Source organism: Haemaphysalis longicornis, unplaced genomic scaffold (assembly GCF_048455015.1).
Source record: "Haemaphysalis longicornis isolate Haplotype H1 unplaced genomic scaffold, Haemaphysalis longicornis Haplotype H1 scaffold_5, whole genome shotgun sequence".
NCBI lineage: Eukaryota > Metazoa > Arthropoda > Arachnida > Ixodida > Ixodidae > Haemaphysalis > Haemaphysalis longicornis.
The window spans coordinates 78,714,651-79,291,366 of NW_027526385.1; the positions used below are offsets into that span (position 1 = coordinate 78,714,651).

The 576,716-nt window shown below is 48.7% G+C and overlaps 2 protein-coding genes and 2 pseudogenes across 4 annotated transcripts; 1 reads left to right on the plus strand and 3 right to left on the minus strand.

The window, feature by feature from the left end:
• Positions 1-214,421: 214,421 nt before the first annotated feature.
• Positions 214,422-463,343, minus strand: LOC144138484 (uncharacterized). 3 transcript variants are annotated; one of them, XM_077670780.1, is made up of 12 exons: positions 463,185-463,342; positions 462,798-462,992; positions 462,180-462,306; positions 460,324-460,444; positions 459,116-459,210; positions 458,457-458,601; positions 455,487-455,692; positions 451,340-451,579; positions 449,580-449,672; positions 444,362-444,492; positions 438,629-438,753; positions 214,422-214,431 (listed from the first exon to the last, which is right to left on the minus strand). In XM_077670780.1, exons 2-11 carry the CDS (start codon positions 462,980-462,982, stop codon positions 438,633-438,635), a joined length of 1,464 nt encoding a protein of 487 aa, XP_077526906.1. In that variant the 5' UTR covers positions 462,983-462,992; positions 463,185-463,342; the 3' UTR covers positions 214,422-214,431; positions 438,629-438,632. The 3 variants fall into 3 exon arrangements, with proteins under 3 accessions (XP_077526906.1, XP_077526907.1, XP_077526905.1); XM_077670781.1 differs by lacking the exon at positions 214,422-214,431 and adding an exon at positions 433,955-434,313 and having other exon boundaries at positions 438,631-438,753; positions 462,798-463,010; positions 463,185-463,343; XM_077670779.1 differs by lacking the exon at positions 214,422-214,431 and adding an exon at positions 433,955-434,313 and having other exon boundaries at positions 438,631-438,753.
• On the minus strand, positions 264,139-265,138 carry LOC144139782 (uncharacterized; annotated as a pseudogene).
• Positions 403,441-404,727, minus strand: LOC144139783 (26S proteasome regulatory subunit 6A-B pseudogene; annotated as a pseudogene).
• Positions 463,344-520,079: 56,736 nt separating the features above from the next.
• On the plus strand, positions 520,080-551,573 carry LOC144138485 (uncharacterized). Its single transcript, XM_077670782.1, has 15 exons — positions 520,080-520,381; positions 524,050-524,121; positions 525,213-525,249; positions 528,026-528,244; positions 529,443-529,687; positions 530,725-530,914; positions 531,240-532,270; positions 533,840-534,184; positions 534,756-534,845; positions 536,643-536,723; positions 540,577-540,642; positions 544,973-545,119; positions 546,484-546,573; positions 548,499-548,620; positions 551,443-551,573. Exons 1-15 carry the CDS (start codon positions 520,118-520,120, stop codon positions 551,453-551,455), a joined length of 3,012 nt encoding a protein of 1,003 aa, XP_077526908.1. The 5' UTR covers positions 520,080-520,117; the 3' UTR covers positions 551,456-551,573.
• Positions 551,574-576,716: the final 25,143 nt, after the last annotated feature.

Sequence of the window (576,716 nt, forward strand, 5' to 3'; positions counted from 1 at the left end):
ATGTTCTCGGTCACGGTTCTTATGCTGGAGACTATGTGCCTGCCTGGATTTGTGAATTTGTGAATTTTGGGAAGGAGGTAAAAACGTCCTGGCGTTCAGTGCAATGGAATAAGAGCTCGCGCAGTTTTTTTGTTTATCAGTTTTTCATCCCTAAGTTCAATTATGGTACTGCGGACTCGTTCTTTGTATTCTAATGTCGAATCGGCCGCAAGGGGCTGGTAGAAAGACGTGTCACCTAATTGCCTTTGCGCTTCAGTGTTACAATCCGATTGGTTCATGACAAGAATGGCTCCTCCCTTATCAGCGGGCTTTATAATGATGTCAGAGCAGGTGCTAAGGATTTCTAGTGCCCTCTGTTCCTTTCCTGTGTGATTCGGTCGGTAGGAGGTGCGCTTTCTATATTCCGCTATGACATCTTTTTGGACCGCCTTGATGTACACCCGCCCAATTTTTTACCAATATCACGCGAGCGTCGACCGTTCGGTCGATCAGCGCCGTGTGATGGAGTGATACGGCAAAGTCGGCGAGAGTAGCCGCATGCGCACTAAGCAAAGGCCGCTGCTGCCGTCGTCTGCTAGGCTGTTCCAAGATCAGAGGACCGCCCCCGATTTTTGTTATTCGCTTATCACTCTGCCTAGCCATACTCGAAATATTTCTTCAGTGCCAATTTCTTGGTACCAACAGAAAACGGTAATCAGCGTTGCCGAACGATCCTTGCGCTGAACGAACCTTGCGTTCGGCAACGCTGTTAACTGTTTTCAGTTCGCGCAACGTGCCTTGTCTTGAAGAAAAATTTCGAGTATGACAGGCAGTGTGATAAGCGAATAACAAAAATCGGGGGTGGCCTTCTACTCCTGGAACAGCCTAGCAGATGACGGCAGCAGCGGCCTTTGCTTAGTGCGCATGCGGCTACTCTCGCCGAGTTGGCGGTATCACTCCATCCCGCGGCGCTGATCAACCGAACGGTCGACGCTCCCGTGATATTGGTGAAAAATTGGGCGGGTGTACATATCCATATACTTGTCACGTTGTGGTGGTGGCGTCCAATCGCTAACTGATGGAAGGCTCGGTCCTGTGTTATCATCCCTGCGGACATCATGATAGTACTCTTTTAACCGGAGTGAGCGTGAGAAATTTTCTAGATCCTTGTACATTTGCACCTCATTTATTTTCCAGTGGAGGGACAAAAGGATAGCCCCTTAGACAATGCGCTCAATTCATCCTTTGAAAGAATAACGGTGGAAAGGTTGACTACATTATCAGGAGTGTCGGGCTCGGGTACATCATTATGGGAAGATGATGTGCTATGTTCGGATAGGGATAAATCAACACCGTCGCGGAGCTTTTTTTTGTCTTGAGAGCGCAAAAATGGCTTGTTTTGTTCAGTATAAATATTTCTACTTCGGTCTTTTCTTGCGTAGTCAAATGAATATTTTTAAGTAGAGGGGTTTCTTCCCTTTTAAGGCCATCGAGGCAACAATGCTCATGTTCGATTACAATGCTCAAAAGATCGATGCCTTATGTAGTATGCTCCGCCAGTTTGCCTTGTGAGTAGGCGAGAGGTCAGAGGTTGCTGATTTGAGGTTAATTATCAAGCCTTTTGGGGCAATGCCTGATTTCCTGTATACAATTAAGCTGCTAACGTGATGTTCATATCTAATTTTTTTTTCAAACACTTTCCTTAGCCTTAAAAATTCTCTAGAAAATGGATGGACACCGGGTTCACCTGGGGGCCCTTCAGGAAGTCAATCTCGGCGTGTTCCCCGGACGACATCGGAATATCGAGGACTGGTTGATGGGGCGTCAGAGGATAGAGCAGCGACTGTTGGCGGAGGCGGAGGTGCAGGTGGGGCCTGTCCTTGCACTTGTTGGGATGGGGCACTGGCAGCGTGTTGTATCCATGTCGTCTGACTGCGTGCAAAGTTTCTCATCAAGGCCCGATGCAGGTGGCTGGCCATGATGGCGACGCCGCCAAAGTTGGGGTGGATGCCATCCGCAGCAAACACCCGGGCCGAGGGCCTACGCTTCCGCAGAATTTGCTCTAACCCAAACGACTTCGCTTCTAATTGTGATCAGCTTTGACCTCGCACGACAAAAATACCCACTACCACTCATTGAAGATTCAATCAGGAAGGCATCACAACAGGAGCGTTCTAGACTTATTAGTGGCAATAAAACCTCCACTTCGAGGTCACAAACCAATCTGATTCTGACATATTCGGCATCTGGCCCAAACGTCAATGAAATTTTAAGAAGACACCACAACATCTTGCTCCAGAGTGAAAGAATGAAGCACGTCATTCCAGACCCACCACGCGCGGTGTATCTCCGGGCAAGAAACATCAGAGACATTGTAACATCATCTCGATCAAGAGAAACTAGTTTCACAGGTTCCACACCATGTGGAAAACCCCGGTGCATATTGTGTCTAATGATGACACCAACAACAAGCGCTCAGAGCAGGGAATCTGAGTTTTTCATGCGATCAGGGGCAACTTTAATTGTGACACTGCAAATATAGTTACCTCCTAGAATGTGGTGATTGTGGTGCGCAATATAATGGACAGACTGAAAATTCTTTTAAAACTGGCATCAATAATCACAGATCCGATGCAAAAACAAAACCTTATCTCCCCCTTTCAAAACCTATCAACTCTTTGAAACATCCGTTCGACCAATTTAAGGCCACAGTGCTACAATCAGGATTTAAAACTCATTTCGACAGGGAAGCCTGCGAATCTTATCTGATCCACAAATATAACACTCTCACAAGAGGTATCAATGAGTCTCAGGGAAGGCTGTCGTGCCTTCAAACCTACACCACGTAGCGGCACGTATCGCACGTTACCACTTCTCAACCGTTGGATGGTTCGTCGTTGTGAGAAGGTTAATTTTTCGTATGGTTTAATGCTTCTCCTGCACGAAATCTTGCTGTATCCCATCATTACACTTTCCAAGCACTATTCGGTCTAGTGTTGTGAATAACTTATTTTCTCCGTTTGCTTCATTGCTCTTTTGCCCGAAATGTCACTTTGTAAGCTATTTTTATTCACTGCTATGGTTCCCCATGTTCTACGATTTGTACACGTGTATTCTTTGTATTCTTTTGTTTGTCAGTTGGTTTAAAGAATGTTGTGTGCGAATTTATACTGCCATTGATGACTAGCTACGAAGTGTCTTTTTTTCCTAGATCACTAGAGATTTGTTCTCGCACGTGCGTCACATCTTTATTTACTTTTTTCATAAAGTTCAAACCCTTGTTACTTGCAAAAATATCAAATGTAAGCTAAGAAGTTGTATCTATCTATTTCATGTCATGAGCCGGGGGCTCGTTCAACTGCTTTTTTCTGTTTTCTGTTTCTTTGTTTATTTCCTGCCTTGTGTGCCATTTCTCAAAATCCTCGCACAACCTGCGCTCTTTTTGGGTGGCTCACGCACACCTCTGTCGGCGTCGGCGCCCATCGAGGGGTCTTGTCCGCCTTGTGCCCGGGACGCGGGCCGCGGATAAGCCATTTTTGGCTATTATCTGGTCTCCTCGGGAAGCGGCGGCATTTTCCTTTGAGGACGCGGCCCCCTCGCCAATCCTCCCGCCTGCATTCTTGAACTTCAACGTCGCCTTCTGCGATTTTGCGTTCCCCAGTGTCGGACGACTACTTGTCGATTCTACGCTTCCGCCTTATGCGGCAGGTTGTTTCCGCTCCTTTGGAGTGAGACGCCCAGTACCCCTTCTTTATTTGTTTACTTTTCCTAATATTGCTGTGCGTGGGGGGGCGGTGGCTGAAGGAAACACGCTTCCTAAGTGCCTCGCTTTTGCTTTTCGCCGCGTTGTATATTGAGATGGATTACCCGCGCGCCCAGTCGTGCGGGTAACTTTTGAAATAATGGGTCCACGCGCTCAGAGCGCTCCCTGCGAGCCTACATATACGCTCTGTTCGACCCTTGTACTTCACTTGAAAAAGGCGGGTTCCCAGCCGAAACGTCGTATTAAATATTGTTATGTTTTTCGTGGTGACTCTAATTTAATATATATATATATATATATAAATATATATATATATATATATATATATATATATATATATATATATATATATATATAATGCAAATCTTTTGCACTACTATACCCGCCACCGACAAGTCTTGAAATGCCTCACTGATGCAGGACTTCAGCTTAACCTTAAGAAGTGCCCCTTTGCTGCCCGCCAACTTACAATTTTAGGTCACGTTGTTTCCAAAGATTGCGTCAGTCCTGATCCTGACAAACTTCGTGCGGTCGCCGAGTTTCCTCAGCCCACCACCACCAGGCAGCTCCGAAGCTTTATCAGCCTCTGCTCGTACTTCCGACGATTCTCGAGGAACATTGCGTCGATAACGGCACCTCTAACAAAGCTTCTGATCCGGTCCAACGACATCGCTCATTGGTCTTCAGACTTTGACGGGGCTTTTAAAAAGCTCCGTTCTGTGCTTACGCGTCCACCGATCCTCCGCCATTTCGACCCGTCCGCGCCTACTGAGCTTCATACTGACGCCAGCGGTGTTGGCCTGGGCGCTGTGCTCGCCCAACGAAACCGGGCTTCGACGAATACATGGTTGCTTATGCGAGCCGGACACTCACAAGAGCGGAGGAAAACTACTCTGTCACGGAGAAAGAGTGCCTGGCTATTGTGTGGGCCATAAGCAAATTTCGTCCCTACTTGTACGGCAGGCCCTTCGACGTAATCACCGACCACCACGCCCTATGCTGGCTATCTTCTTTGAAGGACCCGTGTAGTCGTCTTGGAAGGTGGGCCCTCCACTTACAAGAGTACGATATTCGAGTGCTCTTTATATCTGGCCGCAAACACACCGACGCCGATGCGCTCTCACGCTCTCCTGTGACCGCCGACAGTGCCTTTTTGTCATCCATAGACGGACTTCTGTCCTCTCTGTCACTTGACGACATGCCGCGCGAGCAGCGCAAGGATCCCTTGATCATTTCTCTTTTGGTCTGTCTGACAAACCCCGCTTCGCCAAACGCCCCTCGAGCTGTACAGCGACAGGCCACCCACTTCGCTATTCGTGACGAGCTTCTGTACCGCCGAAATTATAACGCAGACGGCCTGAAGTGGCTCCTCGCTATTCCCCGCCATATCCGTTCAGACATTTGCGCATGTTTTCACGCCGATGCACAGTGTGGTCATGCTGGTGTACTGAAGACATACCGACGTCTCCGCATGCGGTACTATTGACGTGGAATGTACACTTCTGTCACCAAGTTCATCCATTCCTGCGAAAAAGGTCAACGCCGTTAGTCCCCACCAAACAAACCACCGGTTCCGTTGCAGCCCCTGTCGTGTCCAGTACGACCTTGTGACCACGTAGGGATGGATGGATTTGTATGGGCCGCTCCCCTACACGGCTTCTGGAAACCACTGGGCCGTCGTCGCGGTAGTCCACTTAACGAGATACGCTGAAACCGCCGCACTACCAGCCGCTAACGCCCGCGAGGACGCCTCATTTCTCCTACGCCGGTTTATTCTACATCACGGTGCCCCTAGAGAGTTGCTCAGTGACCGAGGCCGTGTGTTTCTATCTGAAGTAATTGAAGCCCTGCTCGCAAAGTGCAACGTTATCCACCGCACCACTACTTCTTACCATCCACAGACCAATGGGCTCACGGAAAGATTTAATCGGACACTGGGCGATTTGTAGGCAACTTATGTTTCGGCAGACCACACCGACTGGGACCAAGTTTTTCCGTACGTAACTTATGCGTACAAAACCGCCACTCAAGCAACTACGGCGTTTTCGCTTTTCTTTCTTCTCTACGGCCACGAGCCGTCATGTCCGCTCGACACCGTTGTGCCGTACCGACCAGATGCGTCTGAATGTACCCCCGTGTCACAGGCATCTCGACACGCCGAAGAGTGTCGCCAGCTCGCCCGAGCCCTGACTTCCGAGGAGCAATCTCGCAAGAAGCAGCGTCACGACGATGGACAACCGCCCCCTGAGTTCGCTGCCGGTTCTCTTGTGTGGCTGTGGATACCATCAACTGTTCCTGGTCTTGCTCAGAAGTTACTGTCCAAATATCATGGTCCTTACCGTGTAATCGAGCGTGCATCCCCAGTGAACTACGTAGTTGAACCACTCACGTTGTCCCCGGACCTTCGTTGTCGCGGTCGCAAAACTGGGCACGTTGACCGTCTCAAGGCTTACCACGAACCGATGGTTTTATCTTGCCCTTAGGTCGCCAGGATGGCTTCTTATGTCCGCGGGGGGTAATTGTAGTGCAAAAGATTGGCCCACTTAGAGTATGCTGTCAGGCAGTGCGAAGGACGCACTATGCCCCGTGTGGGTATGCTCTTATACGGTGGCCATGGGCAATAAAGGGTACGTAGTGAATGAGGACTGTGAAGACGACGAGGAGGTAGCACCGGCCTCGGAAGAACGCGCCACGATCTCTGATAGCTCGCTGCATCGGGATCATCGCTCCGGCTAGTCTCAGTGCCTACCTGAATACTGTCACCTGGAACGCTACCATTCCCTGCCAATAAACACCTCTTCTATATATATTGAAAGGCGAAGATTCGAGGCAGCCTTTTATTCAGGCGATCGGGGCCGAAGAACTCCAGACCACACGATGATGATGATAATGTACAAAATAAAGAAGTGGCGGAGGCCACTCTGTGATGATGGGGATTTACAGGTGATGCATAGAAATGCGCCCTTGTGAGGGGATTGGCCCTCAGACTAGTTAGTTTCTCCAAGCGATGCAGCCACCTTACTCAATCCGTCCCCACACTATTTCCTGCCTCTTCGCGAAGGCAGGCGCCCGTCGTCATCAGTCCTCACACTATTTCTCCCTCTTTGCGAAGGCAGGCGCCCGGCTGCACCCTACGGTGTAACGCGGTGAACGAAGGGTTTCAAACGAGAAACGTGCACGACTTCAGTGCCACGACAGCGGCGGTCCGTGGAGGCACAGTTAGGAGTGATGCGGTAGTTGACGGGCGAAGTTTCTTCTAGAACGGTGTACGGGCCGAGAAAGCGATGAAGAAATTTTTCGCAGCGTCCGAGGACCCGAACAGGAGTCCATAGCAAGACCTCGTCACTGGGGTGTAACCGAACCTCTCTGTGGGAAGCATCGTAGCGGTGCTTGCGGTCTTGTTGGCAAGCTTGGGTGCGCAGACGAGCTTGGTGACGGCAGTGATCCACACGGGCGACGAACATTCAAGTAACGAGTTTGAAGCAGGGGGGACGCCAGGAAGAAGCTTGAATCGAGTATTAGTGACGGTTGGCGGCCGAATACAAGAAAAAATGGAGAGTAACCGGTGCTGCTTTGAATAGCAGTATTATAGGCAAACGTTACGAATGGCAGAATGGTATCCCAATTGCTGTGGTCAGGTTGAATGTACAAAAAAAGCATGTCTGATCGGGTGCGATGAAAGCGCTCGGTGAGACCGTTTGTTTGCGGATGATAGCTAGAGGTCATCTTGTGAACAGTACCGGCGGCTTTTAGGACGTTGGCGACAATTTGGGCGAGAAATGTCTTCACCCGATCACTTAAAAGGTTACGAGGGGCGCCATGACGTAGAAGGACCGCCTGTAAAAAGAATTCTGCGATCTCTGAAGCACAGCCCGTACGGACTGGTGTCGTTTCTGCATATCGCACTAAGTGATACATGGCAGTTACAATCCAACGGTACCCTCGCGAGGTAGCAGGGAGGGATCCATAGAAATCAATTCCGACTGTATGAAAAGGGGCTTCAGGGCAGGCAAGCGGCTGCAGAGGTCCAACAGGGGGCAACGTAGAGCGTTTTCGCTGCTGGCATGGGGACGCATGAAGCGACGTATCGATCGGCAGCAGAAGACAGGCCAGGCCAGAAGAAACGCGCGCGAACACGATCGTAAGTCTTCTGGAAGCCCGAGTGACCGGCGGAGCATCATTGTGCAGAGCAGCCAAAATCTGCGAGCGAAGTTATCGGGGCACGACGGGAACCCATTTTGGACCATATGGTTGATGAGTGGACTGGTATAATGCGCCATCGATCAGCTTAAAGTTGCTCAGCTGGCGGCGCAAGCGATTGTTGGGAGGGTGGGAGGTTCCGGTGATGCGGTCCATTAGTGTGCGGCAGTAGGTGTCTGAGCGCTGACGGTCCACAAAATCGGAGCGGCTCTGGACATCCACGGCGTCGATGGCTGCTATGATGGGATGTGCGCGTAGCGAAGACATGGTTCCGGAACATGGGAGCAATGGGCAGCGTGAAAGGGCATCTGCATCTAGGTGTTTCTTTCCGAACTTGTACGTGATGGTAAAGTCATACTCCTGTAAGCGAAGAATCCCGCGGCCGAGACGGCCGGAAAAGTTCTTCAGGGACGACAACCAGCAGAGTGCATGGTGATCCGTCACAATACTGAAAGCGCGGCCGTATAGGTACGGGCGAAATTTCTGTATTGACCAAACAACGGCAAGACACTCCTGCTCAGTGATAGAATAGTTTTTCTCAGCAGGCGTCAGTGAGCGACTGGCATATGCGACCACCCGTTCTAGATTTTGGGAATGGGGTTGCAAAAGTACAGCCCCAATTCCATGCACACTGGCGTCTGTATGAAGAATGCAGGTTTTTTGCTCGTTGAAGTGGCTGAGGACTGGTCCAGAAGTGGGAGCGGCTTTGAGCCGTTCATATGCCTCTTCGCATTCGTCAGACCACTTGAAAGGGGTGCCACATTTTAAAAGCTTGTTTAGGGGAAAGGCGATGGTCGCGAAGTCCCTAACAAAGCGACGAAAATATGACACCAGTCCAAGAAAACTCCGGAGTGCTTTCTGATGTGAAGGGCGGGGAAAGTCAAGTACAGCAGCAATCTTGTCCGGGTCGCCCGAATACCATCCTTGTTGACCACGTGGCCCAAAACTTTGGTACTTTGCAAGCAAATTGGCATTTCTTCGTGTTGAGCTGCAGACCTGCCGTCGCAAGGCATGCGAGGACTTGGTCGAGGCGCTTAAGATGTTCAGTAAAACTCGTACAAAAAAATGATGATATCGTCCAGATAGCACAAGCATGTTTTTCACTTTAAACCACGGAGCACGTTGTCTATCATTCGCTCGAATGTGGCAGGGGCGTTACACAATCCAAAGGATATCACGTTAAACTCATACAGGCCATCCGGAGTTGCAAATGCTGTCTTCTGTATGTCGTCATCATGCATGGCAATCTGCCAATAACCGGAGCGGAGATCAAGTCTGGAAACATAATCCGCTCCTTGCAAACAGTCCAACGCGTCGTCGATTAGGGGCATCGGATAGACGTCCTTGCGGGTGATCTTGTTGAGGGCACAATAGTCTATGCAAAAACGCACCGATCCATCTTTCTTGCGCACGAAAACGACTGGGGAGGACCAGGGGCTAGAAGACGGGCGAATTATATCGCGGCTAAGCATGTCCTTAACTTGTTCACTGATAACCTGACGTTCAGAGGAGGACACACGGTAGGGACGACGGTGGACAATGCTGTTGCCATCTGTGTGGATCCGGTGAGTGGCTGTTGAAGTAGTTCCCAGCGAAGTAGCATAGCAATCAAAGGACGATTTGTGTTTTTTCAATAGGTCGAGTAAAGAGTTCTTCTCTATTGGTAAGAGATCGGAACTGATTGTGGCTTCAAGAGCGTCGAGAGGCGCTACTGTACTGCCAGGACGGGACCTTGATTGTAGGCAGGAGAGTGGGACAACAGAGAGAGCAGCCGTGTCCTCAACAGTCGCTACAATGGCGCCTTCAGGAATGAGGATTGCCTCGGAAGAGGTATTGGTTGCAGCTAGTAGGGCCATCCCGTGTGAGAAGCGGACCAGACAAGTAGGAATGAGGACACCCTTGGGAAGAAACCTTGCGATTCGACTAGTAAGGACGTCCCATTCACGGATGGTGTCGGAACGAACCGAAAAATTTTCTCTTCATCAGGGGTGTTGTCAATTGCAACACTAGCAACAAGGCGATGCGGCGTGATCTCCTCAACGCTGGAGTACCCTGTCTCTGAAAGATGTATTTCCGGTCGATGACACGATATTACAGCACCCGCTGAGCTGAGAAAGTGCCACCCTAAAATAAGTTCGTGGGCGCAGGGAAAGATAACTGCACACTGAATGTGATGCCAAAAATTGTCTAAAACACGCGCAGTGCACGTCCCAGATGGCTGAAATATATCGTCGTTGGCCCCACACAATAAAGGTCCGGTGTACGGAGTTCGAACTTTTCGGAGACGCGCACACAAATCTTTGTTTATAACTGATACAGCAGCTCCGGTATCCACGAGGGCAGTGGCAATAATACCTTCTACAACCACTGACAACGTGTTCCATGGACGTTGCGGGCAATTTTGAAATTTTCTTTGTAAAGCAGTTTTCCCCCGAAAAACCGCAGGACTTAGTTTTCCAGCGGGTGGTTGGGATCATGCGATACCGGGCGAAGGGGTGACACTGCCCGGCGGAATGGTGATGGGGAACAGCGCCGCGGGTTTCGAGAGTTGCGAGTAGGGTCAGCCAAGTCAGGTGGAGAAGACGGACGACGTGTTGGCGGCGAATATTTGCGTTGGCGGTACCCATAACTAAAACGCGTGTTGTCACGCTCATAAGTGTCATATCCATGTCATTAGTCTTGTTGACGCCGGCGGCAGAAGCGGGAGATATGGCCGCGGATGCCGCCGTAATAGCAAACCGTGCGATCAAAAGGTGCGCCTTGGCGGGGTGATCGCCACATGGGGTAGGGAGAGCGCGGTCCCAGCGCTGGAGGAACGGCTGCGACGCAGCCAGCAGCATGTGGGGACATGACCGGCGCCAGAGGCAGGGGTGGTCGCGCCGCTACGTCAGAGTACGATGGCATCATTACTGGAGCAGGAGCAGGAGGAGAAGAGGGAACAGGCATTGCCGCAAGTTCTTTTCTAACGATCTCTCGGAGGCAGGTCCAGGTGGACTGACACCAAGGGCACAAGCAGCACCATAATTGCGGAGCTCTTCCCGGATAATAGCGCGTATAAGAGTCCGCAGGTTATCGTCTCCAAGGTATTGCGGTAGAGCGGTCGCCTGCTGGAGGCGGATAGACTGCATCTCATCCAGCCTCCGGCCAATTGTTGTCACATCAGCCACGGTGGATGGGTTTTGGAGGGCCAAAACCGTGAAAGCGAAATGACCGATGCCCTTAATGATGCGACGCACCTGATCCGCTTCCGTCTTGTCCTTGTCAACCTGGCGGCATAAGGCAAGGACGTCCTGGATATACGCGGTGTACGTTTCCTGAGCCTCCTGGACGCGGGTCTCCAGTGCCTTCTATGCACCGTAGGAGCGAGCTGCGGGAGTGCCGAAACTGCGGCGCAGCTGTGCGGTGAAATCAGCCCAGTCGGTGATCGAGGCTTTGTTGTTAAAAAACCACGTTTTGGTCACTTTATAAAGATAGAAATTCACATTTGCCAGCTGGGCGCTGTTGTCCCTGCGATTAAAAGTGCTAACTCGGTTGTAATCATCCAGCCATTCCTCGACGTCCTCGCCGCGAAGCTCGGCAAAGAAGAGGGGGTCGCGCTGGCGGATGGCCACGAAGCACTGTGGAACGGCCGAACCCGCAGCGTTGGATGGTTCCACTGTCATTGGCATGACATCCTGCTGTAGGCGACGACCCGAATGGAGCTCCAGGGGTGCACTGAGAGAGGTAGCCCGAGGGATCCAGTCGCACACTCCACCAGTTGAAAGGCGAATGTTCGAGGCAGCCTTTTATACCGGCGATCGGGGCCGAAGAACACCTGATCACACGATGATGATGATAATGTACAAAATGAAGAAGTGGCGGAGGCCACTGTGTGATGATGGGGATTTACAGGTGATGCATAGAAATGCGCCCTTGTGAGGGGATTGGCCCTCACACTAGTTCGTCCCTCCAAGAGATGCAGCCATATATATTGACACGGTCGTAGGGAATGAGATGGGCTTTATTAAAGATGGGGCGACCAGGGCGCAGGGAACTCGTAGGCGGTGAGCACAGAGCGAGTAGCCCGCAGCACCAACGTCTTCCTCCTCTTTTCCACTCGCGGCCGGTCAGTTTGTTTGCGTCGTCTTCTCTCCAAGTTTCGTTTCTTCCGCTTCTATCGTAACATTTTCCCCAGGGGCAGACGAAGCTCGCCGAGCGAGTTAAGGGGTGCGAGAGTAACAGCGTTTCAGGCGAGCTACATGCACGACCTGTGTCCTGCTCGAGCGGCGACCATTAGACGTGACTTTGGCGACGACATAGTTGACATCGTTGAAGCGGGAGAGCACCACGAACGGTCCGGAGTAAGTGGAGAGGAATTTTTGGTCAGTCCTTTCTTGCACACCGGAGTCCATAACCAAACTTGTTCACCCGGAGTGAAAGCGACGGGAGGATGTAGGTCATCGTAGCGAGCCTTGGTACGAGCTTGCGAGCTCAGAGTACGAATACGGGAGAGCCGGCGCGCCTCTTCAGCACGGCACAAAGTTTGGGCAAGTGAAAGGTGGTGATGTGGTGAGAAGGGCAAGATGCTGTCGAGAAATGTACGTGGAGCACGGACATACAGTAGGAAAAACGGAGCATATCCAGTAATTTCGTGTTTGGCGGTATTGTAGGCGTACGTAACGAATGGTAGCACAGTGTCCCAATTCTTCTGGTCGGACGTAACATACATTGATAGCATATTGGTCAGCGTGCGGTTTGTGCGCTCCGTCAGACCATTAGTTTGCGGATGGTATGCGGTGCTATGGCGAGAGACAGAGCCACAAAGTCTCAATAGTTCTTCTAAAACGTCTGCCGTAAACTGTCGCCCGCGGTCACTGATGATAACGCGCGGAGCGCCATGACGAAGGATAACAGAATGTAGAAGGAAGGCTGAGACGTCCTCAGCTGTAGCTGCAACAAGAGAGGCCGTCTCGACGTACCGGGTCAAGTAATCGACGCACACGATAATCCACCGGTGACCTGTCGAAGACTTCGGTAGAGGTCCAAGAAGATCTATTCCGACTTGTTCAAATGGTGACGTAGGTGGAGTCACGGGATGCAGAGGTCCCGGCGAAGGGCTCCCAGGGCGTTTATGACGCTGGCATTGCAGGCAGCCGGCAACGTATTGCCTCGCTAATCGCCGCATTCCTGGCCAGTAAAAATTCTGTTTAAGCCGATGTAGCGTGCGCACAAAGCCAAGGTGACCCGCTGTGGGGTCGTCGTGCATAGCATGCAAAATGGCGGCGCGAAGACTAGCTGGAACAACCAAAAGGAAGCGGGCGCCATCCACCGAATAAATCCTTTTGAACAACAAGCCGTCGCGCACGACAAACGGGCACCATGGCTGCGCTCGCTGCGCTGCATCAAACATGGTTTTTAAAGAACTATCCTTCAGTTGTTCTTCCTTCAAGTTGGAGGCGGTGGGAATTGCAGTCGACAGAGATGCCAGACAGTCATCAAAGTGATCGTAGTCACACGGAGGCGCCGGGACAGGAAGGCGTGACAAGCAGTCCGTGTCAGTGTGTCGGCGTCCGCTCTTGTACGACACAGAGAAATAGTACTCTTGTAAGCGCAATGCCCAGCGAGCGAGCCGACCAGATGGGTCCCGCAGGCCAACGAGCCAGCATAGTGAGTGGTGGTCCGTGATGATAGAGAAGTGACGCCCATACAGGTATGGATGAAACTTTTGAACGGCGAAGATCACAGCTAGGCACTCAAGTTCAGTAACGGTGTAGTTACGTTCGGCTTTCGTTAACGTTCGGCTGGCATAAGCGATGACGTGCTGCGCGCCGCTACTGAGCTGGACGAGTACAGCATTAACGCCGACTCCACTAGCGTCGGTGTGAAGTTCGGTAGGAGCAGCTGGGTTGAAGTGGCGAAGAACTGGGCTCGAAGTAAGTAAAAACTTTAGTTGCTGAAAGGCGGCTTCACATTCTGGCGTCCACACAAAACAGGTGTCTTTCTGTAGCAGGCAATTCAGGGGGTGAGAAAGTTGGGCGAAATCCTTAATAAAACGTCAAAAATAGGAACAAAGGCCCAAAAACTTCTGAGGTCTTTTAACGAACGTGGTGTGACGAAGCCTCGAACTGCTGAGATCTTTTGCGGGTCGGGCCGAATACCGTCCTTGTCGACGAGAAACCCGAGCACGATTGCTTCACGTTCTGCGAAATGACACTTCTTTGAATTCAAAACCAACCCTGCTTTTTGAATCCTGTCGAGAACAATTCCAAGGTGTTGGTTATGCTCGCTAAACGTCGTGCCATAGATTATGATGTCGTCCAAATAGCACATACATGTCTCCCATTTAAGGCCGCGCAAAATGGTGTCCATAAACCTTTCAAACGTCGCAGGCGCATTGCAAAGCCCAAAAGGCATGACGTTGAATTCGAATAGGCCGTCTGGTGTCACGTAGGCTGTTTTTTCCTTGTCTGATGGGTGCACCGGAATTTGCCAATATCCTGACCTGAGATCGAGAGAGCAGAAATATGAAGCAGAATGAAGGCAGTCGATAGCGTCATCGATGCGCGGTAGGGGATCTACGTCCTTTTTGGTGACAGCATTGAGACGACGATAGTCGACACAAAATCGCCATGAGTTATCTTTTTTCTTGACCAAGATCACGGGTTCGGCCCAAGGGCTTGAGGACTCGCGGATCACCCCTTTGCTTAGCATTTCTTGCGCATGGTCATTGATTATTTTTCGTTCGGAAGGCGACACTCGATATGGCTTCTAACGTATAGGGGTCGCATCACCGGTGTTGATTCGATGCTGTAGCCGGGAGGCAGGAACGGAAAAGGAATAATCGTCCTGGGAAAAGTCGGAAGTCGAGGCATAAGGAGCGAGCGTTTTCAGTAGTTCGCACTGTTCGACCGACGAAAGGGAGTTGTTGATCATGCGCTTAAAGGCGGCGTTATAGTCAGGTTTTTCTGTCGCAGCATGGTCGGGGTTGTGATTCACCGCTTGAATGGCGACGTTGACTTGTTTGTCGAAGCTGGCTATCTTGAATCCACAGGGAAGGACTACTGGCTCACTGGATGCATTTACCGTCCACACATGACTACGTCCGTCTGTGGCCTCGACCAGAGCTCGGGGCACCAAAATATTTTTCTTGACCATGTTGTTCGCATCGCCTTCAATTAAAATAGTGCAGCTTTTCGAACGAAGACGAGCAGAGTTCACCGGAATAAACGAAGCTGCCATAGCTGGTAACAGGGTGTCTTCAGCAACTGAAAGCACACCCTGTTACGATAGATGTTACGATAGAAGCGGAAGAAACGAAACTTGGAGAGAAGACGACGAAAACGAACTGACCGGCCGCGAGTGGAAAAGAGGAGGAAGACGTTGGTGTTGCGCGCTACTCGCTCTGTGCTCACCGCTCCCCGCCTACGAGTTCCCTGCGCACTGGTCGCCCCATCTTTAATAAAGCCCATCTTATTCCCTACGACCGTGTCAATATATATACAGTAGAATCTCGATAACGGGAAATCGCTTAAACAAAACAGTTGCCTTGAATTTGGTTGGTTTTGTATACAGATTGAGAAACTTTCGTATCATCATCGCAGTTGCACCGATGACATCATCACCATCGGTGCCGATGATCACGCGGGTGGCTTGCTCGAGGTGCTTCATCCTTCTCATAATCACCATTAAAGCTAGCTATCTCCACGGTCGCCCCTCTCTGCATGGAGGTCATTGTCCCTCGTGCTTAGGTTCCCACAGTTTGGTGCCCTGAAACCCGGGAATCGACGTCGGAGACGACGAGCAGTGGGATCGCTACCTTATTACGACGACTCCTGCTCCAGCGGACCAGATCCTTGGGACCCACGATGACCTCCATTGAAAGAAAGCTACGGCGGCGAAACACGCTGCGGGAGAAGCTGGATGACATCGTTTGGAACGTCGGAGAGAGCCTCCGCAGTGGACACCTTACCACACATGTGGACATGACTATTTCTCTGGAGTGGATCGAATTCCTCTTTCGACAGATCCAAAAGCTCGACGACGATATATTTACCTCGACACCTCCGACGACCTCGTTACAGCGGAGACATCCGAAGAAGCAACCTTCAACGACAAAATTGTACACATTATGGCGGAGCTTCGCTTTCGGTTCCGAGATCTACCGAGTGGTGAGTTTGGTATTACACCTTCTCAGACAAACTTACCCCACTCCGGGACCGTAGCTACGCGAGCGAAGCTTCCAAACCTGGAATTGACTAAGTTCGATGGCGATCGACGAAAATGGCTCCAATTCTGGAACCAGTTTGAGAGTACGATTCATACGAACCCCGAACTTAAACCTACGAAGAAATTCCGGTATTTAATCAACCTTTTAACGGGAAAGGCTGCTTCCGCAGTATCAGGAATGCCTCCGACAGAGGAATGCTACAAGGACGCTGTAGCGATTTGGAAACAACGGTTCGGAGATGAGGCGCTCCTTGTACGAGATCGTATGCAAGCCCCATTCGAATTAAACCGGTCGCTTCATCGTCAGACGTGGAGAGATTGCGGAGACTCTATGACAAGGTTCAAGTTCACTGCCGAAGGCTAAAAGCCCTCGGAACGAGCCATACAATGTACTGCTCCATGCTACGAGAAATTCTACTCCGGACACTACCGAGACATCTGGTACTTCGATTTCATCAGTGGTCGAAGATTCCTATGGCAAATACTCCGAATGATGATTCTTCGATACCAACTACCATCCACGAGAGAAACTTCGAACAGCTTATGACATTTTTGGGGCAAGAACTTGGATGTTCAGAAGCGATTGTGCCAGCTGGGTTAAGACACGAGCTCAGCGATGCGAAGTCGGAACAGCAGCGTGCAAGTCCCCAACTGCCTTCCGTAGCATCCCTTCATTGCGCTAGAAGTGGGAGGAAGAAGTGCATCTTCTGTACTTCCTCGCACGACGCAGTTTCTTGCTCCTCTCAGTCCATAACTTTAGAAGAGAAGAAGGCGTGTCTTACTCGACAGGGACGCTGCTTTCGTTGCTTGATGCAAGGGCATATTGCTAGGCAATGCAGGAGAAAAATCACCTGCCAGCACTGTTTGCGGCGGCATGCTTCTTCGTTGTGTTACGAAGACCAACGGAATAAAGTTTGCGAGAGTGTCACCAGAACTCCGATCCAGCTGATGTCCAGAGAAAGAAAATTCGTGGTACTCCTCGAAACGCTGACCGCCAACGTGTCTGGACCGACGAGGAAGTTAAATAGCAGAATTCTTCTCGATGGAGGCAGTCAACACAGCTTTATAACGACTGATTTCTCAAAGAAGCTGGGTTGCGAGTCTACCGGAAAAGAAACCCTCACCGTAGGAGTATTTGGTGGAAAGGAAATCGCAGAAACTTTCAATAGAGTGAGAATACGCATGAATAGCCTTACAACCAATCCTACCCTAATAACAATAGAAGCGCTTGAAGTGAAATCGATTTCAAACCAGTTGATTCCGTTTCCAAACGAAACTTTGATTGGAGTTCTGAGAAAGAAGTTCATCGACGCTGCAAGTCTCGAGCGTGAGCACGGGGATGAAAGCGACGTCACTATCCCAATTGGATCAAATTTTTATTGGGATGTTGTTGCAGGAAACATATAAAGTTTAGGACGTAATCTCAAAGCCATCGAGATGAGGCTTGCGTGCACCATACACGGACTAGTGAAGCAACCACCCCCAAGAGGAGAGCATTGCTCCAACATCGTAGCACTCCATACACTCATTGAGAAGTCCGAAGTGATACCATCGCTTGAACAAGGGTTGGAGATGAAAAGTATTGTGACCAAGGACAAAGCATCGACTCATCGAGATGACTCTGTTATGTCTAGACTTGACGAACCCATCTCGAGCAAGGATTGCCGACGCCAGGTTACTGTTCCCTGGAAAAAGGATGCAGACTTTCCGGACAACCTTCCAGTTTCCGAGGAAAGACTGGACCACCTCTGTGACCCCACAGGCGGATGGACATCTAAGAGATTGATAAAGTTGGGGAGAACGCGAAAAGGACCTTTGCAGGAAATTTGTTGGAGGCGGAGAAGGGTATACTCGCAAGAACTTCTCCCTGAAAGCGAGAACCTTCAAAAGGCATCCGACAAGCTAAAAACAGGATCGACTGTGCTCGGCAACGGTGATATTGATCTACGCGTGTTTTGGACTCCGGTTGGCAACGATAGGCCGCTAAAACAAATTTAGTTAATAAGCACTTCGTGGGTTTCCGAATGTACCGATCAAAACCCGAAAAGTGCAGCGCCTCGGACAACTGGAAAGAGACTGACCGGTTTTCTCAGTGGCCGGTGGGAAGATGTAGAAACGTTCCTATCGTCATCGCAGTTGCACCGATGACATCATCACCATCGGTTCCGATGATCACGCGGGTGGCTCGCTCGAGGTGGTTCATGCTTCTCATAATCGCCATTAAAGCTAGCGATCTCCACGGTCACCCCTCTCTGCATGGAGGTCATTGTCCCTCGGGCTTAGGTTCCCACACAGATAACGTAAAAAAAAGTCTCGGCAATCGGAAGTAAAATTTCCGCATCACCGTGTAAACGGAACTAGAAATGGAACTTCGTGTGAAATCCACTGGCATGAGAATCAGCTTTTTACGGTTCCGGCTGTTTCGTTCTTGCTTTTTTTTCTTCCTCCATGCTTTTTTAGCCTTGTTGGCCTCGGAAGCCTCGTGTCGTAAGTGGTTAGCCGTGTTAGCGCAACGAATGCAACATCGCAGTTCTTGTTGGAGTCGTTCGGTCTCGATTCTAGACGCCGAGGCTACAGGGCTCACCTCCTGTCGCCTCGTTCGTGACATCGTTGTGCTATTCGTTCTTCATTACCACGTTGCCGTCTTCTAAATTCCGTGGCTCGTAAGCACTCTCGAAGTTGAGGCCTTAAGCCTCCGTGAAGATGTAGTTGCAAGGAATCAACCGAAAATATTTGACGCATTTTGTAGTGCACAGCGACTGATTGTTCCCAAACCAACTTTGTGAATGCTGCGCTTACGCTTCTTGTAGTTATCTTGCTTTCTGAAAACTATGGGCTAAAGTCACTTTCTAGTGGTTAGAGTTTCATGAAATGCTCTTAGAAGTGTGTACGCACATACATTTGCACCTCAGAACATCTCTCTCAGTAAACGGCACTGCTGTTAAATGGAACTAATTTTTCCGGTCCCTTGAAGTTTCGTTTATCGAGAGTCTACTGTATATACAACTGAACCGAGCCACATGCACGGTGCGCGTCACCAATATTTACATACGACAGTAATTGGTGGTGTTGGTTATCTTCTTCTGCAGGAGTCGGTAACCTACAGACCACGGGCTGGGCCCCCTGCACGTGGTCAGAACCCCCCTCCCATTGTTACTTACAATGTGACGCCGACACGCCAGTTTTGACTTCAAATGGGTTAGAGGGTGAGGCAATTGGAACAGACCAGTGATCGCTTCCAGTAACATTGTCCTCTATCTTCACACTTACCACGAATATTGTCAAATATAATTGGAAATTTGTTGAATTTTTTTCCGTTGCCTTCAATTCCCCTTCACCTCCCACCTGATGTGCCGTCCAGCCCTCTGCCGTGTCGAATTAGTGCAACTCGGCGCTTAACCTCAAAACGTTGGCGACCCTCATTTTAAACTATTAAGTGCGAACTAGGAATATATGATCCATGACTGTAATATATTAAAGTGAGAACCAAAAAAGAAACAGAACGACCACTCTGTTTGCCTGACCAGTTTGTTTTCCGGCCACGACTTTTGGAATCACAAATCAGATTTTACTTTTCTGACGCTCGCTGCATTTTGTCACTGAGTCACTCAGTAAACCTGCAAGCCAGCGCTGCACCATTTATTTGTAATGGCGACGCAAAATGCAAAGCAGTCTTTATTTAAAGTGCACGCATAGTGCGCAGGCACCAAAAAGCACGGCGCACCACAGCAGAGGAGCCTGCGGTCCGCCGGACTCGCTGACGTTTACGCACAATCATCACCGATTCTGTTACACTTGTTTTTCGATTCGATGGTGGTTTATTTAAAACAAAGAAACAATATACAATGGGTATACACATGAGGCGGTCCAGAAGTCAAAGACTGCGGGGGGACCACCTATAAAACAAGCATCAACAAGTAAACGTTTTAACGAACAGTGGTTACAGTATTATGTTGAAACCGACAAAACAGATATTAGAAAACTCAGATTGCACAATCAAAGTAAAAAAAGCAAACAAAACATGTGATAAACGCATACAAAACGAACTCAAATTGACTGAATATGAGCCCGTAAGCTATTTTTCAAAGAAAAAATATTTGAAGCACTTTTTGTCAAGTGAGGCGAACAGTTTCATTTGTAAGCAGCAGAAAAATGAACAGCTTGTTTACGATAATTATTTTGAGCTTTAGGAAGTAAAACATTGCTATGAAGGGCAAAACGAATGCAGCTCTGAAGTGGAAGCTGGTTAGCCGTGATAATTCCGATAGGAAGCCTCCCGCTGAAGAATTTAAATATATACGATGCAAAGAAAATACTTAACCAAATTAGAAACCGATAAAATGTTATGTGCACGAAGCAGCGTTAATCGGCTGTTCTTGAAAAGTCCTTGTCACCAAGTGTTATTTTAAACCAGAAGCGTTCACGTTAAAATTTACTTCATCCGACCATCAATCGGGGAACCTGCGCGAGTGGCAGAGCGCCGTCACAGTCGCAGCACATTTTTCGGCGCTGTAAACGTATTTAGCGCTGCAAAGCTTTTTTCGTAATGCCAAGTTGATTGCCGCAAGAGATCGGATGCGTCGGGGCCGTGCTGGAGACCATGTCGCAAAACGATCGACCGTATGGAGCTTATTTTGCGTCATGTCAACACGAGATCCTATGGGATCCCTGCAGATCGGTACTACCAGGAAGTACTGACCGGAGGTCGGTTGCGTAACGCCTCCTTGGCAGCGCAGTAACCCCATTTTTTCCAGATTCTTTGAATTACATTCGTGCAAACAAGAAGGCGCAACACCTCCCAACCTTCTGGCCAGAGCCCGCGACTAAACACACAATGTTCATTGGTCACCCATCAACTACTCAAATTAACAACAGCCAAGTTGTCGTTAAAAACAAGCCATATAGGTGCCGAATAATATAACTAAATACACACCACCATCAAGAAATAAACGTAAGAAGAAATGAGAAATAAAAGGGAAAAAATGTCTCGGGGTTTTCAAGAAAGCTTACGATATCTGTAAACAAAAGCCTCGCAATTCCTGATGATAAATTTTAATGCTATATCGACATTTCGGCCTCTTCCTTCGCTTTCGTTTCTGTGATGTTTAAAGCCCATTAATCCCAAACGCTTCTTGTCTGCTATAGTGTTTCTCTGTGGTTTTCTTTGCACTTGATTGGTCGCGGTATGGCGCAAAATATGTGCGCAAGAACACTGATACATTCCACGGCTTATTAGTATTAGTTATACTCACATGTCATCCTGAAGACGTTTCTCGTAGAACAGACATTTGTACAACTTTTATATTCCCAGTTCATAGCTGTGCGAATTCTATGAAGCGGGGATATTGGCCACAGAAGAATCCCTATCTCCAGGCTGTCCTTCGAAGCGGATGCGTGCAACGAAGAAAGAACCACCATGACAACAACTCTTGTTCTACTCCTGGCAACGTGCGTCAAACAAACAGAAGTTAGTGTTTCGTGCTACTACTGTGGATACAAGAACCAAATTCAGGAAATCAAAGAATTACATAGAAGAATCAAAACCGCTGTAGTGGTTCATTTTTCCAAAGTGCTTGAAAATGTATCACACAAGATATTACTTCCTAAATTAATCACTATAAATCTTGGTCGCGATCGTTTAACACGGGTGGAGAACTGTAAAACCGAACGAAGTTTTTTACTGCTAACAATTTCAACTTTACCTTTACTACTGTTCATTCAGGGATCCCTCAAGGTTCAGTTGTAGGTCCACCTTTGTTATTAATATATATTAACAACCTTCGCTCTTGCGTTTCTTCTAACATTCACTATTTGCGGAGGACTGTATAATATTTCGAGAGGATAGTGATATAAACGATGTGCACATTCTGCAGACTGACATGAACCAAATTCAAGCTGGTGTGACACTTGGCTAATGGACATTTACACTACCAAATGTGAAGCAATGCGAATTTCTCCCTCCTTACCTATTCCTGTTACGTAATATCTTAATACTTACCATTTCGAGTCAGTCACTTCTTACCGCTTTCTTGGTACGTTACTTCCTGCCTCACCTGGTCACTTCATATTAACACAGTTATCTGCAGTGCTAACACAACGCTTGGGTATCTTTTCCGTGATTTTTCTTCCGCGCCTATTTGATTTGAACTAACGTCATATGAAACACTAGTCCTTAGTAAACTAGAATACGCCTCCTCTATATGGGATCCAACACTGCAAACCTAATTAGCTCCTTAGAATAAGGAAAAAAGAACTCCGTTCATTTCAGATTGCACAACTACAACCGTTCTCCTGGCATAACGTCCGTGAAAAACACATTGCTTCAACCTTCCTTTGCATTCCGTGGTCTATCTTCTCGCGATGCCAATCTCAAAAATACTCAGTCCTAGTTATCATTTACACACCGAAATCATACCAATGTATATTTCCCCACGAGATGATCACGTTCATAAAGTTGGAATTCAGCCCTGCCGAACAAGAGCTTGTCTTCAGACCTTCGTACCCTGCACTTCACAAGAATGAAACCAGCTTCCCGAACCAACAGGCACCATTGCCGACCACCAGTTTTTTCGTACTGCACTAGCTAATATTGTATACCTAGATAACTAACCAGCTTGTATTCATTCAAACAATTTTGCATTTGACCTGTATCTTTGGAACCACTCCCCTCCGTAACACTTCTGGCCTTGAGGGTAAATGGAAATAAAACATCGGAGCTGGTGTCGTCCTGGCTTGTTTCCCCTTTGGATCCACTGCCAGTGTGGGAAACACACTTGAGCAGTCTTTTAGAATCCGGCTAAGCTTGGCGTAACCCTACACCACGTAGCGTAGCCTATTAAGAACATTGAAAAACCTGACAAAGCTTATCAAAATCTAGCAAAACGTTGGAAAACACAGCAAAACCGGCAGAAGCTAGGTCGAGCCTCAAACGATGGAGGGATGAAATAGCGATATTCGCGAGCCAATAGTGGTCTCGAGCAGCGCTGCACAGCACTGGTTTGAAGTGAATGGGAGAAAGCTACGTTCTGCACAGGACCTTAGTAAGCTGTTTATGATGACGATGACACCTAATTGGCATCCTTTCAATACCCTATAGAAAACTAAGGGTGTTTCAGTAGGTCAATAACATTTTCGCTACAAAAAAGAGTGTAAAGATGCAAATTAGGGTATTAGATTCTACGAAAAAGGGTGTAATTGCTTCCCAACGCCCATATTTCAATTTAGGCAACAAGGGTGTAAAAAGGTTAGTGTGTATTTCTAGTCTTTTAATTTTATCTGTTCAAATTGACTTTTCATGCGCAAAAACTAAACCTGGGCCAGTTGGCTCACCGAATATCGAAACGAGCGGTCATTGCAAACGAGATACAGAGACAGAGGTAGAGAAAGAGGGAAAAAAACGAACAATGTTTTCCCTTTTGAACATTTCTTACTAGCTGGGGAGGAGGGTATGGGGGCATGTCTTGTACTTCGAAGTGCAATTATACATGCATACGTGGCTTTAATCAGTCAACAGCTTAAACACGTTCTCCACACCCCGTCAGGAACCTACTAAAACCAAAGGTTGTTGAGGTTGGTCAACACCAGTTTTTCCACATAAAATAAATGTGCAACTACCAATCAGTGTGTGGAGATTCACGAAAAAGGGTGTAATCTCCTCCCAACACCCCCTTTCTTCTTATACACCTTTCTCCCTCTTCACACCCAATCGGTTGTCCTACCTTTTGTTGGTCAAACCATGCCACGATGTTTCAGGATTACGGGATGTAACTATGAATGCCGGCCCTACAGGAAAACTGTGCCCCTAAGTGATGTGTGGAAAAACTCGGCCATCGCGCCTCATACTGTCCGAACCGAGGTGCAAAGGCCTGCTCTTTGTTAGGTAAATGGAATCCTACGGTAGAGAGTCCACACCTATCGTCATCGAAAATGTGCCGGCAGACGTACATTACCCCATATGCTATCAGGCTAATGAATAACAAAAAGAACGGGATCATTACTCCTCAGATAAAGAAAAGATACGGATTCTCGAAAACAGTCAGCCAACCAGAAAAAGGAGTCAATCAAACACGGAACATCGAGTCATAACAGCGGCAGAGCTCAACTGCAGGCACATATGCTAACGACCACCATTTCCGCAGTTGCAACTGCTCAAATATTTCGATACCCAAAATACATAATTGGGGTACCGTTGTTACCGGATATTGCGCGCCACAAAACAAAAAGCGGATTTTGACTCAACTAGTCGAAGAAGCAAACAGACAATTCACTCTTCTCACGCAAAAACTCGGAGACAAAGACAGTTTAATAATGACCCCAAGAAAGAATTTGCTGCACTAATGGCAAACTTCGAGAAAAGCCGTCCAGGCGACAAAATGAACAGCCCCTTCCTTAAGAAAAAAAGAACCGCGTTCCCGCTTACACGACCAAATCCCGAATAAAACAATGACACTTCTGTCATAAACGAGGAAGCGACTGCACCATTGATTGAAGATACAGACACTGCTCGACCATGCAAGAAACCGTTCAAAAAAATTACCCCACCTTCCCGCGAGGGGAACCCTGTGGAGATGCAACGCATCTTGGGGGTTCACGTTGACGAAGTTCAGCATCGGCCGCTCGCTTCTCGCGTACGGCAGCGGCTTCACGTTGACGAATTTCAGCATCGGCTTCTCGCTTCAACCGTTTGCGTTCGGAATCACGTTGACGAAGTTCGGAATCGGCTGCTCGCTTCAATCGTTTGCGTTCAGCATCACGTTCACGCCGCTTCGCAGCCTTGTCTTCAGTGGTGCTAGCATTCCTGTTATCACAGTGATCGGTGCTTGTTACGGTTGCGCGGGCGATAGCAGAATTGTTAGGCTCCATTCAACGCATCGATGGAAATCGGAACGCCGGTGCTAGAACGATCGCGGCTATGACGCAACGTGGCGCCACTATGACGCAACACAATCCGCTTCAATCCAATCCAATCCAAATCCAATCCAATTCAAGCCAAGCCAAGCCAAGCTAACCTAATCGAATCCAATCCAATGCCCCTCGCGAGAGAGTGTTCGCTATCGGAGAGGAGAGGGGGTGAGCGGCAGAGAGCGCAGCTCGCGCGGCGAGGAGAATGGGGGAGGGGTGTGCACGGACAGCAACAAAGCCGTATGGAGGGACGAGGCGAGTGAATGAGATGCAGTCGCATCTAAAACAAACCGAATATGATCCTAAGAACGCTGTGAAGAAAACACTCGAAAATATCTTTAGGATATATCAACAACTTGCACAAATGCAACATGTCATGCAACAGCAGATAGAGGCTTTAAGAAATGAATTTGACACTCAATTTATAGCGTCTCCACCCCTCCAACAACTACCATGACATCAAATATTAAAACTAACACCCCAGTAAAAATCATGCAATGAAACTGTCGAGGACTGCAACAAAAGTTAGAAACTCTCGTCAATTCGATTGCCCTCATGGCGTGTAAACCATACGTCATTGCACTACAAGAGACTCGCTGCAGGCCCTCCTTGCCTCGATACAATGTTCACACAGACCCGACTACAAAGAGCACGGCACCCCTCACTAAACAGACAAAGCTTCCACCCAGATTAACTGCTTGAAAAGGGGATGCAAAACACGTTGGCACCGAGCTTCACTCCAGAAATATCGCAGTCCGATCGCAGAACCTCTTTACCGTGAACAGGTACTCCAGGTCGAAGGCCTCGACTGACATGTAAAAAACTTTCTATGACATAATCAAGACCATCCCAGTTCGAAGCACGCTTCCCATGCTCAGCGGCGTCAAATCACCACACCCTTGACTTGGATACGACAGGGAATCTCTCCGTGGAGCCAACCTCATGAAGACTATTTAAGACCAAGAACTTGCGTACTCAATGATCCGGCAACGCCCACAAGAGATGGGGGCTTGCGAACTCGAGATACAAACCTGGACAGGACTATAGCAAGCCCCATTATTGTGTCGGTGGTCTGTCGTAGAAGAAACACTAGGGTCGGAGCACAGCCCCATCATTTTCATAATTGGGCGACAAAACCCGCCGCGGTGGCTCAGTGGCTAAGGAGTTGTGCTGCTGAGCACGAGGTCACGGGTTCGATTGCCGGCTATGGCGGCCGATTTTCTGATGGAGGCGAAAAGCAAAAATTCCCGTGTGCAAGATTTCGGCGCATGTTAAAGATCCCCAGGTGGTCACAATTAATCCGGAGCCCTCCACTACGGCGCGCCTAATCGCCTGCAATGCGTCGGCGCATTACCTCTACCATCAATCAATTGGGCGACAAAACAGCTACGAGGCGATCCATGGCATTGCTCGAGTGATAGACCGGGATCGTTTTCGAGAACACCGTAAAGGAGTCAAGACCATCCTCGAAAGTGAGATGATTCAGAAGACGTACGAATTTAGGACAGGAGGGCATTCTGGACGACGTCCAGAAAAGTACGGAAACCATCCTATCTCAGTTCGATGAGACCGGAAGCGGACATACGGCTAATTCGCCTACGGAGTATGCGTATAAAATATTACGATGGAAAAAATACAGGAAGAATGCCCGACTTAGAATGAGGATGCGAAACATCACGAGGCTAGCGGAGGATCATGCGATCAAATTCCACCGTGACCGATGCTACAATGTATGCGAAAACATTAAAGGAAGCCTCGTTCGCTGCAAAACATGAGCCTTGTAAAGTACCTCATCGATCACAGCTCAGGTAAAGCGGTCACAGATGGCAACATGGCCAGAATTTTAAACATGTACACTGGCCCTCAGCAAGACCTCTTTGCTGAGCTAACATCACTCTATCTAAAAACGACTAGGGGCACACTCTACCCTTCTTATACCGGCAAACATAACACCAAATTGGACGCCGTTAGAGGTATTCACGAGAGTAGGGCCAGCTTAATGACAGACAGAATGGAAGTGCTCCCGGCCGCTATCAATTTACGTGCAGCATGCTATTTAATTTGGATGACAGCTCTCTGGAAATCGTTCTGTGCCAATTAAAGGAATATGGGCAATCACGCAAACATCCGACTGAATGGAAGGAAGCTGAAGTGAGGTTCATTCCTAGATTGACCAAACCGCTTATTATTAACCTTAGGCACTCCTCCCTCATATCCTGCATAGGCAAACTCATGGAGAGGACCGGGATAAAAAGGCTAGAACATTTCCTCGAAGCTGCAGGACAGCTCCCCAACATTATTTTTGGCTTCCGGAAACATCTTATACCCAAGACGTCTTGTTACAGCTAAAGCGTGAAATGCATGATGTGTAAAGTAAGGACAACCAACATGCAATACTTACCTAACACCTGAAAGGAGCCTTCGGCAATGTCCTACACAGCGAGATCGTTGCGAACCTAAATGAAACCGGGTGTGGTGCACAAGTTTACAAGTACGTGAAGGACTTCCTAATGAGCAGAATAGGCAATAATAATATCGGAAACACCACATCCAACGAAATCCAGCTCGATGATAGAGGGACACCTCAGGGAGCCGAGCTGTCGCCCCTGTTGTGTAACCTGGCACTCATCAAACTGCCCGCCCTCGCACAGACAGTAGGAGGCGTGGAGCATGCGCTCTACGCTGATGACACAACATTCTGAACCATCGGGAAGCAATCAAGCATAATCACCATAACCCAAAAACTACAAGATGCAGCAACTCTTGTAGCATCCAGCATCGCCCGTAGCTGCGGGCTAAAGTGGTCCTCACCGAAAATGGAGTTGGTTCTACTGGACGGCCACAAACGCCTAAGTAAGGTTCACAGCTCTATGAGACCACCCATCCACGCAAGCAGTCTTCCGATTCATGAAGTTACCAACATTCCGATCCTCGGGCTGCGCCTTCGAAAATCAGGAACTAATACCATTAGGAAGTAATACCATTGAAAACTTACGTCGACATGCCGACAAGTAATTAACTTAATCAAAGAAATCAAAAGTAGAAACTGTGGTACGACAGAGGCGGGGATAACAAGAATTGTCCAGACGTTCATAATTACCTGAAGTGCTAACAGTACAGCGTGCCTCCGTCTTTCGGCTCGTGAAACTGACGAGATAAATATTAGACGAAAATGCTATAAACAGGCGCTGAACCTACCACAATGGACCAATACCGACAGAATTGAAGAACTAGGTCTCTATAACACTACGATGAACCAATCACAGCCTATCTGCCGTGCCTATACACAAGGGTAAAAAACGGGGCCGAGGGCCCACGTACTCCGACAGCCGGGCCTCCTCACGCATGGGAGTTCCGAGAATCGAGTAACGCACTCCTACCCCACAACTTGATGTTCCTGAATACATGTCGATCCCATCCCCTGAAATATGCGTCCGATGCAACATCCTGACCGCAGGTGGAAAAGAGCTGCTCCCATCGAAGCTAACCTATCGTGCATCCCTCCACAAGCGGTTCTCTACACAGATGCTGCAGCCCTGCCCATTGGGGGCGCCAGCTGCAATCAAAGACCTTTGGTTGCAGTCGTGGTTGATGGGAATGGAAATGCCGTCTTCGCAGTGAACATTTTGCCACATGTTTCAGTCCTCTAAGCTGAAGACACGGCAATCGCCTTGGCGATTCCCCAGGCATGAACAATGTCCTCCAGGCTCTACCTAGTCTCAGAATCGGCAGAGGCATGCAGAAACTTCACCTCCGGGGTCATGTCAAAAACCAGGAGATTCTGCTCGCTCCTTTATCAAGGCACCGCAACACAAGTACTATACCGGCGCCCTCAGGCACCAGGGGCAATGAGCGAGCTCATACGGCGGCCAGTGCTCTAACCAACCTGGCACACAAGCTTCGAGCTTCTCAAACTCGCCCTCCTCCGCCCTGTTCTAAAAACATCAATTTCAATCAAGACGAAGCCGTGGATTACGTACCCGATAGCCTGATGTCTTTCGCCAAAACCATAGAGCATTTTCGATCCAGGAAGCGACGGCTACCACATCCGATGATTCGGAGAATTTCAGTGTACCGAGAAACGAAAACGGACGAGGAAAGCTGCCGCAGAAAGACAAGCAGAAAAGCGCACTTTACGACCTCGGCAGAGCCGAGAAGCCCCGATTCCCACAAGAGCACGACGCGCCCCAGACTCCGGTGATTTATTCCTGAGCACACGAGGAGACGCTAGACGCAACGCGAGTGTTTAATTTTCGTTTCACTCGCTCCCGGGTACGCGCCTTCGCGTAGTGCTTTCGCCCTACGACAGGGCACCGCGTAAGACGTTTTGTTCCCGTGCTACCTGTCCTAATGTATATGTAACCTCAGTATTTCGAAATATTTAAACATTTATAAACGTTTCCTGTTTAGCTTTCCTTCGAGCCACGACCTAGCTAACATGGCGCAGTGGATAGGATTAGGATATGAAATCATGGGAGGACGAGCGGATGAACAGACGAACGAAACGGACGAACCACACCACGACTACGAGAGTGCGGCACGCATACGTGGAGCACCGACGGAGGCCGCTTCAACGGTGGTCGACCCACTGCTGACTTCAACGGAACGCTTGGTCTTATACTCAACGAAGAAACAGCAGTTCATGAGCGCACGACAATTACGAGGGCTGCCCTGCTCTAGCCGAATGGACGACATCGTCTCGCGTCTTCTAGTGGACAACGAGCAACGTCGCCAGCTCTCCAAAGAAAGGAATGTGCCAGTGATACTTCAGGCTGCTTACGACGACAAACGGCAGAGGAATTTGAAAACGGCGCTGTTTGTGAGGAGGATGCTGCGTGGAGAACGAGAAAGTTGTCTGATACAACGGGTGAGAGTTAGCCACACTTTTGCCACAGTGCCTGAACTGCACGAGATCCGGACACAGGCAGCATGCACGACGGCCCGCACACGAACGCGAAGACGCATGCAAAACTGTGATTGCCTGCTTCCCGGACCTCTCCCAGGTAATGGGTAAATCACGAACACACGCCGCTCTGACACCGGGCCAATCGACGAGCTACATCGCCCGAGCACAGGTCATTCCAGCAACGAGCAACGAGGCGCGCAACGTATGTAGCTCGCACCGAGCCAGAAAGCACCAGGTGCCTGGCACACGCTCTTCCGGTCCAGGCATACAGGAACGAAACGCTGAAAGCGCGGAACGCAACGGGGCCAGTACGTACATTTTCTGCACGTCCTGTCCCGACCCCGGTCCGCGCAACCAACGACATCGCGTCCGGATTGGTGGATAGGCCACGACGAGCGGAAATTAGGCGCACGGAACGCACAATACGTGGCGAATGACCGCACACCAATGTTATGGGAGTTTTCCAGGAAAAACTATACGCACAGCACACGAAACGCACCAGAGATGACGAACGACATCCAACTTGGACCGGTGGAGCTGACCACGGCGAACGAAATGCAAACCGCATGGAACGCGACCAATCCAGCACACACGTAGGAGACCGCTATTTGCGACATCCTCCGCTCCCAGTGCTGCTATCTGGACTTGGCCATCGAATGTCACAGCCGCAGAAATCAAACTTGCCACAAGCAACAAGCAACCCAGCGTAAGCGATTCAACCCTACCGTAACGTACGAGCTCTTTGGCACCCGCTGCTCTAACCAGAGTCCAGCGAACGAACGACATTACAATCGTGCAGGTAGGTCCGCCAATGAGCAACGACACGGCCAGCGCTTGCGGCACGTCCTAACTGGAACGTACAAGGTCACCGGCACCCGCTGCTCCGATCGAGACTCACACGACCAACCCGACAAACCGCGAGAAAGCCGACTGGGGACGAACGGAACGCTTTCGAGCATGCTTGTACGGGAGAGGTAGCGATTTTAGCATTCTCGAAACAACGGGCAAAGGAGGAGAGCTTGAGCGATGACACGGACACGGCAAGAACGCCAACAAAATATCCAGATCCAGATGAAGGCATCGAACACCCTACCGATGAAGTAACGCTTATGACGCGAAGAAACGCGGGCCGAATAAACGAGACGAACTGCGCCCCCTTTCCCGCAACATCGGTTTTTCCTTCGAAGCAACCACGGTGAAAGCGAGCACGGAACCGCAACGATTTTGACCCATGCGCCAAGCCACCCTACGACAACACCACGCCACCGCACGCTAAACGAAAAGCCAACCGGCTCCCGCACCATACGCAACGCACACCTCAATCGAAGCAACGTCCTCAACGTGCCGAACTATGCCATCCCTGCACACCGCCGCTCGCCATTGGAAAAAATTGGCCGCGTATCTTCTCGTTTCGTTGCAAATGTCGTCAAAAGACGATAGTCTTTGTAGACATTTGCCAAGGAAATGCCCCCCTTTGCTTTCCCGCTCACCTCTCATGCTGTTCCTGTACCGTCGCGCTCATCTCAAGGTAAACACTTTAAAGGTTTGCGCACGGCGATTTGAATTTACCGCGTTCCACTCCTACAGGCCGGGTTTCTCGATGCCAGCGCTGCAGTACGGCGGAGACGCGCGTGAATGGAGGCGACCGACCAGAAGGTTTATAAAGCCGCGTGGCCATGCTCCACGTGCGTTCCAAGCAGAACGTGGAACCTAGCGAGTGGTACCTTTCGTTGCTGTTTCCGCATGATTTTTCATATGCCGCCAGAGGCAGCGGTTTTCTGCAGTACATGTTGAATATCATTTGCTATCAAAAAGCCAAGCATACATGAAATTTTTAATAAAGGAACACTGTAAATATCCCTTGTGTACAAACTTCCTGTCTTATATTTGCGTAATGTCTTGTTCTTGTTCAACAGACTTGACAAGTATGAACGTATAAACCGGGCTTAGACGTTTACATGTGGCTGTGAGTATATAAGACTATTGCGCAATATCAATTTTACTCTGGCCGGGTGGCTGAATAGAGTCACAGACAAACAATACAGACAGACCAAAATGTGTGGGTTTAAGTAGCCCAAGAAAGACTATCGTCTTTAAAAACGGCTGTCTACGCACCCACATGCATCAAGCACGCAAGGAGTTACAGGAACACGGTCGCCGACGCAAGCGACGCGACTAACCCAATGCCGGAAACGCTGTGAAGCTCAGGTCTGACGCGGAGAATACCACGGCACACACTTTATAAAACAAGCCTATTTGATATTCACCGATCCTCATCGAGACAAACGCCCTGTAACAAAGTTTCTGATATCCGGAACAACAACATAAAAAACCATCTCCCCGCGAGGGAGACTCGAGTAAATGCGTCGCATATGGGGTGGGTGTATTGCGTTAACGTTTAGTGTTTGGGGAGTTGGTGGTAGTGAATGCGTTGCACCAACAGCTTCTTGGCGTAGTTTGAATGAGTCAAAGATATAAGGCGCGTTCGTAGCCTTTCATTCTCTGTCGGTTTTGTGGCGCAGTGGGAAGAGCACCATGTACCTCGCGTTCCGCCCACAGGAATGCGTTCTATCAGCGGCTTCTTGACGTAGTTTGAATGAGTCAAAAATATAAGTCGCGTTCGTAGCCTTCCATTCTGTGTCGGCTTTGTGGCCTAGTTTGTACAGCACCATGTACCTTGTGTTCCGCCTGCAGGGTCGTGGGATCGAAACCAGGCGCCGGTAAGTATTATTTTTTTATATAGTGTAGGGGGATAGGTGCGGACCTGTTGTTGAGAGCGAGGAGGGTAGCGTGATGCGGGAGAGGAGGAGTGGGGGAGAGGGCGCACCTGGAACGGCTGTTGCGGACGCCGAGGCACGCCAACGCCCGGTGACATCGTGAGTTAAAGGGGCCCTGAAAGGCGTTTTGAGCACACTAAACTGACTAGCGCAATCGTTAGATTGGGTCGTCAACATAATCTGTGCCAAGTATTGCTCTTTTACGCGCAGCCGAAAGCTCACACTTTTGTTCCAAAGTTTGTCGCTTTTTTCTCACCATTCCCTTCACGTTTTTGGATGCCGCCATCTTCACATGTCTACGTCATCGATTCCCCAATGTTCGTCATGAGCTAGACATCCTGCTATTGGGCGGCTTTTTCACGCACTTCCGGCGAAGAGAAGAGCCGTCTGCTCAGCGTCGGCTCGCCGGCTGATCTGCCAGCGGAGTGCCGGAATGCTTGGACATTTTACGACAAACGAAACAAGTGTAAACAAACGCTTAACCGTTTGTATAGAATGCAACACGGCCATAACACGACATGCACATTCTCTTACCTGAGCACGTTCCATAAAGAAAGCGTTGAAGCCCCGTGACACTTCTTTCGTGCAATCGCAGAGAACGCCCTGAGCCGAATTCCCATGTTTGATGCATACATTTTATTCAACTTCCAAACAATCCAGAGAATCGTTTCGAATGAACACAACGTCACAACATGCGTTGCAAGTCCGAACATCGATTGACAGACGATGGGTTGCCTCCTCCTGCCCCTCTTAAATTGGGCACTCACCTCGCGCGCGGTTTGCGGGGACGAACAGCAAGTCACTTACTTCTGGCGCACAGCTTTTAGCCACGCACACTGCACATACCCCATGTGAGGTTGAGTCGTACGCCACTCGAGAAAGATAATCCAGACCATGGGAAGCACTATCCACCCGCAGAAGCACAACGTTGCATTTCATCGCGAAACAAAGGCGTCCACAACACACACACCATCGCCTCCTGTAATGCCAAACCGCCAAACGCATCTCGCACTTCCAAATGGGAGTGAGTAGTATGCCTGCAGTGCCCATATGCCATGAGGTGGGGCCCCAAGCTGAAACCGGGATCACGCAACCGCAACTGACTTCTTGAGCGGTTTGTGCCTTGTTGCCAGGGCAACCGATGTTTAATATTGTCAAAGAAATGGCGCTCGCTCCAGCGCTAGAAAGCTCAGAGGCGCGGCGGAGCACGTTTTGCCAACGTTGCCGCTCTCCACGACGCGTCGCCCCAAGCTGAACTGGCGTTTTGTGCACGGGTTCTGTATCGGTTTAAAATGTCTTTTTCACATGCCGCCGGCAGGAAAACCACCGCCACAAAATAAGTCCCGGCATCAGCGGGTCCACATCTGATACGGCGCTTTTTGGATAAACAGTGCGCTGTGCATCCAAGGGAGCGAGCGCACGATCCCCCCGTGCGGCGGCGAACTCCGATAAAAAGTCACGTGCCGCCGATAGCAACTGCGCAACGTACACCGCGAAAGGGCAAGGCCAGGCCGCCACACACATGCGGCCAGATTTTTTGTTCGCTTTTCCAGCCTTGAGCGGAGTGCGGGATACATCGTGTCAACAAAGCTTGCCCGTAGCAGAGGCAGTGTGAGCAGCGCAATAGCGGAAGTAGGTCACCGCCGAGGAGCGCAGCATCATGGGAGGGAAGGCTCGCTCGCCGTCAACAGCGGAGAGTAAGTTGAAAGGAGGAGGAAACGCGGCGCGACGATAATGCGCGGTTTTTGATTTACGATTTCTCAGCTAATACTCATCGCTTTAACAAAATTCTTGCGGGAGGAGATTGTTAATACATTGCTTTATTTGGTTACGTGTACATCCACGCATCAGCGGAAGGTATTTCAGGACCCCTTTAAAGAAATGCTCTGCATTTCAAACAAACGCCAGCATTGAGCAACTGCGAATATGGATATAGTGATCTGGATACGAACGGAAGTCAATCTACGCGGACACCTAATTGTGCCTGGGGGTATTGAGCGTTGAGTTGAGTATTTGTGAGTAGTACAAAGTGAGTACTCATGAGTACTCATGAGTAGAGATTGAGTACTCATGAGTATAGATTGGGTACTCATGAATATAGAAGATTGAGTATTTGTGAGTATCGAATGAGTACTCATTACATATTGAGTACTCATGAGTATAGATTGGGTACTCATGTTTAGAGAAGATTGAGTACTTGTGAGTATCGAATGAGTACTCATTACGGATTGAGCACTCATGAGTACAGATTGAGTATGAATACTCTTGAGGACAAATGAGGTTGAGTACAAGTGAGTACAATTTCAAAGGAATGTGCGATGAGTGAGTATGAGTGATTTTGAGAACAGGCGAGCTTTTTTAGTCTGAGTTTGATTGAGTACAGCTATAATGAAAAAATTGTGATTGAGTTTGAGTGAGTTTTTTTCTGTTTTGCTTACTTATGGATCATGTGTACAACCAGGGAAATCTTCAAGTCAGCAAGAGACAAAAACTATGTTCCCCTGACATCAAAGCAATATATAACGCCAAAACATTCAGTCAGTCAGCGCGCATAAATAAAATAAACCTTTGAATATCATGAGGTACCCCAGTTTTTTTAGTGTCATGACTCACACACAGTACTTTTGGGGGGGGGCCTCAGTGGCCCCCATATTCGTTCTGCACACGTGATTGGGTTTCGCTAGTTGTGCATGCGGTCATCTTGGCCAGTGTCATGGGAACATGCGTTCCAGCTTCCTCACTGGCGGGGCATGACGCACGTAGCGGCGGCACCACGTGACTTGCTGACGTGCATACAGAAAGGATGACTCTTATTTATCTCCCGCTGTCGCCATCTCTATTGTAGAACCCCTTTCTAACCAGCTGCATTCACCACGTGCGACCCCAGTTTGCTGGCAGGGGACTAGGAGATTGTGTTGGTGTTTTTCATTTTCGGAGCCCCGTCATCGAAACTAAAGAATGCATTGCGCTCTACGAGTGATTGGCCGTCATGTGCCGCTTCGACTTTTTGTGCGGTGCGGAAGTTTCTTGGCGGTCGTCATGATTTATGTGAGTCTGGGTCGTTGTGGCTTGAGCGAGTGAACCTTTGCCTTGCTGAGAACGACCACAGTGTTTATGGTTTGTCCAATGTATATAAGAGCAGATGTCGGTGGACTATCTCACGGGTGCACTACCTCCGCTTCATTTTTGCTTGAACGCACGCGTGAGTATGAATTTGAGTGAACGTAAAACAAGTGTTAAACTAGCCCGATCCAGTTTGAACCCGAATGAACACAAGTGAGTTCGAGAGTGTGTCAAACAAGTTAGTTTGAAATTCACCTGAGCACAAGTGCATTTTAGCCCTAGTTATGCTGAGAGAGAATGAGCATGAGTGCAGTGATACCGAGTGAGATGGAGCCCGAATCAGTCTGGGTCCAAATAAAACTGCATGACACCATTTGAGACTGGGTGGCAATAAATCCTTGTAGGGCATGGAAAGCGAGCTGGTATTCGAGTAGGGCTGGAAGTTAGTGATTTTGCTCTAGTGTGTACATAGGAGACGGGTGTGGACATAGGATGGGTATATAGGCTAACAAATCAATCTGTTCAAATGGGCGAATCAGGTTGTTACATAGGCAATGACTAGCTGCTCATTTTGTCTATTTCAAGTGAATAAAGCCACTGCCCGCCACAAGATATTATGTGTCCGGGAATGCCGTTGTGACTAATAGAAAAGGCATGCTATCATTCACAACCTAGAGATATCTAGCAGTGGATTGATATTGAGTAACGCTGCCATGATTCATAACAGTGAGTGTAATGCAGAACATATTTTGTGAATTACGTTGCTTGGATTCAATTTTTCTGAAGCCGTCCAGCTCTTCTTTCCTGCGCGATACGCTTGTGTTACAGTAGACGGTGTAATGATTAGGTTTTTGCGTTTTTTTTGTTGTTAGGCGCCTACGATGCGTCACTTGCGTTATTGTTGGGCCAGTGTTTGCGTGAGCGCGGAGCCAGCTATAGAAGTTTATCCTTGGGATCATTGCCTCGCTTTAAGCTCCGCACTTGGAATGCGTACCGGTGCTACACCATTCACAATCCGCATCATCATGTCGGGCAGTGCGTGATGTTCTAAAGTTTCTTGGCAAATGTTTATGATGATTGGCACTTACTCTGCACGACATTTCGTGGCTGGGCGCCAGACAATCGACTGGTAAGGTCATAAGAAAACCACTCGACAGGTCTCTACAGGTGATTAAGGGCTTGGACACGCACCACCACTGACGCAGACCTTGGTTATTCGAACGTTCTAGGTAATTCGGTACCACTGGACACCAACCAGTAAAATTGGTTCACTCACCCCGGAAGTGTATATCGGGCCTAAAAATTAACCCGGCTTTCTCGGGAAATGCAACGGTGGAAACGGCCGTAACCTAAATCGACAGTGATTGTCGAGTGAAAATACACTCGTCTCGTAAGCAGGAGTTACAAGGTTCGAATTCTGGCCCGCCGGATACCCACCTGTTTTTCCAGGGGGTACAAGCGTCCCCGGTGTGCCTGGGCGCCTTTTCCGTGGGAATAGAGGCTTGGAGCTAGACCGCAGCCACCCATGGGAGACCGTGTGGGAAGTCCATCAAACGCAATCTGGCGAGTCCATGGCACCTGCCCACCCACCACTCAAAAGAGTTCAAACGCCCCCTGTATTGGCGGGAAAAAAGGGCTTGGAATTGCTTCACCACTGCGGCGGAAGTGGGAAGCTCCTGCTTCCCGACTTGAAGCCGCTGGGCACCCTCTAGAACAAAAATATGTACAGGCGCCCAACATGCGGGCGATCCTGAAACCGTTCCGCCACATGTGACTATATCATGAGATACAAGAAAGTTGTGTGTACTTCGGCGCCGCTTGGCCCCAACCTGTGAAAAACGGTCGTTTTTCAACCTTTTTCCACTCAGTAAATGTTTTACGAACAAACAGGCCATGTCCACTCATGTGACAGCTGCGGAGGTGGGATGGTATGCGAGACATCCCAATTACACTGATCAAGCAGAAGTGAACTTCGCAACAGAAAACTGCAAATATTAAAGTTCAAGCTGGTACAGAGCGAAATAGAAGCAAGCAAGCGCGAACGAAAAACGAGTGTCCCGGTGTGTTCTTTTAGTATGCGTTTTTGCCCACGTACATTAAACGTTGTATCGCAAGGCATTGGAAAACCAGTGTCCCGGTATTTTAATACGATACCACACCCGTATACGGCGACATCAGATGACGACAGGCCGAGCCCTCAGGTGCTCCGTCCTGAAAAACTGTCGCATGCACCCCCTGCCCAGGAGAGAAAGAGAGAGAGAGAGAGAGAGAGAGAAAACATTTAGTAAGCTCAAATGTGGGAGTGGAACCTTAGTCCGGGAATCCATGCGTTGCCCTCGCCGTCTTTGCCCGTGTCACCAGGAGAGTCTGGTCTTGCGGTTGACAGCTGGTCAACAGTGTCTCCCAGGAGATCTGGAACTTTGAAAGTTACCCGACTTGGTCGGGAACTTCCCCAATGGAAGGGGTCGTAACTTTTTCACGGCCACAGGGGTTACGATTTGAACGTCAAATATGGCTGTGGAAGTCACCGCGTGCGTTCGTGAGTCCTGATGGCTCCGGCATCTACTGGTAGAATAGGAACAAGCGACTCCCCGGCCTCACACTCGGCCCTTTTGCGGCACTACAACGCTTGGGAAGTTGACCCGGCTTGTACTGAAAGTCACTCCCATGGAATGGGACCAATGCAAAAATTTAACTTTTTTATGCCAGCTCTATACCGGATCCGGAACTCAGCATGAATAATCAACCCGTTCTTAACATCCCCCACCTTCGAATTCTGGGGCTTATTCCCAAAGACTGGTCGGGTGCCCAAACAATTTTGCCACTCCAACGTACTCTCTCCCAATTAATGCATCTTATCTATCGAGTTTCTCACCGAAGATTTCGCCTCCAAGAATCAGATACTCTGCGCATAATCCAAGCCATCCTTATAAGCCGGATTGCATACAGTGCTCCTTACCTAGCCCTGAAACCCTCCGAACAAAACAAACTGAACGCCGCGATACGGCAAGCCTACAAAACCGCACTAGGATTGCCACCTAAAACGGCAACAAGCAAGTTACTACAACTGGGCGTCCACAATAAGTGGGAAGAAATCCAAGAAGCGCACCGAATTTCTCAATTCACACGCCTCCAACTCACCACCACGGGAAGAGTGACCCTCCTCCGGCTAGGGTATTCGACCCCACAACAACAAGACGAGAAGACACGCATCCCCGGACCAATTCGACAACACATCAGAGTGGCTCCAATCCCACGTAATATGCATCCGAACTATAACAAGGCACAACGAGCAGCAAGAGCACGAGCAATCCATGTACAGTATGACCACCTCCCCTTCAGTCGCTATGCAGACGCCTCTCCACACCCCCACAAATCTGCGCACGCTGCCAGTGTGACCGACGCCAACGGAAAAAAGTTAACCGCAGTCACGACCATTACAAAATCTATAGAAACAGCCGAAGAAGTTGCTATCGCCCTAGCTGCCACCACTTGCGAAAACTACACAGTTATACTGACAGACTCCCAAGCTGCATGCCGCAATTTCTTGATCGGACGAATATCCCTACCAGCATTGGCTATACTAAAACAAATTAAGCGACGTCCTGAACTACAGATTGTCTGGTCACCTGGCCACGAAACCCTCAAAGGAAATGAGTCGGCACACGCCGCCGCCCGCGAGCATACACACCGGGCCGTTTTCCGAGAGGGTGACAAACTTTAAGATGGCGACATCCTCAAGCCCACGCCCCTTAGAAAATACGCCGATATACTCGCCCACTACCAATGCGGGCACCAACAATACCCTGAACCCCACCCACACCTATCTAGAACCGAAGGTACAATACTCTGGCGACTACAAACAAACTCTTACCCCCACAATACCCTACTCCATGCAATGTACCCCACCCTCTACCCCGCATCTTGCAAATACTGCCCCCCTCCTGGCACCCTATACCATCTGGTATGGGGGTGTCAACAAACCCCGTCCGTTACTCCCAATCCCCAACCTACTTACGAGCAGTGGGTGGCACAACTGACCAGCTCCGACCTCTCCTCCCAGCGTGGCCTGGTAGAGAGGGCCCGCGTGGGCAGCGCAGGCCAGGGTATCCCGGACTAAAGGAAACTCCCCACCAGGCGGGTGCCAAGACAGCAGCACCTGAGTCTCGCATAAAGTTTATTCCTCCTCCTTTTATGGGGACGTCTGCCTCATCGACAGCGATTGATACGCCAAATGGCCCAATGGTGGCTCCGTCACAAATCTCTGCACCTCATCTCACAGCGCTTGCCATCAAACCTTTTCATGAGAGGGTTTGTCTATAGACGCCGTTCCAGGAGCAGTTCTACAGGGCAGTTTATAAACACCATACGCCCTCCATCACGGAGACGATTCCCTACCTTCAAACCTACCTAGTACTTGAAATGGCTACTGCAATCACCTGACTCCCAATAATGTGGCGTGCTACGAGGGCGCTATTTAGCTGCTTAGGAAGAGGTTCGGCCAAAAAAGCAATTCTGTACAGCAGCATTTTACATCCCTCCTTGAGCTTCAGCTGCACGTCTGCATAAATTGCATAGGAGCGGCGCAGGCTTTACGACTGCTTCCAGCTAAATATCAGCCTCCTCAGCATGCTTGACGTTCCGTATGATGCATTCCTGGAGGCATTGTCGATATCAATCGTCAAGGCGCTATACCGCATTGGACGTGTCCAGTGCAATTCTTAATCACGACCTGCTTCAGTGGAAGCAACCACCACAACGTCCTGCCAGATTCCCAAAAGCTCAGGCCGTATGTAAGGACAGAGCTCAAAGCAGGATAGCAGTATGTTATGTCGATGTCCTCTTCCAACGGCAATGGTTACCGAATAAAGCACGTGTCGTCATCCCAGATTGTGCATACTTCGCAAGAACAGAAGAACAACCACAACGTTTGTTTGTTTTGCAAATCTAGAAAATATAAGCACCAGGCACACGGCGCAACTTTGACAACAACAGAGAAAAGGAAACGGTTAGCCCGAGCATGGCGGTCCTTCTTATGCAATATGAGGCGCCACCTTGCAAAGGAGTCTTTTAGGAAGTTGGAATGCGCGACATGCAAAGGCGGGCATGGTTCAAGAATTTGCGATCCGGATTTTTTCAATCGATGATACGGGAGAAGCAAGACACAATCATTGCTGATGCATGAATACAACGAAAGAAAAATGTGCGTAGTCCACTGCCGTTACAAGCTCCCAATTTGACGAGGCCGTGAATTTACAGACCCTTTATTTCTGTATTGTGGGGTCCAACTACACGTCCCATCTCAGAGCCATTTCCGACGCAGGCAATCCACGTAACATTAATTAAAGAATACCTCGTGACACGACTGGGCCTAAATATTTTACGATGGATCCACTCCAATAGGACTGGCTTCAGTTTCAGATGACTTTGAATGTCATTGTTTACAGCATACACAAACATATCGCTATTCTCCTCAACGACTCCTATAGCGTAAACAGTTAAATTTAATTACCTGTTCTTAAGCTTCAACTAAATAATTCATGTGTTTAAAATTAGATAAGACCATTCAAGGTGGTCGCAAGTTTATGATTAGGCTCAACATTTTCTTCAAGTCGTGTTAAAGTATGCAAATTTTTTTTATAGATTCACCAATCACGTTACATTTATTCTTTATTACAGAAAGCCACTTCTTGTGCGTGCTTGCGAGCTTCCGCGATTTCTGGATCAGGAGTTGTTTCAGTATCTTCTCCCAACACTATTATAAATTTTGTTCACAGCGGCGTGATTGATTTTAGTGTTTAACTCGCCGACGCAACGCAGGTGATGAGGCCCGCCGTACTGGAGGGCTCCGCCGGATTAATTTTGGCCACCTGGGGATCTTTAATGTGCGCCGAAACGTCGAACACACGGGCGTTTTTGCTTTTTGCCTCCATCATAAAAACGGCCACCGTGGCCGGAAATCGAACCCGCATCCTTCTGCTCAGCAGCACAACGCCTTAGCCACTGAGCCACCGCGCCGGGTGCGCGACATGATGGCAGACATCGAGACATGTGGACGTGAAACACAATCGTTGCTTCGCATGACCAGTGCGACGGCGTCACTTTAGCGGCTGGAAGTATGGCTTTCTGATAGGACGTGTGTAAAGAACAGCAAAGAATGGCGAGCCGAGAGGATGCTGTTAGTTCCGCTGTGCCGACTGAGTGCGAGAAAGAAAGGCATCTTATGTGAAACCATGGTGCACTTTCGGGCCGCCTGTTGGCTGACATCTTCATTTGCAAGCTGTGCGACAAACTATTTGCAAAAATGGTCAACGAACGACTTTGATGACACACGGCATGGAAGGTTATCTGTATGATTGTTCTAATACATCGATGGGTCCCCAGCACGCCCTACCGACTCATGGATGTTTGCATGTTGCATCACGCCGAGTCACTGCGTTAACATCAAAGTATTGGTAGCACGCCCAATATTGCACCTCTCACGCATCAATACCGACATTACTTTAATATTTTATGGAGATGTTCACGTAAAGCAATGTCATTTTCAGCGACGTAAAATTTCCATGCGCCACGACTGATTTGCTTATCTCTTCTTTTTCAGGAACCAAGCGGAGCGCAGATTAACTTTCAGTTTGACACGGGGGTTTTTATAGTCATCGAGTGCCGTGTTGTTGACATCTCCCAAGAGTGAGTATGATAACCTATGGCCGTGGTTGAGCACTTATAGGTACTTCAATCGAAATGTTTCTCCAAGAAGCGCCAGCGAGACACTCCGTGTTAGCGTATATGCAAAGACGCCCAGCTAACAGCATTACGGAAACTAGTGACCGGCCTACAGTAACGTCTAATAATAATGATTCCCCGATAAAATTACCAAACTGCGCTATTTTCCCAGAGTAACTTTATGTTTAAAAATTAAGTTCCCTCCAGTAGACAGGAATCTATTTTGCTTTCTGAGGTATTGCTTGCTGAGAGGAATGAAATGGACGGGATCTCAACTAATTTCCACCTCTCCCAGTGAGCTGAGATTGCAGAAGAACGGAATATAATCGGTGTAAAGCAGCGATTGTAAGAGTGAAATCTAGGGCATCAGATAACTACCTCACCAGAGGCAGCAGCTCGGGGTACAAAAGCATGAGAAAAAAACGACGCCTTGGTGGTCTCTAAAAGAGCTTGAAATAAGGTGATAGCGTGGTCCGATGTCGGAATGAGGCCCTTCAAGCGCGAAGGTAAGACTAAACTCAACAGCATAGATCAAAGAAAATGCTGGCATTCCGGTGGGGAGCAGATAACGTGGTGAAAAAGGGAATCGGAGGCGTTGCGGTCGCCAAAAGTAATAGTACACAAACCTTATACCCGGAGAAATGATATCTTCCTCATGGAAAATAGGTTGTCAGCACAGGTATGGGCCAGAAACGTACGCGATTTTAGGGAGGGGGCTAAATGCTCCGTATAAACATAGAGGATACGCGTGAATGTCATGCATAACAAGTGCTTACCGACCCAAGCGAGCCAAATTGGGCGAAGGTTAGTGAGTCCAATGGTGTTTCCATTATTGGACTGTAGATTGTTGATAAAAGTGATCCATTCATCAAAAAGTGTCAATTGTTAAGTATTCTTTATTTTTAGAATCTTTATAATGCTATTAGGAAGTTTTTGATATAGTATCAGTTCCCGCCTTGACTGATTCCAGCCTTATCCTGTGCTTCTACACGTTCTAACATGGGCAGGGTCATAGTGCGAAAGGGAGATCGGGACAGGCGTTACAGATCCTGCTGCGTGCTTGGGGTCTAATGGAAGGTTTAAAAGTATGTTGGAATGGTACCGGTGGTTTGGGATGGCACAATCCACGGCTAGCCGTTCCACCAGCCGTGGCCAGTACTTAATTCTGGTGGTCGCAATCACGATAGCAGTTTCATATGGCACAAATATACACAGGTTTTTTTGTTTACAGAGAGAGGGAGAGAGAGAGATAAAAACTTTTACTGACACCACTGGCCTAAGGGGCCGCCATGGCTGCCCGAAGGGCCGCCAGCACGGCTTGTGCTCGGATGACGAGTGGGTTGGAACTTTGTTGATAGAGGAAAAAGAAGTGACATTGAATGGTGGCGCTGGGCCTGCATTGCATGCTTGGGGTATGGGCCCGGCTCGTGCACTTCGTCTTCGTCTTCTTCATGTTCGGTCATGGAGGTGGACTGAGGGTGGTCTGCGAGACGATCAATAAAGCCGCCTGTTGTCCTTGAAGGGAGCCGTCTTCTTGTCACAGTGGGCGTGGGAGTCTTCGTCCGAGCGGTCCAGGGCCTCCATCGAGTGGTCAGCGGAAGTTTGGTGGGGTGGGATTCAGAGAGGCAGGCCCACATGTAGTGTAGCACTGTGGAGTTAGCGCCACAATTCGGGCAGAGCGAAGAGGGGTAGGCGGATGGGTAAATGTGAAGATGGAGGGCTCGTTTGGGGAGCGATTCCGTTTGGACGAGGCGCCACAGCCGTTCCTCCGATGGGGTTAGCTATGGGTGAGACGGGGACAGCCTGTTGCGGGAGAGGCGGTAGTAATCTGTAACCTCCCTATAAGTGGTGAGGGAGTCCCTGGCGGAGTAAAATCCTTGACGGGAAGTGGTCTCGTCAGGCGCACGGGTGACCAGAGCTCGTGCCGCGTTATGAGCCCACTCCGCGCAGTCTAGTCCAGTGTGTGCCGGTAACCCGAGGAGCTCCGTAGGAGGGGGGGGGGCTTAATTTTGAAGCAGAATTTTGCAGCCTATCGTGGAGATACTGCAGCTAGCAAAATGTTGATGGCCGTTTTTTAATTAGGTAATATTACATCAGGGGCAAGCCGGTGTGCGAGACCCAGGGCTATGGCCACCTCTTCCGCAACATGTGGGGTTGTGGTGGAAATAATGAGAGACGTGAGAGTAGTAGTAGTCGGCGAGAAGACGACAGCTACAGTGAAGGTCGGCTTGTGCCTGTGTGCTGCAGCATCTATGTAGAAGGTGTTTGGTGAGGGAGGGGAACTGTAAACGAGGGCAAACGCTCGAGCAGCTCTTCGGGCAGTATGATGAGTAGGGTTCATATTGCGGGGGAGTGGCCGGATTGTTATGTTATCTCTATAATCGGGAGGAATGCGAGCCGTGGGGTTTGATGTAAGAGGAGTATGTATTTGTGCCTCCTCAAGTAAGAGTCGGCCAGGTGTGTGTTTAGCCATACATTATATCTGGCCCGTACGGTGAGCTTCCATTAATTCGTTCAGGGAGTTGTAGGTACCGGTGGCAAATTGTTTGGCAGTGGTGGCGTGAGGAGGCAAGCCGAGAGCAGCCCTGTAGTCCTTACGGATGAGTCCATCTACTTAAGTGACTTCCGGGATAGAAAGGGACAGATATGGGAGGGAATAGGTAATGCGACTCAGTAGAAATGGCTGGATAAATCGGCAGCGGTCCTTATCCGTCGGGCCGTGGCCCCTAGCAGCTACGCGCCTCAGGAGGCCTATGATTTGGGTTACGTGTGAGAAAAGGGTGTGTAGAACCGATGTGTTGCTGCGATTGGATTGTATGACTAGGCCGAGTATTTTTATGGGATTCACAGTTGGTATTGGAGCATTATCCAGATAAAAATGCACGCTGGGTGCTGTTTTAGGGGTGGTGGCGTGTGGTGATATCATGAGGAGTTCAGATTTTGATGGCGAGCATGTTAAACCTGCTTCCTGGGCTGCCTGTTGTACCGCTAAGACTCCTGCTTGAAGTGTTCCTTCTGTATCCGCATCGCTGCCCCAGTTACCCAAACGGTGATGTCATCAGCGTACATACTATAGCATAGCCGAGGGATATTGTCCAGGATGGGGAGAAGATGGGAGACAACGTGAGTAAATTGAAAGTTGTGATGGCCAGTGAGGCCAGATGTCCGAAAAAACTCTCCAGGTTGCAGCAAAATTAGTATTTTGCCACAGCTTAGGTTATGTGTGTGGCATATTTTCGTGTGCCCATTTCGCACACGTATTTATGTTGTACTGACGAACGTGCATGAGTCGTTCATGGTGTATGTGGGAGTGTAGGAGATGAGCATTGCTAGAGCAGCCCCAGATTGCGTACGTGACCATAACAGTATCTGTGAAGGACGATACCACGGTGTTCGAGAAATGATCATTGGAAATGAAAGAAAGAGCAAGAACGGAGGTTCAACGCGGTAAGGATGTGTAAAATCGCAAAGGGGGTAGGCATCAGTAATAGCAGAAGGCCAAGATACATTGAAGTGATGGCGCGGTGACATCTGCCTGGCCTGTCTGTATACGATGTCAAGATGAATGTATTATACGGTAGCGGTGCGGTAGCTGGGGTGTGCGGACTTAATAGGCTAAAATTGTTTATCTTACCGTGCGATTTTATTAGGCGAAATCGCTGGCGCGAGCGTTTTGCAACAAGCATTTGCTGGGATGTGTGCTGTAGCTGCTAAGGGAGTTCGACTGGTCGATTATGAACCGTACCAACGCTTATTAGACCGCCGTAGGAGGCGGGAAAGCTTTGGCGCTCTGAAATGTAGGTTGCAGTCCTGATACGAATGCGGGTAGTGATTGGGTGTGCTGATTAGTATTAGCCTTCCTTTAGTGTTTGCGAATGATTACGTTTCAGGCGAGAGTCTTGACAGAGAGTTTTGCCGGAGAGCGATCTAGCCGCCCAGCCACGTGCCGACCCCTACTTCCGCGTCGTGATCGACTACCTCGAAGGACGATATGTCGCCGCGCCTAGGGAGTTCAAATAGAAGTTACCAGCCTTCACCCCGAAAAACTCCGTCCTGGTGAAGAATTTCAGCCCTAGAACGGGAACGAATTATCTTCTTGTCATCCCGGCAGCCCTTCGTGACGAAATTTTGGAAGCGCGCCACAACGAACCGTCTTCCGAACATCTGGGCACAGCACGTTAGACGTAGTATGTTACCTGACACGTAACTTCTAATGTGTTTCATATCGTTTCTGGCGTTCTCCTAGTTGAATGTGACTTAATTTTTTTCAGCATTGTGGTGACGTTTGAGCAATATATATACCATGGAAAACACTTTGAAACACGCTTCCCGCCCTTGAACGTGGAGCAAGACCAAGAAGTAGTTATTACTGTGAGGAAGACTCGGAACGGCTGTCTTGTGGGGACGTCATTTAGCCCAGATTTCAAGCTCGCCACGTCAATATTACCAAGATTTACGGTGTTTCCAAAACTCTCCAAAAACTGCCATATTCTTCGGATGCGTTGGGTAAGAACCACATAAGTCATGCAAAATTCATTCAAGTAGAACGTAGAACTACACTGATTCATAACCTAAAATTTTAAATGGGATGAAAAGATTGTGGCCAGATTGAATAATCAAATAAACAACAAAGTTATTTGTCAAGAAATGCGCCTTCCTTCAAAGAAACAAAAAAATTAAACTCGTTATTTTTTCGTAGCACAAGTCTGAATGCTTTCAAGGCGCCTCTAGATTTCGCTATCTCCCGCGCACAATAGAAAAAACCATGACAACTTCTTGAATCGCCTCGTTGTGATCAAGCATCGCGTACGAGACCTGAAACGTTATTTTTGTTCATTTGACTTCGTCAGTAGCAGCGACTTTGTTATTATTTTTCAACCTTACCAGACGGATATTCGTCGAACCCAGGACTACGTACACCTACCGAATGCAGCTTCATAACAATTTACACCAAATATTTCTCTTGTGTCCACAGTCAGGAACGCACAAACGTACCAAAGGACTTTCGTTCTCTGCATGTTTACTCCATACTTCTCGTCGCCATTGAATGTCGCCGGTGGTGCAGCACATGCGACGTCGCAGCCGCAACCAGACAATTGCAAACCCGATTAGTGGGTGTAAAGACACAATACTTTGAAGGGGAAATACAAGCACATGATCCGTCTACCCAGGCCTCACTGTGTTCTTTTACTTGTAAGAAACGGGTAGGGCACCGGGTTGCCCTGCTTCGAATAAATACCATTGGGTATATTCTATATTACACTATGCAGTACTTCACATAATTTGTTCATTGCTTAGTTGTGCGCGATTACGAATTTCTGTCTGTTGCATATGATAGTGCTCCTACTGGTGCCGTGAGCCTGTGGACAGCGGGTGGAACCTTTGTTTTAATGCAGCTATCCCGAAAAAAAATTGCACGACGTTGCTGCCCTCAAACGGCTACATTTATATTGCAAGTTTTACCTCAGCAGTCACAGTTTTGAAACATAGAAAATAGGCTCCTACTGAAGGCGTGTCATTTCCAAAAACTCTACCGGTTCTCCCAACAGGTGGCGTGTGGATATGCAAACGCGGGAAAATCAAATCGAACAAGCCCGTACAGTTATTACCGTGTGAGCTGCTAAAGCGGAGAAAAGCGTGAGGAGATAAAGGAGGGAAGGAAATTTTTTTTTAAAGCGGATCACACCAGCTCCTACGGAGGGTTGAGGTTACACAGAACATTGCGCGCAGTGGCAACAATGCTGAGTTGAGAGTACAAACGCGGAACTATTGATTTAAATTGAACTAAGCTCTCCCGTATTATTTGAGTGGCGAGATTGAAAGAGAAGAGTAAGAGGGTTGGGTGATGTGGAAGAGAAAGTTAGTACAATAATTCAACGAAAGGTCAATCCCAAATTACCAGCTACAGCGTTTTCTTTCCCGCACACCCGGTTAATGGTGCTTTGTATTGCGCGTTAAGGGTCTTCGCTGCCAGAAAAGGCCTATGTCTTGGAGGGAATTTTAACATTAAAGATTTTTCGGCTTCACACGACAGAGTTCCAGAAAAATTTGGAATACAAAAACGTGATAGACTGTCTTGCAAGATAGCAACCAAGAATCTACAGAATTGAGATAATTGCCTACTAATCCGCCGAATGGTTAGTCTTTATAGGCCTTTTATGGGTGGTTTTTATTAGCGGCCGAATAAAACGGCCGCTTTCATTGTCTGAAGCTTTCCTTCGTTTCTTCTAGCGCATTCTGTGCCTTTAGTCTTTTAAAACAGTTAACTGCCTTAATTTCGCCAGTTGTGTATATTAGTGCATTTGAAAGCCACAACGCACTATTGGCCTGTTTTCCTTTTTGTATTTGTGTTTTCGTTCCTTTTTCAGCCATTTTTTCTTAGTCTTCTTTTTTCAAAGAACTAGTCTGAGATGGTTATTAGAGCTACTGATTGTTTAGCAAATATGTGTTCGTTATTCAATTGTCTTGTTATTGAAAAGTCGATTCAACCACTTGTCTTCGGTTCAAGCTATTTACCGATACCTACCAATATGTTCTTTTGTACAAACACTGGGCGTTACAGGCAAGATCTTTCCACATATCCTTTATTTCGGATGTCTAAAATTTATTTCCTGAATTTTTTTTTATAATTAGCTATTTTTAGAAGATGCTTAGTATTCACAGTCCCAATTTTGTCAATTCATTTTTCTAAATATATTTGTACTTCTTCTATTATAATTTTGTAAATTCATTTTTGCAAATCTATGTTTGAATCGGTGCTAAAATTCTATTTGATTAGCTATCTCCTTTACATTACTATAATGATCACACGTGAACTTTCCGCCCCATATGCAGTTTCCTGAAAATACAGCGCTTTATCCAGTTGGCGGGCTATGGCTATTTTCGTTTGTGTTTTAGGCGTTTGCGGTGATTTTAGATGCGAAGCAGCTTATGGTCGCGCGTGTTCCCTCCGCCGTTGTGCGTCCGCCGTTGTGCAGTGTCCACACCTCCACTGCGCATGCGCATCCTCCTCGTCTTCTCCTTTCCGATTCTCCTCTTCTCTCTGGCATTTCTCCTCTCCTCTCCAGGATTGCGCAATGAATGGCAACATCTACGGCTCCGAGTGCAATAATGCGAAGCAGCTTAGGGTTAGAGGCGCGACAGTAGCCGCTGCATACTCCGCTTGGGGCGCCACTCTAGCTCCGCAGTATAAAGGACGCGCGCGTCCCCATGGCTGCTTCGCATACTACTTAGGGTTCCCCTACAGGAAGATGGGGAAATTTTTTATTTCACTCACTTTTTTCTTTGAGGCACAAAAGAACTTTTTTATTTCGGTCTTTGCATTTTTTTTGTTTTAGTTTGTTTTGTTGTAATATTAATAATCTGGACATTCTAAGTAAGACGTCTTAGACGAAAAATGATCCATCCCTTCTTTTGTGAGAAATAATTCGCGTAGTTCCAGATTAAGAGTACAAGATCTGCTCAAAGCAATTTTTCCAAAATATGCTTAAATCGGGAAAGTGATCCATTTATGTTCTGCAAGAAAACCAAATATGATGAAACTACAGAATGAGAAATATTACTTCCACCATACCGATTCGTTGTTCCCTGAAGTGGCATAATATCGACTCCCAACAAAATTTTGACGTTATATTGGCTTTGTTAAGTTATCAGAAAATCGTGCTTGCCCCGTAACGTTACACAAAAGCACCGACAAAAATGAAACCATTATACTTACATCATGCATGGATGTATAACTGAATAGTTCGCCAAAACTAACTTAGCTACGCTAAGATGCGTGCTTTGCTAACGAAACGCCCACAAAGAAGGCAGAAAATAAATGAAGAGGTGTTATTGGACGTGTGGTTCATATTACAGAAATAACATTAGGCGCAGCGAAAGACACGTAAAGTGAAAAGAACGGGACGGGTGCCCGTCCCGCCCTTTTCACCATCCCTCTCTGGCTTCGCTAAATCTTATTTCTTCAAAAAAAGAATTTTGGCCAAAATATGTACCAGTTGGATCAGCCTGTGGCCTAGTCCAGGTAAGTACCCGGGAAAATTTGGGTTCATTTTGTTGAAGAATTCTGAATACTAATTGCAGCTTAGGCCCGTACCGAAATTCAGTGCGAAGAATTCACTTTCAGGGATTGTGACTGATGATGTGGGTCCCGGATCCAGATAACTAACGTAATGGTCGCTACTCTGCCATTGTTGCATGAGATTTATGACGGTCGGGAAGGTAGGCGGACGGAAAGAAAATCACTTAATCGAGAAAAGGAGGTCACATGTATTCTCGTGAAAGGGGTGAAAGGTAGGGCGTAGTAAAGTAGTGATAAAGGTAGTAAGGCAGATGTTCATTCTAAACAAAAATGTTCTCTTCAAAGGAATAAGGTTCTCTGTGTTACACGGAGGATCGCTGATATAAGGAGGTCACAGTTCACTCATTGTTTTAATGTTTTACGGCGTTTACGTGTTTGTGTGTGTGGTTGTGTGTGTGTGCGGGCCTGTGCGTGTGGATGTGTGTGTGCGTCTGCATGTGCGTGTGTGTGCGCGTGTGCGCGTGTATGTGTGCAGGTGCATGTGTGTGTGTGTGTGCGTGCGCCTGCGTGTGCGTGTGTGTGTGTGTGTGTTTTTGTATGTGCATGTGTGCGTGTGTTTGCGTGGGCGTGCGTGTCCGTGTGCGTGTGCACGTGTGTGTGCGCGCGCGTGTGTGCGTGCGTGTCTATATGTGTGCGTGTGTGTTTGCGTGTGTGTGCGTCTACGTGCGTGTGCGCGTGCGTGTGAGTGTGTGTGTTTGCGTGGGTGTTTGTGTGTGTGTGTGTGATGTGTGTGATGTGTGTGTGAGATAGAGAGAGAGTATGTGTGCGCGCTTGCGCTCGTGTGTGTGTGTGCGCGCGCGCGTGTGCGTGTGTGTGTGTGTGTGTGTGTGTGTGTGTGTGTGTGTGTGTGTGTGTGTGCGTGCGTGCGTGCGTGCGTGCGTGCGTGCGTGCGCGCGCGTGTGTACGAGCGTGCGTGCATATTAGGTAATATTGAAGACATTGTGTAACGCAGCTGAGCCAACCACAGCGCAGGCTCGAGTCCGGTGCACAGCTGCTTGGCGAGGAGCACGCGGCATTGCACAATGGCACGAGAGAGTTGCACGCCGCGCGTGGAAAGCAGAGTACATGACTCAATAAAGAGACGTCGGCAATGAAGAGGAGTTCAAAGAGTGGTATTAACCAGATGACATCATGAAGAATATGTAATGTGAAACGTAATGTGAGAAACAACGCATGTCTTTAAAATCGGGTGCCCCGATGAACAATTACCCTATGCTGGGAACACTTTTTCAGGGTCAACAAAACGCTCCAAAATATAAAAAAAAACCACGAACTCCTTTTTTTTAGTGTGCTATTATGAATTCTCCCATGTGCTGCAAAGTTACCAGGCCCGAATGATACATTGTGGCAGGCCACAAGATAATTCGAACACCGCGCGTTGCAGAGCCATAAATCCAACTCTTACCATGGCGTCACAATTGCCCGCAAGAGTACATTTAAACAGTTATGTATATAAAGCAGAACTGTTGTATTTGCTCAGAGCCCCCTGCCACCGTGACGGCTTAGCAGTCAGGAGATGCTCAAATTAAGCCTAAACGGTGCGCGTCGTATTTCGGGGGAGATTTAAACAATTTTCCTCATTTTTAGGATTTGGATACCTGTCTCTAGCAATCGGCTCACCATGAGTGGTCAAGGATTTCAAAGCTTGGAGCGCTGCGGACTTTGGACATGAGGACATTTATAGAATTAATAGCGCTTCGCGAAATAAATTTCGTACTTCTTTAAACTGTTGTATCTTTATTGTTTACGGAACTCTGTGCCTCAAAGCCAGCAGCATCCTTAATTGTCAAAAACAACCACGACGGCTGGTTCTCAATAACTTTCGTGACGCCTAGCTTTACCACGAGCCAAATCTAATGTGAACTTAACAGGTAAGTGCTGGGGGAAATTAGGTATACACGACTGCTTGCAAACCGAAAAACCAAGTGCACCTGACGCGAGTTACCAGAACTAACCAAAAAAGCGCCTCCATTGCAAGTGTGGCTGAAAGTGACGTGAAACAGGGGTGCGATTGCAAGAAGAGGAGCATCATTATTGGCGTGGTATTCATAAAATTAAGGGTCGTGTTCTACCCAAGCTGCATGCTTTGCAAAGAACAAACAACCGAAATGTTTCAGTGGTGGACTAATAAAATGTTAAGGATTCATTTCACAGCACTTGGCAAAAGCACTTGGCACTTTTTATTTTGGGCTAGGCGTTTTAGCGGCTTCCATTGTCGCTGCGGTATACAGGCCTTGACGATGTGGTTGCGCCCTAGCTAGGCGCCGCGGGCATAGAACCCGGAAACGCTCGCTTGCGCCTTCTCAGACTGCGCTTCGTGTCCCCTGCTTTCGGGAGGTCCGGTCTGAAGGTCTAGCTGGTAGCCGAATATGTCAAGGATTCTGTAGCAGCTGCTGCTACTCTTCTGTGGGCACGTCGTAGGACCTGGGATGACTGTACAGCCTCAGAACGCCACCTTCAGTTGTTCAGGACCCTTTTGAATGAAGACGGACCGTGGAACCTGTTTCAAACTACGCAGTCAGTCTTCCGGGATAGTTTGTCTGGTAGCGCTACAAATTTTCCGAGTTGTGCAATGGGTTCAACAGCGTTATCACATGCAGTATCTCTTCTGGAGTTCGTCCGCACTGTAGTGGCGTTGTCCTAAAAGAAGCAGACCAAAGTAAAAATCTTGCATTGCCAGTGCGTTTTTCACATCTCTAAAATTAACTCGGCACATTTCTCGGACCAACAATTCAAAAGCACATATCTTGGACTAGAAGTAGCTTGTCTAAATTCATACGCCTAGGACAATAGCCTGCAGTCATGAACCAAAACCTGAAGCCATTGTCTGTTTGGACGTCCGGTGGTATGCCCTACTGAGATGAAGTGCCAGTAGTACTGCGTACTGAAGAACATTTTCCGAGAGAAAACAACCAATCACCACTGTGTGGGTATGGGCTAATGTAAAGGTGAAGAAGCGGCTGGAGAGAGAAGATTCTCGCCGCATAAAAAATTCGCGAAGCATGCACGTAAGCTGCAATGCTGGAGAGACAGCAGAGCTGGTGGCCCGTCTCCCGTCGTCCGAGACCCCGCTGCTGTACCTCCATATATTCCCGAACTTGCCGCTGAAAGTTCCACATGACTGGCAGGCACGGATAGCTTTGTCCACCGGATTTCACAACTCTCCAACACCGGACCACGTTAGCAGGTACTAGAACGTGCGGAAACCGGATTCGCGCACTCGGCGTTTTGCTCCCCACTTCAGGCGAAAACGCACGTGAACTAGCGAGAGGAACAACAGTCTGGAGGTCCCTCAACGAATGCTAGCTGGAGTGTTCTCCAAGGTCGAGCTGGCCGACGCCACGAGCTCCGAACTGGGCACTCGTTCGCGTGCGCTCGCTATTTTTATAAATTTTTGCTAGCCCCTCGCGAGGCGCAAGCCCAATCGCCAGCCTGGATGATGGCGGAGATTCCTCAAGAGGTGGACGGTCACGTACGTTCGCTATTTTTTTTTCGGTATTTTTAATGGTGCTGTACGGCGGAACAGAAAGCTTAAACCACTGCTGCTAAAAAACCAGGTGTTACACCGTTCATTTAAGGTGGTCTGGATGCAGCCATAGATTCGCGCTGCCGACGGGATGCTACTGTTCCCAGTAGGTGGTACGCGACCATAGTGGATCTCTAACGTCCTAGCAGACAACGGCCAAGTAGAGGACACCATGGAGCAGCGCCCCACTGCAGCCAAGAATGCACCGCTAGCGTGCCAACGAAGCTCCACCCAAGCTACTGACCAGTGCCATCCCGAACATCTCGTCCAAACTGTGGGACTGTTTCTTTTCCAATTTTACTATCGCTATTATGAGGCTCGTTACTTTTTGACATTCGTTTAATATTAGCGGCTGTATTTTCGTTTTTTCTCGTTTATTCCCGGGTTTTGTTTGTTTGACCCAGTAAAGAGCGCCATCTCTCATGTTCCATGTTCTCATTGTCCACTCTCATTACTTTCCCTTCCTTTATGCTGCCATTTGGTACGAGCGTCCAATTATTCGATCACAAATACCTATAAAATATAACGATGGTTGCTGAAATGAGTGAGTTCGGCGAATGTGAAGTAACACCTACACTTCCGGAAAATTTCACAGGGCGTCGTAAACGCTGAGCTATGACAATCCGCCGCTTTCAACGACATCGATAACACATTTTTGCCATTGCGGTTAGACGAGACTACTAAAGAGACTTCTAGTGCTACTAACTTCCTACCCACGCACATGCAGCCCGATCTGACATGTTACATAGCAGCACACAGCCCCCCTTATCTACTTCTTCTTGAAGGGTATACACGGAGTCCAGGGAATCGTAGAGAATGCAAGGGCTCAGTAAAGATCGTTTCCCCGAAGTCCGGTGTCGATCGGGAACCCAATCGCCCGGGCTCCGGTTGATTTGGCAGGAGGCTGGCTGGGCGATGGTGTTGAAGTTCTGGGAGACGGCGGTCGAATTGACGGACTCAAGGCGTTGGGGTTGATTAAATGAAACGAAGGGTTTATATACAGCTATTTACAGTAGGAAAACTGGGTACATGAGTAACGAAAAGAAAAACTTCAAACTTCAGCTAGACGCTAGCTCCAAGTGCGCACAAATCACTTGAGCTTCTCAACTTCGTCGAACTCTCCTATTCTCAGAGCGTACACAAACCACTCGAGAAACAACGGCCGAGACCCTGTCTCGCCGCAAGATCCGTCTAGTTTCCCGGTGCGGCGCTGCACCCTAAACCTCCGACGCGATCTTAACCTCGACTAGGGGGTTCACAACTCCCAACCTAGCGTTAACGGTCGAAACTCCTTGCCTCGCTGGGAACTGCCAGCTCAGCGCTCAGACAAGAACGATTTCCAACGGCCAAGTTCGGCCTTTTAAAACCTCGAGATCACCCTCTCTCGGGAACGCCCCTGTAGCGTTCGTACACGCGTATGGGAGTGCCCGAATTTACGTAGACAGCTGTCACTCACCACGTCACGGAATATTCAATGAGGCGCCGCTATCTCAGGTCAACGGACCGCCCGCGGGCCAGAAAATGCGTACGACCTCGAGGGATGAGCGCGAAAGACGCGACTGTGCGTCATGCTGACCGGGACGTGTTAACAATAGAGACTCGTGCGGCGCTTGTCCGGACGCCGGTAATCCCACCACCTCCGCGCGCCAAGTAGACATTCCTGGAATCCGGCGCCGCAGTCTGCCTTCTCAATGGGGGATTATCCTTCAGGAATGCGGTGGGCCAGACAATTCGTCTCCCGTGCGCGCCGCGACGAATAAGCGGCAGTTGCAGCGCAGTGTCGGCGGTGCTACGTCGCTAGACAGAGCGGCGGGTTCTCAAGGGCAGCCCGGGCGCCTGGCCGCTAATCTCATAAGTGGACCTTACAGGCTCATTCTACCGCTCGTGCGAATTTTCCCGAACGACCCTCAACCCCGGACTACGGTCAGAAAGCGGAACGCGTCCCCCATCGCGTGACACGGAGTGAGGTAAAGGAGCTCCGCCTTTTCCGCTGCGTCATTACTCTGCGACTCCTGAAATTACACTAGCGAAGGCACACACAATCACCAGACGCAATCTCCCTCCCTTTCGCCCTGATTGGTTAGCACATTACGACCCGAACTGGCGCACCCCGCAGTGTCAGGTGTGTGGCACCTATCCTGACGTGAAGCACACCTACTCTGGGGCGGCATTCCAGAAGGCCTGAGATCAGCCTGCTCCCGGGTTCTCCGCTGCTTGAGTTGAAGTGTAGATAGTGGAGCAACCGAGGGAATATAGTTCAAGAGGACTGTGATTTGGGCGAGCTGGTGAACGTTCATCATTGAAAATCAGCGCTGTCCATTGAGCAGCGCTGTCATGTCTACTTCTCGTTCCTTTTTGTGCTGTTTTTTCCGCGCTGATTTTCAGTGACAACCAGGGAAATTGATAGAGAGAGAAAAAAATTATGCATCTCCACGAAGTGAATCATGACGAGTGGACGAAGCACTGGGTATTGTTCTCACCGTAAATTACCCGTGAGAGTGCTTACTGCTACTAAAACGATTTCCAATCCAATTCAATCCAGTACAATTCAATTTATTCCAATCCACATCAATCCAATCCAAATCCAAATCCAATCCAATCCAATGCTACTCGCGCATGCGCCGCATGGCTCTCCAGGTGCACTATCTCTCCCCCTCCTCTCTCTATCTCTCTCTCTAACCTTTCATGAACCCTTCATTTTGTTCTTGTTAACCTTTTGTTCACAGATGTTTCGATTTTGACGGTGCTGTGCGTCTCTCTCTTTTCCCCCTTCTCTCTCTCGAACCTTTCGTGAACCTTTTATTTTGTTCTTGTTAGCCTTTTGTGAACAGTTTGTTCACAGATGTTTCGATTTACATGGTGCTGCGCCGTGAGCACGGACGCCGGACGCCGGACGAGCCTCAGCCATAAGGTGCTTCGTTTTATTCCTGGCTAGGCTTAGTAGGTATGGTTAAGCCGCGGAAGTGCAGCTCTGTGGGCCCGAGCCCTGTCGTCCAGGGCGAACTGGGACTGGGCGGCCGAGCGCGCGAGGGCTTAGAGCCAGGAGGCAGGGGGATTGGGTAGGGGAAGGGAAGCAGCAGCGGCGCGAACCAAGCTTGGCATATTCAGCTCGCCCTATTGGGGCTGCGTCAGTTGAAAAAAAAAATTAGTGCCCTTTCACTCTGTTGAAGATGGATGATGTGCAAAGCTGAACGCAGTCCAAAGATTGCACGAAACAAAACACGTTTATCGTCATTTGGGATGAAGGGTATCCTATAGCCAATTAGCTGAATGAATCGCTGACGTATCCAAGCTATGTTCTTGCCAAAAAACATGAAACTGCCTGTCTCCCTCTCACGTCGTTAGCATCTCACTGTTTTTGCAAGGCCGGGTTCAGACTGTTGCCGCAACTGTCGTTATAAATTCAAAGAATGCCATCACTTCACGTCTCAGCCAACCGAACGGCCTGACATGGCTTTTTTTACGTGCATAGATCACGATAGGGGTTTTGCGTCTCTAATCTTAACATAGCCTAACACACAAAACCAATCCGCTCTACCACTAAGGACCGTTTAACGTCCGCTTTTAAATTTCGCACCAGCACAACGGACATGCCAGTCATCAGTACGGGCATGAAGCTTATAGCTGCGCGTGCACGCCTCCTCCATCCCTCCCACTACTCTCCACTAGAAACCTGCGCACGCATAAACCAGCAGCCGGTCATATGCGCAAGATTAGTAGTGATGGGCGCCGTCGAAAATATTCCCGGAAAGCCCTCTAAAGAAGTGATATTGGCTCACGCCGGCGTTCCAGCGGGCAAGTTGCTGTTCATCCGTCAGGGATTCGCCGCTACTCTACGAGCTAAACTTGAGGAGGTAATGGCGGTGCCAGCAGCTTTCCGTTGTTTTTGCACCCATTCGCGCTTGTGTTCGGGTCAACACTTCTATTCTTGCTGTTCTCCCTCCAAACGAGCGGCATGCACCCGTTTCATAACGATTTAAAATCTGGAAGCACTTGAGCTCTATTCTCGCGTACGAACATGTGGCTGTCCGTTGTCATTCCCCCTCGTATGCATCTTACTGTGGGTGTAAGATGTCTGTGTAACACATCAACCCACATCCGAACTACTCGATCAAGGAGGACAGCCGACTAACTGCATAGAGCCGTGTGCATTGAAACCGTGCACCCAAAAACCGGCAACCTGTGATGGCGCATACTTAGGCGTGATACACAGCGGCGAAAACGTCCCTCGGAAGGCCTTCCAAGCTGAAAAAGAAATATGCGCTCAAGCCGGCGTTTCCACTGGGGAAGTTTCTGTTCTTCCGGGAGGGATTTGCAGCTACGTGGCGAAGTCAATTTGAGGGGAAACAGCGGCGGCGGGTTTCGGTCGTTTTATAGGGCAGCCCTTTGGCAGCTGTTACCTGGGCTTCGTGGGAGCGGCGTCTGTTTCCCCGCATAACCGAGTGAGCAAAGAAAAAAATGGAGAGGACAGTCTAGAGAAGAGTGAAGTGGAGTGCGACACGTGCGGCTACGGCGTCATCTCTCTCACTGCCTTTCCGTAACACCTTTCATGTGTCGCCGTCAAGGAGCGCCCTCCCCCTGACACTTTCCCCAGACGCTGTTCCATTCTCCGCTAATCCAAACCACGTGACGTTTGTGCGGGAGGTTTAAACACATATGCCACATCATGCTCGCTGGTCCTTTGTACGGGGCTAATTCGAACCACGTGACATTTGCGCGGGAGGTTCAAACACGATTTGCAACATGCTGGCCGGCAGCGGCGGCGCACTACGACGTAGCAGCAGAGCAGCGCACGCCGCCGTACGTTCTCTGATGACGCGAACACTTCCTGAGAGCCATCAGAAATGCGTCGCGACCGAGAAGACTGCAACTCGCACAAAAGACAAATTTCCTTTTAGGGAGTGTAGAAATCGCCAGTGCATTTTTTACGCCCATGCATGCTTTTGTTTATTTGTCGCAATCATCTGATAACCGCACTACCGCCGTTAGTTGCCGATTGCGCAACTGCCAAAGGGGCATCGGTGGAGGCAAAAGGGAAAATAGATGCGATAGAGGTGTCAGCGGGGGTGAGAAGGAGCCCCGGAGCGGCGCCGAGTAAATCGATGAGACCAGAATGAAAACTGGGTGGGGGAAGGGGGGGAGGTTAGGCATATACTGCTTTTCAGTAAAAAGTACGGCTTGTGCTATCACCCACACGCAGCGCAGTCTCAAATCGACTTGCAATACGAAATCAGTAGCAGAAAGTAGATAAGAAGAAAGTAGAAGAAAGTAGATAACTAGAAAGTGGCAGAAAGTAGATAAGTAGATAAGTAGAAAGTAGATTGCTTTCAAAACTGTAGCCTGACTTCTTTTTGGGGCCGGTTTTATTTTCTAGTGGTTCTGTTTTGGCACTGAGCCGTGTTTCTTTCACCATTTCAAGATGGTCCCATTGTAGCAAAGTACGAGCGAACGAGCAAGTTTACAAGGGAAAACCCTGCGCATGCCAGGTGGCCGCAAAATAAAACAGACCAAGCTAGGGGCGCGCAAGAACTACGGGCGCGACGTCTTCCGTCATAGTGGCTGCTGTCGAGACAGCTGAGTACGAAGGCGGATCCTTCGCTAGTCAATGCCTATCAATTTTCCGGATTTCGGCCGCGACGTTTTTTTGTTCTCGAAAATAGCGCCCGGCAGCGCCTTACCCGAAAGGACGAGTGAGGGCCTAGATTCATGGCAGCGCGCTGCATGTGCTGAGGCTGAAGTACCGTGCTAGCTCCGAGAAACCTTTGTCAAGCGCTCTTTTAGCTGGAAAGCATTCTTTGCCGAGTAACATGCACCACCAACTCTGAAACGCCCTGCATCCGCGCGAAAACGCATAATTGTCGCAGTTAACGCATTTAATCGTTTTAGTAGCAAATATCAAGACAATACCCAAAAGGAAATTTTTAAAACCAGAAAAGATAAATTAAAACAAATTCACAAGAAAAATGATCAGAATCAAGATCAGAATTGTCTTATGCGCACCACGATTCTAGGAAAAGTACAAAAATAAGAAGCCCTGAAGAAACAAACCGAAAAACAAAAAAACATATGAGAATACACCGACCATGCAACGCACGGTGTACGCGTAAAAATGCAAATGGGCGAAGCTGAAATGTTTACTCGTTATAATAATGTAACCATATTACAATATTTGCCCGCTGCGCTTGTTCAGTGGCTACGGCGTCGTGCAGCTGAGCAGAAGGACGTGGTTTCGATACACGGCCGGGGTGCCGACTTTTCTGATGGAGGCGAAAAGCAAGAGCACCCACGCGTTCCTGATGTCGGCGCACCTTAGAGATCCCTCGGTGGTAATAATTATTCGCTGTGGGCATACGTTCTCCGACGCTCACGACACCTGAGAGAACGCCTCGAGAACTCCAGGGAGACTACCATCGTGACCTGCTCTTCGTGTCACGCGCCAACCCACAATGCAGCACATGCTGTGGGAGTGCTCGCGGCTCGCGGTGGACAGGAGAGCCCATCTTCCGCCGTACATCAAGACCCTCCAGGAGTGGGCATCGCCTCCTCTGGGCCGGGCTCACCCAAGAGAGACTGTTATGTCCCTATGGACTTTCGCTTGTACGACGGTGATACACTAGAGAATGTAGACGCTCTCACCTCCTTTACCGCCTTCCCCATCCCTGACTAGACCTTGAGTCTCCCCTTCCGAATAAAGAATTATAATAATCGCAGTGTCTAGAGTGCCGTCCCACAGCACTTTAGCTGATCGTTCCAGGCATGGCTAGAGTGCCGTCCGACGACATTCGCATATTTAACACTAGGCTAGCACCGGACAAAAGGCTGTCGTTGTGGTGTAGAGGATCCGTTTCAGCTTCTTCATCCCAAAGTCGGCGGTTCGAGACTGGCTCTTGCCTCGGTTTTCTTTTTCATTAATTAATTGAAGTGCGATTTTTATGCCTTAGGTTAGTTTTGGTGTATTAAATGATTTCTTTAGGTGCGTTAGGTTATCTTATGTTATGTTTAGGTTAGGTTGCCTAGCTTTACGTTATCTAGGGCGATGTACAGCCAGGTGCGGCAGTTTTGCCACAAAACGCCGGTGGACGTCGATATAGTGGAGTGCTTATAATACCATCGGACGGCACTCTAGACACGGCCTATAATAATAATAATTCGGGAGCCACCCACTACGGCATGCCTCATCGGCTGAGTAGCGTAGGCGCATTAACCCCCACAAAAAATCAATCAATGGACTATTTTTGTCAAGGGAACCAGACCTTGATGAAAAGAAGCGGCGAAGTGATACTTGATATTATCGGTCTCTTCCGTTTCATACTGACCGGCAACCATTCAGTCACGCACGAAGGTTAATCTTCTAGCGGTTCCCACGCCAATCTGCTCAAGACTCAACGAAACGATAACAGAGCTCCTGACGCACTGATTATCTCGAATCTGAACACGAACCCTTACACGGCTTCGACACATACCGCAGGCTTCTAGCTGCTGCAAGGAATCGCGCCGCTCGCTCAGCCTGCGGCACAAGGTGCCGCCGAGTCTTTCATTTCGCCGAGACGAGGCACTGCCACCGAAATTACGAAAATTGACATGCAGTGACTAACTACCAAAGGACTCACAAGCGAACTCAACTATCTCAATTGCAGGCGATGGCCCGGAAGGTGTCGCGCCGAAATTTTTAGCGTGCCGTTCCTTTGGTTCGTTTGATTTGGTACTACTAGAAGCACTACTGCCAAGCAAGCCGCCATAGAACCAAGAACCGAGGAGGGAGCCGACGCCCCCGAACGAACCAAGAGAAGAGAAGAGGGAGGTGGTCACCGTGGAGGAGGCTGCCAGAAGCAGCACCGACGGTGACAACGGCCGCCCGACGGAGCCCAGCCATAAGAAGGAGAAAAGGCTGCGGGCAAGACTCGACCACATGGACGAGGAGCGCGAGCAGCTTGCGCGCACAATGAACGAAAAATTCAACAAGCTAGACCGAAGACTCACCTCGGTGGAACAGTCGATGAAAGGAATACAGAACGGCATGGTGCAGCTGCCAGCCCAGATACAGTCGGTTATGCAGAACGTGGAAGTTTAGATAATCTCCAAGCTACAAAAACTATGGACCAAGCAACAAGCCAACCCAAGCAGCAGTGAAGCGCCAGAAGCCAGAGAAGGATCTCTTGATCTGGCACTGTTACTGCAACGGCTTCGCGGGAAAGAAGGAAACGATCATCCAGCACCTAAAACACGCAGAAATGAAACCAGACGTCTTCATACTACAAGGGACTCTCAGTGCAGAAACGCCAAAGCTCCCGGGCTACCGAACGCACGCCAGGGTAGCAAAGGTCCCGAGCGGTAACAGTGAGCGCAAGAAGGGCAGCCGTAGACCGGTCAGAGGTGTGTGTACCTTCGTACGCAAGGAGATTGCCTTTGTCGAGCACGAGTTGGCCACCGGTGGGTGGACTCACAACTGCGCGGTGGATGGGATTACCGGAGAGGGCGAGTGAGAGCATGCTCGTCGTAAACGTGTACAGCAGCCCGATGCACAGAAAGCAAAGCTTCCGCACGCTCATACAGAAAGCAGTGAGTGTCGTGGGCAACGGGACAACAGTGCTGTGCTGGGACTTTAACGCCCCGAAATATGACAAGACATCCGAGAAGGGTAGAGAACTGCTGCAAGAAGGCACGGAAGCGAGACTGGCCCTGATCACAGACCCGGCATTTCCCACGAGAACGGGGACGTCGGTGGCCAGGGACACAACCCCGGACCTCGCGTTCGGGGTTTTGTCGAACACCGGGACCGACCTAGGAAGCGACCACATGATCGTGGAGGTGCGGATCCCGCTCGGCCGCAGCGCGGACCGAGGCAAAAGAAAGCACAAATACCCGGACTGGGAGGAGTTTTGAAGGAAACCACCGGCCCAACAGACAGCCATAGAAGACATCAAATCGTGCTCCGAGGCGATCGCGAGGGCGACCGACGGGGCGACGATGGAGATCGAGACTGACGAGAACTTGCACAACATGGACAGCTGACTGGCCCACCTCATCGAGGCCAAGAAGGCCCTGAAAATGAGATGGAACCCTCAACGCACGAACAGAAAGCTCGGAAAGAAGATCGCCGAAATCAACAGGAACATCGGGGACTATTGCAGAGAAGTCGGCATGCAGCCATGGAAGCAAGCATGCCGAGAGGCGGACGGGCAGCTCCACGTCGGCAAAACGTGGCGGCTGCTGGGACACCTTCTGGACGAGACCCAGACCAAGGGTGTGCAACAGCACAGACTGGGCGACATCATCCACAGAGCAACGACGGAGCACGAGGAGGCCGAGAGAAGGCAAGACTCGATGACAACTACCTGCCTGTCTCCCCCAGGGGAGAACACCGGGACTACCAGGGGGCCAGAACGCGGAACTGGACCTAGACATCGAGGAGTGGGAGGTCAGGAACGCCATGCAAGACCTCAACAGAAGATCTGCCGTGAGCCCGGAGCGCATCGGCAGCAAGGCGCTAAGGAACCTGAACGACGCGGTGACGGCGGCCCTCACGGCCTTCTTCGACAAGTGTGGGAGGGCCGGACGTCTCCCACGGCAGTGGAAGGAAGCTAAGACCATCCTGATCCCGAAGCCCGGCAAGCCGCCCGTAATCGAGAACCTCAGACCGATTTCACTGACGTCGTGCGTGGGAAAACTCCTGGAGCACGTGCTCATGAACAGATGGCAGCGGTACCTAGAAGAAGCAGAGCTGTACCCAGACTCGCTTGTCGGGTTTAGGGGCAAGCTGGGAACCCAAGACGCCATGATCCAGTTGGAACGCGAGATCGCGGATGACGAGACGAACACCAAGGACAACAGAGTGGTGCTGGGCCTGGACCTGCAGAGTGCCTTCGACAAAGTGGGACACTCTGCTATCGTATCTTAAGCGTCGCGCCTTAACCTAGGAAGAAAATCGTACGAGTATATTAGAGACTTTTAAATGCAGAGCATTTCTTAGCCTCACCTCTTCCTGCGTCGGACGGCGTCCACAGCTCCGCGTCCGCAGCAGGTGCGCCTCTCCTCTGTCCCTCCTCTCTCTGAACAGCAGCTGCCGCGCGCATGCGTCGTAGTTAGCCCGTTCGCTCCGTCGCGGTCTCGGCGTAACAGGTGCGTGATAGCAGCGCGGTGGGGCGTGGAAGGCCGCGCGCTGCTTGTGCATGCGTGCTCTCCCCCCGTACTGCTCTCCTTCTACTGCGCGCGCTGCAATTAAAAAGCGGCCATCGGTCGCTCGTGCTTCAGTCACTGCGTTGCTTCTTCCTTCATTGGTTGACGCTCGCTCCACCCTAACGCGACTTTACTCTCCTCTCTCTAATCCACACCAACACCAACGCAACTACGACCCAACTACCCACCTTAACGCGACTTTACACGGCGTAACGACCCCCAATGCTCTGCATTTACTCGTGTTCCCCTCGCGGAAGGCGCGGGAATTTTTTTGATGGACCGGACGACCAGAATCTGTGCGGGGGACCTGCAGTTGCCGGAGAAGACGCTAGGCAGCGAGGGGACGCCACATGGAGCGGTCATATCGCCGCTCCTCTTGAACATGGTGATGATCGGCGTTGCCAACCGGCTACAGCGAATCGAAGGGTGTGACACACAATCTACGCCCACGACGTCATACTGTGGGTCACGGGCGGCAGCTACGGCCACATTGAAAGCAAGCTGCAGGAAGCAGTGGAAGCAATAGAAGATCAGCTAAAGGGCACGGGCCTGGTATGCTCCCGGTCAAAATCGGAACTGCTGGTGCTTTCACCCAAGAGAACTAGCCGCAAGAAACAGTGCACCAGACACTGCGAGAAGATCATGGTGCGGTAGCAAGGGGGACGAGTCATCCCCGAGATGGACAAGATCCGGATCCTGGGAATGCTCATTGAGCGAAATCGGGTGAACGGAGGAACGGTGGCCAAGCTGGCGGCCGAGACCGGCGCGGCAGTGAGACTCATCAGCAGGGTATCGAAAAGAAGAGGCGGAATGAAGGAGAGGCTCACAAGACTCGTCCAGTCTTTGGTCGTCAGCCACGTTGCCTACGTCGTGGCCTTCCACAACTGGAGGCATTGCGAACGGAGAAAGATCAACGCGATGCTTCGCAAGGCTTACAAGGTGGCACTGGGACTCTTGGGCAGCACGAGCACGGAGAAGTTGGAAGCCCTTGGCGTCCACAACAACCTGGAGGAGATTGCGGAAGCCCAGCAGACAGCGCAGTTCGAGAGGCTATCGGAGACAAGGACTGGTCGAGCGATACTGCGTCGCCTGGGGTTCAGCGTAAGAAGGGAAATCGAGACGGAGGAGCGAGTACCGGAGCGAACGAGCAGAGGCATCGTCGTGTGCCCGATCCCACGGAACGTGAATCCCACCTACAACCAGGACAGGAGGGTGAGGAGAGCCAAGGCGCTAATCGGAACCCACGCCAACGACGAGGGAGCCGTGCTCGTTGACGCGGCGAGTTACCAGAACATCGAAGGCACCTACAGCGTCACCGTAATCGAAGCCAGAACTGGCGCGACCAGATCGACGGCAAGCCTCAGAGTCAAGACGCGGTGTCAGGCCGAGGAAGCGGCGGTGGCCCTAGCCATCGCGGACCCAAGATGCACGACGGGGCTGTGCGACTCCAGGACGGCAGTGCGCAACTTCGCGAGGAACAGGGTGTGCTGTGCGGCCGCGCGTATTCTGCGCAAGGCCAAAGCCGACGAAGACAATGGCAGTGTCGTGATTAAGTGGTTTCCTGCACACGCGGGAGAAGGGGTAGCGAGCCCGCTGGGGCTCGCCTACCACAACGAGAAGGCCAACGCCGTGGCGCGAGGACTAGCCGGCCGCGCCACGGGAAGCGCCGCCGACGACGTGGACTGCCCCGACAAGGACACTATGACAAGCTACGGCGAGGTGCTCTCATGGTACAAACTAGGCAGGAGAACGATGGCACCGCCTCACCCAGGGCTGACCCGAGCCGAGGCGGTTGTGTTTAAGCATTCAGCCTCCGCCTGAATAGGTTGGGGCAGGGAAACTGCAGGCGTTTCAATAAAGTTGTATTCTCTCTCTGTCTGACCATAGTGTGCAGAACTCCACTCTCATGCATCATTTTTGGGCGTTCATTACAGGTTGCCTCGTGAGAACCCGAACAGTTTTCATATTTCAGCGTGCCTTTGCAGTTAACATGGTTATGAGCATCGCCACATCGCTTGCATGCTACCGCATTCTTACAAGCAGCACTGACGTAACCTAGCTTTTGACACTTATGGCACTGAAGGGGCCGTGGCACATACGGACGCAGACGATGTCGCACGTAAACCTACCTACACTGGCGCTGGCAACGAATCGCATAGAAACACCATCTTTACGCACCGTAAGCGACCCATGCGATGAATGTCCAGGATGCGCACCATTGACAAAAGGAGCTTCACTAGGTCACTGTCGTTGATCTCCAGGTCTACATGAGAGATGACACCAGTCGTTGTTTCCTTCCCGTGTACCAAGAAGGAAGGCACCTGGATGTTTCCTAACGCTGTGATGGCCTGCAACGTGTCCATGATGCCGTCAGTGGTCACATCAACCGTTAGCACGTTCGATCGGGCATTGATCCGGATTTCTTTAACCTAGTTAACCGCAACCCGGCAAAAGTACCCGTAAGTTTCTGACGGTTCAACGTATTTATGTTATCGTTCTCCGGGACGGGCACATAACCAACCGTAAAGCCCTTTGGACCAGTCTCCCGTCTCATTCAGGTGCGCTGGAGTTTCCTCTTCAAACGACGCCCTGTGACGACTGTGAATTCGCTATCCGAGCCCATTTCCTCAGTCATGGAGCCTTCCGAGGATTCGTGGCAGCCAGGGGTTCCAAGTTGTCGGCTCCCGGCAGCGGTGACGACGACGACCGCTGTGCAGGGTCGAGGGGTACAGGAGGGTTCATCATCCCCCATCCTTGAAGATTAACCCATCCTCGAGAAAGCAGTTGCTAGATAGGAAAACGTGAGAAAAAACAAGACAGCTCAAGGAACAGATCCTTCTTTCTGCTTCTTAGTCCGCTTATCCCCCATCCTCGAGAAAGCAGTAGTTAGATAGGAAAACTTGCGAAAAAACAAGAGAGCTCAAGTAGCAGAACCTTCCTTCTGCTTCTTAGTCCGCTTTTGCCTGATCATTTCGACGAAAACGCCGAAACAGAAATGCATAGGGACCGTACGGATATTGGCTTGGGGGCCGTCTTCGTCCAAAAGGAAAGTGTTTGCACAAAAGTAATCGCCTATGCCAGCCGTGGTCCGTCAAAGGAAGAAAAAAACTACTAAGCCTCAAAGAAAGAGTGCTTCGCTTTTCTATGGGCCATTACAAAATTTCGCCCGTACGTGTATGGAAGACTGTTCAAGGTTCAATACTGCGCGCTGTGTTGGCTCGCAAATTTGAAGGACCCCTCTGGCCGTCTCGGTAGGTGGAGCTTGCGCTGGCAAGATTTTCACGTTACAGCAGTTTTAATCTGGAGGGAAACACTCTGACGCCGACTGCCTGCTTCGCGCCCCATCCACCTACCACCACAAGATTCCGACGACTACAGCGTATTCTTCCGAGTCCTTACGGAAAGCGACCTCGGTGCACAAAAGCGTGCCGACCCCGAGTTACTCGTCATGATCGACTATATCGAAGGACGCAACGTCATTGTGCCAAGGACCTTCAAACGCAACTTACCTGCATTCAGCCTCAAAACCTCCGTCCTCGTGAAGAAAAATATAAACCCTTAAACAAGAAGAAATTATGGACTTGTCATCTCCGCAGACCTTCGTGATGATATTTTGGCAGCGTCCTACGACCACGCGTCTTTCGGAAATCTCGGTACAGCTCACAGTATAGAAAAAATCAAGACGAAGTACTACTGGCCCAGCCTTGCAACCGGCGTGTCCCACTACGTCCGTAGCTGCCGTCACTGCCAGCGACGAAAAACGCCGCCGACACAATGTAGCACCACACACACGTACGCACGCGCACACACATGCACACTCGCATGCACGCACACAAGCACGCACGCGCACGCACGCGCGCACGCACGCATGCACACACGCCCGCTCACACACGCACACTCGCCTTTCGTAAGATGGCGGCTGGCATACGGAACAACGTGTTCATGAATTCCTGGTTTACTCTTGGCGAGCACAGCACCCAGTATGATACTGATGGCGTCTGTGTGGGGTTCGGTCAGTGCTGAGGGGCTACAGGTGTTGTTGTAAGCCGTTTGCGAAGCCGGGCAAATGAATTGTCGTAGGCTGGCGACCAAGCAGGGATGTTATTGCCACTACCGAGACAGCGCGACAAGTGGAAAGAATTCACGCATCCCCAAGAAGTAAATCATGACGAGTGGGCGAAGCACTGGGGTTCGTTCATATAGTAAATCACCCGTGGCGTTGCCCACTCGCGCATGTAGAGGAGTGACAAAGCATGTACACAGTATATGAAATTACAATGCAATGCAATCTAATCCGATCCATCATCATCATCATCATCATCACCACCAGCCTATCTACGCCCACTGCAGGGCAAAGGCCTCTCCCATTATTCTCCAATTACCCTGGCCCTGCGCTAACTGCGACCAATTTATCCCGCAAACTTCTTGATCTCATCTGTCCACCTAACTTTCTGCCGCCGCCTGCAACGTTTGCCTTCTATAGGGATCCGATGGAACTCAATTTAATGTAATCCAGTCCAACCTAATCCATTTCAATTCAATCCAAATCCAATCCAACCTAATCCATTCCAATACAATCCAACCCAATGCTCCTCGCGCATGCGCAGCACTGTGTACATGGACACCAACACCCAGATAGAGGTAGGTCCTTAGGTGCTTCGTTCCTACTAATAGAAGCAAAGTCCAGAATGAAATGGCGGAAATAAGAGCACAGCCCAATGAAACTGCGGAGTCCCTTCATAGTTCTCGGCGGGGGGAGCTCTGTGACGTCTCAAACTTTACCACGATCCGTTAGAACGCCTTCTCTGAAAACCACATGGCCGAGATGGTAACCTTGGGGGCAGTGAACTGGCGTTTCTTTAGATTAAGTAAAAGCCCTGCTGAAATAAGGCATTACAAAACTTGTACTACACGTTGGAGGCGTTTCAACAGAAGGCGCAACATTGTGTACAGTGCTCACGGATTGAAACGCGACACTGCGAGCGCGTGGCCTGTGGTACATGCAACGCCGCTGTGGACGCCCGTGGAAGCTACGTGTTGCATTGTGGTATGCCACGAGGATGAGAGCGTTTTAACCGTAGGATTGCTGCTTCCGGTTGCCAATTAGCGGCGCTGTGGTTTACCGCAGCGACAGCGGTGCGCTACGAGCCTGGAGCGCGTTTGTGCGTTGGTGGTAGCCGCGCGCCGGACCGCGCAGCCAATTTCGCGACATCGTCTGCTCGCGCGCTCTTCTTACGCATGCCCTTCCGATGCGACACAGACATTGTGCATATAAGGGACTGTCACGCTTATCTGAATAAAACCAGCGTCTGCACGAAAGAACAGCCAACTTTATTCCTTGATATAAACTAAAAACAGGAGAGCCGACGAAGTACTCATGCACCGCAACACACGCGAACGTGCCTGCAAAGGCGTCTTTACGTTTTTTTAGTTTACATCCTGGAATAAAATTTGCTGTTCCTTAGTACAGAAGTTTCTTTTATTCAGATGAACGTGAAGGTGCATTACATGAATATAACTCTGCCGCAATGGAAGGGCACCCGTAACAAGAGCGCGCGCACAGGATGTCGCGAAATTGGCTGCGCGCACAGCCGTGCTACTACCGTCGGTGCACAAACGCGTTCCAGCGCTCCAGGCTCGCAGCGCCCCGCTGTCGCTGTGGGGAACCACAGTCCTGCTCATTGGCAACCGGAAGGAGTAAGCTTGTGGTCAACACGCTCTCGTCCTCGCCGTATACCACAATGCAACACGTAGCTTCCGCGGGCGTCAAGGGGTGGCGCTCTATGTAGCGGCGGCCACGCGCTCTCAGTGTCGCGTTTCAATCCGTGAGCACTGTACATAACCTAAACATATTTTAAACTTCAACCCACGCAAAATGCTGTCCATCGTGCTCTCAAATGTAGCTAGAGCGTTGATGCCGAACGGCATAACGTTAAACTCGTAGTCAAACGTAATAAAAACCGTTGTAGGGCGAGTGGTGTTCGCCATTGGATCTTGCCAGTAGCCAGATCACACCTATAAGGAAGTGAAAAGCTCGGCGCCTAGCAAACTGTCAAGAGCTTCGTCTATAGTGGGTGAGCGACATACGTCTTTGCGGGTAAGTTTGTTGAGGCGTCGGTACTTGACGCAAAACCGAATGGAGCCCTCGTTTTTTTTTTTCGCGAGGACAAGTGGAGATGCCCAGAGGCAGCTGGATGGTTGAATGGCATATCAGTGCAGCGTATCGGTGACCTGTGTTTCAATGAAGTTGCGCTCGGTGGGTCACACGTGGTATGGCCGCTGACATAAAGGAGCATCGGTGCCAGAGTCAATGTGGGGACGAACGTTCGAAGAACGGCCCAAAGAAGTTTGTTCATGGTCGAATGAGCCAAAAACTGGTTCAAAATCGGGATGAGCTGATCTCGCTGCGAGGAGGAGAGACCAGGGTCGATGGAAGGCAGAAAAACACTTGATGTCGATGCAGATGCTGAAGGAGTGCGAGCACTGACAGCAGGTCGATGGGAGTCATGAGACACGTCTGCAATGAAGCTGGGGTCTATAACTTCGACACATCCAAGGGACTCTTCGGCAGTCAACGTCAGTGGCGATATGTAACAATTGCAAACGGCAAATTTGCAAAATCCATTTTTGCGGCAATCTTGCGGCAAATCCATTGTTGAGGTTCTTCCGTCGTGAGAACAGTTCGGAAGGCTTGAAGAGGAGACAGATGCACATGACAAGGAACCAGAACGGCAGCCAATGGGAGAATATCTGTTTACGTAGCGGGAACAAGCTTAGAATGAAGAAGAGTCGGCGTATCGTCCAATGGCGCTGTACACAAGGAAAAGAGTGCGAATTCCTCACGGGTACAATCGGTGAATCCTGAGTGATGCGGCAAAAAGACTCAGCCCATTATGATATCATTTGAACATGACGGCAACACCAAAAATTCCACAAAATAAAGGAATTTTTGAATTACCACAATGGCCATGCACGCAGTCCATGCAGCCACGTGTTGAGCGCTGGCAATGCGATGACTAGTGTCAGCAACCGGAGTTGTTACCTTTGGAATTTTGCGGCAGAGGCTCGCACGCATGACCCACACGGCATTTCCGGTATCTACAACGGTTGACGTGACGACTCCTTCAACATTCACTTCTATCGCATTTGTAGGAGAAAGAGAAAAACTGTGGTAGTTCGACGAAGCCGCAGTTCTTGCCTCCGGAACTGCGCTCATCTGTTTTTCCCGGACGGTGCACCGGGAAGACTGTACCGCTGGGACAAGGAGCGGCGACGTGGTGAAGGCGACTGGTGAAGCCTAACGCAGTGTTTGTCAGAAGAAAACGAACTACGCGGCTTGCCGGGAGACGTGTAAACGTAGGATTGGGCCGTAACATAGACGCTGCTCTAATTCGCGGACACGCGGTAGGAGTAATCCGGTGGTGGGACCGAAAGATGGCAAAAACGAGCAACCTGACACGGGATGCGGCAAGCAAAACATATTGGACAATAATCCGCTGTGTGCCATGGGTTAGGGATAGTGGACGTTGCGGCAAGAATGAAAAGACGTGCTACTGTCGGGGCCGAACGTTCCAAAGTGGGGCCTGTGTAACGAGGCCTGGCTGGGACTCCGTCATATGCAGTAGGCGTGGGCGAAGGGTATGGAATGAAGGAACCTGGGTAGCGTGATGTAGTTGCAACTTCGGCATACGAAAGGGGTGTCGTCACAGCTGTCTGCTGACAGGTCGGAAGAAGGGCCTCAGCGACGTCTTCCTAGATAATTTGATGAAGCGGGGAAGACACGCCAGCCACTTGAGCAAAAAAAGTCGGTGGTGTAAACACGAGAAGAGAAAGTAGCCGGGCTACGTCTTCGCGTACGAGATCTTTAATCATCTCTTGTACTGAAGGTTCGTCGAAGGACAGCGCAGAAAGGGATGGTTCGGCTCCAGCTAGTCAGTGGCAAGCGTAGAGGCGCTCTTTTCAGCTCGTCGTAGCATTCACATAAGCTGACGACTTAACCGGTGTTCTGGAGTTTTCGCTCAGCAACATCTGGAAAGCGTCTTCCTCGATGCCCTTTTACTATGTAGCCGGCGAAGGTTGCACCAGCCTGTTCTACCCGTCCTCCTAAGCGCTGCTCAGCGCGAAGGTTCAGCACGGCTGGCTTTCAAAACACATCCCTAAATAGGGCGTTGAATGCGTGCCACATCTTATTTTATCTTTTTGTTTACTGAATAAATTCCCCCTCCCTTCCCCATCCCCTGAGCAGTGGGAGCGCGAGCTGGCCGGCTCACGGTGCGAGGACCAAGAACCCCTCATCACTCGGGCCCAAGCAGCTGCGCTAGCTCGCGGCTATCTGGACTGAGAAAGCCACCCACTTTTATGCTCATTAAATGTTTTCCAATCCAATTTATTAAATCATTTTTATTTGCTTACTTTTTTATGCAATACTTTATTATTAAATAATTAATTGATTATAGGTACTGCTATCCTCTGGAGGGATTTTAGCAGATGGTTGCAAAAGAAAAAATAAGCCTATAACATAATGCAAACAGATAGAACAATCACTTGCATTTCCTATTGTAGGCAGCCATATTACACGAGGCAAACAACGAACCATCACTTGCGTTTTACAAACAGAAGGAAGTGTACAAAATCATACACGTGAAACTCACTCGCATTTTACGAAAAGAAAAAAATACACAGAAGTAAAATTATTAAAGCGGCAAAGGTTGTTAAAGACTGTTTCGCGACTTGATGGTTATTTAAACTATTCTGATCCTGCCCGGTTTTGGAGAAAAAAGAATTGTTGAAGCAATTATTGCGTCCACGGAATGGAGACATTGTACGATAATGGCATGTCTAGTGGGGTAACCTGAAGAAAATGAAATAATTTTTCTAATATCTACCTTGTAATGCCCATTAATTAATTGATATCGGCATGTCTGAAAGTGAAGGTAAGTTAGCTCTGTCCTATAGTTCAGTTGCCGAGGTTCGTCCATAACTGTTACATATGAAGCGAAGTGCTCTTCTTAGTATTTTTTCTACCTTATGTATGCTAATTTGAGTAAAAAGATCCCAGATCACAGCGGCATAATCAAGTATGGGCCGCACTATCAATTTGTAAGCAAGAATATGGACGGATGGGGGTGAAAGCCCTAAAGCACTTTGTAAAAAGAATAGTTTCTGGCTAGCCTTGGAAGTTGCGATGTCGATGTGTTTTGTCCGAGTTAAGATCATTTGTTATCCACAACCTAAGATGTTTGTAGGGTTCATCCTTTGAAAGAATGGCATTGTTTGTAGTGTTTTGAAAATTTAATTTATTTTTCTTGAGTGTAATGGACAGGTACACCGTTTTTTCAAAATTGATGGACATTTGCCAAGCCTTGCACCAAGAAACCACCTTGTTTAGTGACTCTTAAGAAAACGTGGTCCTTCGGGGATTCGATTTTAGAAGAAATAACTCAATCGTCCGCATAGAGCCTAAAATGTACAGGGATATCATTTACTATATTGTTAATGAACAAAATATTAGAAAGGGGCCCAAAACCGACCCTTGGGGGACGCCAGAGTCAACGGCAACCGTATGAAACGAATGATTGTTAAAACTACAAACTGTTTCCTATTTTTGAAGTAGGCCAATATTCATTTATTAAGTTGATCATTCCCGGGAATTTTTTGTATTTCAATAGTAATTTATTGAGCGAAACTCTGTGAAAAGCTTTTGAAAAATCTATAAAATTTCCGTCAGTTTGTTTGCCAATAATAATTGAAATAGCGAAGTCGTTTATTGTAGATGGCTAGACAGGATACTGGTAAACTTTCACAGGAGACGAAATATCTAATTCGGAAATGGCAAACCATGACAATCTCTACCGCAGCTGACAGAATAGAACTAGCGGAGCTTTCGAAGTTAATCAATAGGCGTAAGACCACTGACATACGGAAGTATAATATGGAGAGGATCGAATACGCTGTAAAGAACGGAGGTAGAATGAAAGCAGTGAAGAGGCGTCTTGGCGCGGGGAGAAATCAGATGTATGCACCTAAAGATAACCAAGGCAATGTCATCACAAATAGCGATAAAATAGTCACAGTTGCCTGGAGTTCTATAGGGACCTGTACAGTAGCCAGGACATCCAGGATAATGGCGAACGAGACAGTAGTTCAGAGGAGATAGACATCCCACCAGTAACGACTGAAGAAGTAAGGAAGGCTTTAAAAGAAATGAAAGGGGGCAAAGCACCTGGTGAGGATCTGATAACAGCAGACCTCTTGAAGGATGGCGAAGAAATTGTACTTTAAAAACTGGAAAACCTGTATGCGCAATACCTAATGACCGCAGGTGTACCGGAATCTTGGAAGAACGCGAACATCATCCTAATCCATAAGAACGGCGACATGAAACACTTAAAAACTTCCAGGCCGATCAGCTTACTGTCAGTCGTCTACAAGGTACTTACCAAGGTAATAACTAACAGAATTTCTGAAACGTTAGATTTCAGTCAACCTAAAGAACAAGCAGGGTTCCGTAAAGGTTATTCAACAATGGACCATATTCACACGATCAATCAGGTGATAGAGAAGTGTGTTGAGTATACTGAACCCCTATATATAGCCTTCATAACTTATGAGAAAGCATTTGACTCGGTCGAAACCCTAGCAGTCATTCAGGCATTACGGAACCAGGGGGTAGATGAGCATTATGTAGGAATACTAGAGGATATCTACAATGGGTCCACGGCTACCATCATCCTCCATAAGGAGAGCAGTAAAATACCTATACGGAAGGGTGTCAGACAAAAAGACAAAATCTCTCCAATGTTATTCACCGCATGTTTACAAGAAATATTCAGAACGTTGGATTGGGAACAGGTGGGAGTAAGGGTTAATGGAGAATACCTGAGTAACCTCAGATTTGCTGATGACGTTGCCTTGCTAAGTAACTCGGGGGACGAATTGCAAAGCATGCTTTCCGCACTGGACGAACAGAGTAGAACCGTGGGCCTGAAAATTATTATGCAGTAAACTAAAGTAATGATCAAGAACCTAGGGACAGCAAAGCGGTTTGAGATAGGTGGCGAGGCAGTGGAAGTGGTAAGCGAATACATCTACTTAGGCCAAGTTGTGACCCCAGATCCCAACCATGAGGCAGAGATAATTAGAAGGATAAGAATGGGGTGGGGTGCACATGGCCGACATTCTCAGATAATAAATAGCAGCCTACCATTGTCGCTGAAGAAGAAAGTGTATGACAGTTGCATCTTACCGGTACTTACCTACAGGGCAGAAACTTGGAAGCTCACTGAGAGGGTCCAACTTCAATTGAGAATGACTCATCGTGGAATGGAGCGGAAAATGATAGGTGTAACATTAAGGGGCAAGAAGGCAGCGGAGTGGGTCAGGGAACAAACACGTGTCAAGGACATAATAGTAGAGATTAAGAAAAAGAAATGGACCTGAGCAGGGCAAGTAATTGGAACGCAAGATAACCGCTGGTCATTAAGGGTAACAGAGTGGATCCCTAGAGAAGGCAAGCGTTGCAGGGGGCGGCAGAAAGTTAGATGGGCAGATGAGATCAAGAAGTTTGCGGGGATAAGTTGGTCATAGTCGGCACAGGACCGGGGTAATTGGAGAATAATGTGAGAGGCCTTTGCCCTGCAGTGCGCGTAGATAGGCTAATGATGATGATGATGATGATGATGATGGTATTGTTGATACCAATTGTGTAGTGCTTGAAAATTCCTGCTGAATCTATGCTGATGTTGGCTTACTATCTTATGTTCGTGCAGGAAATTTAAAATACTACTGTGGATAATGTGTTCGAGAAACTTACAAACTGTTGAAGTTAGTGAGACAGGACGATAATTTTTGAGACTCTGCTTATTTTCTGATTTATGGATACTCTTGACTCTGGCTTTTTTCAGTCTGTTTCCAGGCTGTTTTCTTCATCTTGGCTGCTTTGTTTTTAAACCACAGTTCTGGGACATCGCTAAGCAATAAATCGACGTTCTGTATCTTCCTTGCGTCATACCACCTATTGTGCGCGTTTACCCTTTCGTAAGAGCTAAGCCGGTCTTCGGCGTTGTGCTCGCCGGTGCCGGTAAAGATATGAGGGTCACGCTGTCAAATCGCCTTGGGACAGGCCATCGCCGGTTGGCAGAAGCGGCGATGAGGTTCCGCTGTCGTCAGGTATGATGGTACAAGAGAGGGCTAGCACTGTCTGGTTGCGCAGTTCCAGGCTGGTGGATCGAGTGACATGAACGAAGCAGCTCCACCAGATGATTTCATTGCATAGACCTGAATTGGATTGGATTGGAAATCGTTTTAGCAGCAGTAAGTATGATAATCAGCTAATCCTAGACAACTACGAAACCTAAGAATAACCGGCTCACGCTACGTATATCCTGGCATACCCAAGCTAAGCCAGACCTATTTTTTTACTGAATCGCTTGTCAATATTTTCTGGATCTCCACATTGTGTTCGGATGATTCTGGCCCCAAAAGTCAGGAAATTCTACCGGCTTACACCCGACATACGACCACGTTCGACGTGGTGAGAAGCTGGCATAACAACAGTAGCTCCGAGTTTCCCGCCGTGATCGAGTAGCAGCACAAGTAGATTTGTCTCTAACCCGTGTAATATGTGAACACCCGCTGAAATCAACAAGGATTTCTCTGGCGGGATAGCTCAGTTGGAAGAGCTCCGCCCGCGTTATGCGGAAATCGTGGGTTTGGTTGCTGCGGCAATCATGGCATTTTTCCCCACTTTGATTTCTGTATGCCCTTATCACAATAAGTGACTATTACCTCGTCATTCAATGTTTTCTTCATTTACTGTAGCAGCCTTTCCTTAAAACGTACGTTTTCATGCTTGCATTCTTATTTCATATCTATGTAAACCACTTTATTGTATAAACCTAAGAATAATTTTCAGCAGGTTGTCCTTCTCACCCCCTGATAAGACACTCTTTTCCTTTGGTGCTCCAATACACCGGCACATTGATGACAGGGAAAAGGAATTTTCCACCTCTTCATCTTCGCTAAACCAGGAAGGAAGCCAACGCTGTCAGCTACTATGTACAGAGACATTCTTATCCCAAAGGACCCAACTATCTACATGCATTTCCTTCCACAGAATTTGAAAGACAAAATATCCAACCATTTGTAGCTGCAACAATTGCCACTGCGCCCAGTTTTACTTGAAATGAGCCTGAAAAAACGAATGCAACGTTTTTCAAATACAAATAAATATCACAGAAAGAGAATTTGTTGTACTACTGCAGAATAAAATGGAAGGGCACATTCATAATGACGTTATAATATAAAAGTCGACAACTATGCTGATATGCTCATCCGAAAGGATAGTGAAAAAAAGCAGTACAAATTAGGAGTGGCAGTGTGAACACCCCAAAACATACCTAAACACTACAAAACATACGTTATAGACACACTTAGGGAAGGTATTTTTAGAGCTGCATTTACTCAAGGAAATTAAACACAAAAGCATCTCCAAAAGTGGTTTAGCTACGGCAGATGACTATGAGGCCTGCATAAAATAAAATTGTTCTGGCACATACACACCCTCACAGTGATAAGATCTAGCCCTTCATAGTGCGGAGATTCCAGCTTTCTACTGTTTATCTAAAGCGGAATTTTATATTATTTATCGAGTGCATTCAATGTCACGCCCAAATGCAAAGGCCGCTTTACAAATTTTTAAAAAACCATGATAATGATATGCGAAGACCTATCAAGCATGTGCATTAAAAAACGTTCAACTGGTTCATCTAGGTCAATGCTCAACCAGTTATTCCCCGCTTCTCTGCGAGGGAAAATTCTCTTCTACTCCTCCTCCTTTGAGACCAAGCCATCTGCCGTATATGTCCAAGCATCTTTGTTTGCTATGCCCCAGTCCGTTCTTGAATGTGTGGCCTCCACTGACCGTGGTGGATCAGTGGCCAAGGTGTTGTACTGCTGAGCACGAGGACGCAGGTTCGAGTCCCGGCCGTGGTGGACACTTTTCTGGTTGAGGGGGCGAGCAAAAACGCCTGTGTGTACGAGATGTTGGCGCATATAAAGATCCCCAGGTGGCCAAAATCAATCCGGAACCCTCCACTGCGCCGCGCCTCATCGCCTGCGTTGCGTCACGCGTTAAAACCCTGCGAACAGTTAAGTAGAGTGTGTGTACTCCGAATTTTCACATTTTGAACCTCCACGGAGTGTATGTTGTTCTACTTGAATTCACGTTTCTCGGTAGCTTTTCATCCCGATGGCAGAGATATAGTCAATTCTCCGAAACAGATGCCGTATTAAGAAGTTTCAAATCGCTCTGTTGCACTGTTTCGTACTCACTCTGCCTCTTTTGTTTGACGTAAGTAGCCCCATGAACGATGTGGCGCATGCAGAGCCTAATCGGCAGTAAGGTTGGGACTCGACATGCGGGTGGCTTCTTGTAGGAGCTGCATGATGTTTCGCGACTGTTTTTTTTTTTGTGCTGCAGACATTTACAATGAATAATCTTTGGTCGTGCGAGCAGATGAAGAGAGAATTTTTAAAAACACGCTGCCAGCGAAATAGCGGTTGATATGCAGGTTTTTGGCGGGAATGTTTCTACCGAGCAACATTTTTACCCGCTTAGAAGAACTTGTTGTTGTGCGAGTTGGTGCATCTTGGTGAATGAACACGGGCTTTGCGCGACCGCTTATCCCGTCTGTCCTGTGTGTGGTGTCTTTTTGCGCAAAGCCTGTGTTTATTTTTACCTGCTGTTTCTGTGGCCCGTCTGTGCCAGCTGCGGTACCCTGAGAGTACGGCGGGACTGCCGTATTACTTCGGCTTCGGCTATGAGTTGTAAAGCAGGACACCAAGATATTGCTGTAAAGCTTTTCAGAGCCTTTAAACACTACAGATTCATTACAGTGTGTGGTAGCCTTTCATGCGTCGTTTCCCTATGACAGTGAGCTCGGTTTACTTCGGTCTTGATGCTTCGATTCTAAGCGCTCTTCACCACAAGGTACGACCGTACTGATGAGGTGACTTAGGGCTAACGCAGTTCGGTGGTACACCCATGGGGATGTACCCCTAGGCTGTTACACTTGCAGCGGCCGTCTCTTTTAACTTGCCGAGAGCTGTATCAAGGGCGGTTATTATGATGTCCCGCTTGTAAATGCGGTTATTAGATTTGTTATCCAATATTTTATTCAGCTATTGCATGTCGTCGTGCACTATTGCTTGCCCGCAGGATGCGTCGTCCTCGTTTATAAGTTCCAGAAGACAGGACCAGCACTGAGGAGTGCGTGGCTATGACTGCGAGCGTCGTGGCCCTAGTTGATAGAGTGATTGTGTCACGTTTGAGTTGTGCTGGTTCTACTTGGAGCTAAATTTGTTTGTGGCCAGGAGCTGAAACCGCGTCTGCTAACTAAGTAGATGTTTCGGAGGCGTCTACATTGGTGTGTACCTACAAACGACGGCCTACGGCAGCCATCACTTCGAAGCACAAATCTGATGTTCGCCCCGATGTTCTTTCAATCTGCAAGTCCAACCGTACAGAGTGCAGTGTATTGAGGAACGCGTATTTATTTTCATGAAGGTCGCTACGGTTTGTGGATACAGTCCAGTCCACTTATAACGATACCGTTTATAACAATATATCGGATATAACGAAGGACCGCTTTGGCAACTTCAACTTTTGTATTCCTTCTGTGGTAAAACAAACCGCTTATTACAATGCTCCAGAGCCATGATTTCGGATATAAAGTTTGAATACGGTGATATTGTGCACCAAAATTGCAACAGTGACGACTCTAATGACCCGGTTGCGCAGCCTACTCAGGTACTGTCTTCATAGGCGGCCCGATGCGTGACACTGTCACTCGGGGACTTTGTTTCCACCAAGGACATTTACCTCAGCTAGGTGAAGCACCTGTAGATGCTCTTGGAAAAGATTTCCGCTAGCTTTACACGCGGCAAACAAAGGTGACTGACTGTGGCTTCTTTTGCGCAAATTAGTGGCAGTACCACCTTGCAGGCATGCGAATAAAATCTTTTCAGCTTTGTTCCATCTTCCTATTTCACAATCCGCCTATAAAAATTATTCGTTATAACGATGGGATTTTTTTGCACTTGGATATTGTTATAATTGGACTAGACTGTATGGTTTTCTCCTTCCGAAGACACGAGGGCGGCTGGTGTAGCGTTTCGTGGCCTGGGAAAAGAAGCAACATGATACCGTGACATTCAAGAGAAACTGGCGAATGCAGTACGGCGATATTGTGCGCAGGGTTTGTCCCCTTGAGATGGTGCTTTTCGCAAAGAGTTGACTTTGGTCAGATTTACAATCCTCCATAGGTTTATAGAGTCCTCAGGAACAGCAATCACAATGGGTAGCACAAGGGCACCCATTCATTCAGGAACCCAACTTGACGCAAGTGGAGCAAACCAGTGCTTCTGGTAATTGTAGAGACTTTATTCCGCTTCTAGTAATAGGCGAAGTGCTGCATTTTATTCCCGCAGTATGGTGGGCTGAAGACATTTTGCGAAACATGCAACTCCTGTGTAATGCGGCCGGGGACGCTGAGTAACCTAAATCGTCTATCTACTCATACGCAGGGATATTGTTCATGACCCGTTTTGTGACATCTTATGGTGTCCTGACATTTGCTTCGGCTGAGTACGCGTTTTGCTCCTACTTTGAGCTCACTTTCTCGCAGGGAGGCGTCGATGCCGTTGTGCCAGGGCAGTCTTCTGCTACTTCAGCGTGACTATGTCACTAAAAGTGGGGTCGAAGTGCCAACTGCTGCAGGGCTTCGCCGATCTTACACCGCTGCCATGTCCGGCACTCCAGAGATTTTGCGTGCTATTGTGCTATTAGAGGTACCCTTTAACAATGGTCCCCACACGGGCTGGTGTTCCTTGTTTGCATGGCAACTTTGTCCTGGAGGAAGTAGCCGTTGCGCTGTGATAGCAGTTGCGTCTGCCGCTCCCCGTCTCTCCACTAAGCCGGGAACGAACAATCTACCGTTGCGTTAACTCGGTTTGACAAAATGGTGGTTCGAGTCTGGCCTAAAGCATGAATAGAGTGCTCACGTATCGTCTTGTAACATTTGCGTGAGCCTCCCCAGGTTAAAAACTGCACCAAGGAAGGTTTTGCAGTTGTCAGGTAAACGATAACTAACGATTATTCGTTCTTAGATCACGCCAAAAACGGAGCTCATGTGGGGACAGACTGTTAATCTTTGGCGCTAATGCAGCTTTGGCACTTGTGCCAATCTATTATTGTCAGATATTTTGTGTTTAATAAATCTGGCTGCCTTTCTTAACGGACATCAGACTCCACGCGATGGTTCAGTGGGTAAGGCGTTCGGCTGGGGCGCCGAAGTACGCTAGTTCGATTCCCCGCCGCGGCGGCCGCTTTTAAGACGGAGTCAAAAAGCAAGAACACTTTCAGATTCCTGGTTGGTCTAATTTGATGCGGACGCTTCCATTATGGCTAGCTTCACATGGCTAGCATCACAGCTAGCTTATGGCTAGCTGTGATGCGTTAAACCCTAAAATTTATCAATGAATCATTTATTCGGCAATCATGTCCATGCTGAGATTTGTCAGAAATTCGACATTGTAATTGCAGCTGTTTATGGCCTAATATTGCCATCACTCCTAGCACCCGTGGCGTCGCATCTTCCCGGCGGCACATTTTATCGGTTTCTTTATTTCAACAGCTACATGCTGTGCTACATGCCTATGTAAATGTATATATCAAACATTATTTCACCCAAACTTGATTGGACTGCTCTCTACGGCAAGTCCCGCACTTTTTAATTATCGGAGAATAATAATGTTATTGCAACTAAAAGCATTCGGCCTTCATGACAAGCGTCAAGTATACCGTGTGAGGTGAGTTGAGTGGCAAGCTTTAGAGGCATTAAGTAATGTCATACTGATTCTCCCAAATTGTTTGAATTTTATATTGGGCATTTATAGGTTTGTGTTTCTCACGTCGATTTTCACTGTTGAAGGTTAATTGTAGATGGAGAGGATTGCGCGAAATGGGATTCAAAAGAGCAAAATACACCTGTGATTTATAGCTTTGCACCTCTTCAACATTATGACCCGTAGTTTCTTCAGAACCGCATTGTGATATGTTGCCTGCATACGTTAGAGCTTCTAGGGCTTAGAATAAAGAGCACATTGTATAGCTGACTTTGTTCCCCATGCAATGAGCACTGTCAACAAATGAGACAGGATATCGATTGTTCTTTGAGCGATCGCCAAGGCGATTTTCGCAGAAGTCGAATTCTCACAGGTGTTGGCCTATGACCCACAAGTGAGCACACCCGGTGGTATTGTTCGGATTGCAGCCGGCCATCCGGTGTCTCATATATTGAGTGCGCCGAAACGAAACGGACCTGAAGTGGGCTGGGGGTGCGGAAGCAGTATAAATCTTTTTACACGAGAAATATTGCCCTTTTGTGAGCAAATAACCCATTCTTTCGTAGGCCAAAGGCGAATCACAAGCTAATTCCTTCGGTAGTGCACTACATCGGATAACGAAAAGCCGCGATTTAAATTTAGCTGTTAGTTTTTAAAGGGAGCACCCAGTTGGTATGGAGATTCTGGAAGACTTTCCTGCTGACCTAAACAATTTCCGTACGCTTGTGGCTCAAAACCGGGGCTACCATTTCAACTTCGCGGTAAGTTACTGTGCAACTCCCATGCCGTAAGTGGCTTGCACGCGAATTTTGTCGTGCGGCTAGCTACATTGTTTATTTCTTTCAGTAGTGCATAGACACCAAGTAGGTTACCGGCTTTTCATTCGCGCCTACTTTGCTGAACAATATTGGCAGGGGACAAAATCCTTTAGGTGCTACCAGAAATGTGCACTACACACAACAAGCTCCTCGCTGCGGAACGTCGTCCACGTCCCCGTAGGGTGTCTTCGCTACAATGAGCCCAGAAACACCAGTGGAATGGGCCTAGTGTGCAAATTGAACAAATCATATGGTGAGGGTTCCCATTTAGGTGACAATCGTAATCAGTCCGCGGACATTGTGCAATGCCATACAGTATTCACTTTTGCGTGGGTTAACAAAGCGCACATGAATAGTTCCAGTCCAAACATATTGGGCTCCCTCTTTATTGCTAAATTATTACCCTTTAAAAACTTTATCTTGTCATTCTTGAGTGCTGCGGTCAAGACGACTTGCAGGAACAACAAGCTCCTCGCTGCGGAACGCCGTCCACGTCCCCGTAGGGTGTCTTCGCTACAATAGCCCAGAAACACCAATGGAACGGGCCTAGTGTGCAAATTGAACAAATCATATGGTGGAGGGTCCCAATTAGATGACAAACGTAATCAGCCCGCGGACATTGTGCAATGCCATACACTATTCACTTTTGCGTGGGTTAACGAAGCGCACATGAATAGTTCTAGTCCAAACATATTGCGCTCCGCTAAATTATTGCCTTTTAAAAACTTCATCTGGTCATTTTTGAGTGCTCTGGTCAAAATGACTTGTGGGAACTGCTTCTAGAATGCACAAGCTGAGGGCATCGGCGTGGTTGCACTTGTGCAAAGAGGGGCGAACATTTCTCCCTAAGAACCTAACGCCTGTTGATTTTTCTTCAACAAGTGTATGTAGAATGTCCCGGTGAGTAATACTAGAGCACTGCACAGGCCACTTTTCAGCCCCTGCATGGCGCGGTGTATTTTTACATCGGGCGGTCCAACACAGCCCGAACGAAACATGTATATCCACACCTTGGCCGGGCAAAGGCCGCTTGTAATTCTGTGTTATTCTTCCAGCCCGCCCGGGAAACATACTTAGGCCTAAGCTTGGCCGGAGACGGAAACATATTTTGCTCCAGGGATTGCACCGTGATGTGCTATATTGGGCTCTTCTGGGAACAGGATTGCATTTTTTATACTGTGACGAGCCTATTGGGCTCTGTATTGATCCAGTGGGTATGAGTCCCTGTCTGTGCTGGCCAAAAAATCATAGTGTTGTTTACTGTGAAGGACGAATGCTCCCACAACTTGATTCTCGGCGTAAATTTTCTCGCGGACCATTCAGCTTTCATCGATTGCTGGGGTAGAGTCCTCCGCTTGTAGCTGCCTCGTTATCACCATCACGACGATGTTCTAAACACCACCTGCTTTCCTCACACGACGTTGTTGCCGCCCGTGGCCATCACATTTGTGTCTTTGCAACTGTGTCCGCTTGATACTGATGGCGATTACCACGTTTCGCCTCCTTTTGACGCGGCCGTGACGCGCAGTATGATGACGCCACACGCTGTCCTCACTTCTTCGAATGGTCGCCTCCAACTGCCGCTCACCATCTTCAGTTATACAACGCATATTACTCCAAAAGGAGCATCGCTGGCTACGCTGTGTTTAATACCGCAGTACGGGGGAATTTATTAGCCGAAGGAGGCTTGGTGATTTATTGTCATCGTTTCAAGCCATCGTTGACCTTGACGGTGGCCCATGGGACAGGCGACTGCTCTCCAGCATCGCATCATCACAGGAGATGCCAACGCCTTACGCAGATGGCCTTACGAGGTATTCATGTCTGAACTCCCAGCTATTTAAGAGGAAGTACACAAGATACTCTGCAATAAAAAGTTTGAGCCTTCCACTACTCGATAGGTATCCCTGTTATACTGGCCGAGAAGAAGGATGGTACATGGCGGTGTTGTGTACACCATGTTCATCTAAATAAAATTTCTACTAATGACGTGTAACCCCCTCCTCACATTCACTACGCGTTGCATTGCGTCCACATGATCAAGTGCTTCCCTTCCATAGATCTCTGCAGTGCATACGGGAAAATGGCTGTTGATGAGCTCGATCGCGAAAACACCTGTCGTAATACCAGGTGGTCTTTATGTGTTTATGCAATTGTCCTTCGGTTTATGGAACACGTCCGCCACGTTCGAGTGGATGATGGACTTTCTACTACAGGGCTTTAGATGGCCACCTTCTCTCTCTTATCTTGGCGATGTCATTATTTTCTCGCCCACGTTTGAAAAGCATCTCCTATGCCTCTCGGCGATCCTCGACGTATTCCCAAAAGGCAGGACTCCAGCGTAATTAAAAGAAGCGTCGCGTTCTGCTTCACGGCATCACTGTTCGTGACCACCTAGTTTACGCAATGGAAGTCAACCCCGACTCTGACAAGGTTTCAGCTATCAAAACGTTTCCCCAACCTCACTCTTCAAAAGATGTCCGAAGCTTTGTCGGCCTGTGTTCACGCTTTCGTCACTTCAATAGACATTTTGTGACTATCGTACAACCCCTCATCTCCTTCGCAAGAACACAACCTTCTCATAGGGTTCATAACATAGGGAAGCTCTCAATACGATAACGGACCTTCTCACTGCTTCTCTACTTTTAAGACATTTTGACCCATCGGCATCAACTGAAAACCGTACGAATGCGAAAGAATACTGCATTGGAGCTGTTTGGGAGCAGCGAGAGGCAAACTGTGACCGAGTCATTCCTTACGCCAGATTTCTTCTCTCGTCATCATGGCGTAAGTACTCCATCACGGAGGGCGAATGCCTTGCTCTTAAATGGACCGCAGAAACGTCCCGTCCAGCCCTCTATGGAGGACATTTAATGCTGTCACCGAGCACCACGCCCTTTGCTTGTTGTCCTCCTTTAAGGACTCCACTGGCCCCTTAGAGCACTGGGCTTCGACCTTCCAAGTGCAGTGTTTGACTGTATCCTGTAAACCTAGTCGCATGCATTACGACGCGGACTGCTTGGCCGGCGATACCATCGATCCACCTGGTTCCTCTTCCCTGGACACCAACGCTTATGGCCTGGCTATTTTCGATTTGATTTATATTGGGGAAGATCAGCGTAGTGACCTTACAAGTGTTCATGAAATATGTCTCCTCAACTTCACACGACCGTTGACTGCAGACGTGCCTATTACCAAATGGAACGCTTTACTGCAGCCGTCTTTGACCTGCCGGCAATGTTTTCCCCCTGGACTTCCCGGAACAGCTTCTACGGTTGGTTCTCAAGAAATTGCACCAAGCAGCTAAGGCAGTCCATCTAGGTCTACACCACGGCGCTCTATGTGACCATGGAGCTCTATGTCAAAAACAGTAGGTTATCTGCTTCATTTAGGCTCCACTACACCCTAGCTTACCACATCTTACCATCGCCAGACCAGCCGTCTTACAGAACATTTTAACCGACGCGTATGCACATGCTCTCTAATATGTCTCCGCAGATCACAAATACTGGAACTCGGCGATGCGTTACCTCACTTTCGCGTACATCTCGCGCCATGATACGGCGGTTTTTTCACTCTGTGAACTTCTCTATGAAGGTGAGCCCCCCTTACCGCTTGACACGTTGGTTCCTCCATCAACCACTCTACTGCCCGAATTTGCCTTCGAAGCCATTTTTCGAGCACCTCTAGCACATGAGGCCGCTCGCGCCAATCTTTCGGCTTCACAGGCTTTGCCAAAAACAGGATATGAAATTAAGCGCTACAACGTAGATAATCCTGCTGTAACGCTCGTGTCATTGCGGCGCCTATGACGCTATGTTTTCCTCCCTGGAAAAAGTGTTTCTCGCAATGCCATGGTCGTTGGAAGGTCCTGCAGAAGGTCGCTGATGTGTCGTACGAGATCAGTCACGCTTCACCGTCCGCATCGCCTACCACGCAGAAGACCAACATCAATGTCCGCCATCATCACCTTCAGCCTTCTCAGGTGCACTGCAGTACGAAGGCCTCTCCTATTGACCTCCAACCGCTGCAGTCCAGCGCCGCTCGAGTCCACAGTTTTGATTTTGTCCCTCCAACAGGGTAATGACCTTCCCCGTCTTTTTGGCCCATCTCTTGGTATCCTCTGTGTTACCGTTATTGTCCACCAGTTCTCCGTTTCTCTCACCGCATGGCCAGCCCAAGTGCATTTTTGTCTTTGTTTCAAGTAAGATATCGTCCATTCTAGTTTTTACTCTGATCCAGGTAGTTTGTTTTGTGTCCCTGGGTGTTATTCTCCCAATTATTCGTTCATTGGCCCATTCAGTCGACCTAACTTTGCTTTCCAGTTGTTTCCTGAGAGCCACGTTTAAGCTCCGTATGTGATCCCCGGCTGTAAGCAGCAGTTGAGGATTTTTCATTTTGGTCACAGCGCGGGAAGTCATCCTTTTGGGGACGGCCGCTCGCGTTGAGTAACGTTCAAATAAAGCAAACCTAGCTACCATCAGCGGCAAGGGGACCTCCTAAACGCCGTACTCGCGTCATCGCGTGTCTGTTCCGATAGTTTGACAAGTTAACCGAGCTCGTTAGGTGCAGTTTCGGTAAAGTTAAAGCAAAATGCCGAATGGAAACTAACAGTCGCCGTACTTTCGGGAGAGTTTCATTCAAGGCGGACATGCTAGTACAAAGTTCCTGGATGTTTAGCATTTTCGGCAGGAAATCTGCATTGAAAGTTCACAATATTCTGCTCTGCTCTTCCCTAAAGTTCAAGATTGCCCTTCCATCAAAGTTTTACTATCTAGCTGTACTAGTTTAAGAGACATAAATTTTCTATTAGTTGCGCGGAGGCGTTTGCCCGCGTCGAATAATACTGCTGTACAGAGTACCTAGGTAAATTAAACGATAAGGTGACCGTTTCAACCACGAACTCGCATCATCGCGTTGCTGTTTCGATATTTTTACACCTATAACTAGCTCACTCGGCGCATTTTTTGTGAAGTTACAGTCAAAAGGAGAAGTGCAAACAAACGGTCACCGTACGTTCCTTCCATTCATGGCACACGTGATTGGGCGGAAGTGCCGGAGCTAAGATTCAAGCTAGCCAACTCAGCGTCCAGTGAGAAGCTCACTTTATGTTTGGCAGGCTATTCTTCAAACTAGGCTTTTCCGTAGCTATACACTACAGCATGCCAGTGCCTTACCTTTCCAACAACCAGACGTCGGTAAATCTCATCAGTGCACCTCCGTTTAAGCTTGTTCCTTAAGAACCGCAGCCATAAAAGCAAAACCGACAAACACTGGCTGAATATCACTGCAGGCGTGAGTGGCAACGTCGTCGGCGGGAAGTTCGTTCGCTCTCTCGCTCGTTTTCGTCTGGCTCCCTCTGCCGAACTTACGTAGCTACCGAGTCGTGCCTACTCTGAAGCTTACCATCATCCCGGATACCTATGTGGCTACACTAGAAAGGTTCAGCAATCCTATGAATGATTTTAGGGTGCATAAACAGCACTGCCTCACCGGAGAAGGGTCTGGCCACCCAGGTGTAGAAGTTGGCCATCCTTTCCCATGACTAACCAACTAAACTCTTGGTCCTCAGTCCCCAGCGCCTGTAGAGCACTTGTCCACGGCGCTGGTCGGTACAGCGATGCAGCAGACGGTGAAAAAAATCTTTATGTCCGCACAGGCTGCCATTAGAACGCACGCACTCTGTCTAGAGAGGGATGGTTGCTTTTGCTACTACAGGAGCTCTCGGACATTAATTGGGATATTTTAGGGTTAATCGAAGTGCAGAACAGATCAAACAGCTCACTAGTGGGCATACCCAATGTGTGAACATTTTCTGTGCTACATTGGACCCCAAGAGAGGAAAAAATATAGGGTAGGATTTTAACTCCCACCCCTTCCCGATGCGTCAAAGCAATAGCAGGAAGCGTGGAGAAGTTTTTCAGCATTACCGAGAGAGTCGCGGCTCTTGAGATCAAGCTAAGCAAACGGTGCAGGCTAAACATAAAACAGGCGTTTGCGCAAACAACCAGCTATGGGGTTGACGATTTACATAGCTTTTACGAGGACTTAGATTCAGCAATGAAGAAGGCAACAACGCAGTTCACGATTGTGAGGGGAGACTAACTCAAGGTCGGCAAAAAGCAGATGGGAGAGAGGTCAGTGGGAAACGTACGAATAGACAATCGCAACAGTCCAGGAGATACACTTGTGGGATTTCCAGAGAGAAGTACCCTGAGGTTCATTAACGCATTCTTTTACAATCGAAATATTAGGAAATGATCATGAAAAAGTCCCGACGGTACAACCTAAAATGAAATTGACTTCGCTTTTTATGCCAACCCGAGTGTAGTGCAAGATGTAGTGGTGCCAAGTAAAATTCTGAGGAACGGTCACATGATGGTTACATGCAAGCTAAGGCAGAATCTGAGAAGGCAAAGAACGACACTTGTGACAACTACGAAACTACGCATGGAATCACTCAGAGCCATAACAGCCGCAGTTTAAGCTAACTCTTCAACACAAGTTCTCCCTTTTGACCGTGCCGAATGAGGTCAGTGTAGGGAGGCTGAATGAGAACCTAATATCACCACTCAGTGAATTAGCAGCAGCTGTGTGAGAGGTAACATCTAGGGAACCATCTGGAAGACTAAGAAAAGGAAGTTCTAATTGCCAAACCTAAGAACATTAAATGCTCAGGTACGGTAAATCGCACTAAAATAGCCGAGCTGTAAAACTGATTAACAGAAATAAAACAAGACATTCATGCGTATAACATGGCAGTGATTGAGGAAACTAGGCAATTAGAGGGAAGCTTGAAACAACTAAGGGAAAGCTGGCCATCGGCAAAGACCGGATATAGGCATTCATGGATTACAACCGATACATTACGCACAACTTGGACGAGATAATTACGACAGCAGATGATTCGAGACCATGCTGTACTGAAGTTAATGAAGGCATAACTGTAGAACGTTTGAGAGAGGGAAGAGATATTATACTGGATAAGCTTGCTGTACTATTTTAGAAATGCTTGAAGATTACGAAAGTGCGTATAGCCTTACAAAATCCCAACATCATTCTCGTCCATCAAAAGGGAGGTCCCAAGGACCTCAAGAATTACAGAGCCATGAGACTACTCTCAGTCGTTTACAAGCTGTTTAACAAAGTTATAGTTAGCCGCTTAGGTCACAGGCCCGATTGAAATCAACCCGGAGAGCATGCTCGATTTCGGAAAAGGTACTCAACGCTACATTACATCCATGTAGCTAAACATGAGAGAGATAAATGCCGAGTACACAAAACCCGATGACATCGCTTTTAGTGATTACAAATAGCGCTTGATTCCGTACTCATCGCAGCCGGTTTAGAAGCGCTAAAAGACCAGAGAATAGAGGAAACCTACATCAGACTTCTAGAAGATATATAGTTAAGGGATGCACGGGCAGGATCGCCCTCCACAAGCAAAGTGGTAGATACCTGATCAGGAAAACACTAACGCAGGGAGATAAGCTTTCTCCAAAACTATTCATAGCTAGTTGAGAGGCGGTATTGAGAAAACTTGACTGGGAAAACATAGCATCCAGGATAACGAGAGAATACTTGAGCCATTTGAAGTTTGCGGAAGACATAGTTTTGCTGATTGAGACTGCGTTACACGCGCAAAAAATGGTTGAGGAAGTATTATCACAAAGCACGGCCGTGTGGCTCAAAATAAATAAAAATAAATATAAAGTGTGGAGGGACAAGCGTTCAAGAGTACCTTTTTCAGCTTAGCAAACGACACGCTAGCGGAACTAAAGGATGAAACTGCCTCGGACAGATGGTTTTCGCCGACCCCTACCACGACAGGGAAATCTGGCACAGAATAGGTATGGGTTAGGGAGCACTCGGCAAGCACTCGCGAAAAATGAAATGTGAGCTACCTCTCTCACTCAAAAAAAATCTACAATCAGTGCGTGCTGCCGGTGATGACATACGCAGCTGAAACTTGGGGCCTTACTGAATACCTGGAAAGTAAATTTAGGTCGGCTCAACAGGGCATGGAACGAGTTAATTTGGAAATAACACTCAGGGACAAGAAACGAGCTACCTAGCTAAGCGAACAAACTAGACTGGGCGATATCAGAGTTGAAATAAAGAAAAGGAAATGGAATTGGGCCAACGAATATTAGGGTCAGGGTGGCGCCACACACTTGTCACAGCCCTGTAGTGAGTCGAACGGACAACCGGTTGTCATATAGGGTATCAGAGTGAATACCTGGAGATTGGTACAGAATAAGGGGAAGCCATTACATGATGGAAGGATGCTATACAGTATATGGGGGGGGGTGAACTGTGTACCCGAGATGTGCTGGGCAGGAGTGGTTCGAGGTCAGTGGGAGAAGCTTTCATCCGGCAGGGGACCTCAGCAGGCTGATAGAGGGTAAGGTACCTCAGCTTTCATTATTTAGGAATGCTTTGCGAGTGCTCCCCATCCCATACCTATTCTGCACCGGTTTTTCTTTTGGGGGTGAGGCCAGCCCTCACCATTTGTCCAATGTAGTTATATTCTATATCTTCGAGCGTTTCCTTTCCTAAGCTAAAGTGGAAGTTTCTGGGATTTCTATTCCTTGTTACTTTTTTTATCAATATTTATTTTCACCCCGATGGCCGTCTTTCTGATTTTAGTTCCTTTAAGCATAGCCTGCTTGTGTTCTGCTGTCTTACTTGGCAAGGCTATGTTGATCGCAAATCTCAAATGGCTCATGTTATCCTGTTTATCGTTGGTCCTTAGTTTTTGCAGTCGAGCTTTATAAATAAGCCCTCCAGGCATTCTGCGAATAGTTTTGCAGAGATGGCATTTTCCTGTGTTACTGCTTTTATTATCAGAAATATATCACTTTGCTTGTGGCGGGTTATTCTCTCCTTGCATCCCCTACATATGTCTTCTGGAAGGGTTATGGAGGTTTTCTCTACTCCTTGGTATTTTAGTTATTTTAAAACGGCTGAGTTGAGTACGGAATCTGCGCTTTGTCGTAAGCTATAAAAGCGATGTAAAGGGTTTAGGTGTAACTTGCGTATTTTTTAATCACTTGGTTGACGACATGAGTGCGAACCAAGGTAGAGCCCTTTTTTCTAAACCCCGCCTTTAACTCTGGGTGGATGGAAATCCAGACTGTAACATATGCGTCTAACTATGACTTTGTGTATCGGTTGTGCGTCTTATCGGTTGTGCATTTCTTGAGGTTGTAGTATTTTTCTTCTTAAGAATCAGGATAACTTGCGTGTTTTCCCGAGCTATGGGCACTTTTTGAGTGTTCGAGCATTCGAAAAATACTACGGAGAGTTTCAAAAAATCAACGGTTGTACCGTCGTCACCTGCAGTTTTTCCTGTTTTCATTCCTTTGAGAGCATTTACGACTTTCGACCTCCTCTTTAGTTACCACTGGGAGATCGAAAGTGGTGCTTTTACTCTCAGTAGTTTTACCTGGCCTAACATCGGTAACATATACCTTGGTGCAGAATAGTTTGGCCACCTTTATTACTCGTCCAAGTTTGCGCAATATTTCCATGGTCATCTCCGAGTGCTTAAATCCTGTCTTTGCAGATGACTAGCTTTCACTTTGTTTCTTTCAAACTTGATCATATTTACAGCGTTTCCTCAATCACTGCCATATTATAAGAATGTGTTTGGTTTTATTTCTGTTTTTCAGTTTTGATAGCTCGCCTAATGCAATCCGACCCGCCGTATTTGACTCTTTCATGCACCTACATTTGGCATTCATTTTCCTTGCTTGTTAGTCTTCCTACGTATCCTCTCCTAGAGCTGCTGCTGATTCAATGAGTGCCGATGTTAGGTTTTAAGAAATTAGCCTGTATACACTGACGTCATTCTGCTCATTCAAAAGCGAAACTTTGTTTCGAAGAGTTCTTTTAAACTGCGTTGATCTGGCTCTGACACCATGCGGGGTTTCTTAGTATTCCCAAGGAACGCGAGAAGCAAATGACTTGACCGTGGTCGCCGAATTGTAACGCGCACGAAAAGACGACTTCAAGCTTCCGCATCCCTTCAACGTGAACCCAGCGCTACCGCAAAAAATAGTAACGAACTCAAAAGTACGGCAGACACCTCTAGGAAACACCAAATTATAACCGAAGATACAGCCCGACCTACCCGACAGTCACCGTACCACGTGTCTGCACATGAGGGGGAAGCGATCCTGACACAAGTCGACGACATGCTCAGCGACGACGCTATACAGCCGTCAAAACACCGCTAGGCTGCGCCGGTCGTACCCGTGGAGAAAAATGATGGCACATGAAGGTTCTGCGTTGCCTACCAGCGACTGAACAAGATCACCAAAAAGGACACGTATACCCACTGCCACGAATCTACGACGCCCACGACCACCTCTGCCATGCAAAGTACTTCTCTTCGATAGATTTCAAGACAGGCTATTGGCAAATTCAATTGGAAGAGAGATACCGAGAGAAGACTGCATTCATAATCCCGGACGGCCTATACAAGTTCAATGTGATGTGGCTGTGCACGGCACCAGCAACGCTTCAAAGAGTCGTGGACACTGTGCTAGATGGCCTGAAGTGGCATAACTGCCTTGTATACCTCGACGGCCTTGTTGTATTTGCCCGGACTTTCGACTAACACCTTACTCGGTAGGAGTCGGTACTCGAGGCCATTCGTACGTCGGCATTGACACTGAAGCCTGAAAAGTGCCGCTTCACGTACGAGCAGCTGAAGTTTCTGGTCCACGTCGTCAACGCCGCGGAAGTACTGCCAGACCCGGCAAAAACTTCAGCCATAGGGACATTCCTAAGACCGACAGGCAAGACAGTCGTGCGAAGATTTCCCGGACTATGCGCGTACTACGGGCGCTTAGTCGCAAACTTCACCCGCATTCCAGAGCTACGCAAGCGCTTGACGGAAGATAGCACCCCTTTCAGCTAGGAAAGTGCCCAAGAGAAATGATTCTGTGAGTTGCAACAACGCCTGCAAAATCTGCCTGTGCTCGCTCATTTTGACGAAAATGCCGAATAAGAAAGGCGTACAGACCCCAGTAATATAGGCTTGGGCGCCGTCATCGTCCAAAAGCAGAACGGTTGGGAAAAAGTAATCGCCTATTCCAGCCGTGGCATATCAAAGGAAGAAAAAACTACTAACCCTCTGTAAAATTGTTCTTCGCTTTTGTATGGGCCATGTCAAAATTTCGCCCATACGTGTATGGAAGACCGCTCAACGTTCAACACCGCGCGCTGTTTTGGCTCGCCCATTTGAAGGACCCCTCTGGCCGTCTCGGTAGGTGGAGCTTGCGCTTGCAAGAATTTTCCGTTACAATTGTCTATAAATACGGCAATGAACACTCTGACGACGACTGCCTGCCTCGCGGCCACATCAACCCACCACCACAAGATTGGGACGAAAAGAGCGCATTTTTCGCAGGACTGACAGAAAGCGACCTAGCCGCACAGCAGCATGAGGACAGTGCTTTACTCGTCTTGATTGGCTATATAGAAGGACACAACGTCAGCTTGCCAAGGGCCTTCAATTGCAACTTACCTGCATTCAGCCTCGAAACCTCCGTCCTTGTGAAGAGAAATTTCATCCTTACAACGAGAACAAATTATATACTTGTCATTCCCGCAGACCTTCGTGAGGAAATTTTGGAAGCGTGCCATGGCGACCCATCCTCTGGAGGCCTCGGCACAGCTCGCACTATTGGACATATCCAGCCTTGCAAGCGGTGTGGCCCACTACGTCCGCAACTGCCGTGACTATCAGCGACGAAAAACGCCACCGATGAGACCAGCGGGATATCTGCAGCTTCTCTGTGTCCCATCGAGGCCCTTTCAACACATTGCAATGGAATCCCCTGCGGCCATTAACTACGTCAAGATGCGAGAACAAGTGGTATGTCGTAGCGACAGAGTACATGAGGTTCTACGCAGTGACCACCGCTCTTCCGATTGGGACTGCACAAGAAGTTGCGAATTTTTCATGAACCAAGTTGTGCTGCGACAGGGAGCCCCCGAAGCCCTAATCACGGACCGCGGAATGACCTTCACTGCGGAGCTCATGCAAGGACTCTTACCCTACAGCAACACGGATCACCGCAGAACGGCGGCGTGCCAGCCCTGAACTAACGCAACAGAACGTCTGTACGAAACGATCGCGGATATGCTATGTACGTCGACGTTGAGCATAAGACTTGGGATGACGTCTTCCCGTATGTCACGTTTACGTACAAGACATCGATCCAGGAAACAACGCAGTTGACACCATTCGACCTTGTTCGACGGGCATTATTTCGAGAAATAGTGTCTTAGTGAGCCCTTACGCCATTACACAATTGCACTCCCGAAATTTCAAGCCTGTAGGGTAACAGTATTGGCTTGGCGTTGACGCGTCAGTGAAGAATTGAGTCAAAGAGTCATTGATTCAGTTTGTCAATCAGCCAGGCAGTCAGTCAGAGCGTCAGTTGGAACTTCCCTTGATAGGCATAGTTAACATGGGCTGGTATGGGGAGGCGCGTGGCTGCACACGCTCCCATCAGTGGGCGGGAGACATAAGAACATTCCAAGTTCAGAAAGGTGTAAGGTAAATAATCCCGCTCGCGCCTTTGCACGGGTGTTACGACAAAATGTTGGCACAGATGTTTTGACAACTGTATCGGCAGCATTAAAAAACAACAAAAAATTGGATATAAAAATTGGTTTTATACTTTGAAGAACGTGTAAGCTCAAGCAGTTTTCCAGAAATCTTGATTGTTCCTTTTAGGTAGATGTTATGAAAGAATGCTTCAGAACAGAGTTTAGATACCTACGTAAGTTACCAATAGTAAAAAACCTGTTGAATAAATGAATTGGATTGCGATAACAAATAAATATCCGAAAAAACAATTCACCGGTTTTCACTTTCTCCATGATGTAAATTTAAAAATTTCAAAAGTATTGCGATAATATACCATAAGCCCAATGAACGCATTATATTGAAGCCGTTTGGCTAGGCCTTGATATAACCGGTACGGAATTTTCGGGTCGATAGGCGTATCAGTTCAAAGTTTTTGGAGGCGCTTGCGTCGCTTGCCTCGATGGGACGTGCTTCGTCAAGCTCCGCCAACTTTAGGAGTGTTCAGCTGAAGCTCCCTCCCAGAACCCTTAAACCCAGTTCCCATCGTTGTCGGAAGATGTAAGGAACGGCTAGACATCAGTTTTCCAAACTTTATGGCCTTTTCTTCTACGCAATTTTCAATTTTTAGTGGACCACGCAGGGGTTGGGCATAGCGGCTACGCCTACCTGCAACCAGCCCCCTTGACCCTCGCCTGCAGCCGCGGTCATGGAGGTCGTAGTGCAGGGAGAGGATATTCACCCTTCCGAACACAACCAAGATGGCTGCGATGTAACACGACAACGGCAACGCGCCTCTCCGCACGCCAAATTTTAGTCTTCTCTAAATCCCCCAAACAAACAACACAACCGGCCGCAACGTTGACCGGAACTGACCTGCCCGGCATGGCCCGGCGGCATCGCCGCTCCCCGAGGAGGGTATTAAAAATTACGCCCACCTCCCCTCGCGGGAATCCTGGTGCGATGCAACGCATCTCATGGGGGGTTCCATTGGCGTTTTCCATCGTATTGATTACACTTATAGAAGGGATTCTCATGCGAAGGGAAGGTGGGCGTAATTTTCCATTTTCACTATGCAATGCACATGCAGTACACGTATGCTCAGGTACGGTCTTTATTGCAGACGAGAATGAGTGCCTTGTGGTCAGTAAAGTGCACAGTTAGGGACGCGACGATTGCACCAAGCAATCGTCGAGTACTGCGAGAGAGTGCAAGCGTAACGCGGACGACCGTCCACTAAGACCGCCGGAGCGCGGCACGCCGCTTTGTATTCACAGCACCCGAAGGAGAGGAGAGCGCGGAGAGAGAGAGTACTGCACATGCGCAGCGCGTGCAGCGCCGCCCACCGGCACCTAGCAACGGAGTGGGAGCGCGCTGCGCCAACCCGCAGCTGTTTGGGAGAGACTGTTCGCTATCGGAGAGAGGAGATGAGGAGAGGCGCAGCTGTGTGGACAACGCTGGACAGACGTAGGAAAGACAGAGAAGCGAGCATGAGATGCGTTGCATCTAAAATCGTAAAACGCCCAAGAGGAGGACTCGACCTCAGATCAGTGCCCCAAGCCACACTGGCCGATGCTATCTTCCAAGAAGCATTCATTGCACAAAACATGATCGATAAGATACGAGTTCACCGAACGCCGAACTATTTGCTAATCAGCACCCCCGCTGAGGAGAGGACTCAAAAATACGCCTCAATTCAATCCCTAAGCTCAAAGACCGACGATACGAGATGGACGCACACGTCTCAGCCCCAGCCAACACCGTCGCTGGAGCCATATTCAATATACTTGAAGACAACCACAATGAAGACATTTTACGCAGCGTCACCAACTACAACTTCGACCTGGAAATCCTCTCGGCAAAACGCCTCGGAACCTCCAGCATAGTACATATTCTATTCAGTGGCTCCCGAGTCCATTTCTAGATCAAGTACAGAGCAGCTACTTACCGGTGCAGGCCCTTTAAACGCAAGACGTTGGTCTGCACAGCTTGTTGGCAGCCCGGTCATCGACAAGTCGTCTGCCCCAATGCAAGGCCAGCGCCTAAGTACAACACTTGCGGGACACCCAACGCTGCTGCAGACCACACATGCGTCCCCAAGTGCATCGTGTGTGATAGCCCACGCCTCACTGGATCAGGGGTCTGCTCGCGACGATTTCAACCCCGCCGGCAACCCCAGACCTACGCTCACGCGGCCATTGCATGCCACAACCAGCACGACACCAACACCATTCATCAAGAATGCCTCAAGATATCTGAGTACAACCACACAAAAGAATCCGGAAACAAGTGTAACCAGAGAGAAGACAGCTCGCAACAACAGAAGGCAGCACCGAATGAACGATCCTCGAACAAGCAGCCGGGCAGCGACAAAGTTAGCAGCCCCACTGCCTCCTCTCACTGCTCACGCAAACGCGCTCAAATATCCTCCCCCCTCCCTCCAGAGCTTGTCAGGGAGCTAGCTAACATAAAAGAGAAATTAGCGCTTCTTAAGCAAGAAAGGTTCACTCTGCTACAAGAAAATAGGGTGCTGAAATTGCAGCTTGAAAACCGCCCCCAGAGAGACTTATATACTAACCCCCCTGCCTCCAAGCGTAGAGCTGTAGATGACTCCCCAGAAATTGGGTAGAGGAATCTATGGAGGGTGACGAAGTAGATACAAGAATTACGATCCTAGAAAAGAGCTTAATCTCCGTATGAAAGACCTTTCATGAACAAAAGAATGAATGAAAAAGAACCAGGACTTTCGCGATTTCTTTGATGTTAGTTGGTGCTTTATTGCCGAGGCCCTTTGCGAACTCGGTAAAAGGATCGGCTCCTTACTATCTTTTGCCATCCTAATACGTCAAGTATTCCTGGACAACACAGTTTCAACCAACGAAACACTCAGAGCAATACAAGCAGCCGCAGTATATCAGCTTGTATTGTGCACATATCGTGCCTCTTGCAAGTCAGTTTCTACGATTTATACGACAATGATGTTAATACTGAGTTTTCGACCCTAATAGGAGTTCTTAAAAACGCAGTTAATAAGTGCTGTCGCGTACTTCCTGCACGTTCATATCAAATACCAATCTGCCCTTGGATGAACGAAGACATTTTGCAACTATTAAAAACAAAGAATTTCTGGTACAATAAATGGAAACGTCAAAAGACAAACAGTTACTATTTAGGAAAGTACAAGCTACTACGCAATAAATGCTTTATGATAATCAGAGCCCGTAAAAACAATACTACTCACGCTGCATCCTGGAGGCATCTGGCGATACACGAAAAATATGGGGTATCATAAATGAGGTTACTGGGGGCCGTCAATCACAGCGCGTTACTCCTGACAGCGTTGACAACAGCACTGTCGAAGCGTTCAACACCTTCTTTTCTGGTATAGGCAAAGCTCTGGCAGACAAAATTCCCCGCTCTGTAGACAGCTACATTGCGTCACAACCAGTTGTCAATACGTTTTTGATGTATGATATTGAACTTTCTGAAGTTGTTCACAGTATTATAATTTTTCAACTAACAAATCTGCTGGACTAGACCAAATTAGAGCACGGTTGTTAAAAGAAAACCTAGATATTTTAGGCCCAATCTTATGCAATCTATTTAATCATTGTATACAAAACAAAACTTACCCATCCATACTAAAAATTGCAAATGTAGTCCCAGTTTGAAAAAACGGTGACATTTCCGATCCGTCTAGTTACAGACCGATATCTGTTTTCAGCGTTGTAAATAACATTTTTGAAAAAATCCTATCACACCGCATAAATAGCTTTTTACACAAGTACATTGTTTTTTGTCCTCAGCAACATGGACTTGGGTCTAATTATTCTACGCCATCTGCAGTGTTGACATTGGCTCAATTGAATAACACGGCCCTAAACAACAAGCTAGTGGGAGTTTTTTTCCTTGACTTACAAAAGGCATTCGATACGGTAGATTATTCAATTCTTTTGCATAAATAAAGCACTACGGTATACGTAATCAATCCTTTGAGTTATTTTCTAATTACATTAAAAACAGACAGCAGGCTGTCGTGATGACCGATATTACTTCGACACTGCAATTTCTGAATACAGGGGTGCCGCAGGGATCGGTCCTCGGGGCGCTGTTCTTTTCACTTTATATCAACGACTGGCCTCATGTATTAAGCTCTTCCAAAATTATATGTATGCCTATGATACAGCATTAATATGTACGGCCGAAAATGTTTTTGCATAACAAACACAAGTAAACTCAGAATTGAAAAAAATTCCCAGTGGTTTTTTTGCTAACAGATTAACGGTTAATGCCAATAAAACGAAGTACATTATATTTCATTCCCGCAGGAAATTAATTAGTTACGGAGATCTTCAGATTAAAATTGACAACTGCATACTCGAACGTACGGACACGTTTAAATACCTTGGGATTATACTGGGTTATCACTTTCACAGGGCAGGTCAAATAAATGCCGTCAGTGTAAAGCTGGCTTACGGCTGTCACGCGCTTTTACAAGCTAGAGGCTACTTCGATAAAGCATTCTGCAGGCGTTTTACTTCCCATTCATCAATAGCCTGTTAACTTACTGCATGGAATCGCGGGCCTAGACTTATGATTCTTATCTGGATCCCTTTCGGAGGTTACAAAAGCGTGCCATAAGAATAATAAGTCAAAGTAACCACAACGAGACAAACCAGTGGTTATTTCGATCGCTAAAAATACTACCCTTCGATCCTTTTCGTGAATACAAGACCACTGTTTGTGTTAATCGTATTATAAAATACAATAACCCATTTGATGTCTCAATATTTTATTCCTCTTCTCGCCCTACTAGAAGTATCACTTTCGGCAACTTTAACTTGGCACCAAGAAATAACGTTTATGGGGAAAGATTGTTGCAATTCACAGGGATACAAATCTGGAATAGTTTGACCACTGAATTGAAGACATCACACAATGCTGCGGCAAAACAAAAAATCAATTCTTGACCAGGCTGTAACTGCTTCTTTTTTTGGTGGTAAACGCTTATATTTGTATAAATATACACTGGTGAATCTTGTAAACCTAGCCTTTTTTCCCTCTTCCTAAAACTCGTGATAGTTATAGTGTTTTTTGTATTTGAACTGATGTTTCTGGGTGTGTCTACAAAGTGATCTGTCATAACATTTTGGTTGTATGCACACGTGTAGTTTTGTTTTTTGTGACCCGATTGTTTAGGGATAGCGACTTCTCTACTTTAGGAGAGCGGCTTCTCATAATTTCGTGGAAGTATATATTTACAGTGTCTGTATAGCTACATCTGTATTATGCGTAATTGATATTTCGCGCTACTGTCCATTACTTTTCTTATTGGACCCTGCACTAGCCTCTGGCTATGGGTCCAATCAGTGTTTGTAAACATCATGTGACAAATTCTAATAAACATTCAATCAATCAATCAATCAATCACAGTCCAACATGACCGCCATGCAGGCTAGTATAGAAGCCCTCCGAAATGAGTTGCACACGTTCTAAGTAACGACATGCAGAACATAACCACCCCCAAAGGGCTCGTCCCTCAAACAGGACTTTAAACTCGACTTCAACATGCATCCGCCACCCAGTAATAAAACACGCGCAGTTAGAATCTGGCAGTTGAACTGCAGAGGGTTTGCAAAGAAAAGGAGCAGTCTCTAGTTACTCCTTCAATCAGTCCAAATTCCCCCAGATGTCATAGCCCTACAAGAGACGGGCAAAGCAGTCAAACTGCCAGGCTATACAGCCTTCCAAAGCGATAGCGATCACAAAAAAGCCGCACTTATTCAGCGTAATATCCCTGCCAGCAAAACTGAATTCGCGGCGTAGAAATATATTATGATTTCATAACCATTCTGCCCACTAAAATAGGAGCCTCAAAGCTCTTCATTCTAAATGTGTACAGTAATCCCAAAGCACAACAGCATAGATTTAAAGGGACACTGACCTGATTTGTAAACATTGCGGGATTACGAGCGCAAATTGTAGTCCGGAGTCCCTAGGCCCTGTTTCGACCACTCTGAGCGATTTTACGCGAATTTATTTAGTAGAAAAATCAGTTCGAAAATGCTGTCCTCCTCACTGCACCCTCGCCCGTTTTCTGTGGGGTTTTCGTGTGACGTCGGGAGGAGCTGAGCTGGCAATTGGCTGCGCTACTGCACGGCTCCCCGCCCTTCAGACAGTCAGTCGGCCCAGCGGTTCATCCGCCGGTCGCCGACGGGTCGTCGCAATTCGTTCGCTCAGTTGAAACGAAGCCAGGACACGTTTGTGAATGGAAGAATGTGCCTTTCTTTACTTCGTTAGTTTGTACACTGTATCTAGCTCCAAGTAAAGGTCGCATCACACAAGCGCTGCACAAGCGTACATGCGACGCTTCGCTAACTGGTACGCCAGCAGGAAAATATAAGGCCTCTTTACGGCGGGATACGAGTCGGCGAAGTCAATATAAGTACTAGGGGAAAAAAATCAACTGATACTTATACCGTACAGCGTAAAACTAGGGTGCGGGAAGCACTTTCTTACGCTGGGCGAAGAAGCACAGCGGTCAGCAGCACGACTACGCACCTGCGAATGTTTTTTCGTCTCAGAAATGAAATTGCTAGACCTGAGATATTGTGGAAACTTTGGGGCGCCTACTGCACGAGCGCAATACAACAAATAGTCAACTAAGTTGCTTAAAATGCTAAAACTAAATAAAAGGGTAAACTAGCTATGCATTATATACCTTATATTTCCACGGTCCTTAGCGCTTGCCCGTGGCCGAGTGGTCTAGAGCGCTAGGTGTTTCATGGCAAGTGTTTCGCAAGTCATGACTTCGAATCCCCGCAGGTGCGTCCTTTTTTTTATAGTTACCTTTTTCGTTTTCCGCCGATGGTTTCTGTGGTGAGTTCACCTTTTTTTGGACCGCAAGGGACATTGCTCCACGAACTAGTTCACAGAACACGCGCAGGCTGACACTGGCGGGCTAGCGAGTTCTCGTTGGAGTGCTGTTGCCATAAGCACCGACTGCTTGCGGGCAGTGGGCACAGGCCAGAATGAACAGACCCTTGGCCTGGTGCGAACACGCCTTCTACGATACAGGCATGAGTGAGGCGAGCTGCAAATATGGGGGAAAAGTGCATGGCATTTGAGCGTCTGCGGGGACGCGTAGGGCGTTCATACAGTGAGCAGGCCTCGGCTAGTGATTGCTACGATTCCAAGCCGTCCTTGGAGGCTTATCTTATGCATTTTACAGCCGACAACATGGCAGAAGCGTGGGACGACGATTACTGAGATATTGAGAATGCCCATTTTACGATGCCGTGGGATGTCAAGCACGTTGTTTTACAGAACCGAAACCTAAACTTGTTTGGTTGCTAACCTTGGGCATCGCCCAATCACGGTGCGTCTTCTCCCGTCGTCACAGCCTTTAGTTGGTGCGGCCGCCGCAAACCGCGCATGGTAGTTTTTCTTCTTTTTCGCTTTGTAAAATAATTACCGACTTTTCAATTAGATAAAAGATAAAAAGTGTGCTAATTTGAGCCAGTCTACGCAGTGCAAACAAAAACGGGAGCTTGACAAATTCACTTCAGTGTCCCTTTAACTTTCTCTTCCCTTAGCCAGACGAGAAGCGGGTCCCCTCACATTGGTTGTGCTAGGAGACTTCAATGCACCACATACAGCATGGGGATTCTCCAAATGCACGAAAAGAGGCCCCGACCTCTGGAATCACGCACAAATTTATCACTTTACAATAGAAACCGAACCAAATACCCCAACCAGGATAGGTAACAGCGTACAGAAAGAATCCACCCCAGACCTCACTTTCCCTCTACACGCCAAACAGGTCAGGTGGAAAACCACAGATGAATCACTTGAGAGCGCCCATTTTATTATACAGATATACCTTGAGCTCACTCACGCCATAAAGAAAACTCATCGACAGCAACACCTCTCCGGTTGGCACGAGTTCAGAAATGTCAGAGAATCACGGCGGGACGAACAAAACACAACAAACCCCCGAACCTGCAAAACTGGGTCAAAGCACTGGATGAGGACTTGAAATCAGCCACTCAAAACACCGACCGAGAAATTATCGCGGAAACAGTGGACACGCACCTTCAACACCTATGAGAAGCATTTAAAGGCGTTCAAAAAAGGTGGAGGAAAAATAAACACAATCGATAACTAAGTCAAAAACTCGCTAATTTAGAATCCACCATCCAAAAACACACTCTTCAACTCTCTCAGAACCAATGGGATGAAATTTTGGACCGAATGGCTATGAAACGCACCTGGCAACTACTCAAACACCTGTGGGACCCCACCAATTCGAAACCAAACGAGGCCAACCGAATCACCCACATCATACAAAACTTCACTGCCTCGGACACAGACTTTATTAATTGCATCAACGATACGTACCCTCCCAAAACCACCAATTACCCACTCCCCCCATACACGGACACAGACAACCCGAACATGAACAGGGGCATTAGCGCAGCAGAGGTTAGGGCAGCCATACTGAAACTACGACTTGGCTCAGACCCGGGGCCTAATCAAATAACCAACAAGATGGTGAGAAATTTAGACGACGACTCGATAGTCGAGATCACCAGCTACTTTAACAAATACTGGACACGGGGCCCACTAACGAATTCATGAAAAAACGCCAAAATAACATTTGTACCCAAGCCCGGTAAACCCCTCTCTTTTGAACACCTGCGACCTATATCTCTCATCTCGTGTTTGGGAAAACTGCTTGAACACGTGATACACGCAAGGATAGTCACTCACTTGCAAACGGTAAGCTCTATACCAAATACTATGATTGGATATAGGGCGGGCCTTTCTACGCAGGACATTCTTCTTCAAATCTCGCACGAAATTATAACCCCTAGAAACAACCTCGACACAGCAGCAATCCTAGAACTCCACAAATAAAAGCATTCGGCAACGCATCCCACTCAGCCATTTTGCGAGGACTTAGTTCAGCATCGCACATACAATTACATACGGAGCTTCCTAACCGATAGAACGGCCATCTTGCAGATTGGAGGAGCTATGTCGGACACGGTAGAACTTCAGGCTAGAGGGACACCTCAAGGAGCAGTTTTGTTGCCCTTGCTATTCAATCTGGCCGTACTAGAAATCCCCCTACGACTTGACCAAATTCCGAACCTCAGATATAATTTATACGCTGATGACATCGGCTTGTGGGTCAAATGCGGAAGTGATGCACAAATAGAACAAACCTTCCAGGAAGGAGTGCAAGAGGTGGTAACAGGAGCCAAAAAGGCAGGATTAACATGCTCTTCTAGCAAACCCGAATTGCTCCTTCTGACCCCCAAGACACGTAGCAAAGTATCCCCCAACATCAAAGTCCACAGAGGGGATGACCCCATACCAGAAGTCTGCACGCTCTAAGTTCTAGGAATGGTCATCCAAAACAAAACAGAAATTACAGAATATCTGAAAAAGCTTGACCGGCCCATCGCCCAAATGATAGGTCTTATCAGTAGAATCTCCAACCGCTGGAAAGGCCTATGTGATTGCGAAAGAATCTGGCTAATCCAATCATTCGTCATTAGCAGAATCGCATACTCCCTACCGTACTTGCCACCCTCTAAAAATGATTTGCAAAAAGTCAATATACAAATTAAGAAGGCATACAAATCGCCGCATCAGCTCCCTCTAAGCACTTCCACTGCCACATTCGAGGGCTTAGGGGTACACAACACGGCCGAAGAGCTTATAGAAGCTCACATATTGAATCAAATAGCTCGTTTATCCAAAACTCCAAATGGAAACCACATTCTCAAACAACTTAAAATACACCAGATCAATAATACCGACGACAGGATCCCCCTACTCTCTGATATTCACAAAAATCTTACACTGGAACCATTCCCCAGAAATATGCATCTTATATACCACGCCAAACATACAGAGCAGAGGGCGACGGCTCGGTATCAACGATTTCCCACCAAAGTGGAAAAAATCTATGTGGACGCGGCACAATGTAGGCATCGTGCTGCATTCGCAACAGCAGTTACCAATGACACCCCAAAACCCCCCTTAACTCCCTAACTCTTCTCACCTCCAACCCTCCAACTGTGGAAGAGGCGGCTATAGCCCTTGCGCTCGTACAAAACCCAACCACTAAAACCATAATCTCTGATTCTAAGACGGCCATTCAAAACTTTGCCGCAGGCCTGTTATCTCCCCAGGCAACCAAAGTTATCCCACAGCACTCACCACAATCCCCAGTAGAACTCATATGCGCTCCGGCGCACGCTGGCCTGGAGGGTAACGAGGCCGCCCACACTATGGCGCGAGGGCTTACTATCCTATTTGGGGCGAACACGTCCCCCTACCATCGTGTAAGATCTGCCAGAGACAGCATGGTCTCATATCAAGAAATAACCATGCACTACCCCTTCTCCCGCAGAAAACTGCCCTCAGCCAACGTGCTGCTCACGCCCGCAAAGGAGCACACTTGGAGACTCCTACAAACGAACACCTTTCCGAACCCGGCCAACCTCAACATCATCCACCCTTCCCTTGACTCCTCACCTAACTGCACAGCATGCGGAGCCCTCGCCACCCTTCCCCACATCATATGGGGATGCATCAAAGACCTTTTCCTCCATTTCCTCCAACGAGCAGTAGGAGGAGGCACTGGTGAGTTCAGACAAGGAGGTCCACATTTTTCTGGTCACCAGAGCCGCCGACATCGCTGCCCGGCATTAACCGGAAGCCACAACCGCCTTCTAACCGCGCAAAGCTCAAAGAAGTGCTTTCTCTCTCTCTCTCTTTTTCAAAAATGTTTTTGCCTGTTTGCCGGCGTCACAGGGTGAAGTTCTTAACATTGGTTTTGTGCATTAGTATGAGTCACAGTTATTAGCAAAACCAATTTATTAAATGAATCAGCGAAATCTTTATTCAGGGATATTTCGAAAACTCACTTTTTTTTTCAAAATCCAGAATCGTCCAAATAATTTTGCTTAGTGCAAAACCCTGAAACCCCTTTTTAAATATTGTTAAGGGCTACATATATCATCAAAAAGCGTCTCGATACCTCGACAGGTGGGCAAGATATTCACGCATTTACTAACACAATTTACCTGTTTCAATTGGTTAGGAGCCCAGTTTTGAAAAATCCCACCTTAGTGAGCCCCTACGGAATGCCACAAATATATTCCAAAACTTTCAAGTCTCAGGCCTAGCAGCTTTGTCTCAGTGTTTATGAGTGAGTCAGTCAGTGAGTGAGTAAGTCAGTACGTAAGTGGGGCATTTCTCTATAAGTGACGATATGTATTGCCGCAAACCATGCAATCAAATTGTTTATTAACGTTTTATTCTTTTATCGACGGCTGTGCCGGGCTGTTTTGTCTGTGTCCGGAATAAACCCCATGTTCGATTTTTTTCTTTCTGACGCCGCACGGATTATCTCATTTTGTAGTGATAATGTTTACCCTAAAGACACTAGCCTAGAATAGTCCTCTTTTATCTACAGTGTTCTCGATGTAATTCGACGGTGCGAGCACCCGTAGCACCGAGGGATAAATACCCGCAGAGCAGACGCCGAGGCATTCGATTCGCCGACACTCGCCCGCACACGTCACTTTGTTGACTGGTGCTTCACAGCTTGTGTATTTATGAGTTGGTAGGGGAGCACAAGTTCGCTCCAATAAGCTTGTGTCTTTTCATCACCACAACTGCCTCGCCTTTTGCTTCCTGCCGCCGTCAAGAAATTCCGCTACACATTCTGTTTTAGTTGTTCGTTGCCTAACATTTCTAAAAGCAATTACAGCGTCTTTTAACAAAAAAAACCCTTTCAGCATGGAAGTTGTAATGATAGTACGATATATAATTTTGGGAAGCTTGATAAGCCACACTATACAGGTTTGACATTACGGATGTTTGGTTGGATTCCTGATAATACGTGAGTTCTAAAAAAGAAGTTTCTACTCATATTTTTTATTATATTTTTAATATCCTGCTTACATTCTCTTTCAAAGTAGAAGAAGTGTATACGATATACAACAAAATTAAACCCAACCGCGTTCCGTCCCCAAATACAAAAAACAAAATCAGATCGAAGGGAAGTGCAAAACAGTTAGTACCACCAAGTGCACTTCAAAAGCCACAAACTCAATTTAAGCCAAAATATGCATTATGGCAAATTTGCAATAAAATTGTTATGCACTGCTCATATTTTCTGTTATAGTAGAACACTTTACAAAATCAATTCTCCATTAGCTTGAGCCAAAACCTCTATTGATACTCAGTTCACTGTGATTGATGGTAGTTTGTTCTCTAGTGCGATGCACGAGAAAAACCATTTTGGCGAACATTTTTGTGTCTTTGGGGTGTTTGAATGTTCCTTTATGGTTACTTTTTGTGAAACGCCGTTAAAGTCTGTCAAGATAGTATGTTGTGGCTACTTGGCCATGAGCGTGAAAAAAAAGAATACGAGAATTTACGTTAATAAATTATTTAATTAAGGAAGGGCATTGAAGTTGGGCTCTTTTGAGCACCACGTGAACACTGCTTGCTTAGAGTATTCTCAAAACATATCCGATGGCTAAACGTTGTAATCGATCAGTTTGGATAATAATGAATTTTTAGGACATCCGGGCGAGGAGATACACTCGTGGGATTTGCGGAAAGAAATGCCCTCCGGTTGATAAACAGTTTCTTCCGCAAACGAAAAATACAGAAACGATAAGGAAAAGTTTCGATGGTACAACCAAGAATTGTGCAAGATGTAGATGGGCTAAGTACGATTTGTAGCAGCGATCCTAGGATGCTTAGATGCAAGGTAAGGCTGAATATCAAATGAGAACAAAAAAACCGGGAAAAGCCATAAACCAAGCGCAAAGTCAGTGAAATCCCGTACAAAAGAGTTTAAAATAGCTCTTCAAAACAAATTTGCGATTTTAAGCAATGAGAATGAGGATAGTGTACACAGGGCCAATGGCACTCTAACCACATGAATAAGCGAATTCAGCAGCTAACAGAGAAGTAGCATTAAGGAAAAACACTGGGCAACACATTAAGAGAACGGAGGAAGTAACTCCGAAACGTAAGAACATAAAATGTGAAGTACCGTGAATAAAGGGTAATTAGTAGAGCTGTCTCAATTGATTAACAGAAGTAAGACAGACGACATTCGTACACATATCATGGCAGTGATGAAGGAAGTTTGAAATCAGCTAAGAGGACGCTCGTGTTCGGCAAAGACAGGCCGTACACACAAAGATGCGAGCAGAGTAACTTCACACACAACATAGAGGAGATGATCAAGGTAGCAGAACTATTCTTCACCAGACTATGCCAGTGACATTAGATTATATGAAACTACTGAGAGTGCAAGCTTAACTTGCGATGTCATTCTAGTGACTAAACAGATTACTAAGCGGGAATCGGACCAACGACGTCCGCGTAACGTTATTCGGAGGTCGTGGGTTCATGCCCGCTTCTGATTACAGGGGAGTCTTTCTCGACACTGATTTCTTTATTCCTGTATCACAAAAAATGACGATTACCTTATTGGGCGCTACAAAGCACCTTCAAGTAGCCGATTAGCAATGGCAGAGACTGCATCTTTGATGTATATATAGGGTGATTTGAGATAAGCTCGAGCGAAATCTAGCTCGTAGACTTCTTCAATTTGTTTGAACATTTTATACATATTTCCTTAAATATTCCAATGTGAAGAATAAAAAGTTTTTCAAGGAAAAAGTTTTGTCGAACTGTAAAAAACGTTTTGAAGGCGACAAGGTCGACCCTTCCCCTTCATACTTTCCCGGGCGCTTCTGCCAAATTTAGCGACATCTACCTACGAAAATATTTGAGTTGCAATAGTCAAATTTTATGCACAATTTACTTCTCCTGTACATTTATCTAAAAAAAGGTTTGGTGCTGTCAGAGATATGCACTCTTGCCCATAAAATGTCATATTCTGCTCAGGGCGCTATTTTGCTATAAATTTGAGCCTAAATATTACGAAAAATACAAACGTTACAACCTTCAGATTTTGCTCACGTGTCCACCTTGGGTAAGTTTTCTGACAGCTCTTAATATGTACACCGAAGATTAGAATTGTGTACCTTACGGGTAGGATGTAACAGGCCCCAATTTTGTAGAAAACACTGAAAAACACATTTCTCGAGCTCATAATAAAACATGTCTTCGTTTTTTCTCGAATTCTCGCAAAAAGTAGGGGTTTACAAGCAGTTGCGTTATTATTAAGAACGTTTATCATCTTGTTCCTGGAGCGCGTACTGTGCGAAAGAGGCGCCCTAACGCTCGGCTCTCCAGGACGTACTGTAATGATAGGGACTCCCCTCAGGTTTGTAAACATGTATGTTTTGTATAAACGCAAATAAACACTTTGTCGGTGCAATAAGTGAGAATGTACGAGAAAAGAGGCATTCATCAAATATGCACCCAGTTCTAAGACTACAGAATGAATCAAAAACGGCAAAACTCTTAGATACAGCCCCATATTCAAAAAAGCAGCCTTTTAATTTTTTGTTAATCTCTCCCAACATGCTGACTGCTAACCTTGCTTAGAAGTAGATAAACCTTGCGTCATATCGATACCGCAGTGTGTACGGCGCGAGATTGGAGCCCTGTCAGCCATGCTCCTCGCGGGATGTTCAGACAGTATTTAGTGCTATAGGTACGTCCTTATTATATATACGATTCTTTCGTAGAAAACGCAAAATATCCCAATTAACATGAAATTAAAAAGGCTACACTGTACAAAAGGCAGTTTCAAAGTTAACGTTTAACGCCACTAAAATTTTACACCCTTTGGAAATTACACACAGCTACCCTTACAGCTCTGATAAAGGCGACTCACATGCCATTATGCTTGCAATACCTGCTCCTGATCTCTTAAAGTTTGCATTTGCCGTTACTCAAAGCGGGAGAATGAATGCACTGGTCATCACTTCCTTTTTTCGGCCAAGGGTGCTTAAAACTTCATTTCTCTGCGTGTATGGGAAGTGGCCGCCGTCGGCTTTTTACTGCGAAGCAGTGTATGTCTCACCCCCCTCACCCCCGTTTTCATAACGGTGAAACAGATGTACTTCGCGCCGCTGCGGCGCTCCTCCTCGCCACCGCTGATCGGCACCGCTTTCAGAACTGTCACTCTCCTCGCCACCACCGATGCCTCTTTCACAATCTGCGCAATAGGCTGATAAGGGCGGTAGCGCCGTTATCAGCCGTTACCACAAACTATCCGGCTGTGAACGCCGATGGGGACCCATATTTCTTTTTCGGTATGAAAGGCTACCCGCGCGACATTTTCGCCCACGGGAATATACGTCGTGCCCAAGCACGCGCCCATCGCCGGTTGCCGGTTGGTGCGTGCGCTGGTTCGGGGTGGGAGCACCTGTACGTGCATGAACATCAAGTCTTCCTGCCGCTACCGATTACATGCGCATTGTGCTGGCGGAGAATGTAAACGTGGAATCTTTCAGCTCAAGGCGAACTGTCAGTTGTCCGGTCAGTGGTTCGGGTTTCGGTTGGTGTTCCACTCAGACAGGGAGATGCCTACGACGCGGGATGGAAACGGACAGCCACAAGTTTGTACACTAAACTAAAGCTCCAGCCCTTCCAGTGTTTAACTCCCTATGGACCGCGATGTGTCGTTTGCTTCGATGGAGTAGAAGGAGGGTCTGCCGGAATCAAAGCCTGAATGGGTGCAGAAAAAATCAGAAAACCTTGCAAATATTCATAGTACATGCGCACAATGACTAGAAAGGAGAGACACCATGGAGCGCTTCTTTTAACTCTGAAGTTGAAAGTAGCTCTGCTAACGAAACGATGTCAGTTCTGCTTCAATTAAAAGTAGCACTCCGCGGTGCCTCGCTTCTTGCCCTTCTCCGCATGGGCTGTGAATGTTTGTGCAATGCAACACCAAGTCGGCCAGAAATCCATACTCGTGAACCGAAGGCCACTGCCGCCACCGTTTTTCCTGCAAGTTCCAGCTTGCCGAGCAGCTGAGAATCTCTCCCGGAAGAACAGCTACGTCTACGTGACACAGTATTTCTTGATTAGCTTGCAGGGCTTTCAGAGCGACAATTTTAGCGGTGCCTTTTACATTCAGCACGCGGCCATAGCAGTTTGCCGGTTTATCAGGAACGAGTTGGAAGAGAAGGGAAGGGGGGCCAGCGTGTACACGCAGATGTAAGTTTCATTCCCTCACTGATGACATGTCTGTTGTGCTGGCGCACGGGTAACCGTGTGTGTTCACCGCCCCAATGCGAACTTTCCAGTGTCGTCTGCGGTTCGAGCCAATCCTGTTATTGTGTTACGGACAGAAAAATGTGCCTACGATGAGGGAAGGGGACAGACAGCCTCATGTTTGTCCACTAGAATAAGTAGCGAGGCCTTCTAAGTTTCATTGCGCTACGTTATTATTGCTTGATCGAAAATGGCAAACAAACGTGTTTTGTTTCATGAATTTTTGCGAACTGCGTCTAGCTTCGCAGGTCAACCTTCTGCACAGAATGAAAGGGCACTATTATTTTAAACAATATTTGCTGCGTTTCTCGAAGTGTGAATTGAAACTATTCAGATTTTTATACAGTAAAATGCAGCCTTGTGTTCAATAATTCCGAAGTCTACGCAGGATGCATTGGTCACAAATGCAATCGAGACGCCTCTTAGGGTCAAGCGCCTCCTATACAAAGTCACCTGGCTCCTACATCAAAACCAAAATTACCCTTACCCATCCGACCCTACCTTCTACATGGCTATTGAGCCTTTCGAGCATGACAGACTTGCCTTTCGTGCACTTGAAATCCTTCAGTAGCAATCATTTGTTCGGGCACTGCAATAAAGAGGCGCCACTTTCCACCTGTTTATTCAAAAGAAACCACAAGAATTTGTACATGGAATATTTTAAAAGAAACAACAACAATGAAAATGTGTTGTGGTTTCCTTTCTTGAGGTTTCTTGTGGTTTCCTTTGAACAAACAGTTGGAAGTTGGCGCCCGTATCTGTCCTATCTCATCTGTTTCGTCCACGTCTAGTTTGCGCCATGTTTTCTTCTTTCTTTTCGTTTGTAACAGCTAGCTCAGCAACAAGTTTTGTTAAACCAGCATACGGAGTATATACGTTCCCAAGACGTCAACGCAAATCAAATTAGCATGAACTACAGAAATACATGCTTCAGTATTGACCTATGCTTACAATTCATTTCTTTCTAGGAAAAGAAACAACACGCTAGGTGGAAGATCGAGAGGGGCTGTGGTCGCTTCAAATGATGCAGTTTTGCCTAGAAAAACTGCAGTATCCAGTTTTCCAAAAGCGCGCTGCAAGGGCGAAGGGAAACAGCATTGAAAGTCCCCGGAGTTTCGGGGCAGGTCTGTGGTGTCAGGAGGCGGTGATGGGCGGTGGGGAGCTGGCAAATACGCAGGCTGACGAGGGGAATAGTTCTAGTAGTTGTCCTACTTGTAGAGGGCGTAGTAGCGCAGCTCACCTAGCTGGCGTCAACGGAAAAGCTAGCAATATGGCCGCGGATGCCACACTAGTAGCAGACAGGCCGGCGATTTATTGGACGCGGTACTTGTCACGTGGAGTAGATAAACGGCGCGGCTGTAGGAGTGAAATCGCGGCCCAGTGGCCGTGAAGACTTGGAGGTACGATCTGCTCTGTGGATACATGTCTCGAAATAGCTTTGGAATGTATAGGCACGTGAAGAAAAAGAACATGACAGGGCTACGGAAGGGCTAAGATGCCGATTGCTGTCTTATTACGTCACGCTGCCTTGTGCGCGGACGTGATTGACCAGATTGCCCTGAGGGTAGGGTTAATCGAACTGCTATAACTCCTCACGCATGATGCCCCGAATCAAAGAACGGAGCACTGTACCACCACAGAAGCTGGCTATGCAGGGATCGGTTTGGTGCAGTACAGACGAGGTGGTCCAGGCGCAGACAAATGGCTCGCTCGTCGGAAATGGAGGGAGTTTGGAATCACCACAGCACTGAATGCAGAAGAGGCGACCCCTTTCACGATGTGCCGCACCTTGTTCGTCTCAGACAAGTCTTTATCATCTCGACGTCAGAGCGAGAGAACATCTTCAATGCAAGAAGAATATGTTTCCTACGTGTGCTGCACCCTTTTGGCTGCTTGTGAGCGGGTAAAAGATGGGCCAAACATGTTGGTAGCTCTTAGGTGAAACGTGGCGAATCATCCATGATATCTTCATTGTGAAGAAACCAGGTCTTCTTTCCTTCGGTTAGGCCAAAGAAACGTTATGTAATTTGAGCGTGTCATCCCATCAATTGCACGAACTCACTCGATAACTTGTCGGGGAGCTATTCTTCAACATCATCGCTAAGTAGGCCAGCCAAGAGCGAAGGATCACGCTGGCGACAGGTTATAATGAACGCGGGCTGAACCAGAGCAGCGGCGTTGAGGCGGACTTGCGAAAGTGGACTTACCTCTTTTATTAGGCTGCTGAGCATGGGCCACCGAAGCAACAAAGTCGCGAGTGTGATGATGATTAGTCACAAATGATAGTGGCAATGGGCTTATATGGGTAGAAGTAAATGGGACATTGACCCGCTGTATTGCACACTGCATATGACCATGCTAACGTCGTTCCCGGGCATAAATATCAGCAGCGCACTACCAATGCCCACAATGTATATACATATATGTATATATCCGTCTTTGTATATCTGTAATTGCATTTATCTTCTGATGATATACAGAATATTATCTGAAGAGGAACCAGAGCAAGAATTAGTACATAACCTATATCCAATATTTAGGCATGTGCTAGAAAGCCGCCCAATAATGGCGACGCTAGGATGGTTAGACTCGGTGACACAGTTAAAAATACAGGAAGAAGGGAATCTTGCTGTAATGGCCTCTTCCGTGACCGGAGGAGGAGAAGAAACCTTTTACATCAGTGCATGTCCATGCTAAACACGGTGGATGAGAATGGATCCCTCTTCACAGGTTTTGATACGCTTGCTTCGCCACCTGGCCCCTGGTAACAAGCCGTAGATGATCTTCCAAGGCAAGGCTGGGAAGCAAGATATGCCATCGCTCGCCAGGGGAAAGGGTGCGGTTCTTAGTGTAGGAAATGGGAAGGGGGTCTGGGCTGAAGTCGCACTTTCTTATCATGTGGCGAAGAATACTGAGCTGCTTATAGAATGGATATGTCTTGTACCGATTGGGGAACATACTATTCTGTAAGCGAGGGTAAGGGAAGAATCCTGACTGTATCTGTCGATACATAACTTGCTGCGCCCACGTGAGTTCATGGTGCAGCGTTAGAAGTTTTTGCCTATCTTTTCGATAGTACTGCACTATCTTCCTGTAGGTGAACATAGGTTAACTCCTTCCCTCCTCCTCAGCAGTTGTCCGGTATAGCCCTCCAGCAAGGAGTGAGTTAGAACCCACACTAAAGAGGCGCTTTGTTTCTCAGGATGCGAAGAACCCGCCGGGACGCTAAGCCTGATTTGAAGTTCCTATACGCCTGCTGTGACTCGGTGACAACGTTAGAAATTCACGGAAGAGTGAGGGCTAGGGCAATCGCCAATCCTTCCGCTTCTTCCAGCTCTATGATTTGGTACGATGCGCTTGTCAGCAGCTCCCCCTGGTTGTCACCACACCACCGCCACTGCTCTGGTCGTCTTCTTGTTTTGGAGGCGTTCGTGAAGACGATACCACCCTCACTCTCCGGTAGCCTGTGCAAACCAGGAGCCCTCGCCTTATGCGTGCCGCCATGCTGAGCTGGATTCATGTTCTTTGGGAGAGTTAGGTCTTGATTGCGTCTAGCCATCTGTCCGCAAGTTGCTCTCGCTGGGTCACCTCCGCCACTCTCCAGCCGATTCTTCCCAGGACACGGCGACGCACCTTAGTGTGACTCAGCCTCTGTTTTTGGCGGGATAGGTGGCCCTCAATCAGCTCGTCCACTGTGTTGTGTAGAGCCATCAGCAGGGGCTTCGCCATCGACGCACTCAAGGGAAGTCCAAGGGCTTGTTTAACTGCCTTGTGAATCATTGTGTCAAACTGGCTCTTTTTCCCTTCTTCATCAGGAGTTAAGGCGTGGCGTACGTTAGTCTTGAGATCACAAAGGCTTGTACCAGCCTCAGAGTGTCGTTCACCTTCATTCCTCTCCGCCTGGTTGCCACGTGTCGAAGCATGTGCAGGATTTGTTATGAGGAGTGCTTAAGCTTGTGCACGGACGTAGTGGCCTTGTTGTCTGCCTGGATGGTGAACCACAGAAGTTTAACACTGGGTCCTGGAATGATGTCTTCGCCCTCTAGGAGCACCTTCACGTCTTCCTTCTGTGTTTTCGGCACCCGAGACCGGACAACCATCAGTTCAGACTTTTGAGGCGAACATCGCAGTCCACACTCCTTCGCGTATTTATCAACCGCATCTGTTTCTGCTTGCAGCACCTGATGAATCCATCGTGAGGAGCCCGCCTTCGTCGTCCATACCGAAATTTTACCGACATAGAGAGCTTGCCCCAAAACTTAGACTACCCGGAGCGCCTTGGGTAGGCCCAAGAGTGTTATAATAAAGAGCAGAGGCAACAGCACGGATCCCTGTGGGTTCCGCTTACTTTCCAACATTATGGGTGGAGATACCTCTTCCGCCCTCCCCCCATTGGTTCGAGTGCTACGGCCATTCTTCACGTAGTTGTATGCCCGCTTTCCAAAGCCTGTGGCCTGAAGGTTGGCCAGGATGCCAGCGTGGGAGACGTCATAAACGCTCCCTCCAGGTGCAGCGCTAATATGACTCTAGGCGATTGTTTGGTAGTTTGGTTTATGACCTCTTCTTTCAGTTGTAGCAGTACGTCCTGTGTGCTTAAGTGCCTTCGAAATCCGAACATAGAGTCCAGCATCTGATCAGTGCTGCCCAAATGTTTTTGCAGCCTACTCAACACCATTCTTTCTATAGCCTTGCCCACGCAGGACATGAGGTTGATGGCTGGGAGATATCTGTTTGGTGACTTCCCAGCATTTGGGATGAACCTGAGCTTCGCCTCCTTCCAGCTGCTTAGCAACACGCCATTTTCTCCAGCACTGTTTTTGTGTTCAAGGAGCTCTTTTCTGGTTTTGTCGCTCAAGTTATTGAGGAGTCTGTAAATAATAGTGTCCGGCGCTGGGGTATGCTATGTGTCGGTGTCCGGCGCTGGGGTATGCATCGATGTGTCGATGCACGGAGTCTCTTGCGTCATGGAGATCTTCGTGTGCTTTCCCAACTGTGCCAGTTCCCCTTTTCACATTTTATGTACGGCCGGCCTGAAGGGTGTTCCTGCTGAAGGGTGTTCCTGCTGAAGGGTGTTCCTGCTTTTTTCTGAGCTGGTCCCAGTTCGTGATCCATCCCGTCTCCATCCCCGCCTTAAACGACGGTCCTTTGATCGTGATCCGTAGCACACCGTAGTAGGAGCTTAGGTTTACCCCCGAATTCTGCTATTTAACATCGAGGGTCCCAAACAGGACTGATAAACTTGGTGTGGTGTCGCTTGAGGTGCTTGTAGGGTAGGGATGCATGGTTGGTTGAGGAGGACGAGGTCAAAGTGGTCAATCAGGCTAGTCAATGTTGTTCCTACAGGAAAAGCAATGATCCAGAGCCTGCCCGTGTCGCGGCGTCTTAAATTGTTCTGGCGATATCTAGGCTTTTCTTGATTGGCCTGCAATACGCATTGAGCACAAAAACGTTCTCAGCGCTCCCGATACTTCTGCTATATATCTCAATCAGGGAGGGCTCACAGCCGTTCTGGGCAGTCAAGTGTTGGGTAGCTGCGCTGCTGTTACGCACTATGGTGGCCACGGATCCCTCCGTAGGATCTGTATAGGTTACAAATCCGGGAAGTCTGGGTGTTTTATTTGTCTCTTGCAGAGCTAATACAACTGGCTTGTACTCGAGAGATTCCACGTACTGCTGCAACTCCCCCGAATTTTCTTGGATGCGATGGCACTTCCACTAAAGAACTACCTGCACATCTGCTTTTAAGTGCTAATGCACTTCTTAAGCGACCCTGAACCTGCGTCCACCGGCGATGTCCGCGCACGTGGAGATGGGCGCGCGCAGCCTGGCCGCTGACATGGCACATACCCACGTGGGGGATTGGCGAGGAATCTCCTCGTCTTCCTTGGCAACGGGGGGAGATGGGCGCCCGCTGCCTGGCCGCTGACATGGCACATACCCACGTGGGGGATTGGCCAAGAATCGGGCGTGAGAAGGGCTAATGCACCTGCTTAAAGGAGTACTGACACGAAATTTCAAAGCTGAGATCCGCTCTAGCAATCAAGTAAAGCGACAATACAAATAGGTGTCTGTGAATAAATGCATCTTTCTTTCTTTGTAGTTGTTTGTGTGTGTGTGATCTCTCTTTTGCGAACATTACCGAACCGCGCAAATTCAACTCGTGCATTAGCACTTTCACATTCTTCCCCTTGGGGAAATGCGGGGATATTTTTCCTAGTTCGGTTCTCCATCTTGGTTTGGTTCAGACTATGATTCATTGCGGTGAGGCTCCCATCCGCAGTTATCTTTATGTAAGCCACCGTTTCCTGGTTTTGTGAGGAAGTAAAAGTTAATTCACGTTCACCTCCAACGTGTCCAACCTGCCTGCCCTCGAGCTCAAGTGTGTAATTTACACAATTAGGTGCGATATCTGGCTTGTGAGCTCCGATACTATATCTTTGATTTCCTGCATAAGATTGGCCGACGTGAGTTCTTCCTCTGTAGGCGTAGTTCTAGTCTCATCGTCTAGCTTTGGCGATTCTGACTGGATGTCCCTTTTTGGCCACCTTACGCATCATGTCGTTTTCACCTTGGCGTCTGTGCTGTACATCCTACACACGGGTTAACAGAGAACTGATAACCTGGTTTCGTTTCTCTATTTGCCCCGTCTGTTTCGCTATAAGGGACTTACGTTGCACGCATTCTTGAACACGTTCTTTAGTTTCCTGACCCAACGGGTGAAACTTGCTCTGGTATGCGATGAGAGATCAATCTGCCCAACCCAGCTGTTTGGGGTTGCTTCTCACTGGTGTGAGGTTCCGGGACGTGAATCTCGACCTCGACACCCGCCGTCTGTTGCTGCTGATGCCCGAAGCTGTCGAGGATTCTGTGCCCGCCAGTGACCTGTCCTGGGACGGCCTTCGCACTAGAATTGTACACCTATCGCTGTCCTCTGCATGTTGGAAAGTCTGTCTACCGCACGTGCCTGGGATAGATTGTTCTGTTCCTAGAAGGGGACCTGGCACCCGAAGCGCTTTCCCTTCTCTGGGAGTGGGAACTGGAGTGGTCTAATTTCCCGCGCTGTGGATACAGGTCTGCCCTCCAAGTCCGCTCTTCCAATCGGCTTCTTCGCAGACTCTCGTCGCTTCAATCCGAACGGCACCCAGAAGCGTTTCGGGGAGCCCTTGGCAGCTGTCACGTGATAGTCCCCACAGAGGGTGCAGTGGGGTTGACAGGTGTGTCCAGTGTGCGGATCCCGTAAGCCGCACCGGGGGCACGCATTTAAATTTGGCTGGGGACATGCCGTTGCTCTATGTCCGACTTCATGGAAGATGTCGAAGTCTGGAACCGTCTTTTTTTACAGCGCGCACGGGTATTCGTCTCCAACACGCCTTATGTAATACAGGACTATGCCACCAGCGAATGTGATGACGACCAGGTTAGATTAACCCCATCTTCTGCATGCGTAGATTTCGAGCTTGGCTTGATCTATATTTTGCAATAGTTCAGCCTCGGAGAAACGTAGCGGCACTCCTCGGATGAGCCCTTTGACCTAGTCATCAGGAGCGAGGACACAGACTTCTACGGGGTGACTTATGTTGCGCAAATAATTTGTTTCAGTTGGCAGAGAGGTTTGCCTGCGTTCTGGAACGGAGTTTTAACTGTTGCAGTGTTCTGCGTGGCATCAAAACGAACTTTTAGGTTGGCCTGCCACCAAGTGAAGTTGACAGAGTTGAGCAAGGCGAAATAAATTTCCGCCCGGTCTACATTGGCAATTTTCAGGTCACCCTGTGGACGTAAAACTAGCTTATAATCGTCCGTGGGAAGCGGGCTTGGCTGGGGTACGGATCTTCGTAAAAACTGCAGCAATGGCGCTTTAGTAGAGGTCTTTAAGGCTACCTCGTTTGCTGCTTTCCGCTGGCGTGGTCGCTGGGCCCTGTTGAAGACGTCGATCTACCTTGAATCCGAGTGGCCGTCCGAGACCAGAGCTTACAATGCGTTAATACATCTTCCCTTCATTTCTTGGCCACCGTCGCATACCCTTCAGTCCCTCTCGCCTAGTATTCTCATCCACTCAGTTCCCGGGACGCTCCTTTACGAATATTTCTATGGCCACTACACTGACTGCACCAACATGTTTCCGTTTAGCGAGTTGCCTACACCCCTTTTCATCGGGTCCGAACCTAGGTAACCAGGCTCCCTTGGCAGGACCTGCAACGTGCCTCTACGTGTGCATAAGGGCTCATACCCGATGAGAACCCACTGTATACTCGACAATATAGCTTTTTACCCATGCATCGAGTGAAATGCTTGATTTCGACGCCTGAAGTCATTTTTTGCAGCTAGGGTGCCTGTAAGCAAAGCTTCGCCAGGTTTTTCAAAAAGCAGTGGGGACGCCAGCTAGCCGAAAAGGCTTCGCTTGGGTTGCGAGTTCAGCCCTCAAGTTAATATTAGGTCACCTACATTGTGGACGTTTTTGCTAGGTCCGTTCTCGTCAAGTAGAGAACACCATGCCCGAGGAAGACAAAGTGGGTCATATTCTCAAAGGCATTACAGATGATGCTGTCCCACTTTTATGTAAAACACGTGCACAGCGGTGGACCCAGTTATCATATAATGTGGGAATTTTAAGCAAGCGGGTTGTGCCTAGATTTCGTAGGTAGCCGCGCGGCTCTACCCTTTTCATCCAGCTTCGTTTCCAGCTCACCAACCTGGCCGCAGATTACCTACAGTATTGCTTACCCGCGCAGTTGTCGAGTCGAACTTACGAATAGCGGTCTTGAGCCGGTCCCAACTTCAGCCCGTCCCATCCATCTCTCAACCCGCCTTTAATCACTTTCCTGGGTCTAGCGCCCAACAAAACAGCTGCTACAGACACCTCGCAACCACAATTGTTGTGTCGCTGACAAGCCCCGATGAAAAGCCAATCTCTTGCACTCGCAGACGTGTCAGCAAAAACACTCGGTACTGTTAGAAACATTAACTCCGAACTTACAGCACTAACGTATCCACGGAACTTAAACCTGCTGACGTCCCCGTTATTTTTCCCCTCACGCGCTGCCCCGAATGCAGCTTGCTGTGCCTCCCGATTTTACAGGATGCCTTCACTGCCGCGTCACGAGTAACCTTTGCCACAAAGCCGGTGACGTTTACGGTCGGCCACTTCCAGACACTCCTAACTTGAAAACGTCTGAATGCATCGCCCAGAAGTGACGCTGCATTATGAGCTCATCCCGAGAATCTAATTTAGACGACGTAGACTATATAAAATGTAACTGACGTTGAAGTAAATGGCGTCGTAGTCACTGCTCCTCTAGGAATTGGTGCACGCATCTCCATAAAGACTGCTCTTCTTTGTCGTCGTCTCCGGAGAGATTGGACGCCCACTGTTTTGCACGTTCGGTTAGCTAATACTGGACGCCACTGGTTACCGGAAAGTGCACGGCGCTATAGCCACTGGACATAAAAAAACGACGGTCTCCTTCTATTTTAAATGCGAATGCATTTCTTAGTCGGGGGTTGTCGTGCTCCGTCGGCGTGCGCCTGCATTCCTCCAGCGCGAGCGCACGTGAGCGCGCGCCTCGTAGCTCTGCCTTCGTCGTCGTCGTCGTCGTCGTCTCGGCGCGGCGGACCCGCGCCGCTACAGCGCGAGCGCACGTGAGCGCGCGCCTCGTAGTTCTGCCTTCGTCGTCGTCCTCGTCTCGGCGCGGCGGACCCGCGCCGCTACAGTCTTAAGTGCGAATGCTTTCTTAGTCGGGGGTTGTCGTGCTCCGTCGGCATGCGCCCGCAGGTGTTATCTCTCCGCGCTCCTCCTCGCCCCTAGCAACAGCTGTGGCGCGCCTAGCAACCGGAGCAGGTGGTAGCTCGGGCGGGAGTAGCGGAGGGCAAGGGGAGAGGAGGAACGCGCTCGGGCGTTTGAGAGCGCTCGCATCGCGGAGCTCGGCGGGAGAGAGAGCTCGCGCGCGGGGCGGGCGTGTTGCGCGGGTCTCTCTTTCCTCTCCGCGTACCCTCTTTACATAATTATTACTCGCACCGCACTCATCGGTGCACCGAATGCATTCGCATTTCCGCACGATCCCCTTCGGGGAGGTAGGGGGATTTTTTTTTAAAAAAGAGCACGCACGATTTGATCATGAGACGTGACTTTCTGTCGAAATATTCCGTACCAATAAATCAAGCGATTTCACTTAACCTTGAGAGGTGTTTTCGTTCGGTGCTTCAATCACCCGTGATGAGCAATGGGAGGGTGTTCTGGGAACCTCCGACCCGGGCATTCAAATCGCCTTGGTGGAACAAGCTGCCATCGTAGCGCTGACCTCCAACCGGCGGCCACCACGCTTCCGTATCCCCAGTCGCAAAATAAGTTTTTTCTCTTTCCTCAGACATCTGAATGTTACTGTGACGAGATGCCATGTCAATCCCCCGTGCGCGGGTATGTGCCACGATGTGATGCGCGCTGATGATGAGAAGGCAGCGGGAGTGCGAGAGGGGGGATGGAACAGCGACATTTGCTCGAGCTCGGGGTTGCGCTTGGAATCGCGAAGAAACCCATTAACGGCGCCCGTGCTACCGCGCCGGGACGTTGACAGCTCTTGCCGGGGCTACGGGGCCATCGCCACAGCGCCAGATACCCGTGTCTGTCGTTGCGCCGGGCATCCGCGCCTTGCGCCGGGTCGCCTGGTCGTCGGGCCAACCAGGAGGGGGCCGCAACCTCTTCCGGCAGACCACCCGTTGGATCCACCCCCATTACCTGTGCCTGCTGCCGCTTCTACCGTGCCTGGCGCCACTGGACCTCATCGGACGCTGCGTTGCAACGTGAGCACGTTCGGTTGGCATTAGGCGCTGGCGCCGCACCCGACTAAGGTTACTGGACTAGCGCGACTAGGACTGACAAGGACTGCTGTCCTCTTTCCTTTCAACTAGTCTTATTATTTGGTATTTTTCCTTTCGTTCCGCGCACCGCGTGTCTCACGTTCCGACAGAACAACCCCCGCATACTTCATCCATGCCATGTCTCCGACCCTTATGACTTCTGGCACCTGTCTCAGCTAACCCGAACTTCATCACAGTTCCCATTATTATGTTCAGCTGAGAGCATCCGGGCAATCCCTCAAGCTGCCCCAGATGTTCCCCTTATCTCTGGCCATCCGCTACCTGTCGTTGCGTGCCTTGTATCAGGTGCCACCGATGTTCTACTAAAGCGGTATTTTGTCCTGCCGAACTCTGTCATTACCAGCCAGAACGAGAACATGACCCTTCCAAGGCTAAGTTTTTAAATGCATTCCCAGGCACTTCCTTAAGAAAGTTTACTCGTCACCGTTTTTTAGCCTCACGACACCAGAAATACCGAGCTAACAGTCGGCGCCCATCTTCTGGCCTCCTCCCGTAACAATATATTTACGCCGCCATTAACCAAAAAAAGAAACACCACGATCAATTTCCAGAAGAGCAAGCCCACAAACGTCTAAAGGTCCTCTTGTCCCACTGTGAAATTTTTAACTTCAACAGTATCCCTTGGGTCAAACTTAACTAATGAAGTAGGGGATTACCCGAGGCGATGCCACACCAATCACTTCCACAGTAGCCCTTGGGTCAAATATAGAAAATGAAGTACGGGATTACCCGAGGAGATGCCACACCAATCTAGATGTGACCTCATCGAGTGTCTCACGCAGAGGGGAAAGTAATTAAAAAGGAAATCACAAAATATTCGATAATAACAAAATCGAGCCTTTACGCAGTCTGTCGACGTCCCCGGTAGTCGTCGTAAAAAGATATGGCACGTGTGACTTCTGCATAGATTACCCCCACCCTTAAAAGGTAACCAAGAAGGCCGTATATTCACTGACAAGAATTGACGAAGCCCTCGAATGCCTTTAATGAGGATATTGTTATTGGTTATTCGTCAGTCTGATAATTTGTTCCGGGCCTGTCAAGCGTCCATCACAAACAGGGGTTCGTTGGCTGCTGCTGCTGGACGAACAGCTGCTGATTACCTGCCCGGCGCGGTCGCTCTTAATGACGTGACTCGTAAGGTCGGCAGGTACCCCCTCTCTGCCCAAAGGCTTGTAGTACCGTGAAAGACCCGGTAGACCTTTTGCATCAAAAAACACCGGAATTAAATTGAGTTTTGGGAAGCCATTTCATCTTCTTGGAGCGACTTCACACACGTGGCGAAGGCCGCCGTTACCGAATACGGCTTGGCTAGCTCGAACAAATGGTGGGCGCATTGACAGCATGCGCTTCATTATACAGGTGTGCCCCACAAGGTTCTGCGGCGTATGGCCGCCAGCCAGCTTTCCCGCTTCACAACTTTCTACGGACTCCTCCACCTACAACTGGAAACGCCGAAGCAGGCATCTGTCATACCGACCACGATCTCCAAGTTGCCTGCTCTTGCCTCCTCTCATTGCATGTTTCTGAGAAGGCGCGTTACGGCTCCCAGCACCGAAACTTCTAGTTTGTAACAGCAGAGCTGTTTTACCCAAACGTAAGTTGTTCAAAGTGAAAAGAAAACCTACAATGGCTAAGAAAAAAAACGCGTCTGTTGGCAGGAATCGAACCTGCGTACCTCAAGTTCCGAAGCCATCGCCTATCTTATTGAGCTAACATCTCATTGAGAGCGCACGATAATATTTCGTTTAGGTTAGCCGTTCATTTTTTTGTTCGCTATTTCGAGCGCTCGTTTGTTCGCTCTTTCGTTCGTTCGCTCGTTCACTCGCTTGCACGCTTCACGGCCACCACTGAGGCGCTCTTGATGGCAGTGTACAAGATATAGCTTGGTTCGGTGGTGTGACGTCCCAGGCGTCCACGTGGGCTTGCGCCATGCCAGGAGCTCACGATAGACTAGTAAATCTGTTCTCGTACGTGAGCGCCTCAAATGGGAAGCACTGGACAGGGCACGCTATGACGCCAAGCTCCCGAATTCGTTTGCCAAATGGTTCTAGAGTGTGATAACACGGTTCAGTATGAGACAGATGACAAAGGCTGCACGGAAAGCGATCCGGGGCTTCAGTCATGACAAACTTTCACTGACAAGTTTACAAAATTTACGTGAGGTGCACAAGCCGGGCATCTGATGAAGGAAGAGGGGCCGCCAAATCTGCTGCTTTAGTCTTGCCCCAATGGTGCCAGCTGAGGCATGTTTTTCAGGGTTACTTGCGGTGCTGTGGTTTCCATCGCATCGCTTGGGTCTTCCTGCAAGACCCTGTTTGTGTTTGGTCAACCTTACTGTGAGATCCGTCAGGTGACATCTAACATACTTATTATTGGGTTCTATTCCATCAACAACTTCCCACCGTTTGGCGTTGTTGGCGTTGCCCTCCTTATACTGTCGCAACAACCAGAAACAAGACGGTGCTTTCAGCATTGATGGGTATGCCATAGTGTCTCAGCCGAAGAAGAAGAAAAGGAAGACTTACGACGTAACCTACGTGCAACATTTCGACACATGCATGAAAGTAGCCAAAGAAGACGACGCAGATCATAGACTTTCTCGAGCAAGTCCTTAAATCTATTGGCCCTCCGGAACCCATCTCCGAAACACCAAGAAAAGTTCAACCACGATCCAAACCATGACTCCGGCATCACTCAAAGCCCTACAGGGAAACTGCCGAAGGATCTCTTGAGCGAAAACAATTCTAACCAGTAAATTAAAAGAACTCAGACCAGGTTTCCTCCTTCTTCAAGAAACTTTGGATACAACAAAAATTTTGGCTACAACGCTTTCGTATATCCCTTAATATCACAAAAAGGAGAACCCCCGGGTATGCAGCAATATTGGTCGATGCGTCGATTGCGGCTGTACAATTGCAGGTTCTCGCCTCGAACTCAAAGATGCCCAAAGTTGTAGCCATTGTCGTCCAACCACCTCAAGCTAAAAACATTACACCATCTTCCTATACGGGAAACTTGAGTAGTATTCAAAGCAGCCATGGGGTCGATTCAAGTGCTTAGTTTTCAGTTCGTCGTTTCCGTTAGGTTGAGGTACGTAGCTAGCGCTATATTTACAGTTTCTTTCCATGGTAACTACCACACTTTTCACTTACCGGTACTACGAAATGGGAAATTGCGCTGAGCTCATGTCAGTTTCGCATATCACTCAGGGTTCCCCTACGAGAAGACGGTGTTTTTTATTAGATGCGACTGGGCTATGTCCCTCCCTTGTCGTTGTTGCGCCGTCCACACCCCCACTACGCATGCTCGGCTTGCTGAACGCCCGGTGGTGTATTACCCTGTAATGGCTCCTGGAGTGACAGTGTTACCGTTGTCTTCCTGGGCCGGCCCGAGATGAACCGAGAATGTGCAGTGGAAGTGTGGACGGCGCCACAACACGGGAGGGACATAGCCCCGACAATGAGATGCTGGAGCGACAGTGTTGCCGGTGTCTTCCTGGGCCTGAACGAGGCGAGCACACTTCCCCTTAAAGGGCTCTTGGAGCGGCATTGTTGCCGGTGTCTTCCTGGGAAGGTAGATGGACGGACGACGGGCGACGGAGCCGAGAGCAAGAGACGCTTTGCATCTAAAAAGTTAGTCTTGGTACCCGCCTACCATCAGCCCTACTCTGCCTCCACCGTCACCGGCCCTTCACATGACTTCAATACCTTGTCAATGCACAACCAAATACCCACATTCTCGTCGGGGGTGACTTCACTGCACTTCTAACAGCATGGGGATATTCAACAAATTCGGCTCTCGACAAAAGCTAGTTGAACTTACTGAAACCCTAAATGTTCAACTAATCAATGATACAAAATACCTGACCCGCATCTGTCACCATCCATCTCAAAAAGATACCACAACCGACCTTACGTGGGCCTGGCGAGGTCTTATGAAATCGTGGGTATCATGCACTACAACGTAGTGCAGTGATCACTGACCTATTATCATCACATTTCGCGGCAAACGCATTAGGGATGGGCGGAACAAAAACAGCGCATCCACCCTAACTGGGCTACCTTTTGAGATCGTCTGCTTCAATACGACCCCCTACATCACTTGCAGCAATGGCTGAAATTATACGGAACTCCTCTGCTGCTACTTTTGAAACTATTACATGCGATGAAGATTTCCCTACCTTTGACAATCACCTCGCCAACCTTTAGAAGCGAATGAAGTGCCACACCCAGCTCTTCCACTCTACTGGTAGGAGGCACAACATACTCCGACGTATTCGACACCAGTACAAGGTCATTAGGCAACACCAAAAAGAACTATCAAGCGGCAACTGGGTATATCTGTGTCACAACCTCAGGAAAACACCAGGTTATGTTTCTTTATGGAAACTTTACCGAAGCCTTGGGGACAAAAAACGCAGTAAGACACCAATAATTAGCGTCACGATGCTGAGCAGCACTAATCCCGTGGACACCGAAGAGTTGCTGCTCGAAAGCTTCTTTACACACATTTAACTAACCATCCCGCCCCTCTACCCTAAACTCCGATCCCGGAAGCATGCTACGGCCTAAAAAAGCCCCTTCACCAACGCTGAACTTTCTACAGCTATTCGTCAAGGCAGACAAGTCTGCCCCCGTACACGACGGCATACAATGAACCTACCTCTGCAACCTTGCAGAACCACTACGATATAAACTCTTGTTTTTTCCGGAAGTCGCCGCGGAACTAGCTGAATGGTAGAGCACCGCACGCGTTATGCGGAGGTTGTGGGTTCGATTCCCGCTTCCGGAAAAAACGGCGCATTTTTTCTCGACTTGAATTTTCGATAATTTATTCCTGCATAAAAAAAAGGCAATCATATCTCATTCGGCACTATAAAACACTGTTAAAAAACGCCAAACAGCACTGGCAATAAGGACTGCAACTTTGATATGTGTCCTTACGGAATCCCTCGTCCCGTACGTCTCTGTTCTACAAAATGCATTACGAGGGTTCTGGCTTCAGCAGTCTGAAATGCCTTTGGCTATCCCCGACTTCCGACCACGTCTTACGTGCGGCCGCTGGGAAAAGACGTTCTACGTCTTCCCGCGGTGGTCGAGGGGCGGCGCTAGTTGACCGGGCTCTGAGCAGTCGTAAATACAAAACCCCGCTGTATAGTCGAGAGAGAAGTCGCCGCGGAACTAGCTCAATGGTAGAGCACCGCACGCGTTATGCGGAGGTTGTGGGTTCGATTCCCGCTTCCAGAAAAAACGGCGCATTTTTTCTTGACTTGAATTTTCGATAATTTATTCCTGCATAAAAAAAGGCAATCATATCTCATTCGGCACTATAAAACACAGTTAAAAAACACCAAACAGCACTGGCAATAACGACTGCAACTTTGATATGTGTCCTTACGGAATCCCTCGTCCCGTACGTCTCTGTTCTACAAAATGCATTACGAGGGTTCTGGCTTCAGCAGTCTGAAATGCCTTTGGCTATCCCCGACTTCCGACCACGTCTTACGTGCGGCCGCTGGAAAAAGACGTTCTACGTCTTCCCGCGGTGGTCGAGGGGCGGCGCTAGTTGACCGGGCTCTGAGCAGTCGTAAATACAAAACCCCGCTGTACAGTCGAGAGAGAAGTCGCCGCAGAACTAGCTCAATGGTAGAGCACCGCACGCGTGATGCGGAGGTTGTGGGTTCGATTCCTGGTTCCGGAAAAAACGGCGCATTTTTTCTCGACTTGAATTTTCGATAATTTATTCCTGCATAAAAAAAGGCAATCATATCTCATTCGGCACTATAAAACACTGTTAAAAAACGCCAAACAGCACTGCCAATAAGGACTGCAACTTTGATATGTGTACTTACGGAATCCCTCGTCCCGTACGTCTCTGTTCTACAAAATGCATTACGAGGGTTCTGGCTTCAGCAGTCTGAAATGCCTTTGGCTATCCCCGACTTCCGACCACGTCTTACGTGCGGCCGCTGGGAAAAGACGTTCTACGTCTTCCCGCGGTGGTCGAGGGGCGGCGCTAGTTGACCGGGCTCTGAGCAGTTGTAAATACAAAACCCCGCTACATAGTCGAGAGAGAAGTCGCCGCGGAACTAGCTCAATGGTGGAGCACCGCACGCGTTATGCGGAGGTTGTGGGTTCGATTCCCGCTTCCGCAAAAAACGGCTCATTTTTTCTCGACTTGAATTTTCGATAATTTATTCCTGCATAAAAAAAAGGCAATCATATCTCATTCGGCACTATAAAACACTGTTAAAAAACGCCAAACAGCACTGGCAATAAGGACTGCAACTTTGATATGTGTCCTTACGGAATCCCTCGTCCCGTACGTCTCTGTTCTACAAAATGCATTACGAGGGTTCTGGCTTCAGCAGTCTGAAATGCCTTTGGCTATCCCCGACTTCCGACCACGTCTTATTTGCGGCCGCTGGGAAAAGACATTCTACGTCTTCCCGCGGTGGTCGAGGGGCGGCGCTAGTTGACCGGGCTCTGAGCAGTCGTAAATACAAAACCCTGCTGTATAGTCGAGAGAGAAGTCGCCGCGGAACTAGCTCAATGGTAGAGCACCGCACGCGTTATGCGGAGGTTGTGGGTTCGATTCCCGCTTCCGGAAAAAACGGCGCATTTTTTCTCGACTTGAATTTTCGATAATTTATTCCTGCATAAAAAAAAGGCAATCATATCTCATTCGGCACTATAAAACACTGTTAAAAAACGCCAAACAGCACTGGCAATAAGGACTGCAACTTTGATATGTGTCCTTACGGAATCCCTCGTCCCGTACGTCTCTGTTCTACAAAATGCATTACGAGGGTTCTGGCTTCAGCAGTCTGAAATGCCTTTGGCTATCCCCGACTTCCGATCACGTCTTACGTGCGGCCGCTGGGAAAAGACGTTCTACGTCTTCCCGCGGTGGTCGAGGAGCGGCGCTAGTTTACCGGGCTCTGAGCAGTGAAAATACAAAACCCCGCTGTATAGTCGAGAGAGAAGTCGCCGCGGAACTAGCTCAATGGTAGAGCACCGCACGCTTTATGCGGAGGTTGTGGGTTCGATTCCCGCTTCCGGAAAAAACGGCGAATTTTTTCTCGACTTAAATTTTCGATAATTTATTCCTGCATAAAAAAAGGCAATCATATCTCATTCGGCACTATAAAACACTGTTAAAAAACGCCAAACAGCACTGGCAATAAGGACTGCAACTTTGATATATATATATATATACATATATATATATTTATATGTATATATATATAGGAAATGAGAGGCTCCGTGAAATAACACAGAAAATAAGGGTTGGCAGTCAAGAAAACCTTGGAAAGCAAAGAGGAGGTTGTGGTGGGTCATAGAGAGACATGAAACTTTTTTTTTAGTCGAAAAGAAAGTGGTAAAAAAATGCCCGCCGGGTGGGATCCGAACCCACGATCTCCAGAATACCGGTCTGGTGCGACAACCACTACGCTACCGGCGCGGCGATTTTCCTCCCCGCTTTCTGGGGTATTTCTGTCAATGTAATTTTTTCCTGTTCTTGGGTATGGTAACCAGCGCCACTCTGACATCTCGGGGTGAAGGGGACCTTCTTTTGATTCCCCCCGCGCCGTGACTCGAGGGTCTACGACATGTCGAGAGTGGTCAACCAGCGTTGAACCCTCTTAAGCTCCCTATGGCACCAAGACTGCCAGAACAGAGGCCCTCGCTATGCATGTAGCAAATCAGAATATATATATATATATATATATATATATATATATATATATATATATATAGAAATAAGGGTTGGCAGTCGAGAAAACCTCGGAAAGCAAAGGGGAGGATGTGGTAGATCATTGAAACAGATTAAGAATTTGGAAAGAAAGAAAGAAAGTGAAGAAAAAATGCCCGCCAGGTGGGATCCGAACCCACGACCTCCAGAATACCGGTCTGGTGCGATAACCACTACGCTACCGGCGGGGCGATTTTCCCATTCACTTTCTGGGGTATTTATGTTAGGTATGTTTGTTTCCTGTGCTTGGGGGTGGTAGCCAGCGCCACCCGATTAGCCTTCACCCCGATTAGTCCGAATGGCGCTGGCTACCACCCCCAAGCACAGGAAACAAACATACCTAACATAAATACCCCAGAAAGTGAATGGGAAAATCGCCCCGCCGGTAGCGTAGTGGTTATCGCACCAGACCGGTATTCTGGAGGTCGTGGGTTCGGATCCCACCTGGCGGGCATTTTTTCTTCACTTTCTTTCTTTCTTTCCAAATTCTTAATCTGTTTCAATGATCTACCACATCCTCCCCTTTGCTTTCCGAGGTTTTCTCGACTGCCAACCCTTATTTCTGTGTTATTTTCAACGAGCCCCTCATTTCCTATTCTGATTCGCTATATATATATATATATATATATATATATATATATATATATATTTTATATATATATATATATATATATATATATATATATATATATATATATATATATGTGTGTGTGTGTGTGTGTGTTTATACCGGGTGGCTCCTTGACGAGACGAAATACAGGTCGGCAGTCTACAACGCCAAACGAGCCGTAAAGGTGTTGTTACGCTCTTTTGTTATACGCTTAGTGAAGCTAGCATTTTCTTCTTGTGTTTTAAGTATACGTAAGAAAGAAAGAAAAAAAGAAAGGAGAAACCGTGCCCAGAGTGCGGACTGAACCCACGCCTTTATCATGAATGCCTTACCAATTCCGCTATCTGGGCGACTGTGTTCTCCTTCTTTTTCTGCGGTTTGTATTACTAGAAATGTATCTGACGCTTCAGGGTGGTAGCCAGCCCTACTCTGACTGCATGGGGAGAAGGGGACCTTCTTTTCAACCCCCGGAGCGTGACTCGAATGTCTACAGCCTGTCATGAGTGGGAACTCGTGGGAAACCCTCTCATGCTTCCTTGGCATCAAGGCTGCCAGAACGTAGACCCTCACTAGGCTTTCGCAGAATCATATAGTTAGGAAATGAGGGGCTAGTTGAGGAGAGAGAGAGAGACAGAATAAACATTTATTGAGCATAAGTGCTGATGGCAGGGCACTCGCCCGGTGGAGGGCATCCTTATTCCGGGATACCCAGGCTGCGACTTGCCGTCCAGGCCCTCTTGACCAGTTCTTGCTGGTGTCCAAGGCCCGGATCGACCAGACGAGCCATCCACTGCTCAAAAGTTGGGTAGGGGATTGGGGGTAGGTTTGGAGTTTTTTGGCACTCCCATACCTGGTGGTACAGGGTGCCCGGCGTTGCACAGAAATTGCAAAGGGAGGGATACTGAGTCCGGTAGATGGAATGGAGGAGGGTGCTGTGGGGATAAAAATTCTTCTGCAATCGCCGAAGAGTGGTGGCTTCTTCTCTGCTTAATTGAGGATGAGGTGGTGGGAATACTCTTCTGCAGAGCCTATAATGTCCCAAGACGTCTGAGTACCGGAGAAGTGGGTCCGTTTTGATGTCAGCGGAGAACATTCCGTCTCGGGTAATGGCCCGGTGTATGTACGCGCGGGCAGCGGTGTGAGCCCCCTCATTACCGTCGATGGATTCATGCCCAGGAACCGAGACGATTTTCATATCAGGTAGTTCTGCAATATTTTTCAGAATGGTCAGTGCTGGTGTAGAGATGCGCCCCCGCTGATAACTTCGACATGCCGCTTGCGAGTCAGTTAGTATTGTTATAAAGTCCTCGGTGGTCGTGGCAGCCAGGGCAATTGCAACTTCCTCTGCAGCTTCTGTTGAGGCTGTACGCACAGTCATAGCTGTCATTTCCTGACCGGCCGCGTTAACAACGCAGACGGCGTGTGCTGGGTGATTCGGATATGTGGCTGCGTCGCTGAATCTTGTTGTTGGGTTATTTCCATACTTGGCATTGACGGCTTTAGCTCTAGCGATGCGGCGTGCCTTGTTATGAACGGGGTGCATGTTTCTTGGTATCGGTAGAACTCGGATGTGCTGTCGAATCTCTAATGGAACACGTATCTTGTGGTCTTGCCTGGGTGGCGTCGCATATCCTAGCTGTCGTAAAGTCGTCCTTCCAGTGTGAGTCAGCTTCAGTCGTTCAAGCTGAGAGGTTCAGTGTGCTTCCTCTATCTCCTCCCAACTATTATGTATTCTCAGTTGGAGCAACCTTTTCGTTGATGTCTTTGACGGTAGTCCTAAGGCGATCTTGTAAGCTTGTCGAATTATAGTATTCAATCTGGCTTTCTCCGTTGTTTTAAGGGCAAGATAGGGAGTGCCATATGCGATCCTGCTGATGAGCCGTGCCTGTATGATGCGTAGGGTATCCGACTCCAGCAAGCCAAACCTTCTATTCGACACCCGATGTATGAGGTGCATTAGCTGGCTGAGAGTGCGGTTGAGAGGAGCGATTGTATGCATTCCTGATCCATTTTTGGGAATCACAAGCCCTAAAATACGCAGATGAGGCACACTGGGAACTGGTTTGCCCTGTATTGTGAGCTCGGGCTCAGGGATGCTTTTCTTCCTCTGCGTAGCTTTCCCAGATATTACAGTAAGCAGAGCTGACTTCTCTGGGGCGCATTATAGTCCTCGGGCTCGAAGGTATTCGTGTGCCTTGTCAATGGCTAGTTGAAGGGCGTCTTGTTGCTCCCCCATCGATCCCGTGGGGGTCCAAAGGGTCAAGTCGTCTGCGTAAAGCGCATGCCGTAGATGCGGGATGTCATTGAGTATTCGAGGGATATCTTTCATTACTATATTGAATAGGAGCGGTGATATCACCGAACCTTGTGGAGTGCCCTTTGAAATACCGAAAAATAGGTCGGCAGTCTAAAACGCCACAGGAGCCATAGGGGTGTTGTTAGGGTCTTTTTATATTGTCAGTGAAGTTAACATTTTCTTTTTGTGTTAAGTATACGTAACAAAGAAAGAAAGAAAACAACGCGCCCAGAGTGGGGAACGAACCCACGCCTTTCAATTTGATCTCGACTCCCTCCTCAATTCGGCTATCTGGACGACTGTGTTCTGTGATTCTTGGGTTTAACGCGCCGACGCAACGCAAGCGATGAAGCGTACCATATTGGAGGGCTCCGGGTTGATTTTGGCCACCTGGGGATATTTAACGTGCGCCGAAATCTTGTACACACGGGCGTATTTCTTTTTCGCCTGCGACTGAGTTCTCCTTCACTTTGGGGGTATTGATATTTACTATCCCAGGCAGCGCAGGACTGTTCGGCCTAAAACAGGCCGGTGTACTTTGGCCGGTGATTTTCTGTCCGGCCGTTTTCCGGCAGCCATGTTCGGCCCATGTCCAAATGTGGGCCTTTTGGCCGTATACGGCCGTACTCCCATGGCTGTCCAACGGCCAGTGTCCGTCGGCCAGTCGACCGGCTTACGGTCATACGGCCAGATTCCAGCCGTAGGGCTCCGGCCATTCCAAAGACACCCGTGTACGGCCGAAGTACGGCCGCCGGATTACAGCCGAGATGCGGTCGTCGGACTCCAGCCGGACTAAAGCTACCGGAAATACGGCCGTGCTACAGGGCATTGGAGTTCAGCCACAGTACGTTAACTGTACTGAGGCCGGTCAATGCATGTCGCGAAAGCAGATGACTCATTCGCGCAGTGCAGAAGCAGCTCAAACCCAGCATTTTGGGTCCAATGCAGCCACATGAAAGTGAGCTCGCGCGCAACCACCAGCCGTCAAGCTTTCAGCGCAGCCTTGCCTAATTACCAGCCTCAGTTGACAGCAAAATTCATTTATTAAACAGTGCTCCCAAATTGTCGTTCCTTTAATTGCTGTGCCTCTTTTACTGCCCAACCCAGAAAATATTCAGTTGTTTGTAGAGCTTGAATAGATGTATTGTCCAGGTCCTGATATCCTCTGTGCGGCGGCTTACCTGTAATAAACGGGAAAAGAGGAGGGGGGGGGCGCGGCGGAGGGCGCATACTTTAGTGGGTTGAATTTCAGAGCGATAAATTGCGCCGCTTTTAGCCAATTTCTTTTAGGGCAATATTCCGGAACACTTTCATGCTATGACTACATAAACTATATTTATAACAGTTTCTTGACCAATTTTGCTGTATATAAAACCGGCGTGAATGCCTTTACGAAGCGTTTTGGTTCTCAACAAAACACTCAGGAGCATTTATTATAACTCCACAAAAAAAGTATGTCCAGTTTTTGCCCATTTTTCTTGCAAAGACATTTCTACTCGATCAACTTTTCTGATGATCTTAGGCAGGGCTGATCCTAAGAAGGAGCGAACAGGTACTTTCATTTTCAATCTATTTTAATGTTGTTTTCATGAGTATAGGTCCACACCACGTAATAGTCCAAAAGAACTTAATTTACTTCTAATGCCATACTACGTTCAAAAACTTCTAGACGCGTTGCGAATGACGCCCTGCTTCAGGTGGCTGCAGTTGTATACCTCTGTGATCACGCAAGGAAACGCGTAAAATTAGAGTTACATAATTTGTTTCAAACCAATAACATAGCAATGGTAGCATGCATACAGGAAACCTTGCATACTGCAACGAATAGGGCAATAAATATTTTATTGGTCAAGGTTGAATCCGTAGGGTTCTCAACCCGTCGGAGGCAAACTTGCGCCTCTGGAAGTTTATTTATTTATTTATTTATTTATTTATTTATGTATTTATTTATTTCTTTATCTATTTATTTATTTTTATTCATTTATTTATTCATTGTTTTATTTATATATTATTTATTTATTTATTTATATTCATTTATTTATTCATTGTTTTATTTATTTATTTATTTGATGCCTGCTTGCCTTTGCATGCATTACAGAAGGGAGATACATAACACTAAGCATTAAATATGAGACAAAATAACAAAATAATTCTACAAAGCGCGCTGAAAATCGTCAATATAAACAGTTAATGCAATCATAGGTGGAAGATAATTACACTGCAGTATTGATGTAAAATAAAATGAATCGCGCAAGGCGCCACTTTTAAAGGAAAGTTAATAATTTGCTTTAAGCTAGCGGTCCCACTTTGCGATATGTAGAATGGCGCTTGGACATACTTCTCCCCTACTACTTCAGTTTTCGAATGATAGATATTACGAAAAAAGTTCAACCTGTGGTTTCGTCTGTGATCTTTCACGTCTGCCATTTCAGTTTACTTTTAATTTCTCTCATGTTAAGTTGAGCGTGACAATTACCTAATACGAATCGCACTGACATATTCTGTATGTTTTCGAGCGTATCAACCAGCTCTTTGGTGTAGGGATCCACGAAAACACATGCGTACTCCAAGATTGAGCGCACATGAGAGAAATACGGTTTTTATTTTCAGTTAGATGGAGGTTCACTGAAATTTCGTCTCAGAAAGACAAAAGCATATGCAGCCGTAACGTTTATGGTGTGAACCTGCCTATTTAACCTCTAACCACTCCCTAAATAAACTCCTAGGTATTTATATTCTTCGGCCGTTGTCACAGCAGCATAATTTACGGTATACGTATTCAATTGGAATGAAGGTTTTCTTGTAAAGGTGCCACGTTAACACACTGTTTAACATCCAAAAACTTTTCTGAATCAGCACACCAGGATGTTATTAAATTCGAATAAAGCTGCAGGTATACGGAATCACGTTCATTCGCTATAGTCCGGTAAACTACACAGTACTTTTTAACAAAGTTATAGTGCCAATAGTAATAATAATGCAAAAACCGATTCATTCAGTTCATAGAACGAAATGTACTACGCAGAAGGGGATATGGAACACCATCATTTCCTTTTTTGCAGTCCAAGAATATACAGTCAACCACTGTAAGCTTATAAGAACCAAATCGTGCGTGAACTCAACAATCTGCGTTGAGCAAGAAAATCCTGACAAAATCCGTGTTTGCTAGGATGCTGGCGATTATGTTTAACCAAATGAGTCATATCCCAAGAGTAGCTAAGCTCACCTTCAAACATCGGAACTAAATTAACAGCTAGGCTTCGTCAGCTACAAGGCTCTGTTGTTATCGCAAATTTAAAATAGTTTTTTTTTTCTAAATTGGCAGTCGTAAAATCCCATGAAGTAACATAGTGCAGGGCATGAAGTTGATCCTACCAATGCGCGAGCGAGTCTCTTCTACGATTATCACCAACAACATAGTGCAACATTACTTGTCGCAGTTTAATTGTACGCAGAACAACTTGCGCTTTTGCTCGCACTTGCCTTTCTTTGGTGGGGAGTCCTTAACATGGTGGCGTTTTAGCTCCTGCGTGGTGGCCGCTTGCTCGACGCCCTTGAAGGCCAGTTATTCTGGTGAACCATCTTCATCTCGGACCGGACATCTCTGCCGGGTCGATGTCTCCAATGCTCTCCATTTCTTGAGGGGGCGAATATCCTCGAGCTGATGCGTCGACGAAGCCGACGGCAGAGGCGTCGTAGCGGCGATGACTGGCGAGGCTTAGCTCACCCGTCGGTGTGGCACAGTCTTCTTGTGGCAATAAATGACATTTCGATGGCCTAAAACGTTCCCTGCTAATGTCCAGTGAGTCCTTGCACCTTGCCCGTTCACCGAGAACACTCATTACTGTTTGAAAAACGATGTTCGTTCATTTAAAACGTAGAAACACGGAGAGGATGAAAAACGCGTCCCCGTCGTTCGGCTCCCTAACGGCTTTTTCTGCCCCCAGGAAAAAACCAGTCGGTCTCCTTCCAAACACGTCTTTGCATAAATTCTCGGCGCCCAGACACGTGCCGTTGTTCGGCTGTATGCCGTTTGCCGAAAAAACGACGTATAACCAGATACCTTACGTAGGCCGGTCTCCTCTTGAACACCGGTTGCCATATATTCGGTGGCCATTCGCTTGCCGTAATTCGGCCGAGGCCAGCAAACCGAATGAAAAACGTATATTCTGGGGCCGTACGTCGGCCGGTATCCTTCATAACTCTGGTTGCCCGAAGCAAACGAATATTCTACCGCCGGACGCGCGGTTAACCGTTGAAACAACGAATGCACGGCAGCCGCGCTCCGGCCGGTCTCCTTTCGAACACCAACTGCCGCAAGAATACGCATATTCTGTGGCCGGTCGCTAGCCGTGCTTCGGCCTGTTACCGCTTTCCGAAAAAAAAACGGATGCCCTAGGGCCGTACTTCGGCCGTTCTCTTTCTCAACATCGGCAGCCGTAAGAGAACTGAATATCTGGCAGCCGGTTAGGTGCCGTTGTGCGTCCGGACACGGGCGGACGGAAAAATACCGAAGCGCTGGTTGCCGAATGTTGGCCGTTCAACGCATGATCAGTGGCTGCCAGAACCTGGATGCTGGCCGGACATGCCAGAAAGCGGCCATAGACGGGCCGGTCTTGGGGCACACTTTCTGTGCCGCCTGGGATAACTGTATCTGACGCTTGAGGGTGGTAGCCAGGGCCACTCTGGCTACGCGGGGACAAGGGGACCTTCTTTTATTTTCCGGAGCCTATATTTTCTATTCATGACCCCTTTAAAATGTTCACAAGTGTTAAAAATGTCGCAAAGTATCAGCAATGACTGTTAAAAAAGAGATACATTGTTAGAAAGAGCGCAGAGAATGTTCTGGTGCAAATACGTCCCCGTTAACGTATTGGCGATAGTTCCCGGGTCATGTGCACAATGTTCATTTTGTTTCTTTCTTATTAAATCTACGCTTTAGAGTTCTCACTGATGCCGTTGTGCGCCAACAATCAATGCAGGAAAGTCAACTTTCTCTGACCATAATGATGAATGATAGCGGGTGAAGCGAATGAAACAAACGCTTCCTGTGGAAGGAATCAAACGCGGGTCCCTCGCGTTATGAAGCCGGCATGCATCCGATTGGTGCGTTTGGACACGGTCGAGCAAACGCCAAGAAAAGGTATCGAGTAGCGCCGGAAACGCCACACCCAAACGTTAGGCCGATGAAGTGCATACGCTAGAGTTCCTGTGCGTATGCTCGAAAACGGGTGCTTACCTGCAGAGTAGCACATTCTCGCCGTGTGAAATTGGCCAACCAAAGAATACGCCACAAGAAAGCCTCGCTTACAGCTTTTGTAGTGGTTAGGCGGAAAGGTGCATGCTCCTTTTTAAAAGGCCACAGGTAAATTTTACAGTGGGATGCAAACTGTACTGGTCATCATGGTTCCCCTCACCTGCTGCCGTTTCACATAACCTGAACTAATATTTAAATAGTCAGCACACCAGCTTCAACTGCACCCTCTGAGTTTCCTAAGACGGCAGACAATCACACTCAACGCTCTAAAAAGTGCTAACCGTCGAAACAATTTTATGATTACATTTCTTTCTAAAGCGAATATTACCGCTACGATGTTTCGTGGAATTAAACTACCGCGTTAATTCGTTATTCCGTTCCTTGAAGAAATCCACAAGCAGAGCTTAACTCTGTCGTTGCTTACTGCAGACTAGTACGCATTCTATTTTTTACAGTCTCAGCCATTATATTGCACTATTAACTGTATCCACGAGCAGCCGACCAGCGAGTGGTATCCAGAGTAAAAGTGGTATATCCCTCTTGCTCAAAAGGTCAACAGTGTTCGATGTTGGGGCGAACAACTTTTACATTATACAAGATGTCTGGCGCTGCTGTAGGTTTGGATCAAGACGGAGGAGGTAGCCTTTATTGTGGCAGGAAGACTCTACGTCAAGTGGGGGAAGGGGAAATAGAAGGAGGGGGGTTGTAACTTGGGACATCTTAAATGCGTACAGTTCAACCCAAAACAGGTGGGCTTCTTAACAATGCTGAAGAGGCCGCGTGGGGTGAGGAGAGCAGGCTCACGACTCTAGACTGCTCGCGCTAGACCACTTTTTAGGGAAAAGTGTGCAATTAAAGCCAGCATGGAGGGTTCCAGTGTACGAGGGTCGATGTAAAGAGAGGCTGTATTTGGAGGAGGCTTGAAGGTTCTGTAGCGCACGAACTTCGGGCAGTGCCAAATTAGGTGCTGGAGATTGGCGGGAGTGGGGGAGGCGCAGAAGGGACATCGAGGCGGTAGAGACGGGGTGTACCATTTCCGAAAGGTCTCAGGGGTAAGGCTAGCATTAGCAAAATATTTGTTTATGACAATTTCGGCTGATCTTGGGAGCGGGGGCAGGGCGGATAAAAAGCCGGTTGGAGTCAGGGCCTTGAGGCGGTCTTTTTTTTTCCTTTTTGTAACGTAGAAGCTGTATCGCTGGTGGTAATGTCTCAGTAGGTGGAGGAGCCAAGTCGGGTAGTAGCGGAGGACTAGAGGTTATACACTCCCGCGCAGCCGAGTGGGCTGCCTGGTTCCCCGGTGATGACCCCTCATGTCCAGGTGACCAGTCGATGCGAACATGAATGCCGCTAGATTTCAGGATGGAGATCTGATGAATGATTTTGTTGGCGATGGTATTGGTCGACGTAGGACATTTTAGAGTCTGTAGGGCTTCGAAAGAGTCTGTGAGGATGCGTATCTGGGAAGGCGCGGAGGAGTCAAAGTCAAACATGAGGTAGTCTATGGCTTGAACAATAGCATGGAGTTCCGCTTCGAGGATGGTAGCACATGGAATATTAAGGGATCGTTTGCCTTGGATGGAAGGGAGGTCAGGAGAAGCCCATGCGGTGCCAACTAGCGGAGGAGAAATGCTCGCGTCGGTGTAAATGTCGATTTCGTTGGGGAGTTTACGGTTTCGGAGAGCGTTGATGCGGGCAGCGCGGACGGGGCGGGCGTTGCGCGGTACGGGATGGGTGGCCGTAGAGTCCGTGACAGAAGGGCGGCTCCACGGAGCGAGAGGCGATGGGATGTCGGGGGGTTCAGGCGGCTTGAGATTATCAAAGTGAGCAAGCTTCGCTGCGATTCGTGCTGCACTGCATAACTTCACTATCTCTCCTCTTACTCTCGCGTGCCCGTACCGCAGCCTTCTTCTGAAACCGGCTAGCGCAGAGGTCAAAGAGGCCCTTCACTTCTGGGCAAAGACAGCGCCCGCGGCGAGGGCACCGCACGAGTACATCTGCTGCCGAGCGTCGAAGCTATCGTGCCCCCCCCCCTTGTTGTGAGGGCAATCATATGTAGGATAACCCTCATTAGAGGACTCTGCTCTCTAGAATACAGTATTGTTTCGTTTATGTACTTTGTTAAGTTTTTGTCCAAATAAATATAAGTCATTCTTTTGTCTTCCCGAAAGCCAAGGCCTCTTGTTCTTCTCCTCCGGGTCGCCTATCCTTCTCACCCCACAGAAAACCGCATAGCAGAACGTCTTTCTCGCTTCACAGTTCTCTACAAGTATTCAGCACATTCAATGGACGAAACCGAAATTGCCTACTTCCCCCAGAGCGAAAAGGCAAGGATACGTTCAATCTGAAGGCTATCCAGTATAAAAAAAGATTATTTTTATTATTAAAAAATGGCATAATCGTCTGTTAGGCATTGCCTTGAAGAGGGAGAATTAGGCCCTCCTGATTTAATTCGGCTGACACTTGTAGAAAAGAATAGTTACTACTTTTCCATTTGATGCACGTGTAACGTCTGTATACCCCGTTCATAGTGGCACTTCTATGACTTTAACGCTATTAGGAATTGTGCATGTTGTGCTAATTAAGCGCCAAATGCGTGACACCTCACTTTTATTACAGGGGAAAATTTCACCTGCAGTTATATTCTTGGGACCCAATTAAACTCGATTCGTATACTACCATTGCTATCGAAGGAACGAGAGTTATTGTGTACGAAGACCCTGTACTCAACCCTACATCTGGGATTGTATCTAACTACACTCCTCAGGTCCCAGGTTACTTCACAGTGGCCTTACGTTTAGAATTTCCTTCAGAAATACTGGTAAGTACATTTGCTGTCATTGGACATTTTAAGAGTTTCGAGCAGTTGTCCCTAAGGCACGAGATTAGGAGATTTCTAATTGGTCCTACATGAACAGCAAGCCATTCTAAATGAGAGAAATCCTGGATAGTCTTGGCATTCATTTGAATATATTTCAATTCAATACGCCAGACAGTACTGATTGGTTGCCTGTGATCAACATTTCGGGGCCAGCTTGACGGGGCCCCAGGCAACAAGTTTTCCAGGGCGCAAGCTTCTCCCTATAATCATTCGCTATCTAATATCTGTCAGTCAACGTATTAACGCAGAGCTTTAGGGACCGCGTCTGCCGTATAGCTGGCGTTACTACGGCGTTGACCACGAAAGAAAAAATGAGCGGGGTCTCTGCGCGTCTCGCTGAAAAAGTCATTGAAAGACGACAGTCTGAACCTGCAGCAGGCACGTATGAGTCCTTTCACTTTCTTCCGCCTACCTGTCATGCTGTTCTCTGTCTTCGCTGGTCTGAGCTTAGCTGGTACGGAACCTACTGTGGGGTCCGCCAATTTCCATTTGGCTGTTTGAAGCCCATCCTGGGCAGTCAGGCCTTTTATAGGAGTCAGATCTCGAAGGATTAGATCAAAAACCTCGTTGTCCCCATTCCCACCCAAACTCCCATTACCCGTTCTTATACTCCAATTTCCCTTCTCTTTCATCCCAACCCCTTCAACTACCTTCCCAGGGGAGATCAGGGGAGTCTTCCCGGGCCCGCTCTCATGGCTGCGGTGTCGCTTGGTAGCTCTTTCCCCCTTTTAGTTATTTCCACTTCGGTGGTTAAAAACATGTTTTGCCCCTCGGCCAATTCTTTTATATTATCGTTGGGTTACACCTAGTGTTATACCTAGTGGCACAGGCTGAGGCATTTATTATTTTATGTTCTTTTCACTTTGCCTCAAAATATCCGTGTCACGCTGTTCTGCTCCTGTTTCGATCCTCCCAAAATGAACGCGATTAGAGCTTGCTGAATCTAGTCAAATTTTCCCGCCTCGCACTGCTTGTGCTCAGTTGTTTAGGATCTTTTCTTACTGGTTAGACTTCGCGCTCGACACAAGAGCTCCAGGATTGGCATCAAGCACTTTATTTCATTATGGAGTTGAAATATTGTACTCAACGAGTTTTTTGGCAAGTTTATAAATGTTTGGCTCTAGAAACATCGTCCCAAGCTCCGTGAATCTACTGTCCAAGCGGCGGATTCCAGGGATAGAACGCAAGCAGGCCAATCTTTTCGCATTTCTGTGGCTCAAGAAACTATTGCTTATGGCACTTGCCAGAATAAGGTGCTAGGCTGGGTAGCAAAAGCAATATGTCGGGCAATGTAAGCCCCGGAATGGAGGTTGAGACCATCGTCACATCGTCACTGAGCAAAAACACGCACATAACAAAAACATTTTTTCTCTCTTTCTAAAGCACAGCTTTCTAGCTCTACCAGCCAACGGTTCTTTCGTGGCGTGCGGGAAAAGCAGCTCCAAATGCGGCAGGGGAGGCACAGGAGGCTTTTCACTCATGAAGCACGGTGTAGATGGCGCGGCGATAGGGCGAAATTACCCTGCGTTCCCCGTGCTCATCCCGGCGGGAGCGTCGGTGGGACCCTTCCATCAGATTTGTCGTCTGCTTTAGCGACGTTGTTGGCCCTGTTTAGGGGGAGCTTCGCGTACATTGCGCGCTTTCTTCGCTTGGCTTGATTACCTTGCTCGGCACGACCTCCTGGGTTACCCGGGCGCGTATTCCCAAACCATATCCCGTAGAGGCCAGGCCGACCACAGTCCCAAAAACAGCATAGCAGCACCGGGACAACACTGCCTACATGTGTGCGACTTCATGCGATGTGCAGTTTTTCTTTCCCGCCCACCCCTCGTTTCGGCTGCTTTGATAAGCGGCCGATGGTTTTGCTCCGTGCGCGGGGCTGGCCTGCGACGCTGGGGAAGCTGACGCACATGTGGTAGAAGTTAACGTTTTGTACGGTAGCTCCTGAGCTTTCCGCGCTCTTCTTTCGAGCCTACAAATTTACGCTGACCTCCCATCGTGTTCCTAGATAAGCGCTCGGCTCCGTGCTCTCAGTGCGCGCGCGCGGATGAACGCTTTCACGTACATGTGGCTATTATATACGTTCCGGAAAGCAAACACTCTCATTGAAAAGAAGGCAATGATTTGTTTTGGTGTTTTGTGGTCGCGCTGCTTCGCGGCGGCCTATGGTTTCGCTCAACACCACCTAGATGATCTATGTGGTGTTGTTTCGCTCCGAGCACCAACATGGAGTACACGCTGGGAACCTGAAGCCCACTCTCCGCGCTCTCTTGATAGCCTGCAGTCGCTGTATCCCATGCTGTTCCTAGTTAAGCTAGCGCTCGGCGTGTTTCTCAAAGTGCACGCGCGGATGGATGCTTTTGCACGTACGTTACAAGATATTGTTTACGTTGCGGAAATCATGCACTTCCATTAAAGTGAAGACAAAAATGTTTTTTTTTTGGTCTTGGATGGTCCTTTGACTCCGTACCGAAGCGCAGAACGTTTGCTCTAATTCGGCCGAAAGCACACGCGTACATTGGTCGCTCGTCTGCTGCGAACATCAGCGAGCGTGTTATTTGTCATACTCGTCTGTGCCTCGCACTCACGCACAACTTCCCATCACAAGGTCCGTTCTCATAATTGTCTGCGCCACGCGCGTCCCCCGCGCATTCACGCGATTGTCGCGCAGCTTATAACTCGAGGTCGTAGCCGCTCGAGGTCGTCAGAGGTGACCTTGCGTCAACATGTTCCGCGCGAACCCGCCTCACGAAGCAGCAGTCAACGCCTTCATGGACACGTAGAGAGGGAGCACCAACACTACCTGGATTGTCCAAAAGGTCCACAAACGGGGCGAAAGGTATGTTTTTCGATACGAAGCGTTGTAGTACGTGAGCGGCGTATTGCAACTTGTGTTGTACTATTTATATTTGCATTCTTGCTATTTCTTGTTTATATATTTGTACACTTTTTTGCGTGTGTGTAGCTTACAGTTGAGGCGCAAACTGTGACGCAATGCGCGCGCATAAAAAGGCCAGACACCACAGAAATATATATGTGGTAGCTAAAAAATGCGTCGCAGGAAACGGACACAAACTGCTCATCTATCTCCATCAGTGGATCTCGAAAAGTGACATTTTTCGCCGCTATTTGGACTCCCAGATCCCTATCCCAAAAATAGTGCGCCCAGGGGATAAGTGTTCTTTACTTAGCTTTATCTCTGCTGCGACTACCGTGACCCCAAGCTCACGTGCAGCTACTCGTTAGTCCCATCGAAAAGAATATACCATTCTTATCCAGAAAAATCTGTCTGTGCATGAAGCAGAAATTGTTAAAAATAACTAATCGACATTGGCAACAGTGTGAGTAGTAGCACGCATGATTAGTCATATCAAGCTCCACCCTGACGGCTTCAGTGCAGAGACTGTGGTCAATAGCCCTGTACAGAAGACAATAGCCCTGTAAAAATTCCCCAAATGCTTCAGAAGCTGCAAAATCCAACTATTACTTAGCCCTTCGTTTGTCTATATATTCGATATTGTTCCCCTGAATTGTTATGACCCGCACTGCATACGTTTGAGCTAGTGCTTTTATTATGCAAGAACGATTCACATCTTCCATTGCTGTTAACAAAATGTCAATGTTTTTCTTAGTGGAACTGTTCCTGATAAGAACTAATGCAATGAAGTAATGTTAACGAAATTCAATGTAATAGTGCTTATGAAAATGCCAAAATGTAGGAGCTCATGCTGCTGTAATATTTCGCAAGGGCAGGAAAGTTTGTAAATGTAGTCATGGTTAATTGGCTGTCTTTCGTGTAATCCTTACCTGCAGCACCGAATCGTGTTTTGAGGTGCGTATATAGTGAAAGAGCACCCAACTCAATTGTATACCCTTCTGTGTGTTATAGAATGGCCTTTCAATGAGAGTGTTTACCGTCCAGAACGATATAATAGCAGCATAAACGGGAAAGCGTCCATCCGCGCGCGCGCACTGAGAGCACATAGCCGAGCGGGTTATCTAGGAACACGATGGGAGGTCAGCGTCAACTTGCAGGCGCGCAAGAAGAGCGCGGAGAGATCAGGGGCTCAGGTACAAAAGGTTAACTTTGACCGCATGCGCGTCAGCTTCCCCAGCGCCGCAGGGCAGCCCCGCGCACGGAGCGAAACATCGGCCGCCTGCAAAGCAGCCGAAACGAGGGGAGGTGGGGAAAGAAAAAAATCCACGTCGCATGAAGTCGCGCACATGCAGGAAGCGACGTCACGGTGCTGCGTCGCTGCTTTGGGGTGTGTGGTCGGCCAGGGTCCCTACAGGATATGGTTTGGGAATACGCAACCTGGGCAGGAAGGAATTAAGTAGTCATACGACAGAGATATGTTAGGGATTGGTTCGTAGGACCGGAAAACGGGAAAACAAAATGTAGAGACCATTTACAGACACGTGGCCGCTAGAGAAACGCCACCTTTTCAGTTTCAGTTTCAGTTTCAGTTTATTCTCGTATCGAAAATACAGTGTGTAAAAATACATATACAGAAAGGGGTCCCAGAGTTAAAAACTGTAATGGGACCTCTTTTTATTTATTGTACACAACTAAGCATTTAGTAACAGTCATGAACACTAGTAATATGCATAAACGGACAGCTGCAGTAATAATAATTAACTATGACATGGAAAGAAACTCTATAATTATGACAAACATGTAGGAATCATAAATACCAGAAAATGAAGTACAAGTACATAAAGAATTGGAAAGGAATACATTAGTGAGCAACTACATCATCGTAAATTGTAAGAGAAAAGAAATGTCCTGAGAGCATGCCTGAACGATGACAAGAATGATGCAGATTTAACATTATAAGGCAAGTTGTTCCAAGCTTTTATAGCAGCAAAGCCGACTGTATTTTCCCCATAGTTAGTGCGCACTGAAGGCAGTGAGAAGTTATTTAACTCTGCAAACGTAGTTTTACTGGGGTTAGAGAGGGTATGGCGGTCAATTATGTGAAGAATACCAGGATCATGAACCAGGCGGTAGGCAATGAGGCCTAGATTGTGGCTTATAAGCTGGGTGATTGAGTACAGATTAAGTTGGCGCAAAAAAGGTGCGACATGTGCGCTGTAAGTGCTGTGTGTAAGTATTCGAATCGCTTGTTTTTGAAAGTGCTGTAATGGAGCGATATGGGAGTTGTATGTTAATCCCCAAGATGCTATGCAGTAATTAATATGGCTATGTATAAAAGCGTAGTACAGCGTGAGGAATGTTGAAATAGGAAAATACTGCCGTGATTTAATTAGCACTCTAATTCCAAATGCCGTTTTTTTTCTATGCTTGTCACGAATGGGACTGCGTTTTCTAAATTGGTGAATACCAATGCGGTTGTGTTTTAACCGGTATTAGGAAATACGAATGAAACAACTGATTCTGGTAAATAGCGATTAATAAAGTTCCGTGAGCTGTCTCGCAATTGTCAAACTTACGAAACTAAGTTTAAATCTGTGTAAATGGGAATCACTATACTCACATGCCCGATTGTTTCGGTGTCTGCGCTTGAGTCGCGCGGTGATGTACCCCCGAGCTAGCACATCAGTATGGCTAGCTTACGCTGTCGCCCTCTTCGAAAACGCTCCTCTCCGTTCTCTTTCCTCTGACGCACGGTCGGGCGACAGCGACGGCGTCGGTCGCTAGATCCCGGCCGACGCTCCAGCGTTTGGGATGGCGCTTCCGCGAATCCCAGGTTAAAGCTGGCAGAATGTCTGGTTTCACTCTTTCTAGAGCCACATGTGTGAATTCAAGTGACGTCGCATGTCGAATTGTTGTGGGGATCGTTCACAGCGTTGCCTTCCAGCCACTTTCACAGCGTGGATCTGAGCCAGTTGTTTTCTTTAATATCCCGAGCACCACTTTTGGGCATCCACTGAAAATAACAAAATCGTAAGGCGTTGCACGGACATAATAGCGTGGGGGCTCGACCGGAAGGATTTGGTCAGCTCCCAAGCCTTGCAAGGGGGCAGGATGACGTCAACACTGTGTTGGAAAGGGGGCTCACGAGACCGAAGCAACGTTTGGGTGTGCGGCAAGGTGACGCTACGCCTGAAAAAGTGCTGCCCTCTATACAGACTAGCGGCCCGTTCTGGGGCATTTCCATGGCTTTGATGAAAGCTGCGCTTCTGACAAAACTCTCGACAGTGGATGTCGCAGTGACGAAACCTGTTTTTGCTCGCAGAGCCGTGCCTCTCGTATAATGGCGCAGCTTGCAATGTCTAAATAACAGCCAGCAAGTCGTTAAGTCATGCAATATTGATTATACGGACGACTCTTACGTGAGACCTCCCGTATACAATTCACGCGAGTGGCAAATCGAGCCTACGCGGGTAATTAATAAAAGAAAACCAGCAGTGTGGGAGACGACCACCAATAGGCCAAGTTATGACTTCAAGCGGGAAGTGCAAACTGGTTTTTGCAATGCACAAAGCAAATTGGGCAAGGCCTATATCGTCTGACGGCGGAACGGTTTCAAGAAAAACATCATTATTGGTTACCAATCCTCTAAAGCCGTGATGGACGGCCCCTCCAAGCAGGCTACGGTCCTGGCATTCGTCGTTTGTGGAAAGGAAACGCCCTCAAGCTTGCTTACACATAGCGTAAACGGTTTAACAAGTGTACACAGTTCGCGCCGAGGTACAAGCAAACATGATTACGCATTAGCAAGCACAGATCGACGGTTTTGTGGCCACTGCCGTTACGTTTTAAAGTTTTGGCTACCTATGGCTACCACGTTTTTTTGCAAAAAGTAGGGTAAGGGAAGTGCGGTTCTGGTTTAGGCTGTTGGATTCCTCCTGTTACTGATAAAAGGAGAAGGACGGATGCGTGAGTTCGCCGTCTGCTACCTCGGTACCGTACCGCCATCCCTGGGAAACCGGAGTGGCATGACGTAGGGTTACGACTTTGGCAAAATGGTACCTCAATGTAGTACTCCCTTTCTGATGCAAAACATATTGGTTTCCTTCTAAAGAATTATCAGACGCGTTCATCCATCATACATATCGTCTGGTAGTCTCACGTAAAGCTTCTAAGTTTCCTGGTTTTTCAATATTTCTGGCATTGCAGCTACGCTTCCTTAATGAATCGCTGTTTTATAGGTCATAAATTTCCTGTAAGCACGTCTATTATATAGTTCCCAGATTTTTCAGATAATTGGTTGATTGCATTGGTGTGATTGACTGTAAGACTATTTTTCTAAAAACAGCCTGTTGAGGGGTTACTGAGAGTCTTGGCTGTCGGCCATGCAGTAAATATTACTTTGACAGACACTGTCTACAGAACTTAGAGTAGGCTGAAGTGTCTGTAATGTTTGAGATATTTGGTATCTTTTGTTCATATGGGCACTCCATAGTCTCTATACATTTAGAAAATAGGTGTACAAATTTTTTGTAGTACTATGTCACCTCTCAGTCATAAGATTCAGTATTATGCCCTCGTCTTCTTCAGCTTTTTTATACCCATTGTATTCTTAGCTCGCTGACAGTCAATGCGACTACCGGAATTAGGTGGCGCAGGAAGATAACGGACCGAAGTACAGCCTTCTGTACTGGGGTCAGGGAGCCACGCTGAGGATTCGAAATGGACGCCGTTTAAATCGTCATAACCGTTCAAACCTCGTTCACTGCTGGTGCTTGTCATGCACCTCCCCGTTATTTATCTCAAAGAAAACTGCTGGTACATTTCAGACAAACTTTGTACAGATAAAGGGCAGCCCCCTGGTTCATTTAGTTAGGAACGCCCGTTGGTTGGTCCTTACGACAGTAAGCGAAAACAGCGGCCCCGTTATAAAGAAATCGCGCATTCGAAATGACGCAGAAAGTCTCCAGCCGCGCAAGGAAAATATTACGCGTTCCAAATGACACAGAACAGCACCGACTTACGAAATTAAACCAAGCGCAAAAACAACAGAACCCCCGCTGTCGCAGTTTCAGGCAGGGGGCGCGGGAAAACTGCGAAGCGGGGAAATTTGAAATGCAGCAGTGATCGGATGACGGTGCTGCAGCCCATTTTAGCGCATCACTGCTCTGCACTTCCTACAGCTTTCACAATGAGTTGAACGGTTTAAATTTTTTTCATTTTATGCCTTTGGGAGCTTTTAGATGCAAAGCATCTTTTGCTCGGGGCTATGTCTGGCGTCCGTCCGTTGTCCGCGCCTCTCCCCCTACACTATGAAAAAACAAATAGCTAGCGGAGCCCGGTCTCGATCCCACGGCTCTCTGGCCGCAACGAGAGGTACGTGGCGCTCTTCCCACTGCGCTACAAAACCAAGGCAGGAGCAAGTGCTACGAACGCGCCTTATGTCCTTGACTCATTCAAACTACGTCAATAAGCTACTGATACAACGAAGGCACGCGAAGCAGAACGTCAATAGCAACGACGAACTGAAAATTTTAGAGGAAGATGTTAGCGTCTCTTGCTCGGGGGGATGTCTCGCGTCCGTGCCCCCTCCGCAGCGCCTCTGATGATGATTGTGGCAGGATGCCCCTAGGGACTGGCCAACCAAAGAATCCATCACGAGACAGCTTCGCGTTCAACCACCGTAGTCGTCTTCCCGTAGGGGAACCGCTGAAGATGAAGAAGGAAGACAAAGCTGCGAAGAGGAGGGCGTGTACGTTGCTCTCGCCCCGTCCGTGGCGCTTCTGATGATGATTTTGGCAGGATGCCCCTAGGGATTGGCCAATCAAAGAATCCATCACGAGATAGCTTCGCGTTCAACCACCGTAGTCATCTTCCCGTAGGGGAACCGCTGAAGAATAAGAAGGAGAAGAAGACAAAGCTGCAAAGACGAGGGCGTGTACGTTGCTCTCAGCCGGTGCACCAACGTCAACAACCTTTACCTCACCAACGCTGACGGAGACTACCTGATTCTACCACAGAGACGACAACATCGACAAGAACATGATGGACGAGTTTCGTCGCCTCGAGCACCACCGCCTACTCACCGTAACACAACAGTACTTGCGTGCCTTTGCCACCGGTGTGGACCCGGACGTGGAATTCCCTCTGGCGTTACTAAACACCAGGTCACTCAACATAACGGCAGCACGCCAGATGCGCGATAAGCGCGCATGCGCGTCTCCTCTTTGATCTCCTCCTCTCCGCTCCATCTGCTCTATATAATAAACGCTGTCCGCGCGCCGCTTCCTCAGTTGCTGCTTCGGTTGAGACACGCTGCACCGTCCGGTGAGCTGAATGGACGCCAACAATTCTGCTTTGCATCACCACATAGTTCCCTTCAGGGAGATGGTGTAATTTTTTTTTCAACTTCTCTTTTATTTACTGGTGAAACGTCACTATGTAAGCTGTTAGGCCCAACTGTTCCACCTGGCCTAACGTCGCTAGCGTGAAGTCTGGTGCAGAATCAATCGTTCCGCCGCTTTTATTGCCTCGCCCTTCTTTACGTTGGACTACCGTTACCGTCTCTTATTGCGTACAATATTGTTTTTTATATCTAGCTTCCTCGTTGTGTTAGGTATCCTGCCCCCTTAGGGTTTCCTCAATCATTCTCATGGATGTCATTCACATTTCTTCTGTTTATATAAATCACTCGGCCAATTCAATTTATTCCCACAGGATTGGCAGTTTAATTTTTCTCGCGTTTTAGAATGAGTTTCTTTGTTTACTAAGATAGTTTGCAAGGTTAGTTCCGAAGGCTGCTTCTCCAACAGCGGCTTCTGACACTGAGATTGTCATCGTCAGCTTGTCCCTCAGCATATCTACATTGCGTTGGTCCTAAAAGCACATTCTTTTGAAGGGGTACTTTAAACTTCCGCGTTCTCGCTCCGACTGACTCAATGGAGTGTTTCGTACTTTATATAGCTCTTTAATTCCTTTCAAGGTTCAGTCTTACTTAGAGCCTAGACATTCCATGATTGCTCCGCCGACTCTTGCCTACCACCTCTGCGTCGAGCTCAAACCCCGGGAAGACACCTATAATAAAATTAATTCCGTTTGTGGTTATCGCGTTGGTGGTTTCCGGAAAAAAATCCCATTTTTTGCTTCCGTAATAATTTTTTAATTACCCTCAGTTCATTTCTTTTCGTGATTCCAACTAGTGTATCCGCTCGACAGTTGCAGTGTCTACTACAACGTTTCCCACAACATTTTGCGTTTCTCTTTATGCACTAATTTTGTGTTGAAGTCTCTCACCCCAATCCTGGGCTGTGTTGTCCCCGTATTTATTGCTGACTCGACGTATTCGCCGAAACTATGTTTGACTTCATCAACATAGGTACCTGTCAACACTTTTGTGACTACTTCTAATCCCATCAATATTATGCAATCGATTAATACAAGTAAACATTTTCGTGCTTTCTGGACAGCTAACACCATCCAAACGCTAAAGGACGAAGCATTTTATCAGTTTCGCTTCCGAGCATCTCATCTACGCCGCGGGGGGATTTTTAAATGTTCTTCGCCGGCGGGGAGACGAGCTGACATGGTTTCACTTATAGCGTAGCCGCAGCTGGACGATGCTCTGCGGGAGCGGCAAATTTCAACAGATTCCGATGTATCTGAACTTTTATCTCTGCATTATGGTAGTAGCATACACACGGAAGACGACTTTGATTCGTCAAACTTCCGTACGGACAACGAAATTGCATCAAATCGCCCCGGACCATCCCCAGGTGTGCGCCTGTCAGTTTTGCTTTTTTGTCCGGTCGAGCTATCGCGAGCGCTCGTTGTTGTAAACAGACCCGGCCGGTTATAAAAGCCACCGCTCTTATCGCAAGGATGTCGAATTCGCTCGGGTGAGACCGGTTGGCGCCGGCTTTACAGAGAGTCAAGTTTCCTCCACGAAGACGGCCCAAAGTTGGCCTTGGCGTAGCGCTCCGGAGCAGCGCGCGGCTGTTGGTGTTTGCATTTATATTTTCTTATGTAAATAACTTTGGTACTTACACCGCTCATATTTGCAGCATTATTCTATAACATGCTTGTGTTCAAAGTGTATATTTAAAATTGTTTTAGATGCGACGCATCTCTTTCACTCGCCTTGTCCCTCCAGCGTCGTCCAGCGTAGTCCGCATCCCTCCCCCATTCTCCTCGCCGCGCCAGCTGCGCGCTATCGCCGCTCTCACCGCAGCGCCATCTGCGTGTTAGCGCCCGCCGGCGCTCGCTCCTTCGCCGTGCCAGCTGTGCCTGGGTGCGGGTTAGCGCGCAGCTTGCGCTCGGTTAACACATGCGCATTCGCTGCTATGCGCTGCTCTCTCTCATTCCGCTGCATATAAACGCGGTAACTGCGCCGCTCCGCTCAGTCGTTCCGCCGCCGCTCCGCCGATGACATCCTCCGATGACCACCAATGATTTGATTGGAGACTAACAGGCCTGCTATCGCGATGGTCGGCGCAACCGTAACAAGCACCGGCCACCCCAATAAAATTTACACCATCTTCCCGCGATTGAACAAGATGTTCCCGGCAGAACACGACCCCATCTGCCCGTTCTGCAAAAAGACGGAAGGCACCCTGCCGCACATACTGGCGGAGTGTACTGAGCTCAAGAATCCCCTACCTTCCCTCCCCCTTCCCCTTCCCTCCCTACCCGAGCGATGGGAGATCTTGATGTCCAGCCCCGACCTATCGACGCAGCAAGAGCTCGCGTCCAGGGGCCAGGAGCTACTGGACTCATTTGGGACTCGTGAATAGGGTTCCAACCCGTCTGACGCCTGCGAGCGTCACCTGAAATGGGCTCAGCGAACGTTGTTTGTCTCTCTCTCTCCCCGCGAGGGGAACCATGGGGTACATGCGACGCATCGGGGATGAACATGCTGCGTAAAATATGTACACAAAACAACAATGGACACGCTAACGTAACGGAAACGCAACGGAAACCCCCGATGCGTCGCATCTACCCCATGGTTCCCCTCGCGGGAAGATGGTGTAAATTTTTTATGTCTAACATGTGTAAACTAGCATTGAGGTTATTATCAATTTTTTTCCTTTCTGCCAGTTTTTTTTGTCTTCACATTTTTTGCATAAAATTCCTAACACAGCTGATGTTTAAAGGTATTATTGTACGTAAGCCCCATTCTTCCGCTATCATTTCATCAATGTATATTTTAGCATTCATCATTTTCTGTGGCAAGAAAAAAATATTTTTTGAACTACCCAAGAACTACAGGTAGGCCTTAAGGTTTATTTAATGTATGTATGTAAATAACTTTTGTACTAACAGTGCTCCTTCTCGAAGTATATTCTTATGTTCAAGTTGTGTATTTTTAATCATCTTTACGTCTACCGTGTGCAAAGTATCATGGAGGTCATCATCATTTTTTTTCTTTTTTTCTTTTGTTTTCATTTCACAATTTTCTAAATGAATTTTGGAATACATCGGTTGTTTGAAATTGTTACTGTTGGATTGCCCTATTTTTTCTTATGATTTCATAACTCACCCTTCAGCATCCATTATTTTCTGTGGAGCAGGATGCAGAATCTTTATTAAGCAAAATAATAAAAAAACAGTGGGTGGCTCCTCAGTTCAGGAGGCCACGCGCCGCCGCTGCTCGCGTGACCCGCTCGATCAGTCTGAGCTGCTCCTGCACGTCCGAGCTGGTCAAAACGCATTCCCACTGCTCGGGGGTAAAAGAAGGGAGAGGAACAGGGTGTTGAGAGCACAAGGAGACGAGGTGGGTAGTGGTGGCTGGAACTTGACAGTCTGGGTTGTTGTACTCGAAGCGTAATGGGGAGATGTAGGAGAGGATGGTTGAGTTATGGTACGTCCCATTTTGTAGTCTGCGCAAGATTCGGAATTCGTCGATGGAGACGGTTGCGTTGGGCGGCGGATACCTTCGACGAGTGTGGCGGAAGTGTGATCAGATGTACGTGAAGCAGAGTTGAAGAGGATGGATAGCGGCCGTCGTTGAGTCCGAGCCGCCTGGCCCTGTAGGGAACGCCCTGAAGTGAAGCTCACGTGCCGCAGCGTGTGCTGCTTCATTCCCAGGGAGTGAGGCATGTCCTGTGGTCCATACGATCGTTAGTGTAGGTACATCGGGAATGGCTTTCAGGAACTTGAGCGCAGCCGGGGGTACTCTTCACAGGAAGTTACGTCGGCAGGCTTGTTAAGAATCCGTGATTGTAGGTTTAGGTGGGTGGTGGGTGTGTGGGTGGTCGCCGCAAGATCAATGGCGGTGCCTTCAGTAGGGGTTCATGTGGTTCAAGAGAGATGAAGGAAGGTAGTTGCGTTGAGAACGGTTCCGTCGTTGTCGCAGACTGCTAGGGTCGAACGGGGGTGTGATGGGGTTTGGGCAATATCGATATTGTGAGCATCTGGGGCTGAGGAGTGCATCAGTTGAAGCTACTGCACTCTGGCTTTGCGTCAGCCGAGGTTGCACACAAGATGCATGTGTCGTGGAATTAGCGCCACCTTGATATTGGTACAGATGTGGGGAGGGAGGGGGTGAAGCTTATTTTGAGGGTTAGGCATGGGGCGGCCTAGTGCCTTGAAGACAGTTCAGCCAGTAGGAGTGAAGGACAGGCGTGCCAATTTACTTCTGTGTTGTGCTTCGAGGATTTCAGAGAGGGCGTTATGCAGCCCCATTTTAAGCAATTTCTGTGTGGCGGCGAAAGCTGGAATGCCTAGAGCGATATTGTAGGGCTGGCCTATGAGTGCTACCAGCTTGCTCTGTTCTTGAGGTTTAAAACAGACGTAGGGGGTGCCGTATGTGAGGTGGCTGAAGAGTAGGTCACGGATGAAACGGCAAGTTTTCCCTTCCCTCAGGCCATGTTGGTGTGTGCAGATTCACCAGAGGATATAGATAGGTTGCGATATTGTGCCCTGCATTTTCTGTGGCAAGAACAAAATATTGTCTGGGCTACCCAGAAACAACCGGTAAGCACTAGGTTTTATACAATAGTATGCATGTAAAACACTTATGTACTTACAGAGCTCATTTTTGCAGTATTACTATCTAAAGGCCTTATGTTGAAATTGTAGATCTCATATTTTTTGTCTCTACCCTGTGCAAAGGGGCATTGATGTTTTTGTAATTTTTTTTGTTGCTTTTCTTTGTTTTGGTCGTTTGTTTATGGGCCTCCTCGATTATCAGTCCCGGATCGTCCGCGGAATACCCAAGACGCGATCCGGCGCTAGTTTTTCCCATGTATTCCAATGGGAATTCCGGTCCGAGGGCAGTCCTCTGACTGCCCGCGGACTGTCCAGGACTGGTAAATCAAGGAAGCACAATGAGTAATAAATCAGAGGCCTGAAATTAATAATGTTAGAAATCCCTATTCTTCCTCCGTCATTTCGTATCTTATACTTTAGCATCAGTCATTTTCCGTGCCAAGAAAAAATATTTCCTGGAACACACAAAAACAGCCGATTTGTGCGCGGTCACCAATGGTTTGTGCATGAAGTTGTGCTCTTCGTGCCTGCATCGTGTGTGTGGCTTGATCACAACGACTTCGACCGTTTCGGTAACCCAAAACAATCCCTACAGCTTTAAGCAATCTACCTATAGGTGAACAACCGACTCCCGCTGTGCATTCTAGGTTCAAGACGCCATCGTTACTTACAATGTTCTGGCTATTACAGTAAAGCCCGCTTATATCGAACACGGATATATCTCATTATTGCCGATATAGAATCCTTGTATAATTCTGGTAAAATGTGCATGCATTTAAAACTTTTTATATCGAACGCAATTTTGCTCACAATGAATATATCGAACTCTCCCGCGCGGGATCCTTCGCTCTCCTTAAGGGGATCGGCCACCGGGGGGCAGCACAAACAATACCGGTTCCACATGAGCTCCCGAGTTTTGGAACCTGTGAGCGGAATATCAGACCAAGGAGACCTGGAAATCCCTCACCGAGGTCAGTGAAGGTGCCTGGCACCCAACTGCTACGTTTTTGTGGTGGACCCGCCCATGTTTTCCTCATTTCTGACCGTGTACTGCAATTGGACAAGCTAAGCCTAACGTCGCCTACCGCGATAGGGCTGCTCAGCTTCCGCCGGACAGGCCTAGCGCCACCGGTGGGGTTTCCTACCGCCGCCACGCCGGCCCTCCGTGCCAGGCAAGATGGAGTATACCGTGGAATGGGAATATCTTTCTCCAGAGGAATATAATGACCAGAAGCTGTGGTCTCGTGCCGTCAAGGCTCCCGATCACTTGTTCGCGAAGAAGAAATCGGCGGACACCACCGCATCACCACCCGCCGGAACCTAGAACGGCCAGGGCAAAAATGCCAAGAAACAAACACACAAAATAGTCGACTACCCAATCAAGAGAAGACAACCATTACCGCGCGTTCCGATGTCTGATTATCAGATAATTTACCGACCGGGAGGAGGCCTAGACTTGCGCTTTGTGAACAGTGGCATGCTCTTCCAGATGGTCTGCCGGCGTGCCGATGTGGATTTCGCCATTGCTCGCACACAGGACAAGTTGCGTATCAACCCCTTCAACAACTCTTTCACCATCAGCACTCCTTACGAAGAACGGAGGAAGCGCTATGTCGAACTCCAAAAACTGCAAATCAAGGACCAGAAACACCCACTCAGGGCATACGTGGCAGCCCCTGACGACGCAATCAAGGGTATCATCTACAATGCTGTGTACGACCAAACCCAAGACGAAATCTTCGAAGACATCATAAACCTGAACAAGACCAGGAACTATATGCCAGGCAACTAGGCAAAAACAAGTCGGTCCTGATAACTTTCATCTAGACGAAGAAGGTACCCAGAGAAATCATCATCTTTGGTTCGATCTACACCTGCTACCCCTTCAAGGCGAAAGTGGAGACCTGTTTCAACTGCTGACGAGCAGGACACAGGGCGGACGTGTGCCCGAAAGAGAAAACAGGTTTGTGCCGCAGGTGCGGAAGGCAGCACCCCGTCAAAGAACAACCGAACTGCACACCCAAATGCATCCTGTGCAATGGAGATCATTTCACGGGCACCAGGAAATGCAAGCATCGTTTGGAGTGACCCGGCAATTCCAAGGGAAGGACGTCTACCAGTACCGAGAACCCGTGGCAACGCGGAGAGCAGCTGCAAGGACAGGCGAGCGGAGAGCATCGCCAGTCCAGAAGTCAATTCAGATCGAACTCCAGGACCGCAAGAACGCACAGCAGAAGCCGGTTCAACTCCGTTACCACCCCTCCGGAGGTCCGAGAGCAAGGAACGTCCAAACCAGGTGAGCTGGAAGCCGCAGGACGCCCAATTAGAGAGAGATAACGCGAAGCTCAGGACACAACTAAGACGGCAGGAAAAGGAAATGACAGAAATTAAATAAATGTTACAAAATTTACTCTCCGTAAAGGACGACAGGTCGCCTCCCCTGTAATTCAAACCTCGCCAACACCAAGGCAAAATATTTCGCTACGCCCTTCCCCTACATCCTCGCGAGCCCCGTCAGCGCAGCGCGGTACTCCAATCAAAAGAAAAACCATGGAGGTAATGGAGGCAGATGAAACCGCCATGTTAAAGGATTCATTCACGTTTATGCAAAAGCTTGAGGAGAGACTGCTGGTTAACATTGACAGGAACAGAGCCGAAACCCAGAAATGGATGAGTGCGTTGTCCACACGTATAGAGGCTATTGACGCCAGGCAAAGCCAGATGGAAGCTAGACAAAGCCAGACGGAGGCTAGGATGGCGGCCAAACCGAATGCAAACCTCGCCTAGACCCTCGCAGATCCCATCAACCCCGCCGCCACAAATATTCAAATACAGAGGGCAATTCATCATGGAGGGGGACCATAAAGAAGTCAAAATATGGCAGTGGAATTGCAGAGGTTCCCGCCATAAGTGGGAGAACCTGCAGCTCCATATTCAAAATTTGGGCAGCTCCAAAGCCCCAGACATTATTGCTCTACAGAAAATTCTAGCCAGAGTCAAACTTAGAAATTATAAAGCTTATGAAATATCCGGAATGCAAAACCCACGCATACCCGTCTTGGTTTATAGGAATCTCACAGCTATTGAGCACAGGATTGATATAGTAGGCGTAGACTGCATCCTTGTCGAGATAATAGCACAAACGAGAGGGAAGGTTAGCCTATTCCTGCTTAATGTATATAGTTCCCCAAAACAGCCCCACCCCCTACTCCTCGAGGCCATAAGCAGGACTCTCCAACTCTGCGGAACCAAACCTCTAGTAGCAATGGGAGATTTCAACGCGTGCAACATGAGTTGGGGATACCGAAAGAACAACAACAAGGGAACTGCATTGTACAATTTATTTCCAAGACGAGGGTCTCTCCCTGTCTAATGACACGCTGCAACCCACCCGGATAGGAAACAGTTTGCAGGTGGACACTAGCCCGGATCTCACTTTGTGCAAAAATATTGGACATGGAAACTGGAAAAACACAGCACAAAGCCTGGGTAGTGACCACTATAGGCTTGAAACCATTATTCCGGTTTCGTCCCTTAAGAGAAAGGGACGGGAAAACATTAGGATAACGGACTGGGACAAATTTAGGACACTACGCTCACAAACTGCCGAGGAAATTGAAAATCTCGACATCTGGATTAACCAGCTAGAGAACGATGTCGAAGCAGCAACCGAGTCAGTCCCGGTGACCAAGGAGATGCAGTCTATTGATAGCAGACTATTACATATGTGGCAGGCCCACGAGAGTCTCCAAAAAGATGGCTCAAACAAAAACACAATAAGAAACTCAAAATTAAATCGCGCGTCTGGTAGAAGACATGGAAGCATATGCGCAAAAACTAGTACAGCAACAATGGGGGCAAACCTGTGATCAGATGAGCGGCAACCTACATTTTAAAGACACATGACACATGCTTAGGTTCCTACTAAACCCGGAAAACTGCAAGTGGGCGCACAGTAAGAACATTAAGCGAATCATCCATGGTCATCCGCTGGGACATAAGGAACTCCTACAGGCGCTCAAAGACATACCTAAACACACCTAGTCCTATAGAACTCCCAGGGAACACGGGTTCCTCAAATCCAGAGATGGGTGAGGAGATCTCGACAGCGGAAGTAAGGGCGTCAATGCACAAATTCCCCACCTGCTCTGCCCCTGTGGCAGAGAGAGTTACAAATAAAACTCTAGAAATCCTAGATGACAGCTTAATTACGTCAATTACTAAGCTTTTCAATCATTGTTGGAAAAAAAGAGCACTCCTGCCTGCTTGGAGGCATGCCAAAGTCACCTTTATTGCTAAGCCAGGTAAAAGCCTGGACATTCAAAATCTGAGACTTATCTCCCTCACGTCTTGTTTAGGGACGCTATTTGAGCATGTTATCATTAACAGGATTCAAACACACATGCAGAAGCAGCATCTTTTACCAGACACTATGATAGGTTTCAGACAACACCTATCAACTGAAGATATCATGCGCAGAATATTGGAAGAGGTGGTTACTCCATTACAAAATAAAAACACCCGTGTAATCCTCGCTTTGGATTTAACAAAAGCATTTGATAATATCGAGCATGAGGCGATTACGGCAGCATTGTCAGCCCTACCGGTCGGTGAGCGAAACCATAGCTACATCAAGGCTTTCCTGTCCAACAGGACAGCTGAGATTCAATCCGGGCAGCTCAAGTCTGACCCATTCACCCTAGGCAGCAAGGGGGCAGGGCTCAGGGCTCTCCCCCTTGTTATTTAACATCACACTCATAGGCATGACCAAGCTCCTAGCGACAGTAGCTAATTTGTCCCACTCCCTCTACGCGGACGATATTACAGTGTGGACAACGAAGGGCAGGGGCGGAGCAATAGAGTACACGTTGAAAACTGGAGCTGACATCGTCTCGGAACAGGCTAGGGCTATAGGCGTGTCTTGCTCTCCTAAAACATCAGAGCTCCTGGTAATTCGTTACGCGCATGGGAGACAAGACAAGGATACACCAGCCCCAATAAAAATCCCCATGAATAACGCTCTAGTACCCGAAGTTCAAACGATCGGAATACTAGAGATGTACTTACAAAGCAATGGCAAAAACGCCACAACACTCAGTAAACTGACAGCTTGCGTGCATCAGACGAACCGTCTAATCCACCGCATAGCGAACAAACATAGGGGGATGAAAGTAACAGACATCATGAGGCTAGTTCAAGCCTTTGTTCTGAAGCGCTTTGTGTACTAGCTTCCATACGTCAGTTTACACAAAGCGGAGAAGGCGAAAGTAAACTGTTTCATTAAGCAATCGTACAAAGCAGCTATGCACTTACCGAGGTTTACTCCGACTGATAACCTCCTGAAAATGGGACTACACAATATCCTCAAAGAATAATAGAGGCGCATAGAATCGCTCAAAATGAAAGATTATCGAAGACCCCGACAGGACAGTGCATCCTAAAGGATCTAAGTATATCTTATGAAGGAACACAAACAAGGGAGAACCCAGTCCCTAGAGATATATTTAAGCCCCTCACTATTGACTCCATTCATAAAAATATGCACCCTATTCATCACAAGAAAAGGAGAAACGCGAGAGCCAAAGCACTCGAAAAACTGTTCAAACACCGCGAAGAGGTAGTCTACGTGGATGCAGCCGAATACAATGTGCAGGATGCCTTTGCAGTTGCAGCCGTCGATAACAAACTCCAAGCATATCACCGCCGCCACTGTTTATGGCAGGCGGCCGTAAGAAGCGGAAGAGGCTGCCATTTGTGTTGCAATTATTAGTACCAAAGCGAAATTTATCTTCAGCTATTCCACAACGGCTGTGCGTAATTTTGCGAAAAACAAAATTCACGAAGCGGCATCTCAAATTCTATTAAGAAATCAGTTCGAACCCCGCCAGGTCCAGATTACCTGGATTCCTGCGCACTCGTCCCATCCAGGGAACGAAGCGGCCCACAGTTTGGCCCGTTAACTCGTCAACCGGGCGGTGGACCAATCGCGCCATCGAGGGTCTAAGGAGCGTATGGTTTCTTTATAAGAGATTACATCTACCCACAGAAATGACAGACTAGTCCACCCTGCCTCTCATTATTCCCTAACAAAAATCCAGCAAGCGACATGAAGGCAAATCCAATCTCATACCTTTCTGAACCCTTATAAATTGGCCCTAATGTACCCAGGTCTGTACACTACCAAAGTGCAGAATCTGTGAGGCCGAAAAAGAAGACCTAGCCACATCCTATATGAATGCCCTGAGTTCCAACCTAAAGACGAATGGCATGTCTCTAACCAAATAGAGTGAAAGACTGCGGTGACCAGCTCCGAGCCTGAAACCCAAATTCAGGCCGTGGACTGGGCTTTGGAAGTCGCATGAAGCAAGGTCTTCTGGCCACTTCACGGAATCAAGAAGAAGCCCATCATTAATCAAACTCAATGATTGTTGATTAAATAAAGTTGTTCCTCCTGCTTCTCCTCGCTCTCCTTAGGCATGCGGCAGGCTTTCCCGCAATACATCAGGGCACAGCGGTGGCGCGGGTGTCGCTTGCGATTCCTGCGCGAGCTCGGGCGCGTCCAAACTGGCCAGGAAGAGTGGACCAGCTCCACGCATGCATGCCATTGGAGCCGAAAGCGCAACATTGGGCGCTGCGGGCAGCGGTGTCAAGTTCGCGCCACTCGCTGCGCGCACTTGCTCGGTTTGCTGTGTTCGCTGTTATTAGCTCGTATCCATGCTTGTCTCCGCTTTGTCAAAGACGCCGAGGGCTCCGTACCGCTTCCGAGCGCGAGCAAAGCCATCGCTGCCGTGGCCCTGCCACGGCGATACTGCAGTGCCATTGAGGGCAGCGGTCTTGTGCTTGTCGACTTTATAGATACCGTGGAGCAAGGAGTCACCAGCAACGCGTTGCGCTGCAAGAGGCAGGCTACACCCACGCAGTTCTTCCACCCCAATAAATTATGGTTTCTTTCTGAGAAAGTGTCGTATCAATAGTGAACTGAAGGGTGGTAAAAGCTCAGCGTTAGCTCGTGACACCGCCGGCAAGATTACTCTCATATAAGTTTTTTTTTGCTTCACTTTCTATATCTAATTTTTGCATTGTCTAACTAATGTACAATCCTCGCGCTTTTCGATATAAGCGGGCTTTACTGTACACACCATGAAGCCTTCTTCTGGTACAGCTGATAATGTTTGATGACGCATGATGCATGTGTACTTTATTTATACTTTAACTCATTTTGCCTTTTTTCGCCATTATGTTCGTATTTTGAGTGGTTGCTTCCCCGTTATTTTATGATATAGTTTATTTTTTTTATGAGATGTATGAATGCCGCTGGGTAATTTTGTCAGCGCATCGCAGCTTGTTATTTTTGTTTCTTTATTTCTTAGCTTATCAAAATTCTGTTCCACAATTTTCGCTAGCAAATAATCAAACTTATGAATTCCCCAATCTATACATTTAGTGGAAATGAAGTAGATCACATGAGTTGCTCGTTCTTTTTGTAAATTTGTGTTGGCAATTTTATTTTTATTTCCCCTATTTTATTGTGCAGTTTTAGCTTTTCCAAATATCAGGTTCACGATTTTTGTTTTGTCAGCTATAAGTTCTAAAATTTTGTTTTTAATGTTTTTATGTTTATTTTTTCAAATTTCTGTTCGGCCGTCTATTTAAATTTCGGCAATTTCATGAATAAATTTTGTACTTATGCTATATATTCATTTTTGTAGTGTTGCTGGGCAATACAAGGCTGAATAATATTTCTATTTTTAGGGATCTTTTCAGCGTTCTCTTCCAGAATTTTCCAGATTATTCCACGTTTCATGGATTTGTAGAGATATATGTTATTTTTCTGTTGGTTCTTGTTGGTGAAATGTTAATTTTATTCGTCTTTCATTTTTTGTTTTTTTTATTTCTTCTCCACAACAATTATCACGACTTCTGTATATGATAAAAAATTTCCCCGCATTTCCCCGAGGGGAAGAATGTGAAAGTGTGAATGCACGAGTTGAATTTGCGGAGGTTCGGTAATGTTCGCGAAAGAGAGATCACACACACACACACACACAACTACCAAGAAAGAAAGATGCATTTATTCACAGACACCTATTTGTGTTGTCGTTGTACTTGATTGCTAGAGCGGATCTCAGCTTTGAAATTTCGTGTCAGTACTCCTTTAGGCGGGTGCATTAGCCCTTCTCACGCCCGATTCCTGGCCAATCCCCCACGTGGGTATGTGCCATGTCAGCGGCCAGGCAGCGCGCGCCCATATCCCCCCGTTGCCAAGGAAGACGAGGAGCGCGCGCACCCGCAGCTGTTGCTATGTGGACGGACGGCGGTCACCGGAATTCAGGGTCGCTTATAAAGTGCATTCGCACTTAAAATCTATTATTTCTTCCCTTGATGAATTTATGAACCACCTCCCCACCTGCCTTGCTTCCATAATTAATCCTGTCAATTTCAATGTGGCTATTGCTGGCCATATTACCGGAATTTTCTTTCCTTTTCATTTTCTTTTATTGTTTATTCCATGGTTTTATATCAATTTCGACTGTGTTGCTTTCCAGTGGAGAGTACGTTTTATGCGACTTCTAATTTTTTCTTTCTTGTTGCTGTATATGGTTCCAGTTGATGTGTATATTTCAAATATGTAAATATGTTTCCTATGTGTAACCAAACTCTTGCTGCATTGCCTGTAAAGTGTTTGACCCCCCTGTAATGCCAATGTGCCTTGAGAGTAAATAAACAAAATAAACAATAAAATTGTAGCGACATCATCGCCATCGTCATCATCAGCGCCACTATCATCATCCGCTTCCTTTCACCACGATCATCATAAGCGATGCCGGGCCAGCTCAGCAGTTCCACACGACAGACAGATGGAACGCGACTCAGCAGCTGGGCGGCCCCTCATTCTGGCCAGGCCTACGCGACCTCAATAATTGTGGGAAGCTGCATCCGCTTCACGCGTGCTTCTTACAAAGTGGTGACCCGGACCACGTAACCTCAGAGTTTGGTTTATCAAGCTTGAGGCTACGTTCTCGCTGAACTACGTCACCATACAGCCGTTCAAGCACTCCATCCTTTGGGAGACGCTTCCGGCTGAGTTCCGCTGCGTCATCGCCCTGCCACCGCCCAGCGAAACCCCCTATGACGACCTTCGCACTGCCGTGCTCGCGCACTACGGCCTCACGGACAACCTGTTTCGGCCTGCGGCAGAACTGGTACACACACGCTCTGCGCACGCTCCGCAGCCGCCCATTGTACCCACTGCGCCATCGCCCTCGTCCGCGGCCACTAGTGTCGGCGTCCTGAACGCCACCTCCAGTACGGCAGCCGAACTTACACCGACGACACTTGCAGCGGACGACGTCACGGAAACCCAACAGCCACAGCCCGCCTCGACCGCTTCTACTACCCCAGTCGAGGGCTCCGGTGAGCGCCTTTGCCCTGTGACCGTACTATTTTTCCGAACCTCGTCGCCTGCCTCGCCAGCGTTGCACAGGAAGTGCATCACGACGTTGACTCAATGCCCAGCTCCACTGCAATCGCAGCCTTTCTCGGGTGAAACATACATTGTGGCCCTCACCGCGGACACCAACAACACAGCCGCTGCCACTGCTCTACATCAAACGCCCCGAGAGCGGCCCGTCACCCATGCCCTGCAGGATGACGAGAGAAAGCCCGACCAACCGGCGGCAGCCGTCCAGCATTAAAACTCACTGATGTCACCGCCGCTAGAGCCCGCTTCTGCAACTCGGTGCCAACGTCGCCATCGACGTCGTACGTCCACGTCAAGAGCGAGTTTCATCGCTGGCACTCCTACGGCATACACCCACGAGCCATCGGGGGTGTCTTGCCGTACAACGTGCCGCACGCTCGCCAAGACTAGTGCTAGCGGGTCGCGCTCACAGGCGTTCCAGGGCCTTAGGATCTCGCCGGCACTGCAGTGATCCTAGGAGTCGTACTATAGTTACACTTCGAGCCTGCGCAGTGAGGACGCACCCGAACCCGAAGTCAAAGCGTCATCGTCAAAGGTGTTGGTCGGCTCGTGCCGCTGTCCAAGTGCCATTGTGCCCGCGTCACAAGCATCACCATCTCGTCGATCCCGTGGCCGCGGCTCGCGCCTACTGTACTTCAAGACGTATAACCCACACGGAACCTCGAACTCCGCTCCACTCCCAGCCAAGGCCCCCCGAGGCCCATCTACTCCCCGGAAGCTCTCACCGGACTTACCAGGACTGCTGACTGGCTCAAGTCGAATCCAGACACACCTGTAAACTGGCTGTACTGCACATACCTGTACATAGTTTTAGTTTCCCGCCACACATGTTCTACATCTATCATCGTAACGGGCTACGCGCTATGGGGGAGCCCTGTAGCGACATCATCACCATCGTCATCATCAGCGCCACTATCATCATCCGCATCCTTTCACCACGATCATCATCAGCGGTGCCGGGCCAGCTCAGCAGTTCCACACGACAGACAGATGGAACGCGACTCTGCAGCTAAGCGGCCCTCGTTCTGACCGGGCTTACGCGACCTCAATACATGTGGAAAGCCACATCCGCTTCAAGTCTGGTTCCTACAAAATAAAAATATGCAGGATTATTGCGTTTATTTGTGGATATGATAAATTTCCGTTTCGGAGATTCTTATCAATTTATTGTTCTGTTCATTTACTTTTTCGAAATTCCCTTCCACAACATTTCTCAGTTTAGGCTGTTATACAGATATTTGTGTTCGATCTTCATTTTTCTGAGACGTACAGGGTGCACATTTCCTTTTTTTTGTTTGTTGTGAACCTGTAGAATTGTGTGTTCTTGCAGTTTTTAGCTTTTCCTGTTTTATGTCATGACTATAATGTTCTCTGGTTTTTTACTTCAGCGGAGTACGCATGTTTTGAGGAAATTGATGGCGTTACACGGTTAGCGCGTTTCTGCCGTTTTGTTATTCCCATTTCAATGTACTTTTGCCAACTTTTCTGTAGTTTAGAGTTCGTTTTCTTAAAGAGATGTATGAGGCGCACATTAATATTTCTTTGAATTAATTGTTATGAATTATTTATTGCTCCATATATCTTGTTGTTTAAAATTTTATTTCGACAATATTTTCTATTCGCGATATTACATGAATTACATTACTCTCGTCATTTATGAATGTTGTGGAAATGAAAAACTTGCATGACTTTCTCTATTCAGCTATACTTATTTCTTCCTACCTTCTTGCGGTGGTTTCCTTGGTAACTCTTCCTTTTGTAGGAATGTATTCGTTGCATACTTCTAACATGATCTCGTAGTGTTTATTAAAATTGTTTTCTATTGATGGATTTTTTGCTTTTTGGTTTTTAATAAAATTCTTCCACCAATCATCACAATTTACGCTAATAAACGATCCACTCTGTTACAATAATTTTTCTGCATTGTTTCGGCCATGCAGTGCGTTAGGTAGTTTCCCATTTCCTCTATTTTTTTAGTTATAATTGTATTGTTTTTTTTGCTTACTTTTTAGTGTTGTCTTCGTTTTCGGGAATGTATAAGGGGCATATTATTTGAAGCCTGGTTAAGTAGCGCGGTAACGACGGGACAACAAGAAAGACCACTGAGGATTAGCGCTGGTTCTGGTTGGTCTCCCTGGTTGTCCGGTCTTTACCGGGCTATTGAACCATGTTTCACTCTTCGAACCAGCATGCCCAAATTTAAGCGTTACCATGTTTTTTTCGTTTATTTAGGGCGGTATCATAAATTACTATTTCAGTACTTTTATGTTTTGAATATCCCGTTCAACCAACTCTCTATTTATGCTATTAAAGAATGATTTTATCACTTCCGGCGTATATAAATTTGTTACAAATGCCGTGCGTTACGCCTTTTTCTTTTTTTTGCTTAAGTGTATGCCAATATTTCCAAAGTTTTATTGCGGTCTTTTGAAGTCGAGAGTTTCTTTTGTTGGAGTAATGCATACGGAGTGCACTTTTACATTTTGCCAAATTATTTTAAGGGCGCAAGCCTTTCTTAAGTTATTTAAACGCGAAAATTTCAGTCGGTGTGTCTAACAGTTCGTCCCTTGAATGAATCGCCCCGTCCAAAGAGTAATGCTTGAAATATACATAATTACAAGCTCGAAATAATAAATCTTGTGGCAATCCTCACATTTTTCAACATTTTTAGCAAAACATCATTTGGCCTATTTGAGGCAAAACATAAATACACAGATTGTATTTGCAGTATTCTTTAAATTAAAACTCAATGGCGGCTTGGTTTTCACCCTAGCATATACTCACGCCTGCTTTAAAAAAAATATTTTGATCAAAATTACAAACAGCCCACACATACGACAGTATACGTAAAGGCGCATTCCAAAAAGTCCAGGCGCAATGAAATATTTTTGCAGACTGCGCAAAAGCAGTGGGTCGCAGTAGAATTAAATTTAGTTTCGCAAAACTCGCCCGCGGTAAATATGGAAGAATCAACTCTGGAAGGATGGGCATCATAAGTCAGCAAAAAAGGGGGTTTTACGTGGTAGCGGCTGCAGATGGCCATCATCATTCGACGACATCTGCAGCGAAAAACTGAAATACGTGGCATAGAGTTTTGAAAAATTTTCCTTTCTTATATTTTTTGTATCAGGGTCAAAACTCGATATAAAGAAACCCGATCTAGCGAACAAATTCGGACTTGATGCTTTTATGAAAAAGAAACGAGGCATCTAGTTTTGTTTTTAGGGATCTCTACGAGATACACTCCACAGCCCAAGAAATTGTACTTAGTTTCCGCCGCACAACTTGTGTCAGAGTATGCTGACGACTCAGAAACTATGTCCTTGCTTCAGGCCAAGTAATGGGCGCTATTAACATGGCCAGGTGCTCTGCTGGGGATCCCGCGTTGTTGGTGAAACACGCTTGCGCGCTGCAGAAATACAGCTTTCCATGCCAACGAACCGCACGCAGGTGAAAATCACAGGCTTTTTTTCCTGGAAATAAATTCGTTTCCCCAAGAGGCCCAAGCGTGTTATTGTTATCGTTTTCACCGCTGGAACCGCAATAACGCCAAACTGCTAAATATTTGGAAGCGAGCGCCGCGGGAACTATATTTACGATGTCATGGTAGCAGCAGGGGTGTGCCTGCCTTTTTACATCAACTTTATGGAATCAACTGCTTGTAAAATAAAATTCCCGATTTCCCGAAGTTCGCGATTTAACGAAGTGGTTTGCGGTTCGCGGTGAGTTCTTTATATCGGGTTTTGCCTCTATCTAGTTTTCAAAAAATGTTTTATACTTACTGTGTTTTTTACTTGTTATACATATAAATCAGTTACTTGGGCCATTGCTGCATTTCTCTGGATATAGTGGGTGTTACAGGCTTCGCTCATTTTCGCTATTTTTTGCAATTAGAAAGTTCTCCTCCGATCCTTTTCATTTTTGTCGCATGTCCTTGGTGGGAGGTGTATGAAATAGACATTTCTTTTATTTCGTTTGCTCATTTTAGGACATAATTTTAGGTTCGTTTTTCATTATTTTTAAATTACCGTTCGGACACTTATCTACATATGCAGTACTACACAAATAAATATGGTCATTTTGTCATTTACGCTTCTTTTGTGAAAATACCAGGCATGATAGAGTTTGCTAATGTTAATTTTTTTTTCCGAATACCGGGGTTCCTTTGCGGGTTTTCCTAGCTTACTGGTCGTTTTCTCGAATACATATATCATAGGAAAAAATTGAGTTCTGGTGTTCGTTCTTGTGAGAAGTTTATTTCTTCACTTTTTTCTCGCTTTAGTTCCTGATTTCTGCCTTTTTGTTGATATTTAGGGCATTAAGCATCCCAACAAGACCCTCATCACAAGGGCTGGTTTACTGGCCGATAGTGTCATTAATGATAAAAACGTTGCTACCTCGGCTAGTAAAGTAACGATGATCCTTCCCTGGACCAGCATTAGAGACAATGTCGTGTCGCTTCTTTAGAGCGAAACTACCAAGCTTTTCTAAGACTATAGGTTTAGTTTGTGTGGAAAAAAATGTGAAAATTGTTTCCTGCTTCGTGAAGTTCGAAATATTGGTCAATCAGGGAGTGTAAAAATTCTGCTCTTGCGTTAATATTTTTATAAAGCTGTTTCGACCGATCGCAGAAGCTGCACATCATGAACGAGGGACCTTTTTTCAGCACACATTCCTCCTATTGCTTTCATCTGTAAGTATTGTTGTGCAAACATATATATTCCTTCAGACGCATACAAACTAGCGCTCTCTGAAACATCAATTCAACCACTCACAATTTCATATATTACTATTTTGCAGGTTATATTTGGAGAAAATAATGTAATTCATCGTGCACAAAACTGGGATTTAAGCAGTGAGTATTTTTTGTGTTCACTACGAATCCAGTAATTTTACAGGATTATGCAGCTTGTTTCACGTTATTGCACCCTGAGATATCGAAACCCACGTCACTAATTTAAACATGTTTGAAAAAATGGTTGTGTCATAATACTTTGAACCCAGTGGAACACTGGCTAAATTAGGAAAATTTGAAAACCACCAAACACCACCGTAGTTTGACGGTTTTATCAATATAGCTCAACTCATCCCAATCACTTTAAGTTTTATTTATGATCATCCCACGGCTCCAATACGAAGAGTTCCTTCGATAAGTTTGAGGGACTTCAGTAAATTACTACAGGAATCTTTAGAGGGCGAGGCAAACGTCCCTTGTAATCATGACCTTGCATGCTTCATACGCAGCCCGGAAGCTGTAGGAACTAGCATGGCTCGTCCAATAGTGTGCCTGAAAAAAGTACGTTGCAAACGACAATTTCCTCAGATGGGCATTGGTCTCCGAAACAACATATTTATTTCTAAGCATTGCGGAAAAAACAGCGGGGCACTCGCACAATGCTGATGGTGCAGCACAAAAACGTGCGTGTGCTACTTAGTTACCGGCGCGCGTGCGCGTTGCTGTTCTACTAATTCGTGTTGGACGCAGCGAACGCGGATGAAATTGACAGGAACAGAAGCCGTTAAAAACTGGGGTGAGCCCGGTTTATTTGTTATAAACAACCTTTTTTGTTTTCCAGTGACCCAAACAGCACTGGACTGTTCGGCCTAAATCAAGTTGGTGTACTTTGGCCGGTGATTTTCTGTCCGGCCTTTTTCCGCCAGCCATGTTCGGCCCACGTCCAAACGTGGGCCTTTTGGCCGTATACGGCAGTACTCCCATGGCTGCCGGAAATACGGCCGTGCTACGGGCATTGGAGTTCAGCCACAGTACGTTAAGAGTACTGAGGCTGGTCACTGCATGTCGCGCAAGCAGATGACTCAGTCGCGCTGTGCAGCAGCACAAACCCAGAATTTTGGGTCCAATGCAGCCACATCAAAGTGAGCCCGCGCACCACCACCAGCCGTCCAGCCTTCAGCGCAGCCTTGCCTAATTATCCGCGTCAGTTGACACCCAAATTCATTTTTTGAACAGTGCTCACAAATTGTCATTCCTTTAATTGTTGTGCCTCTTTTACTGTCGAATACAAAAATATTCAGTTCTTTGTAGAGCTGGAATAGACGTATTGTCCATGTCATGATATCTTCTGGGGGGCCGCTTACCTGCAATAAACGGGGGAGGTGGGAACATGAGGTTGTTCAAATTCACAAAGCAGGAACTGGTGCTTTAGCGATATTTATTTACGACAATTTTCCTGAGCACTTTCGTGCTCTCACTAAATCAAGTATTTTTACAAGTTTTGTTGTATATAAAACCGGCGCGAATGCCTTTACGAAGCATTTTGGTACTCCACAAAAGCTGAGGAGCATTCAATATAATTTCCTTCACACAAAAAGTATGTCCAGTGTTTGCCTCTTTTTTTGTAAAGACTTTTAATACTCGATCAACTTTTCTGATGATCTTTCACAAGATTGATCCTAGGAGAGGTCGAACAAGTGCTTTCATTATCAATCCATTTTTTTAGTTGTTTTCATGAGTTACGTGCACCACACTTAATAGCCCAAAAGAACTTAATTTTCCTCTAATGTTGTACTACGGAAAAAAATTCTAGACGCGTTTCGAATGACACCCTGCTTCAGGTGGCTGCAGTTGTATCCCTCTGTGTTCACGTAAGGAAAAGCGTAAGACTTGAGTTTCATAATTTATTTAAAACCAATAACTTATCAATGTTAGTATTCATACAGAAAACCTTGCATACTGCAACGAATAAAACAATAATATTTCATTAGTCAAGTTTGAATGCGTAAGTTTCTGAACCCATTGGAGGCGAACTTACGCATCCGCAGTTTTTTTTATATATTTATTTATTTGTTTATTTATTTATTTTTATTTATTATGTAATATTTATTTAGTTGTTTATTTATTTATTTATTTATTTATTTATTTATTTATTTGACACCTGCTTGCCTATGCATGAATTACAGTGGGCAGATACATAACACTAAGCATCAAATATGAGACCAAATAACAAAATATTTCCGCAAAGCGCCGTGAAAACCGTCATTATAAACATTTGATACAATCATATTTGGAAGATAATTACACTCTCGTAATGATATTAGATCAAATGAATCGTGCAAGGCGTATTTTTAAAGGAAAGCTAATAATTTGCTTTAAGCTAGCTATCCCCCTTTGCGATATGTAGAATGGCGCTTGGATGTACTTCTCCCCTTCTATTGTAGTTTCCGAATGATAGATATATTACGAAAAAATTTCAACCTGAGGTTTCGTCTCTGACCTTTTTCGTCTTACCATTCAAATTTACTTTTACTTTGCCTCATGCTAAGTTGACAGTGCCAATTATCTAATACGAATCGCACTGCCCTATTCTGTATGTTTTCGAGCGTATCAACAAGCTCTTTGTTGGAGGGATCCCAGAAAACACATGCGTACTTCAACATTGAGCGCGAATCAGTAAAATACGGTTGTTCATTTAAGGTAGATGCAGGTTCGCTGAAATTTTATCTCAGAAAGCCAAAAACACGTGCAGCCGTAACTTCTTTGCTGTTAACGTGCGTGTTTAACCTCTACCCTCTCGTTAAATAAACTCCTAGTTATTTATATTCCCCGGCCGTTCTTAAAGCACTGGAAATAGAGAGTTATAGCAGATCGGAAAAACGGTTCCGGTACGGTACACGGTACCCGTTACCGGACCGTACCGGTAAGGCTCGTTTTAAGAGTTATAGCAGACCGTAACTACTGTCCGTGCTACCGTGATTGGGAGCGACTTGTGTTGTACGACGTATGGCAATTTTTCGTGAGTCTGTGGCATTTCCTGTGCTGAAGTATTAGTTTTCAGTTCTCAAAAGCGCTAAAAACAGTATTAGAACAAAAAAGTATACAACGCCCCCATGGAGATTCGAACTGCGACTGCGTGAACATGAAGCGGGCATTTTACCTCTACGACATTTCAATAGATGGCGCCAGCAGGTCAAGCTGGGCTCTCAGTACATACTTTTTTTTATTTGGGCTCTCAGTACATACGGCTGGCTGCTTCTCGTTTTTCGTTGTATTTGAGAGTCCCTCGCCCTGACACCGCCTGTTCCTCACTCGTCGATTTGTAGACGGGCCCCATGTGGCTGTCAATACAAGTTATGTAGCAGTATCGCCTTTATTTAATCTAAAAGAAGCTATCGGACATGCGTCGCTCGACGACACAAGCCACGGCAGTTGGGCCGGGACTGTGTTTCGCTTGCTGCTTGAGCTGTCAGAATCGCGCGGATTTAACTTGTTGCAACCTCATTTTTCTTAGCGATCTCATATTTGCAATCCGTTCGACTAGGCGTGAGCCAATCGTACGTCTCTCCAACTCTTCCAAAGCGGCCGCCCGTTTTCGAACGACGGACCGTCTCGGTACCGTGCGGCAAAAGTCACTCCGGTATACGGTAAGGTTCTGCGCATGCGCGGTGGCGTCCAGACGGTAGACGTTACCATACCGGAACCGTTTTTCCGATCTGCTATAACTCTCTATTTACGGTATACGTATTCAATTGGAATGAAGGTTTTCCGTTAAAGGTGACGTTAACACACTTTTTAATATTCAACGACGTTTCTGAATCAGCACGTCAGGATGTTATTAAATTAGAATCCTGCTGCATGTACTCAGAATCACGTTCATTCGCTATAGTCCTGTAAACTACGGAGTCATTCGCGAACAAGTTGAAGAAAGATTTTTGGCCAATACTAATAACATTTAAATATAACATAAATAAAAGAGGGCCTGCAACTGACCCCTGGGGAATTCCTGAAATCACGGGAGTATATCCGGACGAGCAACCATTGAGTGCGACCGACTGCTGTCTTAGAGAGATATACTCGGCTATTCATGCAATAACCGATTTATTCAGTTTAAGCCCGTAATGTGCTAACAAGAAGCAGATATAGAACACCTCCAAATGCTTTTTTGCAGTACACGAAAACACAGCCAACTACTTTAAGCTTATCTTTTGCTAGAGCCAAATCGTGCGTGAATTCAACAAGCTGCGTTGAGCAAGAAAAACCCGAAGAAATCCGAGTTTGCTAGGATTCTGGCTATTATGTTTATACAAATGAGCCATTTCCGAAGTGCAGCTAAGCTCACCTAAAAACGCCGCAACTAAATTAACATCCCGGCTTTCTCATTCACAAGGCTCTGTTGTTATGGCAACTTTAAAATACCACGTGTTTCTAAATAGACAGTCATAAAATCCCATGAAGCAGGACATGAAGTCGAGGCGGACGAGCAGAGACGAGGCACTGGCACGAGATACGACTTGCCAGGCAGACCAGGGTGGATCAGGGGGGACCAGGGTCGCCGTACCTTGCAAACACCAAAGTGTCAAACCCCGGCAAAGGCCTGGTAGAGCACCCACGGTCAGCTGCGAGCTTTCGATTCAGCTGCTGGAAGAGCACTGTGGACAGGAGATCAGAATAGGTGGCGTCCAAAGATGTCTTCGCCATCTCGCTCAACAGGCGCTCTCAGGGGGCTCGGCAAGTGACATTTTGTGATGTGGTTCGGCACTGAAACAGTACCGGGGACACCTGTTTCCATATATCTCTAGCCTTACTCTTGAGCGTGTCCTTTGAGGTCAGCACCACCCGCTCGGTGGCACTGTTTGACACATAGAGATAGTCCCGAATCGTCATTCGGCGTATTCCGTTCTTCGCCAGCCAAACCATGTACTCTGTTCCCTCTCATCAGGACGTTGGTCGGACACGATGTCATCCGGGAACCCCTGGGTGCCTAGGACCTGCCACAGTGCCAGAATGGCTGCGCCTGCTTATCAAGTGGTGATTGGTTGGACCTCCACACACTTCAAAAAATCGTCCACCACCAAGATGAAGTAGGGGCTCTTGAATTGGCCCTGAAAATTCACATGCAGCAGGGAACAGGGTGTGCGCGGAAACAGCCAGAGCGTAGTCTACACATCGTGAGAGGCCTGCTGATTTAATGGCAGACTTGGCAGCTCTGCACCATGTGAGTGATGCCGTGGTCCAGGCCGGGCCACCACACGTCAGAACGGCGTCCAATCTTTGACTTTTTACGCCCAAATGGGACGTGCGCTGCCACTGCAGGACCCTGGATGGGAGACTTTGGGAACTCAGCGCCATGGAGCCCCACTTCAGGCAGCCCTGCTGCAGGCTCAGCTCGGCGGCTCAGCTGCGACGCCTCCTCGCTACGGGACACGGCGTTGGCAACGTGTGAGAGGACTCGGTCCCATTTGGTCACCTGCGCCACCACCGGTCTAGAGAGCAGCTCCGGGTACCCGTGCTTCAGAAAGAACACTTCGGTATGCTCTGTGACACCAGCAGGCATCCCCGGCCGGGGTTGGCGGATCAGGCCATCAGCAGGCACCAGGTCTTTCCCGGGATGATAGACGAGCAGGTAGTTAGACGAGCAGCAAGCATCAAGGACCAGCGTGCCAGTCGAGGTGATGCCTGCAAAGATATAGCAATGTCCGAATCTGTCAGCCCCATCAGAGACTTCTGGTCAGTGGCCACTTGGAATTTTCCGCCCTACACGTACTGATCGAAATGCTCGAGCCCGAACTTGAGAGCCACGCCTTCCTTATTGAGCTGGCTATCGTTCTATTCTGCAGCATAAAGCCGACGTGAAGAAAACCACACAGGGTGTTCCTGACCAGCCTTGTCCCGGTTTGCCATCGGGAAAAGACAAGAGGACAGATAAGAACGACAGATGTGGATGGATAGGAATCTATAAGAACTGGAGCCTTGGTGATTACATCTTTGTTGCGCTAGAAAGCCACGTCCTTCTCCTTATTCCACGCCCATTGCTGTCCATATTGACGTAGAATATGCGGTGGCCGAAGACGCGCTGACAGGTTCTGAAAGTAACTCATGCATACTTAGATGAGCCGAGGTAGCCCTGGAGCCTCATTTTGGTTTTGGCCTTATACAAATTGTCCACAGCATCAGCTTTGCGGGGTGCGGGCCAAGGCAGACCTAGGAAATGACGTGTCCTACGTACTGACCACAGGGGGCAAGAAAACGCACTTTTCCAGATTTTACTTGAAATCGGCGTCCTGGATTCATGCCAGGTTGGTGTGCAAATTCTGCAGTTGGCCCTCGTCTTCGGTGCTGGTAACCAAGACGTCCAAGTAGAGCGGGACGTTCCTCACGCTTCTGAACAGGTTGTCCATCTCCCTAAGTAAAATGAATGGTGATGAATCCACGCCAAATAATAGGCGCGTGTATTTGAAGAGACCATTGTTGATATTGTGGCATACTTCCGGGAGGTCTCCAAGAGCGCCATCTCTTTGTAAGGGTCGCTCAGGTTAAGCTTTCTGAACTTCGATCCACCGGAAAATGCTGACAAGGTATCTTTTTCCTGGGATAAGGGGTACTTCTCCACTGTAGCAACGGGGTCAATGGTGATCTTGAAATCCCCGCATAACCTGATACTGCCGCCTGACTGAGAACTGCAACGATGGGAGATGCCCGCTCAGATGATTTGACGGGCACCACGATTTTCTCTCGCCGGCTCGTTACAGCTCCTAGATTACCCCATCCTTCAGGGCGAATGGAAGATGGTCGAGGTTTAAAAAATCATGCATCCGTCCGCCAAACGATGACGATGGTTGAACGCGAAGCCTTCGCGTGGCATATTCTATGGTTGTCCAAGATTTCCAAATCACATAGAACATGTCAAAATTTTGAAATGATATTTACTGCGGCTTCATAACACGAGGGACCCAAATTTGATTCGACAACGATAGCGTTTTGTAAAGCCAATTTCGGTAACCGGAAAACGCAAGAAGCAAAAGAAATAACGCTTCCAATGGCCGCAACCAACCCTGGGCCCTTCGAATTACAAGGCCGGCACTTATCGGTTTCCTCCATTCCGAAATGATCGAAGTGGTCTGGAAAACGTGGATGACAACCAAATGAACCGTCACGAGGAAGCTTCGCGTCCAAACATCGTCGTCGTTTGACGGATAGATTTACGTATCTTTAGCGTTTTGGCATTACAGACGTCATCAGTGAGAACACTAAAGCTTCGCTTTAAAAACGAAGCCGATCTTCCTCAGGAAAATATATAGTAGCCACCATGCCGGTGCATGTGGCTACACTGGCTAAACATTGGACTTGAACTCGTTCATAAGGCTTGGGACATCGTTTAACACATGTAGTACAGCTTCTTGGTACTCAAGCAGCGGAGCGCCCACAGCCTGAGTTCCGTTACGGCCCAGCAGCATAGGTGACGACGCCTTAATTAACGAAAGCGGAAGGTTTGCCTACCTGTCGCTAAAGTGGACGGTGACTTGGGCCTGACCCTGGACCTGGGAGAGCTGTCCGGAGAAGCAGCGGAGCAGGACACTCGAACACTCGACGGCTGTGTCGGGGAAGGTGCCTTGAACAGTTTCCCTGCCTTGACTGACACGTAGGCCCCTGAGTCAAGCTCCATGGAAATGGGGTGCCCGCAGGCTTCTACTGTCAGCATACACGGTGTCACATGTTCTGGAACCACGCGTTGTCTCTCATCCTTTGCCCGTCCCGTGTGCCAGCCTCGTTGTTCACCGCCGAACCCTGACATCATCGCAGCCATCCTTCCCATGTAAGGAATTCTTGAACATGGTTTATGAACAGGCAGGATGACTCAACACAACTAAACCTTGTTACATGGTTCACCGATGTCCCCATTATTTTGCGCCAAAGCTCTTTTCTGCATCTATCACTTAAACTTTGACTACGTGTCCGAAAGCATCAACCTTTGTTTTTTACATAACAGATTAGGTGGGCTTGTATTGTAGTGTAGAAAGAACATATATGCGTAATTTTGAGGACGCGAAAAAAAAGCACATCATCAAACTGAAATCCCGCTCTTCTAACCACAACAAAAGGTAAAAATAACAGAGACGTGCTCCCCTTGACAGGGCGCGTCAACAGAGTGAACGCGACCAAATTCGTTATAAACTGGCTATACCTATAATTAAATGATTACAAGAAGAGCGAGAAGTAAGGTGAAGACATCGGAATTGAGTTGGAAGAGACAAAATGCTGTTACGTGGCAAGAGCAGCAGAAAAATACTCTTCACATGACATTTCCACTGATGCAAACTGCTACACGGCCATTTTGTTTTCACCGTTTGATTGCAACAGCAAATGTGTTACTGTGATGGCACATACCCATGAACCGAAATAGACCACATTATACGTCAAGAAGAGGAAACTCCAAAGGCTCAGCGGGTGCAGCTGCGTTGGAGGAAAAAGGGTGTGGCAGGAGGCACGGGCACAAAGCCAGCAAGACCGGGCTTGTAACGAAACAAGGTCAAAGGAACAGGGCACGGCTATGTGGAAACCTGCGCAAAACGCCTTGTGTACGTCCACAGCGAGGCAAGCCCATCGCCAGGCAACGCCAATGTTCCGGGCGTCGTCGACAGAACGGGGTAGGACTCTGTTACTAGCCACCGGGGTCCGGCATGCCCAACGGCGCGTGAGCCGCCGCGAGGCGTGGTCGAGCAGTTCGAATGAACCGGCTGAGCTTCGTTCCGGCGTCTCGACCTATGGTAACGAGTCAACCCCGACCACACAAGCACCGCTACGTTGGCGACGTCCGTGACCCGCGTCGAAGTATGACTGACCGTGAGAGTGTTCTGTTCTCGGCACGTTTATACTGGGACGTTCGCGGACCTTCTAGCTGTGGACATTGCGGTGGACCACTTGGGATATTCCCTTTAGCCTAATTTTCGTTTAATGTTTGGAGTGTGTATTGTTTCGTGTTTGGTTCAACGTGTGTGCTCTGACGTCATTTGTATATGATGTCTCTTCGTTTGCACAGAGAGCATTCCGTTTCCGTCGCATGATCTGGGCCAATATTAAAAAATGTGCCAACCGGCAAGGATCGTGTCAATAACGTCTCCGGAAATCGGTTGAATGCTGTGTGCTGCCGAGTGATTTGACATTTGGAAGACGGATTTCGACAAGATAATGGCGATAGGTTCACAGCTAGGATTGTCGGGACGCGAACTTCGGCAGTGGATTGAAAACAAGCGTGCGGAGGAGTGGGCTGAGAGGGCAGCCGAGAGAGAGGCCCTTAGAGAACCAGCGGAAATAAAAAAGGAAGCCGAATGAAGAGATGTGCACCCCCGAACTTAAGATGCGCATCTAGGAAAGGGCGCAAAACTCCCACTATTTACTGGAGACGGTAACGCTGGAGTCAACATGCGTGTGATCAATCCACAGAATCTGCTACCGTTGCTCGATGAAAGGCGGATGGATTTGCGGGCCTATTTTCAAAGGTTCCAACGCGTAGCAACGGGTCAGGGTTGGCCACAAGACAAATAGGCTGTTGCCATTAGTAAGTGCTTGTCTGGGGAAGCACTTTAAGTTATCGGAAGGATGGCTGCAATGGAGTCATTAGACTATGCCATAGTCAAGAATGCTGTGTTGCAACGGTTTACGTTTACTGCCGAAGGATACCAGGATAAGTTTCGCTAAGCACGAGCTGAGAATGGGGACACAGGGAGGCAGCTAGCAGCTAGGATATGCAGTTATGTCGATCATTGGATTGAAATAACGGGGCTCGAAAAACATTTTAGGGTCTCCGCAATCACACCATTGCTGAGCAGTTCCCTCGCTGTTGCCATCCGCAGCTTGTAGTCTTTTTAAAATGCGCAAGTGCATAACTCAGGATGACTTGTCAGTCTATACTGACTGGTTTCTTGATTCACAAAACCTTTCAAATCTTGGGAAAGGCCCAGACGATGAAGAGAAACAGCCGGAGTCGAGATGGAATTTTACGTAACGTAGTAACGGATGTCATTAGGGAGCTTGGCACTCCGAGCAATAACGTTCTTGGTGTCGGCTTTCGCAAAAGCGTCCACATTGAGTATCACGCCCTTGAACACGTTTAAAACTCCGACCATGGACACTGAGAAAGAACAGCTGGCGTAAGATCAGCAAAACGATCCTACCCTAAAGCACTCTTTCCACAAGATTGGGAGACTCTCATTGTGGAAAGGGCACGGCTACTTTTTCGTCAAATTCGGTGGCGACTTATATCGTCACTTTCACCTGCAAACGGGTGCAAGATTCGAGGTAGTCGTCGTGCCAACGGAAATGAGGGAACCAATACTTCGAGTTGCCCACGAAGGCTGCAAGTCAGGTTATCACGGCATGAGGATAACGGCTTGCCGTATCCTAGACGAGTTTTGCTGGCCTGGTCTGCCGGTAGACGTCAAATGCTTTTTCAGGTCATGCGACTGCTGCAAGAGAGCATGTCCGGGTAGGGTTGGGGTAGCCGCAAGAACTACCCCCGACATTCAAATACCTCATCGCGTTGCTGTTTGAAAGCGGATAATAGCGACATCGTGGCAAAGAATGTTTTGTCTCACGTCCGTGGCAGGAGTGAGCTAAATTAACCTCCTCGAAGGACCTTACAGAAGATCACGGAGTTAAAAAGGCTTATAACCTTGAAGGCCATAAAGTACCTTCTGAACTTAACGGGGCATTACCAGCAATTGATTCCAAACTACGCTGCCATCACCAAGCCACTAACTGACCTGATGGAAATAGCAGTAAGAAACAGGGTGGCTTGGGGTAAATCTCAGGACGTGATGTTCAACAGCCTGAAGTAAAAGCTTTCGTCGGTTCTAATTCTCCAAACACCTTACTAGATTTGACGATTCGTCTCCACCAAGATCCGACACCTCGTGCCCTAACTTTCATGCCTCTTGTGTAGGGCACAGTAGGGACAATACTTTGCACCTTGTTTCCAAGACTCTTTCCAAAACAAACGTTTGGGAATCACCTGTTTTTACAATACCTAAAATCGGCTAAACATGTCCACAGTGTTTTGTACTGTAGCTTGCCAATGTACATTAATATTTGCACGATTGATTCCGTCCAGCGCTCTCCCCCTTTAGGACCTCACAATATTACCTTCCCTTGACGTACCTTAGCAACTTGCATGTTAGCGTGAAACAAATTGCTTCGTGAGGACTGTGTGTGTGTGTGTGTGTGTGTGTGTGCGTGTGCGTGCGCGCGTGTGTATGTGTGTGTGTGTGTGTGTGGTGTGTGTGTGTGTGTGTGTGTGTGTGTGTGTGTGTGTGTGTGTGTGTGTGTGTGTGTGTGTGTGTGTGTGTGTGTGTGTGTGTGTGTGTGTGTGTGTGTGTGTGTGTGTGTGTGTGTCTTGAACTTTTGGGAGTCTGCATAGTACTGTAAAATAGCTGTTTCCCAAACAACTTTCTTAAGCCGCGGGTGATGTGAAAGAACATACCCGTAAATGGGAATAGCCCACATGCTAAGCCAAGAAGAGGAAGCTCCCAAGACCTAGAAGGTGCGGCTGCGGTGGAGGAAGAGGAAGTGTGGCACGAGGCACGGGCACAGAGACCAGGCTTAGAATGACAAGGTCAATGGAACGGGGCACGACACTTTGGAAACCTGCGTAAGACGCCTGGTCTAAAGACCACAGCGAGGCGAAGCCGTCGCCAGCCACCACCACTTTTCCGGGAGCCGTCGCCAAGGTGCTAGGCATCGTCGACAGCACGAAGTAGTCCTGCGCTACCGGCTACTTGACTCCTGCTTGCTGAACGGCGCTTGACCGTCCGCAAGGCGTGGTCGAGTGCTTAGGCTGACCCGGCGGAGCTTCTTTCCGGTGTCGCAACGTGTGTTAACGAGTCAACCCCGACTGCACAAGCACCGCTACGACGTCGACGTCGGTGACCCGCGTCCACATACTACTGACCGTGAGCGTGTTCTGGTCTCGGGATGTTCATACGGGGATGTTCACGGACCGTTTAGTTGTGGCTATTGAAGCGGACCACTTCGGTTTTTTCCTTCAGCTTAATTCACGTTTAATGTGTGGAGTGTGTAACCTTTTGTCTTTCGTTCAAATCTTTGCCCTGTGATATAATTAACTATAATAACTTTTCGTTTACACACAGAATTTGTTTTCCGTCACGTGACCCCACCCAATCAGTCCAGTTGCATATACGTGTTGATTCGTTGAGGAATTTGCAACCTAATGCTCCTGCAAATACCGGTCAGACATTTGAACTGCATAGTGTGGGTGTAACCATACAGGTTGCCCTGATATACCTATCCGTACTAAGGAAATAAACCTTGCTTGCTACATGCCCAGCAAGTTGCGAGTGACTACTGCAGGCGACCGAATGCGCAAAAGGGAAGTGAAGCTTCTTGTGGACGTCTGTCCATTTCTCTTTTTAAAGAAGATACGCATTCTTGCGTTACCCATGCGCAAAACATTTGGTTAGTCTGCATGTATATGTGTGCGTCTCCCTGTCTGTATCTGTATCATGTATCATGTCTGTAGATATGACGCAGGGATGCGATGGGAAGAATGGCGCACATTTATTGTAGCAGTGTTTATATATCGAGCCAGACAATAAAGGGCCTGCACCCTCGCCGCAATATTGTATCATAAAGTCGCGGGTTTGACACGAGGCGCATGCTGCGCAAGGTATGATACAACACTGTCTGCCCCTTGATTCTGCCGCCCGTCCAAGTTGAAAGGTACATTGAACCACACGTGCATAAAGCCGAAACTCTTTTCAATATACAAAATCTAAAGACGTGTTTCATATTCCTAAATCTTTTTCAACAAAAGAACGCATTAGTCTTATCGGGAGAAAAACGTCATAACCTAACTTTTATATATGAATAGATCTGTGCTCATGATTTGCGAAAGATATAAAAATTGCTTTGAAAGCAATGTTGAAAAAGCACAACACAGAAAATGCTGCAGCCTAAACCTCGCACTCGGGGTTGAAGCGCAAAGTTCAACAGTCCTAGGAGGTGGTACTGGCAGTTCGAACACAGGAAAACTGAACTCTGCAAACCTCGAAGCAGCGGTCCGAAACACGAGGGAAGCAGCGTGGGAGATGGGCGGTTGTGATAGAATGTGCAGGTAATATCAGGTGGGACAGAACACTGCCTCCGTTCGTCCACGTATTGTTGACATTTTCTTCGAACGTTCGGTTGCAGCTAAAGAATACGTGATGGTAATCTCTTTCAGGAGCGAGCTGGTGCTACCACTTCTCCTATAAGTCAGTTCGACTTCTTTCTCTGCACGTAAGCGACGAAAAGGAAAAAGGCTCATCCAAGGTAATCTTGGTAAGTCTCCATTATATAAAGCTCTGCGGCGTCAGGTCTATATTCCGATGTAGTACCGAAACCTAAATGTACGTAAATGTTCTCTTTTTCGTGCTAAGACTCTCTTTTTCGTGTTATAAAAAGAGTATTTTGAAGTTTGAGAGAAATATTGATATTAATAAAACAATTGTGTCATATTGGGGCTGATCGGATCAATCGAACTAGAAAAATCAGGTAGTTCCCAGACGTCAATATTCTTTGTCAGTCTCTCAAAAAAGTTCTAGGAAAAGACAGCGTCCCTCCAGTTTACAAAAGAGTAACCTGTTGTGCATGTGCCTAAACCCGGGGGTAGCTCACGGACCAAGCTATATAAGAAGACCACGATCTTCCTTTTGTCAACAGGGAGCGTAGGAGTGTTTAACCTATATGAAACCATTTGAACACCTGCGGAAACACACAATTTGCTCACTCCAATAGGATAGTGCTGGTCTCGGGGCTAGATCTTTGACCTACTATTGACATAAATACCACAAAATGGCGGATACAAGGGCGGGAGCTGGGCACTCGTCTCGCGATGTGCGTTGTTGTTGTCCTGAGCACTCAAACAAGCCTCAAATGGGGTGCAGCCCTCTACTAGAAATGCAGACCTCTGCTGCACAATATTCTCATGTGAGGGTTTCCTTGGACCATTTCTAGGGAATCTGCTTCTGCCACCTTGCTTTCAAGGGGATGCATGGTGATTAGTTTTTACAAATACTTGATAGGGCACAGGTGTTTTGGCGACATGCAGCGGCCCCTCGTGTCCGACACCTTAGGGGAGTACAAAAGCAGACGACTCCCGCTTCCCGCCATGTCTTTTCAGTTACGAGCTAGAGCGAAAGTTTTTAATCGTGTTTTAGTGCGTGTATATGACTTTAAAAAACTAAAATAAAATAAAGCAAGATACTCTGTAAAGTACTTGCAGAGGATAAACAAAATATGATAAGCTACAACAAGCCAATTTATCGGCTTTCTCTTGAGCGAGCTGTCGGGATCGTCGCGATATGAGACGGTATTCCATTGTCAGTTGGTCTAAGTTCCCGACGTTAAAGACGATAATTATTGTTCTCACTTATTCCGTACGAAAGTAGCATACAGCACAGCACGGTGCTCATTCTACAGTAATTATGGGGAGCATGCAAATGGTTGCTTCAGTTGGAGTGCAAGCGGACGCAACAAGCGCAGCCCACTGAGCTGACCCTCCTGGCCTGGCACCATCGTGAAAACGAGTGAAACTTTTGTAGCGTATTTTTGCAAACTAACAGATTCTTGGTCAACATTTTACGCCGCACGATTCACGAGCAGGGTATATGTATGCTAGCGATTAGGCCAGGCAATAAGGCCAAATAAAATGACGGAATACAAGCACCAAATCGCACGTCCGCTGCCTGCAGAGGTCAGTATATGTATATATATATATATATATATATATATATATATATATATATATATATATATATATATATATATATATATATATATATATATATATATATATATATATATATATATAATAGTGCAGTGCTTGGCTGCTGAATAGTATATTAAATTAGAGTCACCAAAAAACACATAATATTTAATACGACGTTTCGCCTGGGAACCTTCAGCCACCGCCCACCCACGCACAGCAATATTAAGAAAAGTAAACGAATAATGAAGGGGCACTGGGCATCTCACTCCAAAGGAGCGGAAACAACCTGCCGCATAAGGCGGAAGCGTAGAATCGACAATTAATCATCCAGACACTGGGGAACGCAAAATGGCAGAAGGCGACGTTGAAGTTCAAGAATGCAGGCGGGAGGATTGGCGAGGGGGCCGCGTCCTCAAAGGAAAATGCCGCCGCTTCCCGAGGAGACCAGATAATAGCCAAAAATGGCTTATCCGCGGCCCGCGTACCGGGCACAAGGCGGACAATGACGACCCCTCGATGGGCGCCGACGCCTACAGAGGTGTGCGTGAGCCACCCAAGAAGAGCGCAGGTTGTGCGAGCATTTTGAGAAATGACACACAAGGCAGGTAATAAACAAAGATACAGCATACAGAAAAAAGCAGTTGAACGAGCCCCCAGCTAGTGACATGAAATGGATAGATACAACAAATTGCTAGTTTACATTTGATATTTTTGCAAGCAACAAGGGTTTCAACATTATTAAAAAAGTAAAATAAAGATGTGACGCACGTACGAGAACAAATCTCCAGTGATATAGGAAAAAAGACACTTAGTAGCTAAGCATCAATGGCAGTATAAATTCGCAAACAGCATTCTTCAAACCAACTGACAAACAAAAGAATACAAAGAATACACGTGTACAAATCGTAGAACATGGGGAACCATAGCAGTGTACAAAAATTGCTTACAAAGTGACATTTCGGGCAAAAGAGCAATGAAGCATACGGAGAAAATAAGTTATTCACAGCACTAGACCGAATAGTGCTTGGAAAGTGTAATGATTGGATACAGCAAGATTTCGTGAAGGAGAAGCATTAAAGCATACGGAAAAGTAACCTGCTGACAACGATGAACCATCCAACGGTTGAGAAGTGGTAACGTGCGATACGTGCTGCTACAAGGTCTAGGTTTGAAGGCACGACAGCCTTCCCTGAGACTCATTGATACCTCTTGTGAGAGTGTTATATTTGTGGATCAGATAAGATTCGCAGGCTTCCCTGTAGAAATGGGTTTTAAATCCTGATTGGAGCACTGTGGCCTTAAATTGGTCGAACGGGTGTTTCAAAGAGTTGATATGTTTTGAAAGGGGGAGATAAGGTTTTGTTTTTGCATCGAATCTGTGATTATTGATGCGAGTTCTAAAAGAATTTTCTGTCTGTCCAATATATTGCGCACCACAATCACCACATTCTAGGAGGTAAACTATATTTGCAGTGTCAGAATTAAAGTTGCCCCTGATCTGCATGGAAAAGTCAGATTCCCTGCTCTGAGTGCTTGTTGTTGGTGTCATCACTAGACACAATTTGCACCGGGGTTTTCCACATGGTGTGGAACCTGTGAAACTAGTTTCTCTTGATGGAGATGATGTTACAATGTCTCTGATGTGTTTTTCCCGCGATACACCACGCGTGGTGGGTCTGGAATGACGTGCTTTATTCTTTCACTCTGGAGCAAGATGTTGTGGTGTCTTCTTAAAATTTCATTGACGTTTGGGCCAGATGCCGAGTATGTAAGAATCAGATTGGTTTGTGACCTCGAAGTGGAGGTTTTATTGCCACTAATAAGGCTAGAACGCTCCTGTTCTGATGCCTTCCTGATTAAATCTTGAATGAGTGGTAGTGGGTATTTTTGTCGTGCGAGGTCAATGCGGAGCTGATCACAATTAGAAGCGAAGTCATTTTGGTTAGAGAAAATTCTGCGGAAGCGTAAGGCTTGGCTGTATGGAATGGCCGTTTTGCAGTGTCTCACATGGCTGCTGTGAAAGTTCAAGTATTGGTGTCGGTCGGTGGGTTTTCTGTACAGCGAAGTATCCAGTATGTGTACGTTAGTTGTTATGTGCACGTCAAGGAAATTTATTGTAGAAGTTGAATACTCATGTGAGAATGAGATATCACTGTGAGCACTGTTGAAATCGTATATGAATTTATTCAGGGCTTCCTCACTATGAGACAAAACCAAGAAAATGTCGTCGTTGTACCGCTTGTAAAACAGTGGTTTTAAAGGGAAGTTCTCCAAGAACTGTGTCTCAAGGGTTCCCATGAATATGTTTGCATAATTTGGGCCTATTTTTGTCCCCATAGATGTGCCACTTATTAGGACGTAGTGCTGGTTATTGGATTCAAAATTGTTTATTTCAAGTATTAAAGTTAATAGTTTGGCCAAAGTGTTGCTGTCACTAGGTTTGTCCCCTTGTAAATTTTCATAGGCTCTTATGACGGATTCCATTCCACCGGCGTGAGGTATGTTTGTATACAAAGAGGCTACATCTGATGTTACAAGGAAGGAGTCATCCGGTATCGTGAGGTCTTTTATTTCACTTAGAAAATGAATATTATCCTTTATGTACGAATTGAATGTGGGCGGAATTTCCCTTATAATGTTGTCGACATCGCTAGGAATGTTCTCGGTCACGGTTCCTATGCTGGAGACTATGTGCCTGCCTGGATTGTTGAATTTGTGAATTTTGGGAAGGAGGTAAAAACGTCCTGGCGTGCAGTGCAATGGAATAAGAGCTCGCGCAGTTTTTTTGTTTATCAGTTTTTCATCCCTAAGTTCAATTATGGTACTGCGGACTCGTTCTTTGTATTCTAATGTCGAATCGGCCGCAAGGGGCTGGTAGAAAGACGTGTCACCTAATTGCCTTTGCGCTTCAGTGTTACAATCCGATTGGTTCATGACAAGAATGGCTCCTCCCTTATCAGCGGGCTTTATAATGATGTCAGAGCAGGTGCTAAGGATTTCTAGTGCCCTCTGTTCCTTTCCTGTGTGATTCGGTCGGTAGGAGGTGCGCTTTCTATATTCCGCTATGACATCTTTTTGGACCGCCTTGATGTACACCCGCCCAATTTCTTACCAATATCACGCGAGCGTCGACCGTTCGGTCGATCAGCGCCGTGTGATGGAGTGATACGGCAAAGTCGGCGAGAGTAGCCGCATGCGCACTAAGCAAAGGCCGCTGCTGTCGTCGTCTGCTAGGCTGTTCCAAGATCAGAGGACCGCCCCCGATTTTTGTTATTCGCTTATCACTCTGCCTAGCCATACTCGAAATCTTTCTTCAGTGCCAATTTCTTGGTACCAACAGAAAACGGTAATCAGCGTTGCCGAACGATCCTTGCGCTGAACGAACCTTGCGTTCGGCAACGCTGATAACTGTTTTCAGTTCGCGCAACGTGCCTTGTCTTGAAGAAAAATTTCGAGTATGACAGGCAGTGTGATAAGCGAATAGGAAAAATCGGGGGTGGCCCTCTACTCCTGGAACAGCCTAGCAGATGACGGCAGCAGCGGCCTTTGCTTAGTGCGCATGCGGCTACTCTCGCCGAGTTTGCGGTATCACTCCATCCCGCGGCGCTGATCGACCGAACGGTCGACGCTCCCGTGATATTGGTAAAAAATTGGGCGGGTGTACATATCCATATACTTGTCACGTTGTGGTGGTGGCGTCCAATCGCTAACTGATGGGAGGCTCGGTCCTGTGTTATCATCCCTGCGGACATCATGATAGTACTCTTTTAACCGGAGTGAGCGTGAGAAATTTTCTAGATCCTTGTACATTTGCACCTCATTTATTTTCCAGTGGAGGGACAAAAGGATAGCCCCTTAGACAATGCGCTCAATTCATCCTTTGAAAGAATAACGGTGGAAAGGTTGACTACATTATCAGGAGTGTCGGGCTCGGGTACATCATTATGGGAAGATGATGTGCTAGGTTCGGATAGGGATAAATCAACACCGTCGCGGAGCTTTTTCTTGTCTTGAGAGCGCAAAAATGGCTTGTTTTGTTCAGTATAAATATTTCTACTTCGGTCTTTTCTTGCGTAGTCAAATGAATATTTTTAAGTAGAGGGGTTTCTTCCCTTTTAAGGCCATCGAGGCAACAATGCTCATGTTCGATTACAATGCTCAAAAGATCGATGCCTTATGTAGTATGCTCCGCCAGTTTGCCTTGTGAGTAGGCGAGAGGTCAGAGGTTGCTGATTTGAGGTTAATTATCAAGCCTTTTGGGGCAATGCCTGATTTCCTGTATACAATTAAGCTGCTAACGTGATGTTCATATCTAATTTTTTTTTTCAAACACTTTCCTTAGCCTTAAAAATTCTCTAGAAAATGGATGGACACCGGGTTCACCTGGGGGCTCTTCAGGAAGTCAATCTCGGCGTGTTCCCCGGACGACATCGGAATATCGAGGACTGGTTGAGGGGGCGTCAGAGGATAGAGCAGCGACTGTTGGTGGAGGCGGAGGTGCAGGTGGGGCCTGTCCTTGCACTTGTTGGGATGGGGCACTGGCAGCGTGTTGTATCCATGTCGTCTGACTGCGTGCAAAGTTTCTCATAAAGGCCCGATTCAGGTGGCTGGCCATGATGGCGACGCCGCCAAAGTTGGGGTGGATGCCATCCGCAGCAAACACCCGGGCCGAGGGCCTACGCTTCCGCAGAATTTGCTCTAACCCAAACGACTTCGCTTCTAATTGTGATCAGCTTTGACCTCGCACGACAAAAATACCCACTACCACTCATTGAAGATTCAATCAGGAAGACATCAGAACAGGAGCGTTCTAGACTTATTAGTGGCAATAAAACCTCCACTTCGAGGTCACAAACCAATCTGATTCTGACATATTCGGCATCTGGCCCAAACGTCAATGAAATTTTAAGAAGACACCACAACATCTTGCTCCAGAGTGAAAGAATGAAGCACGTCATTCCAGACCCACCACGCGCGGTGTATCTCCGGGCAAGAAACATCAGAGACATTGTAACATCATCTCGATCAAGAGAAACTAGTTTCACAGGTTCCACACCATGTGGAAAACCCCGGTGCATATTGTGTCTAATGATGACACAAACAACAAGCGCTCAGAGCAGCGAATCTGACTTTTTCATGCGATCAGGGGCAACTTTAATTGTGACACTGCAAATATAGTTACCTCCTAGAATGTGGTGATTGTGGTGCGCAATATAATGGACAGACTGAAAATTCTTTTAAAACTGGCATCAATAATCACAGATCCGATGCAAAAACAAAACCTTATCTCCCCCTTTCAAAACATATCAACTCTTTGAAACATCCGTTCGACCAATTTAAGGCCACAGTGCTACAATCAGGATTTAAAACTCATTTCGACAGGGAAGCCTGCGAATCTTATCTGATCCACAAATATAACACTCTCACAAGAGGTATCAATGAGTCTCAGGGAAGGCTGTCGTGCCTTCAAACCTACACCACGTAGCGGCACGTATTGCATGTTACCACTTCTCAACCGTTGGATGGTTCGTCGTTGTGAGAAGGTTAATTTTTCGTATGGTTTAATGCTTCTCCTGCACGAAATCTTGCTGTATCCCATCATTACACTTTCCAAGCACTATTCGGTCTAGTGTTGTGAATAACTTATTTTCTCCGTTTGCTTCATTGCTCTTTTGCCCGAAATGTCACTTTGTAAGCTATTTTTATTCACTGCTATGGTTCCCCATGTTCTACGATTTGTACACGTGTATTCTTTGTATTCTTTTGTTTGTCAGTTGGTTTAAAGAATGCTGTGTGCGAATTTATACTGCCATTGATGACTAGCTACGAAGTGTCTTTTTTCCTAGATCACTGGAGATTTGTTCTCGAACGTGCGTCACATCTTTATTTTACTTTTTTCATAAAGTTCAAACCCTTGTTACTTGCAAATATATCAAATGTAAGCTAAGAAGTTGTATCTATCTATTTCATGTCATGAGCCGGGGGCTCGTTCAACTGCTTTTTTCTGTTTTCTGTTTCTTTGTTTATTTCCTGCCTTGTGTGCCATTTCTCAAAATCCTCGCACAACCTGCGCTCTTTTTGGGTGGCTCACGCACACCTCTGTCGGCGTCGGCGCCCATCGAGGGGTCTTGTCATGCCTTGTGCCCGGGACGCGGGCCGCGGATAAGCCATTTTTGGCTATTATCTGGTCTCCTCGGGAAGCGGCGGCATTTTCCTTTGAGGACGCGGCCCCCTCGCCAATCCTCCCGCCTGCATTCTTGAACTTCAACGTCGCCTTCTGCGATTTTGCGTTCCCCAGTGTCGGACGACTACTTGTGGATTCTACGCTTCCGCCTTATGCGGCAGGTTGTTTCCGATCCTTTGGAGTGAGACGCCCAGTACCCCTTCTTTATTTGTTTACTTTTCCTAATATTGCTGTGCGTGGGGGGGCGGTGGCTGAAGGAAACACGCTTCCTAAGTGCCTCGCTTTTGCTTTTCGCCGCGTTGTATATTGAGATGGATTACCCGCGCGCCCAGTCGTGCGGGTAACTTTTGAAATAATGGGTCCACGCGCTCAGAGCGCTCCCTGCGAGCCTACATATACGCTCTGTTCAACCCTTGTACTTCACTTGAAAAAGGCGGGTTCCCAGCCGAAACGTCGTATTAAATATTGTTATGTTTTTCGTGGTGACTCTAATTTATTATATATATATATATATATATTGTAATGCAAATCTTTTGCACTACTATACCCGCCACCGACAAGTCTTGAAATGCCTCACCGATGCAGGACTTCAGCTTAACCTTAAGAAGTGCCCCTTTGCTGCCCGCCAACTTACAATTTTAGGTCACGTTGTTTCCAAAGATTGCGTCAGTCCTGATCCTGACAAACTTCGTGCGGTCGCCGAGTTTCCTCAGCCCACCACCACCAGGCAGCTCCGAAGCTTTATCAGCCTCTGCTCGTACTTCCGACGATTCTCGAGGAACATTGCGTCGATAACGGCACCTCTAACGAAGCTTCTGATCCGGTCCAACGACATCGCTCATTGGTCTTCAGACTTTGACGGGGCTTTTAAAAAGCTCCGTTCTGTGCTTACGTGTCCACCGATCCTCCGCCATTTCGACCCGTCCGCGCCTACTGAGCTTCATACTGACGACAGCGGTGTTGGCCTGGGCGCTGTGCTCGCCCAACGGAAACCGGACTTCGACGAATACATGGTTGCTTATGCGAGCCGGACACTCACAAGAGCGGAGGAAAACTACTCTGTCACGGAGAAAGAGTGCCTGGCTATTGTGTGGGCCATAAGCAAATTTCGTCCCTACTTGTACGGCAGGCCCTTCGACGTAATCACCGACCACCACGCCCTATGCTGGCTATCTTCTTTGAAGGACCCGTGTAGTCGTCTTGGAAGGTGGGCCCTCCACTTACAAGAGTACGATATTCGAGTGCTCTTTATATCTGGCCGCAAACACACCGACGCCGATGCGCTCTCACGCTCTCCTGTGACCGCCGACAGTGCCTTTTTGTCATCCATAGACGGACTTCTGTCCTCTCTGTCACTTGACGACATGCCTCGCGAGCAGCGCAAGGATCCCTTGATCATTTCTCTTTTGGTCTGTCTGACAAACCCCGCTTCGCCAAACGCCCCTCGAGCTGTACAGCGACAGGCCACTCACTTCGCTATTCGTGACGAGCTTCTGTACCGCCGAAATTCTGTACCGCCGAAACGAGCCGTCATGTCCGCTCGACACCATCGTGCCGTACCGACCAGATGCGTCTGAATGTACCCCCGTGTCACAGGCATCTCGACACGCCGAAGAGTGTCGCCAGCTCGCCCGAGCCCTGACTTCCGAGGAGCAATCTCGCAAGAAGCAGCGTCACGACGATGGACAACCGCCCCCTGAGTTCGCTGCCGGTTCTCTTGTGTGGCTGTGGATACCATCAACTGTTCCTGGTCTTGCTCAGAAGTTACTGTCCAAATATCATGGTCCTTACCGTGTAATCGAGCGCGCATCCCCAGTGAACTACGTAGTTGAACCACTCACGTCCCCGGACCTTCGTTGTCGCGGTCGCAAAACTGGGCACGTTGACCGTCTCAAGGCTTACCACGAACCGATGGTTTTATCTTGCCCTTAGGTCGCCAGGATGGCTTCTTATGTCCGCGGGGGGTAATTGTAGTGCAAAAGATTGGCCCACTTAGAGTATGCTGTCAGGCAGTGCGAAGGACGCACTATGCCCCGTGTGGGTATGCTCTTATACGGTGGCCATGGGCAATAAAGGGTACGTAGTGAATGAGGACTGTGAAGACGACGAGGAGGTAGCACCGGCCTCGGAAGAACGCGCCACGATCTCTGATAGCTCGCTGCATCGGGATCATCTTTCCGGCTAGTCTCAGTGCCTACCTGAATACTGTCACCTGGAACGCTACCATTCCCTGCCAATAAACACCTCTTCTATATATATTGAAAGGCGAAGATTCGAGGCAGCCTTTTATTCAGGCGATCGGGGCCGAAGAACTCCAGACCACACGATGATGATGATAATGTACAAAATAAAGAAGTGGCGGAGGCCACTCTGTGATGATGGGGATTTACAGGTGATGCATAGAAATGCGCCCTTGTGAGGGGATTGGCCCTCAGACTAGTTAGTTTCTCCAAGCGATGCAGCCACCTTACTCAATCCGTCCCCACACTATTTCCTGCCTCTTCGCGAAGGCAGGCGCCCGTCGTCATCAGTCCTCACACTATTTCTCCCTCTTTGCGAAGGCAGGCGCCCGGCTGCACCCTACGGTGTAACGCGGTGAACGAAGGGTTTCAAACGAGAAACGTGCACGACTTCAGTGCCACGACAGCGGCGGTCCGTGGAGGCACAGTTAGGAGTGATGCGGTAGTTGACGGGCGAAGTTTCTTCTAGAACGGTGTACGGGCCGAGAAAGCGATGAAGAAATTTTTCGCAGCGTCCGAGGACCCGAACAGGAGTCCATAGCAAGACCTCGTCACCGGGGTGTAACCGAACCTCTCTGTGGGAAGCATCGTAGCGGTGCTTGCGGTCGTGTTGGCAAGCTTGGGTGCACAGACGAGCTTGGTGACGGCAGTGATCCACACGGGCGACGAACATTCAAGTAATGAGTTTGAAGCAGGGGGGACGCCAGGAAGAAGCTTGAATCGAGTATTAGTGACGGTTGGCGGCCGAATACAAGAAAAAATGGAGAGTAACCGGTGCTGCTTTGAATAGCAGTATTATAGGCAAACGTTACGAATGGCAGAATGGTATCCCAATTGCTGTGGTCAGGTTGAATGTACAAAAAAAGCATGCTGATCGGGTGCGATGAAAGCGCTCGGTGAGACCGTTTGTTTGCGGATGATAGCTAGAGGTCATCTTGTGAACAGTACCGGCGGCTTTTAGGACGTTGGCGACAATTTGGGCGAGAAATGTCTTCACCCGATCACTTAAAAGGTTACGAGGGGCGCCATGACGCAGAAGGACCGCCTGTAAAAAGAATTCTGCGATCTCTGAAGCACAGCCCGTACGGACTGGTGTCGTTTCTGCATATCGCACTAAGTGATACATGGCAGTTACAATCCAACGGTACCCTCGCGAGGTAGCAGGGAGGGATCCATACAAATCAATTCCGACTGTATGAAAAGGGGCTTCAGGGCAGGCAAGCGGCTGCAGAGGTCCAACAGGGGGCAACGTAGAGCGTTTTCGCTGTGGGCAAGGGACGCATGAAGCGACGTATCGATCGGCAGCAGAAGACAGGCCAGGCCAGAAGAAACGCGCGCGAACACGATCGTAAGTCTTCTGGAAGCCCGAGTGACCGGCGGAGCATCATTGTGCAGAGCAGCCAAAATCTGCGAGCGAAGTTATCGGGGCACGACGGGAACCCATTTTGGACCATATGGTTGATGAGTGGACTGGTATAATGCGCCATCGATCAGCTTAAAGTTGCTCAGCTGGCGGCGCAAGCGATTGTTGGGAGGGTCTGAGGTTCCGGTGATGCGGTCCATTAGTGTGCGGCAGTAGGTGTCTGAGCGCTGACGGTCCACAAAATCGGAGCGGCTCTGGACATCCACGGCGTCGATGGCTGCTATGATGGGATGTGCACGTAGCGAAGACATGGTTCCGGAACATGGGAGCAATGGGCAGCGTGAAAGGGCATCTGCGTCTAGGTGTTTCTTTCCGAACTTGTACGTGATGGTAAAGTCATACTCTTGTAAGCGAAGAATCCCGCGGCCGAAACGGCCGGAAAAGTTCTTCAGGGACGACAACCAGCAGAGTGCATGGTGATCCGTCACAATACTGAAAGCGCGGCCGTATAGGTACGGGCGAAATTTCTGTATTGACCAAACAACGGCAAGACACTCCTGCTCAGTGATAGAATAGTTTTTCTCAGCAGGCGTCAGTGAGCGACTGGCATATGCGACCACCCGTTCTAGATTTTGGGAATGGGGTTGCAAAAGTACAGCCCCAATTCCATGCACACTGGCGTCTGTATGAAGAATGCAGGTTTTTTGCTCGTTGAAGTGGCTGAGGACTGGTCCAGAAGTGGGAGCGGCTTTGAGCCGTTCATATGCCTCTTCGCATTCGTCAGACCACTTGAAAGGGGTGCCACATTTTAAAAGCTTGTTTAGGGGAAAGGCGATGGTCGCGAAGTCCCTAACAAAGCGACGAAAATATGACACTAGTCCAAGAAAACTCCGGAGTGCTTTCTGATGTGAAGGGCGGGGAAAGTCAAGTACAGCAGCAATCTTGTCCGGGTTGCCCGAATACCATCCTTGTTGACCACGTGGCCCAAAACTTTGGTGCTTTTGCAAGCAAATTGGCATTTCTTCGTGTTGAGCTGCAGACCTGCCGTAGCAAGGCATGCGAGGACTTGGTCGAGGCGCTTAAGATGTTCAGTAAAACTCGTACAAAAAAATGATGATATCGTCCAGATAGCACAAGCATGTTTTTCACTTTAAACCACGGAGCACGTTGTCTATCATTCGCTCGAATGTGGCAGGGGCGTTACACAATCCAAAGGATATCACGTTAAACTCATACAGGCCATCCGGAGTTGCAAATGCTGTCTTCTGTATGTCGTCATCATGCATGGCAATCTGCCAATAACCGGAGCGGAGATCAAGTCTGGAAACATAATCCGCTCCTTGCAAACAGTCCAACGCGTCGTCGATTCGGGGCATTGGATAGACGTCCTTGCGGGTGATCTTGTTGAGGGCACAATAGTCTATGCAAAAACGCACCGATCCATCTTTCTTGCGCACGAAAACGACTGGGGAGGACCAGGGGCTAGAAGACGGGCGAATTATATCGCGGCTAAGCATGTCCTTAACTTGTTCACTGATAACCTGACGTTCAGAGGAGGACACACGGTAGGGACGACGGTGGAAAATGCTGTTGCCATCTGTGTGGATCCGGTGAGTGGCTGTTGAAGTAGTTCCCAGCGAAGTAGCATAGCAATCAAAGGACGATTTGTGTTTTTTCAATAGGTCGAGTAAAGAGTTCTTCTCTATTGGTAAGAGATCGGAACTGATTGTGGCTTCAAGAGCGTCGAGAGGCGCTACTGTACTGCCAGGACGGGACCCTGATTGTAGGCAGGAGAGTGGGACAACAGAGAGAGCAGCCGTGTCCTCAACAGTCGCTACAATGGCGCCTTCAGGAATGAGGATTGCCTCGGAAGAGGTATTGGTTGCAGCTAGTAGGGCCATCCCGTGTGAGAAGCGGACCAGACAAGTAGGAATGAGGACACCCTTGGGAAGAAACCTTGCGATTCGACTAGTAAGGACGTCCCATTCACGGATGGTGTCGGAACGAACCGAAAAAATTTTCTCTTCATCAGGGGTGTTGTCAATTGCAACACTAGCAACAAGGCGATGCGGCGTGATCTCCTCAACGCTGGAGTACCCTGTCTCTGAAAGATGTATTTCCGGTCGATGACACGATATTACAGCACCCGCTGAGCTGAGAAAGTGCCACCCTAAAATAAGTTCGTGGGCGCAGGGAAAGATAACTGCACACTGAATGTGATGCCAAAAATTGTCTAAAACACGGGCAGTGCACGTCCCAGATGGCTGAATTATATCGTCGTTGGCCCCACACAATAAAGGTCCGGTGTACGGAGTTCGAACTTTTCGGAGACGCGCACACAAATCTTTGTTTATAACTGATACAGCAGCTCCGGTATCGACCAGGGCAGTGGCAATAATACCTTCTACAACCACTGACAACGTGTTCCATGGACGTTGCGGGCAATTTTGAAATTTTCTTTGTAAAGCAGTTTTCCCCCGAAAAACTGCAGGACTTAGTTTTCCAGCGGGTGGTTGGGATCATGCGATACCGGTCGAAGGGGTGACACTGCCCGGCGGAATGGTGATGGGGAACAGCGCCGCGGGTTTCGAGAGTTGCGAGTAGGGTCAGCCAAGTCAGGTGGAGAAGACGGACGACGTGTTGGCGGCGAATATTTGCGTTGGCGGTACCCATAACTAAAACGCGTGTTGTCACGCTCATAAGTGTCATATCCATGTCATTAGTCTTGTTGACGCTGGCGGCAGAAGCGGGAGATATGGCCGCGGATGCCGCCGTAATAGCAAACCGTGCGATCAAAAGGTGCGCCTTGGCGGGGTGATCGCCACATGGGGTAGGGAGAGCGCGGTCCCAGCGCTGGAGGAACGGCTGCGACGCAGCCAGCAGCATGTGGGGACATGACCGGCGCCAGAGGCAGGAGTGGTCGCGCCGCTACGTCAGAGTACGATGGCATCATTACTGGAGCAGGAGCAGGAGGAGAAGAGGGAACAGGCATTGCCGCAAGTTCTTCTCTAACGATCTCTCGGAGGCAGGTCCAGGTGGACTGACACCAAGGGCACAAGCAGCACCATAATTGCGGAGCTCTTCCCGGATAATAGCGCGTATAAGAGTCCGCAGGTTATCGTCTCCAAGGTATTGCGGTAGAGCGGTCGCCTGCTGGAGGCGGATAGACTGCATCTCATCCAGCCTCCGGCAAATTGTTGTCACATCAGCCACGGTGGATGGGTTTTGGAGGGCCAAAACCGTGAAAGCGAAATGGCCGATGCCCTTAATGATGCGACGCACCTGATCCGCTTCCGTCTTGTCCTTGTCAACCTGGCGGCATAAGGCAAGGACGTCCTGGATATACGCGGTGTACGTTTCCTGAGCCTCCTGGACGCGGGTCTCCAGTACCTTCTATGCACCGTAGGAGCGAGCTGCGGGAGTGCCGAAACTGCGGCGCAGCTGTGCGGTGAAATCAGCCCAGTCGGTGATCGAGGCTTTGTTGTTAAAAAACCACGTTTTGGCCACTTTATAAAGATAGAAATTCACATTTGCCAGCTGGGCGCTGTTGTCCCTGCGATTAAAAGTGCTAACTCGGTTGTAATCATCCAGCCATTCCTCGACGTCCTCGCCGCGAAGCTCGGCAAAGAAGAGGGGGTCGCGCTGGCGGATGGCCACGAAGCACGGTGGAACGGCCGAACCCGCAGCGTTGGATGGTTCCACTGTCATTGGCATCACATCCTGCTGTAGGCGACGACCCGAATGGAGCTCCAGGGGTGCACTGAGAGAGGTAGCCCGAGGGATCCAGTCGCACACTCCACCAGTTGAAAGGCGAATGTTCGAGGCAGCCTTTTATACCGGCGATCGGGGCCGAAGAACACCAGATCACACGATGATGATGATAATGTACAAAATGAAGAAGTGGTGGAGGCCACTGTGTGATGATGGGGATTTACAGGTGATGCATAGAAATGCGCCCTTGTGAGGGGATTGGCCCTCACACTAGTTCGTCCCTCCAAGAGATGCAGCCATATATATATATATATATATATATATATATATATATATATATATATATATATATATATATATGGCTGCATCTCTTGGAGGGACGAACTAGTGTGAGGGCCAATCCCCTCACAAGGGCGCATTTCTATGCATCACCTGTAAATCCCCATCATCACACAGTGGCCTCCGCCACTTCTTCATTTTGTACATTATCATCATCATCGTGTGATCTGGTGTTCTTCGGCCCCGATCGCCGGTATAAAAGGCTGCCTCGAACATTCGCCTTTCAACTGGTGGAGTGTGCGACTGGATCCCTCGGGCTACCTCTCTCAGTGCACCCCTGGAGCTCCATTCGGGTCGTCGCCTACAGCAGGATGTCATGCCAATGACAGTGGAACCATCCAACGCTGCGGGTTCGGCCGTTCCACCGTGCTTCGTGGCCATCCGCCAGCGCGACCCCCTCTTCTTTGCCGAGAAGGTATTATTGCCACTGCCCTCGTCAATACCGGAGCTGCTGTATCAGTTATAAACAAAGATTTGTGTGCGCGTCTCCGAAAAGTTCGAACTCCGTACACCGGACCTTTATTGTGTGGGGCCAACGACGATATAATTCAGCCATCTGGGACGTGCACTGCGCGTGTTTTAGACAATTTTTGGCATCACATTCAGTGTGCAGTTATCTTTCCCTGCGCCCACGAACTTATTTTAGGGTGGCACTTTCTCAGCTCAGCGGGTGCTGTAATATCGTGTCATCGACCGGAAATACATCTTTCAGAGACAGGGTACTCCATCGTTGAGGAGATCACGCCGCATCGCCTTGTTGCTAGTGTTGCAATTGACAACACCCCTGATGAAGAGAAATTTTTTTCGGTTCGTTCCGACACCATCCGTGAATGGGACGTCCTTACTAGTCGAATCGCAAGTTTTCTTCCCAAGGGTGTCCTCATTCCTACTTGTCTGGTCCGCTTCTCACACGGGATGGCCCTACTAGCTGCAACCAATACCTCTTCCGAGGCAATCCTCATTCCTGAAGGCGCCATTGTAGCGACTGTTGAGGACACGGCTGCTCTCTCTGTTGTCCCACTCTCCTGCCTACAATCAGGGTCCCGTCCTGGCAGTACAGTAGCGCCTCTCGACGCTCTTGAAGCCACAATCAGCCACAATATATATATATATATATATATTGACACGGTCGTAGGGAATGAGATGGGCTTTATTAAAGATGGGGCGACCAGGGCGCAGGGAACTCGTAGGCGGGGAGCGGTGAGCACAGAGCGAGTAGCGCGCAGCACCAACGTCTTCCTCCTCTTTTCCACTCGCGGCCGGTCAGTTTGTTTGCGTCGTCTTCTCTCCAAGTTTCGTTTCTTCCGCTTCTATCGTAACATTTTCCCCAGGGGCAGACGAAGCTCGCCGAGCGAGTTAAGGGGTGCGAGAGTAACAGCGTTTCAGGCGAGCTACATGCACGACCTGTGTCCTGCTCGAGCGGCGACCATTAGACGTGACTTTGGCGACGACATAGTTGACATCGTTGAAGCGGGAGAGCACCACGAACGGTCCGGAGTAAGTGGAGAGGAATTTTTGGTCAGTCCTTTCTTGCACACCGGAGTCCATAACCAAACTTGTTCACCCGGAGTGAAAGCGACGGGAGGATGTATGTCATCGTAGCGAGCCTTGGTACGAGCTTGCGAGCTCAGAGTACGAATACGGGAGAGCCGGCGCGCCTCTTCAGCACGGCACAAAGTTTGGGCAAGTGAAAGGTGGTGATGTGGTGAGAAGGGCAAGATGCTGTCGAGAAATGTACGTGGAGCACGGACATGCAGTAGGAAAAACGGAGCATATCCAGTAATTTCGTGTTTGGCGGTATTGTAGGCGTACGTAACGAATGGTAGCACAGTGTCCCAATTCTTCTGGTCGGACGTAACATACATTGATAGCATATTGGTCAGCGTGCGGTTTGTGCGCTCCGTCAGACCATTAGTTTGCGGATGGTATGCGGTGCTATGGCGAGAGACAGAGCCACAAAGTCTCAATAGTTCTTCTAAAACGTCTGCCGTAAACTGTCGCCCGCGGTCACTGATGATAACGCGCGGAGCGCCATGACGAAGGATAACAGAATGTAGAAGGAAGGCTGAGACGTCCTCAGCTGTAGCTGCAACAAGAGAGGCCGTCTCGACGTACCGGGTCAAGTAATCGACGCACACGATAATCCACCGGTGACCTGTCGAAGACTTCGGTAGAGGTCCAAGAAGATCTATTCCGACTTGTTCAAATGGTGACGTAGGTGGAGTCACGGGATGCAGAGGTCCTGGCGAAGGGCTCCCAGGGCGTTTATGACGCTGGCATTGCAGGCAGCCGGCAACGTATTGCCTCGCAAATCGCCGCATTCCTGGCCAGTAAAAATTCTGTTTAAGCCGATGTAGCGTGCGCACAAAGCCAAGGTGACCCGCTGTGGGGTCGTCGTGCGTAGCATGCAAAATGGCGGCGCGAAGACTAGCTGGAACAACCAAAAGGAAGCGGGCGCCATCCACCGAATAGTTCCTCTTGAACAACAAGCCGTCGCGCACGACAAACGGGCACCATGGCTGCGCTCGCTGCGCTGCATCAAACATGGTTTTTAAAGAACTATCCTTCAGTTGTTCTTCCTTCAAGTTGGAGGCGGTGGGAATTGCAGTCGACAGAGATGCCAGACAGTCATCAAAGTGATCGTAGTCACACGGAGGCGCCGGGACAGGAAGGCGTGACAAGCAGTCCGAGTCAGTGTGCCGGCGTCCGCTCTTGTACGACACAGAGAAATCGTACTCTTGTAAGCGCAATGCCCAGCGAGCGAGCCGACCAGATGGGTCCCGCAGGCCAACGAGCCAGCATAGTGAGTGGTGGTCCGTGATGATGGAGAAGTGACGCCCATACAGGTATGGATGAAACTTTTGAACGGCGAAGATCACAGCTAGGCACTCAAGTTCAGTAACGGTGTAGTTACGTTCGGCTTTCGTAACGTTCGGCTGGCATAAGCGATGACGTGCTGCGCGCCGCTACTGAGCTGGACGAGTACAGCATTACAGTTGAACCTCGTTATTAGAGACATGGATGTAAGAGACAAATGGGTATAAGAGACACTGTTCACCCACAGGGTTGGCTGCCCTATCTTTCCCATTAAACTGACCTCTTTTATAACAGACATCGGATGTAGAAGATTGGTTATAAGGGACAAGTCATCCTTGAACTTTAATAAATAATCTCGCTTGTAACAGACAATTTAACTTCAGATGCAGTGCCACTAGTCACTAATTGCAGATGCTTCCATTCTGGAAACACAGGTGGACGACAGACGCCTGCAGTCGCTATTTATTATAACTTCAGCAAACACAAAGTGGTTCAGTCAGCTATGAAATGGCGATGAGAAGCCCTGCCAATGGAAATACAACTTACAGAAGTGGTTGAAGCTTACTGCCATCCACTGGATGGAGCGCGATCGCACATGCGGGCTCTCCCACTTGCGTAGCTCCCAGTCAAGAAGCATCGCAGATGTTGAGTCCTGCAAGCGTAATGCATAGCCTGAGCACACAGCGGAACAAGCTGTGCGCTCTGGCTATTCATCTCGGCTTGTGAACTCAACATCTACGATTCATCTTCCACAAACAAGGAAAGGAAAAAAAGCTTGTAGAATAGGTTGTAAAAACAGTGTAAACACAGTCATGAAGCAAACAAAGATTCAGAACTGTTTCATAAATTCTGGGGGTCAAACATAGATTAGAATGAGTCTTTGAAACATGCTGTAGCATTCTTTGAGCTTATTTTAGTCATACGGTGCTCACATTGAACTAGGGTGTGATTAGTAAGTGAAAACATGGTTCCCTGCTTATAACAGACATCTTATATAAGAGACAGAAACTGCTCCCTGGTTTGTGTCTCTTATAAAGGGGTTCAACTGTAACGCCGACTCCACTAGCGTCGGTGTGAAGTTCGGTAGGAGCAGCTGGGTTGAAGTGGCGAAGAACTGGGCTCGAAGTAAGTAAAAACTTTAGTTGCTGAAAGGCGGCTTCACATTCTGGCGTCCACACAAAACAGGTGTCTTTCTGTAGCAGGCAATTCAGGGGGTGAGAAAGTTGGGCGAAATCCTTAATAAAACGTCAAAAATAGGAACAAAGGCCCAAAAACTTCTGAGGTCTTTTAACGAACGTGGTGTGACGAAGCCTCGAACTGCTGAGATCTTTTGCGGGTCGGGCCGAATACCGTCCTTGTCGACGAGAAACCCGAGCACGATTGCTTGACGTTCTGCGAAATGACACTTCTTTGAATTCAAAACCAACCCTGCTTTTTGAATCCTGTCGAGAACAATTCCAAGGTGTTGGTTATGCTCGCTAAACGTCGTGCCATAGATTATGATGTCGTCCAAATAGCACATACATGTCTCCCATTTAAGGCCGCGCAAAATGGTGTCCATAAACCTTTCAAACGTCGCAGGCGCATTGCAAAGCCCAAAAGGCATGACGTTGAATTCGAATAGGCCGTCTGGTGTCACGTAGGCTGTTTTTTCCTTGTCTGATGGGTGCACCGGAATTTGCCAATATCCTGACCTGAGATCGAGAGAGCAGAAATATGAAGCGGAATGAAGGCAGTCGATAGCGTCATCGATGCGCGGTAGGAAATATACGTCCTTTTTGGTGACAGCATTGAGACGACGATAGTCGACACAAAATCGCCATGAGTTATCTTTTTTCTTGACCAAGATCACGGGTTCGGCCCAAGGGCTTGAGGACTCGCGGATCACTCCTTTGCTGAGCATTTCTTGCGCATGGTCATTGATTATTTTTCGTTCGGAAGGCGACACTCGATATGGCTTCTAACGTATAGGGGTCGCATCACCGGTGTTGATTCGATGCTGTAGCCGGGAGGCAGGAACGGAAAAGAAATGATCGTCCTGGGCAAAGTCGAAAGTCGAGGCATAAGGAGCGAGCGTTTTCAGTAGTTCGCACTGTTCGACCGACGAAAGGGAGTTGTTGATCATGCGCTTAAAGGCGGCGTTATAGTCAGGTTTTTCTGTCGCAGCATGGTCGGGGTTGTGATTCACCGCTTGAATGGCGACGTTGACTTGTTTGTCGAAGCTGGCTATCTTGAATCCACAGGGAAGGACTACTGGCTCACTGGATGCATTTACCGTCCACACATGACTACGTCCGTCTGTGGCCTCGACCAGAGCTCGGGGCACCAAAATATTTTTCTTGACCATGTTGTTCGCATCGCCTTCAATTAAAATAGTGCAGCTTTTCGAACGAAGACGAGTAGAGTTCACCGGAATTAACGAAGCTGCCATAGCTGGTAACAGGGTGTCTTCAGCAACTGAAAGCACACCCTGTTACGATAGATGTTACGATAGAAGCGGAAGAAACGAAACTTGGAGAGAAGACGACGAAAACGAACTGACCGGCCGCGAGTGGAAAAGAGGAGGAAGACGTTGGTGTTGCGCGCTACTCGCTCTGTGCTCACCGCTCCCCGCCTACGAGTTCCCTGCGCACTGGTCGCCCCATCTTTAATAAAGCCATCTTATTCCCTACGACCGTGTCAATATATATACAGTAGAATCTCGATAACGGGAAATCGCTTAAACAAAACAGTTGCCTTGAATTTGGTTGGTTTTGTATACAGATTGAGAAACGTTCGTATCATCATCGCAGTTGCACCGATGACATCATCACCATCGGTGCCGATGATCACGCGGGTGGCCTGCTCGAGGTGCTTCATCCTTCTCATAATCACCATTAAAGCTAGCGATCTCCACGGTCGCCCCTCTCTGCATGGAGGTCATTGTCCCTCGTGCTTAGGTTCCCACAGTTTGGTGCCCTGAAACCCGGGAATCGACGTCGGAGACGACGAGCAGTGGGATCGCTACCTTATTACGACAACTCCTGCTCCAGCGGACCAGATCCTTGGGACCCACGATGACCTCCATTGAAAGAAAGCTACGGCGACGAAACACGCTGCGGGAGAAGCTGGATGACATCGTTTGGAACGTCGAAGAGAGCCTCCGCAGTGGACACCTTACCACACATGTGGACATGACTATTTCTCTGGAGTGGATCGAATTCCTCTTTCGACAGATCCAAAAGCTCGACGACGATATATTTACCTCGACACCTCCGACGACCTCGTTACAGCGGAGACATCCGAAGAAGCAACCTTCAACGACAAAATTGTACACATTATGGCGGAGCTTCGCTTTCGGTTCCGAGATCTACCGAGTGGTGAGTTTGGTATTACACCTTCTCAGACAAACTTACCCCACTCCGGGACCGTAGCTACGCGGGCGAAGCTTCCAACCCTGGAATTGACTAAGTTCGATGGCGATCGACGAAAATGGCTCCAATTCTGGAACCTGTTTGAGAGTACGATTCATACGAACCCCGAACTTAAACCTACGGAGAAATTCCGGTATTTATTCAACCTTTTAACGGGAAAGGCTGCTTCCGCAGTATCAGGAATGCCTCCGACAGAGGAATGCTACAAGGACGCTGTAGCGATTTTGAAACAACGGTTCGGAGATGAGGCGCTCCTTGTACGAGATCATATGCAAGCCCCATTCGAATTAAACCGGTCGCTTCATCGTCAGACGTGGAGAGATTGCGGAGACTCTATGACAAAGTTCAAGTTCACTGCTGAAGGCTAAAAGCCCTCGGAACGAGCCATACAATGTACTGCTCCATGCTACGAGAAATTCTACTCCGGACACTACCGAGACATCTGGTACTTCGATTTCATCAGTGGTCGAAGATTCCTATGGCAAATACTCCGAATGATGATTCTTTGATACCAACTACCATCCACGAGAAAAACTTCGAACAGCTTATGACATTTTTGGGGCAAGAACTTGGATGTTCAGAAGCGATTGTGCCAGCTGGGTTAAGACACGAGCTCAGCGATGCGAAGTCGGAACAGCAGCGTGCAAGTCCCCAACTGCCTTCCGTAGCATCCCTTCATTGCGCTAGAAGTGGGAGGAAGAAGTGCATCTTCTGTACTTCCTCGCACGACGCAGTTTCTTGCTCCTCTCAGTCCATAACTTTAGAAGAGAAGAAGGCGTGTCTTACTCGACAGGGACGCTGCTTTCGTTGCTTGATGCAAGGGCATATTGCTAGGCAATGCAGGAGAAAAATCACCTGCCAGCACTGTTTGCGGCGGCATGCTTCTTCGTTGTGTTACGAAGACCAACGGAATAAAGTTTGCGAGAGTGTCACCAGAACTCCGATCCAGCTGATGTCCAGAGAAAGAAAATTCGTGGTACTCCTCGAAACGCTGACCGCCAACGTGTCAGGACCGACGAGGAAGTTAAATAGCAGAATTCTTCTCGATGGAGGCAGTCAACACAGCTTTATAACGACTGATTTCTCAAAGAAGCTGGGTTGCGAGTCTACCGGAAAAGAAACCCTCACCGTAGGAGTATTTGGTGGAAAGGAAATCGCTGAAACTTTCAATGGAGTGAGAATACGCATGAATAGCCTTACAACCAATCCTACCGTAATAACAATAGAAGCGCTTGAAGTGAAATCGATTTCAAACCAGTTGATTCCGTTTCCAGACGAAACTTTGATTGGAGTTCTGAGAAAGAAGTTCATCGACACTGCAAGTCTCGAGCGTGAGCACGGGGATGAAAGCGACGTCACTATCCCGATTGGATCAAATTTTTATTGGGATGTTGTTGCAGGAAACATTCAAAGTTTAGGACGTAATCTCAAAGCCATCGAGATGAGGCTTGCGTGGACCATACACGGACTAGTGAAGCAACCACCCCCAAGAGGAGAGCATTGCTCCAACATCGTAGCACTCCATACACTCATTGAGAAGTCCGAAGTGATACCATCGCTTGAACAAGGGTTGGAGATGAAAAGTATTGTGACCAAGGACAAAGCATCGACTCATCGAGATGACTCTGTTATGTCTAGACTTGACGAACCCATCTCGAGCAAGGATTGCCGACGCCAGGTTACTGTTCCCTGGAAAAAGGATGCAGACTTTCCGGACAACCTTCCAGTTTCCGAGGAAAGACTGGACCACCTCTGTGACCCCACAGGCGGATGGACATCTAAGAGATTGATAAAGTGGGGGAGAACGCGAAAAGGACCTTTGCAGGAAATTTGTTGGAGGCGGAGAAGGGTATACTCGCAAGAACTTCTCCCTGAAAGCGAGAACCTTCAAAAGGCATCCGACAAGCTAAAAACAGGATCGACTGTGCTCGGCAACGGTGATATTGATCTACGCGTGTTTTGGACTCCGGTTGGCAACGATAGGCCGCTAAAACAAATTTAGTTAATAAGCACTTCGTGGGTTTCCGAATGTACCGATCAAAACCCGAAAAGTGCAGCGCCTCGGACAACTGGAAAGGGACTGACCGGTTTTCTCAGTGGCCGGTGGGAAGATGTAGAAACGTTCCTATCGTCATCGCAGTTGCACCGATGACATCATCACCATCGGTTCCGATGATCACGCGGGTGGCTCGATCGAGGTGGTTCATGCTTCTCATAATCGCCATTAAAGCTAGCGATCTCCACGGTCACCCCTCTCTGCATGGAGGTCATTGTCCCTCGGGCTTAGGTTCCCACACAGATAACGTAAAAAAAGTCTCGGCAATCGGAAGTAAAATTTCCGCATCACCGTGTAAACGGAACTAGAAATGGAACTTCGTGTGAAATCCACTGGCATGAGAATCAGCTTTTTACGGTTCCGGCTGTTTCGTTCTTGCTTTTTTTCTTCCTCCATGCTTTTTTAGCCTTGTTGGCCTCGGAAGCCTCGTGTCGTAAGTGGTTAGCCGTGTTAGCGCAACGAATGCAACATCGCAGTTCTTGTTCGAGTCGTTCGGTCTCGATTCTAGACGCCGAGGCTACAGGGCTCACCTCCTGTCGCCTCGTTCGTGACATCGTTGTGCTATTCGTTCTTCATTACCACGTTGCCGTCTTCTAAATTCCGTGGCTCGTAAGCACTCTCGAAGTTGAGGCCTTAAGCCTCCGTGAAGATGTAGTTGCAAGGAATCAACCGAAAATATTTCACGCATTTTGTAGTGCACAGCGACTGATTGTTCCCAAACCAACTTTGTGAATGCTGCGCTTACGCTTCTTGTAGTTATCTTGCTTTCTGAAAACTATGGGCTAAAGTCAGTTTCTAGTGTTTAGAGTTTCATGAAATGCTCTTAGAAGTGTGTACGCACATACATTTGCACCTCAGAACATCTCTCTCAGTAAACGGCACTGCTGTTAAATGGAACTAATTTTTCCGGTCCCTTGAAGTTTCGTTTATCGAGAGTCTACTGTATATACAACTCAACCGAGCCACATGCACGGTGCGCGTCACCAATATTTACATACGACAGTAATTGGTGGTGTTGGTTATCTTCTTCTGCAGGAGTCGGTAACCTACAGACCACGGGCTGGGCCCCCTGCACGTGGTCAGAACCCCCCTACCCATTGTTACTTACAATGTGACGCCGACACGCCAGTTTTGACTTCAAATGGGTTAGAGGGTGAGGCAATTGGGACAGACCAGTGATCGCTTCCAGTAACATTGTCCTCTACCTTCACACTTAACACGAATATTGTCAAATATAATTGGAAATTTGTTGAATTTTTTTCCGTTGCCTTCAATTCCCCTTCACCTCCCACCTGATGTGCCGTCCAGCCCTCTGCCGTGTCGAATTAGTGCAACTCGGCGCTTAACCTCAAAACGTTGGCGACCCTCATTTTAGACTATTAAGTGCGAACTGGGAATATATGATCCATGACTGTAATATATTAAAGTGAGAACCAAAAAAGAAACAGAACGACCACTCTGTTTGCCTGACCAGTTTGTTTTCCGGCCACGACTTTTGGAATCACAAATCAGATTTTACTTTTCTGACGCTCGCTGCATTTTGTCACTGAGTCACTCAGTAAACCTGCAAGCCAGCGCTGCACCATTTATTTGTAATGGCGACGCAAAATGCAAAGCAGTCTTTATTTAAAGTGCACGCATAGTGCGCAGGCACCAAAAAGCACGGCGCACCACAGCAGAGGAGCCTGCGGTCCGCCGGACTCGCTGACGTTTACGCACAATCATCACCGATTCTGTTACACTTGTTTTTCGATTCGATGGTGGTTTATTTAAAACAAAGAAACAACATACAATGGGTATACACATGAGGCGGTCCCGAAGTCAAAGACTGCGGGGGGACCACCTATAAAACAAGCATCAACGAGTAAACGTTTTAACGAACAGTAGTTACAGTATTATGTTGAAACCGACAAAACAGATATTACAAAACTCAGATTGCACAATCAAAGTAAAAAAAGCAAACAAAACATGTGATAAACGCATACAAAACGAACTCAAATTGACTGAATATGAGCCCGTAAGCTATTTTTCAAAGAAAAAATATTTGAAGCACTTTTTGTCAAGTGAGGCAAACAGTTTCATTTGTAAGCAGCAGAAAAATGAACAGCTTGTTTACGATAATTATTTTGAGCTTTAGGAAGTAAAACATTGCTATGAAGGGCAAAACGAATGCAGCTCTGAAGTGGAAGCTGGTTAGCCATGATAATTTCGATAGGAAGCCTCCCGCTGAAGAATTTAAATATATACGATGCAAAGAAAATACTTAACCAAATTAGAAACCGATAAAATGTTATATGCACGAAGCAGCGTTAATCGGCTGTTCTTGAAAAGTCCTTGTCACCAAGTGTTATTTTAAACCAGAAGCGTTCACGTTAAATTTTACTTCATCCGACCATCAATCGGGGAACCTGCGCGAGTGGCAGAGCACCGTCACAGTCGCAGCACATTTTTCGGAGCTGTAAACGTATTTAGCGCTGCAAAGCTTTTTTCGTAATGCCAAGTTGATTGCCGCAAGAGATCGGATGCGTCGGGGCCGTGCTGGAGACCATGTCGCAAAACGATCGACCGTATGGAGCTTATTTTGCGTCATGTCATCACGAGATCCTATGGGATCCCTGCAGATCGGTACTACCAGGAAGTACTGACCGGAGGTCGGTTGCGTAACGCCTCCTTGGCAGCGCAGTAACCCCATTTTTTCCAGATTCTTTGAATTACATTCGTGCAAACAAGAAGGTGCAACACCTCCCAACCTTCTGGCCAGAGCCCGCGACTCAACACACAATGTTCATTGGTCACCCATCAACTACTCAAATTAACAACAGCCAATTTGTCGTTAAAAACAAGCCATATAGGTGGCGAATAATATAACTAAATACACACCACCATCAAGAAATAAACGTAAGAAGAAATGAGAAATAAAAGGGAAAAAATGTCTCGGGGTTTTCAAGAAAGCTTACGATATCTGTAAACAAAAGCCTCGCAATTCCTGATGATAAAATTTAATGCTATACCGACATTTCGGCCTCTTCGTTCGCTTTCGTTTCTGTGATGTTTAAAGCCCATTAATCCCAGACGCTTCTTGTCTGCTATAGTGTTTTTCTGTGGTGTTCTTTGCACTTGATTGGTCGCGGTATGGCGCAAAATATGTGCGCAAGAACACTGATACATTCCACGGCTTATTAGTATTAGTTATACTCACATGTCATCCTGAAGACGTTTCTCGTAGAACAGACATTTGTACAACTTTTATATTCCCAGTTCATAGCTGTGCGAATTCTATGAAGCGGGGATATTGGCCACAGAAGAATCCCTATCTCCAGGCTGTCCTTCGAAGCGGATGCGTGCCACGAAGAAAGAACAACCATGACAACAACTCTTGTTCTACTCCTGGCAACGTGCGTCAAACAAACAGAAGTTAGTGTTTCGTGCTACTACTGTGGATACAAGAACCAAATTCAGGAAATCAAAGAATTACATAGAAGAATCAAAACCGCTGTAGTGGTTCATTTTTCCAAAGTGCTTGAAAATGTATCACACAAGATATTACTTCCTAAATTAATCACTATAAATCTTGGTCGCGATCGTTTAACACGGGTGGAGAACTGTAAAACCGAACGAAGTTTTTTACTGCTAACAATTTCAACTTTACCTTTACTACTGTTCATTCAGGGATCCCTCAAGGTTCAGTTGTAGGTCCACCATTGTTATTAATATATAATAACAACCTTCGCTCTTGCGTTTCTTCTAACATTCACTATTTTCGGAGGACTGTATAATATTTCGAGAGGATAGTGATATAAACGATGTGCACATTCTGCAGACTGAGATGAACCAAATTCAAGCTGGTGTGACACTAGGCTAATGGACATTTACACTACCAAATGTGAAGCAATGCGAATTTCTCCCTCCTTACCTATTCCTGTTACGTAATATCTTAATACTTACCATTTCGAGTCAGTCACTTCTTACCGCTTTCTTGGTACATTACTTCCTGCCTCACCTGGTCACTTCATATTAACACAGTTATCTGCAGTGCTAACACAACGCTTGGGTATCTTTTCCGTGATTTTTCTTCCGCGCCTATTTGATTTGAACTAACGTCATATGAAACACTAGTCCTTAGTAAACTAGAATACGCCTCCTCTATATGGGATCCAACACTGCAAACCTAATTAGCTCCTTAGAATAAGGAAAGAATAACTCCGTTCATTTCAGATTGCACAACTACAACCGTTCTCCTGGCATAACGTCCGTGAAAAACACATTGCTTCAACCTTCCTTTGCATCCCGTGGTCTATCTTCTCGCGATGCCAATCTCAAAAATACTCAGTCCTAGTTATCATATACACACCGAAATCATACCAATGTATATTTCCCCACGAGATGATCACGTTCATAAAGTTGGAATTCAGCCCTGCCGAACAAGAGCTTGTCTTCAGACCTTCGTACCCTGCACTTCACAAGAATGAAACCAGCTTCCCGAACCAACAGGCACCATTGCCGACCACCAGTTTTTTCGTACTGCACTAGCTAATATTGTATACCTAGATAACTAACCAGCTTGTATTCATTCAAACAATTTTGCATTTGACCTGTATCTTTGGAACCACTCCCCTCCGTAACACTTCTGGCCTTGAGGGTAAATGGAAATAAAACATCGGAGCTGGTGTCGTCCTGGCTTGTTTCCACTTTGGATCCACTGCCAGTGTGGGAAACACACTTGAGCAGTCTTTCAGAATCCGGCTAAGCTTGGCGTAACCCTGCACCACGTATCGTAGCCTATTAAGAACATTGAAAAACCTGACAAAGCTTATCAAAATCTAGCAAAACGTTGGAAAACACAGCAAAACCGGCAGAAGCTAGGTCGAGCCTCAAACGATGGAGGGATGAAATAGCGATATTCGCGAGCCAATAGTGGTCTCGAGCAGCGCTGGACAGCACTGGTTTGAAGTGAATGGGAGAGGGCTACGTTCTGCACAGGACCTTAGTAAGCTGTTTATGATGACGATGACACCTAATTGGCATCCTTTCAATACCCTATAGAAAACTAAGGGTGTTGCAGTAGGTCAATAACATTTTCGCTACAAAAAAGAGTGTAAAGATGCAAATTAGGGTATTAGATTCTACGAAAAAGGGTGTAATTGCTTCCCAACGCCCATATTTCCATTTAGGCAACAAGGGTGTAAAAAGGTTAGTGTGTATTTCTAGTCTTTTAATTTTATCAGTTCAAATTGACTTTTCATGCGCAAAAACTAAACCTGGGCCAGTTGGCTCACCGAATATCGAAACGAGCGGTCATTGCAAACGAGATACAGAGACAGAGGTAGAGAAAGAGGGAAAAAAACGAAAAATGTTTTCCCTTTTGAACATTTCTTACTAGCTGGGGAGGAGGGTATGAGGGTATGTCTTGTACTTCGAAGTGCAATTATACATGCATACGTGGCTTTAATCAGTCAACAGCTTAAACACGTTCTCCACACCCCGTCAGGAACCTACTAAAACCAAAGGTTGTTGAGGTTGGTCAACACCAGTTTTTCCACATAAAATAAATGTGCAACTACCAATCAGTGTGTGGAGATTCACGAAAAAGGGTGTAATCTCCTCCCAACACCCTCTTTCTTCTTATACACCTTTTTCCCTCTTCACACCCAATCGGTTGTCCTACCTTTTGTTGGTCAAACCATGCCACGATGTTTCAGGATTACGGGATGTAACTATGAATGCCGGCCCTACAGGAAAACTGTGCCCCTAAGTGATGTGTGGAAAAACTCGGCCATCGCGCCTCATACTGTCCGAACCGAGGTGCAAAGGCCTGCTCTTTGTTAGGTAAATGGAATCCTACGGTAGAGAGTCCACACCTATCGTCATCGAAAATGTGCCGGCAGACGTACATTACCCCATATGCTATCAGGCTAATGAATAACAAAAAGCACGGGATCATTACTCCTCAGATAAAGAAAAGATACGGATTCTCGAAAACAGTCAGCCAACCAGAAAAAGGAGTCAATCAAACACGGAACATCGAGTCATAACAGCGGCAGAGCTCAACTGCAAGCACATATGCTAACGACCACCATTTCCGCAGTTGCAACTGCTCAGATATTTCGATACCCAAAATACCTAATTGGGGTACCGTTGTTACCGGATATTGCGCGCCACAAAACAAAAAGCGGATTTTGACTCAACTAGTCGAAGAAGCAAACAGACAATTCACTCTTCTCACGCAAAAACTCGGAGACAAAGACAGTTTAATAATGACCCCAAGAAAGAATTTGCTGCACTAATGGCAAACTTCGAGAAAAGCCGTCCAGGCGACAAAATGAACAGCCCCTTCCTTAAGAAAAAAAGAACCGCGTTCCCGCTTACACGACCAAATCCCGAATAAAACAATGACACTTCTGTCATAAACGAGGAAGCGACTGCACCATTGATTGAAGATACAGACACTGCTCGACCATGCAAGAAACCGTTCAAAAAAATTACCCCACCTTCCCGCGAGGGGAACCCTGTGGAGATGCAACGCATCTTGGGGGTTCACGCTGACGAAGTTCAGCATCGGCCGCTCGCTTCTCGCGTACGGCAGCGGCTTCACGTTGACGAATTTCAGCATCGGCTTCTCGCTTCAACCGTTTGCGTTCGGAATCACGTTGACGAAGTTCGGAATCGGCTGCTCGCTTCAATCGTTTGCGTTCAGCATCACGTTCACGCCGCTTCGCAGCCTTGTCTTCAGTGGTGCTAGCATTCCTGTTATCACAGTGATCGGTGCTTGTTACGGTTGCGCGGGCGATAGCAGAATTGTTAGGCTCCATTCAACGCATCGATGGAAATCGGAACGCCGGTGCTAGAACGATCGCGGCTATGACGCAACGTGGCGCCACTATGACGCAACACAATCCGCTTCAATCCAATCCAATCCAAATCCAATCCAATTCAAGCCAAGCCAAGCCAAGCTAACCTAATCGAATCAAATCCAATGCCCCTCGCGAGAGAGTGTTCGCTATCGGAGAGGAGAGGGGGTGAGCGGCAGAGAGCGCAGCTCGCGCGGCGAGGAGAATGGGGGAGGGGTGTGCACGGACAGCAACAAAGCCGTATGGAGGGACAAGGCGAGTGAATGAGATGCAGTCGCATCTAAAACAAACCGAATATGATCCTAAGAACGCTGTGAAGAAAACACTCGAAAATATCTTTAGGATATATCAACAACTTGCACAAATGCAACATGTTATGCAACAGCAGATAGGGGCTTTAAGAAATGAATTTGACACTCAATTTATAGCGTCTCCACCCCTCCAACAACTACCATGACATCAAATATTAAAACTAACACCCCAGTAAAAATCATGCAATGAAACTGTCGAGGACTGCAACAAAAGTTAGAAACTCTCGTCAATTCGATTGCCCTCATGGCGTGTAAACCATACGTCATTGCACTACAAGAGACTCGCTGCAGGCCCTCCTTGCCTCGATACAATGTTCACACAGACCCGACTACAAAGAGCACGGCAACCCTCACTAAACAGACAAAGCTTCCACCCAGATTAACTGCTTGAAAAGGGGATGCAAAACACGTTGGCACCGAGCTTCACTCCAGAAATATCGCAGTCCGATCGCAGAACCTCTTTACCGTGAACAGGTACTCCAGGTCGAAGGCCTCGACTGACATGTAAAAAACTTTCTATGACATAATCAAGACCATCCCAGTTCGAAGCACGCTTCCCATGCTCAGCGGCGTCAACTCACCACACCCTTGACTTGGATACGACAGGGAATCTCTCCGTGGAGCCAACCTCATGAAGACTATTGAAGACCAAGAACTTGCGTACTCAATGATCCGGCAACGCCCACAAGAGATGGGGGCTTGCGAACTCGAGATACAAACCTGGACAGGACTATAGCAAGCCCCATTATTGTGTCGGTGGTCTGTCGTAGAAGAAACACTAGGGTCGGAGCACAGCCCCATCATTTTCATAATTGGGCGACAAAACCCGCCGCGGTGGCTCAGTGGCTAAGGAGTTGTGCTGCTGAGCACGAGGTCACGGGTTCGATTGCCGGCTATGGCGGCCGATTTTCTGATGGAGGCGAAAAGCAAAAATGCCCGTGTGCAAGATTTCGGCGCATGTTAAAGATCCCCAGGTGGTCACAATTAATCCGGAGCCCTCCACTACGGCGCGCCTAATCACCTGCAATGCGTCGGCGCATTACCTCTACCATCAATCAATTGGCCGACAAAACAGCTACGAGGCGATCCATGGCATTGCTCGAGTGATAGACCGGGATCGTTTTCGAGAACACCGTAAAGGAGTCAAGACCATCCTCGAAAGTGAGATGATTCAGAAGACGTACGAATTTAGGACAGGAGGGCATTCTGGACGACGTCCAGAAATGTACGGAAACCATCCCATCTCAGTTCGATGAGACCGGAAGCCGACATACGGCTAATTCGCCTACGGAGTATGCGTATAAAATATTAAGATGGAAAAAATACAGGAAGAATGCCCGACTTAGAATGAGGATGCGAAACATCACGAGGCTAGCGGAGGATCATGCGATCAAATTCCACCGTGACCGATGCTACAATGTATGCGAAAACATTAAAGGAAGCCTCGTTCGCTGCAAAACATGAGCCTTGTAAAGTACCTCATCGATCACAGCTCAGGTAAAGCGGTCACAGATGGCAACATGGCCAGAATTTTAAACATGTACACTGGCCCTCAGCAAGACCTCTTTGCTGAGCTAACATCACTCTATCTAAAAACGACTAGGGGCACACTCTACCCTTCTTATACCGGCAAACATAACACCAAATTGGACGCCGTTAGAGGTATTCACGAGAGTAGGGCCAGCTTAATGACAGACAGAATGGAAGTGCTCCCGGCCGCTATCAATTTACGTGCAGCATGCTATTTAATTTGGATGACAGCTCTTTGGAAATCGTTCTGTGCCAATTAAAGGAATATGGGCAATCACGCAAACATCCGACTGAATGGAAGGAAGCTGAAGTGAGGTTTATTCCTAGATTGACCAAACCGCTTATTATTAACCTTAGGCACTCCTCCCTCATATCCTGCATAGGCAAACTCATGGAGAGGACCGGGATAAAAAGGCTAGAACATTTCCTCGAAGCTGCAGGACAGCTCCCCAACATTATTTTTGGCTTCCGGAAACATCTTATACCCAAGACGTCTTGTTACAGCTAAAGCGTGAAATGCATGATGTGTAAAGTAAGGACAACCAACATGCAATACTTACCTAACACCTGAAAGGAGCCTTCGGCAATGTCCTACACAGCGAGATCGTTGCGAACCTAAATGAAACCGGTTGTGGTGCACAAGTTTACAAGTACGTGAAGGACTTCCTAATGAGCAGAATAGGCAATAATAATATCGGAAACACCACATTCAACGAAATCCAGCTCGATGATAGAGGGACACCTCAGGGAGCAGAGCTGTCGCCCCTGTTGTGTAACCTGGCACTCATCAAACTGCCCGCCCTCGCACAGACAGTAGGAGGCGTGGAGCATGCGCTCTACGCTGATGACACAACATTCTGGACCATCGGGAAGCAATCAAGCATAATCACCATAACCCAAAAACTACAAGATGCAGCATCCCTTGTAGCATCCAGCATCGCCCGTAGCTGCGGGCTAAAGTGGTCCTCACCGAAAATGGAGTTGGTTCTACTGGACGGCCACAAACGCCTAAGTAAGGTTCACAGCTCTATGAGACCACCCATCCACGCAAGCAGTCTTCCGATTCATGAAGTTACCAACATTCCGATCTTCGGGCTGCGCCTTCGAAAATCAGGAACTAATACCATTAGGAAGTAATACCATTGAAAACTTACGTCGACATGCCGACAAGTAATTAACTTAATCAAAGAAATCAAAAGTAGAAACTGTGGTACGACAGAGGCGGGGATAACAAGAATTACCCAGACGTTCATAATTACCTGAAGTGCTAACAGTACAGCGTGCCTCCGTCTTTCGGCTCGTGAAACTGACGAGATAAATATTAGACGAAAATGCTATAAACAGGCGCTGAACCTACCACAATGGACCAATACCGACAGAATTGAAGAACTAGGTCTCTATAACACTACGATGAACCAATCACAGCCCATCTGCCGTGCCTATACACAAGGGTAAAAAACGGGGCCGAGGGCCCACGTACTCCGACAGCCGGGCCTCCTCACGCATGGGAGTTCCGAGAATCGAGTAACGCACTCCTACCCCACAACTTGATGTTCCTGAATACATGTCGATCCCATCCCCTGAAATATGCGTCCGATGCAACATCCTGACCGCAGGTGGAAAAGAGCTGCTCCCATCGAAGCTAACCTATCGTGCATCCCTCCACAAGCGGTTCTCTACACAGATGCTGCAGCCCTGCCCATTGGGGGCGCCAGCTGCAATCAAAGACCTTTGGTTGCAGTCGTGGTTGATGGGAATGGAAATGCCGTCTTCGCAGTGAACATTTTGCCACATGTTTCAGTCCTCTAAGCTGAAGACACGGCAATCGCCTTGGCGATTCCCCAGGCATGAACAATGTCCTCCAAGCTCTACCTAGTCTCAGAATCGGCAGAGGCATGCAGAAACTTCACCTCCGGGGTCATGTCAAAAACCAGGAGATTCTGCTCGCTCCTTTATCAAAGCACCGCAACACAAGTACTATACCGGCACCCTCAGGCACCAGGGGCAATGAGCGAGCTCATACGGCGGCCAGTGCTCTAACCAACCTGGCACACAAGCTTCGAGCTTCTCAAACTCGACCTCCTCCGCCCTGTTCTAAAAACATCAATTTCAATCAAGACGAAGCCGTGGATTACGTACCCGATAGCCTGATGTCTTTCGCCAAAACCATAGAGCATTTTCGGTCCAGGAAGCGACGGCTACCACATCCGATGATTCGGAGAATTTCAGCGTACCGAGAAACGAAAACGGACGAGGAAAGCTGCCGCAGAAAGACAAGCAGAAAAGCGCACTTTACGACCTCGGCAGAGCCGAGAAGCCCCGATTCCCACAAGAGCACGACGCGCCCCAGACTCCGGTGATTTATTCCTGAGCACACGAGGAGACGCCAGACGCAACGCGAGTGTTTACTTTTCGTTTCACTCGCTCCCGGGTACGCGCCTTCGCTTAGTGCTTTCGCCCTACGACAGGGCACCGCGTAAGACGTTTTGTTCCCGTGCTACCTGTCCTAATGTATATGTAACCTCAGTATTTCGAAATATTTAAACATTTATAAACGTTTCCTGTTTAGCTTTCCTTCGAGCCACGACCTAGCTAACATGGCGCAGTGGATAGGATTAGGATTTGAAATCATGGGAGGACGAGCGGATGAACAGACGAACGAAACGGACGAACCACACCACGACTACGAGAGTGCGGCACGCATACGTGGAGCACCGACGGAGGCCGCTTCAACGGTGGTCGACCCACTGCTGACTTCAACGGAACGCTTGGTCTTATACTCAACGAAGAAACAGCAGTTCATGAGCGCACGACAATTACGAGGGCTGCCCTGCTCTAGCCGAATGGACTACATCGTCTCGCGTCTTCTAGTGGACAACGAGCAACGTCGCCAGCTCTCCAAAGAAAGGAATGTGCCAGTGATACTTCAGGCTGCTTACGACGACAAACGGCAGAGGAATTTGAAAACGGCGCTGTTTGTGAGGAGGATGCTGCGTGGAGAACGAGAAAGTTGTCTGATACAACGGGTGAGAGTTAGCCACACTTTTGCCACAGTGCCTGAACTGCACGAGATCCGGACACAGGCAGCATGCACGACGGCCCGCACACGAACGCGAAGACGTATGCAAAACTGTGATTGCCTGCTTCCCGGACCTCTCCCAGGTAATGGGTAAATCACGAACACACGCCGCTCTGACACCGGGCCAATCGACGAGCTACATCGCCCGAGCACAGGTCATTCCAGCAACGAGCAACGAGGCGCGCAACGTATGTAGCTCGCACCGAGCCAGAAAGCACCAGGTGCCTGGCACACGCTCTTCCGGTCCAGGCATACAGGAACGAAACGCTGAAAGCGCGGAACGCAACGGGGCCAGTACGTACATTTTCTGCACGTCCTGTCCCGACCCCGGTCCGCGCAACCAACGACATCGCGTCCGGATTGGTGGATAGGCCACGACGAGCGGAAATTAGGCGCACGGAACGCACAATACGTGGCGAATGACCGCACACCAATGTTATGGGAGTTTTCCAGGAAAAACTATACGCACAGCACACGAAACGCACCAGAGATGACGAACGACATCCAACTTGGACCGGTGGAGCTGACCACGGCGAACGAAATGCAAACCGCATGGAACGCGACCAATCCAGCACACACGTAGGAGACCGCTATTTGCGACATCCTCCGCTCCCAGTGCTGCTATCTGGACTTGGCCATCGAATGTCACAGCCGCAGAAATCAAACTTGCCACAAGCAACAAGCAACCCAGCGTAAGCGATTCAACCCTACCGTAACGTACGAGCTCTTTGGCACCCGCTGCTCTAACCAGAGTCCAGCGAACGAACGACATTACAATCGTGCAGGTAGGTCCGCCAATGAGCAACGACACGGCCAGCGCTTGCGGCACGTCCTAACTGGAACGTACAAGGTCACCGGCACCCGCTGCTCCGATCGAGACTCACACGACCAACCCGACAAACCGCGAGAAAGCCGACTGGGGACGAACGGAACGCTTTCGAGCATGCTTGTACGGGAGAGGTAGCGATTTTAGCATTCTCGAAACAACGGGCAAAGGAGGAGAGCTTGAGCGATGACACGGACACGGCAAGAACGCCAACAAAATATCCAGATCCAGATGAAGGCATCGAACACCCTACCGATGAAGTAACGCTTATGACGCGAAGAAACGCGGGCCGAATAAACGAGACGAACTGCGCCCCCTTTCCCGCAACATCGGTTTTTCCTTCGAAGCAACCACGGTGAAAGCGAGCACGGAACCGCAACGATTTTGACCCATGCGCCAAGCCACCCTACGACAACACCACGCCACCGCACGCTAAACGAAAAGCCATCCGGCTCCCGCACCATACGCAACGCACACCTCAATCGAAGCAACGTCCTCAACGTGCCGAACTATGCCATCCCTGCACACCGCCGCTCGCCATTGGAAAAAATTGGCCGCGTATCTTCTCGTTTCGTTGCAAATGTCATCAAAAGACGATAGTCTTTGTAGACATTTGCCAAGGAAATGCCCCCCTTTGCTTTCCCGCTCACCTCTCATGCTGTTCCTGTACCGTCGCGCTCATCTCAAGGTAAACACTTTAAAGGTTTGCGCACGGCGATTTGAATTTACCGCGTTCCACTCCTACAGGCCGGGTTTCTCGATGCCAGCGCTGCAGTACGGTGGAGACGCGCGTGAATGGAGGCGACCGACCAGAAGGTTTATAAAGCCGCGTGGCCATGCTCCACGTGCGTTCCAAGCAGAACGTGGAACCTAGCGAGTGGTACCTTTCGTTGCTGTTTCCGCATGATTTTTCATATGCCGCCAGAGGCAGCGGTTTTCTGCAGTACAAGTTGAATATCATTTGCTATCAAAAACCAAGCATACATGAAATTTTTAATAAAGGAACACTGTAAATATCCCTTGTGTACTAACTTCCTGTCTTATATTTGCGTAATGTCTTGTTCTTGTTCAACAGACTTGACAAGTATGAACGTATAAACCGGGCTTAGACGTTTACATGTGGCTGTGAGTATATAAGACTATTGCGCAATATCAATTTTACTCTGGCCGGGTGGCTGAATAGAGTCACAGACAAACAATACAGACAGACCAGAATGTGTGGGTTTAAGTAGCCCAAGAAAGACTATCGTCTTTAAAAACGGCTGTCTACGCGCCCACATGCATCAAGCACGCAAGGAGTTACAGGAACACGGTCGCCGACGCAAGCGACGCGAGACTAACCCAATGCCGTAAACGCTGTGAAGCTCAGGTCTGACGCGGAGAATACCACGGCACACACTTTATAAAACAAGCCTATTTGATATTCACCGATCCTCATCGAGACAAACGCCCTGTAACAAAGTTTCTGATATCCTGAACAACAACATAAAAAACCATCTCCCCGCGAGGGGGACTCGAGTAAATGCGTCGCATATGGGGTGGTTGTATTGCGTTAACGTTTAGTGTTCGGGGAGTTGGTGGTAGTGAATGCGTTGCACCAGCAGCTTCTTGGCGTAGTTTGAATGAGTCAAAGATATAAGGCGCGTTCGTAGCCTTTCATTCTCTGTCGGTTTTGTGGCGCAGTGGGAAGAGCACCATGTACCTCGCGTTCCGCCCACAGGAATGCGTTGTATCAGCGGCTTCTTGACGTAGTTTGAATGAGTCAAAAATATAAGGCGCGTTCGTAGCCTTCCATTCTGTGTCGGCTTTGTGGCCTAGTTGGTACAGCACCATGTACCTTGTGTTCCGCCTGCAGGGTCGTGGCGCCGGTAAGTATTATTTTTTATATAGAGTAGGGGGATAGGTGCGGACCTGTTGTTGAGAGCGAGGAGGGTAGCGTGATGCGGGAGAGGAGGAGTGGGGGAGAGGGCGCACCTGGAACGGCTGTTGCGGACGCCGAGGCACGCCAACGCCCGGTGACATCGTGAGTTAAAGGGGCCCTGAAAGGCGTTTTGAGCACACTAAACTGACTAGCGCAATCGTTAGATTGGGTCGTCAACATAATCTGTGCCAAGTATTACTCTTTTACGCGCAGCCGAAAGCTCACACTTTTGTTCCAAAGTTTGTCGCTTTTTTCTCACCATTCCCTTCGTGTTTTTGGATGCCGCCATCTTCACATGTCTACGTCATCGATTTCCCAATGTTCGTCATGAGCTAGACATCCTGCTATTGGGCGGCTTTTTTACGCACTTCCGGCGAAGAGAAGAGCCGTCTGCTCAGCGTCGGCTCGCCGGCTGATCTGCCAGCGGAGTGCCGGAATGCTTGGACATTTTACGACAAACGAAACAAGTGTAAACAAACGCTTAACCGTTTGTATAGAATGCAACACGGCCATGACACGACATGCACATTCTCTTACCTGAGCACGTTCCATAAAGAAAGCGTTGAAGCCCCGTGACACTACTTTCGTGCAATCGCAGAGAACGCCCTGAGCCGAATTCCCATGTTTGATGCATACATTTTATTCAACTTCCAAACAATCCAGAGATTCGTTTCGAATGAACACAACGCAACAACATGCGTTGCAAGTCCGAACATCGATTGACAGACGATGGGTTGCCTCCTCCTGCCCCTCTTAAATTGGGCACTCACCTCACGCGCGGTTTGCGGGGACGAACAGCAAGTCACTTACTTCTGGCGCACAGCTTTTAGCCACGCACACTGCACATACCCCATGTGAGGTTGAGTCGTACGCCACTCGAGAAAGATAATCCAGACCATGGGAAGCACTATCCACCCGCAGAAGCACAACGTCGCATTTCATCGCGAAACAAAGGCGTCCACAACACACACACCATCGCCTCCTGTAATGCCAAACCGCCAAACGCATCTCGCACTTCCAAATGGGAGTGAGTAGTATGCCTGCAGTGCCCATATGCCATGAGGTGGGGCCCCAAGCTGAAACCGGGATCACGCAACCGCAACTGACTTCTTGAGCGGTTTGTGCCTTGTTGCCAGGGCAACCGATTTTTAATATTGTCAAAGAAATGGCGCTCGCTCCAGCGCTAGAAAGCTCAGAGGCGGGGCGGAGCATGTTTTAACAACATTGCCGCTCTCCACGACGCGTCGCCCCAAACTGAACTGGCGTTTTGTGCACGGGTTCTGTATCGGTTTAAAATGTCTTTTTCACATGCCGCCGGCAGGAAAACCACCGCCACAAAATAAGTCCCGGCATCAGCGGGTCCACATCTGATACGGCGCTTTTTGGATAAACAGTGCGCTGTGCATCCAAGGGAGCGAGCGCACGATCCCCCCGTGCGGCGGCGAACTCCGATAAAAAGTCACGTGCCGCCGATAGCAACTGCGCAACGTACACCGCGAAAGGGCAAGGCCAGGCCGCCACACACATGCGGCCAGATTTTTTGTTCGCTTTTCCAGCCTTGAGCGGAGTGCGGGATACATCGTGTCAACAAAGCTTGCCCGTAGCAGAGGCAGTGTGAGCAGCGCAATAGCGGAAGTAGGTCACCGCCGAGGAGCGCAGCATCATGGGAGAGAAGGCTCGCTCGCCGTCAACAGCGGAGAGTAAGTTGAAAGGAGGAAACGCGGCGCGACGATAATGCGCGGTTTTTGATTTACGATTTCTCAGCTAATACTCATCGCTTTAACAAAATTCTTGCGGGAGGAGATTGTTAATACATTGCTTTATTTGGTTACGTGTACATCCACGCATCAGCGGAAGGTATTTCAGGACCCCTTTAAAGAAATGCTCTGCATTTCAAACAAACGCCAGCATTGAGCAACTGCGAATATGGATATAGTGATCTGGATACGAACGGAAGTCAATCTACGCGGACACCTAATTGTGCCGGGGGGTATTGAGCGTTGAGTTGTGTATTTGTGAGTAGTACAAATTGAGTACTCATGAGTACTCATGAGTAGAGATTGAGTAATTATGAGTATAGATTGGGTACTCATGATTATAGAAGATTGAGTATTTGTGAGTATCGAATGAGTACTCATTACATATTGAGTACTCATGAGTATAGATTGGGTACTCATGTTTAGAGAAGATTGAGTACTTGTGAGCATCGAATGAGTACTCATTACGGATTGAGCACTCATGAGTACAGATTGAGTATGAATACTCTTGAGGACAAATGAGGTTGAGTACAAGTGAGTACGATTTCAAAGGAATGTGCGATGAGTGAGTATGAGGGATTTTGAGAACAGGCGAGCTTTTTTAGTCTGAGTTTGATTGAGTACAGCTATAATGAAAAAATTGTGATTGAGTTTGAGTGAGTTTTTTTCTGTTTTGCTTACTTATGGATCATGTGTACAACCAGGGAAATCTTCAAGTCAGCAAGAGACAAAAACTATGTTCCCCTGACATCAAAGCAATATATAACGCCAAAAAATTCAGTCAGTCAGCGCGCATAAATAAAATAAACCTTTGAATATCATGAGGTACCCCAGTTTTTTTAGTGTCATGACTCACACACAGTACTTTTGGGGGGGGGGGCCTCAGTGGCCCCCATATTCGTTCTGCACACGTGATTGGGTTTCGCTAGTTGTGCATGCGGTCATCTTGGCCAGTGTCATGGGAACATGCGTTCCAGCTTCCTCACTGGCGGGGCATGACGCACGTAGCGGCGGCACCACGTGACTTGCTGACGTGCATACAGAAAGGAGGACTCTTATTTATCTCCCGCTGTCGCCCTCTCTATTGTAGAACCCCTTTCTAACCAGCTGCATTCACCACGTGCGACCCCAGTTTGCTGGCAGGGGACTAGGAGATTGTGTTGGTGTTTTTCATTTTCGGAGCCCCGTCATCGAACCTAAGAATGCATTGCGCTCTACGAGTGATTGGCCGTCATGTGCCGCTTCGACTTTTTGTGCGGTGCGGAAGTTTCTTGGCGGTCGTCATGATTTATGTGAGTCTGGGTCGTTGTGGCTTGAGCGGGTGAACCTTTGCCTTGCTGAGAACGACCACAGTGTTTATGGTTTGTCCAATGTATATAAGAGCAGATGTCGGTGGACTATCTCACGGGTGCACTACCTCCGCTTCATTTGTGCTTGAACGCACGTGTGAGTATGAATTTGAGTGAACGTAAAACAACTGTTAAACTAGCCCGATCCAGTTTGAACCCGAATGAACACAAGTGAGTTCGAGAGTGTGTCAAACGAGTTAGTTTGAAATTCACCTGAGCACAAGTGCATTTTAGCCCTAGTTATGCTGAGAGAGAATGAGCATGAGTGCAGTGATACCGAGTGAGATGGAGCCCGAATCAGTCTGGGTCCGAATAAAACTGCATGACACCATTTGAGACTGGGTGGCAATAAATCCTTGTAGGGCATGGAAAGCGAGCTGGTATTCGAGTAGGGCTGGAAGTTAGTGATTTTGCTCTAGTGTGTACATAGGACACGGGTGTGGATATAGGATGGGTATATAGGCTAACAAATCAATCTGTTCAAATGGGCGAATCAGGTTGTTACATAGGCAATGACTAGCTGCTTATTTTGTCTATTTCAAGTGAATAAAGCCACTGCCCGCCACAAGATATTATGTGTCCCGGAATGCCGTTGTGACTAATAGAAAAGGCATGCTATCATTCACAACCTAGAGATATCTAGCAGTGGATTGATATTGAGTAACGCTGCCATGATCCAAAACAGTGAGTGTAATGCAGAACATATTTTGTGAATTACGTTGCTTGGATTCAATTTTTCTGAAGCCGTCCAGCTCTTCTTTCCTGCGCGATACGCTTGTGTTACAGTAGACGGTGTAATGATTAGGTTTTTGCGTTTTTTTGTTGTTAGGCGCCTACGATGCGTCACTTGCGTTATTGTTGGGCCAGTGTTTGCGTGAGCGCGGAGCCAGCTATAGAAGTTTATCCTTGGGATCATTGCCTCGCTTTAAGCTCCGCACTTGGAATGCGTACCGGTGCTACACCATTCACAATCCGCATCATCATGTCGGGCAGTGCGTGATGTTCTAAAGTTTCTTGGCAAATGTTTATGATGATTGGCACTTACTCTGCACGACATTTCGTGGCTGGGCGCCAGACAATCGACTGGTAAGGTCATAAGAAAACCACTCGACAGGTCTCTACAGGTGATTAAGGGCTTGGACACGCACCACCACTGACGCAGACCTTGGTTATTCGAACGTTCTAGGTAATTCGGTACCACTGGACACCAACCAGTAAAATTGGTTCACTCACCCCGGAAGTGTATATCGGGCATAAAAATTAACCCGGCTTTCTCGGGAAATGCAACGGTGGAAACGGCCGTAACCTAAATCGATAGTGATTGTCGAGTGAAAATACACTCGTCTCGTAAGCAGGAGTTACAAGGTTCGAATTCTGGCCCGCCGGATACCCACCTGTTTTTCCAGGGGGTACAAGCGTCCCCGGTGTGCCTGGGCGCCTTTTCCGTGGGAATAGAGGCTTGGAGCTAGACCGCAGCCACCCATGGGAGACCGTGTGGGAAGTCCATCAAACGCAATCTGGCGAGTCCATGGCACCTGCCCACCCACCACTCAAAAGAGTTCAAACGCCCCCTGTATTGGCGGGAAAAAAGGGCTTGGAATTGCTTCACCACTGCGGCGGAAGTGGGAAGCTCCTGCTTCCCGACTTGAAGCCGCTGGGCACCCTCTAGAACAAAAATATGTACAGGCGCCCAACATGCGGGCGATCCTGAAACCGTTCCGCCACATGTGACTATATCATGAGATACAAGAAAGTTGTGTGTACTTCGGCGCCGCTTGGCCCCAACCTGTGAAAAACGGTCGTTTTTCAACCTTTTTTCACTCAGTAAATGTTTTACAAACAAACAGGCCATGTCCACTCATGTGACAGCTGCGGAGGTGGGATGGTATGCGAGACATCCCAATTACACTGATCGAGCAGAAGTGAACTTCGCAACGGAAAACTGCAAATATTAAAGTTCAAGCTGGTACAGAGCGAAATAGAAGCAAGCAAGCGCGAACGAAAAACGAGTGTCCCGGTGTGTTCTTTTAGTATGCGTTTTTGCCCACGTACATTAAACGTTGTATCGCGAGGCATTGGAAAACCAGTGTCCCGGTATTTTAATACGACACAACACCCGTATACGGCGACATCAGATGACGACAGGCCGAGCCCTCAGGTGCTCCCTCTTGAAAAACTGTCGCATGCACCCCCTGCCCAGGAGAGAAAGAGAGAGAGAGAAAACATTTAGTAAGCTCAAATGTGGGAGTGGAACCTTAGTCCGGGAATCCATGCGTTGCCCTCGCCGTCTTTGCCCGTGTCACCAGGAGAGTCTGGTCTTGCGGTTGACAGCTGGTCAACAGTGTCTCCCAGGAGATCTGGAACTTTGAAAGTTACCCGACTTGGTCGGGAACTTCCCCAATGGAAGGGGTCGTAACTTTTTCACGGCCACAGGGGTTACGATTTGAACGTCAAATATGGCTGTGGAAGTCACCGCGTGCGTTCGTGAGTCCTGATGGCTCCGGCATCTACTGGTAGAATAGGAACAAGCGACTCCCCGGCCTCACACTCGGCCCTTTTGCGGCACTACAACGCTTGGGAAGTTGACCCGGCTTGTACGGAAAGTCACTCCCATGGAATGGGACCAATGCAAAAATTGAACTTTTTTATGCCAGCTCTATACCGGATCCGGAACTCAGCATCAATAATCGACCCGTTCTTAACATCCCCCACCTCCGAATTCTGGGGCTTATTCCCAAAGACTGGTCGGGTGCCCAAACAATTTTGCCACTCCAACGTACTCTCTCCCAATTAATGCATCTTATCTATCGAGTTTCTCACCGAAGATTTCGCCTCCAAGAATCAGATACTCTGCGCATAATCCAAGCCATTCTTATCAGCCGGATTGCATACAGTGCTCCTTACCTAGCCCTGAAACCCTCCGAACAAAACAAACTGAACGCCGCGATACGGCAAGCCTACAAAACCGCACTAGGATTGCCACGTAAAACGGCAACAAGCAAGTTACTACAACTGGGCGTCCACAATAAGTGGGAAGAAATCCAAGAAGCGTACCGAATTTCTCAATTCACACGCCTCCAACTCCCCACCACGGGAAGAGCGACCCTCCTCCGGCTAGGGAATTCGACCCCACAACAACAAGACGAGAAGACACGCATCCCCGGACCAATTCGACAACACATCAGAGTGGCTCCAATCCCACGTAATATGCATCCGAACTATAACAAGGCACAACGAGCAGCAAGAGCACGAGCAATCCATGTACAGTATGACCACCTCCCCTTCAGTCGCTATGCAGACGCCTCTCCACACCCCCACAAATCTGCGCACGCTGCCAGTGTGACCGACGCCAACGGAAAAAAGTTAAACGCAGTCACGACCATTACAAAATCTATAGAAACAGCCGAAGAAGTTGCTATCGCCCTAGCTGCCACCACTTGCGAAAACTACACAGTTATACTGACAGACTCCCAAGCTGCATGCCGCAATTTCTTGATCGGACGAATATCCCTACCAGCATTGGCTATACTAAAACAAATTAAGCGACGTCCTGAACTACAGATTGTCTGGTCACCTGGCCACGAAACCCTCAAAGGAAATGAGTCGGCACACGCCGCCGCCCGCGAGCATACACACCGGGCCGTTTTCCGAGAGGGTGACAAACTTTAAGATGGCGACATCCTCAAGCCCACGCCCCTTAGAAAATACGCCGATATACTCGCCCACTACCAATGCGGGCACCAACAATACCCTGAACCCCACCCACACCTATCTAGAACCGAAGGTACAATACTCCGGTGACTACAAACAAACTCTTACCCCCACAATACCCTACTCCATGCAATGTACCCCACCCTCTACCCCGCATCTTGCAAATACTGCCCCCCTCCTGGCACCCTATACCATCTGGAATGGGGGTGTCAACAAACCCCGTCCGTTACTCCCAATCCCCAACCTACTTACGAGCAGTGGGTGGCACAACTGACCAGCTCCGACCTCTCCTCCCAGCGTGGCCTGGTAGAGAGGGCCCGCGTGGGCAGCGCAGGCCAGGGTATCCCGGACTAAAGGAAACCCCCCACCAGGCGGGTGCCAAGACAGCAGCACCTGAGGCTCGCATAAAGTTTATTCCTCCTCCTTTTATGGGGACGTCTGCCTCATCGACAGCGATTGATACGCCAAATGGCCCAATGGTGGCTCCGTCACAAATCTCTGCACCTCATCTCACAGCGCTTCCCATCAAACCTTTTCATGAGAGGGTTTGTCTATAGACGCCGTTCCAGGAGCAGTTCTACAGGGCAGTTTATAAACACCAGACGCCCTCCATCACGGAGACGATTCCCTACCTTCAAACCTACCTGGTACTTGAAATGGCTACTGCCATCACCGGACTCCCAACAATGTGGCGTGCTACGAGGGCGCTATTTAGCTGCTTAGGAAGAGGTTCGGCCAAAAAAGCAATTCTGTACAGCAGCATTTTACATCCCTCCTTGAGCTTCAGCTGCACGTCTGCATAGATTGCATAGGAGCGGCGCAGGCTTTACGACTGCTTCCAGCTAAATATCAGCCTCCTCAGCATGCTTGACGTTCCGTATGATGCATTCCTGGAGGCATTGTCGATATCAATCGTCAAGGCGTTATACCGCATTGGACGTGTCCAGTGCAATTCCCAATCACGACCTGCTTCAGTGGAAGCAACCACCACAACGTCCTGCCAGATTCCCAAAAGCTCAGGCAGTATGTAAGGACAGAGCTCAAAGCAGGATAGCAGTATGTTATGTCGATGTCCTCTTCCAACGGCAATGGTTACCGAATAAAGCACGTGTCGTCATCCCAGATTGTGCATACTTCGCAAGAACAGAAGAACAACCACAACGTTTGTTTGTTTTGCAAATCTAGAAAATATAAGCACCAGGCACACGGCGCAACTTTGACAACAACAGAGAAAAGGAAACGGTTAGCCCGAGCATGGCGATCCTTCCTATGCAATATGAGGTGCCACCTTGCAAAGGAGTCTTTTAGGAAGTTGGAATGCGCGACATGCAAAGGCGGGCATGGTTCAAGAATTTGCGATCCGGATTTTTTCAATCGATGATACGGGAGAAGCAAGACACAATCATTGCTGATGCATGAATACAACGAAAGAAAAATGTGCGTAGTCCACTGCCGTTACAAGCTCCCAATTTGACGAGGCCGTGAATTTACAGACCCTTTATTTCTGTATTGTGGGGTCCAACTACACGTCCCATCTCAGAGCCATTTCCGACGCAGGCAATCCACGTAACATTAATTAAAGAATACCTCGTGACACGACTGGGCCTAAAACTTTTACGACGGATCCACTCCAATAGGACTGGCTTCAGTTTCAGAGGACTTTGAATGTCATTGTTTACAGCATACACAAACATATCGCTATTCTCCTCAACGACTCCTATAGCGTAAACAGTTAAATTTAATTACCTGTTCTTAAGCTTCAAATAAATAATTCATGTGTTTAAAATTAGATAAGACCATTCAAGGTGGTCGCAAGTTTATGATTAGGCTCAACATTTTCTTCAAGTCGTGTTAAAGTATGCAAATTTTTTTTTCTAGATTCACCAATCACGTTACATTTATTCGTTATTACAGAAAGCCACTTCTTGTGCGTGCTTGCGAGCTTCCGCCATTTCTGGATCAGGAGTTGTTTCAGTATCTTCTCCCAACACTATTATAAATTTTGTTCACAGCGGCGTGATTGATTTTAGTGTTTAACTCGCCGACGCAACGCAGGTGATGAGGCCCGCCGTACTGGAGGGCTCCGCCGGATTAATTTTGGCCACCTGGGGATCTTTATGTGCGCCGAAACGTCGAACACACGGGCGTTTTTGCTTTTTGCCTCCATCATAAAAACGGCCACCGTGGCCGGAAATCGAACCCGCATCCTTCTGCTCAGCAGCACAACGCCTTAGCCACTGAGCCACCGCGCCGGGTGCGCGACATGATGGCAGACATCGAGACATGTGGACGTGAAACACAATCGTTGCTTCGCATGACCAGTGCGACGGCGTCACTTTAGCGGCTGGAAGTATGGCTTTCTGATAGGACGTGTGTAAAGAACAGCAAAGAATGGCGAGCCGAGAGGATGCTGTTATTTCCGCTGTGCCGACTCAGTGCGAGAAAGAAAGGCATCTTATGTGAAACCATGGTGCACTTTCGGGCCGCCTGTTGGCTGACATGTTCATTTGCAAGCTGTGCGACAAACTATTTGCAAACATGGTCAACGAACGACTTTGATGACACACGGCATGGAAGGTTATCTGTATGATTGTTCTAATACATCGATGGGTCCCCAGCACGCCCTACCGACTCATGGATGTTTGCATGTTGCATCACGCCGAGTCACTGCGTTAACATCAAAGTATTGGTAGCACGCCCAATATTGCACCTCTCACGCATCAATACCGACATTACTTTATTATTTCATGGAGATGTTCACGTAAAGCAATGTCATTTTCAGCGACGTAAAATTTCCATGCGCCACGACTGACTTGCTTATCTCTTCTTTTTCAGGAACCAAGCGGAACGCAGATTAACTTTCAGTTTGACACGGGGGTTTTTGTAGTCATCGAGTGCCGTGTTGTTGACATCTCCCAAGAGTGAGTATGATAACCTATGGCCGTGGTTGAGCACTTATAGGTACTTCAATCGAAATGTTTCTCCAAGAAGCGCCAGCGAGACACTCCGTGTTAGCGTATATGCAAAGGCGCCCAGCTAACAGCATTACGGAAACTAGTGACCGGCCTATAGTAACGTCTAATAATAATGATTCCCCGATAAAATTACCAAACTGCGCTATTTTCCCAGAGTAACTTTATCTTTAAAAATTAAGTTCCCTCCAGTAGACAGGAATCTATTTTGCTTTCTGAGGTATTGCTTGCTGAGAGGAATGAAATGGACGGGATCTCAACTAATTTCCACCTCTCCCAGTGAGCTGAGATTGCAGAAGAACGGAATATAATCGGTGTAAAGCAGCGATTGTAAGAGTGAAATCTAGGGCATCAGATAACTACCTCACCAGAGGCAGCAGCTCGGGGTACAAAAGCTTGAGAAAAAAACGACGCCTTGGTGGTCTCTAAAAGAGCTTGAAATAAGGTGATAGCGTGGTCCGATGTCGGAATGAGGCCCTTCAAGCGCGAAGGTAAGACTAAACTCAACAGCATAGATCAAAGAAAATGTTGGCATTCCGGTGGGGAGCAGATAACGTGGTGAAAAAGGGAATCGGAGGCGTTGCGGTCGCCAAAAGTAATAGTACACAAACCTTATACCCGGAGAAATGATATCTTCCTCATGGAAAATAGATTGTCAGCACAGGTACGGGCCAGAAACGTACGCGATTTTAGGGAGGGGGCTAAATGCTCCGAATAAACATAGAGGATACGCGTGAATGTCATGCATAACAAGTGCTTCCCGACCCAAGCGAGCCAAATTGGGCGAAGGTTAGTGAGACCGATGGTGTTTCCATTATTAGACTGTAGATTGTTGATAAAAGTGATCCATTCATCAAAAAGTGTCAATTCTTAAGTATTCTTTATTTTTCGAATCTTTATAATGCTATTAGGAAGTTTTTGATATAGTATCAGTTCCCGCCTTGACTGATTCCAGCCTTATCCTGTGCTTCTACACGTTCTAACATGGGCAGGGTCATAGTGCGAAAGGGAGATCGGGACAGGCGTTACAGGTCCTGCTGCGTGCTTGGGGTCTAATGGAAGGTTTAAAAGTATGTTGGAATGGTACCGGTGGTTTGGGATGGCACAATCCACGGCTAGCCGTTCCACCAGCCGTGGCCAGTACTTAATTCTGGTGGTCGCAATCACGATAGCAGTTTCATATGGCACAAATATACACAGGTTTTTTTGTTTACAGACAGAGGGAGAGAGAGAGATAAAAACTTTTACTGACACCACTGGCCTAAGGGGCCGCCATGGCTGCCCGAAGGGCCGCCAGCACGGCTTGTGCTCGGATGACGAGTGGGTTGGAACTTTGTTGATAGAGGAAAAAGAATTGACATTCAATGGTGGCGCTGGGCCTGCATTGCATGCTTGGGGTATGGGCCCGGCTCGTGCACTTCGTCTTCGTCTTCTTCATGTTCGGTCATGGAGGTGGACTGAGGGTGGTCTGCGAGACGATCAATAAAGCCGCCTGTTGTCCTTGAAGGGAGCCGTCTTCTTGTCACAGTGGGCGTGGGAGTCTTCGTCCGAGCGGTCCAGGGCCTCCATCGAGTGGTCAGCGGAAGTTTGGTGGGGTGGGGTTCAGAGAGGCAGGCCCACATGTAGTGTAGCACTGTGGAGTTAGCGCCACAATTCGGGCAGAGCGAAGAGGGGTAGGTGGATGGGTAAATGTGAAGATGGAGGGCTCGTTTGGGGAGCGATTTCGTTTGGACGAGGCGCCACAGCCGTTCCTCCGATGGGGTTAGCTATGGGTGAGACGGGGACAGCCTGTTGCGGGAGAGGCGGTAGTAATCTGTAACCTCCCTATAAGTGGTGAGGGAGTCCCTGACGGAGTAAAATCCTTGACGGGAAGTGGTCTCGTCAGGCGCACGGGTGACCAGCGCTCGTGCCGCGTTATGAGCCCACTCCGCGCAGTCTAGTCCAGTGTGTGCCGGTAACCCGAGGAGCTCCGTAGGAGGGGGGGCTTAATCTTGAAGCAGAATTTTGCAGCCTATCGTGGAGATACTGCAGCTAGCAAAATGTTGATGGCCGTTTTTTAATTAGGTAATATTACATCAGGGGCAAGCCGGTGTGCGAGACCCAGGGCTATGGCCACCTCTTCCGCAACATGTGGGGTTGTGGTGGAAATAATGAGAGACGTGAGAGTAGTAGTAGTCGGCGAGAAGACGACAGCTACAGTGAAGGTCGGCTTGTGCCTGTGTGCTGCAGCATCTATGTAGAAGGTGTTTGGTGAGGGAGGGGAACTGTAAACGAGGGCACACGCTCGAGCAGCTCTTCGGGCAGTATGATGAGTAGGGTTCATATTGCGGGGGAGTGGCCGGATTGTTATGTTATCTCTATAATCGGGAGGAATGCGAGCCGTGGGGGTTGATGTAAGAGGAGTATGTATTTCTGCCTCCTCAAGTAAGAGCCGGCCAGGTGTGTGTTTAGCCATACATTATATCTGGCCCGTACGGTGAACTTCCATTAATTCGTTCAGGGAGTTGTAGGTACCGGTGGCCCATTGTTTGGCAGTGGTGGCGTGAGGAGGCAAGCCGAGAGCAGCCCTGTAGTCCTTACGGATGAGTCCATCTACTTAAGTGACTTCCGGGATAGAAAGGGACAGATATGGGAGGGAATAGGTAATGCGACTCAGTAGAAATGGCTGGATAAATCGGCAGCGGTCCTTATCCGTCGGGCCGTGGCCCCTAGCAGCTACGCGCCTCAGGAGGCCTATGATTTGGGTTACGTGTGAGAAAAGGGTGTGTAGAACCGATGTGTTGCTGCGATTGGATTGTATGACTAGGCCGAGTATTTTTATGGGATTCACAGTTGGTATTGGAGCATTATCCAGATAAAAATGCACGCTGGGTGCTGTTTTAGGGGTGGTGGCGTGTGGTGATATCATGAGGAGTTCAGATTTTGATGGCGAGCATGTTAAACCTGCTTCCTGGGCTGCCTGTTGTACCGCTAAGACTCCTGCTTGAAGTGTTCCTTCTGTATCCGCATCGCTGCCCCAGTTACCCAAACGGTGATGTCATCAGCGTACATACTATAGCATAGCCGAGGGATATTGTCCAGGATGGGGAGAAGATGGGAGACAACGTGAGTAAATTGAAAGTTGTGATGGCTAGTGAGGCCAGATGTCCGAAAAAACTCTCCAGGTTGCAGCAAAATTCGTATTTTGCCACAGCTTAGGTTATGTGTGTGGCATATTTTCGTGTGCCCATTTCGCACGCGTATTTATGTTGTACTGACGAACGTGCATGAGTCGTTCATGGTGTATGTGGGAGTGTAGGAGATGAGCATTGCTAGAGCAGCCCCAGATTGGGTACGTGACCATAACAGTATCTGTGAAGGACGATACCACGGTGTTCGAGAAATGATCATTGGAAATGAAAGAAAGAGCAAGAACGGAGGTTCAACGCGGTAAGGATGTGTAAAATCGCAAAGGGGGTAGGCATCAGTAATAGCAGAAGGCCAAGATACATTGAAGTGATGGCGCGGTGACATCTGCCTGGCCTGTCTGTATACGATGTCAAGATGAATGTATTATACGGTAGCGGTGCGGTAGCTGGGGTGTGCGGACTTAATAGGCTAAAATTGTTTATCTTATCGTGTGATTTTATTAGGCGAAATCGCTGGCGCGAGCGTTTTGCAACAAGCATTTGCTGGGATGTGTGCTGTAGCTGCTAAGGGAGTTCGACTGGTCGATTATGAACCGTACGAACGCTTATTTGACCGCCGTAGGAGGCGGGAAAGCTTTGGCGCTGTGAAATGTAGGTTGCAGTCCTGATACGAATGCGGGTAGTGATTGGGTGTGCTGATTAGTATTAGCCTTCCTTTAGTGTTTGCGAATGATTACGTTTCAGGCGAGAGTCTTGACGGAGAGTTTTGCCGGAGAGCGATCTAGCCGCCCAGCAACGTGCCGACCCCTACTTCCGCGTCGTGATCAACTACCTCGAAGGACGATATGTCGCCGTGCCTAGGGAGTTCAACTGGAAGTTACCAGCATTCACCCTGAAAAACTCCGTCCTGGTGAAGAATTTCAGCCCCAGAACGGGAACGAATTATCTTCTTGTCATCCCGGCAGCCCTTCGTGACGAAATTTTGGAAGCGCGCCACAACGAACCGTCTTCCGAACATCTGGGCACAGCACGTTAGACGTAGTATGTTACCTGACATGTAACTTCGAGTGTGTTTCATATCGTTTCTGGCGTTCTTCTAGTTGAATGTGACTTGATTTTTTTCAGCATTGTGGTGACGTTTGAGCAATACCAAGGAAAACACTTTGAAACACGCTTCCCGCCCTTGAAGGTGGAGCAAGACCAAGACGTAGTTATTACTGCGAGGAAGACTCGCAACGGCTGTCTTGTGGGGACTTCCTTTAGCCCAGATATCAAGCTCGCCACGGCAATAGTACCAAATTTTAGGGTGTTTCCAACACTCTCCAAAAACTGCCATATTCTTCGGATGCGTTGGGTAAGAACCACATAAGTCGTGCAAAATTCATTCAAGTAGAACGTAGAACTACACTGATTCATAACATAAAATTTTAAATGGGATGAAAAGATTGTGGCAAGATTGAATAACCAAATAAACAACAACTTTATTCGTCAAGAAAGGCGCCTTCCTTCAAGGAAACAAAAAAAAATAAACTATTGTTATTTTTTCGTAGCACAAGTCTGAATGCTTTCAAGGGGCCTCTAGATTTTGCTATTTCCCGCGCACAATAGAAAAAACCATGACGACCTCTTGAATCGCCTCGCTGTGATCAAGCATCGCGTACGATACCTGAAACGTTATTTTTGTTCATTTGACTTCGTCAGTAGCAGCGACTTTGTTATGAATTTCCAACCTTACCAGATGGATATTCGTCGAACCCAGGACTACGTACACCTAGCGAATGCAGCTTCATAACAATTTGCACCAAATATTTCTCCTGTGTCCACTGTCAGGAACGCACAAACGTACCAAAGGACTTTCGTTCTCTGCATGTTCACTCCATACTTCTCGTCGCCATTGAATGTCGCCGGTGGTGCAGCACATGCGACGTCGCAGCCGCACCCGGACAATTGCAAACCAGATTAGTGGGTGTAAAGACACAATACTTTGAAGGGGAAATACAAGCACATGATCCGTCTACCCAGGCCTCACTGTGTTCTGTTACTTGTAAGAAACGGGTAGGGCACCGGGTTGCCCTTCTTCGAATAAATACCATTGGGTATATTCTATATTACACTATGCAGTACTTCACATAATTAGTCCATTGCTTAGTTGTGCACGATTACGAATTTCTGCCTGTTGCATATGATAGTGCTCCTACTGGTGCTGTGAGCCTGTGGACAGCGGGTGGAACCTTTGTGTTAATGCAGCTATCCCGAAAAAAATTGCACGACGTTGCTGCCCTCAAACGGCTACATTTATAATGCAAGTTTTACCTCAGCATTCACAGTATTGAAATATAGAGAATAGGCTCCTACTGAAGGCGTGTCATTACCAAAAACTCTACCGGTTCTCCCAACAGGTGACGCGTGGATATGCAAACGCGGGAAAATCGAATAGAACAAGCCCGTACAGTTATTACCGTGTGAGCTGCTAAAGCGGAGAAAAGCGGGAGAAGATAAAGGAGGGAAGGAAATTTTTTTTTAAAGCGGATCACACCAGCTCCTACGGAGGGTTGAGGTTACACAGAACATGGCGCGCAGTGGCAACAACGCTGAGTTGACAGTACAAACGCGGAACGATTGATTTGAATTGAACTAAGCTCTCCCGTATTATTTGAGTGGCGAGATTGTAAGAGAAGAGTAAGAGGGTTGGGTGATGTGGAAGAGAAAGTTAGCGCATTATTTCAACGAAAGGTCAATTCAAAATTACCTACTACAGCGTTTTATTTCCCGCACACCCGGTTAATGGTGCTTTGTATTGCGCGTTAAAGGTCTTCGCTGCCAGAGAAGGCCTATGTCTTGGAGGCAATTTTAAGATTAAAGATTTTTCGGCTTCACACGACAGAGTTCCAGAATAATTTGGAATACAAAAACGTGATAGACTGTCTTGCAAGATAGGAACACAGAATCTACAGAATTGAGATAATTGCCTACAAATCCGCTGAATTGTTAGTTTTTATAGGGCTTTTATGGGTGGTTTTTATTAGCGGCCGAATAAAACGAACGCTTTCATTGTCTGAAGCTTTCCTTCGTTTCTTCTAGCGCAGTCTGTGCCTTCAGTCTTTTAAGAGAGTTAACTGCCTTAATTTCGCCTGTTTTGTATATTAGTGCAGATGAAGGCCACAATGCACTGTTGGCCTGTTTTCATTTTTGTATTTGTGTTTTCGTTCCTTTTTCAGCCATTTTTTCTTAGTCTTCTTTTTTCAAAGAACTAGTCTGAGATGGTTATTAGAGCTACTGATTGTTTAGGCAATATGTGTCTGTTATTCAATTGTATTGTTATTCAAAAGTCCATTCAACCACTTATTTTCGGTTCACGCTATTTACCGATACCTACCAATATGTTCTTTTGTGCAAACACTGGGCGTTACAGGCAAGATCTTTACACATATCCTTTATTGCGGATGTCTAAAATTTATTTCCTGAATTTTTTTTTATAATTAGCTATTTTTAGAAGATGCTTAGTATTCATAGTCCCAATTTTGTCAATTCATTTTTCTAAATATGTTTGTACTTCTTCTATTATAATTTTGTAAATTCATTTTTGCAAATCTATGTTTGAATCGGTGCTAAAATTCTATTTGATCAGCTATCTCCTTTACATTACTATAATGATCACACGTGAACTTTCCGCCCCATATGCAGTTTCCTGAAAATACAGCGCTTTATCCAGTTGGCGGGCTATGGCTATTTTCGTTTGTGTTTTAGGCGTTTGCGGTGATTTTAAATGCGAAGCAGCTTATGGTCGCGCCTGTTCCCTCCGCCGTTGTGCGTCCGCCGTTGTGCAGTGTCCACACCTCCACTGCGCATGCGCATCCTCCTCGTCTTCTCCTTTCCGATTCTCCTCTTCTCTCTGGCATTTCTCCTCTCCTCTCCAGGATTGCGCAATGAATGGCAACATCTACGGCTCTGATTGCAATAATGCGAAGCAGCTTAGGGTTAGAGGCGCGACAGTAGCCGCTGCATACTCCGCTTGGGGCGCCACTCTAGCTCCGCAGTATAAAGGACGCGCGCGTCCCCATGGCTGCTTCGCATACTACTTAGGGTTCCCCTACAGGAAGATGGGGAAATTTTTTATTTCACTCACTTTTTTCTTTGAGGCACAAAAGAACTTTTTTATTTCGGTCTTTGCATTTTTTTTGTTTTAGTTTGTTTTGTTGTAATATTATTAATCTGGACATTCTAAGTAAGACGTCCTAGACGAAAAATGATCCATCCCTTCTTTTGTGAGAAATAATTCGCGTAGTTCCAGATTAAGAGTACAAGATCTGCTCAAAGCAATTTTTCCAAAAAATGCTTAAATCGGGAAAGTGATCCATTTATGTTCTGCAAGAAAACCAAATATGATGAAACTACAGAATGAGAAATATTACTTCCACCATACCGATTCGTTGTTCCCTGAAGTGGCATAATATCGACTCCCAACAAAATTTTGACGTTATATTGGCTTTGTTAAGTTATCAGAAAATCGTGCTTGCCCCGTAACGTTACACAAAAGCACCGACAAAAATGAAACCATTATACTTACATCATGCATGGATGTATAACTGAATAGTTCGCCAAAACTAACTTAGCTACGCTAAGATGCGTGCTTTGCTAACGAAACGCCCACAAAGAAGGCAGAAAATAAATGAAGAGGTGTTATTGGACGTGTGGTTCATATTACAGAAATAACATTAGGCGCAGCGAAAGACACGTAAAGTGAAAAGAACGGGACGGGTGCCCGTCCCGCCCTTTTCACCATCCCTCTCTGGCTTCGCTAAATCTTATTTCTTCAAAAAAAGAATTTTGGCCAAAATATGTACCAGCTAGATCAGCCTGTGGCCTAGTCCAGGTAAGTACCCGGGAAAATTTGGGTTCATTTTGTTGAAGAATTCTGAATACTAATTGCAGCTTAGGCCCGTACCGAAATTCAGTGCGAAGAATTCACTTTCAGGGATTGTGACTGATGATGTGGGTCCCGGATCCAGATAACTAACGTAATGGTCGCTACTCTGCCATTGTTGGATGAGATTTATGACGGTCGGGAAGGTAGGCGGACGGAAAGAAAATCACTTAATCGAGAAAAGGAGGTCAGATGTCTTCTCGTGAAAGGGGTGAAAGGTAGGGCGTAGTAAAGTAGTGATAAAGGTAGTAAGGCAGATGTTCATTCTAAACAAAAATGTTCTCTTCAAAGGAATAAGGTTCTCTGTGTTACACGGAGGATCGCTGATATAAGGAGGTCACAGTTCACTCATTGTTTTAATGTTTTACGGCGTTTACGTGTTTGTGTGTGTGGTTGTGTGTGTGTACATGCCTGTGCGTGTGGATGTGTGTGTGCGTCTGCATGTGCGTGTGTGCGCGCGTGTGCGCGTGCATGTGTGCAGGTGCATGTGTGTGTGTGTGCGTGCGCCTGCGTGTGCGTGTGTGTGTGTGTCTGTTTGTGTATGTGCATGTGTGCGTGGGCGTGCGTGTCCGTGTGCGTGTGCACGTGTGTGTGCGCGCGCGTGTGTGCGTGCGTGTCCGTGTGCGTGTGCACGTGTGTGTGCGCGCGCGTGTGGCGTGCGTGTCTATATGTGTGCGTGTGTGTTTGCGTGTGTGTGCGTCTACGTGCGTGTGCGCGTGCGTGTGAGTGTGTGTGTTTGTGTGGGTGTTTGTGTGTGTGTGTGTGATGTGTGTGATGTGTGTGTGAGATAGAGAGAGAGTATGTGTGCGCGCTTGCGCTCGTGTGTGTGTGTGCGCGCGCGCGTGTGCGTGTGTGTGTGCGTGTGTGTGTGTGTGTGTGTGTGTGTGCGTGCGTGCGTGCGTGCGTGCGTGCGCGCGCGTGTGTACGAGCGTGCGTGCATATTAGGTAATATTGAAGGCATTGTGTAACGCAGCTGAGCCAACCACAGCGCAGGCTCGAGTCCGGTGCACAGCTGCTTGGCGAGGAGCACGCGGCATTGCACAATGGCACGAGAGAGTTGCACGCCGCGCGTGGAAAGCAGAGTACATGACTCAATAAAGAGACGTCGGCAATGAAGAGGAGTTCAAAGAGTGGCATTAACCAGATGACATCATGAAGAATATGTAATGTGAAACGTAATGTGAGAAACAACGCATGTCTTTAAAATCGGGTGCCCCGATGAACAATTACCCTATACTGGGAACACTTTTTCACGGTCAACAAAACGCTCCAAAATATTAAAAAAACCACGAACTCCTTTTTTTTTAGTGTGCTATTATGACTTCTCCCATGTGCTGCAAAGTTACCAGGCCCGAATGATACATTGTGGCAGGCCACAAGATAATTCCAACACCGCGCGTTGCAGAGCCATAAATCCAACTCTTACCATGGCGTCACAATTGCCCGCAAGAGTACATTTAAACAGTTATGTATATAAAGCAGAACTGTTGTATTTGCTCAGAGCCCCCTGCCACCGTGACGGCTTAGCAGTCAGGAGATGCTCAAATTAAGCCTAAACGGTGCACGTCGTATTTCGGGGGAGATTTAAACTATTTTCCTCATTTTTAGGATTTGGATACCTGTCTCTAGCAATCGGCTCACCATGAGTGGTCAAGGATTTCAAAGCTTGGAGCCCTGCGGACTTTGGACATGAGGACATTTATAGAATTAATAGCGCTTCGCGAAATAAATTTCGTACTTCTTTAAACTGTTGTATCTTTATTGTTTACGGAACTCTGTGCCTCAAAGCCAGCAGCATCCTTAATTGTCAAAAACAACCACGACGGCTGGTTCTCAATAACTTTCGTGACGCCTAGCTTTACCACGAGCCAAATCTAATGTGAACTTAACAGGTAAGTGCTGGGGGAAATTAGGTATACACGACTGCTTGCAAACCGAAAAACCAAGTGCACCTGACGCGAGTTACCAGAACTAACCCAAAAAGCGCCTCCATTGCCCGTGTGGCTAAAAGTGACGTGAAACAGAGGTGCGATTGCAAGAAGAGGAGCATCATTATTGGCGTGGTATTCATAAAATTAAGGGTCGTGTTCTACCCAAGCTGCATGCTTTGCAAAGAACAAACAACCGAAATGTTTCAGTGGTGGACTAATAAAATGTTAAGGATTCATTTCACAGCACTTGGCAAAAGCACTTGGCACTTTTTATTCTGGGCTAGGCGTTTTAGCGGCTTCCATTGTCGCTGCGGTATACAGGCCTTGACGATGTGGTTGCGCCCTAGCTAGGCGCCGCGGGCATAGAACCCGGAAACGCTCGCTTGCGCCTTCTCAGACTGCGCTTCGTGTCCCCTGCTTTCGGGAGGTCCGGTCTGAAGGTCTAGCTGGTAGCCGCATATGTCAAGGATTCTGTAGCAGCTGCTGCCACTCTTCTGTGGGCACGTCGTAGGACCTGGGATGACTGTACAGCCTCAGAACTCCACCTTCGGTTGTCCAGGACCCTTTTGAATGAAGACGGACCGTGGAACCTGTTTCAAACTACGCAGTCAGTCTTCCGGGATAGTTTGTCTGGTAGCGCTACAAATTTTCCGAGTTGTGCAATGGGTTCAACAGCGTTATCACATGCAGTATCTCTTCTGTAGTTCGTCCGCACTGTAGTGGCGTTGTCCTAAAAGAAGCAGACCAAAGTAAAAATCTTGCTTTGCCAGTGCGTTTTTCACATCTCTAAAATTAACTCGGCACATTTCTCGGACCAACAATTCAAAAGCACATATCTTGGACTAGAAGTAGCTTGTTTAAATTCATACGCCTAGGACAATAGCCTGCAGTCATGAACCAAAACCTGAAGCCATTGTCTGTTTGGACGTCAGGTGGTATGCCCTACTGAGATGAAGTGCAGTAGTACTGCGTACTGAAGAACATTTTCCGAGAGAAAACAACCAATCACCACTGTGTGGGTATGGGCTAATGTAAAGGTGAAGAAGCGGCTGGAGAGAGAAGATTCTCGCCGCATAAAAAAATTCGCGAAGCATGCACGCCAGCTGCAAGGCTGGAGAAACAGCAGAGCTGGTGGCCCGTCTCCCGTCGTCAGAGACCCCGCTGCTGTACCTCCATAAATTCCTGAACTTGCCGCTGAAAGTTCCACATGACTGGCAGGCACGGATAGCTTTGTCCACAGGATTTCACAACTCTCCAACACCGAACCGCGTTAACAGGCGCTAGAACGTGCGGCAACCGGCTTCGCGAGCTCGGCGTTTTGCTCTCCACTTCAGGCGAAAACGCACGTGAACTAGCGAGAGGAACAGCAGTCCGGAGGTCCCTCAACGAATGCTAGCTGGAGTGTTCTCTAAGGTCGAGCTGGCCGACGCCACGAGCTCCTCACTGGGCACTCGTTCGCGTGCGCTCGCTATTTTTATAAATTTTTGCTAGCCCCTCGCGAGGCGCAAGCCCAATCGCCAGCCTGGATGATGGCGGAGATTCCTCAAGAGGTGGACGGTCACGTACGTTCGCTATTTTTTTTCGGTATTTTTAATGGTGCTGTACGGCGGAACAGAAAGCTTAAACCACTGCTGCTAAAAAACCAGGTGTTACACCGTTCATTTAAGGTGGTCTGGATGCAGCCATAGATTCGCGCTGCCGACGGGATGCTACTGTTCCCAGTAGGTGGTACGCGACCATAGTGGATCTCTAACGTCCTAGCAGACAACGGCCAAGTAGAGGACACCATGGAGCAGCGCCCCACTGCAGCCAAGAATGCACCGCTAGCGTGCCAACGAAGCTCCACCCAAGCTACTGACCAGTGCCATCCCGAACATCTCGTCCAAACTGTGGGACTGTTTCTTTTCCAATTTTACTATCGCTATTATGAGGCTCGTTACTTTTTGACATTCGTTTATTATTAGCGGCTGTATTTTCGTTTTTTCTCGTTTATTCCCGGGTTTTGTTTGTTTGACCCAGTAAAGAGCGCCATCTCTCATGTTCCATGTTCTCATTGTCCACTCTCATTACTTTCCCTTCCTTTATGCTGCCATTTGGTACGAGCGTCCAATTATTCGATCACAAATACCTATAAAATATAACAATGGTTGCTGAAATGAGTGAGTTAGGCGAATGTGAAGTAACACCTACACTTCCGGAAAATTTCACAGGGCGTCGTAAGCGCTGAGCTATGACAATCCGCCGCTTTCAAAGACATCGATAACACATTTTTGCCGTTGCGGTTAGACGAGACTACTAAAGAGACTTCTAGTGCTACTAACTTCCTACCCACGCACATGCAGCCCGATCTGACATGTTACATAGCAGCACACAGCCCCCCTTATCTACTTCTTCCTGAAGGGTATCCACGGAGTCCAGGGAATCGTAGAGAATGCAAGGGCTCAGTAAAGATCGTTTCCCCGAAGTCCGGTGTCGATCAGGAACCCAATCGCCCGGGCTCCGGTTGATTTGGCAGGAGGCTGGCTGGGCGATGGTGTTGAAGTTCTGGGAGACGGCGGTCGAATTGACGGACTCAAGGCGGGCGTTGGGGTTGATTAAATGAAACGAAGGGTTTATATACAGCTATTTACAGTAGGAAAACTGGGTACATGAGTAACGAAAAGAAAAACTTCAAACTTCAGCTAGACGCTAGCTCCAAGTGCGCACAAATCACTTGAGCTTCTCAACTTCGTCTAACTCTCCTATTCTCAGAGCGTACACAAACCGCTCGAGAAACAACGGCCGAGACCCTGTCTCGCCGCAAGATCCGTCTAGTTTCCCGGTGCGGCGCTGCACCCTAAACCTCCGACGCGATCTTAACCTCGACTAGGGGGCTCACAACTCCCAACCTAGCGTTAACGGTCGAGACTCCTTGCCTCGCCGGGAACTGCCAGCTCAGCGCTCAGACAAGAACGATTTCCAACGGCCAAGTTCGGCCTTTTAAAACCTCGAGATCACCCTCTCTCGGGAACGCCCCTGTAGCGTTCGTACACGCGTATGGGAGTGCCCGAATTTACGTAGACAGCTGTCACTCACCACGTCACGGAATATTCAATGAGGCGCCGCTATCTCAGGTCAACGGACCGCCCGCGGGCCAGAAAACGCGTACGACCTCGAGGGATGAGCGCGAAAGACGCGACTGTGCGTCATGCTGACCGGGACGTGTTAACAATAGAGACTCGTGCGGCGCTTGTCCGGACGCCGGTAATCCCACCACCTCCGCGCGCCAAGTAGACATTCCTGGAATCCGGCGCCGCAGTCTGCCTTCTCAATGGGGGATTATCCTTGAGGAATGCGGTGGGCCAGACAATTCGTCTCCCGTGCGCGCCGCGACAAATAAGCGGCAGTTGCAGCGCAGTGTCGGCGGTGCTACGTCGCTAGACAGAGCGGCGGGTTCTCAAGGGCAGCCCGGGCGCCTGGCCGCTAATCTCATAAGTGGACCTTACAGGCTCATTCTACCGCTCGTGCGAATTTGCCCGAACGGGGATACACAAGAGAATGTAGACGCTCTCACGTCCTTTACCGCCTTCCCCATCCCTGACTCCCCTTCCGAATAAAGAATTATAATAATCGCAGTGTCTGGAGTGCCGTCCCACAGCACTTTAGCTGATCGTTCCAGGCATGGCTAGAGTGCCGTCCGACGACATTCGAATGTTTAGGAGTAGGCTAGCACCGGCCAAAAGGGCTGTCGTTGTGGTGTAGAGGATCCGTTTCAGCTTCTTCATCCCAAAGTCGGCAGTTCGAGACTGGCTCTTGCCTCGGTTTTCTTTTTCATTAATTAATTGAAGTGCACTTTTTATGCCTTAGGTTAGTTTTGGTGTATTAAATGATTTCTTGGGTGCGTTAGGTTATCTTATGTTATGTTTAGGTTAGGTTGCCTAGCTTTACGTTATCTAGGGTGATGTACAGCCAGATGCGGCAGTTTTGCCACAAAACGCCGGTGGACGTCGATATAGTGTAGTGCTTATAATACCGTCGGACGGCACTCTAGACACGGCCTATAATAATAATAATTCGGGAGCCCCCCACTACGGCATGCCTCATCGGCTGAGTAACGTAGGCGCGTTAACCCCAACCTCCTTGGTTAACCCCCACAAAAAATCAATCAATGGGCTATTTTTGTCAAGGGAACCAGACCTTGATGAAGAGAAGCGGCGAAGTGATACTTGATATTATCGGTCTCTTCCGTTTCATACTGACCGGCAACCATTCAGTCACGCACGAAGGTTAATCTTCTAGCGGTTCCGACGCCAATCTGGTCAAGACTCAACGAAACGATAACAGAGCTCCTGACGCACTGATTATCTCGAATCTGAACACGAACCCTTACACGACTTCGACACATACCGCAGGCTTCTAGCTGCTGCAAGGAATCGCGCCGCTCGCTCAGCCTGCGGCACAAGGTGCCGCCGAGTCTTTCATTTCGCCGAGACGAGGCACTGCCACCGAAATTACGAAAATTGACATGCAGTGACCAACTACCAAAGGACTCACAAGCGAACTCCACTATCTCGAGTGCAGGCGATGGCCCGGAAGGTGTCGCGCCGAAATTTTTAGCGCGCCGTTCCTTTGGTCCGTTTGATTTGGTGGTCGCCTGTATACGTCTCTTACCTCTTTGTTATCGGCATAGTTATCGGCTTTTCGGCTGTCCGTGAACATGCTGCTTGTTTCATTACTGTTTACTCCGCAAGGCGGCCGCAAAACAGAGAAATCGTTTTAATGCAGTGTGTTTGAGCAGTAAAGATTGAATTTTAGGTGTTGAAATCGCGTTATTTGTCATCCATTGCGTTTTCAATGCGTGTGAAGGAGGCTCCCGTAAAAACATCTTGTCATCGCGTTGGCCGCTCCTATTGGTTCGTAGTAAACACCGCTACCCAAGTAAACGCAGCGACTGTGTTAGCATTGGCTGGCGAATGCGTTCTTTGTTTGCTGCTGAGTCCTTTTTAGTGTCAGCAGCAATCGAATGAAAATAATTTCGTGGTTACAATGCGAACCCATGGACGCGAACCCACGAAGTCCCAGTCGATGCCATTGGTGAGTGCGGCTTCAAAGGCTACGCCGGCAGGGTGTGGTTGATCGACAACGCGATCTCGAGTGAAATCCTGACTACCGGCTCTCCTACCTGCGCGAAAACTAGAAAAAAATTCCGCCATCTCCACGCAGTGAATGATGATGAGAGGGGCGAAGCAAAAATGCTTATCGGTAAAACCGTGAAGCATTCGCCCGCACATCATATAGATACTCGACACGTCCAGCTTTCCACCGCTCCGTTGACAAGCCCCTCGATGACGTCGATGTTTGTGGTGGTTATGTAGGGGTTGTTTTGAACGATGAGAATCTCCATGGGTAAGTTGGCGAATTCGGTGTGACATTTTAGCCACCTTGGCCGTCGCCTTCTGCAGAGCGTATTGTGTGGTGTACCCCCGGTACGTGTCTTGAGCTCTCAGGCGACGAACGACAACTTCTTCTTTATCTTCTCCTTGTTGGATAGCAACGAACGCGTTGAAAGATTTGTCCTCTTCGGCCAATCTTTGGTTGGCCAATCTCTAAGGAGATCCTGCCCCAATCACCATTAATGTGTCATGCCGTATACAGCCGCAACTAGGGACGGCACAGGGCCCGAGCAAGAGGAGCTTCGTCCCTAAAACATCAGAAACTCATTGCCCCCACACTCGAAGCCCCTACGTAAACCCACATTCACTTCACATACGGGACGCTGGCCGACCCCTTAAGCGGCGCTAGCACCGAAATAAATCGGCGCCGCATAGACCTACTCAGTCAGGAGGCAGAGCAATGTGCTTATCAATTGGCCATCACGAACTGGTGGATACCATGCGATTCACTAAACGCCCATATGAGCACAAAGCGCGCTTGGTTCCTCCTTAAAACTCTTTTAGCCAACACAACTCATGAACCTGATTCCGAAGTGCTTACCGCACAAGAGCCCCCTACCGATCTCGCCAACTCTATCCGCGGCTTACTGTTCCACAATAGTGCAGATCACTATACAAGGAGACTTCGCAAGCATTAGTTTCCAGTGTCACCCATTAACAGCGCCTCCACTTTTCAGGAGATACAACTCTGCACCGCAACACCGCCCCCGTCCAGGATATAATCACATACAAGATCCTGAGAAATCTTAACTCAGGCCCTCAACTATCACTTCTCACTCTTTTTAAACATGTCTGGGACATTGACATGATCCCCGCATCCTGGAAGCATTCTGACATCGTTTTTATCCCAAAACGCGGAAAACCTGTATCTAAAGGCAATCTTAGACCAATTTATTTTCCCTCGTTCGTAGGCAAACTTCTAGAACGCACGGTGCTTGCCCGTCTCGAATGGTACATGGGACACCACTTCCCCGTCTCCTACACCCAAACCCGCTTCCGTCAAAATATTTCAACACAGAACACGCTAATTCGCATCTCTCACGATCTTTACGAATTTCCGAGCTCCTCCGAACTTCACGGCCTCCTCGCCCTCAACCTCCACCTCGGCGGCATTCGATACAGTTTCACACGAGGCAATGCTCGCTAACCTTGCCCTAACCAATTTGCAGGAGCCGATGGTACAACTATGTCAAATCCATCCTCTCAGACCGCAAAGCCTACGTCCGGGACCGTCGACTCCATCTTTTTATCTAAAATCTGCCACCGCACAGAGCTCAATCCTATCTCCAACACTTTTCAACGTGGCACTAGCCCAACTGCCTCCACTCCTTAAACTCTATTCCCCACCTCTTCTACTCCAGTTCTGCCGGTGACGTTTTGCTCTAGTCCTCACATGATAGCCCAGCCCAACTCAAAGAAACTCTTCAGTAAGCCTGTGTTGCAATAAGCAACCATATTCGTACCATAGGTCTCTCTATCTCCCCTTCCAAATCATCCCTCATGATCATAACGAACAAGAAAGGCAGGCAGGGCCCCTCATCGTGACCTCACCAACATCTCCATCGATAATACCCCAATTCCCAAAACATACTCACTAACAATTATCGGTCTCACTTGTCAATACTCCGGTAGCTCTTACCCTACGCTTCGAACTATACAATCTCAAATCGAGCAAAGGACTGATCTCCTTCACAACGCCACAAATCACCAGTCTGGCTTACATGAACAACACTTCCTCCGTATTATAGATGCCTTTACCATGTCCCGCATACCGTATGCACTGCAATTCCTGCATCCCACGCCCACCCAATAAACCAAACTAGAGGCAGCTCTCCGTAATCTTTACCGCATAGCCTTCGCCATACCACAATACGCTCCTACTAGCAATCTTGTCGAGACCAGCAGATTAACACTATAGAAGAACGTATTCAGGTACACACACAAGTCCAACATCAGTGCATTCAGACATCTCACCCCATTGGGGCACTTACTACCAATAATTACTTCCCTATATATAAGTCCACTTTGGATTCACCTTTGCTTGATTCGTGGGAATAGAAGCAAATGCTCGTCTTGCTTTTCAAAGCAGTCTACTTTTCTCCATTTATTAGAAGGGGAAAAATAAACCAAAACGTGAGATTGAGTAATAAAATGTGCCATATACTGCAGTTGCATTATTAGATGGGTTCTGCATAAACGTCCACATGTTGGTCGCGTGTATTTTTTATTTATTCGCTAATGTATGAATGGTTTCCTTTCGTCCTGAGGAATTACGTCCAATGAATAAATGTGTTAACCATTTTACCTGCTGAATATTTTGGGTCTGCTAAAGAGCTCATTGTAGGTTCTTACATTTTAACATTAGTGAGAGAATACAATTGCTGTGCATGATCATTTGCACATTTAAACCCCGGTTGGCGGTCAATGTCTGGAGCAGCCTCGCGGCTCGGTGAAGGCCGTGGTTTCAAAAACAAGATTTTAAGTCCATGTTGGCTACGTAAAAGGCACCAAGAAAAAAACTACAAAGCAGAAATTACCGTTGATACCGTCGTTTAGGCACTTGCGTTTTTAATAATGCGAAGCTCGTTATGGGACGTCTCATGCTGTGCTCAGGTTACCGACGGCAAAGCCATATCGTGATCTAAGATGTACAACAATGGCGTGTCACGCATTTCGGTAGGCTGAGACGTGAAATGGCGTCATTCTTAAAAGTTTTTACGACAGTTGCGGCAACAGTCAGAACTCGGGCTCACAATCGTGTAGGAGCCGTATCTCGACTTGTCACACCATCAACAACGCCGACGATTTAGTTTACGCTTGCGCATTACGAGCATAGAAAAATTCCAGCCAATTGGGTTGTGGTCGTGCTGAATGAAATTTGTTGAAATTCGGTTATAGCCACTTTGAGGGGCTAAATTGGTGATTTGTTTCAGGTGAACGGACAAGGTGCGCTAAAGAGGGATTATGTGCGCTACATGCGGCGTTCCAACGCAAACCGAGTTGTTGTGCTCAGTAATTACTAGCGTTTCTTGCAACAATTAACAGCCGTAAAGAACTACTGCCCGTTGTAAACGGCCCCCATTTCCTCGATCGTTTCGCCAATGCCCCCATATGGTCCCCTATTTATGGTGCCAACGATCAAGATGGGCTTCAAACAAGCCCTAATAACATTAACGAATGGTGCAGGGAGTGGGGCATGGTGCTTAATAATAAAAAATCTGTTCTTCTTCGCATAACTCGTAAAAAAACTCCCATTCCTTTCACATATACGCTAACGTCTTCCCCTTTGAACCAGGTCACTAACCATAAGTATTTAGGTGTAACATTTACCGACAGTCTATCCTGGAATTCACATATCGACAACATTTGCTCGTCTTCCCTACGCAAACTCTGCTTCCTGGGGCACAAACTCTCTAAAACTTCTTCCGTCGCTGTCACACACCTGGAAGAGCAGCCGCGTGTTCCCGCGGGATGCACGGGCAGTAGAGGGAGCCGGCCATGGTGCCCCCAAGGCGCCCCTGTTCACTGCCGGAATCCCCGTTTGGCCTGTTTCCATGATTAGCGTTGGGCGCCGCTTACGCGTGAGCAGGAACGGCTGCAGTATGCAGGGGGAAGTTGCTCTCCCTCAAGTTCAGTGTTCGATTCCCGCAGACTCAGAGGGGTGCACCGTCGCCTATCGTGGAAGAGGTCGGTGTGTCGCTACTACCTTCTGTAACACGAATGCTGCAAATATGCTGTGTTTTAAGTGCGAATGCACTTTATAAGCGACCCTGAATTCCGTTGACCGCCGTCCGTCCACATAGCAACAGCTGCGGGTGCGCGCGCTCCTCGTCTTCCTTGGCAACGGGGGGAGATGGCACATACCCACGTGGGAGATTGGCCAGGAATCTCCTCGTCTTCCTTGGCAACGGGGGGAGATGGGCGCGCGCTGCCTGGCCGCTGACATGGCACATACCCACGTGGGGGATTGGCCAGGAATCGGGCGTGAGAAGGGCTAATGCACCCGCTTAAAGGAGTACTGACACGAAATTTCAAAAATGAGATCCGCTCTAGCAATCAAGTACAACGACAACACAAATAGGTGTCTGTGCATGGCACATACCCACGTGGGGGATTGGCCAGGAATCGGGCGTGAGAAGGGCTAATGCACCCGCTTAAAGGAGTACTGACACGAAATTTCAAAGCTGAGATCCGCTCTAGCAATCAAGTACAACGACAACACAAATAGGTGTCTGTGAATAAATGCATCTTTCTTTCTTTGTAGTTGTGTGTGTGTGTGTGATCTCTCTTTCGCGAACATTACCGAACCGCGCAAATTCAACTCCTGCATTCGCACTTTCACATTCTTCCCCTCGGGGAAATGCGGGGAATTTTCTGTACCGGTGGCACGTACCAAGGCGATTGGCCAAGTAGCAGGGTGGCTTTTGGGGGCTAAAACGCCCACATCATAGCCCCATACAATCAGCCTGTAGAATTGAATTGGGCAAACGATTACCGAATTATATGACAGAACTGGAGAAGAAGCAGTGATTGACGCCATTTTTATGAGAATAGGCGAAAAAACCAACTTTTCAACGGGTCAACAGGACCAGCGTCTGGTCTCGGATATATACGCGTGAATGGCCGCAATCACCCCTCGGTGACAAAACACCAGGGATGTGGCCCCGAACGAAAGGAGCATAGGTATCGACATCTGAAGGCCAAGGCGTTGAATTGGTGTGGCTAGATGACCCTTTTCCAATATTGCGCAATGCCACGCGCCCAAATTCGGCAGTGACGCGTGGCCCACATGAACTCGTACATGCATTGATGGCGACTGTGATGCCGCCGCCCTGTCTGGGGCCTACCGGTGCTGTTTTTGCGCGCCAAAAATGTATCAGCGATCTTCCGTGATTTTTTTTTCTGGCAGCTTGGTTGTTATTTGGTAAACGGCGCAAATGAATTGATACCCTGAAAGAGCTTGGCTAGTTTTTATGCTTTGTTTATAGGCGTCTCGCACCTGCGTACGTAAGGACCCGATCATTCTCTGCCTTTTCAGATCTGGTGATTTGTTCCCATTACCGTCGCGTTGCACTGTATTCCGCTACCTATGCAGTATGGCTTCTAGGAACCGATACACAGTGCCACGTGGCGGAGCGTAGATTACCTGTGTTCTGAAGTTGTCAGCAACTATATATAAAGTTAGCGGTAATCGAAATATCGGGAGGACAACGTACTTCGATACGTGGCGATAATACAAAGGACACGAACCAATCCAGGTGAGATGGCGGATTTAATGATGCCCGAAAATGTTAACCCCGCCCTCGGAGCATCGTACTAGCGACGACTTCGTCGTCTTCTCGAAGGCACGATCATGACACAGCAAACCTCTGTTCATACCTTCTTGAAAGAAGAAAGCGGGATGAGGAAGAGTCAGCTTTATTGATGCGACCCTTAGGTGCTGATGACCGGGCACCCGCCTGGTGGGGGGTTTCTTCTAGTCCGACATATCTTGGCCTGCGATGGGCACCTGGGCCCTCTGCACCATACTACGGTTGGGGGAGAGGTCGGAGCTGCTCGCCCGTACCACCCACTGCTCGTATGTAGGTTGCGGATTAGGAGCAAGGACGGGGTTTGCTGACATTTTCATACCAGATGGTATAGGGTGGCAGTGTGGGGGCAGTATTTACAAGAAGCGAGGTAGAGGATGTGGGGTACATTGCATGGAGTAGAGTATTGTGGGGGTAAGAGTTCGTTTGCAGTCGTAGGAATATGGTAGCTTCACGGATGGATAGGTGTGGGAAGGTGTTGGGTGCGCCCGTCCCAGTCATGGCCGAGTTCGCAGGGTAAGCCTGACCACGAAAAGGAAGCAATAGCCGCACATTTCGCCTGAACTACAGACGTAAAATTTATGATAAACGCAACAAATGACACTGAATACTCTACAGATCATCTTAGTACTAATAATTATGAGCAAATTTCGAAGGCGGTATCTCCAGTCTTCTTCGTGTTATGTCCCGAAAGCTACAATAAAGATGATGACGAGGGACACAAAATAGCGGATGGCGAGGCAGCGACCTTCTGCTAAATTGGACACACAGAAGCGAACACTGTACAGCACAACACAATCCACAATCCAGCACGTGCTGCCTTAAACCAACCGGTAGACACAGTCGAAGCGCCTAATAACGCGCTAGGTGTGCGTTGCTGCCAAACGGAACTGTATATCGGTGACACAAATTGACGAGCAGCCAGCTTTTCACGTACCACCTAAATTGTGAACAAGCGTAACCAGCCCGTCGAGTGTGAACCTAAGTGATGACGTCGACTTGCAGTTGCCACACCGACGGAAGACCGGAAAAATCCTGCAAGCGGGAAGGCGAGGAGAGCACTGTTCGACACATTTAGAGATGAACGATTACTGTCAAGCCATGTCTCCAACAGCGGTAAATAATGCTTCACAGCGCTAAAGCAGAAGCAGACAATGGACGAAGTACAGAACCACAAACAAACTTCCTCCGTTGTCTGTGTTTGTGCTGTGAATCTTTCATCGATCCCAACTGCAAATTTAAAATGCCACCAGGACTCTCCAAGCGGGTAGAAGCAATTCTACTTCGCATGCGGTTGGATGTCGCATACACGCGCGACTTCCTCTTCAAGATAAAACAGGCTACGTCACCACTCTGCCCACACTGTGATGTGCAAGAAACCCTGAAGCCCCTGCTCTGTGAATGTACTCGATTCAGTGCCCAAACAGTATCCCTCGCAGTGGCTTTGGGACTGCCGCTTTCCGTGGACATGCAGCGAAAGGACGTTTTAGGACCATGGGCTTGTCCAAAACGTGCTTTACGGGCTACCAAATCTCTGATAGAGTACCTGCAACACAAAGGTCTAGATCAGTCACTGTGAGTAACTCGCCGTATCTGTACGCATCAACTTCTTGAACATCATCGCCATCATCTTCATCACGTCATCAACTGGCGTAGCAAGTTAGGCATTTTAGCCCAGCTAACATCGCCAGACTTCCTTAAAGATCGTTCTCTCTCTCTCTCTCTCTCTCTCTCTCTCTCTCTCTCTCTCTCTCTCTCTCTCTCTCTCTCTCTCTCTCTCTCTCTCTCTCTCTCTCTCTCTGAATCACTATGGATTTCCAAATAGCGGTGACCTTAACTCTTTCATAGATAAATAGACCTGTACGCGTTCCTACAACAAATAAATGTAGACTGTTTACGCAAATAACGCTGCATTATAAGCTTAAACGCAGGCTATTACATCTGGGAAGAGGACTGTTACTCATAATGATAATAAAAAGTAACGGAGAAAAACACATCCTTGAGGCACTATCCTAGTTTAATAGACCCCGCAATCACGCCGTCAAGCTCTGACGCAGGAGATCGTGTAATGGACAAATCCCCGCCAGTTACAAGGATGAGATTGGAACAAAACCATCCATTTCTGGAGGACTGATAGCGAATATTTATTGAAAAATAGAGAAAGCTCATTGGCATATTCATGTGAAATGGTTAAAAAGACGATGTTTGTTGCACCAGACAGGAGCCGGCAAATGAATAAGATCTTTTTTCGTACCCCTGGTATTTGGCCGATCCCCTGGTTGGGTATGTTTCATTCATCAAGAAACGTCATTATCACCATCATCATTATCAAACCACTAACTGTATACACGCCACATATCCACATAGGGCACGGACCAAAATGGGCGGATAAGATCACTACGATTACAGCTGCACTGACAGCCGTACCCGCATGAGCAATTATGGCTAATAGCACGCCCAGACAGCTTTCGTACTACAAGGCATTTATTAGCAATCGGGCAAAAGGAATTCTAATGTACAGGTGCCTGGAAGTGTAAACGAAGCACAGCTTCATGAAATTGGAATATTTTCCATTTTTTGCTGCTGGCAGCATAAATAGAATTTGTGTGGCCCGATTTTATTTAACAATGACTTTCTTGGAAAGTCCCTCCAAGGTTGCTGTCTGGCACATGGCGGAGAAATCACATCAAAATCTCAAACCCACGATTTGTTTACTTTTTCGGGCACCTGTACAACTGCTGCAAGAAAATGTCCAACTTGGTTGAAGGGACATGAGGAAGAAAGGTACGAAGGATAACAGAGTACATTAGATGCACGAAGATTCTCCTCCCTCGTATTTCCCCTCCATGTGTTATATTATTCGATCCTTTGTGTGCGTGTATTCCTTTTTCTCTGTTAACTATTAGGCAAGGTTGTCGTTAATTGTTTTCTTATGAAAATTTTGCTTACTAAGTCACTTTAGGTGGCTCTCCTAGGGCGGGTATAAAGCAGCCTGTGAATGTGGACTATCATCGAGCGGGTTGCTTGCGTCCCCCACCTCGCGCACTTCGAGCAGCCCTCGCGCCTGCCTGCTGGAATCGATTTTGTTGTACAAACGCCCGCATTGTAAAATAAAAACACTGATTCCTTCGTTTTTCCGGTCGTTTATTCGTTCGTACTTTCATTCGGTCTTTCCTTCATCCCTTCGTTAGTTCATTCGTCCCTTCGCTCCTTCGTACAATCATTTCTTCGTTCTTTTGCTCGTCCGTTTTTACCTTGATTAGTTCGTTCTTTCGTCCCTTCATTCATTCGTCCTTTCATTCGTTCGTCCATCCTTTTCCTTAGTCGTTCGCTTGTCCGTTCGCAAATTGTTCGTCTCTTCACTCTTTCTGTAGTCCCTTTGTTAACTCGTCCGTCCCTAAATTTGTTTGTTCGTTCGTTGGTTCGTTCGTTCGTGCCTCCGTTCATTCGCTCCTTCGTTTATCCCTTATTTCATTCGCTAATTGCATCGATCTTTTGTTCATTCTTTCGTTCATCCCTCCGTTCTTCCGTCCCTTCATTCCTTCGTTTGTTCGTCCCGTCATTCGTATACGTTTGTTCGCTTGTTCGTCCATTCATTCGTTCGTTCGTGTGTCCATTACTCGTTGGTTATTTTATCCCTTCGTTTGTTTGTTCATTTGTTCGTTAATGCCTTCGTTAGTTCGTGCTGGCTTGCTTCTATTATTTACTTATTTGGACAGGACGTGGGGCGGGAACGAACGAGAGACCCAACACCGGTCAAGCTTCAAGCACGTCTTACAGTTAGGCGACAAACATCTCCGAAGTTGAGGGCGGGTAATCACTCTTGGCACACAGAAAAAAGCACTCCGAGATATTCATACGCCGCCACCTTCCATCCGTGGCGCTCGCCTCTTCTTTCTTGGCCCCTAGCATATCATTAGCTATGAACAAAAGCAGGCAAGCAACCTGCAAGCCAGCACAGACACTTTTCTTCGCTCCACCCTCTCTCACCTTCCCGAAGGCTCCATAAAAAGGAAAAGCCAAGATCTTTCTATGACGTCACCATTCGATTATCCCATGCCCAGCCCCTAAACATTGGCAGAGAGCAGATGCCGATCGTCATGATAATTCTACAAGAAACGCTTAAAGATGTGGCACCTCCCCATAAGACAAGGCGGATCGCGAATGCTGCCGCACCCGCACGTAACCGGAATTCCGAGCCCAAAGCGACATATGAAATTGAACGCTCAGCTTATATAGCTGCCTCCTAGCTGATGTGAACACTTTCCCAACAATCACGCAAGTTACGCAGCGCAGGCAAGTAACGGTAAACGAACGCACATGTCTAATCCTTGCTGATGTAGCCCTTGCACAATTGTATCGCGCTGGAAACCTGAAATGGATAACGATGATGATGATTGTTTATGTTTAGCGGCGCAATGGCAACAAGGGCTAAGAGCGACCAAGGACGAGTTATTTAGTGAGTCATTTATACGTTAATACTAATACCAGTCAGTGCAAGTAAAAGTGAAACGAACAAAAAGACAATGGCGATGGCTGGTGTATAGGGCCAGGATGATTTTGCATGATAGGACAAAAGCTGGAAAAATTTTATCGTGCTAAGAACTCTAAAACACCTTGTACAGGAAACATTGGTTCGTCGGCAAAAAGTGCTGTGTGTGTAGTCAAATATGTCGCCTGTAGAGTTCAGGGTCGTGTGGTGTTAGGTGCATTGCATGTGATTAGGATGGGAACTACGGATAGGGAGTCCCCACACCTGCTACGCATGGGTCTCGAAGATCCAGTGAGCAAGTGGGGGTGCGTTACATGCGTGTGGCCTATCCGTAGCCTAGACAGGGCGACTTCAGTGTCTCCGTTGTGTGAGTCATTTGAGTAGCGTCCTAATTCTGGTTTTATTACGTGCAGTTTGTTGTCTGTTAACTTGGCTCCAGTGTGATTGCCCTGTGATACAAAGATGTTTTCTGATGTGCGCCTTAACGTACGTGTAATGTGCTGTTGTTATGTCGATTGTATTCATGAGGGCAGCGGCGGTAGCCATTTCATCGGCAGCCTCATTGCCAGCGATTCCACAGTGCCTTTGAACGCAGCATATAGTTATTTCAAGATTGCAGCCGTATGCAGTCATTAAAACATTTCAAAGAACATTGATCACATTTTTTTAGGCGGCTTTCTTGATGACAGTGCCTGCACAACGCTCAGGGAATCTGTGTACAGGGTGGAGTTGGCAATTTTATTTTGGATGATGTGAAACCTGAAATGGACGGTTTGAAAAAATTACACCCCCCTCAAGCAATATAAATATTATTAACTGCATAATAGCTATTATCATGAGCCACGGCAGCATTACTCAATTTCGTTACACTGCCAGACTTGTACAAGATGCCAACGAAGGCATGCCTTCGCTCACAGTCACAACGTAATTTCGGGTCACGAAATCATGTATGGCGACTAGTGGCCCCATTCACTTGTAATAGACCAGATGAGCAGCTATATTGTCAGCTATGTTGTCATTGATTGGCTCATTTTAACTGACCGATTTACTTCGGCTTTATTATGAAACCCCATGTACAAAACTGTGGCCTATTTGCACCCCAAAGCAAATTCACTGAGCCTCATAACTATACGAATGCTGGCTCAGCTCTCCCTGTCAAACGCGGACTTTGCCTCACGCAGTTTCAAGCGGTCTCATGCAATACCACTTTGACGCAGACTCATTCAGTCGGAATCTAACTCCCTCGGGATAACTCTAGCTCAAACTCAATTGGGATCACCCGGATCACTTCTGCTCAAACTCGCTCGGGCTAAGGCGTACTCAAACTCAGTCAGGCTCAAACTCTGTAGGGTTCACCCGGGATCAAACGCATGATGCCACACCAGTCTCACGCTCATTCAACTCAAACTCGCGATTGCGTTTGAGCCCAAGAGTCAGCCGACCTCTGCCGCTTGCTGACGTAACTCGCGCCGTAAGACGAGAAACAAAAACGAAGAAATCCATATACGGCGTACATGAAAAGAAGCCAGTTGATGAAATTCGCGGTAAAAGACAAATGAAAGCGAAACAATAAATGCAAAAATATTGCCGCAGCTTGCACTTATGGAGCAAGGCTAGAGAGCAGCAGAGCTGGAGCTCCCTCTCTCTTCATATCAGCCCGGAGACCGGTAGATCATCATCAGCAGCACCAGATGACGAGGTCTACCCTAGGACGAAGGCTTCTCCCATAGACCTCAAGCCATGCATGCCCCGTGCCGCTCGAGTCCGGTCTTTGCCTCCCGATTTCCTCATTTCTTCTTTCCATCGAGTAATTGCACTTCCTCTTTTTGTAGACCCGTCTCTCGGTGTCATCTCTGCACCCGTGTGGAACAGACCTCCTCCCCAGTGGGCTCGCTCGCTGGGAGGAGGTCCTGCTCCGTAGACTACGAGTTGGGGTGGCCCTCTCTTCTGCGTAACCCGGGCGTGGCCACCGCGATACCGTGCCCCGTTTTCAACGACCTGCCCCTTCTGTACGGCTCCTGCGGAAGACGCCGACACCAACCACCTGCCATGGACGTGCCCTTCCCTGAGTGCAGCGACATCCCGACACCTTCGCGGCACAGTCCTGCATCCGGGGAGACCCCCCGATCTTCAGCGATGGCTGTGGGGGCCCCATCACCTCTGTCTCCTGGACTTCTTCCGGGAAACTGGTGCAAACTTGTACCTGTAGGACCTTATGCCAAAGGGCATACTGTCGCAATTTAAAAAAAAACTCTGCCACCCTGGCAGTCCACCGATTGTGATTTAGCAGAATCACATGGGCAACCCAAGTTCCTTTCTTTTTTTATTTGAACTATATCTTCTGCTCTACTTTGTTCTCTGTTCCATGAAGCTCTTTTCCTGTCTCTAAGTGTTACTCCGATAATTATTCGTTCGAGGACCCATTGAGCTGACTTGAGTTTGCTCTGAAGTTGTTTAGTAAGACGCCAAGTTTGCGGAGCATATGTCATCACCTCACATTCATTTCGGAACTTGCCGCTGAAAGTTCTCCGTGACTGGCAGGCACGGAACGTTTCGTGCGCAGGCTATCACATCTCTTCCAAAGTGGACCGCGTTACAACGCGCTAGAAGCGCTGCCAAGTCCAAAGCCAACGGCCGCGCTACGAACACAAAGGAAATTCTGTGCAACCAGAATGCCATGATAGCTCAATCGGATAGACGCTGGTTTCATAACGCGAGACACCGAGGTTCGATTTCGACCACGTAAAGCGTTTTTTTTTCTTTCCAATTGGCTGCGCATGTTGTTCTTCCCCACCGCTGCTAAACAGTACCCCTCGGGCCTTTGGGGAGGCCCAGTTGATCGGTAGCCGGTTTTACGGCATAAAGGTCCCGGGTTGGATTCTCGGGACCTCCCTAACCACATGCCTTTATTGCGGCTTCGGGGAGTTTTCTCACCAACCCACGGATTCGTGTTGGCCTAAACACTTCTGCTGTTCCAATAGTGGCGCAGCGTGCACTAGTGGTCGATGGCGGAAAAACAAAGATCTGGCGGCCCTCTATCTTCTTCGGAGACTCAGCTGTTGCACCTCACAAGGATTTGTGAGCTTGCCGCTGAAAGTTCTCCATGACTGGCCGGCTCGCATGGTTGACACATGCTAACGCGGCCCACTTTGAGCCGCGTTAGCGTGTGCTAGAAACGGCGGCAACCGGCTTCGCGAACTCGGCGTCGGTAGCGCAAGCTTTTCTCTGCTCCCCATTTCAGGCGTGAACGCACGTGAACTGGCCAGGATGAGCACGCGAGATATCAGGCCATGAACGCTGGGCAGTCCTCTTTAAATTCCAGCTGGACGATGCCAGACGCTCCTCATAAAGCGCACACTCAATTGCGTTCGGTATTTTTTGATCATGTCTTTCGATAGTTCCTCACCTGGAGCAAGCACACGCGCAAGCCTGGACGACGCCGGACGCTCCACAGAAGGCGCATGCTAACGCCCGCTCGGTATTTTTTGGTATTTTTTGCGAACGCCACCGGACCAAGCTACTTGTTTACTGCTACATCGTTTTAATAGTAGAGCTGTTAAAACGATGTAGCTATAAACAAGCAAGTCATTGCCAGGCTTTCGCGTTCAAAGCACGTAAGCAGACCGAGATGTCAGAGCAGTTTTTTTTAATTAGAACCATTAAAAGTTTCAACCTTTCAAGGGTGCGGTATGACTTGTGTCAAGTTGTTTGGAGAACTCGGTGACTTACCGGAAAGGGTCAAAAGTAATTCAGAGCATATCAAAAACCTCAGTGCTACCACGGGTAAAACAGAGGATTCACGCAATCAAAAGTTCAAGCATTCAGTTTGTGGACTACTTTGGGGCAGCGGTAGACACTGCGCAGCTTGTCGCCGTTCATGGAAAACAGCCGCACTTCCAGAAGACCCTGCGCGACATGCACGATCTTGACCAGGTCTTTCCCCGACACGCAGTTGGCGAATACTCGCTGTGGTGATCATTCCAGACGTTCTTGGCCTTGTCAGTCACTAGGCAGGCTTGGAGCGCCTGCTGTGGCAGATGCGTGAAGCGCTTCTCGAGGGTGCCCACGTGCTCGACACGGACAGACTGACAGTATTCAAAGTCCATAAAGAACACCTTGAGCCTGTCCCCATCATCCAGAACCACAACCCGTGCCCGATACAAGCGCCCGTCGAAGTTGCCATTGGCAGCCAACGCCTCTCCTAGGTCCTTAAACATATGCCAGTTCTCGCGGAAACTTTCCTTGTTTCAGGCGTCTTCCAAATCTATCGTCAGGAATTCCAAGGTCTCTACTGAATTTCGGCCCATGCCTTGCACCCTGGGCTGATAAATTGACCTCCGGCCATAAGGGAAGATGATGAAGGAGGACTTGGGGCTGAGAAATGTGGACACCTGGCCGAGCACACCACTGCCCACTTCCGGTGGCTTCAGCGACTTCACGTAGTCTATCATTAATTCACTTATCTGAGCTTGACCGCTTAAAACATTAGCGCAGCAGCAACTTGAAAGCGCGGTGGCCCCTCCCCGTGCCAAATTTGGAGGCTGCCTTCCTCGAGTCTCCTGTGTCCACGCTGCGGCTACAGAATGGGCGGTTCTCCCTCGTGTAGTCAACTGGCCGGGTAAAATTCAGCATCGAGTCACGGCACTCCTGCCTGGCTCGGTTGCCTGGCCTTCTGGGATCATGCACTCGGCCACATCCCCATGCCTCGGGCTGCAGAGCTTTAACGCATGGACTTTGTCGCCAAGCTCGTCATGGCTGCTCTTTGTGCCCACAAACACAGCCGTCAGCGGTGTGCGCATGTGTGTAAGTTCTTTGAAGCGCTTTACAGCCTCCCCCGACCAGTTTCTCGGTGGGTGTATGCCAGACAGCCGGAACTTCATTGCCGTGGAGGCTATGGCTCTAGAGAGGCTTGGGTGAGCAAAGAACCGAGACGAGAAGTTCACAGTTTTTATGCGGCGTAATCCGTAACGAAAACTTGGCACATTATGGACTCTTGGACATCTTCAATATAAACTCTGCTACCAGTGTGAGGGCTGGGCGTGAAGGCTGGTGCGTTGAAGAGGCGTGGCGAAGCGAAGCGGACTAATTGAAAACAAGGCGTTCGTTTGCCCACTGCACAACACGGCTGACTACCCGGCGGAAGGCAGCAAAGAACGACAGAACAAGTAAGCGCGTCCCCGACCTCACTTAGGACTGGAGCTGCGTCGACGTAATAACACTGAAGGTGGCGCTAATGAAAAGCTGGTAACTATGGCTGGCGCTCACATCCCACCCCAGTCTGATTGACCACGTCTCGTGTCGCCGCCAGATCTTCGTTTTTCCGCCATCGACCACTAGTGCACGCTGCGCCACCAGTACAGCGAGGACGACGGTGCGGTGTTTGTGGACGCAGCCAAGTGCCGTGGGCGACCGTGCACGTTCGTGGCGGTGGCTGTGCGGGCCTCCACCGGTGAACTACTGACGGCGGGCAGCGTGTGCGCCCGTTCGGCGAGCCAGGCAGAGGAGGCGGCGATCGCCTTGGCCCTGGGCCTGCTGGGTGTGTGCACGGTGCTCAGTGACTCAAAGACAGCCATCCGCAACTTTGCTCGCGGCGTGGTGTGTGGTGGCACTGCGCGGCTCCTGGAGTCCTGGCGGACGATGGGGGCGGCAGCGCAGGGGGTTACGAAGACTACGATCATCAAGTGGTTCCCGGCCCACGCGGGCCGGGAGCTGGCACCCGGACTATGCAACCGCAACGAGGAGGCGGACGCTGCGGCCCGTGGTCTCGACACGTGCCGGGTCGCGACATCCCGTCCGCTGTCGTCATCCCTCGAGGACTGCGGTGAAACAACTGACATCGACGACGACGAAGAAGCGGAGCCCCTCACCGACTACGGCGGGGTGCTTCGTTGGCATCGGGACCAGAGGCGTGCTTTTCCGCTCCCGCACCGGGACCTGTCTCGGGCGGAGGCGGTGAAGCTCAGGCTATTACAGACAGAGACTGTTCTGACGCCGGCGCTCGCGCGGCACGTGTGTCCGGACGTCTACGAGAGTGCTCGGTGCAGTGTGTGTGAACGCGAAACTGCGACCCTGACCCATATCATGTGGGGCTGTGACTGTGCAGTGCGCGACGGTGGGGGGGATAGACAGGACCCACAGGACCCGTACCCACCGGACGTGCGCGAATGCGTGGGCTCTGCGGAGCCCCAACAACAGAGGAAGGCCATCCAGCGGCTCGAGGCGGCTCTGGCTCTGCAAAGGCGAAAGGGGGCCCCGCGCCCGCCCGTCCCTCCCAGCACTCCGTCCTCCCATGCGGGAGGTGGGGGTCGGGGGCCGACGGTGCGGCCGGGAGCGCTCCGAGTAGCTCGAGCGGACGCCGAGACCAACCGCCTCGGGGTCTAAGCCCGACGCCCTAGGACTTTTGCGACTTAGGGTGGTTAGATAGAGGGGACGCGACCGAGCCCTGCGTGGCCGGGAATCGTGTCCTTTGCACGCCTGATGCTTGAATAAAGTTCCATCTCTCTCTCTCTCTCTCTCTCTCTCTCCACACATTGCCTACAACGGTCTCCACACTCACAGACGCGGGGAAACTACTGCACGCTTCAGTCGAGCACAAAGTTGTCTAGGTGACTAGGCAGCTGTCGAGTTCGTTGCGGACATTGAGGCTGTTGCTGCACTGGCGACGTAAGTGTACATTGTGCTGCTTCCTTGCTCTGGCAGTTTGATGCACAATCACGCGTGGTAAGGGCCTTTGCCATGGCTTAGAAATTTGTGAAACGCACGACAGTCGTAGCTGAGCAGGAGGTTGGCGACACTCTCTCTAGTTGACAAGCAGTCTTGTGACCCTGGCGGAGCTGCGTGTGGCCAGACGCTGGCACACGTTGTCCGTGGTCTGTTCTGGTGCCACAGATGGCTGCAAGTTGGGCGGTGGCTGCAGTTGAACAGGTGCCTGTTGCCGAGGACGTGACTGGTTGGCGCTGTTGACGGGCTTGGAACTTGTAGGTGGGTGTCTCAGAAGCGTTTTGTACTTTTTCTGGTCATTCAAAGTTCTGGGCAAGTTGGGCTTGCTTTAAGCTGTTGACGTGATTGGAGGCAGTTGGAGGTTGGCACACCGACAGTTCAGATTCTTTCTGACTGTTGAAGAGATTCTGGCGATGCTGGATTAGCTTCATGTTGTTGACGGGTTTGGAGGGAGTGGGCTTGAAAACGTCTGGCTTTGAATTTTTCTGGCTACTACTTGAGGAGAACGTTTGGGGTGCTACAGCTTGCCATAGTGGCTGCTCTGGCAAAGCCAAGGGATCCTGTTGCAGGCAGTCCTTGGTACTGGGGCTGGCTTGAGGAAGGAGGACTGACCTAGTTGGGAACACAACATTTGCCATTCTTGGGGCGAGCTGTTGGTTTGCGGCAATGGTGGCCTCCGTAGCTGTATGGTGCAACTGCGTTGGTTTCGGTGGCTCGAAGGTGAGGTGTGCTTGTGCTGCCGCGAACCAGTTCTCACCAAGAATGAGGAGGAGTACATTATCCTCTAAAACAGCAGTTTCAACTACTCCATTCACTGGTCTAATAGATATCTAAAAACGCAGCACCAACTGGAAACATTGAGCCTCCGTGACAAAAGCAAGAGGGGGCTCAGTCCATGGGGTAACCATGCACAAAGGCTTTGGATATGAGTGTCAGTTTGGATCCCGAGTCAGGAAACGCTTCGCATTCACCGACTGCCACGACGGTTAAGTTGAAGAAGGGGCATTGCTGCAACACCACCTAGGTGGTGTTGATTGCTGCTACCAGCCGTAAGGCGTAATACGTGCACAGTGAAGTGCTGGAGGCAACTGTGTCTTGGGCGTGGTTGGAGGCGCTGATGATACAGCCTGAGGTAAGTGGCTTGTGCGAGTAGCACATTTGGATGCCAGGTGCCCCGAACCATGGCATTCATAGTAGACGGCTTGGGACAGGTCTTGGCCGCGACAAAAAGCAGGGGCACCATACTGTGCCGAGATAGCTGCCTAAGTGGCTTCTTGTTCGTCAGTGAGCAGCTCGGAAATGCGCACTCTTGGGGAACCTCGAGAAGGCTGTGGTGGCGATGGCTCTGGGTGAGGCTGCTGACGGGCAGGCCGACAGGCCCGAAACGGTTGCGTCGGCAGCTTCACAAAACCGGCAACTAGCGGTGGGCTTACTTTGGCATGGAGGCGCCGTGCACTCCTGTCGAGGCTAGTGCGGGTGGCGATAAAATCGGCTACCGTGGGTGGCCGATAGGCTGCTGTTGCGGCGATGACGTGTTGTTCCCGCAAACCCTGCTGCAGGTAGTCTACCTTTTGAACAACAGAGAGCTTTACGGGGCAACGCTCAATGATCCTCAACTTGGCAAATGCGTACTTATGGAAGGTTTCGCCTGGGGCCTGGGACACCTTCATAACCTGATTTTGCCACTCGATGAGGGTGAGGTCTGCGGAAAATGTGTCCTTCAGGGCTGCACTCCAGGTGGCCCAAGTGGCGTATTCGTTACCGAACGCGAGATGCCAGTTTCGCGACGTACCTTTCAGCTTGCTAGCAGCGATCAAGCGTGTGGTGCCTTCGTCCCACGAAGCAAGCTGCTGCACTCGTTGCACGTCGTCAAGCCATACGTTCACACAGTGGCTGTGCGCACCGTCAAATTCCGGGACGTATCATGACAGATCGGGCAGTGTCGTCACCGTCATTTCAGGGCGAGGTAGCTGCTGAAGCAAACGCAAAGCAGTGTTTGCCTCGCTTTCTTCCCGCGGTGATACATTGGCTGGTAGACGGCAGGGAACTGAAGCTGCATGCTAACGAGCATTCTTCCACCGCAAAGGAAATACCGCGAAAATCACTCGCGCACAACGTCGAACTGAAACGGCAATCATACATGCGCGCGGGTCCGTACCGGTCTGTACCGTGGCTGGATCCAGCGTTAAAGCCGTCGCGCCGGACGAACAGGAAGCATTCGCTTCAACTCGGGGGCTAGGTTCACGCTCCTGCCGAATGTCGGATTCCAGTCGCTGAATGAGCTCCTGTTGGCAACCGCCGCTGTCCAGCTGTCGCCGTGCCAGTTCTTCCCGTATGAGGTCGATGCCAAGACGCGACATCATCACTAGGTCGAGGCGCTCCCACACAATTCCCAGCATGATATTCGTCCGGGCCGGCTGGCTGCAGGCAAGCGGTCACACACACAACACAAACTTGCTGCCGCGTCCACCAGCAGACGCACGCAGACGCGCACAAGGACGCGAGCGAGCGAATGGCTCGTAAGTTGAAACGTTCGGGCGACAAAGACAATATGGCGCACGGCTGTCGAACGACGATGGCAGGCTTAGATATAACGTCACCGTACTTGCGTGGCTGCGTGACTTCACAGAGGCTCGGGCATCGACTGCACCAGATGTGAGGGCTGGGCATGAAGGCTGGGGCGTTGAAGAGGCACGGTGAGGCGAAGCGGACTATTTGATAAGAAGGCGTTTATTTGCCCATTGCACAAGACGACCACTGAACAGGGAGCGACACGACTAACAACCCGCCAGCGGGAACCAAAGAACCACGCAACAAGCAAGCGCGTCCCCGACCTCGCTTAGGCCTTGGGCTGCGTCGCCGTAATCGCACTGGAGGTGGCGCTAGTGATAAGCTGGAAACTATGGCTGGCGCTCACAGCACCAGACTGCTCATATAGCTCGCAGTGATTGTAGTAGGTTCCTGTTAACACTACCGTCGCCGAATAGAACGTTCTTAAAGGAACCATGCAGAGAAAATACGACTTCGTTTAATTTGAAAGAACTGGGATTCAGTATCTCACTCAGCTCCATTACAAAAGGAAAAGATGTCTTTTTAACGAAAAAAAAAAGCAAGAAGTATTTATAAACTTTCAAATTTTGCGCCACAGTGACGTGTTATGAGCAAGAATGACGTCATACGAGCCAACAATAAAACATAATTTTTAGTGCGTTAACTGCACGTTAACATTCAAGTGATGCGGTCAAATGGAACTACAGGCCCAATTACAGGCGTCCAGTCTAAGGTCCCTGAAATTAGTCCAGTCATGTGTCGCCGCGGCAGGTCAGTTAGGCGGCCGCAAATCGCTCAGACAAGGTTCTGTGACGTCATAGAAAAGTTGCGGGAAATTGTCTAGGGTTCCGACTGCTTCACACGTTTTCTTTAATATCTCCGTTATTTTTTCGGAGATTGCGATGATATTAGTATCATTGTTATCGGGACTAAGCAGTCTTTATAATAAACCCAACTTGTGTGTTGTCTTCATGGCTCCTTTAAGTGCAGAGCACTTTTTTTAGGAGCTTGTCGTCCTAGCTCGCCGCTCGCTCGACCCAAGTTTATAGAGCATCAAGGCGGCGTCCCGGGGTAACGCTGTCGTTCACGGCGTACCCCTGAGGTTTCGAAAGCCAAGCGTTCGAAACTCGTGACACGCTGGCGCCTGTCATACATATTCCCTTTTGTTTAGCGCAAAGAAAGCTATAGGGTGTATTCACAAAGCCTTGGACCGCGCGGCGGCGCTACCTGCGTGGCGGCGGCGACGCCATATTTGAGGTCGCACTCCGCCGCGCGGGCAGCGCGTTTCGCGACGCGAAACGTTGTTTGCGGCGTGGTGCTGGCAATAACGTTCGTGTGGACGGTGTTTTTCTCTGCGTGATTCATGTGTTTGAGAATACGAGTATCCAGCATTGTTTTAGCTGCGAAATTCCGGGTGCGCTGTTCACGTCTACAACCGCAGACCCGAAGCAGGCCGAACGACAAAAGCAAGCGCGCCGTTTTTTTTTTTTTTTTGCTTTTTCATACTCACCAATTCACCTCGTCGCCGCATCGCCCCGGGGACAATGGCGATTCCGGATCAGAATGCTTTCTTGCAACCTTTCGGCGTGGTGTGGGTTCTTAGGATCCCACCCCAGGTCTTTCGTTTGCTTTTCTGAACAGAGTGGTGTATCGATTAGCGCAATGAAAATTTAAGAAAAGGGCTTTGGCTTAACTGGGCTACGTTGGTTATGTAAGCGAAACCAGCAGCAGCACATTTCGGAAATAGAACGTTAGCCTCGTCGAACGTTCCGTACTGCGAGCACTCACTACCGTCGTTTTGTCAGCATCCAAGAGGTGATAACTAAAAAAATATTGTCCCAAAGACCAGTGCTGGCGTAACACACGGTAGCCAGCGGAGTGCAAAAACGGAAATTGGTGGAGACTTCACCGCTGAGGAGCAAGGCATCATGGGAGGGAACTCAAGCGCCGCACACAGCGAGGAGAATGGTGGAGAGGGGAGCAAACACGCTGCGTCGACAATCCGTGGTTTTTGATTATCAATTTTGCAGTTAACACGCATCGCTTTGCCGATTCATTGAAGCAGTTGATTACTAATGTATTCCTTTATTTGGTAATATGTACAGTTACAGTCAAATGAAACGCGGTAACCAAAGTATCAACTGGAAACCACAAATTGTGCGATTTTTCACCATGCATATGTCAAATTGACGTGTGACTTAATTACAGTAACCAAGTTAAGATACAAGTAGCTTTCCTCATGTGGCATTCAAACAGTATTTTTGCATTTTGCGTGCTGTGGTTCCCTTTTTTTTGTTCGCATTTCATTTATTCTCGACTGAATATCTATATGTCAGCGGAGGGCATTTTTAGGCCCCTTTTAAATCAAAGCTCTTCGTTAGTAGAGTGGCACCACGCGTCTGACGTAGCATCTTACTCGGTAGCCTTTATTAACCCGTTGATGCCGAAAACTTTATTATTTTCCTTAAGCGTGGAAGAAGTTTTTATGATCTGAAAGGACTTCCGAAATCGCAAAGATGAAGTCAGAAAAAAATTTGGTTCATTAGGACGGACACTGGGACGCACTGGGAACTGTGAAACACTAGGCACTGGGAAGCACTGGGCACTGGCTGCCCATATATCACTTGAACGCGAGAGCTACCCGGACCACCATGATTTATGGTTAACGTGAAGAGAGTGACTTAAAGTTTATGTTGCTATCATATATAATAACAACTAAACTACTCAATTTCGGTTACCTGTTCATTGAGCCACCCGGGTTCGATGCGAGTTGAAACGAGTAAACAATATTTATTTAGCACACGGAATTACGTGCTGCCCTGTATTCCTTAATTTTTTAAGGTTCCTGAGCAACAATAGGCATCAAATAAAGCGTCACTGCGGCCAGCATGCCCGGCTACTTGTGTCTTGCGTAACATTGCTGCTTTTTGCTTGTTTGGCATATTTGCGCCTGTTATCTTGGTAAATAGACTTCAGGCCCGGACACTAATACAGGTGCGACTCTACCACGTGGCGTACCTAGAGCACTTGCCCAAAGTATACCGGCGAAAATTTTGCAACCCAGCTTAGTGTCTCTCCGCAGGCCCACGACGTGGTTCGTGCAAGTCGCGGCCGTCGGGGTGACGCTGGCGGTGGCGGCGTTCGTCGCCCTGATTTTCTCCCTACGCGAGGCGATGTGGCCCAATCAAGAGGACTGAAGCGCGGCTCCCGAACTGGACGTGGAGCGCGACCGGGGCGCCGGTCGGAACAACGGCACCCATGCGATTGCAGGGGCTGACATTCGGAGCATCTACGAACTGAGTACCAAACCCACCATAAGTGACGTTCCTGCGTAGACTTGCAACCGGAGCCCATAAAATCTGTCACCCCTCACATATACAAAACAATTTATCAGAAAACTAGTCTTATTCTTGTTAATATTTATACTAATGTCTTCTATTCTTACCATATTAAGATTCATTTACACTTGCGAATGGTGCTACCAAAAGCGATTTCATTCGTTCTCGTCGGGCGGCAAGAGCGATTGGTCGTCACCAATTATGTGTCTTTCGTTTGGATGCAAAAGTGCACGAAATTTTTTACGGGTACTGAATGCATGGGTTTAGAAATGTCTATACAAGCATGCATAATGTACAACATGCGGTGCGAAATGAAGTCAAAGATAATTCATGGTGTGTAGTGATTTCTAAACAAACGGCAATATATCAGGAAAGTAAGCAGCAAGATAAGAAGCCGCAACCTATTTATGCAAACTAGACCAAACTACCTACACGAGCTTGGTTAAAAGAACCATCGACGCCCACCAGGGTGCCAATCACGAATACGCGAACACCGGCTTATTCAGTGAATTAGGCATCGATAAAAATTCGAAGAGTAGCAAGTATTATGATGTGTCGCTCGTGAGCACGAAAACACCGTTAGCAGGCGAGAAAGAAGTGGCCAAGAACTACTTGCGGCAGCACAGGATGTCATGCGTCAAACCAGAGCGAAATAGGGGAAACGTGAAAGCTCATACGCGGCAGCGAGAGCGTACCACATCGTACAGTCGCTATCAAGCGAATGGATGCTTGCAAGAACACTGGAGCTGAGACAGAGAGTGTCGTCAGTTAACGACACGGGGACGCCAAGCTGGTCGTCAGAGGCATTCGGAAAGTTTTGCAGCCCGCTGTGCCGACTAAGTCTTGCCAACGTCACGCGGGCTGGGAGGAGGGTGGCGAGCAACGATAGGGCTGTTTAAAGGTAACACATGCGAGATGACTAGTCGCTTCATTCGGGTAAATTTTCGTGTGTCTAGGAACACACCTTAAACAAATGACGCTTGAAGGACTACACGCTCGAGCCTGGTGAAAGAATGTCGGGGGAGAATTACACCAGCAATTATACGAAATTTGGACAGGCATTAAAAAAAATCCATTCCCAAGTATTGTGAACGAAGAGTGGTTTAAAATGCGAACAAAAATAACTGCCCCAGATATTCGGAAAGGACGCCTGCACCTACCTGTTTGTCCCTAAATACAGCCTTTGTGGCAGCAAGTGCATGCTGGAAATTTTCTTAGATACGCGTTTTAGAAGCCAACAAGCATTCGCTTTTACTACGAGTTTTACGTTTAAAATAGATACATTTTCAACTCTTTTTCAATTGTTACCTGGTTACTGAGAATGGGAGCAGATGGAAAGAGCACACACATGTAACGGGGAAACCGACGACTGGCCGCACACGAGTCGTCTGCGGGTAGTGCACGGCTGGTCGTGCACTACCAGCCGTGCACGACCAGCTGGTAGTGCGACACATCGCTAACACATCGATAGCCGCACTTCTTTATGTTAAATGCTTGTAATATCTAGTGTTTTCACCAGATGTCTTGACAGAACTGTTGCATCGCAAAAGATGGGTGAACTATCATGCGTGGTGCAATGTTCCCATAACATGGAGCTTTGCTTTAATTTTGCAGTGTTTTGGTGTTACTGAAACCGTATGTCTAGTTTGGCCTACGCCTAGTTTGGCCTATGTAAGTGTGGCCACACGACAACGGTATCTTAAAAATACCACCAGTAGCACAACAAACAAAAGGGGAGGTATGTTGCACTTGGCACCGTTGTTTTCTTGAGCATTTCGCACCGACAGATAACACTTATTTTGCCACATAATATGGTCAGTTTGTTTGGGGGCGAGAAGATGACGCCCATCTCTATACCAGGTAGCAACGTTTTTATACGATGTAACCTCATGTGTACATACTCAATGACGACAGGTTTTTATACTTCTTTTCGTTTTCCTTTACTCGACCCCCACCTCTGATTTCGCCCTTTTATTAACTTGCTAATTACCTTGCAAATGACCTATGTTCGAATCCAGTCATATTTAGTCTTTCTAGTTGGCTTGTTAAACTAGTCACTAATTTATCCGAGCACGATTTTGTCAGGGGTGCCCGCAAAGAAGCAACACCGATCCCCATTTTAACAGTGTTAGAGCAGGCCAAGGCGGGTGATGCCGAAACATTCGTTTGCATGAACATCAATACAGTGAAGATGTCAAAGCAGAGCGCCAAATTATGGGAGCATTGTAACACGCATGGATGTTCACTCATCTTTTGCGATGCGCAGTCGTGTCAAGACATCGGGATAAAACCACTAGAGATTGAATAGAAACGTTTCACATAAAGAGGTGGGGCTATCGATGTGTTTCTTCACCCTCACAAGTAATGTTCTTACGTGTGCCACTTATTGCGGATTAAGCGATTGTTTATTCTTTCATTTTTCCTTCTTCAACGCACTTGCCGTTTGCCAGCCATGTGTACCTCCGATGGTGTATCTTCCCTGAAAAAGTCGCTTTCATAGTTTTTACCGCTGGCGAAATTAACGCATCATATGATTCGTAGTCAGTATATATTTGCGTGTCCTTTCATTTAACCAATATTTGCGAGTTAGCGCCCTTTCTTCCTTCATCCCTGTGTTGAGAGTGCGGACAGCTACCAACTAGCCCAGTTGTCCGTCCTCTTCTGAACATGACGGCATGTGGGAAGAACACGCGCCCTCCAGCCATGGAGAATCGTGATTGTAGTCAAGCCGTAGCGTGCGCCAGAGTCAGCTTTCTGGCGTTATTAGCGAATTAGGACGAAGAAATAAAAGCTAAGAAAGATAAGCGTGCACAGTGTGACAGGAAAGAAGCCGGTTGATGTAATTCGTGCCATGAGTAAAATAAGCGAAAGGGAAGAAAGCGATGCAAATAAGATTTAGCAGTAAACAAGTCGTTAATAAGCATCGACAGGCTTTCTGGTTCAAAACACGCGAGCACACTTAACTGACCTTAAGGTTTTCTATTTATTTACTGTTTACTTACATCGCGGTCATTTTCTTGACCATGCAACTACAGCTACAAGAATAACCGCAATGGCGCTTGTTCACAGATTGGGGCACTTAAGTATTTAGCCCTAACACAAAAAATGGCAACAAAACATGAGAAATATTAAACGCTGATGCGAGGAATTAGTCCAGATCTATTCACATAAAACGCTTCATGATGCTTCCGTGCTGTGCACAGCTTTTCGTTTGTTTTGTTGATTTCTTACATCAAGAAAATTTTAAAATGGCGCATCGTGGTGGTGCGTGTGAGCATACGCCGAAGCTGCATTTATTAGGGGCGCAGTTTGAACCCCAAAATATTTATCGGTTGCAATAAATTATGAAAGACTAAGTTATCGGGCTCGTCTGTTTACTCACCTAGTGGTATTTAAATTTGAGGGTGGGGCTACTGGCTCCTGCCGCTCCTCGTACGCACGCCAGTGCAGTCTCTGTAAACTAGCCTGGGTGGTGGTAACACGTATTTATTTTATGTACACTGGATTCAAAGACGTCATGTTATGCTTTAGCGAATTTTCGTGTCTAGGGGAGAGAGATTAGGTAATGGGAGAGGGATTAGGTAATGGGTGAGGGATTAGGTAAGGGGAGTAATGGTAGATAATGGGAAAAGTATGATACATCCAATGTGGTATGAAATTAAAGGAAATGGTGAAGGCCAGAGTTCTCGACGAAGTCTCCTAGAGCCACTCGTAGTTGCAACTTCCTTTCCACCTTGCGGCAGGTGTAGAATTCCGAGCCCGAAGTAGGTGAAGGTTCCTCCGCCGTGTTTTCACAGTTCTCCTCCGTCTGCTCATCCTGAGATGCAGATGATGGAACTATGACCGAAGAGAGCTCAGGAGGATGTCCATGCTCAGAAGAGAAGATGTGAGCCCGAGTGATGCAGCTTTTCTCTGTTGATGTGTTCCTTGTGGCTTGTTGCGCAAGTGCGTGAGCTTTGCAATTGCCTGAGATTCCCGCTTGAGCCCGTACTCTTAAGGTACCATGATGCTTTTAACACTTTTGCCCACCGGCGGCGCCGAGGTGCGCACTGTCATCAGACGAAGGGCCACTCGAGTCACCCCTTGGCGACATGTGTGGTCTGAAGGCTGTCAGGTGTTAGCGCGAAACCACTTCTATACTGGCAAACTAAACATCGCTTCTGTCTGTGTGAAACCTCTTCTGAGCTAGTAAAAAGTACAGATAAGCGAAACAGGGGTGGAACCTGAGTCCTTTTCGTTGCGCAGGAGATGCCTCCCCACTGGAGACAGAGAGAGAGAGAAAGTAAATGTGTTTATTGCGAAAAGAAATGGGGAGGTGTGCATAAGTCCAAGAACACTTGAACTTTTCCACCCTCAACTCCTCAACCGCAGCAGGCGCTGATCATTGATGTCACTACGCAACGTTGGTTGGCTGTTATTTCCTTTTGGGCAAAGCCATGAATGAGGCGCACGCGCTACGCATTTTGCCACTCGCCTTGTGCGCAGTGAGGCTCACTGGAGTATGCGGGAAGGGATGATGATCATGATGATAAATGATGATCACGACGTTTATGATGATTATGATGAGTGCTTGTCCTTGCCTGATGTGTCCGTGTGTTTTTTGTGCGCTTAAGATGAACGTTATGGAATACGAACTAGACCGAACGCAAGCCCTTCTTCATGATGATGATGCCAGCAACATTTTTGTCTTATACCAACGAGAGGAAACTGGCCATGGCTACGCAACTGAACTGACGTTTAAAGGATTTATTTATTGTCAGGAAAAGGAAGGGGGTGAAATGAAATTCGACATGGGCAATCTCTTCCCGTGGGAATAAGACAAAAACATCTAGGGCATCATCTTCATGGCCGATATCCTTTCACGCATACTCCAAAGGGCCTCACTGCGCACAAGGAGAGTGGCAAAGCGCGCAGCCACTCCAGGCTTCGCCCAGGCTTCGCCCAACTGTCCCAGGCTTCGCCCAACTGAAATAACAGCCATCGTTCCGTAGCTGCTTCAATGATGCATGAAATGATGCCGATCACGATGGTGATTCCCTCGCTGTTTTCGACTTATGCACACGAGAGGAGATTGGCCATGGCTAAATCACTGAAAGGGACTTCAAAATATTTACTTGTCAGTAAAAGAAAGGGCCCGAAATGAAATCCGACAAGATTAAAACCATGAACTGCCCAAAAATTAAAGATCATCTCAAGAAACACACGAAGTGCAAATTGGTATATATTCTGAAAATTTTGTTTACTAAATCAGTGATAGTGGCTCTTCTAGGGCGGGTATGGAGAAATCTGTGCATGTGAATCATCATCATCGAACGGCTTACCTGCGGGCCTCACCTCGCGCACTTCGCGCAGCCCTCCCACCTACCTTTCGGAATCGATCGCTCCAAGTCTGCTCCACCCTTCTCGCCTCTGCACGGAATCCGCTGGGTCACCCTTCCTACCGAAGCTTCGAAATGGCATCGTGCGCCGAGCTGCATATTCACAGGGGATCCCCAGTTATAAGCGAACCTGCGAAACTCCCCAACGGAGTGCGGGTTCCCGTCCGCTTGGCACGCTACCGCAGCCCGGCAAGTATATTATATCCGGCAAGTACCCGGTGGTGCAAGAAGTCTGGAATGTGCGATGCAGAGGACCACGAGGATTTCTGCATCTCCCCGAGCAACCACCGCGTCCGCGAAGCTTTCATAGGCATGTACTGGATGGTTTGCCAGGACAGCAACCGGAGATTGGCCCTTCGAGCGCTAGTGGCAGAGGTGCACAGGAATCCCAGTGGCACACCGTTCATGGTTGCAGTGCTGTATGTGGATAGCGGCCGCGCTGACATCGTGCGATCCGGTTGCCTGCACAGCATCGATGTAGAAGCGGAGGCAGCACCACAGAAGGCGATCGAATGTTGTATACGCAGTGTGAAGCCAACAGCCGCGAGTTTCCGTTTCGACTTGAAGAAGCTGTGGCAGCGGGTACAAGCATCGAAGCTATCTTCTATGTCGCGTCGGATGGATGCATCTGTGACGCCAACCTGTACGCAAAGTGTCGCTAAGAGAACGCAAGGCTGCACACGTACGAAGTGGGCCAATTCCTGGTCCAAAAGGGCTTCGCAAAGCTTGTGGAAAATCTCGTGGACACGGCCAACGCGGTTGAAAAGTGGGCCCTAGGTGTCGTCGCTTTGTACCGTAAGAGCGGTGAAGGCAAAGAGAACACCACGGCTGAACTTCCATCGTCGTCTGCCATGCTCACGTGCCCCGAGCCGACAGGAGACGTTCGCTTTTTGCGTGCATGGGGCTGAATGCTTCTGCGTAGCGCTGAATGAGGCTGAATTCGGCTGAAAGGCTGAATGAATAACTGAATGCTTGTAGTTTTGATGGTCTGATTCCTCTGTTTTACTTGTGGAAACACTGAGACTCTTTGATGTTCTGTGCATAAACATCGGCCCTTTCCGATAAGTCACCGGTTCCTTCAAATTAATTGGTTGTAGGGTTTAACGCGCCGATGCAAAGCAGGGGATAAGGCGCGCCGTAGCGGAGGGCTCCGGATTAGTTTTCACCACCTGGGGATCTTAAACGTGCGCCGACATCTCGTACACACGAGCGTATTTATTTTTCGCCTCCATCAGAAAAGAGGGCGCCCCGTCTGAGGCCCGAACCGAGTTCAAATAACTTTCTACAAGTTAAAACGCTTGTCTTTGAAACGTAGAAATTTTTAAGGGTTTTCATGCGAAAAAAACTGCTCGGACGCCTAAATATGTGCTTTGAACGCGAAAGCCTGGAGATGCTTAGCTTGTTTACTGCTACGTAGTTTTAACAGCAGAGGTGTTGATTGATTGATTGTAGGGTTTAACGCGCCGACGCGGCGCAGGCGATGAGGCGCGCCGTAGTGGAGGGCTCCGGATTAATTTTGACCACCTGGGGATCTTTATCGTGCGCCGAAATCTCGTACACACGGGCGTTTTTGCTTTTCGCCTCCATCAGAAAAGCGGCCGCCGCGGCCGGGAACAGCAGAGGTGTTAGAACAACGTAGCCGTAAAGAGGTAACTTGGTCCGGAGGTGTTCGCAAAAAATACCAAGAAATATCGAGTGCGCGTAAGCATGCGCCTCGTGGGCAGCGTCCGGCGTCGTCCAGGCTTGCGCGGGTGCTGGCGCCAGGTGCGGAGCTCACAAAAAAACACGACAAAATAATACCGAGCGCAAGTGAGCGTGCGCCTTGTGACGAGCGTCTGGCGTCGTCCAGCTGGACCTCAGAGAAGACTCTGCCCAGCGTTCGTGGCGTGATATCTCCTCCCTTCCGTCCCACCCTCGCCATCAGAAAATCCACCACTACCTGGCGATTCTTCCTTGGCACCCGTACCATGAATCTGGGAGCGGCCTATCAAATGCAAGGATAGCAACCATTCTTGAACACAAATTTCTGCTCCCAAAATTGGAAATTAGGCACCGAAGCACTTGGAACGAAGGCGAAGAGACGGCGGTGCGAGCGTAGACGTGACCGACACCGGTCACAAAGAGGGAACTTTTGAGATATTTTTCGCGGTAAAACAGGTGCGCCCAAGTAAGAAGTGAGCACGCAAACAAAAAAGGAGACAATCGCACACACAGGAGCGCTTTGTGCTGTGAACAATGCATGCTTCAAAGACACTTGGAACCTCAGGAGTTTGAGAAGCATGTCCATTGAAAATTCCAAACATTTTATATAGCAGTCATTTGCTTCCATTAAACAATTATCGCCATATTTTCTTTTGTTCCTGTTCAAGGCCCGATCAGTAGGTTCAATGACTAAATTAGTTTACGATTATTAAGGCACACAAGAATTGCCCACCAAGCCAGCACTGAGCTCTAATTTTTTTTTTTAACATAAACAAAATTTGGCTTTTATTTTTGCTCTTACACAGTCAGACCGGGTTACAAGAAGCAGCGTGATTCAACGTCGTGCGTTCGCTATGCGAAGTAGTTCCATTTAACCGAACCCGCTTTTAACAAACTTCAATGTCAGATTCGTTGTAAACAATGGGAACAGTTGATTGAAAACTCGACAATATAAGAAAGACCATGCCAGGCAACATGAATAGTAATTTTCTCTAAAAGAAATGTGTTGCAGAGAAATGTACACGTCTTTGCAGTTAGCAGTGGTTTTAGCCTCCAATGAGAATCGCATTCGCGACACGCGACATGAAGCCCACTCCCCTGTATTTCGCCGCAGCACAACCGTAGCATAAATGGCTTCTTGCAACGTCCGGCGAGGGCTATCGCCTGCCGGCGGCCATAGAGTTTCATACTAATCTATAACAGAGGGAAATCTGGCGCTGTAATCACCGGCTGCCGTGGGCGCCGCCATTGCAGCTAGTGACGTTCCTCGTCTATTTGGCTTGGCTAGCGACCAGGCTTCTTTTAGGGGCGAAGCACCTTAATTTACACGGTGCACGGCGCAGCACCGTGTAAAATTTACCTTTACACGGTGCTCACGGCGCAGCACCGTGTAAATCGAAACATCTGTGAACAAAAGGATCACAAAAGGTTAACACGAAGAAAACAAAAGGTTCACAAAAGGTTAGAGAGAGAGAGAGAGAGAGAGAGAGAGAGAGAGAGAGAGAGAGAGAGAGAGAGAGAGAGAGAGCGCTGTGGTGCAAATGCGTGTGTAAGCGCGTTCCAAACCACACATTCTCTTTCTGCCATGGATGAAAACGAACGTAAGGCGCGGCATGCGGCGGCTCAACGTCTGCGCAGACAACAAGCTACCCCGGAGTATATACTGTACACACGCGTGGTCGCTCATTTACATGCGCGAGTGGGCAATGTCACGGGTGATTTACGGGGTAAGAACGATTCACAGTGCTTCGCCCATTCGTCATTATTCACTTCGTGGAGATGCGTGAATTTTTTCTTCTTTTTGTCTCGAAGCCAAAATCAACAAAAACGGGTGACATCTTTTTATTGTTCATTTTTCATGAAGCTTCTAAATATTTCCTCACAAATAAAGCTTTTTGAAGCTTCAATTTTCTAATAATAAAACCAATTTTATTAACCTTCTAGTCTAATATATTGCTGCTTTTTTGCAGCCAGAGTCAACTTTCCAGCCTGTTCATGAGCCATCATGAGCCATGCCAAGGACAAGTGGAACGTGTGTGCCCCGTACATGACGGTGCGCTCGCTAAAGCGCGACTCGCCAACACACTGGCGCCAGATTTTCCTCTAGTATATATTAGTATAAAACTCTATGCCGGCGGCGGCTTGTCGATGGCCCCAACACTAGACGCCATCACCTCAGCAACAATTTCGAAATCCAGCGGGCTCGTTGTCACGCAACGTCACAGCGCGGCGCCCCGGAGGCTAGTCACAGCCGGCGCAAAAGCACGTCGGCGGCGTTTGGTGTCCGATAGCGCGTTCAGAGTTCAGTAGTATCCAATGTTTAATTCGTTATAAAAATATATTTCACATGCATTATGGCTGAATAACTTTGATTCTTCACTATAAAATAAATTGGCTCTATCTTAGTTCGTTATATTCGGGTTTGACTGTAACCACCCAGACCTAGTGCGCTTTCCTCCCTATCTCCCTCTGCTTTAGCTGTAGGTAAAGTTTATCAACACCGACTACATGCACGTCCAGCAACTTCTAGCACCCAGTGTGTCGGTCGTTGGGTAATCACTTCGATAACTAGACTAGGGAATTGTTACAACTTTACGGCGCAATAAACTTTTACCGACACCACCACTATCAACAGAGTTCTGTTCATGTGAACTAGGCCTTGGCCCTGCAGTAGACTCAAATCGGCCACTGATTATGATGATATGATGATTATTATGATGCCCTCGACTGGTTCGCCACTTCCGTCCGTGGTGGTTGTGGTGACCCATGGAAACTGAGGCGTACCCACTTAAGCGGATTGGCCAAGAAATATTTTGTTAAATAATGGAAACCTATTAGACTAAACTATGGCAGAGCTAAAAGAAAACATTTTGTCAGTCTATCGGATCAAACTAACCGCACTCGCGGATATGACAAGCCGGTCTCTCCTTCAACGGAAAATGAAGAGATTGAAATTCGACATCTGCCACCGTCTTCATCAGTGTTACCTCTATAATTCAGACGGGCGGATGGCCGTAGTTCGCTGGTGCGCCACCAATTTTATTCGACTTTCGTTGTGAAGTACGACCTCTGGCGCTTCTCGGGGATTCCCTAGAAGTATATGAAACACCCGCTGGTTGATCTCCAAACTTTTTCGCAAGCTCCCTCGTGATGCTCGTGGTCTCCCCATCATCATCATCATCATCGTTGCTATCGCTGTTCTGCTGCGACGCGAGGACTCTGCTACGGACAACTTCGACATGGCCGGTAAGAAAGCCGCCCACTCCCGCTTCATGGGCGCTGGCGAACAGAGTAGGCGAGAGCCTCATTCAGGGGCTGAACCGAGACGAGGGGCGGTGGGGGGCTTCGTTTCCACCGCAGTGCGCCTTGTGGCTTGGCATTGCTAAGTCTAGCGCTGCAACGAATGTGGTCGTAACCTAGCGGGTTGATACCAGCTAATAGCGAAAAATATCTCGGAGAAGGAAGGTCATAGATGAAGACTTGACAACAAAGGCTTCACACGGCATATTTTTTCTTTGTGTTCTAGCCTTTGTTCGCATCTTCGTTTCGGCGCTTCGTCGTCATGTTTGTTTTTGTTTTTTTCAACGAGTCCACGTCCCATGCCATTCATATCCTCGTCCTCCTTCTAGAAAACAGAAACCTCAATGGCTGCCTTCTCCATTTTTCGCGCTCAAATCGTATTTTGGAACCACCTCCAGTTGCATTGTAAGCAGAAAGGAAACGTGCAACGAGACAGCCAGAACCCAACACTCCCTTTCCGCTCTGGTCACATGAAAAAGATGAGGTAGTCTCTTGTCAGCGTTGAGCCGTAAATGAGTAGGATAAGGAACAGTGGAGGATCCCGAAGGGGGAAGAATACAACTCCCTCCCCAAAATCGCCCCCGAGGATAGCACTACCTGGCGCACATAGGAAGCAATCAATCTTACCACCTTTGCCATGTTCCAAGGGGTCTGATCTCTTCCCCTCCGGGCATCCCCCTAGGTCTCCCTTTTTAAAGGAGCCATGAAGAGAAAACACAAGTTTGGTTCATTCGAAAGATTGCCTTGTTAGAACCATACTGACACCACTTTTAACACAGACTTCGCTCAAATAAGCTACATAATTAGGAAAAAATGGAATGACCATGCGACCCACCAGCTCATTTCCCGCAACAGAACCTATGATGTCACACGAGAATGCTCTGCGATTGGCGAAGGCCGGCAAAAGCAAACGCACGTTAGGCAGGGCTTACCAGTTTGCATAGTGAGCTATATGCCCGTTAAACATACTGCACATTCCTTTTATGACACTAAGAACGGTGGAGTAAACGGTTGAAGTTCCGAATAAACACGCAAGCGTGTACGCCAATGCGTACGAAACTACCGCCAGCCGAACTCGACATCTCGCCGTCGCCACCGTCGCGCAGACGAATTTTCGGGTTCGAGGCTCTTCAGGGCCAACGAACCGTCCCAGCATGCACAGCCGCGACCTTGCTCGTATCGTAATCCCTTCACAGGAGGTTGGCCGTCATATCGGCAACCAGCAAAGGTAAAAATAGAAACGAGGGGAGTAAGAAACAGCAAGCAGCGACGAGATAGTGACAGTCGTCGAAGTTTAGGAATGGTGTTGGTTTGCTGCTATTGTTAGGAGCTCGTTTCCAGTTTACAACCACTGAAAACTTCAGTTTGTTCGAGTACTTTACAATGAAATTTCGTTGCTACGTTTCGAAATGCCCATGTAGTACGGGCAAATCGTCGAGGGAGTGCGACATCCCCGCCGGTGAGGAGATCTCCTTTCATGTGCTGCCCAACGACGAACCTCGGCGAAGCAAGTGGCAACGTTTTGTGAACTTTGCAAACGGAGGAGAAAGGGAGCTAAAGGAAGTACGAGTGTGCTCGCTTCATTTCCGAGGAAGTGATTACGGCAGGGACTCTTACGTTAGCTCACTTCTGGAACATGCTGGCGCTCGTCGCCGACTTCGTCAAATCGCCGTCAAAGCGCTCTGACCTTGGGGGAAAAAAATGCCGTACACACCGCGCATTGACGCTCGTATCTTTCTGGTCGAAGCAGAGAGCTCGCGCGAACGGCTTTCCATACACGACACCGGCCAACTGGCATAAGCGATACTGCTACTGAAATTGAACTATTATTAACCGTAATAAAAATACGGCACATACGTACCAGTCTCTATTCGTCCGTCACGACGCGGCTGACGAGGCAGCGGTGCCGACGGCTCGTCGTTCGTCTGTTGTGGCTATCGCGGAATGGTCGCTTTCCGGTCCATCCGCGTATCCCAGAACTCCTACCGCTCGTGCACTTAGAAGTATTCAGCGTTCAAGTGGTGTGAGGTTGTTAAATGCAAGCCCGAGCTTCTCGGCGAGAGTTTTGTTCTCCGGATCAGGCGATTCCATGACTAGGGGTGCGGGTGCACTAGGTTTTACTAGTATTTTTAAAATGGTCGCCGTCTCGGTTTAGGCACTAGTTCTAGTTCCTGTTTGATTCCCGCGTGTGGGTGCTATATGGAGTCGACATACAAAATATCTGTTTCATGGACCGGCTCGTATGACGCCATTGTTCACGTCACGAAATGTGCAATTTAGCGGGAGATTTAAAATTTTGGCTTAAATTGCCTTATTTCTCAGTGAATAAAGCATCATTTTCTTCCGGGAAAGCGCTTAGGGTACTATGAAACACCTAATCTTTCGAATAAAACAAACTTTTGTTTTCTCTTCATGGCTCCTTTAAGAATCATAGGTGTAAATCCCAATGCTATTTCTCCAGAGATATAGATCAGGGTAGTGTCTATTATCCCGGTAACCATGAGAATTACCGTCGGAAATTTCTCACGGCAGTCGCATCTCACTGGCTAAGCACGCTACGCGGAGATCCCATGGGATAAATATTCGCCACAAAGCTGTGTTTGCAACTGCCACTCTAGCCTTGTGGTATAGTACATCGTTTTCAACGAGAAGGCTTTAGGTTCCCGCGTGTGGGTGCTATATGGAGTCGACATACTAAGTATCTGTTTCATGGACCGGCTCGTATGACGCCATTGTTCACGTCACGAAATGTGCAATTTAGCGGGAGATTTAAAATTTTGGCTTAAATTGCCTTATTTCTCAGTGAATAAAGCATCATTTTCTTCCGGGAAAGCGCTTAGGGTACTATGAAACACCTAATCTTTCGAATAAAACGAACTTTTGTTTTCTCTTCATGGCTCCTTTAAGAATCATAGGTGTAAATCCCAATGCTATTTCCACAGAGATATAGATCAGGGTAGTGTCTATTATCCCGGCAACCATGAGAATTACCGTCGGAAATTTCTCACGGCAGCCGCATCTCACTGGCTAAGCACGCTACGCGGAGATCCTATGGGATAAATATTCGCCACAAAGCTGTGTTTGCAACTGCCACTCTAGACTTGTGGTATAGTACATGGTTTTCAACGAGAAGGCTTTAGGTTCGAATCCGACAATGCGATGTTTTTTCAAGCTTCCAGAATTTTTCGGTCATGGTGATTTTGTTAATACTTTTTTCCCTCTGTTTTTACTATATCGAGAGATCGACGCACAGGACTTCTAGAATGGGCTGAATTACGTTTAATATTGGTGGTGTTCTGTGTCATTGGGCTGGGTCAGGTTAGGTTTGTTACAGTTTGACTCCATTTGGGAAGGTTATGACGCGTTCAGTTAGGTCATGCCAGGTACGGTGAGGCTATGTTATGTTAGGTTACGTTAAGACGTAATATTTGTCAGCAAATTTTAGGCGAGCCAGCTCTTGTGAAAACTGCCGTGAGATTAGACGCAGCCGTAGATCAGCTAAAGGAACGCGGAAGGCAATGTGTGATACGGTCTGCGATCTCTTTGTCAATAAGGTTTACTGTCTTTTCAAAATAGACTGACGGCACATATGTTGCTCTTGACGAAGCCTGCAGTGCTCTCCTTACGAGTAGCTTAAAGTAGTTGAAGCGACGTCGAAATATTTAAGGAGCACTTCTCCCGTTCACTCGCGATGTAATCACACGCAACACCGCGCAAGTTACAGCAGTGTAGCTAAGTGCTTTCACTTTATTATCCACAGTAAAGGCTCTGCAGAAGCACGGCTAGAACGAACTTTGATTTTCGCGCGCCACCTCTTTTCTTGGTGTAAATCTTAAAAACGAGGTTATCAATCCTGTCATCCTGTCAAATTGGTAATTAGTTAAGCTCTTGACAACTTTCAACTCTCGCTTCCTTGAAAACATAAGTTGGCACGGCCTGACTCGGGCTAAAATAAATGCGAAATAAGATGAGTTTGTATTTCGCCTTGAGTTGCATGTAAAGTGTTACTAACGCGTACCCGCCGCGGTGGCTCAGTGGCTAATGCGTTGCGCTCTTGAGCACGAGGTCGCGGGTTCGATTCCCGGCCGCGGCGGCCGCTTTTCTGGTGGAGGCGAAAAGCAAAAACGCCCGAGTGTACGAGATTTCGGCGCACGTTAAAGATCCCCAGGTGGTCAAAATTAATCCGGAGCCCTCCACTACGGCGCGCCTCATCGCCTGCGTAGCGTCGGCGCGTTAAACCCTAAAATCAATCAATTACTAACGCGTGTTCACGTCCGGGAACGTAGCGAACGGCTAATATCCGTGTTTCATTTTCTGTAACAGACGAAACTTCTGTGGTACAATTTGCTTCGACGGCAGAGAGACGGTAAGTAAACCATTCAGCAGGGCTCGTTTCAAAGCGAAACAATTAACTCGGTTGGTCGAAAATACAGCGTCTCGGGCACGCAAAACACTCAAGTAATACGGCCGATGGCTCGAAGAATAAGAAAGGAAATTGGTGTAATAACGATTTGAGGGGCATAAAAACTAAATTAAAATTTGATCAATTTCAAAGAGCCAGCGACGACAAACATTTTTAACTGAAGTAACCAAAGAAACATTGGAATAATCAGATTTTCCGGTACATAGACGTAATATGGGCAGAAGAGACGTAACGTGGGCCAGCCGTAAAAATAGTAATCAGTATGGTAATTAGCCGCATTAAAACAGTTATGTGCGTTAACTGCACAGTCGCATTCCAGCGATACAATCAAACAGAACTAGTAGCGCCGCAACAATCCGCAGGTCATATTTTTAAAGACGATAGTCTTTTTTGGGCTACTTAAACCCAGAAATTTTGGCCTGTCTGAATGTCTGTCTGTCTATCTGTACTCGATTCAGCCACCCGGCCAAAGTAAAATTTATATAGCGCAATAGTCTTATATACTCACAGCCAAATGTAAACGTCTAAGCCCGGTTTATATGTTCATACTTGTCAACTTTGTTGAACAAGAACAAGATATTACGCAAATATAAGACAGCAAATTAGTACGGAAGGGATAGTTACAGTGTACATTTATTCAAAAATTCATGGATGCTTGGTTTTTCGATAACAAATGATAATCTACATCTACTGCAGAAAACCGCCGCCTCCTGGCGGCATCTGAAAAATCACGCGGCAACAGCAACGAAAGGTTCCACTAGCTAGGTTCCACTTCCTGCTTGTAACGCACGTGGGGCACGGCCATGCGGTTTTATAAACCTTGTAGTCGGCCGCCTCCATTCACGCCCATCTCCGCCGTACTGCAGCGCTGGCATCGAGGAACCCGGCCTGTAGCAGCGGAACGCGGTAAATTCAAATCACCTTGCGCAAACCTTTAGTGTGTTTACCTTGGGATGAGCACTACGGTACAGGAACAGCATGAGAGGTGAGCGGGAAAGCAAAGGGGGGCATTTCCTTGGCAAATGTCTACAAAGACTATCGTCATTTGACGACATTTGCAACGAAAGGAGCAGATACGCGGCCAATTTTTTGGTTTTGGCTTTGGTAAACGGCCGGCAATCGCACAAACAAGATGATTTGGCCTCAGAGAAATCGCCAAAAAACTGTGGTTGATCCCTCTGCCATAGGAATCGGTAAAACAAAAAAGTGAAATGTGCAGCGAAATCTGCAGCTGAGCATGATTTGCGGGTCGGCGGCTGCCTTGCGGGTGTGCTTGGCGAGCGACGTCCTGCTGGCGGGTCGCGTCCGCAAAGGTGTACTGGCGTCATTTCCGTGACGGATATGACGTCAGTAAAATCTTGGTGTATCCCGGTACAATCCTTTCGCGTTAAAATATGACACCCGAAAACGAACAACCCTGAGTATACCGTACTCTTTAGTACTACAGGTTGCTTCCACGCAAGAAGACCCTGTATGCAGGGGTGCACCCTTTACAGGCCTCTTGCTTCATTGCACTGGCGTCATTTCCGTGACGGATATAACGTCACCGAAGTCTTTGTGTACCCCGGAATAAAACACTTCCGTGTTAAAAGGGGCTTAGGAGTAGCCACTGCTTCATTTGTATTCTTCATATTTTGATCACTTCCAACAGCGGAGTTTGTTTAAGCTTGAGCTCGGCCCGGTGGCATTAGCAAAAAAAAATATTAAGAAAAAAAACTGCGCCGCCTGCAAAGGGCCACCAACGCAGATTGGGTATTAAAACTGTGAAGCCGGCTTTGCGCCTGCTCGAGTGCCCGCACAAGGGTCATATGCGCATGCGCACATCTCACAATTCGATCTTATAGGTAGGGCTCTGCGTTTTCGGATAAATCCGATAAAATCCGAACAACCCTCGCGGTAAAAATTTTGCGAATTCGGATTTATCCGAAAAACTCATTCAGGGACCGCCGCCTGTGAAAACTGGAATACCCTTTATCTTTCCCTGGCATAGTCGAACAACTTTTCCTATTCTATTTTCATGTTTCCACTTCTGTTCGTTACACTTACGTTCCCAAGCTTCACAAAACGAGTCGCTTTGGACCCTTATCATGAAAAACAAGATCTCTCCCCACATTAATAGTCGTACCAAGGTCAAACACTTCTCAGTGCCTTCCCTGCCACTCCACTTGGGGCCTTTTGTCCCGGGTATGTTCTTTTCTTAAAATTTCATTTGCGCTTCTCCGACCTCATTTCACTAAAGATTGAACGTTTGAGTAAGCGCAAAGGAACAAGGACGAACGAAGTGGACGGGACATGGCGCTACTATCAACTCGTTTATTTTCCCTGTGACACCTGATTTTATACCGGACGGTACACTGCGAACGAAAGAAAACAGGGAAGGGAAGGAGCACAAGCAAATACAATAAAAACTAAAAACTAAAAAGTGGAGGATGACAGTTGAAACTCCGCATTTAAAAAGGCACTTTAGGAAGGCAAAAACTAGTGATTGGATAAGAATTTCAGTTCTTTCCTGGTCAGTGTTATGGAAGCTGTGCTAACGCATTTGTCTTTCAATGAAACAATCTGGTGGGCCTCGATGATTTCTCTTGTTAGCTGATCCTCGTGTCGGCCTACAATGCTGGTCTTATCAAAATGTGCTGCGGTGACAGACACTATCATTGGAAAATATGCCTGCATATGCTACAACAACTTGTGAATGGATGTCACCACGAATGCTGCAAATATTGATTTTGCAATAACAATGCCTCTACTGTTTGATTTCGTTTATCGTTGTACATGTGATTTCTTAAAGATCAATACTCTACGACCCTAATAATCCGAAAAACTCCGAATTTTGTGTACTCTGAAACGACGCTCCAAAAAAAACTCCCAATTTGCAAAAATAAATATATACTCCGAAAAACGCCCTCCGAATTGGCTCAAAACTAAACTCCGAAAACGCGGAACCCTACTTATAGGTGATAGCCTTTCTTGTGCTACTAAAACTCCTCAAAAGTGCCGCAGCTTGCAGTAGGGGTGCAAGGCTGGAGAAAAAGTGGAGCAGTGTAATCGGCCTAGCTTCCTCCTCCCTGGTATCTGCTGTGAGCGTTGTGGACCGACATTAACGGCCTCGTAAAATCCGGTTATACTTGGCCTCACCCCTTAACACTTGGCCTAGCCTAGCAAGTACGTCGGCAAACCTAACGAATCTGAGCAACTACTCGCAAGACCTAACAAAATTTAGGCAAAGCCCCACTGTTTTTCTATAGCCTTGTGCCATTAGTGCAAGCTGCGGCAATTTTTAAGTGCGAATGCACTTTATAAGAGACCCTGAATTCCGGCGACCGCCGTCCGTCCACATAGCAACAGCTGCGGGTGCGCGCGCTCCTCGTCTTCCTTGGCAACGGGGGGAGATGGGCGCGCGCTGCCTGGCCGCTGACATGGCACATACCCACGTGGGGGATTGGCCAGGAATCGGGCGTGAGAAAGGCTAATGCACCCGCTTAAAGGAGTACTGACACGAAATTTCAAAGCTGAGATCCGCTCTAGCAATCAAGTACAACGACAACACAAATAGGTGTCTGTGCATGGCACATACCCACGTGGGGGATTGGCCAGGAATCGGGCGTGAGAAGGGCTAATGCACCCGCTTAAAGGAGTACTGACACGAAATTTCAAAGCTGAGATCCGCTCTAGCAATCAAGTACAACGACAACACAAATAGGTGTCTGTGAATAAATGTATCTTTCTTTTTTTGTAGTTGTGTGTGTGTGTGTGTGATCTCTCTTTCGCGAACATTACCGAACCGCGCAAATTCAACTCGTGCATTCGCACTTTCACATTCTTCCCCTCGGGGAAATGCGGGAAAAATTTTTTTCTTTGAAGCTTGCGACAAATTATACATCAATTGTTATCAAGACAAAGCAGCCTTGAAACCAACCAAACTTGTATTTCTGTCTTCATGGCCCTTTAACTCGGCAGACGCATAGACAAGACTACCTTACAAAATTTGCTGCTACGCCTCATACACAACGGCAGTCCAAAAAGAACCTTGAGCATATTTTAGGGAAAATATAAGTACATAACTGAGAGTAGGGGCGTTCTTTAAAGTTATAAATACACGCTGGATTTATTTTATGACGGCAAAAAAACGCTAAAAATGGCGCCAAATGTTTACTGAGCCAACAAAACCTAACGTTTCGTTGGCTCAACTTGCTATAAGCCCCACAAAAGCATAGAGTAAAGATAATGACGCGCGCTGCCCAACAGAAAACGAGCCAGCAGGGCAAACGAAGCCAAATAAATCGATCACAAAAAAACTCCCAAGCATTTCCCCGAGGGTGAACATGGTTAAGTGCGAATGCACGGGGTGAGGCTATGAGGGGGAGTAAAGTTAAAATCCGTTGGCATTCGCCCGTGAGCGCGCGCGAGCCGACCCACGGAGGTCTGGCAGTTTATCGCTGCATATATAGGGGGGTACGCCGCGCCAAGCGCGCCGAGCCAGGTGGCTGAGAAAGGAGGCGAGCGCAAGGGGAGAGGGACAGCGGCGCACGGCAGCTGCAGCCGAGCGAGGGGGAGAGGAGAGAGTGTGACGTCACGGTGGAGAGAGAGGCGCGCGGCAGCTGCTGGGGAGAGGAGGCGCGCTGTGACATCATACCATGACGTCACGGCGCGAGGAGCGGTGCGGGGAGCGGCGCGCACCCGCGCAGCCACGGCGAGGAGGCGGAGCGAGCGCGGTCACGTGGTGAAGTGACGTCACCGCGCCGTTGCTACCGACGCTCCTCTCCGCTCCACGCCGTTGCTAGGGAGAGGAGGACTGCGGACGCCGCCGCCGCCGCCGGCGGTGGAAGGTTTGGGGTCGCTTATAAAGTGCATTCGCACTTAAAAAAGTGGATCCAATCCACGCTGTGAAAATGGGTCGAAAGCAAAGCTTTAAATGACACCCGCAACAATTGCCCATGCGACGTCACTTGAATTCACACGCGTGGCCCTACAAAGAGCGAAACCAGAGATGCTCCAAGCCGTTACCTGGAATTTGCGGAGGCAGCGTCCCGAACGCAGCAGCAGCGTCGGCCACGGCCGGGTTAGAGCGGGAGACGCTTCCGCTGTAGCCCGGCCATGAGTCTGAAAAAAGAAAACGGCATGAGCGTCTTTCGAAGGGTGAGACAGCGGAACCTAGCCCTCCTGATGTGCTAGCTTGGGCTACACCACCGTGCGACACAAGCGCAGACACCGAGACAATTCGGCATGTGAGCTTAGTGATTTCCATTTATACCGATTTAAACTAGTTAGTTTAGTAAGTTTGAGAATTGCGAGAAAGCTAGGGGAACTTTTATAATCACCATTTATCAAAACCAGTTCCTCCCTTCGCCTTTTGTAATACCTCTTAAAACCCAACAGAATTGGTAATCACCAATTTACAAAACGAACTCCCATTCGTGGCAAGCAGTGCGCAAGAGGTAGCGTTTCTCTAGCGTCCAGATGTCTGTATATGGTTTTTACATCCTGTTTTCCCGCCGTGCAAACCAATCCTTAACGTATTTGTGCCGTACGACCACTTAATTTCGTTGAGTGCTGGTTACCCTGGAGGTGCTGTCGAACGAGTTAATCAAGCCGTGCGAAGGCACCACTCAGTCGACGCGAAGATGCGCCAAAACAGGCCCAAAACAATCGCCGCGGAAGCAGACGGCAAAGTCGTACCGCCGACGCTGCCGCCGGTGCGCAGGCACTGCCTCGCGGGGAAGGCTGGGTAATCTCATGGCGCCATCTCTACTGTGCTCCGTGAGTGAAGCTCTTCGCCACCCCCCTCCCTCCCCCCGCCGCTGCCTCCGACGCGTAACGAGTTGTCCCGCACGCCGCGAGAGAACCGTTGGCTGGTAGAGCTAGAAAGTTTGGCTTTAAAAGCATAGCCTGTGGCCTCACTGGACAAAACAAACAGTGGGACAGGAGGGTGTCAAACGCAAAAGGTAGAACAAGGCATCACAACTTCACCTTTAACTTTCATCAGTTTCTTTTTATTGTGTACGTACCGCAAGTGTAAGTTCAGTTCAAGTAGTAATTCCAACATCAATTTATTCCTCCAATACAGCAGTATTTACAAGGCGTACAGGTTTCGCCGAAAGTAATTGGAACATGGTCTCGTAAAAACTGGGGATTTCTCCTAATGGAGGTGGCCTGGCTCTATTCGTGTGCGTTTAAGGGAGTAGTACTCCCAAAAGAAGGAACTTCTTGTAAACTAGTAATGTCTGCCAGAAAACCAGATGAAAAAAAAATATTATACTCAGAAATTTACGTTCCAGTTACTTTGGCGCCACCGGCACCTGTTTAATGTAAATACCGAAAAGCAAGCGCGGCTATATCTGCTTACACTCCGTAAACTCGTCTTGGATGATTTTTCAGGCGCGAAGACGACGACTCGTACCCAGACGGGGTCATCCCAGTAATCTGCTGTGTAATCACCGTACTGTTTATACTCATGCTCGTCTTGCTCTCCCTGCTCTCTACAGTCTACACCAGTAAGTGTTTCTTGCCTCTTTTGCGTGGGCCTTCAGTGCTACGTATTTCAGGAGGCCCGCCTTGGCCATTGCCTTCGTATGTCTCCCTGCAAAGAAACATTGCCGTGGTTGAACACGGCTAAACCGAGTTTGTCGATCGATAGCTTGGGTTTCACGCCTAGAGCGCGCAGTAAGCGCAACACAGACCCTGCTCGGCCCAGTAGCCTATGAAGGTGCGAACCAGGGCCGTACCCAGAGGGGGGGTTTGGGGGTTCGAACCCCTCCCGAAATCATTTCCAGGCAGCACGTAAAGAATACTTACTGTTGCTTTCAGGAAAACTACCCCCTTCCCAAAATTCATAACCCCCCCCCCCCCCCCCGAAAAAAATTTCTGGGTACGGCCCTGGTGCGAACGCTCAGTGAACTTTGATTCAGCCAGCGCCTCGCCGCACCCTTTTCTGATAAGACGCTCCTTGCCCTAATCCCATTCTCCCCATACCTCGCTCTGGAACCAACGAGCGAATAGAAGCTTTCACTCAGGCAAACGGACGAGGGCTTAATTGATCTCGTTGGAACTTGTCGGATTGGAGGAACAAAGTGGTTTCTGTCATGGCAGAAACGGACGAGGCGCTTGATTGATATTTTGTCGGAACTTGCCGGACTGGAGGAACGAGGTGGTTTCTGTGTTTCTGGAAAACGGACGAGGCGCTTGATTGATCTTTTGTCGGAACTTGCCGGACTGGAGGAACGAGGTGGTTTCTGTGTTTCTGGAAAACGGACGAGGCGCTTGATTGATCTTTTGTCGGAACTCGCCGGACTGGAGGAACGAGGTGGTTTCTGTGTTTGCAGAAAACGGACGAGGCGCTTGATTGATCTTGTTGGAACTTGTCGGATTGGTGGAACGAGGTGGTTTCTGTACTTGTAGAAGTAGAAGAGCTTCCGCTCTGAAAATAAACCACAGACAATCATTCATTGTGAAGCGACTTTACCGGCCAGCCGATTGGGTTTATGGCAGTGATTTCTCAAACCTTCTCACCCCGGCTTCGCGAGCAAGGACCACCGCGTAGTGGGTAATAAATCCTGATGGGCTTCCAAGGAACTTGGGAACGTTATACGTTTCATGGTGCACACGCCAATGACTGCGCAGGAATGGCGAAAGCCTCATGTTTTGGTTGCCGGTTCGGGAATGTTTTATTGGTCTCAACAAAAAAACTTGAATCTCATGCATAGGCGAGAATTTACGTGAGACGCACTTCAATAGTATGCAGTTCATAAACCGTTCCTCACAAAGTGCATTTCGAAATATTTCTCTGAGACGACGAGATATTTATTGATTGGTTGATTAGGTGATTGATGGGTAATTGATTGTTCGATTGATTGGTGTGTTGATTTACTCAAACAATAAATTAATTATGCAATTATTTGTTTACTGGTTCATTTATTATTAATCCATGATTGCTCGATTGATTGATTGATTGATTGATTGATTAATTGATTGATTGATTGATTGATTGATTGATTGATTGATTGATTGATTGATTGATTGATTGATTGATTGATTGATTGATTGATTGATTGATTGATTGATTGATTGATTGATTGATATTGATTGATTGATTGATTGATTGATTGATTGATGACGTGGGTCATCAAGTACTCTTCCTTGCGACTGGCTTTGATTTACCACGAACGCGCCTGTAGTGAACCCTTCTTTTGAAGAAGTTCCTGGCCAGACGACGGGTAGAGCGAAATTGTGGTGGCCTCCCGTGTGCGCTGGCAGCGTAAAAATATCATAGATGAAAACTGCAAGCAAGAGCCTTTTCGATGTCTGAGGCTGCCTTACGCAATTGAATGAGATTTTAAAAGAAACCGATGACTCTTAAGGTACAGGTTTTCTAAAAACTGCTCAAAAAAGACTTCAATATATCTGCACTTCGGCATTGGCATCAGAGAACAAATATCAAGTGGTTATTGCTGTAAATTACTGTTTTGCGATTCCGGCCGTCAACTTGCACCGACTGTTTCTGCGTGCTTACACTCTGTAGATATTTCATAAGTATCGCATCCCTCTTTTTAGGTTCTGCCGAAGAAATTGGCGAAGGTGAGATCCTTGTTTCTTTGCTCCTATTATTCAGGAAGTCCTGGGACTGTGTAACAGCTATATGACCACGCGAATGTTGACCTAATGTATTTATCCGGACACAAAGAGACCTATCTCTTTTTTTTTCATTAATAATTACTGACACTACCGTCAGCCACAGCCAGTGGGCGAGGAGAACGATAACGCTCAAGTCAGCGCTTCGCGTCAGGGACTCTCGGCTGCAGCTTCGAGTTTACAGTTACTAAACTGTTTCTTTAGCCTTCCTCTATCGAAGCCCCAATTGTAATTTCTAACAGTGTATTCAGAATATCGGCGGATTACCACAAAATTCTTACCGACTAGTCATCCCAAAATATTCTAACACTCTTCGAGAACGTCCCCACGAAGTGGCATCCTCAGATGCGCAGCAGACGTCATTTAAAATTGGCGCCAAACGCACCCCAAGTGGCCCCGACTTGTCACTACAAGTTTCGTGTAATGCACAGTGATATTTACTTTGTTACTTTAAAAAATGTGTGATAACGTTTATTTTTATAATTACTTGCAAATATAGCGCATAGTTAGTTGAATGTTTCTGTAGCTTACTGTAAGCGGCAATGGCGCTGTGTTAGTTGAAATAGCATTGCGCATGCATTGCGAAACGTCGTTTTCGCCAGGTCTGTCGCCTATTATTCGGTTTACGCGCATAAAATTGGTTTCTTTTTTGTCATATTAGAGCGATTTTTAAACCTGAAGTTTGCTGTGCTAGTATCATTGCCTAGCTTTTCTCATAATCCACGCAAGAAGCGAAAAGGTGAAAAAATAAAGCGAAAACTTTGAAGTGCGATTTCTCAAAACACTATTTCCGCTGAGAAAAAGAACATTTTCTTTTCAACTATTGGAGTTACCAAAACCATTTTTGTGTGAGTTCAGTATCAATGCTGTATACAGATTCTGAACCAGAATAAGCATGTTCTCACCAAAATTTCTTTTTTGATTCACAATTTTTTCTCTCAAAAATTAATAAAATTTGTCTTTGTGCTACATATATTTTAAAAATCAATGATTCTGGCCACCATTATTATAGTGGTTCAGAAGAATGCCAGAGGCATTTAACACGTATAGAAAGTTTTTCAGCCTTGGGGCTCTAAAAACATTTCTGGAAATGTTCCTTGAGCCATGAAAATATCTAAGCTAATAATTTTTGTTTAAAAAACTATTGCATCTTTTTGTATGAAATTTTGCACATGTTTAGTAGACATCTATTATACACAAACTCCAAAATTTCAAGTCGATAGCTGGAAAAGAAGCGAAGGTAGCGGGAGGCGTAGTTGGACACCTACGTTCACTATCCATCCCCCATAAGGCCTCATACGTGCAAAAATGAACATCTCCACTCGTAAATGTCGAACCCGAATGCGTTTCTGCGTATGGTCGGGGAAACGGTGCGGCTTCTGGCGTCCGTGAATGGCATCTTCGAAAGCCGTGCTTGGAATTGCCAGTGCAACGCGTTCCATAGCCCGTGCATCACAAGAAAACACCGACGCAAAGAGAACGAGCCTGATTAATGGTTGCTGTCCTATCCATAGGACGTGCAGCAGGAGCACAAAGAAAGTCGCGGGCATCAAAAACTCAGTTCGCCTCAAGTTTCGGTGGAGGCAGTGTTGCAAAAGCGGGGCCAGTGATTCTACAACTAGTGGCTTCAGTGAATTTAATAAGGCAAGCTTAGCGGCGACATCGGCAGGAAACTCGTGAACGAACCTTAACGCAAGTTAATCTCGGTGCCGGGCTAGTTACTGGAACATCGCTAGATACTGGAACATATCGCTAGGGTCTTATGGAGAAACAGACATGAAACAAAATGTGCACTTTGTCGGGAAGACGGCACAGCGACAGCGCACTGGCTTATCAGTGCACACCGTCTTCACTACAAGGCATACATTTTGTTCCGTGTGTCTTTCTGTATTATTCCCAAGCGCCGTCCCCTCGAAGGACATGCGAGAAGAGACGTTTTCGCATTTTCGTCTCGTAAGAATGTGACTGTCGATTTTCTGTGACGTCTTTATCACTGAATCTATTCACCGCTTATTGCTTTCTGTTTTGTCCCGATGAAACCATTTTTTGCCTTTGTTTTTTTTTTGCCAGAGGCCTCTTCGTTGCATTAATCCTGCCATAATTCCTTCAAACTTGATTTTGTGCGAATACTTCGCGCTTTGTATCACAGCGAATTACTCTTTGCTTGCGGGGTGTCTGCGCCACTCCGCCATGTGTGTGAGTCTTCCGAGGTGTGTTCAGTACCTGGTTCGATATAATAAATGTAAACATTTTTTTTTTCTTTTTCTTGCTAGCAGCCAACACGCCCGGCTACGCCCTCCCTCCAAGCGGTCCAGCCCAACCAGGTGAGCTTGAAAGCATTCCATCGGTGTTCGCTTGCTGGCAGGTCAGAACTGGTGCAGACGAGTGCAATTTCGTGCAGACCAGTGCGTAGTGCTACTGGAGCTACATTCTGGAAAAAAAGTTACACAGCTGCACTTCGTGCACCAGTGCAGCCAGTGAAACTAAAAAATGTCTCTGTTGTAACGGAGTGTGAACACATCCTACCCTCCCTCAGTGGAGTAGGCACCCCACTGAGCCCTCGGAGCCCTCGGTTTTAAGGTTAACGGAAAATTGAATAGGAAAGCTATTGAGGTTATTGAAGAAAAGTTAATGTTGCTAGTGAAAAGCACAAAAGAAGCCACAGAGGCATACGAACAAACTAAGTAATACTAGCACAAGAGTACCATAACGGGTGAATTTTTAAAATGTTTACAACTAAGGTTACTGCGCAACAGCCCCCCCCCCCCCCGTTACAGAGGGGAAGCTCACAACGTCATCACGGCATCATCGCCGTCAGACTATAGCATAAAAGTACCATAAAGTGTAAACTTTCTTTTTATATAGGGCGAGGTGAAAGTGCCGTCACTGTACAACAACCCCGCTTCAAAGGGGAAGTTGTTAAGCATCCTCATCGAGATTCAAATGGCCTGTCAGAAAGAAAATGAAAGTAACGGAGACGATATGGTAGGCGGACAGAGTGGAAATGCACAATCAATGGTTCCCTATAACAAAGTAGCCAAACGAGAAAAATAGAAAAAAGAACTCTGCCCTTTTGAGACCTAAGCTGGCTTCTTGAGCAAAAAATTAGCAGTGGCTTAGCTCGGCTATGCCAGGATATACTTAGCGTGAGCTAAGGTTCAGCTGGTTATTCTTAGGTTTTCTGGTTGTCTAGGATTAGGTGATTATCAAGCTTACTACTGCTAAAACGATTTCCAATCCAACCCAGTCAAGTCCAGTCACTGCTCCTCGCGCATGCTCAGCACGGCTCTCCAGGAGCCACGCGAAACGGCTATCAAGTGGCTCCGGTGCACCGTCAGACTTGGCTACTGCGCAACGGAGGCGCACAGCTTGGCACGCGCCGGCGCCAGTGCGTATGCCGCGGCTATGACGTCACTCCTCTGGAATGCGCAGATTGGCGAATATGCAGACCCAATATGCTACACACCCGTACTCCAATTGGATTTGATTTCCAATACAATTCCATACAATCCAATTTATTCCAATACAATTCAATCCAAATCGAATCCAATTCAATCCAAAGCATTGCTCCTCGCGCTTGCGCAGCATGGCCCTTCAAGGTCCACGCGAAACTGCTCAACCTCGGCCAGTGTAGCTTACATTACAAAGGGACATATGCAAGGTGATATAACGAGAAATGAGCGCCTTGGAAATTTTCTTCACCAAACCGCTTCTCCGCTCGCTCATTAGCTTTACACGAAAATCCCATTTTGTTGTATTTTGTTTACACCAGCTAAGGCGACCGAACGTAGCCGCTCATTTAGACAAAGAATAAAATTGATCTGTGCATGTGTGACAGCTGTCAGCCATCTTGGGCCTGACTACCTTGCAATTCTAGTAGGCGTGCAAATATCCGTGGTGTACGTGCAAATAATGTAAAGACTGTCGGTGGAGTCACGAAAAACAATTCGCTTAGCAGCCGAAAAAGTTCTTTTCATGGGTCATTTCTCCATGAAAGTGAAATGTACCGGCGCTCAGTACGCCAAAATATTGCCACTCAAAGCTTAACTACTATTTAGTAGGTAGATAACCATCGCATTTAAAGCAGTCACGCTTTGGAACAATTTGAGAGAAAAGGTTGGTATTCATCGAAGAATCTCTTCTCACGCGGTCCCGTGGTTGTATTTCTTGATATGCCGTACACAGGAGGAGGCACTGATACTACCGGTCTTTAACACGCTACAACCGCTTTGGTTTCAGCCCAGCCTACGACTACCGAGACAACTTCAAAGGCACCCACCCCGTCAGGTAAGGTACTTTAACCGAGATCAGACGTGTTCCACAGCATTACCGCGCTTTTTATAGCATCGTTACAATCCATCACCTACACGTGGGAAGTTCGCAGGTGTCGAGCGCAATTCACCGAAAAGGAATTTTAATCATTTAAATAAAGATCATTATCTTACGCACGTCGGGATCGCGGTGAAGTTTGACTTCATACTTTAATTGACCGCCCTCGCACTCTGTGAAGAAATATGACCAGCGACGCAAGGCCCAGTTCATGAAGTGGGCAGAACATAAGCTTGGCGTTTAATTTCTGATTGAGCGTGCTTCGTAGTTAGCCCTGTCAGTCATGAATTTTTTTTAGTTTTAGCAAGAAAAATTTGTGTTTTCCTTATTATTGTGATCCCATAGGCTTACAAACGAAAAATTGAGCTTGTGGTGCAAGTAATTAGCGATTTAGAGGCACTACATCTAATTAGGTCTTTCGGCAACAAAATTTTTAAAATCCATCAAAAATTTTTTTCGTGTTTTTCTAAATTTGAAAAAGCAGTAAGCCCACATGCAAAAAATGAAGCTAGTATTCAAAGAATTTTTTTTTCAGTTGCAGCCATGTAATCAAACTACACTCTAAAAAATACATACTCCCTAGAGGTTCTAAATCACCTGTCCTCTAGTGATCCTCGATCCTCCTAGGATTTTTTTTAGAACATAGGATTGGGAGGTTTCGTTTACTCCCCCAAAATAGGTTGTTTTTAGGATTCGAAAGGGGTATTTAGGGAGTTTTTTGGAAATGCTTGGGAGAATTTAGGGAGGTTAAAATGGAGCATATATAACTTCCTGAGGGATGTTTATGGAGTTTTTAGGTGGTTGAGAACGATATTCTCCCTCCCTTGGGGGAGGATACGACCCCGGTTCCTGGGGTCACCGAGATGGCAGGTTGCTCTCCACTGCAATTCCTTTCCTCTCTCTAGCCGTCAGCTGTAGCAAAAAAAAACGAACAATTGTGATATGTATCGAAGCAGCAATCCTTCGAGAACTATTTCCCAGAAAACTAGTTGTTTTGGTTTTGTTCTCGAATTGCTAGAAGAATTTGTGTCAATGTCTCGAATATAGGACACCAGGGCAGAAAGGGGGTAATTAGAGGAATGAAGCTTGGACGAAGCTGAGTTTTATTGTATCGGGCAAACATGAGCTGTCCGTTTTCCTCCCGTAGAAACCCGTGTGTTGTTGACAGCAGACGGAAATTTATTTTACAATGCAATAAAAGCGCGTTAATTCGAACTCGAAAGAAACCATAACATTGTTCGAATTAAACTGAGTTCGAATTAGCGCGAGGGCGCTAAAACAAACGGACATCACCCCACACTGCGCGGGCCGAAGACAATGAAGCCACCTCTGGATTTGTTATCGCGAATTAGGCGCTACTACACGTTTGTGGCAGGTGATTTCGTAAGTAATGTTCATGGAGGTTGAACAGCGAACGAAATTATGGATCAGTCAGTTATACGCCCGAAACAGGCACTGGCATTGCATTCATGTGAGCAGTGAGCCGTAATGTCGTAATGATAGCGCTGTTTATGCACGAAAACAACTTTGTTTACTAGGTGGGGTCGAGGCAATCAAAATTAAAAGTAATCGCTAATATGCACGTGCTTGCGTTTCTGCTGTACCGACTCTATGAGAATCGCTTGGAACTTGCGGAAGAGCTCCAGCGCAGCGTCGGAATTGTCGTCTGCTGAGAAATAACGTGCTGCAACATGCAGCCTCGACACTGCGTGCATCTCTAGTAAATTTGGTTTGGTTTGGATTTGTTACACATTGTAATCACTCTGGGCCGACTTCTCTGCGAGGGCGATGGAAACCAGGGTATCCCAGTTCTAATTAACCATTCTGGATACTGACGCGTTCGAATATTGGGGAGTTTTCCCCTATCGAAATATACGTGGATGTGTCGGGACCAGGGCGTCAGTTCGAATTAACCCAGTTTGAATTAACGAACTTTTACTGGATTCACAACTTTACTGTTAACTACGAAATTACAAAAAGTAAAGGAAATTTGTGGCACTGTTACAGTTGTCTTGGTGGGTAATTGAGATATAATTTGTTTACTGATGTTTTCTACTAAACAAGAGCTACCAGACGAGAATTATGTATCTGTTTTAAGTTAACTGTGAAATAACTATACTTACGAAACGTAAGCTAAACTCGGCTTAATGAAAGAGTCGCCGTAGCAGACAATTTAACGAGGATTTTGTTTTCGAGATTTTTACATTACGTAGCGAGCTACAGAGCATTCACCTGGAAAGTTGGCTTTGCTGCAAGGGATTTGACACGACCCTGTCTATGCACGCCACAATTTTCAGGAACTAGCGATAGACAGCTTCGCCGTAAAAACGTCAAGTTGAGCGCTCAGGCGATGGTTTCTTGTAAAAACAAAGTAGACGCTTAATGCTGTTACTGGTGACGGTTTACATACCATTGCTACAAATGCCATAATCTTCGCCTCGAGGTTTTAGTTTTCTCGCTGCTGAGGCGTTGCGCCGCTGAGAACGAGGACGCGGGTTCGATTCCCGGCCGCGGCGGCCGCTTTTCCGATGGCGGCGAAAAGCAAAAACGCCCGTGCGTACGATATTTCGGCGCACGCTAATGATCACCATGTGGTCAAAATTAATCCGGAGCCCTCCACTACGGCGCGCCTCATAGCCTGCGTTGCGTTGGCGCGTTGAACCCTACAATCAATCAGTGATAGCTCCTAGCACTGACAGGCCGGAGAAAATCTTGCTAACTCGATCTTCGTCGTCTACAACTGGCCGTGAAGCTGAGCTCAAGGTCAGCGTCCATTTACATTGAGCGGACTCACACCATCACCGGCCAGACACTCGAAAAAAAAATTGTTATTGCGTCAGTGCGCATGCGTAGAAGTACTAGGCGCAGTGTTGTTTCTACGGGCCGATATACGCTTACAGACACGTGGGCGCTGACACTTACTCTTCCCAGTACAACTGCCCTTTCCGTGAACTAACAGTTGTCCTTTTTAAATTTTAATTGTAGAAAATGGCTGCAAAATATTATTGGTTCGAAGTTATGAATCGTAATTTGTAAGGATGCATCGTTCACTTACTGGCGTATTTCGTCCCAGCAACTACGAAAAGCACGACGTCACCCACAGCGATGGCGTCAACAACTGCGCCTACGACAACGACAACAAGCAAGCCTACGAGTAAGTACCGGGCCTTTTAACCCAAAACGTGCTATATATAGTCTCTGGTCAGCTACTCATTTTCGGCTACAAACTCAAAATAGCAAGAAAAAGAAATGAGGAACAACGTGCACAGGTACACAAACGGCAAGCCGCCCAACATCCACATGCCGTACAGTTACGGAAAAACTAAATGCACTGGCAGGCGAAAATTTGAATTGGAACACACCTATAGCGCAATTTCATTCTACGCAGCAGAAATTCCATGAAGCTGGAAGTATGACTTTCCAAATATAGCGCAGCCGCGTCAAAACGCAGCTTCCCCGTACCACATATTCTTGAATTTTGTAGCGTGAGCTACACTGGCCGAGGTTGAGCTGTTTCGCGTGGCTCCTGGAGAGCCGTGCTGCGCATGCACGATGAGCAGTGACGTCTCACGGCGCACAACTGGCGCGCCGGAGCCGCCGCCACGACTGGACTGGGCTGAACTGGACTGGATTCGATTGGATTGGATTAACTTGGAGTGAATTGGATTAAACTAAATTGGATTGTATTTGATTGAATTGGATTGAAAATCATTTTAGCAGCAGTAAGCATGATAATCTACTAGACAACCAGGAAACCTGGAATACTAGACAACCAGGAAACCTAAGAACAATCAACTGAACCTTAGCTCACGCTACGCATATCCTGGCATAGCCCTGCTAAGGCACCACTATTTCGTCTTCTGATTCATATTTTCATGCTTGCATTTTATAGTTGCTCGTGACTGTACATGCCCTGCGGCATGTCCAGAGCAGCGATTATAACTTAGTTATTACTCAAGGTAAGCGACCAGCATTGACCGGTAGCCAAGGGAGCGGTCGTTGTCGTCACCACTTTAGACAATTGCGCCATTGGATGCTCACGGCGGCCAGCACAGTAGCCTGCAGCAGTAATGAAACGCATTCATTATGCCCCAGGGCAAACTTCCGAATTAAATGCTTTTCTAAAGCCCAGAATGGGAATTTTCAAATGCTACGCGCAGCAACAAATGCTCGGGCATCGCGAACGTCGTTGCACCGACGCGGACAACAAGAACTAACAACCGGCCGAGTGATTCCTTGTTTGTGTCTGAATCATTTTATCGGCTTTGGTGAAAGCAGAGGGAGAAAACTGACCCACGCCACAGGCATAATTACCATCAACTTTCACTTTACAATAGAGCAAACACCGCAGTTTCTCTATTTTAAGCCTTAATTTATCTCAGCGTACGGCTTCGATGCAAAATTGGTTGTACAAACGTTAGGGTGTGGAAGCATCAAAATCGTCGTTGCCATTTGAGACTCCTTACCATTAAGGGTCCGCCCTTCAAGCAAGAGACGAGACTCCCAATTCTGAACGCAGACAGCTCCGCTTGAGTGTACAGTCAAGTAAAATGATTCCCCTGGAAGGAATAGTGATAAGTGTCGTAGATAGCCGGTTACCTCCCATCACAAACCTACAGATTGGTTTGAGCCGTTGCCTCGAGCAAACAACACTCGTCACAATATTAGATTGGATTGGATTCTATTGATATTTGATTGGATTATTCATTAGATTGGATTAAGGGCCCTGGGGCCCTATTCTCGACTGCACAAATTGCCGGCAATTCGCCATGTTTGCCGGCAATTTGCCGCAAGTCTTTCCTGATTGGCTTTCAGTTTTGGTCATGTGCTTCCGGTTGACAAAGCGGTTGTGTGTGCTGTCGTCATTTTGACGTTTTATGACGTTTACGGGCACCAGTTCTAAAGTTTGCCTTATTTCTCTTTACTGAAAGCACATATTTCTTGGCCTGCAATGAAAAACCACACTAAAAGCACTAGACATAACAACGCAGGCCTGTCTTTGCTATTCAACAACAATAATGCCTGTAATACACGCCTTCTCTGTGATTGGCTGAGAAGGCATGACGTAATTTAAACAGTTGGCGGGAACGATTACGTCATGCATTGGCAACTTCAGGCTGCGTAAAAGTGACGTAATGCTACGTAACAGCTTGAAAATGGCGGCTATTTTTGTGGCAAAATACAAGAAAAATAGGGCAACAAATTGCCCCGGCTTTCGGCACCGCGAAATGTCCACCAATTTGCAGCAGGCGCAGTTTCGCGTGTACGCTGTTTAAAGCATGTTTCCTATCGAAACAAAATTAGTTTCAACTGCTTCCAAGTCAGCGATCATGAAGCATACAAATAACGTGCAGTATTTTGCTTGTTTGGCAATAAAATAAAAATTATTTGTTTGGTGTAACCGCAACATAAGAGGACAGTACAAGCCTCTTCATGACAAAGAGAACCCAATGCATGGCATTTGTCCACACTCGTCCTAGCGAGCTGTTGGGTCACATGATCGAACTCAAGAGAAAAATAACAAAGAAAAGTCTTTTTGGTTAATTACAGCGCTGATTGAAGTCGAGATTGACGAATGAGTGAATCGGCGACATCGGTGCGCTCCGCGGTTACCAGGGGTACCGCTTTGCTGCTCTTATGTGTCACACAAGCGATGGTCGCGGCCGTCTTTTTCTGTGATCACGCCATAAACTTGTAACATAGCGATGGCGTGGTGGCGGTGGACGATGGCGTGGCGGTAGACGATGGCGTGGTGGCGGTGGCGGCAGAGGAGGTGCTAACGCAACAAAGCTTGCATTGAAGCTCGACTGCACAAATTGCCGGCAATTCGCCATGTTTTTTTTTTTTTTTGCGCTAGCCCGACGTAAGCAATCAGTGACGTGCTGCACCTATAGATATGACGACATGCAGTGTAATTTGACGATTCACTCATGAAGATAGCGATCAAGGTATCAAATATTGCGCAAGAAAGATATAAAAACACTTGGCATGTACTATAAAAATTAAGACGGTAGCTGATGCTTAGAAGAAAAACACATTTCTGCGGGTCAAAATTGGCGTCAATACCACAAGGCGATCGAGTAACGTTGATCCAAAAGTGAGCGAAAGGCGGATGTCGAGCTAAAGAACATTACACATTTCTTTACCGTATCTATTTTCCTTTCAATCGCTTTTAGTAACATAATTGGGTTCTCTGCCTCAATGCAAGCTTTGTTGCGTTATCACCTTCCCACGCCGCTACGCTAGTGTCTGCTGCTATGTTACAATTTTATGGCGTCATTACAGAAAAAGACGGCGATGACCATCGCTCGTGCGACACATAAGAGCAGCAAGCGCTTCGCCTGGTAAACGGGGAGCGCACCGATGTCGCCGATTCACTCATTCGTCAAGCTCGACTTCAATCTACGCTGTAATGAACAAACCAGTCATTTTTCTTTGCTATTTTTCTCTTGAGTTCAACCATGTGACCCAGAAGCTTACTAGGAGGTGCGTGGACAAATACCATGCATTGGGTTCTCTTTGTCATGGGGAGACTTGTACTTCCCTCCTGTGTTGCGGTTACGCCAAACAAATAACTTTTATCTTATTGCCAAATATAAAAGCAAACTACGGCACGTTATTTGTGTGCTTCTTGACCGCCGACTTGGAAACAGTCGAAACTAATAATTCTTTCGGTAGAAAACTTGCTTTAAACCGCGCGTCGTGCGAAACTGCGCCTGATGCAAATTCGGAGACATTTCTCGGCGCCGAAAGCCGCGGCAATTTGTTGCCCTATTTTTCTTGTATTTTGCGACAAAAACAGCCGCCATTTTCAAGCTGTTACGCAACATTACGTCACTTTTACGCAGGCTGAAGTTGCCGATGTATGACGTATTCGTTCGCGCCAAATGTTTAAATTACGTCACACCTTCTCAGCCAATCACCGAGAGGGTGTGTATTACAAGCAGTATTGTTTTTGTATAGCAAAGACATGCTTACGTTGTAATGTGCGGTGCATTTAGTCTAGTTTTTCATTTCCGGGCATGAATTATGCGCTTTCAGTAAAGAGAAATAAGGCAAACTTTAGATCTGGTGCCCGTAAACATCATGAAACGTCAAAATGACGACAGCACACACAACTGTTTTGTCAACCGGAAGCACGGGACCAAAATTGAGAGCCAATCAGAACAGACTTCCGGGAAATTCCCAGATTTTCCGGCAATTTGCGCTGTCGAGAATGGGGCCCTAAACTGAATTGTATCGGATTGAATTGGATTGGAATTGTATATACTGTACACACGCCTTGTCACTCAATTACATGCGCGAGTGGGCAATGCAACGGGTGTTTCACGGTAACAACGACCCCAGTGCTTCGCCCACTCGTCATTATTCACTTCGTAAAGATGCGTGAATTCTTTGCACCGCTTTTCTCTGTTGCTTTAGTACTTACTTTGTTATCTTTCTCTTGTTTTTATACTTTCTTCTCTCTTGTAAGCTTTGCACTTTCTTTCATATGCCGCATCGCAAAAACACGGAAGTAAAAAAATTAAGAAATACTGCTCGAACAACTTGTGCACTCATTTGGTGAGAGAACTAGCTCGAACATCGCTAACATCGGTTAACTCAAGTACAAACATTAAACGAAGCTTCGTTTCCGCAGATTACACAATGTGTGCGTTAAACAAGCGAGTTTGTTGCTTATATTATGCTATTATCTTATCTTTTACCGTCTGCCATTAACGTTTTCCTTTTTTTCCTATTTTAAGCCGTCAAGCCTGATAAAGACGCCCGTAAGTATTACACATAAGTTGTAATTGGCCATGAAGACAAGATACAAGTTTGCTTCATAAAAGACCGCTTTGTCTGAGTAACGAGGATTCCAATCCTATCGCGAACTTCAAACAAAGGACCTAGGCCTACTGAGCGTCTGTTACTCGACCAAAAGAACCAATTATAAACCAACGCCACCCGCTTTCCATTGGGAACGGTAGGGACGCTTAGTTCAGACACTCATCCGCTATGTGGCGCGCGCCGGCGGACGTCCCGCCTTACGTCACTGCTCGCGAGTCACGAAGGCTGCGGCCACTTCTGCGACGTGTGTCTTTCAGCTTGCCTGTTGGGTTTCAAGAGCGGTTTCGCTCACATCTTAACCGCGACGGGGTGCTAGTTCTCGGGCGCACTGGGGATCTCGTCCAACGTGTCGCTCGCTTCATACCTACTGCATTTTTCTAAAGATGACTGACGGAGGCGGAACTGGAACAGTGTAAGAACATATTATAGTCGGGGAGACAAATGGCAAACACAAAAACGATATTTTCGGATAGTACAGCCATTAATTTAATGATATTTTTATCTCTAGAGGATTTGCCGAAGAAAAATTTGCTTGCACATTTTTTGTTCAAGCGCTCACTCCTACCATTACTTTCAAAAAATATCACGTGCTTGTAAATTTGAGCAGATTATAGAAAACAAAAAGATAAGCACGTGAGGGTCCCGCTACGCTCTCTGGGCGCTTCTACAGTACAGTCCTCAAATTTATATCTGCGTACCAATGCGGAGTGCGAACAGTGTGGACAGAAGAAGACCGGAATGCGGAGGGGACAGAGGGGGGATGCCCCACTCAGAAAATTCTGCGGCCCGTAATCTAACTAGGTAAGCGCCCAAAGCCGGCATCAGCCTGCGGTAGCACAAGTGGTATTGCGTCCGCCGTGGCAAAGGCGGTTTGATCAGCGACAGACCAAGACAGACAGGCATGGTGATAAAGGAGAAGGCAAAGAAGCGCCGCCTGGGGAACGTTAGACAAACAGTCAACTATTTTGCATAGTTTCCGAGGAGCAGCGCTACCTGACGGACATGAAAGCTCCCAGGAAGGTATATTATCTCTATGCAGGAAGGCTGCGGAGCGGGAAAGGGTAGGAGAGAGCAACGGGAGAATGGCTGTTCGGCCATTTTTCGCTCGCGCGTCAGGCAATGATTATACAGGCGGCGTTGTATAAACATTCTGAATCGCGCTACACTAGACATCGCCGTATACTTCATCAAAGTAGATTCCTGTAATATTTTAAATATTACAAATTATGTTTCGTGGGGTGGCCTGCGACATTATTAAATAATGCGCACCCTTATAAAGAAACAAACTTACACCCTAGCAAAAACACAATAAACCATCTTTTTAAATGGTGTATGGTATACTTGACACCCTTACAGCATAAAAAACACGAGAAAGGTGCACCCTTTAGCGGGGTGTTTACTCATTAATTAATAACACCCTTCGAAGGGGTGCTTTCTTGTGTTTTTCCTTGCTAGGTTGTAACTGTGTTAGCGTGTGTTAGTAAATTAGGCTGTTCTGGGACCCCTTTTCTTCAATGCGCACGTAAAAAACATCTGTAACATAAGAAAGGATTGCGGCTTGATAACATAAACAAGGATATCCATCCGATTGCATCTAGTCCTATGGTGAACACGTCGACTCCATAAGGAGACTGACCCAGGTTCGATTCCGACCTCGGGAAGCGTTTTAGGGACGAAGCACCTTATAGGGACTCGGTCCGTAGGCGTGTCGTGTGGTCTCGGTACTAAAACACGGGGGCACTGGTTTTCCAATGCTTCGCGCTGAAATGTAACCCGCAATAAAAGAACACACCAAGGCACTCGTTATCCAGCGCCTCGCGCTACAACGTAACGCGTACTAAGAGAACACACCGCGAAACTCGTTTTCAAACGCTTCGTGCTAGAACGCTTCCTGATTCAAAGACACGACGAGACTTTAACAGCAAAACTGTGTACCTCTACCCCACAACGGCTTCATCTCCGTGGGCAGAAAGGCCAAGGCGCCAAGGCCTAAGACGCCGAGAGCTCAGCATTGAAACCGCTTTTTCACTTCATCATAACTTTGAAACGGCGTACAGCGCAACCGCATCGTACACTTCCACATTGCATGCTTCTTCGCTCCTCCTCAGATTTCACATTCACAGTTTTTTTTCAGATGAAGCGGTATTATATCGCAAGATAAAGCTTCCCTGAGAAAATGCATAGTTTTATTTCAGACGTATGATATTTCCTGCCAATAGTCTTACCTGTATTATGAAAATTTCCCTTTGCAGTGGAGCTTTTTCTTGAGGCGTCGCTTTGTTCTTTGGAACATTATTACGAGCTTCCTCTGCACAAGCAAGTCGATACAAGCTTCACTTGAAAACGCTTTTCGTAGCTCCAGCGGAGCTGACTGAATTACCAAATGCTTCTTTGTTCTTTTTTGCGGTTTTTTTTTAATAAGCAAGGTGGTAATTTATCTTCATGGCCTCTCAAACCCGCTTTGAAGGCACGCTTACAGAGTTCTCAAGAGATTAGTTGTGCTTCAGATGCATACGTAAGACTGTCTTTTGCATGACGTAGTCAGTGGTCGTCACAACGGCTTGCACTGCTATCTACAGTCGAGTCCAGTTACTACGAAGTCCAGGGGGACCGAAAGAAACTTCGAGTTAACTGAAATTCGATTTAAAAAACTGTGGTTGATTTCTCTTTAATAGGAATCGGTAAAACACGAGTGTGAAATGTGCAGCGAAACCTGCAGCTGAGCATACTGGGCGGGTAGGCGGCTGTCTTGTGGGTGTTCTTGGCGAGCGCCGTCCTACTGTTGGGTCAGTTCTGCAAAGTTGTACTGGCGGCATTTCCGTGATGGATAGGACGTCAGTGAAATCTTAGTGAAAACCGGCATAAGACACTTTCGTGATAAAATATGAAACCCGAAAACGAACAACAATTTTTTGTATAACGTACTCTTTAATGCAAAAGGTTGCTTCCCCGCATGCAGACCATGTGTGCAGGGGTGCACCCTTTACAGGCCGCCTGCTCCGTTGTACTGGCGTCACTTCCGTGACGGATTTGACGTCAGCGAACTCTTCGTGTATCGGCGAACAAAACGCTGTCGTGTTAACAGAAAACACGTCAGCATTGCCGTTAGTGCGCAACAAGTCTTTTTTAATGATGTTGCTCCGAATCTCGACTGTCGTCGTCAATCAGCGCGTACGACGCGGTTTGTCGAGATAGTTCAGACTTTTCGTTAAATTCCAACCACTGCTCAGATGGAGATGTGCGCAACATAGAGGGTTAAAGACAATAAGAAAGAGTGATGCGTATGCTGGCGCGTATCTAAACTGGCCTTCCGCTTTATCGCCTGGGCGCTGCATCAGTTGAGATGGCACCGACGGTGTTTTGGCGCAGAAAAATCTTGAATTCTATCGAGAAATGACCATCACCCCGATGTTTTTTTTAACACGGAAGTGTTTTATTCTGGGGCCTCACCGACGTCATATCCGTCACGGAAATGACATCACCAGAAAAAGTTCCATTGGCGCCGCGGCGATATATGTTTCGAGCCCAAGAAGACTCTGGCCGCAACGGGAGATGTGAAACGCTCTACCGACTGAGCCATGAGGTCATGCACGGGTAGCTGTACAAACTCGCCTTATGACCTTCCCTTTAACTTGTCCACTCAGATGGTGCTGCCGTCTCGGAGAGGTAAAGCGAAGTAGTGCGTCATGACGCTAATGAGCGCCGATAGTTGGCGCCTCGATAGGGCAGCCTGTAGCAGCGGAAGCTGCTGTGTTTAACACCCGTCCGCCGCCTATGTGTAACGCCGCTGCCGCGTTCCACAAGCTGAGCTCATCGCAACGCAAGCGTCTGGCGTACACACCACGCAGCAGGACCAATGTGGTCGCGCCTTTGCCGAAGTGATCCGCCAGCAGGTCGTCGCTAACCAAAAAACTCACCCACAAGACTGATGACCGACCCGCAAACCATGCTCCTTTCGCTGTAGCGAGCCGTGACTTCACCAAACGATTCGCTGACAACCCGTTTGGGTTTCGTTCGCACGGTTTGCGAGCGCCTGGGGTTTCAATCGGATTTACGCAATGCTCCGGTGCATGTAATTCAGTGTTTAATGTGGATGCGTCTAACGGTGCCATGCCGACGAAATATAAATAGCAATGTGCAAGGTCATATCGATGCGCAATAAACATTCAAATGCTCCCGTGAAGGCACTTGCGTGTGTTACTGATTCCTACGAAAGAAGGATCAACTACATTTTTCAAAATGTGGTTGATCCAAAATGTGGTTGAGGGACGCGGCAGACTCCGATGTCCAAGCTATGTACTGCTTATGTAAAGGAATATTTACAAGCTATATACAAGGGAGCAGAACTAGCCCGCAGTGGGGCTTAGAAGCTTGCCGGGGCCTAGCGGGCGCATATGTGGGACTCTACCCACGACCTGCAGCAAGTTCGAAAGCAGAAAGGCCCCCTTCCCCTCACCGGGCTCGACATAAATACCCTCTGCGAAGGAAGGGGAAAGGTTAAAGAAAACAATAGACGGCAAGGCATGCATTGCAGGCTAGCCCAGACCAGTGACGTACACGCACGGGGAGTATGCTACCCAAGGTGGTGAAAGCACGCCGCGTCCTTTTGTCCCCGTCCGGGCGCCGTCTAGAGCGCCTCCGCGGGCCCGTGCATCCGGCAGCCAAATTTCTAGCGGTCCCTTTTGGAGGAAAACTATTTCCCCAATCGGCGTCGCAGGGGGGTTGACGGGGGAGAGGCAGGGCAGCGACATCTGCGCTCGGACTCCACACCGTCCTCACCAAAGGGATTTGTCCGTGCACCGCTCTGCCTGTTCCCGCGCGCACCCTGCGTACATACAGGTGGCTTAATTGGCGGTGGCCCGTCGCCGGATGTACGCCGGGTGAAGGGAGGGAGGGGGGCGGTACGATCACCTCCGCGTTGCGACCGAAGATCGGGTTCTGGCCGCGGAAAAATGCCGGGCGCCCGGGGAAATAACGCAATAAATATTGTTCACTGTACAATTACGGTACGGTTCTACAACTGCTCCGCACAGTTTTGGCCTCGTTTTGTTCGTCTGTAATTGCGTCAAAGTTCCCGCCTCGTTCTCAGCACTGTGCACCATAATGTCGACGCTTCTCCCTATCCCAGGAAACTTCACTCTGATCTGCGTCTTCGAGTACCTCGCCCCCGGGCTGTGGAACAAAACAGACCAGTGCACGGACTACGTCTTCATCCGTCTCTTCTCGTATACGGAGCTCACCAGCGAACCGGTCACCTTCGTGAAGAAGAGTATAACACGTGAGTGCACACGCTGGCTTCTCAGAGTGCTTCCTTCGGAAAACTCGCAGGAACTGACGCATTCTATAATTACTCATACCGCGTGATGTAAAACCGTTCTTCCCGAAATCAGAAAAAAAAGTATTTAATAATCAACTAAAGCAAAAAGCGGTTATTCACATTCTATTTGGGATGTTTATTTAGGAATTCAAGTATGGCGAACACGCAAAATAATACCCCTGCTACACTACCGCGAGAATTTCATTTGAACCAAATGTCATTTGAGTCAAATGCCAAGCTGTGCTGCTACACTAGGTTTTGAAATGCCTTTGGGCTCAAATGACATTCGAGCCAAATGAGCACCGAGAGAGACATTTGGGATTTCAAATGCCATTTCTATCACTCTCGCACGCAGCGTCTTCGATCGGCAATAAAAAATATAATGCTTCCGTACGCGAAACAAACAAAATATTTTTCATTGTGGCACTTTGTTCACTATTCATTTACTTAAAATATGAAATGAACATATTTAATTTTCATACTCTCAAAACCAGTGGATCAGTTGCTAAAAAAAATAACTACGCAAACAGCCACCACATTAAAGTCAAAACTGGTGTCTGTTCTAGTTTGATATTATTTTACTGCCTTAGACTGCTCCTAAATTTCATTTTTGTATTATTGCACGAAAGCGGAATGGGGCGACAACAGCGCCACTACAGCCCGGCGAGCAATTGTGAAAGCTTTCAAATGCAATCGAACTTGTAGTGTAGCACGGCTGATTCTGACTGGCATTCGAAGCACCCAAATTCAGGCAAAGTACACTTGGTTCAAATGACATTCAGACCCTTGTGTAGCCTGGGTATAAGATGTATACGATTATTTCTCTGAAGTACTTCATGGTAATGCAGAACGTGAACGGGGGCAATAACTTTATACATACATAAAAACTTTTATTTGCGTGTGTGCTTTTCAGTCACGCTATTGCCGGCATTTTCGACAGTTCTTTTTTTCTTTTTTGCTGTAGGCCCTCTTTGTCCTATTGTTCTATAGGGACCGGGCGGACGTTGTGTGGCACCACCGTCGCTTCAGCGAACAGCGCCGCCCGTGGCGAACCGCTCGTCAGTGGAATGCCGGTGGCGGTAAACGCAGCGTAGTCGCGCAAGACTTTCTGTCGCTCTGCTGCGGTGCGGCTTCGAAAGCGTACATAACCAGGCTTTATTTTAGATCAGTAAATCTTGAGCATGGAGGCGAACTTTAGGAGGCATTCAATGTGTGTTATTTGCGCCCATAATCAGTAATTACAAATAGCAGACGACACTCAATGCGCCAAGCTGGAACTGAAAGTCCGTCCCTTTGCGCAATTTTTTCACGCTTGCATGCAGTTTGGCGTATCGAGGACTATATTGCAGCTAAATGCTCCCACAAAGCCGGTGTGTACAACCGATCCAGGAATGCTGCGGCGCTGGTGTTTGGCAGTTGATGACGAAACGGCGTCGCGCACAAGCGAAAGACGAAGTTGGGGGTGCCTTCTAAGATTTACATCAAAACAGAAATTGTGATGAACGACGCTTCCGTAACTTCATTAACTACGGCAGAAACGTGTTTAATTTCACAGAAATGCTCGTACTACAGTCATCGGGAATCGTTTACAGAATAAATAACGCATGATAATAGAACGCTATTGCTTGTCGTAGAAAAGCATTGCCTTACAAGAATGGCAATGGGTGCTGGCTAGCTGGTTAATGGTTTTTCAAAGACAAATTCCTGCGTGGCTGAAGGACGCGAGACAGGAGGGTGCCGAAAACCTGTACTCAGTTTCCCAACTGAATGCTGCGGGCAGTTCACAAGCTGCCACTTGCGCTTGAAAAAGCATGCACTCCTCTGTCTAACGACGATGATGTTTTATAGCAAAGCTTCCTCGTGTGGGTTTCCTTGGTTAACTTCTGGATTTAAACTTTGACTAGTTGAGCTTTGAATTTGACCAGCACGCAGTTTGGTCTTTTGATCGCAGTGTCTTTGACTGTGGCCATTACCCATTCGATTTCGCACGAAGAAAGCTTCGCGTTCAACCATCGTAATCGTTAGACGGAGGGCTGGATGATTTTGCTGTTAGATGCAAGGCATCTCTTACACTCGGCCTGTCCCTCCATTCATCCGGCGTCCGTCCGTAACCCTCCTCCTTTCCCCTCGTCCGCCAGCTGTGTTAGCACGTTCTCCTCGCCATGCCAGCTGTGCGTTAGTGCGCATGCGCGTCTCTCTCTCAGTCCGTCCGCAACTCCCCTCCTTTCCCCACGCCCGCCAGCTGTGTTAGCACGTTCTCCTCGCCATGCCAGCTGCGCGTTAGTGCGCATGCGTGTCTCTCTCTCATCACTCTCTCTCGCAGAGCGGCTATAAAAACCGCGGTATCTGCAGCGCTCCTCAGTCGCTCCGTCAGTCGCTCTTGCTGCTACTGCTCCGACTGCTGCTCCGATGAGTTGAAATGGACGCTAACATGCCTGCTAGCGCGTTGGCTGACGCAACCGTAACCAGCTCCAGCCAGTGTCATCGCGATACGGACTTCACTGTGTGTCCTGCAAAGAGTCCACTACCATACTTGGGACGTGACTAGACCTAGTCTTCGCTAATTGCAAGATTGAACCCTTACTACAACAACCCCTGACTGTGCACTTTACAGATCACAAAGCAATCATACTCAAGGCACAGCAGTACCCACTTAAATCGCCCAAATAAAGGCGGTCTTTACGTAAATGGAAATCTACGTGTGATTGAGCATCATTTAAGGTTCGCTACACTTCAACCACATTAGGGTAACCAACATAACGGAAACACGAATTTAACCCCGTGAGATGCCTTGCATCACCCCAGGGTTCCCCTCGCGGAAGATGGTGGCAATTTTTTTACTTTGAACTTCCATGCACCAATCTCCAAATCCTAACTGCTTCCAGCGCTTCAGAAATCTGTCTGTGCTGGAGGACTCAGGCTGATGCACCATAATTTGAGGCAACTAACCGCGTGTTTCTCGTGTCTTCTCAAGGCATTACACAATTTTTTTAGGTACTCCATAAAAAATACTTCCGCATTTAAAAAGACAGGCTGACATTAACACTGCCACATTTTTTAACAGTGCCACATTTTTTAACCCGTTTTACCACGCAGGTGGTGAAACGGGAAGCGGAGGAGGGATGGTTTGTAGCTTGGGCTGTTGGGTGGCTGAATAACTTTGGCTCTGGATAAAAAGACCACTACAAACGTGGGAGTTCCACTTCGGCTCTCAGGCTCCCATGCTGTAACTGTGTCGCTCACCAAAAGCGAAGGCACAAAGCACACGGTTGCAGAAAGGAAGTGTAAACTGCCACGACGTTTCCACGGCCACACGGCAATAGATCTCGTACGCAGGTGCCTTTCTCTTCAAAGCAGGCGTATCGAGGTATCTCAGCGTTAAGGCTGGCGTGGAAACCGTAGTCATTGAAACCAAAGAAGAAATGAATACTAATATTAACCGTTTTATTCCTACTCAGATCGCGCGGAGCCATGCGCAGAGCTCTGCAAAAAGCGCTCATTTCAATGCAGCCCATTGCCAAACTTAGAAGCGTCAAATACATTTACGTTGCCGCTAGTGCATTTAAGAAGAAATTAATGCTGATAATAGTAGTTTCATTCGTACTCAGAACGGGTGGAGCGAAGCGTAGGTCGCTGCAAAAGGCGTCATGTCATTTTAGCCGACACCCAACTTTAGAAGCGCCCGACAGGCTTACGTACCCGTTACTGCATCTAAGAACCCAAAACATCTGTTTAGACTTCGTTTCACCGCACATATCCGCTCACAACACCACCACAACATTCACAGCACCGACGCAAACGCGACAAAAACACAGGGAGGCTGTGTAGTCCAATGCACCGGCTCATTCCACTAACGAGGCGAGCGCCGAGTGGTGGCGCCACCCGTCCGCATAGGCAGCGCCACCATCGGCCGCATCGTCGCCCAACGGCAGGCAAGGTGCGCCGCAGCCCCCTGCTAGAGATGCGTGCTGGATTTAGCCGTATTGATAGCTATTGACTAATTATTGGCGCACATGAGTAAATGAGCCAGAAACTTCTCAAAAGCATTCCCGTTTTCTGCGCGCCTGAACAATACGGCAACTGGTGACTGCATCCGTCAACAAACGTAAACGCGGTTGGCAACGAGTCTTACGCAGTTTCAAGTTTTTATCCACCTCTACTTAACTTCAGCGCTGTCTAGTTGTAAGTTTTAGTGCAACTGCTTCAAGCAAGACCCTGTCTGACATTATAACGTGGAAAAAAGGAAGCGTTAACGAAGGTTTGTTCGTTGTTGCGCCCGCTGCACTTACGAACCAACACATGCTTAGTTCAGGGGGAAAAAAACGTGCTAATGTTTATAGGAAGTTTTTATAACAAGCTGACCGCTTGATGTCAGAAAATTCCCAACGAAAATTTGTTCACTACGTGCGGAATTATCCTTAAAAGGGGTGACTGCTGCGTTCTTCCCGCTATATGCGTCCGCCGAGTGCCGCATTAAAAATAAATCAACGCTTTTTAAAGACGGTAGTCTTTCTTGGGTTATTTGAACAGAAAAATGTTGGTCTGTCTGTCTGTCTGTCACTCGATTCAGTCAGCCGGCCTAAGTGAAAGATACTGCGCAATAGCCCTATATACACATAGCCAAATTACACGTCTCAGTCCGGTGTTAATGTTCATACTTGCCAACATTGTTGAACAAGAACAAGGCATTACGCAAATATAAGGCAGAAAATCTACGCATGAGTGATATTTGCAGTGCATCTTTATTAAGAAATTTACGGATGCTTGTTTTTTGCGACACCAAATAATACTACATCAACTGTAGAAAACCATCCCCTGCTGTTGCCAGCGCTACCTGGCGGAATTCTAAAAAATTAAACGGCAACAGCAACGAAAGGTTCCACTAGATAGGTTCTGCGTTCCACTTAGATCGCTCGTGGAGTAGGGCAGCGCATAGAGTTTAAGAAACTCCACGGGTCAGCGTGGTTTTATAAGCGTTCTGGTCAGGTGTCTTGATTCACGCGCGTCTCCGCCGTACGGCAGCGCTGGCATCGAGGCACCCGACCCGGATCAGTGGAACGCGGTAAATTTAAATTGACTTGAGCAAGCCTCCAGCGTGTTATCTTGGAAGGAACAAGACGGTAGAGGAACAGCATGAGAGGTGAGCGGCAAAGAGAAGGGATGCATTGACCTGCCAGGCGCGCCAGTCAACTATCGTCTTGCGTCGACATTTGTAACGAAAGGAGCAGATATGCGGCCAATTCTTTTACCACCGTTCCTGTATTTGTCCAGGTGTCAGCACAAAAGCTTTGTCTATGCGGTTGGCACTGCTTATCATAAAACAGTTACCAATGCTATTAAATAATAATAATAATAATAATATAATAATAATAATAATAATAATAATAATAATATTTCCTTTATTTTCCATAAAATTGAAGGTGGAGAACGGAAAAAAGAGGGAAAAAAAGAAAAAGATGTTAAACAGCTTGACTAGTTTACTAGTTGACTAGTTGAATAGTTTATTGAGGAAAAATACGAACAGATGCAGACAAAAATCGGCAAACAGGGCAGAATACATAAACAAGGCAGAACACATAAAAATGATGGAAGTAGCTTGAGTTTGGGGCGGTTAAGGGGCATTTCAGTGTTGATACGCCCAAGCATATCCAAAACCCAGCTCGGCGCGTAAGATGCGAAGCTCATCAAGGTCAGGTTAATTCTACGCGCCAACAAGAGCGACTTGAAGTTCTTCCCGTAATCGCGGAGTGCAACTGCCCAATCGCTGATAACGATGTCTGCTGACTTGGTCGCGTAATGCGCGCCTGTAGAACAGTTGGTTTCGTATTACCGGCATTTGTGCTGCCACCTGCCGAAGAAGAAGCAACGCAACTTTCGCTCTCTTTCGTCTGCAGCCCCCGGCAAGTTCGCCGTAACGTACTACGACGTCCACCAGGAAACGTGGAGGGACTATGACATCAAGCTATACAACAAGATAAAGATCGCGATGAAGGCATACCCGCACGCCCGCTGGCTGGTCGGGATGTGGGGGAGTACGTACATGAGGCTCATGTGAGTACGCTTTGCCACCCCACTCCCGCGCGCCCCTGGAGGCGACCGTGAACAAAGAACACTCCATGAGGGGCCCTTAGATAGTCCCGCGAATTTTAAGCGGAGCGGTGGCTGTCTCCCTCGTTTCTGACGGTCATAGGATGACCATCCGCATGACGGTGTCCTAGCAAGGGCGTCGGAGGGCGGGGATCCGAGGCCCACCGCTACGCATCGGCGTTGTGACGCCATGGTGAAAATGTGGCGTCACGCAATGCGGCGGCACGGGCGCCAGCAGCGATGTAGGCAAAATTAGGCGGGAAAGTGGCATTGGTAACCACTGTTCAAGCACTTTTTATTCGCCTCCATGACCATCTGTCGTAGCGAACGAACAGGAGACTTTTTTGCGCTACTGGAACGCAAAACTTTTGGTCTGTATGTATGACTGTTTGGTTGTCTGTCTGTTCCCCGATTTAGCCAGCTGGCCAAACTGAAAGTGAATATGAAAAAAATTGTGGTACATTCCTCTGTCATAGGAATCAGCAAAACACGAAAGTGAAATGTGCAGCAAAATATGCAGCTGAGTATGATTTGTAGGTCGGCGGCTGTCGCGTGTGTGTGCTTGGCGAGCGACGTCCTGCTGGCGGGTCGCTTACGCAAAGGTGCACTGGCGTCATTTCCGTGATCGATATGACGTCAGTGAAATCTTGGTGTATCCCGGCATAAAACGCTTTCGTGTTAAAATATAAAACCTGAAAACGAACAACCGTAAGTATAACGCCCTCCTTGGTTTTGAAGGTTGCTTCCCCGCAAAAAGAACATGTTTGCAGGGGTCCATCCTTTACAGACCGCTTGCTTCGTTGTACTGGCGTACTTCCTTGACGGATATGACGTCAGCGATATCTTCGTGTATCCGGGAATAAAACACTTTCGTTTAAAAAAGACGTTTATATACTCATGTGCACGACCATTCCTAAGCATCTAGATCGGGAGGCAGTGTTCGTGCTTGCCAACATTGTTTAACAAAACCAAAACATCACGCTAATCTGAGGCACAAAATCAATACAAGTGACATTTGCAGTGTTCGTTTATTTAAAAATTCATGGGTGCTTGATTTTCGCGATAGCAAATGAAATACTACCTACACTGCAGAAAATAAATCACTCTGTCGCCTGCTGTCGCCCGCGCCAATATTGCTTCTGGCGGCATTCCAAGTGGCTAAACAGTAAACAGTAAACAGTGAACAGTTAAACAGTGGCTAAACATATTCCAGCAGATGGCACGTAAACTGCGCGTGAAGTAAAAGAACCTGAGCCTTCTGGAAAAGAGCCAGAAGTAAAAGAACCTGAGCCTTCTGGAAAAGAGCCAGAAGGCCCAGGACAAAGTATATAATACCTGGAAGCGCAGAGGAAGTCACCAAGGCAATAAAAATCAAGTGAAAGAAACATAGACAACAACCTAGAAAAAGAGGATGGGTGCAGAAAAAGTCCTTAGATAAATATAGAATCGGGAAGAGGGAGATCACGAGGGAAGCGTTCTTTAATAATACCAAAGGGGGTGCATTGCTTTTTGAAGCCCGTGCGGGTTGCTTGCGGACAAAAACAGTTGTTCGCGAGCCGGTACAGGAAGAACTGCGCGCAGGTTGCGGCATGGAGCCAGAAGCTATTGCGACATATTGTAACGGAGTGCAAATGTATCCGTCCAGTCCTCAGTGAGGAAGACATCCAGCTTCCGGAAGCCCTTGGCTTTAGGGTTAACGGAAATGTGAACTGCACAGCACTAGAGTTTAGTAAAAGAAGGTTAGAATGTTGGTGGGAAAAGAGCAGACAACAATCTAGGAAGACATGCGAACATGGTCATACTAGCAGGAAAATTCCATGAAAGTTTTTTTTTTTTTTTTGGTGGGGGGGCGGGGGAGGTGATTGTACAGGGGCGTTACGACAAAGGTCGCTATGAAACTCCACCCCGTTACAAAAACTAAACCACCAACCATCATCATCATCATCAAGTATTTGACGTGCCTGCATCCGGGCACCCTAACGTGAAAAAGTTCCTGAGAATGGAGCAGTGGGACGCGGTAAACATGAATTGATTTACGTGGCAGGGCTCAAACGACTATCGTCTTGAAACGGCGTTTGAAACGATATCGGCAGATGCGCGGCCGCTTATTTTTTGAAATAACGCAAGGGTTAACAGATTTCCAATTTCAGAGCGCCTAGGAGCGCGTGCAGCTGTTGCCAGTACCCAACCGCCTTGTTTAGAAACAGCCGTTTGTCTGTATCGAATGACTGAGAAGAGCAGACGACCACCGATAAGTGTAATAGGCACCGGTCACTGCCCATAGGGCGACACGGAGCCAGCGACACCCAGCACCGCCTTCGACAGATACGTGCAACACTGCGTTAGTCACCGCGCGCCAACACGTTCGTGACTAAGCGCGCTACTTTCTCGCTGAACTCTGTGAATCAATTAGTGGTCCATTTTATGTTTTAAAAAATTGTGGTTGATCTCTCTGTCATAGGAATCGGTAAAGGACAAAAGTGAAAGGTGCCTTCACAGGAGCAGTTGAAAGTTGAATGTGACTCGATTCAGCCGCCCGACCAAAGTGAAATAAAATCTGTGCAATAATCTTGTATATTCACAGCAAAATCTAAACGTCAAAATCCGGTGTGGGTGCTCATACTTTCCAACATTCTTGAACAAGAACAAGACATTACGCATACATAAAACAGAAAAGCAATACATAAGTGATATATGCAGTGTTCCTTTGTTAAAAATTTATGGATGCTTGGTTTTTGCGATAGCAAATGAAATACTACATCAACGGCAGATAACCGTCGCCTGCCATGGCCAACGCTACCCCCTGGCGGCATTTAATAAATCAAATGGCAATCGCAACGTAGGGTTCCACTAGATGGGATCCACGTTCGGCTTGGAACGCTCGTGCAGTAGAGCCTCGTGGTTCTATAAACGTTGTAATAGGGTGCCTCAAATCACGCGCGTCTCCGCCGTACGGCAGCGCTCGCATCGAGACACCCGACTTGGAGCAGACGAACGCGGTATTTTGCACGTGTTCAGCACATGCAAAATAGGGGTCGAAGAGGGCGCTTTTTAAGGTTTTCTTCTTCGACAACCAGCGGGTAGCGATAAAAAGTATATATCAGCACGAAACACCAAAGTGCACATGGCTTCTCCTCAGCTTTTCTTTCCGCCGCTATGGTGGCTACTTCCACGAAAGGGGAATTGGAGTCTGGCTTGTGGGCGGTCCGCCCACGGCCAGCGCACATGCGCCGTGGCTTCGGCTCTGAGACGCCATTCTCAGTTTCCATAGCGAAACTCTCATGGCGCTATAGGCTTCGAATTTCCTAGTAAGCATTCTAGAGAGGAAACTGCACTTGGGAATCCATGTCGCCATGGGGGGGGGGGGGGGGGGTATGGGAAGACAACAGCTTGTGGCTTCGGCTTGGCACGACCCTTGGATTTTTAAGCGATTTTGGGGATTTGCTTTCTTCACTATGCATTAACATGTCTACGAGCGACGAGGTAACCGAAATCCTCCCTGTTCTGTGGTAGCCGTGAGCCGCGGCAACTGAGTGTTCGATGCAGAGCAAGCAGTGCGTGATCGTACCTAACGATCATGCCGGAGTCGAAGGAACGTATGACTGAGCGGGTAATGCACCGCCGCAAAAGTTTTAGCTGACCAATAAAATAAACCAAACGTACTTAGAGGAAGACAAGATATGGCAGATACGCACGCTGTTTCCATCCCATCCTGTCTTCGACCACGACTGTTTAACGCCACGTTTTCTTTTTCTTCGAGTATAAACGAAGTCACTCATCAAAAAGTTTTGTTAACCTGTAGCTGGCGGTCGGTGCACCGGTTCGCCACGAAGGCGACGTTTTTATAGGCGCGCATAATACATTTACAAGCTCCTAAATAACCTATTTGAAATAATGGTAACATTAATAAAATAAGAGTCTCTAATGAGCTTTCCCCAAAATATTAGCATTGTTGTTAACTACCAGCCTGGCCTTCAAATACTAGGCACAACCGTTCCGGCAAAACTACGCTTTACTTCCTTTTTCTTAGCTTTAAAACAGCTTGATTTATTTTCCACGTATACAATAACACGCCAGTCTTTGCGTTTTTGTGGCACGGTGTTCGAATATACAGCCACTAAAACGTTTCAATCCAAGCCAATGACGATACTAAGGCGCGTGCATGGTGTAATGGCGGCCCATGACGACACAGACGGCCATGATATGAGCCGCATAGACGCTAGCCACAGATTCCTCTCTAGTGTATATTGTAAGAAACTCTATAGTTAAACGTGACGTCGCGATGGTCTGAGCGGCGACCGTCACGTTGCGCAGCGGAGTCGCGGCACGCCAACCAAGCACTGTGCCTTTTGAAACAAGTACCGCCATCTAGTGAACAATCCAAGAACTAAACTAGAGGTAGCCACGCCATCTAGTAAACAATCCAAGAACTAAACTAGAGGTGGCTACATACATACGTCGAAGATGGACAGACCCACGCCTTAAGGAGCTTCGCCCCTAAAATGGCACTGCTTTCGAGACACACGGACGTCCTACTCGGCAGGCGTAGAGCTGAGCGAGCTACCTGTACATCCTTGCAGGTCGTCATTCTTCATCGTTACACGGGCGAAGGTTGGGCTGCATGATGCCCTGCACGCTTCCGACTTGGGCGCCAATCTGAGCATGGCCAACTTCTCGGGCTTCGCCATTATCCACTCTCCCATATACACCTCAAAGGTCATTCAAGTCAGCGAGGACTGGGCCGACGTAAGTGCCCGCAGCCTGCCTCACGAGAGGACGCGGAGTAACGTTTAGTTCTTTTATGAGGCGAAGCTGGAGTGGAAAGAAGAGTGGCTGATGGCCTGAGCCCAAGGCACCTTTGGACAACACACCCGGGAGATGAGTTACTCCTCGAACTGGTCAGCCTATGCTCCCACTGCTCCATTGTGGGTGGTGGGATTGCATTGGCATGTTTGACGTACTACCACACGAGGTGATACGTGGTGGTGAATGTATTACAAATCGCGTAGTTGTGGGGAAAAAACAGCGGGTGAGATGTGATGTAGAATGTTTGTGTTGTAAATTTTTGTGTTGTAGTATGTCTGTGTTTGAATTCGTGAGTCCCGTGTGTTGACTGCTCAGTGACTCACGAGACGGCGACAAATGCGGACAGTTCACGGAAAAAGACGGCCGGTCGTTTCGTTAACGCTGCATTTGTGGGGTAGTTGTTGGCGGGGACCGAAAAAAAAATGCCTGCGGCTTAGCTCAGCTAATTTTGGATGGGCAAAGCAAAAGCTTGGCTTAGTCTGGTTGAGTCTTGGTTTCGCTTGGTTAAACCTTGGATTTAGCTGTATTGCCGACCACGTCTCAAAGCCGTGCGGTTCCGTGCAGCGCTCACAGAAGGAGGCCGGGCGAACACGGCGTTCTCCGGGGCGAACGCGGCGTTCGCCGGAGCGAACGCGGCGTTCATTTATGGCCAACGCGCCATTCCTCTTCGCCGGGAAGCGGCGTTTTCATCTTAGTCCCGGCACCCGTTCGGAACAATGGTAATGCTAGTGAGGCGCGAGGGACCAACGGCGTCTTTCATCCAGGTACCTGCACATGGAGAGTTTCTTAGTACGCACACAAGACAGGACACTGCGTCTGGGAATACATGCGGGCGTGGGGTTGTGGGAAGAGCACAGCTGCTGGCTTGGTATGTAGCGTATTTTCAAACGTCTACTTGGGTTTCCTTCATTCACAATGCATTGCTATGCTACGATGTAGCCGAAATGGCCGAAACTCGCTTTGCTTCTTTTACTTCACTTCGTCATCATTATCATCATCAGCCCGCTGAGGTCCACTAAAGGACGAAGGTTTCTCCCATTGACCTGCAACGGCTCCTGTCCTGCGCTACTCGAGCCCACTCAGTTCTGTACTTCATCCCTCCATCAGCATTTCCCTTCTTTTAGACCCATCTCTTGGTATCCACTTGGCTACCCTAATTGTCCACCGGTTGTCGGTTCGTCTCACTACATGGCAAGGCCAAGTCCATTTCTTTTTCTTAATTTCAAATATGATATCGTGACCTCTAGCTTGTTATCTGATACAGGTAGCTCGTCTCCTGTCCATGAGTGTCATGTCTATCATTATTCGTTCCATCGATCGTTGAGCCGACCTAAGTTTGCTTTCTAGTTGTTTAGCAAGTCGCCAAGTTTCGAGAGGGCCGGAGGGGTTTTTTTTTTTCAGCTGCAGAGCTGTTTAGGCGCAGCTTTGTCCGCCCGTCGAAAAAAAAATCTTGTAGCATCAAGAAAAAAATGGCTACCGAGGAACCGGGAATCGAACCCAGAACCTGTGCGCCGTGAAACCTGCAACCTAACCACTAGGCAAAGGCCCAAGGTGTACGGTTGTTAGCCGTGGCCGGGAACAATAACATGTGCAGCCAGTTGAAAAGAAAACAAAAACACTTCCCGAAACCGCCGTCTATGTGATTTAGCTCATCCCGGGCGCACAGCATTTCATTTGGGTTCGTAGGGCGGCCGTTGGCTTTGGACTTGGCCGTGGGTTCTAGCTCGTGCTAGCGCGGTCCACTTTGGGAAAGGCCTGCGAACGAAATAATCCTCGCCTGCCAGTCACGCAGAACTTTTGTGAGGTGCAACGGCCGGGTCCCCGACGAAAGCAGAGGAGCCCCCAGCTCTTGTGTTTCTCCAGCCTTGCACACCAGTGCAAGCTGCGCCCATTTTTTAAAGGGTTGCTTGAGCTCTTAAAGCAAGGGACAGATTTAAAATTATGTGGCAGTGATGAGGGCCAGTATTGTAAACGCGTACAAAATTTCGAGCGGGAAATAATGGCCAGCAGGCAAGAATGAGGCGTCAATCACTTTCATTCCTTTTCATTTTAGATGCGACTGCATCTCATTCACTCGCCTTGTCCATGCAGCGTCGGCGTCGTTGTCGTCCGCCCCTCCCCCATTCTCCTCGCCGCGCGAGCTGCGCTCTCCGCCGCTCACTCCTCTCCTCTCCGATAGCGAACACTCTCTCGCGAGGGGCCTTGGATTCGATTCGATTGGGTTGGCTTGGCTTGGCTTGGCTTGGCTTGGCTTGGCTTGGCTTGGCTTGGATTGGATTTGGATTGGATTGGATTAAAGTGAATTGTGTTGGATTGTGTTGCGTCATAGCCGCGCCACGTTGCGTCATAGCCGCGGTCGTTCCAGCACCGGCAATCCGATTTCCATCGATGCGTTGCATGGAGCCTAACAATTCTGCTATCGCCCGCGCAACCGTAACAAGCACCGATCACTGTGATAACAGGAATGCTAGAACCACTGAAGACGAGGCTGCGAAGCGGCGTGAACGTGATGCTGAAGGCAAACGATTGAAGCGAGCAGCCGATTCCGAACTTCGTAAACGTGATACCGAACGCAAACGGTTGAAGCGAGCAGCCGATGCTCGCTGTGGCGTCGCATCTCCACAGGGTTCTCCTCGAGAGAAGGTGGGGTAATTTTGGAGGAGGAGCAGGATAGATAGAGAGAGAGAGAAAGAGGGAGAGAGATGGAGAGAGCGAGAGAGAGAGAATAAACGTTTAATATTTAATAGACATTTAGAGAAAATTTTACATTAAGCGTCGAGGATGTCCCAGGCCGGGTTCACCAAAGCCAATTGGCCCGTCACCTCGTCTGAGGCTAGCCAAGTCAGCCATGTTGGAGGAGAGGAGGGTGTGGAAAATCTGGGGAACTGTGGACGACTTCGCCGCATAATTACCACGGCCCTAAAGCGTTTGCGCACAGGCTGCGCAGGTAGTGTTCATTTTCTCATTGCTTTTTTTTTTTTCTTCTTCTCCGTGCAGATATTTCGGACCGACAAGTTCAGCCCTGCTGCCTTGGAACCAAACTGGTTTTTTCTCCACACTGCCAGTATAATGCCGCTACATTTATCCGATAGAATGGAGAACATGATCAGACAGGTCATGGCGTGAGTCTATTTCTACGAAACTTGAAACCAGTACCAGACCTCTTGATACGCTGCAATCAATAAAGAGTCTAGCCTAACGTGCGTACCGGGTTACCGTGTGTACCGGGACCCGACAGAGCGTGCGCGCGCGGGCACGGCGGACAAATGACAATTGGCCACTAAGACGACTGTCACATTACGCCGAGTTTCACCTTCTTTTCGTTATTACATATTTTACAGTGAACTTGTTAATATTCCGGTATTTACGCCTGTACCGATTCAGAATCGCTGGTCTTCCACCTTCGTAGTACTGGGTGGGCTATAAATTTATTTTCCCAAGCCTGGAACGAAAATCTTGAAAACAGTCCCAAACACTCTGCGTCCTGCCGTGAACCGACATGTGTTCCGTGATCTTACGCAGTCGCGCCATGTAAGAGTTGTCTTATGTGCACGGGCATACACTGAGCAGCACCTGCTCGCTGGCATATGCACGCAGGAACGCCGACCTGATGGGCCTTGCGACGAGCAACACCACCTACGAGGACAACAGGCTGCTCAGGCGGGGCTCGGATTACGCCGAGTACAAGCAGGCCTCTCCGCCCAACCCGATCCGGGCTGCGCATCCGAAAGCGCGGGGAATGGTTAGTGGCACAGCCGGAAGCCTGTTTCGCTCCGCCATGCTCCGTAACGCACGGGATCCCCTACCGTAGGTCTTACGGAGCATCCCTTCCGGAGCGCCAAAACTGCTTTCACGGATCACCTACGGACCGAGGACAAGTTTGACGAAGGAGCAATTTTGGCTTCCGTGTTAGCGGGATTCACATGACGGAAGAGGCCCGCGGAGGCGGACGGATATGTGACGTCACCACACCGTCACCGGATGGTGACGTTGTTGTAGCGTCGTCGCCGTGGAACCTGTTTTGGTTCCGTTCCCCGCGGACGTCCGCCGCCGTCGAGCGAAAACTTGCGGAGGCATTTTAGGTGCGAAGCACCTTAAGACCTCGCAATGGCCGTCCGTCGTCCGACGGTGTCTCCCCAAGACTACAGCGAGCTACACAAGAGGGCGCTATGCGCAAACACGAGATCACATTCAAAACAAGCAAGCCGTCGTTTAACTTCGTTTCATTTCGGGCCAATAAATCACACCATCTCCACGCCGTGAACAACGCCGATTGGGACGCGACTTGTCTTGCGTGTGGCGTTTGTCATTTACAGTGGGCTTACTGCACCCCAAATCATTTAATAAACTTTGAGTGCATCATCGTGCACGGACGATAACACTCATCCATACAATACACACAACTTGCGTCCCCAAATAATTTAATAAACTGAGTGCGTCATCGTGCACGGACGATAACATTCATCCACACAATACACACAACTTGCGCCCCAGTGCTTCGCACCCTCGGCATCGTTCACGGAGTGGTAATGGTGTGATTTTTCTTTTTCGGAGCACCCGCGAGCGTTCCCAGTCGAGGGGCAGAGCCGAAAGCGCGAGACACATGGACGATTGGTGCATGCGATTGGCATGCGACTGATCGTTACGACGGTCGCCACGACTAGTCGTGCGCGTGAATTTGATTGATTGTAGGGTTTAACGCGCCGACGCAACGCAGGCGATGAGGCGCGCCGTAGTGGAGGGCTCCGGATTAATTTTGACCACCTGGGAATCTTTAACGTGCGCCGAAATCTCGTACACACGGCCGTTTTTGCTTTTCGCCTCCATCAGAAAAGCGGCCGCCGCGGCCGGGAATCGAACCCGCGACCTCGTGCTCAGCAGCGCAACGCCTTAGCCACTGAGCCACCGCGGCGGGTGTGCGCGTGAATTTGAGACACATGGTCCGATGCAAGCGTGCGATGCGTCGTCGGCGCCGCTCCGCCCACTGTATTTAGATGCAACGCATCTCTTTAACTCGCCTTGTCCCGCGTCATTGTCGCGGCGTAGTCCGCATCCCTCCCCCATTCTGCTCGCCGCGGCAGCTGTGCGCTCCGCCGCTCTCACCGCAGCGCCATCTGTGCGTCAGCGCGGTCAGCGCGCAGCTTGCGCTCGGCTGCGCCCGCTCCCGTCGCCGTGCCAGCTGTGCGTTAGCGCGCAGCTTGCGCTCGGTTAAAAATTTACACCATATATTCCCGCGAGGGAAACCATGGGGTAGATGCGACGCATCGGGGGTGAACATGCTGCGTAAATAGGATATAAAACAACAGCAATCCACACGCTGACATCGCTAACATAACGGAAACGCAACGGCAACCCCCAATGCGTTGCATCTACCCCATGGTTCCCCTCGCGGGAAGGTGGTGTAAATTTTTCTCCATGGTTGCCTCCCTGTTTAGGTGCACTCAGGCCAATTTAGGTATGTGCAAGAGAAATCCGAGCAGGAAAAGAAAACATTTATCAACTTGAAGTGAAAATGAATAGTGCTAATACGTTATACATTGAATTTTTATATATTCAGCACAACGGTGTGGAAACATTTAGCACCAATGATTCCGCTCGTCCATGCTATAGGCACCGCTGGCAACATGTATTTACCAGGCGGAGAGCGCAGGGGTCGGCGGCAGCGGAGGCGGAGAGTTGCTCCCCGCAAAACACTCGGAATTGTCACTGGCGCCTCCTCGGGGCTTTGAAAGAAACTTTTCAGCAATGACACCTTCGGTCTCTCATTGGCTGGGGCCGCACGACGATCGCAACGATGGCACGACTGCATCTGGCTTGCCAGTCGGACGACGCGTGAGCCTCATCCGACCAGCGAACGACGCCAAAACCGGTCCTAACGATCAGTCGTAACGATCAGTCGCATGAGAATCGCTTGCACCAATCGTCCATGTATCTCACGCTATAAACTGGTCACGTGAGCGGGCTCCACGGGTCAGAAAGACAGGATTTCTCCGTTGTGTCAATCCCGTTTAAGGGCCACACACATCTGCCGAGAGCAATGCGACTCCGCAAGCGTTTTCCCGCTCTCCAGAACGGGTTCCGCAGCCCTCATGCGTGTTTCCGACCACAGCCAAACCGGTTTCCGGAGGAGGAAACCGGTTTGCAGTGGTCGGGGACGCGTCGCTCTCCGCACATGTATTAGGCGCGCAAGGCAAGCGAAAGAGGTGTGCACGCGTAGGCTATAGCTTCGGGCGGCCTTCCGTTCCCCAATAGGTAGAAGCCCGGTCCTTCCCTGAGCGATGCACAGCGGGAATTATACGTGCTGACAGGTTGTGTCTTGCAGATGAACGTACAGTCTTTTCCAAAGTCTTCTAGGCCACGCCAAAGGTTTCTGCATCGGATGGAATTCAACGTAACACCTTATCGTTTAATTGCGACCAAACTTGCTATTGACAGCAAGCAAGAAAGGTGCTTTTTCCCGCATTTTGGAACAGACATTTTCAGCGTCGTTCAAATAGTAAGCTTGTGCCAGAGTCCTTGAATGCTTTACTGGTCACGAAACTGCTCCGTAACTCAATGGGAGAGCTTCATATGCTGCGTTTGGCCGCCGCGCGGTGGCGCCACCATCTCACTGAGGTCACTCCTCGGGCGGCGTTGCGCTGGCTCGAACGGCGGAGACGCGGCGAGTTGTGTTTGTTTTGTGCGGGGAAAAAATGTTGCGTGCATCTCCGCTGTTGTGATGCGACTTAGGTAGTGCAACGACGATGCCGAACACGTGTTGTGTCCCGGGATGTCGTTTCTTGTACAACGATACAACAGAAAATGTTTCCTTGTTCTGTTTACTGAGCGACGGGGAGCTGCGTGAGAAATTGAGGCGCACCATTCCGAGGCAAGAAACGGGAGATTTCAGCTTCGATTACAAGTGTGCGACAATGTGTGGAAATGCACTGTGTGTGAGAATGAAAAAGCAATGTACCTTTTTGAGAGCATCCTGGAACTATAATTGTACAATCAATCAGGTAGTAGCGGTGCTTCATTACCTGTTTGCAAACTTTCATTACCTTGCGCTCAGGCTCGCATGTAAAAAAAAAGATTTTGGACGTCCTCGTGCTTTTACTTTTTATATTTCCGCGAATTAGCCCTTAAGTTTCATTTTGTTTGTTTTGCAACAGCGCGTGGCCGCTTCCGGTTTTTATAATCTGGCGTTTTAACCAGAGCGCCCGTTTGCTCTTTTTGTCGTACGTCCCGTCGGGCAATATTGTTTGATATGGAAAGGGTGTCACCTTGTCGCTAACTTGATTTTTCGTTTCTTCGACAATGATCCCGATCCTATTTCCATGGATCTGAAATTAATAACGTTCCGAGTAAAGCATGCATAGCAAACGCCGCGCAACTCACTCTATCGGCGTTCATCTGTGCACGTCACAATGCGGACTGCTTCTTCGACGTTTGTGTCTCTTGTAGTCTTTTGTAGAGCAGGAGGTCGCTTTAATTACTTCGTTCAGAAAAGCTTCGCGTCGTTCTTGGCTACGTGGCAATAGTCTGTTCCCTCCGTGTGCTGCACATCGCAGCGCAAAAAAAAAAAAAAAAAAAGTTGTATGCTGGACCACGCTCATTTGTCTCCCTTCGTAATATTGAATTTTTTGTTGCGTGGGATAAAATCAGTTTTGTTCTTTCTTCGCTTCCTTTTTTTGCAAGGATTGCAAAGCGTGGAAGCGGAAAGACACACGGTGCAAGATATATCTCTTCGTGTTTTGATCCTTCGCGTTTCTGCAGCGTTTTTAGTTGTTCGAAACGACTCATCGAAACGACAGTATTATTGGGCTATCTTTTTTAGCGTTCTGTGAATTCCAGAGCAATCAACGGATTCATTAATAGCGTAGTCTGAACGACGCATACTTGGTTTCTTTCAGTTTTTTTTTATTTTATTATCGATAGGCCCGCAGCAGTCCGTGACTACGGAGCCACCGTATATGTGGTATTTACAACTAGAGATTTAAAAATTTAGAACTAAGAGATTAACAACTATTTAAAACTAAGAGATTTACAATAGAGATTCAAAAATCCGTAAACACGACGGCGCAGCGCTTGTGCCAGAGGACGGAGAAGCCGTTCGCGGCCGAAGTCTACGGTAATTTACTTGGAAAAATAAAACCAAATTGAACGGAGGTGATAGAGAGAATTACTGGACTATTCATCGCTAACTACTACGAAAAAAGGCACACTTAATCAGCTCGCAGACACCAAAAGCAGCGAGCGTTTGCACGCCAAGAGCTGGGCAATATGCCGCACGCGCGGCGGCTGGATGGCCTTCGTGCGGCGGTGGCGCCTGTAGTGGCGCCCGCGGTCCCTATATTAAACGAGCGCCGAAGTTTCGTGACCAGTAAAGCATTGAAGGACTCTGCTTGTGCTTTGAATGTTTTGTGCCCCACTTGCTTTTTGGCATGGCCTAGGGATTTTCGACAAAGGCTGTACCTAGAGGTATAAGAATCCACCAACGATTTACGCAAACAATCCGTAGTTAAGAGAACATTTCTGCTGTAGCAAAAAAGCACGGGACGGCCAAAAATCCCCGCCTTCTCGTACTTGAATTTAGAACGAGCGATCCTTCCTCAAATTCCGTCATTCTTTCCTCTACGAATTTTACGGATGGCGAACAGCAGGGTCCTTTCAGCAGTTACCCGAGAGAATAGCGGAAGTGCTCAAAGCGAACCAGTAGATAGTGCTAGGTGTATACAGGAAGTGCCGCGATTGTGCATATCCGGGCAGAAAATTCAGGGGTCGTCGTTGCGCCAGGAGCAATGCGTAGCCTTTCTCTGCTAACCACCGGAGCATGCCCGCCAGTGCATTTCCACACTTAAAGGAGCCATGAAGAGAAAATACATCTTCGTTTAATTTGAAAGAACTAGGATTTAGTATCTCACTCAGCTCCATTACAGCCCCTAAAGATGTCTTTTTAACGAAAAAAAAGCAAGAAGTATTTAAAAACTTTCAAATTTTGCGCCACAGTGACGTGTTATGAGCAAGGATGACGTCATACGGGCCAACAATAAAACATAATTTTCAGTGCGTTAACTGCACGTTAGCATTCAAGTGATGCGGTCAAATGGAACTAGAGGCCCCATTACAGACGTCCAGTCATGTGTCGTCGCGACAGGTCAGTTAGGAGGCCGCCAATCGCACAAACAAGGTTCCGTGACGTCATAGAAAAATTGCGGGAAATTGGCTAGGGGTCGCGACTGCTTCACACGTTTTCTTTATTATCTCCGTTATTTGTTCGAAGATTGCGATGATATTGGTATCATTGTTATCGGGACTTAGCAGTCTTTCTAATAAACCCAACTTGTATTTTCTCTTCATGGCTCCTTTAAGGCTCGCACAAATTTCCGAGCCCGCTGTAACGGACGCTGTGGCCATGCCAGTCTGGAGCATCCAATATACCGTATGGCATTTGTTTGCAGGCAGCGAAACGAGGTGTTCCCCAGGAAACCACGGCTACTGCGGCACACGCACACGCACGCACAAACGCGCGCGCGCATGCATGCGCAGTGCACGGTCGAGTGTCCTAATGCTGCGGCAACGGGTGTGCATGCATATGTAGAGAATATTGTTGATAAACTGTTGCTGAGCGCGGCATAATGACAAAAGGAATGAACGGGAGCCGACATCGAAACCGTGGTTAAGGATATAGCCAGGCACGGTAATGCATCAGGTACAAAACATAAACCTATACAGATCCCCCTATGTACAGGGCGTAGAAGTTAATGTTATGCTTATTGGGAATAAGGGGCTTGTTGAATGAGCACATTGAGAAAGGCCAGTCGCTCGGAGCCTAATTGAGCGTGTAGAGAAATTAGGTATATTTTATTCATTGAAAGAGAGAGAGAGAAGTGAACTTTATTGAAGTCTCCGGCGGAGGAAGCGGGGTGCCGCGCAGGGCCCTCTTGCTACCTGACTATGTGGGGGCAGTCATCAAGTCGTGTCCCGTCGCTTACGTCGGGGAATCCAACGCTCTCCGCGAGGCTTCAGCCCCTGGATCGCGTCGGATGCATCCCTGCGCGTTTGGCGAGCGAGAGCTGCCTCGATCCGCTGGACCGCCTGTAACTGTTTATTCATTGAAAATGGGAATCTCGGAAGACAATAGGCGAAGAAAACGGAGACAACTTTTCGTTCCGGTAGAGTCGGAACGCACGCACAACCTTCTGATAACGTGTCCGCTGCTCCGTGGAGTGGGCTCATTCTCTTGCGTACTATGTGCATGCGTTCCCTGCGTTCAGGGGTGGTGGCCACTGGTGCATGCCGCCAGCCCTGACTACCACGGCAGCGGGCCGATAGCTAGTAGACAGTGCGCGGACCGAGGGGAGATCCATCGAGATGCGCAGACTATGGCACGAGCGGCAAACGAGCATATGCCATAGAGTACGCGACCATACATTGCCCACCTCTCCGCAGCTGGACATCTTGAAAGACTTCTCGTACTGGAAGAAGACGCTGAACCAGAGCCGGCTCTGCTTCTCGGTCACCTCGGCCATCAACTACGCCACCAGCAACGTTCGGAAAATCGATTTCTATGACGAAATCGGAGGCCAGGACGAAGCCGTGCAGCGCTACACTCGCAAGAGGGTAAGTGTGGGTGCCATAGAGTTTCCTACCGATATATACTAGGCAGCGAGGCAGTGGAAGTGTTAAGCAAAATATATCTATTTAGGCCAGGGTGTGACCCCGGATCCCAACCATGAGGCAGAGATAATTAGAGGGACAAGAATGTGGTGGAGTGCACGGCGGGCATTCTCAGATAATGAATGGCAGCCTACCATTGTCCCTGAAGAAGAAAGTGTATGACAGCTACCTCTTACCGGTACTCACCTACGGGGCGGAAACTTGGAGGCTCACTAAGAGGGTTTAATGAAAATTGAGGACGACTCGGCGAGCAATGGAACGGAAGGTGATAGGGGTAACATTAAGAGACAAGAAGAGAGCCGAGTGGGTCAGGGAACAGACGCGTGTTAAGGACATATTAGTAGAAATTAAGAAGACATGAACGTGGGCAGGACATGTAATTTGAAGGCAAGATAACCATTGGTCATTAACGGTAACAGGGTGGATCCCTAGAGAAGGCAAGCGTTGCAGGGGGCGGCAGTAAGTTATATGGGCAGATGAGATCAAGAAATTTGCGAGGATAAATTGGTCGCTGATAGTACAGGACCGGCATAATTGGAGATTAATGGGAGAGGCCTTTGCCCTGCAGTGGGCGTAGATAGGCTGGTGATGATGATGATACACTATAGGGAAATCTGGCGCTGCAATCGCGGGCCGTCGTGGGCGCCGCCATATCAGCTAGCTACGTTCCTCGTCTACGTGGCTTGGCTAGCTACAAGGCTTCTTCGTTGTCTCGAATCCAAAATAGACAAAAAAAGGAAACATCTTTTCGTTCATCTTGCATGAAGAGCATCTACATAACCACTGACCAATAAATATCTTTGGAGCGTCAGTTTTGTAATAACAAAACAAATTTGAATAATCTTTTGCAGCAGTATCTTTACAGTGAACTAGAACGCTTAAGTTTTCTAGTTCACTGCAGTTTTTCTGCCCAAGGTCTGGGGACTTTCCAAAGCGCGTCGAGATCCACGCGAGATCGTTCGTAGCTACGCGATCAAGCCTAGGCGAAACTTGGATAATCCCCGCCGCCGTGTGGAACGCTGCATACTTAAAAAAAAAGAAGTTGGGGGCATCCTGCTTTGGATTAAATGTGTACAACTTCAACGCTCCCGGTACCGGTTTGTAATTCCAAGCTTGCACTCGGCATCTGGGGCTAGCGTGGGAAACTGAGATTGTGTGAATATAAGGACGTCCGTTTATTTTGTCGTTGGATGCGCCACTGGCAAAGCGCCTACCGCGCCAATTTCTGGTCGCAACTTTCAACTTCGATGTTATAACGCCCCCATACAAGGGCCTGTTGACAAAAACAAAAAAAAAAGGCTGACGATGACTGAACTACCTAAATCAAAATTTGTGCACAGCGCGAACTGCAGTATTATCGGTCACAGCGCGTAGCTGCTGCTTCTCAACGCACGGTGGCGCGCGCTACTCTGCCGTTATCTCGCAGCGCGTCGCCTCCGCCGAGCATGTTGTTGTAAATCGTGTTTGAACGTCCCGCGCAAATGTCACGTGGTTCGGATGAGCCATGAGACGAGGAGGACGTGAAGTACATTCACCGGTTGCCTCACTCATTGTCCAGCACTCTCTCCTCAGTGCTGCAGTGCGCTGAGGCAGCAGTGCTACCAACTCTAGGGAAAGTTCCCTAGATCTAGGGGATAAGGGTCGTCTTTGGGGAAAAGAGGAAATTTGTCAGCATCTAGAGAATTTTTCGCGTCCACTTGGTCTTGTGCCTTCAGTCGTGTAATGGTGCCGCAGCACTCACTCGTGGGATCTCTCGACTGCAGCGATGGTGAGCCTATTGGCGGTGAGCGCGACCACGGGCGGCGCTGCGAAGCGCGTCGCCGTGACGTCGGCTTAGGGATTCTCGCACTTGTCGTCTCCTTCACTCGGGCTCGCTCTCCGTGCTGTTTCTTTACACTCGGTTGACTTTTGATGCTTGTCCGCTCTACATTTTGCGGTGCGCAACTTTTACAGCGAAGCTGTATATCTCTCGTTGATGGGAAAATGTCGTGGCGTAAACACAAAACGCACTGCACGAAAGCCAACTTTCACTGGCGATGGTGATGGTAGTGGGTGAATTGAAGAAAAAAAAACAGTTCCCGTCTTCGGATTCGAACCTGGGTCCCTCGCGATATGTAGCCGACGTCAATACGACAGCGCCACTGCGACACGGTCGAAGCAGTTCGGATTTGGAGAGGGATACATGAACGTACCAAGTAATCAAACAAATATGCACCCCTCTGTCCAACGACGACGATGGTTTAAATTTAGTTTCCATAAGCATCAAACCGCATATGATAAGGTCCTGTGAACAATGGGAACACCCTCGCACGCGTTCCCGGTAGAGGTTAGGTTGCAGCTGCTTTCGTAAGGGCCGTTTGACGTCATTCGAAACTCTCGTGTGATGTGCAAACAGCATAACGGTTTATAACCGCGCCTGCGGCAATGGGAGCGCGTTCCTTCACCCCGCGTGTGTTTCCCGGTTGCATAAACATGTAGCGAAAATGGTCGCGGAACCAATCACGCTCTACCACAGCGACCACAAAGCGATTATCACTACCATTACTCTAACGCAATAATAAATCATACCCCCCATCAGCATGTGCGGTGTTTGATACAGCTTCGCTGGACATTCACGTTCGGAGGGCGGGATGGCGGCCAATTTTTTGTCATATAAAAGACTTAAAAGCACGTACACCAGCTCAAGGCGTGATTTAAAGTATGGTTTTAGATACCACTCCGGAAGAAACATTGACGGCGCGCCCCGTCCCTTGCGAAACCGGTCCTGTGCGGAGCGTGAAGAGTCGGAGCTAGGCGTCAGCTTCTAAATTCGACAATCATTCGAGCAAAGGGTACAGCCAGGTGCTTATAACTGACAACAACGATAATGCAATGCCAAAACAAATTCCAGGCCTTCGAGGCTGTCGGCTTTGCCAGAAGGCACTGCGTTTCCTTGTAATCGTATGTAAGGCCAAAGTTTTTGCAAACTTGCCGAACGCTCGAAAAAATTGTATCACGTCGCTTTATGTTGTGATGGCATTAAACTATGCCGACATACACTATGGGGCGCAAAAAAATGTAGGTTAAGTTCCAAATAACCTACTGTGTGTATAGGCGCGTGCTGGTTTTATACCTGGCTTCTAACTATTATGGAGGTTTATTGAGTAAAACCAGTCACGTCTACGGTAAAGATATATACACTAACGCTGTTCTTGTTCAGACCTGGAGGGATGTGTCGGGACATCAGATATGCGTTATCGTAAACTGCGCTCAAGAGGAGGGGGAGAAAACTACATTTAACAGTAAGATCGAGCTGGTAATAGTAGGCGGGTTTCTCAGACGAAGACAAGATATTAATTTTCTTCAATTCATAGAACGCCATCCCGAGAAGGCCATGATTTCTTCTTGTTGATAAATATTGTTCAGTGGTTTCGATTCTTGTTATACTGGAAACCGGCACATGTACTATTTATCGTTTTCATTAGCGAGTATATCAAACCTTCAACACCGTAATCATGTCATAACTATTCGGTTTGAAAGTCAGCAGCTATGATAACGAAGGTTACGATAGAAATTCGGAGCACAAAAGCCGCTTTCGAATACTTTCGACAACGTTGTCTACGCCGTTTCGCGGTGGCATAGCACAAACCTTCTCACTGAATTTGCATGTCAATAAATAACGCACGCTGCGGATGTGCACCTTCTTGCACGCAGCAATAACGAGAGTCAATTTGTGGAGGAGGTACTGGTTGCTTTACAGCCTGAAGAATATACCACACGAACTTTGTGAGCTTTCCCAACATCCCCAAACCTCCTAATAAGACTTTTGTGACGGTGCAGAAAAATTAATAAGTTGGACACAGAAAAAAAAAATTAGTGCCCTTCCACTCTGTGAAAACGGATGACCTGCAAAGCTGCACGGCCTCCATGTAGTGCACGAAACAAAGCACGTCTGTTTGTAATTTACGACTGATCATAGTTTCTAGCCAAGTCCCTGAATGAAATTTTTAAAAACTTGATCTTTATCCTAGCGGACAAACGTAGAGCTGTCTCTTTCCCTCTCGCATCGTAGGCATCTTACTATTTCTGTAACACGTCAACCCAATCCACTCTACCACTGAGGAGACCAAACCGGCTGTAATGGGCTGTGTGACGGCCACGTTTAAACTTCACTCCAACACAACGAGCATGTCGTCAGTAAGGGCTTGAAACTTTCAGCTGCACGTGCCCCCACACCCCTTCACTTGCAACCCGAGCACGCATAAACCCACAACTTGTTATGAGCGGGTACTTAGAAGTGAAAGACACTGTCGAACATGTTGCTCTCAAAGCACTTTAAGCTGAACAAGTGATATTGGCCAACGTCGACATTCCGAGCGGGCCCGTTGTTGTTCAGCCGGGAGGAATCCGCAGCTACTCGACCAGCTGGAAGTTGAGGCGGCAACGGCGCCGGAGCGGATTTACGTTGTTTTTCCGCCCATTCACGCTTCTGTTCGGGTTGACGCTTCTTCAGTTTCCGCTGTTCGTCCTCCAAGCGAAGGACATGCGTCCGTCCCATAGCGAACGCCTGTGCCTTATTTTCAGCGGACACACGTGTGTGTCCTTTTCGCTGCCCAGTCGTGCGCATCTTATTGTCTGTGCAACACACCAACCCAGACCCAAATCGTTCAATTGCGGAGGACAGCTTACAGGGCGCGTTAAGCCACGAGTTTCCCACGTTTATATCTCGCACCACCACAACGGGGAGGTCATCGGTAGCGGCATTAAGCCCAGCTGTGCGTGCATGCCACCTCCCTCCACGCCCAACTTGCGCACGCCTAAACCGGCAACAGGGGCTGGGCACACAATTAGGCATGAAATACACCGGCGCCGGGAAAAAGAAATACTTCATATGTGGCCAGACTAAGATCTATTATTCTTCCGCCAGAAGAACAATGGCGAACTGGTCAACGAGGGCCGCCGACGCGACAATGTCGCTCAGAATGGCTTTCAGGCTAAAGAAGAAATATGAGCTCACGCTGGCGTTCTAACGGGGCAAGTGGCGTTCAACCGGCTGGTTCCCGAAGCTAGTGGGTGAGGCGGAATTTGTGGCGGCAACCATATAGAGTTTCTTAGTAAGTATACTAAAGTGCCGTGATGAGGCGGTCGTGCCGCCTCATCGCGGTCGTGCCGTGATGAGGCGGTTCTCGGCGTTCGCTCTCGCTGTCAATTTCTTTCGAACCAGATAATAAATGATGTCACGTGACCACTTAATTACGACTCCTCATTAATTACAATAATAATTATAACAACAACAACAATAACAACCAACAGCAACAACTGCAACAACATTAACGTAACCCAACCTACTTAACGTCGTGCGCCCCCCGAAAATGCTCTGCATTTGATAACCTTTGCGATAACCTTGGCGATAACCGTTGTGAAAGATGGGTCGGCGGTGGCGAGGAGGAGCCCCGGAGCGGGGCCGAGTAAATCGCCTTCACCGGAATAAAGGCAGGGGGGGGGGGGTGAGACATATACTCCTTTGCACTAAAAAATATTCGTCTGATACAAGTCAACAACAACGAAAGAAATAGAATACAGGCGCTTTATTTCCTGCTGCGCATAAAGAGGGTGGCCGCTGCCTAATCCGGGTATCACTAGACTGTTGAGTCTTCATAAAAGCATCTCACCTATACACATAATCATCTGGCCAATGCTCTGAAGAAAATTGTTCTCTCTCTCCTCGTGCGTTGCAAACTTGTGCGAGATACAGCTTCAAATTATTCAGAAGTGTCAGAAACTGGCAAAAATATTTGAATTGCTGGAAATAAGCTTTACAATCCACTAAAGCATCAAAGCGGGCTATTTCTAGAGCACACACTGCTGCCCCTCATAAACGGAGTGTAGCAGATGACAGCGGCTGCAGTCCCTAAGTTGACGCCAGAGCCAGGGCGCGCCACTCAAACATCTCACCGACAACGTCAGCGGCATGAACTGCGCCTCAGGAAGGTACCGCGAACTGCGTCTCGGGAAGTGAACGCACGTCGTCGTCGAGTGCATGACGGCACGCTCTGCTATGGCGCCATCTCGCAGCGCGTCGCCACCGCCCAGCATGCCTCACTGGCACCGCCCAGCATGCCTCACTGGCCACCGCCCAGCATGCCCAGCACGTCGCCCTCGCACTTTCGACATGCGTCGCCGCCGAGGAGCGTCTCGTGCGGGCTCAGCGTACTGCTCTCCCCCTCACACTCTCGCCACACTTTCCTCCGCAGTTTTTTTATCTTAGTTCGCTTGGTTACGACGCCGACGCCGATCTCAAACCACAGTATGGGCCGCCTAAGTGCTGCGCACCAAATTATTGGACCCAAATTGAGGTCTGTTGCATCTTCTTGCCGTGGTAGTCGCGGTGGAGATGCAGAAGTACGCTTGTGCGTTCTCACCAAAACCGCGTTTCACGGAAGGTTACGGACGAGAAAATTTATAATCCTAAAAACGGTAATTTTTTAACGCGAAAGTGTTTTATTCCGGGATACGCAAAGATTTCCATAACGTCATATCCGTCACGGAAGTGACGCCAGTGCAACAAAGCAAGCGGCCTGTAAAGGATGCACCCCTGCACACAGGGTCTTCTTGTGGGGAAGCAACCTTTAGTATCAAAGAGTATCAACCCGGACAAATGCAGAAATAGGTACAATAGGAGGAAATAATTTGAATAATGAGCAGTAAAGATCATCGCTGATAGATTGGAAGATGAAATGAATAAACACCCAGGCAAAAATTGGGATTACGACGAAATGATTGCGTTCATAAAGGGTAAGATGAAGGAAGCAAAGGAACGAAACCGATGGAAAGGGAAGAGAAAGCCGAGAAGCTGGTGGAATAAGGAAATAAGAGGCTATTGACCAGCGAAGAAAGGCGTCGAGAGAGCATAGAGAAGCAAAAAGAACTGGTATGGAACCGGAGGTAGTGAAGGAGAAGTGGGATATCTACCGTGGGAAAAAACTAGAAGTGCAGAAAATGGTGCAAGCAAAGATCAAGCAGAAAAGCGAACAATGGATGGCAGAAATACGGAAGAAGGGCAAAAGCGCATCCAAGAAGTTTTGGAACCATGTAAAATCACTAAGCTCAAAAAACGATAACCATCAAAAATTCCTGATTGATGAGGAGGGGGAACATTTAGAAGGAGAGCACGCGTTGGCGCATATTCACCGAGTGATTAGTGAGAAGTTTAGGACAATAGTGGTAGGGAAACCTGCACCGATAACATCAGCGCCACAAAAGACTGCGGAGAGGGAAATAAGTTTGAGCAACCTTGATTGCAAAAAGCAGAGCAAAAGGTTTCCCCCCAGACAGCAGTGGGCCCGGACGGAATACCAATGCAACTGAAAAACCTACTTGGACCTAAAAGTAAGGAATCGTTTATGAGGGCAATAGATAAGGTGATAGAAACCAAACAAACACCAAAGGACTGGTTAGAAAGTAGGATGAATTTAATATATAAAGGCAGAGGAGACAAAGCCAGTATTGATTCATACAGACCACTCACAGTAACGTCAGTGGTGTATAGATTCGTAATGCAGGCGATAAAATCAGAAATTCGAGCATGGATGGAAGAAAATGAAATACTTGGTGAACTGCAGAATGGATTTAGACAAGACAGGCGACTGGATGACAATCTGTTCGTGATAACGCAATGCATTCAAATTGCGAAAGCACAGAATAGACCACTATGGATTACGTTCTTGGACATTAAAGGGGCATATGACAACGTAAACAGAGAACGGCTGTGGAGAATGTTGAAACTCCAGGGATTAGATGACGAGTTAGTACAGTTCCTTATAGCAATCTATAAAGACAATAGAGTGCACCTTACTTGGGAAGGACAGAAATGTGCCCAGCAGGTCAACATCCATCGGGGACTGAAACAGGGATGCCCTTTGAGCCCAATACTGTTCATGCTTTACATGGCAGGGTTAGAAAAGAAACTGGAAGAAAGTCAAGTAGGGTTTAGCCTAACCCATATGCTGCAAGGCGAAGTGGTACAACAGCATATTCCGGGAATGTTATACGCATACGACATTGTTCTTTTAGCTGATAACCAAACCGATATGCAGCGGCTAATAAATATTTGCGGCCAGGAAGCCACTGACCTCGGATTAAATTTCAGTTCAGCAAAATCAGGAATAATGGTTTTCAATGACGCTACCACCGACGTAGTGTCTATCCAGCAAGGCGAATTACCTAGAGTGAAGGAATATAAATATTTGGGAGTGTGGATAAACGAAGGGGATAACTACTTAAGTACTCACGAGGAGCAACTGAAGGTTAAGGGAAAGCGATACGCAGCTATAATGAAGCATAGAGCTCTGTGGGGGTATAACAAATATGAAGTAGTAAGATGAATGTGGAAAGGAGTAATGGTTCCGGGTCTCACGTTTGCGAATGCTGTACTCTGCTTAAAATCGGACGTTCTATCAGGCCTTGAAGTAAACCAGAGAACGGTAGGACGTTTCGCCTTAGGCGCGCATGGAAAAACAACTAACGAAGCAGTCCAGGGAGATATGGGCTGGGCGTCGTTTGAAGTTAGAGAAGCTCAGAGTAAAATATGCTTTGAGATGAGGTTGAGGGCAATGGATCAACGAAGGTGGGCAGCTAAGGTTTTTAGGTACCTATACTTGAAAAGCGTGGACACGCAGTGGTTAAGAAAGACTAGAAGGCTAACAATGAAATACGGAAAGAACAGTGAGGAATCCAAAACAGCCAAGGTAACCAAAAAAGAGGCAAGGCAGATTGAAACGAATAAATGGAGGGAAAAATGGAAGCTAAAACGTCGTTAGAGATGTACATGGCTGAGAAGATGAACATCAGAAAGGAAAATTTCTACGATAATTCCCAGGGCAGTGCTTTGCTTTTTGAGGCTAGAGCAGGTTGCCTGCGAACTAAGAGTTTTGTGGGGAAGTATTCACAAAATGATGGGGTATGCGTGGTCTGCGTAAAAGAAACAGAAACTATGCGGCACATCGTGTTAGAATGTGAGGGTATCCATCCAAATCTACATGAAGGGAATATTGGGCTTTCAGAAGCCCTAGGATTTAAGGGTATCACAGAGGAAGTTAACTTCAAGGCTGTCGAGGGGACGAAAAGAAGATTAGAATGCTGGTGGACGAAAAGCAGAGAGGGGAATATTGCCTAGGACAGTTACCACCTGTAACAGAACAAAAAAAGTATTTTGTGCCTAATCAGCTTTTTGTGCCTGCCCTAAGCAGCGCTAGTATTGAACCAAAAGTGTAAAACATAGGTATATTAGTCCGTTTTGGTAAGATGACATGTCATCACCCCGATACAAAGGGGAAACCAATAGAAATCATCATCATCATCATCATCAGTACGTTATACTTAGGGTTGTTTGTTTTCGGGTTGTATATTTTAAACCGAAAGTGTTTTATGCCGGGATGCACCAAGATTTCGCTGACGTCATATCCGTCACGGAAATGACTCCAGTACACCTTTTTCGAAGCGACCCGCCAGCAGAACGTCGCTCGCCAAGCACACTCACAAGACAGCCGCCGACCCGCAAATCATGCTCATTTCGCTGCAGATTTCGCTGCACATTTCACTTTAGTGTTTTACCGATTGCCATGACAAAGGAATCAACCGCAGTCTTTTAGCATTTGTGTGTGTGGCTGCCACCTACCCGTAAGTAGCAATTCGCTTGATATATAATCACAGAAATAAGGTGTCTTGCATTATTGCTTAACCTGTATCATTTGTTTGTCCATACCGCTGGCGCGTTCGCAGGCCCGATGTTCGATAATTTTGTGCTACCTTATGGCCTTCCTTTAGTGCGATTGCTCTAATATGTTTGTTAGGTATGAGGCTTCACGTGCTCTTGCGTAACTTGAATTCAAGGGACTGAATTCATGGGGAGGGACCTCTATGGCAATTCCTTAACCTGGCGAAAGTTTGGGACTCCTGATAAGCGCAGTTGGATATGTGAAGGCTACGTGAATTGCTTTTGGGCCCTGCTACCACCATTTTTACAGCGCAGCTACCGCTGCCATCCTACGAGAATGTCAATGGCGGATACGGTGCTCCGTTCGACTTCATGAGCAAGTGAATGCCCCGCCCTGCAGAAGATTCATAAGAGGCCCTCCCTTTTTTCAAATTGTCCTCGAAATAACACCCGTGGAGGAAAGACGTCCGAGCGGTGGTAAAAAAGAGCGTAGTTATTAACGTGGCCCGTTGACTTCACCGGTCCGGTAGCGCTCGCTGCTCGCAGCCGGCGGAAAGCTAGGCGTTCGATCACGCCGCCGGTGGAAAGCCGTTGTGGTATACACGCGGCGTAGCAGCACGTGTTTTCACTCAACTGTTGAAATGGTTCGACCCACGGATATGCTATAGCATGCGGCCGCTTTGCGGCATTATCGCCTAATTGTTACCCTAGGTGCTCTGTCATTTCCCATCGCGGCGCGTAAGTGTTGAGAAATTTCTTTTCGCGAAAAGGCGCGCACGTATCACCATTTACCCCGTACGTCTGTCTTTGTATATCAGGATACTCGCAGTCGATATTAGCTACAAATTACACCTAAAGGGCGTTTCATTACTTCGAAAAGATGGCGTGACGTCATTGCTCAGGGTGGCGCCTGGCCCAGGGATCTCATTTTATACTTTTGGAAACAAGCGAAGGCTCCAGCTATTCAAATAAATTGCCCTACGAAGGGTAGATAAGCTTTCAGTAATACACAAAAACCTCGTTAATTCGAACGCGAAGGGGACCATAAAATTGTTCGAATCAAGCGGAGTTCTAATTAGCTGGCGGGTGCTAGAATAATTGAAAATCGCGCCACACTGCACGGGCGCAACGCAGACAAGCCACCTCTGGACTCGTTATCGCAAATTAGGCGCTACTGCACGTTTGGGGCAGGTGATATCGTAAATGAAGTTTCAGAAATAATAATTGCAGGCGGCCGAGCCCTGGAAACGAAATAAGCTGCTGCAGGAGCGTAGCGCGCGCCACCCTGTTGCCTTTCTGTTTCGATGTTTTGCAGCTCTAGTAAATATGGTTTGGTTTGGGTTTGCGGCACATTTTAATCACTCTGGGCCGACTTCTCCTGCGAGGAACGATGGAAACCAGAGAATCATGGTTCGAATTAACCGTTTGGGATATTGACGCGTTCGAATTGTCGGGAATTTTTCCCCCTTTGAAATATACAGGGATGTGCCGGGATCAGGGCGTGAGTTTGAACTGACCAGGTTCGAATTAATGAGCTTTTACTCACGATAAGTCAAGCTCGGATAATTCAAACTTTCTGTTAATTCGAACAAACTTCAAAATTTTGGTATGCCCGCTATATTTTCAATGTATTTTATAGCCGCTTATTTCAAACTGCTTTATTTGGTAAATTGGGGTAATTTCGACTTTTCGCTGGTTCTTGAGGGAAGTATCTTAAGCGTTTTCCGCCTCTATCTGCTCTATCTGCATCTTTTCATCTTTTCATCACTTCAGCACATTTCTGGGATCCCCGAATGCCGAAGATTCTCGCAATAAACTGGCTGCCCTTACTCCCATCGAAAACTTTGTTTTGAATTGTCATCCAAAGATAAAGCAGTCATCCATTCGTGATTCTTTTTTTTAAAGATGATAGTCCTTCTTGAACTACCTAAACGCGGCAATGTTGGTCTGTCTGTCTGTCTGTCTGTCTGTCTGTCTGCCTGTTCGTCTGTCCATCTGACTCGATTCAGCTACCCGGCCAAAGTGAAACAAACTGCGCAATTGTCTACATACTCACAGCCAAATCTAAACGTCAAAGTCCGGTGTTAATTTCCGAACTTTTCTACATTGTTGAACAAGAACAAGACATTACGCAAATATAAGGAAAAGAAATTATACAAGAGTAATATTTGCAGTGTTCCTTTATTAAAAAATTCACGGATGCTTGGTTTTTGTGATAGCAAATGAAATACTACTCAACTGCAGAAAACCGTCGCCTGCTGTTGTCCGCGCTACCTAGCGGCATTTAAAAAAATCAAACGGCAACAGCAACGAGAGGTTCCACTAGGTAGTTTCCATGTTCCGCTTGGAACGCTCGTGGAGTAGGCCAACGTGGTCTATAAACGTTGTAGTAGGGCGCCTGGATTCACGCGCGTCTCCGCAGTGCGGCAGCGCTAGCATCGCACCACCGACTTGGAAAAGGGGAACGCGGTAAATTTAAATTGACTTGAGCGAATCTCTAGCCTGTTATCTTGGGAGGAACGAGACGTGAAAGGAACCGCATGAGAGGTGAGCAGGAAAGAGAAGGGAAGCTTTTACTTGCCAGGGGAACCAGTAGACTATCGTCGTTGTTCGACATTTGCAACTAAAGGAGCAGATACGCGGCCATTTTTTGCAAAGCGAGAATAGAACTTCAGTGTTGTGTGTAAATATTGTATTATTAAATATATGTGAAGGTTTTATTCCGACACAAGTCGAAAAGTTGCCCCGAGTCATATTTAAAAGAACTTCTGGTAATTCAGATTTCTGATAACTCAAACAAACTCGTGGGGTGCCATCGATCGAGTTTGAGTTATTGCGAGTCTACTGTAGACAGATAACAATTCATCCTTGAATTGCCCATGTGTCCCCTTATCACACATTTTGGGACCTCCTCCTGTATATCTTAACGTTGTACTGAGCCTTCTCTTAAGAATAAGATCAATGACTTTGACTCTAACTTCGGTCTTTTCTGGTGTCGTAATAGGCCAAGCATCGTGGTCATGCCACACAAACGATAGAAGAGCTGCGTAAAAGTCCTGTACTAAGTAACGTACTAATCGTAAACGTACTTCTCATTCCGATCACTTTTTTTAGTGGTGAAGAGTTAATGATGATGATAGTGATTATTGGGATTCCGTGACTTTGGTACGCGCGAAGAAACAGAAGAAAATTTCCTAAGAGCGAGGCATACATCTACTATCTGAAAGCCGTGAGAGCATAGTAGGAGTGAGAGTTTTCGTTGCGAGGATTTAGTGAGCCTACTCCGATCCTTTTTGGATGCCAGGGCTAGGTACGCAATATCTATTCCGCCTCGTACCGAGTTACTCTGGGTGCCTTGTACAAGCCTGCAATGGTTTGGGTTTTCTTTATCTGCCGGGCACAACTGCGCACGTTATTCTCGTTTTCAAGGTGCCTTCTAAGCGTTGGGAGCCCGCACCCCTCCACTCTACCCGGGAGAGGCAGCTGCTAAAAGTCGTTCCTGTTACGTTTTTTTTTTTTTTGTCAACCTCGCTCTTTCACTGTGGCTTCTTGCGCAGTTCGCCAGGAGGCGAATCGTAGGCCAAGACAGGCTGCTGCCGGTGGAAGAGGAGGACTGCACGTACGGCTTCGACAACCACACGCAGACACACTTTTGGAGGTACTACTACCAAAACAAGACGCTGCTGCGCTTCTTCGCGTATGACAAGGCCGACACGCTCGGGCCGAAGGTGGGTGGCTCGCGCCGGTCTATGAGACGGGCGTTGCGATCACAAGCCAGCGACGCAAGTCTAGTCGCCCTTGCAGACTTTGTGGCGTCCCTCGTAGGCTTGTAGCTTTCCTTGTAGCATGGAGGTGCGAGGTTGTTGATTTGTGTTTACGCGAATGTATGAAAGCGAATGCGGTTTTTAGGCGGACATTTTCTCGGCTATTCGTCGGAACACGGAGTTCGTCGTCGTTTCCTCGCCCGGAAGGTCACAGAATAAGCCGGAACACATGCGCGTATACATCTGCATAAAATCAAAACGAAGGAGCGATACATTCGCGGCTAATGATATAAACGGCAGAGCCTTTCTGCATATAAGTACCTACTAACCTATAAATACCGACTACCCTCGCCTACCAGGGTAGGTGACGAACAAGAAAACAGCGCGGCAAACGAAAAAATCACGAGCCGTTCTATGCTCACGAACGACCCCGACATTCAAATTCTGCTGTGTAATGCGTACAACTCCCTTCTGTCTTCCTGCATCCTTACCCGCTACGCCTACCCTCTCCATACCCAGCCCTAACCAACCATCAAGCCATCATATAACAGCGCCTTCAGTTCAGTACCTGCTATGATCACGTTCATCCTCCTCCACATCGCACCCTCTGTCTACCCTCATCACTGCCAACACTGCGACACCCCGCTCACCCCATTCCACCTGGTATACCCCTGTCCTCACTCTTTTCCCCTAGCCCCCTTCTACTCCGGTGTAGTGGGAGAGTGAGCTGACCAGCCCGGACGCGGCCCGTGAGAGGGCCTTGCTTTCCCGGGTCATCGATTCGGCCCAATCAAGGGGCAAGGGTCGCTTCCCCACCAACCTTTTCCCTTTTGTTTTAATGTAGGTTTACCACTACAACTACATTCCACTCGATAAAGGTGGATGAACAGCGAAACTATTTAGCCTACGACATAGAGGCGACACAGAATTTAGGCGAAATGTATGAGGAAGTGTTATTTCTCTCAATTGTGAACGGCGCTCATCCCTAGGACAGAGTGTTGCGTCTCGCAGTAATTCCACATTTCGCAGTAATTGAACGCAGCCAAACAAAATTTTCCCATCGAAAGCTCTGCTTTCGGGTTAGAGGGCGCAGTGAACGCTCACCCACTTGGACGGCGAGACAAAACACAGACGCTGGTCAGTGCCTTAGAGTTGCTTAGTAACTATACTAGAGGGGAAACTGCGCATTGTAAGCCATGTCGTCGTGGGGGTTCATGGGAAGACCCCCCTTTTTGGCTCGGGCTTGGCCTGACCATTCTATTCTTAAGCGGTTTTGGGGATTTGCTTTCTTCACTATGCATTAACACGTTTCCGAGCTACAAGGAAGCCGAAATCCTCCCTGTTCTATGGTAGCCGTGTTCGCTGAAACAGAAGGCAGTGCGTGATCGCACCTGAGGTTGCTCGTGCCACAGTAGAAGGACGCATAACTGAGCGGGCACGAGGTCGCGGGTTCGATTCCCGGCCGCGGCGGCCGCTTTTCTGATGGAGGGGAAAAGCAAAAACGCCCGTGTGTACGAGATTTCGGCGCACGTTAAAGATCCCCAGGTGGTCAAAATTAATCCGGAGCCCTCCACTACGGCGCCCCTCATCGCCTGCGTTGCGTCGGCGCGTTAAACCACACAATCAATCAATCAATCAATCAATCATAACTGAGCGGGTAATGTGCCGCGGCGAAATTTGTAGCCGACGAAAAGAAGAAACAAAACGTACTTCGACGAAGACAAGATACGACCACTAGGAAACGACAGATACGGGCACTTGTATGCGTCCTATCCTGTCATGGTGCGCGACTGTTTAACGCCATGTTTTCTTTTTTTCTTGGTAAACTGGTTTGGCGGTCGGTGCACCGGTTCACCACGAAGCCGACGTGTTCATAGGCATGCTCAAAGAACATTTCCGAGCTTTTCAAGCAACCTATTTGAAATAATCGTTCAATTAATAAGAGAGGCATCTCTAATAAGTTTCCCACAAAATATTAACATTTTTTTATCTACCACCTTGGTCTGCAGAATAGTAGGCCCAAACTTTACGGCAAAAATACGCTTTACTTCCTTTTTCCTTAGTTTTAAAACAGCCTGTTTTTATTTTCCCCTTACATAATTGCACACTATTCTTCGCGCTTTTGTGGTACTTCGTTTAAATTTGCGGTCACAAAAACGTTTCAATTCAAGCCAAGAAGGTTTAAAAAAGATTGATCCAAGCCAATGATGAAACGAATACGAGCGCATGATATAATGGCGGCCCATGACGACACGGACGGCCTTGATGTGAGCCGCATAGACGCTAGCGCCAGATTCCTCTCTAGTGTACATTGTAAGAAACTCTGTGGTCAGTGCAGCTGGTGCCGCTGCAGGAGCGAACACGCAGTGAACTTTGATGCAGCCAGTGACTTCTTTTATCACGTTCCGATGGCACGCGACCTTTCTCTTTTCGCCTATCCAAAAATGCGCACCTGTCCCCTCTAACGAACCAGCGATTAGCCTGCCCCCATTTGCCCCCATTCGATTCGGCCAAGGATCGCAAGGACGCGGGTTCGATTCCCGGCACCGGCAGCCGTTTTTGTGATAGAGGCGAAAAGCAAAAACGCCCGTGTGTACGGGATTTCGGCGCACGTTAAAGATCCCCAGGTAGTCAAAATTCATCCGGAGCCCTCCACTACGGCGGGCCTCATTGCCTGCGCTGCGTTGGCGCGTTAAAGCCTACAATCAATTATTCAATTCGACCAAGGATGCTTTGATGTGAGCTGGAGGACGTGAAAATAACCTCGTGTAAGCCGTACCTTACACACTTGTTTTATCGCACGCCTCCAGCGATTCTCATAAGGGATTAATCAGTTAGGTGCTTCGCATCCTTTGAGTTGTTCATGGAGGAACCAGAGTCTTGAAGACCTGTGAGGAGGAACATCTCTCAATTTTTGAAGAGCGTAGTGGTCAGATAAAAATTTGCTTGGGTCGGAAAAATCCACATTGTTGTTACGAGCGGAGGGGCGAAACCTTAAATTAAACTGAGTAATTACGCTGATCTAATCAGCCACACACCTTCGGACAGGAATGTGACGAACGCAGTATTTTATACGTGTCTTCAATGGCGCAGCCCACAACTCGCAGGGTAACTGCCCTATTGCAACAACGAACGAATCCACACGCACATGTTTCCGCAAAAATTTGCCATCTCCCCATATTATGTGCCACCTTAAAGGGACCATGAGGACAATACAACTTTAGTACCTCACCCAGCTCCTTTACTGCCACGAAAGACGTTTTTGTACCTCAAAAGAAAAACGCACGAAGTATTGAAAAAGTTTCAAATTTCGCGCTACAGTGACGTTTTATGGGCAGAAGTGGCGTCATATGGGCCGCCACTACAAAAACTGGTCGCCATCCCGCCCTGCGAAAGTGGATGCCCAGCAAAGATGTTGTGAACCACTGCAGATGTACAGAGAGGATCGGTGTACACTACCAGAGCCTCACCGTTCACTAACACGAAAAGAGCAAACAATACTACGAAGAATACAGGCAGGGTCATTAGTACATCCAACAATGCTACATAAAATGTTTCCAAATCGGTATGATGACACATGCCCATTTTGTAAACAAGAAAGAGGCACTCTGCGTCACGTCATTGCAGAGTGCACGTCCCTCAAGACCCCATCCCACGGATTCCACCCCCATCACCACCCACCTCCCTCACCTCACCCAACTCTTCACCCAAAGAGCGATGGGAGATCTTGCGGTCCAGTCCTACCGTGCCGACCCACATAGCCCTCGTGGCTCGGGGCGTGGAGGTGCTGGAAGCATACGGGCCCCGAGAATAGGGGACCGCCCCATCGGCCGCCTTGATGGTGACCCCTCTATGGGCTCAAATAAAGTTCAACCAACCAACCACTGCAAATGGGGATGGAGGAGGGTATGAAATGCTTCTCTACGGCGCGGCGTGCTTGTCGCTTGCTCTAGGCTAGTGTCATTAGGTAATGGTACGTAGTATTGGCACTCTTTTCTCCTATTGTTCCGCGCCGCCGCCATGATCATTGGTTAGTTCGCATTACGTGACGTTTCATTACACTGCGACGGTTCATGGGCACCGCCATTTTGTTGTTTATGCGTTTTTAGGCTTAGCTTGTCCTCCCTGCTCGGTGGCTGCGCACGACTGACGCCGTTCCGAATGCGAATCAAAGATAACGAGTGTAACAGCATTTCAGAAGCAAAAGTGTGTCCCAAAATGCGGCAAATCGTGGGTCCTCGCTGGCCTGACGCATGCGCTCGGTGTCATTGGGCAAGAGCTGCTCTATTCAGTGACACTGGTCCTGCCTAGCCTTCAAAGTGAATCTGCAAACACAATCTTTACCAGGGACACATGGTGCGGGGCATTGTTCACAGGCGCCTAATCATCCGTAATGCGTTTTGAATTCTTGTTTTGTAGTTTCCTTAAACGAAATCTGAGCGGTATGCTGCATGCCTGATTAGCTTGACGCATGTGCTCGGCCTCTTAGGCCTTGGCAACATGGCGTTTTTGTACACGGAGATAGCTTTTGCCCACGGCGATGAAACCGTTGTTGGGGGTAGACGTATACAGCTTCGCTGTAAAACATAGCTATCAGTGTGCTAGCTGCAGCACGTTAGCACTCAAGTGGTGCGATCAAACTAAACTGTGTCGCCCACTACAATCGCCCAGTCATATGTTTTAGCCGGGATTTGGGCCGGCGCCACCAATCGCACCAACAATATTCTGTAACGTCATAAAAAGGCTACCGGAAAGTGGCTGACGGGTCGCCATTGCCTGGCTTGTTTTCTTTTTGCCGCGAAGCAGTATATGTCTGACACCCTATAGTTCGTACCACAAGCTAGCTGCAGCACTGTGGAGGCTACATTGTAGTCAACAGTGCGCCCACTGAGGGCGCCTAACTCGCCGTGAAGAAGGGGGTCCTGAAAGGACATTCCTTTCTCCCCTCTCGGCAAGTGGAACCGCAAGGCCCCGACGCCTTTTGTCGCTTCCTTTGCGTTGAGTTAGGCGCCCTGAAGGGGCGGGCTGTTGACAACAATGTAGCCTCCACAGTGCTGTACCTAGATTGTGGAATGAACTATAGTTTCCATTCCGGTGAAGCCGCTTTACTCGGCACCGCTACAGCGCTGCTTCTTGCCACCGCCGACCTTTCTTTCACAACCGTTATTCCCTTCGCCACCGCCCAATGCCTCTTTTATAAGTTGTGCAATCGGCTGATAACGGGAGTAGCGCCGTTAACTGATGATTGCGCATGATCCTCAGGAGCGCGAACGGGCGTAAAAACGACCGAAAGTCGCCGCCGCTGTTACCGCTTCAAATCCCGACCTCGCAGAGTTGCTGGGTATACCTCCCGGTTGAACAGAAACTCGCCCGGGTGGAACGCCGGGGGGAGCCCGTACTCCTTAAGCTTGAAAAGCTTTCCTAGCGGCGTTTTCGCTGGTGTACCTCACGCCTAAGTATGCGCCAGTTACCGGTTGCGTTTATGCGTGAACGGGTTGGGGGTGGAAGGAGGGGGGCGTGCACGCGTAGCTGAGTTTCATTCCGCTACCGATGTCACGCCCGTTGCGCTGGTGGGAGATTTAAACGTGGAAGCCTCGTGGCTCAATGCGCCTTGTGTTCTGTCCTTCGCAGTCAAGCGGTTTGGGTCTGGATTGGTGGGTTACACATGAGAAGGAAAGTTTGACATCCACCTCAATGCATCCATACGGCTACAAAGGAAAGCTATACAGCTTTCTCAGAAACTTTGCAGATGAAGAAAAATTCGTCCTCGTGCGAATTTTTTTTTAACTGCGAAATTTCTGAGCAAGTTGTATAGCTTTCCTTTGTAGCCGTATGGATGCATTGAGGTGGATGTCAAACTTTCCTTCGCAGAAACTTACTCCACCTTGGGGATTTCCCCTAAATCTGGTCGATTAAGGCAGTAACATGCCTACGACGGAGGAGGGAAACGGGCAGCCACATTGCATGAAGCTCGAGTCTTTACAGGTTTAGCTCGTTTCGGGACGGACGCACGTCGTTCGCTATTGGGAAGAAGAGGGGGAATTGAATAAGCGTTGGCGGCCCAAACAGAAGAGCGAATAGGCGCGAAAACAACCGAAAGCCACTGCCGCCACCGTTGCCGCCTCAAGTTCCAGCTGGTCGAGTAGCTGCGAATCCCTCCCAGATGGACAGCATCTTGCCGGCTTGGAACGCCGACGTGAGCCAATGATGCTTCTTCAGCTTAAAGGGCTTTCAGTGCGGGCTTTTCGATGGTGTCTTTCACTTCTAAGCACGCACATATGACTGGTTGCTGGTTTATGCGTGCACGGGTTGAAGTGGAGGGAGCGGGTGCGTGAACGCGCAGCTAAATGTTTCATGTCCTTACTGATGACACATTCGTTGTGCTGGCGGGAGGTTTAAACGAGGACGCCAAACTGCCCAATGAGACCTGTCCGGTTTCCTCAGTGCTGGAGCGTGTCGGGTTGGTGTTTTACACAAACAGTAGGATGCGTTCAACGCGGGAGGGAAACCGAGAGCCCAATGTTTGTTCGCTAGAATAAAACTTTGCAGTCCTCCCAGCTAATTGGCTCAGTAGTATGCTCAATCGAAAATTACAAACAAGCGTGTTTTGTTTCGTGCACTCCGTGGACTGCGTTCAGCTTCGCAGGTCGTCCTTTTTCACAGAGCGGAAGTGCGCTAAATTACATTCACCATGTTTGCTTCAAGTTAGCGACAGAATCAGTATCGATGTCATCGGCACAAGGCTGCCTCTTTAACGAACCAAACTTGTATTTCGTCTTCATGGCCCCTTTAATGCGACAGTCTATCTTTTACTTTATTTATTATTTACAGAGTACCATGCAGCGCCGACGCGTTATAGCAGGGGAGTGGGTTTTAAAGTACAAATGGCAATAAAGTCACTTGCACAGTCACTGTTTTGTCAATACATTATAACTAAAAGGCAGCACACAACAAAATATTTTCCATTTACGCAATGACAGCATCACAATTCACTAAGCGCGCCAGCGAACGCCACAAGGCTAGTCGAAACGATGTAGTCTGCCAATTCATTCCACTGCGATATAGTCAAATGGAAAAAAAACTTTTAGGGGCGAACCACCTTAAGACCTCGCTCTGTCCGAGGCTTGGCGTCCGTGTACACAGTGTTGCGCATGCGCGAGGAGCATTCGATTGGATTGGATTGGATTGGATTGTATTTGGATTGGATTGAAATGCATTGGATTGGACTGAATTGAATTGCATCGGATTGGATTGCATTGGAATTGTATATACTGTACACACGCGTTATCAGTCATTCACATGCGCGAGACGGCAATCTTCGTGGAGATGCATGAATTTTTTGTAGCGTAAGCTACACTTGCCGAGGTTCAGCAGTTTCGCGTGGACCTTGAAGGGTCGTGCTTCTCAAGCGCGAGGAGCATTGCATTGGACTGGACTGGATTGGCTGGGATTGGCTTGGCTTGGATTGGATTGGATTGAATTGGATTTGGATTGGATTGAATTAAATTGAATTGGATTGGAAATCCAATCCAATTGGAGTACGGGTGGGTATAGAATTGGGTCTTCACATTCGCCAATCTGCTCATTCCAGAAGAGTGACGTCATAGGCGCGGCAGACGCACTGGCGGCGGCGCGTGCCCAGCTGAGCGCCTCCATTGTGCAGTAGCCAAGTCTGACGCTGCGCAGGAGCCGCTTGATAGCCGTTTCGCGGCGTGGCTCCTGGAGAGCCGTAGTGCGCATGCGCGAGGAACAGTGACTGGACTGGAGTTGGAGTGGATGGATAGGAAGTCGTTTTAGCAGCAGTAAGCATGATAATCAGCTAATCTTAGACAACCAGGAAACCTAAGAATAACCAGCTGAACCTTAGCTCACGCTACGTATATCCTGGCATAGCCGAGCTAAGACACTGCTAATTTTTAGAATTGGTCCTGCACTTTATCTCTCGTAGGGAAGCACACGCTGGTTTGTACATCTGGTATACATTGAGAGTGAGAGGGAGAGCCAATGGACACCTGGAATGGGAAGGCCGATTTAAAGACTCTTTTCTGGAAAACAATAAATAAATTTATTCTCTGTGTGTGCGTGTGTATCGTCCTCCCCCGCCGCGCAGGTGACGCAGCTACTGGACGCCTACCCGGACGACAAGTGCATCGTGTTCGACGACCTGGGGGAAGACGGCCGGGGAGCCAATGTGTCCGCGGGTGGCGTCTCGGTGGAGTTCAAAAGATACGAGCTGCTCCACGCCGTCGTACAGGCCATGACGGCACGCTACGGGCCGGCCTTCCCCGCGCAATATTACTGACGGTGACGGCGGACGTGACGTCGCCGCTTACTCCAGTGACGCCACCGGAAGTCGTTGTAGTCATCGTGACTGACGGTGTCAACCATGATGTCACCTTCGACTTAATCGTTCATTAACGTATCACTGAACTGCCCAACGATGCTCGTGAAGGGCTCGGTTTTGACTGTTGTTTAGAAGGATATTTTGACCGGCATAACCATTTCAACGCCCCAAGCGGCTTGCTGAAGAGGCTTAAAAGAGCCCAAACCAGTTAGATTGGAATCTGCCTGCATCAGTGAATGGTTCTTTTACCTATTTTCTTTTGTCCTTTCAGTTGCTCCATCCTTTGTACTATAATGATAATGTAGTACTTCTTCTCCTCGAAAATTGATTCGAAAACTCACTTGTGGTCGGACGCTGCCATGTTAAGATGCGTACAAAACCTTGTTTTACAATTTGGCTTGTAGTCTTCGCTACATGCTGCAATCAATTTGCAACGTAAGTTGGGATGATGTCAGCGTCTGGCCACGGCCGCAGGTAATTAGCCTTGGAATCGACGCGTTAAACGGGTTTATGTAAAAAGGGTCCCGGAAGAAGTGATCCCGGAAAGGTTGCCTTGGAAGAAATGGTACAGGAAAAAAAAAAAACGGTCGCTGAGTGAGGTATGAAAGAATTATCCCGTTCAAATAATCGAATTTGTCAAAACTTATATGTTACTTCTTTTTAGTACATAGTTTCGTTTGTTTTTATGTCGAGCTTTTGTTACTACTAACGATGTTGAACTCAGTCAGGAAAAATGAAAAAGAAGGCCCCGTATCTGCTCGTTTTGTTGAAAATGTCGCCGAAAGACGATAGTCGACTGGCGTCACTGCCAAGTAAAGGCTTCCTTTCTCTTTCCCGCTCACCTCGCATGCTGATACTTTCCTGTCTCGCTCCTCCCAGATAACACGCTAGAGGTTTGCTCAAGTCAATTTTAATTTACCGCGTTCTACGGCTCCAAGTCGGGTGTCTCGATGACAGCGCTACCGTACGGCGGAGACGCGCGTGGATCGAGGCGCCCTACTACATCATTTATTGAACCACGATGCCCTACTGCGCGAGCGTTACAAGCGGAAAGTGATCCAACCTAGTGGAACCTTCCGTTGCTATTGCCGTTTGATTTCTTAAATGCCGCCAGGAGGCAGCGCTGGTAACAGCAGGCGACGGTTTCCTGCTTTTGAGTTAGTATTTAATTTGCTATCGCAAAAACCAAGCACTCATTAATTTTTGAATAAAAGAACACTGCAAATAGCACAAGATTTTCTGCCTTATATTTGTGTAATGTTTTGTTCTTGTTCGGTAGTTTGGGGGAAAGAAGAAATTCGAGCTAATGTCCGGGCACAGAAACAATGGTGACAAGTGTGAACACTGACACCGGACTGAGACAGACGTCTAGATATGGCTGTGGGTATATAAGACTATTGCGCAGATATTATTTCCCTTTGGCCGGGTGGCTGAATCGAGTCAGACAGACAGACAGGTAGACAGACCAGAATTTCTGCGTTTTAGTAGCCCAAGAAAGCCTATCGTCTTTAAAATTTAATACCTTATCCTGACCTGTAGCTAATGTACCCGAAAACGGCAGGATTCCCTTGGACCTACGCGATGTGAATATATGCGATGTAGTGTGCAGCATGAGTATCGGGATTATACCGAAATGTGGTACCGGGGTTATTGCACCCGGCCGCGGTTCCCGAGGAAGAACACCTTTACTAAGAGTCCTGTTCCGTTGAGGTCCACTCCTCAGCCGATCTGGCTGCGCACAGCCAGTCCAGCCCAGTCCGCCATGTTCCAATCCCGCGCCACATCTTCATCCTCACCCGGCACATGTCCATCCCGTGGGTTTGTCCCCCGTCAGTATTGCCGGGTTACCACAACCGATAGACCCAAGTTTAAAAGGGGGTGAAAGTGACAATAACTGGGTATAGATATCAACCCAAGGAGCCAGTAAATGTTGCTAAACCAGGGTGGTCCGTTTGTTTAGTTCGTTTTTTTGTAAAAAATATCGACCTAACAATTTTTTTTTTTAGTCTGTGTGGCGGAGAAGCTCTTCTCAGGCGATTTGGGAAAGGTCAATGACAAGTCAGTGGACTCTGCTATGTCAACGCTGGCTACCGTCCTTACATTGGCTAAACGGTCAAACTTTGGTGTTATCACACGGGCCTTCAAAATTTTCAAAAGGGAGGCAGTGTTTATTCACGGGTGAAACCAATTGTAAATTTTCTTCGCCGATAAGAATATCAGACCCATATATCGGCTATTCCTTTCGTTGCACAGCAGAATTTGGCTTCTGGCATGGGGGAATGGAAAACCATGCTTGATCCCTATCTCATCAATATCACTAGCAAAACATATATCACCGAGAACTTAACTTGGCGCAACGAAGCAGTGTACGTTCCGGCGTGTTTTTTTCTCTGTGTTGTCTTCACACCAAATCAGTTCTCATTTTCCTCTACGTACCGGTTCCAAGTTAAGACTTTCTCGTGGCTCTCAAGCCACATCACGGCCGCCTCGGCAAAGAAGGAGGTAACATTCGCGAGCTTCGCAGAAGTGAGCCCAAGGATCTTACTTGCTTACGCGTTCGCATTTGAGCCACTCGTCAACATCATCTTCGCCTTCCCCATGAATATTCTGGATTTTGTGAGCAGTTGCCAGTCTATTTTTATTTATTTATTTATTTATTTATTTATTTATTTATTTATTTATTTATTTATTTATTTATTTATTTATTTATTTATTTATTTATTTATTTATTTATTTATTTTACTTAGTTAGTTAGTTAGTTATTCGCACCTGCCGCCTGTTCGAGCCTCGTGGGAAGATGTGTTGATTTGTGTGCTACAGCCTCTCTCTCGCCTACGTGGCCGTAACCTAAACCACCATGAGCGCGCAGCCGCTGTTGCACGCGCTGACCTCCGAGCCGGGGCCATCTTTACTACAGCGGTCCTAAATAAGAACATCACGCGCATCACTGTCGTGTATTGACGGCCAAATGCACATGTCCCGCCCAATTCAGTTTCTTCGCCCGCCAAGCCCATGTCAGGCACGCCTCGAGGTAGTTCTCGCTGCGGAGAACATTGAGGCAACTTAGGGCGCCTCAATTGGTGACAACCACCAATTTACAATATTTACGGACAGCTACGAAGCTTTCGATCGACTTGGCCAAATCCCATACGTTGGAACCACCTGCGATCTCGTCAAGACCATTTGTCGCAGACTGCGGAACTCACGCACTCTAGTCGTTCGGGCAGAATGGGTCCCTGGTCACGCAGGCGGGATCGGCGGCGACAGAAGCGCCAACTACGGGGGGGCAGTGGGGCTCGTGCCCCCCCCCCGGACGGCTTTACGGGGGGGCAGAGCCCCCTCCGGCCCCGGCTGAGGGTTTTTTTTTTAAGGGCTTGGCTCGGCTCTGCGCCCGTCGACATCGGACTGTTGGGCGTCCTGTCTGCCAACTATTGTTTACAATAGGGGTTGGGATCTTGAAAGACAGTTCCGTCCTCCCGATGGGCAGGGGGAAACGCAGGGCTGTGTCGCTTTTCTTCACGGTGAGTTAGACGTGCTCAGTGTGTGGATTGTTGACCACAATGTAGCGCTGCGCTTTGCTATGGTGGCTAGAAGGGTGGCCCTTCGAGCCACCATAGCTTGGCTTCAGCAGCACGCCAGCAAAGCGACATTTTGTCGGGAGCAAAGGTCGGCGCACTCACTCGTGAGTACACTCATTTGTACTCATTTGTACTCAAACTCACGAGTGAGCACGATGATGAGTGAGTACACACCCAGATTAAAAAAGTGAGTATGATGACGATTGAGTACAGGGGTAAGTCCACAAGTGAGTACAGAACTCATGCTTGAACTCGTGAGTACATGCACTCGTGAGTACATGCACTCGTGAGTACAGCAGTGCAAACAAGTTCTATCACAAACCCAAGTCTGGACGCACGTGTACGAGTTTCAGACATTTAGCGGTGGCGCTGTGCTGCTTAACTCTCAAGGATGGTAAAATCAGGCAACGAAAACTGCACCTCCCTCCATTGCCTGTCCTTGTTTGGCGCTGTTAGCGTTTTTCGGCGGTCGCTCGCCAAGGGGTCGCGGTGAAAAGAGAAAAACGAGGGGGTTAGGTCCCGGTGGGAAACGCGGCCACAGTTGCTCTGTTTCTACGGCACCTGTTGATTGGAGCAGTTATTTTTATTTACAAATGCGCGGCCTGGGAACGCGTAGCTGCTTCGTTCCGCTTGCTTCATTCAAATTGTTTTAGGGGCATTCCAGTGGGGGTTGCTCACAATGCATGCACTACGCGCACCGAAGTCGCTCTTTTCCGGTCTTAAAGCAGTTTCCATAGATGCATGTCATGCTCTGGAGTCGTTTCGTGAGCGGAACCGCTCATTTAAATAGTCGCAGTTAGTTTACGTGATTCGCGTCAAATTGACTGCATGGTTTACGTCAACCACATGGTTTTATTAGGCTCCCGTTTTGAAACTTTTAAGTGCGAATGCACTTCTTAAGCGAGCCTGAATCGTCCGCCGCCGTAGTCCGCATAGCAACAGCTGCGGGTGCGCGCGCTCCTCGCCTTCCTTAGCAACGGGGGGAGATGGGCGCGCGCTGCCTGGCCGCTGACTTGGCACATACCCACGTGGGGGATTGGCCAGGAATCGGGCGTGAGAAGGGCTAATGCACCCGCTTAAAGGAGTACTGACACGAAATTTCAAAGATGGGCGCGCGCTGCCTGGCCGCTGACTTGGCACATACCCACGTGGGGGATTGGCCAGGAATCGGGCGTGAGAAGGGCTAATGCATCCGCTTAAAGGAGTACTGACACGAAATTTCAAAGCTGAGATCCGCTCTAGCAATCAAGTACAACGACAACACACAAATAGGTGTCTGTGAATAAATGCATCTTTCTTTCTTTGTAGTTGTGTGTGTGTGTGTGATCTCTCTTTCGCGAACATTACCGAACCGCGCAAATTCAACTCGTGCATTCGCACTTTCACATTCTTCCCCTCGGGGAAATGCGGGAAATTTTTTTGCTCAGGTTTGGTAGGACTATGTCCTCGTGCTGTCCATTTACAAGTGCGCATATAGCCCCACCGTGCAGGTTGTGGGTTGTTAATCGGACATCATAATGTCCAGTCGAACGCGTGTGGTGCCTTGTATCGCCTTGCATATTTTGTCGAACAGCGCTGGCATCTTGCTGCAGGAGGAGCGTTTTGCTTTCGAATGGCAACCCGATGCGCCGCTTCTCATTTATGCCATGGTGTAATGATGAGGCTGACGACGACGGTGAATTTCGGTGGTTGTTCTTCCCCTACTTTCATCTGCTGTTTACTGGCGGGGCGACCACTCCTCGCTAGCAACTTGTGCCGAGTTTAAGCTCGCACTGTTGAAGGCCTCATGAAAGGGCCGTTTTATATGATGAACGCCAACGCCAGACGTTGGGTTTTTACCTTTAGCTCGCGTCTTGGAACGTCTCGTAAAACATGTTGCTTGCCCATAACGACGCCGCCGCATTTTTTTATCGATAGCTCTCAGCTTCATCAGCGCTTCTCGAACCAAGAGCTGTAGATTTCCACTGTGCAACCAACGCACCAACACGGGAATACAGTGACGTCAGTGCAAGCTATCACGCCTCCGAAAAGCCTGTCTGCAAACTTTGTTTTCGAGGTCACAAAGCACGCCAGAGCAGTTGGGCAGTGCTGTAACGGCTGCCAAGCACCGGCAGCAACTGGGTGCACTGTGGCCGTCGACTGTGAGCGATACCCGCTCCAAGCCTCCAAAACACATACACTGTTGGGACTGGGCCATCCCACCTCAGTCACTACTGTTGCGACGTTGCCCTGCCCAGTCCGCTATCGACGCGGCGCAGACCATAGCGACGAAGTAGCCGAGCTGACGGTTATTTGAAGCAGCATTTATATACTATATATACAAAGGTAGCAAGAGCGTTACATGGCTAAGACAAGCGCGATAGCACTTCTCACTTCCGGGCTGGTTTTATACCCCCAGTATGGTCCCTCCCAGGGTTCCGTTGCAGCCGCGTGCAGTTCCAATGCCTCCAGTCGGAGCTATCACTGGCCGCATTATGAATCTGGCGAATGGAGGCGAAGCGATTGCGTCAGCCGAGCCGCCAGGACCGGGAAAGGGAAGGCGACTCTGCGGCGACGTCTCCAGGCGCTACTTGCTGCGTGTCTGCGGGGATTAGTTCATCACAGACATGATTTGGTCCAGCCGTCGCGATGGGAAAGGGAGAGCAGACTCGGCGGCGCTTTCCCTCTAAGTCGCGGCACGTCTGACGCGGGCGGTTTGACCTAGGCGCGAATCAACCCCGCCATCGGCACGTCGCCAGGTGCAGCGAATTTGTGTCGGGCGCTTTGGCACAACACACACACGGATACAAAAATGAGTGGTCAAAGTCAGACCCGTTTGGGGGCTCTTAACGGAAAGGAACAGCAGCGCGTAGCCCCCCTGTCGTGTCCCTTTCTCGTGTCCCTTTCTTTTTACCCTCGAACTGCCCATTAAAAGAAAAACAAATCGACTCGATTTTTTGTGCTGATGGTTCAGTCATGCAACATTTTTGAATAAATGTGACCAGTAAAACACGTATTCAAGGAAATTTCTACTGGATGCGTCAAACCGCTGAAGTTCACGGTTCATAGATTTGCGGGGCGTCTTATTTGGGGACACCTCGTAGTTAGCCGACACAATGTAAAAGGCCCTCACTGCTGCAGGTGCCCCTTATGATGATGATGATGATGATGATGATTAGTGGTAGCCTCTTTGTAGCGGGGGGATGATGTGTCATCTCATAGGGACCCCCCACCACTTCCTCCCCCCCCTCCCTTTGCCACTGCGAGGCGCACTCCAGGTCTGCCCCCCCCCCCCCGGAAAAATAAGAAGTCTACGCCACTGGGCGGCGAGACCGCTTACGCGAGCGCGAGCGAGCACTTTGAACTCCGCTCCAACCCGGCGTTACCCGTCCCATTCGCACAGTACGACCCCGACCCCTCAGAAGCAAACGCTGCAGCCAGGCACGCGTCCAAGCAGTCTTTGCGGAATTTGGTTCCACCAGACCCCGCTCCCCTGCCCGTTGGATTGCCCCGGGGAGCACAAGTGCTTCTGCACAAGGCACGGGCTCGTGCCGCGCTAACCGATGATGCGTTGGCCAAGTGGCGTGCCTATGTACCAAAACGTCCCCAGCATGCCGTCCAGGATCAGCAACCTGTGGCCGCAGTTGCCTGCCCCTCCTCCTCCACAGGAGCCACGCCCACTGTACACCACATGTTGTGGGAGTGTCGCGGCCTTCAAACGCTCCCTTCGAAGTGTCTCCCGCCCGGCGTCCAGCTGCTTGTGTACTGTACAACGCCGCTTCAACCCGCCACTGCACAGCAGACGCTCCTTTCTCTGTGTGTGTTCGCGCACTACTCAGGCGTCGACCACCGAATGTAACCTTTAAACTCCCCCACGTTCCTTTATTCAATAACCCATGCCGACAGACGTGTCAACCTTCAGTAAAGGTTATTTATTTATTTATTTATTTATTTATTTATTTATTTATTTATTTATTTATTTATTTCAGTGCCTACATTCGCCCGAGTGCATTACGTAGGGAGGGGGGCGAATTATTGCAAGTCAAAGAATTGCGCGCGTCAGTGTGAAATGCTGCAGTCGGGGAAAAATTTGGACTGAGAAAGAATTGGAACATGCAAGCAAACAACAATATCATAACAAAGCATAAGCACCGCAATTAGCAATTGCAGCGATATGTGGTAAAGACTGCCAGCAAGCCAAAAAAAGGGCATAAAACAAGTCACATTAACTGCGCTTAAAACAGGGCATATACAAGATAAATCTTTTACTGTGTTTGGAGAGGCGAAAAGAAAAAACTGCTACTCATTGGGAAAATTCTGGGTTAATGATTCAAAAATTAGATCGTCGCTCATCATTTCCATGACGTGTTGCGAAGGCAATTCCAATGCTTGGCGAAACCGGGAAAGAATTCATAAAAATTGAGGTACGCTCAGCTATTTTTCAATACAGATCACTGGTAACGGCAGCGCGTTTAAAGTATACGTCACGAAGGAAACGAATGCGAAAACGTGTCCGTCACAAAGAAAGGTTAAGCCAGCGAAGCGAGTTCTTTATTTGAGTAATGCTTGTTGGAAACCGGTAATTTTGGGCCACAAATCGAGCAGCACGATTCTGAAACTATTCTAGGCGGTCGATAAGATTTTGAGTATGGGGATCCCACGCAACGCATGCGTCCTCGTTGCACATTTCTGTCACGGCGGTTCCCTATTCCTGGGCCTTGCCAATCCTAGATTTTACGCGTCGTTATGGGAACGGTGAGTAGTTTAAAAATGACGATGGCCACCGGACGGCCCATTCCTGCTTGAGTTCCAATCTTCGATCTTCTGCTTGCTGTAAAGACCAACATCGTAGACTCTCTGTCTAGGTGAGGTCAGGTCAGGTAGACTTTTTAGATGCGACGCATCTCTTTGACTCGCCTTGTCCCGCGTCGTTGTCGCGGCGTAGTCCGCATCCTCGACGCGGCAGCTGTGCGCTCCGCCGCTCCCACCGAAGCGCCATCTGTGCGTCAGCGCAGTCAGCTCGCTCCCGCCGCCATGCCAGCTGTGCGTTAGCGCGCAGCTTGCGCTCGGTTAACACATGCGCATGCGCTGGTATGCGCTGCTCTCTCTCATTCCGCTGCATATAAACGCGGTAAGTGCGCCCCTCCGCTCAGTCGTTCCGCCGCCGGCGCTCCGATGTCATCGTCCGATGATTTGAATAAAGCAACAGCAACCCCCGATGCGTCGCATCTACCCCATGGTTCCCCTCGCGGGAAGATGGTGTAAATGTTTTGCCTATTTCCGACTATAAGGGGTTGAGCCAGGAGTCCGTGCGGAATATGCATGCCCATTCCATTTCAATTTCATTCCGAGGAAGTACAACTTTATTCCATTCCTTTCAAATGCGATGAATTTCAATTTCACTCCTGGAATGGTTGGGTCAGGTCGATTCCATTCGCGCGATTCCCCGACGCGGAAACCGCCTCTTAGTGACTGTATCGAGTTACCGATGAACGCTACATAAAGCTGACGTTACCAGACGCAATGAGTATTGCAAAAATAGGCAAACATGTCGCCGAAGTCGAGGGATGGTAGTAGCATGGCGACACATTCCGTACAGAACTACCGTCCTTGTAATACACAAAAGGCCAGCATTTCTGATACATCTTACAGTACTAGGGGCGAATCCCTGTAGGGGCTCGGGCTGTCGGCGTCTCCTTTCGTCGTCGTCGTCGTTTCATGTAGTCACGGTACTAAAACAAAGGGACACTCGTTTTCCAACGCCTCGCGCTAGAACGTAAAGCGTACTAAACCCACCCGGGCAGTCGTTTTCCAACGCCTCGTGCTGCAACGTTTCGTCTCCGTGGGCAAAAACGCGTACTAAAAGAGCACCGGGACGCTCGTTTTCCAACGCCTCGCGCTGGAAAGCTTCGTGCGGCAAAGACACGAGTCTTTTACTGCAATGCTGTACACCTCTACCCCCAACGGTTTCATTTCCGTGAGCAAAAATGCCAAGGCGCCAAGAATACACTTATCACTGCATGCTTCGCCCCTGCCCAGGTTTCACGTTAGTGGAGATGGCCTGTTTTGTTCGTTTTTTCTTGTCGGGGCCAGCATGTTTTAATGGCTTTTTTTTTTGTGCGGCGCTAGATGAAGCTACGAATCTGTTGCTGTCTACTTGCTTCGTTTCTTTGCACTACTTGTCACTTGTTATCTTGCTATGTGCATCGCATATCATCACTACAGCCCCATTATACCAGTGTACCCGACTCAAAGGCATGTCGTGCGTGCCTTGCTCACATCTACGTGCACTGGAAATTCCTAGTTTAATTTCTCGAGTGCATGTAGAACACTGAGCAGAAACTCTTTCCTACGTACATGAGGGCAGTACGGTAGCGTCACGGAACAGCGTAAATCGTTTGTTATTTATTGTACGAAAGTAGCTACTTCTTTCCATTCATTCCCTTTTGCTTGTTGATTGTCATGGTATTGCTTTAACAGTACTCGTTAAATACGCGGCATTGTTTGCCACTTCTTTGGTACACCGGCACAAATAGGCTCATTTATCTGGATATTGGCCTGAGGCTCATGTAATGCTGTGCAATATGCATACCGGGAGCCCTTGTTGACGTTTTCCGAGCCGACTGCAGCCGAGGGCTTTTTTAAAGCGAAGATTTCTTGGCCTCACTGATCGCGGTGTCGTAACCAAAACGCACTGCTCGAAAGGCGACTTTACGCAATGAAAGAGCAAATGACGATAGTGATGATTATGATGATGATAAAATGCTTCCCGTTGCCTAAATCGCACCTGGCTGCTTTGCGTTATGAAGCTGAACTCTATCCTACGGCATCATCGTCATATTCGGGTACCTCAGCATTTCCCTTTAGCTTGTTGCGCCAGCGTTGGCTTTGTACTTTGGCTGAGTTTGGCTTTGAACCCTGGCAGTTTGTTTTTGGACTCCCGGATCGTGGATTTTAAAACGAAGTTAAAATTTCTTCCGCCTATAGCGACGACGGTCTAACGACGACGAATGAGGGGGGGGGGTGCTTAGCTTCTTCGTGAAGGTCTGGTTTGCTGTCGTCTGAGTTCGGACTTTGATTCATTGGCAATTTGATTTTTTGATCGTCGACGGTTTGACTTCTATTGGAGTGTCTTTGACGTCCTCAGGAAATTCGTCAGTTCATTTTCGCACGCCATAAAGCTTCACGTTTCAATCGATCATCATCGAGGTCAGACGGAGGGGAGAGAGAGAAGAAACATTTAATAGAGCAAACGGTGGTGGTTGAGCTGTCACTCGGTGGGGCGGGTTCACCTCAGTCCAAGTACCCTTGGGCCTTGGCTGCAGCCCTCGCTCGGGTGACCAGAAAGATCTGGTCAGCATGACGGGAGCTGGTCAGCAGGCCCTCCCACTGCTCTGGGGAAGGTCTGGGATTGGGGGTAAGCGATGGGGTGTTTTGACAGGCCCACACCATGTCTTAGTAGTATTAAGATAGGGGCAGAATTGACAGGTGAGGGTGTATTGGGTAGGGGAGATAGCGTGGAGGATGGGTGCGTTGTAATAGGTGTTTGTTTGTAATCGACGCCAGATGACTGCTTCCTCCTTGGTTAGTTGAGGGTGAGGTTGAGGCAAAGTGAGGCGAAGGTTGCGATAATGGTGCAGGATGTCGTGGTAGCGTGATGTAACAGCGGGAGGTCGAGGAGGCTGGACCGTAGGATTTGTTCCTGAGGGAAATGCCCGGTGTGGAAGGGCGCGGGCAGCGGCGTGAGCCGGCTCATTTCCCTCGAGGGACGAGTGTCCAGGGGTCCAGACGATGTACAGCTGGGGGAGGGGATTGATCGATGCGAGTATGCGTAATGCGGGAAGTAAGATGCGTCCATGTTGAATTTTATGGCAGGCTTGCTGGGAATCTTTTATTATTGTAAGGTATTCGGAGCCAGTTGTATCACTGATGGCTATGGCAATTTCTTCGGCAGTGGTGGTTGATGTCGAGAGAGTTGTGAGGGAGGTAAGAAGTGTGCCTTCTGAATTTACAACCGCTAGAGCATGAGCCTGGCGTGTGGGGTAGAGGGCGGCGTCGGTGTAGTGAGTATCGGGGTGAAAGTGGAATTGTGATCGAAGATGCTTAACCCGGGAGAGCCTTCTACCTTGGTTGAATTCTGGGTGCATATTGTAAGGAATTTTGGATACAGTAATGTGGGACAGGATTGAAGATGGAATGTGCTGAAGGGCTTGTGAAGCAGGTGGGGTTAGGTATCCGAGGACCTGGAGGACGTGTCGGCCGGTAGTGGTAAGGAGGAGTCAGGTGAGTTGGCTGTTGCGTTGAGCTTCCAGGAGTTCTTCGAGGGTGTTGTGGATTCCGAGTTAGAAGAAACGACAGCTAGAGGTTTGAGCGGGGAAGCCAAGTCCAATTTTGAAAGCTTTTCGAATTAGTATGTCGACTTTCTCCCGTTCTTTGGGTTTGAGGGCGATGTATGGGGTGGAATATATGATGCGACTAATTAAAAGTGCTTGATTTAGTTGTATTGTATCGCCTTCTTTGAGGCCCTGACGTTGGTTTGTGAGGCGTTTGATGAGATGGGTAAGTTGGGTGACAGTGGCTTGAAGCTGGGGAAGAACTGCAGCGCCAGAGCCATCTTGATGGAATTGGACTCCGAGTATACGAAGGGTGTGTACTTTAGGAATGGGTGTGGAACCGATTGTTGGAGCAGGATCGGGTGTGGGAACTGGAGATCACCCACGAGTGGATTTGAACTTTTTTGCAATCAACGAAAACAAATTGAATGCCACAAGCTTATTCTAATTTCCAACCGGTCCGTGCGCGCTGCAAGGCCCTGAAGCGGTTGCGTCGGCTGTTCTAGACCTCTCTTATGCGTCACAACGTCCAGAGTGACAGATCCGCGTATATTGCAATGGTTCCCTGTAAAAATGAATGAATGCATGAATGAATAAATTTATTATAGAAAGGATGGCAGTCTGGCCTGTTGGGGGAAATAGGGGAAGGGATTTCGGGTCGATAAAGTTCAATTTCTATTGAGAAGGTAAGCCTCCTTCACGAAGGCCCACAGTCCAAGCAGCACGTCGTTGGCGTTATTCTTTGGGTACATCCAATCCAGCAGAGATGTGACGTCAGGGGGCTTGTGTCTTGTTCGGAATCCTTCCAGGACCCTACATGAATACATATTTAATGTGTACGTGCGAGTTAAACACAAGGTGTCGGGACACTGACATTTTCGCACACCACAAGTTATATGTTTTGAGTCCCGCACGAGCCACCGAAATTGACTGCCGTTGACTGTATTGTAGTTTGAAAGGCATCGTAGATACGGTCTGTTGTTTGTGAATGGTGCGATGCGTAGCGGAATTAAACGTTGCTGGTATGAGGGTGGTTATCACATTAGAGCTTCTATGCAGCCATCGATGAATTGCAACTGAGTGCTCCCAGATTATCGATAAAAAAATTTACACCATCTTCCCGTAGGGGAACCCTGAGCCATGGGGTCAGGGTTCAGGGGTCAGCAGCCATGGGGTCGACTGAAGTTCCAATTAGTTTTCAGTTCGTCACTTCCGTTGACATTCAGCTTCGCCTGAATTCGTTGTATCAGTAGTTTCTTGACGTAGTTTGAATGAGTGAATTACATAAGGCGCGTTCGTAGCACATGCTCCCGTCTCGGTTTGTAGCGCAGTGAGAAGAGCGCCACGTATGTACCTTCCGTTGCGGCCAGAGAGTCGTGGGATCGAAACCGGTCGTCGCCTAACTATTTCTTTTTATAGTGCGCTGCGCTGACGTCAGGCCAAACGCTGACGGGGCTGAAGAGACGCGCATGCGCAGTAGAGTGCGGACAACGACAACGAGGGAGGGAGGGAGGGAGGGACACAGCCCCGAGCATGAGATGCTTCGCATCTAATAAGCATCGGAACTGAGCTTAAAACCGTCATTTGTTGCTGTAAATGAACGTAGTGAAAGCGCTGTAACAAATGGCGCTGAAGAGCAGCCGCGCTGTGTATAGACGTGCCATTACGCCCGAACCGCTTGCCACATGGGGCTTATCAAAGGACGAGTAGTCTTCGTAGGCAAACTTGGCGCCCCCACCGACATCTCTCCCGAGCGTTCCCCTAGCAGTTTTCACGGTAACACCTGCAAACAAAAGCAAACGGTAATCATAGGCGCGAACAAACCAACGTGACAACTTGGAAAGGACATACGGGACCCCAGAAAAATGCTTACCACGTCAATTTCTTTCTGGTGCATCTTCGCGTAGACGCGCGTTTGACAGCATACTTTTAAAGGTCTTGGATTGATGTTTTCGGTATAGATGGTGTACTCAGAACCTCAAAGTGCATGGATCGGTTCATTACGCTTCAACGTATATACGTATTGCCCTGAGAAGCAAAAGAAGTACAAAGTGTCCTGTAGCCCCATGTTCACCTACAACCTATGACGACAGAGGAACACGCAGCACGCAGCAGTATTGGTAGTGCCACTTTATTAAGGTAGAAGCTTGGGCGTGTTGGTACGACATTCTGGTACGAACAACCGACAAAGAAATCGCCTTTTTATCTTGTTAGTGAACGTGATCCGCCGTGTTGGCTCGAAAAATGGATGTGTATCTTTCCTCTACCCCCTTCCCCCATGTGTATCTTCCCCCACCCCCTTCCCCTCCTTCGTTGAAACGGAGATATGTATTTAAGTATTTTCGTGCAATAAATCGCCTGTTGTTAGTCTGCGCTGTGTCCTGTCCACTTCTCGTCCTCGTCTACTTGCGCTGTTCAAAAGAATGCCACTTTATGTTACATTGGGTGGCGGAGGCCTCAAGGGCCCTGACGGTTTTTGGCTGGCATTGTAATGGCCCCCTTGTAAGCTTTGTAAATATATCGCTCGTTCTTCTCAGCTGTGAGTACGGATTCCTGGGCGAGTTGTTGTTGCATTTCAGAAAAATTCATAGCGCATGCGGACACACCACGGAGCGCTACTTTCAACTAGCTTTTATTGCAAAGACACATCAATATACGTCCACACTTTGCCCCCTCTCACCGCCATTGCCGACGTGTCGCAGCCATGCGAAGAAAAGCCGACTCCATACCTGTCAAACTTAACGACGGCACGCTCACGCGCTGCTCTCTATGAAACATAGAGAGCAGTCGGTAAGAGAGATTATGGAGGCAGAAATGATTGTGAGAGCGAGGTCGACGTGTGTGAGCGTGCCGTCGTTAAAGAGTTCATGAAGAGAAAATACAACTTTGTTTAACTTTAAAGGCTTCAGTACCTCACTCAGCTCCATTCTGGCCACGAAAGACGTTTTTTAACCGATAAAAACGCAAGAAATACTAAGAAACTTTCAAATTTCGCGCCACAGTGACGTGTTATCGGCGCCAGTGACGTCATGTGGGCCAGCACTAAAAACATAATTTTCGGAGGTTAGGTGCACGTTAGCATTCAAGTGATTCGATCAAACGGAAGTAGCGGCCCCACTACAATTGTCAAGTCATGTGTCCTGGCGATTGATTAGTACGGCCGCCGTCAATCGCCCAAACAAGATTCTGTACGTCATAGAAAAGTTGCCGGAAACTGGCTAGCGAGTCGCCACAGCTCCACACGTTTTCCTTAATATCTCCATTATTTTTCCGAAGCTTGCAATGAAATCGGTATCATTTTTATCAGGACAAAGCAGCCTTTCTTGTGAACCAAACTTGCAGTTTTTTTTTCATGGCTCCTTCTAGTTTGACAGATAAAGAGTCGACTTTTCTTCGCGTGGCTTCGACACGTGGGCAATGGCGGTGTGGACATATATCGATAAAAGTGTGGACATATATCGATGTGTCTTTGCAATAAAAGCTAGCTGAAAGTAGCGCTCCGTGGTGTCTGTTTTCTTTCCTTGTCCGCGTCCGCATACGCTATGAATTTTTCCAAGCTACGCTTCGTCTCATCTTTCCTCTGCCAAGTTACAATACATATTGAGACAATACATACATATTGAGACCTATTCTTACGGACCAGACATGGACTGGCTTATTTTCAACCAATATCCTCTCCACCCCGCACTGAAATTCGTAGTGTCACTTTCGGTCGTCCCCCAAACATTCACAGAGTGGCACGTACCAACGGACGGAGATTGGCCAAAGCGTCATGAAGTGGCTAATGAAATAAATGACGCAGCGTCTACAGTGCCGTCCGAAGGCACTCTATAGCACAGCACCTCGGCCATGGTTTGGGGGCCTCCCAACGGCATTGCCCATTTTAAATTTACTACAGAAGAGGCGGGAAATTTGAAATGGAGAACGCAAACTTGTCTAGTAAAAGCAAGTTCGGAGCCAAATAAAAGCAAGCAAGCACGCAAACGAACCCACACGCACAAACGTCTAACGCGACGGAACGCCTCGCGCAATTGCACTAAATCTGGGAACCGAGCTTCTCAACACAGATTTGTTGACGGACACAAAAATCCACGGAGCCCTAGCTATTAACAGCTTCACAGTAAAAGGTTGTGAACCTGTCACACCACATGTTCGCGTAACAAAGGAGACCTAATAGAGCCACTAGGAGAGGATGCGACATCTTGCAGCGACGGGCCTGCATACGATGCGACTGCATACGGGCCTGCAGACGATGCGACTGCATACACTGCGTGGATACATGGGCTTCATCATCGTTCCCTCCTGGACTTCATCCGCGAAGCGAACATTGTCATTTTAAATTAATCAACATTCCTCATAATCATGTCATGCCCTATCTATGCCCTATTGCAACATAAACGCCATTAAAAAAGCACTGACGGCTACTATGGTCCTTAATACGAAATTTGTGCGAAGCGCGAACTGCAGTCTTCTCGGTCACGGTGCATATCTGCTGCGTCTCAGGAAGTGATCACGTGAGAAGCGGAGGCACGACGGCGCGCGCTACTCTGCCGTTATCTCGTAGCGCATCGCCGCTGCCGGCGAGCATGTTGTTGCGAAAAGTGTTTGAACCTCCCGCGCAAGCGTCACATGGCTTGCAACTTCTAGTAAACACTAGATTGATTGATTGTAGGGTTTACGGCGCCGACGCAACGCAGGCGATGAGGCGCGCCGTAGTGGAGGGCTCCGGAATAATTTTGACCACCTGGGGCTCTTTATCGTGCGCCGAAATCTCGCACACACGAGAGTTTCTCCTTTTCGCCTCCATCAGAAAAGCGGCCACCGCGGCCGGGAATCGAACCCGTGACCTCGTGCTCAGCAGCACAATGCCTTAGCCACCGCGGCGGGTAGTAAACTCTAGCACCGCCTGGCCAAAGTGTGAGGAGCAGCGCGTGCCGCCCTCCCTCTCACACTTTCGCCACGCGTCACAGTTGAAAAGCGTCTCGTGCGGGATGAGCATACAGCCCTGCCCTCACACATTCGCCCCACTTTCCTCCGCCATTTTTTTTCTGTCTTCGCTCGCTCGGTTACGACGCCGTCGCCACCGCCAAGCCCCAGTTGCGGCCGCCGAAATGCTCGCGCACTAATAGAAGCCCGTGAGTCGTCTCGCTGTTCCGGGGGAGCCTGTGGAAGTGCACGAGACGCTCGTGCGACGGGGCGACCAGGGGACGGGAGGAGCCCCGGCTCTCGAGGCCGGTCAGCGCTCGGCCCAGTCTGCCCAGGAACTGCCCAGTCATCGGTGGCCGTTTCTCCCGTGGTAGTAGCAGAAGCGTCTATCTCCCTTCTCGCTTCAACGTAACCCATCGTGCGACGGTCAATCCTGACAACACCAGTTGATGGCTCCCTCTACCTGTATTTCTGTACTGAAGATTCACGAGGCTGGCTGTGGGACATCTGTGGCCTTAACAGATGCTTCTGATTAACGGTTCCGTGGGGCTGAAAGGGCTCTCGGTGGCCGCGAACTTTTAACAAACTCAAAGGCCGATAACTGAAATAGAACTGGCTTCGCAGGAGATGGCTCGTGCTCGCCTGCCCGCGCAGGCTGGTAGTGATGATGGTGATGGTTACGAGTAGTCGTAAACAATGAGAAATTCTACGTACATGCAAAAAATGGCACAAGTGTAAACTAGAAAAAAAAGAGGGAGAGGCATGAAAATGGGCGAGAAAAACCCATCAGGTGCATTCTTTCTCCGGTACCTATTTTTACTTCAATGAGTTATAATCTTCTCTTTTATTCTCAAAATTGTGAACGCCCCTTTCCGCATGATCTTCTAAGTTCAGTTTTTCTCGTTTAAATTTTAAACATTTTTTCACAATGGTATTCCGATCAGTCTTGGCCAATCCCCGAGAGTGGGTATGCGCAATCATTTCTTGGCCCCAACCAACCAACCAACCAAGATTCTAAAGTTTTTGTTGCGCAATTACGTCCTTTCGAATAAACTAAATGTAATCAAATAGCCCCGTCCCTACAATAAAGTTCAGCACCGAAGAGTTCCGCCAGCGTTTACGATAGCCCGCACACCTCCCTGCATTGGGCATATTCGGCGAGGAATATCAGAATCTTCAAAGTAGAGTATGGGCTTTTTAAGAACCGCAAGTTTTGTTTTTTTAAACATGAATGGGAAAAGCGCTAGTCTAAAATTAAACTTCCCTTTTGTTCAAGTTCGTAATGCTTCCCAAAGCACTCATCGTCACCACTATCGTGCTCGTCGTCATAGTCGTCATGCGTGAGCACTGTGTTCGAGGGAGTCAGCTCCATTGCAGCTGCCCGATGTCGCGAGGTTGTTGTCGCGAACCCGTTGTCGCGAGCCCTTTGCGCCAGGGAATCGCTAGCCTCAGGCATTAGTGAAGACTACGGACGACCCAGTTCCAGCCTGGACGATCTGAAAATTGCAACTAACGGAGGAGGTACCACTGGTGCTGTCGGCGCTTCGAGATGGGCAGCGCGGGTAATGTTGCTGTTGCTTCCACAGTGGCCGATGTGACTGGCGTTAAGAAGTACGTGAGACTTCCCGGGCTGTATTGCGCCATCAATCAGGTCGCAGCCAACGTCGAGATCGAAATCCAATTTGCGTGGCTCACATCATCTGTGCTGCAGGAGGAACAGCAGGCACACGGCAAGTCCGGAGTGCCCGCCTTTCACGTGGACCAAACGCCCGCTGCGGAAGGGACAAGGTATCCCGTCATGCCTCGCTCACTCTTGCTTATTCGCGCCAGTGACACAAAACTGTCGTTGACAAGGGTATGCGGCGATGTCCACTGGGGGAGGACGGCTGAGGTCGCCAAGTACCGGATGCACAAAGCCGACGCGGCAAACCTGCAGCCTGAAGAGTTTGGCTTTGAAGAGGTCGGTGTATACAAGTTCAGTGTGTACAACACCCATACACATCCAGAATTCAGCTACGATCCAACCTATTTTGTCTTCAACGCCTCCAACCCCGACGTGGAAAGGGCCGTCTTCATGGATCACGTAGTGGACATCATGCCCCCTGTCCAGAAGATACCCGTCCCCTGGTTGGACGGTACACAGTCACAGCGCCACCCGCTGGAGCTCGTCCTCTGCCCCTGGACTGACTATACCACCCAGAGGACCACTTGGAAGACGAGGACGTTGGATACATGGAACCCGAAGATGGGGAGGTGGGGGACTTCTTGGGGGGACCCCATGCAGCCAGCCACTGCAGCTTGTCGGGACCAGCCCCCTGCAGTGGGGAAAATCTGCCTGCAGGAGCCTCTCCTCCTCCCCGACGTCGCCGCCTCAAGCCGCAGCCTTGCTAGGCGCACGCAGTGACACCAGCGGGCATCAGAGGGCCCCCGAGCGGAAGTCCGTTGGCGCTTCGACCCAAGACTTGCCACTCAAGGCTCCTGCAACCGTGGGCAGGGCTGAACAGAAAATGGAGGCAGAGAAGCCCGTCTCAAGTCCCGATGGCACTGGCTCGGAGGGTGCTAGCGTCGTGGGGAATCAGCCAGGCCCCAGTTGTCCCGAAGCTGTTTCTGGTGTGACCCTCCCACGGGACGTTGCAGGCAGGGGACTGGTAATGGCTGTGCCACACGAGTTTGGGGTGACCCACGTGCCGAACCTACAGAGCGCTTGGGAAGCGGCAACCCCAGGGGAACCCGTGACAACAACTGGGCAAAATGAAAAAAAGAAGCCCGACTGCGGCGCTGACAAGAGGGGTCATAAAAGTTCGACGGACGAATTCCGAAGGTTGCCGGCTGGACTGATGGAGGCCCCGCAAAAGTAAGGGGACGAAGCCGAAAAATGTCGCGAGGCTCCTTCGCGAACTCGCGGGAAAGGCAAAGTTGACGACGTTGTGTTCTTGCTGATGAAGCGGCTCCAGAGACCCACAACTGCAAACGCGTAGTCGTCCAACCGAAACACCTCAAGTTTTTCACCATCATGGTCAGGATAGAGATGGCGTGGTCAGGCGTACAGCGCTACCAGCGTCGCCCCACACCTCAGGGTCATGTGCTACAGCTCCACGAACCGCCGCTACGGCTTCACGAACCGCTCGTAGGACGACTGGAAAAGCCAGCCGCCATGTTGGCCCTCCACTCAGCTGCAAAACTACAGCCGCACCACGTCCTCACGTTCCCTACCTCTCACGTGGCCCCGGCGTACAACTCAAGCCCAACGACGACGGCGACATTGTGTGTGCGTACGACTTCCAGCACGCATTGGTGTCGCGTTGCGACAAGGGCCCGGGCCGCTCGGATCGCGGGTGGTGCAAACGACGCTAGTCCAACCTGGCCGATGGAAATTGTCATTTTGGGCCACCGTTCTGTTTCTCAGCTAACAGTAGCGTAAGAGTAGTTGTACCAGGAACGCCCGCAGATTTCTTGGAACGCTCACGCGAAAGCAGAGAGAGTGAACGAAAATATGGACAGTGCACGAGCTCACGGTATGAAAGGAGTACAAAAGGCGCCGGGAGTTTGTGGAACAGCACCAGGCGTAATCAAGCATCAAGTGCCATCGCGGATCATCTGCGGGCACCTTGATTTTCGATAAATGTATATGCACTGCTGATTTTTCCGGCCCTATAAAGGTTTCTCGCCCACGGCTTTTTTATTTTTTTTTTTGCTTGATTACATACCTCCTCCTACAGCAATGCTGGTGTTGCTAAGTAATGGTTTGCCCTTCTTTCCAGCGAGAGCAGAAGAAAATTCGTCAGGGAGGGGGGGGGGGTGTTGGTCGTCACGACAAACATTTAGAACCTTCATAGTACTCTAGCAGTGCCTCTAACCTTCGGTATCTTGAGAATAACTCAGCGTCGCTACGCCCCTCAAATCACTGTACACTCTCCGGGTGGCTTTTACAGTAAAAGTGCATAGCAGCTCTTCGGAAAACGCACGTTACCCCAACCCTGAATCTACTCATTTACTAGGCAGATACGCTATTGCCAGTGGTCTTGCAAGAGTTGTATGAGACAAAGCATACACCATATTGTTGGACCCCCCACCACTTACGCCCGCAGCTAGGTTAGCCACATCTCCGGGTGACCAGGCCTAATTGTAGCAATATATCTTTTGGGGCGATGGTCTTGAGGTCGTCGTGATATCAGCAAAAGCTACTCAACCTCTATCAAACCTTTCTCGTTTTTACAAGGGACCAGATTTCTCGAATAACAAAAATAGCGTGTCTTCAAAGAAGAGTTGACTGCGAACAGAATGCCACTATGGCGATGCCGGAGTAGGCCAATGGATTAACACGCCATGTACTGGTCATGTTGCCGACAAATTAAGTCAAGTATATAGTTGCAATAAACCCTTTCAACTCATTCCGCCTCGTACACAGGGTTGCCACGTTAGGTGATTTGTCACACAACGAAGAGACTTTTGGAGGATCGGGGAGATGAAGTTTTAGTGTGGCGACTTGGCTACTCCCTGGCTCCCTTGAGCGGTGATGTGACACGTTACATTCGAGAAAAAAGGGCCTTATTTGGTCGTACGGCGCTTTTCATAGTGAATATGTGACTAGAAGCCATTCGGAACAAAAAAAATGGGAAGGATATGGCAAAGTGCCGAATTGGGCCCACGGAGTTACGGTTGTATTCTGAGTCCCTCCTCCACTCGCCTGAGGAAAGGATTCCGCAATGCTCATGCATGGGGAAATCGGTTTCAAGTACCTCCTCTACTGCTACTCACCGGTACAATGAGAAACACGTTGTGTCGCTTTTTTATATTATCCATCACCTGACTTAAGAATCGTGTCGAAGACTTAAGCAAAGCCGTCAGTTTGAAGTGTGGTATTTAGGCGGTTCACGGGCGCTTCAGATTCAACGCGAGGGAGGGGGACGGGCGGTTGACGATTTATAATTGTCACGGGAATGTGAGGAGGCAGTAAAAGGGGTGAAAAGCAGTGTGCAGCTAACCCAAGCTTTATGATCATTGATACTCTTTAAATTACTTTACGTAAAGAAACATATTTTTGCTTTCTTAGGACACAATGGAGGAAAACTTATTTTTTCGATCCGTAGCAAATGAATAATATTTGGCATCCAGTTTCGATAATCCTCGAACTTTCTGCCTTTTTTCTACGCAGGCCATCGATTATAGAAAAAAGTGGTAGCATCGTTTTTATCAAAAAGCGATTTTTTGGCTACATTTCAAACGCCGAGTTTGGAAGCGCTGCCTTTCAGGTGAGTGGAGTAAGCTTATGCGAAGGAAAATTTGAGATCTGTATATGTTGGGGTGCCCGCCCTGCAAGAAGGCTCCCCGTCGAGGTAACCATGGTCTTCTGTGGCCGTCCAGTCCTCACCACCGGCCGACGCTGGGATGCAGTTAAGCTGGCCACTGTTCGTAGGTTGGGGTGGAATTAGGGGTTAAGGATGGGATATGTTGGCACTCCCCTACTCTGTGGTAGAGAGTGTAGGGTGGGCCACAATAAGCTTTTGCCAATCCCCCTGCTAAGGTGTGCTCATGGCCAGAGGACGAAGAACAACACGCGCGTACATGATAAAATAGCCTGGCCGCAGTCGACACTTTCGCCCTGGCAAATCCCTCCGAGTGGGCACGTGCCAAAACACCTGCATGGGATTATCATGATCATTATCATCATCATCATCATCACCACCCTAATCGCCATTAAAAGCAGAGAGTTCCACCAGCGTTTCTAACCACCTACACACGTATCGGCCTCAGGTATAGAAGATAAACGGCATTCACAATGAAAAAGTGAGGTAGATGTCGAAATGACAAACAGTATGGACTTTTTAAAGAAATTCCAAAACTGGAAGGACTGTTTTTGTAACATGAATAAAAATAGCGCTCCGAAAATGCTTTTAATGGTAAAAACGGGGTTAGCCCAGCCATTTCACTAAGCCTGGCACGTCATGAGTAAAAAAAAAGTCAAGCTTATTTGAAGTTCTTAATGACCAATCCATATGATAACACCGGCACTCATTATTATCATCATCGTCTTCGTCGTCGTCATCGTTCGAGCCCGTGCTAACGCTCGCGCGCAACCTCCCTCGAACGCAGTTCCATTGCAGCCGTCCGACATCAGAGTTATTGAATCTCAGTGGACGTCGAGAGCCCTTTGCACGGCGAATCGTAAAGAAAGGTCATTTCCTGCACACCGCGAACAATCCAGCTCCAGCTTGGACGATCACAAAGGTGGAACTCACAAGCGGAGGTCTCATACACAAACGACTTCGGCGCTTCCAGACGAGGAGCATGATGAATGCCGCCGTTGCGGCCATAGTGGATCAGGTGACTTCCGTCGCTTCTTCCGTGCTGCATTCTTCAGCCAGTAGTGATCAGCTCGCCATTAACGTCGAGACCAAAATCCCGTGTACGTCTCTCCCGCCCGCCTTCTGGCGAAAGGAACAGCAGCAGGCGCACGGCAGCACCGGTGGCGCTGCGTCTTACGGGGTCCCAACGCCCGCCGCAAGCGGAAAACGGTACCCCGTCGTTCCTCGGTTGCTGATGCTGATTCGTGGCAGTGACAACCAGCGGCCATTGGCTGGGGTCTATGGCGCTCGGCGCTACCAGCGTCGCCCCACACCGCAGGAGTACGTGCCACGGTCACCGCCACCGCTCCAGCTGCACGAACCTGCCGAGGAACGATGCCTAGGAACAGCAGCCGAGTGGGGCCTCTTCTCCGCTGCGAAACGGTGGCCGCACCACGACCTCACGTTCCCGACCTCGCGCGTGCTCGCGGCGTACAACCCGACTCCCAACGACGGCGGCGACATTGTGTGCGCCTACGACCTTCCGCACGCCTTGGGACGACGAGAGCCTCGGGCGCGTTGCGACTGCTGCCTGGCCAGTGTGCATCGCGGACGCCCATACCGACGCTAGCCCAACCCGGCGAATGCACACATCAGTCACCAGCCGCCATTCCTTTCGTCAACGGAGAGAAGCCTGTGAGGGGTTTTGGACGCGATGACCCCCATTTGCTTGGGACGCTCCGGCCGAAGCTGGGAAAGCGGATGAGAATACGGACGGTGCACGAGCTCACGGTATGGCGGCAGTGCACAAGGAAACCGGGCTTTCATTGAGAAGCGCCAGGCATTGGACACATCAGAAGGCTTCGCGAATCGCCAGCTGGCGCCTTGATATCTGACGTTTATTATTGTACTAATCAGATTCTTCAACTGATAAAGCTTTTTCGCCCATGGCTTTCTTGTGTTTTTTTTTTGTGCTTGAGGTTTTATGTACCTTCTCCTACACACTTATGGCCTCTCCGTTGGCATTTTCTTCGCCAGGAAAACGGCAGGGACGTCATTGGGGAGCTTTTTTTTTTTCTACCAAACACTTGAAATATTCCTGGTAACCCGGCAACACCGTTAATATTCGGTATCATTACAATAACTCGGCAACAGCAATTGTAGGTGCACTGCTAAATCATATTAGTTTTTTGGGCGGCTTTCGCGAAACTCCCAATGCTATCTCCTCATCCATTTTACGTTAGCTGGTTGTCGTGAATCGTCACAAAGTGCCGTGAGCCAGCCGCGCGTCTTCTACAGCAAGCTCGAGGTAAGTCGAGAAGATGATCATCACCATCATCATCATCATAGTGGTGATGATAGTGATCACGGTGGGCCAGAGAAAATGGCGCCTACATACTAAATGGGATCGACCAAGACGAATTTTGTTTAGTCAGCGAATCCAGTTAAACAAATTGGAAACAGGAGAAAGAAAGCACAGCTGTATACTGAGGGTGTCGAACTGGAACCGGAACCAAACCGAAAACCTGAAGTAGACCAGAATTTTTGCCCGAAACAGAACCCAACCAAACCCGTATTTTTTCACCCATTTCGGAACTGAACCCTAACCGGAACGAATCGAAGGAACCGTTCCGAACCGGTCCCGATCACCGTTAGTCAAACGGTTCTGGGAACAGTTAAGCGAACGGAAAAATATCGAGCCGGTCACACCAACATCGATATTTTTGGGGTCCTTGGCATTTAAAAATTTTGCGGTGATTTCCCTTTCAACCAATCAGAAAATTTAGTTGCGCACAAAAATAGCCGGAAAGTGTTTTTTTTTGACAAACTAAATGCTATAAAATGTCCTTCTTTATGCATGTATCGCGCTGTTATGTTGTTTATAGCCTAAGATTGACATCGTGGACTGAAGTTAGCAACTAGTTGAATATTTTGTATTAATCTAAGGGTGTTCGCAACAAGTATTTATATGAGGTAAGACTATAGGAAGCAACTAAGCTGAAATAAAGAGCGATAAACTTGTTTGATGCGGCGGAAATCCGGTAGCGTTCTTCGATACCTTCTCTGTCTTTGTGCTACCGTTCTGCAGCCTTGAAGTACCAGCGACCACTAGCGCTGCTCTTGAATACACTACGTTACTGTCTTTACTAGAACCCAATCGCGGTCGCCTGCTGCTGACGTATCATTAGCAAATTGCTATCGCCGGTTTTCCCCTTTAGTCAGTGAGTCATTATAGCAGTTCCTTCCATCTAGCCCATGTGTTAGCACGTGGAAGGTGGGAAGGATGATAGCCCTCTAAACGCCGCCTGCCACGCTTGACAGGTGGAAGTTGACGCCGACGCAGGACAGTTTTCGGCTTCTAGCACTGCTAATGCTCCCGCGTTAAAGATAAAACGCCGTTGAAACTATAGGTACATGAAAAAGTAATAGACCAACCAATTTTCTTTTCAATGCGGAAGCATTACTTGCCTCATTGAGCTACAATACGTGCGTGTGTGTGCTCTTGGGCGTGCGTGTGTGCGTGCGTGCGTGCGTGCGTTTGTGCGTGTCGTGTACGCATCTGTGCGTGTGTGTGTGTGTGTGTGTGTGTGTGTGTGTGTGTGTGTGTGTGTGTGTGTGTGTGTGTGTGTGTGTGTGTGTGTGTGTGTGTGTGTGTGTGTGTGTGTGTGTGTGTGTGTGTGTGTGTGTGTGTGTGTGTGTGTGTGTGTGTGTGTGATGATGATTCTGATTCTGATTGTGGGGTTTAACGCGCCGACGCAACGCAGGCGATGAGGCGCGCCGTAGTGGAGGGCTCCGGATTAATTTTGACCACCTGGGGATCTTTATCGTGCGCCGAAATCTCGTACACACGGGCGTTTTTGCTTTTCGCCTCCATCAGAAAAGGTGTGTGTGTGTGTGTGTGTGTGTGTGTGTGTGTGTGTGTGTGTGTGTGTGTGTGTGTGTGTGTGTGTGTGTGTGTGTGTGTGTGTGTGTGTGTGTGTGTGTGTGTGTGTCTATGTGTGCCCGTGCGTGTGTGCGTGCGTTTGTGCGCGTGTGGGGGGCGACAATTGACGGTACCAAAAAGCTGTGGTTGATTCCACTGTCATAGGAATCGGTAAAACACGGAAGTGAAATGTGCAGCGAAATCTACAACTGAGCATGATTTGCGGATCGGCGGCTGTCATGTGGGTGTGCTTGGCGAGCGACGTCCTGCTGCGGGTAGCCTCGACAAAGGTCTGCTGGCGTCATTTCCGTGACAGATATGACGTCAGTGAAATCTTGCTGTATTCCGGAAAAAATGGTTCCGCGTTAAAATATAATACCAGAAAACGAACAACCCTAAGTATAACGTACTTTTTATACTAAAGTTTGCTTCCCCGCAAGAAGACCCTGCGTGCAGGGGTGCACCCTTTACACGCCGATTGCTTCGTTGTAATGGCGTCACTTCCGTGACGGGTATAACGTCACCGAAATCTTGGTGTATCCGGAAATAAAACACTTTCGTGTTAAAAAGATGGCGGACAGGGCCGCTCTGGGCCGTCCTGAAAAGTTGCCTGCCTGCCAAAGAGGCAGCCCAAAGATGCATTAGTTGGAGACGAGGTGCGGCCCATCACTGGTCGGCGGTGGGAGTGGAGCCCAAGGCGGCACCGCTGCGGCTACGTACAGACATTCTTGTTTTCTTGCTCAAGAAAACAACTGCGGTCTATGAAACTGCGGGTTTATGTTCATGTTCATGTTCATGGATTTGCCAAACTGCACGGCTGCAGTGAACAATGCGGCATTAAAAATTAGCTTTGCATATTACGACGGCACCATGATGGAATGAACGTTCACTTCCACCTTGATATTGCAGCTTGGCGCATTTAGAGTCGCCGGCGGCTTGCACTCACTAAATGTGCGCGTAAATCGTACATACACGTGGCGTGCGTCGTAAAGGTTAACTCCGCTCCCAAGATCCCCCGAACTGAAAAAGTTCATGTGGGTGTTTGGACTTTCCTAGCCGCCCCGAAGGGCGATGGAAAGCGGTGCACAAGTACGCCGCGCTGACCGACACCGGCGTTCCGCCAGTTTGCCAGCGGCGGCCGACGCCGAAGGGACGGTATCCCCATGCAAACGCCACCCGGTTTCTATGGGGCTGCTTCGATCATGAACGCCAGCAAAACTCTTTGTTAGAAACTACGTTCATTTAACAATCTTTCAATCCTTCTTGCCGTTGATGATTGCGACATGCCTTGGTGCATCGCTGCGTGTTCACTCATGAATGAGCTTACGAATAGGTGCAACTGGCGCCTCGTTGGACATCGTGAATCCCCTTCATGGGTTCTTAAGGGGCCCTGTAACACTTTCTGCAACTTTTTTTTTTTAATCTTAAATGCTTGCAGAATGTAGTCACCCAACACACCCATTACTTACCTTAGTGGGTCGCAAAGCACGTCAGCCAAAAATTACTGCTCTATACCCATTAGGTAACATAGAGACATCGCTCAAAAGATTTTTCTCTCTTTCCCGGTCTTGGATGGAGGCGAAAAGCAAAAACGCCCGTGTGTACGAGATTTCGGCGCACGATAAAGATCCCCAGGTGGTCAAAATTAACCCGGAGCCCTCCACTACGGCGCGCCACATCGCCTGCGTTGCGTCGGCGCGTTAAACCCCACAATCAATCAATCAATCAATCTTTCCCGGTCTTGACGCTCTTCGACGGCTCGAATTACGTCACTAAAGCCATCTAAGCCCGGTTTTCCTTCAGTTGCGTCAATGAAAAATGAACGCTTTTCGATAGCAACTTTAAAAAGAAGCCACAAAAACAAAGCAGAAATTGAAGGCGTATCTGGTGCGACGAGCAAATCCCGCAGTGCCGCTCCGTGCTGGCGATAACTGTAGTTTTCGCAGTGGTTCCAGACTCGAAGAAAAGAGTGGAATCGCTTATCTAAAGTGTTGCAGGGTCCATTAATAAGACGTCGTTATCACTGTCGTCATAACCACAATAAATTAATCGTTAGAGGGACGTGGAATCGACAAACCAGGCCACCTAGACGTATCCACCGTAGTGCCATCTACTAGTTCGCTTGCAAAGCATTCCTTCCATTTTCTTGAGAAACTGCAAATGCAAAGCCGTTTTTCCACCTCGGTGGCTTACAGTTGAGTCGTGGGTTTTCACGATAGCGGCTCGGTTTGACCCCCAGTGGGGTGGTGGTAAAAAAAACATTTATTTGAGCTTGAGGGGAAAGGCGAGGGGAAGTGGTTAGCCTCACATGCCCGGGAGGCCGCGAGGCCGCGCCGATTCCAGAGCGAGTTTCACCAGAGCGAGTTGCTGCTCCAGCGCCGAGCTGGTCAGAGCGGACTCCCACTGCTCAAGGGTGGGGGAGTGAAGGGGAGTTAGGTGATGTGGGCAGGAGAAGACTAGGTGGTAGGTAGTAAGAGGAAGGTCACACGCTTGGCAGTTATGGGGAGATGTGGGGCAATTTTTAGGGGCGGAGCTCCTAAAGCCATGGGCCTGTCCATCCCTTGTGTCTCGTGGTACGTGACCGCCGCATGGGCCGCGTTGCACGCGCAAGAACCGGCTGCAACCGGCAGCGCAAACTCGGCACCGGGAGCGCGAGCTTGTCTGTGTTCGCCAACGGAGGCGCGAGCGCACGTGCACTGCGAGGGGGAGATCACGCAAGAGATCACGCCACGAACGCAGGCAGTCGTTCTCGGAGATCGAACGAGACGCAAGGACCTTTGCTCGTTTCCTCTCGTCTTGTTCGGGCACAAGTTCGCCCTAAATAAAAGTTCTTTCTTTACCGTTGGGTCCCATCCTACGTGACACATTGTGGTGGGGGTGCGGGGTAGTCCTCGATGGCGCGGGGTCTTTCACCAGGTCTGGGCCTGGGAGCATTGACGCCGAAAATAAAAGTTGATTTGTACAATGTACGCACACAGTCTTACGTCTTTCTTAATGATGTAATGGGCGAACTTTCACGGGAGAGTTACGGTTACCGATGATCTCCCCCTCTCGATCTTCGCCCCACTTATCATCATTCATTCCGTGGATATGGCGTGATTTTTTTTCTAAGCCAAGCAATTTTTTACTGATGCGCCATGTGCTCTTAGAATAATTCTACCCATTCTTTTCGGACGCAAGGATTCCATGAAACGTTTTTAGGTCGGTTTGGTGTAACAAGTTTATTAATTCTGTTATTCTTCGTGCAGGATGCAAAAACGGTGTGCCAGGTTTGTCAAATACGCGAGCCGGAACAGCGTGACTGCATTTTTAATATTTCATCATCATCATGATCCTGCTGGAGATAATAATCGTCGTATGTTGCGTGGACACACGGGTGAGCACGAGTTGTCTCTATTGAACGCCGTTCTACTTCAGCCATGGAGTTTCGACGTTGAAGAAACTCGGCGGACACCAGAAGCCCTTTTTTTCAGAATAGGCAACTAGAGGGGCTCATGAAGGCCGCAGGCGAGCCGGCCCCAGTCTGGTGAAAAGATAAAGCTACAGGCGGAGCAGCCGTTCACAGACGTTGTCGACTCGACCTTGGCATGGTCGGTCCCGAGGAGCACGTCGCTCCTCCCAGGCGGTACTTTATGAGCGGTCAGCTGGCCGTCACCTGCAAATTCGAGACTCGGCACGAGCCTCTTTCATACGCAGGTCAGCGGAAAGAGCAGCAAGGGCACGACGACGCCGCCTGTGCGGGTGTCCCGCACGTGTGGCCAACGCATCTGCCCACCGCAGGCGCAGCACCATTCTCCCCTGTAGTTGGGAGATGGTGCCGATTCCAGCCAGTGACAGCGACCAGCCATCATCTGGTGTCTGCGGCTGTCGGCGCCTGCAGCGGATGCACGCGCCATGGCCGCATACCCTGCGCTAGAGCCACAACTCGTTCCTGGTGCGACTGCCGAAACCAACCGCCAGGACGACTCTACGGTCAGCGGCCAAACCGCAGGTGCGCCATTATCCAGCTACCCTGCCGTCAGACGCTGCTGCTTCAAGTGACCCACATCTCAGCAGTGATGGCGAAGATGAGGACCGCTGCGACCTTTACCATAGACCTGGTCGCGTGGCAGCGTTGGTCGACTCAACGGAAACCGAAAGGTGCCAGGAACGACGCTAGTCCAACCCGGCGCGTGGGCGCATTAACAACGGAGAATGCATTGCCCATTTTTTACATTGAAAATGTAGCTTAAGAGAAACTGTACCAAGAATGCCTGCTGCATTCTTCGAAGCACCTCTGCTAAGCTAGGGCTGCCGATGGGAATGTAGACAATGGACAAACTCCAGGTACACACGGGAGAGTAGTGTACACGCCGATTAGACTGGGAAGTACTATATCTGGCAGTGGATCGGGTTGCATTGAGAATTGGATGTGGGATAATTTTTATGACAATGAGAAATATCTACTCCTAATTGAATCGAACTCTAAAGGCTTTGCGTCTTCTTTGTATAATTTTTAGGGGCGAAGCTCCTTAAGGCGTGGGTCTGTCCATCCTCGACGTATGTATGTAGCCACCTCTAGTTTAGTTCTTGGATTGTTTACTAGATGGCGTGGCTACCTCTAGTTTAGTTCTTGGATTGTTTACTAGATGGCGGTACTTGTATATGATGAAAAGATGCGCTTGGATTGTTTACTAGATGGCGTGGCTACCTCTAGTTTAGTTCTTGGATTGTTTACTAGATGGCGGGGAGCGTTGTAATAAAATCCGTTCGCTGTTGGCGCGCGCTCGGAGTCGCCCGATGGATAAGGCTGCAGATGTGCGAGCCCGCGAGGAAGAAGCGCTCCGTGAAGCTGCGCGACGCCGCCGCCAAGATCCTGCCGTACGAGAGCGCGAGGCCGAAGCGTGTCGTCTGGCTGCGCGACGACGCCGCCAAGATCCCAGCGTTCGAGAACGAGAGGCCCAAGCGTCACGGAAACGGCGCGAGGAGCCTGCCGTACGCGAAGCGGCACGGCTGCGGCGCGAAGAGGATCTCCAAAACGTCAGAGAACGGGAAGCGGTGAGAAAGCGCGCGTATCGGCAGGCAGACCCCGATGCAGTTAGAGCTCGTGAGGCGTCTGCAAAACGCATCAGGCGAGCTCAGCCCCAAGGTGCCGACGCGCGGTTTAAGCGAGACTTTCTAGACGTTACGTTCGGACACAGATGTTGTGGGCGAACTTTCACTGAAGAGTCACGGTTTTACCGATGATTTCCCCTCAGGAGCTTCGCCCACTCATCATCATTCACCCCGTGGATATGCTGTGAATTTTTTCTTTGCTTATATTTGCTTAAACGAAACGTTTCTGTTGTAGTGTCATATTATTTTGTATCAGCGAGGCTGTTTTTTCATCAGCTAAAAGACGGGGAGCGAATTTGGGGAGCAGGAATATGTTACACGATATTTTGTTCGCAGGTTCCTCTCCTCACAAAGAATCGAAAACTATTCATTTTGCCACCTTCATGACAACAAACCGTGCACTTCCGTAGCTTGTCGGCAGCTTGTAGTTTATTCTATAGGTGGAGGAGCCATCCAGTGACAGTTTAACGGGATGGCTCTTCTACCTGTAGTCATTGAAACTTTGAAGCGTAAACGTGCAACGCAATGAGGTGCGCGCACCGTTCGAAGAGTTACCAAAAAGAAATCTGCAATGCGCGAAGAGCAAACACTTCGAATCACACAATCCCCAGTCGTCAGAAGACTAGCGTACTCAGAAAAACCCATAGCATCGCCTGGAGCCCAGGACATGAATGACTTAAGGAAAGCGAAGCCGCCCAATGCCCCGCCCGTGAACTTGGAAACTTCTCATGGCCTCACCTCTCCCCTGTACTCCTTTGGAGAACAGCCAAGAATTTAAGGCGCACTAGGGCAAACCTATCCAACCCCACACGAAAGCTTAAGTTAAAAAGGAGGTCAAATGCGAGGAAGAGTTTTCTGGCGTAGAAAAAAAATTTCTCGCGTAGCCACTACCACGACATCCTGCACCATTATCGCAACCTTCGCCTCACCCTGCCTCAACCCCACCTTCAACTAACCAAGGACGAAGCAATCATCTGGCGTCGATTACAAACACCTATTGCAACGCCCCCATGCTCCACGCTATCTCCCCTATCCAATACACCCTCCTTTCTCTTAATACTACCTACCGCATGGTGTGGACCTGTCAAAACACCCCATCGCTTACTCCCAATCCCAAACTTTCCCCAGAGCAGCGGGACGGCCTGCTGACCAGCTCCCGTCACACTGACCAGATCTTTCTGGTCACCCGTGCCAGGACTGCAGCCAAGGCCCAAGGGTACCTGGACTGAGGCGAACCCACCCCACCGTGTGACGGCTCAACCACCACCGTTTCCTCTATGAAATGTTTATTCTCTTTCTCTCTTTCTCGCGTGACGAGCTGGTCAGAGCGGACTCCCACTGCTCAAGGGTGGGGGAGTGAAGGGGGGTTGGGTGCTGCGGGCAGGAGAAGACTAGGTGGAAGGTGGTAAGAGGAAGGTCACACGCTTGGCAGTTATGGGGGAATAGGGATGGGGAGATGTGTGAGATAATCGTGTGATTATAGAAAGTTTCTGTCTGAAGGCGTCGATAGACATTGGCTTCATGTGGGGTAAGGGATGGGTGGGGAGGAGGGTACCTTCTTCTGTTGTTTGTGTAGTTGGAAAGGATGGAGCTATAGGTAGAGTCCAGCGGTGTTGAGGTGGTGCTTGCGGAATCTGGGCGTCCTGTGGTATCTAGCCTTGCAGAGGGGAGTGCCTGGATGTGGAGAGCGCGGGCTGCGGCATGGGCCGCTTCATTCCCAGCTAGACCAGAGTGGCCAGGGGTCCAAACTATTGTTATCTATATCATCCGTTTGCTCTATTAAATGTTTATTCTCTCCGTCTCTCTCTCTCGCGTAGCCAGAAATATTTTTCGGAGACTGTTACACGCAGCTTGCAAAAAAAAACGACTAAAAGGAAACATAGCTGGCCGCAAACATGATTTATTTCAATTGCCTCATCTAATTGTTTAGTTTGTTTTACACAATAATATACCGATCCGGAGTGTGAACAGCGCGGACAAAAAAACGCCACTCAGAAAATTTCGTGGGGTGCTCTGACACTAACCCACCCCCTTCTTTACTATGCCCCCGCCTCGCATCGTGGGAGTGCCCCTGCATATGACATTCCCCCAGCCCAAACAGCCAAGGCCGTACACTTTGGGAGGCAGCATTGACGAGCTCCGAATGGGCTGATCAGCAAATACTGATAGACGGAGGGCTCCAGGACACGCGAACCCCGGAGTGATGGTATCGCCCCCTTGGAGACGAAAACCGAAACGGCAATGCAACGTTTTATTTTCTCTCCACCTGCAAGGTTTAACAGGATGGAGCCACAACGTCTGTTGCCTTCACGTATACCTGTAGTGAACGCGTCCTTATAAGCTCAAACGGCTCCCGGTGGTCGCCCAGTTTCAGCAATCTCGAAGGCTGGCGATTGAAATTCAACTCCTTTCGTGGTTGTTGTTGCTTCTTCAATGCTGACACGTACCCACGGGGGGGGGACGGATCAAGAAACGTGGTAGCTTGTAAGGGATACGTTACAGCTCATGCCCGACTGCCCTTGCACGCTGATAATGACGGTGATGGTGACATGTAGTTCCGAGCCAAACGTCAGGCCCCGCATTGCGAGCAAGGCAGTCGAAACAGAGCTACGAGAAGAAGAAAAAACAAGAGCAATAAGGCCCTTCATTCCAAGCAAAGAGTTCCCTTGCCGTTTGTGGTCGCCTACACACGCCTCTGAATAAGCTATATAAGATGACAGAAACTTCAGGGAGGAAGACAAAGAAGATGAAAAAGGATCCCGATGTCCCCATTTATAAAAACCGAGTACGCGCTTATATACATAAGATTAAAAACTACAAAACTGCTCTGTCATCAATTCGACAATCTGGATAACCAAATCACGTCCAGTTTAATCCAAGTTCCTAATACTCGCACGGGGTACTTATCCTTATCATCATCGTTGTCATCGTCATTATCACCCGAGAACAGGCCGGCAAGCGCGAGCGGCCTCCCTCGAACTCAGTTACATTTCAAACTTCAGATCTAGTGGTTTTCGAAACTCAGCCGCCACCGAGAGCTCTTTACGGCCGGGGACCTTCAGTTAGGTGCGTTTGGGAGGACCAAGGGACTGGAACCCAATGGAGGGGCTCGTTTACTGACATTGTCGGCGCTTTAACACGGACAACACGGTGGATACGGCAGTTGTGGCCCAAAAGAGTACGTCACTCTTCCCATGCTTAACTCCTCAGCCAGCGAAAAGCTCGTGAACGTCGAGAACGAAATCTCGTGTGTGTTGCTCACGGCCGCCTTGGCGCAGAATGAACAGATGCAGGATCACGACAGCACTGAAGTGGCTGCCGCTCACGGGGTCCCAACGTTCGCCGAAAGCGGAAGACAGTACCCCGTCGTGTCTCGGTTGCTCTTGCTGATACGCGCTAGTGACAACCAGCCCCCCATGGCAGGGGTCTACGGCGCTCGGCGATACCAGCGTAGCGCCACAGACGAGTACGTGCCACGGCAGCAGCCGCCGCTCCATCTGCGCGAACCTGCCGTACGACGACGCCAGGGAGCAGCAGCCGAGTGGGGCCTCTTTTGAGCTGCGAAACGACGGCCGCCCCACGACGTCATGTTCCCTCTCGCGCGTAGTCGCGACCTACAACCCGAACACCAACGACGGCGGCGACACTGTATGCCTGTACGACCTAGCGCACGCCTTCGCACGACGAGAACCTCGGGCGCGTTGCGACTGCTCCCTTGCCAGTTCGAATAGCTGTCGTCCATTCCAACGCTAGTCCAACCCGGCCAATGCGCACATCAGTCACCAGCCACTGTTCTTTTCGGCCACGGAGAGTAGCCTGTGAGATGTTGTGGTCGCCATGGCCGTCGCTTCCTCGGGACGCTCTGGCAGAAGCTGGGAAAGCGAAATTTAATGTGGACGGTGCACGAGCTCACGGTATGGAAGTAGTGCAGACCCCACCAAGCGTTCTTTGAGAAGCGCCACACGTTTTGAAGCATCAGGCAGCGTAGCGAATCACCGGCAGGCAACTTAATGTCTCACAAATATTTTTGTACTAATATTTTCTTGAACTTGATAAAAGTTTTTCGCTCTTGGCTTTTTTCTTTTGTTTCGTGCTTGAGATTTTATGTACCCCTGCCTACACAAATATCTTCTTCCTTGACCTGTTCATCGTAATTAAACGGAAGGGATTTCTACAAAGAGGTCGGTTCTTCTGTCAAACATTTGGTACATACATACAAGCCGGCAACACCGTTAACATTCTGCTGCACCGCAATAACTTGAAACTCCGTTTGCGGCTTCAGTGCTAAAAGCAAATTACTTTTTTAGGGCGACTTAGCGAGGCCTTAGCGAGGCTCTTAGCGCTACCTTCTTATTTTTGTTTTATCCGGTTGTCGTCAATGGTGAGAAAGTCTTTTTTGGGATGTCTTGAGCCAGCCGAACGTGTCTTCCCCAGAAAGCTCGCTAACGCCCGTATTATAATGCTGCTGCGGCTGCTGCTACTGGTGATGACGATGATGATGATGGTCGTGGAGGTGCAAAGATAACGGCGCATACCAACTATAGGGCATTGAATGAGAAGAATTGTGTTTAGACAGTGAAACCAATTACCGTAATTACCCGATTCTAACGCGCGCCCATTCTAACGCGCACCCTATTTTCCTGGCAAAAAAAACAAAAAAACTTGCACTTCCCATTGTAACGCGCGCGGAACTTTCAAGGAAAGGAAAGCAAGGAAAACGAATACGAGATAAACGGGCGATTTATTTCTCGAAGTAATCTCACCCATCTCCCTCCACGTCGCTCTCCGCTGACCACAACATCTCGTCCTCGGTGCCGTCAAGCGCGTTCGCGATGCCACACCTAGCTCATAACGAACGTTGAACCATGATCGATGGGATCGTGGCCCACGCCTCGCACACCCATCCTGCGAACTTCTCCAGAGGCGCACGCTTCAGCCGACCACTCGTTTTGAACGCGCGAGAGCCGCTGCTGCCATTGCTGTTATCAAGTGCGCAAGTGGAACGATTTGACGATTTGTGTGAACGCCGATAGAAAAGCCTGGGCGCCTATGCTTCTTGCGTCCGAAAAATTGTTGCTAAAAGCTTTGGCGCCCTCTTGAAATGGCGATGGGCGAGACGAAATTTCGGTTTCGGTTTCGTATCCGATTCTAACGCGCATGCGATTTTTCGACCTATTTTTCCGGAAAAAAGGTGCGCGTTAGAATCGGGTAATTACGGTAAACAAATTGGAAACAGGTGGCCTAAATGACAGATGTAATCTTAATGGTGCACAAAAAAGCGCCAATAGATAATCTTGAGCATGCCACGCTCCTGGATCGCTTCGTGCCCCGTCACCGAAGTCATTCTCCGCAAAGTTCTGAAACTCCGGGCATCGAGTAACGGCTTCACACTCCACCGGGTACCATCACATTGCGGTATCCTCGGAAATGAAAAAGGGTACCAGCTACCACGTGCGCATTTACTCTCCATGCTAGCTCGGAGCCTCTCCTTAGTCGTGAAAACGGCGTCCTTACGCATCCCTCAAGAAGAATTCGATCCCACGGCAGAACGACAGCTTAGTAACGCCTTCCGGACTGCTTACTTCGCAGCCATGGCCAACCCTCTGCACATCCCTGCAGCTCCTTCCCGTGAGTTTTCACCGCGGGAAACTGTGATCATACGACGGATTTCCGAAGACATACGATGGCATTAGCAGTCTGTTTTTCTGGCCCGGCATCTCTACCAGTGTCGCACAGTACGTGGCCTCTAGCCTCGTGCCAGCTTCGCAAGCAATCCACGTCACCCCCTGTAGGTTTGCTTCAACCGGTTCCGTGCCCCTACGCTCCGTTTGAATCCGTAGGCATACGTTTGTAAGAGCCCTTACCTGCAACAACTACTGGTTTCCGCTGGATTGTCACAACTGATGATGATGATGTTTAGTGTTTAATGGCGCAAGGCCGACTAAGGGCAAAGAGCGCCAAACAAAAGTGATTACATGAAAGTGACATGGAAGTAAAAGAACACTTTAGTAAAAATAAACAAAGTAAAACACAACGTAATGAAGATGACTGGTGTAAAGGGCCAGGTTGTCAACATGCATGATAAGAAATGAGATGTAAAAATTTTACGTCGGTGAGAAACTCGAAAACGCGTTTGATTGAAAACAGGGCTTCGTCTCCTAAGAAGTGTGACGGGTGTGGTGGAATATGTCGTGTGTGTAGTTGAGGGAAGTGTTTGCGTCGTGTAGTGTCGAGTGCCTTACATTGTATGAGGATGTGTATCACGGATAGGGCCTCTCCGCACCTACTGCACAGAGGTCTTGGAGACCCAGTGAGAAGGTGCGAGTGTGTTGCATGAGTATGCCCTATCCGTAATCTGGCCAAGGCGACTTCAGTGTATCTATTGCGTGTGTCGGTGGTGTATGGTCCCAAGTGTGGTTTTATTACGTGTAACTTGTTGTCTGTCTGTTCACTCCAGTGTGTTTGCCATGTTTTGCGAAGTAGTTGTCTGATGTGTGGTTTCACGTCAGTGTAGGGTAATGTGGTTATGTCTACTGCATTCGAGAGTGTAGCAGCAGCAGCCATTCGATCCGCTGCTTCGTTCCCGGCTATACCACAGTGGCCAGGGACCCAGCAAAGGACTAGTTCAAATTTGTGGACATACACAGACATAATACCCTTGACTATTAAATTTTTAACGTGATTTTTGGAATACTTTGTTGAAGACAACGCCCGCACAACACTGAGAGAATCTGTATATATAATGGATTGTGGGATGTGACTTTGAAGGATATGATTAACAACAAAAGTACACCATAAGCCTCTGCCGTAAAGATACTTGTATTACTGTTAAGAGTTCTAGTGACACTAAGGCCGGTCCCATGCGCCGCGCAGGACACCGAGGTGGAAGTTTTAGAGGCGTCCGTATAAAATTCAGAACATTGGTACTTCTGCTGCAAACACAAGAAGTGCTGCATAATTGCACATGTGGGAGCTCGGTTTTTATCTACATGTGTGAATGATGTGTCGCATGAGACAGGGCGGAGATGCCATGGTGCTATGAAATCTGTAACAGAACTTTGGATGGTATTTAAAAAGGAGACAGCAAGCTCTGACGCTTCCTCTCTAACTCTGTAGGAGAAGGGCGCAGAGAACGATGGTCGATTTAAAAGGAGTTCAGTCATGGAGGTATCATGGAAAACTGATTTAAAAGGATGGTGAGGCATGGATGAAATTTTAAAAGCATAAAGGAGGTCTGTGTATTCTCGCTGACGTTTTAGGTTCCATTTGTTGCACTCTACATACAGGCTTTCGACTGGACTAGTCCGAAAGGCGCCACACGACAAGCGGAGCCCTAGATGAAGCACAGGGTCCAGCATTCTGAGGGATGTTTTAGTGGCTGACCCATAGACAATGCTGCCATAGTCCAATCGTGAACCTATCAAGCTGGTAAAAACACGCAAAAGAAGTTGTTTGTCAGCACCAAAAGAGATGTGCGAGAGAACCTTCAGGATATTCATTGTTTTTAAGCATTTATGTTTTAGTTGTTTTATGTGTGGGATGAATGTGAGCTTTTCGTCAAAGATTATACCTAAAAACTTGTGTTCCTTTTGGACAGAAATAGAGGCACCGTGGAGTCGAATGTCTGGATCCGGACGCATGCCACGCCTCTTGGAAAACAAGACACAAGTGCACTTCCCTGGATTAAATTTAAAACCGTTGCTGTCTGCCCAACCAGCTAGCTTGTTAACACCAAGCTGGACTTGGCGCTCGCAGACAGACAGGTTACAAGGCTTAAAGGATAATTGAACGTCACCTACGTAAATGGAGCAGGAAATCGATGGTGGTAGCGCCTTCCGAAGAGAATTCATTTTTACAATAAACAAAGTGCAACTCAAAACTCCACCTTGCGGCACGCCGTTTTCCTGCACATGAACCCTAGAAAGTGCAGTTCCAACTCGCACGCGAAACGTTCTTTCAGACAGGTAACTGGCAAGCGTGTTCATCATGTTACCCGACATGCCAAAGGACTTGAGGTCGCTTAGGATGCCATACCGCCACGCGGTATCGTACGCTTTTTCTAGATCAAAGAATACTGTCATACAGTACTGCTTATGGAGAAAAGCATCTTTTATATACGCCTCTAATGCAACGAGTTGATCGTTGGTAGATCGCCCCGCCCTGAAGCCCGCCTGGCAGCTCTCGAGAAGACCATTGTACTCTAAGAAGTACACAAGTCTCCTGTTTATCATCTTCTCCAAGAGCTTACACAGGCAGCTTGTCAGGGCAATGGGGCGGTAACTGGCAGGAGAGGAAGGGTCCTTCCCTTCCTTTAGGACAGCCACTACTATGGCCTCCCTCCAAGAGCGTGGAATGTGCCCCGAAAGCCATATGTTGTTGTATAGATGTAGGAGTGTTTCAAGAGTGTCTGGGTGTAGGTGCTGTATCATGGTGTATGTAATCTTATCTGCGCCTGGAGCTGAAGGTTTGCACGTGCTCAGGGCAGCCCTCAACTCATAGAGAGTGAATTCAGAGTTGTAAGAAGTTTTTGATTTGTCTTTGTCGTGTAAGGGCTTTTTTTCTGCAGATGTTTTGTGTTTCATGAAAGTGTTTGTGTAGTGTGCTGAACTAGACACGTGATCGAAGTGTTGTGCAAGAGTGTTAGCCTGGTCTTCCAGTGTGTCCCCTGTTGTGCTAACCAGGGGCAGGCTGTGTGTCTGTTGTCCTTTGAGCTTGCGTATACGTGTCCAGACTTTGTGTGTGTCTGTGTATGAATTAATGGATGTCAAGAAGGTGTGCCAACTCTCTCGTTTTGCCTCACGGCGCACACGTTTTCCAAACGCCTTGGCCAGTTTGAACAAAATAAGGTTACCCGGCGTGGGCTACCGACGAAGGATACCCCACGCCTTGTTCTGGGCCTCTCGCGCCCGCCTACAGTCCTCATTCCACCACGGCCTCCTCTGGTTGCACGGGGCACCAGAGACGTGGGGAATGGACTTTTCGGCGGCGTCGAGGATGTGTGCCGTGAGGAGTTGGGTAGCTTCTTCAACGTGTAGGTGTCCTATGGATGTGTGGTGCAGTTTCGATGTCTCTGTAAATGTGTTCCAGTTAGCTCGTGCTTCATTGAACCTATTATGGGAAGATGAACTGCTTGGGCCTTTACCTATATATGTTAGTGATGTGGGGAAGTGGTCACTGCCATATGGGTCCGTGCCCACACCCCACTCAAGACATGGAAAGAGAATTGCCGAACCAATAGCCAAGTCAAGATTTGAGTATGTATTGTGTCCTATGTTATGATATGTAGGCTGTTTATTATTGAAAAGGCATGCTCCAGAGGATGTAAGAAACCTCTCTATCAGGCGACCCCGGGCATCCGTACGAGAAGAGCCCCAAAGAGAATTGTGAGCATTAAGGTCGCCTGTTAGAATGTACGGCTCCGGCAGCTGGTCGACCAGCGCCTCAAAGTCAGAGCTCGAAAGTGCAAGATCAGGAGGGATGTAAATGGAGCATACCGTTATCAACCTATTAAATATTATTGTGCGGATGGCTACAGCCTCAAGGATAGTGTTCAAGGCGACAGGGTGGCATGCTAAGGATTTGCGGGCGATTATGGCCACACCGCCAGAAGAGTGGGTGCAGCCATCCCTGTCTTTCCTGTATACCAGGTAACTATTCAAGACATTTGTGTTTTTGGAATTCAGATGTGTTTCCTGGACACACATTAAACTTGGCTGGTTGGCATGCAGAATCTCATGCACGTCGTCAAGATTATTCAGAAGGCCTCTGCAGTTCCATTGAACTATGTTTTCTCTTCCCATTATTATGTGTTCAGAGCTACTGGAGTGTGATTATTTATGTAGGGTCTTTCGGGGCTTGGACTCTTGGGAGGGGCTTTCTGGCCTTCTCTACTGACCTGGACGTCGCAGCCCGTTCCTTCCGCTGCGATGAAAGCCGGAAGGGCTCGACGTCCATGTCGTCATCTGAAGGCAAGGGGGTCCTCAGCGGACTAGGCCCCCTTGACGTGGTACCCTTTCGGGCATTCTTTGCCTGCGCTGCCAGTGCCGAAGGCGTGGGAAGCACGACAGGTGGCACAGGCAGTGAGGCAGAGGAGGGGGTCGCTGCGACTGCCTCCGTCTCCATCTCCGTGCCCTTGCGTGTGCTTTGGGCCGGTGGGGAGGATGCAGTGGATGCAGCGGCATCCCCAACAGACGTTGCAACCACAGCCGCTGCTGGGTGAGCGAGCGGTGCAGAGGCTGGTTGGGCTGCCTGGGGCAACCCTGGGGGGGCGGGGGCGGGACCAAGTCCGACTCGCGGTACTGGGTCCCCGCCGAAACCAGACGCCGCTCCGCCCCCCGGCGAGCTGCGTCGGCGTACCTGCCCAGAGGGAAGGAGGCGAACCTCTTTCGCGCCTCGGGGAAGGTGATGTTCTCGTTTACTTTCAAGGCAATAATCTGTTTCTCTTGTTTAAACTTCTCACAACTTCTGGAATAGGCAGCATGCGGTCCCTGGCAGTTCGGACAGGTGAAGTGCTCAGATTCACAGTTATCGGTTGGATGATCTTGTGCTGCACATTTGGCGCACGTCAGTTTCCCACGACAAGAGTTTGTGCCGTGGCGAAACCGCTGACACTTATAGCAGCGGCGTGGATTCGGCACGTAGGGTCGGACCGGACATCTAACGAAGCCTGCGTTGACCGACTCAGGAAGCGTTGAGCGGTCAAACGTAAAGATGATGTGTTTGGTAGGAATGATTTGATCGTTTCGGCGTATGGTTATTCGCCTCACTGCCGTCACGCCCTGATCATGGAGGCCCTCGAGCAGATTGGCTTCAGTTTCACTTATAAGATCTGGATCAGAGATCACGCCTTGGCAGCTATTAAGGCTGCGATGAGGTGTGATCTTGATGTCAACATTGACCATGCGCGTTTGTGAAAGGAGGTTTGCGGACTGCTGTTTGTTGTCTACCTCAATCAAAAGTTCTCCCGTTTTCAGTTTCTTAGCCTTGTACGACTTTCCAACAAGGCTTTCAAGATACTTGGAGATTAGAAAGACGGACTGGGAAGTGATTGGTTTTGTTTTGTCAACAGATTCCATGATCAGAAAGCGCGAGAAATTATCGGGCTTTGGGAGCGAGATTGATTGCAACGCAGGAAAAGGTACTTCGGTGCGGCCCCTTTTCGGGGGCCGATCACGTCTGGGGGGGGGGGGGGTTTGGAAAATGCCATATGATACATTGGAAAGCAGGGAGACGGGGATACTTTCTCCTTTGACCTTACCCTGGTAGTCAAAGAGGTCCCGGAGCTCCCTGCCTGGTAGACAGGCAGGGAGCCCATCGGCCGGAGCTTGACCAAGGCTCCGACGGCCACCGTTCGTGGTTTCTAACCCTCCACCTATAAACACATTGCCACGGTTGGATCCAGCGTATGTTTGGGGGCTCGGGGTCCGCGGTATCGCCAGTACCGTCACCAAGATTGCTCAAGGTGCCCCGTGCGGGGGATTGTCACAACTGTGGATCATTTTACCGGATAGGCTGGAACCGCTCCCCTAAACTGTAGCAGTGCTCAAGAAGTCGCTGACTTTTTAGTACGCAATATCATCTTGCGGCATGGAACACCACGGGTTCTGCTGAGCGACTGTGGAAAAACGTTTCTTTCCTACATCTTTGCGGAAGTGCTTCGGTCTGCCAACACCGTCCATAAAACCTCTTCTAGTTACCATCCCCAGACAAATGGACTGACCGAGCGTTTCCATCGCACTCTGTCCGATATGATCTCGATGTGCGTCAGCCCTGACCACAGGAACTGGAACATCATGACATTCGCATATAATTCAGCTGTCCAGCGCACCACCGGTTACTCACCCTTCTTTCTTATTTACGGTCGTCCAGCCTCTTTTCCTCTAGATACCGCCTTTTTCTCTGCTCCGGTGCCTGCTATTTGCCCCTTTCACGAACAGTTCGTCCTAAGGATCGCGCACGGTCGACTTGTGGCCAGACACCGCCCCGAATCCAGCCAGTAAAAACGGAAGGCTCGGTACGACTCTCCACACCGATCCGTTCAATTCTCGAAAGGGTACGAGGTCCTTCTTTGGACCCCGGTTCGTACTCCTCTGCTACGTTTGCTAAGCATGCGGGCAGGCGCTGAAGCCAACCATCCATCACCTTGTATAAGACAGCATAGGTCTGGTAGGCCCACGCGAGACACATCGGCCTGCCTGGGTCCTTGCTTACGAGGGCTGGATCCGTCCGAAAGGACGCATCAGATACTCTATCCGCACTGTGGCGATTTGTCAGAGTATTGAGGAGTACTTCTCCTCCTCTCCCTCCCTTTTCCCATGCGGCCTTGAGCCATCCCTCTCAGTAAAAGTTCGTTTGCTGTTGTACGGCGGGTTCTTATGGGAATACTGCTCACACCGTTTTTGCTCCACCGTTGTCATCGCCGTGGTGCCGCTCCCAGTGTCCCGAGCACGTGCAGCACTTGCCATACCAGCACAGACCTACAATATCTAGTGTGGAACTGCCCCCCCCCCTAAAGTATTCCTCGGTACCGTGCCCTCACCAACGTGTGACTTGGACCGTGGTTCACGTCTGTCGAGTCCTGGTCCTGATGATGATGATTTTGGGTTTAATGGCGCAAGGCCGACAAAGGCAAAGATCGCCATGACAATGATGAAAGAGATGAGAAAGATTTGTAAAGGAGCCACTAGTTTAAAAAACTTTACTCAGGGGGTTGGTATATAGGGCCATAATTAAAGCATAGTGAGTATACTAAGATAAATGGTGTATAGGGTCATATTAAAACAGTGAGTGCAAGCACCTAAGGTGTAAAGTCTCAGGTTCCACCACTGTTTTAAAACACATAATGAACACAGGTGAGGTTATGGTCTATATGATATGTATTTTAAAAAGTCTACATCTGCTAGGTAACTAAAAACTTTTTTGTATGGGAACATTGGATGGTCTGATAAAAATAGTGAAGGGTGCAAGGGAATGTTATATGTGTAAGCTTCATTAAAATGACGTTTCCTTTCAATGATGCACATGTCACACTCAATAAGCATATGAAGGACAGAAATCTGACCCCCACATCGATGGCACTGTGGCTTGTTTGCGTCTGTTAAAAGGTATGAGTGTGTGATGTATGTGTGGCCTGCATAAGGCCACTTCTATTGATCTAGCATGTTTCTCAGAGGGAGGTTTTTCAATTTTAGGTTTAATGACATGTAATTTGTTGCTTAATTTCTTTATCCCACTGTTGTTGCCAGTGCTCTCGCAGCTTCCTCCTCACATAAGGTTTGAGTTCTTCATATGGAACCAGCTTAATATCTATGCTTTCACGAAGGGCAGCAGCTGCAGCACTTTGGTCAGCGGCTTCATTTCCAGCAATGCCACAGTGGCCCGGAACCCAGCACACTGTGACAGCAAGCTTGAGACTATAAGCCGAGTACAGAGCTCTTAGAACAGCATTAAAAGTTGGGTTTTTACTAGCCTTCAGAGATGAAAGCTTTGTAACAACACTCAGTGAGTCTGTGTATATAACTGAGCTCTTAATTTTGTTTTGGAGAATGTGGTTCAAAGCTAGGAGGATACCATATGCCTCTGCAGTAAATATACTAGTGTTCGTGTTCATTGTTTTGGACAAATTGAATATGGGGCCAATTGCAGCACAAGACACCGCTGCAGAAGTCTTCGAGGCATCTGTGTAGAATTCAGCTGCCTTGTATTTGTCCCTGAGTGACAGAAAGTGCTGAGTAATAACAAAGTTTGGCACATTTTTCTTTTGCAGTTCTCTGAAAGACATGTCACACTGAATTGGGCAAATGTCCCACGGAGCAACCAAATCATGAATGGAGGTGCAGTAAACTCCAGCAAGAGGAACTTGTAGGTCCTTTGAGAGGCGTGACACTGCCAAAGGGAAGGGTGGTGCTATAGATGGTCGATTTTCAAAAAGTTTATTATTGGTGTTATTTTTCATAATTGCGTTCAAAGGGTGTTCCTTCATAGAAGTAGTCTTTGCAGCATACATCAGACCAGTGTAAGTGCGCTGGTACTCCAAGCACCACTGATTAGATTCAACGTGAAGGGATGGAATGTGGCTTGTTCGATATGCACCTGTTGCCAAGCGAAGCCCCAAGTTGTATACTGGGTCCAACATTTTCAGTGCTGTTGTGGTTGCAGACTGGTATACAATGCATCCATAGTCAATTCTTGACCTTACTAGGCTATTTAGAAGTGAAAGCAGACACTTTGTGTCCGTTCCCCATGACTGATGCGATAGTACCTTTAAAATGTTCATTGTTTTCAGGCATTTCGTTTTTAGTAATTTAATATGCGGTATAAATGTGAGTTTGTGGTGAAGTAAAATACCCAGAAACTTGTGTTCATTTTTTACTGGTATGGGCTGACCTTGTAATGTAATACAAAGAGGGGGATGGACACCACGCCGCCTGGAAAATACCACAACAGCACTTTTATCAGCATTAAACATAAACCCGTTCTTGTCAGCCAATGTAACCAGTCTGTTGACACTTAATTGGATTTGGCGTTCACATATCGATAAATTACAGGACTTAAAACTAACTTGAATGTCATCAATATAAGTGGAGTATGAGACAGTTCGTGGGAGAACATTTTTTAGTGAACTCATTTTAACAAGAAAAAGTGCGCAGCTCAGCACTCCCCCCTGGGGTGCACCATTTTCTTGAACAAAGGTTCTAGACAGCACATTACCCACACGAACACGAAATGTGCGATCAGAGAGATAGTCCTTATTAACGTTGAGCATATTACCAGTAAGGCCAAATGACTGCAAATCTAGCAATATACCGTATCGCCATGTTCTATCATACGCCTTCTCCATGTCAAAGAACACAGAGAAGCAGTGTTGCTTATGGATGAAGGCGTCTTTCACATATTATTCAAATGCAACCAGGCTATCTGTAGTTGACCTTCCAGACCTGAAGCCTGTCTGATTTTTGTCTAACAGACCATTAAACTCGAGAAAGTACAATAGTCGCCGATTTATCATTTTTTCGAGCAGCTTCCATAAACAACTCGTCAAGGCGATGGGTCTGTAACTCGCAGCAAGACAGGATTCTTTTCCTTCTTTTAGAAGTGGTACAACGATAGCCTCTTTCCATGTTCTTGGAAAACGACCTGTTTGCCATATTTTGTTAAAGAGAGAGTATTGCATGCAGGGTTTCACTGTGTAGGTGTCTGATCATGTCATAGCTGATTCGGTCAGCTCCAGGGGCTCACTTACCACATGTCGAGAGTGCACTCATCAATTCAAGCATGGTAAATGGAGCATTATATCCCTCATTCGAGCGTTGGTTCACACGAAAAAGCTGACGCTCTGCTGCCTTCTTATGCTGTAAAAATGTTTGTGTATAATGTGAAGAACTGAATACATGTTCAAAGTGTTTCCCAAGAGCATCTGCTTGATCTTTTACTGAGTTACCCACACTACTTACTAGGGGAATAGGATGACTCTTGTATCCTTTTAGCTTCTTTATTCTAGTCCAGACTTTCCTAGAATCCGTATAAGAATTTATAGATGATATAAACCTGGTCCAACTTTCGTTTTTTGCCATACGTCGCGTACGCTTCCCTTTAGCTTTTGCCTGCTTAAACTTGAGAAGGTTGTCGGCCGTGGGATAGCGGCGTAAAAGTGCCCACGCCTTGTTCTGTTCAGACCGTGCACGCGCGCAGTCCTCATTCCACCATTGTCTGGGTTTTGGGAGAGTTTTAAAAGTAGTCTCTGGAATGCTTTTCTGAGCAGAGTCAGGAATGTGGGCTGTAATCAGTGAACTTGCTCCTTCAACATCTAAATGGCATATTGCTGCAGGGGGTAGCCTGGAAAGTTCTTTGTATGTTTTCCAGTCAGCTGCTTGTAATTTAAATGTTCGAAGTGGTTCTGTGCCTTGAGAGTCATTGTTTACAGCAGTTAGTTTTGCAGGAAAATGATCACTGCCATACGGGTTGTTAAATACACTCCATTCAAGCATAGGCAGTAAGATTGCAGAGCCAATTGCAAGGTCTATTGCTGAGTATGTGTGGTGTGTGGAGTTGTAATATGTGGGGCGTTTCTTATTAAGGATGCAACATCCGGATGTCATGACAAACCTTTCAATGAGCCGCCCTCAAGCATCGGCTCGCACAGATCCCCAGATGGGGTTGTGAGCATTAAAATCACCGGTTATGATGTAAGGTTCAGGTAGTTCATTGATTAGGTTTTCAAATTCGATGTTGGAAAGGCGATAGTCGGGTGAAATGTAGAGAGAGCAAACTGTCACTAGTTTGCCAAAAACTGTGGCTCTGACAGCTACAGCTTCGAGTGACGTCTGTAGCTGGAGGTACTGACAAGCCACAGATTTTTGGAGTACTACTGCCACACCACCAGACGGCTGGATGCAATTTTGTCTGTCCTTACGGTAAACAATGTACTGTGATAGGAATTTTGTCTGTGATGGGCGCAGGTGTGTTTCTTGGAGACACAGTATTTGTGGTTTGTGATTGGTGAGGATGTCATAAATATCGTCTAGATTTCTTAACAACCCCCTACAATTCCAGTACATAACACTTTCAGCAGCCATGAAAATGAGCAAAAGAGAAAAAAGGATCATGTTCTGGATCATGTTTTTCCCCTCTTTTTAGCAGGCCGTGTTTCGGGGTCCTTCTGAGCAGGTTCACTTAGGTTTTGGGGTCATTTCCAGGGGCAGCGACTTTACTGGCCTTTGGTTTGGTCGGTTTGCCACGACCTGTGGCCCCGCGGCGCTCCTGTGATGCCTCAGGAGCAGACGTACTTGGAGAGACATCCATGGCCTCAACCGCGGTTTCTGAAGTTGAAAGATTGTCAGAACCAGACTTTGTGCTAGAGGCCGTAGCCGCAGCACTGGGCACAGCTGGAACAGCACTAGCCACAGGGGCAGTCTTCTGCTGTTGCACAGGTGCCTAGACGAGGCCAGGTCAACATCGCTGACCTGGACAGGAGTCGTGCTGGCGGCCTTTCGCCCAGCACTAGGTCGGAGTGCAGCAGCAGAAGCCACGGTAGCGACTTTCTGCTGCTGAGTGGGGGGCTGCGACGGGACCAGGTCAGCCTCGCTGTACTGGGTGCCCGCATCTACCAGACGACGCCCCACCCCCCGGCGAGCTGCGTCTGCGTAACTTTTGCCCGATAGCAAGGCATGCTTCAGGCGTGCTTGTGGGAACGTTAGGTTCTCAGTGACTTTCAGTTGGATTATTTCTTTTTCTTTTTTGAACGATGGACATGCACGTGAGAAGGCAGAGTGTGGTCCACTGCAGTTTGGGCATTTCACTCGTTGCTTGTTACAATCGTCACTGGTGTGGTCAGTGCTTGCGCAGTGAGCACAGATGGATCGGCCACGGCACGACAGAGTTCCATGGCCATACTTCTGGCACTCGAAACACCTTCGCGGATTAGGTATGTATGGACGCCCTGGACAGGAAATAAATGCAGCATGGACCGATTCGGGAAGTGTTGGACGGTTGAAAGTCAAAACAATGTGCTTAGTTCGGATTTCCTCACCTGCGCGACGTATAGTTATCCTCCGCACAGCTGTTACGCCTTGGTCTTTGAGCCCTTCGAAGAGATCGTCTTCATTCTCATGAAGTAGATCTCGTTCAGAGGTAACGCCTTGGGTTGTGTTTAGGCTACGATGTGGCGTGACCGTCACTTTTAGTTGAGCCAGGGAGTCCTGTTTCAGGAGGTTTTCACTTTGGTTTTTTCTTTGTACTCCTACCAGCAGGTCACCTGAGGCAAGTTTTTTTTCATGGTAGTCTTTCCCAACGATGTTCTCGAGGCATTTTGCAATGAGGAACACCGATTTTTTTGCTAGGGGTGCATTTTCTTCTTCAGAGTGTACCACAAGGTATTTGTTAAAGGTTTCGACAGGTGGAGCTGCTCTGATGCTAAGTACTTCGGTGCGGCCCCTTTTCAGGGACCGATCAGGTTTTCTTGGGATGGAAAAAGAAGCCATAAATACATGGTGTACATTCGGTAGCAAGGCCGGCCGCCCACCACCGAGTCCAACAAGGGAACGTGACTTAACACGCTAGCCGTACCTTGCCACTATAATCCTATGCTCGGGATCGAGGGTGATGTCTTCGCACAGGATTAACCCTCGCCGCCTGGAAAAACTTAGAAATAAGGAAGAAATGAGATGACAGGACAGTGTTAGGAAAGGAAATAGGAAAGAGAAAGAGCTGAGAGCAGGACAGGAAAAGGCGACTGGCTGATTCCCCCCGGGCGGGTCAGACCGGGGGCACCGTCTGCGAGAAGCGGGGGCCGAAGTGGCGTGTTGCCGCAGCTGGGGGGCCGTAAAGGTCCAAAACAACCCCAACTTTGGCTCAGCCACCAGGTTCCCCTTTTCCACGGACACGGCAAATCCACGCACAGCCGGGACGTGGGTGGGTCCAACCCACATGTGCTCGGGTCCGTGGTGTTGCAAGACACCAAGTGCCTACGGCAGTAGGCACCCCTGCGGAGCTCGGGACCGTGGTGGCGCTACTCACCAAAACACCTTGAGTACACAAGGTGCCCCCTGCGGGGCGAGTCCTGGTCCTGTCTGCCGGCTAAAGCTCCTGCTGGGTACGCTACTAGCTTCTGGCGCGCACTGCTGCTTTTTCTCTTGGACTCCACAGTACCAGTCGCTGGTTGCCGGCTTTGGGGAGGCGTGCAGGACACTACGACGGCTACGACTCCAGGTGGCCACAGTGTTGCATCCAGGCCGCTGACGCAGTAAATGGCGGCATAATTATTCTTTCACACTTCCCCTTTGTTGGAACCTCTTTCCCCGTCGGGCATGGTGGACGACACTCATCATCATCAGTGCCATCTGGCAACGAAGCGGTGGCACGCGCCCGCGCTGCACCCTGGCGCTGCACCCGCAGCGAGTTGGATTAAAACAATCATCCTAACTAGACGATTGCTCTCTTTCTCACGACGACTTGGCAGCCGGAGGATCTCTAGGTCCACTACACCCTTCACTACCAATCCCCCTACCAACCCTACGCTTATACATAGCAGCGCCCAAGCGCAACAACATGGAATAACCATGTTTTCAATCAACCAATCAATAAAGCAATCGCCGCTTCGTGATCGTGTTTTGTGTGGAACGGGAACGACACTCAACTACCAGCTACATAGCGTGGTATTTCACACTGTCGAGCCGATGTCGTTTTCTGCTGTTTGAATTGCCGCTATGGGTGGGCCCCGTAAAGTTAGGCACCTATATGAGCGGTGTGATTATGAAGGAACTGTTCATCGATGTACTACATATTGTATGTAAGGTGACATTAGACGTGCCTCCAATTAATAGTAGAACAAAACAGTCTAGCGCCTGCTAGGGAAGAGACTACTGCGCAAAAGGAAACGAAGCAAACAAACCAACTCCTACCAGATGGTTTTAATGAGACGGGAAAAGGTTTCAGTTTCTTTAGGTGTAGTAGTCGAGGTTCACTTTCTTCCTGCTTTGCACCTGTTTAATGGCGACCATGTAGTCTTCACGCGTAATACTCTCGCTGTCTCGCTCCAGGGCAATCATGCCGGCCTCGACGCAGACCGCCTTGCACTGGGCCCCGTTGAAGTCGTGGGTGCAGCGTGCCAGCTCCTCAAAGTTCACGTCCTCGTCGAAGTTCATCTTGCGCGAATGAACCTGTATGATGCGCGCCCGAGCGTCCTCGTCAGGGAGCGGCAACTCAATCTTTCTTCCCAGTCTGCCGTACCTCAGCAGGGCCGGGTGCAGGATGTCCACCCTGCTGGTGGCTGCAATGACCTTGACGTCGTCGCTCGGGCTCATCTCATCCAGCTGGCTGAGAAGCTCGAGTATGATGTTCCTAAACTCGCGGTCGCCATCCCTATCCGAGCAGAAGCGCTTACTCCCGATGGAATCCAGCTCGTCGACGAATATGATCGCCGGAGCTTTCTCTTTTGCCAGAGCGAACGCTTCTCTCACCATCTTGCCTCCATCACCGAAAGAAATTTCAACCAGCTGGGCACCTGCGAGTTTGATGAAGGCGGATTTGGTTTCCGCAGCGCAGGCCCGAGCCAGGAGTGTCTTCCCAGTTCCAGGAGGCCCGTAAAGGATAACTCCTTTTGGAGGATTTTTCCCGAGGTTCGTGATCTTGTCATTGTGCGTCAGGGGTAGCACCACGGCCTCGACCAGCTCTTGGATCTGTTTGTCCAGACCACCTATGTCGGTGAACAGCTCCGTGGGCCGCTCGTCCACTTCCATGGCCTTGACGCGCCAGTCGCACACTTTCGGTAGTGTCTCCAGGATGATGTAGGAGCCCCTCTTGACGACGACGAGATCGCCGACGCGCAGTTTTTCGGCATCTACGAACCCGACGAGCGGCCGGAAATATGTGTCGTGCATGGACGCGTTGATGATAACCCACTTGCCCTTCGTGCCGGGCTCTGTGCTGCCACCGCCTCCTTCGCAATGTTCGTCGGGGTCGACGTCGAGTAACTCGACCACGCGAGCAACCAGGTATGGAGGCTTCGTGCTACCTGCGATCGAATCTCGTAGCTCCTTAATCTTCTGCCCTTGCAGCTGCACCTCGTTGGCGACGTCCGTGATCTCGCAGCTAATTCGCGCTATTTCGCCGTCCAGTATATTCGCTCTGCGAATGATTTCCTCCATGGTCATCTCCGAAAAGCCGTCGCCAACAGCTTGGTCGGCTTTACGGAGGGACGCGTCTTCGAGCGCCGGAATTCCAGCCATCTTTCTTGCCATTCAACGACGTCTGCCTCCTCGCGTTGATGTCGATACTCATGTGAGAGCCCAAGCATTATTGCTCTTTTACCTCAACAAACGCTATTCAATTAAAACAACATCGCGGTAACTTTTCAGTCCCTGAACAAGCAAAAAAAGACAAACTGCACGTCGCAACAATTACAAACAGGTGATGGAAAACAACCCGTTTGCGTTTTCAGGGAATAGAATATAAGCCACACTAAGTTTATGCCAATCTCCCTTAGTGGGTGTTCGTGGGCACGAAAAGAAGGCACTTCGTGGTGCCTCCTTCTGGTGGATCACACTGAGCTTTCTTTTCGCGGCCTTCTATTAGGGGCGAAGCCCCTGAGGGCTGGGGCTGCTGGCGTCTTCTGTCGTCGTCGTAATCGTCGTTTCATGTAGTCATGGTACTAAAGCACCTGGCAACTCGTTGACACCTCGCGCTAGAGAGCTTCATGCTTCAAAAACAAGAGACTTTTACAGCAAAGCGGTGTACGTCTACTCCCCAACTTCGTCGGCAAAAATGTCAATGTGCCAAGGATACGCTTATACACTGCACGCTTCGTCCCTCCCCAGGTTTTTTTTCTGTGCAGAAGGTTTCGGCTACATGAAGGTCTGTTATCTTCATTCTCAAGAAGATTGCGGTGAAGGGATGTAACTGAGCCTGTGGAGCACACCTTCGGGCCAATGAACGCCTTGTTGATCCTACGGTGCTTGTTCACCGTAGGATCAATAAGCCTTCCATCTGTGAACACACCTTAACTGGGCACACCGTTTTCCATGGCAGAGCTCGAGGCCGCCCTGGCCTCAGTCCCGAAAGCTTCTTCCCAAGCTTCTGACCACATTAGCTGTGCGGTTCAGAGCCATCTCCATGTGCTAATGCGAAACGGCGGCTTCTCTCAGCGTTTGACTATTCATGGGTGGCCGGCCACATTGAACCAGAGTTGAAGCCACATAGCCGCCCGCATAGTACCAATCTCAGAACCTGGCAAGGTGACCAGGCACGGAATGTTTAGCCTCTAAGAGTGGCGCAAGATGCGCGTCCGTCCTGGCCACCTTCAGATCTGTTTGGATAACCTTGGTCGCAGCTCTGGCATCCTCCTTGAGCCTTATGGCGTATTCGGTTGGGCGTTTACGAACGCTCTGGAGTGCTCTGGAAAGCGGCCGCGCCTTCGGTTGGTAGAATTCGAGCGCTCGAACTACGTTCGGTTGGTTCTTTCGGAGCGTCAGCCCTCGACTGGGAGCGCTACCGACTGCTCTGACTCCGAAGTGAGAGCGTGGCGCGATCTGGCCGGGAGGACGGGTCACGTGACACAAAATGCCGCGGTTTACCCGGCGGCTTCCCGCGCTGGCTGCACGGTGGCACTACATGCGCGCCGCTCCTAGGCATGCATCCTAATATCCACGTAGAAAGAAGAAAGGCCAGGGTCAATTTCCTGCAAAAAAAAAATCGAACATCACGATAATACGGTGTACGTTGATGCAGCGAAGTATGACGAAGAAACGGCGGCATTAGTGGTGACCACCCGTGAAGGGGACATCATAGACTGCCTCACCATGCGAAACACCACCACAAAGCACGCGGAGACCGGAGCCCTCCTTCTCGCGATTCGCTGGGGAGAACGAAATGGCCGCGGCCTCAACATCATCACCGATTCGCAAGCGGCTGTGCGAATGCTAGCGGCAGGAAAAATACCACTTGCACTTAGAAAGGTACTTCCGGAATCCCTCGTGAAAGTACACAACATTACGTGGACCACCGGACACGAGGGACTGCCGGGTAACGAGGCGGCGAACAGGCGAGCGTGCGACTTCACTCACCACCCCCCTGTGACTGACGCCTTACGATACCCAAGCACCACTACGTACGGAGAATACCTACAAAATACCAGAAAAAAGGGGGCTACATATCCAATCCCGCATCGCGAACTAACAGCAAGTGAAGCCCAGATGCTACGTAAGATTCAAACGAACACCTTCATACATAAATCTCGCTGGGCGAAGATTTTCCAACAACGGCACCCTGACTACACAGAAGACTGCAGGCTATGCGGAGAGACTTCTACCCTCTTCCATGCCACGTGGGCCTGCCCACACCTCTGGGCAGGGGCCGAACACCAAAAGAACCCGCCACTGACTTCCCGTGAATCATGGGAGGCCTCCCTCACCAGCCCCGACTTACAGATCCAAAGGGACCTAATCAGCCGGGCGAAGACGGGAGCAGAAGCCACTGGAGCCCTGGACAAAGGGTTCCACCTATGATTCTTTCATCATTTTCTCCCCTTCCCCTTTCCTCCATCTTTACTTCAATAAAGTTTATTCAGTCAGTCAGTCCTAGGGTGCCTAGCTGCTCCGAGGTCTCCGATGCATTCGGTTGGTACGCTGCCTCTCGCGCTCTGATTGTGAGCCACCTTGGCATCTGGCGCCTCCGAGCCAGAGGACCGGAGCGCTATTACGAATACGCCATTACGAAGGGGCTGTCAAGGCAGCCATACTCCTTCTGGGCCTCATTCCACAATTTCCGGAAGGCATCCCACTCAGTTACTTTAAAATCCCTAGGTAGAGCCACGTTTACATCTAGGGTGATTGAGATAAAATTATCGCTGCCTAGATTTTCCTGCAAATTCTGCCACTTGGCACCGGTGACGTTCTTAAATAATGCCAAATCCGGAGTTGTATCGCGTTGGGCCGACGAGCCCGTGCGCGTTGGCCAATGCGGGTTCGTGAGAAGTTGTAAAGAGCAGTCCGTGACCTCCTGTAGCAGGTTAACACCCATAGCGGATTGTCCGGTGGAGCCCCAGGCGTTTTGCGGAGCGTTAAAATCACCTGCCACTACGAGTGGGGAGCCCTTTGCCAGCGCAACCGCCTTTGCCAAAATCGATGCATATTCCTGCAGGTTGTCCGCCGGCAAGCTGTATATATTTAAAATAAATACACTACTCGTGAGGCAGATGTTGGGCATGATTTCCACCAACATCACCTCTGCCCTGCATGGTTTGGCCCATCTGTAATTCATGTACCTGGTAAGAGCATTTCCTTGCGACCAAGGTTGCCAAACCTCGCTTACCCTCCTTGCGCTCCGAGATAACCCGGTAGCCTGTGAAGGACAGCGCCTCTCCGAGAGTTTCCTGTATAGTAGAATTACGTGCGGTTTGACCGCCTGGGCTGTGACAAACTGCTGCAGCAGAGCCCTGCACCTCCTAAAACTGGCACAGTTCCACTGCCACAGGTAACATTTACAGGTAACTTTTATACAGGTAATATATACATGTAACTTAGACAGGTAAATTTGATTGATTGTAGGGTTTAACGCGCCGACGCAACGCAGGCGATGAGGCGCGCCGTAGTGGCGGTCTCCGGATTAATTTTGACCACCTGGGGATCTTTAACGTGCGCCGAAATCTCGTACACACGGGCATTTTTGCTTTTCACCTCCATCAGAAAAGCGACCGCCGCGGCCGGGAATCGAACCCGCGACCTCGTGCTCAGCAGCGCAACGCCTTAGCCACTGAGCCACCGCGGCGGGTGACAGGTAAATTATACAGGTAACTTTTTATTAAACCAAGTGCTATACCGCGGATGCCAATGCCGCTACATCATATAAAAAATTGAATTATTTAATTTCCTGAAAATCAAGCATCTGTGATTTTTATAAAGGAACACGGCAAATATCACTTATGTATTAATTTGTTGTCTCGTATTTGCGTAATGTCTTGTTCTTCTTCACCAATGTTGACAACTGTGAACATTACACCGGACTGAGACGGGTAGATTTAGACTTGCGCAGGCCTCGTTTTACTTTGGCCGGGTGGGTGAATCGAGTCACAGACAGACAGACAGACATGCAGACAGACAGACAGACAGACAGACAGACAGACAGACAGACAGACAGACAGACAGACAGACAGACAGACAGACAGACAGACCAAAATTTCTGGGTTTAAGTAGCCCAAGAAAGACTATCGTCTTTAAAAAGAATGTTTGTTTCATCGAATCAAAAGCCTTTTTGTTGAAATAATCGGTTCCTTCTCTTACGAAGATTGAAAACCTAATATACAGCTTATCATCAGGGCCTGTCATCAAAAACGACAACGCACGTTACGGACAATATCGGTAAGGACTCTAGAGCAACCGTGGGAGGCCATGCCGTGCAGCTCTGACCCAGAAACTCAACGCAGCGTTGTCCCACTGGACGAAGATGCCGCTACGGCTCACGGATTATTGGAAGCCATCTGACGGGGGAAAGCCATTGAAAACTTCCCTTGCTTCCCCTATTCCGGACGCAAAGAAGTGTTTCGTGATCATTATCACCTTCATCACCATCAGAAAAAGCCTTGGAGAGTCCCCATAATAACGCTGTGCCATTATATTGTTCGTTATAATAATATTCTTCTTCAGTATCCAGTAACGTCCTGATATTTATCTTCAACTTTTGACAGGGCACCTATCATCATCCCCATCATCTTTACCCGCATGCACTGGCGGGTGAGCACGAGCAGCCCCGTGTCAACGCAGTTCTATCCCAGCCGTCGGACATCGAGGTTGTTAATCTAGGCCCCCATCGCAAGCCCTTTGCGTCCTGTAATTGTCGACCAGAGGCATTCGTGAAGGCCACAGACCACCCGCTTCCAGCCTGGAGGATCTACAGTGGTGGAACTAGAGACAGAGGAGCCTGACCGACATCATCAACGTTGATTGACATGATCGGCCACTTCGCCGCGAGCAGGGCGCTGACGGCTGCTTCGGCCATGGGGGTCGCTCGTGCCGAGGAGGACGTCGCTTCTCCCGGGCCGTACTTCATGATCTGTCAGGTGGTGGCCACATCCGAGAACGAGGTCCAGCACACGTCCCTCCAATTTGTGGGTCCGATGGAAGAGCAGCAAGCGCATGAAGACGTCAAGGAGGCTGTGGCGCACGCGTGGCCGACGCATCTGCCCGCCGCAGTCGCACCAGCCTACTCCTCCGTCGTTGGGGAATTCGTTGCGATTCCAACCGGTGACGACGGCCAAACATCGGTGAGAATGCCCTACCAGCGTCGCTCAACACGGAAGATGTCCCTGCCACGGCCACATCCACTCCTCCAGCCATACAACCAGTTCCTGGTGCGACGTCTGGAAGGGAACATCCAGGGGATCATTTACCGGCCATTACGCATGCGCACCACCAACCAGCTTTCCCGCTGCCCCGTGCTTCCGCTTCCAGCGACCCTGATGTCAGCACTGACGACGACGATGCCGACCCCTACGACCTCCAGACACGGCTTGGGACCTGCCAGGGCTTGGCCACGCGAAAGCGGTGGCTCGCGCAGCGCACCCCTCGTGTGCTGCAAACGACGCTAGTCCAACCCGGCGCGTAGGCGTATTAATTGTCAGGAAGCCGCTGTCCATCTTCTCCGCCGCATAATGCCACCGAGGAGACACTGTATGCGGAATTCTTGCTGGGTCCTTCGAAGCTCTGGTCCCTACGTTGTGGACGCTAGTGAAGATGTTGAATTCGCACGAGCTCACGGTGTAGCTAGAACGAAAGAAGGTACGCTCCCTACATTCAAAGTGGCAGTTTTTGCGGTGCATCGAGTGGCCTGCGAATAGGAAGCGGGTCGTTTGATGACTACCTGAAATAAATACTCCGGATACGATCGAAACCCTATTGTCTTTGTGTTTCTTGGGGTCAGTTTTAATGCGAAAGCTTTAAATCACTGTTTCAAGCCCGCCCTTCGGGTGTGTCAGAAAATAGGTGGTACAAGTCTTTCGAGCCGGGTAGCATGAGCCGGGAAAGGGAAACAGCTATGCGGGAGGAGGATAGGCCGCTGCCGCACGCGCAAATACGAGCCGCCTTGACAACTTTCACTTGGTGCCATAGGTTCACTCACGCGGATGTGGTTACAGCCGTCCACGGATGCGTTTCGGAAACCAGGCGCCTTCCCTGTTAGCTGCTCTCGCCGAGTATATTGGCTCAGTACAAAAAAAAACTGCGCTTTTTCCACCTTCTCGTATAGTGCGCACTTTTCTTCTACCAATTCTCATATATGATTACTCATCGAAAATAGCATCGGCGCCCTTTACCGCATAATCAATGAATCAAACTTTTTTTTCCAGATCATAGTTTCGTGAAGCAGGAACATAAGCCCTAAAATGTTCCCGATCCTGGTCAATCCCCCGAGCGGGTTGTGCCAAAAACTAAAGTAACAAGTGAACATGCCGACAGCTAGGGACGTCTCATTCCTTAATTGTGTTTCTTTGGAAAGTGACCTCTTCTATGCCGTTCAAGGACACATTACTTATTATTTGTGCTACTCGGCTACTCCTCCCTGCCTCTTCCCCCTCTTCCCTGATTGTGGTCGCATGGCCTTCCCTTTGAAATAAAGTATTACAACAGCAACAACAGCAATCACGATCTAATTTCTCTCGGTGAGCGCCCCTTTCCTGGCCAATCCCCATGAGTGGGTATGAGCCTTACCTTCTGGCACCACCACCAGAAGAAAAAAGAAGTCTAAGCATCCCCCGTAATATTTTCTTGTGGCCCTTATCCTTGCGTTCCATGCCATTTCCCCCATCCTGAGCACCGTAAACGCAAGAAGACCGCTTTGTAGACAATGCCGAAAATAGTGACGGCTCAACGGCCACCGTGTGCTCGATTAAACATTAATTTTCTCTCCCTCTCTCATTTGCCTTTCTCTCTCCTTTTTGTATATTAAATTTGCGACATGCCGCACAATTATTCTCGGCCGAAACATGTCTTAACACTAGAAGAAAGGAAGTTGCCCAGTCAGCCTTGGAGAATTTCTCTTGTGTCTATAATAGGAGATCATCTTCTCCGTAAAAATAATAATTACCAGTTGACTAAGGAAGAAGCCACCACGTACCGCCGCCTTCAAACCAACACCTACCCGCACGGCACCCTCCACCACGCCATTCATCCCACCTCCTACTCCGCCACCTCCAAGTACTGTCCCCAACCCTGCACACTGTATCATATGATTTGGGCTTGCTCCCACACACCATCCCTCCCCCCTACTCCCTCCCCCAACCATGAGCAGTGGGAAGGCATGCTAGCCAGCCCGGACCCCGGCGATCAGCTTCGGCTGGTTGAAAGGGCCCGCCTGGCAGCGACCGCCCAGGGACTTCTGAACTGAGAAGACCCCCCATTGCCACTACTACAAAAACTAATATTGAAATAAAGTTTATTCCTCCTCCTCCTCCAGTGGCCATGACCGGTATGACGCTTTATTGCTAAAATTTTTGTGGGCACTAAGGACAGCCTGAACTGAGGACTTCTTCCACGCAATTCAACGGTAGCACCATGTCCTTTTTTGCTATAAATGAACGTTCATCAGACTACGACACAGTGGGAGTTCGTAATGCGCAGCGGTCAGCTCAAAGACCAGGCTGCACTGGCCCAACGGACTGGGTCAGTGGCCGCGTGGCCTAGCTGAATAGAATGGCCGCCCTTGCCCATTTTCTTAACCTTCCCCGTTTTCTTCCCCCAATTCGAAGAAATAAATGTTTTTCCGTCTCTGCCTCCTCCCCTTTGAGCGCTCATCATCATCATCTCCATTATGCGCGAGCACTGGCAGGTAAGCAGGAGCCGCCGCGTGCCAACGCAGTTCCATTCCAGCCGTCTTGTCATCGACGTTGCTGAAGCTCGACAGCCATCGAGAGCCCTTTGTGCCGCGGAATCGTCAACCAGACGCCACAACCGAACTGGACAGAGCCTGCTTGAACTCGGGACTTAAAGTGGAGGACGCAGGAGCCCTTTGGCGACGCCATCAACGTGGACTCTGCATTAATCGACCGAGCAGAACGTCCCGCGTGATCCACTTCCGCACGTGGGTAGTCCCCGCATGCAGCTGCAAGCGCACGACGCCGAAGTGGCCGTTCCGCACGTGCAGCCGAGGCATCTGCGTAGCGCAGGTGAACCACCCTACTCCGCTGTGCGCGCGGTTGGGGAGTTCGTGCTAACTCGATCCTGTGACGACAACCAACCATCGTCGGCAGTCTACGGCCCTCTGCGCTACCAGCGTAGGCCAACACGGAAGATGGCGTTCCACGGCCGCGTCCCTGGCTCCAGCTCCGTGGCTGCCCTCTCGGAAGGGACTGGCGCTGGTACCCTCCACCCGCGGGCCAAACCGTTGGGGCGCAGCCAACCAGTCTGAGTGCTCCGTGCTGCCGCCTCTTGCTACTAGAGTTCCAGCACTGACATTGACGAAGCTGGTGGTGCTCGCAGCGGTCAGCCCCTGTTGGGACGGGCAGGGTCGTGCGGCAGCGGCTGTCTTAGCAGCTGGATCGGCAGGTGCTGAGAGAGAGAGAATGCATTTAATGGTAAAACGCTAGTCGAACCCGGCGCGTGGACACATATGTAATTTTTGAGTGTTTGTGCCGCTCTTTTCAGCTGAAAATAGTAGCCGAAGAGACTTTATGCTCAAAGTGCCTGCGGGATTCTTCTGAAGCTGCGTGTCAACGAGGCACGTGGAAATGTGCGATGTGCACGAGCTCACGGTATGCCTGTGAGAAATTAATCTGCGCGGTGTAGACCGAGAAGAACGAGTAGATCGGCTGTTACGAAGCATCGAGTTGCCTTGGAAATCAGAAACAGAAAAGATGGCTTATAAATAAAATATATAACCTTGCGCACTGGAATTGTGAAAGGCCTTGCGTTTCTTTATGGTCTCGGTTTCCCGTGCCTGAAATTTGCTGGCCGTTTTGTTTTATGCAACACCATTGCTGTCGGTGTAAATTTAGGGCGAAAGCACCATTAGCCTATTTTAGCTAGTTTTCAGGTACGTTCGTGAAGCCTCAATCCTTGAAACCTCATTTGCGAAGCTTCCCGTATTTTCCCGTTTATTTTTATTACTCGCTTGCGCAAAATTTGATGCGCAGCAAAGGCGGCGGCGGCAGAAGAAGAAGAGCAAGAAGAAAAAGAAGAAGAAGAAAGAAGAAAAAGAAGGAGGAGGAAGAGGAGGAGGAGGAGGACAAACGCATTTATTTGTAATCACAGTTAGTTGATGATGGTGGCCGCCACCGCCCGGGCGACCAGTGAAGCTTGAGCCTCTTGGTCTGAGCAGCCCCACGCCTCCTCCCACTGCTCACACGTGGTTTTTTGCGCACCTGCAACGCGTTCGAGAGGACCCCTCAGTGCTTGAGGAAGTTATTGAATACGCACTAACCAGTGGTCTTTACAAGCTGGTGTAATAACCAGGACCGACACCTATAAAAATCGTCGCACCTATCTCTTCACGGTTTTTGCGAACTATATGTTCACGGACTTTAAAATGCTATCCACCATTTCAGGTGATTGAACCTTGAACATTGCTCTTTTTTTATTATTCCCTCCCTTCCTTCATGTCCCTTTCCTTCCCCAACAGGGCATTCTGCCCCCTCTGATAATAAAGGTATTCCTCCTCCTCGGATAGAGATCTAGGTGCTGAAGGGTGCCGAACGACTGGCTGGTAGAACAGCTAGGTGAAGGGTATACGGTTGGCTTAATTAGGTGTAATTTAGCGGGATTGGGAACTGTGTTCATTTGTAAAAGACACCATGTTTTTTTTTTCTTGATGTATGGTGAGTTGGGTGTGTGCCGGGGATAAACACGGCGATAGAGGCGGTAATGGGCGGAAATTTTCATTCTACGCGGTCATCCGGTCTCTAGCGGATCTGGCACCATCACAGGGGAGCGAGCTAGCTCCTGCTCTAATTGCGAGTTCTCGAGCCATACTGTAGGAGGCGACAGGGCATGCAACGGCCCGAAATTAGGCCTAACGCCACGCTTCTAGGCAACGGGGCATTAACCGGTCAACCGGTAGCCACAGCTCGACGCACATTTAGTATGGTGTTGCTTCGATTCCTCTCTTTCTTGAAGTTTACAATCGCGGCATGCCGTAGTGCATCGCGGTCAGTTCCTTTGCCTGCCGAGCACTACTGCACCGTATGCACTCCTCGCTATTCCTCTGAGTAAATTGCCCACACTCTGGGGACATAGCCACACTGGTCCACTCTATGCCGGCGCGTTTTTTCTCCATAGTTTATGAAGAGCAACAACGGGAGGGAGCGTTGGGCAGCTCGGACCCGGAGGTCAAGATACTTCTGGTCACCGGCGCTGACAACGTCGTTGCCGGACGTATGGGTAACAGAAGACGTCCTAGTGACAAGGAAAAAAAGCATGAGTCAAACCAATTCCCAAGCCCAGCAAATTGCTAAATGGTCGTGCGGCCCTTCGTCCTATATCTCTGACATCCACCATAGCCAAAACTTTCGAGCATTGGGTTTCACGCCGCCAGAGTTGGAAACTAGACAAGGATCACGTCTTCACTCCTGTTCAAGCAGGTTTCGGCGCACCTATCAACTTCCGACAGCCTGTTGATGATCAGTCATGACCCTGAAGCTGCAAAGCAATCAAGTGGCCTCGCCATTTTGCTCGACGTTAAGAAAATGTTCGATAATGCCCCGCCAGCAACGATAATACGTCTCCTGAGAGAGAAGGGACTTGGTGGACGGCTAGATAGGTTTCTCGAGGGCTTTCCGCTGCAACATTCCTATAAGGTATGGGTAGGAGAAGAATTATCTAGCCCTCAAGTGCTTGAGCGAGGTGTTCCCCAGGGTGTCGCCTTAGTAAGCCCGACACTATTCAACATCTTTATAGTTGACCTTCCCAGGGTGCTTCGCAATTTTCCTTGGCTAAGAACTACTATTCATGCCAATGACGTTACGCTCTAAACGACAAAAGGTGATATCATAACACAACAACGAACCATCCAGCAAGGTATTGACATCACAGTGGAATTTCTTTACAATCATGGTCGAACTCTCACCAGAAAAAAAAACAACTTACGAGGCATGTACAGTTATGCGGAGACCCCGGACTTCCGACTCCACCTTCATGTGAAAGCTGTGCACGGAGTTTTTTTAACCCGCATACTGGGCCTCATAGTCGACGCAAACCTACGCAACAAGTCAGGTTGGTGGACTACGAGATACCTGCCTACGACTTATCGACATACTCAAACGGTGCGCAGGTTATGATGGGGGTTGTTCAACCAAGACGTTCCTTGACCTACACCGAGGACGCACTCAATCTCGGATATTATATCCTACCATACCCCTGCCCTACCAAGACCTGGGCTAATAAGCTCGAGGTTTTGAGCGGGCGGGGCATAAAAATAGCACTTGGCCTTCCAGCACAGTCTCTCAGCCGGGACATCTACACAGAGGCTGCATGAACACTCTTGCCGACCTCATCTCCGACAGGCATCTAGTGCAGCAGCATCGCCTAGCTATGACAACAGCCGGACGTCGTTGCATCATAAAGCAACATCTCAAACAGCAACCGCAAGGATCGAGAAGGCAGCTCTCGCAAGCACCATGGACAGCAGATGTGCCCGCATGTGCTCCAATCCCTGGACACCACACCGGCCTTCATGGCTGGAGGGCCCAACAACGAAAACTAGGTCAAGCATCCTAGGCACTTAAGCAGCTATATGAGGATTAGAACATGGCTCTCGGGGTATTCACCGACGGCTTAGTTGACCCAATCACTGGACGGGCGGGTGCTGCCTTCGTGCGTCCAGAATGCGATAAAAAGCGTAAGATACACCTTTTCGACAACACGACACCTGAGATGGCCGAGCTGATAGTCATTGAGCGAGCTGTTCACTGGCTAGAAACACAAGAACGTTTCAAAGAATCGGCGATTCTTACAGACGCGAGCAACGTCCTACGCCGTCTAAAACGACCAGATGAAACCTTCGAGGTAACTTTGAGGAGGAAGCCAGGACGCAGGGAGCCCTGGAGTGAAGGCCCTACAACTTGGAGAAGAAAAATTAAAGCCGTTCCACTCAACGTGAAAGCTGTCGTAAATGCAGAGCAGTGATTCGCCATAACGGCCTGTGGCACCGTTATCCGCTTACTGCTACTACCCATCACGCTCTTCGCCTCCCTGTCTCACTTCTCTCATGATGAATTGAACGGAGGTTTGTCCAAAGCAGTTCAAATTTCCCGCCTTCGCAGTGCTCGCGCGCCCCCTGCCTGGAACGAACAGCGCGAGCGGTTCTCGCACGTGCCGGCACCTTACTGCGCAGTCCACAACGCGTTGTTTTTTGCAGTCACTTATTTCGCTTACTATCGTGAAATTGGGCTGATCTCCCCGCGAGGGGGACTCGAGTAAACGCGTCGCATAGGGGGTGGGTGTATTGCGTTAACGTTTAGTGTTTGGGGAGTTGGTGGTAGTGAATGCGTTGTATCAGCAGCTTCTTGACGTAGTTTGAATGAGTCAAGGATATAAGGCGCGTTCGTAGCCTCCCATTCTGTGTCGCCTTTTTGGCGCAGTGGGTAGAGCACCATGTACATTGCGTTCCGCCCGCAGGGTGGAGGGATAGAAACCAGGCGCCGGATAGTATTTTTTTTTATATAGTGTAGGGGGAGGGGTGCGGACTACCACTACGGATGTCAACGCGGGTGACATCGTGAGTTACTGAAATGCTCTGCATTTAAAACCAAAACGGCTATAAAACGTTTTACTTCACGAATGCCTTCAATTAACGGTTCCACGGTGACTAAAGGCTCAAAGGGCTCTCGATGACCACCCATTTTCATCCATCTCGAGGGCAGGCGGCTGAAATGGAACTGTGTTTGTTAATGCTCCTTCACTGATGACACGTACCCACTTGGGCAATTGGCCGAGACACGTGCGCTACGACTCGTGCTCGACCACCCTTGCACGCAGATAGTAAGGATGATGACAAGAGTGACGACGAGTACTTGCAAACCATACGTCAGTGGGCACATTTCGAGCAAGGCTGTCAAATATAAGCTAGAAGAGAAAGAGCTTGAGCAATGCGCGCGAAAGAAAGACCTTCATTCAAAGCATCCGTTACATTGCAGTCTTCAATCACCTGCACGCGCCTCAGGACAAGGTATAAAAGATGAACAGAAACCCGGAAGAGGAGGACAAAGAAGATAAAAGGGGATACAGATGTCACAATTTATAAAAGCAGTGTGCGGGCTTGTTTATATAAAATGAAAACTACAAAGATTGTTCTTATCATAAATGCGAAATTCATGACTAGAAAAAGCAAGTGCAGTTTATAAACCAAGTTCATAGTAATCACACGAGTACTTATCCTTATCATCACCGTCGTCATCGCCTGAGCACGGGCCGACAAGCTCGAGCGACCTCCATCGAACGCAGTTTCATTGCAGCCGCCCGATCTTGGGGCTTTCCAAACTCAGCCGCAACCGAGAGTTCTTCACGTCCCGGAACCTTTAGCCAAGTGCGTTTGCGAGAAAAATGTGACTGAAGGATCCAAAAGGTGGAACTACTGGCGGAGGAGCCCGTTCACTGACATCGACGGCGCTTCGAAACGGACAGCAAGATGGATGCGGCAGTTGTGGCCGCCGAAGAGTACGAAGCGCCTCCCTTGCCTAACTCCTCAGCCAGTGATCATCTCGCCGTCAACGACGAAAACGAGATCCCGAATAAGTCGCTCACGACCCGCCTTGCCGCAGAATGAACAACAGCGGGCGCACGGCAACGCTAGAGCGGCTGCGTCTCACGAGGGCCCAACGCCCGCCGCAAGCGGAAGACAGTACCCCGTCGTGTCACGGTTGATCTTGCTGAATCGCGCCAATGACAACCACCAGCCATTGGCAGGGGTCTACGGCGCTCAGCGCTACCAGCGTCGCCCCACACCGCAGGAGTACGTGCCACGGCCACAGCCCCCACTCCCATTACACGAACCTGCCGTGGAACGATGCGCATAAGCAGCAGCCGAGTGGGGCCCCTTCCCCGCTGAGAAACCGTGGCCGCACCACGACCTCACGTTCGCGATCTTGCGCGTGGCCGCGGTCAACATCCCGAGCACCAACGACAGCGGCGACGCTATATGCGCCTACGACCTTCAGCACGCCTTGGGACGATGAGAGCACCGCGGGTGCGTAGCGACTGCTGCCTGGCCAGTGCGCATCACGGACGTTTACATCGACGCTAGTCCAACGCGGCCAATGAGCACTTCAGTAACCCGTCGCGGTTATTTTCGGCAAAGGAAGGTAGCGCGAAAGAGGGTGTAAGCGCAGTGGCCGCCACATCCTTGGCACACAGTGGCCGAAGCTGTGAGTGCGAACGGCAATGTGGACAATGCGCGAGCTAACGGTATGCACCGAGTGAAGAAGCCATGGGCTGTTTAAGAAGCACCGGCCATTGCAAAGCACCACGCAGCGTAGCGAATACCCAACTGGAAGCTTCATGTCTGGCGAATATTCTGGTACTAATTTTCTTTTCGAACAAATAACGGTTTCTCGGCCTTGGTTTTATGTGTTTGTTTGTTTTTGTGCGCGTGCTTGAGATGTTATGTACATCCCCCTCCGGCAATGGCGCCTTGCTTGGCCTTTTCTTCACAATGAAAACGGAAGGGGCGTCATTGAGTATGTCGGTTTTTCTGCCAAACATTCGGTGCATTCATGCTATGCCGCCAACACCGTTAACATTCGGTATAATCACTTGTAACTCGACAACACCATTTCTAAAAGCAAATTACTGTGAGGGCGGCTTTCACGAGGCTCTTAGTGCTGCCTTCTCAGCAATTTTTCGTAACCCCGTCGTCTTCAATCGTCAGAAAAATTGTTCTGGAATGTCTTCAGCCAGTCGCACGCGACTCTTCCCGCACGCTTTAACGAATGCCCGGATGATGATGATGATGATGATGGTAGTGGTGGTGGTCGTGGTGGTCCAGAGGAAATGGCGCATACCTGCTAAAGGAGACCGACCAACAAGAATTGTGTTTACGAACAGAAAGCTGTAGTTTAAGTGGTACAAAAAGGGGGGAGCCGAGATAATCTTGAGCATGCCCCACTCCGGCGCTATATTGTGATGGCCTTTTTTCGGAAGGGATTAATTTTGTAGCTACAGAGCGTTTCATTTTACCCTGCCGAGCCTGTGATTTTGCTACTGTTATGCCGCTATGCGAAGGCCATCTAATGTCAGGCACCCTAAATAACCAGCGTAATTAGGATGGAACAGTTTATGGTTGCACATACGGTATGTAAAGTGACAATATATGTGCCTGAAATTATGTGCAAAAAAAAACACAATTAGAAGCCTGCTAGCGCGGAAAGCACCACGCGAGAAGAAAGATAGCAAGTACACTAACCACTGAAAGACCAGGAGGTATTAATGAGAGGGGAAATAGTTTCAGTTCCTTCAGATGTTGTAGCGAAGATTGAATTTCTTCCAGTGTTTCACCTCCGTGATGGCGGCCATGTAGTATTCACGCGTTACCCAGCCGCCGTCTCGCTCCAGGGCAAAGCACACCGCTTTCTGGGCCCTGTTGAGGTCGTGGGTGCAACGGGCAAAGGTGCTCGAAGTTGACGCCCTCACCTCCTTATCTATAGTTCACCTTTTTGGGAGTGTATCTGCATGATTCGTGCCCGGGCCTCCTCATTGGAGAAAGCCAACTCAATCTTTCTGTCCAGTGTACCTGGTCACAGCAGGGCCGGGTGCAGAATGTACACCCTCTTGGCTTCCTCTCACCCTGCGCCACACAAATTCTACAGCAGCATCCTCCACAACACCGTGTAAGGATTATTTGGGCTCCCGCCCATGCCGACGTCCCCGGCAACGAAGCTGCCCACCAGCATGCCTGAAATTTGACACACCGGGCTAGTCAGGAGATCGGCGAGCAGTGGCGTGTCTGTCCCCTTTTTACATACACAGAAATCACGCAGCACTACCGCCTGCAGCGAACAATGTACCCTCCTCCACACAAAAACCTCACAAAAGAGCAAGAACACCACCTTCGATGCGTCCAAACCAACACCTTTCCCCACCCAACTAGAGCCCACATTCTGGCCCCCACCCTCTACTCCTCGGAATGCCGCTTCTGTGAGGCTCCGGGCACGCTTTACCACATTGTGTGGGGCTGCGAGAAGAACCCCAACCTTCCCCCCCCCCCCCCTGCCCTTCCCCTCCCCTGAGCACTGGGAGAGAGCACTGTCCAGCTCGGACCCTGATGACCAGCTTTGGCTGGTGAAGAGGGCTCAAGAAGCCGGACGGTCTCAAGGGGTCCTGGAATGAGGACTCTTCCCCAAGGCGAACTGCTTTATAGGGACGTTTATTCCTCCTCCTCCTCCTCTTGGTGGCTGCAATGACATTGATGTCGTCGCTCGGGCTGATCCCGTCCGGTTGGATAAGAAGCTCGAGCATGGTGCACACCACCTCCTGTCGCCATCCCTCTATGAGACGAATCACTTGCTTCCGATGGCATCCAGGTCGTCAATATGATCGCCGGAGCTTTCTCCTTTGCCAGAGCGAACGCGTGGCTCATCATCTTTCCCCTATCGCCGAAGGACCTCTGAACCACCTCGGGACCTGCGAGTTTGATGAAGGCGGATTTGGCCAGCGCGGCACAGGCCCGAGCCATGAAGATCTTGTCGGGTCCAGGAGGCCCGTAAAGAAGAACCCCTCCTGGATTATTTTTCCTAAGGCTCGTGATTTTGTTCTTGTGCGTTAAGGGCAGGATGATGGACTCAACCGGCTTTTGGATCTGTCTTTCAAGACCCCCCGATGTCGCTAAATTGTTCGACGGGTCGCTCGTCTATACCTCCATTGCCCTGACGCACGAGTCCTGCATTCGCGCTAACGTCTCCAGGATGAGGCAAAGTCCCTCTTGACAACGACGAGATCGCCGACGAGCAGCTTTTCGATGCATCTACGAACTCGACGAGCGGCCGGAAAAAATGTCTGGTGAATGGACGTGTTGATGATAACACACTTGCCCTTGCGCTGTGTGCCGGGGTATACGCTGCCACAGCCTTCTTCACGGTGTTCGTCGAGGTCGACGTTGAGCAGATCGACCACGCGAGCCGCAGGTATGGAAGCTTCGTGCTACCTGCGATCGAGTCTCGTAGCCCTTGCGGCTGCACCTCTTTGATGACGTCCATGACCTCACTCCTGTTTTGCGCTATTTCGCCGTCCCGTATCTCCGCCCTACGCACGATTTCCTTCACGGTTAAAGGAGTACAGACACGAAATTTCTCGCTTTCAGTTTTTATGCTGTAAAGAATACCTATTGGCCCAGTAATTACGAAAATCGAACCGAAAGCCGTCAGCCGCCAACACAGCATTAATTATAGCACGTTTATTGCAACCAATTACAAATTTGGTCGCCGCGCGGGAAAATGGCCGTTTGAAGGCCAGCCTGCAAGCGGGCCAGCCTTACGTCACGGTCTCACCCGTGACGTCAGGGACGTTTTTCTTTCCTCCATGCGTTCGCCGCATCGTCTGCTACGATAGCGCATGGTCCGCACTCGCCCGCGCAGTCGACATGTCGTCTGAATCGTCAGACTCGGATGAGTCGCTGCCACCCGACAGACAGAACAACTTTATTTGGCCAGGCATTAGGCCGGCGATGTCTTCGCCGTCGCCCGTTTTTTAATATCACTGCGGCACGAACCGGCGCAGACCGTGATAGCAACAGCTTGTCGCCACTCTTCTAATCAATCTGATCTGGAAAAAGAAGTTCCACATGCGAGAAAGTAGATGTTAGTGTGTTGAAAAATTGTGCTAGGGGTTGTTATCAGCGCTGAATTTAAAAGTGGCGTTCAGATATTTGCCGCGATGGTAAGCCTACGCTGACCGGCAGCGGAGGTTCGGCGCTCCGACACAGCACTGCCGGCACCGCGGTGCGGTGAGCGGCCGAAAGACGACGCCACCTGCGCGCTAGAATCAAAACAGGCCGCGGCAGATGTCTTGGTCACCGATCGCTGAAATGGAAATTATTGCCAAAATAAAGCTCGATATGCGAAAAAGGGGATGATAGTGTGGTGAAAAGTTGTTTAAGTGATGGGCATTCGCAGTTGTACAGATACCAGCGACCAAATAGTCGCCACGATACTAAGCCTAAAGTTCCCAACACCCAAGGTGACCCGTGCAACCCCCGAGCCCGCAGGCTTGGGCGATAGTTCTTGCGGCCGCCGCCGCGCACGAACTCCACGTTTAGAGCTGCATGTCGTCGCGTGGAAAATAATGCATCTTGGCGTCGTCGTCGATTTGCTCGGACAGGCTTCCACGAGCAGTACTTCACACACCGCGAGCTTGCCATAGCACAAGTTGGGCGAGCTCGGCGACGCGCACCGCCGCGTGGCCGCGGTGCCCGTCGACATCGCGCACCGCGCAGTTTTCGGCACTAGTGCAAGGGAACACCATGCGCCGGCCACGAACTGAAGAGCAAAGGCGTCAAACACGCACCGTTTACAAGCATTGCTCACACAGCTACTCCCACGTCTCCTGCCCAAACGAATACCACCGACAACAGCAGCGCAGGATATCGTTTCCGGTTCCGAAAACGCCTATATGACGTCACCCTGAACCGGCCAGACACGCAGGCCGATGTTTCGTCACGCCGAAAGCGATTTCGCTAGTGCTGCCGATTTGTGGAAGCTTGCGGCCTGGACAATCAAAATCGATTTTAGATGTGATTCCGGCCTCGGATCGCTGCAAACATTTCTGTGAGGCATCTGTACAAACTACTGAAGCCAATTATATAATTTTTAGGCGTCAAAATTTGGTGTCAGTACTCCTTTAACTTGGAAACGCCGTCGCTAACTGTTCGGTCGGCTTTACGCAGGGACGCGTCTTCAAGCGCAGGAATTCCAGCCATTTTGCATGACACTCAACCAACTCTGCCCCCTATACTCACATGAGCTCCCGAGCATCGAGTCCTTCTTTCATCTCAACGAAATCAATTCAATTCAAGCAACAGAGCCGCAAATTTTCCGGTCACTGAATAAATGAAAAACGACAGGCTGGACATTAAAACAATTACAAACCACGAAAGAGTTTGACATCCATCTGAAGCGCATCCGTATTCGGCTACAAAGGACCAGGACGAATTTTTTCCAACTGCGAAGTTTCTTAGAAAGCTGTATAGTTTTTCTTTGCAGCCTTACGGCTGCGTTTCAAATGTACGTCAGATTTTCCGTCGTCGCAGAAACTTACTCCACCTTGGGCATTTCCCTTAGATCTGGTCGATTATTAAAAAAACCGATGAGAGATAGTGTAAACTCTTATTTGGAACGACCGCTGATGGTGGGACGCCTCCCAGTCGAGATAGCTATGGGCTTTACTGGCCACCCCGGTCTTCACCACCGGCCGGCGCTTGGATGCAAGGTCGGAGCTGGTCAGCTGGCCCGCCCACTGCTCGTAGGTCTGGTGGGGATTGGAGGTTACAGCTCGTACTCCCATACCATGGGGTAGAGAGAGCCGGGTATGGATCAGATATTCCAGGTGGGGAGGTAGGCGTGAATACGATTTCGGCAAGTTAATTCCAAGCCGCAATAAGCTATTGCCAATCCCCCTACGTAGGTGGGCTCATAGGCAGAGGACGAACAAGAACGCGCGCGTTAATCATAATCTTCGCCTCGTCTCTCAGTTAGCGCCCATTTCCTGGCCAATCCCCCTGAGTGGGTACAAGCCATTTTTTTTTAACCAAGGTGCAGTCGACGCTTCAGCACTGGTGAATGCCTCCTACTACGTGTCAAGTACTTTAACGGCATCATCATAGTCATCATCATCATCATCATCATTATAGGCGTAGAGCTCCGCCAGCGTTTGCGACCGCCTACAGGAGTCTCTGCCTAAGGTATAGAAGACGAACGCAAAATTTCTGAGACGGGCGCAAAGAAACAGTGAGCAGAATTTCAAAATATTAAGAACATGAGCGTTTTAAACGAAGTCAAGAACTGCAAAACTTGTTTTTGTAACATGAATATAAATATCGCACCCAAAATGCGTTTAATGGCAAAAGCGAGGTTAGCCGAGCCATTTCACTAAGCTTGGTACGTCATGAGTAAAAAAAGCCGTCTATTTCAAGTTCTTAATGATCCATATATACCCGTATGTTAACACCGGCCCTATAATAATCATCATCGTCCTCGTCGTCGTCATTGTTCGAGCACGTGCTGCCGAGCGCGAGCAACCTCACTCGAACGCCGTTCCATTGCAGCCGTCTGACTGCAGACCTCTTGAATCTCAGCGGCCGTCCATAGCCCTTCGCGCCTGGTAATCGTAAGCGGCAGGCATTTGTGCAGACCGCGAACGAACCAGCCCCAGCTTGGAGGGATCCGAAAGGTGAAACTACAGGCGGAAATCTCGTTCACATACGACTTCGGCGCTTCCAAACGGACAGCACGATGTATGCGGCAGTTGTGGCCGCCGAGGAGTACATCGTCCCTTCCGTGCTGCATTCTTCGGCCGGTGATCACCTCGCTGTCAACGTCGAGAACGAGATCCCGTGTCCGTCGCTCACGCCCGCTTTGCCGCAGAAGGAACAACAGCGGGCGCACGGTAGCAGTGGAGTGGCTGCATCTCACGGGGGCCCAACGCCCGCCGCAAGCGGAAGACAGTACGCCGTCGTGCCTCGGTTGCTGATGCTGATTCGCGCCAGTGACAACCAGCGGCCATTGGCTGGGGTCTATGGCACTCAGCGTTACAAGCGTCGCCCCACCCCGCAGGAGTACGTGACACGGCCACTGCCACAGCTCCAGCTGCACGAACCTGCCGTGCAACAATGCCCAGGAACAGCAGCCGAGTGGGGCCTCTTCTCCGCTGCAAAACGGTGGCCGCACCCCGACCTCACGTTCCCGACCTCGCGCGTGCTCGCGGCGTACAACCCGACTCCCAACGACGGCGGCGACATTGTGTGCGCCTACGACCTTCCGCAAGCCTTGGGACGACGAGAGCCTCGGGCGCGTTGCGACTGCTGCGTGGCCAGTCTGCATCGCGGGCGCCCATACCGCCGCTAGCCCAACCCGGCTAATGCACACATCAGTCACCAGCCGCCATTCTCTTCAGCAACGGAGAGAAGCCTGTGAGGGGTTATGGACGCAATGGCCGCCACTCGCTTGGAACGCACCGGCCGAAGCTGGGAAAGCGAATGAGGATGCGGGCCATGCACGAGCTCACGGTATGGCGGTAGTGCAGAAGAAATCCGGGCTTTTATTGATTAGCGTCAGGCATTGGACACATCAGAAGGCCTTACGAATCGCCAGCTGGCACCTTGATATATCTGACGAATATTTTTGTGCTAATCACGTTCTTGAAGTGATAAAGGGTTTTCGCCGTGGGATTCCTTTGCGTTTTCTTGTGCTTCAAATTTTATGTACCTTCTGCTATACACATATGGTCTCTTGGTTGGCATTTTTTCGCAAAGAAGACGGAACGGGCGTCAATGGGGAGCTTTCTTGTTCCCCCAAACATTTGTCACATTCGTGCACGGTAACCCGGCAATCCCGTTAACACTCGGTGTCACATTAACTCGAAAACATAGTTTGTGGCTGAGCTGCTAAAAGCAAATTACTGTTTTAGGCCGGTTTCCACAGCAATGCCACTAACAATTTTAAGTGCGAATGCACTTTATAAGCGACCCTGAATTCCGGCGACCGCCGTCCGTCCACATAGCAACAGCCGCGGGTGCGCGCGCTCCTCGTCTTCCTTGGCAACGGGGGGAGATGGGCGCGCGCTGCCTGGCCGCTGACATGGCACATACCCACGTGGGGGATTGGCCAGGAATCGGGCGTGAGAAGGGCTAATGCACCCGCTTAAAGGAGTACTGACACGAAATTTCAAAGCTGAGATCCGCTCTAGCAATCAAGTACAACGACAACACAAATAGGTGTCTGTGAATAAATGCATCTTTCTTTCTTTGTAGTTGTGTGTGTGTGTGTGTGTGATCTCTCTTTCGCGAACATTACCGAACCGCGCAAATTCAACTCGTGCAATCACACTTTCACATTCTTCCCCTCGGGGAAATGCGGGGAAATTTTTTCATTAGCCCGGCATCGTCAATTACCACAAAAAAATTCAGGGTAGCCTCCACTCACGCGCAAGTCTTGAATGGCGAAGCTGTTGTAGGTGATCATTCATGGACACAAGTTTTAGTATTGTAGTGGTGTCGTGGTTGACGTCGGAGGCATGGCATTTCAGTGACCTTATGCATGAGCAAGGCCAGAGTGAGCTCGTCGTTTTGGTGGACGTTTTCCTACGGCAGCAGCTTTGACATTCAAGTCGCTACGGTACAGAGCGCATGCGCACGTCGACACGAGGGCGAACGAGTGAGGGGCGTTCGCTATGAGTCTTTCTCGTCCTGAGGAAGTGTTGCCACGGTACGGTGAACGCTGGTGTTTTTTATGGCCAGTGTTGGCCAATCTCACGAAGTGGGTATGCTTGGCTTGACGAAAATGCTATCGATGCACACGTGCACGAGCGCTCCGCATTTTTTTTTTGTATTTTTAACTGCGGAGACCATACATAAACGATTTCTCAAGAGCTTCGATTTTAAAAGGCGGAATTTGGGGTCGCCATCGACCCGGCAAAGTTGCGCACAGCTCCTTGACCCGCATTCCGAATCCAACTCTGGCATCCTCGGAGGCAAGTCTGGATGACCCCAGCGCTGCGACACAGCACCTACTGACGTCCAGAGCAGAGGAAGCCATGGACACAGCTTCCCAAGATGGCGCCTTGGACTAAGGGTGCTAGGAAAATAAAGTTTGCCTACTTCCTTCCCTTTTGGGCCAGATGGTATCACCTATGAAGTGTTCAAGAACGCTGTGGCCCAGCTCTTGAGTGGATGCTTGACTCACTCAACGCCATCTGGGCCTCAGGGGAGCTCAGCTGCAGCTTCCTAGAAACATGCGGATGTGGTGCCGATACCAAAACCAAGTAAGCCAGTGGACCGCATGAGTAACCTTAGGCCGATTGCATTGACGTGCACTATCTGCAAGCTGCTGGAGCGTATGTTCGCTACTCGCCTGTCCTGGTGGCTTGAGCGCTACTTGTGCTATCATCCAGCTCAGGTAGGCATCCGCTAACACCTCGGTACAGAAGATGGCGTGGAACGTGTTTTGAACATGGTACTTTTGGGTGGCAGAGCTCGTAGCATACGGACGTTCCTAACCATGGTTGTCCTAAAGGCTTATGACCATGTCAGTCACTCATAGATCCTTACCATCTTTCGTCAGCTGAAAAACCCTGTCATGGTCTGCAACTTGTGCGCTCTTTCGAGTACCTCAGGGCTCTGTGTTGGCACCAAGGTTGTTTGATGTGGCACTTCTTCCCCTCGCGTGGCAGTTAGCTACCATTCCGGACATTTTCTTTCTCATCTACGCCGATGACATTACAGTCTGGTCAGTATATGCAGATTTGAACAGACAGTAGGCAGACCTCCAGGCGGCCCTAGGCAAAACGGAGCATTGGTGTGCCAAGACCGGCTTGACAGTTTCGGCTGCAAAGACGACCTTCATGTCGATTACAAATAGGTGGGGCCGACGTCGTCTTCCACAGACGCCATTCACCTTTGACATTAAACGGCCATGCCCTCAATCCTGCATCGTCAATGCGAGTGCTTGGAGTTGAACTAGACGCATTTGGGTCTACGGTTTCATGGACCAGCTCCGTGCGCGGTAAAGACTCCAAGACGTTGAATCTCTTCCGACGGATCTCCAAGAAGACCGGCGGTGCCTGTACTCGTATGGCACGCATCCTAGTTCAATCTGTCTTGCAACCCCGGCTGATATACCAAGCGACGTTTCAGCATCTCACACGGAGGGACTGGTATCTACTGGAAAGTGTAAACCGAGAGGCTATGCGAGTTATCACAGGCGTGCCTTGACTGACCCCAACTCTGACGCTACAAGCGGAGGTCACGCTGAACACCCTGAAGGAGCTTGGTGAACAGCGGAGGAGAGCACGTCGCCTAAAAATTCACACAGTTCCTGTTGCTGCGGCATTGGCCTACTACTTCTATTCTAGGTCACCTGTTCAATTACAAAAATCGCCTGACCTTCCCCCTTGGAGCCGAAGCCAATCGACAGACAACCGGTCACTGACCAGGATACGCCGTGTTCATAACCAAGCACTGCAGCCCAACCTTCTTTCCCTTGAGTCGGATGGCACAGCCGATGCAATGCAAGTGTACGTCGACGCAGAAATGGCCCTAAATTTCCTACACACCAGCCTTGTGTGCCCCACTTACCCGGAAGTGCAGCAGACCTGCTCATACCTCAACATCGAGGCACCTCTTCCTTCATTAATGGAAGACCTTCTGGTCATCCGGGATGGGTTATCCTCATTAGAGCCTCGCCTACGCATAAACCCGCCGTCGTGCCTTCACCTGTACACAGACTCCACACAGGCAGCCCGGGAACTCTAACGCGTCGCCAAGTCGCTCGACTTGACCTGCGATGTGCATCGCATTGTGAACTCATTTCCGTGCCCCGCGCGAGTTCTGTGGAATAGACGTTCGACACCTGCCCACACTGACACTGACGCAGCATGCCATCCCCAGAGGGTGATTAGGCCTCTACCCCTGCTCCAGTTGTCGCAGAGTGACACCCTCATCATTCACAAGGATTCTCTCCGGCGCTCCACGTGTGCCCTTCTTCCTCCGCGTGGGTCGGACCTTCCTGGCAGTTTAACCCGCCGCAAGGAGGTGGCGCTTCAAAGAATCCGCGTGGGCGCAGCTTTGACCCCGGCAATAAAGGCCTCATGGAGTACGCAAGTTCCCCCAAAATCACGTCCCTTCTGTAAAGCCCCTGCCACTGAAGCGACCCTGGACCACCTCCTGGGGGCATATCCGGGTCTCTAGGAAGCATGAGTTCGTCACATGAGGGCCCTCAGGCATCACCCAGGACGACCACCTGACCTTCGCCACCGGCCGCACGGTCCCCAATACCGGCGCCTCCTGGACTTGATTGAGGAGACGGGACCGCTGGACTACATTTAGTTCATGCCAAAGGGCGTACTTGCGTAATAAAAAAAAAGTGGCTAAAGGGCGTGGTATTTGACCCAGTCGATGTCATTTGCTGCTGTTATGTTGCTACAGGTAGGCGACGTGAAGTCGCGCATCTTGATGGCCAGCATGATTATGATGAGCAGCAGGGCAGGGATCAGTCGCAGTTTAACGTACAAAATAATCGGGGCACATAATACTCTGTTTTAATGTACTCTCCATGACTGGACGAGGCACTGAACGGGTCGCAGTGACAGGGCTTCCAGGGCACATGAGTTCGTTAAGGCGAAGGCTTAGACCCTTGCTTATGTTTTGTGTTTTCAGCGATCTGTTTGTCATTTTTGTGGGCGACAGCATGGACAGCAATAAAGGCTGTCCATTTTTGACTTCTTCCCCACCGTTTCCCATCTATAGGAGAGGAAGCCATCCTTCTAAAATGAACTTATGTTAGCGACGGCAACATATATGCGAAAGAACTGCAGGCAGAGTTGACAGAGAACATAACCTTAACATGATGACGCAGGAATATTCCAAGGGGTTGAACATAAAGAACTACGCGCTGAAAGGGTCACGTCCCTGACAAAGTCGACTGTGCCGGGGTGCAGTCGACGCTTTAGCCCAGGCCAATCAATCGGGTACGCCGCACGACCTGATGTTCACGGCGTAGCATCGTGCGTGTTCGCAGCGTACGACCAAAGTCACAACGACGACGGCGACGCTGTGTGTGTGTAAAATTTCAGCACGCATTGGTCGCGTTCTGGCAGTGCACCGGGCAGCGAGGATGGCGGATGTCGCAAACGACGCTGGTCCAACCCAGCCAGTGGACGCATCTATCAGCCGCTGGCCTTCTTTTCCGAGAAGGAAAGCAGCATAAGCAAGGGTTTGGCCGGAATTTCCGCCGAACCATTGGGAAAATGAACGGGAACGGGGACGATGCACGACGTGAAAGAATCTTTGTGCGTTGACACGCGCCAGCCGTTTTGAAGTGCATAGCTGGAAAGTTATTGTTTGACAAGTGTATGTACAAATGAATTTTTTAGAATTTATAAAGGTTTCTCGGCCTTGGATTTCTTCTATCTTTGCTTGGGATCTTGTATACCACTATATGGCAATGGCCTTGCTTTTGGTTGGCCTTTGCAACATTCGAAAATCGAAGGGACGCCGCGGAGGAGGTCGGATTTTGTCACGGTCGACACTCGATGCCTTCACGGTAACTCAGGGACACTGTTCATGGCGGCACTGCTAAAACAAGTTTATAGTTTTAGGGTGGCTATTACAGCAAAGCCATTATAGTGTCAACTTCGCCAGGAATTTTCGGAGCCCGTCGTCAACAGTCAGCAAAAAGTCGTTTATGAAGTGTCTCGAGCCAGTTGCGCAAGATTCCCACTTCCAACTTCCTCCTTTCACCAGGTTTTGTGCAAAATAACATTATCACCATCAAGAGCCAACTCTGGTCTCTGGGTGATAATGGTGATGGCGGCAGCTAGTAACAGAAAAAGTTGCATACGAAAAAAGAAAAAGGGGCAGTGACAGAGAGTAATGACAATTACAATCACCCATATCCAGGCCACAAACTGCTTTTATCGCATTGCCTTCTTTGTTCTTCGGTAGTTCACATTCAGGGTTCAAACAGCCACAGGCAGTCTTTGTACAGCCTCTACTTGACACATTAAATGTGGCCCTCTTGTCGGCTTTAGTACCTCACAGTCTCGTCCTTATATATCTACAGCTATCTGTTAATGAAATTTTCCACCGAAATGCTAAATTATTTCAACCGAACTTTTTCACAGGCCTCCTACAGAATCATCTGAATAGTTGCCCTCTCCACGTCATTATTGCAAATGATGCCTCCGTACAGGAGGAGAATGCAGGTGTGGGCATTTCTTTTCCCGGTCTAGATTGGGCCTTTTCCCTCCGGTTACCTGACTATTACTTCTTTCCACGCAGAATTTCCCACAATAGTCTTAGCCCTTCGTAAACTTGATTCTTCTAAACATCATCACCAGCCTATCTACGCCCACTCCATGGCAAAGGCCTCTCCCATTAATCTCCAACGACCCCGGTCCTGCGCTAACTGCGACCAATATATCCCTGCACACTTCTTGATCTCATCTGCCAATCAAACTTTCTGCCGCCCCCTGCTACGCTTGCCTTCTCTAGGGTAACACAGTGGATGCCTAGATTCTTCTAAAGAACAGGCAATAATGCTCATTCATTTTCTCTTCGCTCTGCTCTGATCCCCCCTACATCGAGCTTTTGCTTCTTTATCGCCCTCCTCCCTCTAAGAACTTCATTTGGTTTGGGTGCGTAAACATGCAGTCCTTTTTTTTTAATGATTCGTCAGATGCTCTAATGAGAATGGCATTGGGCTTTCCAGTAGCGGAAATTCTGCCGCCCATGAACCTCATTACTTCGGCTCACTTCGGTAGACTGTGCTTACTTCGAAGAACGCCCAATTCCGTCTACACAGACTCTGAGCTCGAGGACCTCCAGTACTCATGAAACCACAGCATAAGCCAGTCGCAAGCTTGCGAAGCCACCCTCACCAGATTTCGCTGTCGTGTACCAACTTAAAATTTTTACTTGCACCCCTGTAACCTGGCCCCTTCGCCACTACGGGCATTCTGCAACGAACCAGAAACAATCGATCATTTTTTTTTCTCTCCCGCCAACAGTTCTCCTCGACGTGACGAGGTACTTAGAAGGCACATGCAACCGGCTAAACCTCCCACTGTTCTCCACTGGGTGAAGGTACTGGGATTCTGCCACGGGAATTTTCCCGTGCAGTAAATTTATTCATTCTAGAATCAGGTCGTCTGCCATGCTAGCTGCCATTTGGCCGCACGGGATTCCTCTTTCAAACGCGCGATTCTGTCACTGTGTCATCTGCACCATACTGTTTCTCCGTTATAATTGCTTCCTACTTTTCTTACAATTTTCGTAGATCTATTTATACTCCCCTCACTTTTATTCCTTTAGGCAACCTAATTCTAATGCGTTCCAATATCTCAATATTTATTTTTATTTTTCCCAACTTTGATTTAGTTTCTCTTGGGTAAAGCAGCCATTTCTTGGCCAATCCCTCCGAGTGTGTAAGAGCCATCTTCGACAGTCTCCTGTGTGGCAAGGTGAAGATGCCCAAGCATTCGCCCATTCGATTCTTCTGGCAGCTACATGATCTGAAATTTCGTCCCTCTGTTGAGCTGATCTTGGCTGCTGCTGTTGTGCTGATGGGCCATGTAAAGTCAAGCATCAAGATTATGATGAGTGGTTTAGGGATCAGTCTTCTGCAATTAAACCTAAAGGCGCAAAGTAGAATATTGTCGATCACCTCAGCATAGGAAATAACGAAACTGAACTTCGGTTTATGGTTCAACAAATTCATGCTTTCAGCAGTTATATTGAGCTAACCCAGATAAGTCTTGCACGTGTAGCAAGTATTCTTCATTCAGTGCAGTTGATGCAGCTAATGAAAACATCACAACAAACAAAACTTCAGATTTACGGTGCAGCTGTTTCAATCGCACCTCAACTACTGTAATTTGCTGTGGGGGACCACAACAGAAACGGGCCTCAGACTATCGGTCATGTGTCACATTAATCACCTTTTGGTCCCTTTCAGATTTCACATTATAAAAGTCAATCCCACACACAACTTCTGCCTTCTCCTATTAGTATGCTGAGCAGGACTCAACATTTTGTTCAACATGTGATGCAAGAGTTGATATAGAACATGTCACCTGCATGTGTTCAAAATTCACAGTGCCAAAGAAGACTCTCTTAACATCATGTAGGCCTTGAACTGAGGACACTTTTGGGCCATTCATAGGACCCACATCAGGCTGTACGGACTACCAAAGCTCTGCTGGAGTTCTCGTGAAGCACTGACTCGGGCAAAGTGTTGGGACTAACTTCTTTGCCAAACCCTGAACGTGTGAAAATTTGTACATATCACCTCTTCTTTTAAATTCTCCTACGGCATAGCAAGCCAAGCGGAATAGCTCGTCTAACCTCTTATCAATACGTAAATGCTTTCTCTCCCTTTCGAACTATACAAATCTCAAATAGATAACAAAGTTGACTTTCCGTCAGAATGCTACCTTACTCCTGAACCAGACACCATCAACAATGGCATAGAAAACCTGCTCTCCCAAATTACCACCTCCAGACTACTGTACGCCTTGCTTTTAGCACTTGGCAAATATGATTTTGAACACTTGTCAACCCGCCATATGTGTTAGAGCCCTCTAGAACATGTTTTTACTATTTGGCATGACCTTCCCAGTTTGATGTATAATATAGCTTGTTTAAACAAATATTTTACTGTGCCTGCATTTGTATATTTTGTTGGTTTGCTTTTTTTGCTACCCTGCTCTGCTGTTTGTGTCATTGGAGGTGGGAGCACCACCAAGCAGCCTTTTTTCCGGAAACAAACTAAAACTTCAAGACGGGGGATAATTTTTTTTTATTTTTGCGAGGTGTGCATCTACTTTTTGTCAGCACATGCATAAAATCCAAGATGAAAACCAATAAATAGTTGTATACAATCAAGTATAAACAAACAGGTACACGAGTTGCTTGTTGGAAAAAGGAGGTACTCGACTAGCAGCATCAACAACACCCACTCAGATCAGATGTTTGTGTGTCCAAAGCTTCCGTTGAGAAAAAGAAAAATTACTGGCCACAATGCACAATTTCACGAGCCTCTCACGGGTCTTTCTGCTCTTTTATGTATTGCAGCTCCTTGATGGAGTCGATGACTTGTGGCACAGCTGGGTCAGCCCAAGGTATTTGTCATAGAAGGCCTGAAAAGAGGGGACAACTTTGTCTTACAATGAACGCCGCCTAAACACTGTCGTTAAACAAGCAAACATTACCTAGGCCCAATTTAAAAACAGCCGCCACAAGTTTGAAGTTCCTGCCAAAACACGTTCCAAATGTCCACTCATTCACGCAATGCGACAGTTATTGCAAGTGAGCTGGATCCAAACTGTTGCAATGCAAACATCTAAGCGAAAGGCCATTTCACATGTGCCATAGTAATATTTTTATGACCCGAAGCTAGGTCAGCTATGAGGTAGATGTGATGGGGGGGGGGGGGGGGGGGGTATAAATTAATTCAAGCCACCCAGTATTTACCCGCCGTTAAAAAAATCTGCCACCTGGTGACACTGCTCAGCCGCATGATAACTAGAGGCCCGATTTTTAGCCACTAAGAAAGTGCGTTTTAGGCTTTTAGGCACCGAAAATAGGCAGGCAAAACGACATTCTGGGCCTCCAACGTCGTAATTATCGTCGTTAGGAATTTTTACATAAATACAAATAATTTTAAACTAATATGCGTACTACCTCTATGAGAGAAAAAACAAAAATGTTGTTTATCTTGGCAAGAAGATGCAAATGGTTGAACAGAGCCTTTAAATTGTCCCTAAAGATTGTGCTGGACTAATGGCTATCCACTGGCTTGATTCAACAAGCGCACTGCCCACATTCAAGTTCAATGGCCCGTGTCACTTCCTTCACTGTTGTGTATTGTCGCGTACAGTCAACGGGCACAAAAAAGAATGCTCTAGAGCTGGGAACACTGATTAAAAAAAGGGCTTAATTTATGTCTGCCTTATGCTATTATTTATGAAAACAAAAACTGACAAAAAACAACACAAGAGTGTGGCTAAGGCACAGCCTACGTTCCTTGTAGTCGTACTTCGCGTGTGAACTTTGATGAAACATTTATCGCGTGGTCAACAGGCCTGACACTGCAGCTTTTGCAACTAAAATAATGTTGAAATGGAGATGCACAGCGTAGATTTATTTCACCTTGTACTGGTAGGGAAAAGCATAACCTCATTCCTCACATGTCAGGGTGGCAAATCTACCAGCAGTGGTGGACAGATACTATGGATTTGCAAGTATTCTAAACTTTTGAAAATCAAGGTGAACAACATGACATTTAATTCAGCTTCAAATCAACTGCACTATTAAAAACATTTAGATATTTTCGAAGCGTTTCAAAATTCGAAAACTCAAACGGGAAGTTGTTTCAATAAACTCTGATGCACAAAACTATGCCTCGTCGAAAACAAGAAACGCACCGCTAAAATATTCGAAATACGATTATTTGCAGTAATTTAGAGCTACTAAGGCACTAGACGTATCATGTGCCCCTTCTCTCCTTGGCATTGGGCTAGCTCTGCCCTCAGGCTTTTCTGTTCCCATACTGATAAAGCAGTCACACTCAAGTTACCCGGTCGACCCTTCATAGATAAGACAGGTGGCAGTCTTGTTCAGCTTTCTACTCCTAGAAACTAGGGTAAAGCTTAATGAAAAGGCTTTGACACTGTGCGCTCGCAAAGCTAGTTTGCCCACTGAGCATGCTTATTACGTACTTCAGCCAATTTGGCCTCAACTCTTTCTATAAATTTATAAATGCTTTTCACGGAACTTGTAGTTCGAGATTCTTGTGCGTGCCGTGCAAGTGTATTCTGAAAGTGCGATTTATATGTTGTTGGCACATGGAAAGAGGCACCCATGATGCGAGCAGAAGATTGGACGCAAGCATGATACCATCACGCCATAGGGGCCTGCCTGCCTCAGACAGTTTAGAAGTAAGGCTAATTATGCCTCGCGTGGCCTAGACCTGACATGAAAGTCCATGGAAGTGCCACTTACATCTCTTTCACTGCGAAACAGTACACCTCTAACCAGCCAAGGAAAATTTTGTGTCTCCGTCAGCAGAAAACTCCCAGGCCAAAGGAAAGAAATTATGGGCACCCTCAGGAATCGAACCTGGACCCGCATTGAGGAACGGAGCGTGAGACCGTTGTCTTACCAACTCAGCTACGCCAACATGAGGAGACAGGGAGACAGACTGTGCACGCAACGAGCACAGCGTCGGGCCTACCCCCTGCGCTCATTCAACGCCCTCGTGTAAAGTGCAAACCACATAATGTATGGTAACGGCGTTCAAGTCATTTGGATTAGTGGTGAACGGAACAGCGTCTGGGGAGAGGAAGGGCGCTCCTTGGCGGCGATGCATGAAACAAGAGTAAGGGGGAGGCAGTTAGAGAGATGACGCCATAGCCGCAAGTGCTGCCCTCTCCTCACCCTTCGCCAGACACTTTTCTCAGTTTTCTTTCTGCTGTCGCTGCTGCGTTCGAACGCCGTCCTCGCAAAATCCAGGTCCCCGGTTTCACTCTTTGTAGAGCCGCGTATGAATTCAAGTGACGTCGCAAGGGTAATCGTTGTGGGTGTCCTTTACAGCTTTGCAGTCCAACCACCTTCACAGCGTGGATTGGAGCCAAATTTTGTGTTTTTTTTCATAACAGAATCCTGTTAATCATTCATATAGTTTGTCAGAGTATGTAGTTATACATGAATTGCACTAAGACCCGCAGGCAGTTCTGATTGCGCCACCACACGTGTATAAAGTTGCCCCATACAAAAGGTAATACCGTCAATAAAGATTCTTTATATTTGTTTTATGCGACAGAAAAATATTATCAAGTCCCTTTAAATTGGCCTTTTTATTTCTTTACAAGCTAGTCACTGCAGCATACTTGAAAATGCAACAATTTCAGGCATCTTATTGAAAATCTCACAATATTCGCTTCAATTCAAAAATATTCATTTGATGTGATGATTTTGTTCAAATAGTTTCAAATCAAAATAAAAGCAATTACTTTCACACCCTTAGTTCATACGAAAAGTCAAGTTACTCGTCACTTAGCAACACAATGCAAGCTTTTCGTTTTTTCTCTTACGTTTTTAGGATTGGAGCATTCTGCCTCCACAAAGGAGTTCAGCACAGTGTTTTGGAGCTCGCAATAGTCGATGCAATCCAAAATTTGCCAAACGCGGCCACTACAACATAGCAGGAAAACATGCTTAAAGTATAGGTGCTGTAGCTTTAGTGTTCGGGATGCTCCCAATGAATGCTGGACCACAGAGCAGGTAGTGACACCTGATGGGTTAGTTTTAAATACAATCCGGCAAAGGACTATTAAGGCTACCCAACCTCCAAAACTACTTTTGCAGCTGGAGAGCGTCACCATTACAGGTTGTGGGGACCCTTGTTTCCCTACGCCTCGCCTGCACATGTTTTCGCGTGCTTGGAGCCGCCATTTTGGGCAGCTGGCGGGTCATGTGAGTCGTGACCTCTTCGTGACCCCATGCAATGCACAGAACCGGCTCGCTGTGAAAGTGTGCGCGAGGGGACGGGAAGAAGGAAGACCAGCTTGTCGCCTTCCTTTGTACCACCCTCTCCCCGACCAGGGAAAGACCACCTCTCCCCCTCAAGCTGACCTGCGGGACGCGCGCGCATTCCGCCGGGAGTCGAGTGGGCGATTTGGTCGGAATCGCTTGGCTCGGCAGTGCCTACTCCAAATGCCCCGATCACGGTGAACCCAGTTGGTTCCGCGGGGACTCTGCTTAGAGAATCTGCCCTGATCGGTCGCACGAGATGCCTCCCCTGCTCCCGCGGCCGTGATGACGGATATCGAGGTCCGAGTCCCGCGGCCTGAGCGAGCGAACGGAGCCACTGTCTCCCCACAAGCGACAGTCGTGTTGTCTGGTATATGCCCTGTATCTGCCACGCAATAAAGCCTCACTTTGGATTGCCGGAGCCTGTCTACCGCATGCGAGTACCCGAACCTGTGCGAGAGTCTTCGGATTCCGCAGCATTCTCTAGCGAAGCTAGCCGGGGTCCTCTGCTATCCCGTACGTTAGCGCACAACTTCCACAGCAGTCAACAGTACAGCAATACAGGCCAATGGATACAGCCAACACATGACACCTGGCCGCCCAATTAGAACAGTCATTCGTTTCGTCTTTCTGAATGGTAAATGAAGGCAACTTTGAATGAAACAAGGCGGCAACCATATGTGCAAGTGCAGTAGTATGGGTTAGAATTTTGGACAAATCATAATGGAGAGAAACACACCAATGCACCAAGCCCTTTGAACAGTAACGTCCCACCGACTAAAAAAGTCGCTGGTTATAGAAGAAGTAGATTAGGGAGAGAGAGAGAGAATAGACATCTTTAATTAAAAAAGAAGCCACATGTTCAGCCATACTGCAATGTAAAGGAAGCTTAGAAGCCCAGCAAGATATCGACAAGCACTTGCCTTTACTGCCTGCTTCCCTTCCATCTCTCATCGTCGCTGGCAGCCGTGGTGTCCTTGGAGATGGCAACCGCATGCGCCAGCCTCTCCTGTGCATGCGCCAACCTTTCCTGTGCATCCGCCAGCCTGCGCAGTTGGTGCGACAAACAATTAACTCTTGCTACACAGTGTCTAGCAACAGAAATTTTGAAGATCCGACTAATTACCATGCATTACAATATTTTACAGCATTTTTGCTACGATGTGCTACAACGATATCGCATTGTTCGTTCTGCATTACTTAAGCCTGAAAAAGCAAGATGCTTGCAAGCCCAGTTTTTCAAGCCAAAACCTGGAACAGGGTATAAGTTCTACTTACAGTGGGAATTAGTTCACAGAGGACAAAGTTCGCAGGAGAGCCTCTGCTAGTTTAAAATAAGAAATTCCACTTCTCTACTTCCCCAAGAAAGTCAAAAGCACATGAAGCACTACAATGAACAGTTCTGACTGAGCAAGTAAGTAGGCTGTCTTCCCAACATAAAGAGCTTTCAAATGCACCTGGCTAATCGCCCTACTAACTGGCCTATAAAGGCCAGTTGTTGGTAGGGGATTATACGGCAAGGTCTTTATAGGTCAAGGCCTATAAAGGCCTTGCGATCCACTGTGTGGATGCAAGCCATACGCAGAAAAACCTCGGCACAACGAAGTCGGTGAAATTTGCAAGCTATTTTGTTAGTGAGACATTGACACCTTGAAATTTGCGGCTAACGTTAAGGATTAACCCCATGAGGCGTTTAAACACAGTGCAGCCAGCAGCAACCGCGATGCAACGCAAGCAACTCCAACTACAGCTCATTTGCCCTTGTCACGATGGAGCTCTTGGTGCTACAAATCTTCGTCCTTGCTGCTAGTGAAAGCAGCCATCGAATTTCCAGGCTGCCTCAAATTCTAGGCAGCTCCGAAAGCTTTGAAAAACGCCACCATGCGTGCTTGTCAGGCACCAGGCACATGTAACGCTTCTTTAGCACACCGCACCTGACCAGCATGCCTCCAAGGCAACACCAAAACAGTAACCACACTCAGGATGGAACAGCATACCAGGAAAGGTCACAAGAGCGTGCATGGCAGGTAGAACAGAAAAGCGCAGCAGCAATGTGTGTGCCACAACATGCCGCGCAGCATGAACAAAGCTGAGACAAGACGTACTAGCCGTGGCGTCCCCTAGGGGCCCGCTTTGTACACCACCCTTTTCAAACTTGCCCCAGAGGGCAGCCTTCGCAGATTGCAGGCAGAGTGCTGCCCGCTTCATCAATTACCACGTCATTAGGTGAATGTTTTACCACTCGTACGTTAGTGCGAGCCTGTGACAGAGTTCGTGCTTCCCAGAATCTACTTCGAGAACCAAAACTCTTTGCCGAACTGTTTGCGAAACTTCGTTACATCAAAAATTTCGGCAAACGGGATTCTGTTACAAGGGGACTGCACTACACGGGGTTTACAAACACGTGGTAGGCATACACTTAAAATCAGAATGTACCGTATTTACTCGCATAATCCTCGCACTTTTTTTTCGGAAAAGTCAATGCGAAGTTAGGGGTGCGAGAATTATGCGGGGAAAAAAAATCCAGTGCACAGTGTTGCCAATTTGCCTTCTGGCAATCCCGCTAAATGTAGCGGTCGTTATTTGTATATGTAAGCTCAGTGTTGCCAACAGTAGCTATTTTTTTATTTTATTATTTACATTGTAAACAGTCTCCCGTCGATCAGCGATCATGAAATTGCCGCCTTTGATTTCTGGCGCGCGCCCTATCTCGTCGTGACTTCTTTGTCGCCTTCAGCTCCTCGTGCTGCCGCACGAGGAGCTCCAGTAACGCACCAGTAACGCACGTTGCCTCCAGTAACGCACGTTGAAGTCGGTGACGCCGAAGTGCCTGCCTGCGGCACGGTTGTCGTGTTCGATCGCGTACTCTATCGCTTTCAATTTGAAAGCGGCAGTGTAGCTGGCGTTCTTCCCCATGGTGAAGCGGCACCAAGCACAAAACAAAGAGATCAAAAAGTTCTCAAAATGGCAGCGTGCTATCCACCACTGACGCGAGGCAGTGTGCTATCCACCACTGACGCGAGTGACTCACTGACTGCTGCTGCTAAACGACGGGACCACGACGGCAACACGACGACACGACAGTGGGCTGCGCGAATGCCGTATAGTTGCGCGCACGCGAAACCGGCTCAGGGACAGTGCGAGTAGCGTGTTAGAGCGCCTGTTAGGGAGTAGCCATGCAGGTTGTTAGGGCGCCTGGATGGCCTTGAATACACAGCGCTCTCTGCCGAACGGAGAGGCGGCGGGGGAGGGCGCGCATTGGAGAGCACGTGCAACATGCGGGTTTCGCGAGCAGGCAACTTTCGCCGCTGCAAAGTTGGGGGTGCGAGATTATGCGAGGAACCAAAAAATCCAAGTTTTGGTGGCTCACATTAGAGGTGCGAGGATTACACGAGTGCGAGGATTACGCGAGTAAATACGGTATTTCATTTTTAGATTTAAATTCACATTGACGTTTGGCTCTCTGGGCATGAAGACAAGGGCAGCCCTCCAGGTACCAGACGGTTCCCTCGAGGCCTAACCATCAAACACAGATAGCAATTTTTTTTCCCATTGCTAGTTCCAGTCGAGGCAAATTTGCCCACCACAACGAATTACTCTGCCCTTACCAGCCCTCAGAGCTTAGAATATAGATCGCCACGACTTCATTCCCCTGTTTAGCCTAGACTTGACTAGACGAGTCGCATACTGTTAAAGGTGTTGTGCCACCAAATTTTAAGTCTGTAAAAAGCCTGCTGTAGGCTTTCTCTGTACGCAAGGACCCTCAACACGCTGGGTACAGCAGGCGCTTAATATACATTTTAATTCGCTTCTAAAAAGAACCTAAAAGCTCTTCTGGAAATCGGGACCCATTGCTAGCGCTACTAACCACGACGTCAGTGAATTGCCAGCATAACAAAGTTTGCGACGTCACACCACGTTAGCGACTCGAGCGACGTCAACGTGAACTCCAGTTACCACAGTTTGTTTGGTCGCTTGGTCGTATCAGACATATCCCCAGTGCACTCCTTTACTTTTCACCCGAATCACCTAGTAGTAGTAGTAGTACTAGTAGTATCAGACACACTAGGCCGACACGACGGCAACGACAACGGGACGGCGACGAGTCGCCAAACCATCGCCCAACTGCCGAATTGCCAGACCGTGTTGTCACACTACGCCGACGGCGACACAAACACGACGGCCGATGGAAAGGCGCCGTAGTTTGACTCGCCGACCGAAGACGCCAACAAAACCGGTTGTCCGACTGATCGCACAACGCGTCGCCGGGAATCGACAGAGAAGCGAAAACTGCGCCCCGACAACATTCGTGCCGCAATGAATGCGGCTCTATTTTGTTAGTTTCTGAAGTGTAATAAACTCAGTAAAGTCCATGAAGCTCATACAACTCAACACTAGCGCTAATGCGATCCGTATTTGGCGTTCGACGCTTCGGCCGTGCTCTTCGGCAACGCCGCTACCCCGGAGCTGCAAATTGCATATGCGTGTGCGATCGGCTTGCCTGTAGAAAATATAAGGTCAGTTTTGTGCAGAAGAAGAGTTACGTAGGGTAATTTGGGTAATAAGAGATCAATATCAGCCAGGGTTTTTCACGTAAAACATAAAACCAAAGTATGGCAAGCACTATCCCTACAGTGCAAAATCGCAGTGGCAGCCCGGCACACTTATTTTTGCGAGCACTTTCGCAAAGGAACAGAGTTGATGGCACCAAACTATTGCGGGGGCTTCACGGAACCTTGATGCGGCAGCGTTATTTAAAAAATTTCAGTTTACCAGCCAGGAATTCTGCAAACTAGCTAGTAAACACCGACGTACGACTCGAAAGATGGGTCTCCATCTATTACACCGGCTATTTCGCCAAGGGGTACTATTTGTCCGGTGGTGCAGTGGTCTCGCGCGTCGCGTATTTGTTGTTGTAGTATTTGTTGTTGTTGTAGTATTTGTTGTTGTTGTAGTAGTATTTGTTGTTGTTGTAGTATTTGTTGTTGTTGTAGTATTTGTTGTTGTTGTAGTATTTGTTGTTGTTGTAGTATTTGTTGTTGTTGTAGTATTTGTTGTTGTTGTAGTATTTGTTGTTGTTGTAGTTGTAGTAGTAGTAGTATTTGTTGTAGTAGTTGTTGTTGTAGTAGTTGTAGTTGTAGTAGTAGTAGTAGTAGTTGTTGTTGTTGTAGTAGTTGTAGTTGTTGTAGTAGTTGTAGTTGTTGTAGTAGTTGTAGTTGTTGTTTTTTAGCGGTTTTTTAAGGGGCATGGTTTGCATATCCAATTGCATTTCCATGGTTTGCGCATCCATGGTTTTCATTTGTCTGCATCCGAAGATGCAGACAAAGAGTCTGTGACGGAGCTTTCACGGCTTGACATGACGAGTCGGCGTGTTTACTTTCGTGGTGAAGCACGTGTGTGTGGGAGCAGATGCCGCAGTAAAGTCGCAGCGTACCGCAGCGCCGCATGGTAGACACACGTGGCAGAGCGTCCTCGTAACACTGTGACGTCACTGCTTGAATTGGCGCCCAGAAACCGAACCCGAATCCTGTTCACATGAATCGTGCGATAATAAATTTTTTACTCAGAATATGTGCATGTGACAGCATGTATCATGCTTTCTAAAGAAATATAAAACGTTTGCAACAAAGAATGCACAAGCAACAAATTTGGTGGCACAACACCTTTAAGGGAAACAAAACAATACTCTGGATGGGATGAAGAAAGAGGCCAGTTGCATACACACAGCGCTGACAAGCTACAAAAGTGTGTGCTTGCTACACGGTAATATAAACAAAAAGACAGCTCCACAGTACGATCAGACAGTGTAACAACACACTAAACTCGCAAGAAAAAAGCAACTTTAGGCAGTGGACTGTTACATCCAATATTCTGGTGATGTAACTGCTTGCTTCTATTTTATTTTTTTGCAAGTGCCTTTCCGCTGTCTCCTCTTATTTCTTATTATGGAGCAGCCAGAGCAGCCTTTCTGTCCTCATTGTCGTGCGTAAATTGAACATGTGTTGCTAGTGAGCACTTTTTTGTTTCCGTGATACGAACTAACCAGCCGAAACAGCTCCCTTACCACTAAAGGCCTGCCTAGCGACCCTGCAAACCTAACTTGTTTGTTTATTTATTTATCAATACTGTAAGCCTTGGTCAGGCCCATACAGAAAGTGGGCACATAATTCACATTACACAAATAGGTACAAAAAGCAAACTGAACGTTAAAGAGAACACAACAATCAACCACGCCTTTGCCAAAGCACATAAAAAGAAAAGAAAACGCAAGAACGCTCTCCGCTGTGTTTTTAGTTTGACAGATAATACTAAGCCAACCAACAGCAATGACAGTGTAGATAAATAAGCCTCTTCTAACACAAGAAATGCAGTAAAACACTTGCAAACAGATGCAATACGGGATAGGGTAAAATAACGCGGAAAACAGTAAACTCAAACATGCGCAATGAAGCGGTAACAATTCACTTGCAATGTAATTTTGTTCAGGTTTGGCACAAGATCAAGATGAAGAAAAATTTATTTGCTTGATATCAAGATGAAGAAAAATTTATTTGCCGAACGCCTCCACTGTTCCAAAGACTTGTAGCAAATGCACACATTGTATGAACATAAATAAGCCCTAAAGACATCCTTTGACGGAAATGCAATACGAACCGCTTCTTGGCATCTGCGACAGCCTTGGCTTGCTCATCCGACGCGGACATGGTCTTGAGCTCCAGGTCTGCGTACCTCTTGGAGAGCTCGGCATACTCTTCATCCAACTCCTGAGCTCGCTTGCGCTTGTCCTGGGACACAAGGACAAGGAAAGAAACTAGGCTGTTGCCTTAATCTTTGTCAATGAGTCTGCAATAACTTTAGCCGATGGCAAGTTGGCCCCAAGTGGACGAGATAACGTGAATAGCAGAAAGGGTTTAGCCAGATTTGCACGCTGGCAACAGTAGGCAAGGAAGCAGCACTGAAAGAACTAGCTTGACTCATCGGGTGCCATTGTAACCAAAGGGGAAGTGGAGAATGCGCTTAGAACAAAGGAGAGGCTCCAGGTGACGACAAACACCAATGGACCACCTAGAGCATGGAGGTTGCATTGTTCAATGAAAGATTTCAAAGTTATTTGTGCAAAGTCTAGAAAAACACCAGTATAATTATGATTCACAAGGGTTACGCCGCAGAACTTAAATACGACAATTTATCCGTCTACTCTGCTTCACAGGCAAGCTGTTTAAGAAGCAACATTTAAAAGTATGAGTGACAGCCTAAAGTACGAACAATCAATCAGTTACCAGAGGGGAGTACAGTGGAAAGCCAATTGTACGCTGCCCGCTTTTAAGACAACCCACCTCTCACGGTGTATCACCGCGGTCTTGGCAATTTCCCCATAGAAACGGCGCAACAGTGCATTAAAAAAACCCAATTATAGAACACTCAGGTGCACACAGTCTGCTTCATATGACAGACATTGGCAGAAATGAACCAGTGTTTTTCCTACCTTTTACGCCACTTTACCGCCTCATCCCAACCACTGCTCTTAAAACAGCTTCTTTTAATGTTTAAACTGTGAAACTTGCCAGTCTTGCTGCTTTTCTCCACCGATTTCAAATATTGCCTCATTTTTTTAGTCAGTCAATTAGTTACCAGGATAATTAGAGATAATTAGTCATTTCGGGGAGAATAATGGGCAAAACAGTACGTTAGCCAAAAATATAATCTTTATATTTTCCGATACTATGAACCCTGGTGAGTGCAATAAGAGAAACGGTTTTTTGATACACCACTTGAAACTAATCTTACAGCTCAATAAACTGTGGTGTTTGAAATGGCCATTCGAAATGGTTCCTTGCCACTGGTGCCAACATGGTTTAATGAGCTGTAAAATCAGTTCCAAGAGGTGCATCAAAAAACATTCCTTAATGCACTCACCAGGGTTCATAGTATTGGAAAATATAAATATTACAGTTTTATGGCCAACACTTTTGTTCCTCCAAAAACAATTAATTATCTCTAATTATCTTGGTAACTAATTCACTGACTCAAAAAATGATGCCATATTTGAAATCAGAGGGAACAAAAAGAAGCAAGACTGACAAGTTTCACACCGTTTAATCAAAAATTAACGGAAGCTGTTTTAAGAGCCATGTCCCCCCTTAAAACCTGTCTGACACTGCCTAATGTGCAAAGGCAAACAGTCCACGGCAAGCCCGACCACTTGCTGAGCAGACTCCAGCAAGCAGGCAGGTACTGGTGGGCAAGAGCTTAATCTTCCCCGCACGACAGCACAGCGCTGATGCACGAACTGCGAGAAGTAAAGGTTCAGGTAGCCGACAGACCGTGAACTCAAAGCTCCCATCGATCGAGCGGACGAATATGAAAACACATACGAAATACCCCACGGCGATGACCGCACTCCTGCTTTCTTCGCTCGCTCAACCCAATTTTCTCCCTTTAACGATGCTCTCTCTCATCCCACTGTTGTTTCCACCTTCGCACCGCCCCACTGCCCTTTCTTTCCGGCCTTCACCGCTCTTGCCTACTGACCTCTGCTTACCAGTGTCTTTCAAAGCCGTATTGTTGCTTTGTCGTTCCTTTCTTTCCTAGCTTTTCTTCTATCGCCACATCGTACTGTCGCTCGTTTCGCCTGCTCCTCCCTCGCCACTACTTTGCAGCCTTGGCAGTTTCACACTCTCTCCCTCCCCTCTCAATCTGCTCGACCACATCTGCCTTCCCAGCTTATCTCATGCACACGAGGCACAGGGCTGCCGGGCTAGCACCAGACAGCATGGAGGCTGTGTGGCACGTGGCGAACGGCTGGCAGGTTAGCGCACGCACCGTGCAGGAGGAGGGCGCAAAATAGGCGCATGTTTTTAGAAACTTGGAATTTCAGTTAGGAGTTCCCGAAAACGCGCTAAACATAGTAACCTAAACAAGTTCTTAGCCCACCTGTCGCGTGAGACAGTTTACTAGTGCGGCATCTACCCGCACCCCAATCGTTTATCATCCCCGTAAAATGAAGCTCTCATGCAGTCCCTTGAAAGTCGTATTATCTGGGTTCCACTGCATGCTAGAAACCCCTTTATATGGAATTTAGAGATTGTGAAAAAGAGCGATTCTGTACAGACTTCCGCAGCACCGGAAGCATTGAAGGAGGACGTAAATAATACGCTTGAAGGACATACAAAAGGACTGTATGAGCAGGATAATCCTTCACTACAGCAATAAGTTCATGAAAAGGGCAACTGCAAGACAAGAAGGCATCATCTCTCCACAATGGTTTACAGCCTGCCTGGAAGGGGTATTTAGAAAAGGTAAAATCAGCATAATGGGTAAACAAAGAATATTTGCCACTTGAAATCTGCAGACCCGTTTTTCAGCATATCTGAACGAGATCCGCAAAAATTTGCTCACGACTGCTTGGACGCAGAGTTGAAGATACATATGAATAAATTGAAAGTGCTGTTTAATAGACATGCAACAAGAGCCCTGCTTCTTGATGGTGGTGCAGCTGTTAGCTCTCTTGGCCATAGAGCAGTAGCAGGGGGGTTCAGAAGACTGAGACCAAATCCTTAGTGTGGCCAGTGTTATTTTGCTTTGGTCAGGAGACAAAACAAGTTTGCCCCTTTTTTTGCCACTGCTTTCCATGATGGCAGGGTTTTCACACAACGGGCCAACTAACTCTCTTGTACTTACTTAAAGGGAAGCTGAAGCGCTTTCCAAAAAAATTGAGTTAGATTAACAGTTATATAGTTTCTTGCGCGCTGATTCCGAATATCACATTGAAATTTATCGTACATGAGTCCAAGTGGCATTTATCTTGCAAAAAGCGCGGCCCCGTTTGAAAGACGCGCGCTTTTCGTCTTTTGACGCCCCTGATTGGTTGCGCCCGTCATGACGTCAAAGGAGGACACCCTTCGGCCGCGCGGGTTGTCGGAATCATTGCGAACGATCGCACGGTTGCCTTTGCGGCAATTTAGCTTGCAGTTTAATTTTCGCACATGACTGAAAGTTTGTTTTATATATTTCCCGTGCTGTTGGTTCAATTATCCTGGAGCTTAAATTTGCTTTACACGACAGAGAACCCCAAAGCAGTGACTGTGACGTCGACTACTGGGTTCCATCAAAATATTTTTGAATTAGGCAACCAGCATAGGGGGATTTTATACGTTATGTTAATATTAAGTACTGCCTTAACTGTTTCTTATTATACACAAAACCATTTATGCCGAAGATTAATGGGCGTTTTATAAACAATTTACCAGCGAAAAGCACGTACGTGCACTGCGCGATAAAATAGCGTTAATGCGCTCTAAACGTATATGCGAGACACATCTTGCCGGTACACGCATAAACCAACAAGCGGACTCTGCTTCCGCATTTCCTTTGTTCGTTGTCGCCCACCCCGCCCCGTTACTCATCCCCGTACAGACTGACACGCGCGCGCCATTTCGGCAGCGGCGCTACGGCGCCTCCGCGATTGCTAGCTGCACTTCGATTAGTGGCGTCTTACTGCTTCACATGCATTTACTCTGAAAACACTGCAGCATACTAGTGCCTGCTCAGAATTATTGGCTGTAGTAGGGCTTGATTTTCGCTAGTGCGTTGCGCATTCTGCTACAATATTATGGCCACCTCGTTATAATTAACAGAATAGTCGGGCAAGGCAGTTACGTTGTAGTTACGTTACTTTAGGTAACAATCACCAAACGTTTGTGATAATGAATCGTTGGCCTGTTTCAGCATTTCTAGATTTAAGCATTTACCGCGCTAGTCGGACAGAGGCCGTATATTTACTCTTCGCTCGTAATTTTTTTAGTATCATCATTATATATATTACCGACTATCACTGGTGTACACTTGAGGTTCAGTGACAACAAGTGCTTGCCAGGTTATAATATGCAGCCACACGGAATCTTGGGGAAAAAATTAGGCCCCCATTGTCAACACAAATTATGGCACGATGGTGGTTCGGAGTGGTGGTTTTTTTTTTAATTCCAGACAAACATCACCTTCTCGTGACATGTATACTTGCAAAATAAGTAATTTGGTTGTCTTGGTTCTTTCACTTTGTAGGAATACTGTTTACCTCTTAGCCGGGAGAGAACTTCTATCAGGATTGGCCCCTTGTTTTAGTTTCGCCAAAAAATTGTTTTTTTTTAACAATGTCCTGAGCCCATAGGGAAAGAAAATCGACGCGTTTAACGAAACAAGTATTTCCTGAATAAATGTGACTTAATTGGTTTCTGGAATGGAACGAAACATACCCGGCCAAAGTACAGCAGTATTCCCCATCCTTCCTAAATCTAGAATCTAATGTGAACATTCACGTCCGTCGATTCAAAAAAAAAAAAAAAAAAACGCATTCGAGCGGTTTACGAAGTATTTAACGTAGTGTAGTATATTCTCTGTCATCAAGCACAGCCACCTCGGCTGTCGCTTCCGTATGTTATCAAGCATCCCGGCGTGGCATTATTCTGCTTAGGAATACGGCATGATAACGTATGCCTCGTTTGGCGTTCGTGCATACTTTTTGAACACGAAAATTGTACAAATGCGTGCTATCAACCCCAACAACGACAAGTATCATTCACAAGGAAACACGGCGAAAAGAGCATGGCCGAGGCGGCCGATTCGGCCGGAAGTCCAGGTATGACGTTTTTCAGCCGGTTTTCGCCCGGGCTCTTCGGACTTCCGGCATCGCGCGGCGAGATGGGGGCGGGGCATCGGGCCACTTTTGTTTGCTCATTGCGCCGCTTCTATTGCATGTATTGAGAAAATATTTCGTACACGGGAACTATTCAATGTGCACTTGCTGCTAGTCAACTTTTCTTTTAATTCTAAAACCGCTTCACCTTCCCTTTAAAACATTCGTAAATACACTCACGGCTGCCTGAGCAGTGAAGTAGGACTCTCGCTGCAAGATGAGCTCTTTTTTCAGCTCCAGCTGGCGTTGCAAGTCCTGAATCGCGAACGAGTACTGTGAGGAGAAAAATGAAAAAAAAAAAAAAAAAGATGCCATTTTTTCCCCGAAATAAGCACAAGAATGCACGGTCAGTGGACATAATACTGCCGCTCAAGAGACAGTAAAAAAGTAAGGGAGTAAATTACTGCTCAAAAGAGCTGCTTTAATTATAGCTCGTTGGAACATGTAGAAATACCCTAACTACACTAATGCTAGAACACGTGTGGGTAAGATGACCGCACTGATAAAGCTACGAGCCAGGGGATAAAGCAAACAACTTCATTTTAGGCCACAACAATACTTTGGAAAGTTTTTCAAACCAGCTTTCTCCTATGTATTTCCTGCGAGCTGGTTGTTGGGGCAGGCTTGAATTGTAGATTTCATTTTTTCTTAATAGAAACCACTTAATGTTTGCTTCGAATCAGAATTAGCCCTTCGTCCTTGCTTCGAATGCCATAACCACTATTTGCACAATACTACCAAAAACACTACAGACACCAAATACCGAATATCAACTGTAAGGAAGGCAATACAAGTTAATTCGTAAACTAGAACAGTTTCCAGTGCGCTTTTAAGGGACATTTCTAAACCAAATACTTAACTGCGTAAGCTGCAAAAACCCAACTACTTTAAACTAACTTACACTGCAAACGTAATGACTTCAATTATTGCAATTTAACATGACTGCCTCAATCAATGCCCAAAAGATGACTCAACCTAGAACCACTCGATTTCCCATCAAATCCTTCCCTGTGTGATGGGTCAAACTACACAAAAAAAATCAATTCGCCAAGTGCGTTGTCCAATCTTCCCAACCATAAGATGTTAGCTGAGCACAGCAAAACAGCAGTCTCAACTTCCATCCACCCACATCTTAGGTCAATGCACCCATTCCTAGATCCCAATATTTTCTTCTAGACACCTATCTAGTATTCCCTTCCTCCATCAGTTCGCACTTCCATCATTGGCTAGCAACACTTATACTGCCCTTCAGTTTCCAGCCTTCAAATTACATGCCTTGCCCAACTCCATATCTGCAGACTGGAGCCAGAATGTCTAATATAGCACATGGGTTTTCTAGCCCCCTACGCCATACACCCAACATACTTTGCACGGTTCCTCGAGATGAATCGACAGCACCTTCCCCGGCGACGTCCTATTACGGTTGTTCAATCCCACAGTGCAATGTGCCACGTAACGTTCCTACTTATTTTTTCCGCTGAAAGAAACAACATAATCGAAAGTGCAACCAAAACCCGACCATCCCACCAGCATGGCAAATTCTTGCTGCCGTGCAAGATGCCGCGTTTCTGCTCCTTAAAGCGGCCACAGGAAGACAAAATATAACTTTGTTCTGTTTGAAGGAATTGGCTTTCGACAACTCACTCAGCTCATTCAAAGTCATACAGAAATCACAGGAAAGTGGCTGGGGGTCACCCCTGCCTCGTCTGTTCCCTTCAATATCAATTATTCACTTGCAGTTTCAGACAAAATTGGTATTGTAATCAGGACAAAGCAGCCTTTCTATTGACCCAAACTCCTACCTCGCCTTTGTGGCCCCTTTTAAAAGCGAATAGCCAACACAAACGTCCACTGTTCACCTTTTTTTCAAGTGCGCTGAAGAGCGCAACTCAAACGCGCCCCACACGTCCCGTTCAATTGTCACGTGCAGCGAGACATACGTGTTCGCAGAGCTCCTCCTCCTGTCGCGTGGAGGCCTCCAGGTCCTGCTTGGCCTGCTCGAGCACTCCGCTGGCCCTGGCCAGCGCGGCCCTGTTGCAGGCCTGGTGTCGCTCCAGGGAGCGGGCGTCCTCCACTGGCCGCAGGTCAAAGTCCTCCAGCACCGAGTGTGGCAGCACGCGATGCAGGGCTCCCGCCACACTGGCAAAGCTCTGCTGCAGCTTCGCGTTCGCCGCCCGGATCTGGATACCATACAATAGAGGAAGCCACTGAAAGAACTTGGAGGCTCTATTGTCTTCGTGAAAACTATAGAGTTCCATACTACAGTGAAATCTCGTTAATTCAAACTTCAATAATTGAAATAATGGATAATTGAAATAATTGATAATTCAAAATGCAGAATTTGGTACCACCAAGCATGTGTCGAAGCGAGTGCACCAAAAAGCCCATGAATTCAAATGAGAGTGCGCTCCCCAATGTATGAATTGAACTACAATCCACCCCAATGGGGGTTTGACGTCTGGTATGAGATAGGAGAAATGCGTCTCATCTGCCCATCTAACTTTCTGCCGCCCCCTGCAGCGCTTGCCTTCTCAAGGGATCCACTCTGTTACCTTTAATGCCCAACAGTTATCTTGCCTTCGCATTACATGCCCTGCCCAAGTCCATTTCTTTTTATTGATTTCTACTAATATGTCCTTAACACACGTTTGTTTCCTGACCAACTCCGCTCTCTTCTTGTCCCTTAATCTTATACCTATCAGTTTCCACTCCATTGCCCGCTGAGTCGTTCTGAGTTTAAGTTGAACCCTCTTAGTGAGCCTCCAAGTTTCTGCCCCGTAGGTGAGTACCGGTAAGATGCAGCTCTCATACACTTTCTTCTTCAGGGACAATGGTAGGCTGCCATTCATTATCTGAGAATGACTGTCGAATGCACTCCACCCCATTCTTATCCTTCGAATTATCTCTGCCTCATGGTTGGGATTCGGGGTCACAACTTGGCCTAGATATATTCGCTCACCGTTTCCACAGGCTCACCACCTATCTGAAACCGCGGTGCTGTCCCGAGGTTATTGGCCATTACTTTGGTTTTCTGCATATTAATTTTCAGGCCCACGGTTCTACTCTTTGTCCAGTGCAGTAAGCATGCTTTGCAATTCCTCCCCTGAGTTACTTAACAAAGCAACATCAGCAGCAAATCTGAGGTTACTGAGGTATTCTCCATTCACATTTACTCCCACCTGTTCCCAATCCAATGTTCTAAATACTTCTTGTAAAAATGCTGTGAATAACATTGGAGAGATCGTGTCTCCTTGTCTGACGGCCTTCCTTATAGGTATTTTACTGCTCTCCTTATGGAGGGTGATGGTAGCTGTGGACCCATTGTAGATATTCTCTAGTATTTTTACATAATGCTCGTCTACCCCCTGGTTCCGTAATGCCTAAATGACTGCTAGGGTTTCGACAGAGTCAAATGCTTTCTCATAATCAATGAAGGCTATATAAAGTGGTTCAGTATACTCCGCGCACTTCTCTATCACCTGACTGATCGTGTGAATATGGTCCATTGTTGAATAGCCTTTACGAAACCCTGCTTGTTCTTTAGGTTCATTGAAATCTAGGGTTGCAGAAATTCTGTTACTGATTACCTTGGCAAGTAACTTGTAGACGACTGACGCTGATCGGCCTGTAAATTTTCAAGTCCCTCATGTCACCTTTCTTAAGGATTAGTATGATGTTCGCGTTCTTCCAAGAATCCGCTACACTCTCGGTCATTAGGTATTGCATGTGTACAGGTTTGCCAGTAGGGAGAAGGTAAAATGGGGGTAAGAACTAGGGGTGTGCAAATATTCATTCAAATACGAATCGAATACCAGTACGTCTGCGAAAAATTCTATTTGCGAATCAAAGATCTCCTACTCGATCTTTCAAATATTCCAGTGGGTTTTCCCGAATGTGCCCGGCTCTGAGAAAACGAGAAATGTCAGTGCGCACTAGCAGACTGCCGCTAAAGTCTGTTTGACAAGTTTCATACAAATTGTTCTTTCGTCAACGAGCCGTAAATTTTATCCTGCTGCATGGAATAATTTGCGACTTTGTTGATAAGATCTTTCCGTCATGCTGTTGCTTCTGGCCACCATTTTGAGTTCTGCGACCGGATGCTTTCATGTCAGGGCAGCTTCCAATAAAGCAATCGCCGCCGCTTTTGTCGCTTTGGCCGATAATTTACAATGAATGGGAGTTCTGCTTTTTTAATGCAGTTGGTGTATGTTTATTGCATGTCTTGTTTTTTTTAGACCACACGGGATAGCACAGGCTTGTGCACGGTGGCTGTGGAGCGTGCTTTCCTTCGGCAACTTATCGTTTCTGTTTCATGCTCCTCACGTGCTTCCGAAGAAGTGGCTCATCGTTGTCCACGATTGCAGTTGTGCCGTGCTTTCGCGGCATACTGTTCATGGTTCAAAAACTCCCACCTCCCCTCGCGGCAACCCCTGTGTAGATGCGACGCATAGGGGGTTCACGTTGCAGCATTGGACAACGGAGGAACGGCGCTGGAACGATGGAGCGGAGCGGCGCAGGCACCGCGTTTTATAGCGCGCATAACGGTGAGGGGATGCACCGGCGCCAGTGTGTCTGCCGCGGCTATGACGCAACACAATCCACTTTAATCCAATCCAATTGAATCCAATCCAATCCAATGCCCCTTGCGAGAGAGTGTTCACTATCGGAGAGGAGAGGGGGTGAGCGGCGGAGAGCGCAGCTAGCGCGGTGAGGAGAATGGGGGAGGAGTGGACGCCGACAACGCCGGATAGACGCAGGGACAAGGCGAGTGAATGAGATGCGTTCGCATCTAAAAGTGGACACTTCGGAGTTACAAGCCGCTGTCAAGTTGTTGCCTATGATTGCAGTAACGCAACTCCAGTGCAAGCCTATTTTTTTCCCTTCAAATGCATATCGCACCCGCTCCAGATTCCTGAAGTATTGCCTCATAGTGGTTCAGCAACTGGACTGCTGTGAATGAGAGTTGAACAGTGCGTTCGTCGGGTTGAAAAAAGAAGGTCATGACTACCAAACGTGCAAAGTAGGTTCTGTTTGTGCACCAAAACCTATAAAAAATTCAGGCCTGTAAAAATAAAAAATGGTATTCGATTCAATATTCGGCTTTTTTTTTTTCAGAATTCAATTCGATATTCGATTCGAAAGTTACTATTCGGTATGCGCACGCCCGTAGTATATAAACTAATCTAAAACCATTATGTCAGGCATATTCCACGGAGACTACGTCAATGCAGACGCGAGTGCACCAGTGTGTGGTGCGCTGACATGTGGGGCTATCATATCTCGGGTCAGAAGTGCAAAACCTGTCGGTGTCAACATGGAGGGAAAGGAGGAAGCACCAGTGCCATCGTGTGCTAGAAAATAGTGACCGGATTGAACGCTGCCGGCTTCTCCTTCACTCTTGAAGGCGGCAGAGAAAAGGCGTTCCACCACCTTCACTAATTGCAGCAAAAAGTGCTGGCTCTCGCCTTCAAAAGCAAAAGGCAGACTGCGATAGCAGGCTTTTTCAACCATTAACATTGCTGACATGCCCTACTGCACCTCAATCGCAGTTTGCTGTAGGTATTCTTCACTTCATTACTTTGAACTTTCATTCGAACTAACATGGTTGCGGTTCGAATTAACGAGAGTTTACCGTAACGCGTGCCAGGAGGAAACCTGGCTCGCAGTGTCTAGGCGAGCGACACTTCAACAAGCGTGCCATCGTGCCCTGAGGAGAAGCGTTCAATCTTTACGTGGCACAGTTCGCCAACATGCTCAGACATTACCTGTGACAGCAAGAACATCAATTATTGTTTGTGAAAGACCATTTCAAGTTCTGGGAATGTGTCGCATGGGTTCAAAGCCCACGTGCATAGGGGCACATTTTGAAGAACTCAGCCTTGCACAGCCCCCTTTGAAGGAAAGCCTACCAAAGCTGGCAGCAGTGTGGGAACAGCAGCAGTTGTTGCGTAAAAGTTATCCTAAGATCTTCCTTGCAAAGCAAGCGCTCTAAACGTGACAACTTGTATTCCAACGGCTAACCGTCTAACCTAGACAAACTGAGCATCCTGCCAGTTGCCTCCAACTCATTAAAGAGGAACCACAGACCTCCTCGTTGTGGGTGTCCCAGGAGAGGCCCAGGAGCCGCTGCTGCTCCCTGAGGGCCTCCACCTCGCTGCGGAGGGCCAACAGGCTCTGCTGCTGACGCTGCTCCTTCTGCTGCAGGCTCCGTTGGTCCTCCTGTCGGCCACACTGCTCTCGCAGAAGGGCCTGCTGCCTGGCCAGCTGCTCCCTCAACTCCTCCTTCTGGCCATCTGGGACAAGGAAGGAAAGGGCGGCACTCGGGAGGGGCATGCCAAGGAGCTGTGCTGACAGCCGGACAGAACAAAATGAGCTGTTCATGGGGCTATCCATTGCCTCTTTAGCGCAAGACCTCCCTCCCATCCCCGCTTGCTCTCCACAGTGTTTGTTCCCTCAATCAGAGGTGGAGAGAGAGAAAAAATGGCCGGAGCACTTCAGTCTGCTTATGTTCCTAATGGCTTCACCTCGTGATTCTTGAAGACTGCCTCACTACTACATCATGTTTGCCTCTCCTCCTCCACTTTGTGCTTCTTAATCTTCTGGCACGAATTGCTTTGACAGGCACACTGGCCAGAATCGGTTCTCGGTGGCCGAGGTGCAGCCAGCACGCTGTTGAGACTGGGTCATCCCAACTTGTCACCATTGTTGGGACTGGCCTTCCCAGCACTGTCATCACTCTTGGGAATCGGCCGTCCTGACGCTGTCACCACTGTTGCGACTGCCCATCCGAGCGCAGCCACCGGTGTAGCAACGCTGCCTCGCTCCGTGCGCTATCAACGCGGCCAGAGCAGAGCGATGAAGTTCTCGAGCCGACGAAATGTTGAAGCAACATTTATATACAGTACAGTTAAACCTCGATGTAACAAAGTCGGTAAAATTCGTAATTTTCTTCATTACATTGAAATTTCGTTACATTGAAATTCGCGGTTATAATGAAGTTTTCATCCCGTGAAGCGTTTCCTGAAAAAGAAAACGTGGCGCGCATACACGGCCAGCGCACTGTTTCTGTTTCTATCGGTGCTTAATCGTCTACGCGAGCATCAGCGTGATCCGCATGGAGCGTTTTCTTCCCGCAAAAACACGCCCCGCAAGCCACAGGTGCGCTGACGCAGCCGCGGAGACCACCCGCGCGATGCGGGTAGCTCCAGCGACCGATTCTAACCGCTCGCTGAAACGCAACTCGAGGGGCAAACGAGAGGAGTATGCGAGAAAAAAAGCGGATAACGTGGGCGAAATTTCCACTGTAAAACGTCATACGCGCCGCTTACGAGAGCGCCCATCAAATATCCTTCGCGGCGGCCTTATTGTCTAGCCAGCCGACATCCCCGAGCACTTCGAAGCTCCCGCCATAGGGTGCACGCCTCCCCATTGGCGAAACCATAGCGAAACTGGTCAGGCTCCGCCCACTGCCGCGCGCAGCGCGAGTCACTTCCCACCGCCGGCACGCAATCGCAGACGCCGGTGTGAAAAAAAAAAAAGGCGCATGCAAGGCTCATAAAGATTCACAAATGCTTGCTGGGACGACGAAACCCAACAAGCATGAGCTAACTCCAACGAAGTGCAAAGCGGTGGCTTGCGGCGGCAGCGGCAACGCCAGAGGCGATTAGGCTTACCACCACGGAGGATATTTGATGGGCGCTTTCGTAAGCGGCACGTGTCACGTTTGCAATGAAAATTTCGCCCATGTTATCCGCTTTTTTTCTCGTATGCCCCTCGAGTTGCGTTTCAGCGAGAGGTTAGAAGCGGTCGCTAGAACTGCCCGCATCGTGCGGGTGGTCGTGCGGGTGGCCGTCGCATGACATGCACTGGACGCACTCTCCTTCTGCCGCTGGCAATGTACTGAGGTGGCGCAGCGGTAATGCACTCAACCCCTACCTACCCTGGAAGCCCTGTGGGTATAATCCCATCAGAACTCAAATGGATTTTTTTTATTTACTCTTTACAACAGCATCATTTCCTGTACCATATGACGATGACAACCAGTATTTCACCGAATCAAACTCTTTTGCCTTAGAACAGCGAAGGGCTCAGGGAGACTCCCTGCGGTATCCCCTCCTGCTTTTGTTAGGTACTACAATCCCACCCTTATTCCCACACTTTCCTCAGTATCTACTGTTGTGTGCATTTGGATGCAACTGCAACCGAATCTATGACGAATAAGAATTGCAAAAAGTTGCTTTTGCTCTGGAAAAAGGACAGAGCCACCCCTTCCCGCTTGTGGCCAAGGTTGGACTGAGAACAATGAGCATCTCCTCTATTAGCAGTGGTGGCTTGTGTATATCCAATGTGTGTTTTTTTTTTTGTTAAAGCCAGATCATTAAATGGTCAACCAAACGTAAATGCCGGTGCTCAACGTCTGCAGCATTGAAGCGGCTCCTAAACCTCTTATCGAATGAGATGTGTTCCATTGCATGCCGTCCTCATAGATTTGGCCTCATAGATTTGGCATCACTCTGTGGAGTCAAATACGTAAATTAGTGCTGCTGAAAGTGCAGCTCATAATGCCTGCATGGTACATCAAACACTTTGAAAAAAATATATATTTTACATGCGCACACACACATGCATGCAGGCACTCTCATGGTGACAACCTTACACTCATGCAGTCGATCTCTCTTGTTTACACAATCACTCCCACACTGTAAAGTGATTTACACCTTTAAGTATGTAAATCTGTGTCTATAACTAACACCCTTACACCCTAGCAAAAACACAATGCACCCTTTTAAAGGGTGTTTTATCCTTAATTACACCCTATGAAAGGGCATTTTCCCTTGGTTTTTGATAGGGTGTAAGGTTGTTAGTTTTAAACAAAAAGGGTGTAAATCAATTTAAAGTGCACACTCTCGATCCTTCCCCAATCTGACACAGTTAGCTGTTTGCCAAGGCACATTCCACACATGAAGGCAGATAGATCGAAGCGCTTCCTCTGCTGTCTCCTCATCTAGCAGAAAGTTCTTTTTGTGAACTCGCGGAGCAAAGGGAAGAGAAACTCACTGATCTGCTTGATGGCCTCCTCGTTCGCCTCCACTTCAGCCCTCCCCATCTCAAAGTGCTGCTCCATCTCGGCAAAGTAAGTTTCAAAATTCTTCACCTTCATCTTCGCGTGCTCCAGGTGCGCTTCCAGCGCCTCCTCTTCCTCCTGCAGAAAAGCAAGCAAGCCAGACTTAAGCCAACACAAGCCAGGGCAAGCACAAAATCCAAACAAGCAAGGCAAGGTGGCAAGCCAAACGGGGCAGACACAAGCCAACAAAAGTCAAACAAGACATCCAGGCAAGGTCACCAATCAAGCCAGCAGAAGTAGCAGGTTCGGTACCCACTCTGGACGCACGTTTTTCTTCACTCAACATAAAACAAAAAGGTTAACTTCACTAATACAAATCATAATCAACAAAAAAGTGAAACCATTCCCTTGTGGGTTCTTTTGGTGTTCTAGACTTGTCGCTTTCCTTTTTTTTGTATACCTTCAATGATCCCCTCATTCCTAACAACACACACACACACACACACACACACACACACACACACACACACACACGTTTTGTGCATTCAAACATGTATAGTGGCCAGGCATGCAAACAACTAATGCTCTTCAAAGAAAAGGTGGGAGAGAAATAAAAAGTTGAGGCAAGGAACCAAAAAAGTATTGCGCTCACCGCCAGGGCGGTCAGCCTCTGCAACTCTGCCTCTTGTTCAGCCAGCCGTCCCTCGGTTTCCTCCACGGGCTCAATAGGACCAAATGTGTCCAGCACTGCAATCAGCAATAGGGGCAAGATGCACGGTTCAGCATTGATGATGAAACACTTAGGTTAGAGAGACCCTTGACACCGACTGTCATTCGTTTACTTCAAAGTGAGCATTCGCTTTAATGGCTGTTGATTAAAATGGGTAAACGCACATTAAATACCATATTCCACATGCTGCCAACACCCTCAGGCAACAATGCAGTTAACCGCAAAGATATAATTTCATATGAAGTACACAACTTTGACCGAAATGATGTTACCTGTTACCTGCCCAGCAAAGCTGATGTACTTTGAAATTTGAGTAAACCGTAGTACAGCAGAAGCAAAGTCCAAAGGATGTTGGAAAAGGTTGTCAGGGTTAACACTTGTACAGCGACGAGTACACTCATCTGGGAAACCACTTTTGTAGAAAAAGTTTTCGCGCCATTGCAGTCCTGAAGCTTGAATCACATCTAAAGCAAGCTTGCCACTAACAAGGCACTCGCCGTTCAAGTATAAAATGTTTCCCTTGAGTTTTGCAAAAGCTGCACAGCTGTTTTTATTGACGTTGTGCTGGTTCATAGTACAGAGTTCTTTTTCTCTCATGTATTGCAGAGCCAATGCATAAAGCAAAAAGAAAAAAAAAACTGGCCATTTCTTTGGCCCTATTTCTGAAACTTTTTGAAGGGCGAGCTGTCAAGGGGCCTCTGGGAGGAAGCTACGACAGAAATGCCAAGATTCTAGCGGAATGTACAACCCTTCAACCACAATCATCTCATCATCCACTAAGCTTGTCCAGTCAGTGCAACTTCCAGAGTATTTTTTGGCCCACTGCTTGCGAGCATATTCTGCTCGTTTCAGTCCCCCTTAATCCGATTTCATGGCCTACCTCTCGGTATGCCTCCGCTGCTCATTAACAGCACAGCACTGATGCCACCAAACACGACATCACAACCGGAAGCGACATCACTTCCGTCTACCCCCGGTAACACCAGCTCCAGTTGCAATGTCACTTCCCGTTTAATCGAGGCTAGCCAGGACACTCGTCAGAAAAGTGCCGAGAGTTTGGCCCGAGAAATTCCAAGTGATTAAAAGAACTTAAACTCTGACAGAGGTGCAGAAGAAGCACAGCAGCTCACCAAGCCTATCGAGAAACTTGTCATCATCGCCTTCTTTGGACTCCAGGCAGTAGCGCAGAAGGATGCCAAAGTTGCTGCCGGCCATTTGGAAACCGGGGGAGCCCATCGGAGGGGCATCCGTCTGGGAAACGGACACGCACACACAAATAGAAATTTGAGCACCAACGGAGGAAACTTCGCTTGTGGCAAGAAGTGGGCCAATCAGGGAGTGGCTTCTGACCAAAGCTCCACAATGCTCGTATTTGACGCACTTTATTCGGGGCTACACAACGCGTTGAAACTGTTCCCTCCGAATTTCCTAATTAACTCGCTTGGGTAATACCACCAGCTAATTCTCGCAATTTTGTCTTGACCACTATGGTATTCCATTTTTGTTTACTGTACAGCCACTCCACACTGTATTGCTCATCTAAAGCTCGTATTTAAAGAGAGAGAGAGGAAGAACAGTCTTTATTGTCATCCCTTTTAAGATGAATGCACCGTGCGGAAAAGTCCGGTACCTTCGTCCCATCAGACGGCGGTCAGGAACCCGTGGTCCCTGGCGGCGTCCTCTGACAGTTTGATGACAGCAGCTTGTACCTCGGAAAAAGGGCTGAGCAGTGCGGCCTCCCACTGCTCACTACTTCTTACATGTATTATTTTTCCATTGGGTTTATTGGGGCATTGCCAGGCCATATGTTGCAGTGTGGCTGCTGCAATGTTGCACCGCTTGCATCTGTCCGTGTACTTATTTGGGTAGCTGCGGTGACACAGGGCAGGGTGAGGGAACGTATTTTATTGCAACCTGCGCCAAGCCACTGTTTGCCATTTGTTTAGCGCAGTGTGGGCAGCCGGAAATGTCAGTCGGCTCCGCCTATAGTGTTCGGTAATCTCTCGGTAAGTTGCCAGTCTCTCTCCCCCCCCTCCACCCCCCATCACAGATGGCACGTTGTCGGTTTCGAAGTCAGCCTCGTTAGTGTATCCTCTGGCTGCTCCATGTGCCATCTCGTTCCACGTGAGAGACGAGTAAGCTGGCGTCCATATTAGGCAGATGCTCCTTGAAACTGGGGTCACGCAGTTTGTAAGGATTTTGGCGGCTGTGGTGGAGATCCTATCGCACGCATAGGCATCATGGGATCAGGTTGCATTGGACTGTGCGAAGTTTACGTGTAAACCTCCCGCCAGCACAATAGATATGTAATCTGTAAGGCATAAACTGATAGCTTTAAAACTTACAAAACTGGCACCGAAATCGCATTTTAAATCAAGCAGATCACGCTGAATGTTGTGCGGTAGCGGATTTGTGTTTTTTAGCGCCCATTCATGTTACCGTGCACGCCAATGCTCCTTCAATCACCACTATTATTCCTCTGAGCGAACAACACGTGTCCGTCCCAATGAGAGTTAAAAGTGCAGTTGCTGATAACGGTGCTAGTGCAGTTATCATCCGATTAGGAAACTTGTGAAAGATGCATCGGTGGTGGCGAGGGGAATAACACCTGTTAAATACGGGTTGGCGGTGGCAAGGAAGAGCACTGGAGAGGCGCCGAGTAAATGCGCTTCACCGGAATGAAAACTTGGGGGGTTAGACTATACTGCTTCGCAGTAAAAACAAATCTGGGCAGCTACCGTGACACACAAAGCACGAACAGCAAAGAAATCAGCAAGTCGTTACAGCAGGCTCCGCAAGTTTTCAGCAGTGCAAAGCAGTTAGTACAATAAAAAGTGTGACAGACTCTTGCTCCTATAGACGAAAGAGAATGCCTTGCATTAAAACCCCAACGAATGCATTCGGGCTGCCCTTTTAATGTGTTTGGAGACTAGGACTACCAAAGTTCCCTTCCTGCCACCTTCTCGACTAACAATTCGTAACTCACCAGGAAGAGCTTTTCCACGCTCTCAGCCAGACATTCCTTGTCCGTGAATGGTGGCGTGTCTTTTACACTCGCCGGCCGCTGGGCATTTTGGCTGGGACGGCCGTCCAAGCAGGTCAGGCTCGACGACCTGAGTGAAAATAGGAAAGGGAAACCACCAGAAAGATAACTTCCCTGCGGCAACCTTAATACCAACTGCCGCCTCAAAGAGAAAAAGAAATGTCAGCACGACTGCTTGGCTTATTACAAACCGCATAAAAAAGTAACAGCACGGGAATTTAACGTTATTTATATCCCCAAACACTCCGGATCTACCGACAGATCTAGCTGTACAGCTTCCCTCCATTCAGTCAACTAGCTTTTGTTCTACGAACCAAACATCTGGTCGTCCCTAGAGCGCACTACAAATACGGGCTACAAGCCGCCAAATTGGCTACGCACTTCCAGCGGTCCAGTTTCAGTCGCGAGAGCAGAGTTTTTAGCCAACAACTAGAGCCGCTTCTTTCATTTCCAGAAACTCGAGCGACAGACAAGAACTTCCCCACAGTCGTACAAGTTCCAGAAGGGTGCGACAGGTGCATAACGTCGCAAACGCTGACGTGAGAGCAAAAATTGACGCACCTCCTAGAACCAGCTATGGCGGCGGCAGCCGGAGTCCCCGAACGCGGGGACGTTCGGCCGCTGCGAGCCGACAGAGGCCCCATAGAGGGCCTGGCGTCCACCGACGAGCTCCGGCGGGGAACCTGCGCGCGCAGCGTAGCGAGGTTCATCTTCGAAGTCGAGGGCTTCGACTGCATACGGTCCATGGTGCGCGACCTGGAAGGAACGTTCGAACTGTTGAGAAAAAGAAAGAAAACGAGACAGGTGAGAGACCGGAGACACCGCCCACTATCGTAGCGTCACACCCCGCGTTTCCGACGACGCACTCGCAAGCGAAAACAGACTACGCACGTAGTCATCGTAGTCGAGTAAATGCGCGAATGGTGCGAGTGCGGACAAGCGTCTTACTTGGTGCAGGGCGCCGCTGTTGTACCAAGCGAAGATCAGCTGCAAGTGCCTCCCGCCCGAAGCAATAGGGCACGGACCACCGGAACCGACTGTAAATGAACTGGGTGAAACGGCAAGAACGCCGCTGAAGCCGGTCACACACTTCAGACTAGCGACAGTGTTTTACACATAACCAGGAAACATGGCGTCCAAATCAAATCTCTCGCGCGCCGCGCGCTTTTTTTTTTTTTTTTGTGCAAGTTCTCATCACGTGGCCAGCATTGGGGCGAATCTTAGCGTGTAAACATGTCATCATGTAATCCTGTAAATTAAAAACATAGAAAAATATTTAAACAATAAAGAGTTCAAACTTTAAAAGTTGTCAAATACATTTATTCTAGAACAGCAACATCTTATGTAGTGTATCACTGCGACGGAGTGATGGACTCGTGACGTCATCGCGCGCGCCCGTTTTGAAATATCTTTAAACACCTGTGAAGTGAATCTTCAATAATAATAACAATAAAAAATCTTCAAGCTAAGGGTACGGGGAGCGGTTTTTCGCGCTTGGCCGGACACATAGCGTGACGTAGCGCCTGTGGAAATGAGGGACTGCAGTGGCCTGAAGAAAATTGAGAGGGGTTCGGGCCAGGTGCGGGTCGTTTCTTTTGAGGCGGTGTTCCGCAACTGCCTACCTCGAAGAGCTCTGGCCAAAACTAGGGTTCGAGGATGGCCTCGACAACGCTACAGATGTACGCACGACGAAAGAGCGACTGCAACTCTGGCAGCGATCGGTTCGGCTCGGTGCGGCTGTCGATCTAGACGGTGCAGTGAATGATGACAGTGTAGTGAGAGAGAGAGAGAGAGAGAGAGAGAGAGAGAGAGAGAGAGAGAGAGAGAGAGAGAGAGAGAGAGAGAGAGAGAGAGAAGTAAACTTTATTGAGAATGTCCGGCGGAGGTAGCGGGGAGGACCGCGCAGGGTCGCCCGCCACCCGACGTAGTTAAAGGGAAGGTGAAGCGGTTTTAGAATTAAAAGAAAAGTTGACTAGCAGCAAGTACACATTGAATAGCTCCCGTGTACGAAGTATTTTCGCAATACATGCAATAGAAGCGGCGCAATGAGCAAACAAAAGTGGCCCGATGCCCCGCCCCCATCTCGCCGCGCGATGCCGGAAGACCGAAGAGCGCGGGCGAAAACCGGCTGAAAAACGTCATACCTGGACTTCCGGCCGGATCGGCCGCCTCGGCCATGCTCTTATCGCCGTGTTTCCTTGTGAATGATACTTGTTGTTGTTGTGGTTTATAGCACTCATTTGTACAATTTTCGTGTTTAAAAAGTATGCACGAACGCCAAACGAGGCATACGTTGTCATGCTGTATTCCTATGCAGAATAATGCCACGCCGGGATGCTTGATAACATACGGAAGCGACAGCCGAGGTGGCTGTGCTTGACAGAGAATATACTACACTACGTTAAATACTTAAACCGCTCCAATGCGGTTTTTTTTTTTTTTTTTTTTGATGCGACGGACGTGAATGTTCACATTAGATTCTAGATTTAGGAAGGATGGGGAATACTGCTGTACTTTGGCCGGGGATGTTTCGTTCAATTCCAGAAACCAAGTCACATTTGTTCAGGACATACTTGTTTCGTTAAACGCGTCGGTTTTCCTTCCCTATGGGCTCAGGACAGTGTTCAAAAAAACAATTTTTTGGCGAAACTAAAACAAGGGGCCAGTCCTGATAGAAGTTCCCTCCCAGCTAAGAGGTAAACAGTATTTATACAAAGTAAAAGAACCAAGACAACCAGATTACTTATTTTGCAAGTATACATGTCACGATAAGGTGATGTTTGTTTTGGAATTTAAAAAAACACCACTCCGAACCACCACCGTGCCATAATTTGTGTTGACTGCGGGGGCCTTATTTTTTGCCCAAGATTCCGTGTGGCTGCATATTATAACCTGGCAAGCACTTGTTGTCACTGAACCTCAAGTGTGCTCCAGTGATAGTCGGTGATATATATAGTGATGATACTAAAAAAATTAGGAGCGAAGAGTAAATATACGGCCTCTGTCCGACTAGCGCGGTAAATGCTTAAATCTAGAAATGCTGAAACAGGCCAACGATTCATTATCACAAACGTTTGGTGATTGTTACCTAAAGTAACGTAACTACAACGTAACTGCCTTGTCCGACTGGTCTGTTAATTATAACGAGGTGGCCGTAATATTGTAGCAGAATGCGCAACGCACAAGCGAAAATCAAGCCCTACTACAGCCAATAATGCTGAGCAGGCACTAGTATGCTGCAGTGTTTTCAGAATAAATGCATGTGAAGCAGTAAGACGCCACTCATCGAAGTGCAGCTAGCAATCGCGGAGGCGCCGTAGCGCCGCTGCCGAAATCGCGCGCGCGTGTGGGTCTGTGTACGGGGATGAGTAACGGGGCTGGGGTGGGCGACAACGAACAAAGGAAATGCGGAAGCAGAGTCTGCTTGTTGGTTTATGCGTGTACCGGCAAGATGTGTCTCGCATATACGTTTACAGCGCATGAACGCTTTTTTTTCGCGTAGTGCACGTACGTGCTTTTCGCTGGTAGATTGTTTATAAAACGCCCATTAATCTTCGGCATAAACGGTTTTGTGTATAATAAGAAACATTTAAGGCAGTACCTAATATTAACAGAAGGTATAAAATCCCTCTATGCTGGTTGCCCAATTCAAAAATATTTTGATGGAACCCACTAGTCGACGTCACAGTCACTGCTTTGGGGTTCTCTGTCGTGTAAAGCAAATTTAAGCTCCAAGATAATTGAACCAGCAGCACGGGAAATTATAAACCAAACTTCCAGTCATGTGCGAAAATTAAACTGCAAGCTAAATTGCCACAAAGGCAACCGTGCGATCGTTCGCAATGCTTCCGACAACCCGCGCGGCCGAAGGGTGTCCTCCTTTGACGTCATGACGGGCGCAACCAATCAGGGGCGTCAAAAGACGAAAAGCGCGCGTCTTTCAAACGGGGCCGCGCTTTTTGCAAGATAAATGCCACTTGTACTCATGTACGATAAATTTCAATGTGATATTCGGAATCAGCGCGCAAGAAACTATATAACTGTTAATCTAACTCAATTTTTTTGGAAAGCGTTTCAGCTTCCCTTTAAGGCGTCTTCGGGGTGTTGCCTCCCCGGACGTACATATATACACAAGACTGCAGGACAACTGCTACCTTCAGTCTTCTCGTTGGTGGCGGCGGTGCAGTGACTTCAGGCATTCAGTCGCCTTTTTTTTTTGTCCTTTTATTTTTTTCTTTTAAATGTATTTTGTTAATTTTTTTACCCGCCTTGGACACGTCGGTGTCCACCCGCTACAAAGGGCTCGTAGCCACAGTGATCATCATCATCACCATCACTCCAGCGCAGGATCCCCATCGGCTAAGAACTTCCGAAGTTTTGTCTCTAGGCGCTTCCGGCCTTGGAGTCTGCCACAGGGATGTTGCGACCGCCCTACACTCCTACGTTGCGGCGGCAGGCCGGTTTTCCTGCTAGCCAGCTAAGCGTTCACATTTATTTCATTTTTCTTCCTGACTCTACCTTCATATTATACGTATTAAAAATTTCCTTTCTGTATTTCCTTTTCTAAATTTTGAGATCTAAAATATTAGAGGTCACATTCTGATTAGGTACAAAGCTTCTTGGCCAATCCCCCGCGTGGGTATGTGCCATAATCTGAGGCAACCAACCAAACAACCAACCTTCGGGGTTACCGTTTGAATTGCTAAACGGTGCTGATTAATGGGTAATTCGGGTTTCATTCTCAACTAAGTTTCCTTTTACAGCCTGTTTCCGGAAATAAGTATTTTGAAGTCCCCACGTATTTAACCGGTTTAGCCCTGGCCCCCCTTGTGGGTACGTGCCAAAATATTTGAGGACATCATCATCATCATCATCAACAACTTGGCTACCACTGAAAACCCTTGACCACTGAAGCCGCCGACCAGGGACATTCGTGGAGGCCACAAACGACCTCACCCCAACCGGGTGAATATGAGCGGTGGAACTACAAGCGCCTAGTGAACGTGAACTTCGACATCAACTCTGCAGTGATCGGCCACTTCGAATTGAGCGGAGCGACGACGTGGCTGCTGCGCCAGCTGGTGGGATGGCCTCCACGAGTACGTCGCTCTTCCCGTGGAGGTTTTTCGGAGCGATGAGCTGGCCGCCACCGTCGAGAACGAGATGCCGCACGCGGGACTGCGGAATGAGCAGCAACTGCGCAACCACGCCGCGGAGTGGCTGTCCCGCACTGGAGTTCCACGCATCTGCGCACCGCAGCATCCTACTCCGCCGTGCTTAAGGGATTCGTGTTGATTCCAATCCCCGACGACAACAAACCGTCGGCGGTATTCTACGGCTGTCTACCAGCGTCGCCCAACGCAGCAGGTGTGCGAGCCACGGCCGCGTCCACAGCTCCAGCCGCACAACCCGTCCGTGGTTTTATTTTTCATCGACCAATGAAAAAGACGCCTTTCTCAACGCGTTAGGACGTTGTGCACCGAACCGAAGATAGAGCACGGACGGCATGCTGACGCGTTTATTACTCTGAATCCCTATTTATTCGGTATGTATCGTTAGTTTTTACAACGCCAGCATGGAAAAAAAAGGCACCCCTCACCCCCCCCCCTTCCCCCCCCCCCCCCAAAAAAAAAAAGGAACAGGAGGAACAGTCGGCGAACGATGGTTAGAATGGCTCAAACTCGCCCGACGCGAGGACTGGGGAAACGCTTCAACGGAGCAAATTCGGAAGACTGCGAAAACCCAACATTAGCCCGTGCATGAAATACCTTCCCCTCGTACGGCTGCGTCCTTCCCATGCTAGTGACAAAGGCAGTTCACCCGATCTCCCCGATAAACGCAGTTCGCCCGATGTGAGACGCAGCTCGAAGCGCGTGAAACTCAACTCCGCTAAAGGTGGTGTCACTAAGAAACGCGGCAAGAAGCGCGAAGGCCAGGCCTTCGTTGAGGAAAAATGCACAAAAGTGGACTTCATTGCAAGCTCCCAAAGAGCCCGAGAAAGTGAAGTCAGCTGCGCCTGCTGACCAGTATATCCTTGAGGGTCTGCCTTGGTCAAAGATCGGCAACCATCCTTTCAGGCCTGCCATGGTTTCATTTGACCCGGTGAGTGGAATTTACGCGAATATATAATCAAGAACAGCCTTCGGCTGTATCAAGTTCAGTACATCGGTCATGAGCTTCAGAATTGCTGGACGCAACCCAAACGGACATTACTTTGGTGGCAAGATCGGCTGCCATCCTTTCTGGCCTGCCATGGTTTCATTTGACCCGGTGAGTGGAATTTACGCGAATATATAATCAAGAACAGCCTTCGGCTGTATCAAGTTCAGTACATCGGTCATGAGCTTCAGAATTGCTGGTCGCAACCCAAACGGACATTACTTTGGTGGCAAGATCGGCTGCCATCCTTTCTGGCCTTCCATGGTTTCATTTAACCCGATAAGTGGAATATACACGAAGCTAGTCAAGAACAGCCCTCCGCTGTATCATGTTCAGTACTTCGGCCCTGGAGCCCAACATGGCTGGACGCAACCCAAGCGCACATTACCGCAAGGTCTCAACAAATTCGCGGCGCTGAGTAACCTGGAGCGGCCGCCTCACGACGTGCCTACTCGCAAGCGGGACGACTGGCTCGTAGCCGTCCAAGAAGCTGACGAGGCGAGCGAGATGACGCGTGCGCAGCGCAAGCAGAAGCTCACTTTCGAGTGCCCGGATGCTGTTGCCGTGGCGACCGTCTACTCATTCGCCAACCCGGAGGCGCAAGACCAACTATCGTCACGGGCTGCACTTCTAGCGCCCCGGGTTTCAGTGATTGTGGCGAAGATGACGGGCGCAGCTCCCTCCAGCACGTTTTCGGACCAGACGGCGGGTGCCCCTCGCACCGCAACTCCGTGTGTCTGGAACGGCGTTACTCCAACCCGCCTCGCACAGGCGTATCAATCGCTCAGGATTAGCAGTCCATCAGTAGCCGGAGAGACATTGTACCCGGAATGCCTGCCGTCTTTTTCAAAGCTCTTTTGCCTAGGTTATGGACGCTGATAGAAATGTTGGCATTGCCCGAGCTCGCAGTATGCCCGGGAGGGTAGTATACCAACTTCTGCGCGCCTCAAGTTCTCTCGCGAATGAGAAGCGGACAAGTTGATGTTTGCAGAAAATATACACTCATGATTCGATAACTCCTAATGGCTTTGCGTTTTCTTGGTCTCGCGGTTTTCTTGTCTTTGCTTGCAATTTTATGCGAGATTCTTACAACGCAACACCTTCGCTGCCATGTAGTCATTTTACAGCGAATTTTTATTTGCCGCTACACGTTTACATGGTGTGTTTTTCGCCTGCGAATTCGGCGGAACGAACATTCGCACTAGGAAGTTCGCAATGCCTGGAAATGTCGTCTACATGGCCTGCGAACGTCGCGATTTTCTCATTTCAGAGGCACATTATTTGCAAACCGAATTTATTCTGCCACGAGCGAAGCTTGTTGTTTATACAAGCAACACCAGCTGGCTGCCAAGCTTGCAGATGGTGACGTTCGCCTAGCTGTGTCCCTATTGACCGCAGGTCCGGCCCCTCTACGCAGCATGAGCCGCATTCGCGGGGGATGCTCGATTGTTCCAAACATTTGGCACTTTGCCGCAGCAACGAAAAAAGGTCGAAGCAGAAGAAAATAACTATTTACACCAGAATCCCCTAATCCGGAGCTCCCGGGATAGCCGACAGGGCATTCTCGGCGCGTTCAATTTGCACTTCCGCGCTAGAGTCGGCCAGCCTCCTTTCCCATAAGAGGAGGGGGGGGGGGTAAGATTGAGTATGGGGGGAAGGTTAGGGTTCTGTGTGCATGTCCAGAGAGTATGATAGATGTTCGGGTAGTCCCCGCAGTTAGGACACTTGGGAGTACCCGGTAATCGTTGGAATCGGTGTGTAGGTATGTTTGTAGTATAGCGGATTCCCGGCGAGTGAGTGTTCTGTGTGGTGTTGGGTGCTTTTGTCTGTTTTAAGTGCAATGCACTTCTTAAGCGACCCTGAACCTGCGTCCACCGGCGATGTCCGCGCACGTGGAGATGGGCGCGCGCAGCCTGGCCGCTGACATGGCACATACCCACGTGGGGGATTGGCCAGGAATCTCCTCGTCTTCCTTGGCAACGGGGGGAGATGGGCGCGCGCTGCCTGGCCGCTGACATGGCACATACCCACGTCGGGGATTGGCCAGGAATCTCCTCGTCTTCCTTGGCAACGGGGGGAGATGGGCGCGCGCTGCCTGGCCGCTGACATGGCACATACCCACGTGGGGGATTGGCCAGGAATCGGGCGTGAGAAGGGCTAATGCACCCGCTTAAAGGAGTACTGACACGAAATTTCAAAGCTGAGATCCGCTCTAGCAATCAAGTACAACGACAACACAAATAGGTGTCTGTGAATAAATGCATCTTTCTTTCTTTGTAGTTGTGTGTGTGTGTGTGTGATCTCTCTTTCGCGAGCATTACCGAACCGCGCAAATTCAACTCGTGCATTCGCACTTTCACATTCTTCCCCTCGGGGAAATGCGGGTAATTTTTTGACGGGCTGTCCGTAGCAGATCTTTGGTGTCAACTGCTTCTTGAGGTCCCGGTTGCGTCCTACGTTCCTTTCAATGTGGAAGTGCGTGCTCAGGCGCCCGGTGGTTCAACGCTCGGGTGAAGCACGAAGCACGAGCGGTGCCGAATCTGCGAATTCGCAGGGAAAATCGCGCCACGTAGAACAGGCATCTTTTTGCGCCCACTGGATCGAGGTGCCGCTGACGGCTGCTGTTTCACTCGCCGAATAGCCATACCAGGGCAGACATCTAGTGTGGGACTGCCCTCGCTACAGTATTCCACAGTACCGTGCCCTCACCAACGTTGCGGCGTGGACCGTAGTCGACGTCTCGCCAGTCCTGGTCCTGTCCGCCGCCTAAAGCTCCTCCTCGTGGCGTGCCCTGCTGCTTTTTCTGTTGGACCCTGCAGCATCAGTCGTTGGTGACCGGCTTCCAGGTGACCAGAGTGTTGCATCCAGGCCGCTGACGCTGTAAATGGCGGCATAATTACCCTTTCCCACTTTCCCCTTCCCCAACAATCCCCCTCCCAACCGTATACGATTATCCATAGCAGCGCCCAAACGCAACAAAATGGAATAAACGTTTTTTCAATCAATCAATCTTGCCGAATGCGCCGCTCAGGCTCAGCGGCTCCTCGTCGTCCGCCACTCCCGTGATGATAACGCGCATTCTTAACAGCAGAGCTATTTAAGGCATAGGGTTTCATGGGAAATCTGTCGCTGCAGTTGCGGACCGCCGTGGGCGGCGCCATTGCCGCTAGCGACGTTCCTCGACTACTTGGCCTCCATACAATCCATATGGCCTCTTTCTTGTCTCGAAGCCAAAATCAACAGAAAAGGGTAGCATTTTTTTCTTATTCATCGTGCATGAAGCTTCTACATAATCACCGACAAATTATTCTTTTTGGAGGTTAAATTTTATAGCAACAAAACAAATTTGATGAACCTTCTACAGTAATATTGTCGCTTTTTTTTTTCCGTCAGAGCCAACTTTTCAGCCTGTTCATGAGCCATGCCAAGGACCAGTGGAACGTGCATGACCGGTACATGACGGATCGCTCGCCGAAGCGCGGCTGCCTTAGACAGTGGCGCAAGATTTCCCTCTAGTGTATATTAGTATGAAACTCTATGATTTAAGGTTTGGTTGCGCCGTCAATTGCGCAGAAATATACCAAGAAAATGCCGAGTGCACGTGCACATTTGGGGGATTGGCCAGGAATCGGGAGTAAGGAGGACTAATGCTCCCGCTTCACAGAACTGTAGATTAGAAAAGCTTTTGAATGAAGAAACAGCATTTAATCACAAGCGAGATTTGGTAAAAAATTCTGAAGCTTCTGAACAAAAGAACGAGCTTTTAGGACGCGAAAAGAATAAAAGCTAACTGTGCAGGCGCGTATGGTCTCAGATAAGTGTCCAGGCTTGCGGCTCGTGAGGGGCCCACAGAAAGAAAAAAATACCCACGTGGGGGATTGGCCAGGAATCGGGCGTAAGGAGGATAAACCGCCGGCTACATGAAACTGTAAATTAGCAACTGAAGCTAATTTACAGTTTACAGTATTCAGAAAGGTCATAAATCCTTTACAGTATTTACAAATTTACAGTATTCAGAAAGATCATAAATCCTAAGCGAGAATTGGTACAAAATTAAGGGAAGCTTGCGCTCACGTGAAAGACTTGACTGGCGGAGCTGTTGTAGGTGAGCGTTGCCGGACACATAGTGAAGTTTCAGTACCATTGTTTATTTGCATAATTGTGGTGCCAGTAATCGTCGTCATATGCATCGAAGAGGTCGTCTTCTTGGCGGCGAGTGGTGAATGCAAAGTCCTCCTCAGCATTGTAGGCTTCCACCAGCTCTTCGTCATCGACTCAAAGCAGCGCTGGTGGCGTCTGCAAGTCGTCTCGGGAAAGATTGGCGCACTAATTATCCATAATCGCTTCTTGAGAATGCTGCGACCACGGTGACCTCTCCCAAGAAGGGTGTCTTTTAGACGCTGCCGCGTGCGAGGACTCTTCTACGGTACTGAGCGCATGCACACGATGACACGAGGACGAACGAACGAGGGCCGTACACTATGACGTGTCTTTCTCGTTCCGAGCAAGTGTTGCCATGATTACGACGAACGCTGGAGTTTGTTTTTCTTTTTTATTTGCTAAAGGCACTGCACAAGCGCTCGGCATTTTCTCGATTCTCTGTTTTCTTTTGCCAGTTTTTGTTTTTTTTTTTTTTTGCGAGAGTTACCGCGCGTGCTGGGTACGCTCGGAGGTCGCCGCAGATCACGCGCTCAGAGCGCTGGGAATTCTCTTGTAAAGACGGTAGTCTTTCTTGGGCTACTTAAGCCCAGAAATTTTGGTCTGTCTGTCTGTCCGTCTGTCTGTCTGTCTGTAACTCGATCCAGCCACCCGATGAGGCGCGCCCTCCACTACGGCGCGCCTCATCGCCTGCGTTGCGTCGGCGCGTTAAACCCCACAATCAATCAATCAAAATTGATAATGCGCAATAGTGTATATACTCGCAGCCAAATGTAAACGTCTAAGCCCGGTTTATATGTTCATACTTGTCAACTTTGTTGAACAAAAATAAGACATTACGCAAATGTAAGACAGAAAATTAGTACACGTGCACAAGGGATATTTACAGTGTTCCTTTATTAGAAAATTCATGGATGCTTGGTATTTCGATAACAAATGATATTCTACTTCTACTGCAGAAAACCGCTGCCTCCTGGCGGCATATGAAAAATCACGCGGCAACAGCAACGAAAGGTTCCACTAGCAAGGTTCCACGTTCTGCTTGGAACACACGTGGAGCGCGGCCATCGGTTCTATAAACCTTGCAGTCGGCCGCCTTCATTCACGCGCGTCTACTGCAGCGCTGGCATCGAGGAACCCGGCCTGTAGCAGTGGAACGCGGTAAATTCAAATCGCCTTGCGCAAACCTTTAGTGTGTTTACCTTGGGATGAGCGCGACGGTACAGGAACAGCATGAGAGGTGACCGGGAAAGCAAAGGGGGGCATTTCCTTGGCAAATGTCTACAAAGACTGTCGTCTTTTGACGACCTTTGCAACGAAAGGAGCAGATACGCGGCCATTTTTTTTTTCTTTCTGCAACACTGTACTCACGGCCAATAGCAACAGCTCCACTGTTTAGAATGCGGAAGTAGAGGGCAGGCGCCTAGTCTTAGATACACGTATCCAGGATTGCGCGTGGCCTTGCACCACGTGAGGGGCCCGCAAAAAGAAAAGAATACCCACGTGGTGGACTGGCCAGTTATTGGGGGTAAGGAGGACCAATTCGCACGCTACACAAAACTGTAGATTAGTAACTTAAGCATTTGGGCGACGAAAGAGCATATAATCACAAGCGAGAATTGTTAAAAAATTCGTAAGAAGATGGAAGGCGCCCAGTATCAGATACGTGCCCAGGCTTGCGCGTGAGCTCATGCCACGTGAGGGGCTGCAAAAAAATACCGAGCGCACGTGCCAGTCAGCGTTTGAGAAAAACAGCGTCGCCAGCGAAACGACTGCCATCTGCTCCTGACGTCACTCGCTCAGCGTTGCTAGGGAGAATCACGTGCGCTCATCAAACTCGGAACCACAGCGGGGGTGGCGGCAGAACTCTCTCCGACTCTGTGCCGCTCGCATGGGGGATGGGGCGACCAAAGAAGATCCAGACTCCCCAAGAAGAGGTGGCTTACCGGGAAGGGCGCCGATAACAAGATGTGGTGCAGGTCTTCAACGGCGAGGGAGCGCTTGCCGAAGACTTTGCGGAGGTGGATGAAGCTTATTAAGACTGAATAGGGCTCTGTACAAATAAAGCACTAATATCGGTGGTATTCATTGAAAACTTTAGCTGTCAATTTCTTCGCTTGGCAACACTGGAAACAGCCACAGACATGGTCGATGCACCACGGACACGGCGCGGCTTGTGCCACTGCTCCCGCACGCCGAAGGAAAAAAAATTAGTGTCCTTCCCCTCTGTGAAGGAGGATGACCTGCAAATCAGTGCGCCCTCCACGGAGTGCACGAAACAAAACACGTTTGTTTGTAATTTACGACTGAGCACACTTCCTAGCCAATTACCTGGATGAAATTTGGAAAAGACCCGAGCCTTATCCTAGCGGACAAACGTAGAGTTGTCCCTTTCCCCCCCGCGTCGTAGGCGTCTTACTGTTTGTGTAACGACTCTACCGCTAATGACACCGAACCGTCGCATTGGGCTGTTTGACGGCGACGTTGAACCTCACGCCAACACAACGGAGAGGTCATCAGTAAGGGGATGAAACCTATATCTGCAAGTGCCCCACTCTCCTCTGCTCACCCAACCCGTGCTCGCATCAACAGGCAACCAGTCATGAGCTTCATCCGGGAGGGATTCACAGCTACACGGCCAGCTGGAACTTGAACGGCAACGGCGGCGGCAACGGCTTTCCGGGGTTTTCGCGCCCATTTACGCTTGTCCTGACGCTTCTTAAGTTTCCACTCTTCTTTCTCCAAGCGAGCGACGCATCCCTCCGTCCCATAGCGAGTTAACACCTCAGGGGCTTCGACTACACACGTGGGTGTCCTATTCGCTGCCCAGCTGTAGCCATATGCTTGTCTCTGCAACACACCAACCCAAACCAAAACCGCTCGATTGCGGAGGACAGCTGACTGGGCGCATTGAGCCATCAGACTGCCACGTTTAAATCTCCCACCACCACAACGGGTATCTCATCGGTAGCGGCATTAAGCCCTGCTGTGCATGCATGCCCCCTCCCTTCACCTAACCCGTGCACGCCTAAACCAGCAACAAGGAATAGGCGCCGTGAAATACACTGGCCAAGGGAGGGAGAAAGACTGATATGCGACCAGACTGAGATCTGTTATTACTCTTCCGCCAGAAGAACATGGCCAGCTGGTCAACGGGGGCCGCCGATGCGACAGTGTTGCTCGGGATGGCTTTCAAGCAAAAGAAGAATAATCTGCTCACGCCGGCGTTTCGTTTCAACGGGGCAAGTTGCTTTCAACCGGCAGGGGCGCGCAGCTAGTGAGCGAGGTGGAATTTGAAGCGGCAACGGCCGCGGCTACATTCTCGGCGGCGGCGGTGCCGGCGGCTTTTGGGCGTCTTTACCACGACCGGCTATCTATAAAGCCGGTAGTGTTCGTGCTGGTGTTGATTCTCCGCAATCATGTGATAACGGCGCTACGGCCGCTCTCAGCCGAATGCGCAACTTGTGAAAGAGGCATCAGAGGTGGCGAGGGGAATCATCGTTGGGATAACCGTTGTAAAACAGCGTCACCGGTGGGGAGGAGGAGCCCCGTAGCGGCGCCGAGTAAATCGGCTTCACCGGAATAAAAACTGGAGTGGGGGGGGAGGCATATACTGCTTTGCAGTAAAAAATTGATTTTGATTTCGGTCTAGTCCGTCTGGGCCAATCCCCCACAGTGGGTACGCGCTTTGATATCTTGGCAACGACCAATCACTCAGCTCCACGCAGAAAGAGACCGACGTGAAATGACCATTGAACAGTGGTCACCGTGTCTCCTCCGCCTGCTAGAGGAACTTCATTCGTTCCTTCGTTCATTCCAGCTGCCGAGCCGCCGCGCACCGAGGACGTCCTCCAAACCATCGCACGCCGACCAGAAGGACCTGCTGCGGAATGTGCTGGAACTTGAGCGACGAAGAAAGCGAGTCTAGAATGTGCTGAGTGAGGTGAACGTGCAGTTCGCGCAGCGCGCAGTCGCTGGAATCGCTGGTCGAGCAGCCAGCGCCTCGTTTCTCTGCTGTTGGAACACGGTGTGCGCCTGCGCCGATTAAGGACATTCAAGCTCGTTGTAAGTGCGTTGAAGTACGATCGGTTCACGGCCCGGCAGCCATGTCTGAGCCTAGTGGCCACTCGACTGACGCCATAGTCAAATTTCTGAAGTATCGAGTAGAGTCGCATCAGGGGATCTCGCTCCAGCAGCTGACCAGCCATCTCTCCCAGTTGCCGCCGGAACTGAGGACAATGTACGGCTGCTCAGTCAAGTCCGTTGTGGTTTTCCTGGAGCGATTCCCCGAGGGTTTCGTCGTCATCAACAACGTGTACGTGGCGACAGGAAACCGCCGAGCGACTTCCTCAGTCCATGGCAGTGCAAAGAGCTCCATTGTTTCAGCGTCGGACCGCGCTACGAACGAGGAGGACATTAACTGCCTCACTGATGCCACGGGAACCGTTTACCGCCTGTTCACCTCTACGGCTTCATCTCCACCGAGTCACCCGCAAAGACGAGCGTCTACTTCGTAGCCTTTCAAGAACTCCCAGCATAGCAGCCTGCCGTCGTCCGGGCGTCAGGTGGCAGACAGCGTCGTCTTCGACGCCAGGATAGGACCCAAGGAATGCAAGGCCAAGTTCCCAGCAACCCGCATCTCTCTTTCCACCCCGACCTAGCTCTCCTCGTCGCCTGATCTCTCGTCCGACAACGCACACGATGGAGGAATGGGTGACTGGAACTCTTTTTCGCATCTCGTCAACCAGCACGGTGTGGTAGAAATTGTCAAGCTTCGGCTTCATAAAATTCGGCTCCGATGAGAGGGAGTGGGCCTTCTTTGATGTTTATAATGTGGACAAGTCGCTCAGGAGCTTGATCACAAATCTCCCGGACATGTTCAGCGTTGACGGTAAGGTTCGCTTCAATGCCAAGTGGAGCATGAAGCCATCAGAGAAGGTCAATTGGGAGGCTATAACAGTATACCTCTGCCGGAGCACGGATCACAATAGTCCCAGTGCCCTGTCCTACCACTCAGAGTTCCAGAACTGATTAGAAGCTGGTGGTGCTCGCGCCGGTAGGCCTGTCTTGGGACTAGCCCGGTCGTGCGGCAGCAGTTGTCATCACAACTCGGGAAGTTTGAAGTACGTTGACGCTCTGCTCCGCAGCAGAAAGTAGCGCAAGAGATGAGAAGCCCAAATTGGCTTCGGTGTTCTTCAGAAGCTTGTGTTAAGGTTGTGCATGCGTACGGAATTGTGTGCAGTGCACGAGCTCAAGGTATGCCTGTGGACAACGAATCTGCGTATATTATAGGAAGAAGCAGCTGCCGTTACGAAGTATCGGGTTGCTTCGCAAATGAGGAGCAAGAAAGTTTATTTATAAACAAAATATATTCTCTTACGCGTTGGAAATCCTAAAGGCCTTGTGTTAACTTTTGGTCTCGGACTTGTAATTTCTTTCCTTGAAATTTCCTGCACCTTTATTTATAGCGATACAACTGCCTTATGATTGATTGATTGATTGATTGATTGATTGATTGATTGATTGATTGATTGATTGATTGATTGATTGATTGATTGATTGTAGGGACCAACGCGCCGACGCAACGCAGGCGATCAGGCGCGCCGTATGGGAGTCTTCGGATTAATTTTGACCACCAATGGCCCTTCAACGTCCGCCAAAATCTCGACACGCGGAAGTTTTTGATTTTCCCCTCCATGTAAGAAGCATCCACCGCGGCCGGGATCGAAACCGCGTGCTTGGGCTCAACAGCACGACGCCTTAACTACTAGCCACCGCGGCGGGTACTTCCGTCATGAGCGCTTATTACTCTGGAACGTATATACCGCCCTTCACCGTTTCATTTCCAAAACAAGTCGTTTACCCCGTCAGAAAAGCGAATCTATAGATGTTCAGTCATTTTCCAGAACAAAAATTAAATGATACTCTTTAATATGGCCACTAATCATTTTCAATCAGTATTGCGTGTTGCTTTATATCTCTAAAAAAATCTGCATGCCCAAGGGCGCGGGTTCAGTTCTTGCCGTGCTGATTGCTTTTCAGGTGGAGGGGGAAAGCAAAAAAATTGGGCCCATCTCCCCGCGAGGGGGACTCTAGTAAATGCGTCGCATAGGGGGTAAGTGTATTGCGTTAACGTTTAGTGTTTGGGGAGTTGGTGGTAGTGAATGCGTTGTATCAGCAGCTTCTTGACGTAGTTTGAATGAGTCAAGGATATAAGGCGCGTTCGTAGCCTCCCATTCTGTGTCGGCTTTGTGGCGCAGTGGGTAGAGCACCATGTACATTGCGTTCCACCCGCAGGGAAGAGGGATCGAAACCAGGCGCCGGATAGTTTTTTTTTTATATAGTGTAGGGGGAGGGGTGCGGACAACGACTACGGACGTCAACGCGGGTGACATCGTGAGTTACTGCAATGCTCTGCCTTTAAAAAATATTTCACCCCTCCGTCTAACGACGACGAAGGTTGAACGCGAAGCTTTCTCGTGATGGGTTCTTTGGTTGGCGAATCCCACACTGCCAGCATGTGCAACTTTGGAGGTACGCACCGCTTTTCTAAAATACCCCCAGCGACACTTGGGTGGGCACTCCGTAGGCCTAACGTTTGAACATACCGCGCGAATCGTTACCTGCTGCTTGGCGATGGTTTCGACCATGTCGAAAAGGAGCAATCGGATAGACGCTGGCTTCATAGCGCGAGGGACCGAGGTTCGATTCCGGCCACAGGAAGCGTTTTTCTCCTTCACTTCACTCACGATCATTCATCATCATCGTCAAAGAAAATTGGCTTTCCTGCAGGGCGTACTGACGTGAAACGGCATCGGTGAAGACACTTAAGCGTCGCTTTAAAACGCTGTGCACTTGTTTTCAGATTTCAGCGGACGTTAAATGTCCTCAGGTGTCCGAAATTAATCCGGAGCCCTCCACTAAGTCGCGCCTCGTAACCTACGTGTAGCTTCGGCGCGTTAGACCACTCGAATTCAAAATTGGAGCACTTTCGATTATTTTGACAAAAAAAAATGTGGTTGATCCCTGTTTCATAGCAATCGGCAAAACGCGAAAGTGAAAGGGGCCTTCACAGGAGCAGTTGAATGTTAAAGGAATTTCCTTCTTGTGCTGAGGGTTCGCGAGCCTGACCCCGTCAGACGAAGTGACACCGACACGCAAGAAAGAACAAACAGGGAGGGTGTCTCAATTCACGCGCGTCCCGCGTACACGAAGTAGTTGTAGTAGTAGAACTTTTATTGTGAGAAGAAAATTGGGCCCATCTCCCCGCGAGGGGGACTCAAGTAAATGCGTCGCATAGGGGGTGGGTGTATTGCGTTAACGTTTAGTGTTTGGGGAGTTGGTGGTAGTGAATGCGTTGTATCAGCAGCTTCTTGGCGTAGTTTGAATGAGTCAGGGATATAAGGCGCGTTCGTAGCCTCCCATTCTGTGTCGGCTTTGTGGCGCAGTGGGTAGAGCACCATGTACCTTGCGTTCCGCCCACAGGGTCGTGTGATCGAAGCCAGGTGCCGGTAAGTATTATTTTTTTATATAGTGTAGGGGGAGGGGTGCGGACTACGACTACGGCCGTCAACGCGGGTGACATCGTGAGTTACTGAAATGCTCTGCATTTAAAAGGGGAAGGGGACGGGGGTGGAAAGTTGAGAGGGATTTCATGGGTGGGGCCCGACCTCCAGGGCTCCAGATGCAACGGCTCCCACCTTGGCTCTCTGGATCAGACGTAGCTGACCTTCGAGAAGGCGCCGGCATCGAGGCGCCAACTGTAGGCGTTTATTAGAGTTATGATGCGCTACTTGGCTTCGCGCACCATCTGAATGAGTCATAGGAAAGGACATTAGGCGCGTTCGTGGCATATGCTCACGACTCGCTTCGTAGCGCAGTGGGAAGAGCGCCACGTACCTTACGTTGCGGCCAGACAGTCGTGGGATTGAAACCGGGCGCCGCCCCGTCAATGGCACTTTTTCTGGCGACGTCACTTACGTGACGGATATCACGTCAGCAAAATCTTTGTCTAGACGGACATAAAACACTTTCGTGTTAATGTTATTTCGGTCTAGTCCGTTTTGGCCAATCCCCAAAGTGGGTACGCGCCAGTGATATCTTGGCAACGACCAATTACTCAGCTCCATGCAGAAAGACCAATTACTCAGCTCCACAACGACCAATTACTCAGCTCCACGTAAAATGACCATTCAACACTGGTCAGCGTGTCTCCTCTGCCTGTTAGAGGAACTTCATTCGTTTCTTTGTTCATTCCAGCTGCCGAGCCGCCGCGCACCGAGGACGTCCTCCAAACCATCGCACGCCGACCAGAAGGACCTGCTGCGAAATACGCTGGAACTTGATCGACGAAGAAGGCGTGACCAGAGCGTGATTACAGAGGTGAACGTGCAGTGCGCGCTGCGCGCAGTCGCTGGCATCACTGGTCGAACAGTCAGCCCCTCGTTTCTCTGCTCTTTGAACCCGGTGTGCGTCTGCGCCGATTAAGGACATTCAAAAATGCATTGAAGCACCATCAGCTCACGGCCCGGCAGCCATGTCTGAGCCTAGTGGCCACTCGACTGACGCCATAGTTAAATTTCCGAAGTATCGAGTAGAGTCGCACCAGGGGATTTCGCTCCAGCAGCTGACTGGGCATCTGTCCCAGTTGCCGCCGGAACTCAGGACAATGTACGGCTGCTCAGTCAAGTCCGTTGTGGTTTTCCTGGAGGGATTCCCCGAGGGGTTCGTCATCCGCAACAACAACGTGTACGTGGCGACAGAAAACAGCCAAGAGGCTTCGTCAGTCAATGGCAGTGCAAAGAGCTCCATTGTTTCAGCCTCGGACCGCGCTACGAACGAGGAGAAAATCACCTGCCTCACTGATGCCACGGGAACCGTTTACCGCCTGTTCACCCTCTACGGCTTCATCTCCATCGAATCACACATAAAAACGAGCGTCTACTTCGACGTGCAGTCTTTCGAGAACTCCCAGCACAGCAGCCGGCCGTCGTACGTGCTCCAGGTGGCAGACAGCGCCGTCTTCAATGCCACGCGTGGACGAACCAAGTACTTGTGAATGTTCTGCTCCGCTGCAGAAAGTAGCCGACGAGTCGTTATGCCCAAATTGGCTACGGTGTTCTTCAGAAGCTGGTGCTGAGGCTGTGCATCCGCGCTGAAATGTGGGCAGCGCACGAGCTCACGGTGTGCCAGTGGACAATGAATCTGCGTGTATTATAGTGTAGAAAAGCTGCCATTACGAAGCATCGGGTTGCCTCGCAAATTAGGAGCAAGAAAGTTGATGTATAAGAAAAATATATCCTGTGACACGTTGGTATTATGAATGGCCTTGAGTTTATTTTTGGTCTCCGACTGTAAATTTCCTTGCTCGAAATTTCCCACACCTTCGTTTATTGCGATACCACTGGCTTATGCATTTTAGTCTGAAAGCAGTTGCCACTTTGGCCATTCTTGCGGGAAACTCATGAAGCCGGTATCCTAAAACTTCATTTATTGGGCCTGTTTCATGAAGCCCCCGTATTTCGCAGTTTATAACCCGCGTGAAAGTTGGCGAGCAGCATTGAGGTGGCGATACGGAAAAGCTCAGCCCGGCGTTAGGCCTAACGCCATGGTGTGAAGTATAGCGTTGTCGACCGATAGCTGAAGCCTGAGGTACAGTGCGTGTGACGTTGCTTTGCGCGTCGTAAGGCTTGACTTGAATGGTACCCATAAGTAGCCCTAAACGTAGCACATTAGGCCTAACGTTGTATTTCGAGGTTTAACGTCGGGGGCTGCAAAACACTGGAATGAAGGTTCGTTGTACGTCTACCCGACGGTACCAGGTGACGTCGTAAGACCTCAAAGGGAAACGTTAGGCCTAAGCCACCACATACCGATAGTTGCTGCTGTTAATCTATCAAATTATTACATACCCACGAAGTACCGCGTACTGGCAGATAGAGAGAGAGAGGGATGGATGGATGGATGGATGGATGGATGGATGGATGGATGGATGGATGGATGGATGGATGGATGGATGGATGGATGGATGGATGGATGGATGGATGGATGGATGGATGGATGGTTATTTATTTATTTATTTATTTATTTACTTATTGAAAATACTTTCAAGGCTTATAGGGCATAACAGAAAGGAGTGGTAAGATACATACATAAGGTGCAGTTGTTTTCCACAAACCGCATAGAAACAGAAATCAAGAACAAAAGAGCGATTCAACAAGAAGCGTTGGGAATGGCTGCTTTAAAGAGAGTGGCATCAATGATGGCAGCGATGGTGGGAGGGAGGCGGTTCCATTCTACGCTGGTTTTGAGTGGGTAGATAGGTAGATAGATAGATAGATAGATAGATAGATAGATAGATAGATAGATAGATAGATAGATAGATAGATAGATAGATAGATAGATAGATAGATGATAGATAGATAGATGGATGGATGGATGGATGGATGGATGGATGGATGGATGGATGGATGGATGGATGGATGGATGGATGGATGGATGGATGGATGGATGGATGGATGGATGGATGGATGGATGGATGGATGGATGGACGGGCGGGCGGACGGGCGGACGGGCGGACAGACAGACAGACAGACAGACAGACAGATAGATAGATAGATAGATAGATAGATAGATAGATAGATAGATAGATAGATAGATAGATAGATAGATAGATAGATAGATAGTAAAAACTGAAGACGTGTGCCCCACCAACCACACGGCCTAATACTTCAATTGGGGGGAGGGGAGCAAAGGGAGATGAAAGAATGAAAAAAAAAGGCGGGAGGTTGAATGAGCAAATAAGGCACCTTTCATGGTTAGTGGTATAAATGTTGATGAATATTGCCGCGAACCATGTATGGGTTTGTTTATTTATGGGTTTATGTATAAGTTTGTTTGTTCATCTCCTCGATGAACACAACAATGCTTTCGTTAGGTTGTTGTGTCCGTGTCTGCACTTGTTGCTGTTCATGACGAAAGATAACACCCCTTTTAGCTGGGAAAACTACCAAGAAAACGCATTCTGCGAGCTGCAAAAACGCCTGCAAAGCCCGCTCGTGCTCGCTCATTTCGACGAAGACGCCGAAACGGGAATACACACGGACGCCAGTGATATAGGCTTGGGTGCCATCCTCGTCCAAGAACAAAGCGATTGCGCAAAAAGTAATCGCCTTTGCCAGCCGTGGTCTCTACTCGGCGTCTACTCGGCGTCTGAAAAAGAGTGCTTCGCTATTATATGGACGATTTCAAAATTTCGCCCATACGTGTATGGTAGACCATTCAAGGTTGCGACAGACCATCATGCGCTGTGTTGGCTCGCCAATTTGAAGGACCCCTCTGGCCGTCTTGGGCGGTGGAGCTTGCGCCTGCAAGAGTTCGACGTTACAATCATCCATATATACGGCAGGAAACACTCCGACGCCGACTGCCTGTCCCGCGCTCCCGTCGACCCACCACCAAAAGACTCTGATGAAGACAGCGCGTTCTCAGGAGTCGTGACGGATAGCGACCCGCCCGGCAACGTGCCGACCCCGACTTACGCGTCATAATCGACTACCTCGAAGGATGCAACGTCGCTGTGCCTAGGGCCTTCAAACGCAACTTACCTGCATTCAGCCTGAAAACCTCCGTCCTCGTGAAGAATTTCAGCCCCTGAACGAGAACGAATTATCTTCTTGTCATCCCCGCAGACCTTCGTGACGAAATTTTGGAAGCGTGCCACGACGACCCGTCTTCCGGACATCTCGGAACAGCTCGCACTATTGCAAAAATCAAGGCGAAGTACTTCTGGCCCAGACTTACATCCGACGGCACCCACTACGTTCGCAGTTGCCGTGACTGCCAGCGACGAAAAACGCCGCCGACAAGACCCGCCGGATTATTGCAACCAATCGCCGTCCCGTCGAGGCCATTCCAACAGATCGGAATGGACCTTCTAGGCCCGTTCCCTACGTCACGATCACAGAACAAGTGGATCGTCGTAGCTACAGACTACATGACGCGCTACGCAGAGACCGCCGCTCTTACGAGGGGGACTGCACAAGAAGTCGCAAAGTTCTTCACAAGCCAAGTTGTGCTGCGACATGGAGCCCCGGAAGTCCTAATAACGGACCGTGGAACGGCCTTTACTGTGGAGCTGATGCAAGGAATATTACGCTACAGCAACACGGATCACCGAAGAACTACGGCGTACCACCCCCAAACGAACGGACTAACGGAACGTCTGAACAAGACAATCGCGGATATGCTGTCAATGTACGTCGACGTTCAACATAAGACTTGGGACGAAGTGCTCCCGTATGTCACCTTTGCGTACAACATGGCTATCCAGGAAACTACGCAGATAACGCCGTTCGAGCTTGTCTACGGAAGACTGCCGACTACGATGCTCGACGCCATGCTTCCGCACGTAGAAGACGACGACCTCAACCCCAACGTCCAAGGATACATTCAGCGTGCGGAGGAGGCCCGCCAGCTCGCTCGAGTTGATTCAACGGACCAGCAGTTGGTGGATGCCGGACGCTACAACCTCCGACGCCAAGACGCCGATTACCACCAAGGGGATCATGTTTGTGTTTGGACTCCCATCCGACGACGCGTACTCAGTGAGAAGCTTCTGCGACGGTATTTCGGACCCTACCAGATTCTACGACGTGTCGGTCAACGTACCTATGCGGTGATCCCCGATGGTGATTCCGGAACATCACGACGACGCACGCGGCCCGAAGTCGTCCACGTGGTTCGCTTGAAACCTTACTATGCAAGATGACGGACTTTTTAAATGCAGAGCATTTCTTAGCCTCGCCTCTTCCTGCGTCGGACGGCGTCCACAGCTCCGCGTCCGCAGCAGGTGCGCCTCTCCTCCTTCCCTCCTCTCTCTCAACAGCAGCTGGCGCGCGCATGCGTCGTAGTCAGCCCGTTCGCTCCGTCGCGGTCTCGGCGTAACAGGTGCGTGATAGCAGATCGGTGGGGCGTGGAAGGGCGCGCGCTGCTTGCGCATTAGCGCTCTCCCCCCCCCCCCACCCCCCCCGCACTGCTCTCCCTCTACTGCGCGCGCTGCAAATATAAAGCGGCTAGCGGTCGCTCGTGCTTCAGTCACTGCGTTGCTCCTTCCTTCCTTGGTTGACGCTCGCTCCCACCTTTACTCGTGTCTGCTACTCCAGCATCACGGAAGAAGCGATGGAAGCAACACTGCCTTAAACCAGTACTGAGGCCCCAATGCTCTGCATTTACTCGTGTTCCCCTCGCGGAAAGGCGCGGGAATTTTTTGTTGTTGTTGTTGTTTGTTCGGACTGTCTTTTATTTTAGTTTCGGGTCGATGCACTCTTAGAGGGGGGTAATTCCGCGAACCATGTGTGGGTTTGTTCATTTATTGTTTGTTTACTGCCCGGCCACGCTCGGCTCGGTTATCTGCGTCCCAAGCGAAGCGCGTCTTCCATTCTTTATTTTATGTCGCACGGGCTATCACATTCATATAAGCAGACTGTTTCGCCCAAACTTCACTAGCCCAGAATAATCTTTTTTGATCTACAATGTTCTGGTTGTAAATCGACGGTTCCAGAAACACTCGTGCCGAAAGATAAAAGCCTGCAGAGCAGACGCCGCGGCATTCGAATCACCGGAGTTCGCCTGCACACGTCACTTTGTTGACTGCTGCTTCGCCACCTGTGTATTCTTTGAGTTGTTAGGGGAGCACAACTTCACTCCAATTGACTTGTTTTCCTTGAAGACAACTGCGTCGTCTGTGTCTTCGTGACGATATGATAAATTCTAGCAAAACATCGCGCTACCTAAAAATGATGTATGCGGCGATGTGGACTCACCCCGGAAGGTACACATAATTCAAATATGGAAAAAAGCAAGTTTTATGCACGGAGTGACTGCAGGACCTCATCCAGGTCTGGTTCCATGAGTAAATTAGAGAATTTTGGTACCTATAGCTTCGCCTGGTCATGATTGCTCCAGGGTCCAAGGCAGTGAGAAAGATCGAGAACGCCTGCGTATCGAACTCGCACAAGGGTTTTCGACGCTGTTGTAGGTTCTCCAGTGAATCATGGTAAGCAGCGTAATATGTGTTTAAAGGGACACTGAAGTGACTTTGTCAAGCTCCTGTTTTTGCTTGCACTGCGTAGACTGGCTCAAATAAACACTTTTCATTGTTTACCCCGGCGATAAGGCGGTATTTATTTTATAAAGCCTGAAAGAAGAAAAAAACTACCGTGCGCTGTTTGCGGTAGCTCCATTAACTAAGAGCAGTGACGTCATTACAAGGTACTACGTGATTGAACGATGTCCAAGATTAGTATTCAAACCAGTTTCGGTATGGGTTCGGTGAAACAACATGCTTGGCATTCGACGTCGTCGTTGGATGGGCATTCTCGATACCTCAGTAATTGGCATGCCGCGCTTCTGCCATGTTGTCGGCTGTAAAATGCGTCAGCTAAGCCTACCAGCACGGCTTGGAATCGTAGCAATCACTAGCCGAGGCCTACGCGGTGGATGAACGCCCTCCACGTCACCGCAGATGCTCAAATGCCATGCCCCTTTCCCCCATATTTGGAGCTTGCCTCACTCATGCCTGTATTGTAAAAGGCGTGTTCGCATCAGGCAAAGGGTCGGCTGGTTCGAGACAGTGCCCACTGCCCGCAAGCAGTCGGTGCTTATGGCACCAGCACGCCAACGAGGACTCGCCAGCGCGTCAGTGTCGGTCTGCACGCGTTCTGTGAACTCTCTTGTGGAGCAGTGAACGTTACGGCCCAAAAATGGTGAACTCAGTACAGAAAACGTCGGCCCAAAACAAAGAAATCAACTTCAAGAAAAACAACACGCACTATCGGGGATTCGAACTTGCGACTTGCAAAACAAATTACCTAGTGTTCCAGACCACTCGGCCATCAGACAGGGATACCAGGGGCCGAAATATAAAGTGTGTTATGTATAGCCAGTTTACATTTTTATTTATTTTTAGTATTTTATATCAGCTTAAAGGACCATTTCTTGTATATCGCTCGTGCAGTAAACGCCCTCCGAATTCCCACAGTATCTCATGTCTATCGACTGCATTCCTTAGGCGGTAAAGCGTTCGCAGATGTTTGGTTGCGCTGCTGACCGCTGTGCTAGTTCACCTAGCGGTAAAAATGCTTCCTGCACCCCTCTTTACGCTGTGCGATAAAACTTTCGGTTGATTTTAATTCCTCGGTACCTACATAACTTCGCTGACTCTTCTCCCGCCTTCAATTGTCCTTCGATTTTTCTACTAGACAGGAAAGGATCGCATGTGCGGTTGTGTGGGGCGTCTTGGACTTAGGGCTTGAGACAGTCTATAGGAACTAACAAACTAAAGACACATTCTTCCTGGCACAAACATGCCGTGGCTTAGTTTCAAATGAGCGAAGAAGTTGCGTCGACCAACCGGCCGCCGCCTAGCTAAACGCTGGGCCGGCTGATTCGGCGAGCTGTGCAGTATCGCAGTCAAGCCAAGCCATTTTGTTTTGACGTCATACTAGAGTGAACTAGTATTCTAGTTCACTCTAGTCATACGAAACGTCATAGGAAAGAGGTAAGGAGGAGGAAGAGATGGGGACAGCATTTTCTAATTTATTTTTCAATTGAATAAAGGCGCGTAAACGCAGCGAGGGTGGTCGAAACAAGGCCTAGAGACTCCAGATTACAATTTGCGCTACAACTGGAATGTTTACAAATCACTTCGGTTTCCCCTTAATGTCCTCAGTTATAGGGCATCCGGGTCCCGATGATGATTCCACCCAGCCCAGCTTAAGCGCACAGGTTAAGGCAAAATTAAAAAAAAAACTTTTTTTCTTCGCAATCCGGGAAGTTCAGTTCCGTGTGCACATTTTCCATTTTCGCACTTTCCTTAGAAAGTCGTATTTCTCGCTCAAAAACAGTTTTTCCGGAAGCAAGTAGCAAGTGACCGCATCCTCTTTAAGAACGTTCTCCGTGTTTACTGCCATTTTTTTCATCAAGAAACCTCCAGTTTCAGATCAAAACGCTTTTCTGGGACCAGCTTTATTAAGAAATTGCTTAGCAACCATTGCATAGCTGATTTTTCAGCGAGGGAAATCCAACGACGCTGTTGCACGTTTTTTCCACATTTATCCCTTGGAGCCCCGCACGAAAAAAACGTCCTTTTTAGGCTTCGCACTCTCAAGATTGCAAGTTCAGTTCAGTAAAGCTTTATTGAGGTTGGGGAAGGGATTAAAGGGAGAAACTTGGGTGGCGTCCTCTTTCCAGGGCCCCAGAAGCTTGTGCTCCGGCCCAGGCCCTGTCGATCAGCTGGCACTGGTCTTCCAAAACATTGGATGGTGTTCTTTCATTCAAGGATGATAGCAACGCATGAGTCAGCATTTGGAAATCATTCGGTTAAAAACCTGCGCGCAACAACACCATCAACGGCTGAAAGAGGTTGACCACTAGCGAAAATACTTTGCGCACAGAGCTGTGCGACGGGGCACAAAACAGGTAAGGAAGGACAGAGAGATAGAGAGAGAATAAACGTTTGTTTAAATCAACATGCGGGATTGTACTGAGGATTGACAGGCTGAAAAGCAAAAAAAGGAGACTTCGACGATGATTACGAAGCTGGTGCTTTTTAAATAAATGGCTCCAGTGGTGTTTCTGGGAAAAAAATGTTGTTTTTCATCTCTTTTTTACTTTAAACTCCATTATCTTAAAACAATGTTTCTATTACATAGGTACCATTATTTCCTATATCTTCCAGGACAACGAGCTGATTTTTTTTCTATATCATCTACATAACAATTGTCAACCTAATGTACCAGAATTGAAAATATGCACGTAACCGCCTTTTTTTGTTGCACAACTTTTAATACTAAAATAATTCCAAAATATAGGTACGAACAAAAAATCGCAACAAATTAAATTGTTGGTGTATGTTCCTAATTCTGCTTCAGTTAAAAGAGCTCACAATGTGAAAGAAAATGATACATTATACAGCATTACATGTCGAGAAAAATGCACCTTAAAGGGGCCCTGAAAGGCATTTTGAGCACACTAAATGAACTAGCGCAACCGTTAGATTGGGTCGTCAACGTCCTCTGTGCCAAGTATTACTCTTTTACACGCAACGGAAAGCTCACACTTTTGTTGCAAAGTATGTCGTTTTTTTTTTCACCCTTCCCTTCGTGTTTTTGGACGCCGCCATCTTCACATGTCTACATCATCGATTCCCAGATGTTCGTCATGAGCTAGACATCCTGCTATTGGGCGGCTTTTTCACGCACTTCCGGCAAAGACCCGAGTCGTCTGCTCAGCGTCGGCTCGCCGGCTGATCTGCCAGCGGAGTGCCGGAGTGCTTGGGCATTTTACGACAAACGAAACAAATGTAAAACAAACGCTTAACCGTTTGTATTGAATGCAACACGGCCATAACACGACATGGATATTCTGTTACCTGAGTACGTTCCATAAAGAAAGCGTTGAAGCCCCGTGGCACTTCTTTCGTGCAATCGCAGAGAACGCCCTGAGCCGAATGCCCGGGTTTGACGCATACATTTTATTCAACTTCAAAACAATCCAGAGATGCGTTTCTAACTAACCCAACGTCACAACATGCGTTGAAAGTCTGAACCACGATTGACAGAGGACGTTGCCTCCTGCCCGTCGTAAATTCGGTACTCACCTCGCGCGCAGTTTGCGGGGACGAACAGCAAGTCACTTAACTCTGGCGCACAAGCTGAGATGGCTTTTAGCCACACACACTTCACATACCCCATGCGAGGTTGAGTCGTACGTCGCTCGAGAAAGATAATCCAGAACATGAAAAGCACTATCCACCCGCAGAAGCACAACGTCGCATTTCATCGCGAAACAAAGGCGTCCACAACACACACACCATCGCCTACTGTAATGCCAAACGCATCTCGCACTTCCCAATGGGAGTGAGTAGTATGCCTGCAGTGCCCACATGTCGCGAGGTGGGGACCCGAGCTGAACCGGGATCACGGAACCGTAACGGACTTCTAGAGTGGTTTGTTCTTTGTTGCCAAGACAACCGATGTTTGAGATTATCAAAGAAATGGCGCTCGCTCCAGCGCTAGAAAGCTCAGAGCCGCGACGGAGCATGTTTTGCCAGCGTTGCCGCTCTCCACCACGCGTCGCCCCAAGCTGAACTGGTCACATGATTGAAGCGTTTTGTGCACGGGTTCTGCAGCGGTTTAAAATATCTTTTTCACATGCCGCCGGCAGGAATTACCACCGCCGCAAAATAATACCCGGCACCAGCGGGGCCACATCTGATACGGCGCTTTTTGGATAAACAGTGCGCGGTGCATCAAGGTTACAAGCGCACGACCCTCCCCGTGCGGCTGCGAGTTCGCCGCCGATAAAAAGTCATGTGCCGCTAGCAACGTACACTGCGAAAGGGCAAGGCTAGGCCGCCGCATACATGCGGCGAGATTTTTCGTTCGCTTTTCCAGCCTTGAGCGGAGTGCGGGATTCATGGTGTCAACAAAGCTTGCCCGTAGCAGACGGCAGTGTGAGCAGCGCAATAGCGGAAGTACGTCACCGCTGAGGAGCGCAGCATCATGGGAGGCAAGGCTCGCACGCCGTCAACAGCGAAGAGTAAGTCGAAAGGAGTAGGAAACGCGGAGCGACGATAATGCGCGGTTTTTTATTTACGATTTCTCAGCTAATACTCATCGCTTTAACAAAATTCTTGCGGGAGGAGATTGCAAATACATTGCTTTATTTGGGTGCATGTACATCCATGCATCGGCGGAAGGTATTTCAGGACCCCTTTAAAATGGCCAAAAATGCATGGGAAGTATAGGGCTTACCCTGTGCCCTCAAAGGAGCCATGAAGACAAAACACAAGTTTGGTTCATTCAAAAGATTGCCTCGTTAGAATCTTAGTGACACCACTTTTAACTTAAACTTCGCTCAAATAAGCTATATAATTAGGAAAAAAAGGGAATGGCCATGCGACCCACTAGCTCATTTCCCGCAACAGAACCTATGATGTCATACTAGCCTGCTCTGCGATTGGCAGAGGCCGGCAAAAGCAAACGCGCTTATAAGCTTGCCGAAGGAGCTATTTGTGCCTAAATGTAATGCATATCCATTTTACAGCAGTAATAATGCTGCGGTAAACAACAAAGGTTACGAAAATACACGTAAACATAGAAGTCCTTTGTCAAGCCTTTCTATGGCTTTTTGTCTGTGCCTCCAAACATCCTTGATGTTGAAATAAACTGAATTGAAGTACCAATGTCCACTGCTGTTGGTACTGGGCGCACTATGCTTGTTTTAGCTGCGCATCAGTCCGACGCTTTGGAGTTGTATAGGGACCGGGCGGCCGTTGCATGGCACCACCGTCGCTTCAGCCAACAGCGCCTCTCGTGGCGAACGGCTCGTCAGTGGAATGCCGGTGGCGGTCAGCGCAGCGTAGTTGTGCATGGATTTCTGTCGTTCTGCTGCGGCGTTTTTGCAAAACGTAGATAACCATAAGGATTTTTTCAGGAAATACGCGTACCACTCTCTAGGGGATTGCCCACGAGAGTGGGGATGTGTGAACACTCGGCCTTACTAGAGAGCGCACATGCTCACGCGGCAGCTGGAGGTCCCAGCGTCCGAGACTGCCCTGATGCAGCTGAGGTATTGTTTTGCACGGGGGTACAGTGAATGCCTGCTTGCCTACAGGGATATTACTGCCCGCTACCATCTGGGCCGCAACAGGTACCCGGTACCACATAGTGCATAAAACAAGTGGCAATCTGTAGCGTGGCGACTACTGTATGCAGGGTACCACCTTCCCCAACCCCGTGACATATAGTCGTTTATACCCTGAGCTCTATGGCGACAAGTGTTGATTGATTGTGGGGTTTAACGCGCCGACGCAACGCAGGCGATGAGGCGCGCCGTAGTGGAGGGCTCCGGATTAATTTTGACCACCTGGGGATCTTTAACGTGCGCCGAAATCTCGTACACACGGGCGTTTTTGCTTTTCGCCTCCATCAGAAAAGCGGCCGCCGCGGCCGGGAATCGAACCCGCGAACTCGTGCTCAGCAGCGCAACACCTTAGCCACTGAGCCACCGCGGCGGGTGGCGACAAGTGTAAATAGTGATCAGCAAGGGGTAGCCTCCAACATTATTTATGAGCATGCCCCATGCAAAACAGTAATATTTTGCAATATACTATTATTGGGACTTGAGAGCAATGGGAAACCGTCTTGCCCAGCCCCAACCCAGAGCCGAATTTGCCGCCAGGTCTTTAGGGCTTCTAAACGCTAGTTAAGTAAGGAGGACTGCTGAAGGCTCCCATCCATCTCCTTCCTTACCCCATTTTGGGCCCAAATAAATTTCTCTCTCTCTCTCTCTCTCTCTCTCTCTCTCTCTCTCTCTCTCTCTCACTCACTCTCTCTTTCGGGCTCGTCTGTAGTGGGTGTTGTAGACGGGGTGCATGTTTCGGGCCATGGGTGCTATCTGTAGTCGCAGGCGGATGTTGATAATTGTGCTGCCTTTGTGGTCTAGCGGTAGTCTGGTTGCGGAGCCGTGCCGTTATAGCGGGGCCCGACCAGAGGGAGCGAGTTTGAGGCGTGCGAGTTGGAATGGGCGATGGGTTTCACGTATATCTCCTTACACGCCTTGTGGATCCCTAGTTGCAGGAGTTGGCGCGTCTACGTTGTTGGGGAGAGGCCAAGTGCGTTCTTGTAAGCATGGCGAATTATCGCGTTGAGTCGTTTGCGTTCGTCAGTTTCGAGACGAAGGTACGGGGTTTTTCATTGCGCGAGCGCTGCGGCACTCCCCTCACCTTCTGCAGAATCGCTTTCTAGACCCATCGAAGAAAATGCTCAAGGGGGAGGATGTCTCATCGTCTTGTCTTCCCATCGCGTCGGTTGGCCATCGGTAGCACCATCGTCGATATGTCCATCAAACAGTCCGTCGTCGGCTTCGAGGGGTCCTCCTTCTCGTAGGGCAAAGTTCGGATGAATCCGAATCGCACCGGGCCTTCTTCCCGGGTTTTTCGGCACCAAAAATATGGGAAAGGGGACAAGCCGCCGAGACCCGTTCTGATGAGTGCTTTAATCGAACATGATCATAATGATGATGATGGGCACGAGGGAGGCGAGGCATCTTCTTGTTCAACACCGGGTTCCGTAATTCACTCGTCTGAACAGCTGTGCTTGAAGGATGCGAAGGGTGTCCTATTCTTGGATGTCAAGTCTGTGAGTGGTTACTCGTCGTATGATTTGAGTGAGTTGTTAAAGAGTGCCCTGAAGCTGACGGATGCTCAGCGAGCCCGTGCCACTATTGCGTACGTGCAGGCCGAGGATGCGGAGATTCGTGAAGTTGGGGATCGGGTTGATGTCGATGCATAGATAAGGGTGAGGTGCTGAGTCAGTATTTTGGCGGGAGCTCATGGTGAGTAGCGAGGGTTTTTCTGGGGCACATTGTAGCCTCGTGCTTGTAGGTATGTCTTGACCGTGTTAATGGCTACTTTTCAAGCGTCTTAATCATTGTATCCCCGTGGAGCCCGTAGTGGCACAAAGGGTTAAGTCGTCAGCGCAGATCGCGTGTTGGAGGAGAGGGATTTGTTGGAGCTTGGGGTGGAGGTCTTTCATGGGGAGGTTGAAAAAAGCGGAGAGAGCGCTGAGCGTTGGGTGGATGATAGAATGCTTCCTTGCTATAGACGTTATGGAATACTTCATTGATATCTAGGGCCTGAATGGAATTCTCGCCATGTCTGCTAATGTCGTCAAAGATGTTCTCCGTGAGTTGTAGAAGGACGTCTTGCACCGAGAGGTGTAGGAGGAACCCATATATCGTGTTGGGGGAAGCGATAATTGTCTTCTATAAATGGAGAGAGGCAATTGTGCACCATGTGCTCCATGAGCTTGCCAACCAGGAGGTTAGAGATATTAGGCGGAGATTCTTCGTTTTGAGTGGCTTTTTAGGGTTGGGTATTAAGCTTATTTTGGCGTGTTTCCATTGCGGGGGTATGGTGCCTGTTACCCAGCAGTCATTTTTGTAAGGAAATTTCGAGGGCCACATAATTACTGTTTAGAAGAAGCTTGTTGGGTATGCGGTCTCTTCCATGAATTGCATTCCTAGTAAGGCTATAGACTGCCTTAAATTTCGGCCTGTATGAAGGGTTCGTTGATCTCGGGGTTGGGAAGACCCGTATAGAGTCCCAGAGCCGCCGTGGGGGATCGGCTGCGAGCTAGGCCTACATTTCTGCTAGGAGTGCTTGTTATGTGCCCGGGTAGCTTTCTAGGCATGCTAGATGACTACCCGTTATGTGTGTAAGGTGCACGGGCCACTTTTATAGGCATGCTAGGTGCACAAACTCGATAGCCGATTCGGTCTCTTCTTGACGTAAGCTTCGAAATTGTATACGGTTGATCCGTTGCTATGCCGCGACGTCGAAGTGAGAAACGAGACCTTGGACGAGGTATTCATATTTGTTGACGGCATGTCCACTCGCCGGTCTGGTTGACTAGACGATGTAAGCGGATAGGTTTGCTTCTGCTCCTTAAAATGTCTTGAGAACTGCCGCTTTCCGTTGCGGTGACAAGTTCTCACATCCTGCTGCGATAAGATACGTTTCGAACAAGCGGTGCCACTCGCTCCATGGAATGGCCGGCCTCCCGGGGTCCGCCGAAAATGGAGGTGGCTTCACCGTGACGTCAGCCATGCTGCGTATAGTCGAGGAAGGAGTGCTTACAACGTACTGTATACAGCGTGGCGCGACCTTTGCTTGCTCGATGGAAATGCCTGGTTTAACTTGTCAATATTTTGTAGTCCGACTCAACTCCTTCGTTTCGCTGAATGGATTTTTTGCTCTTGGCTCCATGCGCGACGATTTCGTGACCGTGATGCTGGCCGACGTCGTCACACCGGTGCGGTCGTCCGCGTAGGCCTAACCGCTCGGCTGAAAGTTTCAGCTCGGACTACGTGAAAAGGAAACTTGCGGCCTGTTCGGCGGCATACACATTACTGAAGGGCTGATGAGCGCTTACTTTCCGGACGGTTCTAGCAGTTCTAGCGTCGGCTGCGCCGTTGTAGAGTCGCGTCGGCGGCGGGCTTAAAGAGCGAAGCAAACAGACGTGCGCTCAGGTTGAAGAGTCAAGCCAAAATCATAAGGTTCCTTTATTCCGAATGACGTCATATATATATGCCCTCGGGTTATCTCCCTGGTAGTATAGAACCACCGAACCCGAAAGCGAAACCCCGGATATTACAAATGTAAAGCTCCTGGTGGCAGCTGTCATCGCCACAGACCAATCCTGTCGGCTAAAAAAGCTTCCAGACTGCCCTTCCTTAACCCCTCTTTTTCTGTTGTCTTCTTTTTTTCCTCAATGTTCCCCTTTCTCACTTGTAGGATTGCAAGCTAGGCCATTGCCTCGTTAACATTTTTGCCTTTCTTTTACATTTCTTCCTTCATTCAGTTCGAATTCAATACGGGGTTTCATACCGAGAACCCAGGAATCTGCGCTATGGTAGATTTACGTAAACATGACCCACATGAAATACCATAACGCGATGCCATGGGAAGTCATAATGCTTTCGTTTTAAAAGCCTGTAAGAAGATTTCCGTGTACCTCGAATGCCGTGTTCCACGTAGCTTGGGCGTAGAATGGTGCGTTGCTAGGTTTGGGTCTCGTTGCTACCAAATTTATTTCTGTTTAAACACGTGGTATTTTCGAGCCACCGAGTGCTCACAACACTGGTTTGTTTGTCCCGTAGAGAGCATCAGCAATGACTACCAATTACGCCCCAACCTTTCTGATGGAGACGTAATCATCATCCATGAGTGAAACTTAATTAAGCGCAAACAGACACAGGGACGAGAAAGGGAAACGACACCAGCGCTTACTATCAACTGAAAGATTTATTAAAATCGAAAACAGATATATATCATGCCAAGATCCAACAATCAGGCACTCACTCACTCACTCACTCACTCACTCACTCACTCACTCACTCACTCACTCACTCACTCACTCACTCACTCACTCACTCACTCACTCACTCACTCACTCATAAGTTTCACTCATGGATGTTCACCAACTAGCTCGTCTCTCCATTTTGCTTCAGTAATCATAATCATGATTACGGCAAATCATCATCCTCAATTTGACACAGGTACGCTGGTTAAGGGTCAAAACTATTACAGCTAGCTATAAAATGATGGCAAACTTCGCAGTATCACCATGTATCTGATCAGTGGTCAGTGAACTACATTTTGTGTCCCCTTGACTTACCGTCCGGTGGATACACTAGAGAGAAATGTATAAGAAAGGATGACCTCTGGCACAAGTGGAAAAAAATAAGGGTTTCGGGTGGGTGTATGACTACATGTGAAGACAAACACCGGGAGAAAAAAATAATGTGGCGGGGGCGGCAGTAAGCTTATTTTCACAAGGACACACATTGGATCACTTTCTAGTTCATGTAGTCGTAATTATCTGAATCGTTGCACGTTAGTGCGTGCTGCGATGCTCGAGGACAAAGAAGCTGCTACTGGCGCATGCAAAGCTCAAGCCTCGCGCACCTTTCGGAACAAGCCTTTGAAGCGGCGCATACACCGCTCAGTCGACCAAGATTTCTGCGCTTACTCGTCAGCAATCCCTCCCGGATCTAAAAGGCGCGCACCGGTGCTGTAAACGCCGCTCCATTGCAACGCCGCTCCCTGAAAGGGTAAGCGCGCCACCCATCGCCGCAGTTCGATTTACCGAAGAGACCTCGATTGCCTGACCACGGTTATCCATCTATTTTTTAAGTTAGCCAGACGATGAGGTTGGTGCATTCACCCGTGAAACGCGTGTCTTGTGACGTCTGCGATGACGAATCCAGGGCACCTACTGTAGCGACCGGAAGTATGCTTGTAGACTAGGGCTCCAGCGAATGGCCAAGCGCTTTTTGCTGTCAGGCCTCCTTGATGGCGCCACCATACCGCTCGGGACCGCTGTCCACCCTTGCTTTGTTTTTGACCGGTCCTGTGCCTGGATAATGTTTCTTACGGTTGATAGTCCTCTTTTCGTGAAACATTTGATGCGCTCGACAAACAGAGTCACAGAAGACAATGTCGCTTAAGCCAGTTGGCCAGTTGGCCCAACGCGCCGGACGGCTGTGTACTGTACCCGGTATAGTGTGCGCAGTACGCACTGGTGCTTCTATGTCGACGTGTGCGTTCGTAGCTTATATTGTTCACCCCACCATTGTTACTGCTATAAAAATATGCGTTAAATTTAAGCGCCAATAGCTCGTTCTGCAAGCATAAAAGCTGTTTATATGAGTTACACTTTGTCGGCCTGAGCCGATCGCACAGCTGCACGTAATACGTCAGAAGTTCAGTGTGGGGCTAGTGGGTGGCATGGCCATTCTCTTTTTTCAAAATTATATAGCTTATTTGAGTGAAGTTTGCTTCAAAATTGGGGTCAGTGTTATTCTAACGAGGCAATAGAGAGTTATAGCAGATCGGAAAAACGGTTCCGGTACGGTAACGTCTACCGTCTGGACGCCGCCGCGCATGCGCAGAACCCTACCGTATACCGGAGCGACTTGGCCGCGCGGTACCGAGACATACCGTGTCCGTCGTTCGAAAGCGGGCGGCCGCTTTGGAAGAGTTTAGGATACGTTCGATTGGCTCACGCCTAGTCGAACGGATTGTAAATATGAGATCGTTTAAGAAAAATGAGGTTGCAACAAGTGAAATCCACGCGATTCTGACAGCTCAAGCAGCAAGCGAAACACGGTCCCGGCCCAACTGCCGTGGCTTGTGTCGTCGAACGACGCATGTCCGATAGCTTCTTTTAGGTTAAATAAAGGCGATACGCCTACATAACTAGTATTAACAGCAACATGGGGACCGTCTACGAATAGGCGAGTGAGGAACAGGCGGTATCTGTGCGAGGGACTCTCAAATAAAACGAAAAACTAGGAACAGCCAGCCGTATGTACTGAGCGTACTGAGCTTGACCTACTGGCGCCATCTGTTGAAATGGCGTAGAGTTAAAATGCCGCTCCATGTTCACGCAGTCGCAGTTCGAATCTCCGTGGGGGCGTTGGATGTTTTTTTTTGTTTTTTTTTCTAGTACTGTCTTTAGCGCTTTTGAGAACTGAAAACTAATATTTCAGCACAGGAAGCGCCACAGAACACGAAAAAGTGCCAGACGACGTACAACACAAGTCGCTCCCAGCCACGGTAGCATGGCCGGTAGTTACGGTCTGCTATAACTCTAAAAACGAGCCTTCCCGGTACGGTCCCGTAGCGGCTACCGTGTACCGTACCGGAACCGTTTTTCCGATCTGCTATAACTCTCTAATAGAGAGTTTTAGAATAACGTACGCAACCGTACGCAAACAGTTAGCGAACGCTATTTCTTTGCGTCTTCCTCACTGCGCATGCGCCGTACGTTAAGCCGCTTCTGCGTTTAGCGGACGGAAGCCGAGCGGACGCTATTTCAGCGAAATAGCGTGCGTACGTGAGGCCGCCTGCGTTTCCAACATGGCGGCAAGTAGCCCGGCAAGCATCCACGATTCCGCTTTTCAGTCGGCAGTAAATTGCTCCCGATGAACCAAGTTCTTTGCCCGTGTGTTTTTAAATACGTCGAGTGTTTAGCACATCGCCCCTCGCGCAGCCCCGCATCGTCGTGACATCGCTGACTGCCCGAACGAAGCTTTGTAGCCAGGCCAGCCACCGAAGCGGTGTGTGTGTGTGTCTGTGTGTGTGTTGTGGGCGCGTTCGCGACGAAATGCGACGTTGTGTTTATGCGGGTGGACAGTGCTTCCCATGCTCTGGATTATCTTTCTCGAGCTACGTACGACTCAACCTCGCATCGGGTATGCACAGTGTGCGTGGCTAAAAGCCCTCTCGGCTTGAGCGCCAGAGTTAAGTGACTTGCTGTTCCACCCCGCAAACCGCGCCCGAGGTGAGTGCCGAATTTACGACGGGCAAGAGGAGGCCACCGATCGCCGGTCGATCGCAGTTCAAACTTGCAACGCATGTTGTGACGTTGTGCTCGTTTGGAACGCATCTCTGGATTGTTTCGAAGTTGAATAAAATGTATGCTTCAAAGTTCAAACCCGGGCATTCGGTTCAGGGCGTTCTGTGCGATTGCACGCAAGAAGTTCCGCGGTACTTCAACAGTGTCTTTATGGAACGTACTCAGGTAAGAGAATATTCATGCCGTGATGTGGCCGTGTTGCATTCAATACTAATGGGAAAGCGTTTGTTTACAATTGTTTGGATAGTCGTAAAATCTCCAAGCACTCCAGCACTCCGCTCGCAGTTCAGCCGGCGAGTCATTTCGCAAAACATTAGACAGATGGCGCCGTATGCAATAGCGTGCCGCTACGAAAAACTGATGAGACGCGCTACTAAAACTCCGCTCGCGGTGTTTACGTAGCGGGACGCAAAAATTTAGCGTTTAGCGTACGCAAAGGCAACAAACGCTGTACTAAAACTCTCTAATATTGCGATGAATCAAACCTCCATTTTTTTCTGTATGACCCCTTTAAGTTGTTTTCGGAAAATGAACTACAAAATAGAACCGTATATGAGTGATGAGCTCAAAACTTCCCTTTCAACATTACCACTCGATTATAGTTGGTACGGGCACATAGCGCCGGTGGTCAGCCGTGCTTTAATATACATTGACTATTTGGAAGCTGCTGTTAAGATGCAGCATCGACGGAGCCCCACGGGGAAAGATGAGCGGTAGGGGAGCTACCGCATCGACGGTGCAGTGTAATCGGCTAAGGTTACTCCATACTGTTGGATCGCGCCTTGCGCAAGAGAAGCCTGTTCGAGAAACACCCGATCTATAGCACCTAGTGGCCCAGAAAGTGCCGTAGACATCGTCGCTCCTAAGTAAATACTTTTTGAAATATTTTCAACAGCTTCTTTCTCAGGCTTGAATCCACGACAGAACAACGCCAGCTTCGTGAGCCCATCGTCGCTCTAGGCCCCGGACATGAGCCCCTCCGGTTCATCGTGGCTAGTGCGCGCCGAAGTCCTGGTGGTCCTGCTACCGCTGACCGGCCTGTTGGTGCCAGACCCAGCTTCTGCGCAATCAAGTGAGGCCCTACACAGACAGACCCTAGGGCTTGTTGAGGCCCCGTTCCTGTCAACAAAAGGGGGCGGGGGAAGCTTTAGGATAATACCCCTGCTTCAATAGCGTCCCAATGTCATTTGAGCCAAATGTCGTTTGACTCCAATGCGAAGTTGCGCTGCTCCACTGAGTTTTGAAATGTCATTCGGCTCAAATGACATTGGAGACAAATGAGCACCCAGAGAGGCATTTGGGGCTCTTAAATTCCATATCTAGCACTCTCGCCGACAGCGTTTCAAGTCAGCATAAACAAATACATTACTGGCGTACTTAAAACAAACAAAATACAGTCGAATCCACTTATAACGATACCGCTTATAACAATATATCGGATATAACGATGGACAACGATTGCACCGTCCAATTTTGTATGCTTTCTATGGTAAAATAACCCGCTTATTACGATGCTCCCGAGCCGCGATATCGGATATAGCGATTGAATCCGCTTACCGCGCGCGCCGAAAATGCGAAAATGCGTCACGAGAAGGAAGCAGGCGAGGAGGAAGCGATCCCAGGGGAGGCCACGGAAGCACCCGACGATGAAGGGGTGCCACAGTTATGGTCGGCGCTTCACGAAGACGCGTCGGGTCTCGACGATTTTCTCCATTCCGACAATGGTGTGGAAACGTCCGAGTGCCTCAGTGACGAGGCGATCGTTGCGAGTGTGCGTGGTGCAGCGGACAGCGGTGAGAGCGACGACGACGACGACGCGGCTGAGCAGCCTACCCAGGTACCGTCATCGCACGAGGCCCAACGAATGATACAGTTCCTACGGGACTTCATTTTTGCGAAGGACCTCCCGCTCAGCTATGTGGAGCAATTAGATGCTCTCGAAAAAGATGTGCGTCAGCTTCGCGTGAAGCAGTCAAAGCTGACTGACTATGGCTTTTCTGCAAACGAGTAGTTGCACTACCTCACTTGCATGCTAATAAAATGTTTTGATCTCTCTTGTGGCTTTTTTTTTCTCGACCCGCTTATAACGATTATCGGTTATAACGATGGGATTTTCTTGGCACTTGGATATTGTTATAAGTGGACTAGACTGTATTCCTAATTGTGGGACTTTGTTTACTTCTCGTTCACTTAAATCGTGATATCGAGATGTAATAATTCCGTACTCTCGGCACCAGCGCGAGCAAGCGCGAAACCAGTGTGGCCAGACAGCACAAAAAAAAAAAACTCGATTGCGATTGTGAATTAAGCAAAAACCGTGTCAAAGTTTACGTGTTATTGATAATTTGATACCATTTTAATGCCAAAGACTACCGCTAAATTTGATTGTTGCATTATTGTGTAAAAACAGAACTCAACAGCAGCAGCGCCTTGCAGCACGGCGAGCGACTGTTGGAGCTTTCAAATGCCATCGAAATTGTAGTGAAGCACGGCGGATTCTGAATAGCATTCGAAGAACTCCATTTGAGTCAAATGACATTTAGTTGAAATGACATTCTGGCCTTGGTGTAGCCGGGGTATTAGACTAGTGTTCTAAATGAACAAAAAGGGTAATCTAATACCCGCGGAAGGGTAATACCGGCGGAAAACCGGATAAAGCTTCTTCTGATTCACCAGTCAGATTGGATAATTGCAGATAATCTTGCCAAAGATCGCTCCGGCAACAGCCAAAAGACCCAGTGGGGCCCGTGTAATCACTGACCGAGCCACCACCACGGATTCTGCATGGCAGGGCTGCATCATGTGAGATGAACACAACAGTCGTGATTCACGTCCATTTAAATGCCTCCGTCCTAATAAACATTGCCTCCGCAGGAACAAAAAGAAGCACCTTTCCGAAGTTCATCGCGTAGGAACACATTTCGCTCAGAATGAGGCATATATATTGCAATCTCCAGTAAACGACGCTTTCAAACTGTGCTTCTATACGGCTTTGCTTGCATGTAGGGGTCATTCCCTGTTCGCCGAGGCATCTGATAAGAAGTAATTTCGATTTGTGTTGACCGCGGAAACATAGAGGGGTATGACCATAGTTTTTATTCGAAATTGGGCTCACTCATGCGAAGACGTTGTCCCAATGCGCGCTCTCACAATTCGTGCCCCGACAGCCTGCCTCGTCAAGCAAACGGCCAAGTTCACCCCTCCGGTGACAACACGCGGCCTGAACGTCACGCGGCCCGCGAGCGGCGGCCCAAGCAGGTGGATGGCCGCATTGCACGAGAGCTTCGCCGAGGTCGTCCTACCGATGCCAGCCTACCCCGACGGTAAGGATGGGCCTTCGGACTTTTAGGGGCGAAGTACTTTAAGGCCGAGGCTTGTCCGTCCGGCGTCCGTGCTCACGGCCCAGCACCGTGTAAATCAAAACATCTGTGAACGAAAGGTTCACAAAAGGCTAACAAGAACAAAATGAAAGGTTCGCAAAAGGTTAGAGAGAGAGAGAGAGAGAGAGAGAGAGAGAGAGAGAGAGAGAGAGAGAGAGAGAGAGAGAGAGAGAGAGAGAGAGAGAGAGACGCACAGCACCGTGTAAATCGAAACATTTGTGAACGAAAGATTCACGAAAGGTTAACAAGAACAAAATAAAAGGTTCACAAAAGGTTAGAGGGAGAGAGAGAGAGGGGGCTTCCGAAAAGCCGTGCTGCGCGTGCGCGAGGAGCATTGGATTGAATTGAACTGGATCGGAATGGATTGGATTGAATTGGATTGGATTAGAAATCGTTTTAGCAGCAGTAAGCACTCTCACGGGTGATTTACGGTAAGAACGATCCCCAGTACTTCGCCCACTCATCATGATTCACTTCGTGGAGATACGTGAATTTTTCAATAGCATAGGATATCAAACTGCGATATCACCCGACAGGATGTCGTGTAATGTGAGAATTTGACTTATGATTATGATGACGCCCCTCTTGTTGACCGCGTCGCCCGGGTAATTACTCGGGGCCTTTACCATAGTGTTTTCTTTCTCTTGCAGCCTTAGTAATGAAGCAGCACCAGATCGACACTTCTGGAGTAAGTCTCTACCACATTTTCTCATCTCCAAACCGAGTTGCATGCTTGAAATGCCGTATGCATACAAGCACGCAGGTGGTAAAATATATTAATATGAAAATTTCCATCCGTGAGCTGCTTTTCTCATCGGAGGAAGCAGGCTCCACCCCATTCTCCTCGATCAATCTTCGTCGAAGGAAGCATCATTGCAGCCGTAATCAGTATTATCGATGTCTACACAGAAGCTGCCTTCTCGAATGAAGAGCGCTTTAAACTCAGCAGGGGGCAAACGCACCGAAATTCAGCCTGTGGAAGGATGCACGAAGCGCAGACCGGTCCGAGGCTTCACTCGCCCATACGTTGATTTTAGGTACGTTCGTCCCGTGTCAGTTTCATCCGTTCGAGAATGTACCATACCGACTAGTCCAGCATCAAGTTTTACGCCTGCGTTCCCTTCGCCAGAGTTCCGTATACGGTACTATGCAAATGCGCTGGCAGTCCGCGCCCTCTGGGGTTCGATACGGATGGGGGCTAGATGTAGTGCATTCAACTCGCATTTCACTGAAAGCAGGTCTTCTTTCACCTTCAAGATTTTTTCACTGCCAGGAGCTCTCCAGCCGTACGCAAAGCTCCATCCTATCCGTCACCAGATAAAATGATGAGTCAAGTTTAACACTATAAATCTAGTAATCTCGAGATAAAGATGAAGCGCACCTACACAGCAGAGGCGGCGCACCATTTGTCGCGAGCCTGAGCGTCCAAGCGCAAGAGCAGCAGGCGTTAGCTTGGTCACGTGGTACCCCTGCGGTGACCTGGCTAGCGCAGCTGCGACACCTGTCCGCTGCGGATGACGTGGCGTGATGTCACACCTGCCCCAATTGCGCTCCGCCGGCTCAAGGTCACTGCGACGCGATGAATAACCTTGTGAGACATGCCGTATAAAGCTTTCGCTTTGAAATATTTGTTATACCAACTTCGTGTCCTGGTGCTCGTCGCGTGTGTCTCAGCTCTGGGCCCTGCTGTCCACCTATTCGGGTCTGATGTCGCTCGTAGTGGCGGGGCTGGTGCTGGCCGTGGCCGTGCCCTCGATGGGCCTCTCCCTGCTCACGATGCGCTGCCTGTGCGGATGCTGCGGAGGATGGAGCATCCCGGAGACGCGGGACGACCTCTCCATGCGCGACGGCTGCAGCTGCTTCCTCTTCATCCTCTACAGCGGCCTCCTGTAAGGCACGGGGCAGCGTCGCTCATCTGGGAAGACTTGGGTGTTTACATACGACGTGGTGACGCTGCGGTTGTCAGCGATCCCAAGTGTAGACAACAGCTGTTTAAATGTCGGTCGGCCTCTATACACGTCATCCCCGTCGAAGGCGATGTCAGCCTTCACAAGACGTTCGCTGTGAAGCAAGGCTAGTTGCATGGTCCGCTGCTCCGCTGACCATGTATACGCCCCTTTTTTCGAAACTATATCCGCTCCAGGACAGTTTCAAGTTCTTCCGCAAATGAAATCTACGCGAACAGACCTGAGACAGTCACGTGTTCGGTCAACTTTCACGGGACTGACCATTGCATGTATTTTTGACGTTGCCTTTCAAATATCGCGTTTTCCCATTTGGGAATGCCGATAACGACCACAACGAACACCGTAGTTTCATACGTACTTCACTTTTCATTTCAGGATTCAGGGCAGCAGCTGGGGATCTGACGCCTTTCCAAGTGTAACGACAGAACGTATACGGACACTTAGCTTTTTTCCCACTCATCGAGACGAGCCAATACTAAAAAATAAGTCGACCGTCACGCTAGAGGTTGTAGGTAGGAATTAAGCCTTGGCTCTTGCTCTGCTCCTGTCTTCCTATTTGGTCCTGAAATGTTTGGTTTGGAACCGGGCACATTTTTTTTCCGAAGTTGAGTAGTTGCCCTTTAAATTGGAACTAGTGTGCTAATGGGCCGAGTTGCAAAGAAGGATCATAGCCGTTTTGTTGTAGTAATAATAGTAATAATTGTAGTATTAAGGTGTAGTAATAAGCGCTTTATATTTATAGAACACTTTTTTCCCACGCCCACAGCCTGCTGCTTGTGTTCGCCATTTTCTCCTACAAGCACGTGCCCAACGCCATCGACAGCTTCAAGACGCAGACAGAGTTGCTGGCAGACAATCTACCTCAGGTCCTGGCCAGGCCACTCAACGTGAGTCCACGAGCGCTGCTGATCTTCTACCCTTGGTCACAGCTTTAGCAAAGTATTGTGGGATACGAGGGAACGTTCCTCGGGGGCCTTGCCAGCACTCTGGGGTAGGCCCCCACGCTAGCTCCCGGCGTGTCAACCACGCGGGCTCCCATGCCTACGGCAGCCAAGCGAGGTTCGCCGATACGAGAACACAGTAGACAGTAGTGCCAAAGCACTGCCGTTTATTTGGGGAATCCCAAAGCATGTGAGCACAGGGCTCGACGGCGTTCACAAATCGCGCCGTCCGGGTCGTGACCGCGAACGGGAGGTAGGCACTCACGGCGCGCGACAAACAAAGTTCCCACCTGAGATGCATGTATCCATCACCGCCGCCATGTTCCGCCGATCTCGAGAAACTTCGGGTGATCTTAAAGTTTCCCACGCCGAAGGATGTCGCCGGAGTCCGGCGCTTCCTAGGGATGATCGGCTACTACCGCCAGTTTATCCCCGCTTGCGTGCGCCTGCAAGCACCCTTGATAAGGATGTTGAGGAAATCCGCCCCTTGGGAGTGGGGAGAGGAGCAGGAACGCAGCCTACGCCAGCTGGCGGAAGCTGTCGCAGACACTGCATCGCTGAAACTGCCGGATCTGAACAGGCCGTTCGTTATCCAGACGGATAGGAGTGACCTCGGCGTAGGGGCAGTTCTCCTCCAGGTGGACGGAGAACAACTGCTACCCGTGGCTTTTGCGAGCCGTGCGCTGGCACCAGCAGAGCGAAACTACTCGGTCACCGAGAAGGAGTGTCTGGCCATAATCTACGCACTTCGCAAGTTTGAGATGTACGTAGAGGGGGTCAAATTCACGATCGAGACCGATCACATGGCCCTGACATGGCTTTTCCGCCTCCGCGAGCCCTGCGAGAGGCTCGCGCGATGGGCCCTGACGTTGCAAGCAACGCTTCGAGTACGAAGTACGCTATCGCAAAGGTGCCTCAAACGTGGTTGCCGACGCGCTGTCACGGGAGCCGGTAAACGACACCCAACCGGCCGGAGAAGCCGAGGAGGATGCGGAGAACCAGCAAACTCTCTCGGCGCGGGAGGAGCGCGAAGCGCGGGACTCCCCGTGCACCGAACGCTCAGCGCAAGTGCACCTCCTCGGGGGAAGACTTCCTCTCGAGGTTGCGTTCAGTCGGGAGGAGCTACTCGAGGCTCAGCAGGAGGACTTGTGATCGCCAGTCTTAGTGAAGAGACGGACCCTCAGGCAAATCGAACACCGGAGAATGACGGGCGCCGGGAAGCTGCTAGTATTGCGGCTGGCGCGAGCTCTAATGCAGCTGGTATTGCTGCAAGTGAGCTGGAGAGTTACCTGCTTGACGCCGACGGGGCTCTGCTGAAGTACGTGCCCGGCAAAAACGACTCAGACGAGTGTTTTAAGGCCGTGACCCCGCGCAAGCTCAAGTGTGCTGTTTTGCAGCACTACCACGACGCAGACGGTCACGGTAGCGCGCCAAAGACATGGCGGAAGCTTTGTCGGTATGCTACCTGGCCCGGCATGAAGGCACAAGTATGTAGTTACGTACGCACATGCCACGTCTGCCAAGAGCGCAAACCGCGAGGCGGTAAGGCGCCGGGCTTGCTACAGCCTGTCGTGAGCACAAAGCCTTGGGAGATCCTGGCGTGCGATCTGATGGGCCCGCTGCCGCGCAGCAAGAGAGGGTACAAGTTTGTACTCGTGGCGACATGCCACTTCAGTGGGATCGCTGAACTTTATCCGCTGCGCAAAGCGACAGCACAGGAGATCCTGCAAAAGCTGTCCGAAGTGTTCTGTCGCTACTGATTCCCGGAGAGGCTGATTACCGACAACGCCACGTATTTCCCATCAAGACTGTTTCGTGAAGCGTGTGCGGCCATGGGTGTCAGGCAGCAAACAACATCGTGCTATCATCCCCAGTCTAACGTGACGGAGCGCCGTAATCGTGACGTGAAGCCACTGCTCAGAGCATATGCCAGACGGCAAAAAGACTGGGACAAGCACTTGAGCTCAATCTCCTTCACTCTGCGCACAAGCGTGAATCGGTGTACTGGCTTCACGCCAGCGTTCCTGATGTTCGGCAGAGAGCTGAACACGCCGACGGATACGGTTCTGGCCGGACGGTCGAACGGAGTCCCCGCGAAAGCAGCAGACGCGGCTTACGCACGGCGCTTGCGCGAGCGGTTGGCAGACGCCATCAAGGAGGCAAACCTCAGTCGCGGTAAGCCAAGGGCCGACCAGAAGGTGGCCTATGACCGAGCTCATCGAGACGTGGCGTACCAGGTGGGCGACACTGTCTTGAAACGGAACCACGCGCTAAGCGATGCTAGCGCGGAGTTCGCGGCCGGTCTCGCACCCGGATGGGTCGGACCGTTCGTGGCCGCCGAGAAGTTCTCGCGGCTGAACTACAAGCTGAGAGACCCGATTTCGGGTCGAATCAGTGGCCCCATTCACGTGGGCGAGCTGAAGCAGTACTTTCAGAGGGAAGATACTGCCGACGCTCCAACCTCGGGCGCGCGAGACTGCGAGCTCGAGGGAGGCGCGGAGGGAAGACTCCCGACGCACCGCTACAACACCCGCAATCGGCGAGCCCGCTGACCGGCTGGGCCACCATCTCCTGAGGGTTCAAGCCCGCACGCCCAGGGTCCACGACGCCAGCACGCCAGGCCTGCTGCGAGCCAGCCGCTACCCTGGGGGAACGAGAGCCGAGCGGCTGTTTACGCCGAAACAGCACCCTGCCGCCCGTACAGCGAGCGAGCTGCGCGGCGGGCCGGCTCCTGCGGTCAGCTGATCGCGCCCCGCCCCCTGTTGGTGGAGGCGCCCGCCGGAGGTGTGCCGAGCGGCAGCCATCGCCGGCGCTTGGCTGGCCAGCAACTGGGAGGCAGCAGGCACCACAACGCGGCCTCCAGCCCGGGTCCAGTCGTCCGGGGTCGTCACCGCCATAGCCTCCTTTATACTATATAGCCTCCTTTATAGTATAAAGGAGGCTATGTCACCGCTGACCTGTAAGCAGCGGAAGCCGCCGGCGGTGCGGCGAGCAAACGCACCGTCGGCGCGGGGCGAACTGCTGCGGCTGGTGACCGCCTGGGAGCAGCCTGCTGCCCAGACCCCGTCTTCAACGGCCCAGCCTACTTCACCGGCGGGGCCTGCGGACCATGGGCAGGCCGACAGTGCACGCGGCCGGCTTTGAGTGCAGACGGACGAAAGCGGGTCAACCGGCGGATTGTGGCGAACTATATGTTGCGGCGACGTGCGGTGCAAGGTGGACTGAAGCGCAGTTGCGCAGGTGCGGCTTTGGACTGTTTGAACGCCGAGGAGTGGACGACTTCTCGCGGCGCTAGGCGGTGAGACCACCGCCGGCCGGAACCCTCGGGGCCGAGGGGCCTCGGTCAAAGGGGGGAGGGATGTGGGAAACCCAGAGTCCTGGCGCGCTCCCCATTCCTCGCCGCCCGCAGCCGAGGCGAGGGGGAAGACTCCTTCTCTCCCCTCGGCGGAGCGTCGCTCCCGCCGTGGCGCAGGCGTGTCGTGGCGGCGGCGGCGTGGCGATCGCTCGTCACGTGACCGGCTCTTCGGGGCCCTTGTGGGCCGGTCTCGGTGCGCGGGACGAAGGAAGGGTCTCTTGGCACGGCCGCTGGATGAGAACGCACGCAAGGTGCGCCTTTCATCCAGCGGCCGTGCTCTTGAGCGGGCAACGAGGAGAGACGTGAGTACGGGAGATCCGGCATCCCCCCCCCCCCTTCCTTTGTCTACCCCCTTTGCGCCTGCCTCCTGATCCTCGCCGGACGGCTGGGTCGGGACGAGCGAGAGTCGGCTACGTTATTGGTGGAGCGCCAATAAACGCGAGTTTGGCCGTTTCGTTGTGTTTGTGTGTTCCTTGCTGTTCTCTGCCGCTACGCCGGTCGGCGGTCCGTGGCGGAGTTCAGCCGAGCTAGCCTTGCGGCCGGAACCCTGGTTCCCACAATATACATAGGCAAAAATATAAAAATACATCCCTTGCATTCTACAATAAAGGACAGATCTGGGGCGGTATTCTCGTGTTTTGTCCGTTTTGTGTCCGTTTCAAAAGTGTCCGTTTTTAGCAAGCCCTCATTCGCTAAAAGCGAAGACCCGGATGTGACGCCATGCAAGCACGGCGAAGAAAAGTTACTTCGAAGAGCTCTGCGGCGGAGCTATAAGCAGCGGCTTCCCGGAGCAGACGATTTTTCGTCGCCTTGTTGTTGGTTCGTTGGCGGAACAATGAACACATAAAAGATAGTTTAAAACAGGTTTATTCGTTTTCCATGAGTTTACAAGAACAGTTGCGCAAAAGTCATCCCAGAGCACGAGAATACCGCCCCAGTATTGTTTGGCGTTGGTTTGGGAGTTACAAAACAAAATTGAATCTGGACACCATACTAATTTGATTTTGATTGTAGGGTTTAACGCGCCGACGCAACGCAGGCGATGAGGCGCGCCGTAGTGGAGGGCTCCGGATTAATTTTGACCACCTGGGGATCTTTAACGTGCACCGAAATCTCGTGCACACGGGCGTTTTTGCTTTTCGCCTTGAACATCATACTCGGGTTCAACATAACCACAATGGAACGTTACCCTGCGCCTAATCCCCGCAGCTGGGTACTCCTTCTTGTGGCGTAAAGAGTGCGTTACGGCGAGTATTTTGAAAGTGACAAGAGCCGTTCACGTTAATTTTCGGAGGTAATATGATTATACATCACTGCAGCGAGGACAGAAAACAGGTGCCACGCTTTAAGCGCAATCTCGTTTCAAAACGCGCAATTTTTGACATCCGGGTCCGTCTCTCCGGCGGAGTGATACATGATTTATTGTCTTTGTAACTTGTACCCGATTATACTAAAAAAAAATGGTGCGTGTGCGCGTTTTTTTAGTATACCGACATAAGCGTGTTGAAACGGCGTTGCGAGTTTAAACATTAAAAAAGCAAGTATAGAGCCCCTGAAGTCATGACTGACCTGTTTTAATCAGCACATAAGGTTTACTGGCGGATATTTAGAGCCAAGCCTCTTACCGACACACCTACATAGATCTGTATAAGGCTACATAACAAAGCCATCTTGGCTGAACTGAACAGCATGATTCGGAGTTCCCCCCAAAGTGACATACGATGGGTCAAAAGAATCTCAGCCCCTGAAATGCTTTCGAGGTATTGGATGAGAAGTGCAAATGAGTGAGCAAAAAATGAGGGCACGGAGCAGATAAAGAATTCGTGACGAGTACTTGATTCGTACGACACAGGGAAGGAAATATGGGAAGTATCTGAAAGTAGCAGTGAAGTCCGCGTTCGTATTTGGGAAGTATCTGAACGTAGCAGTGAAAATCCGCAGGCCAAAGTTGATGACATAAAGCTGGAGATGATCTGTCTCCCCATCGAGAAAGAAGACGCTTATGCATGCCACGTCTATAATCAGTAAATATACATTAAATCCACTAATCATGGCCCAAAAGAAAGAGCTTTTCATTTGCTCGAATTGTGGTTCTATTGAAAATTGTCAGTATTTCGAGCCTTTTGCCCAATATAACTTACTATTCCTCCGCGGTGGCTCAACGTCTCTGTCGTTGTGCTTGGCCAAAGACGGAGGTTCGATCCCGGTCGCGGCGGCCGTTTTTCTGACGGCGGCAAAAAGCAAACGCGCCCGTGTCTTGAGATTCAGGCGCACATTAAAGAACCACAGTTAGTCGAAACGAATCAGGAGCCCACCACTGCGGCGCGGCTCAAATCTCAGGTGCAGCTTTGGTGCGTTAAACCCACAAATTTTAAATTCAGCAAAAAACTGATTCGTCTGATTTCGCGGCTTGACTTTTTATCATGCCGAGCACTGCGGAAACGCACTGCCTCTAACCTTTCTCTTTTCATTTCACTCGAATAAGTCGTGCAAAAAATCGTAAGACTAATCGAAGTTCCTTCGAACAGGAGCTGGACGTGTTGTTCAACACCAACTACGACGAGTTTTCGAAGCCACTGATCCAGCGACTGGTCGGTAAGGGTCCTTACGCCATTTACGGTTTCACAAATTTTTCTGCACAAAAAGTTAACGAAAAGAGACTAGTTCGAGGTTCTGTGCACACGTTTGAGGAATTCTATTACTCGCGCGAAATTTCGTACATCCAGGCTTCTTCCGTTCATGGTTTTGCCAGACACAAACGCCACATCGCGAAACTGAACTTGTGACGTCACTCTCAGAAGTGAAGCACTTTACCCATTGATCAAACATAGCGGCAGCGTGCTTATGGTTTTATCCGAATGCTAATACACTTTTTTACAGACAAGCTCTAGGTTCTCACCAAAATTGCGCGTGTCTGTTAAGTCGCGTCGCCGAAGAATCGCAAGTGGTTTAATAGCTAGTGCAAAATGCTCTGTAGCCCACAATGTAGCTTATATATCTTGGTAAAAGAATGCACTGAAATTGGCTGCAATAGCGACTCTATCCTTATGCCTAATTTTCTTGTCATCAGCATTAATTTCACGCAGAAGTTGTAAACATTACAAAATTTCCCGTCTGCTGTCAATACATCGCCGACTACCGTTGGAGTATTTTTAGAGAAAACGGCTCTAACTCGCGCTTTCTCGAAACTATCCCGAAACAAATCATATCATAATTTATTTAAAATTAATTTTAAAGAAATTGGTTGTATGTGTTTCTGCTTGATCGATATTATAAATTACCACATATAGCTCACTACAATTATCCGCCAGTACAGCTTCGCTGGTCATTATTCTCCACAGCAGAACAAGGGCTATAATTTATACCACGAAAGTGTTTTATTCCGGGATTCACGAATATTTCACTTACGTCATATCCGTCACGGAAATGACACCAATACAGCGAAGCAAGCGGCCTGTAAAGGGTGCACCCTTGCACACAGGGGCTTATTGCGGGGAAGCAACCTTCATTACTAAAGAGTACGTTATACCAGAGTTGAATGACTCTGGTTATACTTACGGTTGTTTATTTTCGGGTTTTATATTTTAACGCAAAACTGTTTTATGCCGGGATACACCAAGATTTCCCTCCCGTCATATCCGTCACGGAAATGACGCCAGTACACCTTTGCCGAAGCGACCCGCCAGCAGGACGTCGCTCGCCAAGCACACCCACAAGATAGCCACTGACCCGCAAAGCATGCCCAGCTGCAGATTTCGCTGCACATTTCACTTTCGTGTTTTACCGATTCCTATGACAGAGGAACCAACAAGTTTTTAACTTTGTCCGGTTAGTTGTACATTCGTAGATGTTCGATTTCCTGACAGCCGCAGTGTCTCTCTACAGAATAACTTATTCGTTCACGCTACAAACAAAATTGTTCTTTGTTTCTGCGACACCGTGCAGATTGCACCAAAGACATCCAGAACCACGCTCCCCTGGCTGCCTTCATCACCACCTCAGCCAAACGTATGCTGTGACATTCCTTCAATTTTAAAGCGAAGCTTTAGTGTTTGTGTTCCCCTCAAGCTTACCTGGAAGGCTTGCGGGCTACGGCTTTTGCCGTTCGACATATGACTTTGCTAGTATATTTTAATTCATACGCATGCGATTCATTCGCATGCAATCAACCAACTAGTCGAATATAGAAATAAGCTTGGCCATTTCACGTTGCATCGCCTAAACGAACCTACCAAACAGCGAAAGTGCAAAAAAACGTGGAAGTTTTGTTCACCGAAGCCCTTATATGATGTGAGCCACTGAGACGCTCTAGTGAATCCTATCCAAACTGGGCTTTTTAAGAAAGTGGTAATCGTGCTTGCATCCGGCAGTGCCCGGTGCTATAGAGCAACGTGAGCGGGTAGCAAGCGTACTAGTAGGCTGACAGAAACGCAAGGAAAAAATCGAAATGGGGAAATCGCTACAGGCACACACATCCGGGTGAGCAAGAGGTCAGAATTACTTTTTATCAAAAAAAACTTAAAATAAGCAGTTACACTCAACTTGACAGCTGCCAAGTGCGGAGAAGTGATTCGCTGAAGCGGCTGTGGCGCCCTCTTTTGACTTGTTTCAATATCACCCTGGCGTCGAAACCTAATGTAGTCAAGAGAGGGCGCCGCCGCCGCCGAACCCGCGTATAGACAATCCATTGAGTCGTCAATAATTTGGGGTACTTAATGCGGTAATTCATGATATTTTTCTTAATTTACATTCTGCACTTATTTGCGGCCTACCAACGGTAGCCTCCGTGGCAACGGCGCAGTGGACACCCCCAAAATTTGCGTACGAATAACGTGTCCCTGTGTAGCGCAATGGAATTGACATCGGCTTCGTAACGCGAGGGACCAAGGTTCGATTCTGACTAGAAGAAGCGGTGACCTTTACGAAGCGTCTGTTCGGGTGCGTAACGCCGCGTGAGCGCGGTGGCTAGATACCGTGACGCCCAATGGGTCTACGACAAGCCGGGCCATTAAAGTGCTTCGCACTTAAAAGGTGACAACGCAGTTCATTGATTTCTCAAGCGGGTAGCCTGAAAGACCAGTGTTACATTGGTGAAGACGTCCAAGAACCGAGCTACATCGCCTCCGTCATGTGGTGGTAGCGTGGTGGAGGACCGTCACGCAGGAAACCTGCCGCTGTTCCGAACAACGAAGGGCGTGGAGCGAAACAGCTTGTTTATTGCGTGGTGAGACGAGAGTAACGCTGATACAGGAACAGCTGCCCTCGGACGTGTTTGAATCATGGTTCGAATGGAGTGATGCTTCGCTCTATTGCAGAAGACGTCCTGACTCGGCTCGCCGAAGGGCGAGGGTTCGTACCCCAAAGATCCAACGGTCCACAGGCTTCCAGCGTGTTGTGCACCAAACGAAAGAAATAGATACAAAAAACTTTTTCTATAAGCCCTGTGATAGGAGCCCGCGTGCGCTGTGCGATAAAGAGGGAGGGAAAGGACGGGCTCAACGGACGGCAGTCACAACGCACAAACGAAAGCACTCTTCCAGTGTCGGGGAGGCGATGAGTCACCGTCACGGAGCAAGATGGTCACCGTCAAAGGCCGCTCAAGAGGGCTCTTGCTGCGCCGAGTTCGGGGCAAAACCCCTTGGGGCTCCGGCTGTCGGCGTCTCATGTCATCGTCGTCGTCGCAGTATCATGTAGTCACAGTACTAAAACACCGGGACACTCGTTTTCCAACGCCTTGCGCTAGAACGATTCGTGCTTCAAAGACACGAAACTTACAGCAAAGCTGTATACCGCTACCCCCAACAGCTTTATCTCCGCCGGCAAAAGCGCAAAGGCGCCAAGAATATACTTATACAATGCATGCTTCGCTACTCCTCAGGTTTTACGTTAGCGGAGGTGGCCCGGGATTTTTAGATGCGGCGCATCTCTTGCTCTGAGGCATGTCCCTCCTGCGTCGGCGTCGGCGGCGTCCGCACGCCACCTGCGCATGCGCGACTCTCCTCCGCTCTTCTCTCCGACAGCTGTGCGCAACACTCTCACTCCGTCTCATCATCATAAACAACAGCTGTGTGCGCGCACTTCGCTCGCTTCGCTCCGCTCCCGTCGCGCAAGTGCGCGCATGCGCTACTCTCCTCCGCTGTCTCCTCTCCTTCAGGCGCTGTGACTATAAAGCGGGTAGAGCGCTGCGGCGGTTCAGTCAGCGCTCGCTCTCGTTCGACTTCGCGTCACTTTGCTTGACGACTGCGGGCTTGACTCGATTCTTCCGATGAAGACGTGATGGAAGAGACGGTCCCTTCAGCGAGTGGTGTGACACAATCCAATACCAGCGTCACTCCAAACGCTAAAGTAAAATTACGCCCATCTTCCCGCGTATGGGAACACCCGCATGTGATGGAATGCATCATACGCGTTAACAACACGTTTCACCCGATTTAGAGGATCAACCCAACGGAAACGCCAATTGAACCCCCCGATGCGTCGCATCACATCAGGGTTCCCTCGCGGGAAGATGGGCGTAATTTTGTCGAAACCAGATGACCGAAGCAGGTGATCCTACCCTCCCAGCGTCAGTGCTATGTGGAAAATTATTGCGGTGCGCTGTCCGGCTGTGCGCTGTCGAAATCCGCCCAGCACGCAAACACGCGCACACAGTCGATTCGTACCACCGGCACGCGTTTACTTAGATACAACAAGATTATGCTTGTTAATGCGGCAAAAAAACGAAATAGAAATCGTCCGAATTCGGGGAGGGTTCATCCTGCTGAGACCATAGGTTGTTTTTAAACGCTAATGTTAAGTAAACACGGAACACGTAAAGCTCGATAAACGTTGTTTAACAACAGTGCCCGAAATGCAAAGGGGGAGATGCAGTCTCAGAAGATAAGAAGAATGAGGCAAGTCACCTTCTCCCAACCTTTATACGACAGCGGTGACTGTTTTATCAAAGTGCGGTTTTGTCCACAGCCCTGCTACTAGCACGTTGATCAGGTTCATCAGAACAGGTTCATCAAACGCGAAAAATGAACCTGTTCTTTCTGTCAGTCAACACGAATGGTACCGCGATGACCGCTGCTGTAAGGAGAGAAAAAAATCCACGGCTGTCTCCACTAACGTAAAACCTGCGGAGGGACCAAACATGCAGTGTAAAAGTATATTCTTGGCGCCTCGGCGTTTTTGTCAACGGAGATAAAACCGTTGGAAGTACAGGTATACAGCTTTGCTGAAAAAAGTCTTGTCTTTAAAGCATGAAGCTCTCTTCCAGCCCGAAGCGTAAACGAGTGTCCCGGTGCTTTTTTAGTACGCATTACGTTATAGCGTGAGGCGTAAACGAGTTCCCCGGTGTTTTAGAACCATCACTACACGAGGCGACGATTACGACGACGACGACGACAGGAGACGCCAACAGCCCCAGCCCCTAAGGGGTTTCGTCCCTAAAATTGGTTTCGTGTGGGGTTTCAACCTGGAGCGCCAAGGCAGCGACCAAGTGCGCTAACCCCAGCGCTGATCCGGCACCCGGCCAGAAGAGAACACGACGTAAGCCTGATGCGTGCGCCGTGACAGGTGCACGCGTGTGCACGTGGAGGGAGCAGAGCTCTGACTGGGGGAAAAGCTGCAGCGTGACTGTGCGTCCAGTCTGCCTGCCCCGAGTAATTTGTGCCAAAAGACAAAGAAAAAAAAATTTCCGCAAGCAATATGAAGCATTAGATATTTGCTAGACTTTTTGCCCTCAAATAACGTTAGCGGATTTAAAGGGGCACTGACACAAAAATTTTGCATCTTGTTTTTTTTGTTGTGATAAGTAGCTAGTGACCTACTTATAACCTGTAGAAACCCCATTTGCTTCAGCGTGCGACGGGTGTTTAATTAGAGGCATTTTCAATGCGGTCAGTCGCAGTTTCGGTTTCACCGGGTGCCGCGAAACGATGGATTTTGTGTGAACAAAGCTGGCCACTTGACCGTCGGAGGGATATCACAGAGCAGAGCCGCCGTAGCACTGTCGAATCCGCATCGACGGCAGTTTCTGCGAATGCCCCCACGTACTGATCTCGTGAGGCGCTTAATTAAAAAGCGACCGTGGATGTGACACAGGCGCTGCGACTGCAAATGCTACCGCGGCTAAAGAACGACGCGCGACGCTCGAGACGGTGGGTGGAAAGACGCGCGCTGGGAGCAGCCGGCCGGTCTGCCTACAGGTCCGCCTACAGATGTGTTCGGCTTAGCACAGCGGCGGATATTCGAGTGCCGCTCTCGTAAGCGGTGCAGATGACAATTTTTAATGCAACCCGCCATCGCATCATTAACTGCTTTCTCATGTAAGCCACCATGGTCGGGACTTGGGGTCAATTTCGTGCAGCGGTAACAAGCTATCACTCGAGCTACCTGCGCCGGCCTGGGCCACTTCGCGGCCGTGGCCGCCGCCTGCACAGCGACCGTGCGGCTAGCTCAGTGGGCTTTTCGTGCCTCCGGCGCGTTTTCGCATCCAATGGTAATAAAATTAATAGAAACAGAGTGCCTGGAATCGCTGTAGAACTTTGGTCGCGGCCAGCTGCCCGATGAGCTGACGAAATCACGGCGCCTCCGCCGCCAACGATCGGGTCGTTCGTTCTCGAGAGCAGAAGCTCCGCCCTCCGGCCCTCCGATTGGAGCGGCGAGCCGGGCGAGCCGGCGAAAAACGCCGGCAGTGCGGAAGCGGCAAACACAAACTCGTGACGTGTTTGGATGTTGTTTATTTACACAATATCCTCGGGATGTCGATTGCGCGTGGTCCTCTGCTGGCTGCTCGGTTGCGTTTCGCACACTTTAAAATTGATTTTTAATATGTTCTAGGCTGTATTCGCCGCTGATATTTTGCAGATGATATATATGTGCTCACACCAATCTATCTCCGAAGTTATCTCGCCTTCAAAATTTTGTGTCAGTGCCCCTTTAAGCGTCTGCGGTATTTTTACCCCTCTCATCGTTGAAAAAAATGCCCCTAAGAAGCACGTCTAATGCTTCGAAGAGACGACGTTAAGTTGCAGTTAGCTACTTTGGCTTCGAGCGCGGGCCTGGTTCGTTTGTGGTTCGAGTGAGAGAGAAAGAGGGAAACACGTTGTATTCCTGGCCAGGCTAAGGAAAGGAAGTGCGCTGGGAATATTTTTGAGCTCGGAAAGGAGCTCACATGAATGGAGTCCTCCTGTGCGGGGGAGCTCAAGCAAAGGGGAATGAAAGGATAAAGCTGAGAGTTAGATATATAGAATGCGAGAATAAAGAATAAAAGATAAGGCCAAGTCAGTCCGGGCTGCAGCCACTGTGTGAGGCCGGTCGTCTCCACGTAACGGATCACATGGGCGAAGATTTTCGGTTGGGTTGCCGGAGGCCCCTTCGGCAACCGAAGGTCCTCTATGCCGGCGAAGAGAAGGCCTTGACGCTGGAGTGCAGCACGGGCTTCCTCGGACACCAACCACAGCTCCCTCTGTATACCAACGCAGTCGTGAACGTTACAGTGTTGTTTCTTGGAAATATATGAAGCTCGTTTTCTCGGAATGAATGTGACCAAACGCAGTGCGGTAAGCAGGGGAGCACCTTGAACGCGAAAAATAAAGCCATAAAAAATGGCTGCAGCTTAGCTCAGCAAACCGTTGATATAAGATTTAGCCTCGTTAAGTCTTGGTTTCACCTTTTTTTAACATTTGATTAAACTGTAATTATTATACTAATAACCCAAAGCCTGCCTTTGTCTATGGTTGGGGTTCCGCTTCCGGCGTTTTCTGAGACGGACGGCTCGCAGGGCGACATCCGCGCGGTGGTAAGACACTGCTTACCGCCGAAGGCTCAAAGCCTATACTTATCGAAGAACGCTCGGAAAATACGGCCGGCCTCGCTCTCATTTATTGTGAAGCTCGGATGCACGCGGAGAGTCACGTGGTCAAGCGTGAATCGGCTGCGGAGAGCGCACGCGCCAAACCGGCAGCGGCGGTGGCAGCGGTGAACGTGGCCCCCTGCGGAGCTCGGCCCGGCGTGTCACGTGATTCGCAGCTGTGGTCAAATGGAGGTCCCATTTACCGCGGCAGCGAAACCGCCCGACATTATAACGCAAAGTTTTTCTTTCGTACGGAAAATGCCGGACTAAACATCGCGATTCCTTCGAAGATACGATTGGTTCACAAGTGCTGTAAAAGAAAGGCGTGAAGGTCAAGCCTACCCTAATGTCAAAAAATTGAATTTCAAGGTTTCAAACGCTCGTATCACCTGCAAGTCATAAAAAATCCTGTGTTTTGGCAGTGCCGCCGAATATATATTCCCGTTTCCATTAAATTCTAGGAAATGGAAATTCTATTTTTTTTTTGTTTCGTAGGAACTGCGCAGACAAAACACATTTCTAGATTGGCACGATTACACAATTCCATTCCTGGATTTCGAAATGCGTACAAAATGTTCTTGGCACTTGCAGCGTATCGCAACCGACTATAAGATTTATGATGTGGAAAGCAAGCTCAATGAACACGAAATATCATACGAACCCTAGCGCTTTTCATCTTATACGTAGTCCCCTTCCTCGCAACGCTTCCGTACTAGACCGCGATGTCCCTCGGCTTTTGAGAAATTTCTCGTTGATCCCGAAAGCCAGCGAGAGGGACTTGAGGTGTCCAGGAGACCGGGCTTGCGCATAAAAGCATTTTATAGACCATTTCACGTGTAATCTTTAATAGGATCAGGCCATGCGCTGGGCTGTGTTGCGCATGCGCAGTTAACATCATCCTGTCCACTGCGCCAATCATAGATCCGCTAGGACAGCCCACTGGTAAAATGGTTGCTCCCAGGACGAAGAAATTAAAAAGGTCTATAGACAAGAGCTGTTCAAAACCCAAATTCAAAGCAAAGACTGCGTCTGGCGCATGCGCTGAAATGATACAGCAAGGCTATTGCGTGCTCAAACTACTTTGGTCTATTGAATGTTTATCAGCGCTCGTGAAGCTGGGCAACGCTATCACCATGCTATTCCGTGCGCAGGCTTTGAGAGCATTGAGCCTCTCCTGGTCCAGCTGGAATCCGCTGCCGCCGACCTGAAACACGCCGCGGACAGCACCAAGACTGACGTCCAGAAAGCCTTCACCGAGCTCGAAAAAGCCGTGAGCCACTGTTCTCCGCCCCAGTGCGATGTTTCGGACGTCGAGGGCTTCAAGGGCGCCACGGAGGACTTCGAGACGAGGACTGAAGTACGTGTGGGCGCTTAATCAGCGTGGCTTAACTGAAAACAATAACACGTGTAGAAAGGTTTTGTTTCTTTTGACAACAAAGCTGTTCAAGATTAAGATTGGTCTTTAGGCGTTCCCCCAAAAAACACAAAAGACATTTCAGGGAAACTTGCACTCCCGCGCAAGACTTGAATGGCGACGCTGTTGTAGGTGAGAATTGCCGTACACGTGGTTAAGTGTTAGTATCATTGTTTATTTGCGTAGTGGTGGTTCTATAGTAATCGTCGTTATATGCATCGAAGAGGTTGTCGTCTTCTTTGTGGCCAGTGGTGGATGCAAAGTCATCCGGGGAAGTCTACAATGCTGGAGTATTGTAGACTTTCACCAGCTCTTCGTCATCGACTCGAGGCGGCGGTGGCGGGATCTGCGAGTCGTCTCGGGAAGGAGTCGCACACTCGTATAGCCGTGTCTCCAGAGAATGCGGTGGCCGCGGAGACCTCCCTCAATCAATGTGTATTTTCATCTTTAGCATTAGCGCTGGAGTTTTTTTTACATGCGTGGTAGCGCTTGACGACAGCGCTGGAGGCTTTTTTTTTGTTTTTTGCTAAAGCCAGTGCTTGAGCCGGGGACTCGTAGGTCGCCACGAGGCACTCGCTCACAATCGCTTGTCCTTTTCCTGGTATTTTTTATTGCAACGGCGAATTTACGGTATGTAAAACAGCTCCGCTGTTAAACGTCCTCCAGTGAGCGCCGCCCGGCACGACCTTTGCCCGTACGCGTAGCCGGAGCCAAGCCTCACCTAGCTATGACGTCATAGCGCGCGCCGGCACCGCTCGACCTTCGGGGGTACTGTTCCTCAAAGCGTGTATAGTGTAATTAACACCCTTAAACCCTAGAAAAACCCAAGAAAAACACCGTCGAAAAGTGCTTTGTCCTTTATAACACCCTTCAAAGAGTATTCTTCTTTTTTGCTGTTGAAAACTCCCCGTGTGGGTGTAAGTCCTTTAGCAGATGCTTCTCGTCATCGAGGCTCAAGGTGGAAAAATCTTTCACGCGTCAGTCTCAATGGCTACTGGAATTTGCCTATTTTTTACACAAATTTAGAAGTGCGCATTAACATCTGGACGGACCATCCAACTGAAGACGTCGAACGACTTCGAGCATAGAGCTTGACCTTGTTCATAGGGAGGTAACAATCAGTTATGCATAGCATTCTCATAGTGAGGAGAGTAAGCTGCATAAATCCAAACAAGACTCGTAACATGTGTCATTAGTTGTTATCGCTCCGTGCAGCCCTTCATGTTTTTTTATCCTCTTAAAGCCTGGCACAAGAAGCGAGCAAACGTCTCATTGTCACGGTCCATGCCGTACTAAGCGGGACGAATCAAGCTAACACAATATTGCATGAGCAATAGACGCGGGCATATCGGTACCCAGAAGGACACCCGGACAGAGAGCGAGAGCACGTGCTGAGGAGGTGATGTTAACTGAGCGTCGTCTGTGGTGGTACCGCGTCGGCATCTCTGACGACCTCACTGCTAAAGGTTACGTCAAGCTGAAGCGGGCACTTCAGGCATAGAGTTTGACACAGTAAAAAATCCCGGGCCATCTCCACTAACGTGAAACCTGGGGAGGGGCGAAGCATGCAGTGTACAGTGTACAAGTGTATTCTTGGTATACAGCTTTGCTGTAAAAGTCTCTTGTCTTTGGAGCACGAAGCTTTCTAGCGCGAGTCGCAAGCGAGTGCCCCGGTGTTTTTTAGTACGCGTTACGAAGCGCGAGGCGTAAACGAGTATGTGTTTTTTAGTACGCGTTAAGTTCTAGCGCGAGGTGAAACAAGTTTCCCAGTGTTTTAATACCGTGACTACATGAGACGACGAGTACAACGACGACGACAGGAGACGTCAACAGCCTCAGCCCCTGATAAGTTAATTATGAAACTTTGATTGCAGGGCCTGTCGCGCAGCATCTCGACGCGTCCGGTCACCGCGTGTACGCGTCTTGAAATGGAGTGTGCTGCGAGTGCAGGACCGTGTAAGCGGCAAGAGATGATGAAATTTGAATGATGGCGACGAAATGACTTTAGTGGTGGAGATAAAATTAGCGATAGGCAGGAATGATGCTGCCAAATCGAAAAAGCGTGACTACGTAGATGATTACAAGGCGAAGCATGGTTTTCACGACGTGCAAATAACGCGCGATAAACGACACCTTGCTGACTGATGACGTCATAGCAAGGCGTGCGCATCGGGTCAAGCCTCAAGTTCACAAGGGCGAGGGATAAAATGCTCAGGCCATCTTCAAGAGCCGCCAATGAAACTTCCCTTATTCTTTCAACTCGAAAGTGCTTTATGCCGGGGTCCACCAAGATCTGACGTCATATCCGTCACGGAAATTACATCGCCACAAAAACTTCCTTTGACGAGGCTGCCCCGGGATTTGAACCACGAGCTCTTTCGTCGCAACGGGAGGTACGAAACGCACCCCCGACTGCGCTATGAACAATCGAGGAAACAGGACGAGAAACGCGCCTTTTATTATTTTATCCATCCCTTCAGATGGTGCAGCCGCCTAGAGGAGCCGAAGAGAAGTAGTGCATCAAGGCGCTATTGAGCGCCGACAGTTGGCGCCTCGATGCCAGCGCCTATAAGGTCATACAGGGGCCTTAAAGGAGTACTGACACGAAATTTTCGTGTTACGTTTTTCTCGCTGCTATGCGTGCCTACCAGCCCACTAATCATAGAATGACAGATTAGACGGTCGAGCGCAGCGTAAACATTCATTTACGGCGTCGTTTATTCGTGCCAGTTTCGGTTTCGACTGAAAAACGCCGAGCGGCCGCCATAACAGGATGTATCACATGACGTCACCATTCTTGCCGCATCGCTGCCTCTCTGGAAGCGCGCGCGGCGCACGCGCGCGCCCAGACCGGCCGAGGTCTTCGCCGTCCCCACAGGCCCGGGCAGCATGACGTCAGTCCCAAAACCATGACGTGTACACACGCCCGAGCAGCGCGCGCCAACCACAGCCAGCGCGTCGGCTTTGTCACGGGAGCCCCGACGTCGGCAGTTTGGGGCAAGTAGCACACGATGTCATGTCGGCCCGCTCTGGTCTTTCTCGTGCGGGCGAAGATTAAAATGGATTTTAAATATGTTCCGCTGAACTGTTGCTGTTGAAACTTGCTGGGAGATATCTCCTGATAAAAAGGAAGCGTTTTACATAGTTATCACAGCTTTGAAATTTCGTGTCAGTACTCCTTTAAGCGCCTACGTGTACGGGAGAACGCGAGACGTAACCGGCGGAGAATCCTGTAAGGCAACGACCACGGAGTAAGATCGACGCCGAATTACGAATGTCGCGCTCCAGGCACGGTTCGGTGCTCCTTTCCCTGCAGCGGACCGTGTGTTCACTAAACGATTCGCTGACAACCCGTTTGGTTTCGTTCGCACGGACGGTTTGCGAGCGCCTGTGGTTTCAGTCGGATTTACGCGATGCTCCGGCGCGCGCAATCCGGTGTCTAACATTGATGCGTATAACGGTGCCAGACCGACGGAATATAAATAGCGATGGGCAAGTTCATATCGATGCACAATAAAAGTCGAACTGCTCCTGTGGAGGTACATTTCATTTTAGTGTTTTACCGGTTCGTATGGAAGAGTGGACAACCACATTTTTTTTTCACCTTTCAGGTGAGTGTTTCCAACGTCGAGCAATTAAAGGATGAGCTGAAGAACGCCGACATTAAACAGCTGGTGAGCCAGGTAAGCCCAAAGCTTAGCTACGCTGTCATCCTATGCTCCACCTTGCTGGTTCAGCAACAGTGTCTTGTAGTGTCGAAGATGGCTGGGCACCCTTGGATGTCCCTTTTTATATGGGAAGAAAATTCCGACACTCTTTGCGCTCATTGCAGGCAAAATACGAAAACGCCGCTACGCTCATAATTTGGTCTTACTTTGAACAGTCTTCAATCACCACCGTCTTATTTAGGAACATTACATGACGAAGGCCTATCCATGTAAATTCAAGCAGCTTAAATCATAGAAAACCTTACATTGGCTGAAACGCTCTCAGCAACACTTCTGATAAACACTTCCACTCTTTCCTTCGTGTTTGGAACCACTAGCTGCGAAACCTATACTATCGCCAGCACGAAGCGGCACTGCGTGATTTGCTCGTCGCAGGAGGCAAACCTTCTTTTTAAGGTGGCTATCGAGTGCGTTCATTGCTGCAGCTGAAGGAAAGCCGGCCAATAGCCGCTACATAGCCTTAATGACGTAATTCGAGCGTTCGAGAATCGCCAAGACCGAGAAAGAGAAAAATCTTTTGAGGTAGTTCCTAGTTCCTAGTTATCTGATTAACATAAAGCAGTAATTTTGGGCTGAAGTACTCCGTGACCCCTAATTAAACTACTGGAAGTGCTTGCTGACTACGTTCAGCAAGCATTTAAGATTTCTGAAAAAAAAAGTGGAACGAAATGTTGCAGGGTCTTTTTAAGCGTGAAACTTGTATACAACCTCACACATATAGCCTCTACGCTAAAGGTGTATACAGCAAGTTCAGTCTTTTCGTGATCCAGCTTTTAAACACATTGAAAGAATAGAGTGCCCAGTGCCGAACCTTGGCAATTACACTTCATGCGTCGAATTTTTTGTTCTTTGAAGGTCCGTTCACATTTACGACGAAGCGAGGCGATTTCTGTCGCGAAGCGACAGAAATCGCGTCGCTTCGTCGCAGGTGTGAACGGGTCTTACGACCTTAGTTTTGATACCTGCGCTCCCTCTGTTGAAAGTCACATGTGGTACGTCGGCACTATTGATTGGTAGTGCTTACATCCTCGCTTTGCTCTCGACAGGTTCCCGACGTGGCTTCTCTGCAGGAGAAAATGGATGGTAAGAAATGTTGAAGACCAGCAAATAGTTTCGAGTATGCTCGGTCTATAGAGCATCTCGCACATTACTAGACCATCCTATTTTCAGCTTCACCACTATGCGTTGTAGTAACAAATATGTGCAGCCAACAATGAAAGTTTAGCGAATGGAGATGATTTGACTCAAGAGTTCAGCCTGCGCGATGGCACCATGCAATGGAAGCATTAGGTTCTGCACTGCGGAGGGCCACATTGCAGACACCATTTTGGAGTCAAAGAGTGTGCACTTTGCTTGTTTGTTTGGTGTGCACTGTGCTTGCATCAGCGAATTTGCTGGGGTGGTGGTATGGAATGGCCAATGAGTGCATTGCGGGGAAACTGAACCACGAAGTTGCTTTTTACCCGACATATAACCTCGAGAGCCAAGTTACGGCTTCCGCTGAAGCTATAGTTAAACCCTCGTTTCTGCTTTAAAAAAACTAATGCCCCATTTTTACCTTAAGTGCACCTTTCCGTCTCGTAACATATTTTCGGCAATGAATTGCTCTTAAGTTGTATTGTGCCATGAAGAGCAGCCTAGCACCGTTAAAATTGAAGTGGAGAACTTACGTGGTACAAAGAAGCGCGTAAATGTAAGCAAGCCACATTTCACGACAAATTACGCATTAGCTTTTATATGTGCGCAAGTATTTCTGTCGCGTCAGCATAAAAAATCAAGCCTTGCCGAAATGTTTTAAGCCATCTGTGGACGCTTTTTAAACAAATCTTAGGAAGTGCCCTTGACGGGGAGCTAACTGCAACGCAGTCGTTCTGTCATCTATGTCCGGGGGCTGTTCTTTCCGATTTAACGCTTCGCAAAATTTTTGTCAGCGCATTAGAGAGATCTTACATTGCGGTACATCACTGTATAAGGTTGAAAGGGAAGTTAAAACACGGAAGAAGCGGAAGTGTTCTCGTGATGAAGAAGGGTCGCCAAATAATATACAGCCGCCCCTGGCTGACTCTGCACTGACGTACAGTCGGCAAACGCTTGTATATAACGCTCGAGGGGCGTGCTCCAGACTGCGCGGGAGACACCTAGTGATAGCGCCTTGTTTGAGACCCGTAGAATGTGAGCATGCGCGATACGTATCAGTGCGATGACTTTCTATTATCGCTGCGCCCGTCGCCTTGGCCTCTGTAAGTTATTTCGCCGTGAGCAGCGCTCCCCGCGCTTGCCGGGCCGGGAAACAAAACTGGAGATTGGCGAGTGTTAGTACAGCGTTCGCTGCGTTTACTACGTGCAACGCTTACGGAAATTATACGCGGTTTTTGTTCGGTATGCGAGGAAACGAACAACAATCGTCGAAAACGCATTGCTGCCGGTGTTCTAGAGTGACAAGATATCGATCCATCGCTTGCACAGTGCGTGAACTATTGTGGCGTTAGCCCGTCGGCAGTGACATGCAAAGACGAATGCAAAAAACCGGATAGTGGTGCAAGCGGTATTCATGCAACGTGTTGAAAGAACGACGAGGCTATGCACAGCTGTGCGCCAAAGCTAATGCAGACGGGAATCTTGTACAACACGCGCTACCACTGGTAATCTCCACTGTTGTTTCCCGTCCCGGAAGCGCAGGCATGCAGCGCTTATTACGGTCAAAGAAGGTGCAGAAGCCAAGGCGACGGGCACAGCGACAAGGGACGCATCAATCCCGCTGATACGGGCCGCGCATGCTCACATAATGTCGGTCTCAAACAAGGCATTATCACTAGCTGTCTCCCGCGCATGTTCGGAGCACGCTGCTCGAGCGTTATAGACAAGCCTATTGCCGACTGTACAGTATCTAGGTCAATACCAATTATATAGGTATGTATCCAAAATGCTAATACACAGGGATACAACTTTAAGATCGGCAATAGCTCATGTAGTATATACATGACTCCGCTGAAGCGACGAACCTATGACGCCAACGCACGCTGAAAGGAGGTTGATCTTAATGCGCGACACCGTCTGCCTTTCTAGCGTATATTCGTTTGCCATCGCTGAATTCATTTTTAGCAGAGCAAGTCCAAACAATCAGAGAAACAACTTGTGCCAGGTTCAAAACACTCGCGGCAGTGTACTCTTCGCACCGCGCGAAGGAACAGCCGGCTGCGGTGATAAGGCGTAGGGGGAGCTTCAGTTAGAGATGTACAGGGGTGAGAAATTTGACATCAGAAAGGAAAATTTCTGCGATGATTCCAAGGGCAGTGTTTTTCTTTCTGAGGCTACAGTAGGTCGCTTGCTAACTAAGAGCTTTGTGGGGAAGTACACATAATAGAATACGCGTGGTCTGCGGTAAAGAAACAAGCTGTGCGGCATTTTTGTTAGAATGCGAGGCAATCCATCCAAATCTACATGAGAAAAATAGTCGGCTTCCCGAAACCGTAGAATTTAAGGGTAGAACAGAGGGAGTCAACTTCAAGGCTGTCGAGGCGACTAGAAAACATTATAATGCTGGTGGGCGAAAAGCAGAAAGGGAAATACTGCCTTGGACAACTACCACCTGTAACAAAAAAAGTAATATTTTGTGCTTAATAAGTTTTCTGTGCCTGCCCTAAGAGTAGCGCTAGTAAATAACGAAGACCGTAAAACATATTTATATTACTTTTTTTTTTGCAAGATGACACGTCATCTCTCCGTTACAAAGGGGATACCACTATCAATCAACATAATAATCACCATCGTTATCGTTCTCAAGTTCCAACCGTGTATAGAAGAGTGTATTGTCGCAAGCTGTGTGTATGCGCGTACATGCTCATGACCACTGTCACAGAGCTCCGAGTCGGCCTGGGCAGCTACCTGGGCACGGTTAGGGCTGCGCTGGACCTGACACGGGCCAAAATGAACAGCACCGCCGACTTGTTCATCGCCGGGCTGCGCAAACTGCAGGACGACCCTCCCAGCGAGCTCAAAGACCTCGCCTCGGTGTATGAACACAGCCTCACCACGATCGTGGTCGTCATGGGGGTCAACGTAGCAATCTACATAGTCGGTCAGTCAAGCTGCCGCACGCCACTGGTGTTGTTGACTACTTATGGTCATTAGTGCTGTTGACTCCTTAAGGTGTTGTTGACTCCTAATGGTCATTGGTGTTGTTGACTCCTTTAACTCCTTATGGTGTTGACTCCTTATGGTCATTGGGGTTGTTGGCCCCTTTGACTCCTAATGGTGTTGACTCCTTACGGTTATTAGGATTGTTGACTTTTTTGACTCATAATGGCTGTTGACTCCTTTGACTCATAATGGTGTTGTTGACTCCTTATGGTCATTGGGGTTGTTGACTCATTTGACTCCTAATAGTGTTGCTGACTCCTTTTGGTCATTGGGGTTGACTCCTTTGACTCCTCGTGGTGTTGTTGACTCCTTAAGTTCACTGGGGTTGTTGACTTCTTTGACTCCTAATGGGGTTGTTGACACAAGCATACTTCACTAAAAACTATCTTTTGTCCGGATAACATTGATAGGAACCTTATCGCAAACATAAACCAATAATGAATATATAAAAAAACGCGCGAAGCAGCGGCGACTACACAGCCACTTTCCGGCGATTTTTCTGTGATGCCACCGAGCGGTGTTTGTGCGACTGGCTGCCGCCAACCTATGGCACCGCCAAAAACAACACTGAGTGATTGCAGTGGGACCTCTTGTTCGGTCTGATCATGTCACTAAATGTGAACGTGTAGTTCAAACACCGATAAAAATGTTTGTGTTGGCCCCTATGATGTCCCACCTACCCTGCTGCGTGACGTTACTGTTGCGCCAAATTTTAATTTTTAATATTTCTTGCGTTTTTTGTTAACTAACATTTTTTATGGGCAGAATTAAACTGTCTGAGTTGCCAAACTGAGTTATCTGGAAAGGTCCTGCCTACATACACTTCAAGGTCAAGCATTCTTTCGGTTTGGCCTAGCGTCTCAATTGAGTGACAGACAGACAGACAGACAGACAGAGAAGCCGGCAGGCAAGCAAGCATGCAGGCAGGCAGGCAAGCATGCAGGCAGGCAAGCATGCAGGCAGGCAGGCAGGCAGGCAGGCAGGCAAGCCGGCAGGCAAAATGTTTTGTTTAGTAGCCCGAGAAGAACTATTGTCCCAATAACTCACCCACTTCAGACGCCATCTTTAAACGAGGCATCCGCCACCGATGTCGGCCACAGCGCACTAGTGGCCTCTCCACTCCGCGGTGTTCGCAGGCAACCACTGCAGCTGTTCGGCGAGACGCTCGGGCGTGTGCAGCTACCACGCCGGCGCCTGGCTGCTCTCCTTCGGCGCGCTGCTGTTCCTGCTATCGTTCTGGGCGCCCATCATCGTCTCTTCCGTCTCCCTGGCGGTGAGCGCGGCCTTCGAGCGCCTCGTCTGCTTCCCGGCCCAGAACCTCAAGTCGCCCGAGACGCGGCCGCTCATCGAGTTCGGTTACCACTGGCTGTTTGGAACACAGGTCGTCTGCTCTTCTCTTGTCGCCAGTTGTGCTGTTACGGACATCGTCTGCTCGCCCTTGCGATCGGATTTTCTATAGCGCGCAATCTTCTACACTTTTCGGTATTCTATTCTGCTATGCCGGGTACTTGCGAAATATAGCGGGGCTATACTGGGACAAACAAGTGTCTCGGCGGAATGTAAAGGCGCATCTAAAGCAAACGAAGATGTGTTTAAGAAGGGCACAAAATAACATTACAAGCAATTCCAGCAGTCCCGACCAAACACATAAACAAATCTTTGATTAGGAATATAAACGTTTTGGCGACAGATCGGCCCAAAATTGGTTCATTTTGCGGTGAAACCAGACATCACGGGTATCAACGCCTACAGAAAACTTCGGTGCTACAAGCCGAACCACTGTTACTTCCGTTTTACGTTCAGCCGACTGAAAGGCCAACTGCACTGTTGAATGTGTAGTACGTACCACCAAATCATCTGGGACGAGTGGTAGCCCCGTGAAACGCCTCGTTAAGCACTCAGAAGCGTCTAAAAAGGCTCCGCCGCAGACCATGCTGCACCTGCCGGCGGATCGCGTAAACAGCCATGACGCGCCTGTGGCACTCCGGCCGGCCGGGGCTTCTTCCTCTGCCCAGCCACGCAGCTGGAGAACCGGTCGAGCTCTGCTGCGAACGCTTCAACCATTTGCTGCCCCGTGCGGGCGTAGAGCTTGCGCGCAGGCTTGCTCCCGAGCTGCTGACCGTCCGGCCACTTGCTGGCCGGCTGCAACGTCACTTCATCGGCCTCGCTCTCCTCAATTTCGGTTTCAAAATCTCCGAATTTCGCTGATCGCTTGCGGCGCCCACGCGCGTATTTCAGCGGTTATGTTTTGCATCTTGCTTTCTTTTTTGGCAGACTATACTGAAATAGTGCTTTCAAGAGGGGGAAATTTTCAATACATTTGGACTTTAAATGCAGCCGATAAAAAGAAATTAATGAGCAAGGATTGATGCACTTAGCGAATTTCCTGACAAGCTGATGTTCCAATGGCGTTTTCAGGGCACGCTAGCAAAGAACGAGTCCAGCTCATCCAAACCCTCGTCCAAGCCACTTTTTGACGGACGGCACGACGAAGGCCAGCCCTTTTCCAAGCAGCGCCGCCAAGTGGACGGTGTTCAGGCGGCTGTCAAACAGAGTGGCACCGCCGGCAGGAGACGGGCCCCTCCGGTGTTACAAGCTGTTATGGAAGGTGAGCCCACTGATTTCTCCGCGCACTCAATACAAAAAGAAGGTGCGGTAAAGAAAAGCAGGGTTCTTTACCAACTTACGGTGTGTCGCAAGTTTTTCAGTGTAGTGCAATATCAACGTTTGCGAAAAGGGTGCTTCCCGCCGTTAACATCTTCAGAGTGTTAAAAGATAAAAAAGAAAGGTGCAACAGTTGTCTGAACCCGGAGTCAAATTGCGACTGCCAATATCGTAATATTTTAGTTCGTTTATTATCCGTTTCCATCTAGATAACTTCTCCCTTAAGGACCACTTCATCCCCCCTTTCTTTCTCTTTTTCCTCCCTTAAGGTCCGCTGTATGGATTGGAAACGCCAGACACCGCTCTCCTCGACGAGGAGCCTTCCGGTAATGCGCTCCAATCAGCTGACGAAGACGACTTCGAGCACATATTTAACCAGGGGGACGAGACCACAACCGCCTACCCAATGCCGTACATCTTACGGAAGCTCTTGGCCAATCGTGATAGACAGGATGTTACTGCCTTTCCCACCGAAGGCATTCAAGACACCAAGAACAAACGCTTACCTATGCCAGCCGTGCAATCACGTGACCAAAGCCGGGACATACCAAAACTAGCTCGCCGTCATCACGAAGACGGCCACGTCGGAGATCAGCGCAAAGGTCCTGGATACGGAAGCACGTACGTGCCGCGGCATCTGCATAGCGTCGACTACACTGCTGGCAAAATGACCCACGTAACGAGCGCTAAGCAATACGGCGAGCTGATAGGCAAGGTCGAGACTCCCCGGGCAGCAACGCATCATCCGCGCAAGGACACCGCCAGTGGAAACAGGCTTTCTGGAAAATATGTTCGGTTGATCCGTCGAAATATTGTTCTCGAAGCCGTCGAGTCCCCAGTCTTGTCATCACAGCATGGTGACGCTAATTCAGGCGCACTCCCCGAAGCATCCGCAGTACGGGCTTCCTACCAGGGCACGTCCGGTGCGGGCGATGTAGACGTTGTCTCGTTCCCTCGGCGAAGGACCGTCCTCCGCGCCAATCGTCATGGTTCAGATCCAAAAACCAACGCCACACAGGCGGCAAAGAGGATTTCACTTGCAGCCGTGCGTTCCAGAAAAGATGGCTTCTGGGGCAGTGAGCCCAATGCCCTTGAGCTGGGTCGTCGGAGTGAGCAGGCTGACGTGCTTTCTGATCAAAGAAGTCCTAATGCCAGAGGCGCTATAGGAAAAAACGAAGAGAAGGGCGACGAAGCCGGCGCTGACGTCAGCTGGGAGGACGCGCTTTCGTCTGACGCCTGGAAAGACAGCTTCCGGGAGCTTGCCCAAAGCGCCGGTGATGGCGCCACAGAACAGTCTGCCGTAAGTGGAGATAATTAGACTTTTGCACGCGACCTCAAGACGTGTTCATTGAGTGGTGTATTTAGGAATAGGTCATCCATGCGGTCAAACTATCCGGAGGGAAGTTGATACATGCCATTTTTTTTTATGACGGAATGTGTCATTTTCCCGCTTACTAGAACTTTCTTTGTCTCAGCGGGCAGCGGACTTCAAAAAATACCCCACCGCATCTCAGTCGATGCACTTGTCCTACGTGACGCTGATACCATTACTTACACTTGGGGGGAGGATTCTCGGTTCCTTTCACAGGCCATGAATAACTACGATATTTTAAGGAAACTAGCGTCTTGACAGCGGTGTGGAGAAGAACCGAGATGGACATTTTTTCCAGAGTTGCTAGAATGATTGTGGTGTTCGGTGAAACGCGAAGAAAACAAGTTAGCGTTAAACCATGGAAAGGTCAACGAAGTTCATCAGGCCCGGAGTGTCGGCTTTTCAACATCTGTATGGAGAATTCCGTTTCTCAAATTCAGGGATGTGACGGAAGCCCGTCTGGTTGGGATGCATTTTGATGAAGAAAGACAAGGACGCCGACTACAAGTTAGTCGAGTTTCGAAGAAATTGACATTTCGCCCCCCACACGGAAGCCCTGGTCACAATACAATGTTGAAGGGGAATAATCGCCTTACGTACGTTTCAAAACGCTGCGCAGGCAACTTGCGCAGATTGGTGGCAGGTTTCCGGAGATCCGATTCAGCGTGTGTTCCGTCGTCTGTATGTGAAGTGATTCCAGTAACAGACGTGAGGTAGCATTCCTTTCTTTTTTTGCGAGGATGCGTGCAGTAAACCAGTTGATTGTGTGCGATGTGGTATCGCAGTGCTCGGGCAAGGGCGCTTGTCAACACGTGGCGCTTGTTCACAACTCAACTAACTTGTGGTTGGCTCCTTGTCTTTCTTCATCAAAATTCCGTTTCGTTGCAACTACTGCAGGTGTGCAAAGGGAGCGTAGTAAATCGTTTGGACAAATGGGCGTTCGTTTGGACGTTCGTTATGCCTCAGTTTTTAAAAGGGCATTTTAATCAGGTGTATCGGAAGAGAGGGAGAGAGCGATAAGGGGGAGGGAGAGCCGCACCAGGACGCTCGTATATTGCGACGTGTTTACGTGGCTCTGTCGACGTGTGGATGCCTGCCCTCTCAAGTATTTCTTTACACATTACTTTCAAAGGAAGATTATCCTTGCAACCATTTACTATCGGAAGAGAGGGAAAGAATGATAAGGAGGAGGTAGAGGTGCGCCGGGACGCACGCATATTGCAACGAGTGTACGTGTCTACGTGTGGAAGCCTGCCCTCTCAAGTATGTCCTTACACATTACTTTCAAAGGAAGATTATCCTTGCAACCATTTACTATCGGAAGAGAGGGAGAGAATGATAAGGAGGAGGTAGAGGTGCGCCGGGACGCACGTATATTGCAGCGAGTGTGCGTGTCTACGTGTGGAAGCCTGCCCTCTCAAGTATGTCCTTACACATTACTTTCAAAGGAAGATTATCCTTGCAGCCGTTTACTTTGTTTCTGTCCTCCCTGTCCAGGAAAGCGACGGCACGCTCACCTTCAAGGCCCTGCAGACCTTGGTGGCTCCGGAGGACATCCGGGAGATGGCAGGTCGCTTCTCCGAGTGCGAGCGCACCCGCGCTCCTGCCTTCGACGTCGTGGGCCCCAAGGTGGCCGAGGCCATGGCCAAGATGCTGCTAGGGGTCGACAGTCCGTGGCTGGGCATCCTGGTCGGCAACGGGCAGCCCAAGTTCCCGGCCGTCGACGCGATGATGCTCAACATAGGGCAGCCACAGACCACCCCCGCAATTATCGAGACGGTGCTCGGCTCCGTGGCCGACCACGTGATTACACCGGATGACGTCACAAATATAGCTGACAAGGTGCGTGCGACTTTGGATTTGAAAGCGTCGGGGCAGTGAACCTCGCATGCCGTATGAGTGTGACCGTCCTCTCAATGGGTGTTCACTCGAAATACTGATACACTGACGTTGTGCACAGACAGGGCATTCTAGGTCGCAAGATTCCTCTGTCGGGCGCGCCCGTCTGCACCGAAAAGTGGAGTTTTTTTTGCGCTATACTACTCAAGAAGGAGACGCTGTCTTTAGAAGTGCTTTAGTGTTTGGAGGGACCATTATGTTCTTTCAGAATGAGAGTCGCCTTTGTCTTCAACGGAAATATTTCTACGCGTATGTAACCTTTCCAGACGAAATACGTACAATGTAAGTTATACAACCTGGTGAGAAGTTATACATGACGGCTGGATTAATGCTGTAAAAATGTCATTTCACTTATTGCTATCTTAGAACCATCGAACTTTGCAAAGCGGAAATAAAAGGCAAAAAGATCCGTAATTGAAGTACAGCACTTTCTGCTCCGAAATCTTAGGTACAGTGATTTAAAAAAGCGGTGGTCTTCAATAGATTTACTACCGCTGTTTTGCTCTTCATCTAGGCAAAATCTGCTTGGAAGACTATGCAAGGCGTCGTGGACGCCAGGAAGCGCATGAAAAGCTGGATAGCCCAACCTGCAAGATCGGGACAGGTAAACGGTCCTTGTTTTATTTTCTCGCTGAACGTTGAATACGTTGGATAGAGCGTGCCCAGTAGATGGTTGAACGCCTGTGAGGAATGTACGAAAAACTCATATGCAGTTGCGGGTTAGTAATGTGAAACGTTGCTGCTAGCGCTACACATTTATACCAAGGAAAGGAACCTGGATTCGACCAATGAAGCTTCGGATATGGGGTTTCATTTCATTTCATTAGTTCCTTAAGGGCCCGAAGGCATTACATTAGGGGTTGGGGCAAATACACACAGGGAAGACAAATAATAAGTTTAAAATAAATACAACTGGGCATCAAAAAATAAATAAAGAACGGTGATTGACATGCATCAGTCAGAACAACTAACAACAAAAAAGGCAGATAACAGAAAACTGATACTGAAAACAAACCCGCCGCGGTGGCTCAGTGGCTAAGGCGCTGCGCTGCTGAGCGTGAGGTCGCGGGTTCGATTCCCGGCCGCGGCGGCCGCTTTTCTGGTGGAGGCGAAAAGCAAAAACGCCCGTGTGTTCGAGATTTTGGCGTACGTTAAAGATCCCCAGGTGGTCAAAATTAATCCGGAGCCCTCCACTACGGCGCGCCTCATCGCGTGTGTTGCGCCGGCGCGTTAAAGCCTACAATCAATACCGAATACACAGGTGCAGTTACAAAAATTTTAAAAAAGCACACAGAAAAAAACAGACAAGCAAGAGCGATTGCACAGGTTCAAACTGGTAAGGCGTATGAATCAGCATTGATATTCGTAGTTGTTGTAATGGTCGTCCTTTTTTTTTTTTTCGAAAAGATGCGCGGTCAGTGCATGATACTTAATTGTCGGGTAGAGAATTTCAATGTTATTGCATTGCGAGAGAATGAACGTGGGAATGCTACGGTACGACAGACATGGCTTGAGTGGCTGATGGGCGTAACAGATTGTATGTATCAAGTGGTCTTACATTCAGTCCTCCGGGGAATCCTCAACGCCTCGTTTCTAAGTTAGGCGAGCGTTGTTAAGCATCTTGGCTCAGGGTGGACGGGTGACGTAATAGAGGAAACTGGGTGCCGGTGCGTACTCGGTGTGATAGAGTTGACACCGAGGAACAGGACCAGAAAAAAAGGGGGAACCCGCTAGCTCGATTAAAGTTTGAAAGCGTAACATTTGTAGGCAAAGCTTGAACAAGGCTTTCGCAAGACAAGAAGGGCTCGAGGAACACGGAAGAGGCCTTCGTCATACACTACGCACAAACTTGATGATGATTAAGGTAATCAATTGGTGTATTCATTGGAAGATGATAGGTGTAACATTAAGGGACAAGAAGGGAGCGGAGTGAGTCAGAGAACAAACGCGTGTTAAGGACATATTAGTAGAAATTAAGAAGAAGGAATGGATGTGGGCAGGGTATCTAATGCAAAAACAAGATAACCATTGGTCATTAAGGGCAACAAAGTGGAACCCTAGAGAAGGCAAGCATGGCAGGGGGCGGCAGATAGTTAGATGGGCAGGTGAGACCAAAAAGTTTGCGGGGATAAATTGGTCGCAGTTAGCACAGGACCGGGATAATTGGAGATTAATGGGAGAGGCCTATGCCCTGCAGTGGGCGTAGATAGGCTGGTGATGATGACGGTAATGATTGGGTCTGGATTCAGCTGGCATATAGTTCGCTCTTCGTGTTACAGTGAATTTCGTAGCGTGTTAAGTGCGCTGGTTGTAGCGCTCGTAACAGAAGCGCTACATTGTAACAAAAACCGGAATGCTCTTAGTCTATTTCTTGCTCAAGTTAGCCTTTAACTGCTTTCAGGCTAAAGACGACGTGGAGAGGGCAGGTTGGCTCCTAGACGGGATCAGCAAGGATAAGGTGGACGCCCTTGCTAAGGCTGCGGTGAGTACTGAATGACGCCGGACTGAAATCTAATAAATGCACCGAGCGGCCTTGAAGCGGCTATGAAGACAAAATACGACTTTGTACATTTAAGAAGACCTAGCCTTCGGCAACTCACTCAGCTCCACTGCAGCCGCGAAAGACGTTGTTCAACCGAAAAAACGCAGGAATATTGAAAAAACTTGAAAATTTTGCGCTGCAGTATTGTATATGGGTAGGAGTGACGTGATGAGCACGAGGTCGCGGGTTCGATTCCCGGCCGCGGCGGCCGCTTTTCTGATGGGGGCGAAAAGCAAAAACGCCCGTGTGAGCGAGATTTCGGCGCACATTAAAAATCCCCAGGTGGTCAAAATTAATCCGGAGCCCTCCACTACGGCTCGCCTCATCGCCTGCGTTGCGTCGGTGCGTTAAACCCTGCAATCAAACCATCAGGAGTGACGTGGTGTGGCCCAGCTTTAAGAACACGGTTATCAGGAAGCAACTGCACGTTAGTATTCAAGTTATACGACTAAACAGAAGTAGAGGCCCCCTACAATCTCGCCGTCGTGTTTCTTATCAGTGACGCTGCCAATCGCACGAACAAGATTCTGTGTCGTAATAGAGACGTCGCCGAAAAGTGGCAGGTGAATCGACACTGCTTTATGTGTTTTTCAAACATCCGGAATATTTGTTTGTAGTTTGCGATAAGGTTGGTGTCATTGTTATCGGGGCCAAGCAGTCTTTTTAATCAACAAAAGTTGTATTCTGTCTCCATGGCCCTTTTCGTCGTTGGATTTAGAATAGCGTCTAAGTCGCGGTGGGAGCAGGCATTTCACAAGGTTCTGTAGTGCACCTGTGCAAGGTCCTGCAACTGCGAAGGAAAGTTTGACATCCACCTAAATGCAGCCGACGGCTACAATGGAAAGCTATACAGCATTCTCAGAAACTTCGCAGTAGAAGAAAAATTCGTCCTGGTCCAGGATTCGAACCCGAGACCACCGCTTAACCTTAGGAGTCACTCTACCAACTGAGCTAACCAGGAGGCTAGTCGTTTGTAGCGCGAGAGCGAATTGATCAACTCGAAGTGAAGGACACGTGTTAGTCGACCAGATTTAGGGGAAACCCCAAGGGGGAAGTTTCTGCGAAGGAAAGTTTGATGTCCACCTAAATTCAGCCAACGGCTAACGGAAAGCTATACAGCCTTCTCAGAAACTTCGCAGTTGAAGAAAAATTCGTCCTGGTCCAGGATTCGAACCCGGGACCACCGCTTAACCGGAGGAGTCGCCCTACCAACTGAGCCAACCTGGACTAGCTAACCTGAGCCATCTTGGACCAGGACGAATTTTAAGTGCGAATGCACTTCTTAAGCGAGCCTGAATCGTCCGCCGCCGTCGTCCGCATAGCAACAGCTGCGGGTGCGCGCGCTCCTCGTCTTCCCTAGCAACGGGGGGAGATGGGCGCGCGCTACTCTCCTCCTCCTCTCTCCGCTCAGTGACTGCGGGTGTTGGGCGCCTCCTCTCCACTTCGGGCGGGAGAGCTCTCGCTCGCGTAGCGGGCGCTCCGCATTCCGACGCGTGAGGGCGCTCGTGTAGCCCTCGCCGTAACGGCGGGCGCTACTCTCCTCCTCCTCTCTCCGCTCAGTGACTGCGGGTGTTGGGCGCCTCCTCTCCACTTCGGGCGGGAGAGCTCTCGCTCGCGTAGCGGGCGCTCCGCATTCCGACGCGTGAGGGCGCTCGTGTAGCGGCCGCTTGGCGCGGGAGGGTATTAGTCGAGCGCGCGCCGTCGTCGAGAGCTGTCGCTGGTCCTGCATATCGATAACGATGATGGCGGACCGGGCAACGGTACCAGCAATAACGAGTGAAATATCTTTCTTTGTAGTTGTGTGCGTGTGTGTGATCTCTCGACTACTCATTAAGATCACGATATCCACCGTAATCGCGCAATCAACAACCGTGCATTCGCACTTACACACTCTCCCCCTCGGGGAAGTGCGAGGGAATTTTTTTTCTTCAACGGCGAAGTTTCTGAGAAAGCTGTATAGCTTTCCATTGTAGCCGTTGGCCGCATTTAGGTGGATGTTAAACTTTCTTTCGCAGAAACTCACTCCACCTTGGGGATTTCCCCTAAATCTGGTCGATTAGTCCTGCGACTGTTAACTTGGGTGTGTAGCTTAGCTTCGCCTGAACGCATTCACCCGTAGCAGCTAAGTGCGGGCTCTGCTAATTAACTCCACATTTTGGCCCTGAGAGTGAGTGTTGAAGAACATACGATAAAACTGCTGTCCGTGGCAACGCCATGTCGGCCGCCAACATTCGTTTACGACCTGCATCGCAGCGCAGTCGTGTGGCTTGCCTTCCTATCTGTAACTGGTGCCGATGGAGGCCTTCGAGCAGACACAAATTCGTTTACGGCCGAAATGGCGTCGTCAGGGGCAGTTGTGTTACAGTGTACTAAAACAGGGAGTTGTGTCGTTCGGGGCCGCTTAGGGGGTTCTCTTTTGCGATGAAAATTTCTACTGAGGAACTCCTGTTGTAAGCAGCGCGCCTGGCAGCCGCTGCTTTCCTGTAGGTTTCGGAAGTTTTGTTTGTCAAATTAATCCTTATTTATTGTCTTAAATAGTCTTATTTCTTTATTTCATGATATAAAGTTTATAAAACCCGTCAAATAACTGTTCCCTGGGAGCGCAGGAGTTCCCTGGGGAACACCTGCGCTCCATACAATTTTTTCACCACAGAAGGGACCCGCGCTCTCCGTGGGTTCTTCCCCCGCACAACACATTTCTACCTATTAGTACAGTGTAGTTGTGGCATGCTTACTCGACACGCAAATCATGCCCCAAAATTCAAAAAAGTGCAAATTCTAAGTCTTCTTTTTTGTTTAGAATTGGAATTTTCGGTTGAGGTGGCGTAAATTCTACTGAGTCTAACGCGTGATACATTTAAACGCGGTGTTTGCTACAGAGCTGCCTATGCAGCCACTTAGATAATAAATTCAAGTTTGTTCGTCTTGTAAACACTTGCAGTAAGACATGGTGATACAGCTATTAAGCGACGAAGTAGAAGTAATTCGGACGTTGTCAGCACGAATTGTTCTTGAAGAGGTTAAACTATTGAATTCTTACTAAATATTTCGCTAATACCGCATGTGCATCAGGGCTCCAAATGAAACAAAGAAAGGCATGAGAGCTGCTAAAGCATAATCGTTCCGATTCAGGATGGTTATTTACAATGTCAATCGAGCAATATTGGGGAGACGGCTGCCATAACGTGCAATAAATAAAGCTTTATTAGTCGTTCGTGCACTTACTATTAGTCGTTTGGCTGTTTGCCAAACCATTTGTGTACAAGCCGTTTGGGTACTTCCGGAACTTACTAGCAAGACTTCACGCCTGTTTCAAATAGCGGACATTTGCCTCACAAATCGAAGAGTTCCGGTCCAATGCCGCCAACGTGGTAATAGGGAATATTTGCCTAATACAAGACTTGTTACCTAATAACTTATGCTTTGAATATAATGCGTAATTCCTGCTTTAATGTAATGGCATTTATGTATGTTTATCACCGCTAATAAAGCAGTGTCGATTACTTTACAATTAAGAGTAATTTTATATGTGAACCCTTGTTACTAGAAGGGGCAACCGGATTATAACTTACAAATCGGAGATTGAAATTCACATTTAAATTAACCTGTCACAGACACATTAATGAGTTTACAACAATGCGAGAACAGCCCTGTGTTTAATACATTAATGTTCGGTTTAACTTATGACGTACACCTCCGTCACATCGCTTCCCTCACAGCCCCTGTATTTATTCTATGGTCTTTGTTTTTATTCTGGAGTGTTAACTTATGGATAACCCTATGCACGTCGCAGGACAAGATCGTTGCCATCTGCAATGGTTTGAAGGACGCCGTGACTGTCGACAACCAGCCACTCCAGGTGAGTTTCCGTTCTTACAAGAACAACGGCCGCCAAGAGCATCTTTTTGAACAACCCTCGTGTGTGCGGGAATGACACTGTCGCATTTAAACGAGAAAGCTTGGTACCAATAAAACGAGGATTTTTGTCGACTAAAGCTAGGTATTTGAAAGTTCGGCCATGCGGCTTCGTGCGTGGCCTTTAAAATGTTTGCATCAGCTACAGCTTCGGAATCGTCTAGCAAAAGCCGTTACATAATTAATGCTTTTTAATGTGTGCAGCAGTTATACCACTGATTTCTGAGGTTACCTCTTCTCCCTAGGCACCACCTCAAACGAGGGAGACAGGCAGACAACTAGCAAGAAGAAAAAATGGCAGCATCTCCACTCTGTGGATGATGGCGAGGGGGCGGAGTGCGGGGACTCGAAATGACATCCAAGTTGCGCCCCGAGTGACATCCGATTTGCGCCCCGACAGTCATTCGATTTGAGCCGTGAGTTGCACCATGATTATTCCCTAAATGAAACTGCAACTCACGGCTCAAATGGAATTTCGCTTGATTTTTGCTGATGGTGGCGTGCGCACGGATGGACGCGGACGGACATTTTGAGGTCCTAAGGTACTCCGCACCATTACTACAGGCGAGGGAGTAAGCCGTTTGTCTCTCGTGTACTAGCTCACCGTCGTAGCCCAATGGGTGAGACGACTGACACTAACTCGGTCTTGTCTACCAGACCGACGCTTGAATCCTGCCGGTGCCTGTGTGATTTTCTGCTGCAACGCGCACGGACGCGGACGGACATTGTGCGGTCCTAAGGTACTCCGCACCTAAAAAATGAACGCCATCCCACCATGGCTGCGAAAGTGGATATCCAGCGCAGCTGTTGTGAGCCACTATACACATGCTGATGGGGGAGGTTATGAAATGTTCCTCGTTGTCTCGGCAGGCTTGTAACTTTCACTCGGCAAATTCTGGCGGCACTCGGCTTCTCTGGCGCATGCGCTCGGTGTCTTGGGCGCGAAATGCTGGGTTCTGCCTAGCCTGACGCATGCGCTAGCCCTACAATGACGTCAACCCCCCTCCCCTTTCGAGAGCAGCTGCAAACGTAATATTTACCAGAGCACCGCATCATCCATCATCCAGTTTTGATGCTTGTTTTGTGTTTTTTTCTTTAAACGAACACTTGGCTCTATGCTGCACGCCTGGTTAGCCTGCGCTCGGCGTCTTGGGCGAGAACTGCTCCTACCTGAGTTTTTTGTTTACGACACGACATTTTCCGGCCAACGAGAGGCTAACAGCTTCGCTGTAAAAAAATCAAAGGAAAGGTGATAAGATGTATTTGTAACATTCGTTTGTTTGGGGTGTTCGGGATAATGAGGGAAATTATTCACCGGAAGGTAACAAGTCTGTATTCGTGAATAGAAAAAAAGATGTAGTTTAGCTTTGCAAAGCGGGTAACTTGTGGCAGTACCAACAACTCCGCACTTAGTCGCTTCCTTCACGTTCCGGAATTCCAGTTGTGCCCTTCGCAGATGTCGCACGAGGGCACTGGTATACGGTAGACTAGGTCAAAATTCGTGAACCCGCGCATAGTAGTGCTACGAGTGAGGAAAGGGTCCGCTGTCGGGAGCAAAAAAACGGTGTCTTTTAGAACAGTGAAGTAAGAAACCACTCGTGTAATCAAGGCAGCCAAACCACTGGTGTAATCAAGGCAGCCCATTTTTTTTAAAGATATTATGTTCACTACTGGAACTTCGAAACAGAGACGGCTGTACGTACGTGCGCCGGAGTACTACTGTTACACCGTTCACCCGCAAGAGTCAAAAGGCTGTGCACCCAAATGACTCCTTTTAATCAGTGCTTACACCAAACATTGCGGCCATTCCTGCAAAAGAATATAGGGTCCTCGAAACTTATTGCGAAGAGTTGGTCCGCTGCGTTGGAATGGCTTCCTCGTGCGCATTTGTGTTGCATGCACCGAGTGCGTTTGCATGTTGCAGGTGTTGCAAGAGTCAAAAGGCTGTGCACCCCAATGACACCTTTTCATCAGTGCTTGCACCAAAAAGTTTCGGCCATGCCTGCAAACGAATATAGAGTCGTCGAAACTTTTTGCATAGATTGGGTCCATTGCGTTGGAGTCGCTTCCTTGTGCGCATTTGTGTTGCATGCACCGAGTGCGTTTGCATGTTGCACGTGTTGCAAGAGTCAAAAGGCTGTGCACCCCAATGACACCTTTTCATCAGTGCTTGCACCAAAAAGTTTCGGCGTTCGATTCCCGGCCGCGGCGGCCGCTTTTCTGATGGAGGCGAAAAGCAAAAACGCCCGTGTGTTCGAGATTTCGGCGCACGTTAAAGATCCCCAGGTGGTCAAAATTAATCCGGAGCCCTCCACTACGGCGCGCCTCATCGCCTGCGTTGCGTCGGCGCGTTAAACCCTACAATCAATCAAATCAAAAAGTTTCGGCCATCCCTGCAAACGAATATAGAGTCGTCGAAACTTTTTGCATAGATTGGGTCCATTGCGTTGGAGTCGCTTCCTTGTGCGCATTTGTGTTGCATGCACCGAGTGCGTTTGCATGTTGCACGTGTTGCAAGAGTCAAAAGGCTGTGCACCCCAATGACACCTTTTCATCAGTGCTTGCACCAAAAAGTTTCGGCCATGCCTGCAAACGAATATAGAGTCGTCGAAACTTTTTGCATAGATTGGGTCCATTGCGTTGGAGTCGCTTCCTTGTGCGCATTTGTGTTGCATGCACCAAGTGCGTTTGCATGTTGCATGTGTTGCAAGATTCAAAAGGCTGTGCACCCCAATGACACCTTTTCATCAGTGCTTGCACCAAAAATTTCGGCCATGCCTGCAAACGAATATAGAGTCGTCGAAACTTTTTGCATAGATTGGGTCCATTGCGTTGGAGTCGCTTCCTTGTGCGCATTTGTGTTGCATGCACCGAGTGCGTTTGCATGTTGCACGTGTTGCAAGAGTCAAAAGGCTGTGCACCCCAATGACACCTTTTCATCAGTGCTTGCACCAAAAAGTTTCGGCCATGCCTGCAAACGAATATAGAGTCGACGAAAATTTTTGCATAGATTGGGTCCATTGCGTTGGAGTCGCTTCCTTGTGCGCATTTGTGTTGCATGCACCGAGTGCGTTTGCATGTTGCACGTGTTGCAAGAGTCAAAAGGCTGTGCACCCCAATGACACCTTTTCATCAGTGCTTGCACCAAAAAGTTTAGGCCATGCCTGCAAACGAATATAGAGTCCTCGAAACTTATTGCGTAGAGTGGGTCCATTGCGTTGGAGTCGCTTCCTTGTGCGCATTTGTGTTGCATGCACCGAGTGCGTTTGCATGTTGCATGTGTTGCAAGAGTCAAAAGGCTGTGCACCCCAATGACACCTTTTCATCAGTGCTTGCACCAAAAATTTCGGCCATGCCTGCAAACGAATATAGAGTCGTCGAAACTTTTTGCATAGATTGGGTCCATTGCGTTGGAGTCGCTTCCTTGTGCGCATTTGTGTTGCATGCACCGAGTGCGTTTGCATGTTGCACGTGTTGCAAGAGTCAAAAGGCTGTGCACCCCAATGACACCTTTTCATCAGTGCTTGCACCAAAAAGTTTCGGCCATGCTTGCAAACGAATATAGAGTCCTCGAAACTTATTGCGTAGAGTGGGTCCATTTCTTTGGAGTCGCTTCCTTGTGCGCATTTGTGTTGCATGCACCGAGTGCGTTTGCATGTTGCACGTGTTGCAAGAGTCAAAAGGCTGTGCACCCCAATGACACCTTTTCATCAGTGCTTGCACCAAAAAGTTTCGGCCATGCCTGCAAACGAATATAGAGTCGTCGAAACTTTTTGCATAGATTGGGTCCATTGCGTTGGAGTCGCTTCCTTGTGCGCATTTGTGTTGCATGCACCGAGTGCGTTTGCATGTTGCACGTGTTGCAAGAGTCAAAAGGCTGTGCACCCCAATGACACCTTTTCATCAGTGCTTGCACCAAAAAGTTTCGGCCATGCCTGCAAACGAATATAGAGTCGTCGAAACTTTTTGCATAGATTGGGTCCATTGCGTTGGAGTCGCTTCCTTGTGCGCATTTGTGTTGCATGCACCGAGTGCGTTTGCATGTTGCATGTGTTGCAAGAGTCAAAAGGCTGTGCACCCCAATGACACCTTTTAATCAGTGCTTGCACCAAAACGTTTCGGCCATCCCTGCAAACGAATATAGAGTCCTCGAAACTTATTGCGTAGAGTGGGTCCATTGCGTTGGAGTCGCCTCCTTGTGCGCATTTGTGTTGCAAGCACCATCGACGGGTCTTGTGGAGATCCCATGATGGGTACACGTCCATCGTGCGTAGGACTACATCAAGCAGAACAATGCCAGGTGGAAGAACCTGCAGGACCGGGAGACGGCGGCCATCGGCAACCTCACGGACATGGCGTCCACAGCCAAGCGCAGGCTGCAGGACGACATCAAGCAGTACTTCGACCACGCCAAAACACAGGTACCTGCAATGATGACCGTGGTGATTTGTTGACCGATTTACTGATGCGTTTTATGTCTCTACTATCATAGGGCAGCCTCATGCGGTGGGCATGAGGCGCTCTCAACAAATGCCTCTAATTCAACTTTCCACTCGTTTGACTTCCGCCCTTTTTCTTTGAATCGTGTAAGAAAAAATCCCGGGCCATCTCCACTAACGTGAAACCTGGGGAGGGGAGAAGCATTCAGTGTATAAGTTTATTCTTGGCGTTTTTGTCCACGGAAATGAAACCGTTGGGCGGTAGAGGTATACAGTTTTGCTGTAAACGTCTCTAGTCGTTGAAGCACGAAGCGTTTCTAGCGCGAGGCTTAAACGAGTGTCCGGGTGTTTCTTTTAGTACGCGCTACGCTCTAGCACGGGGCGTAAATGAGTTTCCAGGTGTTTCAGTACCGTGACTACATGACACGACAATTATGACATGAGACGCCGAAAGCCCCAGCCCCTAAGGGGCTTCGCCCCTAAAATATTCTTCTAACGTAAATAAATAATCTAACGTAAAACTTTACGTAGGGCGCTCCTTTGAACGCCAAAAATGTTCGGCAATAAAAAGCTGTCCTTTGTGTTCCCGGTAAGCATTTAAGATCACCAATTATTTAAGAACGCCTTAGCTAACATTGTATAAACTAGAAAGTTTTTGTATTGCACTATTTCTGTTGTTTTTCTGTTTGTTAGCCAACATTGTATAAGCAAGAAATTTTTTTTTGTATCGTTTAATGCACTACTTCTGTTCTGTTTCTGTTTATAATCACTCCCCTCTGTAATGCCTATGGTCCGGAGGGTACCAATAAATAAATCTGTTTAACAGAAACGAATAACAACATACTGTGGCATTGAAAGTCTGTTAGCTATTGTAAAAAATGTTCCTACTACAAATGCCTGAGTCTCTTTGCAGCAAACTCGGGTATGGAAATCGGTCCCAAAGTATCTGAGCGCGTTTTTATTCCTTCCAATACGCACTGCAAGACTATAACCTCTGATGACCACGTTATTCACAATTCCTTACATTCTCCTAGGAGCATTAAGTAAGGGGGAGGGGTAGTAAATACAAAACTATTTGCAAGAGAATTAGAGTAAAAGACGATGCTGTACCGAGAAGGAGTTAGTTTCTTATAATAAGTGAATTCTTCAACCGAGAGAAATTTACCAGTTTTGCCCATTTCGAAGTATTCACTGAGAGAGTTCTGATTGGCTAAAAAACCAGTATAGGCGAATGTGGCGCGAAACAAGCAAGGTGGTGCTGGTTTACGCAGCAGAACCATGTCACGTGTTTAAAAGAATGCAGCTCCGAACTGTGGCCCTCTTTGACCTCTTCTTACGCTGTCCAGTTGCAGACCAACATTGGTGAGTGCCTGCCCCTGTATACGCTCTACACCACGAGTCTGGCCGCCGTATGCGACAGGGGTACCCGTCCTTTCGTGAGTGACATACGACTGCTACAGAGTGCTTGAAGCGGCACCTAACCTAACCTAACCTAACCTAACCTAACCTAGCCTAGCCTAGCCTAACCTAACCTAACTTAACCTAACCTAACCTAATCTAACCTAACCTAACCTAACCTAACCTAACCTCACCTCACCTCACCTCACCTCACCTCACCTAACCTGACCTAACCTAACCTAACCTAACCTAATCTAATCTAACCTCACCTAACCTAACCTAACCTAGCCTAACCTAACCTAACCTCACCTAACCTAACCTAACCTAAAAGTTGCTTTTCCTCAATTCAGCCTCTTTTTTCGGCTGTTCGACATCTACATCGAAATATAATTGTGACTGAGCTTCACAATGACGCACTCGCATGGTCCATTCCTGCAGCCGACAACGAAAGCTCGGCGCATTGCGTTGTCTCAAATACGAGTCGACTCAAAAGTTCCGTAATAGCTGCGGCATTCCTCAATTCGGGCATGACGTCCTGCATTGCGCAGCGCTACAGCGCAGTCCACAGACCACATCATCGTTAGGCAAAAAACGCACTGCAGGAAAGCCAACTTGCACAATAAATGACTCGAGGAACAAACGCTTCCCGTGTTGGGAATCGAACATGGGTCCCTCGTGTTATAAAGCCGACGTCTATTCGATTGTCCATTCCGAGGCGGAAGACGCGATTTGGATTTCGGACTTTGAGGCAGGTTGCACGGAGAAAGCTTCGCGTTTTAACCATTTTTCGCTCGAGAAAAGATCTTTTATTTGTTGAATCAGATGGCTCGGTCTCGGTAATGCGTAATTTTTTATTTTTTTTTTATTTTTTATTTTTTTTTTTGCTGGTGGCGTGAATTGGTCACTCGAGTGCTCGGGGTGAATCTCAACTACGGTACTGCCTTAGAGTGTATGGTATCCCTTACGGGGTTAATTGTAACCATAGTACACAACTTGTCTGCAACAGAAACTGGGTTTACGCGTCTGCGCTTCTTGAGCTCTTTAACATTACGCTTTAAGTCTAATCAAAATGTCAGTAAGATACAATAAGTAGATGTTAGAAATACCATGCTTACGCAACGACTGTTATCAAATCTCTAACTGGGGCCGGGTAAAAAAAAATTTAGGGTTAGTGTGACACACGGGGAACTGCCATGATATAAATAAAAAAAACAGCGTGAGTTCAATGACCACTGCGTTGGGGAAAGAAAATTGTTGACTATAGAATGCTAATATTAAGGGTATTTGTTAACAAAATTTGTGTCGTATCGGATCAGAAAACTCTCAAAATAACTTGTTTCAAGCAAGAAACTCAGAAAACAAGTTTTGAATATCAAGAGTTTGCAGAAAGCAGAAAGGACCAGCAGTATGTGAAGACAGGCAGCTGAATGTCGAAGGTGATTGACAACCCAACGAAAACGGCAAGTGGAAACGCTGCTTTCAATTTGAAAAGAAATTACTGAAAGTTCAGTCAGTCGAAAAGCGTGCAATTGAGGAACAAAGTAGAAATTAAGTTTCAGCGCCTCTGTGAGCCCCTTTACTGCCCTCTTCCTCCTCCATTGAGCAATTCAATTAAAGAATAATCGAATTCAATTGTCTCACGTTCGTAGCGCTCGGGCGCCGTCTGTTGAGACCTCTCGTTTCTACTGTGCTTTACTGTATTGCTTTAGTGTTTGCTTTTTTCTCGCCGTTGTTTGACAATTTTTTAACGCTTCTTTTATTTTCTTTTTGCTACAAAATCACGTTACAGACAGACGGACGGGCGGGCCAAAATTTTCTGCGTTTAGGCAGCCCGAGGAAGAGTCAAATATTAACGCGCTAGTAACGAATGCCTGAACTAACACAACGGACCGTCGGAAGGGTTTTTCTTACAAATTCCATCGCCCTTGACGCCGATCGCTACCGCCTTCTCTGTCCTGTCCAGGCCGCGTTCTGGATGAGCGTGTACTTGTTCTTCCTGCTGGGCGTTCCCGCCGTGCTGACCGCTCTGTCCGTGTCGACCTACTACTCCAGGAAGGCTCCAGAAACCGAGCCTGCCGCCGCAGGGTAAGGTCGGACGCGCATGCGCAAGACAACTACCCCCGCAGTGAGCGGGGCTTTCCAACGGGTTTGTGACTGCGACAGACCGAAAACCTGGATAAAGTTTTAAACTTCTCGCCAACCCAAACATTTATGCTCGACGCGAACTTTCGTAAAGTCCGTAATATCGTTTTTTTTTTTTTTTTTACAGCCAGGCTGTTTTATGCTATGTTTTGACCAAAATTCCGTGCGTCTGCCGAGTCGCGTCGACGAAGCATTGCACACGCTCGCTCCAGAGCTGGCGCTAAATTCTCTGTAGCTTTCAATATAATGTAGGTAACGTGGATAAAAATAGTGAAATCGGCCTCTATATATATATAAGCAGTAGAAGAAACTTCTCGAGGAGCCAGAAGAAATATGTTAGGAAATGGTTGACTCACTAAACGAACAAAAACAGTATTGACCGATGAAGCCTGGTCGTTCAGTCGAAACGTCAGTAAAATACTGTTTTTGTTTGTTTAGTGAGTCAACCATTGTATGTATGTATGTATATATATATATATATATATATATATATATATATATATATATATATATATATATATATATATATATATATATATATATATATATATATATATATATATATATATATATATATATATATATCTTAGCAAGTTTACAGTAAGTTGTCAACGCTACTGACTTCCCGCCTGCTCCCAATGCATGGTCATCTGCAGAGGAAGTATGGCTATAGAATTTAGAATTCTAAAGAAGTTCTGTGTATGTGTCTGCATGCAATCGATATTGCGAAATCCCGTTATAATGAAGCAGTATTGGGGCTGTAAATTAGTTCATTATATCGGACATTTGTGTCATGGCGATACATGGCATCATGATTTAAACGGGTCAACAGAATTGCGGCTCATTTAAGAGCATGCTTTTTCTTCGCATGTTACATCCGACATTCGTTGCATTAGTAGAGGTCGGCTATTACAAATCGGCGATCTGGCTCTAGCAAAAATCCTAGATATAAAAAACACATTATATTCTAGGATTCAAAACCACTAGAAACAAGGTAACCCCTATCTGTCTGTGGCTAGGTTAGGCATTCCAATCTAAATGAACCAGAACCAGAACGTAAGAACGTGAACGCACAAAAGAAGGAAGTTCGTTTGACGAAAGTTTCGTCAAACCAAGAAAGTTTCATTTTCAAACGAAAAAAAAATGCTTGTGTTGTCTCTCTTTTATTTTGCTTTTTATGTTAGCTTCCGTGTTTTCATTCTCACGGGAACGAAATATTCCTTTGTTATGCACGATATTGCGCTCGGCTCTCGCGGTTCGGTTTCGTTACAAAAATACGTGTCACAGAAGTGAAGCGTGGCCAACCAAAGTTCGTATTTAGTTCGCTATAGCCTATAATTCGCTATATCACCATTGGTTATAACGAGGTTAAACGGTATAGTAAGCCAGAATGATAACTCAATGTAGTTATCCAGCAATAAAACTTCGCTGGTCTTCCATCTTCACAATACTGGAAGGGCTCTAATTTTTAATTCGATGCAAGATTTGAATATTTCTCGCCAGGTGTCGCTGTGTTCTATTTTAAGAGCGGAGCTGTTGTTACTGGCCGTAAGTTCTGGGTTCGTGCGCGCCGAAAACTCCCCGAGAAAATGCCGAGCGCTCGTGCACGCGTACCTCGAGCGCCCGTTCGCCAAGCTAAGCATACCCGCTTAGGATCATTGGCCAATATTGGCAAAAAAAAAAAAAGAAAAAAAATTCCCGCGCCTTCCCGCGAGGGGAACACGAGTAAATGCAGAGCATTGGGGGTCGTTAACGCCGCGTAAAGTCGCGTTAGGGTGGGTAGTTGGGTCGTAGTTGCGTTGGTGTTGGTTTGGGGTAGAGAGAGGAGAGTAAAGTCGCGTTAGGGTGGAGCGAGCATCAACCAAGGAACGAAAGAGCAACGCAGTGACTGAAGCACGAGCGACCGCTAGCCGCTTTATATTTGCAGCGCGCGCAGTAGAGGGAGAGCAGTACGGGGGGGAGAGCGCGCATGCGGCGCGCGGCCTTCCACGCCCAACCGCGCTGCTATCACGCACCTGTTACGCCGAGACCGCGACGGAGCGAACGGGCTGACTACGACGCATGCGCGCGCCAGCTGCTGTTGAGAGAGAGGAGGGAAGCAGGAGAGGCGCACCTGCTGCGGACGCGGAGCTGTGGACGCCGTCCGACGCAGGAAGAGGCGAGGCTAAGAAATGCTCTGCATTTAAAACTCCAGCCTTGGCCGCGTGCCTCGAGCGCACGTTCGTCAAGCCAGGCATATCCACTTACGGATATTTGCAAACATTGCCCACACAAAGCAAAACTTGCTCAGAATGAGGAAGACGCGTCATATCGTACACCTTTCATTCGTTCGTCCTCGTGTCGTCGTGCGCATGCGCACTGTACCGTGAAAGAGCCGTGACGTGAATGTCGAAGCTGCTGTAGGTGATCATTCCCTCCACATAACCCAGCCGCGAACAGTTCGCCCGGCCGAGGAAGAGGCCGCGCTTCAAGAGGGTGCGCGTGCAAAAGCATCCGCTAGAGACGACAAGTCGCGCTTGGAGAGCGGCGTACGAAAACGTCGACCAAAACGACGAGCTCCATCTGGCGTTGCTCAACATTAGGTTATTCAAATGGCATGCCGCCGACGTCAACCACGACACCCCAACGATACTGAAACTCAACTTTGTGTCCGTCAATGATCACTTTTAACAGCTTCGCCATTCAAGTCTTGCGCAAGCTTCCCTGAATTTTTCATGATTTGTGTTCAGATTGTTCACTATCCGCCTGGGTTTTTTTTTCACCAGGGATGAACAGTGAAGATATTGTGTTCGGGAACAACGTCGCATGTGCGGACTGCAAAGCAGCTGATGAAGTGCGCCGAGCATCGCCACAGCTCAGCACGCTTCACCAAGCACGGGCACTAGATCTGTGATCATTCTTGATCCACGTATACACGTGGGCTGCACGCCGTCTTTGGTTTGACTTCAGCGTCGCCTTGGTATACTATGCAATGACGACGAAACTCTCATTTTTTTGTTTATTCTTCGAACATGTTTGATATAGTGTATCGTGCGTGATTTTCTTGTTACAAGTTTCATATGTGAGCCGACTTTGCAGATTTCCTTTCGTTTTTTGTATGTGCACGTGACTGTGATGTGAAGTTTATCAGCGTGCTCTTGGTAGTCGTCGATCATACGAAGTTGCTTGTTTGCGAAAACAGACTTTTATTTGATATCTTACCCGGACCATCACATCGCAGCTCCATTGCACTTTTTTGCACGTACTTGCGTCTATTGTCTGCTTGATTTGTGCACTATTTTGGTTGGATAGTACAGGTGCCTGTCCTGTCGATCATGTTGGAGAAATGTGAATTAAGTCAACACGCTACACGCTGTTAAGCATGCGTCCAGCTGTAGAACTTTACTCGCTTGAAGCTAAGAAACTATATTTTCTCAACATTTGTGCCATGGCGATACATGGAACAATGTTTAAACGAGTCAATAGCATTACGGCACCTTTAGAAGTATGCTGTTTCTTCGCATGTTTCTCAATGAAAATAATGTTTTAAGAATTGGCAAGGGTCGCAAATTTCAAAGGTGGAATAAAAAAAACATTTATTTCGACAAAGACAACAACGGGCACTTTGGTAGCTCGTGATTGTGTTTTTTATTTGTTCTGTTACATTTTTTTTTTTCAGGAAAATGCAGACAAACTGCAGTGACGCCTTCTTTTTGTGTTAATTTGGGTAGCCGACACGGCTGCTGAAAACATTCGTTGCTTGCTTTAAAGAAACGGTAAACTCTCGGCAACTGCACCAAAGGGACAAATTTCTGCATATCGACATTATTGGACTTAAAGGACACATGCCAGCTGCAAACATTGAATACGTGACAAGCGCGTCTGCCAGCATTCGAAAATTGGGCGTCATTCACTTCATATCCACAGAGCAAGCAATGGAGTTTATAGAAAACTTGAGAAAGTACGAAGCGCATTGGTAATTTTGCTTCGCAAGGCAGGCAGTGCCAACTTAAGTTAAATTGTCGTTTGTCTAGTTTATAAAATAAAGTACGAAGCGAATTTGTAATTTCGCTTCGCAAGGAAGGCAGCGCCAACTTAAGTTAAACTGTCTCTTCTCTTTATTCTGTTGATGTTGTTTTGGCCACGAAGACAAAATACAAGTTTAGTTCGTTGAAAATACTGCTTTGTCCCGATAACAATGATACAAATTGTATGGAGAGTTTCAAAAAGTACTGGAGATATTAAGGAAAGATGAAGCAGCCGCGACTCCACGGCCATTTTCCGGTGACGTCTCTATGACGTCACACCTTGGCAGTCGCCGACGCAACCAAGCGCCAAGAAACATCATCGGGCGGTTGTAGCGGGGCCTCTAGTTTCATTCTGCGCTATCATTTGAATTCAAACATCGAGTTAGCACACGGATAGCTTTTAGTGCTAGCCTTTATTACGTCACTGCGGCCCGTGTTACGTCACTCTAGCGGCAAATTTGAAAGTTGTTCAGTGTTTTTTGGGCGGTTAGAAAACGTATTGCGAGGCTGGAATGGAGCTGTCTCAGTTGCCAAAAGATGGGGTTTTTCTAACTCTAACATTGTATTTTGTTTTATTGGCACTTCTGCGCTGTCCTCCTCGGTTTCGTAGGCGTCTGGGTTTGGCGGGTGTAAAACGAAGCTCGAAGAATGGCCTCACCGTTTCTAAGGAGGCAGCTGAACTTTTCGCGGTGCAGCGGGGGAGGGGGCCGTACGAGGGACCTGACGTTGCAAGTAACTCTACGATTTCAAGTTTAAGGTCATCAAACCGTACCTGCAGTTGACGTTCATTAAGTTCTGCAGTGAGTGGCAAGTCCTAAAGCTTAACGTTAGGGCTGAGAAACGTGAACCGTAGCTAAGCTTGTCAAGGAATATTGTCCAAGGCTTTTTTTAACTATATTACGTCTTGAAGGCTAACGATGAAATACGGAAAGGACAGTGGAGAATCCAAAAACAGCCAAGGTAACTGAAACGTCATTAGAGATGTACAGGGCTGAGAAATTGGACATAAGAAAGGAAGATTTCTACGATAATTCCCAGGGCAGTGCTTTGCTTTTTGAGGCTAAAGCAGGTTCCTTGCGAACTAAGAGCTTTGTGGGATATATTCAGAAAAGGATGGGGCATGCGCGGTCTGCAGATAGGAAAAACAAACTATGCGGCACATGCGAGGGTATCCACCCAAATCTAAGCATGAGGAAAATATTTGGCTTCCAGGAGCTCTAGTATTTAAGGGTAGCACAGAGGAAGTTAACTTCAAGGCTGTCGAGGTGACGAAAAGATCAGAATGCTGATGGACGAAAAGCAGAGGGGGGAATATTGCCTAGGACAGCTACCACCTGTAACAGAAAAGAAAAGTATTCTGTGCCCAAGTTTTTTTGCGCCTGCCTTAAGCATTGCTAGTGTTAAACCAAGAGTATAAACATAGGCCCGATACAAAGGGAAACCAATAGTAATCATCATCATCGTCATCATCATCATCGTCAACTCTGGCTACGTGCGTCAGTTCGTGAACGCGCCAGCGCCTAGCAACTGCTCGTCCGGCCGCGCGCGTGAAGGGACGTCGCAAGTTTGTGCGGAGCGTTGGAGGCACAAGGCTACCTCACATTCTTTTCTCTACCACGAGGTGATGTCACGCTGGTGTCCATTCGCTGCGCGCCTCGTGCAGTTGCATTGGCTCACTAAATGAGATTAAATTCCCTGACACGCCATTAGGCCTCACAACTTTCTGACACAGCCACTATAAGGGAAACGTCAATGACAGCTGCTGCTCCTGGAAACCAAGGGCCAATTTGCACATTGCCATTTAGCTGCAACATCAACGTGCCCCAACCATTGAGTGGCTGTTGGCCAATGCCGCTAGAAGCTGCTGGCCAGTTCGCCACTAGGTTGCGAAGTAAGCTTAACCAAGAACTCTCACATACCTATTTAGGGGGATCGGGCGACTGTGATGACAGCAGTTGTCGGAACCTCATTGCCGATCCAGAAATTCTCATTCAGCTGTGGCATCAACACAATCCCTGACAATTCGTACACACACCGTTGGGGTGATTTACCAATGCCGATGACAGCAGCCATCAGAGCCTCTTGGCCGATTCCCCATTTCCAATTGACAGCAATATCAGCATACCCAGCATCATAGAGTTTCATACTAATACTATAGGGAAATCGGTAGCTGCAGTCGCGGGCCGCCGTGGGCGGCGCCATTGCAGCTAGCGACGTTCCTCGCCTACTTGGCTTAGTTAGCCATATGGCTTCTTTTTAAATGCGAATGCATTTATTAGTCGGGGGTTGTCTTGCGTCCATCGAGCGGCGTGCGCCTGCATTCCTCCAGCGCGAGCGCACGTGAGCGCGCGCCTCGTAGTTCTACCTTCGTCGTCGTCGTCGTCGTAAATGCGAATGCATTTCTTAGTCGGGGGTTGTCGTGCTCCGTCGGCGTGCGCCCGCAGGTGTTATCTCTCCGCCGAGCCGGTGGTATGGACGTGTTCGTCAAGCGCTACTTTCCCTTCAGCGAAGAACTGCGACAACAACGACAGGCGTCACTCCTCGTCCTCGATCGCAGTGTCTGCCCGAGTGCTACTGCTGTGGCTGATGACGCCGTCAACGTGTACTACTTTGCTCGAAGCGGCAAGGACGGCGAGTACTGCGGTGTTAGTCTCGTGTCTAACGTGTATGGGAACTTGATATCGCACGCCGTTGCCACGTCTCCCGTTCGAGACACGTCTCCGTACAAGGACTTGTACACCCTTGCCTACACCGCAGACGGAGTCTTTGTGGTGACCGTGTACCTCGCGCCCAACCTCGCTCGAGACGCCGTTGCCGCGCAGCTGGACGCGGCCATGGAAAGTGTGCGCGTGCGCTCCAAACCCTCTGACCCCATAGTCTTGGTTGGCGACTTCAACGTTGACGTGCGCAAGAAGAGTGGCGAGTGGCTGGTCGAGTACATGCAGACCAGGCACTCTATGCATTGTCTCTCTGCCGGCTTCGACACGTGCCCCACTACCATTCACGGGAGTTGCATTGATCTGGTCTTTACGCGAAACTGTGACGCGCGTATGCTTCTCAAAGACCCTTTGACCGTGCACTTTAGCGATCACAAGGCAGTGATTGTGGCCGTCAGGTACAACGATAACACAAACAGGTGCTGATGAATAAATGATTACGTTCAAGCTCTCGTCATTAATTACGCCATTACTCGCAACACACTCATCGGTGCACCCAATGCATTCGCATTTCTGCACGATTCCCTTCGGGGAGGTGCGGGTTTTTTTTTTTTTCTTTCCTTATTTCGCCTCACTCATCAATCACCGCCGTTTGTACAGCTAGCTTATACAGCAGTCAATAAAGCTCTCTCTCTCTCTCATCCATCCATCCAACCATCCATCTGTCCGTCCGTCCGTCCCTCCGTCCCTCCGTCCATGTATCCATCCGTCCAACCGTCCATCCCTCCTGAAACGTTTCGTATACGGGATTATGGGAATGCAGAGTACATTGGTAGCATGTCACAAAGCCGCCACAAAACAAGGAAGATTTTTGAGAAGCACCTGAAAATAAAACAATGCGTACCTGTCGAAAAATTTGGCACCTGTTTTACGTCTGTATTATGACTAGAACCGGGAAATCATTGTCCGCATGAATTCCGTATATACGGAGTATACGGAAATCATACTGAGCGTCATTTTGCTTATTATTGGAGATAAAAACACGAAAACTGTGCCAAACGTGCATATTGTGCGAACTCATATGATTCCCCTGTTTGTGGCACTAATATCTACTTTCATTGCGCCTGGGGGCGTAACACTCCGTATGAACACCGTATTCCCATAATTCCGTATATACGGAACGTTTCAGTAGGGATCCATCCATCCATCCATCCATCTCGATTCTAGAGAGAGAGAGAGAGATTCATTTGTAGTCAGCCTCCTAAGCTAAGGAGTCCATGCTGACGTCAGGCCCAGTCAACCAGTGTTTGCTGAAGCCCCGGCGCCGAGCTGGTCAGCGAAGCTGTCACTTCTCGGGTGAAGTGTTGTAAAGGAGGACAAAATTGTGTGGGCCAGCGGAGTCGACTATGCGACTAGATGGCCCCCATCGTAACGGAGACCAACCGGCCTCCGACTATGGCCCAACTCCGGCCACACAGGACAACGACGCTGCAGGTTAGCCACGACAGGCAACCTTGGGGGCCCTTGGTCAGACCGGACCATACCGGCATGAAAGTATAAAATAAAGCATTCATTCATTCATGCCCTACAGCGTACATGGCAACACCTCACTGACGACATGCCACCTATAGTATTCGCCCGTACCCCAGCCACCCTGAGCACGTCCCCCTCCCTCCCATGAGCAGGTCTTCCGCAGAGCTACAACGTACCCTCGTTGATACAGCCCCACATACAGTCTGGGAGGCTGAGCACAACCTTCCTGCTCTCAATTCCTCTTAACCATTATTACTGAAACAAAACCGGGGTAGTGTAGCGTTAAAAATACGTATGCATAAAATTTCAGGTAATAAAAAGAATAACCAGTCAAACACAAACCGTTCCGGAATTGAAACGTGTTAGAGTATATATTTTCCTTATACATCAAGTCTCCTAGTTCCCCTATGTGAGGCTACCTGATGCTTCGCAATTCCCAACACTACTTTGCTCGCTGCCATACCGTGAGCTCGTGCACTGACCGGATTTCCATAAGCGTGCGCAACGTCAGACGAGGTTTCGAAGTTCACGGCAGCCATTCCCATATAGTCGTCACCAGGGCAAGTTTACGCACCGTAAAGCAACGGCCATAAATTCTCACAAATTATTTCTGCGCCGGGTTGGACTAGCGTCGAATCCCGCGCCCACGGTCTTCGCTGCGCGAGCCATCGCTGCCGCGCGACCCAAGGCCTGCTCGTCCCAAGGCGGGCTAGCCGCTGCGAGCACCATCAGCTTCCTCATCGCTGCTGGAAGTCAGGTCGCACGAAGCGGCAGCACGGGGTACTGGAAACTCTGGTTGGTAGCGCGGCTGCGGTTTGGCCTGCGGGTGTATGGTACCAGCGCCGGTTCCTTTCGGTCGTCGCACCAGGAACGGGTTGCGCAGCTGGAGCCAAGGATGCGGCCTTGGCACGCGCATCTTCCATGTCGGTTGACGCTGGCAGTGCAGGGGGCCAGAGACTCCCCCCGTCGGTGGGTCGTCGTTCCCGGCTGGAATCGGCACGAGTCCCCCAACCACGGCGGAGTAGGGCGCTGCGCCTGCGGTGCGAAGATGCGTCGGCCACACGTGCCAGACTGCCACACCGGCGTCGTTGATTTCCTGTTCCTTACACACAGTCAGGAACGGGAGTGACGTGTGCGGTATCTCGTTCTCGACGGCGGCGGCCAGCTCACCGCTCACGGAATATCGCACGGGAGGGTCGGAGTACGCCTCGGCAGCAGTTACTCCGCTGGCTGCAGCAGCAGCGCCCATCGCGGTGATCTATTTGAAGTAGCCGGTCCTGCCACACGTTGACGGCGTCCGGCAGTAGCTCCGCCCTCTGATATTTACCGGGGGTGGGGGTGTGGCCTTGACTAATGCTTCTGGTTGACGATTCCAGAGCACGAAGGTCTCGAAGAGGCCACCGGGCTGCAGCAACCTCGAGGGACGGCGTCTGGAATAAAACGGTGGTCGTTCGGGGCGTCTCGTGCTCACCCGCGCGTGCACGAGGGTAATGACGACGACGATGACGACTACGACGACGGTGATGATGACAGTGGTGATGATCAATATCCTCTCCAATTGTAATAAAAGTCACGATGTTTCGGGCCAGTGATGATGTTTCAAGAGAGCAGATTTCTGGGCTAGTTGGTTCCTAAAGTACTTCACGTGGAACCATCAAAAAGGACGAAAAACAAAAGGAGAAGGCACCCAAACAGCCCCGCCGGGCTAACACCGCTGGTCAAGCAACCCAACTGGACCAGCGGTGTTGTTGTGTGTGTTATATTCGTGTTCTGCGTCCTTTTTTGATGGGTCAACATTAAGTTCAGTGATAATGATGAGGAGGAGGAGGTGAAGGAGCCCTCAGTGGAATGCCCAGTATTAGTAGAGATACCGTGCCACCGTATACTGAAGCCTTGAGATAAAATCAAATCCCGTCCGTCTAACGACGGCAATGGTTGAAACGCGCGGGTTTCTCACGTACGAAAGTGAAATGACGAAGTGCCAAAGGCAGCTGCAATGAGTCAAAGTGTCAACGATCGAAGATCAAAGTGCAAACTTTCTGCGAGCCGAAGTCCCAACTCAGACGACGGCAAACAAATCCCTCACAAGGGGAAAGATACCGCTCGTCACACGCCCACTCGCCACCGGAGCACTTGCCATAGGTCAACTCGTTACACCGGCTTTCTGGTATGGCACCATCTCGAGACAGGAATTCCCGGGAGCGGTTCCTTTTCGTCGCTAGGATTTCATTGCAGCGCGACCTTGTACGCAAAAGCCATGAAGCGCTGACCGTAAGGGGCGATTGAGAGTGGGTCTGAGGGGGTGTCATCATCATCGTCATCATCATCATCATCCGCCTATCTACGCCCACTGCAGGGCAAAGGCCTCTCCCATTATTCTCCAATTACCTCGGTCCTGTGCCAACTGTGACCAATTTATCCCCGCAAACTTCTTGATCTCGTCTGCCCATCTAACTTTCTGCCGCCCCCTGCAACGCTTGCCTTCTCTAGGGATCCACTCTGTTACCCTTAATGACCAGCGGTTATCTTACCTTCGCATTACATGCCCTGCCCACGTCCATTTCTTTTTCTTAATCTCTACTAATATGTCTACTAATATAAGGGGTGTAGACAATGATAAATTCGTTGCAGCTGTAGGTATAGCAGGCAGGGGGGAGGGGGGTCAAGCTTACCTGAAGGGCTCAGCGCGACCTGCACGTGTGTTTAAAATGCTGGACCGGTATCAGAGCACTGCGGAGTCTGAAAGAAGAAAATATGTCCCCAGAGAGTGCCTTTTCGTCGTTTTTATTTCGAAGCATCGCGACCTTGTGAAAAGCGCTGACCGAAAAAGATATTAGTAGCTATGGCGTTGTGCTGCTGAGCCCAAGGACGTGGGTTGGCTTCCCGGCCGCGGCAGCCGCTTTTCTGATGGAGGCGAAAAGAGAAAATGTCCGTGTAATTGAGATTGTGGGGCAGGTTAAAGATCACCAGGTGGTGGAAATTAATCCGGAGCCCTGCACTGCGGTGCGCCTCATCGCCTCATGAATTACTACTGCAACAAGACACCGGTGCTGTAACGCTGAAAAGATGCATAACATTTCAAGAAAAAGAAAAAAAAAGAAAACCGAGACCAGAAACACAAACCGTTCCGGAATTCAAACGTTTAAGAGTATATATTTTTCTTATATATCATATCACCTATTTCCCTTATGTGAGCCCACCTGATCTTTCGCGACGCCCAACACTTCTTTGCTCTCAGCCATACCGTGAGCTCGTGCATTATACACATTTCTATACGCGTGCCCAACGACGGAACAAGCTCTCCAAGATCACGGCAGCCATTGTCGATGGAACGACTCCTAGGTGTCTTTCTGCAGCGTAAAACAGCGACCATGAATTCTCAAAAATTACTGCGTTTCAGCGCCGGGTTGGACTAGCGTCGATGCCGTCGATCACGGTCTGCGCTGCGCGACGCTTGACCAAAGTCCCGCTCGTCCAAAGGCGGGCTGACTGCTGCAAGCACCACCAGCTACGTCGTCAGTGCTGGAACTCTTGCCGCACGAAGCGGCAGCATGGGGCTCTTGAAACGCTGTTTGGCGGCGCATCTTCGGTTTGGACTTCGGGTGCAAAGCACCAGCGCCGGTAGTTTTGGGTCGTTGCGCCAGGAACAGGTTGCCCAGCTGGAGCCAAGGGTGCGTCCGTGGGATGTCCACCGGCAGTGTCGGTCGACGCTGGCAACACAGAGAGCCGTCGACTCCCTCTGCCCGTTGATCGCCGTCAATGGCTGGAATTGGCACGATTCCTCTAACCGGGGCGGAGTAGGCTGCTGCGTCCGCGGTGAGCAGATGCGTCGGCAGCATGCGAGCGACAGCCACTCCGATCTCGTTCCTCGAACCCAGGAATGGGAGTGAGGCGTGCTGGATCTCGTTATCGACGGTGGCGGCCAGCTCACCGCTCAGGGAACACAGCACGGGAGGGTCGACGTACGCCTCGGCAGCTGTTGCCCCGTCGTCCTCCGCAGCCACGTCCATTGCGCTGATCGCTGTGAAGTAGCCGCTCATGTTACACGTTGACGGCGCCCGCCTGTAGCTCCACTTTCTGATATTCTCCAGGTGTGTGTGTGCTTGTGGTGGAGAGAGGGGGGGGGAGGGTCTGTGACCTTCACGAATGCTTGTGGTTGACTATTCTGGAGCCCGGAGATCTCGAAGAGGCCGCCGAGCTGCAGCAAGCTCGAGGGACGGCGTCAGGATTAGTAACGACGACGACGACGACGACGACGGCAACGACGATGAGGATGATGAGGAGTGTCCTCTCAAGTTTTAATAAAGGCTGCGTGTAATCTCACGGCAGCCGGGAGAATAACCTCCGAAAAAACCTCACGGCAATTTTCATACAACCTGGCCGGCCTAAGATTCGCTGAATAATATTAACTCCCTACGTAGCTTAACATAACCCAACATCACCGAACCTAACCTAACCGAACGTATCATAACCCTACCCAAACTCAGCCCAACTGCAACAAACCTACCCCAGCCCCGTCCAACGACACAGAACACAACTTATATTAAACCTAATCAAACCCGTTCTAGAAGTCCTGTGCGCCGATCTCTTGATATAGTAATTGATTTACAGTAAATGAAAAAAAAGCATTAACAAGATCACGATGAGCGACGACTTCAGAAATTCCGAGGAGGAGGAGGAAGTAACTTTGTTGTGTCGAGAGGAAAGGCCTAGTTATGGCCGGTGTGCTTCAGACGACGGCCAGGACGTCTTGGCTCATAGCGGCGTCTTCGGCCCTCTGGACGGCCCATCGCTGGATGGCAGGGTCCTAAGCAGCACGGTCTCCCACTGCTCTTTGGTATTGATAATAAATGTTCCCTCTGTATTGCTGAAGTCTTTTCCTTGATTAGCAGGGCATTCCCAAAGCATGTGTGCCAAACTTGCAAGCTGGGGGCAGTGCTTACATTTACCGTCACGAATTTCTGGGTGGAAGTGCGTGTAGAGGCCTTGGTTGGGATATGTACTAGTCTGAAGACGCCTCCATGCAACTTCTTGTTTTTTGGTCAGCGAGGGGTTGGCTGCAGGGTACTTCCGTCTTTCGCCTCTGTATTGGTCGAGCACGTCCCGGTAGGTGCACAGGCAATCCTTGGTGTTGTCGGCAGGGTGTAGGGCGGATTGCAGGGGCTCTCGGTAGGTGAATGCTCGAGTAGCCTAGTTGGCCCATTCGTTGCCCTCCAGGCGCGCGTGTGCGGGCGTCCATATTAAAGTGGTTCGGGTGTCTACGTTCTTGTCCTGCTGGGCAAGAATAGAAAAAATTCCCTAATGCCGGACTCGAACTTGAGACTTCCGGTTTAAAGGAGCCATGAAGAGAAAACAAAAGTTTGTTTTATTCGAAAGATTAGGTGTTTCATACTACCCCAAGCGCTTTCCCGGAAGCAAAGGATACTTTATTCACTGAGAAATAAAGCAATTTAAGCCAAAATTTTAAATCTCCCGCTAAAATTGCACATTTCGTCACGTGAACAATGGCGTCATACGAGCCGGTCCATGAAACAGATACTTAGTATGTCGACTCCATATAGCACCCACACGCGGGAGTCGGCCGAGACGGCGGCCATTTTAAAAATACTAGTAAAACCTAGTGCACCCGCAGCGCTAGTCATGGAATCGCCTGATCCGGAGAACAAAACTCTCGCCGAGGAGCTCGGGCATGCATTTAACAACCTCACACCACTTGAACGCTCAATGCTTCTAAGTGCACGAGCGGCAAGAGTTGTGGGATACGCGGTGGACGGAAAAGCGACCATTCCGCGATAGCCACAACAGACGAACGCCCGCCGTCGGCACCGCTGCCTCGTCAGCCCCGTCGCGACGGACGAATACAAACTGGTACGTATGTGCCGTATTTTCAATTTCAGTAGCAGTATCGCTTATGCCAGTTGGCCGGTGTCGTGTATGGAAAGCCGTTCGCTCGAGCTCTCTGCTCCGACCAGAAAGATTCGAGCGTCAATGCGCGGTGTGTACGGCAATTTTTTTCCCCAAGGTCAGAGCGCGTTGACGGCGATCTGACGAAGTCGGCGACGAGCGCCAGCATGTCCGGGTCCCTGCCGTAATCACTTCCTCGGAAATGAAGCGAGCACACTCGTACTTCCTTTAGCTCTCTTTCTCCTCCGTTTGCAAAGTTCACAAAACGTAGCCACTTGCTTCGCCGAGGTTCGTCGTTGGGCACCACATGAAAGGAGATCTCACCGGCGGGAATGTCGCACTCCCTCGACGATTTGCCCGTACGACATGGGCATTTCAAAACACAGCAACGAAATTTCATTGTAAAGTACTCGAACAAACTGAAGTTTTCAGTGGTTGTAAACTGTAAACGAGCCCGTAACGGCAGCAGCAAGCCAACACGACCTCCATACCGAAACCTGTGCGACGAGTGGCACTATCTCGTTGCTGCTCTGTGTTCCTGACTCCCCTTGTTTCTATTTTTACCTTTGCTGGTTGGCGATATGACGGCCACCCTCCTGTGAAGGGATTACGATACCAAGCAAGTTCGCGGCTGTGCGTGCTGGGACGGTTCGTTGGCCCCGAAGAGCCTTGAACCCGAAAATTCGTCTGCGCGACGGTGGCGACGGCGAGATGTCGAGTTCGGCTGGCGGTAGTTTCGTACGCATTGGCATACACGCTTGCGTGTTCGTTCGGAACTTCAACCGTTTACTCCACCGTTCTTTGTCACAAAAAGAATGTGCAGTATGTTTCACGGGCATATAGCTCGCTGTGTAAACTGTAAGCCCTGCCTAACATGCGTTTGCTTTTGCCGGCCTCCGCCAATCGCAGAGCATTCTCGAGTGACATCATAGGTTCTGTTGCGGAAAATGAGCTGGTGGGTCGCATGGTCATTTCCTTTTAGGGGCGAAGCTCCTTAAGACGTGGGTCTGTCCATCCTCGACGTATGTATGTAGCCACCTCTAGTTTAGTTCTTGGATTGTTTACTAGATTGCGTGGCTACCTCTAGTTTAGTTCTTGGATTGTTTACTAGATGGCGGTACTTGTATATCATGAAAAGATGCGCTTGGATTGTTTACTAGATGGCGTGGCTACCTCTAGTTTAGTTCTTGGATTGTTTACTAGATGGCGGGGAGCGTTGTAATAAAATCCGTTCGCTGTTGGCGCGCGCTCGGAGTCGCCCGATGGACAAGGCTGCAGATGTGCGAGCCCGCGAGGCAGAAGCGCTCCGTGAAGCTGCGCGACGCCGCCGCCAAGATCCTGCCGTACGAGAGCGGGAGGCCGAAGCGTGTCGTCTGGCTGCGCGACGACGCCGCCAAGATCCCAGCGTTCGAGAACGAGAGGCCCAAGCGTCACGGCAACGGTGCGAGGACCCTGCCGTACGCGAAGCGGCACGGCTGTGGCGCGAAGAGGATCTCCAAAACGTCAGAGAACGGGAAGCGGCGAGAAAGCGCGCGTATCGGCAGGCAGACCCCGATGCAGTGAGAGCTCGTGAGGCGTCTGCAAAACGCATCAGGCGAGCTCAGCCCCAAGGTGCCGACGCGCGGTTTAAGCGAGACTTTCTAGACGTTACGTTCGGACACAGATGTAGTGGGCGAACTTTCACTGAAGAGTCACGGTTTTACCGATGATTTCCCCTCAGGAGCTTCGCCCACTCATCATCATTCACCCCGTGGATATGCTGTGAATTTTTTTTCCTAATTATGTAGCTTATTTGAGCGAAGTTTGCGTTATAAGTGGTGTCGTTATGGTTCTAACGAGGCAATCTTTCTAATGAACCAAACTTGTGTTTTCTCTTCATGGCTCCTTTAAAAGCAAGTGCTACACCACATTTTAGGGAATATTTGTCCCGGAGAACATCCTGGTGGCACGCTTAGCCAATCAGAGGCGACTACCGTGAGAAATGTCTCGCGGTAATTCTCACAGTTCCCATGGTAATGAACGCTACCTTTAATAAAAGTCACAACATTGCGGGCCTGTAATGACGATTGAAGAGAGTAAACTGGTGAGATAGTCGGTTTATAAAGCACTTAACGCGCAACCAGCAAAAAGGACGCAGGAGAGGAGTATAAGGCACACAAACAACACCGCTGGACTAGCTAAGTTGGTCCAGCAGAGTTGTGTGCCTTGTCTTCTTGTCCTGCGTCCTTTTCGCTGGTTCCGCGTACGTACAGTGATGATTATGATGATGATGATGGTGGGGGTGGTCATAGAGCTTTGTACTAATATATACTAGAGGGAAATCTGTCGATGCAGACGCGGGCCGCCATGGGTGGCGTCTTTGCCGCTAGCGACGTTCCTCGCCTACTTGGCTTAGCTAGCCACATGGCTTTTTTTTTGTCTAGAAGCCAAAATCAACCAAAAAGGGTAACATTTTTTCTAAGTTATCGTGTATGAAGCTTCTACATAATCACTGACAAATTAATCTTTTTGGAGGTTCAATTTTATAATAACAAAGACATTTCGATGAACTTTCTTCAGTAATAGTGTCGGTTTTTCACAGCCAGAGCCAATTTTTCAGCCTGTTCATGAGCCATGCCAAGGACAAGTGGAACGTGCCTGCCCGGTACATGACGGTACGCTCACTGAAGCGCGGGCTCCCCTAGACAGTTTCGCCAGATTTACCTCTAGCGTATATTAGTATGAACCTCTATGATGGTGGTTGTGGTGGTGATAATGTAAATGATGATGTGTAGGAAGAGACGAAGGGTGCCCTCAGTAGATTATGTAGGGCTATATAGGAGGGACTCGCCAGTATTAGTACATCTACCGTGTCGCCGTACTGAAGCCTCGTGGTAAAATCAAATCCCCTCTGTCTAACGATGATGATTGTTGAAACGGGAAGCTTTCTTGCGTGCGAAAATGAAATGGTTAAGTGCCAAAGCCAAAGCTGTTCCAATCAAAGTCCAAGCGTCAACGATCGAAGTGCGCACCACCTTAAAGTCAAAGTCCAAACTCAGACGACAGCAAGCGAATCCCTCACGAGGGGAACGAGCCCACTTGTCACAAGTCCACTCATCGTAGAACTTGTCACAGGCCAACTCGTCACACCGGCCTCCTGGTTCTTCAACGCCATCTCGAGATAAGAATTCTTGGGGACGGTACCTTTTTGTCGCTAGTATTTCACTGCACAGACACATTGCAAATAAGAGCCGTGAAGCGCTGACCGTATGGGGTGACTGAAAGAAAGGGGTCCGGAAGGGGTGTAGACTACAATGGCAAATTCGTTGCAGCTGTAGCTAAGAGGAGGAAAGGGGGTCGCGCTTGCGTAAAGGGGTCAGCGCGACCGCGTGTGTTTGAAATGCTGGGCCGATATCAGAGCACTCTGGAGTTTGCACGCCGAAAATATGTCCCCAGAGAGTGCCTTTTTGTCGTTTTGGTTTCGTTGCATCCCGACCTTGTGAACAAAAAGGTCTTGCGAAAAGGGGCCATAGAGGGTGGGTATGGTCAAATCACGCCAGCCCTGGCAAAAGAGCTTCAGGGTATAAAAGCGGCTGTCCCAGGACCATTCTATTCCTAATTACATTAAGTTGGTGTCTTTTTTATGGGTGTGAAAAGTTGGATTGATTGAAAGGGTAGTGCAGGGCTCCAGATTAATCTTGACCACCCGTGCATCTTTAGAGTTGGGCCATTCACTGCGTATGAAGGCACGCAAAGCGCTGTGAGGAGATAATGACAATAAACGAGTCCGTAAGTTTAGTAGTGGAGGTCACTTCCAGTCATAGTCATGCTGCAGACTTGGAAAAAGTTGGAAAATAAACAGCGTTCATTTCACTTGCAAGCTGTTCAATGCCTCATTTGAACCATTTCCTACTTTTTTTCTCCGCGCGTGGTGTAATAATAATTTGAGTCGAATTACTGTTTTAGTATAATTAACTAAAAATTCTGATTTCTACGGTGGCTTGCGGGATACGCTTTCGAACTCCCGGAAGCAGACATCGGCAATGGGCGAGAACTAAGCCATCCCCTCATCCTGCCCTGCGTGTACATAGGTACCCACTAAACCCAGCAGCTTGTCTCGCGCATGTCATGTCCTGAAACTGCAAGCAAAGTATGCGTATGTATGACGGTATATCCACCTAACTTCCTGCCTATAACAAATTTTAAGGAACACTCAGTCACGCTTTTCTTTGTCTCTGATAAATGCGATTCATTGCAGCTGGTTACAGATACTGCGCGTAACCCTTTTCAAACAAGCTTTAACCGCGCGTGTTCCGTGTGACGGATATTCTAGTGGCACGCGCTTTCCTTGTACAAGGTTCTCTATGACAAGTTGGCACTTCTGAGCGCACCCCCTCCCCCCCCCCCCCCCTCCTTTGTTGATCGACCGTGTGGGAATTACACACTGCCACACTCCCTGTTAAAACTCGGATGAAAGACCGGCGTCTGTTTATGGCTTGGTCGACAGGCTGTCGGCTCTGTTCTCGACCAGAGACAATTGATCACGGCTTTGTAGACTGCAGAGATGCTGTCTTTTTCTGGGACGTTTTACAGCGAACGCCAAGAAAAGACATGGACATTACGCCTTTCTCTATCCGATTTTTGCCATTCGACTATCCTGGTGAGCCGCCTTATGACATGTTTGTGTTGATTGGTTTGTACAGTCTGCGGCGATGCCGCTTTGCCGTTATGTGATAGGCATGCTGAGCCACCAAGATCAACTAAGTCCTATTTCCGAGAAACTGTGGCATTTGTACATAGTGTGTATAGTTTGCTTGACCACATGACTGGTTCCCTCTTCTGAACGCTTGTGTGTGTTTGCCTGAATTTTGATGTATATGTGCTTCTCATAACTTCAGTGTATTCTTTTATTTGCTTGTATTGCTCGTACTGCAACGTCTGAGCGGATTCTCCCATGTAATAAAGAGAAAAAAAGGGGGGTGTAAAAAAATGGCGCAATCGGATAGACGTCGTCTTCATAACGCGAGGAACGCGGGTTCGATTCCGACCACGGGAAGCCTTTTTTTTTTCTTGTGTCATCATCATGAATGCGACTAGGATGCGACATCTTGCAGCGACGGGCTTCCGCGTAGAGGGCGCATCCGCTAACATCGCATCAACTTACACCTCATCATTCCCTCCTAGACTTGATCCGCGAGGCGAACATTTAAAGACTCCAGGTCAGCACTCGAAAGCTTGAAGTCGCTTCCAAAAGAACAGCTGGCTTGGGAAATCAATCTCTTGCATTTACAAGCCATACAAAGGGGACACAGCGTAGATCTCCAGTGGCTTCCTGCCCACTGCGGAGTTGCCGGCAACGACGCAGCTGACAAAGCCGCCTCATCTGCCCACAGTCTCTGCACTGAAGCTGTGCCGATCCCATTCACGAGAAAGGATGCGGCAATACTCGCCTCATCAACCGCATGGACTGCGCATATGTCTATCTGGACTGATGCATGGCAGCAATACGCACCTCTTCATGAGATTGATCCCAAGTGCACCTTCAGAATGCCACCTGGACTTAGCAAGCACGAGGAAGCCATTCTGCATAGGCTGCGCTTGAATGTGGCCTACACGGGACATTACCTGTACAAAATCCAGCAGGCATCTTCACCTCTTTGCTCCAAATGCGACTCACGAGAAGACATCCATCATGTTATATGCGTGTGTCCAAAGTACACCGTGCACAGACAGAAACTCATATTTTCTTTGTGCAGGCAGCTTGGTGCGGGACTTCAGCTGAGGGCTGTTTTGGGTCCATGGTCGGGTCCCAGTCAGGCTGCGCGTGCAATCAAAGCTCTTTTGGAGTTTCTTCGGAGCACAGAACTGGACAGAGTTTTGTGATTGAAAATTTTGGCCGCATCAAATGACATCATTTCGTTTTCACATTTTTTTTTTCGCTCTTTTCTTTTTCGTTTTGTTTTTCTTTTCTCATCTAGCGTAGCAAGCCAGCCCGACGGCTCGGCTAACATCGCTGGTTTTCATTAAAGTTATTCTCTCTATCTCTCTCTCTCTCTCTCTCATTTTCATGTTCATCTAACCCCCTATCCTCATCATCAACTCATGCACCCTCATTTTATGGCCCGCTGAAACATAAACGCTTTCCAAAAACGGCAACGGGGACTTCTCTTCTTTCCTATAGCCTTGAGAAAATCAATTAGGTTATGCAACCATAGAAATAAATGCGCGTCAAATGAGCCTGCCCTATTTCAATCAGCCAGAACGGCCAACTTCGAAACTTCCCGGCACTTCTCGAACGCCCTTGGTCCCGCCATCAGCCGGGGTTGAGTGGAACGAAGAAGTCCAGTTCCGCTGAGATACGAAAGAGGGCGCGAGTAACCTGCACCCGGCACGAACATCGGCGCGAAAGAATCCAGGGAACGAAAACCGAGTCGGTTCACAGCAACGTGGTGTTGAGTCGACTCATCTTAAGCTGTTCTGCAGTACATTTGAAACTGGTTATAACGAACACTGATATAGCGAATTTTAGGCTATAGCGAAGTAAATACAAACTTTAATTCGTCACGCTTTATTTCAATCACACTTTTATAACTAAACTGATACCGTGAGAGCCGCGCACGATAACATATATAACGAAGAAATATTTGACCAGGAGTCTGAGAAACTACTTGAAAAACAAAAAATAGCGCCGTCCGACACTGCAGAAGTATTTAAGGCCCTTTCGTTCCGGGACACTGCGGAAAACTTCAACCTGCTCAGTGCTGCGAGTAGGCACCAGACGAAAATCCCATCCTTCATCAAATAAATAAGGACGCAGGCCTGTTTTGTAAAGGTAACTTTGTTCTGTTGTAATTTCACGTACCGGTTCATTTCCCGTTCCGGCTCATTGAGGTTGAAATGCAACAAGAGGGAAGGTAAGGTTTAGCTTGTTTACACTTGATTCGAAGCCTAAAAATGCATTTTGTATCAAGTATTTTTGCGCGAGACAGATTTTTGATTTGATAGAGCCGACTTTTACCTCTACTGTTACAACGAATATCCTATATAGCGAACTAATTTTCCCTCTGATACTACTTATTTATAACGAAGTTCGACTGTATGAACAAGCGGTGCCTTTGGAAGATAGCAATACCAATAAACAAAAGATAAGTCGCCTTGAGGCAGTCCTCTGCAGCATGAGTCTACTGCAGTAAATTCGATTAAGCGGGAGTTATGCATTTTTGCGATTCGTTAAACGCTGTAAGAAGCTACATGCAAACGGAGATAAAATGAATAGGTGTTAACGGGAAGTGACAAGCCACGTATAATACGCAGGAAATATGTTTAGTCGCGCCCAAACCATCTACTAAAAGTTGTTCCCTCGGGCGTGGACCTTCACTAAGAATGAATGAATGAATGAATGAATGAATGAATGAATGAATGAATGAATGAATGAATGAATGAATGAATTAGAAGTAAGAGGTTGATAAAGGGGAGGAGGGAAGGGAAAATGAAATCATGCTTTGTCAGTAGCGGTCGATATTTCTTACAATAAATTTCACCACGTTTGTTGGCTAACATACACCTATTTGGCCTTAGTTTTGGCACTTAGTCAGTGCTTCGTGACATTGCCAAATGCAATTGACGTTCACTCCAAACTTTTCAATGCCCAAGCATCTAACAGAAATATGGTGCGGTTAAATGGCTGTAATTAATTTGGGCACCTTAAAACAAATTACAGAAGGCTTTCCCATTGAGACGACGCTATGAACTCTTCATATTTACGCCTTTACGATTTGCACTCAGTTCACGCTAGAATTCAACAAGTTTCGCGAAGTCTATTTCAAATATATTGGCCATATGGAAGGGAGGACCGCTGTGCGTTCCAATATAAATACATATCATAACCCTGCCACTGTCACCTTATTCCTTAGCATAAACAGCTATAAATCGCTGTTTCAAGAGATTTGCATGATATCACTGCTTATGCAATCCGTAAGGCGGATGCACGGATTGAAAAATAGTGCTACGCAAGCAGTTGTATCCTTAACTTGCTGAAACAGACAGCTTATCTGTGCGCTACGAGAAACTATAACCTTACGAAGTTTTATTACGCTATTTTACTCACAATTATATTATGTGAAAAATTCAAAGCAATCAAAATTTAATTTTGTTACAGCCGTGGCTACGAAAGAAACCGGCTTATTCAGGGCAGAGGACAAAGCGGTGAGCGACCTGGAACTTAGTCTTTCATATCTTCTGAAAATTCAGCAAAGAAAATGTTGCGGATGTACTCCGGAAACGTGGAGGAGGAAAAGGAGGAGGAGGAGGAGGAGGAGGAGGAGGAGGAGGAGGAGGAGGAGGAGGAGGAGGAGGAGGAGGAACTTTATGGGCACAAAAAAGTGCTCTATTCTTGGACGCATAGCGAGGTGGGAGGGGGGGGGGGGGCGGTCTCCAGAAGTCCCTGGGCGGTCGCTGCCTGGCGGGCCCTTTAGACAAGCGGAAGCTGATCGCCGGTGTCCAGACTAGCTAGAGAGGGAGAGAACGATCTTTAATGAAGTCTGGCGATGTTGGCCGGGCTAAAATGCCTAACTTGCTACACCAAGTTGATGACGTGATGAAGATGATTGCGATGATGTTCAAGACCTTGATGCGCACAGAAACGTTGAGTTATTAACAAAGACTGGTCTAAACCTGTGTGTTGCAGCTAGGTACTCTATCAGAGCTTTTGTAGCCCGTACAGCACGTTTGAGACATGCCCATGGTCCTAAAACGTCGTTTAGCTTAATCTCCACGGAAAGCGGCAGTCCCTAAGACTCTGCGAGGGACACTCTTTAGCACTAAATCGAGCACATTCGCAGAATAGGTGCTGCAGGGTTTCTCGCACATCACAGTGTGGGCTGACGGGCGACGTAGGTAGTTTCATCTTAAAAAGGAAGTTGTGCGTGTATGCGACATTCAACCGCATGCGATGTAGAATTGTTTCTACTCACCTGGAAAGATCTTGTGGAATTTTGAATTTGCAGTTTGGATCAATGGAATATAGCGGCGCGCAATGACATGATACGTCCCCCCAGGTTGCACGCTGCATGTTCCATTCCACGCTAGATGCAAGGACAGATGCATCTTTCCTGGAGAATGGTATGGATATTTCCGATCCACGATATGCCATCCCACTAATCATGGAAACGTTTTATTTTGATCAATTCCTCTGAGTACCCTAATGTAGGGGTGCCGGAAGGTTGCTGCAACCACAAGAAGATTCCGTGCATTTGCGCATGAACTATGATCGTGTGCTGCAGTGGCTACCAATGAACTGATGTGCGACATGCCAGGCGGCGTCACCATAAGCTGGCCAAAGCAAATGACAATGAAGGAATGCAAAGACTGCTTCTTTCCTGAAATAAAAAAAGCAAGATTGCAAATGACAACGTGAAGAGGAAAGGGAAAATCGTGAGAGCGCTTCTTTTCAAGGGACAGAGAGATATAAAGAGAGAAAGAGATATCACTTTATTGAGCCTTGTGCGGGTTTATCGGAGCAGTGTGGCCGCCGGTTCGAGTGCGGCGGTGACGTTGTCAGCGCGGGTAACCAGAAGCATCTGGGACTCCAGGTCCGAGGTGCCCAGCTCTCCCCCCACTGCTCTTCATTAAGGGAGAGCGATCTTGAGGAAAGGCCCACATCAGTGGAACAGCTTGGCTAGGTCCCCACGGAGCAGACAGTTTGGTGAGGTGTATTGCGAGGGGTTAATGCGGTGCAGTAGGGCTCGGCAGGCCAAATAGTTTGACGGCAGGAGTCGCCATAAGTGCTCCTGATAGTTGGTTAGCTCAGGGTGAGCAGGACGGTATTGACGGCGACAGGGGCTGTAATGCGTAGTGATATTGTAGTACGCAATTAACTGATCCCTGGCTGACCTGGTGCCGTGGTAGGGGCGAGGCTGGCACCGGCACGGATAATGAATCCTCGTGCTGCGTTGTGCGCTGCCTCATTTCCCCCTAAACCAGTTTGCGCCGGGGTCCAGACGATGTCTACGAGGGAGGTTGCGGGATTTTGAGCGAAAATTTTGTACGCCGCGGGCGATATGTGATATAATAACGGAAATGGAGATAATTGGTCGCACAAAAGTTTCAAAAATTTAGAAATCTGGCTGGAAAAAACTCACACTTAGGGCAAGCGTCATAAGCATGCTACGCATTAGCAGATAATTCTCTGAATTTCTGAAGAATTTTTTTCTCTTTCTTTCTTGCGTTTCGTTCGGCTTGCGGGAGCCAGACGACCAGAAAACAAAGGCTTGTCTTGTTCGCCGCCAAAAAGAATGTTTCTGGAAGGAAATCGGAAGGCCGAGCTTGTAATATAGTCTGCTTCATCTGCGGAATAAATTCATCTTGATCTTGGTATCAGTTCCCCCTTAAATTTGACACCACCGGGTTTCACCGTGACCTTGGCGACAGTTCCACGTTGACGTAGTCGCCAAGTTCCACCTTGACGTTGAGGTCATGTTCCGCGTCTATCCTTCGGCGTTCGGGACCGTGCTCTGCATGGCGCAACCCCGGCCACCTAGATTTCTGCCATTGTCCCTGCGATGCGACGCATAGATGATGAACCATAAACCACGGTAGAAGACGACGCTACATAGATATCAACACCTCCTAGCAGTTTTGGCTAATGTGAGGGGCTGCTCTGCAAGCCATCCATCTTTAGCCAACCAGGCCGAAAAGTTTACAAGAAATCTAGAATCAACGCTTCTTTTAAGGAAATGGTTAACAACACAGAATTTGACAGAGGGTAACGGGGGTAATCATACAAAGCATAGTCGCACACGCGCCTGGCTCCGCACATCACTAACCTGACGTTTGCAGGTGACACGCCGCAACACCACTTGACGCAAGGAGCACCACTCCACAACTTCAGCCTCACTCTCGAGGAGCACGACCTCCTCCACACAGACAGGAAAGGCACGTCGTGTGGTTGGGCGCTGGTGGTCTGCCTGCATAACGCTTGAGTTAGAAAAAAAAAATAGAGCCCTCCCACTAGTACGAATGGGGAAGTCCGGGGAAGCTGTATCGGTAGATGGTAGGCAACTCTATTAAATTATGTACGGTGACTTACCACATTGAACGAATAAGGACACATACCAATAATTTCTATAGGAAAATGCTGAAGCAATTATTATATACAGTCTAATCCACTTATAACAATATCCAACTGCCAAGAGAATCCTACCGTTATAGCCGATAATTGTTATAAGCTGGTTGCGAAATAAAAAGACGGAACAGAGCTCAATTTTTTTGTTTTTTTTTTTTCACATGCCAGCAAGGTGCTGCTGCTACTAAATTGCAGAAAAGAAGCCACAGTCGGTCACCTTTGTTTGCCGCACGTGAAGCTAGCGCAAATCTTTTCCAAGAGCATCTACAGGTGCTTCACCTAGCTGGGATAAATGTCCTTGGCGGAAAAAAAGTCCCCGACGGACTGTGTCACGCATTGGGCCTCCTACGAAGACACTACTGGAGTAGGCTGCGCAACCGCGTCATTAGAGTCGTCCCTGTTGCACTTTTGGTGCACAATATCACCGGATTCAATCGTTATATCCGATATCGTGGCACTGGAACATTGTAATAAGCGGTTTATTTTACCATACAAAGAATACAAAAGGTGACAGTGCCATAACTGTTCATCGTTATATCCGATATATTGTTATAAACGGTATCGTTATAAGTGGACTCGACTGTAATTGTTTCGGTTTAGTTTCGATTAAACAAGTGTCATCGCCGCTTTCTCGAACCGTACTTCCCCAGTAGACGGTCATGTATTGGCCGCAGGTGGGAATTCTGTAACGATTACGACTTCAAATTGAACTAAGTCTTTAACACGAGTAAACAAAACTTGGCGTGATGATGTATATGCCTTAGCGGCTAATTCTCACCCAATTTGTTCCGAAATTGTTTTGATAAACCAAAAGTTACCGCCATTTTCTGTAACCAGTCTCTCTCCGTCGAAGGGATATGGTTGACGGAAATAGCTGTGTAATGACAGCAGACGGGGGCCCTCTCACGTTTAGAACTTCACTGGGAACTAACTAGTAATTATGGCAAGTAAATGAGTTTTGTAGCGAACCTGGCACGCTCTACCATATGGTGTGGGGTTGTCAGAAAAACCCCAAGTTAGACAGAATTCCTCGTCCGTCTTATGAGCAGTGGGAGAGCGTGTTGTTCAGTACCAGTCCGGAAGACCAGCTTCGGTTGGTTGGAAGGGCTGTCGCAGCTGGCACCACGAATGGGTTCCTGAAATGAGGTCACCACTCCACATTTTTTTTGCCAATAAAGAAGTTCATTCTCTCTCTCTCTCTCTCTCTCTCTCTCTCTCTCTCTCTCTCTCTCTCTCTCTCTCTCTCTCTCTCTCTCTCTCTCTCTCTCTCTCTCTCTCTCTCTCTCTCTCCCTCCCTACCGTCATGACACAGTCATCTTAGCAGCCAATTTCAGCTCGTTTTTTTTCTCCAGGATATCTACACTAGATTGAGAGCTACAGATCATTTGACACTACCTCTTGGAGCGAGCGCGTACGATTCTTTGTGGACGCTGTCCGATAGACGCACGCAACTTACAGCTCCGCTGTAAAATTGTGCTAGTTCGTGCGGCATCTGCATGAAAACCGTGGCTCCATGATGACTAGCCAATGCCCTCTGTCGGCATATCTGACATTACATTCGGTTTTCTACAAGGAATATGGTGGACGCCGCAATATTCCGACTGAGAAAAGGCACGTGCACTAAAATTGTTCCGTTCAACTCTCACTGTGTGATGTTCAAGTAATTATGGGTCGTAACTATAGGACACCTATGGATTTCAAATTGAGATTATGGAGTTTAACGCTCCGAAGCTACACCGGGGCTGTGAGGCACGCCAAAATCTCAACGCACCGGCGTTTTTGCTTTTCGTGTCCATCTGAAAAAATTACGCCCATCTTCCCGCGAGGGAACCCTGGTGTGATGCGACGCATCGGGGGGTTCAATTGGCGTTTCCATTGGGTTGATTCTCTAAATCGGGTGAAACGTATTGTGAACGCGTATTATGCATTCCATCACATGCGGGTGTTCTCATACGCGCGAAGATGGGCGTAATTTTACTTTTCATGAAGGGATCGTCGCTTCCATCACGTCTTCATCGGAAGAATCAAGTCAAGCAAGCAGTCGTGAAGCACAGTGACGCGAAGTCGAACGAGAGCGAGCGCTGACTGAACCGCCGCAGCGCGATACCCGCTTTATATTCACAGCGCCTCAAGGAGAGGAGACAACGGAGGAGAGTCGCGCATGCGCACGCTTGCGCGACGGGAGCGCAGCGAAGTGAGCGAAGCGCGCGCACACAGCTGCTGTTTATGATAATGAGGCGGAGTGAGAGCGTTGCGCGCACAGCTGTCGGAGAGAAGACGGGAAGAGAGTCGCGCATGCGCAGCTGGCGTGCGGACGCCGGACAACGCCGACGCAGGAGTGACATGCTTCAGAGCAAGAGATGCGTCGCATCTAAAACGGTCACCGCGGCCAGGATCGAACCCACGTCCTTGGGCTCAGCAGCACAACGCCGTAGCTAGCGTCACCAGCTACACTTATCTAGTGACACTAGCCGTAGCCAGTGCCACTAAGCCACCGCAGTGGGATTTTGTGACTAGATGTTTGTGGCACTTGTGGCTCCTTTGGTGTCCAACAGCAGCTGCGGGCAAGCCTACACTTATTCACATTTTATCCTAACAACGTTTTTCTTTTATATTCCAACGCTGAAAAAGCATGGAGGATAATTTTTCTCCCACAAACTAGGTCTGTCAGAGATGCCTGAGCGGTTACTCAGCGAGCTCAACCACCCGCTTTGAAAATGGTATATCGTAATTACTCACATAATGATCGCACTCGCGTAATGATCGCACCCCTGAAGTTCGTCGTCAAAATACGATTTTTTCTTTATTTCCCGCGCAGTGATCGCACCCTGAACTTG

Excerpts from the sequence above, each read along its gene's own strand:
- LOC144138485 (XM_077670782.1), top strand. The coding sequence starts at position 520,118 with ATGTTTATCAGCGCTCGTGAAGCTGGGCAACGCTATCACCATGCTATT. Across the intron at positions 524,122-525,212 it reads TTAAACAGCTGGTGAGCCAG|GTTCCCGACGTGGCTTCTCT; the intron begins GTAAGCCCAAAG and ends TGCTCTCGACAG. Across the intron at positions 545,120-546,483 it reads TCGACCACGCCAAAACACAG|TTGCAGACCAACATTGGTGA; the intron begins GTACCTGCAATG and ends TACGCTGTCCAG.
- LOC144138484 (XM_077670780.1), bottom strand. The coding sequence starts at position 462,982 with ATGGACCGTATGCAGTCGAAGCCCTCGACTTCGAAGATGAACCTCGCT. Across the intron at positions 462,307-462,797 it reads GCCATAGCTGGTTCTAGGAG|GTCGTCGAGCCTGACCTGCT; the intron begins GTGCGTCAATTT and ends ATTTTCACTCAG. Across the intron at positions 438,754-444,361 it reads GTCGCAGATGCCAAGAAGCG|GCTGGCGGATGCACAGGAAA; the intron begins GTTCGTATTGCA and ends CCAACTGCGCAG.